The 576,716-nt window shown below is 35.5% G+C and overlaps 23 protein-coding genes and 1 long non-coding RNA gene across 111 annotated transcripts; 12 read left to right on the forward strand and 12 right to left on the reverse strand.

Annotated features, from left to right (window-relative positions):
• The first annotated feature begins 22,981 nt into the window (after positions 1 to 22,981).
• On the forward strand, positions 22,982 to 26,640 carry LOC105227560 (pickpocket protein 19). The gene is made up of 6 exons (XM_049447188.1): positions 22,982 to 23,575; positions 23,655 to 24,180; positions 24,237 to 24,359; positions 24,565 to 24,714; positions 24,821 to 24,962; positions 26,233 to 26,640. The coding sequence occupies exons 1-6, from the start codon at positions 23,352 to 23,354 to the stop codon at positions 26,361 to 26,363; spliced, it is 1,296 nt and encodes a 431-aa protein (XP_049303145.1). The 5' UTR covers positions 22,982 to 23,351; the 3' UTR covers positions 26,364 to 26,640.
• Positions 26,641 to 33,667: 7,027 nt separating this feature from the next.
• LOC105227561 (uncharacterized) lies at positions 33,668 to 36,478 on the reverse strand. The gene is made up of 6 exons (XM_049449133.1): positions 36,123 to 36,478; positions 35,503 to 36,055; positions 35,351 to 35,443; positions 34,145 to 34,461; positions 33,983 to 34,086; positions 33,668 to 33,912 (listed from the first exon to the last, which is right to left on the reverse strand). The coding sequence occupies exons 1-6, from the start codon at positions 36,284 to 36,286 to the stop codon at positions 33,764 to 33,766; spliced, it is 1,380 nt and encodes a 459-aa protein (XP_049305090.1). The 5' UTR covers positions 36,287 to 36,478; the 3' UTR covers positions 33,668 to 33,763.
• Positions 36,479 to 43,472: 6,994 nt separating this feature from the next.
• LOC105227532 (general odorant-binding protein 99a) lies at positions 43,473 to 44,106 on the forward strand. The gene is made up of 2 exons (XM_011206902.3): positions 43,473 to 43,613; positions 43,679 to 44,106. The coding sequence occupies exons 1-2, from the start codon at positions 43,575 to 43,577 to the stop codon at positions 44,084 to 44,086; spliced, it is 447 nt and encodes a 148-aa protein (XP_011205204.2). The 5' UTR covers positions 43,473 to 43,574; the 3' UTR covers positions 44,087 to 44,106.
• Positions 44,107 to 52,691: 8,585 nt separating this feature from the next.
• Positions 52,692 to 108,884, reverse strand: LOC105227533 (signal transducer and activator of transcription B). 4 transcript variants are annotated; one of them, XM_011206903.4, is made up of 10 exons: positions 108,191 to 108,884; positions 90,723 to 91,718; positions 64,367 to 64,905; positions 62,949 to 63,175; positions 62,687 to 62,883; positions 58,348 to 58,494; positions 58,023 to 58,107; positions 57,829 to 57,910; positions 56,941 to 57,761; positions 52,692 to 54,100 (listed from the first exon to the last, which is right to left on the reverse strand). In XM_011206903.4, the coding sequence occupies exons 2-10, from the start codon at positions 91,015 to 91,017 to the stop codon at positions 53,716 to 53,718; spliced, it is 2,778 nt and encodes a 925-aa protein (XP_011205205.2). In that variant the 5' UTR covers positions 91,018 to 91,718; positions 108,191 to 108,884; the 3' UTR covers positions 52,692 to 53,715. The 4 variants fall into 4 exon arrangements, with proteins under 4 accessions (XP_011205205.2, XP_011205207.2, XP_049303126.1 ...); XM_049447170.1 differs by having other exon boundaries at positions 53,887 to 54,100; positions 56,969 to 57,761; XM_011206905.4 differs by lacking the exon at positions 58,348 to 58,494.
• A 2,194-nt stretch (positions 108,885 to 111,078) lies between these two features.
• Positions 111,079 to 135,264, reverse strand: LOC105227535 (UNC93-like protein MFSD11). The gene is made up of 5 exons (XM_011206909.4): positions 134,104 to 135,264; positions 113,422 to 113,591; positions 112,892 to 113,361; positions 112,391 to 112,824; positions 111,079 to 112,320 (listed from the first exon to the last, which is right to left on the reverse strand). The coding sequence occupies exons 1-5, from the start codon at positions 134,188 to 134,190 to the stop codon at positions 112,120 to 112,122; spliced, it is 1,362 nt and encodes a 453-aa protein (XP_011205211.1). The 5' UTR covers positions 134,191 to 135,264; the 3' UTR covers positions 111,079 to 112,119.
• Positions 135,265 to 135,720: 456 nt separating this feature from the next.
• LOC105227534 (inositol polyphosphate 1-phosphatase) lies at positions 135,721 to 137,763 on the forward strand. Of its 2 annotated transcripts, none has more exons than XM_049450385.1 (4): positions 135,721 to 136,282; positions 136,359 to 136,491; positions 136,549 to 136,680; positions 136,751 to 137,763. In XM_049450385.1, exons 1-4 carry the CDS (start codon positions 136,274 to 136,276, stop codon positions 137,377 to 137,379), a joined length of 903 nt encoding a protein of 300 aa, XP_049306342.1. In that variant the 5' UTR covers positions 135,721 to 136,273; the 3' UTR covers positions 137,380 to 137,763. The 2 variants fall into 2 exon arrangements, with proteins under 2 accessions (XP_049306342.1, XP_019846329.2); XM_019990770.3 differs by having other exon boundaries at positions 135,723 to 136,290.
• Positions 137,764 to 138,196: 433 nt separating this feature from the next.
• LOC105227536 (LIM and senescent cell antigen-like-containing domain protein 1) lies at positions 138,197 to 144,051 on the reverse strand. Of its 5 annotated transcripts, none has more exons than XM_011206912.4 (7): positions 143,908 to 144,051; positions 140,516 to 140,635; positions 140,141 to 140,446; positions 139,857 to 139,998; positions 139,673 to 139,789; positions 139,462 to 139,603; positions 138,197 to 139,393 (listed from the first exon to the last, which is right to left on the reverse strand). In XM_011206912.4, exons 2-7 carry the CDS (start codon positions 140,617 to 140,619, stop codon positions 139,197 to 139,199), a joined length of 1,008 nt encoding a protein of 335 aa, XP_011205214.1. In that variant the 5' UTR covers positions 140,620 to 140,635; positions 143,908 to 144,051; the 3' UTR covers positions 138,197 to 139,196. The 5 variants fall into 5 exon arrangements, with proteins under 5 accessions (XP_011205214.1, XP_011205215.1, XP_011205213.1 ...); XM_011206913.3 differs by having other exon boundaries at positions 143,895 to 144,025; XM_011206911.4 differs by having other exon boundaries at positions 143,543 to 143,911.
• A 169-nt stretch (positions 144,052 to 144,220) lies between these two features.
• LOC105227539 (bolA-like protein DDB_G0274169) lies at positions 144,221 to 144,947 on the forward strand. Its single transcript, XM_011206916.4, has 3 exons — positions 144,221 to 144,365; positions 144,427 to 144,641; positions 144,700 to 144,947. The coding sequence occupies exons 1-3, from the start codon at positions 144,341 to 144,343 to the stop codon at positions 144,847 to 144,849; spliced, it is 390 nt and encodes a 129-aa protein (XP_011205218.1). The 5' UTR covers positions 144,221 to 144,340; the 3' UTR covers positions 144,850 to 144,947.
• Positions 144,865 to 146,570, reverse strand: LOC105227538 (protoporphyrinogen oxidase). The gene has a single exon (XM_011206915.4). It carries the CDS (start codon positions 146,444 to 146,446, stop codon positions 145,013 to 145,015), a length of 1,434 nt encoding a protein of 477 aa, XP_011205217.2. The 5' UTR covers positions 146,447 to 146,570; the 3' UTR covers positions 144,865 to 145,012.
• Positions 146,571 to 148,377: 1,807 nt separating this feature from the next.
• LOC105227540 (calcium-activated potassium channel slowpoke) lies at positions 148,378 to 309,270 on the forward strand. 48 transcript variants are annotated; one of them, XM_049449577.1, is made up of 28 exons: positions 148,378 to 148,777; positions 156,688 to 157,568; positions 161,025 to 161,167; positions 180,276 to 180,614; positions 211,491 to 211,649; positions 214,133 to 214,244; positions 214,664 to 214,815; positions 216,817 to 216,984; positions 220,049 to 220,140; positions 245,372 to 245,482; positions 248,072 to 248,177; positions 257,986 to 258,138; positions 259,854 to 260,009; positions 260,441 to 260,553; positions 269,507 to 269,665; positions 270,670 to 270,746; positions 283,912 to 283,962; positions 287,074 to 287,100; positions 292,858 to 292,932; positions 296,792 to 296,824; positions 299,071 to 299,227; positions 300,151 to 300,216; positions 304,387 to 304,564; positions 304,667 to 305,174; positions 305,553 to 305,689; positions 305,857 to 305,999; positions 306,065 to 306,284; positions 307,785 to 309,270. In XM_049449577.1, the coding sequence occupies exons 3-28, from the start codon at positions 161,108 to 161,110 to the stop codon at positions 307,920 to 307,922; spliced, it is 3,690 nt and encodes a 1,229-aa protein (XP_049305534.1). In that variant the 5' UTR covers positions 148,378 to 148,777; positions 156,688 to 157,568; positions 161,025 to 161,107; the 3' UTR covers positions 307,923 to 309,270. The 48 variants fall into 48 exon arrangements, with proteins under 48 accessions (XP_049305534.1, XP_049305525.1, XP_049305523.1 ...); XM_049449568.1 differs by lacking the exon at positions 248,072 to 248,177 and adding an exon at positions 253,736 to 253,841; XM_049449566.1 differs by lacking the exons at positions 248,072 to 248,177; positions 260,441 to 260,553 and adding exons at positions 253,736 to 253,841; positions 264,924 to 265,036.
• Positions 309,271 to 324,807: 15,537 nt separating this feature from the next.
• On the forward strand, positions 324,808 to 334,558 carry LOC105227541 (putative uncharacterized protein DDB_G0271606). Of its 3 annotated transcripts, none has more exons than XM_011206919.3 (4): positions 324,808 to 325,243; positions 331,986 to 332,462; positions 332,833 to 334,170; positions 334,274 to 334,558. In XM_011206919.3, exons 1-4 carry the CDS (start codon positions 325,238 to 325,240, stop codon positions 334,433 to 334,435), a joined length of 1,983 nt encoding a protein of 660 aa, XP_011205221.2. In that variant the 5' UTR covers positions 324,808 to 325,237; the 3' UTR covers positions 334,436 to 334,558. The 3 variants fall into 3 exon arrangements, with proteins under 3 accessions (XP_011205221.2, XP_011205222.2, XP_011205223.2); XM_011206920.3 differs by having other exon boundaries at positions 324,810 to 325,243; positions 332,944 to 334,170; XM_011206921.3 differs by having other exon boundaries at positions 324,813 to 325,243; positions 333,085 to 334,170.
• Positions 334,559 to 334,723: 165 nt separating this feature from the next.
• On the reverse strand, positions 334,724 to 336,461 carry LOC105227542 (spindle and kinetochore-associated protein 1). Its single transcript, XM_011206922.4, has 4 exons — positions 335,965 to 336,461; positions 335,770 to 335,909; positions 335,022 to 335,194; positions 334,724 to 334,963 (listed from the first exon to the last, which is right to left on the reverse strand). The coding sequence occupies exons 1-4, from the start codon at positions 336,358 to 336,360 to the stop codon at positions 334,803 to 334,805; spliced, it is 870 nt and encodes a 289-aa protein (XP_011205224.2). The 5' UTR covers positions 336,361 to 336,461; the 3' UTR covers positions 334,724 to 334,802.
• Positions 336,462 to 336,749: 288 nt separating this feature from the next.
• Positions 336,750 to 339,329, forward strand: LOC105227543 (augmin complex subunit dgt6). Its single transcript, XM_011206923.4, has 4 exons — positions 336,750 to 337,768; positions 337,838 to 338,263; positions 338,325 to 338,965; positions 339,099 to 339,329. The coding sequence occupies exons 1-4, from the start codon at positions 336,898 to 336,900 to the stop codon at positions 339,327 to 339,329; spliced, it is 2,169 nt and encodes a 722-aa protein (XP_011205225.2). The 5' UTR covers positions 336,750 to 336,897.
• A 48-nt stretch (positions 339,330 to 339,377) lies between these two features.
• LOC109579628 (hypothetical protein) lies at positions 339,378 to 341,017 on the reverse strand. Its single transcript, XM_019990772.3, has one exon. The coding sequence runs from the start codon at positions 340,515 to 340,517 to the stop codon at positions 339,576 to 339,578; it is 942 nt and encodes a 313-aa protein (XP_019846331.2). The 5' UTR covers positions 340,518 to 341,017; the 3' UTR covers positions 339,378 to 339,575.
• A 145-nt stretch (positions 341,018 to 341,162) lies between these two features.
• On the reverse strand, positions 341,163 to 346,195 carry LOC105227544 (CLK4-associating serine/arginine rich protein). Its single transcript, XM_011206924.4, has 7 exons — positions 345,826 to 346,195; positions 345,639 to 345,736; positions 343,549 to 345,516; positions 343,132 to 343,255; positions 342,510 to 342,609; positions 342,251 to 342,356; positions 341,163 to 342,144 (listed from the first exon to the last, which is right to left on the reverse strand). The coding sequence occupies exons 1-7, from the start codon at positions 345,922 to 345,924 to the stop codon at positions 341,331 to 341,333; spliced, it is 3,309 nt and encodes a 1,102-aa protein (XP_011205226.2). The 5' UTR covers positions 345,925 to 346,195; the 3' UTR covers positions 341,163 to 341,330.
• Positions 342,492 to 343,236, forward strand: LOC125776539 (uncharacterized). The gene is made up of 3 exons (XR_007421795.1): positions 342,492 to 342,631; positions 342,693 to 343,017; positions 343,099 to 343,236. It is a non-coding gene; the product is annotated as an uncharacterized LOC125776539 (long non-coding RNA).
• Positions 346,196 to 346,330: 135 nt separating the features above from the next.
• LOC105227545 (uncharacterized) lies at positions 346,331 to 348,450 on the forward strand. The gene has a single exon (XM_011206925.4). The coding sequence runs from the start codon at positions 346,615 to 346,617 to the stop codon at positions 348,019 to 348,021; it is 1,407 nt and encodes a 468-aa protein (XP_011205227.2). The 5' UTR covers positions 346,331 to 346,614; the 3' UTR covers positions 348,022 to 348,450.
• Positions 348,366 to 352,250, reverse strand: LOC105227549 (set1/Ash2 histone methyltransferase complex subunit ASH2). Of its 5 annotated transcripts, none has more exons than XM_011206942.4 (9): positions 351,984 to 352,250; positions 351,736 to 351,914; positions 351,518 to 351,680; positions 351,319 to 351,455; positions 349,614 to 350,000; positions 349,198 to 349,478; positions 348,877 to 349,134; positions 348,718 to 348,818; positions 348,366 to 348,648 (listed from the first exon to the last, which is right to left on the reverse strand). In XM_011206942.4, the coding sequence occupies exons 1-9, from the start codon at positions 352,115 to 352,117 to the stop codon at positions 348,633 to 348,635; spliced, it is 1,656 nt and encodes a 551-aa protein (XP_011205244.2). In that variant the 5' UTR covers positions 352,118 to 352,250; the 3' UTR covers positions 348,366 to 348,632. The 5 variants fall into 5 exon arrangements, with proteins under 5 accessions (XP_011205244.2, XP_029406652.2, XP_011205243.2 ...); XM_029550792.2 differs by having other exon boundaries at positions 348,366 to 348,645; positions 351,984 to 352,242; XM_011206941.4 differs by having other exon boundaries at positions 348,366 to 348,645; positions 351,274 to 351,455; positions 351,984 to 352,242.
• On the forward strand, positions 351,261 to 367,226 carry LOC105227547 (V-type proton ATPase 116 kDa subunit a 1). 13 transcript variants are annotated; one of them, XM_019990760.3, is made up of 12 exons: positions 352,464 to 352,591; positions 353,763 to 353,994; positions 354,063 to 354,239; positions 354,302 to 354,430; positions 358,698 to 358,795; positions 361,583 to 361,624; positions 362,313 to 362,439; positions 362,513 to 363,671; positions 363,772 to 363,989; positions 365,609 to 365,831; positions 365,958 to 366,129; positions 366,199 to 367,226. In XM_019990760.3, exons 2-12 carry the CDS (start codon positions 353,878 to 353,880, stop codon positions 366,308 to 366,310), a joined length of 2,574 nt encoding a protein of 857 aa, XP_019846319.2. In that variant the 5' UTR covers positions 352,464 to 352,591; positions 353,763 to 353,877; the 3' UTR covers positions 366,311 to 367,226. The 13 variants fall into 13 exon arrangements, with proteins under 13 accessions (XP_049305082.1, XP_049305083.1, XP_019846319.2 ...); XM_049449125.1 differs by lacking the exons at positions 352,464 to 352,591; positions 358,698 to 358,795; positions 361,583 to 361,624 and adding exons at positions 351,261 to 351,400; positions 356,601 to 356,773; XM_049449126.1 differs by lacking the exons at positions 352,464 to 352,591; positions 358,698 to 358,795; positions 361,583 to 361,624 and adding exons at positions 352,269 to 352,289; positions 356,601 to 356,773.
• An 822-nt stretch (positions 367,227 to 368,048) lies between these two features.
• LOC105227550 (histone RNA hairpin-binding protein) lies at positions 368,049 to 369,349 on the forward strand. Of its 2 annotated transcripts, XM_011206946.4 has the most exons (3): positions 368,049 to 368,204; positions 368,268 to 368,388; positions 368,446 to 369,349. In XM_011206946.4, exons 2-3 carry the CDS (start codon positions 368,272 to 368,274, stop codon positions 369,088 to 369,090), a joined length of 762 nt encoding a protein of 253 aa, XP_011205248.2. In that variant the 5' UTR covers positions 368,049 to 368,204; positions 368,268 to 368,271; the 3' UTR covers positions 369,091 to 369,349. The 2 variants fall into 2 exon arrangements, with proteins under 2 accessions (XP_011205248.2, XP_011205246.2); XM_011206944.4 differs by having other exon boundaries at positions 368,099 to 368,388.
• Positions 369,350 to 370,405: 1,056 nt separating this feature from the next.
• On the reverse strand, positions 370,406 to 374,455 carry LOC105227551 (uncharacterized). 7 transcript variants are annotated; one of them, XM_049447777.1, is made up of 3 exons: positions 374,319 to 374,455; positions 373,159 to 373,586; positions 370,406 to 371,128 (listed from the first exon to the last, which is right to left on the reverse strand). In XM_049447777.1, the coding sequence occupies exons 2-3, from the start codon at positions 373,482 to 373,484 to the stop codon at positions 370,699 to 370,701; spliced, it is 756 nt and encodes a 251-aa protein (XP_049303734.1). In that variant the 5' UTR covers positions 373,485 to 373,586; positions 374,319 to 374,455; the 3' UTR covers positions 370,406 to 370,698. The 7 variants fall into 7 exon arrangements, with proteins under 7 accessions (XP_049303734.1, XP_049303736.1, XP_049303738.1 ...); XM_049447779.1 differs by having other exon boundaries at positions 373,159 to 373,500; positions 374,281 to 374,437; XM_049447781.1 differs by having other exon boundaries at positions 373,159 to 373,505; positions 374,281 to 374,437.
• Positions 374,456 to 378,912: 4,457 nt separating this feature from the next.
• LOC105227552 (F-box/LRR-repeat protein 7) lies at positions 378,913 to 387,187 on the forward strand. Of its 3 annotated transcripts, none has more exons than XM_049446926.1 (8): positions 378,913 to 379,071; positions 383,148 to 383,259; positions 384,251 to 384,575; positions 384,634 to 385,252; positions 386,174 to 386,341; positions 386,416 to 386,523; positions 386,589 to 386,684; positions 386,778 to 387,187. In XM_049446926.1, the coding sequence occupies exons 2-8, from the start codon at positions 383,173 to 383,175 to the stop codon at positions 386,911 to 386,913; spliced, it is 1,539 nt and encodes a 512-aa protein (XP_049302883.1). In that variant the 5' UTR covers positions 378,913 to 379,071; positions 383,148 to 383,172; the 3' UTR covers positions 386,914 to 387,187. The 3 variants fall into 3 exon arrangements, with proteins under 3 accessions (XP_049302883.1, XP_049302884.1, XP_011205250.2); XM_049446927.1 differs by having other exon boundaries at positions 378,925 to 379,082; XM_011206948.4 differs by lacking the exons at positions 378,913 to 379,071; positions 383,148 to 383,259 and adding an exon at positions 383,624 to 383,922.
• Positions 387,188 to 388,764: 1,577 nt separating this feature from the next.
• Positions 388,765 to 394,613, reverse strand: LOC105227554 (protein TRC8 homolog). 6 transcript variants are annotated; one of them, XM_019990768.3, is made up of 8 exons: positions 394,124 to 394,613; positions 393,539 to 394,006; positions 391,727 to 392,297; positions 391,124 to 391,667; positions 390,882 to 391,056; positions 390,238 to 390,434; positions 389,983 to 390,171; positions 388,765 to 389,922 (listed from the first exon to the last, which is right to left on the reverse strand). In XM_019990768.3, exons 2-8 carry the CDS (start codon positions 393,966 to 393,968, stop codon positions 389,740 to 389,742), a joined length of 2,289 nt encoding a protein of 762 aa, XP_019846327.2. In that variant the 5' UTR covers positions 393,969 to 394,006; positions 394,124 to 394,613; the 3' UTR covers positions 388,765 to 389,739. The 6 variants fall into 6 exon arrangements, with proteins under 6 accessions (XP_019846327.2, XP_019846324.2, XP_019846326.2 ...); XM_019990765.3 differs by having other exon boundaries at positions 393,539 to 394,011; XM_019990767.3 differs by having other exon boundaries at positions 394,092 to 394,613.
• Positions 394,614 to 395,832: 1,219 nt separating this feature from the next.
• On the reverse strand, positions 395,833 to 435,106 carry LOC105227562 (serine-rich adhesin for platelets). The gene is made up of 3 exons (XM_049448340.1): positions 434,790 to 435,106; positions 396,693 to 403,663; positions 395,833 to 396,620 (listed from the first exon to the last, which is right to left on the reverse strand). The coding sequence occupies exons 1-3, from the start codon at positions 435,073 to 435,075 to the stop codon at positions 396,330 to 396,332; spliced, it is 7,548 nt and encodes a 2,515-aa protein (XP_049304297.1). The 5' UTR covers positions 435,076 to 435,106; the 3' UTR covers positions 395,833 to 396,329.
• Between the last annotated feature and the right edge of the window lie 141,610 nt (positions 435,107 to 576,716).

Below are 576,716 nucleotides of genomic sequence, written 5' to 3' on the forward strand. Positions count from 1 at the left end.
GCGGAAAACTTAATCGAACTAAAGTCCGAATTTTCGAAACATACTTATCCTCCAGATGCCTTTACGAAGGGTAGGGATTCAGTGACACTGCAATCGTTAAGAGTCGAAAAACCGATTAAGTCCTAGGAGTAGGACCCAGAATATATTGCTCGGTACTTGATCTCAGGCGACCCTTCAAGTGTTCGGAATACTGCAGTATCTTCCATGCGGAATTCTTTACAATCAAGAAAGCGGCTTAGATAGTTTACAACACAGGAAGAACAATGTATGTGTCGATAGCCAGGTAGCAATTAAGGCAATAATATCAAAAGATATTTAAAAGCAGTGGGGCAGAAAGCCGGAAAGCGGCAAACAAAATAACGATGACTTTGACATTCGTCTGTCTATCGAACCAGCGCAGGAAATGCGGAAGTCACTTAAAACAATACAGAAAGAAATTTCCAAAATGACCCGTGACTTGTATATGACGAATACGTCAGCTCAAAATAAACTAAATTTCCATCTGGCATTCTAAGAACCAATAGGTTTATGTATGACGTGACAGCCGGCCAGTATAACCCAACCTCCTTCGGATTATTATTGTTACCAAATAACTAATATTTTCCTCGAGTTATGCTTAGGTACCAATATAGTTATATACATAGTTCAGATACGTTGATTCCAATATTATAAAATCCAAGTCTTCAAATTACCAAGGAATGCATACACCAAGTTTCCCTAATAAATAAAAACGTAATCTTCCATTACCATTAACAGAGCTATTCCTAACTCATAGTGCGTCTAACCACTGACAACCAACCTCACTGTCTTCCACTTCATTTTATTTCTACAAGTTCTCTTCAACACAGCAGAGCACCTTTAATCTCATTTGCATATCTCTCGCTTCTCATTTTATCCCTTTTAATGTTCGCTCACTAAATGGTCTGCAGTGTGTTGATGCGTATATCAGCGGTCCATTGTTTATTGTTAAATTTAGCTCTTTGACTCTTTCTTTTCAAATAAGTGCCACTCATAGTCGCAAATTTGTTTGTTAGACAACGATGAAGTTAACAAGTTCATTACGTCGACACGGAGTAATGGCTTAAATCTCATTCAAAGCAGTCAATCTGCTATCAGAAGTCAGGCCTATCAACAAGACAGTTAAACAATGTAGACGTATTCCTATACATACAAACGTACTTCTTCAAATAATTATAAATATGGTCGCCAATTTTGGTCTCGTTTGTCAGCCGTCATCAACATTTTATGCCCACTTGATCAAATCAATTAATCAATACAATAACGACAATTTCCCTTATTGTGCTTGTTATTGGTTTTCGTGATTGTCTCCATTCGCTCATAAACATATCTGAATTCGCGAAAATATTGGTGTCGACAGAGCGTGAAAATTAAGTGCTTTTTGTTGAATATATACTACATACATACCTACATATGAAATGCAATATTTATTAACAAACATAAATTCACATTTGGGAATGCTATTAATTAAGAGTAACTGTGTAAAATTTAAACAGCTACAAGTTGAAAGGTGAACCGTTAGTCGAAGATAAAGCGAGTGAATAATCTACTGGAAAGCATTCTAATATTTTATGAAATAATTGTATCAGCAGTAAATGTGGATTAATTGCCTACGCAAATTTCAAAATTAATATCGCGCTAATGTTACACTACAAAGTATGGTTAATGTATCATTTTAGTCTGGTATTTTGCATTAAAAGTTTACTTTTCTAACAATTTTGATAGATAGTTATTTTAAGTACCATCGTAGGCACATATTATGTATGACAGAAATTGCTTTGAAACACTGAGTTTATCAAAATTCAAAATCTTCAACGTGTGTTTAATTTATATAATGCTCTTGTAAGCTTTATTTTTTCGAAAAAGTTTTCTGCTCTGAAAATGTTTTTAGGTGTGGATTTACACAAAACTTTTTCAAAATAAAACATGATTTTACTTGTACGTCATTAATTGAACTGTGCTATTTCGACTGTTTATTTATAAAGAAAAAAAGCAGTAGCTAGAGATGACACTGGATTTGTATATCTGAAGGGGAAACTCACCAAACTCAGCGAGGAAAAAATTAAAAATGAAGTATGTGTAAATCCACAAACTCGGTAACTGATAAAGAAAATGAGCTTAAAGAAGCAAAACGATAACTTCGGCTGCAGCGAAGCTAATATATCCTTCACAGGTGCATTTCTTTTGGTAACCATGTGTACAGTTTATATGTAAGCTATATGCTATAGTAATCCTATCTGAACAATTTTTTCGGAGATTATATATATATACTTTAAGCAATAATCCATGTCAAATTTCGTGGAGATAACACGTCAAATGTGAAAGTTTTCCATACAAGCCCTTGATTCCGATCGGTCGGTTTGTATGGCAGCTATATGTTATAGTGGTCCGATATCGCCAGTTCAGACAAATGAGTAGCTTCTTGAAGAGAAAATGACGTTTGCGAAATTTCAAAACTATATCTTAAAAACTGAGGGACTACTTTGTATATATACAGACAGAGACGGACATGGCTTAATCGACTCAGCTCAACATACTGATCATTTATATATATTTATACGCTTCCTTCTGTGTGTTACAAACCTCGTAGCAAACTTAATATACCCTGTTCAGGGTATAAAAAAGAACTGAATGATCACACACTTCTGGAAATTTTTTTGAGAAAGTTGTTTAAAATTTTCCGGGAAACCATAAATCGGAAAAGTATAGACATAATAAATGAACTTGTAATGTCATATAAAGCTGTGGGATGTAATATGTCCTTAAAAGTGCATAATGGACTGTCATTTGGATTTGTTTCCGGCGAATTTGAATGCAATGAGTGATGAAAAAAGCGGGATGTTCCATCAAGACATATCTGTATTGAAGAAGCGTTATCAAGGATAATCGAGCGTAGGCGCCTTAGCAGATTATTGTCGGAGAATTAAAAAAAGACTCTCCAGAAGTCAAATATTCAAATCATACAAATCAAGAAATTCAATTGTGTTTTTTTCTATGAAGCAAATGTTATTTTAAAAGTAGTTGGTGTTAGTACTTTTGAAGAAAATATATTTTTTGATATCACAAAACTACCTAACGTGTCAATTTTTTTAATCAAGTATTTTTGTTTAGTGGCTCTAGAATATTCAAAATTAAGTTTTGATGCCGATGAATCTGGCGGTGAAGAAGCTTTTTGTGCTCAAAATTATATCAAATCCAAAAACCATCACTATAGGTAAAGATCGAAAGACTAGCAAAATTTAAAATCTTGACAAAATAGCGGTTGTAAAAATTGTAAAAAAAGTTCATGGGGGCTTAAAAAATCAGAGCCATTCTCAAAATGTCTTCTCCAGATCTTTGTCCCGCAGTTTCGGCTAAATTTTCATCTCTGACTCTGAAAACAGCGTTTCGAGATAGGCTCGCTAAATCTCCTGCGAGCTGGTTACACTAAGTTAAAAGCTCATATAAATATGCTCATATTTTCAAAACTTAATGCCGGATCAAGTTCAATATTTATACATTTTTTTCTAATCTTATGAAATTCATAGGTGGACTTAACTCCTTAACTGTTTTCATAAATGTAATAATTTAAAAAGCTTTTACCTCTTCTTTAGTAGTATGATTAAAGTATAGTAATCCACAATATTTTTTAAAAGTAAGCTTTATTAAACCTGCTCGACTTTGCACCCACACAGATACATATTGGTTATGAATGTGTACTTACACACAAGTCCTTCGCCCTATATATTCGTCTACATATATTTTTACTTTCTATAATTTTGTGCAGTCAAGGCTTCAATGCGTTGACGCTAATTTACTATTCGCATTTCATTTCCCTTGACCTACACATTTACACAATTTCCAATGTCATCAAAATAAGCAATCGATTATGTCCTTCCACAGACGAACCCTACCTCTTAATTTGCAAACAAAAACCTTGCAGAAGCTGGTAACTTCTACATTTCACACACACATACATATGTACATATATATACAGAAACACTCTCATGCACGTGCAGACAAATAAACGGGTTTGGTGTGGTTGAGGCACATTGATCATACGCAGTCTTCGGGTCTGCAATACAAAGGCCAAACAAAAATTTTGTGCTCGACTGATGACAAATCTGCCTAATGGGCTGTGAATGCTTTTGCCGCACTGCCACTAATTTTCGGAATGCTCCTCAATCTTCTACAATATCCGCAACGGCATGCAATCGAACCTTCATTATGTGACTCATTTGGCGGCAGTCACATTGTCATTCACTATTTTCCAGTCGCAATTCTCATGTCGCATTCGCACACTCACACACACATACACACATGCAAACGGTAAATTAAATGCACCCCATTTTACACTCATTGTCTTCATTAAGGAAAGTGCACGAGCTTCTTTATGCATAATTGAATGTTACTCATACGCAATGGTGTACATAAAAACTTCTAATTTTAGTTATATCTCTATTAGTTGCACAAAATGGAATTGTAGCAGTAAATAAACATTTCTCATCTTATTGTTTAGACTTAAATTTCAGTTTGGATGAACTTGTGAAGAGACACTTTCAAATATCTAATTGAAAATGTTCGATGCCATAAGCAATACACAAGTTTCTTGGCATCATGAGAAATTAGATATTATAGTAATTCCAAGAGAATCCTCCTGATAGTATGTAAAAAAAATGGTTTGATTTGGGCTGGTACACAATAAAACTACATGCATATGTTTGAAACCAGCATTTATCCTCCTTTATTAAAGCATGGATATAAACATCAAACGTTAAGGATCACATATCGCATGATATAAATGTAAAAGTGCCGCTTCTAACGACTCGATTAAGATACTAACTTTACTCTTTGTCATTCTCCCGCAACACACCACTATAGTCTTGACTTTCGCCAACCACGCAGTGCGAAAAGAATCGCTTCAATGCTCGTCAACGTAACGACAGAAGCGTTTGAATGAAAATAGCTCCGCAAACAGTCAATTAAATGGATGGACGGACAAGTAGTTGATTGAGCTGTCAATTTAGTATAACACATGTAGTCGTACGAATCGTACGAGCAGCCATGAATATCGTCTGTTATATGCACTTAAGCACTTACATATGTATATAATATATGTGTGCGTGTGTGAATTTTTAAGCACTTGCTCATTCGTGCGCGTTCGAGTGCTTAGATAGACATAAAAACCAACTCATTGCACTCACTAATACGACATGAGCTGTAAAAATGGTGTGATCTCGTTTTAAAGTTCGCATTCAATTTCGCTTTTATGCTGTGGCAGAAATGCATGTGAATGCACGAGGTCGCCGTTTCGTGTTTCAGTGGTTTTACTGTTAGTTATTAGCTTTGCCATTGGTGAACAATTTACAGACAAATTTTATTAGTTTAAAAGCGCTTTTTGATTTTTTTTTGTAAAAGTCAATAGCTGTTATCCACGAGAGAGCCTTAGTTGATCATTATTTATTATTATATTTATTTATTATTAATTTTTTATTATTATTATCATTATTTAAATCAACTGTCTGGAGCAGAGAAATTATGACTAATCGCTGTACTAAGCTATGTACTGACGAGGAAAAATAAGGTCTTTAAAAGATTTAAAAATTCTAGTTTTTTCAGGCAGCCACTTCGGCATGTTTCTATTATTTCTTCGAAAAACTGGGTAAAGTAAGAAAGTTGTAACAAAAAAATAAACTGGAAAATTTTAAATAAAACATAACTTTGACGCCTCCAAAGTATTCCCCATCAGATGTAATACATTTATGCCAACGATTTTTCTAGTTCTCGAAACCCTTTTCATAAGCACTTTTAGGAATGGCCTTCAGCTCCTTCAGCGAATTTCGTTTTATTCCTTCGATCGACTGAAAACGGGCTCTATGGAGCGGCAATTTCTGTTTGAGGAAAAAGAAAAAACACAAGAGACCAAATCTGGTGAATACGGTGGTTAATCGATGGAATTTATTTCGTTTTGGCTTTAAATTCGGTCACAATCGTGGCTTCGTATTGCGCTTAAAGGAAATAAGAGTATCAGGGTTGGGCTGGTTACCCACCTATGTTTAAATTCATATATGGCCCACCCTATATATGACACACGCGTATTTTTAAATTGTCAACCGTCCTAGCTAACACGTTTCTTTATTTTCTTTACCTCCATTCTGTAAATACCAGATCGGGAAAACTGGCACTTATCAAAGTAGGGGTGTCACCGTATACACTTACAGCATTCAGACGCTCTTTCTTTAAAAAAAAATAAAAAAAATTATGGAACTACGGCTATATCCTTTGAATACCAAGGTGATTTCCTGCCTAAAGCTAATGCATTTTGCAGGTTTTTGTTACAGATAATAAACTAAAAGATTTCACATTTGTCAAGGAGAGAACTTTGCTTATAGCAATATTAGGAGTTACAAGCTCACGACCCTCCGAATGTTTATGACACTCAACAAGACAACACTTAGTACAGTTCATGTTCAATTATCCCTCACATATCAACTTTGTTATCTATTTTTTCTTTCACTGACAGGATTTCCCAAGAAAACTTGGGGTGAAATAGTTTCCAAGTAAATAATAACAAAGAAACGCTGTCAAGAGCATAAGTCCCAAATAGATTCACGCAAATGCTGTGAATAAAATTAAAATTTAAACATTAAAAAAAGGCTTATTATAAATTTCCCGGAAATTAAACTGATTTCATTCTCTGTAATTTGCAATTTTAACTGGAATCTCTTTTTAAATGCCATAGCACTCATCATAGTGAATACACCCAAATATCTAAATTAAAAATTGTAAATAATACGAAAGCTGCTGGTGCGTGATGGGACGTAAAAAAAGTACACACTCGCAAAACGAAAAAATATCTGTGAAATGAAGAAAGTTTTTCACACTTTCATTAAATCACAAGCGAAATGAAAGCTATATTTATGTACAACGGTATGCATTGGGGAAAATGCGAGCTCAAACTTTGCGCACAGTTCGTCTCCGGGGTGTTGATGTGGAAATCAATCACGACCAAGTTGGCGCAGATTAAAACGCTGCCAACGAAAGCGATGATGAAAGCGCATAGAAATTACAGTTAAATGGCATTCCAATGCCACCACACATTTACCATATATACGTACAATATGTGTGTATATATAATCACAACCGCATAAATTAATAGCACATTTGTCAGCGCCGAGCATATCGATGACGAGATTCGCAAGCAAACCACACAAAGCGTGTTACAAACCGCAAACGCAAATCTGCGGCAAGTGATAATGTGTAATGTATGGGAGAAGAAGAAGAAGAAGAAGCAAAAATAATAAAAAGGTGTTCGAAATAAATGGGGAAAACAAGCACAAAAGCACGCATGCCAGCTGCTCAAATCACATACGATTCGCGGCAGGTTACGTATACGCCGTGGAGTCGCCTAAGTCGCTTGACTATATTCCGGGTATGAATGCATGAGTGTGTGGATATTAATGAGATAAAGTTCCTTCCGTTTGTCACAGCAATAACAACAACTTTGACAGAAGCATGCGTTTGACAACGAGAACAAACACAACAACAACAAGAAGCGAATATAAGCTAACAGCAATATCAACCATTAAAGCGTTATTGATCGGCTTAGCGCCAAACGCTGCCACACAGCCGTCAATTTGGCCTTTTAATAGCCTATTGGCTTTCATATTGAATACTGATGGAATAGCAAACAGCTTTGTCGCCACGCACGAATGCCAACGCTACAAAAAATAAAAAAAAATATTAAACAATAACAACAAGAAAATCAAGTCTTGCTAGCAAAAAAAAAACACAAACCAACACTCTGAGTATCAACCAGAGCAAAATTGGCTTGACAAGCGTCAGCGCCAGGTGGGCGATCCAATCTGATGGATGCGTAGAACGCGTGCACCGCTGCCAGCGTAATCGCAAGATGATGAGTTTTGCACGAGAAAAATTGCTTTATAAATGCGCTTAAAAGTATGTGCGCTTGCTTGTTATGCTCCTGGTATTTTGGTTGTTTCTTCTTCATTGCTTTGAAGTTGTCAAAAAGTCAATGACAAGATGGAACAGCGTGCGAAGCAGAAAGCTCAAGCCGTTGAAGAATGATTAAGTATAAGTATGAGTGAAGTAGCAAACAGCGTAAGTCTGCGTATACACACACACACATGCATATATCCTGCGGCATGCACTACCTTCCTCATTTACTCACATGAAGCACTTATTTTTGTTGTTGTAAAACTTTGTCCTTTAGCTTGTAAGTTCGCTGTGGAAGTGAGTTAGCGGCGCAATGCGAAATTTAAGAAGTATTTACAATAACAAAAACCCAGTATCGGCAAAAAAGATGAGCTGTGTAAGAAGAAAGTGTTTTTTTTTTAATTTTAAAACAAAATAAAAAAAGGATTTTTGTTGCACAAAGCTACAAAAGTGCGAACAGCAGCTTCAATCACTGACATTTTTACTTGATTTTTATTTTGTTGTTGTTTCAATGGAAAAGATTTACAGGCCGTGGAATGTCACTTGTGGAACTCATAGTGACTTTGGATAGCCAAATATATGTTTTGTTATTTTAAATCAATTTTGCTTTTTTCTTTACTCAATTAATGACTAAATCATGCATAAAAGTTGAAACATACAAATCAAACATTCACCTATGAGAAACAACGGTTTTCGTTTAATACATATAAGCTTTTGTATGCTTTTTATAACCCTCCAATACTTTTCAGATGCTTAAGTTTGGAAATTTCAAGCTTATTTTTTCTTAACTGTAAAAAAGGATAGCAAGTACTGAAATCATATATTGTGAATGTCTTTTTTGGTATTTTGGTTGAGTAGTGTGTTGAGGAGTTATAAAGTTAGGCTAGATCAGTCTCTACTTATAGTCTATAGATAGTTTTTATTAAAAAAATCTTTTACACGACGAATTTGAGAATTCGGAACGGCTTTGCGCTTTGGCGGTATTGAAATCAAGCTTCTGAATTTAGGCTTAGAAATATTCACGTTCCAGAAACCAAATAAAATTGATATGATTTCGCTCGAAAAAACCAAATGATTTAGTGTATTTTGAAGTCTTTATATTTCACATTGAAAAAGCTGTTTGAAGCAAATTATATTTTGTAAAAAAAGCAAATATATTATCTTCCAAAACTCTTAGCTTTGTTGAACTTACATGATTGCTACCGTGAGAGTGCTGCCATCACGTTAGAAATGATTAAAAGTAGCCTTCTTATGAAATCAGCGACACCGGTCTGAAGGAGATGGTTCTGTAAGTGGATTGTATTGGAAATGTATGGTAAGGATATAATAAATTCTAAGAGGTATTTCTTGAAATAATTTGGTATACCGGAAGGGCTTTCTTGTATTGGTTGTAGGCACATCAGGTTAATACTACAGTATTTCAGTAGCTATTGAGTGTAATTGCGAGTTCTTTCACATTATATATTTTCAAAATTCTTTAGTGAAATCTTTAAAAGAATTGTCATCTATTCAATATTTTTATGTTTGTCTCTAAGCAATAGCTAATTATACACAAATATGCGAGCAAATTTACAAAGTCTCCATTATCAATTAAATTTCACACATTAGCTTGGGTTAGGCTATCAGACTGATGCTCGCCTTGAGACTGATAAAATTTTGTTGGGGCAGCTAATATCAACTCCAGCCACTGTACCTGGTTCGTAGGAGGCATAACTACTGCCGTACTTTAGCTATAAACTTACAAAAGTTGGACAGGGGAAAATGCACCTGGCGAGACCCAATAAGATGGTGTTCAGTTAGGACCTTACCTAGTTGAACGCAATAATTCGATAGGCCTATTACGTTCCGCTTTGATTGAGAAAAATATCACTGTTTATCAGGTGTGGATTATTAACCAATACTTACGAAGCTTACACACTCGGGACTACTTAACCGGAAAAAACAAGAACAAGCTCACACAATGTTCTCAGAGCCAGTGCTAAAATGCAACAAGCCAGCGGAGCCTTTCCTTCCAAGCTCAACAGTTTACGGTGATTCCACTGTGTTGGATTTAATGCACACCTATCTGAATGAACCTGCAATGCGAGGCAGTACTTCTACTGCTCCCTTACAGCAGCCACCTCTGCTTGAAAGATACTACAGTGGTCTGGTATCCTGAGGCTAAAGTTAATGGACAGCTCTTGAAAACAACTGTCCCTTCAACCTTCATCCGCCCATATATCCCGAACCAAACGTCATAAGTACATAAAAATAATTCGGTTTCTGGAACAGGCAAATTAGATTTTCAAACTTTATTTGTATGTGAAAGTGAAATCCAGAACACAGCTGAATATATAAAATTATGCTGGAACGCATTCTAATGGAATAAATGTTCTTGAAAAACTTCTCATACAAAAAATGCAAAAAAATTCTCATACAAAATTGCACAAAAATCGCATCTTCTCTGCCTTGCAAGTGGATATAACCTCTTAAGTTTGCTTTACCGAAGAGCACGACAAATAAACAAAAGCTGTGGCTTCGAAGTGGCAGTATTTCTGAATTGAGGCATCAAACCGCTAGGTATACACCATAAAATCCTTATAAGGCATTAATATCCGCAACATGGCATTAATAAAGCATGCGGTTTTGAAGATAACATTCTTTTTAAGTGAGAAAGGAATACTACTTATCCATTTTAAATAGAGTTAGTGCTGTTTTCCTCTAGAATTTAAGAGGTAACTGTGATTTTTTGATGATGTTGAGTCATTCAGTAGCTCATTGCGAATTATAAGGTTCAACCTAAAAAGCGCATCAGTTTGCCATTCTGAAATCCGTAACATGTCTTTACTAGTATATCTCATAAAATACCAAAGCAAATATCTACCAGCGAAAATATTCTAACATTACAACTAATTTAAGTGTTTTCTGTACCACATTTTCCAATAGGTTAGGTTAGGTTAATTTGAATTTTGGTCCTTTGCGGTCCTTTAGGATACCTGCGCTTGATGCGAGTTTTAACAGACTCTGCGGACTCGCTATCGATACCTCCTCCAGTGTATAACACCGTGGGGACCCCAGATACTTACAGCGCAGTCTTGCCAATGTGGGACAAGTACACAGGACATGCTTCATTGTTTCGCTGGCGATATGTTTTAGACATTTTCTGCAGTCTTCTCGATCTGTCAGCCCCATACTGCGGCCGTATGTTGCCGCCAGACAGTGACGAATTAATATTCCCATCATGTTCCTACAACCTCTTCCATCGCGTGCCAATAGGAATTTGTGTACTTCCGATCTATCGTCTGGCACATGACTTTTGCAGTTTTGCACCTTTCCCAACAACAGTCAATCAACCTGCTCCGCCTAGTTTCAATACTGTTGCTCATATATTTGGTATGTAGAATATTAAACCGCAAATACTTCGGTGAAACCAAAGTGCAGACAATTCAAATTGCCACAAACTAGCTATCAAACGGCTGCTTCAATCAACCGCGAATGCGAGTGTCATACTTACACACAAACGCATATTTCAGCGCTTGTCTGCACTTACACCGAGTGCAATGTTCAGCATGACGTATGAGCAACATTTGCGCGCTCGATAAACTTTTTGCCTGCAACGCCGCTGAATTTATATTGACGAATTCTAAACGATTAAATTGCATGTAAACGTGAATGTGAATACAGGCATACAAACACAAACATACCTACATGACGGATGGCACTCATCCAACCGAGTTATATAACTCTTCATCTAACTCTAAGTCAAGCGCCATTAAAACCAAATAACATTTATGCTCAACTTTTTTATGACGCGAATTTCGGTTATTAAAGCGACAAAAAGGGTAGCATTTCCAACTTAAACGACGCTGTCACACGGTTTTTCATTAACTTGCACTCCGTTCGCCGCTGAAAAGCGTTTACTGTTAACGGGTGATTTTTTTGAGGTTAGGATTTTCATGCATTAGTATTTGAGAAAGATGCTCAGTATGCTTTGACATTTCATCATGAATAGACTTACTAACGAGCAACGCTTGCAAATCATTGAATTTTATTACCAAAATCAGTGTTCGGTTCGAAATGTGTTTCGCGCGCGTGTTTTGTTCAGCGATGAGGCTCATTTCTGGTTGAATGGCTACGTAAATAAGCAAAATTGCCGCATTTGGGGTGAAGAGCAACCAGAAGCCGTTCAAGAACTGCCCATGCATCCCGAAAAATGCACTGTTTGGTGTGGTTTGTACGCTGGTGGAATCATTGGACCGTATTTTTTCAAAGATGCTGTTGGACGCAACGTTACGGTGAATGGCGATCGCTATCGTTCGATGCTAACAAACTTTTTGTTGCCAAAAATGGAAGAACTGAACTTGGTTGACATGTGGTTTCAACAAGATGGCGCTACATGCCACACAGCTCGCGATTCTATGGCCATTTTGAGGGAAAACTTCGGACAACAATTCATCTCAAGAAATGGACCCGTAAGTTGGCCACCAAGATCATGCGATTTAACGCCTTTAGACTATTTTTTGTGGGGCTACGTCAAGTCTAAAGTCTACAGAAATAAGCCAGCAACTATTCCAGCTTTGGAAGACAACATTTCCGAAGAAATTCGGGCTATTCCGGCCGAAATGCTCGAAAAAGTTGCCCAAAATTGGACTTTCCGAATGGACCACCTAAGACGCAGCCGCGGTCAACATTTAAATGAAATTATCTTCAAAAAGTAAATGTCATGAACCAATCTAACGTTTCAAATAAAGAACCGATGAGATTTTGCAAATTTTATGCGTTTTTTTTTAAAAAAGTTATCAAGCTCTTAAAAAATCACCCTTTAGAAATGTTGGCGCTTGGTTGGTGGGAGTGTGGCGCGGCATCACCTGTCAGCTGTCGGCTGTGAGTTGGCAGTTAGCGCTGGCAGTTAGTAAAGCAGCAGCGGCGGCAACGAAATGGAAAAAATTAAAGTTCACAAGCATAGTTTTAACTGTCGCATAAAAAAGTGTTTTGAAATGTGTAGCATAAAAATGAAGAAAGTTTTAATAAATTTCTGTTTTTTGCTTATTTTTGTCTTTTGGCAAACTTTTACTAGTGGCAACTGCGTACTTTGGCATAGAAGTGCGTGCTTTTAAAATCTTTTGTTGACAGGCTAAAAAGTTGGCTTCTACTTACATATATATACATATGTGTAGGTGTGGCTCTGGGTGCTTTTATATGTTATCTTGGTTAGCTTGTTTTATAGGTCATTATTTTGATTACAGAAAATGCGTTAGAAGTGTTCTGATGTTGCTCAAGGTTCCTATAAATTTTGTTGAGAGTTGAAAATCGTTAAAAGTGAAGGCACCTGAAATCTGCAAGAGTTATTGAATATACTGAGAAATGGCTTAAGCTTTTAATAATTTTGAATGTATAAAAATTAACATTTATTTATTTTAAAAAAGTTATCAAACTAAAATAGCTTTGTTTTGACTCAATATTCATCTGATTCATGTTCATATTTCTTCGATCCATAGCACACAAATACATGTGTTTTTAAAAAATAGCGGTATTTTTAAAATTAAAATTTCATGGGTTTGGAGAACCTAATTGTAAAAAAAATTGATTTTGCTATTTCGAATGGCAAATTGGAAATTGACAAATATTTTAAATTATCGCAAATGGTTAGATGACAATGTTGACCCCAACATCGTCATTTCGGAAAGTCAAGTCTTGAGCAGAAGTCTTCACGATGCTGTTCATATAAGTACACCAGAAGTCAGCACCACCACCGTTGTGGACGCTCTACAAGCGGGACAGACATCACCAATCACGTGTTCACGGAGTTCAGAGAGAAGAAACGTTTTCGGCAAATACGGCAAGTCAGTAAAAATTCTAGTGACAAAACACATTTCAATTCTGCCACAAAAGAGCAAAAGCAGATGCCATTGGTGCAGCACGAAGGCCGAGAAAACCGATATGTTTACTACACACCTCCAAAACACGTTTACCCCCAACGAGTGACGAATCTAGCAATGGCGCAGTCTGTAATTTTTTGGATGTTACTTCGCAAATGGAATTTCCGATTTTTGAAATAGATGCTGTAGAAGAAGGAGGAGATTTAAGCATTGTCAAACAAAAAGTCACCATGTTATTACAGAATTAGTGCATTTGTTAAAACATACTCAGCATTATTGCCATGAATGCTCAGACTTTGTCATATCCCTTTGCAATGAATTGCCTCAGCATTTTTTTTTAATTCTTAAACCCGGAAACCCTGAATATTTTATTAATCCTTATCGACCAATTAGCCTACTAGTAATTATCTCGAAACAGTTTAAAATAATATTTTTATTATGCCGGTTTTGGAAGACAAACAGCGTATTTCGAAACATCAGAGTGGCTTGAGAAAATTTAATGGTACAACTGTGAAGTGTGCTTAACGTAGGTTCCTACTGTTGACAGCTTAAATCTACGGTGCTCAGAAGCACAACGGATCAATACAATGCGTTGATCAGTGCCCTGAAAACTGGGTAAATATTTTCAGTACCAATTGGGAGTGTGGCATGGACACACTAACCACCTTGGTAGGGTTCGAGGCCCATCTAAAACCTCTTCCGTACTATGTGCACGGCGCCAGGTTGCAATGCAACTCCACATTTGAACTGACAAAGTCAGTTCTTCCCGCGATTTGGATTTTAACCACAGCCACCACGAATCTCTACAAAGGGTCAAACCCAATGAGCAGATTGGAGTTTTACCTCCAAGGGCTTACTGCTCCCCGTGGTACCAGGTTAAAGTCTCTGGTAAGACCTTGTAACCGAAGTTACTACCAGTTGAGTTTCCACACAACTCTGGACTGGCGGCCAGGATCTTAGTCGCCTCTTACGACAGGCATGCCTTACCGCGGGTATATTCGATTCACCCCCCCCTCCACCAAGGGGGCCACCCTACCCGCAGGGGGAAATTTAATGGTACAATTGAACATTGTAATAGGGTAAAACAATACAATAAATACTGCTACGCTGCATTCTTTGATGTCCGCCAAGCAATTGGCAAAGTCTGCCATCCAGTTCTATTATTCAAATTAAAGCAAAACCTACCAATGTCTTATTATTTGTTCCTAAAGTCCTTGCACAATCGGATGCTTCCAGAGAACATATGCAATTGAATGCTCTAAAACCGTAGCTCACCAAGTGGAACATTGGCATTAACCCCGAAAAGACCGTACAAGTAGTATATACCCTCAAGCACAAAAATTGCCTTCATACGAAAAATATTTAAGGCTTAGAATTGATAAGAAGCACACTTGGCGCAGTTATACTGGCTCCTTAGGCCAAGATTCCACCTCAGTCTGAAGAATAAGTTGCTTATTTATAAGGTAATACTTAAGCATATGGCATTCAAGTGTGGAGCAGTGTAGCGAATACATATTAAAAAGTAATTCAAACTTTTCAACATAAAGTTCTGCGAACCATAGTGGGGGCCTCCTATCTATGTGAGAAACGATGTCCTTCATCGGGATCAAAAGTAGTTCACTCTAAAGGAAATAATATACGAATTCAGCAAACGTTACCTCTCATTGTGTTTTTTATGATATTTAGTTTTTGTATGTTATAATTAAACAGATTGTAAATTTATTGAAGTTTTCGAAAAAAAAAAAAAATTGATTCACAACATTTTACTTCACTCTTTTTTGAATGCCGCTATCTTCTTCCATTTTCAGAAGGAAATTCTATAATCTCTAGTATGAACTTAAGCAATAACAAATATTTTTTACGTTGAATGTGGCAATCGTGTATGTATGTATATAATTAAATAAGTAAGATACATTAATCAACTTAAGTGCACATACATTAAAACAAAATTAATAATTGTTAGATTAAAATCAAGAAGCTTTTTATTTAGAATTTTCTTAGTGGAGAAATAGACTCCAATCAACTGACAAGCCTTTAAATGACTTCAAAATTCTACGAAAGGAAACACTTTTCAGCAAAAGAAATAATAACTAATTTCAGATGAATATGAAAGCCATAAAATAAACCATATTCGAAGCTACTCAGCTACAATTTTAATAGAAAATATTATTTTTTGGTCTTTTGAAATATTTTTGTCGATAACAAACAGCTGCAAATAACATATGAAAAGAGAAGAGGAAATACATCTCTCTCCACATTATTATTTGTATCACCAGCTATGACATATTTAAGCAAAATGCCTGAAATAACTACAGATTTTTTACGCCGAACAACACTGCGACAAACATGCATACACTCGCACATTGAACGGCATTTTTTCACGCTTGACAATGATGAATGTTTATGCGGAAAATGCAAATCAAATGGCAACGAGCTGCGAATATTTCTTCGCACTCAAATGATAATGCGCAGACAACGAATTTATATCATTTTTTAACACGAATATACATACATATACCCACACACATATATACAAATACACATACATGCAACTTATATGTATATATAACTGATAAGCCCCATGCCAATATAAATATTTGTACATTTAAATATTCGTATAAATGCATGCGAGTAAATAAATTATGTCGATTGCTATTAAATTGGCTCAGGTGTCTGGGTAGTCAAACATATTTAAGTATGTATGTGTGTAGCATATGCATATGTGTTTGCGTGTATGCTAATTTATGCATTTATCTGTATGAGTTCATGCTCTTGGGCGCATCACTTCGGTGTGAAGTGCAAAGGTGTCAGTTGGGCGACCCACGAAGGCGTCGAGATAATTTGCAAATGTCAGCGAATAGCGTGTTAACATGATTTACTACTCCGCCGGTGTCGGCTAATACATATCTACATACATATACTTATATATAAATGTATATACTTGCATATTTAAGTAAGGCAGTGTGAGAAACGCCCATTAAACTGCCTATCATCATATCGTTTGCATGCGCAAATGAGCGCTTTGTGCCTACTTGTGCACTCGGAGCTGACAAGTAAATTGAATAAATCGTGCTTTTTATGAACTGAATGATTTATTTTCGGCAACAATGTGATTTTCGCTCAGATATTCTACAAGTATTTTAAGATATTCCAAGAAAAGAATGATGTATTTAGAAGATGTTCTGCTAGACAGATAGAAAATAATGCATGGACAACTTTTAATGATTATAGAAAATATGTGAGGACGTATTATTTTTGAAGTTATGACTGTCAAAAGTGACGTGGGAACCCAGTCGCTAGTGCGACGACTGTTTATTTGATGACAGAAGATATTTCGTCTTGCCCTCGTTCACTACTAGACCAATTAACCTCCTTATCTAGTTAGGAGAATGATACTGACAACAGTAGATTGTAGATTGCCTTGCTTCAAACCTCGTTTCGTATCGAGCTGCTCGAAGAGGACCTTCCCGATCCTGACGGAGCTTCTAGTGTTACTCAACGTCAGTTTATACAGCCGTATTAGTTTTGCGAGGATACCAAACTTCAGACATCGCGGCCCAATCAGTTTGTTGACGGTGGGCGTTAATCTTTCACACGATACGCTGGATAGAACCTTGTATGCGATGTTGAGGAGGTTTATCCCACGGTATTTAGCGCATTAGCGCAGATTGAAGGGTCTCTCTTTTTGGTAGATTGGGCAGAGCACAGTAAAATTACGATCGGGGCATACTTTCGACCGACCATATTCTACAATGAAGCTAATACAGGTTCTTTATCAGTTCTTCGCCGCCGTATTTGCGGCAATCCATCGGTAACCACCGCTTTGTATCTCTTCGAACTTCTTCATGGTCGGGGAATGGAACATCCATCCATGGAACATCCATCGCAATCGATTGGGAAAGATAGTTTCAGAGTCAATCAAATTCCCAAATTTTTTTAGACCATAATCTGGAATATGATTACCTAGGAATAACCCTTAATGTTTTCACTAATGTTAAATTTGATTGATACAACGTTCCCCAGTTTTCAGACAAAACAACGTTTCAATTAGCCTTAAGCATTCTTAAAATTTAATTGCCCGCACTCTTGTCGCACATCAACCTACTGGCCTCAATACCTCTATTAACTTGCCCATCTATTGCAGTCAATTACTTTGAACGCCACTAATGCCTTTAAAAGGTAATGACATATAAGAGCTGCTTTTGAAATCTTAAAGGCTTAAAATCCAAAGTCTTGCGCAGAGCCAGTTTGCAGCGCTGCGACTGTAAAAATACAGCACACCGACTTATTAAACAAAACTCGGCACCTAGTTTGGGTCTGGCTGTAAAGTCGAGTGAAGTAGAATGGAGTAGGAGTCGCTTAATGAAAGGTGTGTGCTAAAATCATAGAGATAGGAAATAATTTAAAATTTGTATTCAAATTATGTATGGATTTCACCTATCATAGAAGGAGCTTATTATCTCGGAGTATGACTCAGTGGTGAGACATCGAGCTGGTACTCTGGATAGATATGGTATTCTGGATAGATAAAAGTTCAGTCTGCTACAATTTCCCTAAACCGGTTCATGTTAGTGATTCTGGTATTTAACGTCATCCTCACAAATCGTGGTCTCGAGGATTTGAATTACCTGTCATGGTTGAAGGAGGTCTGAAGGATTTCTTTAGATCAGATATAATTGGATGTCAATTTCAAAAAAATTCCGACACAGTTTTAAACAAACATGGAACAATTACTGAAAATGTGGAAAGTTTTAATTGAATGGCCCAACCACTCAGCTTAGACTTTCAAAAAAACTAGGGCCTTTAAAAGACTAGAGGTGTAACCTAACTATTAAATCATAAAATCAGCATTGCATATAGTATTTAGCCTTAGCACGGCTTGCGTGCCTAAATACCAAACCACTAGAATTAAGGACAACCCTTATGCGGGCATATACCAAATTGTTACCAAACTCGCAGTCCTTTTAGTGCTCTTAATGAATGTGTAAGCAAGAAATTGTTTATACTGACTTCTCACACTACTCTCCTTGGCACGCGCTCATCAACGCTCACAGAGCAATCAGACTTTAGTGGCTACAAAGTCAAAGTTCGTGTACGTACAATTGGCAGTTGGCATTTGATGAACCCGTCGAGTCGGACGAAAGGTTCAATAGGCTTTGTGTTAAATTAACCTGTTCGTGCTTCAGAATTTGGCCGAAGGCAAAGGCAGCTAGCAAGTAAATGGCGGTCAACTACTGTATGCTAAGGAATGCTCAAATTTTTAAATACCCTTCATGCTGTTAGGAGACAACTGAGATCATGCTTAGAAGTATTCGAATATTTTTTTTAAATGCAATATTAATTAATACTAAAATTAATAAAAAATGTCTCTGCAGTCTACCTATAATCTACGAAAGTAGCACTAAGAGCTCAATGGCAATCTCAGTCACTACTATAATGTTCTTACCTTTATTACTTGACGAGGGTATAATAAATTTATAAAAAAAGATTAAATACTTCTAGATTCCCTTACCAAGTTCGAACACTTAAATAAGCTTTAGAGACAAAAGAAATAAATATGTATGAAAAATGTACCCAAACCATTTGTTGGCATAAGCGGTTGCAAATAATGACAAAGATTCATTAAAGAGTAACCCAAACAAAAGGAATATTCGAAAACAGGAGACGATGAAGCCTATTCCGCGGCGTAGACCAAATTTAATTGCTTTTTGAGTACAAAGCGCTAACGCTTGTCGCGTGGCATAAAAGCTCGTGGAGCGGGGAGATTGTCTCTTTCGAGCTTCTGTGTTTACACTGTTATACCGAAAAACGGTTCACTTAACGGAACTTTCTCTATTGTTCTCAATGCTACGAGAGTGATGGATAAGTACAAACAAATGAAACAACTTATATATTACCTTGCATAGTATATTTATCTTGACTTAAATGGTGCTCACCTCGTCTTTGCATTCTAAAGGTCTACTTTTCTTTTTTATATTACTCCCGTGTTTCGTAATATATTTCTAACCTTAAAGCTATAAAAATATTCATTAAAGTTTTCATAAATCCAAGCTCATTATTGAGGAACAAAAAAATTGAAATGAAGTTTTTCCAATTATTCTTAATTAAATTCGAAAACCTGAACAAAAATGACTTTCTATCCTTCCCTCAGAAAAAGACTAACATGTATCCTGGAAAGTTTAGGGGTTCATGGGTTTACGCGTTTTAATTTTTTTATTAATTTATAAAATTCTACAACACCTCTAGAATATTGTCCCATATTTTCAAATTGATCAGGGCAATAGTTTCGGAGATACAGTTTTGAGAACTTGTGCGCTCGATGCTGGCTGGGCTAAGTGCGCCGTCTTTAAATGCGTTTTTTGTTTTGAACTACTCAACCGATCTTCATGAAATTTTACGCAGGTCTTTGATACACAATTCTTAGAGACTTGGACGAAATTTTCATTTTTTTTAAATAAATATCTGCCAAAAATCCAATTTTCAGCTCTAAGTTAAGATTTTAACTAAGGCACGTATTTTTTCACTTTAGATTATTCGGTAGGGAGTTATCCTGCCAACGCAACTTTTTTCCGAGGGGTTACCGGAAATGGAGTCGCAATGAGCGAGTTTAAAATATTTTTTTTTTAAATTCCTAAATTTTTATACTCTCGCAACAAAGTTGCTAAAGAGAGTATTATAGTTTTGTTCACATAACGGTTGTTTGTAAGTCCTAAAACTAAAAAGAGTCAGATATAGGGTTATATATACCAAAGTGATCAGGGTGACGAGTAGAGTTGAAATCCGGATGTCTGTCTGTCCGTCCGTCCGCTGTAACTTGAGTAAAAATAGAGATATCGTAATGAAACTTGGTACACGTATTTCGTGGCTCAATAAGAAGGTTAAGTTCGAAGATGGGCAATATCGGCCCACTGTCACGCCCACAAAATGGCGGAAACCGGAACCTATAAAGTGTCATAACTAAGCCATAAATAAAGATATTAAAGTGAAATTTGGCAAAAAAAAATCGCATTAGGGAGAGCCATATTTGGACATAATTATTTTTGGAAAAGTGGGCGTGGCCCCGCCCCCTACTAAGTTTTTTGTACATATCTCGGAAACTACTATAGCTATGTCAACCAAACTCTATAGAGCCGTTTCCTTCAGGCATTTCCATATACAGTTCAAAAATGGAAGAAATCGGATAATAACCACGCCCACCTCCCATACAAAGGTTATGATGAAAATCACTAAAAGTGCGTTAACCGACTAACAAAAACCCTTAGAAACACTAAATTTTACGGAAGAAATGGCAAAAGAAAGCTGCACTCAGGCTTCTTTTAAAAATTAAAAATGGGCGTGGCGTCGCCCACTTATGGACAAAAAACCATATCTCAGGAACTACTCTACCGATTTCAATAAAATTCAGTATATAATATTTTCTTAACACCCTGATGACATGTGCGAAATATGAGTGAAATCGGTTCGCAACCACGCCTTCTTCCAATATAACGCTATTTTGAATTCCATCTGATGCCTTCTCTTTATAATATACACATTAGGAACAAATGATGATAGCCGAATAAAACTTTACACGAACACGGTATTTGAGCTGAAGTATCCCTTGTGGAAAAATTGTCGTGATGGGACTATAACTTTTCAAGGTCCCTGATATCGAACACGAAGAACTCAGTGCCTAACCTAACCTAACCTAATTTTTCACCGAAAATATCGGTAAATCTCTCAGAATTTAATTCTAATTAAATTTACAGCAAAATAAAAAAATATGTAAATGACGGATAATGAAATCTCGATTATCACTTTATCATGCGAGAGTATAAAATGTTGACACCCGAATTTAGCTCTTCCTTACTTGTTTTTAATAGCGCTTGTTTGTAGCAAAAAAAGACTATTTTTTATCTGAAGAAACCCATGAAACCCCTTAAACAAGGGAGTCACAAGTCTTACTATAAATCTGTTGAATTTTTGAACTTACTTATATGTATATGTAGTGTAAACATTCTGTCAGCAATTACTGAAAACTGTATAAGAAATAGTGTATTCCTACCAGAGGTAAAATGTATGGTTTTTTTTAAACTATGAATGACAGGTTTCCTGAAACTCGTCCTGATCATCATTATCTTTTGGTGCTATAGCTCCTTATGATCTGCACAGTACCCTCCAGACATCTCGGTCATTTGTGGTTTCTTTCCAATGTTGTATGCCAAGCTTGTTTGTCTCTCCTCCAGTTCGTCAATCCATCGGTCTTCCTCTTGCTTGAGTGCTAAATGCTGCCTTCTCTATAATTGTCTTCTGTGCTCTCTTGTTGTCCATTCTCGTTACATGGCCGAGCCATCTTAGTCGCTGTATTTTGAGGTCATACATTTGGCCCTTTAAAAGTTGGTCTAGCTCATGTTTCTACATTATTCGCCACTCGCAATTCTCTGTTTTTTTTCTTAGTATCCTCCTTTCGAAGATTTGCAAAACCAAATTTGTTTTTTTCGAGAAAAGTCCATGATTATGTTCCGTAGCACAATATAGAGCCATTTTTTATTACCTATTAAGTATTTTTGAATTGAATAGTTTGATTATGGACGCCTATTGCCGGCTTGAATACTTTCTTCGATACTCAGGCAAGTTGAAATATCGCCACTGAGTTCAAGGCGCAAGTAGAAAAAGCTTTCAAATTTTTTCAAATGCGTAGTGCTCAATTTTATCTCTCGGTGCTGGTTGTTTTTCGCGTAAATTACAAATGAGAGCATCACTCTCTGGCTGAGAAGTACATTATATCTACTTTAAATAATAGATATTAATCTCTAGTCGATAAATATTAAACCTCTTGAGAGCTTTACAACTTAGAACAATACATTTTCATGAGGTTTTCATCGAATAAAGCTTCCATAGTTATCAAAATATGCGAACGGACAAATAATTTATTATTTTTACTAAACTACAAAGTTCATTTTGCTTTGCAGGATAAATAAGAATTTGAAAATCGGTGAGACCTTTAAAGCTTTTTAGGTAAATATAATAAATTAAAATAAATTTTATAGAAATCTGTTGAATAATTTTTTTATATTTTGAATAAATGATATATTTAATACTCACATATATTTTTGTTTAGGCGAATAATCTTAGGCTCACAACTCGTATTTATCAAACAGCCCTCATACCAATTGTTAACCGATTTTCATTATCATTTTCTTTATCGGTCAGCTTAGTGGCGTTCTCACCTGAGTTAAAAATCAATTGTCTAACTTTGGGGGTAAAGGAAGTTAAAAACAGAACTATTAAGATGCCCTCGCGAAGCAATGAAGTGATTGATGTACGCAATGACACATAAAGTTGAACAAACAAGAACGATATCTTCAGTCAGATTTTGAATAAATATTCCTCTAAAGCTTATTTGCACTCGGTAAACACTGCCCGCTACCTACTTCGTTCAGCTCATTTAGCTGTGGTTTTCCTTGAGCTTTGTGCTATTTAAACCGCAAGCTTCATTAAAGCGCTCAACAGATTTCCGAAAATCTTCTGCGTGCTTAGTTCGCTTATTCGTTTGTGGTCATGACTTACGCATACCTGCATGAGCTCACATATCCAATGTCGAGGCCACGCAATGACTTGCTCCTCTTCAATAAAGTGAGTCCAAAGACAATGCCGACAAAGAAGCCGACAAGGAAGCCGACATTATGTCAAGTGGTGTTGCCGTATTGCAAAGGCTACTGCGACATCTCCTCCTTGCATGGCGTACGCTATCTGACCGACCCAAAACTTTACTATTTCGAACGGTGAGTTGTGCAAAGCAAAGCGTTTGCATTGCAAAGCCGTGTGTTTTTATGTGTATGTGTGTACTCTACATTATCACAGCGTCATCTGGTTGCTGCTGATGATCGCCACCACCTGCGGCTGCCTGTACGTTTACGAAGATTTGGCCGATTTGTACTATTCGCAACGCATTCATACGATTGTCGAGGACTCCGTTTCGGCCATCTTCACTAAGCCATTCCCGGCGATTGGCATATGTCCACGCAACCGCATCAATTGGCCAAAGCTAATGGAGGCACATGAAGTTTTTCTCGCACGAAATGCCAGCGACGAAGCGGTGCAGACATTTCGTCGCTTCTTCGCCATAATGGGCGATTTTAGCTTTGGTGATTTTAACCACTTGCGGCGGCTGTATCGACTTGATTTGAATCTGACACTGCTGGACAATGTGGACATAATGGACGTAATGCGTTATGTTGGTTTCACATGCGATGAGCTGTTCGTGCAGCCCTGTCATTGGCGGCGCAACGCATACAATTGCTGCGAACTCTTTTCGATGGAACGTACGGAGTATGGATTTTGCCTTGTCTTCAATTCGGTAGTCACAAAACGGGGTCGTGAGCGAATGGTGAATATTCCTATTGTTTTAAAGGAAATTTTAAACATTCTTTTTGTGTTTTCTAGCTTAAGGACCGTTATTATCCGTATCACAACGCAAAGACCACCGAGTTATCTGGTTTGGATGTTGTCATAAATCTTGACGAGACCAAGCAACCGCCTAATTTTACTCGCACAAATGGAATCTATGTGAGTTAGAGATTTTAAGTTTCATTCTTCTTTAATTACTATTACCTTATTAACTTTTTCAAGTCTTCAAAATTTTCAACACAAATATTCTCTTATTTCTTTAACCACCTGCTTTGATAATTTTCTTATATCAATTAGTAAAATTATGACCCCTTCATAACCTCTACGACTCACTTTTTTCAAAAATGTTGTCTTATGTACATAGGTTATGGTCAAACAGCCGGAACAATGGCACAGTGACACACGCTTTATCAACCCTAATACATACACAAAAATACCGGTAATACCACAATTCACCTCAACAGACGAAAGAACACGTGCGGTGAGACCAGAAGAGCGGCGCTGCTTCTTTCACGTAAGTGCAGAAAATTTATAAAACCTTTACTACAAAAAGTATGTATATACATATGTATCTATGCCATCATGTATTCAAAAATGCGTATATGCGCAACTTCCTTTAGAACGAAAATGATCATCCTCTTTACAAGAAAATCCCAGGTTTGGAATATCGACGTGGCAACTGTTTCACACGCTGTCATCAGGAATATGTTTTCAAGCTATGCAAATGCAATTTGCGAGTGTTCTTTCCACAAGATGAAAGTGGTGAGTTCTAACACATGCGAAACACCTACATATGTGCTTATATACCCTGTAGGAAAATCTAGTATTACAAGATATTTCTCTTACGAGATTTATTTCATCATCTATTATCGCTAATCTTCGAATAATATGTCGGTTGACGATTCAGATTCGTGTTATGAGTTCGCTTTCATATAACATGACTACTTGCTATTTCGGTGATAACATAACCTTAAACTAAATAAAAACTTCAAAATTTAGCTTATATCGAGGAATACTAACTGAAAGTAATAAAAAAATAATCAGATATAACTTTACAAAATTCCATCCGATCATTTCATTAGACCTCGATAAAAGATATTTAAGCATCCAAGGATATTTGTATCTTAGTACTCATAAGTTGAGCAAAAATAGTCTAACAGATCAAATTTTTACGTAATTCGGCCAGTGGAAGTTCGTACCGATAAAGTTGTCGTTTTATATCATGCGCTCTATGGCTTATTACGTGATCCTAATGGAACCATTTAGCCGCTAGACAATTCATAGTGTCTCTAACTACCCAAAAATTCACGGAAAGTTTGCCTGAAGCGCTTACAATTGACTGATGAGGTCAATTATATTCAGTTGAAGAACTTATGGACCTATAAATAATTTACACCCAAGTATACATTTTTTTAGTTACATGGAAGCCTGGAGATTACCTCTAACAATTTTCACACTCCCCATTTAAATATATTTTAACGTCTCTTAAGCCTGAAATACGCCTAATAAATGTAGACAATTTTAAATTTCCAAACAAAAGTAAAGTTTTTGAAATTAGTCTCCTAAGTTTTTGACGGTGATTCGATGTAAGCCAATGTATAACCAATATATAACCAATGTATAACCAATATATAACTAATGTATAACCAGTATATAACCAATATATAACCATTTTATAACTGAAACCAAAATTTTGTTTCAGTGAGTGGTTTCTATTATATCGCATATTCCTTCGCCTGTGAACTTATGAAAACTGATGTTATGTTATTTTGAATTTTAGTTGACGATTTATACATATTTTAAGCCCTTTAGTCGCGACACAACCGAGAATTTTGAAGCGAGTTAATGATGTTAAAAAAATTTTACCATATGAACTTTATCCTTAGCAATTTTCCTACAGGGTATGTGAGCTATGCTTTGCAAAATGCACAACTGTTCAATTGCAGATACATGATATTCTTCGAGGAATTTGCTAACTTTTCTATTTTTCTACACATTTTCCCGTTTTTCTTCCATTCCAATCATCGTATAGATAATATAACGGCATGTACTGCAAAGGATTTCAAGTGTCTCTATGAATATAGAGGTAGCTTTAGTGCGTTAATGTGTAGCACCACTCAATACAAATGCATACTTGTGCGCACCAACACAACAGCACTTTAATGCGCTCATATGTGAGCAAGCACCATAGTGATTTGTACTTGTTTGACTTCACTCAATTCGCATTTTTCCTAAGAACTTACTCGGTATTGACTTTTACTTTTGCAGAAGTTTTCAAAACCGACAATCTCTTGGCGGAAAGCCGGTATGTTGAGGCCGTGTCCAATCACACTATGATTTGTAACTGTTTGAATAGCTGCAATCAGATGATATACGTCACCAGTTACATAAGTATGCCGCTGGAAGAGTGAGTTTAACTTATTTATTAGTTATTTAAAGGTGTTATCAGGTTTATGTTTCGTATTGTTATTTCTATTACTGAATCTAAAAATATATCATCAAGTGCATTCCAAATTGACAAATAGCGGTAAGAAAGAGATACACCATTCCAGTCTAAGCATATGTATATCTGTGGCTTTAGTGAATGGAAATTTGACACAGAACACATTTTCTTTATGTAAGAGTTTAAATATTGGGGCTAGGAGAAGGTGTGAACTGATTTCAATCACTTTTGAAGAAAATATGCTTGAGAATTATGCTTTGAATATTTTTACAAAACTTTATTAATTTTTAACTGTGAGCTAAAAGTTAGTTAAGGAGTATCTGTCCTCGCTAGAAATAGAATCATGCTCCTTCATCATCAGACTCGTTTGGGTGCATGGTCATCATTGGAATCGTTGGAAATTGTAAACCCTATTAGCTCGCAAACCTGAATACCCGTACCGCGCCCACAATGGAATGGGTACGAGTCCTCATCTGCGACTGCGTGGTCTTTTTGGCCTAGAATATAACGTAAGAGATCTATTGAACTACTTGCCTTTAACAAAATTAATCTTGCAGCAAGTGAAGGAGTTCCTACTCTGTGACACTGTTCGATATGCATCATGGTGTAAGGATTAAAATCGAGACGGATGCGACTTGTCAAAATTTCACTTTCTCTCAACACTCTCAACACTTTCTCTCAGGTTGTTCAGTCTTTGCAAGATTAATATTGGAACATTAAGGCAGCCATACTTTCGGTTAGATGCTTCAAACAGTTTGTTTCAAAGCACTTTCGCGATTTACAATAAAATGTTATAGGAGTTCTAGGTACTATAATGATCTAGCATTATAAGCAGCCCAAGTGAGATCTCCTATTTTAGCATCGACCATTTTACCAAACCTAACCTAACTCTGGAGGATGGAGCCATGTGTAGAAGTTCACGCAAGTAAGGAAAGTTCTCTGAGCACAGTTCACTTGGGGATGGCCAAAAACGCTTCTTTAACATGTGGCCCACGCGGCTCATGACTTTCGGTCTTAGACCTAGTATCCTCTCGGTAGCCAAAAAACATCCGTTTTCAACCAAGCAAAAGTGAAAAGGCGAAACATTCGTCCCCAGGATTCTGAGCTCAGTTTGGGTTTAGGACCCGCCAAGTAAAAAACACCCCCAAAGAAAAGATTTGAGTAATTGCTAAAGAGAGGGATTTCGCCTAAAAGTGTTTGGTGCCACCCCCATTTGTCAATTTATCAACCGATTGTCGCGAAAATTTGTTCTGTTATCCTTACCGCTAATTGCGTGTAACTTTTTCCGTTTTCTCAGTGTAATATATTATTTTTAAAGAGACCTAACTTTTAACATTTTTTCCACCATTTTTAAATCAAAAATTATATCTATCTATATTAAAATCATTTAACAATTTCGTTTTATCTACACTTTATTAACTCCGAACACTGCTTCTACTCCATTTCACTCTAATCTCAGCGTCAATGTCACGGATGAGGTGAAAAAAGTACACCTGGATGTGCACTACGCCTCCAACTACATGATGAGCTACAGCACACGAATCCGTTACACTTTCGTCGAGCTGCTAGGTGAGTGCGAGCAGCGAAGTAACAAAAAACTTCATAACAAAAAGTGCAATAACTTTTTCACTTTGCGCGTTAACCGCTTGGACTTAGACATGGTTTTGCGTTGTCACTTTTTTGTTTGATTTTCTGATTTCTCTTTTCTACTTTTCTCCCCAGTTTTAAGCACTTTTTTGTTTCGCTGCGAATTTTGTTTGTTCTCTGACACTTCCAATTTGCCACTTTTATTGGTTTTTCCAACTTTTTTTGCGCAATTTATTCACACTTTCAATTTGGTTTCCATATTGTTGCCATTCAATTCGGAATTAAACGTGCAGTTTTAGCTTTTTCTCTGCTAAGCTTTAGCAAAGTCCTAGTCACTGTGTGTGTTTGCTGTTTTTCTTTCGCCAGCTAACTTCGGCGGCATCATTGGCCTCTTTTTGGGCGCCTCGCTGATGAGTGGCGTTGAGCTCTTCTACTATTTCACCATTGGCCTCTATACATATCTGCGTCAGCGCGGCTACATATCCAGCGGATTCAATTTCTCTTTGAACAGCAGCACAAAAGTGGCGAGTTTAAAGCATAAAAAGATGTTGAAGAAACGCAAGCGATTTTTGGAGAATAGCAATCACACATCAAAAGTTCATTTGAGACATTGAACTTTGTGGTTAAAATGAATATGAAATTTTATCAAAAAAAGCTAAATATTTAAGTTGAAATTGTAAGAGGATTAATTTGCATTCTCTGCAATGCTTATATGTATAATAAAGATTTAACATTTCCATTGGAATTAAATTTTAGCATTTCTATCAAAAACTTTTTCACTCGCTCTATGAAAATTTAGATCCTTAATGTTTATTGAATCAGACAGAATGCACTAAGTGTCATGTTAAGTAAATGCTCATTTTGTGCCAGGGTCAGTTTTATATGCATAGAGGGATATGTTTACGAGTATATATTTATATACACTAGGGTGGGTCATGAAACCAATATTCGTCAAACGAAAAAGTCTTCAATACAACCACACGGTGATAATTGTTTGTCGCGATCAAGTGTTTGGTTTGGTACGACGCGACGACGGCAAACCACGTCCAGGACGACCATCAACAATAACTGATGATCCATTCGTCAATAAAATAAAGGAATTGGTGCTCGAGAATAGACGATTAGAAGTCAGTGATCTTACTAGCATCGTTGGAATATCGGAGGGATCACTGAAAACCATTTTGAACGATCACTTAGGCCTAGGAAAAGTGAAAACACGATTGATTCCAAAAACACTTCATTTTTTCGAGAAACGCGTTAATGTTTGTGAAACAATGCTTTCCGACTACCAGGATGTCGTGAAACGTATTATTACTGGCTATGAGTCTTGGATCTTTGCTTACGTTCCGGAAACAATCGATCAATCGACCGAATATCGTGGCAAAAGTGACCCGAAGCCGAAAAAACACGTCAAAGTAGGTCAAAAATCAAAGTTATCTTGACAGTTTTCTTCGAAAATTGAGGTGTGGTGCGCTCCGAGGTCCTTCCGACCGGTCAAGCTATGCTTACGATCCGGAAATAGTCGATCAATCGCCCGAATATCGTGGCAAAGTTGAGCTTAAACCGAAAAAACATGTCAAAGCAGGGCAAAAATCAAAGTTATCTTGACAGTTTTCTTCGATTATGGATATGTGGTATATTCCGAAATCCCTCCGACTGGCCAAACTGTAAACAAGGAATACTATTCGAGTGTCTCGCGATGTTTGCACAAAACCATTCCTGAAAAGTCAGAATTATGGGCTGATAACGCTTGGTTTTTGCACCACGATAATGCACCGTCTTATACTGCGTTGATTTTTCGTGAGTTTTTCGCCTACCGCCGTATCCACCTGACTTTAACAACTGTTTCGAGGATCAGATAAAACGATGGCATAAAGAAATAGTGGCTTATTGGGTTACGTTAAGGGTTACGACATAGATTTCGAGTAATAAAAATAATTTTTAAAATTAGGCATGAAGTCTTCCTTTTTTCACCTATACTTTATAGGGTCTCCGACGTTCCCTTCTATTACAAACTTCGACACAAAATTAATATACCCTGGTCGGGGCATAAACATATTCCAGTGTTATTGATATAAGAAATCAAGAATCCCAAACCTCCACATGTTGATATTAATTTGAAGTGTTCAAACTTTGCCAGACTTTTTTCGTCAATTCGGACAATATTTCATTCGATATCTAAGAAAAAAATAAAAAAAAATAAACTTTTTTAAGAAAAAAATAAAAATATTTTTCCTGTATCCACCTTAATATAAACATATGTGTATACAAACATACATATGAAGCTGCATATATGGTATTTAGTGCAAGTATTTATTCGCTTGAATTGCAGACAAACTTCCAAATCAAATCTGAATATTTTAATGCAACCTTGTGAATTGTAAAATCGTAGAAAATGCAATATTTATGCAGAAGTAAATGTAATCCACAAACAACATTTATTATTCAAGCTACTGAATCACTGACTGCGAGAGCAAGTCAAGTGCCAGTGGTAAAGCAAATATTGTATAAACAGATAAATATGATGAAATAAATGCACTGATATCTACTTACACACATATATACATACATATATACAAACATACATACTCACATTTATACACACACACTCATACACAGTTTGCCAGTTTGTAGTATATATGTACATACTTCATGATTCTGTGTAAGAACCGATGCTTGACCATCGCTCATAGCGGCCGCACTGCAGCAACTTTTATGCAGCTCATGCAAATCACTTATGCCTCTATACCACCACTACTAAGGGTATACAGATTGCACAAATATATTTGAATATATGTAAGTATGTGCGTATGCATCCTTATTTCTTTGGGAATTGTTCGCAATCAAAATATTTTGCAACGGTTGACCACAAGCCACTACTATTCAAGCATAAGGGTCATTATTGTGAGTAAGTTGCAGCAAAAATAAAACACCAACAACAACAAAAACAAAAACCAATAATAAGTACTGCAACGGACAGATAGCAAAACTAAATTGTTTGGCTTTATAATAAAAATGCTATGCTTTTGAATGACTTGAATGTAGTCAGAAAGCGCATCTGTTTAAAATGGTAGACGAAATTAGAAGCTTTTGAAATTGAAAGTAAATTAAGCTCTAACAATTAATAGAATAAAAAAGTAAAATAATGTTATTGAAAGCTAAAAACCATACCATTTTTTTTTTCTTAATAATTTATTGTATATCTATTGTTAATAATAAGTGCGAGTATTGGATTTGGCATTGAGTTGGTGTAATGAAAAAGCATTTCTGAAATTAATAAAGCTCATGTATCCAAAATAGCTGTTTTCAGCTCAGAAATCGTATTAAATTAACGATAATCCTAGTAAACCTTTCTTACCAGCCAACCTCAGATGTTCTCAATAAGATTTACAATAAAAGAACAAGCTGGTCGTTCCAAAAGATCAATATTTTTACGTTGTAGCCACGTTTTCATTGACCTACCATCAAGGTTGAACTTTCTCTCACCGGAAAAAATCACTTAGGACCATTGGTAAAGCTTTTAAGCGCACTGTCTATTTTGCCACAACCATGTTACTTAAAATTTTTTTCGACCCAAACAATTAACTTTTAATTTCAGGAATATGGCCTCACTGGTTTAGAGGCTTCAAAAAATCGATTTTTTGAGGACTTTTTTGGGAAGGAAAGAAATAAGTGATTAAAGCAAAACTTCTATGGTTTTTAGTTATATATTTAAACATCATTCACAAATTTTTTTGGATACGAAATCTTTGATATTCCGCTTTTGGGAAGCAATTGGCCGATGCATTTCGCTTGTGCATTTGTCGGACGGCGGGCAGGATGTAGGTCGCAATTTCTATCGGAAACAAAAAATTCAAAGAGATTCATATTTTTTAATAATTTATCTTCTAGTTAAATGAAAAAAATTCCAAAAAAAAGTGTAAAAATATAGAAACTTTTTAAGAATTGAAAAAAAAAAAGTGGTTTTTGCTCAAAAAAAAATTTATTTATGTTGTTTAAAAATATGTTCAAACTTGACTTTTCTTAGTTTTTTTAGTTATATACAAGTATATTGCCCGCAATTAAGAAAAATCGTAAAAATTAAAAACCGAGAAATCGCGCGTCAAAGTTTTCGCTTTCTGCCTAAACGCTCATATATCTGCTAGACGCTCGGTCACTATTTTCCTTCTAGCTTCGAAAATATTTCAAATTCTCATCTAAAACTTTGAGGACATATTCTTAGATTATTTTTAAAGAGATTTAAGCAAAAAAAAAAAATCGATTTTTTGAAGCTTCTAAATCAGGCTCCCCCCTTAATCAAGTTATTTTCGTGATGCACTGTGTATTTGGTTGCAGTTCTATTCTATCATTCCCAATATATAGAAATTATTAATAGCTATGTTTTGTTATTATTATTATTTTTTTGGGAAAAAAATATTTAAATGATTTTACAAACATGAATTTTCAACAAATGCTCATGATTTGAAATATAATATTTGTATTTATGAATTGTACTGACTTTTAACTTAAAATGATAAAAACTTTCCTAAGCCCGTCTAAGCTACCTACCCTCCAATTTTCAGCCAAGCCGGCTTAGCCGTTTTCGAGTTATAAGTAATTGACACGACTTTCTTTTGTATACAAGTACATACATAGATAATATTATATATGTATGCTCTTAATATTAACCCCGAGTTTCACGCTTTAATCTTTTCTGAAACAAGGTAAATGATTGTAGTAGCAGAAACATATTATCTATTAGATATTTGTATAAATGTAGAATGATTATATATCTACCTATATACGACTAATTAACGTGATTAAGATTGGGTTCCATGGACACTAATTATATTACAGTTATCTCTATTTGGCTTGCACTGAATAAGTGCTATTTGTTATCTAGAGTGTTCAATAGTAATGCAATATTAGCGAATGAAACGGAAAATTGTTAAATACAAACACTGAAACAAATTGCAAAGCTCTATTAACATAACCGCATTTTCAACGATAACGTCATTTTAGCCGTTATTTGTCATTATTAACATCACGATTTCTACGCAGCAATGGTCACATAAAACATTTTCGTCTGAAGTTATATGGAAAATTTACAAAAATGCACAAAATTGTCTTCGGAAAGTTTATAAAAAAATGATATTTTTAAAAATTTTAATTTTTTTTTAAATAATTTTTTAAAAAAATATTTTTTTATTTTTAGAAATTGATTTTTTAATTTTAACAATTTCTAAAAATTAATTTTCCTTTTATTTATTTTTTAAAATGTTTATTATTTTTTATTTTCTTTCTTTAAATAATTTTTTATATTTAAAAAATATCGAGAAATTATTTTCGAAAGTTAAATTTTAGTACATAAATAATCAAGCCGTTATTTGATTACCAAAATACAAGTGTCATTACTTTTCTCATTTATTTGTTTTCAAGTCCTGAAACCTTCCTTAAAAGTACAATTTCTTTGATTACCAAATGAACACAACATTCTAACGGCGTACACAAAGCTTTTACATTTCAGATAAAATTTCGCCGATATTCAAATATTTTAGTGCAATAATGAATAAACGTGGCGCTTGAAATAATTATATAAGCCGATAATTCTCTGCTTCCAACGGCCGCAAGAACGCTTCAAGTACTCGATTAAGCTCATAGCCGAAATACCCAAAAATAGACCAGCGATGCCGCCATAGGAAACTGTAATTATATTGATACAAAAGTAAAATTTAAACTTTTTTACAAATCACTTTTGATTGCTAGTACTCACCAAGCAAATCCACCCAAGTGGCGACCAATACGGAGCGGTAGGAAAAGAAAGTCGCTTGCTGATAAAATATTTGAAATTCACTCAAGTTAGCGTTAAGCTCGTCACTGCAAATTAAGGCAATTAGCTACAATATTTTAAGCGAAATTTTTAACGATATTTTACCCCCAAGGATCTAAGTAAAGCGCTGCGTTATATTTTATATAGTCACAGTTGTGATAGCAGGAACAATTCAAGCCGCTTTTATACAAAGCCTCTTCGTAGTGATTTCTGCTCGAATAATATTCAATGAAATCGTCTAAATTGTTTAAACAGCCGACATTTGCAAGGTTGCAAAATTGGGTTGTATTCTTGAGTGCCTCGTTAGCGTTTTGACTACTGGGTTGTGTTGCTATGGTACAATTGCACTTATTGTGGACATATCTCATGCGGCATTTGCGCATGCAAGTTCCTTCTGTAATGTCCTTCTTTTTCATTTCACTCTGCAATAAGCAGACATTTTGAGGCACGGCGTTGTATTTTTATAATCTAACATTTTGCTTTGCAATAAGAAGTAAACTTACGGTAAAATAGCAGCGTCGGAAGATTGGGTAGAGAGAGGCTATTTCCGGGTCAGATGTAAAGCGTACTGGGTTGACCACGATTATTGTACGTTTGGCCTCAAGAAATATAGCTTCTATATCTGGCTCCGTACTGGGCTCGTGAACAACGAGCTGTCAACCAATTATTTTTTTATAAATTCCGTGTGTTATTAATTATATTATTTAATGTATGGTTCTAAACTGATGTGATCCTTAACCTTGATATTTCACAGATTTCTCAAAATTGTTTCAAATATTTTCAATAAGTATTGAACTTTGATATAATTTCATGAAGTTTTTTTTTTTTTAATAAAAATTTTATGTAAGTGGCAACCTCTCTCAAAGTATCCAAACTATATGTAAATTTATTTTAAGCCTGCTTAAATTGATATATAAATTTCAAAAACTCATTTTGAAAACAAATATTGATTTCTGAAATTTTTAAATATATGGCAACCCTTCGCATAAAATCATTTTTACTTCAAATTTGCTGTACATCATCAATTTTATTGCTATCCTCATCTTAAAAATTTTGCTACTTAAATTTTTTTAAACAGGTGGCAACATTCTTCAGTTTTTTTTATGCTAAGTTAGTAAAATTCATATATATCGCTCTGTATTTTGATTACTAAAACAAAATTATTTTTTTTTTATAAGCAAACTACCCAAAAAACTATTTCATAAAATCCATCAGGTCCCTAGAGTCCCCTAATTTCATTTGTAAGAAAGAGATAATATGTTTTTGAAAATTCTAACTTTGAAATTTGTTAAAAATGTAACTGTTACTCACCGCAAATTTATCCTTTTCCATATTCCGAATATAAACCTTCAAACCATTGCCAGGTCCAACGCCAAAAGAAGTTCTGAGTGAGCTCTCATTCTTCTTGAAGCCAGAAATCAGTTGTAAAGCAATCACAAATACTTAGATAACAAATTATTTACCTTTTTGTCTAGCATATTGAAAGAAAAGCAGTAACCTCCATAAATCGGTGTGTATCGAAAAATATCACAACACGGCAACTCTACGCTTTGCCAAACACATTTCTCGAACAGCTTTTCACAATTATAGGAAAGTATTTTTTGTAAATCACTCCAAGTGTCGTTAGAACCTTCAGGCTTCCAAGCATATTCATCATCTTCAAATAATACTACGTTATCTTGAGGCTCACGCCCATTTACTAGGTCTCTACTATGATTTTGAAAATCCGCCAGTTGTTGAGCATAAATTAGCTTACGAATTTGCCGATCAAATTTCTCTTCAAATACCGCAGAATAATTATTACCCAATAACTGTATTTTCATTTCGGGTATTTTGGTCCAATTGATGCCGATTAGTGGACAAATAGAAATAGCGGGAAACGGTATTTCACCAATGTGCATATCGGTGTGTTCAATAACAGTTTGCACCCAATTGTTGATGAAACGTTTCGAGGCCTTCAAACACACATAAGTTGTGAACAGAACAACAACGAAGATGGTTAAGAAGCGGATTAATCTGCGGGAGTTTAGAAATATATTCATACCATACCTTCCACTGAATATAAAAAACACTTTATTTTTACCTCGTAAAATATGCGCACTTCATTTTCGATCTTGCCCTTTCAGTATCGATCGCTACTCGTTCTGTTTTAATTTTACCTTCCTGGTCACTTGTTTTATAATAGGAATTTCTATGTTCCGTGTTACTTGCTTTATCCACGGTTTTAACGCCGTTGTGCGCCATCATTAAACGCTCGTTAAATTATGATTGCCCCAATTGTAGATTTGGAGAGACTACCGTGTGATCAGCTAACAAATTAGTTTTATCTTAAAAGCTCCTACTACAACAAATTACAATTGCTAATCTAATTATTGGGAAACAAAATCACAATCAGTAATATTGTTAATTAACTGAATACAAACTGATAAAATATCAAAGTAATGCATTATATTATGTAATTGATAAGTATGAAAGTTGCCACGTATATATAGGGTAGTCGAAAAAGTCTTTTCGTATTTCTAATCAAACTTCACCTTATTTTTTTATATTTATACAACAAATAAACAAATATGTATGTACCATTTGGTCGACCACTTTTTACCATATTTCCGCTATAGACATTATTCAATCAGTGTAAATCGAAATTTCGAAATTTCCAGAACGGCAGCGAGCATCGTCTCCGTAAACTTCACAAATTCCATTATTGGCTTGCGTGGCATTCTTCCCTTTTTTATACAAAAATATATTTCATCTTTCTATATTTAAAATATAAGAATTTCTTCATTATTTTCACTAATTTTTGAACAGCTGTAACTTGTTTTCAACTTCCCCGAATTTAAGCTTAAAATCTTATCTTTCCAACACTATATGGTATGACACAATGTGATTGGTAGAACTGGAGATATACGACTGCAACGACATCTATTGAGAAAATACGAAAAGGCTTTACCGACTACCCAATATATTTTACTCCATTAACAATAATTTTTACTTGTTTAGGTCAAGGACACTTTGATTTATCATAAGTAGGTTGCGTTCCAGGTAGATTGGACTGTATGGACCAAGTTGGACTGTCTACTTAAAAGTTTCGAAAATAGTTCTATTGTACATATTTATCTTAAAATCTATTGTGTTTGTAAGAATTATGGGGGAGGGCAACAATTTATATTAAATTTGGAAATTCTGAGTTTACTCGGGTTTATCTGTTTCAAAATATTAGCATATCTGCATTTATTTAAAAGTAGTTTATCTAGTCCAATGGAAGGAACTCAGATTTTTCTTCTTTTTTTCTGACGCCAAAAACCGTCAGCTCTATTTCTTCATTATGTACATACTTAGATTACATCCTAGTGTTGCATTTTGGAACCCCAAAACTTTATTGACATTTTTCATGGTATGCATACTCAAAAAGTTTTGATATACAAGTGCTCTTTGTGTTAATGACAGTAACTTAAAATATTCATCTCGGCCAAAAATGTTATTAAAAGATGTGTCATCCGCTGTATAGTCCCGACTTGGCACCGAATGACTTCTTTTGCCATAAGTAAGAAAAAACTAAGAGGTCAACGATTTTCGATACCTGAAAAGGCGGTTGATGCGTTCAAAATACCCATCATATCCATGGTCATGGATGCCACAATATCAGTGTATTTATTAGACGGTCTTGCTTAATCATTCAGATGATTTTATCGAAATTTTTTATATAATTTATCGTTTATATAGACTTTCATAAACGAATAAAACAAGAGAAAGGAAATGAAGAATTATGTTATTTGAAGCAGGACCAAGTTTGACTATTATTATTTTTCTGTGTCTAAAAGTTTGAAGGTTCGCTCGAGCCAACTTTGTTATATTTTTGCTTTATGATTTATAATAATTATCCCTGCCAAATTTATGAAGAATTACCTTGTGCGCGACCATCAGCTCCGTAAAAATCGGGAAGGTTCCCTTCCACCGTTTTATACCCAGATGGCATTAACATCGTAGACCTTAACAACAGAGTCATCAATGCAGCCCTTTCTAGTATAGAAAAATTAGCGAAAGAGATTGGTGTTATGGTGAACGAATACAAGAGCACTGTCTGAGCGCCACATACCGGTACAACAATTCCTCATATTTTCACAACTTCTTCACTATTGACAAATATAAATTTGGTAAAGTGAAGGATTTTGTCTAACTTGAAATCAGCAAAAATACCACCAACTATCTAAGTCTAGAGATCAAGCACAAAATAACTCTTGCAAACAGGAGCTAATTTGGAAACGGTAGAAAATGAGAAGCAGATTTCTTTCTCAACGAATAAAAATTATTTTCTGTACGCCTCTTTTCATACCTATCCTTTAATACGGCGCAGAAACATGGATAATGATGAACAGTGATGAGAACACACTTTAAACTGTTCTACGCAAGCGCCTACCATTCGAGACACATGAATGGACGGCGGAGACAAGGGTGCTCACCGTTTCAATGGAAGGACTAAGTGCATATGGCTGTCTACACATAGCAAGCAATCGCTTTGGGCAACTGACGACGTTTTCTGTTCTCGGGCCAGAGCGATTCACGGCTGTAGTGAAGAAGAATATGAAGAAGAGGAAGTGAAAGAAGATCATATACATACATATGTTTCAATTTAATTTTTCTGCATATATCTTTCCATTCAATAATTAAATAAAAATATCTCTCAGAATATACTACATAAATTTCAACATTTTCTAATTCTAAATAAATTCTGTTTTTATTCAGAATTTTCTGCGATCAAAAACAAAATTACACAACTAAATATTTCTGACAAAACTTTCAAGCATTTCAAGCTTTGCAGTAACATCCCTTCTCTTCATACTTGATTCCAAAGAAAATTGTTTACTCATCTTTCAAAATCTTAAGTTCCTCATTCACATAGCTTATATTTGTAACACGTCTTTTACTCTTGAGATTTCCGCTTCAGAGATGCCACGAACTGACACTTTACCTGCACGTCAAGAAGTAAGTGGCAAGCTTGCCGGAGTGAAAGTGCAAGCGTGCATGCTTTGCGAAAAGCTGTCAGTGAAAGTTCAACAAGATTTCGCTTGATGTAAATTTTCACATTTCGATTTCCTCCTTCACTTGGTTGCTGCATTAGTTGCGCTTGCCGCTGGTGTAGAAGAATGTGGAAGAATGTAGAGAAACTGTGGCAACTGCATATACTCCCACATTTCGTGGCGGCAACATGTGTTGCATACTGCAAGTTGGGACCACACATTAAAATGCAGATGAAGCGCAAAACTTTTTCGAAAATGTGAAATTTCAAATGAAGTACTGTTGCATAATGCAACAGTTCACATGTGCGTGAAGAAGCGTATGAGTGTAAGTGTGCGCGCTTGGAGAATATGCAGGAGATACGAAAACTCATACAGAACTTGAAGGAAACATTGAAAATATATACATACATATATGTATGTATGTTGTTTGAGGTTCTTTTTAAGCATATTAGGGGTGCCCAATATATTAAGTTAGTTTTACAATTTTTTTTCAATACGAATTTGAAGTCTTTAGGTCTCAATATTTTGAAATTTGCATCTGAAAAAATATATAGTGATATGCTTACTTTTCTTCACAAAATTGAATGTGGGATCGGAATTTGTATACTCAAGCATGCCGAAAAGACCTGTTTACGGTAATCTTTTTAAAAAGAATTCAGCATTAAGATTCGGGACGAATCGAGCAAGAACGCTCATATTCAAAATATCCACCAAAATAATTCGAACGGACTCGCGAGAGATGTCGAGCCATCTCTCTGGCACTTGCCTGGCGATTTTCAAGCACCATATACTTCACTTTTTTAATATTTAAACAAAAGGTTGTCCAGAACGGGGCTGGACCATTTCTGAAGGCTTTGTTCCTCTCTTTGCTGGCCCCAAATAGTTTACCTCAGCTTATCCGCAAGTAAGTCAATATTTAATGGTAATGTTGGTTAAGTTCTGTCAAAAATAAATTCTGTAAAATAGATTTGAGCTTACGGTCATGCTTTTTGTTCTCTCTTATTGCCTCTCTTTGTTACTCTCTGTCTCTCTCGTCTTCTTATATTTGCGGAAAATACTTTTTATAGCCGATATGTCAATGAACCGTAATCAACCAATCAAATCTGAAACTTTTCAAATGCATAGCAAACAAAGTTGTTCTGGGACGAGTAAGGAAGAGCTATATTCGGGCAGATTAGCGGCCAATATTTAAATTATAATATCTAATAAATTGTAGGAATGTAGAAAGTTTAAAATACATATGTTGAGATGTCTGAAAAAATATATTTATTTTATTTATTTTGACGTAAAATTTCACTAAAATTATTTATTTAGGATAAAAATGTCACCAAAGACCACCAATGCCACGCCCATAATACAATAAATTTTTTATTCGTTCCTTATGTAATACCTACTTCCAGACATTTATTTTCATTGTATACTAGTATGTCAAATAATAACCTTAAATACCAATTTTTTTGTACTTGTTAGAATCTACTTATGTTACGGAGCAAATCTGCTTATCGAATAACCTGTATTCTAGGCGTACAATAAATTGAATCAAAGAAATCCTATCAGTTCTACATATTACTTCCACATCTGTCGTATGACATAGCTCACAACTCTTCAAACTCAATTAACCAAAAATAAATGAAAAATTTGTTGTCTCTGTCTACACTCATCACTGAAGATTTCGACGCATTTGAAGCGGAAACCCAAGCAAACAAGACAATAGTCAATATCCACATGTCTGCACAATACATAACATGGTGTATACGACAAATGCGTGCAACTGACACAAAGACTGGCTGTAGAGAATGCGTTTCAAAGATCTAAACGATACAAAAGCAGATTGAAAAGAGAAATGAAAAAATCACAGCAGATAAATAAACGCATAAAATCTGATGTTATAGAACTCGTTGCAGGTGTGATGATGTTCCATCACCTGTTCGATGTTTATTTTCAATGGCAACGACATGGAGAGCGCACACACCGACACATAAGCAGACAGTCGTGTATGGGTATATGTATGTATGAACTTGCCAAGACGTGGCATGTAGAGAGCCTGTCGCCACAGGTAAATAAATTGGTGGTTAGAATACATATAATTTAGCCCAAAAAAGTGAAATACTCAAAAGGTGAAGCAAAAAACAAAAGCACAGCATAAAAATAAAAAGTATTGGGTTTCCTTTTTTATAACAATGGGTACGAAAATATCATACGAGGCGGGATAAAAATAATTTCGGTTGCATTCTGAAGTGAGTCTTTTCTATTTTAGAGTTGAAAGAGCTGATGAAAATACTAGTTTGAAGAGATATATTTAAAAAAAATATCAAAGCGGATTACTAGATATTTGAAACACAAATATCAATTCATCGACAAATCTGTTGGATTTTCCGATACCAAATACTTAAATCACTCTCTAATACTCTCAAATTTCAAATTTTTAAAGAATATTAATTTACGAAATTTAGTATAAAATTTTGCGAATTTATTTCTTTAAAGAAAATATCTATTTTTATTCTAATCATATTTAAAAATTAAAATATTGAAAAATACTATAAAATTTAAAAATATTTTCTTAGTCCAAATAAATTCAAAATTAATAATAATAATAAATTTACAAAATATAATGCTTCATAATTATCAGTTAAAATTTTGTAAAAAATAATTTCTAAAAATTCTATATAAATTTATTAAATTTTTAAATTCCATTTTACAACTACTAAATTCTCCCAAAATTGATTTTCCTTCACCAACTTCAAAACATATTTACTATTGATTCTATTTTAACGACCGCCACTGTATATTTTTACGGTGCATTGACTTGGAAAGAAAGGACGCGTAAACCAGGTGGGACTATGGAATATGGCTGATGTGATAAGGAAGTATTATAACAGAAATAATCGATTCTCAACGCATTTCAAGTGAATTGAACCGAAAGAATGGATAAAAAAAAACTATTATTAGCAAAAAAAGTTATGTTGCGTAAAAGGTTATATAAATATATGCGTAAGAGTGCGTAGGAGTTTGCGCTACGACAGACATTCACAAGTATATTACATTTAAAGCAGAGATCTTAAACGATTCGCAAAGTTCCCGGTAAAGGTGTGTTTGTTTCCAAAGTGTTTATATGTAAGGAAATATCTTATGACGATATGTCAACATGGTACTTGATATTTTGTATTACCACAAAGATGAAGAGGCTGGCTAATCACTTTCGGTTTATAGTAGGCTTTATTACGTTTGCCGCGCAGTTTGTAACACCGAGAATGAAACGTCAGATCGGCATGATGAGTTGAGTCGATATCACCAGGTCCGTTTTTATAAACGCGAACTAGTCTCTCAGTTTTTATGATGAAGAGAAACCTAAAGAGATTCAAGAGCTGCCATTTTATCTAGAATAAAAACGGCTTACTGTGGTTTGTAGGCTGGTGGAATCGATAATTTCCTCTCAGTGATGCCGATGAGGACGTAACCGCCAATGGCGAACATTATCGAGCCATGCTAACCGACTATTTGATGCCTGAAATTGAAGCTCGTGATCTCGGCGACATTTAGCTTCAACAAGGCGACGCCACTTCCTACACATCGCATAAATTAAATAAATTTTTGAGAGAAGACTTCGATGAGCAGATAATTTCACGTTTTGGGCCACGGATTGGCCACCAAGATCGTATGACATCACACCATTAGACATTTTCCCGTGGAGATATGTAAAGCGTGAAGTATATGCGGGCAATTGCGCTTTGATTCAGGCATTGAAGCAAAACATCAGGCGTTTCATTCGCCAGTTAACATTCGAAATGTTCGAACGAGTCATCGAAAATTAGACTCAACGGATGGTCCGTCTGAGACGTAGCCTTCGCCAAAATTTACAAGAGATAATTTTCAAAAAATAAATACCAAAAATGTTCTTTCGAATGATATTAAACATTGCCCTTTCAATTTGAAGTTTCTATGTTTTTTTTATTAGGAAAAATGCATCACCCTTTATTATACGCATACTTATAATAATACCTCGTACTCAACATACGACAATATGAGGGCAAAAACGTCGATGAACTTCAACCGACTGGCTGAGTTATCCAAAAACTTTGCTTTCAATGCATTATGTTAGTGCTTTACTTTACTTAGTTGTCTGCCTAAACCATGCATGCTGCTGACTGAAGTCCAAAACTATGCATTAAATTAAAAAATTGAAAGGTCCATGAACCTTTATACATATTTTCAAATACACATTCAATACATAAACGAAGAACAGAACAAAGATTGCCGATAAGCAGGGCTGCATGATTTTAGCTTGAAAACGAATCTTTTATGTATTAGAGATGCTGCAAAAGCAGGTAAATCCAAAAACATGCAGAGACTGCAATACAATCAATTTATATCCATCATTTGTTCTTTCAATTCAACCAACCCCATCGGGTATAAAAGAACGTCGCAAAGGAGAAAATATTCAGTCTGCTACCACAAGTGAAGAGTGTTAGACAGTTTGAAAATTTCTTCAAACAACCTTTAAAATTTATTAAATTCAAATGAAGACCGTCATCGCACTCTGTTTATTACTTGCTGTGGTAAGTGCCTGCTGAATTTTATATTTTTATTGCGTAAAGATTAAATTTAATAAATTTTTCTTCAGACTTCAGCCGAATATGTGGTCAAAAACGAGGAGAACCTGCAGCAATACCGCCGAGAATGCGCCACCGAACTAAAAGTACCCGCAGAACATATAGAACAATTTCGCAAATGGCAATTCCCCAATGACGCCGTCACACAGTGCTATTTGAAGTGTGTTTTTGAAAAGTTCGGCCTCTTCGATGCTGTAACTGGTTTCAACGTTGAGCACATTCATCAGCAGCTGCAGGGTGCCGAAGTGGCACCACCTGGCGATGCCGATCATGATGACGTCGTTCACGACAAGATCGCCGTCTGTGTCGACACTAATGAACAGGGTTCGAACGCCTGCGAGTGGGCTTATCGTGGTGGCGTTTGCTTCATTAAGGAGAACTTGCAATTGGTGAAGCACAGCGTTAAGCCTCAAGCTTAAATTATTATTATCTGGAGACTGATTTATTTTACATTTAATAAATAAATTTAAACTTTTTATAAATATTGTAATTATAATTTTTGAGAAATCAGCTGTGAGACGATAATTATTTCCAGCTTCCATACTTTAGTTTATATTATTTCGGGTTTGATAAAGCTTCCAAGATTTCTGCGATGCAGCGCTGTCAGCGCGATTTCCAAGCATTTAAGGCGTCACAGAAGGCATTCTGCGGAATAGCCATGAGTGTCGAGGTCCATGCTGCTTGGATCCTCCCAGTCGTCTCAAAATGCTTGCCTTTCATCGGCCTTTTCTGGCCAGAGTCTAGGGGGCCACATCTGGGCTATGGGACGGTAGCTGTTCACAAAAAAGGCGATGTGAGCCGGGGCGTTGTCGTGGAGTAACTTCCAATCGGCTGCGATGTCTTGTCGGACCCGATTGGCCCTTCGTTTGAGTCTGTAAAGTACTTCCGCGTAAAACATGGCGTTGACGGTTTTTCCAGGAGGAACAAATTCATTGTGGACGATGTCTTTGACGTCAAAAAAGGCAATGAGCATCGTTTTCACTTTGGATTTGCTCATTCTCCCCTTTTTTAGGCGAGGAGACGCTGGCGTGTCCCGGTCCCCCAAAAAGGCCTGTTGTCACAACCACTTCTTACTAAAGCAACATCTGAGTAATCCTGCTTGATCATATCAAACGTCTCTGTCGCAGATTTACCGAGTTTCATACAGAATTTAATCGCGTGCCTCTGCTCTTTCCGGACAAACCCTGTATATTAAGTTTGTCACGAAGTACACATACGAGAAATAGTCTCTCAGTTTTTGAGATATCGATCTGAAATTTAGCACCCTTCCTTTTCTCTCGAAGAAGCAGTTTAGTTGAAGCAACCGTGGATATCGGACCACTTAAACATCATTTTAGTTCTTATACAGAATTTATAGTTATTGTCAAAGACAACGCTACATTATTCAAATATATTGTTCAGATTGGACCGCAATGGCATATAGCTGTCACAGAAACCGACCGCTCAATATCCAGTTCTTACTCTGAGCAAATTTGTATTTTGAAAGTTTGACCTTAAACAATGAATATCAAGCATTTTTAAGGGAATTCTTTACGAGAACATGTTCAACCAACATTTTTCTATACTTTGTATATGCTTTGGTATTTTCTAGCGCCAGACGAAATCAACTTAAAACATTGACGTCAACTCAAGTCCCGCCAATCATTGCGACTGCATTCATAGTTAACCAAGAGCGAAGCAATTAGTCGTAATAAGTACTTCATTCTGCACATTTCAAAATTCATTGTCAAATGTACACAAGCTTCACTTTCAATAACACAAATTGTGCCAGAGGTTCTTGGCTCTTCTGTCTTGTACTAAATGTGTTGTTGCCAACATAACATTCCATGTTGCTGTCCGTCAGCTACGTATTATGATTACAATGCTCGAACTCAAGCTACGTGAAAACTATTGTTTAGCGCGCATTTGCTCCAGAGTTCGGCGACTTGTTGTCGCGCCATTGTTTCTCCCCGCCCTCTGCACTCATTTGCTTACCTTCATCATTTCGCGCGCAATTCCTTTCATTATTTTTTTGCGTTGCATTGCTACGGATTAATCTTTCGTTGCAAATGTTTTTGGCGTGAATTCAGCGAAGTTCAAATATTCATTTCAGCTGCCACATTTCTGATGATTTTCTGTATTTCTCTCTCTCTCGCTATTTAATCTCGCTGCTTTGTAGTGGATCGGTGGAGGTCAGTGCTGGTGCTGCTGCAACATTTAGTCATTTGTGTTGGTTGCAGAGTGTGTGTGTTTGTATGTCATTCAAGTATTCTTCCCTAAGTTCACTAACCACCGTTAGAAGTGGAAATATCATTATAATAAAGTGCTACGGAGAAAGCTCTTCAAAATATACAAGAAATTTGTGAAAACTGAAAACATATCAGAGGGGGAGAGTAAATCGTTTAGATTCTTAAAATATTGCTTTGTCAGCATTTTAACATTCATTTGTCACTGTTGCACTGAATTGTAATCTAAATGATTGCGGAAGGAGGATTATAACATTACTAGGAATTGTAGAAAGCAAGAGGGGTTGGACCTCAGTTGCATACGAGTATATTGGAAATAAGCCATGTTATACCACTGTTTATACCTACTACCCTGAACAAAAAATTTCAAAAACGTACTGATAAAATATAAAATTGAAGTTTATTGACTGAAACAAATGTTTCCGTTTCCAAGTAACCCCCACTCACAACTTGGAACCAATCTTCGAAACATTTCTTATAACCCATCAGGATATTTAAAGCCAATATTGACGCAATGAAATTGCTTGTTCAAAGTCCTGAGAAAATATGAAAATTTTGAAATTTTATTTGTTTTCCTTTCGTTCAAACACGAGATTTATTTAGATTGTCAAATATGTCCCTTCAGCCTTTTTGCTCTTTATTCAAAAGGCGTTTATAAAAAACTGTAATAGTGATCGGAACTTAGTTCCAAATACTCGTTATGGCGCCGTTTCGTTCGTAATCTGTTTTCCCATCTAGACGGCAACTTCAGAATAACCCCCCTCGTAGAAGCCCCGCCTCCTTATTTGCGAAAAGAACTGGCGATAGCCACTTTTTCACAAGGGCCTCTTTTGAGCTAACTTTACACACAACAAGGGGGCGCCATAGACAGGAACAGGTGGTAATCATTGGCGCTATGTCCGGGGCTATATTGATGGATGCGATTTTAATAAACCATCCACCATTCCGGAGCTCCCGTACTTTATGACGGAAGCCATCAAACGAAGGTTGTGTGGTCTCGTGTTATTCTTGGTGGACACACTACCCCTCCTGTTGGCCAATTTCTGCACGCTTCGGTCGTTCGCCTGCTTCAAGCGCTCCAGTATTAATTCGCAGTAGATGGTGGAATTAAGCCTCTGGCAATACTGGGAGCAAGCGTCATATTGGATGATTCCACCATTCCAATCCCAGCAAAGACACAGCAAAAACGCTTACCCTGGGCCGTCAAACTCCGCAGCTGTGTCCACTGTTTGGAAAACGTTTCACTGGTCCTTCGACCACGGCCGTTTTCACTTGATATTTGTCGTATGTCGATCCATTTTTCGGTAGCCAACTGCACCATTACGCTTCCCTCCCCCCAAAAATGGGTGTCGAGTTCGTGACGTTTCAGCCAGAATATCGCAGGGCTTTGATTTGGTTGCATAAAAGTTTTTTATTCTTGGGTAAAAAGCATGCGGCACCCAAACATCAAGCTTTTTTGTGTAATCCAGCCTTACTGCAGTTGGTTTTTTAAAATGCTTGTTGTGCATAGCTTCCATTCTTCAGGGCGATGGCACGGAGATGCCACATGGCCGATCTGACAACGATGTTTTCCATGATCTGATTGGTAATTGCGTCGTCACAGGGTTTCGCCGGGGTGGCCTATGCTTATGTTGTGTCATTTTCACTCAGTCTGAATCGTCGAAAACAATTCGTCCGCAGTTCGGAAGTTATATGAGGCACCCATTCCCCAAAATCAACGTTAATCCCACGGCCGTTTCTCTAGCGGAATTTAGACCTTTAACAAAGGAAAAACTTTAAAAATAGCGCGGGAATTTCGGCGTTGGTGAACTCCATTTTTTACACGTCAATAATTGTTGGACGCAATATCCCAACTAAATCCATGCATCGCGTCGTTTTTGTAGGTTATGTCAAGAACCCTTTACAAAGATGTATAGTATTGCCAGATAACGAGCTCTGTGGCGCTTATAAATATTCGCGAAATATTCAAAAAAAAAAGGTGGACGGGAGGAAATTTGAAACATTACCTTATAGATGTATATGTACTAACGGAACATTTTTGGTGTTTTAATATTAAATGAACCAATAATAAGTTAAGCTGTTCACGGTGAGAGCTCTTTTTTGTAAGACACCCAGGGAGCTGAGGTCTCAACGCCTGAATTTTCAACATTTTTATATCTAAATTTCAAGAAACATTGTTCAAATATGTACCTTTGATAGCCCATATTATATTTTTGAAATGTACAACTGTAAACTATATATCAAAAAAAATCCTAAAAATATCTTTTTTTGTACGGTGGATGATTCATCAATTCGATGTTTTGAAGGTTCAAAATTCAGTCCTATCGTTAGATTGAGACAACTTTGGGCAGCACTGAAACCAGCAAAATTATTCACATTGATTGGTAGAGAGAAATTAATAAACAAATACTTACTTAATACGATGCTTCGAAAAACATGATGACAGGTGATGAATCATGTGTTTATGCGTATCTGCCCGAAAATAAACAGCGGTCGACTGAAATAAGCAAATGGTTTGCCTTACCACTAGAACAACGCATAACAGTAAACTCTCAGTGGTACACAACTATTTGTTGCCAATTGTCTTTCCAGAAATCAGTTTAAAATAGAAGCCAAGGAGATGCGATTACTCTTCAGCAGGATCTAATGCATTCGATCGAACGAGAAGGTCACACGACGATCTTGCAATAGCAGTTTGCGCACAGCACCAATAGTTTCCAGAAAAATAACTGACCTTTACGAAATTCATCTTGGAGTGTTCTACGATTTCGATTGAATGCACCATGTCACCGAAAAATGCTGGTCCTTGATAAAGCCTTGTTGCCAAAAATTTAATAAAGTTCCACCAATTAAGGTCACTGTTGCTGATTTAATCTATAATAGGTTCACAAATCGAAACTGTGAATCTTCTAGCGAGGGCTGATTATATACATTTCTGGCCTTAATAATGTAAATAGGCATATTATCAAACCCGAAAAATGTTTTTTTTTTCGTTGGGAACTTGCTCATCTTAGGAAGACCCAATACGGTCGATTGCTGTTTTGTTCGGGCCCCTCCATACGCATAGATCCATGATTCGTCGCCTGTGGACGATTCTTATAAACAGTCTTTTGAAAGCACCGCTGATCGTATTTTTTCAGCATTTCTTTCTACACCAATCCACACGAGCCTTTTTTTGAGCGATCGTCAAATTGTGCCGGGCATCCAACGAAGAAACAAAACCTTTTTTACGGGCCAGGTGTTCATGCAATATCGAATGTATGCTTGTGAGGAAAAGTGCAATAGGCATGCCTCTATCTTGAAGCGTATGGTTACATTGACGGGTCTTGGCATTTATCAGTTTCACGTACGGCATCGATTGTTTTACTGGCCACCAAACGGCTGTTTTTGGACGGAATCTTCACGGAATTCGTCTTTTGAGCGAGCGTGCGTCGGCTACGATTGGAATTCGTTTCGTACCAGTTTTTCACAGTGCTATAGGATGTGCCTTCATAGCCTACAAAGATTTTAGTCACCTATGCACCTTGTCGTGATAAATCCACGTCGAAAGTTGTGGAAAACAAATGATCGCACGAAAATGTTCACGGAAGTTAACTCCATTTTTTGGCCGATGATGAAGTTTTTAATTCCCTTGTAAATAAAACCAATTCACGATTAAAATGACAAACGTTTTCTGAGTGATGTTATGCTAAAAAAATGTCAAACTTTTCCCCAATGGAAAGGAAATGTCAGATTGTACTGGCAACACTTTAGTGTTGGCCTACGCCAGAGATATATATAGCAGCCCACGTATCTATCATTAAATGTATATTACTTTTTAGTAAATTTCACCATAATACTCGGATCACAAATACTTTAATATGATCTTGATAGCTAATATAAAATAACAGTATTAGCCCCATTCATGAATTAGTTTACTACAAATGCTGATTATTGAATGTAAAATGCAATCAGCGAGAGTTCTGAAAGGTTGACAGTGAACACGGTGCTATTTACAATTGTGGGCCTTGCCTATGTGCGTCTAAAATTTAGCGACAGCACCGGCTCACACACACACACCCGCGTAGGCAATTTGCTGCCCAACAACAAAATTCACTCACACTCACAATGTTTAAACAAATATTCGAAGCTCCGTGCATTGCTCTTTTACACAGGAAAAACCGCGCCTGCAAATAAAATTATGTGGGCGTGGGCGTGGCAGTGGGCCATGCTGCACTGTCAAGCGTATCACCGCCACCATGAAAGCTGTGCCATTGTTGCACGCGATGTTGCACAAGTTTTACAAGTTTTAATCTTATTTAACTTGTTGTACATAAATTTAATATGTGTGACTTCATTTTTATGGCGGACTTTTCGCGCCAAAACCCATTCATGTGCGGCCAATGGAGCTGGAGCGGGAAGCGCACAATGGCAACGGACAAAAGGCTGCAATGTCCATGTAATATAAATATACATATGTACGTATATAGTTCAGTATTTGTGTGAAATGCAACTATTTGAGGTAATATAAGCAATAAAGCAAACGCTGAGTAAGAAAGGGGCTGTGTAGCCCTCACACCATGTAGTTTCTTGAATAAAGTATTGTTGCAGAGATTTCCTTTATTGCTTATTTGGGTGCTCTCAGTTGCTCCGAATGTCTGTCTGGCCGTGCAAGCTCGTTGATGAAACTTTTTTGTTTTTTTTTTGTTTGGAATTTAAAATTTTGGAATAATCAATATATGAGCTATTTTAAAAACCAAAATATTGTATAGCAAATCTTTCCCGAGCATTCCCTTGTATATGAAACCCATTCAGACTTTCCCTTAGACCGAATATGTTGAAATATATATTGTATATGAAATCAGTTGAGGTGTTTCTCAAACTCCCATAACCCAAATATAATATAACAATTTCCATCATTCTGGTTGGTTGTCATCGTGTCATAACACATTAAGGACAAGACTTTCAAAGCCCTTCGAATCTGGAACTCGAGCAGAAGAGCCATTTCCAAAAAGTTAAGTTTACGATCTCAGATGGTCTTCACAAGTATCAACCGTCCCGTAAATAAAGATTTCGAATATTTTTTGAGTTACTCGTACAAGTTTGTAAAATACAGTAGTTGTAGTAGCGACAGAAAATAGTCGAGCTGGCAGTCCTTTTCAGATAAAATTCGGGTCCGTTCCGGTTACTTGAATCAACTGTCGTGAAAACCCCACATGGTCTACATAAGTGTCATTCGTCTGGTACCAGCATATGGTGAGGTGATATGGTGGATGGCGTTATCGAAAAAGTGTACAGGAGTAACAGGCCTGATTGCCGGAGATTACGGGCGCAATAAAAACTACATCAATTAAGACACTGAAAGTTATCCGCGATATCCTGCCAATACATATACAAATGAAGTATGACGCAATGCCTACGGCCAACCAACTTATGATTTTAGGTTATTGGAGTCAAACTCGGCTTCTTCTGTTGTAATCCATACGCAGAAGTTAGTTTCAAACTATATGACTACAATTCAGTCTTTCAGGGCAAAAACAAAACGGAAGGTGGCAAGTGGTCTCCAGTATTCCATAAACTTTCTAGTAGATAGCCAAGCGGCAAATAAGGCTATCCTTAGCGCCAATACTAAGTACATTTTCATTAAGTAACTCGATAATATACTCGTAAACTGATCGCCCTGTTATAAAGGAATAGAAGAAATTGTAAAGACAGACAAACCTGCTCTCTGCCCTAGAGCATTCAGCTTCTTGAAGGCTTGTTTTAACCAATGGACCCCAGAGGCAGATAGGATCGGGGTTTTCATCAAATCCATATAGCTGGATAAGGCTTAATTTGGTTACCACCAGGGAGCAAAATGGACCTAATGATGGCCCACGTGCAGCCACCTTTGGTCTGACGCTTAACTGCCTCCTTTTCAAATAACCAACGATTGTTGAATAAAAACATCATAGTTAATTATTATTAGAAAAATACTGAAATCTAATTAAGATTTATCATTGATTTAATGGATCCATCCAAAAAATATGTTAAGTTAAGTATTCTTACTATTTTATTTATTTAAAATCCTCAACTCAAATTCTGTAACTTTGTAACAACAATAAATAACGCAATATATATTTATAATATTTAATTAAATAATTTAATTTAAAAAATGTATTATTAAAATTAACCCTCAAACATACCATACGTGCAAACCACACACATTTTCTCACCCACTACAGGCACCATCGAACCAGGTTCGTTGTGCCGCACGAAATCGCAAAAATCGAAATCACAATTCTCTCGTATTCGCCGTCGCGAGCTACGAGGCAAACAGAATCGCATAGCAAGTAGCGCAAGAAACTTTTATTTCCCGCATGTGCGTAACTACTGACAAATTCACAGTGTGTTACATAGCAAAAGGCGCAAGAGGTGCGTGTCTCTACTAAATGCGAACACAATGTGCCTGCAGCAACTATCAACTATTTATTTACATTTTACTGTATTATTGAAATATTTTATAAGAAAAAATGAGTTTAAGCAAAATATTTATGGTGTCAAAGTAATTTTAGGCAATAAGAGTTTATAAGTCAACCATCCAACTATTGATCGAATATTATCTTCGGTGTATAGTTCAGCTCTAAATGTTAACAGCGCCCTCTGTGTGGCGGTAGTAAATACAATTTAATGTTGCTGTTGTATCAAGCGCGTATACCCTGTAGGAAATCGAAAGGCATTACAGCAAACCAGTTCTATTGCTTTTTGGCACAGTTAGTTGACAACTTAGAGACTTTTAAGCAAGAAGTGTGCAAAATTACATATAAAGACAATTCAGAAATTGTTTTTTAACTCAAAAATAAAATATTTATTATATTGTTTATACAGTAATGGCACTTAAAATATCTTATTTTGCATATTGTAGTTTCTATTATACGCGCTAGCTTATACAAATATATATGCATGTGTATACTATATAATATTGTTATATATAATATGTTAAAAATACGCATATTTAATATTTTCAAACTGTTTTTGAATCTTGTGTGTACTTTGTTACGTAATGGTTTTAGTTTCCAATTTTATTAATTAATAATTTTTTGATTTTTTTTTTCATAAATTGAAAATCATTTTTGGGAAAAATGTTTAATATTTTTGTATAATTTGTATATAAATAAGCATATTTATAATTTTTTTCCAATACAAACATACAATTTAACAGTAACACAAAAGGATCAGCAAAAATTATATAATTTGCGGCAAATTTAAATTTTTCTTTGTATGTTTTCAAATAATTTTTTTTGGGATTTTTAAAAATGCATACATATACTACTCGACCTTACAGTCTATTATAAAATATTATTTTTTATTATTTTTAGTAACAAACTACTTGGGTAAATACAAACTGGAGTTATGTTATAATAATTATGGACGATTTTCCAAATGCAAAACGCAAGTAAATAATATAAAGCACAAACTACACATATACATATGGACGAATTGCACACTAACACATACACAAAAAATGCAAATGCGAATGCGTTAACGAGTGTTAATAACAATTACGAGTATACTTATGCGCAAAAATTATGCAAAAAAACTATGCCGTTATGGACGTTCGTGAGTGAAGTCGTCGCAACACTTCGTTTGTATTCGAGTATGTTTCGTATATCAATATTCGAGTTTCGTTTGCCATCACCTTCGTGTAAAATAGGCTTTCATCTTCTGCGCCGCCTCCCCGTCCGCCGCGCGCAGTGGCAATGGTGTGTGTGCAGGCGTGCGCATTGGTATGTGGCATGTGGCCGCCGCTGCTGCAGTCAGAAGTGCGTGACGCGCACACGTCGCTTGGTGGCCGTCAGCTAGAACTATAAATCCGTTATGGGTCCAGCAACGCTCAATTTGGTTGGCGATTGCCCGACACAATCGATGCTGCTGCTCGCCGTGGCGATCGTATGTGCTTTGTGTTGCATGTGATGTGGCATGATCACCGCCGCCACCGCCGATGTTGCTGATGAGTGTGTTGTTGGTGGTGGCAATGCGTTGCTTGAGTTGTTGGTAGTGCAAGGGTTAATGTTATAAGTGTAACCAGCAACGTAGGGATTTACAACCATACCGTTACCAGCACCACCTGTACCGTTAGTTAGTTTATATGCAACACTTGCGTTGGGATAATGGGATGCATTGTTGTTGTTGGTCGCATTGTTGGCTGTATTGGAATTTAGACGTAGTGTTTTTACCATATGCTCAAGCCTAAAATGAGAGAGTCAGTAAGAGCATACGGAAAAAATACAAGTGAGGTTAGAAACGTACACGCACAAATTCAGTTAAATTACTTTTTAAATGTAAATGTTATTACTACTTGGTACTATATATGTATTGAAGGAGGAAAGTGCATAACAAGCTGATGAAATGTGAGTATATTTATGTATGTTTGTTTGTATGTGCATGTGCAACGAGTATGTGTGCGGTTTTTTGGGTTATTTTGTGGCCTTGTGGCATGCAACAAATGCAGTGGAATGCTTTTGTGTTTCTGTTAGTTTTGCTAACCATTTCATTGTAAGTGTATATGTGTGTCTTTTAGTTTTTTAGTGTTAGTTTATTTGCCATTTTAATTATAAATCAAGAAATATTACAAAAAAAAAATTAATTATAATAAATTGTAGCTTAAATCTAATTTGTTCATATAAAGCATGCAGCTTATTGTTTAATAAAATTTAATTAATTTATAAAAATAATTAGAAAAGATAAAATAAACTTGAAATTAATTTAAATTTGGATTTAACTACATAAGGAATAATATTTTTTACATGCAAAATAAATATTTATACTAAGAACATATGTATTGTGTGTCTGTACATAATTTTTATAATTCTTATACAAATTACTAATTAAAATATTAATTATTTTTGAAATTATAGTCTATTACATTTTTTTCCACTACAAAAATTTAAATTTCAAGTGGGTTTCAGCGTGAGTTCCAGAAAAGCCAGTAATTTACATACATACATATTTGGGAAACTTTAAAAAAAAAAATTAAAAAATTAAAACATAGTGGAGTTTAATAAAAAAAAAATGAATTAAAACAAAAATTGCAAGAAAGATATAATAGTTTTAATGAATTTAAAAAATAATTTTTAAAGAGAACAAAAAATCCGAATCCGAATAAGTATTTGTGTTTCTTGTGCAACCAAACCGGCACTGAACTTTGATGGGTTGTGTTGTATTTTTGATCATATATGTAAGTATATATGTATCATCATCATCATTCTTGGTTTTAAAAGTTTTGAGGTTTAAAATGGTCCCTTTTCCTTACTTTTACTAGAATACACAAAATATGATTACTCTCCGCACTTTTTGCCTTTAAAATTTGTTTAGTTGAAATTAAACAAATAATAACGATTATTATTCACACCTAGTGTGGAATTAAAAAAAAATTAATTATTTTTATTTTTTGCATATTTCGAAAGTAGATGAAAAAGTCCAACTACAATTTTGAGGAATATTTCGAATATTTTTTGAGTTACTGGCTTGTAAAATGTGCTTGTAGCGGCAGATAACAACCTACACGGCACAGTACTTTGCCAGATAAACATTCGGGTACGTTCCGGTTACTTAAACCCGACTGTCGAAAGAACGATGTGAACGACCACATATGGGTGTCACTCGTCCCGTACTAGGATATGGTGGATGGCCTGCTTGCTGGAGATTACGAGCGCAATGAAAACTCGACTGTCATGAGAACGATGTTTATCCTTAAACCCGTTTTCTCGAAACAGCTTGTTTTTAGCACAAAATCGTATGAAAGAGCAGAAAGAAATAGAATACCAGAGAGGGTTAAAAAAAATAATAATAATTTAATATAAATCGTCACTTAAAATGCAAAATAACGTAACATCACTTCTGATAAGTTCACAAACGATATAATAGTTGTAATAGAAACCACTAAAATTGAAAACAAAAATATTGGTTTTCGGTAATAAAGTGGTTATTCAGTGGTTATATATTGGTTATATTTGTCAGCGGCAGTTCATAAGTTTAAAGGCGAGGGAAAAACTAATAATAAAACATTGATTTTTGGTTATAAAATGGTTATTCAGTGGTTATAAAATGGTTATATATTGGTTAAAATTTGGGTTTTGGTTAAGAAATGGTTATATCTGACAGCGGCAGCTTAAAATTTTATGCTACGTACATACATATGTATATGTAATATGATTTGGTTAATCGTAAGCAATTAAAACTTAATTTAGATTTTTTTTCATGATACGTTGTTTTGCATTTTAGGTGACGAAATGTTGATATAGAATTAAAAAAAAAATAGAAACGCTTTTTTACCTTTTTAGAGCTAGAATAGCGTACTCAACACTTTGTTTATTGATAAATCATAACTGCCTTCTCTAAAGCAAAAACCAACCTGATTGCAACTAATATAATAACTAGCTGACTGTGTAAACTAGGTATTGAGTAATCGTCGCGGACAAAGAACAAAGAACAAAAAAAATAATATTTGCTTTAAATATCAATTTGGTTTGGCTCAATGGTGATAATAATAATATGGAATAAGAATAACTGTAATCACTACGAAATTATTGAAAATAATACATAAAAGTGCCCGTTTTATATACAAAGTTATAATCAGCATTAGCGAAATATATCTTAGATATTGTCTTAAAAATATTACTAATTATTGTGAAAACTTTTTGGATTGACAAGAAAAAAAATAAGTTAACCTATTTAGCTGGACTTTCTTTGCGTACAAGTATACATTACAATAATTACAATTATGCAATAACTCTCTAGTTTTGGAAATTTCAATTTTTTTTTGCCTAATATTAATTAAATTTTTTCTTGTCAACCAAAGGCGTATAATGAAAATAGTGTAGGCAAATACTGGCTTAATTACAGCATGTTGCATGCAACAAGCGCGCAACAATATATATGTATATACATTTCATATTAATGTAAACTAAGCGTCAAAATATAAAATTCAAATTAACATTAAGCCATAAATCAAAAAATAACTAGAAGAAAACAACTATCTTTGTGCCACACAACATTTCACTAAAGTGTATGCAAGCAATTAAACCCACGCAATGACACGATTATCGGCCTCCTTACGCGCTGCCACCGCATCCTGCAACTCCTGCCGCAGCTCTTGTGACGAAAGTTTGCTATCGTCATCGGCCTCATTGCCGGCATCCTCATCAGCGTGTGCCGCAGCCACTGCAGCGCCACTTACTTCGTCATGACATTCACCGTTACGCTTCACGCCATCTATTTGTGGCACTTTTCGGCCTTTCTTTTTGCGCAATTTGACCGCCTCCTCCTCGGCCGGTGTTGATATCAACGCAAAGTTGGGCGGCGACATCAGCTGTTGACCGCTGGCCATTGCAGCGTTACCGTTAGGCATGGCTGTTACTGTACAAATGCCTACGCCACTGGCACCGCTGCTGCCACTGTTGCGTGCAGCAGCACCGGTGCCAACAACACCACCACTACAACTACCCGCTCCCACGCTACCGCCACCATCCGAGCTGGAAAACGAACTGCGCAACTCAGTGGTGCGTCTATCACTTACGGTCACCATGTCCGCGGCGGTGGCACGCTGCTGCGTGGCCGACTCAACGATATGCAAGCGCTCGTCCTGCTCATCCACGGTGAGCGCAACGGTTGGCGGTTGATGGTGTATGGTGCCGTAATGCAGATTCATCGATTGTGAGCGTCGTGCCGGCGCTGTTGGAAAGGATTTGCGTTGTGTGCGCAACGTTTCATTCTCGTAGATGATATCGGGTGCGTTGCGCTGGTTGAAGAGGTTGGTCAGCATTTGACGCATGTACTTGTTCTCCGCCTCGAGGTGTGTAATGCGTTTGTTGGACTCTTTGCGGTCGGCGCGCAGATGATGCACTTGGGACTGAAGGAAAAGGACATATAGTTAAAATTAGAGTAAATATGCCAGTTAGTATGCAATTGTAACTAACCTTTAGCTCTTCAATGTCGCGCATCATGCGCAAGTTGCTCTCATTAAACGACCATTGACGCTCTTCGACCATCGCTTTTACCCTGAAATATTAATAATGGGAATATTTATAAATATCTTTTCTAAGCCGGCTGAGCTATATTCTTCAGAGAATCTTTAAGAGTACTATACCTCTTGAACTCGTTTTTCACTTACCGATTTAACAGCGCATCTTCACGCACTCGAGCCGCCTCTTTCACCTCACGAACCACGTCGGTCATCATACCTGGGGTGTATGCGCCTAGAAATATGCAGCATTATGTGAATTGAAAAAAATACGCTACAAATTGTGTTATCAAAATACTAGTGTGTTGTTGGCGTTGTAGTACGAAAACCAAACCAAAAGTTTTACAAGAAAAACGAAACGTTATTTCAAAATACTCATACTCAAATAGAAAAGCCAAAACAAAAAATTATTTTTGAAAATCAAAAAAAAAAATTGGAATACAAATAATAATAAACATTACATTGGGCAACATACCTGAATGATAAGTTGGCGCTGGACTTTGCATACCACCAAATCCACCGCCAAATACCATGGGCTGACTGTGCGTACTTAATCCACTCAAGCTATCTCTACGGTGTCTCAAACCCCAATTGGGTGCGTGCTTTAAAGCTTCAATATCAACTAAAGAGTTTGTTTTTGGATTTTTTCGGATTTTTTTTATATTTGATGTTTTATTGTCAAGATCGATACGATAAGAGAGAGGAAGAGAGTAAGAAAAGAACAAAAAGGGAAGACATAGAAACAAATAAAAATTTAAATACAAAACAGAAAATAAATTAAAAATACACTTACAACAATAAATACATAAAAGACTAGAGACTATTAAATTACAATGCTAAATGACACTTATTTACAACTACAAATACAAATAAAGTCACGCTGACGCTGGAAGGGGCGTAAATAGAGATAGTGTACATAAAATAAAATTTTATTTTTGCAATTTAAAGCAGCGAGTAAACGCTGTGCAGCTTTGTATTTAATTGATAACTAAGCTCAAAGCAAATATTTACTTGCAGTTGCACGCTTATGAATAGTTAAATACTGCTTAGCAAAGCTAATGAGCTGTGAAAGTGCGGATGCCTCAGATGTACATATGTATTAGGATGGTCCTTAAAAAAAATTTCTCCGTTTGGTTCTTAGACAGCTCTACGAAAATCTTTTCAAATATGATTGAGATACTTTCAAGCAGTTGGAAGCGAGATCTGAATTTTTCTGATCTGATAATAAGAAAATTATATTTAAATTTATAAAGCTCTTTCCATTACCATTAAAAGTTTATGCTTGAGAAGATTTTTTTAGAGTTATCTAAAAATATATTTTTCAAAGTATTAAGCGAAAACAATTTTTTTTTGACACACCCTAATATGTTGTATGAGTAGATACATATGTACATACCATATATGCAACATAATATAAAAATACAATAACTACTATGTCGTAACTAGTATTTTTCAGAATATAAAACGAAAAAAAAAATTTTTTTTCGACCACCCTAATATGTTGTATGAGTATATAATATTTACAACGTAGTATAAAAAGTAAACAAAAACCTATGCCGTAAGTACTATTATCAGAATATCAAGCGAATTTTTTTTTCACCCACCCTAATATATTGTATGAGTATATACCATACCATATGTACAAGGTAATATAAAAATTGACTAAATAACTATGCCGTAATTACTATTGCATTCGTAAATTATCTTTGCTAATGTGAGATAAAGAATTTTTAATGTAAGTCTAAGATCAGAAAAGACAATTGCAAAACGAGATAAGAGCCAAGAGTTCCATTGTAGCAAACCTCTTTCAGTTTATTAAAAATAATTAAATTTTTATTGTTGTAGATTAACTGTAAATTTCTTTACAATTTTACTAAATTTTTTCGATATTATTCCTTATAAATATTGTTTTATTTTTACATGCCAGAGATAAAAAATCAAGGCGTTTCATAGTGTTTTAAAATCTCTTTCATCAAACATTATGGTGAGATTTTATCCGAATAGCACATAACACAGCTTTAACTCACCGACCTCTATACAACAAGTACTTTGAAAATTTTGAACTATATCGTTATAAAGGAGCTGCTTATTCCATTAGCTAAGGTGGTAACTATGTATGTAATATTCTGATAAATACGCTTACTAATTCATTAAATATTGCTTCTACTCTAAATCTAATTCGTTTTTCAGTTTTTGTAAGGCGCACCCAAGATCGTTCTCCTGACCTAACCCTGCGACAATTTCATCTTCCCATGAACTTCCTTTTATGCCCTGAAAAAAGCGTATTAAGTTTCCACGAAGTCCCAGGTGGACTACCTATATACACACAAACTAGTCCCTCAGTTTTTTAGATATCGATCTAAAATTGCCGATATCGGACCACTATAGCATATAGTTCTCATATAAACTGATCATTCAGATTCAAATCTTGGCATATTTAGCAAAGTATTTTTACCGGAAAGAAAACCTTAGTTATTGGGTCGTTTACTAAGTAATTTCATTTGATGACAACAGCTGATCTTATTGAAATTTTTCGCAGCCAACATCACACTTAACTTCTTTACCGTTATATAAATTATAGAAATTATAGAATTGGTTTACAAAATTTCGTTCCAACAATTTCAATTGCACCGTGTCCTGGAAGGACTCTTGAAGCCGATGTGGAGAAAATAAAGTTATTACCCGATGAAAATCATTGAATAACAACTTGAGAGAATGCCCAAAGCTTAAGTTTGTCTAGCGCAACCGACCACAAGCACATGAAACGTCCAGGATTAATTTTGAAGTTTATCGTATCAGTTCCTCATGTTTTTCAGAAAAACTTGGTCGCATTAATGACTGGAAATTGTTTATCAAACGTCAAAACAGTGATCTAATTATGAAGAGATCATGGTCTAAAAAGCATGAAACAGCTCAAACCATTTCGAAGACCGATAGTCACAAAATATATTACTTTGTAAGTTTGGTGGAATTTCAAAGAAATGGTTTATTTTGAGCTTTTGTAGAAAAGGTATAGCGTTCCACGAGGATAATGCGAGACCTCATAAAAGTTTGATGGTTCGCGTAAAGCTTAAGCTAACAAATCCTTCACATTGTCCAGACTTGGCACCTTCGATCTATTACTTGTTCCAGTATCTGCACAATTTTTTGGATAAAAGAAAATTCACGTTCTCTAAATAATGTATTTCAGGCGTACTATTCGCAACACTATCAACGATCTCTAAACCCAGCATTCACTATTGGATAATATCTGATCGAGTAGATCACGCACAACAAGCAGTGAAGAAAACCTGATCCACGAAGACCATGGAGAGTCGATTCGGCGCCGTTCGCAGCAACTCGGATTGACATATGGAACGAGTTGGCGCATTTTACGTCGAGACCTTAAATTGAAAGCATAAAAAATACAGCTTATGCAATATCTAAAGCCTCTCGAACTTCCCAAGCGATATCGCTCCGCGGTATGGCCTCTTGAAAAGTTCCAAGAAGATCCGACGTTTTGAGCCAAATTTTGATCAGCGCTGAGGCCCATTTCTCGCTCAATGGGAATGTAAACAAGCAAAATTTCCGCATTTGAGACGAAGAACAATTTGAGGAGATTCAAGGGCTTCACTTTCATCCAAAAAAAAAAAAACAACGGTGGTTTGTGCGCCGGTGGAATCATCGCTCCATATTTCTTCAAAAGTGATGCCGGTGAGAACGTAACCGTCAATGAAGACAATTCATGCGCCATGATAACCGATTATTTGATGCCTAAAATTGATAATCGTGATCTCGGCGTCATCTGGTCAATGGTTTTATTGAGAGAACACTTCGGGAAGCAGATAACTTCATTATTGGGGCGGTCGATTGTCCACAAAGATCGTATTATATCACACCGTTAGACTTTACTGTGGGGATATGTTAAGTTTATAGCCTATGCAGACAATCCCGCTTCGACTCAGGTCTTAAAGCTAAACATCATCCATGTCATTCGCCAGTTACCAGTCGAAATGCTATAACGAGTCATCGAAAATTGGACTCAACGGATGAACCATCTAAGACGTAGCTACGGCCAACATTTGAATGAGATAATCTTCAAAAAAATAAATGCGAAAGAATGTTCTTTCGAATGATAATAAACATTCTCTATTAAATTTGAAATTTCTGTGTTTTTTTCTTTAAAAAATCACGGAAGCTCAAAATGGATCACCAGTTTTTCAATTCGATCGGCCAGAATATGGCTTCACTATACAAAAAATTATGAAAATAATCAATACAACATACAATACATATAATCGATAATATGTTACAAGTACGTGCGAGTAAAAACACTTTTGTCGAAGTACAACTTGACTTACTTAGTATTTCAAGAAAATGTGCTTGAATTCTAATTAATTTTACTCAACTCGTTGAACTACTGTACAATCGGAATTCAATAAACATTTGTGCTTAAAGTATACTTATTATATAGGAATATTTATACATTGATTCAGAAGTGCTGAGCAAATAAAAGTTGAAAGCCTACAATGACATTAATGAAAGCATTCATTAAATTGAAGTAGAAAACCTACTAAATTAGTTCTGAGCAATTAACTAAGTATAATTAGCGGCTTACAAGGTAATACTGTGCCACAAATAAAAAAGTAGAAACAAATTATTTAACTCTACATATACATATAAATAAATATAAAATTAAGAAACTAACAAAGAGTAAAGCTAAAATTAAACATCTGTGTGTTGTTGCTAATATTAAATAAAAATCTATGTATTATACAAATATATAGTACACCCGTGTATGCTTGTAATCAAACATAAAACATTTAATTGCTCACCTTTTGTTTCGTGTAGATTTCGGCAAATTTTCGTATTAGTTTCGTGCAATAGATTAATCTGTTCCATTAGAGCAGCGAAGAATTTATTATTCTCCAAATCGCTCGGCAATTGATTACGACGATCGGGTGTATTTTGGCCGCTCACTTTCGAGTCATTATCGGACGGATTCAGCAGGCAAGGATCGCTGAAACGGAAACTGGAGGAGACGCAAATATGGAAGAAAATGTGCATAAACGACAAAATTCAATATATTTTACACACCCTCTGCTAATATTCGGATTGCTGCCACTGCCGTCGAGCACATCTGTCGAGTTATTTTCCATTTCCGATGAACCGCCCATCATATTTACTATTGGCGGCAGACTGGCGAAGTCTTGGGCATCGGTTTGTTGATAATAACCACCAGGACCCGGTCCCATGCCGCTATGTGGGAACATCATGGAGTAGCGGTTGTTGTAGTGAGATTGTTTCATGTAATTTGGCACATTCTGAAAGAGCAGCGGAAATGAGAGTTTTAAATATAAAATTCTCTACGAAAGACCCGAGACATGGAATGAAGTTAGAATATTTAACTATGTCATTACAAAAAAAGCAAAATATTTTCTTTTTTTCAAAGCGAATATGCTAAAATGTTTCAGAACCAACAAACAAGAGTTGCTTTCATGTTTCTTTCGAGGTCTCAGCTCGACTATCTCTTTCAAGTTCAGATGGTCTATCCGTTGAGTCAAATTTTCGATGACTCATTTCAGCATTTTGACTGGAAACTGGCGAATGTCGTGTTTTGCTCCAAGGCCTGAATCGGAGCGGGTTCGTCCGCATAGGCTTTCGACTTTATATATCCACGCAGGAAAAGATTTAACGGTCTGATATCACATGGTCTTGGAGGCCAATCGACGGGCCCAAAATTAAATTTCATTAATAAAATAGTGGGTTAGCAAGAGGCCCTGACCTGTATTTGTATGCTTTCGATTTGGGATCTCGACGTAAAATGCGCCAAGTCGTTCCATACGTCAGTGCGAGTTGCTGCCAACGGCGCCGAATTGACTCGACTTGTATATTTGTTGAGAGAGACGTGATCAAGATAACTTTAGCAGTGAAAGAAAGAGAGGTAAAATTGGGGACTATTTCCCCGGGTCCGGAGTTTTGAAGGAGGTCCGGTGGTCGGCAATAATTTATAATGCATAATATCAATAAATTGATGGATGGATTAAAAGGATGAGTCCACGCCAGTCCTCCGGCTTTCTCTCTATAACCTGGACGCTTAGAATGTTAAGTGTTCTCTTTGTCATGGTCCTCACAGATTTTAGCAAACAAAGAGAGAGAGAGCAATGAATCACTCAGAACCTTTTGGCCCATCGTTTTAGTAACCTGGAGCATTTTAGAGTGAACGCTTACATAAATAAAAATTGCAAGTAAGAAGAGTATAGCTCATTATAATTATGAGTTTACGTTGAGCCATCATTTCTATTAATTTTAAATGTCTGACAGGAATTTCTCGTAACAATATCAATATCTTGTCGCTAGAAGAAGGAGTTCTGAATCATTTTGGGATTGAAGAATTCTTCTAAGATCGTTTCAGAGACTTTTTCTAGCTCCGTTCGACCTTTGTTCAATCCCTGCTTCCTGCTTACTGACAATGAAAGCTTTATGATACAGTAAGAAGCTCTAGTACCACTCACCCGTTGAAAACCTTGGCTGAAGGGTCCACTGCCACCGCCCGTATAACCGCCGGAAAATGACATTGGACCCGAGCGCAAACCAAATTGCTGTTGTTGCATTTGTGGCGAATGCTGTTGTTGGTGTTGTTGTTGTTGTATATAAGAAAATGGCGGCTGTTGATTGGCGTTATTCAAACTGTTATTGGACAAATACGCTTGATTCTGTTGTTGTTGCTGCTGCTGCTCACGCTGTTGTTGCTGGCTTTGTTGATGACGTTGCTGCATTTGTTGTTGTAGGAATTTTTGCGGATTTGTTGTATTAATACCACCACTGCCGCCGCCGCCGCCACTGCCAGTACCCGCGGGCATTGGATTATAATCTAAGAACTCTGATGAGGAGGATAACTGTGCATTGGAGGCATCCTTGAGACAAGTCTCCAGCCAGGCGTCTAAGTGATCCTTCATATAGCCATCGGCATGGGCATGACCTTGACCGCCGCCACTAGGTACAGTTGCTGTGCGTGATTTCAGTTTCTTGCGTTTATTCGACTCGTTCATAACTGTAATTAGAGGAAATGGAAATTGCTTGAAAGTTTGCAAAGTGATGTACTATTTGTATGGGCGTGGTATGTATTATAGAGCATTTGGTATTCAGCGAGTGCAATCGCGCGTTGCAAAAATTAGGTAATCGCAATCGAAATTACGACTCGGCATTGAATCGCGGACAACAAAGCGGCGTTCGTTCAATGCCAATGCTTGTGCCATACATATCTACAGAGACACAAATGTATATATTCGTAGAAATGAAGTGAATGATGTGATTGCCGCGCAGTGATGTCACGAATGAGCCATCATTAATTTCGCTTTGCATTTTTTATTTTCACTTAAAAGTCTCTGCATTTTTTTATCGAGTTTTAAGCTCCCTTTTCGGTATTAAAGTAATGAAAGTGGGCGCATCTATTGCAACTGCATTACTATAATTCATCTAAATTCCATATTAGGTGCCCTGCATTTATAAACTGCCTAAGCCTATGGAGTGCAAGAAGAAGCATAACGCCTGCGCTATTTTTGGCTCAGCTTTCCACATTCGGAACTCATTTCTGATGCTATTAAAAAGTGACGGCACTTTGAACTTTTCACGGTAATAAAAACATATGCCTCATGTCTAGATTATTTTTAAAGCCTTCCTGTCTTACTATAAATACTTAAGCAAATAGAGGAAGGGTTGAGTGAAATTGATATGCATTGAGGAAAGATATTCCAAAAATACAGTAGTTCCGGCCTATTTGAACTAGTGGCTTCGTCAAAAAAATATTGAATAAGAAGTGTGCTGCTATTTCCCTTCATATTCTGGTTCCGTGGTTGAAAACTTTTTAAAAAAGTTGGAGGGCCTCGTCATCTAATAACGGGTGATTTTTTTGAGGTTAGGATTTTCATGCATTAGTATTTGACAGATCACGTGGGATTTCAGACATGGTGTCAAAGAGAAAGATGCTCAGTATGCTTTGACATTCCATCATGAATAGACTTACTAACGAGCAACGCTTGCAAATCATTGAATTTTATTACCAAAATCAGTGTTCGGTTCGAAATGTGTTTATCGACAAATTTTGTTCAGCGATGAGGCTCATTTCTGGTTGAATGGCTACGTAAATAAGCAAAATTGCCGCATTTGGGGTGAAGAGCAACCAGAAGCCGTTCAAGAACTGCCCATGCATCCCGAAAAATGCACTGTTTGGTGTGGTTTGTACGCTGGTGGAATCATTGGACCGTATTTTTTCAAAGATGCTGTTGGACGCAACGTTACGGTGAATGGCGATCGCTATCGTTCGATGCTAACAAACTTTTTGTTGCCAAAAATGGAAGAACTGACCTTGGTTGACATGTGGTTTCAACAAGATGGCGCTACATGCCACACAGCTCGCGATTCTATGGCCATTTTGAGGGAAAACTTCGGACAACAATTCATCTCAAGAAATGGACCCGTAAGTTGGCCACCAAGATCATGCGATTTAACGCCTTTAGACTATTTTTTGTGGGGCTACGTCAAGTCTAAAGTCTACAGAAATAAGCCAGCAACTATTCCAGCTTTGGAAGACAACATTTCCGAAGAAATTCGGGCTATTCCGGCCGAAATGCTCGAAAAAGTTGCCCAAAATTGGACTTTCCGAATGGACCACCTAAGACGCAGCCGCGGTCAACATTTAAATGAAATTATCTTCAAAAAGTAAATGTCATGAACCAATCTAACGTTTCAAATAAAGAACCGATGAGATTTTGCAAATTTTATGCGTTTTTTTTTTTTTAAAAAGTTATCAAGCTCTTAAAAAATCACCCTTTAGATAGAAGATGCTTATCTCACAAACCCCAAAAGCCATTTCAACCAAACTTGCTATGAGGAAGTCCTGACAGCACGTCTTTAAATATTATGAAAATATAACTTTGGGTGAAATTCTATACCGCAAAAACTACTTGACAAATTTCAGCCAAATTTATGTTATGTGATGAAAATAAAGGCCAACATCCCTAATATCAAAATTTTAAATTCCACAAATAAAGCTGAAAGCAAAAAAATACTGCCTTTAAGTCAAGTCTTAGTCATCTCATGTTCAAAAATAGTAGAAATTGGAGCATAACTTTTCAAGTTTCCAGATACCAAATATGTGGACGTCAGAGCTTATGGCTGATTTTTTAGCACAAATAACGTTAAACTTTGAGATAGTATATTATTAAAATTAAGAATGAATGTGTTTCTAATAAAAGTGTACATTTGTGTGAAAAAAAGGTAAAATCAGGCCAATACATTCCCTGTACCCCTACCCCCTTCTCCTATAGGGTTTGTCCGGAAAGTAATATAACTGATTTTCTTCCGTCGCGACTGTACTACGGAGCGAGCGCACACCGACTGGATTCGGTAGAGAGCATTCCTAGCAAATGAACGAGCTGGCCAGTCGTCTCGGAGCACCTGAAGAGTCAGGACAAACATTTTCGCGCGACGTGTTTCTGTGAATGGCGCAATCCGAAAATGCAGTGTTCGTTAGAGCAGAGGTATGCGATTAAATTCTATGTGAAACTCCGTAAATCTGCAATAGAGACGTTTGATATTATCAAACAGGCTTATCCAGATTTTGTTTTAGCAAGAAGTGGTGTGTTTCGGTGGCACCAGGCCTTTTTGGATGGGTGGGAAGGGGTCGCTGATGAAAACCGTGCTGGGAGACCTGCGACGACTAACGATTTTAGTGTATATTCTATGGACAATTTTTACAGGCCTTGGTCCAGTTCTTAATGTTAATATTAAAGGCTAAAATCTTTAGGGATTTTTTTTTAAGATATTTCCAAGGAAATTTCGTGACGGGACTGAAAAAATAAAATTAATAGTTCAAAAAAAAAGTGCTGATGAAACCCTCAGGTTTTGCGATAACGATCTGAGATTTTGCACACATTCTTTCCTCTCCAAAAAGCTGCGCATTAATTGAATATTGAATACCATATAGCTATCATACAAACTGAACGATCGGAATCAATTGAAAACCTTTTCATTTAACTAGATATCTTCACAACATTTGGCACGGATTATTACCATGGTGCCATGGTGCAATCTCAAAAGAAATTATTCAGATCGGATTATTGTAGCATGTAGTAGTATCAAAATAAAGTTCTTATGAGGAATCTTTTGTATTTATTAAAGGTAATATAACAACCGAAGTTAACTTTTTCTTATTTTTTGTTCACCTATTCCTGTCATAATCGTTTCCTGGTGGATTAAGAAATCGGATTCCGTTCAGTCAATTACCGATCAAATCGCAACAATTACCAACGTGTTTAGCGGAAAGTGTAAACACACTAACACACACACAAAAGCAATGTGCTAATTAGCGGATATTTTTGCACTCAGCCCCTAAGCAAATAAATATAGTATATACTAATGGCTAAACATACTCATGAAGGTATGTGTGTGTAAAGGTAACAGCTACTGTTTATAAATCAGCGAATTTGCCTATGAGTGCAACGAAAATGTGAATTGGAAATTGGATTGACGTGAGAAATGCGATACTTAGTAGCGCTATCAAATGCCAATAGCGGTAAATTTGCTATTAACCCATTGCTAAGCGGCAATAAGTCATGCAATAATGCTCACAAATCAAGCGTACATGTGTATCTACAAGCAAAAACAACACTATTATGTATTATTGGATATATGTACATATGTAAGCTTGTGTTTAAGAGTCTTATTTCACACACATTTTGATTGCTGAATTTCGCTTTCTGGAAATGGGCGTGTTAACACTCGCTTATATCGTTAGTAAACACTGCTAATGGCGTTAATTGTGTGTTGTTATTCTTCGCAAAGTTTGTCAGCATTGAAGCGACGGCCGTTCTGGTGGGGAAGGGTATGCATTTTGGAGGTTTAAAGCTTTAGTAGTTATGTTGTGATAATCAGCTCTAATTTCAAAATATTTTTACCTTATATCGTTTTTGTTGTGAACAAACGATACTGAATCTATTTAGACAAATCGTATTTCTAAAGCTTGTTTCGCGATGATTCACACGTGCTTGCTGCGTTTGCGCGCTGGAACTGGCTCGACCAGCTTTTTGCCTTACGTTGGGTGCAAGAAATCGTAGGAATGTGTGAGTCATTGCGGCAAGGCATTCAATTTATTTTGATATATAGGTATAAGCATGCTTATGACCAGGTCTGACTGTGTATAAATATGCATTTAAATATAGGCACCGGTTTTCATATATACCTATGTATGTAAGTACAAAGGGCTTATGACATTAACAATCATATTTTTTTGGGAATCGAGCAAGATGATAAAAGCTTAAATTAAATATAATTTTTTTTTTCATTTGTACTCTTGTAAATTATTAGAAATGTTTAACACATCTACTTACATACATATATGTATATCCAATGCATGAAGTTCAGCATTGTGCCACACTCATAGAGAGAGGCTAAGGTAGTTTTCATACCGAAGGCAGGCAAAAAACAACCCAACTTCCTCATGCAGTAGTATGGTGGACAGGCGTACGGAAATTCAACTACCCCTGCTGAAAACGCGAGAGACAACCTTGGACACAGACAAAACCTTTAAGAACTCTCCAATGTGAACTGCTATCTCCGCAGCATAGAAAATCGGTGCGATGACTACTGGCTACAGGAGAATTTACATATAGAACCTTCGGACATAGCTCGGTTGGTAATGGCGTTTGGGCTAACACACCTCGGATGATGCCGACCACTGCGAAAGCTTTAAGGATTACAATTTAAGGGCATGTCTGGTCTCTTGATTGGGAAGGTGCCGCTGCCCAGCTGGTCGATGTTCTCGTAAAAGCAAAGGCTGACACCACCACCATCCAAGAAATATGATAGACCGGACAAGAACAGTAGTTTCCTGTGACATTTACTATAGTGGCCACATAAAGGAGCGCAAATTCGATATGGGATACGCGGTAGGAGAGAGACTCCGTCAACGAGTGCTGACATTCACGCCGGTGAATGAACGTCTAGCCACAATCCGCGAAGTTCTTTGCGCCCATCCGCCGACGGAAGAGAAATATGATTTGGTCAAAGATGTCTCCTATAAGCACTTCGTACTTGTCGACTTTGACGCGAGGGTGGGCATATTTGGTGGTATCTTCGACAAAACGGTCGGTAAATTCATCCAACTACTTAGCTGTCTCCGGATCAAAAAGCCACCAACTAAATCGATCATGTCGCGATAGACGGTAGACATGTCTCCAGTGTTTTAGACGTGAGTACGCTCTGAGGTCCTAACATCGACTTGAACGTTTATCTTGTTGCAGCTAAGATACGCACCCGCCTCTGTGCAGTAAAAAGCGCACGTCAACAAAAACAAGCTTCGACGTCGATTAGCTGCAATCACAACAGACAGCCGAACGAATTTCTACTCGACTTCTACTTCTGATATCTGAGAGACTCATCAGCAACTCGGTGTAAGGAAACTGTGGGACGGCATTTCCAGCTCCTTACGTACAGCAGCAACAGAAATTACTGGTTTTCGGAAAATAAAAAAGACTAGCTGGTTTGATCTAATAGCATCATTATTATTTCCGAAATACTCGGATATATGTATGTATGTATTCGGGTAGTTGTGAATATACAAGAATACGAAATACAAACACTTACATTTACCTTATGCGTGTATCAATTTTGTACGTATGTTATGAGAATTTTTCTCTTTATAAACGTTTATATTGATCCCATAAGAAAAAACCTATCATTATAGATGTCGATGAGATTTCCCTATATTTTTTGCAAATAAACTGTTGTATTAAGACTCGAAATACTTATACATAGCAGTTCAATATGAGAATTATACCACAAAACCAATCGGTAAATCAAATTAAAATATTATCAAAAGCCAACGGTATTTGCAATTCGCATGCATGTTAAGTCTTTACGTAAAAACTTCGAGCAGTCATGTGAAAACAATAGCAATGACTTACATAACTGCACTTCACATGACAGCTGACAGCGACGCAAAAAGAAAATTGCAAAAAACAATGATAAAACCACTTAAATACAGATATAAGTCCGTTATTGTCATTTATCGATTAAATTAGCAATTAATTAAAATTACTGTTTTTCCGCACACACACAGCTTTGCACACACGCAAACCGAACAGAGCCGAACGAACGTCGAGCTGCCGTATTTCACTAATCTAAATTGCATTTGACCGTCAACAAATTACGATTTCATTTCCAGTTACCAAACGACAGCGATAATAAACCATTGGAAACTAACTATTTAATTACAATTTGAAAATAAAAGCCACTCCACTTGACGTCAAGCGACAGAGAGAGAGAGGGAGAGAGATAGAGGGGAATGTGTGGCAAAAAGAAGCAATGAAAATAAAATAATGAATGGAAATAGTTAAAAAGCACAGTTATAGCCATTTATCTTCATTTCAATGAGTGCTCAATGCAGTGGGCTTTAAACTGGCCGACAGGTGAGGACTCGTACATAGATGTATATATGAAGTAGGGTGAGCCAAAATAAAATAATATCGAAGTATATACAAAGAAATGCTACTGAACCACGTCCAAGGCGGTCATCAACATTAACTGAATATTGAAGTTGATGCTTGAGAATCGACGCTTAACAGTCAGAGACAGCTGACATCGTTGGAATATCGGACGGATCGGAAAAAACCATTTAGAAAGAACATTTGGGTAAAGGAAAAGTGAAAGCATGAAATGGTTCCAAAATTACTAAACTTTTTCGATAAACAGAGTGACGTTAAAGTCTGTGAAACAATGCTTTCCGATTATCAGAATATCATGACACAAATATTACTGGCGATGAGCTTTGGATCTGCGATTGCAACCCGGAAACAAACGATCAATCGGCCGAATATCGTGACAAAGGTGAGCCGAAGCTGAAAAACCACAAAGCAAGCTCAAAAATCAAGGTTATGTTGATAGCTTTCTTCGATTATCGAGGTGGGTTGTTCTTCGAATTCCTAAAAAAGCCCGGAACTATAACCCGACAACTCTTGGTTTTTGCCAAATTTTCAACCAATATTCTGCCGCAAGCACCATATTCGCCAGACTTAGCTCTGCGTGCTTTATAGTCTTACTGACATACCCATTGAGTCAGAAATGGAGCTCATCGCTGAACAAAATTTGGTTCGTAAGCTTCGGATCTTCTCGAAACTTTTAAAGAGCCCACAGAGCGAAGTGATGTAACTTGAGTAGATCGAGCGGTTTCAGTCCTTTCACAAGCTGTATTTTGCACGCTTTCAATTTAAGATGTCGACGTAAGAGATAGAAATTCGATTTTTGAAGTGAAACCTTCTTATGGGACGGTTTTGAAATCTCGATCGGCAACCTTTTTGGTGACGCTCGCTCTAACGTAGTAAGTAAGAGTGAGAGGCCTCCGGGAATCGAGCGAGAGTGAGACGGACTACCTTACGTCTCGTCTAGCGGGCGAGAGTGAGAAGCCTTCGTGTATCGAGCGAGAATGAGACGGAAGACTTTCTGTCTTTCATGTCATTCACTGCGTTCAGGCGGCGTCGCGATCGCGAAAAACAGCTGTTGGTTTCTAACACAGTGATTATAAGCAACGTATTTGGTTTTCGTGCGTGTCTTCATTACTTAAATCGAGAGTTTTGTGCAAATATGCCGAAGTCGGGTGCAGAAAGGACAAAAACGTGGCGGGAGAAAAAACGGGCGAGTGAAGGAATTGATCGGAATAGAAAACGGAAAAAAAGTAGAACTGAAATTGAACAAGATAGCAGGGAACGGAGGCAAACACGTGCTAACCTCTTACGTGACAGTGTGGACGATAGTGCTGCGTTCATACAAGCAAACAACATCAGCCACACGGCAGTTCCCATTGCACGAAGAACTTCTACGATATATTTGAACAATAATAAAACGATTTTCGTCAAAAGAAATCATCTGCCATTGGTATCAGCGTGTGCTATTACTATCCACAAGTCTCAAGGTGGTACGTTTAATCAAATCGTCTATGAATACGAAAAGACACATTCACAACAACTCCTTTACGTAGCCTTGTCCCGCGTCACAAGTATACAAGGATTGTACATCGTTGCAAAGGATAGAAAGAACAAATTTTATCATGGACGGAAAAAAGCTCAATCAATGGACAAGCTACAATCAGAATTTAGAAGATTATCAACAAATCCATTGATAACTTTGACTGACAATCTCCGAGAGTTCATCAGCAGACCAGGCTTATCAATAACAACCCTCAATTGCCAAAGCTTAGGAGCTCATAGCGGAGATTTGAATGATCCGGTGATTCTACGGTCTAATATATTGATACTTTCAGAGACGTGGAAAGTATTACCTATTTTAGTTACCACAAACCTATCATTTCGTTCATGAAGAGTCTACCAGAGAATGAAGGTGAAGCTGATTGAGATTTAATTCATCATATTCATACTAATATTATTGTATCTTGAAAAAAGTATAATTATTATGATGAATAAATTAATATTTACTATCAAGACACGTGATTAAAATGATTCCTCTCCCTCCAAACATAGAAAATTACATAATCCTTGCCGATCCAATCATTCAGTTTCACTTCTATCGCGTGTCTTCATGACACGCCTATTTTTTATAGGCTCACCCTAATATATGCATACCTCCACGTGTGAGTGCGCCAACGTCGGATTTTGAATTCATGTGTCGATATGTGCCTATGTGCTTGCATGTAAACAAATTTCAATCACTAACTGTTAACGACAGTCATACACACACACACATGCATACTTACAATGTGGTAGCCAAGTGGTTAAGCGAATATCTGAAGCGGTGGTGGGTGATTGAGTGGTGAGTGGCTTCACCTGCACGCTCGAAAGTTCAAACGTCGCGCATATTCGTGAGGCCATTCAATTGGCAGATAACAAATTTAATTGCCCATTTTGCATTATTATGAACCGTAATGGACGCGAGTACTCGAACGATTGGACAGATATTTGATGCGTTCCTCATGAATTCAGCTAAATTTATAGCGCAACACGAGGCACTTAATTCAGCGACGAGTTAGTAGCGGTAAAACCATAGGATGCATGTACAATGTACATGTATATGTACTGTTATCTGCTGTAGGAAGCCGCACTGGCACGCACACAATGTGGGAGCTCTCGGCGCTGGCATGCGATGCGCCAATAATGTCCGATACTATTTTCTCGTGATTAACTCTGAAATTGTCCTCAAATGCATGCAACGCTGCTAATGTTTGCCTATGACATGCAAAAGCAAATTTAATAATTATGCTATTTTATTGGCAATTCACTTATGACTGGCGCATTTGGCTTTGCATTTTATGCACAATCGTTTTGACTTTCTCGCAGAGCTCGCTTTGGTTTCATCATTGTCATACCATTGTTTTGAATACCGCTAATGAGCCGAAGAAAGTTGTATGACAACATAAATGGATGAGATATTATGCATGAATGTCCGTAAATAGCTTTATGACAAACAAAACTTTTATAGGCATGCATACGTATAAGTATGACTTGACTTGACTTGACTATGCGAAATATTCACATAAAAGTGCATAATGAAATCTCTTTTTATCCAACATTGCTCAGTTTTGTGCTCCAAGAGGTGTGGCTGAAAGCTAACACATCGGGATAGAGGTAAAGTTTGGTGGCAAAAAAGACTCGAAAAAAGATAGAGTTGATGTACAATATACTTCACTTTTACTATTTATTTTTATGAATGGAAAACACCTGATTCTTCCAAAATAACTAATGTTCCGGAAAGCTCGTTGGACTGGGAACCTAACCTAACTTTCAGAGCATCTAATCTTATTCAATGAATAATGCTAAAATTGAAAGAAGTGTAAGCATATATCTTTCCAAGCAGCTACGGATGGCAAAAATAAAGAGAGAGAAATGATGGTTTCAGTTGTAGTCCTTCACAAAATCGTCTCACTACAAAATATTCCCATGAATATATGTGCACCCATGAACTAACGGCGCGGTTGTTGAAGCCAATGATAAAAATATAATCGACGAACGTCAGCAGGTGTATACTATTATAGCAGATTGTTACTTCTCTACTCAGTTCCTACAGCTCGAATTATTTTCTCCAGAAGTAGATTGAAGTAGTGGCACAATAGGGAGTCGCCTTGTCTGAAACCTCGTTTGGAATCGAACGGTTCTGAGAGAACTTCTTCATTGCCGGCAATGGAACGTCTGCTGTATCGTCATCGAATGGGAAATCGAGTTCAGCATCTTCTGGTGTTCTGCTTTCACTGCCTTTCAGCAGGCTGGAGAAGTGATCTCTCCATAATTTTGGTATGAAATCATCTCTGGGGGTTCTACAAGAGTATGCTTCGGTCTTGAAACCTTCTGTTAGCCGTTTGTTAGAATTTTCAAGTATTCGGCCAGCTTGTCAAATATTTGCAACAACCGTTGGAATTTTTGTATTCAAATATGTCGAACTTGGTGATTGAAAGCATGCGAGGGGTTCTTCTTCATCACTTTAAGTCGTGGAATGTTGGTGGAAGTTTATGTCAAACATGCTCTAGCTGAACGAACTTGCGAAGAGTGGAGACCGGTGAGAAAGTTTTATCTTATAGCCCAAACCTTGAACCCCTTGACTATCATTTCTATCTGTAGATACAGAACGTCCTCACTGGAATACGCTTCACATTGATTTTAATCATTCTTGGATGCCAAGATGGCGTAGTTCGGTTGGATTGGAACCCACAAGTTGCCAAAAAGGTGAGGAAATGTTATATCTTCGATTGACGGGATTTTCAATAAGAGCCTACGAAAGTCCAGAAGCTGAACCCAATTTTCGACGCTGCCTACTTTTATAGCGTCCCTATGGAAAACCACCTTATTTGGCATATTAATTAAGGACAGTTCTACCACTTTAGCAAAATACATTTTTTGAAATATCGTTTACTCGGGAAATTTAATTACAATTTTGGGGTGCTTTTTTGTCACAATGTATACATTTAATAGGGTCTGCGACATTTCTTTCTGTTGTATTGAATTCGGTGATTTCTCAAGCGATATACATTTTTGTCGTTCGAAATATCACTTTAATCACATTATTTCTCAACTCAGACATCTTGCAGTTTCGCATTTACAGACACATACATATGTATGTGCATGTACATATGTACACACACATATTTATTAAGCAGGCCAACTACAATTGTACTTAAACTGAACTGTCGTCGAGTAACGTACAAAATTCAAATTCAACTCAATCTAATTGGCGCTAATGTATCTCATACACAAACGAGTAACTGCAAATATCATATGAATAAGTATATATGTACATACATATGTACTCCCAGTTAATAAATATGTCTATCTCAAACATTAGTTTTGTATGCTAATTAATTGGTTGGCGCACAATTCGACTTTGTCACACTGCCGCCTCCCGGCACTTAAACGTTTATACGGTATATACAGATTCAGAGTTCATAAGTACATACTCGAACAAATATTTAATTTGCGTTTGCATGTCTAAACACACACTCACATACTAATTCACCGAAGTCAATACGTTTGTGCTTTTAACGAATTCGCGTGTCACGCGGCATCAAAGTCGTTCATTCGTAAAAATTCATGTGAACAAGACGCTTATCCTCTCAAATTGGCATGAGACAACGGAAGGCAGACAAAAATACAATAATCATAGCAACAACGATAATTTAGGGGAGTAACAAGCCGGCATACATCTATCTATACACATAAATAGATATCTGTTTCGTGGCATTTGAACATGGATCTGCTCTTAAATTTATTATTTCGGTTTTTTTTGCTTAGTTTCATGGGAAATTTATCTGAATTCATGAAAAATTAACTGAAATCGAAAAACGACAATGAAAGCTATAATTTAAACGATATCTGATTTACACAAATGAATCATCAGTCATGAAAAAATAATGAAAAAAAACTCTCTAAATTCTGAAATATGATTTTTGAGACCTTATCATAACATCCGTCAAGGTGAAATGGATTTCAAATTGCTTCTGAATATACTTTTGAGCAGATTTTCTTTGTTAAACGGCGGTCTTATAAATTTTCCTCAATGTGTCAACAATGTGAATTTGATATCCCCTCAAACCCTGTGTAAACTAACTTTGAACAATACCAAAAGCTCTGCTAGGATCGAAAGGGACCTCTTCGAGCCGTTCGATACCAAACGAGTTTTCAGGTAAAGGACTCCCTATCGTGCAAATTCGTCAATCTGCTTCTGGAGAGAATAATTCGAGCTGCGGATTTGAATAGAGCAACAGTCGTCTACTCGGGACTCGGCTCACACGTCACTGTTGATATTCGTAACTTCGAAGTCGTAGATAATTTCGTCTATCTTAGAACCAGCGATAACACCAACAACAACGTCAGCCTCGAAATCCAACGCAGAACAACTCTTGCTAACAGGTGCTATTTCGGACAGATAAGGCATATGAGAAGTAAAGTCCTCTCTCGACGAACAAAGACCAAGTTCTACAAGTCCCTCATCATCCCCGTCCTGCTTTATGGTACAGAGGCAAGGACGATGACAACATCTGATGAGTCGGCGTTACCCTCCAGTTCTGAGAGTATTCAACGCAGTACCCACCGGGGGAAGCACAGGAAAACCTTCACTCCGTTGGAAAGGCCAGGAGCAGGAGGACTTTTAGAAACTCAAATTGGCAAACAGCGAAAAGGAAGAATGACTGGTGGTTTTATTTTCTCTCTTGCCTTCTATCTCACCTCTCTCATTTTCCTTGTTCATACTTCTTACTTGAAATGTTTCTTTTATATTTACATATGTATGTACAAATGTATATGTCTTTTGGACCACGCTTTCTCAAGAAAATTAGACTCAGCCTATTTAACACGTTCTAGGTCACTAGAAAGTAAGCTCTATGTATACTGCCAGACTGAAGGCTGACTTTTAACCGGTCATGGACTGTGAACTGGACAACATTCAATGTAATTGGAAAATGTTTTCGGTCGCTACAACAACAACTTCCTGATTTCAATCCTTGTTTGGGCGGTCTTTCGTTTATTGAAATCAGCATTTAAAGGGTTTCAACAAAACTCTCCAACCAACCATTTCCTAACATATTGCTTCTTAATTTTTTGGGATTTCTCAAAGATTCTTAACTAAAGACCTAAAGATTCTGATATATTTTAGAACTCTTTATCTATAACTAGATCTGTGAAGATTACTTTAGAAGACGAGAATAACCAAGAAACGTGGCCTCAGAATTAAGTCTATTAATAAAAGGTTGTATTGTACAAAAACTCTCTTTTTCGTATAGACCTAATCAAACCTATAATAACATGCATCAATATACACATACATATGTATGTATGTATGTACATCCCGAATGGCTCTTGTAATCTGTACCAACAGCTTGATAACAATAAAATACTTATTGCTGTTGCCAGCGGGCGTAGCACTACACGATCACATAAACTGGCTGTGCCATGCTCCCACAGCATCACAGATGAACGTGCATACACATACATATATAAATACGTACATATGGTATGTAAATATGCAAATGCAATACACAGTATTCGCACAGACTTCCCTTTCCTGCTACGCGCTGTGATGGCGGTTGGTTCAAATTGAGGCGAAATATCTCGCACATTTTCATATATTTCTCTTTTTCTTTTGCAAAAAATGAAGTCTAATAAACAACCAGCCACATACACACAGGCACTGACTGACAACCGTCCACACACACCTCCTCGGCTCGACACGACCATACGCAATAAGCGCTGTTATGTAGCTGATATTCGTTGGTGTTCGCTTGCCGATTATTTATTAATAGCAATATCAACAACAATAAGAGAAACATCAATGGAGTAGCGTTGTATTTCATTCCATTTTCCATTTCATTAATGGCATTTGAAGATTTATGCCGCAATGAAATTATGGTGTCAGTGCTGTAACTTAACGTAACGCAACACGTACTGTTCTTCTTGCCTTTCCATGAGCCGTTGCTTTATTTTACATCTGTATGTACATATGTGCTATGCATATTATTATGGAAATGTGTAGCCATCAAAGTTTTCAGATAGTTATTATTGTTTTCTTTCCATTATTCTGTTATTAGTTGACTTGCTTTGCCGTTGTGCGCCGCAAATAGCCGACAAGCTGACCGTTTCAAGTGCTGTTAGACGCGCAGAAGAACCGCCATAATCTATGGCATTTATCTTCAGCACTCCACTCCATTCGACTTATTGGCATTACTTCACATGCGCTCTTTCTTTGCATATCTGAAAGCACCACTTAACATTATGAGTGTGCAAAATAAGCAAAAGAAAAAGAAAAGAAAGATGTGGGATTCGTTTCCTAGTGGAAACTTTTCTAAGCGGCTTGAGATAATTGAAATGTATTTGCATACTTTATAGATATGTGTATGAGAAATTCTGGACTTTTGACTTACATAGTATGCATGTCCGTAGATCAAGAATCGTTTATGTTTTTAGGAGTTCTTTCTTTATTTGGATGATTTGTTCATTTCAAGTGCTTACTATAAGTACACCTTTTGTAATTAGATCATCACCAATGGTGCATTATCAATATGTTCATTTTTGAACATTGATATTTGGATACTTCATAAAATTATTTTAAATATTGCATACAAACATATAAATATTGAGGAGTATTATTTCGAATATTAATCCGACAAATAGTTTTGGAGTTGTGAACTTAGTGTAATCGGCTCCTAAAACTTAAAATGAGTTATTCTCGAAACGCTGTTTTCAGAGCCAGTGAGGAAAATTTCTACGAAATGGCTTAAAATTTTCTAACGACCTCTTGGATAAATTTGTCAAATACTGATCGAAATAATAAGACGTTGATAATAATTCAACCATTTAGTCCCTAAAAACGTGAACATAACTGGAGGAAGAAAAAACTTAATCTCTGAATAATTTATCGGCATCATTAAACCAGAGAAGGTCAGGTTAAATGTATAGTCCCTCAGCATAGACGAGAGCACACCTAGACTGTTACAATCCTTTCAGAATCTAGAAAGTCCTGTAATTGGTTATCAGCTATCGGCATAAAATCCCTGAATCTATAAAAAATATGCTTGGGTGTTTCAGTTATATTCCTTCTACGTATATTTCATCTGGATGTCTAATAGTATGAGATCCGAGGTGTTTTTGTCTTATGTTGAAGTGTTGAGATTATTATACATATCTCATCTTCTTCCAATACCAGCTACGTATCCACTAAGACGTTGAACCTTACCGCATTAATGCCCACTGAATAGTGTCAAGTTAGAACAACCATTGAAAGGAGGAAGATATGCTATATTTACTTACTTTATTTAGCACTGTTATAATTATACAGAGGAGAGTAATATTTCAACACACGCTTTTTGTGTCCAAAATTTTTCAAACAAAGCTACAAGACTGTTGTTCAAAACTGAGCTAAATAGTTTTTAAATACTTACATATGTTTAATAAAATTTCAACGAAACCTCGAGGAATTTATTTATCTTTATAGTAAAGTTAGGATGTAAGCGAACATTTTATACTCTTGTAACTTGCAAAAATCAAAGTTCGAGAAATTCGATTAAGAAGATGAGAGTTTGGGGTAGTATTGACCCAATTTTATGTACTTTAGCCAATAACACATAAAATGCCACATACTAAAATATTGTTCGCTGGGTTTTTTTCCATCAAAGTCAACTATAGATACAGGAGTCCACATTTCCTATATTTGGGGGTTTGAGCAGTTTTGGATGGGTCTAGACAATTTTTGGTAACAAGATGGCATTATTTGTGCAAATTTGTTTCTCTTATATTCATTGAAAGAATCAGGTGGAATTTAAAATTGTGTTATATGGAAAGTAGGGGAGGCTGTAGTCCAATTTCGCCCATTTTCGCACTGTTACATAAGAATGTGAGAAGAATATCACCTACCAAATGTGGTTTAAGGGCAGGTCCCGAGATATGTAAATCACCTAAAAGTGAGCTGTGCCACGCCCATAGTTCAGTTTTTACCCCGGCTCCTATTAAGCCCTTTCATATCATCTTCAGAGTAAAATTTCATGGCTCTGGTTCATTTAGTTACTGATTTATCGCACTTTAAGTAGTTTTTAACCGTACCGTCATTCAATTCATTCAATTTTACACAATCAGTAGGGGTTCTTATAGAATTTATCTTGAACGAATTACCGCTACATATTAAACTAGCCTTCGTCCCAATCTTTACCAAGAGTTATTCATTAACAACCTACAGGGTTGGCGAAAACTGCATACGCATAACATATGAATGCAGAAATGCACTAGCAAATGTATTACGTAAACACGAGCATACGCGGAATTAGCGACGTTATGCTTTACTTATACTTATGTATGTTATTCATACATTCACATATAAATACATAAATATATGTATGTAATGTAATATCTTTAAGTAAAACCCATATGATGCATTATTAAAGTTTGATGTGTATATTTCCTGTGAAATATAAACCACACATACTCATATACAGAAAAAAACGAAGAAAGTCACTCCAAAAAAGCAACAACAAAACAGGAAAACTTCACTGGATATCTATTACAATAACGCCAAGACAGTAAAGTGCGCACCCTAACACGAAAGACACCAGACAGACACATCAAAGGGATATAAAACTGTAAAAGGTTGTATGTTTTACCGACTAACCACTGGTTATACTTGTACGTCTGAAAAGTGGACAGATGTTCTACTAAACAAACACGATGGCCAAAAGACAGCAAATAAGCAAATAAATCACATTTCAACGCATTTCGGTCGGGAATGCTTTTGGGGAGAATATAAAATAGGTGTTATACAAGGAGCGGCAGTAAAGACCAAATATAATAAATGAAAACATATTTTACTAAAGTAAAATAGTATTTCCATTTTTCCAACACATTGCTCTAATTACAGTTAAAAAGTCAAAATGGTATTTATAGTCGCGTAAATTAAGCTTTCTTTTTATATGACAGATATGGCATATGCCTCTCGTACTTAAAGCAACAAACAGCAGTACTCGTATAACTGATATTCCCGTAGACTTTTTGTGGTTACAGATTTCTCTTGCACCCTTCGGTATAATTTCAAATATTTGAGCTCTACAAGGCAAATAAGGAAGTATAGTTGTAAATTGGATAATAACGATGTTGAACACTATTGTTAGATTAGTAGGCCACAAATACCATAAAGACAGCTGGGATTATTTCACATTCCACTTACCACCCTCATCCTTATCCTAAGCTTAGCAGCGGCGCTCAATGTCTTTAGTTCCTCATTTGGTCGAAATATTTACATAGGTATTGCTGCCAAGTCATTGTCACTTTTTGAACGCAAAAACTCTTAAAGATTGTCTTGAAAAGTCTTTGATAAAATTCAAAACATGGCGCTTAAGAACACACACCAATTCAGCACTGATATTCTTTCATAGTGCGTTCGGTATTAAATTGAGCTTGAGTCTGCGATGTAATTAAGACAACATATAAAAACCCTAATATTTTTATTCATGAACCCAACCCCCACAGTTGTTTATACAATGAAAATATTTCTTTATATCGGTAACTCGTTTTATAGTCCAATTTTGACATGAAAGCTCGTTTTTGATAACGATAAAATGCTAATTTCAGATTTTCCTCTAAGAGAAAAGGTTTCTTTATTTACTTTTAAACAATTTTTCTCTCAAAACAAAAGAAATTTTCTTGGCACACTTCCACTCGCCGCAATTTTTGGTCGTCAGTGAGCATTTTTGGGACCATCTTCGCGCACACCTTGCACATGTTAAAGTGCTCCGCCGCAATGCCACGAACCACAGATTCTGATAAATTTAACATCTGGGCAATTAAACGAATACTTAGTCCACGGTCTGAGTTGTCGGTGTTTGTCGAAGAGTCCCTCAGCACGGTGTTCATCAACGACCTCTTCCCGGCCCTCCAAAAAGGACTGGTGCCACCGAAACACACCACTTCTTGCTAAAGTAACATCTGGGTAAGCCTGCTTGATCATATCAAACGTCTCTGTCGCAGATTTACCGAGTTTCACACAGAATTTAATCGCGTACCTCTGCTCTAACGAACGCTGCATTTTCGGCTTGCACCACTCACAGAAACACGTCGCGTGAAAATGTTTGTCCTGACTCTCCAGGTGCTCGGAGTTAGCTAGGGACGCCCTCTACCGAATCCAGTCAGTGCGTGCATGCTCCGAAGTACAGTCGCAACGAAAGAATATCAGTCTTATTACTATCCGAACAAACCCTGTAAGAAGGTTAGAGCAGAATAGGCGTCAGTCGATCGTGCTATAGAGGAATTTCATGTCTCCTTTATCACTCCCACGAAGTAATACCTTATCTGGTGTTTCCTGGGAGAGTCTTGAGTTGGGAGTAGGTTAAGGTTAAGTTTAGCGGATTAAAGTTCAGCACTCCGGCTTTCGACGATTCCCCCTACTATTGAAAAAATTAAATAAAATACATTTTGTAGGATCTCCACGTATTCTTCTGGGTGTTACAAACTTCATATACTCTCTCCAGGGTGTAATTAGTCAAAGCGCTTGCTGAAATTTGCTAATTTGAAGCAATGTCTTCAGCATAATTATATACCTCAATCTTAAAAACTAGTAGGGTATTCAGCTAAGGGGTTTCATGAAAGGCAGGAGGTGTAAATTTTGCTTACAGTTTAAGAAAAATTCTTTAATATTGTAAATTATGCTAATTAAACGAAGTCTAACAGTTATTCCAGGGTACCATCACATATGTAAGTCTGATTAATTTTGTTTTCTTCACTCTCCTCTTTTTAAATAGCTGCTATACGTACATACATGTGCATATATGTATGTATGTATATAGACGTACATATTTTAAATACTAGATCGCAAGGCACTAATGTGAGCATAACTAAACTCCTCATAGCTAATCCTCCAAAGACCACAACTTTCAACGAGTCGAATACGTTGGATCTTCGTCAACAACAAAAATCAGTCGACCACTTTTAGCTTGGCCGTACTCTCTCTTTTTCGAATGTCAGCATGGAATCGTGTAAATTGTGCAATAAAACAAGATTTTAACGATTCAAAGAAATTTGATTAATTCCCCATAAATGGCAATTGCAATAATTCGCAATTTGCAGATTGCCACGAGTAAATATGTATGTACATACGTGTGTGCATACCAGTTATGTGTCAGCAGTGGCAACAGAAAAAAGGCCAAATTGCCACATGTTGTAAATAAGTTTCATTGCTGTCGCATAACACGCACAACGTGTTGGCATGCAATCGACTATTATGAGTGGCGACTGTCGAGCCACTACACTAAATATTTATGTATGTCTGTAGTGACCTAAAATTAGTAAACGTGTGGCACGAGTAGCGGTTATTATTAATTGATTCTGGATTTTCGGGTTTTCGACAGTTTTCGTGTTTAATTTCCAATTAATAGCTAACGGAAGATGAATTTGTATGTTTTTGATGCCACGAAAAGCTGGCATAACTGTACATATACATATACATACATATATTTCCATGATGTATATTTATTTCTATGTTTGTAGAGATATTCCATTTTTTTAACTACGACGACAGCTTTTTAAATTAATGTTTTTCGGTGAAGGTGAAATGAAGTCTTTTCTCGCGACTTCCTGACTTTTCATAAGAAAGTTGTGGCGTTTATTTTATTTTTTATGTCATATTAAAAGTCCAATACATATTACGAAATCGGAAAAATTGAGCAACCGCATACAAAAATAGATCGATAGAAATGGTCATAAAGGAATTTCAAAGGACAGAACAACGATTTAACTGCAAAAAATAGATTCCATAAGAGCGGTTACATATGTATATTTTTGAGTGAGAATGTCAATTTAAATTTAAATTTAATGAGTAAATCAAACATTTTTGCAAATACCATCTGATCAGCCTAGACTGACAAAACAAAATTACATTTTCTCGTTCTTAAATGGGGAACTTTTTTCGGTTTCGTCTAATTTCTGGTGTACCTTTCGCTAGATTCTTGGATAGTTTGGCTTTCAGATTTAAAACGCCACGTCTCGTCACCAGTAACGATCCAACACACACACATCCACAAATGTTGAGTCCCCAGTTACGTTATCAACCATATCTTTTGCGACCTCTACTCGATGTCGGTTTCAGATCTTTTGGTATGAGTCTAACATTGATCCGCTTCGAACTCTAAATCTGCAGCCTTCACTCAGATCGCGGAGCGGCGATACTAGCCTTGAACTCATTAACAGTGCGTTCAGGTTTGGCCAAGAAGTTCTTAATCTCGCTATCAATAGCATCGAGTATCTTTGTGATATGAAAACTGGAAATAGTAAAGCTGATGAGCTAGTAAGGAAAGGAACCCCAGAACCTCTATCAGTAGAATGGGAGTGGGTCGGTACTCCCATATCTTCTTATGTTCTACTACCAGGTAGCTGGGCTTCGCGGGAGCTTGGCCAGCGCTGAACCACCATCCGTAAATGCGCTGTCGCAAAATCTTCTTGGCCCAAGATTGATCGCAAGAGATCTAGTGATCTCTTTCTGACCTCAGTAAGGCTAGCGTCTCCCTAGTTGTGGGGCTTGTAACAGGCCATTGCTCTATTGGCGTCCATGCTGTAAGGGAATCCTACCAGAAGCCATTTGCAGAAGCTGTGTGGAAAAGACAAAATGAAAACTACTCAACACTTCCTTCTTGACTGTCTCGCATTTAGGAGGTCAAGACTTAAACACTTGGAAGCGCATACCTTCAGACATTCCACCGAACCGGCTGGAAAGGAAATTAACTCAAGACGAGTTACGAGTAAACTTGTCTCCCGATTTGAAAAATTCAGTTTCGGGAAAATGCGTTTATACTTCTCTTTCAGTTAGCCGATCTTTTGCCTCAAACCGCTAAAAATTTAAAAACTCTCGGTGCATAAATGTGCAATCAAGCAACACAACTAAATTGAACTATCATTTTAAACTAAGAGATCAAAGTAAAATAAATTCTTCTCGCTGCTGAAATTTCTTTTGTTGATAAGTAAAAGAAATATTAATCAGATTCTCGCATGACTAGAAGAATTCTGGATATGCACTCTAGGCGAATTCTAAACATTAAAAAGCAGTTAACGAGATGCATTATCTTTATTACGAATGATACAAAGCCAAACTAACGGAATAATTCTCAATTGAAAGCCTTTTACAGTAATTTCCGCAACTCACGCATTTCCGCTCATTCAAATAATTACAAAGCACACAGAAGAATAGAATAGAAAGAAAGAAGATTATTACCCAAAAGTCAATACGAATTTGTAACGCTTATACTTTGCCGCAGCGCTTCAAATTGTATTTATCTTTCATTGAGGGCTGGCGGACTGCGAGCGCTGCCTGAAATTGGCAGCTACTCAACTATTTCGCACAACAAGCATTTGATTAATGATTGAAGCCAACATTTTTTCGCTTAATATACTTATATGTATATATTTATATTTGTAACACCAGCGAAGAAAGAAAAACGAAAATCAGAATTGATAAATGGGGGAAAAAGCAAGTTAATTGTTGTTAACTTGACGCTATTTAAGCGTGCACAAGCACGCGAAGATGCCCGCGCGCCGACTGCGGGACGCTGCGGCAAGCAACAGGAAAAGAAATGAATTAAAAAGCCATAATACACACACATATAAAAAGTGAGTTGTAATAAAAAATCGTTAAAAAACAACAAAAAAAAACAGCAATGAAAAAATATCTGAAGCACTTTCCGACGCAGTGAAGTGAGTGGCGACGGCACTCAACACGGTTGCAGCAAACAGCAAAAGTGATAGCTATAACAGTGCCAACAACACCATCTTCATCAACCACCGCCAACAATAACAACAGCACCAACGCGACGCGCGTTCTTCTCCGTTCCACCGCCACGCCACCATCACACCGGCAACATCAGCCATCAACGTCAACTTTATGGCAAATAATATCGCCGTCATCAATGCTGGCGGTTGAGGATATCCTCAGCACTCAACGACGCATTTTAATATTCACATTCACCCAGCCGCGCACTGCACGGGTTAAATTTGTATATGTATGGACAATGACGGACATAAAAATAAGTATATTCCCTGTTACAAACAATAATCTAAAGAAAAATAGTTCTATCCCAAACAAGGTTGCGAATTTTATGATCCTAAAATTCTACATTAAAAATTAATTCCAAAATCTAAATCAAAAAATAAATGTTTTAATTCACGATGGATTTGGCTTACGAAAGTTCTGTAAATTCCTCCACAATTCTGTCTTGGTTTTCAACTTGACGTTTCCAGTTTTTTCTTTGATGATTCTCCATTTGTCAAATTTAGGTCGGCCCATATACCGGCGAGGCAGTTGTGGATGGGAAGACGACGTTGGAGAAGAGGAACAGAGAGCTTCTTTATGGATGGGTCAAAGCTTGGGGGAAGGTCGGTGGAAGGTCTTACTGTCAGGAGCTCTCTATTAAATCCAGCTGTTGCTGTGTTTTCCAATCCGATATTACAGCCATTAAGGTAGCAATAGATTTACTGCTCTGGAGTGCAGGCTCCCTCAGAGAAGTGATCATCAACTTAGATAGCAGGGCGGCGATACTAACCTTGAGGTCATTAACAGTGCGTTCAGGGTTGACCAAGAAATGCCTAACCTCGTTATCAATACCATAGTGATACTTTGTGATAAAACTGGTATTGGTTTCAGGCCACAGAAGAATCGTAGGCAAATGTAAAGCTAATGAGCTAATAAGCACAGGCATTCTAGAACCGCTATCAGTAAAATGGGAGCGGGTCAGTGCTCCAGTATCCTCTTTTGTGCTACTACTAGATAGCAGGGCTTCGGGAGCTTGGTCAGTGCTGGATCACCATCGGTACATACGCTGTCGCAAAATCCTTTTGGCCCAAGTTCGAGCACACGAGATCTAGTGATCTCTTTATCCTCAGTGAGGCTAGCTTCTCCCTAGTTGTGGGAGGGAGGTTTAACAGACCAATGCTCTATTGGCGTACATGCTATAAGACTGGGTATCTTACCAGAGGTCATCTGCAGAAAGTATGTAGAAGAAAACGAGATGGAAGCAATTCCATACTTCTTTCTTGGCTGTCCCGGATTATTCTTTCTTGACTTTCCCCTTTTTGACCGCTGGAAGGTCAAGGCTTAAATACTTGGGAGCGCGTACCTTCCTTCCACCGAACTGGCGGGAATGGTAATTAACCGCCTGTGTAAATTTGTATTGGCTCTTTCCTTTGACTTCACAGAGGACTGCGTATAGCAGTCGACGTGCGATCTTTCTAGATCAGCCTAAGCCTAACCTAAGTCTGGATATTGGGAAGGGCAGATTCTTTTATTTAACTTTTTTTTATTACTGAAAGGTATTTTAGCTTCGGTAAATCTGAAGTTACCATTTTTATTGTTAAAAATAATTTGCCGTCGAATATTATAGGGTTAAGTGTTCTTATTTTTTTGACTGTGAATATATACATATCTGCGATAGTCATCCATTCACTTGTGCAGCAGCAGAGAACACCAGTGATATGCATCGCTGCACTGTACTGGCGACAAGGCAAGTGTGCAGCATTTTGTTGCAAGTACTCACGTGTGCATCATCTAGCCAGGGCAGGGCGTGTGTGAAGTGCGCCTGGATATATGTGGTAACAAGTATTCTAGCTTATTCTTTGCATTAATAGAACGTGAACAAGTGTTGAATATGAAGTTGAAAGTATGTTGATAATGTAGAATTATGCGCTAATTGTTGTTTTTGTTGCGGTTGGCTGACTACTCACAGCTTTACGTAGCGTTGCATGTTCATAGGTACTTTGTTGTAGCGGTGTTGCACAAAGTGGCTCCACTCCACGCACACCTGACGTCCCAATCGTTCAACTGCCGCACTTGCCGCCACCGAACCACCGCCACTTGCACCATTAAAAAGTGTTAGTGGCCACGGCGGCCTTTATGTGTGCGCTGACCATGGCCGTGTGCAGTGGACCCATGCGCACACATACACATGTACTGCGGCAAACTTAAGCGGCAGTGTTTAAGTGCATGCCACCCGTAAACCACTAATTCACATGCACATAACTGCGTTGCTGGCGAGTGGCACATTTGCATAGTTATTGCCATTGCAAGTGCCATTTGACTGTGAGCTGTGAATGCCAGCCCATAAGATCACTTATAAGTGCATGTATGTATATATGTATGTATGTGTGTTTGTCTGTCTCTATGACAGTAGTTATTAGCATGTGTGTGCGTGCACTAAGATTTATGTGCTTTCAAAAAGGAGTGGCGATTATGCTTGCATACAAGACACTCAAGGCGACCGCCTCGGCCGTTTCTAATGCATCCGAATTTTTAGTACCAATTTAATTCGCTCGTTTATTGCACATACAAACGAGACATATTTTTATCAAATATTTCCATGAACAGCGCGCCGAAAATTTATTTGCTCGTCGCACGAACACTCGACGGCAGTTCAGCTGGCGTTTGGGAATTAGTTAACGATGTAGAGATAAAAGCAAAGAGGGCGGGTGGGGACATTAAATTTGAGTGCAATAGTGGGGTATATAATTAGTAGAAGTTAGATATATAATAAAGAATATTCGATTATCATTGAGCGTAAGCGATTTCCATTCACAGTAACGTACCGGTCTTCATCATCACAGAAGAAGTAAGGCCCAATGACGCCGCCGGCCCATAAACCGCACCAAACCATAATTTTTTCGGGATGTAATGGTGACACATGGACTACGTGTGGACTGCTACTTGACCAAAAATGCATATTTTGCTTATTGACGAAGTCATTCAGCCAGAAATTAGCCTCATCACTGAAGATGATTTTTCGATGAAAATCCGGCTCATTCTCAAGTTATTGCTCAGCCCAATTAACGCACATACGACGATTCTAGTGGCCAAGCGACTTCAGTTTTTACTTCAATATGATCTTGTGAAGATGTAGGCCAAGATCTTTTCCCAACTGCCCAACACTTCTACTTCTACGGGCACTTGTTTATCTAACTGGCACAGGAACATTTTGTACTGTGCCTTGGACTCAAATTTTTCCACTAGACGTTCAATTGTTGATCTGACAGCACGATTGTGACGAACAATAATTGGATCTGGCGTTCTTAAAGTTGAGGCCACTTACTCCATTTAAGGCAGTCAATTTTAATAATTTAGACTCGTTGTTGGATCGTATATCTTTCCATGATGAAATGCAAATCTGACTGAAGAGAAATGTCAAAAGAGGAAAAAATATGGCGTCGTTTGCTGTTTCCATCGGTCTACCTTTGTAGCATCCCTATGAAAAAACCTTTTACAACAGAGGATTTGTTTAAGCGCCGCATTTTCTCTTCATAAATTGTATTTTTCCATTTGCTAGTATTATATACATATATATAAAGAAAATGCTTAAAACTCGAAAACAATTGATACAATTGTTCTCTTTTCGTCTTTTTTTAGGCTGACACACTAGACGTGCTCTTTAAAAAACAAAGGCATACAGAAGCGTTTCCATTAACATAGAAATAAGTGTAAGACCTCGCTATAATAACAAGTTTTTGTAGGTTATAGTTAAAAGAAAAATTGTAGTTACAGCAAAAACTAAAAATAATTGCCATTTTTTTCCTAAATATTAAGATCAATTTAGGTTTAAAATATTTCTGCCTCATAACGGCCAAACGTTCAATGCTTCGATGGCAATTGGAAGTTGAAAATGTGCCGCTACCAGAAACGTAGCAAATTGTGTGTGCTAAGGCAAAAGTTAAACTACAATTACCCAATACCCGCCTAGCCTTTCTCACCGAAAGGTCTTTATAGAAATTGCTGCCATTAACTTAATGCGCCCGCGAGTAAATACGAGGATAATAGAAAATTTCTTTGCTGGCAAACAAACTACGTGAAAACATTCTCACACTGCTTACTTACCACGCTGGTTGTTATTTGCTGCAGTTGTTGTTGTAGTTGTTGTGCTGCCATTATTGCCAATATTTGAATTTGAATTCGATGAATTACTGTAGAAATTATTTGTGTGGTTCGTGTGACCATTCGAGTTTCTATTTAACGGCGTCAACGGCGATCCCATGCCGTTGTCAACATCGGTGCCCACAACAATGGCGTTGCCGTTGCCGCTGCCGGTGGCACCAACGGCTGCAACGTGACCGGCCACTTCGTTGGCGGTTGTGGTGTTTGTATTGATGTCAGCCTGTTTGGTTGTTGTCATTATTGCTGCTGTTTGTTGTTGCAGTTGTTGTGCAGTTGCAACGCTTGCAGGCAACGCGGCAGACAGGCGTGTAGTTATTTGCTGTCCGCAGTTTGCAGTTGGCCGTTATTTGTTGTTCGTTGCCGTTGTGTTGACCGGCAACGTTCAACACCCTTATTTGTTGCAGCTAAATGTGGCCCTCACCGGCAATTGGTGGTGGCACGCCAGCAAAAAATTGTAATAACACAAGTTGGCAAAATTGGCGAAAGGAAAAAAGTCGTCCAAGCAATATCTTTTATCTATAACACTAACGGTTTTTTGGTTGCAACTTTTTTATTGTTCTTTTTGTTGGTAAAACGGGTCATAATATTTTTCGCTTTGTTTGTTGTGTGTTGTTTTTGTCAAGGTGTTGCAACAATCATGCAAATTGCGCGCGCAAACAGCAATTGTTTGTTGTTGTAATTTTTGTTGGCTTTTTCGGTTTCTGGCGGTGTTCGGCGTTGCCAATTGCTCTGACAGCTGTTACACTTTTTACTAGTGTTTATTTTACACTCGTTGTTGTTGCTGTGTCATTACCGCAAGTACACCGGTACTCAAAATATTTGTTGGTGTTTATTGTTTTTGCTTTTGTGTTTGCTTTGGGCTGGCGCATAAATTGTCGGTTTATTATTTTTGGCTTTCAATAAACGAATTTCACTTTCCACTTCAATCTAATGTTTACCCTGAAATTAAAGCGTGAAATATTTGTTAGTGATCTTGTGCGAAACAAGCATAATTATATACAATTCGAAGCAAAGTATTTCAAAGTACTAATACCCGTGTGTTTGTAGACATTTTAGTACTACATTTGTTTATACAAAAATCGCTAATTGGTTTCGCTAATTGTTAGCACGAGTACTTACTAAGTATATGTTTTACAGTGATAACTAGCAGATTACCCACTCGTGTCTAAAAATAGCTACAAACAAGTTAGGAAGAGCTAAGGTCGGATATAACCGAACATTTCATATTCATCCTTAAGTGTGAAAATCTCTATATTGGATATATGGAGGCTAAAGGAAGTATTGCCCCTATTCAATTCATTTGTAGCACACAGACATACTGTCATCAGGAAAAGATCCTCTCTGAATTTCAATTATAAATCTGGCACATGGACCAAAATTTTCGGTCAAATGTTAACTATAGGTACTAAGATTCTCAAATCGATGCTCCGATAGGGACAGCGAACGATGCCATATTTTTTTCGCTCTTTTGACATTTCTCTTTACTAAGGTTTGCTATCATCATGGAAAGATATATGGTTCAACAACGAGTCGAAATTATTAAAATTTACTACCAAAAGTCGGAATGCGTACTTTATGGTCGTCATAATCGTCCTGTCAGATCAACAATTGAGCGTCTAGTGGAAAAAATTTAAGTCACAGGCACAGTACGAAATGATCGCGTGCCAGTGAGACAAGGAGTGCCCGTAGTGTGGAGAATATTGCTCCCGCTAGCGCCTCAATTGAGAAAGATCCAAGACTCTCACGTGTCGTTCTCAAGCGTTGGGCATCTCTGTGGCGTCGTTCAGACAAATTTGGCGAAAAGATCTTGCAACGACTTGAAAATGATCCGGATTTTCATTACAAAATCATCTTCAGCGATGAGGCTCATTTCTGCCTGAATAGCTTCGTCAATAAGCAAGATTTGTGTGAGGCAGCAATCCACACGCACTCCAAGACTGGTGCAGTTTATGAGCCGTACTTCTTCCGTGATGATCAAAACCAGCACGTTACTGTGAATGGAAATCGCCATCACTCAGTGATAACCGAATATTTGTGGCCTGAATTAGATGATACGGACTTTGACAATATATGGTTCCAATAGGACGACGCTACAAGCCACACAGCGAATGTCACAATCGATTTATTGAAAACCAAGTTTGGTGAAATGGCCGTTAGACTATTTCCTGTGGAGTTACGTCAAGTCTTTGGGGAAGCCAGCAAGTCAGCGACGTTTGAACGTCGTATGAATATCGAACGTGAAATTACAGTATTATCGACTGATTTCTGCTTGAAAACCGTCGAAAATTGTGTTCAGCGTCATGCAAAAGAAATCGAGTTTTATACATAATAAACATCTAATGTACTTTCACAATAATAAAGAATTTTATTGATATTCCAAAACATTTTGTTTTATTTGAGAAAACTTTTGTAGCGCTCTTATGCAAAAACCCGTTATAACCCGATATATATTACGCTTAATTTTAGGTTATATACATATGTACGTACTTTATATGTACATTTAAAATATTTTACTTGAAGAATTACTTTTTAATTTTTTGTAAGACAGTTCGATTTCTGACCTATAACTTTATAAAGAAAGTAGAAATAAATTTATAAGTAGAAAAAAACCAAAGAGCTTAATAACATAGATCACCTGATCATATTTGACCTGGATTATTCCTTTTAAACTGCCCACGCAAGACGAATTGATAAAAAAATTTAAAATTGGTACAACCCTTTTTATGTTCGTATACAATTGGTTTGGCGATTTTTACCATAGGAAAAAATTTAACACCGATTTTGCGGAGCTTAAGTAACACAAAGCATTCAAAAAAGCTCGTGAATTAATCGAAAACTTTTTTCATGCGAGTCACCTATCCAGCTACTTCAATGAATAGTTATCGGATAAGATAAAGAAAGAGAAACTTGAAAATTGTCGCGTTGGCGTGGGAAAGACAGCAGGGGAGCTCACAATTTCTTACAGATCGACTAAATACATTTTGGTTACTATTTTGAAAAAAAGTGTGTCAATACTAGACTCGTACCGAAAGACTTAAGAGGAGAGGTCGCAAAAGAGATGCTTCACAACGTAGATGAGGACCACACATTCAACATTATTATTGGAAACGAGAAGTGGATTTATGAACTGACATCGAAACTGTCCAAGAATCTCTCGAATGGTGCTCCAAAAATGAACCGAAAACGAACAAAATTCGCTAAATGCACTGCCCACCTCTGCACTGGTAAAGGCACTGAAACCCATCCCAGTCGACACTTATAACAATTATTTTGCTCAGCAATCGATCTTATGCAATATTTATCGTTATGTATGTTTTCAACAAATCATTCGCAAAGTCTTGCTTACAAACTCTGCATGAACCAATTTAGCGGATATTGTCATGGTTCCAGTGCCATTTGTTAGAATCATAGATAAGGGAGATGAAGAAATTGTTACTTTTGTTCATCCAAAGAGGACTTTATCTCTCAACTCCCTCCTTAGTTCTTAAGTCCACAACAGCTCCTGATAGGAAGTTGGATTTAAAGATATATGGGTCAAATCACGTCAAGTGGTCCATAAAAATTTCGAAAAATCTCCGATTTTGAAAATTAGCAGTTCATTAGGAAGGGGATCAGACGCATACCCCGTGATATAAATATTTTGTCAAAATTCTTTTTTTTTTTTGTTAAAGTTATTGAAGGTTGAAATTTAGAGCACGCATCATAAAATTCTTTAACATTAAGAACCATTCATACAAAGTATGTGAGGTTGATGTAGTAGTTATATTATCTGCATACTAAGACATTCTTTGCAAAATTAAAGCTTCGTTTTGTGCCTGAATTCAAAATATATTATGTAATCCTTTTAGAACTGAAAGTGGTTGCTACCCTTGCGGTCTGAAAATATCGATTATTTAGCAAATTTCTAATGTAGACCAGGAGTAACCAAAAAATTTAACTCCGGACCCTTACGATAGCAACACCAATAAAAACTACAACAATACAAAATACGTCGACTCAGTGCTATTCGTAAGTTCGTATATTAAGAGATATCAGAGCCCAAAACCCTACCCGGCGCTGACCATTATCGTCAGGCTATCTCAAATTTAAATGCATGCTCACCAAAGTATAGTGTTTTTTATTTTGGCACGATTCTGACAAAACTATGGAAGATATATTGAAAATCTTAAAATTTTTACTGATTCACAAAATATCTAGCTTGGTTCGAAAAGACTGCTAGAAATGTCTAGAGCAAGGCACCAAGGAAACAATGGAGCATCTCTCATACACTTGTTCTACCTTGGCAAGACTTTGCTGTAAGCATCTGGGGTCCCCTCGATATGATACACTGGAGGAGGTATCGATGCGAGGGCACAGAGTCTTAAAATTCGCATCAAGCGCAGGCATTCTAATGGATCACTACTCATAGGACCTAGTAACTGAACTCCATCTGGTATCGCAAAGGACCAAAACTGGTCTAAGCTTGGCTCATTGACCTACGAGATTAACCCACCCTTGAGATTAATCTTAGACATGAGCTATTTTGGAAATATTGTGCAAATGAATATGTGATGTTTTTGAAATCCATCCTCAAAAATAGGCGCTAAATCTGAGTGCGATGTTAGACGACCACCTTAAATTCGAAAATTCGACACACTGTTGGGTAGTCACGAACTCAAAAAGAATATAGTATATTCAATAACTTCTAAAAAAGAAGCCAATATCTTATGAAATTTTCTGAAAATACACCCGAGGAAAGCTACAACACATTTCTAAGAACTAAACTGTGAAACGTGACACCGGAGCTCCTCACACACTCAGCTCTGCTGTTCGTTGTGTTGTGTGACATAAATGCGAACATTTTCATTACAAATTATTAGTACCTGTTATTAATATGCATACATACACACACACTTCGTTATGTGTGTTGCATAATCTGTAAAGTATCGGTGTTCGATTATGAACAAGTGTCGGCTTAAGGTATCCACCTCGTATTGTTTACTCGGGCAGCTCTAGAAACGCACAACAACACCTGCGACTGCCGGCTGCGGTGTGGCGTGTAAATGTAAACAAATTGTAATGCTAGAAGCTTATTGACGCCCTATAAACAAATTAACAAAAACAAAAATGCAACAACAAGCAAAGCAAGCTATGTAAAAGAGTGAACTGGAGAAGCGCATGAAAGAGTGCTGACTACAAAGCGGGGTTCATTAAACCTCGTCGAATGCAAGTGAATCGGCGACAAACAAATTGCCATGCAAGACACGTCCAACACCATGGCAATAGACAGGTAGACATTAGACAAGAGACGAGAGACAGCTCCTAAAATACACAGATTTACTACTAAGTATAAATAAAGCAAAAATGTGAGTGTGAGTGTGCGATTTTGTAGTCAAGTACACACATATGCATGTACATATATGTAGGGGTCCAAACGCATGTCAGTCCAAATGTCCATCAACGAGTTGCTGAGCCGATTACTTAAAAGCAAAAGTAGCCGAAGGTGAGCGTTGGCAGGAATTGTTGTTTTTATTCTCATTTTTTATTCGTTTCTATTTTCTCCTTGTCACTGTTGTTATTGTTGTAACTAATTTGAAATGAAAGTAGCACCGTCACTGCAAATTAAGTATTTAAACGATTACCCGGTTTAATGCGAGTTCAAGGCGCTCAAATTAATTTTATACGACAACAACAATGTATCATACAAATATGTGCATATGTATGTAAATGCATAGGCAAACGAATGAAAAAATATTGAAATAAAAATGCGGAAACAAAAGGAAAATCTTTTAAATGGCATTTCCGGGGCCATTGCTTAAATGCTTGCCATTTTGAGTTAATAATTTTAATTGATCGTCTTTTTAATAGCGCCAAGCAAAAGTTGGAGCGCAAAGTGCAAAATTTGACGAAAAAAGGTCACACTTAAGACGGAGTTTGCAGCGGAACGGATTTATGCTACCGATTAACGTAATCAATGTAGTTGCTCATCGACGCTTTTATACCCTAAACAGGGTAACATTGACTGATGCGATGTTTGGGAAGTGGAGCCGTCTTGTTGGAACCAAATGTCGCCGAGATCATGAACTTCAATTTCAGGCGTCAAATAGTCCGTTATCATGGCGCGATAACGATCGCCATTGACGGTAACGTTCTCACCGGCTTCAAATTTGAAGAAATCAAATCACATCAAACCATTGTTTATTCTGGATGAAATGGCCTTGAACCTCTTCAGGTTGCTCTTCGTCTCAAATGCGGCAATTTTCGCTTGCTTTCATGCCCATTCAGCCAGAAATGGACCTCATTGCTGAACCAAATCTGGTTCGAAAACATCGTATCTTTTTGGAACTATTCAAGAGCCCACAGAGTGAAGTCATTTCGATTGGAAAGATCGTGTGGCTTCAGTTCTTTCACAATCTGTATTTTGTACACTTTCAATTTAAGATCTCGACGTAAAGTGCGCCAAGCCGTTCCATACGTCTGTCCGAGCTGCTGCCAATGGCGCCGAATCGACTCTTCACGGTCTTCGGTATACTCTCAGCTGCGGCTGCTATATTTTCTCCATTGTAATCATCATTATGGTGCAGAGATCGCAAAAGAGATACGTAGTGGAGATAAAGTAGCTGAAAATCTTACATTCATCAAACATGTGATAATAAGTTTTAATATACTACTTTATTTTTAGTAAAAAAAATATAAAAGGGAAGCTTAAGCTAAGACGTAAACTTGATTTCCATATCCGTTAGAGTTCTCTCAAGTGCCATGAAACCTCTAATTTGTCGGAATTCTACTTCCGCAAAGTGAATATATCCCTTCTTCAGACGGTAATTGAGGGTTTTGCTGATTCATCAGCCTCGTTAAGAATAATATATAGTATGTGGATTTTACACAATTTTACAAAGTATTGTGGAGTTTTTTTTGCTTATAATTTTAGCTTTTCATATTTCATTTCCCCTTCGTCATGCTTAAAATCTTTATTTCTTTATTATTTTCTTTCCGGTCATAATTACAGATTCACTTTACGCGCTCGCCACTTGCAACTAATTCGTATAATGAGCCGAACAATGTGGCATTTAGCAAGCTGAAGTGGACTCTTCACAAACTCTTCAAGCAAAACCCTTCACGGTATGATCGTGCCATTTGTGGTAAGTACAAACGTACACACATATAGTATGTATATATATGTACATATGTGTAGATTTATTACTGTATGTATGTGTATATATAACACAAGAGCAGTTACAGATTCCTAGGCACAGACTGCCAGGCAATGAATGGGCAAAATTTGTTGGAATGGGAGTTCTAAAAACGGAGATTCGAAACCAAAATGAGCAGGAGCCAATATATGTATGTAAGTACAAGAAAACGAAGAGACGGCCAAATCGTTATACTTTTGTATGGTTTAAGTGTTCACGTTTTGAGTTTTTTTAATATTTTTTTCTACTTTTTTTTCATTTTTTAACTTTTTTTTAATTTTTTTTCCTTTTTTTGCATGCACGCGACGCTACACCGCAGCTAAGCGTATTCATGTCAACTTGGTGGCACAAGCCAAGCGCCCAGTCAATACCGGTGCGACCGCATTCTTTAGCGGATTTCCGAGATTTGCACTTGAGGCAAATGCGGTGATTTCGCCGCCAAGCGAGAATCGCACACCAACACACACACACAGACATAGGTTTAATGCTTAAAATAAAAGCGCTAAAAAACCGAAAAAACCGCCAATGCAAGAAACAGAAATTTTTCACAGTAAAAAATCGCAAAAAAAAAACAAAGAAATTAAAATTGCATAGGCAATTTCAAGTCGGCTTAGATGGCATGGTTGGCATTGCAGGAAAAGTGAAAATCTGTGCGAATTCCTGTGGTGGGAAAAATTTCGAAAATTCAACTCTACCAAAAGCCTCACAGCTATTCATACAAGCACAGACTAGCATATTAATAAGTCAGCATAGCTCAGCTGTCACTTTTCGTACGCTTATTCCCATAAATTTTGCAATGGCACTCAGGTCGGTACGCATATGCATGCATACATATGTGTGTGTGTGTGCGCGCTTGCATGCTCACATGTGCCTTGGTGCCTTGGCTTGCGTTCGCCTATAGAGTTAACCGCTTTGGAAAAAAATTAAATGAAAAATGCACCGCATATATCGTGGAGTAGGCGCTAGGGCACCCTCTCACCGTTCTGCAAAGCGCAATTACGCGGAAACACACACACAAATGCACAGAAGCGCGCACACACACACATGCATTGCTGGGGTAAAAATGCATTCAGCGAAAACTAGTTTTGTAATGGAAATTCCATGCACCGCACTGCACTCAAAAGTAGCGCCCACAAGCGGGTTTTTTATATATAGGCAATATGAGTACTCATATATAGTAACCGATCCAATGCCAAATTCGCGCAGTCATTTTATTCGCAACACAACAATTGGCAACAAAACAACAAAAGGCGCAACAGCTACACTTGGCTTTGCCAACAATCAAGCTGGATAGCTTGTCGCTGATGTATGAATGGGACACAGACCGTGTAGGAAAATATTGTCTAAGTGTAACATTAAAATGTTAGAATTTTTAACTGACTTGAGTACTTCATATTTAAGTGGTTAGGTCAGAATATGATTCTAAATGTTTTTGGTAGTTTTCTAGACTGGACAAAGAAGCAAAACAAATGGATCTGGCAGTGAACGAAGGCAAGACGAAATATATATATCTCTTCTGTCATCAAACAAACAGTCCTCGCACTCGCGACTAGGCTCCCACGTCAATGATGACAATCATAACTTCGAAGTTGTAGATAATTTCGTTTATCTTGGATCCAGCAACAACGTCAACCTCGAAATTCAATGCCGAATTGCTCTTGCTAACTGGTGCTACTACCGACTGAGTAGGCAATTAAGAAATAAAGTTCTCTCTTGACGACCAAAGACCAAATTCTACAAGTTACTCACCATCCCCGTCCTTTTAAACGGTGCAGAGGCATGGACGATGACAACATCTGATGGCCTTACGAGTTTTCGAGAGAAAGATTTTCCGGAAGATTTTTGGTCCTTTGCGCATCGTCATCGGCGAATGTCGCAGTCAATGGAACTACATTGACATAGTTCAGTGAATTAAGAGATAGCGGCTACTATGGCTGGGTCATATCAACCGAATGAATGAAAACACTCCAGCTCTGAGAGCATTCGAAGTGGTACGCGCCGGGGGAAGCTGAAGAAGACCTCTACTCCATTTAAACTTAAAGCTCATAAAAGTTTTTTTATCTAAAACGTCGGTACTCGGGGACCATCGCATATATTACCACTTCAACATGAAAAAGTTTATTAACCTTATGTAGATTAAGGTCCCTTTTATATTTTGTTACAGATAACACAAGTTACTGCGAAGTTTCACGAATAATCATACGGACAATCCCACGGACGGCTAGCGACGCTTGTCCGTTGTGATCACCAGAACTCCTAGGTATGGATCAAACAGATTGTCGGATATCGACAAAACGCCTATAGTATACTATATTAATTGAGTAGGCTAATATCACATCCAGCCAATACGGCGGGTTCGGAAAAAGTATGACAACCGAGCTGTTTCAACCTTAATTTGGCGAAAACTGGACAGAGGAGGAGGAAGTGTCCACATGTTTACACTAGTGTCCAGTTTAGAACACTTATCATTGCGACGATGTGGGCTAACAGTCCACTCAAGGAACCCTACCAGTGCTGGTTGCTGACGAACACTTGCTTGCACGAAGCCCGGTGATCCAAAGATCCAGCGACCGAGTACACGAAGACTGAGAAACCTGCTCTTTACCATTCTGTTCGAACCTCCCTAAAAGACGCCACACTTCGGAAAAGTACATTTGTTGCTACCTTAATTACTGCCACTTCAGTTTGAAAGACACTACAGTGATCTGACAGTTTGGCCTTACTCTTTAAATAAGATAAAATTACAAATGAAATTTGTTTGCAAAACCAGTTCTTAATTTTTTTCTTAAAATTAAAATTAATTCGGGGAAAACTCTTCCATACACATAAGTATAATAAATCAAACATATAAAATGTAGGCGTATACATATTGCCCTCATTTTTGGCTTTATCAGAAAATATGCCTGATAGCTTTTGGTTACTAAAATCTTACTTTACATTAAACAACCCACCAGGATGTAATAAATTTTTATTTTCCAGATCTTGTGCAGCAACTATACCAACATCTAACTGGAAATCATTACTTTTAAAATATTTAAGTCACAGCGAAAAGAATTCAAGATTTTCCCGCAGGGATTGTATGAGTACGCATGCGACACATATGTAAAATATATTTATAATCTTTTTTGCACATATTCTCGTACATACACCTATAAATATGTACAAATACATATGTATCAAAGAATGTGGTTGAAAGTGAATTTCGCTTCACACAATTTGCCACAAGCTGTAAGGGGTACGAAAAGCTGAATATGGCAGCAGAATACAATGGTTTATAAAAAGACAACGCGTTTTGTGTCTTGAAATAGAATATTGGAAGCGTTTAAAAATAATTCGGTTTTATGCTTAGAGACTATGCTCCAATAGCTGCTCTCGGAATGCTAGCGACATTATTGGCAGTTCGAAATGCCGGTTCGATAAATTTTAAATTTGGGTAGATTTAAATTTAAAATTTATATATTCTAAGACTTTAAATTGAAAATGTTAGTTCCTATTAAAGAAACAAAAATAAAAGAAAAAGACGGTAACCTTTCAGAATATATTTTACAAGCTCTTGCTTCTGATCGTTTAGTTTGTATGGTAACTATAAGCTATACTAATTCGATCTATATAATTTCTTCGAAGATTTCATTATTATTACGCATTAATCAGGTTAAATTTCTTGAAGATATCTCGTGAAATGAAAAAGCTTTCCGTGCAAACACTTTATTTCAAACGTAAAGTTTGTATGGAAGCTACATATATGTATGCTATAAAGGTCCGATATCAACGGCTCCCACAAATGAACAGCTTTTTGGAGAGAGAATGACGTGTGTGATATTTCAGATCGATATCTCAAACACTGAGGGACTAGTTCACGTATATAGAGGCAGACATGTCTAAATCGGCTCAGCTCACCATGCTGATCATTTGCTTCTAAGTGTTTCAAACTTCGTAGCAAACTTTACACATCCTGTTGAGGGTATAATTTTGCTTTATGCGCATTATCAAAATTTTGTACAACCCTTTAAAAGCTCTCTTGTTGAACTATCAATTATTATTTATTATGTTTCTCCTTTTTCCAAACACGTATTTCTCTTTTATTACTACAATATATTATTGCATATTTATATTTATGACATATGCTTCATTTAAAAGTATAGTAGTTCATAAATTTTATCTGAAGTAACTAAATTACCTCGCATTATTATATATTATATTTATTTTTACTTTTGTATGTTTATTTATATTTACGTAAGCACTTGTGAGGTAATTGAGCTAAACTTTGACTGAGATAATTTTTATTAATTCTTAACCACATAAGTGTGATAAGATTAGTTGCAGTGAAAGTATTTTATCAATTCGAAATGGAAAATGTGAGTTCATGGTATCTATTTCTGGAATGAAATAGCCTCTTTAGGAATTTTTTAGTAGTTTTAAAGAGGGCTTGGAGGTTTTAAGGCCCTCGATAAAAATTTCCACTCACTTCATAATCACAAACCATATTTTTTTAGAGCAAAAACGCGAAGAACTCGACACACATAAAATGGGATAGATAAACTTGATAATTGTATAAAAAGACTCTTCTAAAAAGTTGACATATTCAGGAAAAAGGTTGACTTACTTTCACTGAAACTATTTAAACATCAATTATTGGTTTACCAACTATACTAGCATGAGAAGGATGATAAATGAGGTATACAACGCGACCTTAGGTCTATTAGGATACACGGAATATCAAAAACACCTGACGCTCTATGAGCTCTTAAAAAATTCCAAGAAGATCCCACATTTTCAAACTAAATTTTGTTCAACGATGAGACCCATTTCAAGCAAAATTGCCGCATTTGGGTTTTTCTGTGAGACATTCCATATTAGTTTATCTTCCCAAAGTTCATTACCGCTAGCCCGAAATTTCAAATGTTTCGTCGCATTCAGACCGTTATTTGTTTACTTTTTATTATCGGCGATAAATATCAAGCTAGTTTTGCTTATCATCATACATACATACATATGTACATACATATTGTTATGAACCAATTTCGAAGTCCAATATGATGTGTAAAAAGAGATGACCTTGGCGTAAATAACCATAAAAATTAATAATCATTCACAGCAAAAAATACATATATGGACGATTTTCATTGTGTTTATATGGCGATCCATCACCTTCCAAACGAATTATTACTCCAGCATATTTATAAATGTACATACATACATAGATAATAATGAATACATTAGGGTGGCCGCAATGTCTTCAATGGTTGCTGATGGTTGGAAAAAGTGGTAAGAGAGCGCAACAAATTTTACATATATTAAAATTTTCGTATTTCAACTACATAAGTGTTTCAATCTTTTCCAACCGACTTATTAAGGGTGGGAGGATAAGCGGGAAAGAACAATGAAAGTAACTAAAAAAAATATACCCTGTTCAATATATAAACATTTTGCAATAAAAAAATCGTTTCAAATATAAATTTCCCCTAACGACTTAAAATATCCCCTTTTTAGTAATAATATAACATGTTCAGTATATAAACATTCTGCAATAGGAAAATCGTTTCAATTATAAATTTCCCCTAACGACTTAAAATATCCTTTTGACTAATAATATAACGTGTTCATTATATAAACCTTTTGCAATAAGAAAATCGTTTCAATTATAAATTTCCCCTAACGACTTAAAATATCCCTTTTTAACTAATTATATAACATGTTCAGTTTATAAACATTTGGCAATAAGAAAATCGTTTCAATTATAAATTTTCCCTAACGACTTAAAATATCCCTTTTTAACTAATTATATAACATGTTCAGTTTATAAACATTTGGCAATAAGAAAATCGTTTCAAATATAAATTTCCTCTAACGACTTAAAATATCCCTTTTTAACTAATAAACCTATTTTTCTTAACGTCTCACAACATAAAAATCCTCTCTCTCAAGAAAAACTGTTTCAACTTAATGCACGAACTTTATGTACATATATAAACAAGTAAATATGTATATATGATTGTATGTACATATGTATGTACAATGATATAGATAGTTATTCACGATGTGCACATAACTGCCGCACAAAAGCCATTGAAATGTTATCGCATGAAGTAATGAAAATCAACAGCATTGAATAGAAAAATTCAAACTCAGCTAAAAACCGTTACCGAATGACACAATTTTCGAGTCGTGCGACTTAACGGTCAGCAAGAAACGAAAAAATGGCCGTAAAAATCAACGACGAGGAATCAGCGAATTCCGCAATCGTAAGCCAGTGATTTCAGTGATACATACACACACACGCATACACACAAATGTCTTATTGAACGGGTGAGCGATTGTGGGATTTTGCAACGTCAGCTGATTTCGAATATACCCACATATCAGTGTAAATAGAGTAAAGCAAATGAAATGAGCAAAAAACTAATTAACAATGAGCGTATAATAAACGCTACAAAAAAGTGACAAATAATCTAAAAGCAGCAACAGCAAAAACCAAAACACTGCTGCTGTTGTCACAAAAAGTGTACCAAAGGCCAAATAAAAAGTGAAGAAGCGGCAATGGCAACAACAACAACTACAACACTAGCAATTAACTAATATCATAAAGACACGCGCGACTTGTGAATTAAAAGCCAAAACAAAAGCAGTAAAAAGCGAACAACAACAACAACAACAGCAAAAAAGGTAAGAATTAACATTTTCACGTTGTGTGTAGGAAGTTTGTGTGAAACTTTCTAACAAAATAGCATAAATAAAATTTATATAAGAGAAACCGTGCGCTGAAAACCAGTGGCAAGCAACAACAAAGGCGTTTTACAATTCGTGACAATGGTCAATGGCGGAGACTGTGCTAGAGAAGGGCATTGAAATTTCATGTAATGTTGTTTCTTTGAGTTCACCTTTTTCACAGTTGTTTTTTTTTTTGTTGTGGTTGTAGTTGTTGCACAGCGGCGCACCTTGATTGACTTACTGATACTTCTAAATTAGTGGCAACCAACGCGATGAAGAAAGTGGTTCACATGGTGTAGACATTAGCAGTGAAATAAATTACCCAAGGAGCATCCCGAGCGTGCTTAGGGAGCAACTACTCACACACACACACACACACATGTATTTATGTATGTTTGTGCTCACAAAATATTTGTAGGGGAATACTAAATGGCATTAGTGTTGTTATTATTTACTTAAACGAATTTGTTGAGCTGCCGAAAGGCGCTACACTTTACAAGCCATCCACATAAATAATGTATATGTATATGTATGTGTGCACTCATTTGACATCACACAAATCCAATGCGGCGCGAAGGCGAATAGCGATTAACGCGCAGCGTTTATTGACCCGACAAATGAAGTCGCCGCTGGCTGTCAAATGTAAATTTGTGAACACACACATGTGTTTGTTGTTATGCAGCGGCAAATGAATGAATTTTTGAATGCACATCGACTTTTATATAAATATGTATTTGAGTATGTTTGTAAGCACCGCTAGTCTGTGTCTATTTTCCCCCTCCAACTATTTCTGGCAATCGCTGTGCGACGAACTGTGCACTTTTCCGCTTTTGATGCTCACAGTCGGCGTAGATAGTGTCGATAAAAGAACAATAATTAAAGACAATTGGAAAGCAAAAACATACAAAAACAACACAAGCAATAGACAAGCGTGAAAAATACAACTTTTCAAAATTAAGAACCTTGATAATATATGTATGTATAAACCCCCTATATGCAAATAAATATGTGTGTTTACGCATTTTAACATGGGCGTAACACAAATAAAATGTAGGAGGGGTCAGACAAAAACATCAATTTACCAAAAGACGGCGTAAAATAAGGTAATTTCTATTCCATTGTTCCAAAAATTTGAACATGCGTTGGAAAGATACGGTCCTTGTGGGTCTTTTTCTGTTTTCGTCCTCATAATTTTCCAACATGATAACATCCAGGACTCTATACCGGTTAAACATTACTTGGAATATATATTTATAGTCCCGAATATCCGACTATCTTTTCTTCCGGTCAAAGAAAACCACCCTCACTGGAAAACGGTTCACTTAGAAACAGGGTATCAAAAATTTACTGGACTAATTCTTGAGCTCAGAGCTCGCACAGTTATTTTGGGATGGAATCCACAAATTTCCCGAAAGATAGGAGCATTATATTATATATCTTTAGATGGACAATAAGTCAAATAATAACGGGTGATCCAAGTAGAGGTACTTTTTTCAATAGCATTTTTCGACAGATCACGCGTGAGTCGTCACGTTCTGTAAATAATGTGTTTCGTGCTCATGTTGTATTGTGCAAGAACTGAAGACGCTCGATGAGAGACATCGCTTTCGAGAAGATCCGACGTTTTAGAGCGAAATTTTGTTCAGCGATGAGGCCTATTTCTGGCTCAATTGGTATATAAACAAGAAAATTTTCTACATTTGGGACGAGGAGCAACCTGAAGAGTTTGTACAGCTGCCATTTCATCCAGAAAAAAACAACTTTTTGGTGTGTATTGTGGCTCGGTGGAATCTTCGGCAAATATTTCTTCAAAAATGATGCCGGTGAGAACGTAACCGTCAATGGCGGCCTTTATCGCACCATGATAACCGACTATTTGATGGCTGAAATTGAAGCTTGTGATTTCGGCAAAATTTGGTTTCAACAAGACGTCACCTCTTCCCACATATCACATCAATCCATGAATTTATTGAGAAAACACTTCGGTGAACAGCTATTTTCATGTTTTGGCGCAATTGATTGACCACCAAGATCGTGTGATATCCCACCGTTAGACTTTTTCATGCGGGGATATGTAAAGTCTAAAGTCTATGCAGACATTCAGGCTTTGAATCAAAACATCACGCGTGTCATTTTCCAGTTATCTGTCCAAATGCTCGAACGCGTCATCGAAAATTGGATTCAATGAATGCGCCATCTGAGACGTAGCCGCGGCCAATATTTGAAAGAGGTAATCTGCAAAATGAATGCCAAAGATTGTTCTTTCGAATGATAGTAAAAATTCTCCATTCAATTTGAAATGTCTGTATATTTTCTTTAAGAAATTGAGGAACCTCGAAATGGATCGCCCTTTATTATTGTACACGATTTTCTTAAATAAACATTCAAGACCCAATACTAACTTCATTCATAATTTTTTTTTTAAGTTTAAGAAAATATTTTTTCAATTATTGCAACCAATTTTCTGTTTTTAAAGTGTCCCATAATTGGCCCGACAAACAGCATTTCTGAACACAAATCTATACCGGAGATAACAACAAGGTTTCGAATATTTTGTTTATACATACATATAACCACCATAACACAAAATATTCTCTATCAAACCGATATATCGAAATATTTCATTGTTTCTATCGCACCTGTAATCTGTCCCATATTTCAAAAATAGTTTTAGAACATTATGGAGAACTACTACCTATTCACTAGGTCAACCCACCGAATCAAAGAATAATAAATACTAACATTAAATTTAACTGCAGTCATCTAGGCACAATGATAGACTATACAAGAGAGCTTGCGTACTTATAACTGTTATGAATGACGATAGTATTATTGGCCACAAAATTAATCAGCAAAAATTAAGAATTTCCCGACATGGAGGCAATATATCATCCTATTTGTACCGCCTCTGTATTAAAGAGCGAAAACGACCTTACACATAGATATGTATGTACATATGTATGTATTTATGTAAATAATTGAGCATGAGCACACAAACAACGCCGCGTATTTTGGTCGCTGAGGGCAACAGTTGCGGGTGGATGAGCAGATACTCGTAGATACATATAGTTAGATTTAGATGTCTGAGATTCGAAAACGAAATAACATAAAATGCCAACAAACGCTCGAGACAGACGAATATTTGCACACTTGCATTAGTATTGACATATGGAGCTACATATGTATATAAGTATTGAAATACATAAGGATGTATTTACAGACGCAGACGTCAGATGGCTGCGGCAAAATTGAGAGCTTTACCGCTGGTCTAAACAAAAATAAATTAGTATGAATGTATAAATCGATGTTGGATTTTGTTTTGTCTGACATTCGCTGCAGTTATTTCCCAGTCATACAGGAAAGGTAAAAATTGGAGAAATAATAAAAAATGCTAATAAACAAATGCGATTATGACAAACGAACGCATTTCAATCAATGGTCATCGATTTATTAAGCACACGAGATAATTTTCATTAGCCACGACCTAGAGCGCAAACCACAGCCCAAATTAGTATGACCAAGGCCTCTTACCTGATGGACGTTTAGCTGCTCGACAGTGGCGCGGCAGCAGCAGCAGCAACCAATTGGAACGCCATGCAGCAACAGTCCAACAGTCGACACTTTGGACACCTTGGGCACTTTTTGAAGTACCGCACAGAAATTCACGCTTCACAGCTGCAACGGCTTTCGAGCGTAGAATCAGAAAGCAACAGCAAAACACATCTTTGTACAAGATTTATGTTTGAAAATTTGCCTACGCTTTGGCACAGTTATTCGCACGAATTCACACTTTGTTTTTCACTTTTTATACCGCACACACACACACATACACAAATATTATAACGCACACGCGCAAGTACATAAATATGTTTGTATGTAGATATTTTTACATATTTTGCTCTGCACTGGATGTGCTAATTGATTTGTTTGCATTTGCACACACTTCCAGCCACTGCCGTTAATACTTCCATAAACAATCCACAAAAACACAAAAATAAAACCACAAATACATATAAAAAATCGGACGAGTTTAAATTAAGCGAATTATTTCAGTTTTGCAATCCGCCGAAAGTTTTAAGAACTAAACACAATTGGAAAAACATTTTGTTCGATTTGGTGGGTGCAAAGAAATGCCAATGCAGCGCCGTTCAGAAACGAAAAATCACCCGCAGCGTTTTATTATGAACATCACCAACAGCGAATTAGCACTCAACTAACGTTTTACTAAAGCACAAAGTCACACAGCGTTACACTTGCGCTGCATTTGAAAATCACTCAAAGCGAACGCACTCACACAAGCACAGCGACTACTTTCGACCAGTCAATGCGACTCTGTGTTGCAGCTGTTTAGTCGCTGGCGTTGCCACTGGTCTGGTTATGCGTAAATATCGTGTTGTTGTAGCAAACACTTTATACCAATTTAGGCGGAAATAGTAGTTGTTGTAACAGTTGTATGTGTTAAATAATAAATTGAGCAAAGGTTGAGAGATCTATATTTTGGAATTTTTACTTGTAATTGCGTTTAAGGAACGTACTTATTTTATACAGACAGAGAGATTAGTGCCTTAAATAGTATCGATCAAAACAGAGGAGAGGAACAAGAACATCAAAATGTGGCAGCAGCGGTGGCAATCCTCATCCAAAGGGCGTTGTACCCGCAGAGTTATTCCGGACATGCATTCGCGCATAGCTATACGACAAGAGACTTGGATTTCTATCTGATTCAAACACTTAGTGGACATCAGTGCTTTAGAAGCTACTTTTACAGATTCCACAAAGACATTAGTCCGGACTGTCCGTGGCGTATAGAGTGTCTAGAAGACTTTGAACATGTATGATATTATTTTATTGTCCTCGCTTTTCAAATACAAGGGAAAGACTAAAAATCACACTCGTTGGTAGTTTTACGGTCGATAATTTAACACGCCTGTGTCAGGCAACTGAAAAATGTAAAGCTATAATGACAATACTGAGACTTTTCAACGGATTAGGCGTCCGTGAGTCCGCACAATAGAGGAGACTTCAATGTCTTGTCCCTCCCACGAAGTAATATTTAACTGGTGGTTCTGTGGGAGAGTCTTGAGTTGAGAGTAGGTGGCATTTAGCGGATTAAAGTTCCACACTCCGGCTTGCGATCCCTTCCTGTACTATAAAAATCAAAAAAAAATCTTATTTAATTTCCAGAGATGATTAAGAATTCCACTCTATTGAGAATTGTGCGATTGAATAGCTTTCCGGATGCCAATTGCATTAGCGGTTTGGAAAAATATGAGATAAAATCATCTCAACACTTCCTTGAGTGTTCCGCTTTTGCCTGATCATGACAAAAACACCTCGGATCTCATAACTTCAGACACGCAGGTGAAATAGCGGAAATAGAAATAAAACACCTAAGCAGATTTGTTTTAGGTTAAGGTCGCCAGCCGTCAACTCATGACAAAAAGAAAAAGGTTGTTGGCAACATACTAAACAATCGGTTGGCCAGTCATAAACTGCGCCGCGTCGACATGGTTGCCTGGTTATAGTGAAGCGCAGACGAGGAAGTTTCAGATATGTCAGAATACGGTACTACGGACTATCACAAGGTGATTCTTGATGCTTATAGTGGAACACTTACACAGCGAAGCCCGATTTCCTCTCCAAGCAGTTTCCCTACAATCCCTGCCACCGCATGCTTGAGGCGCAATTGCCACCTACAAACATCAAGAGGTCTTTCCTTAGCTATGTCGACGACATAAGACTATACGAGAGACTTTGGACGCAACTAACTTCAGACATGCACTAACCATCATCCACAGTGGAGCCATAAAGACCTTCACTGCCATCCTCTCAGCGAAAAGCGTACTTGCAGTCAATCCACCACCCATTGCAGGCAACGAGCTGGAATCGAGAGTGACCCTTACGAAGATTCGTTCTAGATACTGTAGCAGATTAAACTCCTACTTATTCCCGCATGACTCTAACGATTTCTTTGCCAGCCCAGCTAACTCTGCATATTTGACACCCCTCTCCCTGTGCTCCGACCCCGTCGAAACTGCACAGCTGGGTCTACCGTTGGATGACCTCGATGACAATTTATCTGAACCTTACTACCACCTTAACGGAGTCTGGATAACCGGTAGAACAACAACGGCAACAGTCTTATATAGGTAAGGCACACAGAAATTACAGCGTTCCGGTGAATCTTTTCGAAGTTTCACGCAAATTTTAGAAGGTTTTTAAAGTTCTGAGGATTCTGTTCAGAGATTTATAATACATAGTTGTCACCGTAAGCCGTCTTTTTTGAGAAGCTTCCGGAAACCAGCTATATTTCCTTTCCTAATAGATATTTTTACTAATGCAAAATCTTTTTTCAGAAAAAAATCTGGAAATCGCTTTTTTCAGTCTTCTAACTGTATACAACCCCTAAAAACAAGAACTTTTATTTTTAAAATATTTTTTAGATCCAGTAAATTGGGGCATCTCTCGCTGTAGAATAATTTTTATTTCATGGAAAATTCACAGTTTTAGTTAAATACAATAGGGTTATTTACAAAATAATTTTGAGAATTTATTTATTTTAGGGGTTTCAAAGCACTTATAATATATTTAATTGCATAATAGCCTTATTGTCCAAACTAAAATGAAAAAAATAATTAATTAATTAAAAATTAATTCAATTAGGCAACGCATATCGCCTAAAAAATCTGAAATAAAATGTTCTCTTATTTTTGAAAAAATTTTCGTTACTTCTAATTAAACAAAACAACATTTACTTGTATTTGTAAAACGATTATATCGAACGAAAACGTCTTTTCATCATTTAATATTTACGGTCTAACATTTTTTATTACATATATTTATAATAATATGTATATACAACAATTACAAACATACACTTACATTTAGCTAAATTCAAACAGGATTTTTTAATACATATAGTCAACTTGTGTTGTTTCGTTTATATATATAAAATATTGTATATATAAAAAACTCATATCTAAAACAAACATTATGCAGTTTGGCGTTATAACAAATGGAAAATATTGCAATATCATTATTAAACGCATAAAAAATGCGTCGAAAATTTACCATACACTAGTGAATTACAATATATAACAATATCTTTACTTTTGTATTTTAGCTTGACATTAATTATTGTCCCGGAAGACCAAACACTACCTACATAAGCCAAACGCACATTTGCATATATCTACAAATGTATATATAAACACTATACTTGCGCACACAATGTACACATTACGGTATCGCAACAATGTCTTACTTTCGAAGTTCTTAATTACATAAAACCAAATATCGATTTCAACTTACTTATAAATATATGTGTGTATATGTATATGAATATATTTAACTTCTCTGCTTATGTTTCAGCTTCATAATTGTTGTTGTTGTCAGATCAGGTCGCATATGCCACATTCAGTTGAGCTTTACGGGGCGCTATAGGAGAAGAAGAACTTATTTTATTGATCATATGAAACAGAACGCGAGTCTTGCGAGACAGTTCTGGAGTCTTCGGGAGATTCTCGTTGTCGTCGCTTCACCGCCCATTCCACGATGCAGAAGCAGGCTGTGCCTATTGTGCCGAAAACAACCAAAATACCCAATTGAGCGCGCAAACCGAGATGTGAGGAGTAGTAGAAGCTTATGGCCGCAGCAATAGACTGCAAGTAAATAGTGAAAAAATATTTCTTATAATCAAATTAAAAATTATATAATATTTGTAAAGCAAACCTGCGTGAATTTGAAGAGCGCGAAGGCGCCCACGGAATTCTTCACATACACACCGCCCAACATCGAGTAGATCTGTGTATTCATGCAGGCATCGCCCAGGCCCAACATGAAGGCGCATAACAGAGCAATCCAAGCACGTGGCGGATCCATATACGAGATGTCTTCGGTATCCTTGAATGGCGCATTGTCCGGCAAATTGAGGAATATCAGAAAGAATGCAATCATATGTATGACATAGCCGGCAATAACGATGGGATCGCGTCCAAAGCGTGTTGTCTTCTTGCCGAGAATGCCGAAGAGACCACCACCGAATACCTCACCAGCGCCTATACAAATGCCAGCCAAGCCGACTATTTCCTTTGGTGTGTTGTGTATCTTCTTCGTGAAACCAATGGAGGGCCCATAAACGCCGCTAAAGAAAGACAATTCCATGCCTGTAAGAAATAGTTTTGAAATTTTACTTAAAATGAACTCCGAAGGCTTGACTTTAGTAATACTTACCGGTGTAGAGAAAAGCCACGCTAAGTAACAGCATATCTCGGGTGATGAAGAGTTGTCCAGCCGACTTGAGCGCATACACTGCGCTACCCCAACCAGTGCGATGTTGCTGCTGCTGGCGCTGAATTTCAGACGTGCCCACCGAATTGTCCTCCATGGGACGCAAAGCCGCCAAGAATACTATACCTAGTACAGCTAAAGCCGTCAGCACACCAATGACCATGCTGCGTGTGGCCGCATCAATATGTTCCTTATCTTGGAATTGGAAGTAGACGAAGATGTTGCCGAAAAACATGCTGCACTGTAGTAGCGCCCAGAAGACGCCCGAATTGCGTGATATCGTAGAGAGATCGCTGCAACGTGCCAAGAAATTACCCTGACCGGTCCAAGTGATGGCGGCACCAGCGCCCAAAATGCCACTCGACAGGTAGAGCAGCCAATTGGAGGGAAACAGAAAGACGAGCATGAAAAGCCTGCGAAAATAACGGTTAATGATAAACAGTTATTTGAGTATTTCAATGGTTTGTGCTTACGTATAGGTGAGCGAGCCCACCAACATGGCCACTCGTGGCCCTGTGAATGAGATGAAGGACGGCGCTAGCCAATTGCATAGCGAAAATGTCGTATAAATTATCGCCAAACTGGTGTAGCCATCACCGGTGAAATTGCTGTCCTCCTTCGCAATGCTGTCCAGAATAGTTTTCTGAAAAAAAAGAGCATAAATTAAAATTCGATTCACTTTTTGAGGTTGAAAAATGTATTAATATTAATATAATGTTCATAAGATAATCCCCCATCAAGAATCGAAGAGCACGATTTGCCGTGGAGAACCCACAATGCTGTCAAGAATATTACCTACGGAGGATACCTAATTCTCCTAGAGATGTCTCTTCAAAAATGCTAATTATACACCTCTTATTTTCATGTAACCTTTCAAACCAACACGTTTCGTAGGTCTAACATCACATCACATCTATATCCACTTGATTTCTATAAGTAAAAGGGGGTTAGGTTTGATTATACGGCAATCCCGATGGGGATTACGGCGGCTGCTAAAGCATGTCTTTTGTGGTGACAGAAAAACTACAGTAGCCGCTTCGTTAGTTTACCTTTAGAAGTTGTGAGATCCAAGGTGTATTAGTTTAGCACTCTGAATAATCCCAGGAACTTACTGGGCGCGATGGAGGTGACAATACCCCTGTCTACGTTGATGGATCCTAGGGACTTGAGTCTGCTTCTACGAATTTCTGCATTGCCCAAGTATCTACTCTATAAGTAACAATAGTCCTTACGATCAATTGTATTAGCCACCTGATGATAGCTGGCTTGTAGCCACAGGATCTACCGGCTAGGCATCTGCATATCATTAGTATATTGGTGGCTCTGGACAGCGTTAATTCCACATGTCTATTCCACCGTATAGTTGAGTCTAATGTGAGGCCTAGGAATGTGACATCTTTAGACACCTTCAATTCCCTGCCACCAAGCGTCAGGGGCCTCAAGCCCGCTGCCGTACAAACTGAGAGAACTAGTTTTGATCGTTGTATGGAAAACGGTTTTACTTGGCAAGACATCTTCTCAACATTCAGCATGGATTATTGCCTAAAGCAACACTATAATCTCCGAATAAATTGCTAAGATCAGACTGCACTAACACACGAGTATATAGCTGCCATGCAAACTAAACAATCAAAATCAAGTTCTTGTATTGACTTTTCTTGTCTTTTTATTATAAAATCTTAAATAATTAAATTTGTTCAAAAAAATAAAAATAAAATAAAATTTGCCAATCATCAATCGATCAATGGCGGATACACCTTGAACTATTTTAGAGCATAATTTTCGGCGCACTTATTGGCGAGCGCCCACATGTACGTTTTGTAAACATATGGACATGCTGTATACATATGTATGTTTATGTGTGTGTGAAACTAAATGCGCATCAACTGAAATTACGCTATAAAATGTTAAAACAGTCGGAAGTGAGTTAAATGGCACAATTAGCATATAAATATCAGCAACGCGCAAGTTTTGCTTTTGCTATTGTTGTTGTTGTTGTTGCCGTCAATGATAAAAAGTGACTGACCGCTGGCATGCAGGTCCATAATAAGAAAACAATATCTACTTATTTATCTACGCTGCGGACGTGTCAATGAACGGAAGAAAACTAGAATATGCAAAAACAATAGCAATAACAAAAGAAACAATAAATGTACATAAATACATACATATGCTTGTATGTATTTTATATACATACATGTTTTTAATATGTGCTTATTATTGGTTGATTTTAGTAGAATAATAGTAATTTGAGTTTGAACATACACAAAGAAGAATACAAATTATTCGAGCGAAAATTTTTAAAATATTCAAAACAAAAAATAATATTGCACATATTATTTTTATTATGTATGTATTGTATGTATATAGGCACTAGAAATGTACTGCCTTTGTATTCATTTATTTATTTATAAAAATATTTCTCAGAAAAAAACTGTACAAATATTCATTCAGCTGGCGTTGTTCATTGTTTAAGCTTATTCTTTTGTAGCTACCCGGCAAACTCACAGGTACTTCACCTCTTCCCTTCGCAAGTCAGTACTAAATGCGCTTATAAATGCCAAGCTTGCACCGCAGTAAAGTTGTAGAATTTATTATAACACTTTTTGTAGCAAAGTGTGTTTTTAAAATCACACGATTTTTGATATTAACGATTTCGGATCGAAGACGCAAAGCCATATAAATGAGATGATGCTTTTAATGAGATGCAGAACAAGTATCTCGCTGGAGCATTGAACTGCGTTCATTTTAGAAGTAGTATTTTTGTTGTTTTTGCAACAATTGGAAGCGAGTTAAAGCACGAAAGCCTGCTTGAATAAATATAAACGTGCAAACAAGCCAGAAATACTGAACTCAATTTTTAGAAATTTTGAAAAAAAAAGTTCAAGTGTCAATTTCATTTTTCGGAATTAAATTTGGTGATAATTAATATTAATGCCCGGTATATTTGGCTTTTTTTATTGTGGTTGTTGCTAGCTACTTGAACCATAGGCAGGCATTGTTTATTTTCAAAATAACTGAAATTTTAATTTCGTATTTTAATTGAATCGAGAAGGGAGGTCTTTCGACCGGTATCTTCTCAATATTCTACTGTGTAAACTATTATCCAGCAGATGAATCGCAAATATATTTTCATGATTCTTCAAATCGCAGAGATAACATCTACTAAATCCATGGTCTTAGAGCATTCAGTTGTAAGTGCAGTTTTCTGGAAGCAGTAGCAGGATTGCCACTTGATGTCAGCGCAGTATCATCTACCTACGTTGCCATCATTGTGGAGTCTGAGTTGATGCCTGGAAGGTATGCTGTATAAAAAATGTAGAGCACAGGAGCGAGTACACTGCCTTGGGGCATGAACAGGTCTCTAATTCTACTCAGCATCATAGCACCTAATGTAGAACGTCCGATTGTACAAGTAAGATTTTAACAGCAAATAATAATAAATATAAGAAATTGGAGGTTTTTCCTTTAATTCGAATAATAGGCCTAGATGCCAGTCTTTGTCAAATGCTTGGCGCACATCACAGAACACAACAGAGTAGTGATTATTATTTTCCTTAGTATCAGTTATAAAGTAGATTCTGTAGGGTAGAACTACGCTATTACATTGTTCAACTACGTCATGAAATTTTTTGAATCCAAACTGATGATTCGGAATAAGCTGTTTGTCTTCCAACACCGGAAAAAGCCTACATAAAAATATTCTTTCGAATACTTTAGAGATAATTACCAGTAGACTAATTGGTCGATAAGAATTAACCAGATGTTCAGGCTCCCCGGGTTTAGAATGAAATCAACCTCCGCACATTTCCATTGCGTGGGGAAACGACAAAGCCTGAGTATTCCGTTTAAGTACAAACTCATTAAATCTATCATAACCTGGTGATTTTTTGTTTGCCAATACTTTGATCTCCTCCTGCACTTCTACAGCATTTATTTCAGCAATCGGACATTTCCTTGACAATCAACATTCAAAATTACTGGCTGCCGCGTTGCCGTCACTAAAACTAAATCTGAAAACAAAACCGGAGAACGATTTGCATCCAACAGAAAATGTTTTGTTGGTTCCTCTTAGCAAGGTTGTTTGATAGAAAACCCGAAAGTCTATTTAACGTTACTTAATAAGGAAACAAATTTTGTATGAAGATCTTTATCATGATTTAGATAAGGCAGTTTGTATGACAGCTATGTACATATTTGCTATTGTAGTCAGATCTGAATATGCTCAAAGATTGCCTTAGAAAATTATCTATTCTAAATTTCGATATCTTGAAAAATTTCCGCACAAGGATTTATTTTGCATTGGTCAGATTGTATGGAGAAAAGTACAAAATTTCAGATCGGTATCCCAAAACTAAGAGACTAGTTCGCTTAAATAGGCAGACAGACGGACATGGCTAAAGTGACTCATCTCGCCACGCCAGCGTCCGTCAGGATATATGAGTACAATCAAGATATGAGTTCCAGCAATCAGCTTCAACAAATATATGCCAGTTAAAAAGAAAAACTTAGCAGTTACATATTTAAATATTTATGTATGTATATACCTTATATGTACCTAAAAATAACGCCATCAATTCATTCAAGCAAACGAGATTATTAAATTAACATTAATTAAGCTATATTAAGCATGACAAATGTGGAAGTACAAAAATAGTACATACATACCTAGCCACAAGTACAAATTTATTTTAATGGCGTTACATAAATTTATATAAGAACTAAAAGTAACTAAAGCCAAGAGAACACGAGAAATTGAGGGAGCGGAGATGCCCAAGTACAGTGTGGTGCAAAAAGTAAGCAATGAATCACGAATACTTCGTACACTTGTTGTGTGGATAAGGTTATATATAGATTTTAATGAAACGCAAAATATTTATATATTCATTAAAATTTATCTTGTCGTTTTCAAAGTAATCCCCACCAGATGTAATACACTTATGCCAACGATTTTTCCAGTCCTCGAAACACTTTTCATAAGCACTTTTTGGGATGGCCCTCAGCTCCTTCAGCGAATTTTGTTTTATCTCTTCGATCGACTGAAAACGGGTTCCACCGAGTGGCAATTTCAATTTGGGGAACAAGAAAAAATCACTCGGAGCCAAACCTGTTAAATACGGTGATTGATAAATGGATCGATGGTCATTTTTAGCTTTAAATTCGGTCGCAATCGTAGCTCGTTGCGGTGGTGCATTATCATCGTGTAAAATTCATGAAGTTTTCTTCCACAATTCCGGCCGTTTTCGACGGATGTTCTCACGCAAACTCCCTAAAACGCCCAAATAGAACTCTTTTTGACCGTGTGTCCCTCCGGAACAAAATCATGATGCACCAAACAGGAATATCGAAAAAAGAATAAGCATCATCTTGATTTTTGTGCACGCGTTTCATAACCAAAATATCCACCACACAATCTTTCGAACGGGCTCGCGAGAGATGTCGAGCTCTCTTGCCATCTCTCTAACATTTCCTAACAATTTTCAAGCACCATCTCCTTCACTTTTTAATCTTGTCATCAGTTGAGAGTACAACATTAAATGAAAAGGATGGAAGTGTGGACCTTCACTTTGCACCACACTGTATATACTTTCTCAAATATACTATATACTCGCATATTATGTATACTCAGCTTGTTATTGTAGCTATACGTATCGCAATGTAGAGAAATGCGATATCAAATTGAGAATGTAACGCAAAAATTAAATTAATGACGCATCCATTCCACACGCCAGAAGAGCCAATGGGATTGCTATAAATGCTAACAAGTGGAGACTGTCACCGATGCGACTGAGATTGTCAACAGAACGGGAAATGAAGATAATACAACTGAAAGCCATCAGAAAAACTACTCATAAACCAGAGATGTCATAAAACTATGCAATTAATAGGTAAGAGGACGCAGCGCGTGCACATAATTAAATTCCTTCTACTTATAGTATATAGTATTAGTATACTCTATTCGAGTTAACTTGGAGTTATGATGGTAAAAACTGAATATAGCAATAATAGAATAGCAAGTTATGGAATGGGGCATGTCATAAAATTGATAATTAAGAAATTTCACCAAAAGTGGTTTATGGTTGCAAAAAAGATGGAGATCCGGGCATTTATAAAATTTGAGAAGTAATTTTGAAAAAAATTTTTGTTTTTGTTTTTTTAATTTTTTCAAAAATTATATTCTCATTTTCTTACCATAGTTACTCGTTTTGATTTTCGTCAAACCTGAAATAGCTTGAAGATATGTCGTAATCTATATTTTTTTATGAACTGCAATTCATCAGTTTATAATTTTCAAGCAGAACCGGCTATTAACCTTGTGCTAACATAATTCCTAATAAATTAAACACGATTAAGTGTGCAATCAAATATATAATGTAAAACCTGCCAATACTTTTTGCAATGTGTTCCGGTGTGTATTTTTTGAAATTTGAAATTCTTGTGTTTATCATCCTCGTTTCACCTTTGGCTTACGAAATCCGCGAGTGACGCAAAACTAACCAGTTTAAGATCAAATTTTGCAAACGTAAAAGGCATCTGAATGCCAAATTTAAAACGACGCAAAAAGAAGTTGAATCAAGAGATTTAAGAAATTAAGAATTTTTAAGATGAATGAAATCATTAATTGTATTTTTGGTTATAGTACAAGAATAAGTAATGATGGTATTCACATCAATCAACTCTACTTTATTTACAAAAATCAGAAAGTATTTTGGATTAAAAGAAATGTTTAAATCAGACCCAAACCTGTATATAGTACGTATGCGTTTATGAGGTTATGGAGCATGGTTGGTATTTCAAAATTTTCCTAAAAAAATGGTTCAGAGTACACGTAATTTCAAGCAACTCTTTTTTAGTATGGCCCTACGTCAATCTTAGTTTCACGAATTGGAAAGGGTGAATTTAACGAATAAGAGTATTCATTGGTGTAAACAGAAACTTCCTTCAACGATCAGTTAATTGCAAGCTACTTGAAGCTTGAGTCGTCTACCGACATAGAAACACGGCCATGTTCCAGCCTCAATGGACTCATACTTAAACCCCATTATTAACTATATTATATTATCTATTTTAATATCATTATAACAGGTGATCCAAGAAGAGGTACTTTTTCAATAGCCTTTCTTTGACAGATCTCGCGTGAGTCGTATCAAGCTGTCATGCCATGACGTCGAGATCTTAAATTAAAAGCATACAAAATACAGTCTGTGCAAGAACTAAGGCCGCTCGACCTTTCCAAGCGACATCGCTTCGTTCTATGGGCTCTTGAAAAGTGTGAAGAAGATCCGACGTTTTCAAATCATATTTTTTTTAGCAACGAAGCCCATTTCTGGCTTAATGGGTATGTAAACAAGCAAATTTCCGTATTTGGGACGAAGAGCAACCTGAAGAGATTCATAAACTGCCATCTCATCCAGAAAAAACAACGGTTTGGTATGGTTTGTGAGCCGATGGAATCATCGGTGCATATTTCTTCAAAAACGATGCCAGTGAAACATAATCGCCAATAGAGACCAACCAACTATTTGATGCCTGAAATTGAAGCTCTTGATCTGGACGACATTTGGTTTCAACAAGACGACGCCACTTCCAACACATCACATCAATCAATGGATTTATTAAGAAAAACTTCGGTGAGCATATAATTTTACGTTTTGGGTCGGTCAGTTGCCCACCAAGATCGTGTGATATCACATCGTTAAACTTTTTTCCTGTAGGGCTATGTAAAGTCTAAAGTCTTAGCGGACAATCTTGCGATTCGATTCGATTCAGACCTGGAGCAAAGCATCACCCGTGTCATTCGCCAATTACCAGTCGAAATGCTCGAACGAGTCATCGAAAATTTTACTCAACGGATAGACTAAGTATCTGAGACGTAGCTGCGGATAATGTTTGAAAGAGATAATCTTCAAAACAATAAATGCCAAAGAATGTTTTTCGAATTATAATAAACATTCCTCATTAAATTTCTGTATTTTTTCTTTAAAAATTTTTTATTTAGAAATGGATCACCATATAAAATATATTGGCATTCCGAGACGACAATGTTTAGATCGCAAATTCAAAATAATTGCAACTTTTAAATATAAACCCATGCAACATTTTCCCAACTTGATTTATGACAAAGTTAACCTTTTTAGCTTGATAAGGTTAATATAATCTGAGAATAGGCTTTAATTTTTATATATAATATAATATAATATTAACATTGATAACAAATATGCAATTCCACAGATGTAGATACATACATAGTATATTCATATATATACATACATACATGTATATATGTTCATATATAACTAAGTACATGCAATTTTATACTGCGAATCGACAAGTCAGTCTAGTTTACTTCGCTAATAAATAAAGGAGAAAAAGTGTTTTTTCAAAGCAATTGACGTAGGCGCATAAATCGTAAGAAAAATCAATGGAAAGGCGGGAGACCTCAACACATAAAGCATATCAATAAAGGCCAATAACTGATAAGTGCCACTTCAATGCACATTCCAGCACTCAATGACCTCATTTATTGCAAAAAAAAAACAGTAAAAACAAACAGCAATATTTAGCTATAATTACAGATAAATTACATTAAGAACACAAACAAATATTTCGTAAAATTCTCAAGAGTGAAATATTCAGCGAGTGTGGATTGTAAAGATAGCAATTTATTGAACTGGAAATAAGCTCTTACTTTCGTTTGAAGAATCTAACTGTAATACTTAACAATTCATTAGGCATAAGTATAATAAAATGAAAACGCTTTGATGAGTTATGTAATTGGCTGCAACGAATAGACGAACTTTCATTTACGTATTTTAATGGATAATCAGCGGGAGTCGCTTAATTGCTTTATAGATATATACTATATGTATGTTTATATATTTTTTATGACTACGTTGAACCGTTGAAAAATTTCATTAGTGTAATTGTCTGGGCTTCACTATTAAACTGTTAATTTCATAACTTAATTGATCTCTTGACTTCAACAAAACTTTTTCCAGTTTTAATTAAATTTTTAGGTTAGGTTCAAAAGTTCAAACTTTTCTTTGGAATAAGCTAGAAGCTCAAGATTTTTTAATATTGAATTTATTGATGATTATGCTCATAAAAATTTCTCCCCAAAGTGATTGCTTTGGAAGTAGCTCAAAATGCTCTAAAATTCGTGTTTACCTTGCTGAATGTGGTATAGAACAGGCTGTAGAATACTAATGGAGTACTAAAAGATTCTCAGAGACAAGCAAAAACATTTCCACGTATTTAAATAAAAACCGTTATTATCATCTTCCAAATTGGATCTTGAGATAACAATATCATTCCAACGCTTAACCCCACTTTCAATAGATTTGTTATAAGAATAGAATAGCCTTCAGTGGCTTCAGCGAATTTTGGTTTTTTCGGGTTTTAGCTAGATTGCTGTACCGCTTCGACATCTTATTCGTAAACTCTCATCATTCTGTTTTTTGGAACGAGATCAACATTGATACCTTTCATACTCAAAACATTAACCAAATGTGTTAGGTCATGATTTCAAGGTTCTATGCTGTATCTCTGATGCCAAACTACGATTTTCAAGCTCTGCTTCTTTTTTCGATAATATCGTCATCATTAAAGTTAGATGAACGACTCGCATGAGGCAAGTTTTCGAAAACTTCACGACCTTTAGGGGATACGGGTTTCAAAAAATTTATTTATTTTATTGTCTTATTAATTTTCACTCTAGAATATTGTTCCAAATTTTCAAGTTAATCTGAGTAATAGTTTCGGAGATACAGCCTTGAGAACTTGTGCGCTCGATGCTCGAGACCTTTTTCTCGAAACTGTGTTTTCGAAGTCGGTTGGCAAAATTTCTCGAGAACTACTCAAGCGATCTTCATGCAATTTCGCACAGATTTTTGATATACAATTCTTAAAGACTTGCACGAAGTATTTGCTTTTCGTTGTTAATTTTTTTCACGGAAAAATTCGGTAGACAAACTTTTCGCGTTGTAAACTAAAAACTGTCAACACTAATTCCAAGAAAATGATTATCTAATATTTATCGAGAAAATTATGTGGTTAATCGAGAAAGCAAGAATTTCTAAGACTATAAATTCAACGTAAAACTTTAGAATGATCTAATGAATCACTTCCCGAAATAGTCGGTTTTACGTAAAGGGAACAAAACCATATTTATATTCGGCCTAGACCTTCTTTACTTACAAATTACATGTTATAATGAAAGAGAGAGAGTACAGAGAGTAAAAAATAATTTTTTCATTGTACTCTCTGTGATTTAACACACTTTTTTTGCTGTTTATTGGAGAAAAAACCTTAATTGAAGTGCAATTTTTCAGACTCGGCATTCTTGACGTATTTATTCTTATTCTTGTGATATCAATAGGACCCTTGCAAATAAAACACAAAACACCTATCAATATGTATTTACATAAAAATTCTGTTTAAAACGATAAAAAGCGCTTCAAAACGATAAAACAGCAACAATTTAGCAAGAATGGTGTCAAATTGCTTACTAAATGGCGAGGCATATAATTGTTGCAAAGAGTATTCAACACTTCACTTGAAAAGCAAAAATATGAAAACAATGAAGTGTAAAACATGCGGCATACACAAATATTCATATAAAATGAAAAACAAACAAAAAAAAAAAATATAAATAAAATATTTGTGAAAAATGATGAGTAGACTTGCGCACTTTGGTTATTGGTAAGTGGTTATGGCAAATACCACACAAATATTAATGACAAATTCGGTTGATGCAGCAAAACCGAATTCCAAAAATGCTTATGCAAATTCGTTATTACTCATTGGATTGTTGAGCCAAAGCAACTCGATTTCCTGACTTGCAAACCAAAACCCACGATTGTTATTGTACATACTATATACATATACGAGTGCATTTGCACCCGTTTGTTTTTTCATCTATTAACCAACATTTTATAACCACACACACATACATATATGTAGATATGTATGTAGTTAGTTACTCGTTTCTATTTCATTTATATCGACATTATTGCGTTGTTCATTTTACCGCAAGCCGATATTTTTGTTCCAAATATTGCACGCTTGCGCTCGAAAAGACTAAAGCAGGCAACGAATCACGTATTAAAACAAAGTATTATGTTATAGCAACGAAAAAAATTAATCAAGTAAAAAAAGAAAATTATTGGTATTATAATAGTAAGCTCGGCCAACTATCGATTGGACAGAAAGCCGAACATAAATTTTAATAATAGGAGTTTTAATATTTTTAATATACATATGTATATACATACATATGTATGTATATGTATTTTTTGAGATCATCAAGCATTCCTGGTAATATTCTTTCATTAATTAAAAATATTTTTCCCTAAAAATAAATAGAAATTTCTTCATAGAAGAAGTTAGTGTGATTCAACATTCTGAGTATACTAATTCTCGTTACGCTGGATGACTCTAAATTTATTTTCAAATATTAGTCAATATTGAGTATATTTTAATATAATGATATGAGCAAAGCATATTTTAGTATAATAAATGGAAGTATTCGGTCTGAAGTTTTTCGTAGTCACCTCATACCTAATAATATTGGTTCCAAATCTTGTTAGCTTTAAGGGGTTTTATGGGTTTAGTCTATTTTTTATTGTCTTTTTTTATACGTTATACGTCTCTATAGGAATAGTAGTGCATATGGACTTCACAAGGAGATTTATACTAGTACATATATCAATGAATAAATAACAATCGCAATTCAAGCAAAACACTGTGCACGAAAAGTGAATGGCAGTATTACGGCTGAGTGGCTGACTGATCTTTAACTTCGTTATTATTTCCAAATGCAGAAAACAAATATTTTTGGTGGGCTCGTCTCTGCTGCTGCTACTTGTTGTGGCGGGTTTGAGTTTACGTTTATGCTTGTGCGAGCAAGTGTAAAAATGCACATTAGGGCGGGTTGTTTCTTCTAAAAAAAAAAACGTTGGACAATTTTTGCAAGTATTGTTTTAATTAGTAATGCAATTCTTTAGTAATTAATGTGGGAGTAAATATATAAATATAATAATAATAATAATAATAATAATAATAATAATAATAATAATAATACTAAATAATCAGATATTTAAGATTAAGGAACTAAACCGAATAATCACAGTGAAGTAAAGCCCCAGGAAAGTTTCATGTAAATATTTAAATTATTTATATTTTGGAATAGAACTGTCACGTATCGAAGGCTGACTAAATTTAAAGTAATTGAATAAACGGCGATCCATTCTGAAACCCATTGAATTCTCTTGATTCTATTTCTGATCTGCAGGAGGAACTTTGAAAAAGGTGTCTGGCGGTGAGGAAGATTTTTCTGCTGAAAAATATTTCATGTCCTAAAAGCAGAAAAAGGCGATCGGTCCAGGAAAAGATTTCTCCGAAAACAGCATTTTGAAGAAAAAAAGCTTTAAAAGTTTTATATATATTATATATACTTTCCAGACCAACTTCAAATTTTTGGAAAATAATCTCAAATATAATATATGCAAAAAAAACGACCTTTTCCAATTTAGAAGTGGATATGACCTTTTTGATAAATAATAACCTTTTTATATAATAAAATTAATTTCTCGTTACAAATGGACCGACCTAATATCCAACACATTCGGTTACATAGTTATACTCGTATACACAGGCGCATACATAAATGTGAATGGCTAGAGGCAAATAGAGCTACACACCCACTTTGACGAAACAAAAACCAGTTCTACAGCAAAATTACAAAAAAAAACGACAAAAAAACATTCAAGCTTTTTTATATGTGTGTAAGGGTGTAGTAAAAGTAGTTATGTGCACAGGTTAATAAGACTAAAATATACGAAAAAATCTGTTAAACCAGCCACGCGAATTCCAACGTGCTGCAAAAATTAAAACTGAATTTTAAGCAGTCACTTATACATAACTACATATGCCTGTATATTTTTGACTAACTGATAAACATTTACAGTGTGCACATGTGAGAGTCCAACGTTAGACACATGCATGTTATTGCTTTCTCTTTTTTGGTGACCGTGAAACTTTTGCGCGCTGAGCTCGTGTTCATATGTATGTTACATACAGGAATACATATATGTAAATACAAATAACGGGTGATTTTTTTGAGGTTAGGATTTTCATGCATTAGTATTTGACAGATCACGTGGGATTTCAGACATGGGGTCAAAGAGAAAGATGCTCAGTATGCTTTGACATTTCATCATGAATAGACTTACTAACGAGCAACGCTTGCAAATCATTGAATTTTATTACCAAAATCAGTGTTCGGTTCGAAATGTGTTTATCGACAAATTTTGTTCAGCGATGAGGCTCATTTCTGGTTGAATGGCTACGTAAATAAGCAAAATTGCCGCATTTGGGTTGAAGAGCAACCAGAAGCCGTTCAAGAACTGCCCATGCATCCCGAAAAATGCACTGTTTGGTGTGGTTTGTACGCTGGTGGAATCATTGGACCGTATTTTTTCAAAGATGCTGTTGGACGCAACGTTACGGTGAATGGCGATCGCTATCGTTCGATGCTAACAAACTTTTTGTTGCCAAAAATGGAAGAACTGAACTTGGTTGACATGTGGTTTCAACAAGATGGCGCTACATGCCACACAGCTCGCGATTCTATGGCCATTTTGAGGGAAAACTTCGGACAACAATTCATCTCAAGAAATTGGACCCGTAAGTTGGCCACCAAGATCATGCGATTTAACGCCTTTAGACTATTTTTTTGTGGGGCTACGTCAAGTCTAAAGTCTACAGAAATAAGCCAGCAACTATTCCAGCTTTGGAAGACAACATTTCCGAAGAAATTCGGGCTATTCCGGCCGAAATGCTCGAAAAAGTTGCCCAAAATTGGACTTTCCGAATGGACCACCTAAGACGCAGCCGCGGTCAACATTTAAATGAAATTATCTTCAAAAAGTAAATGTCATGAACCAATCTAACGTTTCAAATAAAGAACCGATGAGATTTTGCAAATTTTATGCGTTTTTTTTTTTAAAAAAAGTTATCAAGCTCTTAAAAAATCACCCTATATATGTATTTATTTATGAAGCAATTTTCGGCAAAACAGTAAACGAAGAATTTGCGAATCTTTTATGGCTTGTTTGCCATTGAAAATTTTGTTTGTTGACATTTCAAAAGCTTAGCACTTAAGTTCATAAACTTACAAAGGAAAGTGTGCGGAAAGGAGAATGAAATTAAAGTCATTGACATGTTTTAGTCGACTAATGAAGGAAGTCAAAAACTAACGGCTTTAGGGAGCACATTTAATGAGACAACCTTGGTTAGGTAAAGTTAAGGGGTCGATCCAATCAGGGATCTCTCTTGAATAGCTTAGAGCGCTGGTTCGTTACATTATTAAAACTGCTATATAATGGACTACAAAACCAGCCGGTCGACCTTCCCAAGCGAAATTGCCTCGCTCTATAGGCTCTTGAAATGTTCCAAGAAGATCCGACGTTTTCGAGCTAAATTTTGTTCAGCGATGAATCTAATTTCTGGCTCAATGGGTATGGGTACAGCAATTGCCGACTTCGGTACGAAGAGCAACCTGAAGAGATTCAAGAGCTGCCATTTTCATCCAGATAAAACAACGGTTTCGTGTGGTTTGCGATAGAATCATTGGTTCATATTTCTTCAAAAACAATGCCGATGGGAACGTAACCGTTAATGGCTACCGTTATCGCGCCTTGATAACCGACTATTTGATGTCTGAAATTGAAGCTCGTGATCTCGGCGACATTTGGTTTCAACTAGACGACGCCTCAATCAATGGATTTATTTCTTTATTTATTGAGAGAAAACTTCGGTGAGCAGAAAATTTCACGTTTTGGGTCGATCGATTGGACACCAAGATCGTGTGATATGACATCGTTATACTTTTTCTTATAAGGAAGTCGAAATGCTCGAACGAGTCATCGAACATTGGATTCAAAGTATGGACCATCTGAGACGTAGCCGAGGCCAACATTCTTCACAGATAATCTTCTTTCGATTGATAATGCATTCTGAATTAAATTTGAAGTCTCTGTACTTTTTCTTTAAAAAAAGTAGGGTAACATTTTAGAAAACTGTAACCCAAAAACTCTTCGAGGTATTGAATTATAATTTGAGTATGTTATTTTTAGAAGTTATGCCTAGCGAAAAATGAAAAAATTTAAGTGCCAATTTTTTTTGTAAATTTCACACAAGGTGAGCTCCATGTGGAAATATGTATACTATGTACGTAGCTTTAGACTAAAGAATCCGGTTGGCGATAAAAATTGACCGTAATTTCTGCTTGTAATTGCACTACGCTTGGCTTAGCACAGTCAAAAATACATACACATGTACATACATATGTTTGTATGTTTTGGAGCAAATGGCAGCTTGAAAAGCTTTTAAGCGAACGAAGCTGCAGCTAAAGGCTACTAAAGGAAAAATATTTATGCATATTAATTGCGGAAAATTCCTCTGTGCATGCGGTACAAAGTGCAGTTATTGCAGCAAAATCAAAAGCCAAAAATGTGATTTCAAAGCAAAGCCAAGCTGTAATAATATCGAGAGTATATGTGTGTGTATGTATGCATGGCTAGTTACAAGCCTGAAGGTTGTTTTAAATCATTATAATTACAGCATAGCCAAGCAGATAAATGTGTAAGTGTGTGTGTGTGTGTATGGAATTTGGTTTCGTTCATTGACTTGTTAAGCCAGTTGGTTGAATGGGCGCTTGGAGCCGTTCATTTTTACATTCACTCGCCAACGATCGTCAAAGCAAATGCCACGATCTTAGGCAAGCACACGCCCCACAGCCCAGATAATGCAGAAAATGGCACAAGTGTATTAAAAAGAAAAGTGTTTTTTATTAAAAAATTATATAATCTACTAAGTTTAAGACTTAGACTAGCCATAATTGGCGGCGACTGGGAGCGGGCTAGAGCGCTTTGTTTTCAACGGCTGTTTTGTGGCAGCTTGAAAGTTTCTAAATCGCTATCGTTGCTACACAAAGCATTTTACATGCATATACAGTTATATTTTACATATTGATTTTATTCTACAGTCAATTTTCTTATCATATTTTATATCGAAACCGGGTTTTAGTTATTTTAGTAATTTTATACTTGAGAACTCGACCCTACAGTCACACAATAATTGTGGGTTAAAACAAAGACTAACAAACAAATATACTTATGTACATATGTACATTTTTATACTCTCTCAACAAAGTTGCTAAAAAGAGTATTATAGTTTTGTTCACATAACGGTTGTTTGGAAGAAGAGTCAGATATAGGGTTATATATACCAAAGTGATCACTATAAAGTGTCATAAATAAAGATATTGAAGTGAAATTTGACACAAAGGATCGCATTAGGGAGGGGCATATTTGGACGTAATTTTTTTGCACCTCCCATACAAAGGTTATGTTGAAAATCACTAAAAGTGCGTTAAGCGACTAACAGAAATGGCAGAAGGAAGCTGCACCCAGGCTTTTTCTAAAAATTAAAATGGGCGTGGCGTCGCCCACTTATGGACCAAAAACATATCTCAGGAACTACTCCATCAATGAAATTCGGACACTCTGATAACATGTACGAAATATGGGTGAAATCGGTTAAACAACCACGCCTTCTTCCCATATAACGCTATTTTGAATTCCATCTGATGCCTTCTCTGTATAATATATACATTAGGAACCAATGATGATAGCGGAATAAAACTTTACTCAAATACGGTTTTTGAGCTGAGGTATCCCTTGTGGAAAAATTGTCGTGTTCGGACTATAACTTTTCAAGGTCTCTGATATCGAACACGAAGAACTCAGTGGCTAACCTAACCTAACCTAATTTTTCACCGAAAATATCGGTAAATCTCTCAGAATTTAATTCTAATTAATTTTACAGTAGAATAAAAAAATATGTAAATGACGGATAATGAAATCTCGATTATCACTTTATCATTCGAGAGTATAAAATGTTCGGTGACACCTGATCTTAGCCCTTCCTTACTTGTAGTTTATAATTTAATAACAGGTTCTGCATTGAATTAGGTTATCGACTCATATAGTCAATAATTGTTTTAAAATATGTCGAACTTTTCTTTGAAGTTCTTTGTTATGCTTTTGTCTTTATTTCCATGTTATTTTTTACCTTGTAATTTACATTTTTTATATTGCATACTTTTTGTAAATATTTTTAGTTGATTTTTTTATCATTTTTTATTATTTTTTTTTTAAGAAAACACACAGAAACTTTATATCAATTCATATAATAATAAAAACCCGTCAAGTTTTAAAACTTTTGAGAAGTCCTGTTTACTTTCAACGTAAATCATAAAAAGTTAATAGCCTTGGAAAAGTTCAACATTTACATACACCTCTCCATGTCGATATTATTAATGTTTAAAAGGCAAAACTATGAATGATTAAGCTTGTACTTGTATCGTAAAAATACCGGATTGCTTATTGACCTTGATTGCGTTCATTGGTAACATTATTTATGTACATACAAATACACATATGCAAATACATTCGAATGACTTCAGTATTTTTGCAATTGTATCGAAGTTAATATAAATTGTAATAAGCAAGTTAAAGTAGAAAAATATTTAAAATATATTCTTGAAAGGATATACTATATGAAATGGTAGTCATTTGTGGATACAATATAAAATTTACATACACAAAATACAATGGTCCGGGTACTAGAAGTCTATATATTCGAAGAAAATTGTGTTTATGTCTAGTAAAATTAGAACTTTTACTATAAAATCACAAAAACGCCGATAAATCCGATTATTATAGTAACAATACAACAAGAGCTACTTAATTAAATAAATATACTTAATAATTTACTTAAAAAAAGCTTATACTATAAATTAATTGATAAAATATACTGTTCACAAACATGTATGTACATACATCCATATAAATATGTACATATGTACATACTCATAACATTCATTTAGTCCTATGCTCTGATAAAGCAATATCAGCAGAAATATAACGGTTATTAATTGATTGTAAGTAATATATTTTTGGCATATCGAAATTAGCTAATATCCATGCAAAGCAGCGTGAAGCGGCGATAATTATAATAACAGATGATGTACGTATGTATGTATTTGATAAGCAAAGCACACGATTGCAAACAGCTTTTGGGATTTCTTATTAAATTTCCCTACCATATATTTCCAACCAAAAAGCATTTGAAATTATTGCAGAGTAGCACACTCATTCAAACATGCAATTAGAAAACATAAACATGGAATCTCAAAAATGTATTGATACTACAACAACAAAAACAAGAGTCATTAAATATTTCTAGTTTTGCGCTAATATAAGTACACATGAACTTAGGTAGTACATATATGGACCACTTGCATACAAACAAGAGAAAAATTCAATTACCGTTAGCATACTAGACCAACGAAGCAACACTTTATACACTATATTCAGCATACATAAACAAGAAAAACGTTAACTTGTGTTTTACCGCAGCTATAATACCCTTCACAAGTAGGAACTAGAGTCTCTGACGTTTCCCTCTAGTTGTTACAAACTTCGTGGTAAACTTATTATACTCTGTTAAGGGTATAATTATCTATGCCATACATATTTCTGTATGTTTATTTGAAAGAATCTTAATAATTTTGAATTGAGTTTTTGTATTACCCCACGTACTAGATGAGAATCTTAATATTTTGAAACCAGAAATAGTTCTACAAACTTTTTTTCAATAACAGCATAACTCGCGTGACTGGGAAACTTAAAAAAAATATTAGAAGCTTTAGTAATGAAGCACTAAATTCTATTCGATGGCATAATTAGTTGCTATTTAGGTCAACATTGTTTTAGGTGAAGGAAAAATCAATATTGATGATAAGGTAGTTATGAGTGTACTAGGAAATAACGGAAATGTAAGTGTAGATTGTGTAACATCTTCATCAATTATGAATTGAATATTACAGATATGTATATGTACATACTACTTTGATCAAAAAGTAAAGTGAAGTTATGGTGGGATGGCACACTATGCATTTCTTGCGTCGAACCAAACTGAAAACAAAGAATAGTATTTACTATTTACTATTACGTCAAGCTATTCGACTAAAACTGTTAACGGCCGAACAACTCTTGGTTCCTTCATCACTATAATGCAACATGTCATACCGCCTTCGTTCTTCGAAACTTTTATTTTAACTAATTAATAAACACCATTTTTCCAATTCCCTTGACCATTTTTTTATTTGCCTGTCAGCAAAGCCGACCAAAATTTTGGATTAAATTCACTTGCCAATTTTTTTATTTTTTCGGCCATGGGTCGTTGCAAGGACAATAGCTTCTATTAAATATTTTTTCGGTTCATCCGATGAATAGATTACGGCAGTAGAGGACCCTTGTTTAGTTGGATATCGCTCGAAACTCGAAAAATATTTTTTGAGCTGTCACACTAGGTATGCCCTCTAACTGGTATAGAACGAATTTAAATCCATCCAAAATTTACCAAAGAATTTACAAATAATCAAGATTAAATTTTAAGAAGAATTGTGTTAATGTTTATGAAATCGTAGTAATGCCTAAAAGTAACTTTTGCAAAATTGCTATTCTTTTGGCGCCGCGATTCGATGGTACGGATGGATAGAGGAACACCTGAGGATAAAAAAATTTAAACCCGCCTCAAACTCATAGTTTTCGCGGAATTTATATTTAAAGTTCAATAATTGCAAATAAGAAATTCACTCTCAGTTCGTGTGTTTGTATTAATGTCAAATACCAATGTTGCCACATAGGTACTGTGTTGTAAAAAACTAAACCTTTTTCTGTTTATTATATAAAGGGGCCTTGTTTAATCCTGAGGACCTCCCCTATACGCCAGCATACTCAGATCGGGGCGCTAAAATAATCGCAATTGATCCAACTTTTTATATAAATTGCAATGAATATAACAATTTTACGAAATTGTATATATGTATATGTAGTTCATAACCACATACATACATGCATACATTTCAAGCAATTCAATTAAACTATGTAAATTAAAAAAATATTCAAATTTACCATATGGATAATACCCATAACGCAACCCATTCCTATTTCAAAGTACTTTCAAGTTTTTATTTGCTAATTTTGTATGAAATTTATTTGTTGTCTACAACCACCCAATCAAGGATATTAAATTAAAGGTCGTAGAATTCAATTACTGTATTAAAATTACCACTATTTATATACAAGTATACATATACTCACTTGCAATCATAAAATACATATATACATACATACATATGTATGTGCAACTTTCACTTGGTCACAGAATCAAGAAGGAACAACATAAATAAATAAAATAAATAAATAATGGTACACTTGTACTTCTAAGTATTTGCTGTAGCAGACAAAAAGTGGGCGATACCGTTGCTATTCAATCTTAGGCAGACAAGGCTGGCATTGCTTACTAACCGCCCACTCAAATGCACATACACACATACTTATTTCGATTTACGCAAGTAAATACCCTATTATAAAAATACGGATTCATGGCGCTCCTTTTGCCATGAGTAACTACATTTATGAACAGGAATTGTAGCTATGTACTGCTAAATAAAAAGGTTATACATATATAGACACATTATATACATAGATACATGTGGGCGCAAATGTTTGCTCGTGCGTGCATAATCACGTCTGTTTCGGTTGTTTATTTTTTGTACTAACTGTATGTAGCATAATTTTATGCTGCCCACTAATGACTAATGGACTTTACGAGGCGGAAAACGTTAAGACGGTTTTGGCATTGTAAAAAAAAAATGGCAGAAAGGTAAGTAATTTATAGATCGACCCCTTGACCTTTGTGTTATGACATACCAACTTCAGTAGACTATGTTTATAGGTACAATACCTAGATATGTATGTATATAAAAACATATATGTTTAAACAAGTGTTTTACATTTTTTGTTGATTTTACAATATTTTTTCTTCGACAGTAACAACACCCACACATCATGCAACACATACATATGCACTAATGGCCAACAACAGACAACATTCATCGTCCTTCGTGTATGCCAAGGATGCGCGCAATTAAAGTCAAGGATATGGTTACATACATATAACTATACGAGTGCACATCTGTGCATGAAAACTTATTTGAAGCAACTGCAACACATGCTTACCTCAATGTTACCCATAGTTTGGAAGGCCGTGAATACGAACATAAAGCCGAAGCCCAATATAATGACATTGACGAACTTCAAATCCATGTTTTAGCTTTTTTCCAGTCCGTGTAGTAAAATTCAATTTGATTTAAATGCAAATATTTATGGGGGATCGAGATTGGCGCTTATTGCACTCCTACGCCAGTATTGTAGGTCGTTTGTTTAATATTGGTGGTTATGGTGGTGGGTCGGTTGCAAGTGTGTGGCCACTAAACAAAATGTGTGTGGAGCAAACACTCGAGACGCTTAGGCGCACGGACACACGTATGCCCACTTGAAAGAGCCTGCACTTCCGCTGTCGCACATACGTCCTCGGCCAGCTCGCAAACAGCAAATCCGTTTCAATGTGAAGGCAATGTTGACACAACCGATTTTTTAGTGTTAATTTACAAGTAAATAAAGCAGAAACAACTTTACTTTTAAACGCGTACACATCAAAATTATTCAATATTATTTAAAAATCACGCTTCAGATACAAATGTTATACAAACGTGACGTTCCAAAGTTTCAGATTGAATCACGGCAAAACTTGTAACTTCACACAACGAAAAATAGCAAAATTGTAGCAAGCACTTTTTAAAACTGCACAATAAAATTGATTAGCCTTTGCATGGTGGGTGTACTATTGAAAATAATTTGTGTGGGCGGTGACTTCCCATAGCACATATCAACTAATATCACTGCTTAGCGGATGTTATGTATTTACTTGCATTTACGTAGCCGAACTTTTGATTAAGCAATTGTGTATATAAATGTATATTCAACCAATATATAAATTTTACATAAAAACAGATTTTAAATTAAGATGCAAAGCGAATGTGATGTGCGTCTGACAACCGACTGGACAAAAGAAAATCAACTGCACCGACGTTACCGACAAATAACGACGCAATAGGAACACGATTTACGCGACGTTGTCAGTAGACGAAAGCAAAATGAGAACTGGAGTCAGAAGCTCCAATTCTAATATACTATATAATAGCCCCAACCGCTGTGGTTTCCACGAGAGCGCCAACACACAGTTTCACCTAGACTTGTACAAATACGAGCGATAAGAGGCGTTTGCGCGTTGATACATTGTTTTTTCTCTGTTATGTTTATACAATGGGGGCTGATTATACAAATTCCATGGTTTTTGGAGGTATGTATAAAAACAGAAACACCGAGGAAAATATATTGATAACGCAACAGCAAAAAGTAAATAGAAAATTGACAAAAAGTAGGGTAAAAAACCACCGGACACTTCCCAATGTGGTATTACCAGATTGAAGTAAAGCTATTTATTTGTATACAAAATTTGGTATAATGTTAATTACAAAAAGTATTATGCTTTTTACATATGGAGAAAAGAATATTAAATATTAGAGAAAAATAAAACAAATAAGCGCATACGGCAATGTGAAATAAATTTCTTGTAAATTTATTAGTAGTAACTTAAAGTTGGAATACTTTTTGTTGGTGGGTGCATATTATACAACACACAAACGTAATTAAATTTGTAACAAATTAGAAAATTCAATAACACATTGGCAACTATGTTTTTTAACGTTGAGTGATATTTTGAGCATTTTATAACACTAGTTAGCTCGCCTAAAAATAGGCAATAGTTTATTAGGCACGTCTTGTACAATAATTGAACGCAATCAGGGCTATATTAAAGGAAACACTGTGCCGTATATATTTATACACTTCCATGCTAATGTGAATACATATATTTTATAAACAAAAAATAAGAAAAAGAAGAGGCCATACCAAAATTCGCTTACGAATTCTCGCATTATTAAAAAGTGTTTGACTGAGACAGTAGCAACATCTATACAATATCGTCTGCATATTATAACACTAATTAAATTAAGAAAACTATAAAATTTTAGAAAAAATCAAACTTTTCATCCGACAAACACTGCCATACATATTCCACAACCAATATTATAAAAAATGGAGCCAAATCTTGTGCAGCAACTCATCAATGCGTCGGAAAAGGCCGCTAATATAGCGCGTGTATGTCGCTCCAATGAAACGTTGCTAAAGTTGTTAGTGCAGGAAAAGACCGGACCGGAAGCGAACGCGCGCTTCGAGCATGATTTCAAAACACTCGCAGATGTGCTGATACAAGAGACTATCAAACATGATATTGGTGAGTTGGTAAGTCCATAATATTAGTCGCATGCTTAAGATGTTATACTGTTGTACGTACTTATTTATTACGCAAGTTTCCTGCAATGCGCGAAGCTATTAACGGCGAAGAGTCACCAAATTTTACCAATGCAGATGGCGAGTCAGTGACTATTGCAGTTGGTGCTACTACTGAGGAAACAGCGCAATGTCTGGGAGCGATACTAAACGGTATATTGTTTTTTTGTTAACATTAGTTTACGGAAATATTTATTATTTTGCTTATAGTTGAAGCGGCGGAAGTGCTTGCCAATGAAGTCCATCGCGAGGTTATATATGAAGAAGCACTTTTAGGCGAAATACCAACATTACCTGAGGACTTAGATTATGGCAATTTGGGCATATGGATTGACCCAATCGGCAAGTTTTTCTTATGCTTACTATAAAAAATTAATTTTGCATAACAAAATACATTTAATATACCATACAGATGGCACCGCTGAGTATATATCTGGCGATAGCATTTTTACCGACTTTCCAGGCATTACTTCAACTGGCTTAGACTGTGTTACCGTGCTGGTGGGCGTGTACGATCGCACGAATGGCAGACCGGTGATTGGTGTTGTGTCACAGCCCTTCCACAACAAGTTGGATGAAAACCTATATCGTTCGTTGGTATTTTGGGGCGTATGCCTGCCGGATTTACAAGCCAATAATTGTCAATTTGAGCGCCCATCGCGTGATAATCGACTGGGCATATTCTCCAGTTCGGAAAATGGTGATATTCTCCAACGCATTATGGAGTTAGGTTATGAATTTGCATTTGCTGCTGGTGCAGGTCATAAAGCGCTGAAAGTTATCACCTGGGAGGTTGATTTGTATTTGTTGAGCAAAGGTTCCACATTTAAATGGGATACTTGTGCGCCACAAGCTATATTACGTTCATTGGGTGGTGACATATACAGTTATCGAGGAAGTATCAGTGAGTGCAAGCCAGTACCACTTTGCTACCAGGAAGTTAGTGAAGAAGTGGACAATCCTAAATGTAACAAAGATGGTTTAATTGCGGTACGTGATGTAGAATTATTGGAGGATTTACTGCAGAAATTGACGGCATAAGCATGCATGGAATGAAAATATTGAGCAAAATATTAAAATTAAACTTTGTATGTCAAAACAGTTTATCGACAGTTGCAAGTTAGAATTCTTGGTTAAGTTTAGCTAGATATGTACACACTATGTACATAACATATGTATATACTATGTATTTGTGTACTTTTTCTACTATTTTATGTTTATATTCGTGTAAAAGTTTGCCGCTGTTGTACTTTATATGAAATGTGTTATATTTAAGCATAATTTGTTTAACAAGTGCAATAACAACAATTCAGTCTGCCTACTTAAGTTTGTGATGTTTGTTATTAATAAGCTTTTAATGAGCGAAAATTGTTTTTACACTTGCTTATATGTATTACTTCCATTAAATTAAATGTTAAAAAGCAAATATTTAGCGGGTTGTTCGGCAAGTAGTTATGTGTGATGATCAGGGTTGCAAATAATACATTAAAAAAATAATTATATTAATGTTTGAATTGACTTTTTTACTTTTTAATCATGGAAATGCTATTTAAAAATAGTTTTTAGTCCCAAACTTCCTAATTTTTTTTTAAACATAAAAATTAAAAATTTAATTTTTAATTCCAAGATCAGAATTACAAACTTAAATTAAAATTAATTCAAATGTTGAGATTAAAAATTTAAAATCTAATGTCTTATCCACACATTTTTAACTAAAAAATTTGCAACCTTGCTGACACAGCTAATGTAAAGCAGGGAAATATTTTTAAAACTTACTTTTACGACTCTTTTATTTACCAGTAATTTTAATAGAAATCTATTAAATATAAAATAACTCAATAAATAAAACATTGTTCAGTCATTGTTATAATCAGCTGTATTCTTGTTTCTATTACATTATTTCCAACATATAAATCGGTTTGCTTTAGCAAATAAATTTAAATAAACAATTACATATTACACACATTATTTTACGATATTACAAATAAAAAATAATTACATAAAAACAAAATACTAATTACTTGTAATTATTGTTAAATAAATGTACGAAATGCTTTACAAATATTGTAGCAAATACCGCGTACACTACTTTTAATATTATTTTAGCTGCAGTAAAGAGTTTAAATTTATTACATAAATTACAACAGACACACTTGGGGTCGAAAATATTACCATGTTAAAAAAAAAAAAACAATAAAACTAAACTTCATAAAAATTACTTATTCAAGTTGGAGGCTGAGTAAAAGGCACAACAGCGTTGACACATATAAACAACACAGAATATTATACTTGTATGTAGACTAAAAGTGATGTAGAGAGGTTGGCAGTAGTAAATTTTCGCCTTATAATTAGACATGAAATTTTATTCGGATATGTTGGCATTTACAAAACACTTATATAATAAAATTGTTATGGAAGCTGTTTGTAAACTGTATACTTTAAACACGCGCTGCAAATTATATACCGGCACGCGCAAACTACTGCCTTCTGAATAAAAAAGTTACTGTACATTACATGTTAATAATATTGACTATTAGTTGTTGCTTTTACTAGGCACACATAAATATGTATGTATATATGTATATTGTGCTTGTGTTTTGAATTCAGACAGTGGCTATAATGGCAATATAACAGTGTTCCGTATTATAAATACAAAAAAATATCGTTTACAGGCACTTAGTTAATGCATTTTCCAAGGCTGGCCAACGGATTAGTTAGTCTTCAAAATTTTAATTATCATTTATGCTTTGCTTTATGACTTTTTTGGCCTCACTTTGCATATAGTAATCATTGCGTATTAGAACGTTGCATTCACAACGCATTATTCTAATTGTTATAAGCAGTTTTCACGCAAATATTTAGAAGTTCTTCTTCATTGACATTTCATGTGCTTTACGCAAACGTTGCCTCAATTCGTTGGGGAAACGTTCGTAGCATTTCTTGCAAACTGGCTTCTCATCATATTCGTAGAATTTCGATTTCTGCGTCATTTTCATATCGCATATAGAGCAAGCGAAATGGTGCACACACCAGGCCTTATTCAGCGCTGTGAACACTGTGAAAAAAAAAACACGTTGTGATTAAAAGTTTTTGTGTTGGAACAAAAGAGATTATAAAACTTACCATCGCCAGCTATGACTTGATTGCAAACGAAGCACAAATTGCCAAACAACTGGTGATAATGTGTTTCGCAATATGCCAAACCACGCTTCTCGTAGTGACGATGGCCCAAGAAAGGCTTCTCGCATTTGGCGCATACAAAGTGCTGAAAACAAAAATTATAAAGAAAAAGTCAGGTTTCATATAAAAAACAAAGAGTTCATGGCAAACCCACCTCGACGTGCCAATGTTTGCCCAAAGCGGTGACCACGCGCTCCTCGATCGGGCGACGACAAGCGCCGCAAATCGGTATGCCCATTTTGTCGTGGCAGCGCAAGCAGTATAATTCGTTCTAAAAGTATATGTGGCAATTGGACACAAAATTAGCGCATTATATTTATAATTTATGGAAATTTTACCATATCGTTGGCCGTTAAGCCGGGTCGACTCTTGACTTCACGCGCAGTTGAGTCCAATTCCACGCCACACGACGTACAATTAAAGTGATAACCATGGTAGACTTCGCCACGGAAACGCAACGGTGCATCGTCAATGACGCCACTAAAAGGAAAAAAATATATATACATAAGTTGCATATAAAAACCAGTTTTATAAAGAAAGCGAAAAAATATAACGGCACAACAGAAATTTATGCGTCAAAAATGCATGCAATTGCTTGCGGCTGCGTTTGCATTCAACTTACTGGCACTTATGACACATATAACGACCCGTTATCTCGGCCTTCACTTTGGCATTGCACTCATGGCATAAGGCACGATTTTGATTGCGTATGAAACCGGTATCGGCCAGCTCTTTGGCACACATTTGACAACGGAAGCACTGTGGATGCCAGCTAGCGCCCATCGCCTTGATAACACGCCCGATCACGAATTCACCGCACTTATTGCAACACGGTGCGAAGAGTACATGAAAATCACGCTCGCAGTACTTGCGTCCTTCGAATTCATAGAAGATGCCATCCTCGAAAGGGCGAAAGCATTGCGCACACCTGGAAAGTTAATAAGGAATTTTTATATATTGTATTTTCATAAATTTACTTGCAAATCTTGCAACTTACACGAAACATTGTGTATGCCAGAGTTCACCGTTGGAGTTGACGATCTTCTCGTTGGGTTCGAAGCCGTCCGCACAGCGGGCACAATGCATAGCAGCTAGCGACATGTCAGCTGCTTGTACTCTGAAAGATAGGAGAGAGAAAAAAGTATATTATTATGGAAATATTTAAGCGTTATAAATTTGCATTCAAAATACATTTCCATTTTTGAGGACATCTTGAGTTATTTCAATTTTTAATTTGTACACTTTCAATGTTCAATTTACACTGAGCTAGTGTATGGCTCAGTGAGCGATTTCAAGTCATGGAAACTCTTTTTTTTTATCAAAAACGTGATTCGTCGTTCTTTCGCGTTCAATGATTCATGATTCTTTACGACGTGCACAAAATTCTTATATTATATTAATACCCTGAACAGGGCATATTTTAGGTTGCCACGAAGTTTATAACACCCCATATATGAATTATATATATGGATACATCATCAGCGTGACGAACTGAGTCGATTTAGCACTATCAGTCTGAAATTTTATGGATGATCGTTTCTCCCCAAGAAATGCCCGTGTAAAGGGTATTAAAGCTCCGCCGCAGACGAAATTAACGTTTCCTTTCTTTTTCGTTTTTGACCTTAAACTTGAGTGTAGATTTATTTTTGCTTTGAAGGCATACATTATTTTTGCTTGCACTCTCATATATTGTACATATATTCACATGTATGTAAATAAAGTTGTAAAAAACTGATAAGCTGGATATGCCTCCATGGCTTGAAACAAATAGCAGAGTGCGCACAAGTAAATATTATTTTGAACAAAATGAAAAAAAAAAACAATTAAATCGTAAATTAATGTCTGAACCAAAATGTTTGTTTGTTAATCAATTATTCTAAACACTTTCACTTAATCGCGGCGGCTATCAGTTTTTTCACTAATTGTTTCGCGTATGTTGTTGTTGATGTCAGCATAAAACATTCTCTAAATAGTTTAGGCTCGGTTTGCGGTTATGTGCACATATATTAAGGAACGTTTTATTTTGAATGCTTGAGAACGATTATAATTAAACACTTACATTTACTTACAATATAATTATTGCTATATTTAGATATTTTTGTTATCACAAATTAATTATCTGGATACCTTTTCCAGTACACTCAAATATATTGTACTATGAACTTTTCCACGTACACCGTAATTTATCGAATACTACAGTGTTTGATAAAAAAATCGAGTTTAATTCACAGACATCTAAAATGATTGCATCACCACCATCAACACCAATCAACTACATAGATGATTTTAATAATTTTTATTAATTGATGAAAATGTTCTGATTTCACTTTTGAGACTGAAAGTTGTTCGCCCACTAAATGTGTGGTAAGTAAATCAGGGCAACCTGAAGGTGTGCTAGAATAATGGAAATGAACGTGTGCTGCACGTAATGGCGTGACCGTAAAGCATATTGCAAATAGCAAATATAACGCACACGATATCGGTGTGTTGCGGCAGCGATTGGGGCAAGCGTGAAAGATACATAAATGAAGTATTTAATCGTAGCATAAGCTACAACATAATTTATTGCCATACGTAAGCACTGAAAGGGCATAGAATGTGTATAAACCTACATATGTATGTAGAGATATGTTTTATGCATGCATAGAAGTCAGAAAGACGCTTTCTGTGTTCTGTGTGTATATGAATGTTCATAGTGAGGCTTCTGCTTGTGGGGAGATTACTCATAAATTGGCAGATGTTCAATGAATACCTACTGAAACATATTTTTTCTGTAACAGACCACAAATTCATTTTAGATCGTCCACAAGTATAAATGTATGTTTGTATTGCATATATGTATGTTGGATCAAGCTATTCGTACAGAATTAGATCGTGTCATGTTTGGCTTTATTAAAATAATAATAAAATTCACAAAAGCAGATATTCAGAGATTAATTTATACAATTTTTCGAATGCTTGAAAAAAACAACAAAAACTGTTATATATTCTAATAAAATTTCAGGGCATAGTATATTATTTAATGAAAATTTTCTTGTTCTGTTTTATGCGTGATTATAATACTCGTAAAAATTTAATTATCGTAAAAACAAGAAAAAACTTTAATTTCGGTTGCTCCGAAGCTATTATACCCTTCACCATTTCATACAAAGGCTTGAATATTATCGATCAGTTTGTATTTTCTATATGCTATAGAGGACCAATATTAACATTATTTTGGGAGATTATCCTGCTAACTTGAGCAGTAATCCAATTGCGAAGATATCTTGTCAAGTAAAAAATATTCACATACAAGAACTTGAATTTGATCTTACATTTACATTAAACTGACTATGTAAGCTTTCTTGTTATGTTCTAGTGTTACACGTTATTTTGTAATACAAATAAAAAGATTATAAGAAAGATAAAGAAATTGTAGTGTCTAATGCGCTACAATATTAAAAATTTAATTTACATACTACAAACGTACATATGTATGTACATATTTAAGTGTTTAAAAAATTTTATGCTTATATTTTATAATTTTTTCAGCAACGATCTACAAAACAGCGTCTGTAGCTACATAAAGCTCTGGCGCTGCGTTCGTAAAACAAAAACATTAAATTATCTCACTATAAATAGAATTGTGTTGGTGGATGACGTCATTGATGAACAAATCACCCGTAAGCAGAGGATTTAAATAAACTTTATACATACTTTTCGAGATATACAATACAAGATCGCTCCAACATAAATTGATTTTACTACTATGAATTTATAACATTGCATATGTATAGTTATATGCCCTCAATATTATATATCAGTCAAGAGCATAGTTCATATCTTAACGACTTAAGTACCGTGGGTGTCATTCATAAGAAGCAAATGAATGAAACCTATTGGAATGCAGACAATCAACGATATAAAGCGCTTGACATATGTTTGTGCTCCAATTGAGAACGTTAAACTTGTTATTTCTGATATTAAGGTTGTCGTTATATATAGTTATGCATGTCTTATATGCGATTATATATAAATTTCTTACTGCACAGGCGGCATTATGGGCGTTCACTTAATTGCAATGAAGGCAGCTAGTACAAAAAAAAATTGCAATTGTTTGATCTAGACGCTTGGCACAATTCAACTAACACACAGCACGTTTATTAGCCAACTGCTTTTCATTCGCCTTCGTATTGACCGACTTGTGGTTTAGCAAAGCTGGTAAGAGCTGATTTGTGATCTTCGTGATTAACAACCTAATTTGGCAAAAATCAACATTTTTTGTACTTCCGTTGTCTCTAAAGAAAACGTTTATCGTTGAATTTTTTGAGACTTTCTCTTAACACATTTTTCACTTAAATCAACAGATTATTGACTATTTAACTAACTCCTTTTACCTGTTGCACTTACTATTAAATCTATAATTTTGCTAGTACAAAATGCGGAAAACAGAGAAATATTTCCAAAAATTAGCACAATACGAACGAGTTTAAAGAGAATATTAAAGAAAAATTGTCAAATTGACAAGAAGATCTCAGGTGAAAATGATGCTGCCACCTGAGAGAAGTTAGTAATGATGGCGCCATCTGCTGGAGATTAGCGATACTTGCTTTCTTGATTATTTCATTATGTCGACACTCATTTATAAACGTACTATTATTAATTCAATTTTATTTGAAATAAAAAGATTATTGTGCATAACGTTATGCTTAGAGATGTGGCAAAGAGTATTCTTTTTATAAAAAAATCTTAGGTGGCTACATGATTTGGGCATTAATGAAGAAAACAAAAACAGCTGTTCTCTGTTATTTTTATTAGATTACAAGTTAATACAAACACAGTTATGAACTTTTTTCGAAGCGCTACATGTAAGTTAAATAATAAATATCAAACTTCTATATAAATATTTGCTATTGTATTCTTTTTTAGTAACGTTGCGCTCCGCTCAATTGCACAGAATGTCAGCTTCACCTCAAACTGCACCCGTTGAGTCAGCCATAAGAGCCGCACTTACGGAGCAGTTATCACCATTGCACTTGGAAGTGATCAACGAGTCCTATATGCACAACGTACCGAAAGGATCGGAAACACATTTCAAAGTGTTGGTAGTATCTGATAAGTTTGAGGAGCTCTCTTTAATAAAGGTATCGATCTGATCAACTTTTCTTGTATAACTCGCTTATACTTTGTAATCAATTACAGCGCCACCGTTTGGTGAATTCAATTGTTAAAGAGAAATTGGCTGGTGATTTTGTACACGCGCTATCTATAGAGGCTAAAACTCCCAAACAGTGGGATCCTAATTACACAGTCGAACCTAGTCCAAATTGTCTTGGTGGTTTTGGAAAATAAGATGAAACGCAGCTGTTTTACACTGTTAAAATCTTTTATGTTTTTGAATAATTAGAAATTCAATATATAAATTAATAGAAAATCGCATAACAATATAATATTACAGCCTATAACTGCATTGTCGAAATCGACCCCACTACACCACCAATTAAATATAAACAATTTAATCATCAAGAGAACGCAAGGATTCTACCTGATTTCGTGCTGATAGTATAACATCATTTATACCAACTCCATCATAAGCTGCACCACATAACGTCAAGGGCAGTTTATAGTGTTTGATATATCGTCGTATATCGGAGACCCGCTGCGTATGCCCCACCGTATATTGCGGTATACATTTCCTCAATACGTGCACACGTGTCAAACGTGGCTCCTCTGCTATACCCATTACCAAATCCAAATATTGTAATGCTGTGTCCAGTAACTTTTTCGGTGTAGGATCCTTGCCGAAATTCTCCTCAAACCAACGTCCGCCCATCATAACCGTAAGTATTGTATTGCCTTCCATATCGAAACAACAACTGTCAAAGATCACGCCAAGTATGGGAATACGCTCAATGGGTGGCACCAAAAAACCAAAAGCTTTCATCTTAAGTAAATCCTTAATATTATATTGCAAGTTGACGACGGCTACATCAACGTATTGTATGGCCATAAGTAAGGCTGACAAAGAAGGATGTTGATTTTTTACGCAGGTTGCCAACTTGTGTGTTGGAATTGACGAAATAATATGCTTTGGTTCAACCTCTTGACCTTTGATGTTCATTCGAACACCGTTACGTGTGAATATGATTTCTCGACATTCTGATGTTAGTTGAATATCAACTTCCTTTTCTTGTAAGTAGTTACGTAATGTTTGCGGCAGAGTATCCAAGCCATCCGGTACTCTATACATACTCCATTTCTCTTTCAGCGATTTTTCATATAGTTTTGGCATGGAATCCCCAAATAGGCCCGCGGGAGCCGTCTTGTTTTTATTTCCAAATAATTTTTCGTATACCACACCTTTTATGATGCCGCCCCATTTTTGTTCTTTTTCGAATAAATCATTCATTAGAAAACGTACACTAATTTCCTTTGCGTCACCAGCACAAATTCCACATATTAATGGACTAATCGCATAATTAGCCAATTCAGCGCCGAAACGTCTTTCAACAAAATCATAAATAGATTCATCAGCGAGCTTCAATTTCTTTTGACCGGCTACTAAATCTTGTTTAATTTGACTTATTAGTGGTTTAGAGAATGGCGGTAATGTTTTGAATATGCCACTTAAGCTATTCGGCAGCATGCATAATTGACCTTTAGCATATATCAAACGATTTTTAGCGGCCGGTTGCCACGATTTAATCGGATCGACCGGCAACTTTAATTCTTCTATTAATTGCAATGTATTTGCGCCTTGAATACCCTTCGGACGAATGGTACGTGGACCCATTTCGAATATGAAGCCCTTGTCTTTATGCCTTTCGGTGCGTATCCAGCCACCGACGCGATGTGACGCCTCATATACCGTTGCAGGATATCCAAATCTCTGTAGCAAATAATAAGCAGCCGATAGGCCACTCATGCCAGCGCCTAGCACAGCGGTCATTTTATTCTTAAAATGACTTGCAATTAGTATTTCTTTTAATCCGATATAATAGTTACTAGATGATTGTAAAAAATTGCTATCAGTTCTAAGTTCGCAGAAAAAAAAAAACAAAAAAATTTGACAGCAAAGACAATCAACAGTCTTTGTTTTGTTTATAAATTATTTTTCACTGTTTTGGTGTCATCAGCTGTTTTTTAGGCATTGTTGAATTTACAGCCGGTAAAAAGAAAACAGTGGCGTAGATGACTATTATATTAATTTTTTCTTATAAAAAATGGAAATTTTTAAAATGCAATGAATTATATAAAAATTAATTTTATTTTTTTTCTTTGACTTTTGGTTAACTAACATGTGTGCAACATTGAAGAACATCTGCTGAAATAATGAGTACCATTGTGAGTCTACTACAAAGGCGCCAGGACAATATTGTAGCTTTTTTACCAATGCGAATACGTGGATTATACTAGACTCTGACGTTATCATTGCCAATTAGATAAAAAAGGGATGTATGCTAAGGGATCAGTGACCTTCTCTGACAGCATTATAAAACCTATTTCCTTCCAATCAAAAATTATTAAAATATGTGTAGATAACGACAATTTTGTTATCAATAGAGTCCTTCTTCTTGGATTGTGAGTACCCACTCTGACTTCCAGTGAACTATATGTATACATATGTATATGCAATTGTTATAATACTTGTAGATCCCATAATCGTTGGTAGTACTGATGACTATTATCGGGACCCTCTTGGTCTCCATTTGTATTTTTCATAGTAATATATCATCCAAGTCTAGTTTTGCAAGCTGAAAACACTCCTTTGGACGTGAAACAGACATCTTGTTGATGAATTAAAAGAGTAAAGGAATCATTGGTCAACAATTTTACTAGAATGTACGATTGCGACTGTGAATTTATGTATTTTTAAAGCTCCCAAAACTCTAAATACGTTTAGCTCGAAACGCTGTTTGCAGATTCCGTAAGGAAAATTTACCCGAAATCGATCGAGTTGAAATTTTCATATTACTTTTGGACTAGTCCTTCGATCATTATTAGTTTTTATAGTGATACAACTTTTTCGGATCGAGATAATTTTATGCAGAAAAATTTTTCTCACTACCGAATACCTTTGTTTGAAAGTCTTCCCAGAGATAGGCTAATGAATCAAGGAAGACGTGTTTTTACTCATTCATTAAATACAATTTCTCTTCAAAAAAACCGCCGGAGGCAACCTCCTAATGTAGACAGTTAAACCATTAATAAGTCCTTCCTTACTTTCTCACATAATCTTTATATGAATTCACTCAGCCGTACGTATGTAAATACGTTAAGTGTGTGAAGTTTAATATGAGGAGGAAATGAAAACTGCATGCCGGATATGTGTCTGATTAGCCGCCCATGCAAAATGCGGTATAAACAAAGGCGCTGCCATAAACGACAGCGAAAAGGACGCGTTTAGCATTAAGCGGAAGCAAAAACGGAAAGTGGAGATTTGGGAGAGAGCGACAACGGAAGTATGCAAGAACGTACGAGTTGGAGAGTGAAGTAGTATGTGCGGAATGTGGGTGTATGTATGTGAATAACGGTACGAGCGACACGAGTGCGCTTTTGTGCGCCGAAAGAAAAGGATTAAAACAAAGCGCAGGATAATGTTGGAAGCAGAAGCAGGCGAACACCAGAGCAAACAAATCGGCGCAAAACAAACTCAACAACAACAACAGCAACAATGAAATAACCGTGCAAAGCAACGAAACATGAAACAGTCAACAAAACATTGAGCGAAAGCGAATTAGAGACAAAAGCATCGCGTCGCGTTCCATTGCGCTGTTGTCGTATCGATTCGGAAAGGTCGGCTAACAGGCGCATACCGAAAAAGCTCACAGCGACGACAGCGACGACGACAACGTTAACTACGATGGCCTGGAGAAAGTCTGCACCTTTCAGACTTGTATCCGCTGCCGTTGAGAAAGGTTCGTTCGTGTTTGCGCTGCGTGGCCGTGTGTGTGACTAAAGCAGAGCAGTGAACAAAAAAAGCAAAAAATCAGAAAAAATAGTGTCAGCATAGCAAAGCAGATTTTTCCTCAACAAATACGCACACACACACAAGCAATAAAAAGCAATAGAAATTGAAATTTATGCTCAGTAATGGCAAATCGCATGCAAAAGTGTTGAAAATCAGTGCTGGAAAATATCTATTAAGTGAAAAGCTGCAAACGCAGCAGCAAAAATTATTTGCGCTGCAGCGCAATGTTGCCCTAATTCGAGCAGAAGTCGCAGCTGAAAAAATTTTCATGCAGCAGCAAAAGCGTGTGAAAAGCCAGCGCTCAGCAGTGTAAGCCAAACACATACATATACCGTTGTAAGATATTTAAAAAATATATTCGAAATTGCAAAAGCAACTAAAATTTATTAATTCACAAACTGCGAAGGACTAGGCCAGCGAAAAAATCTTCGACTGAAAATAGCAAGCAAAATTTATGGTGAAAATACAGTGAAAATTCGCAAGAAAATTTTCGGTATGTGTGTATTTGCCAGCGTGTGTAGGTATGCGTGCCTACATGCTGTCACATACATACTCGTGTATGCATATATGTTGGTTTGTCGCGTTGTTGGCCAGCTTGCAGGGGTGTACTAGGGCTTCGTGACTAGGACACATATTTTTTTCCAACGTCGTGCTTCGCGTATGGGCAACATCGTGTGCCCTGCTGCGCGTTGAAAACGAAACGAATTGTGTTAGTGAGTGAATGTGGCGAGTGTGCGAGCAAACGAGCGAGCGGACGAACGAACGGAAGCTCGTCAAATGTGTGGCAGACACCGCCAATACATTTAATTGCACGAACTGGCAATGTGCTGGCATTTCTATATATATTTTGCTGGTTATGGATAAAGGAATTTAAGCAATAGTTGTGTTGAAATGAAAGCGAAAAACATAAAAGAGATAAAAAATATAAAATATCAAAAATACGAAATACAAAATATAAATAAGAAATTTTTGAATATAATTGAAAAATGTTAATAATAAAATTTTTTTTTTCTGAAAATAATAATTATATCTGTGCGCAAATTTTTAAAACAAAAAATTTAAAACATAAAAAAAGAATAAAATTTAAAACAAAAAAAATTAAAAACAAAAAATTTTAAAAATGAAAAACATAAATACTAAAAAACTAAAAAACATATAAAAAACACGCCAAATATGGAAAAACTTCTAGCTTTTACAAAAAAAAATATTTTTTTTACAATTATTTTACTTTTAAAAAATTTATTTATTTTATTTCATTTCTACTTAAGTATAACTATTAAAACAATTTTATTCATTTCATGGAATAAATTTTTTTTTTTAATTTTTATTGCTTATTAGTTAATTAAAAATATGGAAAAAGATCGAGTTTTTACGAAAAAAAATATTTTTTTTATGAAAATATATGTATGTTTCTTTTTAAAAATGTATTTATTAAAAAAAAAAACAAAATAATTTTAAAAATTACAAACATAAAAAAATTAAAAACATAAAAATAAAAAATAAAATTAAAACAAAACAATTTAAAACAAAAAGTTTAAAAACAAAAAATTAAAAAACGTGCAAAATATGGAAAACGTCGGGTTTTTTACGAAAAAAAATTTTTTTTTAATGCAAAAATATTTTTTATTATTATTTTTTTATTATAAAAATATTTTGTTTTTTATGTATAAATATTATTCTTTAAAAAATGTATTTTGTTTTTTTCTTTCATTTCTATTTATGTAAATATAACTATTAATACAATTTCATTTATTTCATAAAATAAAGTTTTTTTTTTATAATCTTTTGTTGCTTATTAGTTATTCAAAAATATGAAAAAATATCTAGTTTTTACAAATTTTTTTTTTCTAATGTAAAAATATTTTTCGTTTTTAAAATGCATTTAGACAAAAAAAAATAAAAATAAAAAAAAAATTAAAAATTAAAAAATTTAAAGATGAAAAATTTAAAAACTAAAAAACGCGGAACCCTAAAAAAATAAAAAAAAATATAATAAACATAAAAAAATTAATAAGAAATTAAAAACAAAAAAATTAATAAACATAAAAAATTAAATATATTTTAAAATTCAAGTTAAGAAATTAAATAATTTTTTTTTAATATTTTTTTTTTTACGCATAATGAATGTGAGAAACCCAAAGAAAAAATATTAAATTTTTGAATAATACCAACAACCGCGCAGCTGCTCATCAACTACTGTTTCTAAGCAACATTTTTTATTTATACTCCTTCTACGTGCCACATTTTTTCGCTTGGAAACTATACACGCTCATGCCCACGTCCGCTATTTTGCCTGCTTTCCACACTTATTCAATTTTTATTTTCTGCTGCTTCTTGCTTGTTACCACTTCGCCGTATACTTCCACTTCTAATAACAACTATTGTTTCGTGCTTTCATATTTTATGCATATTTGTACATATGTGTGTGTGTTTGTGTACGTGCCAGCGCCTGCTGGTATACATCCCATTCCTTTTCTAATCGTTCCTTGTCTTTTGTCTATGCACATCCTACAATAATACCGTTCAACGCGGTTACTCCCGCTGCTGCTTATTTGCGTGTCTATTCATTGTTTCACATATACATATGTATAAGTGTAGGTGTGTATATCTATCCATATATTGCTGTGTATTTGTATAAATTGATAGGTTCAGAAAGCTCGTTACTTTATTGCGCACACAAACACAGCGATTGCATTCATATATATATCAAGCGTAATATGTGTATGTGCTGCTGCTTACGCCCCGACGTCCCCTTGCATACATACAATCGTGCATATTTATACAGTTACTCGTTGACTGAATGCCTGAGAGTTGCTTTCAAATTATTATTATTTTTTTTATTATTTTATTTCACAGACTTGTTCATTCGCCCCTCGTTGGGTTCTTCTTCAACCTTCAATGTAATTTATTTTGTTGCTTTGTATGTTTGTTGTATTTGTTGGCGCTGCTTCCTTGACTCAGTTTGCTTGTTTCGTTCGAGTTGTGTTCGACAACTGTGCGCTCATTTGGCTCTAAGTTGGGGTGAGCAGATTTGCCAACTGCGCGGGATAGTGAACCCAGCGAGGAAATCGAAGGTTTATGTGGAAATAAATTTCTACATACAAGTTACTGATAAATTTTTATTTAAATAGAAAAATAATATTCTAAAATTTTATGAAACTCATCAGTAGGGAATATTTTTTAGTGCCATCGGTGATTGATTGTAACTCAAAATTTTTTTTTAATTTTTTAATTCTCTTTTTTAAAAATCTACCTTGTATACTTAAAATGTATATAAACATTCCCTTAAAGTTTTAAAAAGTTTGATTGATTTTTTTTTTAATTCCCAAACATCGCTTTTTTATTGCTGTCACACCAGATGTAGGGATACATCGATGTACATATGTATGTATGTATGTAGATATACTTATAACAGAGCACTTGCCATAACAGCTTAAGTCGAGTTTGAAAAATGCGGAGGGATTTATTTAATATTTTACTGCAAAACATATTTTTCTTTTAGTTTTTATTATTTATTAGTTCATGAAAAATATAAAAAAAATTAAGAATTTTTTTTATGTAAAAATAATTTCTTTTTAAAAACGTATTTATTTTCTTTTTCCTTTTTATTTATTTACTGCTATTAATACAATTTTTTTTTTTTATTTTTTTCATAAAATAAAGTTTTTTTTATTATTAAATATTTATTGAAAAAATTTGAGCTTTTAGAAAAAAATTAATTTTTTTTCATGTAAACATATTTTTTTTTTAGTTTTTTAAGTAAAAATATTTTTTTTTTATTTTTATCTTTTATGTAAAAATGTTTTTTACTTTTTCAATTGTTTTTCTTATGAAAATTTTTTTCTTCATTAAATGTAAAAATATTTTTCGTTTTAAAAACGCATTAATTTTTTTTTTCGTTTACACTATTTTATTATTATTAATACACTTTTCACTCCTGCGCTGAATTTTTCCTACTGGGTATTATTCGTATACTTGTTATTATGAATAGGCGCGCTGGTGTGCTGTGACACGCGAAGCACAGCACGGAAATCCAATTTCGACGTGTTCCTTCCACATTTTCTATTTCCTTCATTACAGATTTGTTGCTGTTTTTTGTTCATGTAAACACACTTTCATAATCATGTGTGTTTAATAAAAGTTGGTAAAATTACTGTTATTTTATTTCTACGCTAACATAGCTAATTTCGAAATGGATTAAATACCATAGGTATGGCTAGAGCCTTGTAATTCCTATGTGCTTTATTATGAGCCATTTTTTAGGGAACATCATTTGATAAATATAAAACAAGGATGATAAGGATTTTTTTCAATTTTTAATTTTGAAGTTTTTGCTTTTGATTTTTAGTTTTATTTTTTTTTTAACTTATAAAGCTAGTAACTATTACATAAGCTTTACTTGAATTTATTAATTTTTTATATCCTGAGCAGGGTGTATTAAGCTACCAACGCTGTTTATAACTTCCAGAATAAAATATCGGATAGCTAAGTCCATTTAGCCATGCCCAACGGTATATATCCAAATTAGTTCTTCAGTTTTCGATATATCGATCTGAAATGTGTACATATTCTTTTCTAATTAAAAAGCCACTCATTTGTTGGAATTGATTGATATCGGATCATTATAACATATAGCTGTCATATAAAAACTGACGGATCAAAATAAAATCCTTGTATGAAATTTTTTTATATGACAAGATATCATCCTGAAATTTGGCACAGACTATTAGCTAAGTCCAAGCTACAATCTCCGATATGTATTGATCAGATTGGATCAATATAGCATATAGCTACCATACAAACTGGTGGATCAAAATTAAGATAAAAAACGTTTTTATACCTTTTTGTGCTATAAGAAATGCACCTGTAAAGGGTACTATAGATGTGATGGAGACGAAGCTAACTTTTTTCAGGCTTTAATTTCATTTTTTAGTCACATGAGCTTTTAAAATTAACTTTTCTTGTATTTATATACATTTTTAACTAATTATTAAACTTAAAAAAATTTAAATAATTTAAATTTTTAAAATTGATTTAAATTATTTATTGAATTAAAAAATAATATTTTTTTAATTTTGCTTTTGTTCATTTAATTTTTTTTCATTAAAATTTTTTTTTTTTCATTTTAAATGTTTATTTTATATTTTTTCATTTTAAATGTTTTTTTTTCATATTTTTTCATTTTGAATATTTTTTTTCGTTATTTTCTAGTTTTTATTAATTATTTTTCCATTACAATTTTTTTTTAGTATTTTTTTCATTTAAGATATTTTATTTTAATTTTTATATATTTAAATTTTTAAACTCGAATTAAATTATTTTTGTTATTTCAATAAAAAAAATTTGTTTCTTTTATTTAAAAAAAAAAATTTTTACGACTTTTACTGCTTAATTACAAAGTTCTATAAATCATATTACTATAATTATAATTTCTATATTTGTTTTCAAATTTCACACTTTCATTCTTACTTACTTTATTTATATTAAATATGTAACTTGTGTTATTTTTTATTTTTTTATTTTTTTATTTTTTACTACTAATAATAATTAATTATATTTAATTTATTGTTTTTATATCTTAAACTTTAATTGCAATTTTTTCATAACAACAAATTAATTATCACCAACTTCGCGCAATTGTTTACAACTCCCCAACAAGGAAGCCGTACAATCCTCCACAAGCCACCAGCCTTCTGTCTCACTCCCTTACGACACGCATTGTGCTGAGAGAGCAACCAGCAAAACACATGGCTGAGCTTTTCTAATGTCTCTCCTATATATATACATATGTATATATAATTTTCCTTACATATTAACACACGCTGTGACATTGTGACATGTTGTTTTATATCGGTCACATAGCAGCTCTGTAAACAAGCGCTCGCACGCTTAAGTGTGCCTGTGTGTGTGTGGGTGTGTGTGCTGCGCGTAGAAACTGGGGCAATGTGCGTGCTTATGCTTGTGTTGGTGTGCATTCCTTGGGAATAATAACAAGCGTACGAACTTGGAAACGGATGAGCGATCAGCGGACCGAAAGATTGGAGGGTGAACAAAGCAACGACCGACTCGCCGTCGCCGCAGTGTCTCTGTTTCGGCGTGTGAACAGCCTCGACACATCAAATGCGCGACACAAACATGCATGCAAATACAGTTATATACACATATCTACATTTGTATGTACATATATATTGTATTTATATATTTCATATATTTGTATGCGTGCATATGCAAAACAGTTTTGCTTGTTTAGGGTAGATTTTATGGGGAAAACTTTGTGATTTTTAAATATTTGCAAGTAACAAATTATTTGTAGGAAATATTTAATTAAAGTAAGTGTTAGTTTTTATAATGTAGTGACTTAACAGTATTTCAGTCAAATATTTTTAAAGGTGCGACAGCGCGTATGATGAACATTCTTTTAATGTTTGATGAACTTTTGTATAAATGAAAAAAATTTAAAATTTTAAAAATCTAAACAAATTCCGTTATAATATAATCATAAATGCGATAAACATATTTAACGAAAACAAAGAGTTATTAAAATATATTTTTTAAACATAATTTATTTTCAAAACTTTCAATAAAAGTTTCATTTTGACTTTATATATTGCATAATAAACGCTTTAAACATATTTAATGGGATTGAATAGTTATTAAAATATCTTTTTTTTAATATAGTATATTTTTAATAATTTTAATAAAAATTCCGTATTCATGTAATGTATTACATAATATTTTTTTGCTTTGTTTTTGTACATTTTCATTAAAAAAATATTTAAATATTTATTTTTTATATAATTGCTTAGATTCAAATTTTTTTTATTTTAATAAAAAAATAAAAATATTTTTATGTAGTCCATGGCAGTTGCATTTTTGGAAATATTAACACACTAAATACTTATTATGTTATTTCATATAAATTTTCTTTTTTAATAAAAAATATAAAATGATTTGCTCATGTCAGGGCGTATGAAGAACATTTTTTTCTATTAAATCTTTTTTCAGTAGCGAAATGTTCAATTAATAATTGCTAATACATATATTTATATACTTATATAGTATATATTTATAGATATGTAATTTGTCATTTTTCACCATTACAGTTATTTTAGATTTTTTGATAATCAAAAGCATTTTTCAAAATACATTTATCATACGCCATGGCATACCATATGTACATGCAGTGTATGAGTGCCATGGCGTATGATGAACTTCTTAAAGTCACATTTTGTTTGTGTAATAATATTATTTTTTCTATTTTTACTACTTTTTCTAATTTTTTATTATTTGTTTAGTGAAATATTGCGCGCGGAGACCATAAATTTGAATTCTGAATTTAATAATATTACTACGCCGTCTTCGTAGAACACTGCGTAGGAGTCAAGCAAGGAAGAAAATTAAAAAAAAATTTAATATTTTATTTTTTTTTACTTGTTTTTCAACTTATAAGTCTTTTATCAAAAAATTTAGTTTTGAAAATTTGTATATTTTTTTATGCTAAAGGCTACATGGACTTCTTGCTCGTATTTAAAAGTAAGAATGAAATAATTTTTATGTGGAAAATATTTATTTAATTTTTTGTGCTTTCACAATTTCATTAAACTTTAAATTTCTTTGCCATACTTTGTTTTTTATTCCTCAATTATTTTTCTCAAAATATGAAAACCTGCTGATGCGTGTGTTTGTGTGTGCACTGTGCCCGCTTTCCATGTATTCGAGCGAAACTTTATTGTTGTTAGCGCATCGAAGCTTTTTCGGAATGTGAGCGCACAACGCGTCGCATGTGCCTGAGAGCGCGAGCAAAGAGTAAATATACAAAATCTCAACTAAGCGACGAACAAAAACGAAGCGCACGTGCAAACAGCAGCGAAGCGCCAACGAGAAAGGATAACAATGTGAGGATAAACAGCGAAACAGTAGCAGTTTTCGCGTGCGACAGACACAACGAACGAGCGGGAAAATACTAACGAACGAAATGAAATATTTACCGTTAGAAAAGTAAAAGTGAAATGTCAAAGGGGATTAGTGAGCTGCAATGAAGTAAAAAGTGAAAACACAACGAAATTAGGGTGCATTAAACTAGAAAACAATAAGTGCAAGAACAATAAACAGAAGTTGGAAGAAACGAAAAAAACGGTTAATGAAAGGGAGGGGAAGTTGCATAAAATGTTGATTTCCCGTTTAATAATTAGTTTGTTTGCTTCTATTGTTATTTTCAGTGCTGGAGAAAATCAACGAAATTTTTTTAAGTCAAGCTGCCTGCGGTGCTACAGGAAAATGAGCGTATAGTACACTAACAACAATAAAGAAACGTTAATAAAACAGTGTGTGCGTCGCAATAACAGTGAAATAGTTTCAAAAATAAAAAAAGAAATAATTGTGACTATTGCAAGCGTTTACAAGCAAAGCTGAGAAACTTCGTTTGAATTCTGCAGCAAAATTTGTAACAACAACAAAGCGTTCTGTGTAAAGTTACGCACAATTAAAACGCAGTGTGTATAAGAATCGCAACAAAATTAAAAAAAAAATAAAAATAAAAAAAATAATACCAATTTATAGCAATACAAATAGCAAAGCAAAATGTTTACAAAAATATTCTCAAATATTTATCCACGCGTATAAAGTACTACAACTCGCGCTTGTCGTTTAAATAAATTCTAAACAACATAAAACATATATATACTACTTCTACTACTACTCATACCTACTACGAATATATATATATATATATAGTATATGTATGTATGTATTTACAATATAACCAAATTAACTTAATGTGCTAAGAAATCGTTGCGTGTTCATTAGCTAACCGTAAAATATCAACAAATATCAGCGTATATCAGCAAATTTCGGCTATTAACGCGCAACTAAGCGTTTATTTGTGTTTGCAAGTGACTTTGGGATTCGCATTCTTCAGCTGCCGCGATCGCAATTAGTTAAAGTTTGCTTTGCGATGATATAAGTGCATGTTTTGAATACTTTTGCGCAGTCGCGCAAGCTGCAAAACAAAGAACCGCTACTGCTGAAACATGCAAAATTTCATAGTGTGAATGTTGGCAACGCTGGCGTGCCTCGGTGGTTTTGCCTGTATTAGGACTAGGTGAGTGAAAATTCAATTTTATCGATTCTAACTGTAAGATAAGTGTTAAGGTAGTTGAAAATAGAGCTTAAGATGTCAAAACTAACGGAATTTGAATCACTCTTGGCGCTGCCATTAAACGAATTTATTACGAAATTGTGAAGCAGTAATTAATTTTTGAATGGAAAACAGGTTTTTATTGCAACTATAATCATTTTAAATCAAATAGGACTTAAAGTGAGAGATTTTTCAATTCAAGTTGCAACTGTAAATCTCCTCTATCTTTCACTAATCGAAAGCATTTGCAGAATCTTTAAACTTCTATCAAGACAGTTCCTAACTGAAAGCTTTCACTAAATCGTCGAATTTCTAGCAATGTATTTCAAATGCGCCTTCGAACTGCCGATGAAAATTATACGCGAACTTTATTGAAATTAGAAGTAGACCCAAACGTGTTTATACTGTTTATAAAGTACCACATTATAATTTCAGAAAATATTCCTTTTTAAAAATTACAATTTTTTGAGTTCCGAGTTCAATCCTCACTTATTCTATCGTGTATATTCAGTTTGCACGAAGTTTGTAACACCAAGAGAAACGTGGCGAAGATCCTACATATGCAAATAGATAAGTGATTAACTGCCGAGCTGAGTCGATTTAGCCATTTCGTCTATACCTATGCGAACTACTCAGTTTTTGTCATTTCGATCAGGAATTTTGTTCAAGTCCTTTTTTCACTAAGAAGCAGATCATTGGTCGCATCACTTTGTTACCATATATAGCTGCCTTTTATTAGGCAAGAAATCCTGATGAAATGTAGCACGGATTATTGTTCAAGGCAGCGCTGCAATCTCCAAACAAATTAATCAGATCGCTAATTATAATATTTTAGAAGAATTTTTGTATTGAACTGAAGACATGATAAAGTCTACAGAGAGGCAAACAATTAAAAAAATAAAACTTTAGAATTTTACTTAGTATATCAATTCATCTCTCATTTTTCCAAATGAAAATTTATCATTAAAACAAGAGGTGGTCGACATAGTCTTCTGTATTAGCGTAGACTCCGCGTAGGCGGTTATAGATTAGTTTCGATATAGTGAATTCGGTAATATTTGCCCACTTCAACTTCTGCAAACTCATCTTTGATGAGTTTTTACTTACTAAAGAACTACCTAAAGAACCTTGCGGAATCTTCAATTATATCTGAAATATCGAAACATTTAAATTGGACGGCTTTTTAGGGTCTTTTTGAAAAGAGAGACCAGAAAAAATTTGAGTTCGGACTGTATTACCATTCTAACTAGTGTATCGTACAATTGAAGCCAATTATCGTACACGACTTTATGTAGAGTTCATCATACTGAAGCACTGACTTCTGATCATGACGAGCGGTGTTCACTTTCTTGTTTATAGTTTATTAATAAATTCACAATGATGAAAATTTAATCTGCAAAAATACAACTAAATTCAAGCTGATTAGCGTTTGATTGTGTACCCTCGTTAAGAAAAGTAAGAGTGTAGTCCCCGTTCATATCAGGCACTGCATGAAATGTTCAGTTGTTTAGCGATTCCATTTTACAATCCAAAACTTTGTCGTTATTCTTCGGTATATATAGTAAGTTTAATTTAAAACAAGAAAACGACCTTCTGTAGCAGGAATATCTTTCACAAATAACGAAGCTGCCATACACGAACTTGTTACCGATAGTTTAGTTTGTATGGCAACTATATGCTATAGTAGTACGATATCGGCGATTTCGACAAATCAGCAGATTTTTGAGGAGAAAAGGACGTGTGCAAAATTTCAGGTGGATATCTCAAACACTGAGGGACTAGTTCGCGTATATATTATTACAAACTTCGTGACAAACTTAGTATACCCTGTTTAAGGTATAAGGAAGGGCATAATATTTTCGAAGATTTTTTTTATTTGAACTGGTACCCACAAATCCAGCCAATCTCCTTGGCCGATTTGTTAAATAAGGTTGTTTTTACCATACTATCCCCAAATATTAAATTAGCAATTAGTTTAATAAAATCGAAAATATTTTTCATCGAGCAGTAATGACATGCCTACTACTATAGACAATATTTGTTAGTCTACTTCCAAATCAGCAACAACTCTGTCAATAAAATAACAAAAGCGTGGTCTTTGGAAGAGGTAAAACACTTCGGATTAAGTTTGCACTAAAGGTTGATCCATTTCGAGGTTCCCTACTTTTTTTTAAGAAAAAATACAAAAAGTTCAAATTTAATGAGAAAGAACATTCTTTCGCATTTTTGTTAGGAAAATTACCCCTTTCAAATGATGGCCATGGCTACGTCTCAAATTGTCTATACTTTGAGTCCATTTTTTGATGACTAGTTCGAGCATTTCGACCGGTAACTGACGAATGACAAGCGTGATGTTTTGCTCCAAGGCCTGAATCGAAGCGGGATTTTAAACTTTACGTAACCTCACAGGAAGAAGTCTAACGGTGTGATATCACATGATCTTGGTGGCCAATCAACCAGCCCAAAACGTTAAATTATCTGCTAACCGAAGTGTTCTTTCAATAAATCCATCGATTGAAGTGGTGTGAGGAAAATGGTCCTGTCTTGTTGAAACCAAATGTCGCCTAGATCACGAGTTTCAATTTCAGTCATCAAATAGACGGTTATCATGACGCGATAACGATGGTCATTGACAGTTACGTTCCCACAGACATTAATTTTGAAGAAGTGTGAACCGATGATTCTACCGGCCCACAATGCGTTGTTTTTTCTGGATGAAATGATAGCTCTTGAGTCTCTTTAGGTTACTCTTTGTCCCAAATGTCGGCCTCATCGCTGAACAAAATTTAACTAGAAAACACCGGATCTTCTTGAAAGATATTTCAAAACCTAATCTGACTTTATTTGTGAATTTGATTATATAAATACGTTTTTGCTCTAATACAATCAAGCAAAGCTACTTCCAAACCTCAAACGAAACAACAAGAAGAGTTTGGAACTCGTGACCTGTTTTTATACGCCTTTTTTGTTTGTTAATGTTATGTTTTTTCAACTCACTGAATTCCCTTGTGCGCTCAAAATTCTCTGAAATTGCTATTAACTACGATATAGTACTTAATTGGGCTGAAATTTGTTAGAGAAGAAACGTCATTTTGAAATATAATTTTCAGATGTCAAATTGTTGAGCATATGAATTATTTTCAGAGTACTTAGGCAACTAAATTTTTCAACAGCTAAGAGTTATTCGAATTTTGTCTGCTTAATTTAACATATTTTTTATATTATTGTAGAATTTGTGTAACAATAGGTGTATAATAAATTATCTTTAATATATGTCTATATTATAATTACCATTATTTTATTATATAATACAAAAAATATTCCTAGCATACTATTCATATCTTATTGTTGACAAATTTTAATTAATTATTTTACTGTATTTGGCATAAATACATAACAACATGCACGGAAGCACTACAGATAATGTCGAAAAAAATGTTAACCTGACTAATTATCAGTAATCACAAGCCCTAGAGTGATTAATCAATCCATAAATAATACAAATGGTTTATTGGTGTCCGAACTGTCATGATGCATCGGTGCTGCCGCCACCCTCCACGCAGGTAAAACTAATAAAGAGCACCAAGGCGTTGGGTGCTCTCACTATTCATTAACTAAAATCAAAATCTCGATCGCAATTCATTTACTAAACACATATGAAGAGCTGCTAGAGAGTCAATTATCAGATTTGTACACGCTCATATACATACATTTGTATATGCTTGGATAATATTATATATTGTATATCAAATCTCGAAAATTAATCATAAATAGTCGTAAATAGGCCTCTTCACTAAGCATAGAAGTGATAGAATTCTTCGTGTTGGCTATTAGTAAACCGCTACTTTCACACAACAAAAACAAACAGTTGACCGCTCCTTGAAGGTCAAGCCAATTTATTGTTTATCGAGCGCTGTGACAAGTGACACTTGCAGAAATTATTGTCAAGCGCTACTAAAAACCTGAATATGCGTGGGTGTTAGCAAATGCAAATCTGCCGTGAGCGAACACGTACTACTTATAAATATTAGATTACTTGAAGGTGGCTGAAATGTACGATTTTGGTGTGTTCGCTTCGGCTTCGGCTGACTTATGGCACAATGAAGGGTTACTGTTACTCCAGTTAGTGGATCGGTCATTTGTGGAATTTCCATTGACGCCAATGAAAATGAAACGAGTCGCATTTCACAGAAAATCAATTCAATTGGTTCGACACGCCGCATACTAATAATCATAGGCGAATACTTGCGTGCTTAAAAGCTGGCGTGCACTTGGTTGCGTGTGTGTTCGAGGGTAGGTTGGGTTGTGGTCACACACACACACACGCGGAATGACAAAATGACACTACATTAAGCGGAATGCCAGCGAAATGACAGGTTGAAGGCTTAAATCGATTTTTGCTCATTATAATGCGCCCTCGCACTTTCGCACACAAACACACACGCGAGTATAACTATAATCCAACGCAAGCTTTGCATTTGCAGGCACTAACAACTATCTATTATGGCAAAGAAACTCATGCGCCATTTCACTTTCTTTCCTTGCATGCAGAGGGCTTGTTGTATATGTATGCGTGTTTTTGTATTTGTGTGCGTGCTTTTGTTAATTTATATACTTTCTTAGAGCAATGACGACAATTCGTCTGGAAAATGTCAATCGCCAGATAACGACGAACGTCTGGGCGAATGGGTGAATGGGCGAATAGGTAATGCTAGGAATTAGGTCACCATTACTGCGTAGAATGGCCGTTAAGGCAAATAGACATACATATATTTGTATTTATATATATATAGATATATTGTTCTTATACAAGAATACTGAACAAATGGTATGGGTTTGCTTGAACAACTATTTCGTGGAGGTTTGTGATTTTGTGATCAACTTCAACATTTTGAAAAATATTCGTACAACCTCTCAATATAATGGAATCGAAAGTAATTGTGTTTAACTTGTATTTTGTTTGATAAAATATTTTATTATAAGGTGTATTTTGGTATTACCTTGTGATACGCCTAAATGTAGGCCACATGAAGGCGAAAAATATTTAAACAAGTTACTGCCACCCTCTTCTGCTATGTACAATCTAACTTGTATAGACAAATGCTGACTCTGGGATGCATCTTGAAAACGGGAATTGAAAGATATTATATATGTCTTTCGGTAATGAAAATATAGTACACAGTTTCTGGCTCTGACAAAAGTTGAAAATTCGGTAATATATTTGTATTCTACTCTACTCTAATATATTTGTATTCTACTCAAAACTTACTGTATTAAAAATGAAAAGCTCTTTGCTGCACTCAATATTTACGAAGAAAGTTAATAAGTAAACATCTTTGTTATAATTTTTTTGTATCTTCAAAAAATTCGAAACATCTTATCTTTTCTTGTTTAAAAAAACGCATTGGTCTTATATAAACACACACTTGTGTCCGCAAATATTTACAAAAATCTGGAATTATTGAAAATCACTTAAATGAAAGAACAATGGATTCGCTGCATGTACGTCAATGGCTTCAATCTCCATTGACTCGCGATCCACTTAAATTTTCGATATCTGTTCCTTATCTCATTATCCCTTTCAATTTTATTTGCCAAAATCAAAGAAAGCAATAAATTTCTGCATGAGTAAAGTCAAAAATATGAAAAAAAACTGAAATAACAAGGTCAATGAAAAGACGTGGCTGTAACCGACACGGACTCCACTGTTGACTCTTCGAATGGATAAACAAATAAAATGGGACAGACTGCGTCATTTGCAAGAATACACTTCAATTCTCCAGCTTTCAGCTTGCTTATTCGCATTCAATCGCCACTCACATGTATTGTACTTGATTTCATCTCGTGCCTTTATGCACCATACACAAAGCGAGCATGTGCGTGTGTGTGCGTGTCTATGGCTCTTCAGCTGCTCAGCAGCCGCGAATTTGTGTGTGTACTTTGCTGCTTGTCGTTTGTCGGCCATTTGCCTTTCTTTTCGGCTGCTTGTTTCCATAACTTTACATTTATTAATATTTTCTGACAATAAAAGACGCGATCGGCAGCTGCTGAGCGCACATGTGTGTATGTGTTGTGTGCATAAATGCCAGTTCATTGAATGAACTCTTAGAGCATAAATTCAAACTAAAAATAAAAAAGAAATAAAAGTGGGAAGAATATAAAAGCTGCTACAACGCACGGTGGGTAGGATGAGTGAGTGAATTGCTCTGAGACTTCTGAAATTTGTAATAGATATTTTCTAATACACCAGTTTAACTATTTGGACTGAAAAATAGTATTAATTTATTTAATTTAGTCCTTTCAATCATATTTCAATGATCATTGAGTATCATCCTAAATGTAGGCAACGTTTTGAATTTGGAATGCAAATAAAGTGTAGAAAACTATAGTCTACAATTGGGAGCATCACTTATGGCAACACACAAAAATATACATATAAGGAGCAAACCTAGTGCGGAAATCAGACTTATTTTTGTATTGGAATATAATTTTTTTAAATTTAATTTTATAATGTTTATGATATTTAATATGAAAAGTTCTTAAATTTATTTTTAAAGCTTATAAAATAGAGGCAAGTGTTGTTTTGAAAAAAATAAAAATAATTATTTTATTTAAAAAAAAAATTAATTTAAAAATTAAAAAAATTTAAAAAATAATTTTATTTAAAAAAATTATTTTATTATTTTTATTTGTTTTTAAGGACTTGAATCTTTTTAAATTTAATATTATAAATTTTTTGATTTACTTTTAAAACTTATAAACTAGACGAAATATTGTTTTGAAATAATTTTTTTATTTTAATTTTTTTTTTTATTATTGCTTATTTTTTAATTATTTAATTTTTTTTATTCTAATATTATAATGTTTGTAAAATAGAAGCAAATATCATTTTGGAAAATTTATACATTTTTATTTCTTTATCAACCCACTATCCCACTGTGCACCAGCTGAGAGTGCAAATAGACATGTTGTTGGTTGACAGACTGACGAATTGGCGCCATGACTGTTTGCCCGCCGGTCACAAGCAACCGCAGTCGCCGCCGCTACTTTGCTATGCTTTCGGATGGATTGTGGTGGCAATAGCGGCTGCTGCGTCTATTTTTACTTACCGCGTGCTCGGCTGCAAGTAAACACAGACACATACACACAAGTGGCCGCATAAATATCAAACACATGTGAAGCTGTTACAGTCGCAAATGCAGCTGCAGTGCACAGCCTGTGCCAATGTTGTTGTAAACATTTTTCGGCCATCGTGTTGCGGCAGTTGTTGTTGCTACTTGCTGCTCTTTTCGTTATTTTTTTTTGTTATTTTAGGGAATAACAATTCGATGACTAAATTAGCTTGTTTGGTGTGCGTGCGCGATTTATGATTCACATTAATTAATATTAATGCCAAGGGTGTGACTTTAATGAGAGGCAAGTGTTGTCAGCAGCAAATGTTGGATGAAAAGTAATAAATATTTGTAGCCCAATTTAAAGTGAAAGCATTGCTTGTTTTAATAGCTTGAAGTGAAAGAAATTCCTAAGTGAAACTCAACATGCCTGGAAGCGGTGTTTCAACAGTGCAACAGCAAAATATTCAAAACTTTTTGTTTTCGGCAGCTCAAGTGTTTTACGCTTAATGTCATCTCATGTAATTATGAAAACATTATAAATAAATTGTGACAACTTTACCGGAAAAAATATGTCAAAATAGTTAATTAGTTGCTGGCCATGAGCGCGCCTCCGTTGTACACACATACCTGCAGTGTCAGGCGCTTAAGGAATGCCTCCCTTAAGTGCTCGAAATTTATGACTCCCAGTTGTCACGCATCTCAGCAAAAACGGTAATTATTTATGCATTTTCGCTGCGCCCTCTACTAGCCTCTTTAGCGGCAGCGCAATGCACTTTTCCTAATTGAATTAGGCAACGGCGCCCCAAATGTGCAAATGACTTCATGCAAGTGCAATATTTCCCATAATTTAACTTGCACTAATGTGGTCATGCGTTGCAAAGTGGTACATTTTTATTACTCTCGTTATGGTCATATTTCTGCTGCAATATAGCTTTGCATTAGTGAATTCTCAGTACTGAACACTGAAGTTGGAATGCAAAGGAAATGTAAAGTATTATGAATTCATGTAAAAAAATATAAATATAATAAATTTTAATCAAAATGAGCAAGCATTTGCTATAAATTAGGTAATATTCGATAAGAAATAATTTTTATGAAATATAAAATTTTATAAACATTGAATCTTAACTAACCAAAAATCTTAAAATTTTCTCTGCTTTCATAAATAATTTTTAGCTTTTTGAGCTTAAAATATGGTTGTAGGCCTAGCAAATATAAGTTTTTCAGTACAATTTTTGATTAGTAATTTGTTTTTATTGTAGTGGCAGAAAATAAACTTTGTGTCTTTATATGTGTTCCTATTCCAAAAACGAATGATTTTATTTTAAAGCTCTTCAGCAATTTTAACATTTTATTAAAACAACTTTTTTTACTGACCGTACTTTTCCTACTATTATCGGAAGTAAACGGAATGCTCTGAAAACGGCGTTTCATTGCTATAAAGACACTCATACCGATTAGTTCCAATTAGAGTTAAAAATCGGAGAATGCCGTGCATGGTGAGGGTTTAACCAATCGCGCCATTGCTCGGACTTTAGGAAGGTCGGTAACAGTGGTGTATAATTACCGGAATAACAAAAAAAATTATGGCCAAAGAAATATATTCTGGTCGAAAAAAATTATTAATACGCCACAGGAAAGAGAAATTTGTCGAGAGTTATCAAATAAAACGACGTCAATACGGAAAGTGAAAAAAGAGAACCAAATTTCAGCATCTGTTTCAACAATTTGGCGGGCGCTGAAACGAAATCCTAACATTGTACGTGAGAAAATGCAGAAAGCACCCCTCTTGAAACTACACCGTAAAATCTCTCGTCTAAGTTTTGTCCAAAATCACATGAATAAAGACTGGCATCAGATAAAATTAAGAAATATAAAATTTTGAATAATACAGTTGGGGCAAATATAGGTATAGGTGATTTTTTTCCGATGAGAAAAAGTTCAACCCTGCTGCTCTGGACGGCTTTTTGGGATACTGGAGAGATTTACGAAATGAGCCACTATATTTTTCTTAGCGCAATTTCGGCGGAGACTCACTTATAGTATGGGATGTAGTTTCAAATTTTGGGACAGTAGCGTTGGCATTCCTCTCTTTCCGAACCGGAAGTATTAGAAGCAAATCTGCTACCCTACATACACAGTCATTCGCAAAAATCATACTATTTTCAACAAGACAAGGCAAGAACTCATACGAGCATGTCCACGAAAACGTGGCCTCAACGTAAAAATATCGAACTTTTGTGGTGGCCACCTTTTTCTCCTCTGGTACGTCCTTTTGAGAACATCTGAGGATGGCTGGTAAGAAAAGGTTAATACGATTTCTGAGCTGAAAACAGCTTTTTTAGATACATGGGCCTTTTTAGCCCCAAAAATGCTTTCTCATTGCACCAACTCAATGCCAAATCGAATATTCGCACTTATTAATAATTCCATTATACATCCTATAAATTATTAGGAAACAAGATAAATTTATTTCTTACCTTTTTTCGTGGTGCAAAGGCTGCCTTATTCCGAGTCAATTAAAACCAGTTCCACCCTCGACTGGTTAAATTTTGAGCGAATGTGTTAGTTATCTGCAGGTTAGTAAACTTCGTGATAGTCAACGAGGTTTATGAGATTTCTACCATAGAATATTTAAATTTAATTTTTTCAAAACTTTTTCTGCTTTTTAAGAATTAAATACTATATACATATCTGAAATATAGTACAAAAATTATTCTTTAAATATTTATTATGCTGCTTTACGTTTAACAGGGGGTCGAAATTACTCGGAATTTGAATAAAGATTTTTAGGTTACATAAAGGGCTTTACTTTAATTACGGCACAGCTTTTTTTAAACGTTCTAAATATTATTCTCCAAGAATTCAATGTTTCAGCACAAGTACTGCCAGAGTATTTCTAAAAGTCTCTTAACTATACAATAGTAAAAACTTCTCGGCAGCAAAGGTGCTTGATATTTTTTTTTCAGATTATTCGCGTCTAATCAATAATTATGAGCGCTAAGCGGTTTCAGCATTTCAATAATAAACAATAAGTAATTTGCATCATCTAATGTATACAGAGAACATTTCACTAATTGACTCAATCAAGCTAAATGGACGCTAACAAAAGTGACTTCAAAAGTGCTAAAATAATAAGCAAAATGCTTGCAATTCAAAGCGATTTCCTATTAATACTATGAACCAATCTTCACTTTCACTCTTCTGGCCTTGGCTTTGTACTTATTCCCGCGCATTCTTCGTTAACTCCACAAAACATCAATTACCATAATTCTTGTTGGCTAATATTTATCTCTGCCACTTATCATTCATAGCATTCTTATGCATTTTTCCATGTTCATTAGCCATTTGTTTATTCAAATAATACGCGTGAGCACGAACAGCCACATCTACAAGCATATATATAGAAACATACACACACATAGTTGAAGGAAATAGTACATGGCTGTTTACAGGGTAAATAGTTGTGCCATAAAGACAGTTGTAGGAAGTTGACATTGCGTGTCACTTGAACATTTCCATTAAATAAACAAAATGTCTAAATGTTGTACGGCATGAAGAATAAGAAAGTAAGTACAGCTGGTCCCAGGATAATAATAGAGTTGGAAAAGTTGGAGTTGGAAAATAATGTTTGAAGTTACTTGAGTAGTGGTGCACTATGGGCGATGACGTCGCAAAGGCATTTATGGAGTTTGATAGCTTGAGAAGTTAGTGTATATGAAAACACGTGGACCTATGGTGACGCGTGTTGGCTGTAGAAAAGTTATCCATTAATTGTTATACCCCTTGGCAGGATCATGTAAAGTGAAAAAATACGTTTTTGAGTTAAAACCTTGACTTATAATTTGGACGACGGAAAAAAACTGTAAATTGGATTTTTGGCAGACATTTTTACTAAAAAATTAAAAATCAGTGAAAATTTCGCGATTTTTTTTCAAATAGCTGTAAATGAAAATAAATCCTTCGTCCAAGTCTTCAAGAATCGTATCTCAAGGACCTGTTTTATATTTTATAAAGATCGGTTGCGTAGTTTCTGAGAAATCTTGCAAACGACTTCAAAAACACAGTTTCGAAAAAAACGGATCTACTTAAAAACTTAGAACAATATTTTGGCGGTGTCGTAGAATTTAATAAGACAATAAAAAAATCGATTTTTGGAAACAATTTTCACTAAAAAATAGTAATTTTGAATTCACAGAAAAATTAATTTAAAAATGCCCACAAAATTTACCGTAAATTCTCATTTATGTCTCATTGGCATGTAAGATTCCCATTTGCGCAAAAGCTCTGCGTTACCCTGCGTGCATTGCTTCTTCGAACAACCACTCAAATAGCTCGCTACCTGTTTACCATTCAGCCAACAAGGAGTGACGTGTTGAAAAATATAATGACGCTAGAGTCTTACGACAAGCGCTAGCATACTTGTGAGGCCCGCGACGGCGTACACCGCTGCCACCAACAACGGAGCAGAGGCGCGACAGTTTTTCGCGAAAGTCGACGCCTCGACACTCTTACGGTGACAATTTTTCACTTCAGTTGCGAAGAGTGAGTGATGGCGAGCGTTCCGTGCGACGGGATAAACGATTTTCAACTCGTTACACAAGTGCAGTAAATCTCATAAGAGTGAAATTCAAGTTCACAGTGGAAGAATTGTGTACCTCCAACGAAGCAAGTGTTTTAGTTTCACAAAAAATATTGAGAAAAAAATTAAAAAATTGTGCAATATAATAAAAAAAATAATTTTCTTAAAAATATTTAATCGAAATTTCGTTTCGTAAATTTTTTCGCAGCTGTTGCCAGCGACAACAACACGAAGCACATCGTGCACATTTATCTATATATTGAGTAATCAAAGTGAAAATTCAAAAAAATAAAAGCGAAAAAAATTGTTGTTTGTGTCCAAGTGGGCGCGCGCACAACAACTCACGGCGGCAAAGTGTATTCAAGTATCGTCGCCTATGTTGTTAGTGTGCTGTTATTTTGGTCGCGCTGCATGACGTATTGAGGCACGCTACGGTTGGGCGCTCGCCCGAACACAACATCTTCGTTGCTTCCTAGTTGCGCGCGCGTTTCTAGCGGGTCTTCAGAATTTCGGCCAAAAATCTTTGTATTGCTCTTCTGGTCACTGTTCTCGGGTTGTTGCTGTTGTTGTCACCAGCGAAACGCGCAGTGACAGTCGAAAATGTGTTTAATTTGCGCGCCTCATAGCAAACTCAGCGCAATAATAAATTCATTTTGTTGTAATTGTTGTAATACTTAGCCAAGAGAAGACAACTTAGAAGACAACTAAAATTTTGCAAACGAAAAAACAACACGAAGATATTTTTTTCGGTTTTTTCTCGTTTAAAATATTCGTTATGCGTTCATTGGCACAAAAATACGATGAAGGAAGCTGAGCGTGGCAAAAAAGTACGAGCACAACGCGTGAGAATGTGATAAAGTGAAGCGCAAACAAGAAGAAATAATCGAAAATTAGAAAATTCACCAAAGTGCGCTGTTTGTTGTGTGACATAATGTGACTGCGAAGCGTTGTGCAAGTGTTGTCAACCTCAGCGGCACCACAGCTGACGAGCGCGTGCAAGTGTGTGTGCGTGTAGATATGTGTGTGTGAGTTAGTGCATCACTTCATAATGTGCAAACATCATAAAATAAAATGCTAAACAGCGCAGCATTCAAAATGGTGGATAAAAATTAAAATAATAATTGAAAAAATAATTTAGATTGCAAACAAATTAAAAGAGAAGCGCGAGCTGCCAATAAATACGCGCTGAAAATCACTTGTATTTGGTGAGAGTGCAAATTTTGGCGTAGCGTTCGTATCAAAAAATGTAAAACAGTGTTTTTATTGTGTACAAAAAAAATATTTCAGTTATGGAAGATTTCGCTTTTGCGCTCAACCAAAGTGTCAGCGCGAACGTCATGAGCAATGTAAGCGTAATGCACCAATAAAATTTTTATTTGTTTTTATCGCTTTCATGTTGTAGTTAATCTAAAAAACAGTTATTAAGTGCTATTGGGAGTTGAAACTAACAAATCTGCTAACAAAGACACTCTTCAAATTTTTTCTCATCTGCCTGAAATATTGATATTGTTAACGGCTTTTATGAACAATTAATTCTTTTAAAATACTGTTAAAGGATGGTAGAGGCGGTATTTTATTCCCTATCACTTTTTCTAACAAACATCCATATTTCTTAATTGGCGGAGACTGTTTTTCGATACCAAAGCTCGGCGAATGACACACACGGAATAAAATAGGAGTCATTAAAAACGGAAAAAATTAAAAAAAAATTATAGCTTGAAACCCATTGGAAAAGGAAGATACATAAAATAACAAGCACTAAAGCAAACATTATTTACGGGAAAACAAAGGGGAGCAGTGAAGTTGAATTTCTAAGTGTCATAAACGGTTTAACTCCATTTCCGGCAAAACTACCAGTTCTAAAGAAGAAATTTTTATGGCAATGTTGTAGACAATGGAAAAATCAACTAATTTTGCATTGACGTCTCTATCATACGAGGGCTGCTATATATATTTCTGGCCTAATAATGAAAATAGGAATATTTATCAACGAAAATGGTTTTATTGTTTTTCAAAATATTCTCCATCAATATTTATACACTTTTGCATGCGCTCAAACCAATTTTCGAAGCACTTGTTCCACTCCGATTGAGACACCTCCAAAACAAGGTTTTTGAATGCTTCAACAGCATCTTCTGGCGACGAAAATCGTTGACCACGCATTATTTTCTTTATGTGTGGGAATAAAAAGAAGTAATTGGGTGCCAAATCAGGGCTGTACGGCGGATGACCCATCAATTCGACGTTTTGGCCGGTCAAAAAGGCGCTGGTTTGAGCCGATGTGTGAGAGCTCGCGTTGTCATGGTGCAGCACAATGATTCGTCTTCTCTTGTTCGTTTTTCGAATTTCTCCGAAGACTTCAGGCAAACAAATGGTGGCGTACCACTCAGAATTGACCGTCCTACGTTGCTCAAGCGGAACAGCCGCCACATGACCAGTTTTGCCGAAGAAACAGGCGACCATTTGCTTCGAAGTGCTTCTTCCACGAACAACTTTCGTTGTATTTGGCTCGTCTTGGAAGACCCACACGGTCGATTGCTGTTTTGTTTCGGGCTCATACGCATAGATCCATGATTCGTCACCTGTGCCGATCTTATAAACGTCTTTTGAAGCACCGCGATCGTATTTTTTCAGCATTTCTTTACCCCAATCCACACGAGCCTTTTTTTGAGCGATTGTCAAATTATGCGGGATCCAACGAGAACAAACCTTTTTTACGGCCAGGTGTTCATGCAATATCGAATGTATGCTGGTGGGAGAAATGCATAGGCATGCCTCTATCTGAAGGTATGTTACATGACGGTCTTGCATTATCAGTTCACGTACGGCATCGATGTTTTCTGGCACAACGGCTGTTTTTGGACGACCTTCACGGAATTCGTCTTTGAGCGAGCGTCGGTCACGATCAAATTCGTTGTACCAGTTTTTCACAGTGCTATAGGATGGTGCTTCATAACCTAAAAATGTATGAGTTTTTTATTTTTGTCTTGTTCAAAATTTTTTCTTTCACGAAATTTTGGTGTAAACTTTTTCTTATTCTTTTTCTCCATTGGCGTAGGCACTGTTTACGCGGTTGTGGCCGAGTTTACAACAGTGCGCCAGTCGTTCTTCCTTTTCGCGATTTTCTTGCCAATTACAGATTACAAGTGTAACCAGGTTCTTCTCTACCTGGTCTTTCCAATGTAGTGGAGATCTTCCCCTTCTTCTGCTTCTCCCCATCGGGTAATGCTTAAATAATCTCAGAGTTGGAGTATTTTCGTTCATTCGGACAAGATGTCCTAGACATCGTAGGCGCTGCCTCTTAATTCGCTGAACTATGTGAGTATTGTTGCTCATCGTTCCATCGAAAGCGGTATTCGCCGTGGTTAATGTGCAAAGGAGCATAAATTTTCCGCAGAACCTTTCTCTTGAAAACTCGTAACGTCGATTAATCAGATGTTGTCATCGTTCAAGCCTATGCACTAGTGTTGGGAACTATCGAGTGATTTCAACTATCGATTGTTAATGACTGAATGATTTTGACTATCGAATGAATTTTTTCGTTCATTCATTCATTCATTTATTTAATCAAATTCAATAACTAAGCAAAGGCGTGCTCTTCAAACAACAAAAAAGTACTGGAATTTTATTCATTTTTAATTAAACCAATACAAAGGTTTAATTTAATTCAATATTTTAATAAAACATAAAAATAGTAAAGCACAGAAAAGATATTCAATATCATATAAAATAAATATAAATATAAATATAAATATCAGAAGAACGCAAAAAAATATTAATTATATATTAAAATTGCTATTTAAAAACATTATTTGATCTAGCTTTTCACCTTTAAGTCTATTTCTTCTATCATTTATTATTTGCCCAGCTTTAGAAAAAACCCTTTCGGAAGGAACTGAAGTAGCAGGTATACATAAATATTTGTTGGAAAGCTCGTAGAGTTCTGGAAAAGTTGCCTTTTTGCTGTCCCAATAGTTTAACGGGTTTTAATGTCTCTCAACGAAATCTTGTCTAAGATATTGTTCCAACGAAATATGTGCATTAACACTAGGGGCGTTGTGACAAATATAGGGTGATTTTTTAAGAGCTTGATAACTTTTTTAAAAAAAAAAACGCATAAAATTTGCAAAATCTCATCGGTTCTTTATTTGAAACGTTAGATTGGTTCATGACATTTACTTTTTGAAGATAATTTCATTTAAATGTTGACCGCGGCTGCGTCTTAGGTGGTCCATTCGGAAAGTCCAATTTTGGGCAACTTTTTCGAGCATTTCGGCCGGAATAGCCCGAATTTCTTCGGAAATGTTGTCTTCCAAAGCTGGAATAGTTGCTGGCTTATTTCTGTAGACTTTAGACTTGACGTAGCCCCACAAAAAATAGTCTAAAGGCGTTAAATCGCATGATCTTGGTGGCCAACTTACGGGTCCATTTCTTGAGATGAATTGTTGTCCGAAGTTTTCCCTCAAAATGGCCATAGAATCGCGAGCTGTGTGGCATGTAGCGCCATCTTGTTGAAACCACATGTCAACCAAGTTCAGTTCTTCCATTTTTGGCAACAAAAAGTTTGTTAGCATCGAACGATAGCGATCGCCATTCACCGTAACGTTGCGTCCAACAGCATCTTTGAAAAAATACGGTCCAATGATTCCACCAGCGTACAAACCACACCAAACAGTGCATTTTTCGGGATGCATGGGCAGTTCTTGAACGGCTTCTGGTTGCTCTTCACCTCAAATGCGGCAATTTTGCTTATTTACGTAGCCATTCAACCAGAAATGAGCCTCATCGCTGAACAAAATTTGTCGATAAACACATTTCGAACCGAACACTGATTTTGGTAATAAAATTCAATGATTTGCAAGCGTTGCTCGTTAGTAAGTCTATTCATGATGAAATGTCAAAGCATACTGAGCATCTTTCTCTTTGACACCATGTCTGAAATCCCACGTGATCTGTCAAATACTAATGCATGAAAATCCTAACCTCAAAAAAATCACCCGTTAGTTTTTGCTTCCGCTACTTTTTGGTCAAGTAGAGTCCAAAGAGAAAATTTACTTTTATCCGCGGGTAATTCTATGACTGGGGCTGTAGCAGTCCTTTGGTTCCGCTCTATGAATGCTGATACCTCTTCTCCCAACCATTTTTGAGCATTACTAGAGTTACTTTCATTTCCAAAGGCAATCTTTTTAAACCGTGGGTCTAAGAAGGTCGATTTGGCACACATCTTGTCAGACTCTAGTTGGCCAAGTCATCTCGAAATTACTTCCAACAAACTACTTTTCAAGCATTCTCCCTCCGTAGTTTTCATTTGCTGGGATCTTATTGCATATTGCAGTCCTCTGACTATAGGCACCACTAGTGACATCGTTGGGGAGTTTTGTGCTGAAAGTTCTATTGTCATATGCTCTATCGGCTTCAATACAGTGATGGCATCACGTAACCTTTCCCATTTTGATGCATTCAGAAAGTTCGGTGCACTAGGTAAGGAAGTTAGTACAGCAGAGAGCGGTTCTTTTATCAAGCATATACGTTCCATCATTATAAGGCCAGAGTTTCATCTAGTAGCAACGTCTTGCTTCATCTTAAGTTCAGCTACTCCCATTTGCTTTTGCATATTTTTTAGTTTTTCTGCTGCTTGAGAGCTATGATGGAAATATGTTACTATAGCTCTGCATTTCGTTATAAGCTCTAAAATCTGAGGAACAGTCTTTATCGCATCCACAACGCATAAATTTAGGGTGTGAGCGACACATGGGTGGTGGTGTTTTTGCAGTATATCCCTTATCGCTTTTTTAATATTTGCACCGTTATCACTCACTATCGTCACTATTTTGTTAAAAATTGACCACTCGTCAAGAATGCTTTTTAATTCTGTGGCTATATTTTGAGCAGTATGTGAGCCGAACACTTCTTTAGTTGCCAGGACTGCTGAGTTCATTTTGCTTTCCCAAATGAAATGACTAGTTACAGTTAAAAAAGACTTCTGGCTGTCAGTAGTCCACATATCTGTCGTTATAGAAAGGTGTGAAATATTTTGCAAAATGGCATGAAGCTTTTTCCGTGTCTCGTTATATTTTGAAGGCAACATTGTGTTGGAAAGAAGTTTTCTGTTTGGGATTGAATACAAAGGCTGAAGCTTTTTTGTATATTCTCGAAATCCTTCATTTTGCATATGGTTGCATATCTCTTGTAACCATTTTAATAAGAGACTCATCTATACTTCTCTTTTCAGTTTCCGAAAGCTCAGATCGCGTGCTTGTAACAAATAATTTTGTTTGCATTACCCTTCTTTTTAATGGTCCACCACCTGAAATATTTCTACTGGGTATTGTTGAAGAACTTGTAGTTTCTACGTTCACAGGAGGTACCAAAGAAGCACTACTTATCTCACTTTCAATAGTTTCCACTGTTAAGTTCACATCTCTTTGCGTTGAAGAACAGCTTGGCATATCTAAGTCACTTACAGCAGGTGCTCGTTCGACTATCGCCGAAGAAGTCTCCCCCACACTATGTGATGATGGATGCCTTCGTCGTAGGTGATCATTCATATTTGATGTGTTACCAGCAAACTTTAAATTTTTTTTACAAAAATTGCAGTTGACGTTATTACCATTCTTAGTAAAAAACTCCCACACGGCTGATCTCTTTAATCCAGGGCGCATTTTTGTTTTATCTAATTATGTATAAAAACATTTTCAGCATTTTCTTTACAAAATACATAAATACATTTTATATTACCACAGAAAACACTGCAATTAAAAATCTAAAACCAATATTTATATAAGTTGCGACCCAATTCAAATGTTTTACTATTGATGCTGCAAATAATACCGACAGTTAAAACGGTTAAGTGAATGTATACATAGCTACAATTTCGAATCGCAATACATAACCAAGTTGCCAACCTGCTTAATTCAAAGCCATTGGATTTTTTCAAACCGACTAGAAACTGTCATTTAATCTTGCCAAATACCGATGACCATATGAATCTACTTTAGTCATCTTATTAATTTGGCGATGCCTCCTACATTATCGCTTTGTAAGTCTATATTTATTATTATTAATACTTTTCACTTAAATCTATTTTAAGCATCTATTAACTTCTACCACTCATACATGCATTCAATTTAATTTCCATTATCACACATAAATCATTCAACATAATTTTGAAATACACACAATTTCAGCATTATTCGTACATTTGCTGAATATAATACCATTTACTTGAAATGGAATAAATGAATTCGTACAAAAAATCTTTGCTAGATATCTACTTGCATAAAATCATTCATTCGAAAAATCATTCAATAGCGCAAAAATACTAATGAATGAAAAAATAGTAATAAACGAAAAATTACTATCGAACAAAATATTCGTTTTGAACGAAAAATTGGTATGAACGAAAAAATTCGAATGAACGAAAAAATAGTAATGAGTGATTTCTTGAAAACTATCGAATGAATGAAAATTGCTGAACTATCGAATAACTTGATTGTTTTTATTCGATAGTCCCCAACACTACTATGCACCATATAGCAAGAGTTAGATTTCGAGGCTGACATTTTTGTTGGTGTTCAAGATATACCAAATTATCTACGTTTTCGAAGTTATGACTGTCAACAATGACAGAACAGTGGGAGCCAAGTCGGGAATGCTTTCGTCCTGCCATATTTTGCAAAGAAGTTGGTGAATGCTCCATAGCAGTTCTTCGCCGCTGCATTTGAATAGCTCGACCGGCAATCCATCGGCCGCCGCCGCTTTGTGTTTCTTCAGACGGGTAATTGCTATTTGAACTTATTTATGGTCGGTTAATGGAACGTCTGCTCCATCGATTAGGGAATCTGGTTCACCAACTCCTGATGTTTTGCTTTCACCACCATTCAGCAGGTAGAAGAAGTGTTTCCTCCACAATTTCAGTATTATCTGATCACTAGATCACCCAGAGGGATTCTACAAAAGTATGCTCCCGTCTTGAAATCTTCTGTTAGTCGCCATATCTTTTCCTAGAATTTTTGATCATTAGCCCTGTCAGCTAGCTGTGATAAGAGTTTAGCAATTCTTTAAATAAAATATAAAGCTTCCGCATATGTAAATTAGAAAATGTATTCACTTCGCTTTGAAATACTTACATTTTACTAGTTCACTAAAACCACTTCGCCCATTTTTCACATCTAAGAATTCATGTGTCTCTGAATTGAGCAATCGAAGCATCAATATCACTATGATATGCCTTCATCAGCTTGTTATGCATTTATGTGCTTGTCTCTTTATTCCCACTTGTGCATATGCAAGAATTAATGGCATTGAAAACAGTCATTAAATACTAAAAATGTTGGCTGTAAATTGGCAGTGAACCAGTGCGTATGAGTAACACTAACCCACAATGTATAAATAAGTACGTGTGTGCGTATATGCATGTAGTTGGGTGTGTGCAGCGTAGTTGCTGAAATTGATTTTTGATTGAGAGTAAAATTTTGCCAACACACCGTTTCCTAAATAAATTCATTCTCAACTGTGTAAATAGTTTCATTAATATGCATACTTTTCATTGCTTTCCTCTTCCGATTTTATTTATTTTCCGTTTAGTTTATATCTTTATTTTGTTTATGGCTAATTTATAGCATATTAAGTCACGAAACTTTTGCATTATTTTTGTTTGCAATGTTGTTATACTGTATACAATTTTAAGTACTTCTTGGAAGTAATTTTATTGAAACATCTGAAGTACAATACATACGTGGCATCAAAAAAAATCAAAGAAGAGTAATTTGTTATTTATATTTTTTTGGAAATTTTGTTACCTTATAAGCATATGTCTGCAAGAGAAAATGTGATTAAAGCAAATATATATGTATGTCTACGTACTTATATGAGATAATAAGGAACGTTTATGATCGAGCTGGAATATAGAGAATTTCTTCACATGTTAAAAAAAATTTATGGAAAAACTAATATATAAAATATTATTTCAATAAATTTGTTGAATTGATTGCCAATCATTCTAATCAAGCGGATTCCTCAATTTGAGAATTCATCAGCAATAAGAACAGTGATCTCCCTATATTTAATCCCAAGACTAACTACACTGTGACAAGAAATTTCCCACTAGACATAATACATACATTTATGCTAACGATTTTTCCAGTCCTCGAAACACTTTTCGGGATTATCTTCAGCGAATTTTGGTTTCTCTCTTCGATTAACTGAAAACGGGTTCCACTGAGCGGCAATTTCAGTTTAGAGAACAAGAAAAAACACACGGAGCCAAACCTGGTGAATACGGTGGTTGATATACGGATTGATGCTCGCTTTTTTTTTTAACGCATTATCAGCGTTCAAAATCCATCACTTGTTTTTCCAGAGTTATTACTGTTTTCAACGGATTTTCCTGCTAATGCCAAAATACGCTCAAATAGAACTCCTTATTGACTTTTTGTTCCCCGGAACAAATTAATTATGCACCCAACCAGGAATAACAATAAAAAAAAAGCATCACCTTGATTTTTGAGCGGCTTTGACGTGCCATCTCTCTAATATTTGCCGGACGACTTTGAAATACCATATCTTTCACCTTTTAATATTTTAGTCAGTTGAAGAGGTTAGAGGTCGTCCAGAACGAGGCATGTCTTCAACGATCATTCGATCGCCTTTGAAGGCTTTGTATCATAGCATTCCGGGTGCTTTCTTGTCAAAATATATACTACGGTGAAATTGAAAGCTGAATTATTAATTTATACTTCGCGTGTTTTTCGAATCGGTACATTTTTTTCTGTAAGTTAGTTAGTGTTAGTGACATCGAGCAGCTTTATGCTAAAGGGTTCTGATCCGAAAATTTTTTCAGAGATTACGGCTTTTCTTTGGACAGTAATCGATATATATATCATAGTACGAGGTGTGTTCAAAAAGTATCGCGAATCGTAACTGACAGTTTTCTTCGATTGCAGGGGCTTGGTGCATCATGAGTTCTTGCAACAGGGAAGAACGGTCAATAAGGAATATTACCTACAAGTTATGCGCAATTTGCACGAAGCAATCCGCCAGAAACGCCCGGATTTGTGGAAGAACAAAAATTGGCTTTTGCACCACGATAACGCCCCTGCTCACACATCGTTGCTTGTGCGCGACTTTTTGGCCAAAAACAACACACAAATGATGCCGCAGCCACCGTATTCCCCAGATCTGGCCCCCTGTGACTTTTTCTTGTTCCCTAAACTGAAGAGGCCCATGAGAGGACGACGTTACGCTTCTCTTGACGAGATAAAGACGGCATCGAAGGAGGAGCTGAAGAAGATAAAAAAAAAAATGATTTTTTGAAGTGCTTCGAAGATTGGAAAAACCGTTGGCACAAGTGTATAATATCTCATGAGGATTACTTTGAAGGGGACAAAATAGACATTCATGAATAAATAAATGATTTTTGGAAAAAAAAAACAAAAATTCGCGATACTTTTTGAACACACCTCATATATAGTTAAGCAACTTAAGGAAGCATAACTTAAAATCGTTTGAAATTTCATGTAATAAGCTTCCTAGTTATACCAGTTTGCTATTATTTAATATAGCATCAAAAAATTTCCAGTTCTAGCTTCCGCTTGCCTAAACAACTACATTTTGATTTATATTTATGTATTTTACAGAAAATGCAGATATTTCCCTACTGAAATCACACACATTCAAACATTTACTATGCAAGAACTAGTTGGATATAAAATAATCATTTAATTGAACCACACTATTTCATTTTCATTGCTGCGATAAATTTGTGGTCAAGTCTTTATTAATACACATTTAAACATAAATGAATAGATATACATACATATGTATTATAAAAACCCACATTCATAATCTCTATGCATTTTAGTGGCTAGTAATATTGTATAATGCTTTAATAATATCGCACGTAATTTAGCTTAAAATTTTATGTGCTAATATTAATATCGAAATTAAAATTTGTTAACACTTCACACATTGCAGGGGATGTCGGGGTGTGACCAAAGCACTGTCGAATCATTGGCCGAAGATCCAACAGATTCACCATTCGCTGCCGATGAGTGTCTCAAAGTACGCAAGTACTGGTGTTTTTTGCTCTCCAGCATATTTACCTTCCTTGCTGGGCTATTTATTGTGCTACTATGGCGCGCGTTTGCGTTCATTTGCTGCCGCAAGGAGCCCGATTTGGGACCCAACGATCCCAAACAGAAGGAGCAGAAGGCGTCACGCAACAAACAAGAGTTCGAGGGTACCTTTATGACCGAAGCCAAAGACTGGGCTGGCGAGCTTATATCGGGACAAACGACAACTGGTAGAATTTTGGTGAGTAACAAGATAATTTTTGTGTTTTTGGTGTTATAAATTTATATATATTTTTAGTGTAAAAAGTAGGCGGATAGTTGAAAATTGGTTTTAAGTTCCTAATTTGAGTCAAACTTTCATATATTGACACACACTTTTGCTTATGAATAGCCACACTTACATTCAATCTCTCTGAATTACAGTGATCTTCCAACGTGCTAAGCGCGCATTCCATTGTCGTTATTAAAAGTATAATTGCAGTGTTGGCTAACAATGTTGCCTGCACTTAATTGGTCATTCTACGTTTCATTTTAAGACATTTTTCTTTTATATTGCTGCTTTTGCTTGGTGCAACGTGGCGTATGCGTGACTTTTTAATGCTCAATTTTATTTTATAACCGACCGCAAGCTGGCAAACCAAGTGAATGACCACATAATATAACGCCCACTTGGCGTACGACTCGATCTCGACATGAATCTACATAGTATGAAAACTAAATAAGTGCCCGTTGCCAGTCGCTATTGGCCACACTCGTGACGGCTGCTTTTATGAGCTGTGAATTGAAAACACCTAACTAAAGGAAAAGTGTTTGTGTGTGTGTTTGCGCCTTAAGTCGGAAATTGTGGCACTTAAACTTCCGAGTTTTGACATGCTAAACGTTGCTTTCGGGCGCACAATCAGTTTGCTTCATTGAAATTCGCCATATCAGTCTTTATACTTTCTTCACTTCGCTGTGATTTATGCAAAGCAAATGCATTAACGCCATTTTTATGATAAGCGCGCTTTTATAACTATGGAAATGGTCGTTTTTTTAAAACGGAAATAATGAATTAGCAGCACTTTTGCGCCATTAAATAGTAAAAGAAACTCTTTACTTATATTTTCAGTGCGAACATACTGCACATTCTCATGCAAACAGGGATTTCATCTAATTAATTGCCGGTTAAGATGATTGCGCATTTTATAAATTTAGAATTTAACAAAATTATTTTTTACTACGCCAACACACAACTCTTGGCGAGACGACGAGTGTTGAGCACTTGCTATATAAATGCACAAGTCGCAAATGTGCAGTGTTGTTTTTTGTAGTATAAACAATTTTCGTCTGCATGCCTGCACAACTACATGCACACCTAGGCGAGCAGCCAGTTATTAGCGCAGAGAAAAGGTCGCGTCAATGGCATTACATACTCGTGTAGGCAACAACAGCACGTACACACATACATACATATGTGTGAAGCCAAGTATATCTAATTGTACACACATACATACATATGTATGAAGCCAAGTATATCTAACTATACACACATACACACATATATATGTATGTAGCAAATAATGTATGTATATCTAAATGTGCACGACACCCCGAAGAATCAGTGCGGCTGATTGCAACGTTCCGCTGCTGTCGAAGTGCCAACATGAATTTCACATTTCTGCTTTAATTTGCATACTTGCACTCGCGCATTTTCCCCCATTGTGTTTTTTGGCTTCGCGATTTTTGTTTTTCAAACGGCTAACCCTTGAAAACTGAAATTGGACACGGTCAAGTGCACTTGTTTGTGCGGCATGCTGCATACTTGGCGCTCTTTATTACATTCATATTCGTTGTATGCATATGCGTTATATACATATGTACATAATTGTATACACATGACAAAATGTTGTGATTTAAAACTGATTCCTCAACCGCCAGTTTGTGGACAAGTGTTTGCTCTGCATTTGGGTTTCATTTCAATGTTTGTGGTTTGGAAACCTGATCGTGGTTATTGGGTTTAAAGTAACCATTCCTGCTTATATATTTCACGATAAAGTTACTAGAAATACTGGATCTCGTTTTTAAATTAAACAAGATCAACAACTACATAAATGACTAAATATTCGAATAGTCGGAAAGAATATAATACTGTTTCTGTAATACATCTTTCGATTTCTTTGTTAAAGCAAATTAATAATAAAGAAATATCAGAGGGCCACGTACGTACATACCACATATAAGCTATTGTTTAGGCTAACTGTTTAAAATTCTAATTTTTCCTTCAAAATCTATGTCGACCCCCTCAAAGCAATTCACCTTATCCTCAATAAACTTGTGTTAACATTTTTCTTTTCCAATCCTTCAAACAAATGATAAGGCCAATTTCCAGGGTACCCTTCCATGCGCGTAGCGATTCACGTTTAATGTTTTCAATTGACTCAAAGCAATTTCTCCGAAGCGGTCCTTTGAATTTGATGAATAGTCAGAAGTCTCACGGAGCTAAATCAGGCAAATACGGTGATTGCGGGACGATATTGGTTGAAAATTTGGCGAAAAACTCATGAAGTATGTGACGGTACATTACCATCCGAGGGTTAATGGCCCATTGTTCCGGCCTTTTTTTACGAATAGCTTCGCTCAAACAACGCATAATACTCAAATAGTCTTCCGAATTGACAGTTTGGCCTATCGGAAGGAATTCGGAGTGCACCACTCCTCTATAATCGAAGAGAACTATCCACATAACCTTGATTTTTGACTTGCTTTGACATAATCCTTTTTGGCTTCGCTCACCTTTTCCACGATATTCGGTCGACTGATCGTCTGCTTCCGGGTCGCGAGCATAGATCCAAGACTCATCGTCAGTAATAATGCATTTTATAACATCCTGGCAGTCTGAACGCATTGTTTTACAGACGTTAACACAATACTTTTTTTTTTAAATTGAGGGATTTTGGAACCAATCGTACTTTCACATTTATTAGGCCCAAATGATCTTTCAAAATGGTTTCACTACAACGATACCAGTAATATATCTAACTGTTCATTGTCGATTCTAAAACATTAATTTTTGTTTTATTTTATTGATGTGTTGATCATAAGTGGATGTTGATGGCCATCCTGGCCGTGATTCATCATCAAAGCGTTCTCGACTCTCTTTGAATAATTTGTACCAATCAAAAGCACTTGCTAACGACAAAGAATTATCACCAAAAACCTTTTCCAACATTCTGAAAGTTTTGGCTCCAGAAATTTGATTCCGCACACAAAATTTAATCGAACTTCTTTGTTGAATAATTGTACTAATTTCAGGAAAACAAGCGTATATTAAATACTAATGATTATTTTGATGTGAAATTTGACACGGATGTCACTGACAGTCATACCAACCTAGAATAAAAAATCTTACTATTTTTTCATCTTCGTTTCTATGGTTAGTAGTAGTGTCAATGCTTATTTTAAAAATATGTCTATTAACCAAAAATACTTACATCTCTGTGGCTCTGTTAATAATTGAGTAATTTTTGCATAATGATAGTCACTTCATTTCCAACCACGATTTACTGAATCTAATAATTTCCTATATCGGTCAATATGCAAAAATTTTAAGTAACACGAAGCACGCTAGTTCAATTAAGAATGGTGTAATTTGGTACTGAAAACCGCATGGAATTGGAGTAGGAAGAAGGTTCTGTCTCCAACTAATGAACGAATGTTGGAGCTTGAATGATCGAAATTTTTCCCTTCCATATTACCTTGAATTCTCTTAATTCTTCCAAAAATAAATATTCTCTAAATGTGTTTTCAATTTCATAATTACCTCGCAACTTGGCATTACGATTGATCATCATTATTAGTGCTTGTAATATAATTAGGATTAATTTGGTGGTATGATCTGCTGATTCACGAAATATTGCATTTGTCATCACAGTCTTATTACTTGATACTTAATATTTAAATTTTTTTTTAATATCTTGAACTTTATTTTTATACCATTAATCGGTAGTAGATTGGAAGAAATATTCTGAATTTCGTACACATTAAATTTTATTATTCGAAAGAGGTTTCTCTCACATAAAAACTTCTGAAATTGAACATACAATCTTAGATCGTAAAAAAAAACGATACTCCTATCAGATACACAAAATTCTTGATGGTTGTTTAAGTAATTTGTTTAATTGTCTTTAACTGTGCTTAGATCTGTGCTCTCATTCCAAAAAAACCTGTGAAGCCTACATATGCATATGTATTTAATCCAGTAAGTTTCAAAAGTACAGTAGCTTTCTCTGCAGGGCTATGCTTGCTCTCTCATATACATATACACGCAAATGCGTGACTGTGCGACACTTGCTCGCGCATATGGCATGACACTTTTTCGGTTTACCCGGCAAATAATAAATTTTTCATTGGTCACAACATTGACATAGTTTTTCTGACTGCCATTTGCTCATATCTAGTTTCGTTTTCTTTTTTTTTTTCGTCGTTTGGTAGTTTTTTGTGAATTTTACATTTTATTGTACATTCGCTTGCATTGCTTCGCTTTAGAAACGATTCATGTTTTCTAGTCCCTTTTACTAGTATAAGCGTAAGCATTCCACTCGCCAACTGACTGCCATTCGACGCTTGAATGTCAATATCGCGTGGTAATTCCGTTGGTCCTACATGTAAAGGGCGTTGTGTTTGGAAAAATAAACGATTTTTATGACTAAATAATTTCCTACTCTATATTTTCCTCATACATACTTGTATATGTGATCATATGTGGTCAAAATGTAGCCATAAATATTTATGATTTTGACATAGAAAGCGATGTATATAGACATATGCATCTTGAATCTATTAAAATGCGAAGGGAAAAATAAATATTTTTTTGGTGAGGGTAGTAAATATAAATTTCAAGTGGAAGGTTTGCCCAATTCCTTTAATATCTTTTTTGAAATAGCGGGAACCACATATTTGAAATCTCCTTACAACAACTGTGTGAACATTTTACGAATCTCTGACATGAAGCGGAAGGATAGTTGTTCATTCCAATCCGCAATCGTCGAGGTCGCTAAAATCGCTAAAACTGAGTATCACTCAGTGTACGGGCTCCAAAGATATGAAAAATAAATTAGCTGTCGACAATAATGCCAAACCACTTAATATAGTTATAAGTAGCATGCCTTGGAAAGGATTCTCATAAAATTTCAGATATCATTTTTGGATGAATTAAAAATACTAAATTTTGAGGTGGCTCGTGGGTACTAAAATATCAGATAAAGATTTAAACGTTAGTTGTTGTATTCTGTTTAATAAGTGAAAATATTAAAAGTTTTTTTATAAAGTAAAGAGAGTAATCCATTTCGAGGTTTACTTAAAATTTAATGTGGAATGTTTATTATCATTCGAAACAATATTATTTTGCATTTATATTTTGAAGATTATCTCTTTAAAATGTTGGCCGTGCCGGCGTCTGAGATGGTCTATCCATTGAGCCCAATTTTCGCTGATCCGTTCGTACGGTCTTGGTGGGCAATCGACCAAAACATGAAATTATCTGCCCACCGAAGTGTTCTCTCAATAAATCTATTGATTGATGCGTTGTGTGGGAAGTGGCACCGTATTGTTGAAACCAATTGTCTCCGAGACCACGAGCTTCAATTTGAATCATCAAATAGTCGGCTATCACGATGCCATAATGGTCACTATTGGAGGTTACGTTCTCACTGGCTTCATTTTTAAAGAAATATCGATGATTCCACCGGCCCACAAATCACATCAAACCGTTGATTTTTCTGGATGAAATGGCAGCTCTTGAATCACTTCAGGTTAGTCTTCGTCCCAAAAGAGGCAATTTTGCTTGATTACATACCCATTGAACCAGAAATGGGCCGCACCGCTGAACAAAATTTAGCTGAAAAACGTCAGATCTTCTTGGAACTTTTCAAGAGCCCATAGAGCAAAGCGATGTCGCTTGGGAAAATCGAGAGGCTTCAGTTCTTGCACAAGCTATATTATTTATGCTTAGGATCTTGACGTAAAATGCGCCAAATCGTTCCATACGTCAGTCCGAGTTGCTGCGAACGGCGCCGAATCGACTCTTCACGGTCTTCGTGTACGCCCTCAGCTACGGCTGTTATGTTTTCTTCACTGCGTGCTGGACGTGGTCTATTCGGTCGAATATTATCCAATAATGAAGGCTGGGTTTCAAGATGGGTGATGGTGTTGCGAGTGTTGCGAATAGTACGCTCAGTAAGTCGATTATGTTGACTATAAGTTGAGCAAGCGCGCGGAACACATGCCAAACAAGACTGAACAAAAATAACATGACAGCTTGTCACGTTTCACGCGTGGTCTGTCAAAAGAAGGCTCTTGAAAAAAGTGCCTCTATTTTAATCACCCGTTATAATAAAAGTGGCCGAAAAAACTTCAAGTTTTTATAGTTAGAATATTAAAAATTCCCACAATATAAACCCCTTTAAATCAGTTCATCTGTTATTATTTGTTTTGTCAGCTTTGGCGTTACACTTGCACTGTCATTATATCATTTGTTACAATCTTTTTTGATTTTGCTGAAGTCAACTTACAGCACGACTACCGTACATGCAGACAATGTTGTTGTTCCAAGGCAGGGCGTACATTACTTGCTGGCTCGTGCTTCCCTAAGGGTAAACAAAATAACGGCTTTGACGTTAAATGATCTCCCAGCGGCAGGATTGTGTAAACAACTGGGCACCCCATGGCACCTATTTGCCGATTCTATTTGCATACACACATATACATGCACATAAAATCATGTACTTAAGTGATGTAATGCAATACACAAGTCAGACACACACTCGCCTAAACATGTCAACTAGTCGTCCGACACCATGCCAATAATAAATTAATTTGTCCTGTGTCATTGGCATTGCCTGTGTGTTGCAAGTTGTAAAGTTTTAATTAAGGCGTTCAAGGTAACTGTATACCAAAAAAGCAAAAAAAAAATACAGTAGCTAAACAGCGGGCGGTTTGAATTTCACACAAACATATGTATATATATGAATACATACATACCTACACGCATAATTTCCAGTTAGTAAACATCTGGTGAACATATAATTAGTCAACTACATATTTGCAACATATATATGTATGTACGTTAGTTGCAACTAATTGTGTCGACTACTTGCTGGACAATTAGTTGGAGAAAATCTATGTTGACGGCGGTGTGTGCGTCCAAGGGAGAAAGCACGCTTTTAATTGCAGGTTTGCGCATGGAAAGCACTGTGATTCGTCATCTGTTGTTGACGCCAGGTGTTGGATGTCCGAGTCGAGCTTATTAATGATAGCACATGTGCCAAAGAGACATTTGCGCTCAAGCTGATAATCAAAGGATATTACTGAATGCAGCTTTAAATACTATAATTATTTTGCTGTATACTGGCGATGATGGTAAAATACAAGAGTTTTACATTGCTAGTTTACCAGTGACTTATGCAGTAAAATAGTTATCAATAAAGTAGACTGAATCATAAATGGAAAGTTAACCGATGTGTAATATAGCAGCTTTAAAATTTTGCTTTTACTCGCAGTAGCTTTCTCGAAATTCTTATGATCGTTTGGAAATTTTCTTACTATCATCTTTCTAAAAACATCTCAAACAAGTACTCGCTGTTGACCAGAAGTTCTTAGATGAGATTCGTTTTGGTTTAATAGCTGATCGTCAATACTCACATATCACTTGTACTACTAAATACAGTTTTTTACGAAGATGTTCCATAATCAGATTTAATAAGTCGGCAAACAGCATTGAGGTTGATATAAATCTGCTTAAGCGTTTTCTTTATTCCCGCAAGCTCATCAGGATATCTGAAACTGTGAGTTTCCAAGTGTTTCAGCCTTAATGTCGCAACGGCAGGACAAACATAAAGAAAACGCTGAGATTTTTCAACCTCTTATTCTTCCAAATATCTTCTAAGAGCATTATCCGGTAAAAGTTTCAATCTTTTCTCACAGAAACCAGTTAGAATTCTTACAAGTACGGAAAGGCTCGAATGGAAAGAGCTCACTAGACCCAGCGCGGCGAAGCCCCCACGAAGGTATCCATTAGTAGAACTCATGAAGTTATGGAAGCTCCAAACTATCCCATTATATATATAATGGGTCTATTGAAGATTATCTTGCCAGCTCTGCAATTAGCGGAGATTCCGCTTTACTGGCACCCATTGATGGTGACGTTAGCAATTCCTTACCTACCTGTGAACACATGAGTGAGCTCAAAGCTAGTATCGTCGTGCTACAATCAGAGTGGAGAGGTATCACAGGAGACTCCACTGCGGAGCAGTAAGTCTACTGCGACCTTCATGGCACCAATCTTTGCTAAATAAGGGATGCGAAAGTCACAAAGTCCTCGAGCATCTTTCTCCTGAATGATGTTCAGTGCCTCTCTTCTCTAGCGGCTTCTACTTAACCACCACACTTTCGCAGGTATGTGGGCTGAGAAAACACTGCCGAAGTTTGGTTTGGCTAATCCAGGATAAAAAAAAAAAACCAAAAAGGAAGTAACTTCTTAGTAAGGTTTCATTGATACCTTCAAGTTTATTATCGTTTGGCCTTTCTCAACAGAGTGGAACTTAAATTCGATGCTTTTGACCCAACGATGCTCCAACTACTTCCATTCGTCTGAAAAATACGTTTTCTGAAGGTTTGCAAAGACAAACCGAAAAATTTGTTTGTCAAGTAATTTTTTCAGGTTTGGAAACCAAACAACCGTGGATGATTCAATTCATACCGTTATTCATGCCATATGAACCGTTCTCTTAGTGGAAGCGCATTTTTTCCTTCGTAAAATTTACCTACATTTTTGCAGTTTGGCGTCCAATCGGCCAATAATTCCGCATTGTAGAGCCGTGTGACCACTTTGTCTCTCTCTAGTAGTTCATCTCTTTTGAACCCTTGAAAATGGTGACTTCCGTCACATTAAATAGTATTGACTTTTTTATGTGATCATTGGTGCATAGTGTGTTACATCAATTCCGCTTACTGTTTAGTCATCTCCCGCTCCTTTAATCGGCGGCATGCCAATATGAGACAAACACTACTTACCATCATTTGGAATCGTTTTAAGCCAATTTTTGAAGGTAGCCATCGCGAGAAAAGAGTCGTATACAGAGTCTGACAAGAATTTGCCATATTTTATGCTTTGAAGAATTGGTGAATCTTTGATGTAAATTTCTATAATATTCAGTATAGCATAAATAGAAGTGCTGATGTATATGATTTCTAAATATTTGACACTTTTATTTGCCGTTACATTATTCTGAGTATTAAACACAGCTCAGTATAAGCGAACAACGATTGCGGTTCTGTATTCATCTGTTTACTAAGAACTAAGTAGATATTTCCATAACAACCACTTACCCATAAATATACATGTTTCGTTGAATAAACCTGCTGCTGTTGCCGCAATAAGGTGTTTTCGTCCATCGACCTGAAAACAATAAAATAGGTGTACCATACAAAATCGATAAAGCGATTAGAAGCTTCACCAAAAAGACACCACACCACCATCGATACACCTAAGTGAAAAACAGCAACAGCTGCAAGTAGTTGTTTGAGTATAAAAGCGGATTTACTACTCTTTCGGGTTAAGTCCGAGTGAAGATGGGCGTGAACCCTTTGTATATACATATGTATGTATACTAATGCCCGCTTGTGCTATATTAACCGTTTAGAAACACTTACATACATACATATATTTAAGCAGATGTGTGAGCTCGCTACTTTGTATTTGTTTTTGTTTTTATGTATATTTTCTGGGTGTGGGAATCGCGCACACCTGCCACGCGCAATTCAATCGATGACGTCGTCATCGTCATGCCACAATGTTTACAGCTACAGCTACTTTAACTAGTGGCAGGTGTGTTGAACCCCAACAGCGCCGGTTATATTTAGTTCAGTTGCATAAGCTTAGCCTGGTTGCTTGTAAATTATAAAGTTCCTTTTATTATGCCGCTTGCCCTTATTACTTTTTCCATATTTATTATTATATTTATTTTTATCTGATTCTTTATTAGTGTAGGTGTAGATGACGGCATAAGTCATATTTCCGTTGGCGCCATATTCACAGGGGATTTTAGTTAAAATTTTGCTAGCGAATGGGTAGACGGGGTCAACAATCGAGGAGTTAGTATCGCTTGTAATGCACTTTTCACATAAGATTTTTTGTTTTTGAGTACCTGAAGATAGTTGCTCTTCGCAATGTTCATTTTAGCAATATGCTACTAATTATATTCGTACCTTTGAATTTGTTTTCTCCTATCTACTGCTTTAGTCCTTTGCAACCCAAACTAAATTTTGAAAAAGTTTTCTATGAGTTTTTTTCTTAGTGAATACCAAACAATATGAAAATAGTATAGTTAACTATACTGCTCTTGATGTAAAATTTTATTGACCGCAAAATTCGCAGCGCCAGTATCAGAGATTTATAATACTTGCCAGGAATAAAAATATCAGTATTTATCTACATACTTGTATTAGTAGATTTTTTGGTGTAAATTTCTAGAATTTATACTGCAATGGTCCAGCTTTGTGTGATTTATTATATTAAGAATGGAAAGCAAATATTTCGTAATTCTCTTTGAATCTTAAAACTTTCCGTTTGGGCTGATTGGAAGGTAATTGCCATCTTATTAAGGAGTTTACAAACTTTTAAATATCCCATTGATATTCTGCATCTTCAGCAAAAACAAATGCTATGTCCATAATATGTGTCATGTAAAAAATGTTCGCTATCAACTGCGTTTATTACAGAAACGTGGTACACGTTTTCACTCTTCTTGCTGATTGCTATCTGAACTTGCAAATAAAAAAATTTTCTAAGACGCTTAACATAAAATATACAGAGACTAGCATATTTTTGGCTTAACGAACACGTATATTTGAAAAAATTCCGCATTTATAGTTCCTTGTCATGCCTTTTATGTTTGAAACAATAATGCTTTGTAATTTCTTAAAATTAAAGGCACCGCTATCTTCAAGTGTGACATCTACAGCCAAAAGTTTACGTCGATGATCTACTTGTATGTTGATAAATCCGAACGTCCGCCAGGGTGTTCGTGAGATATTTCGATTATGCTTTGATGGAAAGGTGCTGTAAGCTGCAGTCGCAGTGATAATATGTTCAAAATTATATTCAAACATACAGACCATTTAATTTTTCAACTAATTTAAATAATTTTGATGAGCGCTTCTTAGCTGTCACTGTCTTCTTAAACTGTCCTCGTTTAGGCTTTAACATGACTACGTAACGGCTAATAGTTAGCAGCTTGTTGTGACATAATATGTATTTTTCATGTCACCAATTTACTTTTAAGTACCCAACTCGCATACATTACATACATATGCATGTAGAACAAACACGCATTGAACATATGTCATTTTCCCTTACCGACTACTTAAAGTTGAACGGTTTGCTAAAGTTTGCCTACTGCCCGGTAGTCATAGGTATGCAGTTTGTAAGTGTACTTAGCGTTATAAATAATGCATCTGCAGAATTCATGACAGTTGTCGTTTATTGTACGCTCTTTGTGGCTGTCAGTGGTAGGCTAGTTTGTTGTTTGGCGGTCACTATGCGACAGCAAAGGTTGTTAAGGCGATTAGTTATTAAATGGTTTCTAATAACTTAAATGCAATGAATGGATAGTATGTAGGATGTAACTGCATAGCAAGTAGTTAAGTTCCAGAAGGTTGCTTATTTATTTATAAAACTTATTTACCGTTATTATATGTACGTATTCCTAGGTACTCGTACATGCAATGCGCTTATTTCCAGCTGGCACAGTTGTGACTCTGATTTGCCGTTTTTTCTTGCATAAAGTTGAAATATGGTGTTTGAAGAGTGGAAGGTTTCGTGGTTCTTCGGCTTCCTTGACACACATCTTAAAACTGGATTTAATTTAATGCAATTACGCATTTTATATTTTATGTAGTTTTAATCTCTTTTGTGGCTGACTTATTGAACTCTTTACTTATTTAAGGCGGATTTCATTTATTTGGTTAATGGTGGAATTCATTTAGTTCTTTTGATGGACAGAGTGTGGTCAATAATTCTTACTTGACAGTATTAAGAAGTTGTACATTAAAGTGATAAATCTATTTTCATTTCATCCCATAGGTGGTGGTTATATCAATGGAAAGTATCTCGTCTGGAATACAGATCTAAGCTTTAACCAGAAGATTCTTGCCATTCTTAATTCCTTATCATCATACATAAATCTGTTTGCAGGCCTCTAGTGGGAAGTGCAGTCCTTCAGCGTTAGACTAGGACTTATAATTCGCTAGTAGCAATATAATTGGTATTATAACGGTAATATAAGTGGTATATTATTACGGTAATGTAACTGGTATTATAACAAAAATAAACTGATCTTTTTTATTATAACGTTAATGTAACTGGTATTATACTGATAATATAACTGATATTTTTTAGATTAGCTTTTCAATGAGGTACTTTTTTGGTTTGAGCTGCTCTTTCTGTTATTTTGTGACTTGATTTATACTCAGTTTACCTTGCCATTCTACAACGAACAGATTTATGCATTTTCTTTCTTCTTGAAACGGCATACCAAATACCTTTAGATGGAAAAGTATTCGAAAAATATGCAAAAAAATGACTGAAGCCTAAGAAAAGCAAGGAAAGTAGCTTTTTTAACTATGTATAAGTAAATAAATTTTCGTTCCCAATTGTTTCAAATATCCTTTTCGGAAGTTGTATTTATCAAAAACCGAGTTCTTTCGCATAAATCCCATACATCATCTTCTTTTTCAACACTATATTGAACTAAAAATTCCTCTTCCTTTTAAACATTCCATTATAAGCTACAAGAAACTGAATTCCTTCACAGTGCTCACAGTTATGTTGTGCTTTTGCGCTATGTATAATTGTGCCACTCGAATTCCTTGGCTTCACTATAACTCATACGACTTGCGACTGCACTCAAGAACTTCCATTTCGAAACGGTTGCCAATTGGAACACACGTCAACTTGTAAGGGCTGGCACTTTGTAAGCACTGCCATATATAGCATGTGTCAGCAAAAGTGCCAAAGAGTTGCTGCATCAGCAATAAAAGTTTCTAAAGAATAATAAAGAATCTTCTTAGCGTGCTATACATTTGCTACACTTCCGAGTTCTTCAAATGGCGTATTTGGCGTATGGCAAAAGAGAAAATCCACTTATAATTGTTTGGCAGCAATCCAAAGCAATTGATGCTGCCAAAGCTGAGGGCTATGGACTGTGTATGCTGTGGGCGTGCGATACAATAGGGTATTAGCTATAATGCTATATAAAATTATAAAACATATACACGCATATATCTAAGTATATGTTTGTAGGGATATTCATAAAAATAGTAACACTATCGTACGTGCAAAAGTGTCACATGCAGTGTGTAAATATATAAATCTAAAGTGTTCACATAAATTATTTTCAGATCTGTTGTTCTGTTAATTTTATTATATTTGAACAAATTAAATCAACAAGAGGCACTCATGTTTAATTCTCAAAGACATCTTTTCAGCGTTTTTATGAGTTTTTTGTGCGATTTTCGATGAATATCAGCAAAAATTAAATGCAATGTTGTTCTGTGAATTTAACTTAAAAAACCTTGGTTCAATTACTCAAATTCATTAAGACTATAGTAGTTGCATTAAACTAATCGAAATTACATATTTAATGTTTCTGTAATATGTAAATAAGATTATTTGAATAGGTTATAGCTTTAAAATATGCTATACTAGACTGTTCTGAGCAATTTCTTCGGAGCCTGAGATAATAATATTCTCCCTCTCTCTCTGCCAAATTTTATGAAAATATCTTGTTAAAGGAAAAAACTTTCAATACAAGCAATTGATTCCGAATGTTCAGTTTGTCGGCCGATCCCACAAATGAGCGGCTTCTTTGTGGGAAAAGTGCAAATTTCACATCGCTAAATCGATTCATTTCTTCATAAAGTTATATGGGGTTTCCAACGATTCCTTTTGGGTGGTACCCATTTCAGGATGCAAAAAGAATCTTCTTCTTTTTTACTGGCTTAGTTCGAGATACCAAGTGCAGGTCTTTCTGACGGAGTGGAGGTCTTCCTCTTCCTCTACTACCCCCGGGGATACTGCGTCGAATACACTCAGAGGTGGTGTGTTTTCATTCATTCGGATGACATGACCTTGCCAGCGCAGACTCTGCCTCTTGATTCGCTGAACTATGCTCGTACAGCTCATAGTTCTATCGACTGCGGTACTCGCCGTTGCCATTGCGCGAAGAACCATATATCCTTTGCAGAGCCCTTCTCTCGAAAATTCTTAACTGGGCTCATCATATGTTGTCACCGTCTTCACCTCTCCACCATATAGCAGGCCTTGGATGATGAGTGACTTGTAGAATTTGGTCTTTGTTCTTCAAAAGAGGACTTAACTTTTCAATTGCCCACTCAGCCTGAAGTAGCACCTGTTGGTAAAAGTTATTCTGCGTTCTATAGGTAGACGAATTTATCTATAGTACGTTTTCGAAATTATGACTGTCAATAGTAACGTGGGAGCCAAGTCTCGGGTGCGACGTCTGTTTGTTTGGAACCCACCATGTGTCCTTATTCAATCCGGAGAAAACAGAACTAACAGCGCGAATTATTTTCTCCAGGAGTAAATTGAAGAAGTTGCACGAATGGGTCGGGAAGGTTCTTCCTGATGCTAACGGTTAGTTTACACAGCCGCATTAGTATTTCGAGGATACGAGTACCACATTCCGACATAGCCACTTAAAAGCAGCAGTTCCTGTTGTGCTGTCAAAAACAGCTTTGAAATCGACGAAGAGGTTGATTTTGTTTTCTTTTCACGGATCTTTTCCAAGTTTTGACGTGACCTGGCAGATATGACTCAAACAGCTCACGATTTCCGGTTTTAGACCAGATACCCTCTGAGTAGCTAAATATATCCGTTTGAAGGCGAGCTAATGTGAGAAAGCAAAAAATTCCTTTCTACGTTTGTGCTCTGGGTTTGGGACCTGCTGCGATGAAGAAGTTGAATTTATGTGAGTATACTACTCGAGGAGACAAACTATTATCTAAAAATTTTTAACTTGAGTTTTTGCAAGTTAGCCGGAGTACTAAACTTGGGTGACTTAATTCCACGATTATAATCTTACATTTGCATAGTATAAAAATATCTAAGAATAATTATTGATAAATTTCTGTGCGACACTCTAAATCTACATACTTCAGTGTCTATGTATATTTGCCAGGCGACTTGTTACTCACTTGCAGCCTTGCAGCGTTTGAATATACGCCAAGCGCCTATAAATCTTGTTTTTCTCCATTGTGTGCGTATATGGAATATCTAAGTCTATATATAAATATATTAGCATAGTAATGCTGGTATTTGAAATTACTTGCACATTCATTTGCATTGTTTACAAGACATTTTCGCATTTTGTCCTACTTACCGCAATTCCAGGAAGGTATTATTACCACTTCAATTGTTGCACGCTTCCGCTTTATTTCAATTATGGCAATATAGAGCGTTGCAATTCGCATAAATAACACACTTTCACTTTCATAAACACATGCATATCTCACGCTTGTTTTTGTGTTTTTTTTTTATTGTCATGCCAGCAGTCTTCGCTTGGCACGCGCCGTTGCAATTTTATGGCATTTACTTTTGCACCTTCAGTTGCTGCATTTCACTGGCTCTACTTCCTCTACTTGCCATTCCCTGGCACTTCATTCTATTATATTTACTACTTGCACTTCACTGCAGTGAGTACGCTCCGCTACAGCCTACTGACAGACGCTAAAGGAGACAGAAATGCACTTGCGACAATTAAACTTACAACTTGTAAACGTGTGTGCGTGTGTGTCGCATGTGTGTGTGTGCAATGCGCTTGGCTTTGTGTTAGTGTGATTATTGAAATGCTGTGTACGTGCGCGGGTTAATAAAGCGTACAAATAAATGTTTTATTGCCATTCTGCCTGTCGTCTACATCGACTACCTCCTCCTGCCCAGGCCCCACTCACTTTATGGCCCACTATAAAGACTTGCCTTTCGCTTAGTGCCAACAATGGCTCAAATGACTGAAATGTAAGTAAGTAAGATCTTAATTACAGAAAAGCATTAATGCACGGAAGGAAATAACTACTTGCTCTCTCTCTCTCTCCCCCGCTCACTCATGTTTGCCATTTTTATTTCAATTTGTTAATTGCTATAGAAATTTATCTTCGTATAATAAAAATGTAATAAATACATGTTATTCGCATTGAAGGACTCATATTGTAGACTTGTTGTAGTGTGCAACGGAATTTATCACCATCTTAATTAAGACGAAGATTTGGGCAGGCAGATAGACGAATTCGTGACATTAAATTATCATAGAAATCAAATAAAGTATACAAGAATAGTTTCTTCATTTCGTAAAATTTCCTCAATTCCAGTGTTTGGGTGCGGAAAAGTCTAATACTTATTTATTTTTCCAAAAAGTGGTCTTGTTCTTCTTTTCATTGGTAATGTTTTTTTACGTGGCGGGTCTTAACCCAGCGTACAACCCTGCGGAATCTCTTTTGTTCTTACATGTAAGACATTGACGACGAAAAAAGTGAATTTGGTTCACTTACGGAATATGTCAATTAAAACTTGCTTTTCTAAAAACATAATACTTTTCCTTTCTTTAGAGAATGCTGATGTTATTGACCCAATAAGAGTGTATCGTTTTTTTTAAGTTGATTCGACTTTCAAGGAAAATCATATCATTCAGCATTTATATTAATATTTAATTCAGGTCAGTTTCTTAGGAGGGAAATAAAAGAAAAAATGATCAGAATCTTCAAAGCACTCTACATGTCTTCTGTCTATCCACGAATGGTTGTTCTATAGCACGCGGCCTTTACTTGCCACCATTCTTGATAAGGGTGCATTCCAGGTGATCCTTAAATGTGAGCCTTGAGCCTATTATTACTCCTTTATGGTGAAAGATATTCTTTACCCCATATTTTTAGTACTTATAAGCAAGACTTCCTTCTTTTGCTCAACCAGTGCTAAACTCATTGATAATATTTAATATTATTTTTCATTAAGAAGAACCATTGACGCATACCGTTTGTGCCTTTTATGTCATTGCATTTGCGCCGGAGGTCGTCTAGATGCTAGATGCAATAAGGTCGTCTGCGTATGCATTTAATTTAACGCCCTTTGGTTGGTATTTCCTTAGCACCGCATCACACATTAGGTTCCTTAGAAGGAGGCCTAGATCCGAGCCTTGCTGTACTCTACTCGAAATAGAGTTATTGTTGCCTTCCTCGGAATCAAATAATAGTCGCCTGTTTTCAAAATAATTAATAATAATTTTCATAAGATATTGAGGAACGCGTATGTTATACAGAGCCTTGATTATGTTTGCCGACCTTGCTGAGTTGAAGGCGTACTTCACATCCAGTGGGATCAGCGCGCAATATTTTTCTGTTCCGTTTTTCCATCGTTTGCCACTTACTGCGTATTTCGCAGTGTCAACAATATATTTAATGCACCAACGATGGACTTCGTTTTTATGAAGCCATATTGTCTTTCTGATGATCCGCCGGCTTTTTGGATTACTAACTCCAAGGGGTTTCTTACTATGCTTTCATTCACTTTGCCAATTGTGTTAAGCATGCACAAAGGTTTATATGATGAAGGTTCCTCCAAAAGCTTTTTTGATTTAGGAAGTAAAACCAATCGCTGGACTTTCCACGAGTCAGGGTGTATCCCTTCCTGTAAATACGCATTCTACATTTTTGCGCATAGTTTTTGTTTCAAAGTAATGGCTTCTTTGAAGGTTCTGTTTGGTATGACATCTAATCCAGGCGCTTTGCTGCTTCTAATTCTTCCGGCTATGGCCAATATTTCAACTTTAATAACTAGCAGTGGTGGTTCTACGACTTCGTTTCGTGACTTAGCCAAACAAATAAAGTGGTGTTTTGGACACAAAGTTTCGGCGACATAAAAGATGAGCTTTTGGATTCTTGTGCCTTATTTTTGAATTTTGACATACATCATTTGTAAGCTGTTCCAAGAGGATTTTAATTTGCTTTCTCACAGAGTTTTTTAAAACAATTCTTTTTACTGTGTCCAATGGCTGACTTCAGAAGCTTCCTTTGACTTTTAAAAATTTTTGTGAGACTGTTTGCATTTTCTCCACATTGATTACATTGTAGGCAGAGTCTAACTGAGTTGCAGAGGTTTCTTCATTCCACCAATAAACTATCTTTCGATTGTTGCGGTGTACAGTCCTACGCATAGTTGCATTGCAAGCTGTGGACAGTCAAATGTAATGAGCATTCATACGAATGCCTTATAAATTGTATGTTGTTCATACGACATGGTGTACTGTCTACGAGCATATTATTGCTTGGTACATATTACAACGATTTTTATTGAAAAATCAATCAGAAACTAAAACCTGAAATTAAGTTTTCGTTGAAATATTTCTATTTATATTTCTCACAACTTGGTTTTATAACATTTCGTACAAAATGCTACCCAACGAATTTCGTTTTAGTACTCACACTTATGTATGAATATACAAAAAGACATATGATTATATAATTCCTTGTGAGAGTATACAACGGAAATGGTTATTAACATTAATAATATGTTTGCTACGATTGCTATAATAACGAATGAACACACTCTCATACCTACTCATTCATACACACATACATATATCCACAATCGCTCATTTAGGAGTTGATTTTCGTGCTTCATTGTTATATATTTAGGTATGGTAGTATAAGCCATACTGTATTTGAGGCATATCTACATGTATATGTGATATATTTACTATACTATATTTAATACATATCTAAATATATATGTAGGTATGCATATGCAGAGCTTTAAGAGCAGAAATCATCAACAGTGCTAAAGGTGGAATGAATGGGATATTACTTCCGCGTGGGAATTAGTTCAAACGTTTTGTTAACATTCTGCTTGTTGGCCATTTGGTCGGCTTTATGTCCGCTACTTATTGCTACAAAAACAAATGCATTTCGTCATGATTATGTGCGCATAAAAGTAGTGAGCTCATAAATTTATAAATGTGTTGAGTGATCAAATGAATGCAGGCGTATGTGTGTTGATTTTGCAATGTTTATTTTCGTCTTTGAAATATTAAAAATTTATTAAGCCACAAATTGATTGCCTTTAAAGTATTTGTAATGGAAAAGAATGTGTGAAATGCACTTTGTGGAACTGTGGCAACGAAAGTATTTTTGCATGTGATAATTGATTTAATTTTTGGCGTTTAATTTAATAGAAATAGCAGCTTAAGCTTATAATCAAAAAAACTTGTTAACTAATTTCTAATATTACTGCAAAGAATATTTTTAAGAAGGTCCTCAATAGAAATTTATATCAGAGGCTGATCCAGAAATAGTTTTTTGGGGCGCTATAAATATTTACTTGAAACATGGAAATAATTGTATTAAATATAGTAGCTTTTATACAGTTTAATATTATGGTGGAAAATTTTCAAATCGAATTTGATAATGAATGATAATTTGTAGACGTGCGGGTGACATACTTGTTGCACTGTAAAATATTGTAGTCAGTTCGTGTATTGAATAGGAAAAATTCACAAAATAAAACGATGTGTGCCAAGTTTTGAGAACCTTTCGAGAACTTATTCTGCAGTGATTTCAATGTCATGATGCGTGTGCAGCAACGCCAGGCCGAACAAACTGTCTTGAAGCATGTTCATCCTCAGCCACGTTTTCATGCGGCGAAGTGTCGAAAAAGAGCGTCAGTGCTCGCATTCATCACAGGAAATGGGCAGAATATGCGAAGAAAACTATGAGTTTTGGAGTAAAGGTCTGAATCGCAGTTCTTCAACATTTCCAATGCAGTGGTTAGTAACCTGCTTTGACTTTTGCTTCTTCCCTTAATGGCACTGCCAGTAATCAAGTTCTTCTTTGAGGTTCAAACGTCGCATGACGTTGTCATTACCTTTGAATCTATTTACCAAGCAGTCAATAAGATTTTCCATTTATTTGGTTTTCAAAGCACATATTTTTTTTGAAAGCAACAAACTCAGAGGAACTCAGAGAAGGTCCCAGTGTAGACCCTGTAATAATAGTCTCACGAATAAATTTTCGCGTTTTGTTTGTCGGCCGCAGATTCTTGGTTTTTCTTCGTCAACTTTTAGTTCTGCCGCCAGTTTTTCATGTCTGAATAAATGGATCGAAAATGCTCCTTAGCTTTTTGTCTTCGATTTCGGAACGTTACAAGCAGTTTATCTATACTATTTGATGCTTCTGCCAAAACGATCGATTTTTTCTGAAAAATCACGCTGAGTGAAGGAGTTAGAGATAGAATATCGCATAGACAAGAAATCGCAATTATTAATTGAAATTTGCACACGCCTGCGATGAGTATCGTTTCGTATCGAAATTCCCTCCATTCTCCCCTCTTAATCCTCCACTGCTCTAACTGCCTATGTGACATGGGTTTATGGGTTTGACATGCAAACAAATGAACAATTTACGGAATGAAGGGACAAAAACTAGCCGGAACCATAAAAACACGCCAAAGCCGCTAAAAAAATCAAGGATATGCTCATTTCTTATTTTCGATATTCGTGGTTTGGCGCACCATGAGTTTGTTCCGGAGGGACAGGCGGTCAATAAGCCGGAATTGTCGAAGAACAATTAAAGCATTTTACACGATGATAATGCACCGTCGCATCAACCCACAATTGTGACCGAATTTAAAGCCAAAAACACAGTGAATACCATCGATCAACCACCGTATTCGCCAGATTTAGGTAGTTATAATTTTTTCCTGAAACTGCCGCTGCATGGAACCCGTTTTGAGTCGATCGAATAGACAAAACAAGGTTTGCTGCAAGAGCTGAAGGCCATCCCAAAATGTTTTTATGAAAAGTGCTTCGATGTCTGGAAAATTCGTTACTATGGTTTGCAATATACCAAGATAGCTAATTATATATTTCTTAGGACCTGATACTGTAATTATTGGGAAAAAAATTTCAAATCCAAAAATTTGTTCGTGAAATATCAGATATATTTTAAATTTTACAGTTTAAATTTTATTTTCTGCTAATTGACAATTAGTGCTGTTTATAGTTATATATTTTCAATATTTTAAAAATTTATGAAATCGTATATATAAAATTTATACATTTAAAACAAACAAATTCAACATATTACATTTTCCGTTTTCTTTTTAATACATAAAAATAATTATTTCGCACTCCTAAAATAATCAAGCCTAAACTTTAAGCACATCTACATGGAAAAATTAGTAATTATGATACTTTTGAACTATTTTATTTCTAAACAATATTTCACTTCCTCTAAAATTGAAGTATTGAAAGATTTTCAAAGCTTTCAAAATTCAAAAACAATTTTGACGCAATTTAATAATTGTGACGTGCTCCACAATTAATATATTAATTTTCAGCGCTGCGCTCAGTGAAACGTACGTGCCAATAACCGATGAAATAATATGCCAATTCCAATAAAGTATACAAATAATGTGCCAAAGAAGAATAAAATGAACTTTTATTTACATTGCTTTAATATGTTCGACAATAAAGCATTGCGCTGCCAATATACTGGGGGTATTAAACAAAAAAGAAACAGAAGGCATGCCAATCAAATTCAGTAATAATATATGCTTGTATATTTATATATATTTACGCTGGTGCCTGCTTTATTTTTCTAATTATACACCGTTATAAATTAGAGTATTTTCGAAGGAAAATAGCAACAAAAGCGTCTAACAAATTAATAGCCAATAATAATAATGACAACAAAAAGAAGAAGTAAACGCAATTTTAAAACGTCACTCGCCCACCCACCGTCCCAACTAAACACAGCCAGAGCACTCCTAGCCACTGTGTATATATATACTATACATATACACATATCAATATAATAAGAATATACTGTTTGGCACTTTGTTCACTAGCAATTGCCAATCGCTGCGCTCTCCCCAACTGCGTGGCGCACTTGCCCGCTCTTATTAGCTGGGGAGCCATTCGACGCCGCGACTCGGCCAAAGTGTGTGCAGAAATATCCAATGGATTTGTATATTTTGATCTCAGCGATTATTTATTTGCTATTTGCTGTGATGATTTGTTGACTGTGCGGGTTGATATTTACTCTCTATGCATTGTGTATTGTATATTGTTGTTGTTGGCAGTTCATTGTTATTTTCCGGCATCGCTCACGCAAGTGCCGCTTGATTAGCGGCAATTAATCACTTATATATTTGCTCTTTATTTAGTCTAATGACTGGGCAATTTGAGTTCATTTTTTAGTTTTTGTTTTTTTAGATCTAGAATGAACGTTAATTCACAATTTTAATTGAGCTGAAAGTGACTGTTAATAGTGCAGATTAGTTATTTGTTAGCAATGGGCAACAGAGACGTACTTGTCCTACACAAGGACTGAAAATAATGGTATAAACCTATTCACATTAATTACCATATTTTTATAAAAGATAATTTTATGTGAAAAATACTATCAATAGTTGAGGAACGCTATCAACGAAGAATTCTAGGTCGTAGATCTGTCAACTTCGTCGTCGTAGTAATAGAACAGACTTGGAATTCCACAACGTGAAGTCTGTTGCGTTAGCAGAAATGCTTGAAAATCGATGCCTTAGGTATTCCTTATATTCGAGAACATCATTTTGCACTGAATTTATACGGAAAAGGCAAATTTGATGAGTGGGGAAGTGCTACATTTGCCTGTATTTTATTAGACAATGATTGTGTTCCAGCCAACTGATTTCATAATAAGAGAAACTTGGGACATAAATTCGAGTTTGCTGTTTATCACTAAATTTTGTACAAATTTCCATACAATTTACTTGTTTAAATCGCCTTTATCACCACTTGTTTGTACATAATTTTTATACTCTCGCAACAAAGTTGCTAAAGAGAGTATTATAGTTTTGTTCACATAACGGTTGTTTGTAAGTCCTAAAACTAAAAGAGTCAGATATAGGGTTATATATACCAAAGTGATCAGGGTGACGAGTAGAGTTGAAATCCGGATGTCTGTCTGTCCGTCCGTCCGTGCAAGCTGTAACTTGAGTAAAAATTGAGATATCATAATGAAACTTGGTACACGCATTTCTTGGCTCCATAAGAAGGTTAAGTTCGAAGATGGGCAAAATCGGTCCACTGCCACGCCCACAAAATGGCGGAAACCGAAAACCTATAAAGTGTCATAACTAAGCTAAATTTGGCACAAAGGATCACATTAGGGAGGAGCATATTTGGAAGTAATTTTTTTTGGAAAAGTGAGCATGGCCCCGCCCCCTATTAAGTTTTTTGTACATATCTCGGAAACTACTATAGCTATGTCAACCAAAACTCTACATAATCGTTTCCTTTAGACATTTCCATATACAGTTCAAAAATGGAAAAAAAATCCGGTAATAAAACACGCCACCTCCCATACAAAGGTTATGTTGAAAATCCACTAAAAGTGCGTTAACCGATAACAAAAAACGTCAGAAACACTAAATTTTACGGAAGAAAATGGCAGAAGGAAGCTGCACCCAGACTTTTTTTACAAATTGAAAATGGGCGTGGCGTCGCCCACTTATGAACCAAAACCATATGTCTCAGGAAATGCCGACCGATTTCAATGAAATCGGTATATAATATTTTCTTAGCACCCTGATGACATGTACGAAATATGGGTGAAATTGGTTCACAACCACGCCTTCTTCCAATATAACGCTATTTGAATCCATCTGATGCCTTCTCTGTATAATATATACATTAGGAACCAATGATGATAGCGGAATAAAAACTTTACACAAATACGGTATTTGAGCTGAGGTATCCCTTGTGGAAAAATTGTCGTGATCGAACTATAACTTTTCAAGGTTCCTGATATCGAACACGAAGAACTCAGTGCCTAACCTAACCTAACCTAACCTAATTTTTCACCGAAAATGTCGGTAAGTCTCTCAGAATTTAATTCTAATTAATTTTACAACAAAATAAAAAAATGAGTAAATAACGGATAATGAAATCTCGATTATCACTTTATCATGCGAGAGTATAAAATGTTCGGTGACACCCGAACTTAGCCCTTCCTTACTTGTTAAATAATAAAATTATACCTTACAATCGCTTACAAGTACTTTTATTATAGCCACTCATAGACCAGTTTGGACCTTTTCGATAGCAGGTGGAGTTCAATTACTAGTTCCATGAGGAATACTCATCTTTTAATATGCCTTTAAGATGAACTTTAACAGACTCTGCGGCCTCACTATCGATACCTCCTCCAGTGTATCATACTGTGGGGATCCCAGATGACTAGACCGTAGTCTTGCCAATGCGGGACAAGTGTACAAGAGATGATCTATGGTTTTCCTGTACGTTGCTCTAGACATTTTCTACAGTGTTCTTAATCTGTCAGCCCAATTGTGCGGGCGTGTATCGGCACCAGACAGTGACCAGTTAGTATTCCGATCATGTTTCTACAGTCTCTTCTATCGAGTGCCAATAGAAATTTTGTGTACTTCCAATCTACCGTTTTCCACATGACTTTTGAAGTTTTGCATTTTCTTTAATACGCCTCGGAACAAATCGTCGTATAGACAATGAATGGGCTTCCCAATGTTGATCACGTTTCCGGGTGTTAGCCGTTCACCATTCTTGGCAATCTCGTCCACTATTTCTGATGCCTTTTTAGCCTGGCACCCAATAGAAGTGAAGTGGCTTGCTTCTGACAACACTTCCTACTGCTGCCCTGCTACCCAAGACATTTCTTTTTTATTATTTAAGCATTTCCTTCCGCAAAAGTATTTATTGGACAGGACATCTAACTATTAATATAATAACATATAAATATAGTACTTACATTATAACACCCAGAAGAAATACGTTCCTCCAACTCCTCTTGTAACACAACTCTCAACAAACGCAAGTTACAAATATTCACTTTATAAATGTAAGTACCTATCTATCGCTCTATTTCTATGACCGTGATGTCTAGCTATTTTCCGTTTCATTTCTGTTTTCTCTTTTGTTTTTTATTGCTCATGGTTCAACTCCAGCCAGCACAAAAGTAATTAGCTATCACAGCGGCCATTTGCGAATATTGCATGAAAATCGATTTGCATGCTTTTTTTTCTGGGTTTTCGCTTACTTTTATTTTATTGGCTGACCTTAACCCAAGAACAAAAGGGACGAACAAGTATTTATGTGTATGATTACGTCGTGGTGGTGGTGGAACACCAAATTTGCATGTCAAAAGTCAGATCAGCGATGACCTTGCAAGTTTAAGCGCAACGTGCGCCAAAATACCACTCAGATTACCAACAAAAAGTAGTATTCTTACCAAAAATTACATGCCAAACACACGAATATATGCATGTGTATGTACGTATGTATTTATTGGAGGAACATCTGTTTATGCGTTCAGCCAATTATTTGCGACCGCACACCAAACTTGATGTTGTTGGCAGTTATGTTGTTTAAGTTTTAATTATAATACTTCAGTATAAAATACTATTAGGAGTTTGGTGGTAGATACTAATGGTAGATGGTAGTGGCGTAAGAAACTTAATTACAGAGACCATTTTCCATACTGTCAGCGATAATTCAAGACTGGTGTCTATCTGAGCTTTACCCTTCTTATAGGTTATAGTTTTCACATACTGTCCATGAATTATACGTATACGTTCTTAAAATATCTTAGTGAGACCACAAGTATTCGATAAAAACCAAGTGAACCCAAAGTGAAGTCCAATTGTCCACTGGGATGTATTTGTCTGCGGGCAACAACATATATGCCGCAGACAAATTACTGTAAAACCATCATGCTCATGCATTTGCTTAACTATTTTTCGCTGCGAGCCGTGCTTTTTTGGCAGCATTACTGCCAATATAAAAATGTATTGTATTATATCACATACTCGCATATATATTTACACATACGATTGCATAGCGGTGAAATGCATACATTACATGTGTTGCAAGTTGAGCCAAGTGCTGCTGGCGGCCGAGAGTAACCGCAAGTTCAGAATAAATATTGGTCTAAAGCACACACACACACTCATGCAAAGAACGCAGGAAAAATATTGTTGCAAAGAGTCGCGTAAGGCACAGTGGCACAGCTGCATTTGCTTACACACACACACATATTTATATGCAGGCATAGACAGACAAGGTCAACAGCGCGATTGTCGAATTTTGCTCGGTCATATACAGTTACACCTACATATATATTATTACGTAATTTACATATATGACAACTGTTATAATATTGTGGGTAGATGTGTGGGTTTTAAAAGGAAGATATGGGTATGTGCATCTGAGCCTGTATAGCTAATCGGCTCCGATCAACTTCGTTGCCTGAAAATCGGTAGGACAAGAAGGTGTCTTTGTCACGTGTCTGAATTTGGTATAAAACTTGTTTGGCTATGAATTATTGTTAAGATTATTTACAGAACTTAAAGTACACTCGAAATTATTTTAATATTCGAAAACAGAACAACTTCAAAATATCAAAAATAATCAATTAAAAAATTTTTCTAGAAATATTTGCAAGTAAAAAACCGAGTTATAAAAGAAACTAAAAATTAACAATTAATGCATTGATTTCTCTGATTTCTTTGAGATACGTTATACAATTCGTCTGGATAGCTAATGCAGCAAGAAAGACATTTACGACAGATTGATTTGTTATCCTGTACTCGTAGTATAACTTGAAGAAAATAGTTCAAATAACATAATGCTATGGAACACAAATAAAGAATGGGAAATAAATAGTCTCACGGCAAGCGAAGAAAAGGCGAATAATCGTTCATTTCATCGATGATACTTATTATATCAAAGTTTTATAAGTACAATTTCACCAAGTTTTTAATAAAAAAAAATGTTAACATCAATTGCTCATAAGCTACAAATATACCTTCACAAATACAAAATATTCGTTACAAAAACTTTGATAAGTTAGTTTATATGACAGCTATATAATATAGTGACTCGATCTGAAGATTGCATCGTTGCCTTGGTTAATAATCCATACCTTATCTGTTGAAGAAATATCGTCAAATGAAAAAGTTTGCCATACAAGCGCTTAATACCGAGCGTTGTTTGTTTGGCGGCTAAAGGGTTTTTCAACAAAAGTGCTACGAAAATGAAATTCTTTATTTTTGTGAAAGTACTTGATGCCATTATGTATGGAACTCGATTTCTTTTGCATTACCATCACGGGCACGTTTGCAGAGATGCAGACGCTGAACCCAATTTTCGACGTTTTCACGCATAATCGGTCGATACTACTTATGTAATTTCACGTTCGATATTCTCACGAAGTTCGTCAATCGTCGCTGGCTTGCTGACACAGATCATAGCCTTGACGTGGCCCCGCAGGAAATAGTATAACGGCGTCAAATCGCCGGGCCATTTCTTGAGATAACATGTTCACCGAACTTAGTTTTCAATAAATCGATTGTGACATTCGCTGTGTTGCTTGTGGCGCCGTCCTGCAGGAACCACATGTTGTCTAAATCCATATCATCCAATTCGGGCCACAAGTAATCGGTTATCATTGTGTAATAGCGATTTCCATTCACAGAAACGTGCTGGTCTTGATCATCGGGAAGAAGTATGGCCCAACGTCACCGACGGACCATAAACCGCACTAAACCATAATCTTTTCGGGATGCAATGGTGACTCATTTAGTACGTGTAGTTTGCTCTCTGACCATTAACGTATGTTTTGCTTATTGAAGAAGCCATTCAGCCAGAAATGAGTCTCATCGCTGAAGATGATTTTTCGATGAATATCTGGATCATTTTCGAGTTGTGCTTAGCCCAGTTTACGAACATACGACGATTCTGGTGGTCAAGCCAAGCCAAGACCTTTTCACCAAATTCGCCACAACGAAGTGACAGAGATGCCCAACGCTTGAGAACGACATGTGAGAGATTGATTTGGGTCTTCCTCAATTGATGCAATAGCGGCAGTAATATTCTTGACACTGAGGACACCGCATTATCTCTCTGTGGATTCAAATTTTTCCACTAGACACTCAATTGTTGATCTGACGGGACGATTACGATAACCATAAATAGGACATAGCGCTCTTAAAGTTGAGGCCAATCTTCGGATTCAGTCGATAGTAAATTTTAATGATTTCGACTCATTGTTGGGTCGTATAAGTATCTTTCATGTAGCTTACAGGTTTGAATGTCACTGAAATTTAGAGTATGAGAACGTCCAAATCTGTATTTATACTCTTTCTTAATGGTATTCACCGCCATTAAAAACACGTAAAATATAAGAGCCATCTTCAATTTTTTCCTAAAGGGCAGAGAACCAAAACAACAATTTATTTCATTAAAAATATTATTGTTTAATTATTATGCCAATTATTCTTATATTTTCAAAAAATTTTATAAAACCAATTTTCTTTTGATTATTGACTTGGAAAAAAGCAGTAATTTCAAAATATCTCACAAGAAGTAAAAGCGTTAAGTAACTTTTCCACTTCAGCTAAAAGCAGAAGAATAGAATAGAAGAGTGCACAAATATTTCACAGTCAGTCAGCGTACTGACAGCACTGACGCCGAAATGTATGCTATTGTAGAAAATTGGATATCCCACCACACACTCATGCAAACGACATTCACGTCCAAAATAGTCGTGTCTGATGCCAAAGACCACCCACCACTTTAATACAAAAACAAAAACTGACAAGTGTGCGTAAAAAAGCAAAAACAAAAAATAAAACGAAAAGTGAATAGCAAAGTTAATGGAATATAAAGTAACCAATTGAACTGCAGCACGAGGTGATTGCCACATTTCATGGCAGACCCAGCCCAGAGGCGTGCAGAGGCGGAAATGAGGGCTCATCCGCGGCAGCAGAGACGAATGGGTCACACGGTGCGCCTCGTAAATCAATTGTGCCACATACTCATTATACACATACATCCGTACAAAGATATATTTTTATTGGCCACATTTGGAGCGGCCAGTATGTGTGTGTGCGCCTGTGTGTATGCTATGTGAGTGCGCAATTAAAAGTGAATTTCTCACGCTCATTGCCTCTGTGACATCCGATAAACAAGGCAAATTGGCACAGATTTCATCATCAGTGCGACTCATCGGCCGTCCACCTGCCTCGCGGTCGACTGCACACTCTTGCACTTGCACCTCTTGCCCTTGCGAAAATTCCTCAGAGCGGCCAACGAGCCCGTGTACTTTGTTGACTTGGTCCACCTTTGCCATCCGTTTAAACGTGGCGGACGACGGAAAAGTGGCAATTTTGTAATCTAGCATCAGCTGCAATGAAGCGCTACCGCCAGTTCCTCTCGCTTTTGGACGTTCATTTATTATCATGTCTGTGTGTGTTTGTGTTTGTGCATGATTTAGCACAATAGCAGTTGCATGGAGGTGTTCCAAATCTGTGCACTTCTGCCACGATACCTTCGAGTGTGGCATAAATGAAAATATTGACACATTTTTAAATTTATGATATCACTTGCGTAAGCCTAACCCAGTGCATATGTGTGTGTGTGCATGTGTGCTTTGTACATATTTAGTAAGCACTTCATTCAGGTGGGACTGAAGTGCACTTGTTGGATGACTTAAGCGTTATACTCGTAGTTATTATGTAAATGGGTTGGATTATCGATTGATTTCAAGTTAAAAATTTCGCTGGAATTTTCGTTTTGAATATTCATAGGTAAAAGGAATTTAATTATTTTCTATATTAATATAACATATATTTTAAGCGATTTTTTTGATTAAAATTCAAGTTCAAATCGATAAAATCCGAAATGTGATAAATGAATGTGTATGATCAACCAGTTTTGCGAATTGAGCAAAGCTTCAATTTTCACAGGTCAAAAACGGCAATAAAGGACGAAAATCTTTTGTCAATACGAAGTATGACAATTAAGTAATGAGACTGATTCCATAAAAACCGTATATATGAAAATTATTCTACAACTCTGCCATCCCCTTCAAAATAGTCCTCTTGGGCAGCTATACAGCGATTCCAGTGCGTCTTCCATGCTTCGTAACATTTCTGGAACGCTTCAACTGGGATGTCCGCGAGTACCCTCGTCACGGCCGCCTGGATGTCCGTAATCGACTCAAAATGGGTTCCTTTGACCACCGATTTTGTTTTAGGAAACAAAAAAAGTCACAGGGTGACATGTCGGGCGAATAAGGCGGCTGTTGCAACACGGCGATCCCCTTAGAGGCCAAATACTGGGACACGCTGAGGGCGGTGTAGCACGGCGCATTGTCGTGATGAAGGATCCAGTTAGGAGCGATGTCTGGGCGCACCCTGTTGACTCGTTTTCGCAATCTTTCGAGTACTTGGCAATAGTAGACTTGATTCACAGTTTTCCTCGGTGGAACGAATTCTGTTAAACGCCGATCTTCACGGATTAATGCGCAAACACGCTGCGCATTCGCGTCAGTCCGCACCTCGACTGGTCTCCCACTCCGCGCCTCGTCTTCCACACTTTCACGCCCCTCCTTAAATTTTTTGTGCCATCGAAACACCTGGGCACGACTAAGAACACTTATCACCATATACTCTTACAATTTTAGCGTACGTTTCCGAAGCTGTTTCGCATAATCTGGCGCAAAATTTTATCGCGACGCGTTGCTCTTGATTTCGTTTTTCCATTTTCGTGACGAGCACTACAAACACACGTCTACTCAACTTGACGTAGCAGGCGAACTAAATAAGCTAGATGGATGGTACATATATCAATGGAGAGGGGAGGGATGCCAGAAAAAGAGAGAGGGAATTTCAATGGAAGGGACAGGTTTACCACAAGCGCGGCAATAAAATTAGTCTCATTACTTAATTGTCAAACCTCGTATATACATTATTAAACACCTCTTCCTCACTCAGATAGTGATTTTTATATTCCGCTGTCGATATGTCATCAGATTAAGCAAAATTTTGTTCTGGTCTTGCTCTAGATCTCATACATCAAATATTATGACTTCCCCTCTCTGATTGGTCTAATGCCGTATATTGTAAATGTTAAAAATATATAACCGATTTTAATTACATTACTAAATACTATATTCAACACTTATTAATTCTCTTCATTCCCTCTTACTTTATTTTCAGGTCGTGCTTGTATTTATACTCAGCATTGCATCACTCATTATTTACTTCGTGGATGCATCTAGCGAAGAAGTCGAAAGATGTCAAAAATGGAGTAATAACATTACTCAACAAATCGATCTCGCATTCAATATATTTTTTATGGTTTACTTTTTTATACGAGTAAGTTTCTTCTGTTCTTATGTAATTTCATTCAACTTATGTTCTCTTATTCCCCACCTCCCATCTTATAAGTTTTGCCTTAACTCTTCGGCGTACTTGACGATTCAGGAAAACTTTTGCTCTGACCGAAATTTAACTTGTTATACTTAAAACAATTATTTTATTATATATCACTATTCAACTTCTTGTAATATTAATACACAAAAAGGTTAATTAGTGAAATTGAAGGCAAAAAGGAGTATTTACTCCTTATGAAGATTAATAATAATTAATTTCTGTTTCACGTAAATTCTTAAAGAAATATTTCTCTAAGAAAATACTTAAAATTTCAATTGCAATTTTTTAAGACTCAATAAATTTGTAATTTTCAAACGGTAATGAAATAATTTATAGCGAAAGTGAGTTATATTCCTGTTTGTATACTTATAGTTGCTTTCGATCCATTTGCCCAACAAAGTCATTCTTCCCTAAATACTTTGGACTATTTACAGATTGATACAATATATGTATTGAGTGCCGAGAGTTAGTAAGTTTGGTTGTATTTGGCACACTAAATAGAGCTTTTCAGTATTTTTGGGACAGTAAGTCTCTTACAATACTTTTTTTTAATATATTCGATTATTTAGTCTTTAAAAATGAACTTACTAGTTATTTGCCCAATCCCGTGGGCCGCTCTACCGTTACACTACCGTCGAGTGTAGATTTTAGCTTTTCCCTTATAAAAAACTACGTGTTCAATCTTCTATGCACTCTGTCGGGCAATACGGACTAAAGCATCTATGGCCACTCAGTATTTGGGTTAGGTAGAAATTCAGATTCCTATGTCATCTGACTATTCACGATTGGATGTCTGCATCAGTCTGTGGGCTCATTGTCCTTTGGATGAGGTTTATCACCGTTACTGACACATTGTAAGGTTCTCTGTTTTTTTCGTTTTGTAGACGGCTCTGATAGCTGGTATAGTCGCACGGATTGTACCCCCAAGTACTTGAGCAGTATCGCTTGATATAGTTAGGAAAGCACTTATTACTCGGATTTCCGAAAGCCTATGTACTGCTTTTATTAATCTTGCATATGATTTTCTGTCCTGCGTCTGTATCCTTATTGATGCTGCATACAATATCACGGAACTCATAGGTTTAGCTATTAAAAATCTTTTGCTTCGTCGGAAGTGTATACCAAGTGTTCCTTAAATTTTAACTTGGAGTCCAATATTTCTCCCAAATACTTCAGTTGTGGCTATGGCGAGTGATACTATTTTTCCACCTTCCTTGTGCTTATGAGCAAGACTTCCGTTTTCTGCTCAGCCAGCTCTAAAATCATTGTTAAATCAGTTGTTAAATAACTGCTACCACAATAAGGTCATATGCATATGCGATTGTTTCACCATTTTTTGAAAGTTGAAGTTCCATAGTAGGGGAACTTAGACCGAGCCTTGTGATACTTCACTCGAGATTGTGTAGCTCTAAATGCCTTCGTATATGTCAAATAACAATCTCCCATTTTTTAAATATCTGATTATAATATTTCTTAGTGAGCTTTGATTTCGTCATCAATAATGTTGCGCTTTATAAATGTAGAATCCTTAGCCACGTTTCCAAGCATCTCGTTTGCGACCTATACTTGTCAATCTTTGTCGTTTTTGCAAAAGATGCAAGTACTTTGGCATGAGTATAGCATTCACACGCTTCATGTTGGAACATTAACCATACTATGAAAACGTCAATCCATGAGATACTCTGAGATACTCGTTTATATTCTTATACCAAGCGGCCATTTTCAATGATTACACAACGTTCACAGAATACTTTTCTCCACTCAAATACTTGTGTTAGTGGTAGAATAAACTCTTCCAAATACCTCTAAATTGTGTTCAACGATTCCGGAGCCGTGACTTCATTGGAAACAGAAAATTCTAAGCAAACAATTCAATTACTTTTCCATGGTAAAAATCGCGTCATAAAAAAACAGCAGCCGAACACTAATTGACATTTTGAGATTGAACATAAAAAAATGTTTGTACCAATGTAAAAATATATTTATATCGCTTCGGTTTGCACGTGCAGTTTAAAATAATCAGTCCGGGTCAAATTTGTTCAGATCGTATGTTAGTATAATTTGGTCATTTGACTTAGTAGAACAACGTTGCAATAGTTTTATATTTTTTAGCAAAACTGCAACTTTTTTAAAAGAATAATCGTAAGGGTTTTATATTCTTTCAATACCACTGTCAAACAAGCAAATAAACTTCGTATCATTGTTATAAAGACATTATATTTCTAAGAAATACTGAAAAAAAGTCTACCCAAAGCAACATCTGCAACCAACTGACTCGGTACTGTGTCCCAACTTTTGCCCAAAAACTCTTAAAATAGCTTATAATTTGCTCACATCATGCCCCTCCCCTCTGTTTATTTCACTTATTTTAATTATTTTTCATCGATTTTCTATTTACACTTTCTGTATTTTCTTTGCATTTACAGTTCATAGCGGCGTCCGATAAACTTTGGTTTATGTTAGAAATGTACAGTTTTGTAGATTATTTTACAATACCCCCGTCCTTTGTATCAATATATTTAGATCGGACATGGATCGGTAAGCAGTATTAGCACAAATGCATTGGCAACAAATAAAATAATTAATAAATTCTAAATTTCAAGCAAAAAACAACAAAACGAAATGTATATATGTATGTAAATATTTAATTACTTTTCCTTTTCTACTTCATGCATATGCCACACACAACGCACACCAATAAAAAATGGGCGAAATAACCAAATAAAAACAACAAAAACAACATCAACAACATCTGTAAACTACCACACCAACACACATACGCTCACCAACACTCGCACACACACACACATGAAAATTCGCCGCACTTGTATGTGTTGGCTGTGATCGAAATGGCTGTATGCAATGGATTTTACTCTAAAACCAATCAAAAACAACAACAACGTATTACGAATTGGCCACGCGAAATGGGTTGTTGCAATGCTACTACGCGCACGCAGGTCTCCGATTTCTTCGAGCGTTACGCCTCATGACTGTACCGGATATTTTACAATATTTAAACGTTCTAAAAACATCGAGCTCGATACGCTTGGCTCAACTAGTATCAATTTTTATATCTGTATGGTTAACAGCAGCGGGCATAATACATCTGGTATGTATGGACACACCCACACATATCTATATATTTATGTATATGTATCTCTATAGCTATTGTAGCATCTGTGTACTCGTCACTATGCTAATTATTATTTGCCTGGTACTTCATCCATGGTTTTCCTTCACCCATTTGTATTATCGACATTTTTGTAAATATTCTCATCTATATTATTGTTTGCATTTCCACACCCACTTATATATTTTTTAATAACCAAATGGTCGTCAAACGCTTTGAGCAGCAGCCCATTAGAGCCAGAGATATTTTCGTATGTGTGGCAGTGCGTCAGTGGCTGCGCCTAGCGTGCAGCTGCCGACCGCACTGTCAAAGGCGCTGTTCATTGTGTTGACGGTCATCGAAAAGAAGATGAAGAAGAAGAAACAAAATATATACGTATATGCATAAAAACTACAGTTAATAGTCCAATAGTATAAATCGTCGAAGCTGTAGTGGTGTACCGCACGCTGGACGCTTGGCTGCAAAGCCGCCGGTGTCTTGGAGTTGGTTCTGTAAGCGGAACACAGCGCGGTTAACACCACTACAGCTGCATTTTTGCACTTTGCCGCATTCATACATACGTACATACATATGTATGTTATGCGTGTGTCTATGTTACTAAATCACTTAGCTACAGGTAATACATAGTAATGACACGCAAATACATGCATTACGTAATTAAAAGTAAAAAAAATAGTAAAATTTTAATTTTAATTAGCGCATAATTGAATTTGCAGCATCACTAATTAGCATTGGTAGTTGAATATAGCAAAATGATAATTATCAAAATTTAGTTGAATCAGTAAAAAATTATATGGTTTGATATTACGGATAGCAACTTGGCTTATAGTTTGAATGTTTCATATAAAAACACAATCTGGTGCATACGATGGATGCTCCAACAATTCGAACTTTAATTCACGGATTTTAGCCATTGTCAAAATGCTCTCGTGACACGGCGCATTGTCCTGATGAAAAAAGATTTTTTTTTTCTGCAAACTGGGTCTTTTTCAGGAATTTTTTACTTCAACTGGTTCAAAAGGTTGCAATAATATTTAGATTTAATTGTTTTACCAGTTTGCAAGTAATCCACAAACAAAATTCCTCTCACATCCCAAAAAGCTGATGCCATAACCTTCTTGGCCGATTTCCGTACATGAACTTATTTCGAAACCGAATAACCAGGTTCAGAACACTCTTTAGCCTTTTGTTTTGATTCAGGATCATGGTGGTAGACTCAAGTCCCATTCATAGTGATGAGTCGAAGCACAAAATCTACTTTATCCTTCTTAAAATGCTCCAAATGTTGCTGAGAAAGTCGTCTTCGAATGTGTTTTTGTGCCATTGTTAGCGAATATGGCAACCATTGTGCACATAGCTTTCTAAAACGCAAAATTTCTTTTAAAGTATGGCTCACACTATCTGTTGAGATGTGTAGAGCATCTACTAAATCTCTCTCAGTCAATTGACGATCTACCAAAACCATATCCTGTATTTTGGCTATGATTTCTGGTGTTGATGCGCTTTTTGGACGTCCTTCACGTGGATCGTCTTCAAGGCTTGTACGACCACCGTTAAATTCAGCAACCCATCTTTCTACTGTTCTAATTGTCTGGATCCAGTTTAGATTCGATTTGTAAACTGGGTGAGAATATTGTATAACTGTATTCGATTTTTAAAGAAATCAAATATACTATACGGCACTACTCCTAAAAGTTCAAGATTGAACGGATTCAATACAACGCTCAACAGACCGTAGATTGTACAATAAATACTCGTAGCATACCATAAGCTGCCCAGTACAGTCAGGAACTTGGAATAACTGGTTTTTTTTTTTTTTTGTAATTGTAGTGCATTTGAGTGTAGCTCGGTTGCCATCCGTAATGCATTGGCCAATAAGTGTATTTGCGTTTACAATGTATCTACAATGTTATGATTTTACGTTTCTATTTTTTTTTGTTTTCGTGTTTTCTTCAATTGCTGCATTTATTTAAAATTTAGCTGGAGAACTCTGGCGATCCGCTGGATTTTAATAATGCTCATCGATTATCCTATTGGACCTGTGTCTATTTCCTAATTGTGACCATGTCAACGGTAGGATATGGTGACGTTTACTGTGAGACTGTATTGGGAAGAACCTTCCTTGTGTTCTTTCTACTCGTCGGCTTGGTAAGTTGTCATTTACATAAACACACATATACATATACACTGTGCGAATTTATTGGAACGAAATGAAAACAAAAAAAAAAACATTATAAAAAAATATAAAAAAAACTAAAAAAAAATTGTTTAGAAAGTGTTTACGAAAAAAAAAAATAATATTTTCATGGGAGAAATATAACAAAAGCAAAAACTTAAAAAGTTAGGTTATAAGTCAAAAATTAAACAGCGACAAAGTTGCGCCCACATTATTTGGAAGGCACAAAATATGTATTTAACAGCGTGAGTTGAAGTACAATATTTAAAAATATGAAAAGTGTGAAGTAATATTTTAGCGCAACAACAATTTCACAGTCCACCATATTTAAAAACAATTATAACCTAAGAGTATTACCACAAAACAAGCGCCAAAGAGCGCAAAACTTAGTGGCCCATGAGAACATGTTATATAAAGCTTTTTTGAAGCTTTTTCTAGGTAAATCCACCATACAAGCGCTTTGGTAGCAGTGAGCTTTCTCCTCATTGCCGTTTGTTTGTTTTGTTCGTTGGTTAGCATGGCAGCAGCAGATTATTGAATGATTTACCAATTACTCAATTTAAAATCCCGAAAAGTTCCTTTTCCTCTGAAAGCAAAATTGGTTCAAACTACTTGAAGTTATAAGTTAATAAGAAATAGTCAATATATAAAAATGCAAAAGTAGTGGTGTGAATGGAAGTATTTACAAAAACCAAAAAATTAATAATTTATAGTTTCCCTTATATCGACATTTCTAAAGCTTTAAATTCGCTTTCCCCAAAAAAATACTTAAAAAATTATATAGAACGAATTTAGTTTAAAAATTAGTGTAACGGTAATAATTTGTTTTAAATTTTTAAGTATGGATTTTTTTCAGCAATAGCGAACCCAAACCCCCGCACTTTAGCTTACATTTATTACTTCCAAAGCGTCTCCACAATAATTATAATAAAAAGTAAACGAAGGCAGTAAAAATATTAAATTTTTTTAAAATATTTTTCTAAAAATATTTTAGTGTTTATTTACTTTTAACACAGTTTTTGACTTTTTTGCGAAGTATTGTTAATTCATATAGTTAAACAGTCAATGCAACTACTATTAGGTTGTATAAAACCAGAATTAGAGAGTTAATTATAGCATCTATTTTATTGTCACTAATTTAGCAAAAGCTTCATGAATTTCCAAATCCGTCACTAACGCGTTTTTAGTGCCATTATTCACATAATTTTTTCAGCTTAATGAAATTTACATTTTCAAAATTGTATATGAGACAAGCATACACATATTTGTGCACAGGTTTTTTATTTACATTTTTAATCCATGCTTCACCACTTCCCCGCCCCTTCTTTTCTATTTCATGCTTCAACATTTGACTTGAAATAAAAAAATTCAAAATTTTTTTAAACCGAAATTATACAAAAATATGTTGTTTGTATTTAACCTTAATTAAATTTTGCTTTCGTAGTTCTTAGGTTAATAAATGAATATATTTTTATAAACGCTTTTAAGGCATGCAATTCGTTTTTATTTTTAAGTTTTTTTGTTGTTTGAAAACGAATACACAGTATATACTAAATATATAGTAAGCAACAATTCAGTAAGATTGTTTTCAGATCCTTGTCTTGTCACCTTGGAAAGGTGTCTTTTGCTCATAAGGTAACAAAACTAAGATTTTTTTTCGGAAGTGAGGATAAACCTTTGGATTCTTAATTGCTTTATTATTAAGACTTTAAGCAATATAAATTCTTTATCAAACGATATTCAGCAGCAACTTTTTCTTTTTCTTATGCTTCTGTTCAGCTTTATCTTAGACTCCTCTCAGATTTCGATTAGTTTCTCAGGTCTCAAGGGATAGTCCCACTTCAAACCATAAAATTAGATATCAAGTCGCTCTTAAAGTTCACAAAAAGTGTAGACGTCCTGAATGACGAATACTTTGCCACAAATTAAACTTAACGTCCAACTGACATTAGTACGAACCAGTAGGTCTACAAGTATTCATGGCGTGACAGCCGGACAGTACATCCTAACCTAACCTAACTTTATCAGGATTCAAGGTATCATTAGAATTGTTCGCGCTCCAAACAGAAAATGCCTTCTTACTTAAGAGCCTTTTAAGCTAGAAATTTCGCTGAATTTCCCAAAGTGTGCTGAACATAAATCTGTTTACTTTGACAGCTATCGCTCTAAGAAGTTCTATAACCCTAAAAACATCCTGACTATAATCAAAAATAAAGGTTCCTAAAGCATGCAATTAATAAAACTCTGACATATGTAGCAATATATAAAGGACTGAAGTTACAATCTTTAACATTGAAACTCGATAGAGTGTCTATTGAGACTGTAGGAACATGATCGGAATAACTTGTCATTATCTGGTAACGACACAAGCCCACAGAATTGGGCTGACAGATCAAAAAGACTACTGGAAATGTATAGAGTAAAGCAACAGGGAAGCAATGGAGCATCTTTTGTGCACTTGTCCCTCTCTTGACAAGACTATGCTGTAAGCATCGGTAGTCTCCACAGTATGATACACTGGAAGAGGTACCAATCTACATGATGACTACTTTTCATGGACCTAGTATTTGCACTCCATCTGGTATCGTAAAGGAACAAACCTGGTAAATGGGTGGTTCAATGGCCTAGCAGATTAACCTAATCTAGAAGTTGACTGAAGCCTACTTTCAGAGACATCTTTAGCTATATTCTTTGCATTTTACTCCACAAATGTTACCGAGTCTTGAAAAACAATTAAAAATTTACCAGTTTTGTTACTTTCTGAGCAAAAGTGTGCCATGAGCATAAAACTATACTTTCTGAATAAAATAAATTATACACAACAAGCAAAAAAGATAAACAACATACAAAATAAATAAGGAATCTCATACAAAATAAATAATATAGAGTTTACAGTTTCTAACTAACTGAACTAACCACCAATTAAGCAAAAAAATCTAAAAAAGGTCAAAAATAAGAAATCACTTATATTTTTATCTAAGCACATACTCATTTACTTAACGTGTACACATATAAATATATCATATGAAATTCTAGGCAATGTTTGCCAGCAGTATACCGGAAATAATAGAGCTCGTTGGTAGTGGCAATAAATATGGCGGTGAACTGAAAAGAGAACACGGAAAGAGGTAGTCTAAAGCAAATCAAACTGTCTACAAATAATATCAATAAATAATTAATTGCAATAAAAGTACAAATAAATATGTATACTAAATATTATGATACCTTCGTACATACAACATAAATATATATAGTTACATACTCGTATATAGTAAATTTACATTTTCAACAAAATATTAATACTAGACAAAAATATTTTATGAATACCTAACTGTTATATATATTATGGCTACCGATCTTTCACATTAACAAATATCTTTTTTCGCTAAAATTTACTTAAATAATTGTAGGTGTATAGTTAAAGAGGTTTTATTTTTGTATGCGCAGTTTTAGTTATATTTTTAGTAACAAAGCTGTAAAAGACTGCTATTACCATGACTAATTCTTTTTATACATTTTTATAGAGCGGTTTAGTTGTTCTGAACGTAAATAGAATTTATCTCAGAAATTTTTAAAATTATTTATTTTTAATATATTTAATAGAAAATGTTCAGTTTAATCTAAATTGTTTGTTCTAATTTTTTAATTTTATGTTATTTAGATTATTTAGCTGTAAAAAAATGCAAATAATTTTCAGTTTAAAATTATTTCAGTTTAACATGTTTATTGATTAAAACTGATACTATACTATACTTACTTAACATTACCCGAAATGAAAGCAAGAGTTTATTACATATTGGCAAACATTATAATGGTTCTGCAAAGTGGCTTTTCTTTTGAAATAGGTTTTAATACATAAAATATATGTAGGAATATCTAAAATGCAGCTTAATCCATTTCGAATTTAAAGAAAAAGCACAGAAACTTCAAAATAACAGAGAATGTTTATCATCATTCGAAAGAACATTCTTGAAAATTTATTTTTTGAAGATTATATCTTTTAAATGTTGGCCGCGACTACGTCTCAGATGGTCCACCCACTGTCCGTATAGATTTTACACACGGTCTTGGTGGGCAGCCGCCCAATTTAGGAATTACTTATTTACCAAAGTTTTTTTCTCAATAAATCCGTTGATTGATGCGATGTGTGGAGCGGAATCTTGTTGAAACCTAATGTAGCTGAGATCACGATCTTCAATTTCAGGCATCAAATAATCGGTTATCAAGCGCCATAACGGTTACAGTGACGCTTACGTTCTTACTGTCAACATTTTTGAAGAAATATGGACCGATGTTTCCACCAACTGGCATTAATAATATTTTCGGCAAACTATATTCAACAATTAGAACAATATCGTTCATATGATTCTTAAGGTATATGGTAATATACAAGGTGCATTCTAAAGTAAACAGGACTTAAAAAAAAACAGAACAAATAGTTTTTTCCGGCAAAATCAATTAATTTTATTCAAAATAGTCACTTTCGGCTTCAATACAGCTTTTTGCATGGTCCAAAAGCATGTCGAACGAGTGTTTTAGTTGCCGGTGCAAGCCTTTTGAATGGCCTCTACGTCCGCATAACGCTTTCCTTTCATGCACAAATGCATTTTTCCGAAAAGAAAAAAGTCGCACAGTGGTTAATGGTTAAAATGTGATTTTTGGTCAAATAATCGGTCACAAGATGTCCTTTTATTCTTTTTTCTTTTAAAACTCGTTAAATGTGCCACTTTTAATTATAAAATAAATTAAGCAGTCTTTTGCAGTTTTTTAGTTACTCACAATTAAAGTTGAATTTAACAGCCAAGTGTGTCTATCGAATAATTTATTTGAATTAATTAATTAAATTTTTTAAAATATTCATTTTTAAAAATAGCTGCATGTAAGTGCATTTTCTTAATTCTACATTGAATACAATATAAAAAATTTAGTTCTTTAAACATACACAACACACAATCGCTAAATAAATTCCACTTTAATTTTATTGATTAGGTATAGTTTCTTAACCATTTATTATATTTATTTTAAGAAATTTTATTTTGAAATAATTTGCTATCAAAAATGTTTTCCTTAAATATAATAATATATCAAAAATGTTTTCCTTTAATATAATAATTGAGTAAAACGCGATATATCTTTTCGCTTGTGTCTCCCTTTGCTAATTAACACTAAGTATATAACGGTGTCTATACCTCAATGATACAAAATATATGTGAATTCATTAACTAAAGTTCAAGCGTCTCTTCCTAAAATATTTTTACGCTTAGCAAGCAAGCAGCCCTAATGTATAAAGCCAACGCTTTAATTGTCGAAGTTTTTCTCGAATCTCGCGTACTTTTTATTAGCCCAATTTTTGTGTAACGATTAGTCTGTTACCCTTTTGTTTCAGTTACCTCCACTATACTTTACATATATGTATGTTTTATTAACATTTTTGCTTTGAACACATCACCAACAATTTAGTTCACAAACAATATAACTAGTTACTAATAAAAAAATATAAAATAATTGTCCAAGAAGTGAGTCCAATAAAAAGATGTAAGCGCCACCATTAAAAAATATACACAGTTATATTACCATTAATTAAATGTTAAATATTAAAGTTTATGACAATTTTTAGTATTCTAATTTTCTAGTTCACAACTGTTCTAAGTATTTAATGATGTTATTCATAGTTTACAGTATTTTTTATACGTTAGTAGCGCATATACCCAAGTTACAGTTTTTTTATTGTTGTATTGTACCCTTCATACTTCAGTTTCTGCGCCATTGCCTCTTCCTCTCATTCATCTCATTGGCTCCACACAGCCTTCTAGCCGCAAAATCACATTTTAAGTTTGAAAGGATAAACAATAGAATCATTGTATTTCATTACATAGTCGTTTTATGTTAACAGTTATTTAGTATACAGTTATTTTCGTGTATCCTTTAATAAGTACTACCAAGTCGTTTGTTTGCTAAACAACTCCTAATAAATAAGTAAGTTTAGCATAATGTAATGAAGAACGTTTTTATCCTGTTTCATGGCATCATCATATATAATTTTCAGAACCGTTATTTTGTCATTTTTTGGGTCTTTTACTTGGAATTTGTTATTGATTACAGTCTGTGACTTATTCATTCACACTGCGAGTATCGTGATGTACATTTTCTCACTCTTATACATATGTAAGTGTAATATAGAAGATACACATTTTCTTTTTTTTTTTTGTAAATTTCAATATATTTAGCATCTCTTTAATAATTCACATTAACTGAAATATAATTTTCTTTATGACTTACACTTAAATTTAGTGAATTTTCATGCCCCTAATTGTGACAGGAACGTCGCCGAGTGCTTATATATTTCTAAAGGGAATGCAACAGTGTTAAATTTTTAAGCTAGATTCATATGGTTCAATATTTTACAATTTCTGCATTTCACGAATATAAAAAAATGCTTGATATTCTTTAGGAGACAGATGGTTATCAGTGAAATCGCAATACATTCTTATAATAAAATTTACTTATATATAGTATATAATGTATATTTGAAGGTCATAAGATTTCAAGCATACCCGGTTCAAATCAATCCCCCAATTCGCTGAATGATAAAAAACGTCGTTACTATTATACTTATTAGTTCCAGCTGACTTTTCGAAGTTTTTCATATTTTAAATATCCTACGTATGTATGTATGTAATGCTAAATTGCGATGGCATATTACAGATTCAAAATTCATGCCTTTGAGGCAGTTTTTATTACTCATTACTCCTTTTTAAGAGTATCTGTATCATAGAAAACAATATACAGAAATACATAATGCTGAACTGCGTTAGATTCTTCTTCCACCTATATTTTATATAAATTGAGATGTGCTCCTTAAATTGTGCCGTAAAATAATTCACTCGGAGGGTTGGGGAGGGAGAAAAGACTCCTTCGACGGCAAATATGATTTGTTATACAAATTATTTATAATTCCCAAAGCATAGTAAGCCACAAAAAGTCTAGCTATGGCCGGACTCATGAAATATTCGAACATGAGAGATTCGAACAAAAATATGAGCCTAGTACTATTTTCAAAAATTTCTTTATCAGAAACCCTTTGTCTAAAAGAAAAGTTTAATATATAGTAGCTAGAACATTCTATAATTGCAATCGGCGCAGCGCATATATCTATATATGTAGATAAGAAATACATACTTCTAACAACCATTTGCTAGAGTACATATACTAGTTATAATATATCCAGTCACTTAAAACTTCCTTATTGAAAACTTCATTTATAATAAAAATTGTTAAATATAAAAATATTAATTCTAAAAATATATCTATCACACACTATCTACTATCATTTTCATTTATCAAATTTTACACATTAGTGTTCTTGATAACCGATTTTATCGACGTACATATAAACTGTGAAAAAAAAATTACTAAAGAATTGTGAAGAAAACGCAAAATATTTAATTATTCGTCAATATTTATTTTTTCGGTTTCAAAGTAATCCGCACCAGTTGTACTACACTTATGCTAACAATTTTTTCAGTCCTCGAAAGACTTTTCATGAACAACTTTTGAAATGACCTTCAGCTCCTTCAGCGAATTTTGCTTTATCTCTTCGATCAACTGAAAACGGGTTTAATTCCGATGATTGCTGACTTGTTTGCATGCCAAACTCTTAAACCCATGTCTCATCGGCAGTTATAATGCTCTTCATGAATGTGGGATCGTGATCAAGCATGTCCAAAGAAAACTGTTTACGGTATACTTTTTGAAAAAAAATTAGCTTTATTGGGACGAGTCGTTTAAGAACGGGTTTCACATCCAAAATATTTACCAAAATAATTCGAACGAACTCGAATGTCGCGCTCTCTTGCCATCTCTTTGACACTTGCCTGACGATTTTCAAGCACCGTGTCCATCATTTTTGTAATATTTTCATCAGTGGAAGATGTCGAAGGTTGTTCAGAACGAGACGAATTGAAAAAAATCGGTTATCAGGAGCACACTTCTTTCTCTCCCTTTTAATTAATTATCATGGGAATATATTGTAGTAAACTGCTTAAAAGTCCTTAAAATTCCTGAATAACATATCTAAATTATTACAGTTTCTCGGCCATTTAGAAATTAGTTTAGGCTTTTTTAGTTCATTGTGCCCTATCTCCATCATTTAGTTTTAAGTAGAACATTTATTTATGTAATTTCAACATTATTGCCACCAACGACTAACTACACTGTAACTAATAAAAAATTCTGTTTTTGACTTTTTTCAACATTTTTTTTACATTTGGCACTTTTCGACTCATTACATTAATATGCAATATTTTCGATTGATTTTGGTACGCACTTACTCACATTCACTTCACACTTTCGTTAAACTGCGCTCTCGCTCATCTACTACTCTACGTTCTATTGTCTCTCTCCACCCCAAATGTGCCTCTCAGCTGCATACATGTACTTTGTAAATAACTCAAATATTTTTTTTTTATTAACATTATTAAGTAAAAGCACTTTTGAGAAAATAATATAATAGTTTATTGAAGATTTCAAACCTAATCGTACAGTATAAGTATTTGCAATAGCTGAGTATTATGAAAGCAACCAAAACAGTAAAACGAGTTTGTTTCTTTAGTCTTTTGTACAGTACGTACTGCTGCACACCTATGTACTATGAAACTGCTTAGGGTTTTCATTAATAAGTTTAGCATTAAATATATAGGCGCATTCACAGTAACTACAACACACGTAAAACAAATAAATGTATATATTAAATAATAAAAAAAATGAACTTGTAAAATGCAATCACCAATACAACCACGTTTTAGCGGCGCCTCTTTAGCGTAAACAAAAGTAAAAATTTCATATTAATTACAGCGTAAAAGTATTTGAAGTGAATTCAATTTTTTCCACTTATCTTTTTTCACTTTTTTGCCTTCTCTACTCAGTAAATAGTAAAGAAATGATTTTTTTCATTAAATTAAATTTCCTCAGGATTTCTACTAGTAATGAGTATTCTATTTAAATATGTAGCAGTAAAAAACGAATAATAAATAATAAACGTGTTGGTGTGTGTGGGCGTGCAATGTGCGCAATTTGTGTGTGTATGTGCGTTAGTGTACGTAAGCAGGTTTATTGTGTCACAGCTGTCTGCGAAGTCTACGTAAAAAGGCACCCATTAACATGTTTAAGTGTAAATATAAATACAACAAATACATATGTGCCACTACAACAACAAAGGTCACTATTAGTAGCATAAGTGGCGAAAACTGCGAGTGTCATTAAAAAATCCAATTAATCAACAAAAAAAAAATATTAAAAAAATTAAAAAATAATATTTTTTTTTAACGGAAACCCTTACCGTCTTTTGTATTAAAAATATATTTAAAAAAAATTTTTTTTATCTCTGTACTACCTATCCCGCTCCCGTGTATATTTGTACATAATTATATAAATTTATATAAATGTATATGTGTGTTAACTTTAGGCTGTGTTCGCTAGTTGGATACCAGAAATCACTGAACTGGCAGCGCAAAGAAGCAAATATGGTGGAACATATAGCAAGGATCCTAGAAAAAGGTACACCAACCACTGCGTTGTACCGCTCTAGCGTTAAACTATACCTACATACTACATACATATATACTATGAACCAATTACTACCCACATACAAAAACAAAAAATATAAACCAAACCAAACCAAATATACTACATCATTACTTAATTAGTATGATAAGTGATTAAGTAAGCATTTAAACTAAAAACTAAAAATAATTGAAAAATAATTCATTTGATTCACTCAATTTGAATTTTATCGCATAAACTGAACAATCCCAAATACAATAAATATATATACAATTCAATTAGCTTACTAAATTTAGTGAACTTTTAGTATAAATATTTTTACAAAAAAATTTTAATTATTTAATTTTTAATTTTTTTTCGTTCTTTATTTGCTTTATCGTTTGTATACTTTTGATTTCTTTCTCTTTCGCTGAAACACTTGAGATTTGTATTTTCTACTCTGAAATCAATATAAATTTCCACAAATGCAAACTCAAGTTGCAAACACAAGCGCAAATGCAATGAAATTTTTAACAAAAAATATAAATTTTTTTTTGTAAAGTAAAAAAGCATTTACAAAACCTTTTGACAGCCTTGTGCGCATTATTGTGAACCAACAACATTTTCTCTATAGAATGCTTACCCAAATCCAACGCAAAAAATTATACAACTGTTAGTTTTTTTTTATTAAACCGTTTATGTATTTCCAATTTCATTTAACTGAAATGAAGAAAATAACAGCAAAAACGAAAATAAATGAAAATTAGTTAGAAAAACCAGCGTTGATCAGAAAAGCATTGGTTTCTTGGCGGCATGTGTTTCTAATACTTTCTTTATGTGTTCAGCTTTACATATATAGATATACATATTTTGTCCACTCCACTCTCCACATAACGACTAAGTAGCAGCGAGGCGGTAACCAATTTGCTAGTCTAAGAGCTATTTTTGTAAGGCATATCAGCGTTAGTGTGAACACCTGCAACCCAGAAAAAATAACTAAAATTCAATAAATTAATTTTTATAAATGTGTATAATTTTGGAAAAAGATAATTAGTTACAGAAATTAGCATACAAATGTATAACACGCAGTATGAAAGGCTTTTCAAAGCAAAAGCTTTTTTTATTTTACACTTTTGCTTCAACTCAATTAATAATATATATAAGCATTTACATTTTTTACGTGGCAAAATAAGAAAAAAAAGAGTAAATAATATTTTTGTATCTTTTTTCTAAAAAAACAATTTTTTTATTTTAATTTAAAATTATTATTTCATTTATATCTTTTGTAAACATGCATTTGCTTTCTAAATGTTTTCATCCACCAGAAACTATTTGTTAATAACTATTCGTGCCCAACTTGCGTTATCCTAAACACGCTTTATATATGCAAAGTGCAATTTTATTGCTATTTTCAATTCCACACAACATACTACATACAAATGCTTATTATTCCAAATATAACTATGCATACATACACCAACACTTCGCTATTATTTAAAAAGTTAGAATATATGTATATCCATCAACATTTTTTTAATTAATTTTAATTTATTTTTGCTTAGGAATTAATTTGTAGTTCAGTAAAAGCACGCAAAAATAAAGATAAACAAATAAAAATACAAATTCGTTATCCGGTGAGACAACCATTATTAGGGAAAGCATTCAAATATGGCAACACTGCAGTTACACCATTTATTTCATCTCTTATTTATATATATGCATCTCTTTTTAAATTTAATTTGTTGTGTTTTTTACTAAAAATTATCATAATAATTTTGCGCACTAAAATATTACAAAAACGCGAAAAATATACTTTCAAACACCCAGCTACAAATGCTTATTTTACATGCGAAAACTTCTAGCGCTTGAGTTCTAGCAAACAGTTGGCATTAAAAGAAAAATCGGAGAATATAAGAAGTTGTCAATAATAAAGTTTAAAACAATGTAAAAACAATGTGAAATCGTCCATAAGCGGACATTGGCTTTCCTGGGTAGTGGATTTGTCCACTTTTTCTTAATAAACAAAAACAAAAATCAAAAAAATTTGGGACCGGCCAATGAACACTGTTAATGGAATTGTCCCCTTAAGAGATGACATGGCCTTGCTTGGGTAAAAACAGTCTTTTTTCAACAATTCAGATGTTGAATGAAATGAAATATTTTATTAAAAACAAAAAATCTGAAATGTTTGGTAAAAATATTTCAAACCAGCTATTGCGACGGCATTTCCGGTGGCTCCTCAGAAAAAAGATGCACCCGCCTTTGCAGGATAACTTCTTACAGTATCAACTAAAGTGAAAATAATACGTGTTTTAGTTAAAACCTTAACTAAAAACTTGGACGGAGGAAAAAACTGAAAATTTGATTTTTGGCAGATATTTTCACAAAAAATGAAAATTTCAGTGAAAACTTCTCGGAATTTGTTTGTTGAAATAGTTGGAATTGAAGTTATTTTTTTTTTTTTTTAGAAATAAAAAAAATTCTTTGTCCATAAACTGTGAAAGACCTGTTAAAAATTGCATGAAGATGGGCGGAATAGTTCTGAAGAAAAACGCGTTTAAAAACGGCGCAGTTGGCCTAGCTAGCCTCGAGGGTACAAGTTCTCAATGCCGTGTTCTAGAGCTATTGTCGAATTTAATACGACAATGAAAAAAATGCTATTTTTTAAAACCCGTAAACACATGTTACTCCTTTTAATAAAGCTTTCACTTTATTTCATTTTATTTTATTTTCATACTGCCTGAGCTTGATAAACATAATGGTTTTTCGTTAGCTTTGCCATAACCTACGATTTGTAGTGTCTGACCACTCACTCAGCATAATTCGTATATCCAAGCACCCTTCGAAAACTGAATTGGTGTGAAATGAGAGAGAAAATCTCTGAAATCTCTGCTTAGTGAAAAATCGATTTTTTTTTTAAATTTGTGCCCATATCTTTAAAGAATTATTCCACTTGCAGTAAAAAAAACTTTGTTTGTGAATTTTTAAGCGACATTTTAATTAATAAATTAAAATCAATGTTCATTTACATTTACTCTAATAATCAGCGATTCAGTTTGAAAAAAATTAATTGCGTTGACCCCTACTTCAAATTATCTTTCCAAAACTATAAACTAAGAATCTTCTTATTATTAGATGAATCGCAGGATTTAAAATTTTGATTCTGGACAAAATGGCGACTTTCAAAAATAAAGTAGTTTTGTAGAGGATTAATTAAACTTCTGAGATACCTAAAAAATCTTAATTCTTTGATTTTTACTTGAAACATTTTGAAAATAATATTTGTGAAAATTTTAACTAAATCGGTTAAACCGTTTCCAAGAAATTTTTCCCACCGGCTCCGAAAAAAGCGGCTCCTAACCTAAATCGGTTAAACCGTTTCCAAGAAATTTTTCCCACCGGCTCCGAAAAAAGCGTTTCGAGAAAAATGCGTTTAAAGTCAAAGTTTACTTCGCCAAAACTATTTGATGGATCTTTAAACTTTAAGCCTTAAACTTTCACAGCATATTCCCAAATATGTATATGGACATTTGATAGACATATGTATATACAAATAAAAATAGATTTTTGAAATTTTATTTTCCAAAAAAAAAATAACAAAATTACCTTAATAAGTCTTCCATAGGAGAATGTCATTGAGATAAATATACATATGTACTAATATTCTTAATAAACATACTTCTCTTCATTCAGCTATAGTTAAAAGGAAAAACATGTATAGAATTTTTCAGAGTTCAAACAAAATAATTTATAGCTAGCCATTTGATGAAGTCATACACTTATTTATTACATAAAATAGCAACTTAGTTTCTGTATTATCCACAAAAAATCAGTACAACATTAACGCTTCTCGTCCGTACTAACAACACTCGTACTCGTACACGCTCTGAAACAAACAACTTCTAGCAAAGATGATAAGAAAATCGACAATTTTTGCCATGAGAACGCAGCGAGAAAGAAAGAAATCAAAACTATATTAAAGCTAAAATTGAAATTTTATAAATACATTAATGAGATAATATTTTTAAGAATCATAAAAACACAATTTACATTTTTTTTACTTTCATTTATTTTTTTTCTTAAAAACTAATTTTTGCATTTGATTTTGTACTTAACGATTTTATACGAATTTTAACGCTGTGCTTTTGCCCGATTTTAGTGCGATTTGTTAAAGTACCCGATTTTATATAAACTGCCTTTATTTTGCTTATTTTTTTTAATGAAAAAAATATATATACGATTCTTTTTTTTGTTAAATAATTTTCCCTCTCACAATTCCTTGAGTATAAGTACAACAATTTCACAAGTTTTTTTAGAGTTTGATGATGCTGTAGCTTTGCATACTATTACTTAACGCAGTCGTATTACACCGTTCAAATATATACTTACATATTTAGCAATAATTTATAGCGTATATATTTTTCTTGTAAATTAATAATAAAAAAAGCAAAACAAAAAATAGTGTACAAATTATTATTGATAAAATATTTTTAATGAGTTCAATTTTATTGCTTGCACCGTTCGTTCATTCGTTCGTTCTCGTTCGTTCGTTCGTTCGCTCGTACTGTATGCCGCAGCCACGCATAGAAAAAGTCAGGTGAAAAGTTAACAAAAATTATTTTATTTAGCTTACGATATAATATATTATAAAAGACAACAACAACATGTTGATGAAAGCTACAGATTTTTTTACAACTGTCTCTAGCAAAAATTTCAAGCAACTATGCCCAATCATACAATGTCATCATTAAGAATACCCTCTTATATCCCCAAACTCCTATACGATCCCTGCTCAATTAACTCCACCAAAATGTTAATTTTTTCTAGAATTATTCACAATGTTATATTTGACTAGGTCATTTAAAGCAATCATTATAGCCAAGCGCACATTCACCCATAAGTAAAGTGCACCCTGTTTTAGTTGTTTATGCCACACTCCACTGTTTACCGTCATTGTCGTTAGGGTAGTGTTGTTTTAGAAAACGAGCTTAGTTTTTTATCAAACTTGAGGTTTAAGAAACATAATATAGTATATAAATTAATATTATTTTATATATACATATATGTATTGGTAGGTGAATATACCTTTTAGCTTTCGGCAATCTTAAGCAGAATTTATAGAGCAGTAATTAGAAGATTTGTAGTAGGTTGTTGGTATACAAGTTAAAATTTCTACCATATATTTTAGCAGCCACAAATTTGTTGTTTTTTAAACGCCGTTGTAAATATGTCTAAATGAAAATATACTCGCAATTATACAACTATATTCAAAACCTGTTATAGTTCGAATGTTTTGTTAGCTCTAAAACACATTCCCCCAAGAAATCAAAGCCTCTATGCAAAAATTAGCCATTAGCTTAACAAAAAAATCTTAAACGAAAACTACACTGTTACGAATCGAAATTTGTTATTGACTTGTACTCTGAAAACTGTTGGATTTACATACTTACTCTTTTGAACTACTCGTTTATGTAGGTATAACTAATCACAGTAATTCCGTTGTTGAGTTCGATTTTACTTGAAAATTTCATTTTCATTCGAATTTTATAATTAAACAGTTTTATGATTATTATTATTATTTTGTTAGCGTTACACTACAATAACTCATTATAAAGTATATACCAATTTATGTAAATAATACACATTTGTTCAATTTTGGTATAAATTCGTAAGCTGTCTGAAGAAGAAAACAAATAAAGTTTCACTCACTGCGTTGCTTTGAACAGAGCGAAGGCCTTTAATACCAGGTGATATTAGTTGTAAATGGTCAATATTTTCTTAAAAAGTGATATGAAAAAATTCAAGCAATGTGTTCAGTGTTAAAAGTTCTTAATATTTGTTATGATAATTATTATTAACGGTTAAGTTACCGGTTAGTTACAAAAAAGCGCTACCAGAAACTTCGGTTACTATGAGTTTCGTTTCGATTGAATCGGCAAATCGAACCGCAAAAGTGATATGGGTTGGACGGCATGTATGTTTTAGCTTTCACGCTAATTCTTACAATGTATTGATAATTATTATTATCGGTTAAGTTACCGGTTACCGGATAATTGTGTTTCTATGAGCTTCGTAAGAGCGAATCTGCAAACCTAAATGCCAAAGTCTTATGAGTTTTCACTGGTTGTATGTCTGTTTAAGTCTCCACGCTAATTTTTACAATATATTGCAGTCTCGGTACTTCTGACTTGATGATATGTTTATTACTTCTTCCCAAAGACCAAAAAGTGCAAAATATAAACCATATTTCATATATCAAAATTTCACAACAGAAGTGCAAATCGTTTCATTCTGGTTCCCTTTAGAGCACTTTCCTTCGTATTATAAAATACTCCGACAATTGACGAAGTAATATGCTTATAATCACTATCTCTTTGGTAAAATATATTTGTTTGCCAAATTTGCTTTCCTCAAAACTATTTATTTGAACTAAATAAATGATCTTTATATCATCTGATTGCTGATTTATTCGAAGTGACATTTTAAATAGTTCACGTGAAGACTCTTGTTGCTCATTATGGAGCAATGTAATTCTCGTCTGGTGTTGCCCATTATGTTTACAGGCGCAGCACAAGTCCAGGATCACGAGTTATGAAATTTCCAAATTCCTCTAATTGTTGAAAACAGTGAACAAGCACAAAAAGCGAGCCACCTGAGCACATTCGCTATGGTCCCTTCCTCTTTTTTAGTCAACAGCTGGCGTACAGAAAACCCGTTCGTGTGACAAAATAGTTCTCGTGTGAACACGGTCTAAGCCAACTGTATGTATCCAAACGGCTAAAAGTCAACTTCACAGACTGTGTTCCGCAAAATAATTTTTTTTATACGTTTTTTTTTTTTATGCGAAACTAAAAAGGAAAAATGGTTTTATTGTTGAAAATAATTATTAAAATACAACTAAATTATATTTTATTTACATTTATGTAGAAAAAAAAAATAGAATTAAAAATATAAAACTGAACATTTGTACACATTGCTTTCACATCCAGAACGAAAAATATAATAAAATTAATTTATCAAATATTAAAAATCTGCAAATTAGCTAGGGACGTCAAGCGCTGCCAGTAGTACTGGGTTCCATATGTAGCACGTTTACAAAACCAGCAAGCTAAATATTCCAAAAAATAATAAAAAAAACGAATAAACAAATAAAATTTCGTTTTCAGCGTCCAGCGTTAAAACAAAACTAACAAAAAATATCCAAAAATAAAAACTAATGAAAGAAATAATTTATTCAAACTCTTCACTATCAATTCATTTCTCACACTGAACACAGGCGATTTTTGCAAGTTGTATACCTGAGATAATAGACTTGATTGGAACAAGAGCCAAATATGGGGGCACGTTAAAAAATGAAAAGGGTCGAAGGTGAGACAATTTTAACAAACAAACAACTTTTACGTTTATAAATCGTTCATAGCGAAAACGATCAACTAAAATACGAAATAGCTACAACTAGCGTCAAAATTAAATTAAATTTATTTTTAATTATAGAAATTATCAATTAGCTTTAAACTATGAAAAAAATATTAATTTTTTCTTTTAATTATATAAGTAAATCTTAGCAAATAAACACCAAATCAAAATGAAATTTCTGCAAGAAAAAAATAAAAAAAACTACTAAAAAAATATCCCATTTAAATAGCGTAAACGCGTGTGTAACGAAAAACAAACAGCGTTTAAGGCTGAAAAAATACTTTTTACAAAAAATAAAATTTAACACTTTATGATAAGTGTTTTAAACTAACTACTAAAATTCCATTACTTTATTTTAAGTGTGTTTTCGTTTTCCTTTGCCGCTCATCCATACAAACAAATCAAATTTTGCTATTTCGAATAATTTATTTCACCTAAAAATTATGCAAATCAAATCACTCTAAGCAAAGTATTTAAAAAAAAATCAAAAAAAAAAAAATATTGTACTACAATAAATGAACCAATGCAATTTTTTTGTTTGCTTCAAAGAAAAAAATGTATGAAATTTTATTTTGATTTTTAATGCAATGCAAATTAGCAATCACACACCAAACATTTGGAAAACATTAGAAAATCACAGCAAAAATGCAATACCTAAATAAACATTATCAAATTAGCCCAACTCCAACAATCAGACAAAAAAATATTGAAAATTTACAAAAACTAAAATCCAGCTACCAACACCATCACTCTACCAACGCACCGAAAGTCCTTTAACCGCCCACCCACACTCCATACATGCATGCGCACACAATGAAAAATTGCATAAATGCCGAAAAAAGTGTAGGAAACTCATTGGCGATGTTAAGAAAAACCGCACAGAACCATCACATCACAAGCCCCTGCACGCAGCCCAACTAGCCACGCACCTGTCCAACACCCAACAGCGACTTCCGCCACACAATACACAGCATATATGACAGCGACATGCAACGAACACACTGGTGGCAAACAAATTAGCCCACGCACATTTCACCACAACACTTACAAACCAAAAACAAAAAATAAACAAAAAAAGAAAGAAAAACAATAACAACTCACAGTCCAATTATGAATATATGAAAATTGAAACAAAAATAATAAAAAAAGAATTATTAAAAAAATTCGAAAATTATTTAAAAAAAAAAATTCCAAAATTATTAAAACAGCATCAAAAATTATTAAAAAAAATCGAAAATTATTTAAAATAAATTTCATAAACATAAATTAAAAAAAAAATACTAAAAATATTGGTTATACATAAATTATTTTTATTTAAACAAAATTATAAAATACTTAATTAATTCGAACAGACTTTAAAATTAAAAATTCTTAAACGCTACCCTATCCTGCCTGATCCTGCTTAAAAGGCCTTACTTACCTTAATGGGTATTAAATGAAATTACACCATGTTGATACATTCATTATTAAACGTCTTAGTTAATTACAATTTTTACTAATATTCTTGTTTTTTTTATTATTTTATTTCAAAATTCCATATTTGCACTCAAAAAAAAGATTATTTTATTTCAAAATTCCGTATTTGCACTCGAAGAAAGGGTGTAATTTTAATTAGTACCTGCACACAACCTCCAATAAATTTAAATTTTTTTTTCAAATTAAAAGACTGAAGTCAATTTCTTTTCGATTTTTTTTTCAATTTTCTCAAGTACTGAAAATCGAAGTGAATCTCTGTTTGTTTTTTTTATTTTCTTAAATACCGAAAATTGCATAAGTACCCTTAAAATGTACTTAAATACTTCAATTATGTCCTATAACTTCTTGGTTAGTCAAGAATTTATTTTCATTAATTTTATTATTTTTTTTGTTAATTTTTTTTTATTTATTTATTATATTTTTTTAATTACTTTTTTTTTTAAATCATTCCAGCAGTTTCGGATTAAAGCGCTCATTTCTCATGTTGCACGCTTTGTGTTTGTTGTGTTGTTATTATTATTGTAATTATCTATTGTAAAACAGAAAAAATTTCTCTAAAATTTCGAACAATTTTTATGTTGCATAGTAAAAACTCGATCAAAAAAAAAAAAAACAAAATCAGTCGTCTATAGTTTGCATAAATAGTGATGCCATATTGGCTCAAACGTTTTTATAAAGCATTTACGATTTGGTTCTGATTTTTCTTTTTCCTTTTTCCGTAACTATACGTCGTAACTTCATTATCAAATACCGATTTCTCTGTCTATTCTCTTCCTATCTTTTAAAACATTTGGATTGTAATTAAACTAAACAAATGTAATTAAACAAAAAAACAAAAAAAAGCAGAAACAAAAACAAACAAATATATATATATATATAAACCTAAATTGAAATTTAATTGGCGTTTGGTGTTTATTGTGTGTATATTTTTTTCAATTAATCGTAATAAGTACTGTCGTCAAGTTGTATGTAATTGTTAGCGTGTATTAATTGTAATAATCTGATGAATTGAACTTTTTCTCCAATATCAATCAATTTCTTATTCGACTTACAAATTCGATTGTGAATTTCCATTTCACTACCCATACTTTCTTATCGATTTAGATTTCGACTTTTGAATTTTCATTATTTTGATGTAAACATAACAAATTGTATCTTTCGAAATTGTTTTACTTTCATTTGCAGTGAACTCATTTTACCTCTCTGTAATTCTTTCTACTAACAACTAACATAATTCTCTACTCTGACCACTTTTTAAACTCGCTCGCTCTCAATTCATCGCATTATTCGAAGACTAACAAAAAATAGTATTACCAGACCAAAAAAAATAAAAAATAAAATGTCGTATACAGTAATTTATTTGATTTTTAGCAGATTTTTTTTTTCGTTAGGAGTGTACCATACATACGTTAACAAATTGAAACCCGTTTTAGGAACGAGTGTGTTTTGAAAAGCTACATTTTTAAGAAATATACTTGATTAAGAAAAAAGTAAAAGAGTATGTATTAATATCTATTTATAAATATTGAACGTAAATTAACATAAATGAAATCAATTAAGAAATTTTGTGCGTACAATGATGAAAAGTTTAACCTAAGATCGGTTGTGATGTCCGGTTTTCCAACGTCAAATTTGTTATAAAAAATTTGAAATTTTTCTGTTTTTAAATATATTAGCAGGCAGAAGTTGGCTGATGAAAACATAAAAACAAATCTATAAAATTCTTAACATATCTTTATTAAACAAAACACCTTTCAAACATTTTTTAGCACTAACTAGTTGGGAATCCCAAAATAAAATAGTAGCTTTTTCCTCATAGTAAAAAAGCCCCAAAATTTGTATTTATTCCATCTACGCGAGTAGTTTGAATAGATGTAATGGAAGTAAATCTATAACAAATTGTAAATATGTAAGTTAACAAATTCGGGTTACTTAAAATGGCATTACCTATATTTTAGATCCAAAATTTTCCAGAAATGGAAGAAAAACCTTGAAAGAACACAAGTAGATAGGCTGAATGCCTTTAAAATTTCTCACACTACCCTGTTCTTTCTGAACCACCCTGTACTCCAACAATTCAAGAAATTTTATATGGGGATTTTCCATGACACTGCCAAGTAAATAAAGTTGGGTTTCTTAAAAATGGCTTTACCTGTCCTTTAGTCTCAACATTTTTTGGAAATAAAAAAAAAAAATAATTAAAGAATGCAAGGAGATACGGTTAATAACAGTAGACGACCCGAAGTCTTTAAAATCTCTGTACTCCATCAATTCAAGAAATTTTATATGGTGAAAAGTTGCGTTGGTTGAAGATATTCTAAGCAACTTCTTTTTCTACCTCTTAGCAGCTTCCTGAGTTGCTGTATAGTATTCACCGTCTGCTGGCGTGTCTGCCAATACGACAGTTACCTGTTAACACTCCTACTAAAATTCGAATGCCATGTGCAATGTGCGTCCCATATTCCATTGTCTGTTTGTAAAACAATTCAGGGATTATTACCACCAAGACTTTGATTCATATGGTTTAGCATATACCATGTTTGTCGACTAAATAACCGATTAAATAACCGATTAAATAACCGATAAAATAATCTTAGACCTTAAGCTTATAAACAGTAAAGGATAGTTGATAATGTAAACAAATCGGTTCAGATGATATATCAATCTCGAGATCGAACGAGTGTTTAATTAAGTCATTTCATAATCTCAACGCTCGACTATATTCAAAATGGCGAATTGTTTTTTTTCCTGTTTATCGTTAAAAATTCATTATTTGGAGGAAGTATATTGTATTATTCGAATATAATATACCCTTTTTTTACTAAATTCACAACCTTGTCAAAGTGATATAAGGATATAAGGAACTCCTTAGCTAATTTCTTCTCGAAAAATTCGGCCACAAATGAGCGCACAGCTCGTCGCCATGTACTATGTGTATGAGGGTTCAAAGTATTTCTTTTATGTAGACATCTAAGAAAGTATAAAAATTACAAAATTCCAGCTTTTCAACGGGTGGTTTGCTTTGCATATTCTTTTTTTTCCAAAAAGTGAATAACATCGGTTAGTGAAGTCAGATTTCTTCGAACAAATTTTTTGTTAGTCTCCACCAAATGACAACAAAATCATCAGCTTTTTTGACGCATACATTTGCGTAGTGTGAAAATTGGCCAGCTGTTTATTGCATTTACATGTTTTGCTTTTAACTAAATGTTTTCGCAAGCAACAACAACAAATCATAGTAAATTAAAATAAAGCAATTATTGTCGTATATAATTGTCTAATGTGATTAATATTAGCGAGTCACATATACATAAATTTAATTTAAAAAAGTAAACTTCATGTGCTTCTTGGTGTGTAGCAACAACATACATACTAATATTATTAACAATGCGAAAATAATCCTAAAAAATCATGAAAATTCCACATTGAAGTTTTCAGAATAAGTTTGCTTTTTGCTTAAATAAACTTTTTTCATACATAAAATATTATAATATATTATATTTCTGCGCGAACTGGAAGATTTTTTTAATTACGAACTACTAAACAAAAATCACCAATAACTGCATATTTACGCAGAAATGCATAAACTACTGATGTGATGAAGCGGCTTGGCAGCAAAAACAGTCCACTCGAACTGCGCCCTCGTATACTATTTAGATGACGAAAGAGATTGCTGCAGTGCCATCAATAAACTTTTGGCTTTCTATGTGGTCAACGTTACCAAAATGGTTTTGAATATACAAAAATATGTTGATTTTTTTAAATATAAAGAGTACTAACTTTTGTGTGTGTCTGTACGGAAATCTCGTTTTTTGGAGTTACGCCGTTTTCTATAAGCTACATAATATAATATATAGTTTTTTTTTATTAAACAAGTTTTTATAGGCAGAGGCAACAATATTTAAGCTAGTTTACTTTAGTACAAAGGCATAATAGGACTTGCTGAGGTAAATGCAGGACGAAACGCAGTAAGCGTAGAGCACACATTATTTTTATTGTAATATTTTATTTTTTTTTTAACTACAACAACATATGCATACATGTACACAGTAATATTTGATAAGCATTTTGTTTATAGTGAAAAAGTAGTTATTTTGTTATAGTGGCAAAATAAATGTCAAATGTGTTGGTGAGTGATTAAGAAGTATGAAATAAATATTAATTAATAATGAGTTATAAATACTACGAGAAAATTGCTACAATTGCAAAAATTTTTGAGTGATAAAGAAAGCTGAAAGGTGCTTTCGTATACTTCCTAACCAAAGCTGCCACTATCAATAGTAATGCGGAACTTATAACCAGGAAGCTGGTATCTCACTGAAAATCAGCAACTTCACTATTTTTGTTATGAGCAAGGTTAATGTTTTCAAGTACCTTTGACTCATTGGCCAATGTTTTCGTTTTTTCTAAAGAAGACAGCTCAATAAAACCCATTTTGGTCTCATACAAATTTCGTACCTTCAATAGGAGTTATAAGAACTCAAGCTTAGCTATGTTGAATTTTCTAAATTTTTTCACCTTAACTTCTAATGTTCCTCCAAGCATAGTTATACTGAATTTTCTACATTTTTTTCTCTTTAACTTTAAATGACCTCTCCAAGCATAACTGTGTTGAATTTTAAAGCGTAGCTCTATTCAATTTTCGACATTTTTTTCTTTTTAACTTTTAATCTCCTTTCCCATAAGTGTGCCTTAAATATACCTTAAGTTTAGTAATCAGAAAAAGGCAAGATCTCAATTTTTCGAGATTTTTTTGCTCTACCCTTCATTTTGATCAGAACGGCTTACCATACAGTTATTATAACTTTTTTCGCTCATTTTACTTTTCTTAGTTCTATAGCTTTAGTTTCGAACACGACTTGGTACGAGTACAGCTCGTAATTAATTTTACATGCGAATCATGCCAAATTGTAAAATTCTTACTCAGAAATAAAACAAAAATATCTCAAAAATCCAGCACATTTGACATTAATTTTAAACTTGAAAACTCAGCGTTAGTATATCTACCTAACCTATAAAATCTTCACTTTAAATTCATGAAAAACCCGCATTGATAAACTAGCCATTAGTTAGCAGTCATACAAACGCAACGAATATCCATGAGTACGAGTAACTCACCCATTAAAGTACTGTATGTATGTATGTAGAATGATCAGACAAGCTCATCACTATTCTTGAATTTCCCGCACAACTTCATGAATCCTTCATACGAATTTTAGTTTTAATTTCACCACCAAATCGCACACGCTATCATCCATCTAGCAATGCAACTACAAACCTATAGCATTAATTACCGAAATAAATATATTTTTTCATATTTTATAGGAATCAAAAGTATGTAAGAAAATATAAAATCAAGCCTAGTCTGTCATATTCAAAGAGTGTAAATATATTTCGAATATGACTAGTATCAATAAAGTAATTACAAAGTCATGACTGAAATGCGTGGCCAGGCATCAATTTTCCAAAACAAAAAAAAAAAACACAGAAAAGAGTATAAAACTAAGTATGCAAAAAATTAAGTTTGTTCGTTCGTTGTTTGGACTCGAGCAACATTTGTGTTTTGCAATTTTGACAACCACATTTAATTGCTATGAAAATTCCTTCTATCACCATATATCAATTCAATTTCGTTACAAGCGCACACACAAGAATTTATATTTTTCAAGTATGGTTTTTCTTTTTCCTTCTCAATAAAGAACGCAAGTAGTATTTGCTAAAGCAATCACTGCCTGAGCATTAGTGCGTCCATTTTTAACACACACACCAACACACATAAATATATAACAAAAAGTAGTTGAAAACGCTAACCGAAAACATTGCATTGCCCATAGAAATTGTTGACATCTTCATAAATTCCATAAAACAAAAATCAAATAAATCATTCATAGCGACCGCTTGAGTTCACTGGTGAATCAATCACTAACATCCATTGCTTAAATGTGTCATCAAATAAGTATGCATCCACACTCATAACCTCACATTATCGCTCATCGCATCGTTGAGATTGCAAATCAGTAAACGGAAACTGTAATTAATTGTTGTGTAGCAGCGTAAAACAAAAAACAAAAAGAATAAAAAAAATTCCCCTCACTCATCGCCGAATTATATTAATCATTAGTTGGCCCGCTCAAGCCATCACATCATCCATCTTTTAACTACGTCATCAATAATATTCGCAAAGGAAAGTGAAACGTTTACAAAAAAAAAAACATCTCATGACATATGCAATTCGTTAACCATTATTTTGTGCATAACATTTTACGTACATAATACATAAATGCAAAAAAAGTAGTTATGCATACATAATTCATAATCATATTATATTTGCATGTGGCTTGCTGGTGTGTAGCGCGAAATTTAAAGTGTTATAAATTTTCGAAGAAAAAAGCATAAATTGCATCTATTCATGTCATTTTATCCACAATACTTAACATATCTTAACACCATGTTACATAGTATAGCATAACATAACATATCATAACTTAACATAACATAACATAACATAATATAACATAACATACCATAGCATAACATAACAAAACATAACATAGCACAGCATAACATAACACACAGCATAACTTAACATAACAAAACATAACATAACTTTACATCGCACAGCATAACATAACACATAGCATAACTTAACATAACATAACACAGCATTGCATAACATATTATATCATAGCATTACATAACATAGCACATCGTGCGGCATCAACGCGGCATGTGTAGTGGTCATGTTGTTGTGAGCACTGCAATTGTGTAGCCTCTATGAATGTGTGAGAGTATTTTAATTTATTTAGCATTTTGCAATGATTTCAATGTTTAACTCTTCCTATAGTTGGTATGTGTAAATGGTTTTAATTTCTGTTTTGCATGTCCACATAGTTAATGAAATTGTAGAATATGATATTTAAAGAACTTTAAGCAAATGGTGAATAATTTGAAATATAATTGAACTTATTTAATGCAATAAATTCATTAATTTGTTTAAAAAAAAGCGAACGATATAAATTAGCCGAAAGGACAAATATCATATTAGACATAGAGGTTATAGAAGGCGAGCTTTTAAAGCATTTAATTTCCTTTATATAAGGTAATTTCATTCGGTGTAAAGATACTAGGGAGCATATAAATCGATTTAAAAAGCCGTTAATACCAAATTGCACTATTATGATAAACAAATAAATATTTCATACCCTTAGGGACAGACATTTTTGAGTTAAGTCGCTACAACGAGTATTCAAAATAGTATTACAGTTATAAGTACTGGACTATATTTCAAGATGTATCAAAAAATTGTCCTGAAAATCTTAATGCAAAATTTTGCCAAACACGCTGCAATAGTTTGAGATAAAAAAATTTCTAAAATACACTGTGACAGCTGTAGGCCTATTTTTGAAGTTATGGACCTGCTATTATATAGCGGATCAACTTGAACTTTTCAAATAAAAATATAAAATCAAATATGCCCTTAACTCGGTGATCTCCTTGAAATGAACCACTAATTGATTTTTCTTAAAACCTCCTCACAATTTTTCACATATTTTTTTAGGTAAGGAGGCTGAGAGTAGGGATATCATGCGCGAAAAACGTGCGAAGAACACTAATCATGACTGAGCATTTTTTTGGACATAATCATAAAAACAAGAGCACATTTAATATTTTCATGAATAATTTCGTAATCTGAAAGTTTGCAAAAAATTAAATTTGCTAAAATATTCACGGCAATAAAAAAAATATTTATTGAGTTATTTTTTAAGAATTATTATTAAAATATTATAGCTTTTTATAGAGCTTTGTAGTGAGAGGGCAAACTTATTGTTAGAACTCATTTTGCACAAGCCAGCACCGAAATAAGGATCTTTTTATGTACTACTGGAAATACATGGAAAATCATTTTAGTGCAAAATAAATATATCGGGACCTAAAATGCAAAACAACCTAGCATCACTTTTCATAAGCTTACAGGAGAAGGAAAAACTACATAATAAACACTACTCATATTGAAACGAAAATTTGAGTTTTAGTTATAAAATGGTTAACAGTGGTTATAAAATAATTATAAAGCGGTTATAAAATAATTATTTCTCACAGCGGAAGCTGAAAATTTTATGCTACTATGTAATATGAAGTAGTGGATCGTAAGCAGTAAAACCTCAATTTCCATTTTTTGGATGATACGATGTTTTGTATTTTAGGTAACTTGTTGGTATTTTGGAATTTTGGAATTTCGATTGTATTAATAACATATTATACTTTCTTGGTAAAAATTTCTTAACCCAAATAACGAAGAAAATTGTAGTATTTGTGAGTTTTTAGCCTTCAGTATATGATGGCAATCGACTAACTAACTCTTAGCGCATTTCTAAACCAGTTAAAATAAAACAAATATATTTCTAAATTGTCCACCATTTGCACATTACTTAATTTTATTTTTCTTTATATGTATATTCTCCTACAAAATGTTGTACCTGTAGTTTAGTGTTAATTTAAAGTATCCTCCTAAAGTAAACTCTGGGGTAGCAGACTAAATAACTAAATTTTTGTTTTGAAAACAAGTAAATAAACATTTTCTTTCTATTCATCATATGATTTGAGAGCCCCTAAAATATATTTATTTAATTAATATTTTAACTTATGACGAATTTAATGCTCGTTTATTTCTTGATTTTTATTATATTTTTTCAAATGACTTTTTATTTAGCAATTTATACATTAAATATATACTTATGTAATTTCTATAACAAAAACAGCAAAGCTGAGACTGAATTATATAAACGAAGAACACACAAACACAATTTTATAATTTATACAAATAAACAAACAACACACACACATACACAAGTGTAGAAACATCAAATACATGCAAACATATGTACATATATGCCTTTATACAAACACATGCAACTACTAGAATATTGTAAAAACTGCTACAACTACTAATTGCTGTGCAGTGCGCTTGTAGACATGTGATTTTTCTTTAAACCAATTGATTGTTGGATGATGGAAAATCATATTTCTGCACGCCACTGTACTCCTTCACACGCTACACAGACTTTTGGAGCTGCCTTCAACATATAACACGCATTTGTACATATTTAATAGCATTGTATAACAACAAAAATACACAAAATAAATTTAAGCAACTAATATTAACTACAGTTAACTACACAATAAACACACATACATACACACCTATGTACAATATATAACCTACAAAAAAAATATATTTCCCCTCTGACGCCTTACACAGTTATCTACAAATTAACTTGTTCATTTATATTCTATATATCAGTGTAAATTTATACATACATACCATATATATACAAGATAATGCATTATATACACTACAATTTTATAAGTATTTAATATATATCACAGTATACACTTATTTACTCGTACCTATGGTTTACAACTCAACTATGCACACATATAAAAAATATATTAACATTAATGTATTTACAAGTATATATATGTATGAAATATATTTATGTACTTCTTTCTGTTCTACATATAATATGCTATATTTACTCTTGAGCCATTGTCAATACCAAATTTTCTAATCGAATTCTCTTTTTTATTCTGTTCGCGCAAATATTGAACAAAATTGCATTTCGTATGCAAAATCGTTTGTTCCACACGCACACACACAAAAATGCCTACAAACACATATATATACACCTACGTGACTGCATAACTGCGCTTGTGTGACTGTCTGGCTGACGACTGGTCCCAACTGCAATGCGGCGTCATCCACATGACTCGGCACGCCTGCACTTTCGACTGTTGTTCGACTGCTTCCCGCCGCGGCCGTTTGCGCTCTTCGCAATTTGCTTGTTGTGTCATTGCGATTTATTATGACATGCTGCACCATGTGCTTGTGTATTTGCTGCCGCTGACACGCCCATTAATAATTCATAGACATATTGTCGTTTGCGGACATATAACGTACGAGTCGGTGTCGCATTTCTTAAAGGATTTCCTGCACGAAGATCGAGAAGATGTGGACGTGGAGGTGGTATTTTTACATCGGTAAGTCTCCTCTTTGAATTCTTTTTCGCCTCTGTCGTTGTGCACTTAAGTATTTATTTGCTTATATTTATGTAAGCTTATATACGTGTGTCTTATGTATAAAACTAATTTATATATAGTGAATGAAATATGACGGGTAGTAACTCATTCGAAAATTATTTATTTATATTGAGTATAAATGATAAGGGCAGTTACATATTAGATACTTATTCACATAGATTCTGATATTTTATTTTATTTTTTATATTTATATACCAAAATTAAATAAATAATAAATAAACATAAATATTTATATTAAACCGTTGCAAACATCTTAAACTTTTTAGCCAAAGACAGCCAACGTCCATACCCAGCCAGCGAGTTGAGCTTAAACATACACACATATGTACTATGCAATAGGTTAGTTTGAGTTAGGTTAATCTGGTAGGCCAATAAGCCACGCATGAACCAGTTTTGGTCCTTTGCGATACCAGATGGAGTTCAGCTACTAAGTCTATGAGGAGTACCAATCCTTCAGGATGCCTGCGCTTGACGCGAATTTTAACAGACTCTACTCTATCCCCACTACCGATACCTCCTCCAGTGTATGATACCGCGGGAATCCCAGATGCTTACAGTGTAGTCTTGCTAATGTGGGACAAGTGCTCATAAGATTTTCCATTGTTTCCCTGATGTCTTCTCGATCTATCAGCCCCATTCTGCGGATGTGTATTACACCATCAGACAGTGAAAAGTTAGTATTTCGACCATTTTACTACAGTCTCTTCTATCGAGTGCCAATAGAAATTTTGGTTACTTCCGATCTACCGTTTTTCACATGACTTTTGCAGTTTTTTGCATTTCCAATGTTGATCACGTTTTCGGGTGTTAGCCGTACACCATTCTTGGCAATCTCATCCGATATTTCTTTGCCCTCGATGCCTTTGTAGCCTAGCACCCAGTAGAAGCGAAGTTGCTTGCTTCTGGCAACACTATCCACTGCTACCCTGCTTTCCAAAACACTTCTGGCTGATATTCGATACGAGGTTACTGACTTGGTTGCTGCTTGGCTATCTACGTAGATGTTGACTCTGGAATGACCTGCAAGTGCATTAAAAGCCAGATCCGCGGCTTTAGCAATAGCAAAGACATCAGCTTGCAAGTGAACAAGCTTGAAATATACTGCAGTGGTCCGGCAACTTAAAGGCTGTATTATGCCTAACTCCATCTTCCATTTTCGAGCCATCCGTATAAATGTTAAGAGGGTTGCGGGTAGCTGATATACCTTTACGCAAGCTGTGTTTACTTCTAACCTTCTTTCCCAGTAGAAAAGTGTGATCGTAATCGGTGTTTGCCCAACGAGCCATTACCTACCGAGCTTTGCCCGAAGGTTGTATAAGTAAATTCTTCTGCAGTCAGTAGTCGTCCCGCCCATTTTGCTGTGCAGTTTTCAGCGAAAAGGTGGAGGTGGCTAATTTTTTTAACAATTATTGAGGATATTCAGTTTCAGAAAGTTTTTCTTACCTGAAAAATATTTTTAAAACATCATCATGATTTCCATGTTGGTTTGCATTTCACTAAATTCAGTAAGAAAGAGCCTCAAAGAACCCTTCTCACATGAAATATATTTCTGAAAAAAACCATGAGCGAGAAAGAGAACCTCAAAGAGCTTTGCTGACCAGAAAAATATTTGTTTGATTGGTTACCAACTCAGCACAGCTGATAAAAATCAGCTGTTTGGTACTTTAGTTTAGTATTTGTATTGATAACAGTATGTAAACGAGGAGATCAAAGCAGTTAAGCACTAGTTTGGTCTGTTAACATATGAACGGAGATCATGGTTGCATATTTCATAAGTAAGAAATGAGATCAAGTCATGGATTTGCTATTCGCCTTGGTTAAGTAAGATAATTTCTACAATACCTTTTGATCAAATTTATCCTTGTTATAAGCCTCGGTTGGAATAACCTCAAGTGCAACAAAGTGAAACAAAAAATGGGAGCAAACTCGCTGCATACTAATTTAATGGACTCCGAGTCAAATTTAATCAATCGAATGTCTAGTGTTTACTATTTTACTTCTAGTTTCGTTCCTCCTTGAAGAGCTTAATCAAAGATAATTTGGTATTTTGCTGTCACGACTAACATCAAATCATATGCAGAAAACGGTGGTGGCAGTGTAAATGAGAAGAGTTTCTTAGCTCATGACGGTATAAACTGAGCCATAAGGCCGAAAAACATACATTTAAATGAAATTTAAACTGGTCTTTCTGTAAGCCATGTACCCACAAAGTGTTTGCAACTGTTTTCTCCACAGTATTGTATTTGTATTATTGAAAACTAAATTTTTATTTACACAATATAGGATTAGTTATCCTCTAACTACAAATAACGTTACAATAAAAGTTTACAACTATAGTTCATAAGTATTTTTATTTTATTACAATTAATTCTTTAAATTTTACTGAAAGTTTGCCCTATAATAATAACAAAATCAGCAAATAAATATATAATAATTAACACACTGACCAATAGCAAGAAGTGTAACTACAGTCTAACCTAACAATTAATCAAAAATACTGTAAACATTCACAATCAACTCCGTGTATAGCAAGGAGCCTGATCTGGAGCTAGAAGGTCTGCTGAAGCGTCACTATACGACGGTGGCGTTTTTTCAGGGCACCATGATGAATGCCGTCGATTTGGAGCGAGTCAAGGTACACATATACACAACTACAACAACAAATATAAAGAAAGTCAAAACCAAACCAAGAGAGCATACTAAAAAGCCGCAATTTCGTATTGTGAATTGAAATATCCCCAAAACAAATTACTGTACACCTGCTGCCGCAACCCGTTTCTACCACTTTATTAGAAAACCAAATTTAAAATGCAACGAGCAACAACTACAACAGGCAGTTATTGGTTAAATGCTTGCTCTCGATTCCCTTCGTGTTTGTGAGTGTATGTACGGGTGTATGGATTTAATGTATGGTTGTGTGTGTGTGTTCACTAGACAGACTGCGCCCTATAAATGCATATTTCATGGTCATATTGCAGTCAATTGGTATAGAGTAGTCAAGTTCTGGTGAATTATTGTGAAAGTTAAATAGTGGTAAATTTTTAACGAAGACGACTATATCTAAGTGGTTTATGAAATTGATCTAAAACCTAACCTAAAAAAATTAAAAAAAAAATATAGATGTTTGGAAAAAATTCGCCCAGCTACGTTCTCGCTGTTTTTTTTTTAATGAAAATGCAATTTTATTGTAAAGAAATGCTTACAAATTAACCATTCGAAGTATTGCCCATCTCTAAACATACCTTTTTCCCATCTTTCTGGCAATGCTTGAGTACCATTAAGGTACAACTGTTCATCTTGTGATGCTATCCAAGCATCAAGCCATTTTTCGATGTCATTTCGATTTGGCAACGTGAGGCCGAGCGTTGTTATGCAGCAGAATCACTTATTCACTTCACGCTTCTCCTGGTATTAAGACCATAAGTGCCTTGTTTCTGGATCACTTCCGCCTCATGTAATCGCTTCGAAATGGCATGGCGGGTGACTACAAATGCTGATGCAAGCTCTTCTTGCATTTGAAACGGATCCTTATCGAGCATAATCGTCTAGATATTCCTATTTGGCGCGTATAAAGATGTGACTTGAAGAACACGGTCTATAGGGTTTGTCTGGAAACTCCAAAAAGTTTATGGAAGTGCTGCCCCAAGTAAATCAACATGTGGGGTTGGTTTAGTCGCTTTAAAGGCGGCAATTTAGACATTAATGACCGTTCGTAAGACGTGAAGAAAAGCCTTCGAAAACAGTGAATAGGCACTAATGCCCGCCAAAAGGTGACATGTTTGTACAGAAAATGGATTTTTTGGGCAATTGCCGTGCCCTTTGTAAAACTATCTATTCGATTTATGCCTCCAATTAGCAAGCCTTGTGCGACTACATGAATTATATACATGGTTTGTCCAGAAAGTAATAGGACTGAGTCGATTTAAAAAAATGGATTGAACCAACCGTTACAAAGATTTAAAAACTTTCAAAATAGGCTTCTTGTGTATCGGTGCAGCGCTGCCAGCGCGATTTCCAAGCATTGAGAGCCCAGGTGCATGCTGCTGTCGTCTCAAAATGCTTGCTTTTCATTGGCTTTTTGAGAAAACCGAAAAAGTCCGGCGGGCCACATCTGGACTGTAAGGCGGCTGCGGAAGCGTTGGGAAAAGCGGTGCGAGCGGGCATTGTTGTGGTGCAACTTCCAATCGGCTGCAATAAAACAGACACGAGAAATTTGTTTTTCTTATTCTATATTACCACTGGCCACTATATACCTTGACTGCATAGGACCATTTATTATAAATTTGTAAACATGCATATTTTGGGGTGTCCTTTCGTCGCCTTCACCCCAGCGCCTAACTATCACTTAGCATTAGTAATTAACACCTTAGAACAATTTACACCCACACCATCAGTATGCCACGACCATAGTGAGCTGTCAATATCTTTGCCCATATCACATCATCGTCAGACGCTATCATAACCACCTCAAATTAGAACCACCAAAAGTGTTGAGAATTGCATATGTATGTATTTGTGGTTAATATTGAAATTCAATATACCCAAACCCAAAAATTGGTCTATTCATTAAACATTTATGCATACATGTGCAATGGTATGTTTCTACTATTTCTGCCCTTCAACTCAACTCACTTAACTTTGCCCCGATCAACAACTTTTCTCAAGGCGATAGTACGTTTCCTCTGCTCTGCTCTGTTCTTTTAGTGTGTACCACCCACCACCATCGCCATTCCACTCATCTGATATTTAATTTAATATTTCTGTTTTGATGATTATCTTATTTTTTATACATCCAAGGTTTAGCCACTGGCTGTGTTCCACAACAATTTTTTCTTTCTTTTTCTCGCTTTTTTTTTGCTCCCTTTCGATGTTTTGTTCTTTCGTGTACTTTCTGTTTGTTAGTTTGTTTTGAACTGGCCACTGATTTTGATTGATTATCTACGGCTGACGTCCGTTTTTTCCTTTGTAATTGCAATTTAGCTTTGACTTTGCTCGTAGCTGAGCCTTGCATTTCATTTCCAGCCTGTTTTGGTTTTCACACATTAAGTATATATGAAATTCCATTGTTTTCCTTTTCACTCCTATTTTGTACTTTTATTACCCATTATTATGTACTTTTGTACTTTGAAAGGCTGCATCACACACTAGAATATTTTTCCTCATCACCGCTTCAATTTGGAATGACGTTTTTTCCTTAATCAATATTGTCTTTTTTGAGAGTTTCAAGTAGTAAGTCTTTGCCAACGATTTCTTATTCCGTTACTAGTGCGTTTAGTCAATATATATACCTACATATGTATGTAGTACAACTTATAGTAGCATTTAAGATGAATTTTTTTCGAATGTTCAAGTTTTTTAATACCAAAGAAAAACAGCTTCTATAGATGCCCATTTTGCAACTAACTCATACTTAAAACCAATACTTTTATGTTTCTTTAGCAAATAATTTTTCGTATATTTCATAACAAAATTTCATTGTATTTTATTTAGGCTGAAATTATTAAATCGTGATTTAAGTAAGTTCCAGCGAATGTGTTTTTCAATAGCTTTAGAATTTTTACACAAAAAGTTAAACTTATTTTATATTATACCGTTCGAAACTTATTTGTATTTTTGAAATTGTTTATTATGTTATACAATAATAATAATAATAATAATTTATGTTTATTATATTAAAAGAAGTATAAATACTATATACTTATATATTATTATATATAAATCATAATAATTCCATTAATAAGTATTTACTACCTTGAAAGCAAAGCGATTCGATGATATTGTATTATATTATGCCTAACATTTGCATTTTGTAAGAAAATTTTGTTAGTAAATTATTTTTGGTCGAAATCTAGAAAGGAAATTCTATGCTGAATTTACAAAAAAATTAAAATTTAAATAATTTATTGATTATGCAAGCCCTCAATTGGTTCAAAGCAGAAAAATCTTGATGAGCGATGATTTGTGATAGAAGTTCCTTGGCAAACATAACTCTAGCGACTTGTACCCAAGATTAAGAGAGAGTAAAAAACTTTGTCTATATACCGAGTTTTACAAATCTCTTTAAATACAACAAAAACGTTTGAGATAGCAATGAAATTCTTCATTTGTGTGAAGGTGCATTCGATGCCATTATGTATGGAACTTGATTGCTGCTGCAATTTCACATTCGATATTCGTACAAAGTTCATCAATCGATGCTGGCTTGTTAGCATAGATCATAGACTTGACGTAGCCCCACATTAATAGTCTAACGGCGTCAAATCGCACGACCGAGGCAGCCAATTGACTGAGCCATTTCGCGAGATCACACGTTCACCAAACTTGGTTTTCAATAAATCGATTGTGACATTCGCAGTGTGGCTTGTAGCATCGTCCTGTTGGAACCACATATTTCCCAGGTCCATATCATCCAATTCGGGTCAAAAATACGCGGATATCATTGAGCGGTAGCGTCCCGGTCTTGATCATCACGGAAGAAGTACAGCTCGTTATTTTTTCGGGGTGTAATGGTGACTCATGGACTACGTGTGGATTGCTGCCTAACCAATAATGCATATTTTGCTTATTGACGAAGACATTCAGCCAGAAATGAGCCTAATCGCTGAAGAGGATTTTTCTATTAAAATCTGAATAATTTTCAAACTGTTGCTCAACCCAATTCACGAACATACGACGATTTTGGTGGTCAAGCGACTTCAGTTCTTACGTCAAATTGATCTTGCAAGGATGTAAGCCAAAATCTTTTCGCAAAAGTCCCCACAACGACATCACAGAGATGCCTTGAGAACGACGTGTGAGAGACTGCTTTGGGTCTTGCTTAATTGATGCACTACGCCAGTAATATTCTCGACTTTACGGACACTTCTTTGTCTCACTGGCACGGGTACATTTTGTACTATGTCTTTTCCACTAGACTCCACAGCCACAATTGTTGCTCTGACAAGAGAATATGACGACCATAAATTGAACGTAGCACTGTTTAAGTTGAGGCCACTGACTCCGAATTTGGCTAGTAAATTTTAATAATTTTGACTAGTTGTTGGATCGTATATTTGATGAAATGGCAAACCTTACTGAAGAAAAATGTCTAAAGAGCGGAGAAAAATATGGCGTCATTTGCTGTCCCTATCGCTGTACTTTGGTAGAGTCCCTATTGAAAAACCCGTTAGAAACTGACCTTACTGAACACGAAACAGAGGAACGAGTTTTTGTCGTTGCCCTCCAACCATTTTGTGATTTGAGGGAGTGTTATCGTTTCGTACGCTTCAAGCAATAGTCGATTCGCAACAAACGCTGAAAGCTTCTACTATTCTCTACGGTTAGTTTCGTACTTTATTTCACTTTTTTGATTATATCGTCATTAACAAAAGAGAATAATCGACCCACACAAGAAAAGTTTTAGCAAATAATTCTAATAAACTTAAACAATATTAACAATGATATGAACTGAGATTGTACCGAAATGGGCATAATATTTTTACTGCTTCCAATTATTTGAAAATTTTAGAGAATCAACAACGGTTACAATTTTTTCCAAAATGTTTTGGAACTTGCAAAATGTGTATCCATTTCTACCGTGATTCAGTTCTAGTCGCTTGATTGTCAATGTATCATAAACAAATAAGCGATTTTAATAAAATATATACATACATATATTATAAGAATATTACATTATAACCTTTGTATTTTATAATAATGAAAACTTGAGTTATATATGCAATAATTCATAAGAATCTTTAAAACTCGTGAGGTGTTCACATTCCACTTTTTATTTCACCGATTTTACTATTTTGTTAAGCAAACGCCATTTAATAAGAAATTAATGATTTTGCATATTTTATTTTTCTTCCATTCCATATTTTAATTGAAATATGAAAATTCAAAACTGACAACCATGTCTACAACAATATCAACAAACCAAAAAACAACCCACACCTGCTATTTAAAAAATGTTAAAAATTATAAATAAATAAACTTCACCACATAAAACAACAAATCTCAAACCAAAAACTAAAAACATCGCTTCCACTTCAATGATTTTGTCCTTGTTTGTAAATCAAAACCAAAAAACTATATGTTTTTTATTTTATATAATGCTTAATATTGTAACGAAAATTGAAAAACAAAAAAACGAAAAACCCAAAAATTTCAATTTTAAAAATTTCGAACGTAACTAAACAACAAATTCTAAAGTAAACCACCTGACTTGGAACTAGAGGGTTTATTCAAACGTCACTTTACCACAGTGGAGTTCTTTCAAGGGACCATTATGAATCCAATTGATCTACAACGGGTTAAGGTAAACATTCGATTGCTCATCATAACTGTTCATCTGTTATTGCGTCATCGTTGAGTTGGTTCAAATTACCTCTACATTTGTTTCATCACTAATTTTTGTTCAACTAATTTGCATATAACATTTTTCTTTGTCAACCAACTAACTCGTTTATTTTCAACTGTTATTTGCTTAGTGGTTTTTCATTTCTTATTTCATTAACAAATAAATATGAAAATGCTCACAATTTGTGTTGTGTATAATTGGTTAATTGAAATAACTGTCCATAACTGTTCACACAGCTGTCACACACGTTCACACAGACTCACACGTACTCGTAATGTCATGAATTACAATAAACCGTTACATACTTACTATGTATAAGTGTCTAAACAACTTAATATTGGTGTGAATATTTGACAATCATTGGTAAAATAATCAAAATGCTAGCGCATACAATATCTAATATTCGTATCAGTAAAGTGTAATCGTCGATTATGTTTTTGATTTTCAATTATTTCTCTGTATGTTTTTAATTGATGTACCGTATTAATTTGTTTGTGTGTGATAAGTACATCGAAACGATTAATACGAAATTTCATTTAATCACACATTTGGTAGTCAGTGATAATTTGAGATTTTTTTAATATTTTTGGTGAAGCAGTTTTTACTTAGCTATCTTCATTGAAAGCAAAATATGTTTTCCAACCTTCGAAGGGGAATTTCCAAAGTAATTTATTCGTTATACACTGTTAAGTATATATAGTTTAGAATTTAAAATAATATTTTTCTCGTCAAGTTTAATGAAAGTAAATGACTTGTATGTAAAAATTATGATGTTAGAAACCTTCTGCCTGATGATAGTCAAAGTGACTACTTTGTCTCATATCATTGTGACACGGAATATCACTGATCTAAATATTTAAAAAATGTATTTCATTTTCTATAAATATTCAGAAAACTTTTACATATCCATGAAAAAAATAAAAGTTCGCGATAATGATATTTTTCTCTTTTTCCGTCGTATTTTAACTGGTACCAATATACACAATAAAAATTTTTAATAAAAAATATGATGAAAAAATGTTCATAAAATATGTTATTATTTTTTCCCATACTGACTATGTGAATATCACTTTTAAAGATAATTTTTACATAATCTTATAAACTATTTTTAATCACTGTAAGTATACATTCATAACTGTACCAGTACATATGTAAGAGTAATTATAACCGTTATTTACTATATACATATCTGATATTCATCATAAGTCCAGTCTTCACTTTAGGCGAAAAATCAATTATTGAACATCTCAACATTTTCACTTGGTTGATGAAACAACTAATTAAAAATTAAATAAAAGATTTTTTTTATTTTAATAAAATTCATATAAGGAAACATCGAGAATATTTTGTTAAATACTGTGTCAACAAAGTACCCGGAAATTTTAAATAAAACACAACACATTTAACTTTTCATCAATGTTTATATTGTCGCCTTCAAAGTAGTACCCACCAGATGTAATTCACTCATGCCAACGATTTTTCCAGTTCTCTGAGCACTTTTCATAAGCATTTTTCGGCATGGCCTTCAGTTTCTTCAGCGAATTTTGTTTTATTTCTTCGATCGACCGAAAACGGGTTCTACGGAGGGGCAATTTTAATATGAGGAATAAGAAAAAATCACTCGGAGCCAAATCTGGTGAATACGACGGTTGATCGATGGTATTCATTGCCTTTTGACCTTAAAGTCGGTCACAAAGTCGTGGTTCGATGCCATGACACATTCGACGGATATTCTCACGCAAATGTCTCAATACGGCTAAATAAAACTCCTTATTGGCCGTACGTCCCTCCGGAATAAATTCATTATGCACCAAACCACGAATATAAAAAAACACAATAAACATCGCCTTGAGATTTTTGATTTCGGCTTTGAAGGCTTTGTACCACTCTTAGATTTATGTTTTCGAGAAAACTAAATCACCGTAAGTTTTTTTCTAATATTCGCAGATATTCCGTACACAAAGTTTTGTTAGAAATAAAAAATTTGGACATTTTTTTGAAAAATCAATTACCTGGGAAATTTAAGTACAATTTCCTGATGCTTTTTTGTCACAATTACATAGGTGTATAAGTCATTCCATTAAATTTCATATAGTTTTCCATTTCGTAGAGCTAATAAACAAAAAAGCAACGAATTGCTCCCAAAAAATATAGACCCGTAGATTATTTGAAATGCCTTAGAGTTAGCCCCAATCAAAGTTTTTATAATAATAAAGTTTGTTCTTTTAACATTCATTTGCAAGTGGACTAAAATGAGAACTAAAATGTCATTAAAAGTAAGCAGGAAAATTTTTAAGTATTAATTGTCTGCATCAGCTCTGGTGTGAAATCTTATATGTTCCTCAACTCATCTACTCAAAACAAGCGTTATAATATTTGAATAGAAATACAACAAAACAAGTAGCAGGGCTAACACAATTCGCCTTATCTATTAATTAATTTATATATATATACATATATATATATTGGTAGCTCTACGGTGTTTTTTAATTATACATATGTATGTAACTATTTGTAAATACGATTTACGTGGCTCAATATATGAATAAATAATTGTATTTTCTAGTAGTTTATTGTTTAATGTTAGCATATGTGTTAGTTGTAAAAACAATTCACATTTTTATATTTTGGTGTAGAAATTCTAAATTATTTATTAGTAAATTTGCTATAATTTAAGTCTTAAATATATGTACACCTTACATGTATGTAAATATGTATATACATAGCTGTAAAAATATTTATGAATTCTAAAGAAATTTTCGATCAATGTGAAATTCATGTACTACATGGCGTATGAGTAACATTAAAGTTCAAGTAATTCATGTACTACATAGCGTATGAGTAACATGCAATTGCAAGTAACTGAAGCAGATGAGTTCAACACTAGTCAATTTAAATAGTTTTGCGTTTATTCTAAGTTGCCGACGTTTATATATGATTTAAAGCATTTATGTTTATATAATTTTTTAAGTTTTATAAAAATTATTTAGATTTTTAAAAATTGTAGATAGTTACAAAAATTAAACATATATTTCATTTTGTTATTTTGCAATATATTTTGTCATTAATTTATTATAATTGAGTAGACTAAAATTCGCCATTAAGGGATGTTAGTTTATAACATACGTACATATATGAACTCTCTACCAAAAAAGCTTTAAAAAATGCCTCAAAGATAAATAAATTAGCGCTCAAATTTAAACAAATAGATTTTATTTATTAAGTAGTCACCAGACCACTTTTATTGCATTCAAAATAATACATTTTTGATAAACTTTAAATAACGAAAAAGTGTATATTTACGCTTACAAAATAATGAATTATAATAATTTATTTTTATTTTTCAGTATCTAAAATAATTATTGCAATATAGGCGCAATGCTTTTAAATACTTATTTCAATGTCTTAACTGACATGTTTTAAGCTATAAATACAAACATATATGTACATAAATACAAAATTATAAGTTTTCATATTAATTGTTAAACATTAGTGACTCCGCTTACAGCATGTATAACTGTAAATAGTGTGCCATAAATTTTATTGAAAGCATGTTAAATATTCACTAAAGTAAATAGAAATATTTTATTGCATGAAAGTTACACAAAATATTCAAGCACGCCTGTTCAATGCAATATTTGAGTTTTTAATTCCAATTTATTTTTTTCTTTTCGCGTAACGAAATTTTTTACTTGAAGTTAATTTTGGAATCACCTAAAATGATTTTTAATATTATATGTTATTCAACAAAAATCATAATTTCGCTATTTCATTGCATATCAAAAGCATTCCTCATCCCGCGCTCCTTTCGGCAACTTTCCAGGAAACCGTTTATAAATATATTTGAAATTATTATGCTCCAAGAAACTGTTTAAAATATTCCAACTGCGCGCATAAATTCCGCTTTCTGTGTTCACCTCATCCGCCACACACTTCACCAGAGTTCATTGTCACCAAAACCACCACCACCACCACCACTACTAATATCCATACATTCTTATTATGAAGACGAACATTTATTTATTTAATTTTACTAACTGCTCTTTATTTCTCTTCGTATCGCCTCGTTTGCACATCGTGTCTGTGATTTGTTTTGGCGTAGGTACACGAAGCTGATGCCTGCTTGGTACTGGCCAATAAATATTGCCAAGATCCCGATGCTGAAGATGCTGCCAATATTATGCGAGTCATCTCGATTAAAAACTACAGCGAAGACATACGAGTGATTATACAACTTATGCAATATCATAATAAGGTAAGATATCTGAATTTATTATTGAATATATAAATGGGATATCACATATAAGGTATGTGCTAATTGCAGGTCTCCAAAAACCCTCCTCTAAGAAACTGTCACCCACGCTGTAACCACATTTGCATTACTTCCGGGGACGTTCCATTTTTCTCATTGAGAGAGTTACATCTGCGCTCCCGCTTCCAGGTCTCACTTATTTGTTGCGTAGCAAAATTACTGTGAATGCTGAATAATCCTCCAGTTTGCTTCAATCTCCAGCATGACTCTGGTTAAACTTATTACACGTTTATTGGGCCAACCAGGTCTTCTACGGGGTTAAAGAATGTATTTTCCCCGTCGTCTTTTGTCGCGTCGTTGCTTAGGCCTGACGTCTGTTTGACTTTTCTTATTCTGTGGAAGCACTTTTTGAAGTATCCGCGACTGGATAACAGCTGAGTTTTGTAAAAGTCGATTTTTCCGATTTTACGGCTTGTCCATAAATTTTGATATTTTATTATTCTACCCCTCCATCTGCCGCAGCTTTTACAGCCACAAGGACGATTGGGACATTACCGCTTATAACTAATATTGTATCAGCAGACACTGTTTATCATTCTGATGCAATTCTGAGGGCTATGGTGCGGTGCACTCTCTCCACTGCCTTACGTCGATTTTACTTTTTAGGCCCAGATCTCAGCTCTATCTAATAAGACGCTGCTTATCGTCAACAATTAAGAGCTTTCTCTTTCCTTGTCGAAGGTTTCCCGCTTCTTCTGTATCCCTTACTGTAACTAATTTTGTCCGCGTCGCCAATTAAGTACAATTCGTCTGGCATTTCGAGTTTTAGTATGGCGTTTTAGCTGATCTTCTATAAGTATGGACCTGCTCCTGACGTGACGGCTATCGTCGTGATCCCTGTCTAGTTTGGTATAGCAGTTTCCTGTTACTATGGTAGCTCCGCACCACAGCTCTTAGGTAGTCGGGGATTTCAAAGCTTTTTTCCAGAGCGTCGATCATAGCTACCCATCTAGTGCTATTAAAGGCGTTTCCGACATCTAAAGTCGCCAATAACACTATTCTTTAATATTTATGCCATCTATGCCATGCGGCTTCTATACCATCAATGACGCATTTTAGATATCCTAGAGTAAATATGCCCGGGTCTAAAGCTGTATTATCTAGGCGAGTGTCCTCCAACCTTGTTGTTAGCCGCTTCGAGTCTAGGTTTAAGTATTTCATAAAGCTTTACGGATGTCTCAAGCATCCTTGTCACTTACTGATTAGCACCCGTCATTGTTTTCTCAAGGGTTCAGCGGCAGGCGTCGTACATATTCAATAGTACTTTCGTTCGCTCTGCAGCCATTGTTTTTAAGATTTCTGCTGTGATCCCGTCCCGGATATTTGTTTATGTTGAGCTTGCCGGTTTCCTAGTTGCAGCTCTTCAATGGTGCACGGGGAGTTTTCGGAAGTCTTAGAGTCTGTTCTGGATCCATAGCCCTTTTTTCGTGGGTAGGGAAGATTGCGTTTATGATGTGATCCATTTTGGCAGCGGTTAAGTCAGTTGGCTTTGCACGAACATCGAATTTCTTCTTTACTATTTTTACCCCAGTTTCTAGTAGTTTTTGTTAACATCCTCGCGTAGTTCCTCCCATTTTTAGTTAGTCACACACAACATTATTGAATATTTAAAGCAAATTAAAAATCAATTACTTACTAACTCAAAATTTATGCTTCAGGCTTATTTACTCAACATACCCTCATGGGATTGGAAACAGGGTGATGATGTCATCTGTCTGGCCGAACTTAAACTTGGCTTCATTGCACAGAGTTGCCTGGCGCCGGGCTTCTCAACAATGATGGCGAATTTATTCGCGATGCGATCGTTTAAAACTGTAAGTACTGAGAACAAAAACTAAAATAAGAGCATTACTTCAAATTAAATAATAAAATTATTATAAAAAAAAAAATATTGTTTAAAATATAACGACAAGCCCGCGATATAGCAACAATGATGTCTGCGACGCATTAGACACTGCGTTATCGTAATATTTTCTTCCATTGAGTAATAGAATTATAGAATTAGGCGTAAAAATCTTATCATACAGCTGCATCTAAAAATGCGTATCTAAATTGGCTAAGCGCTGCTACATTTATTGCATAGCTTGGATGTAAAAAGTAAATCAGTGCCCAGCGGCACTAAGACGTTACACATTTTTTTTAAGATAAACTCTTGATTTCTATATATAACCACAATAATCAAAACTATATTTTTAATTCATACCCCACAATATATACAACAACAACAATATGTATGTACCTGCAGTCACCAGACATGCAGTCCTGGACCAATGACTATCTGCGCGGCACGGGCATGGAAATGTACACTGAAACATTGAGTCCCACATTTATTGGAATACCATTTGCTCAGGCCACTGAGTAAGTTTTTGAACGCGAGCATTGGCGCGTCTATCGAATAACTTACCTTCATACAAATTTCACATATTCGTATGCGTACCTCTATCGTATGATATACAGTATCTACTACAAATAATCGTAAATGTACATTTGAGCTTTATTTCTTATTAATTATTTGTTATTTTCTTTTTTTTTTTTTGTTGGTTGACACACCTACATTTAGCATTTCTGATTGGCTCTCTTCATGATAATTTTTCTTCATTTTTTTTTAAATACAATATTGCCACATCAAACGAATTTATTCATATTACATAATACACAAAACTACAAACGCATTTTGATTTGAAATATGAAAATGACAGCACAATTCACTCACACACATACTCAAATTCGCATACAGTAATAAACGCACATACGCATACACGTACATTACACCATAAACCACAACAGAAAATATCCAGTTTGTCGAAATTTTCGTTCTAAATGTTTTTTCAAACGTCATTCTAATTGTTGTTTGACGGTATTTTTATGTATTTTTTCTACCATGTGTCAATTAATTAGTTGTGAGTAATTAATACAAGTAAATTGAACGAAATTTCACTGACAAAACGTAAACACACAGCCTCTTCCGAATTTTACTTTCTCAACATTCTCTTTACTTGGCGAATCTTCACACTTCTCTCAATAAAGTATACTGGTATTTGCGTTTAGTTTTCGTTTTCATATTTTCGTGGTGTTTTCCAATGAATTTTTAAATGTCTTTTACAAATGCCTTCGATGTTGTGCAGTTTCCTTTTCATGTTTTTTCAATTAACCAAATATTAAATAAAGAATTATAAAATTAAATTACTAAAATTGTTATTTTTTTGTTTATACGAATTCGTCTCTTATTAATTGGAAGTATGGTATATGAATTAATTTAAGTGAAAGTTAGCAAAAATGCACCAATACTTGTAAACTTTTTGAAAGATTCTGGAAAAAATAGAATCTCGTTCCTTTCGATTATATATTTGCTACATACATATATTCAGGTTTATGTAATCGCGTACCAAATGTTTCGATCAATCATGATTCTGTCCAAATGGTTTAGGTTTATGCAACAGTGCCACAGATTTTCTATCTCTTATTTCCTTAAAAGTTATATAGTCATTTATTTTCCTATTGTGTATCCTATATTGTAAATCTTTTGATTGATGCGATGTGTGGGAAGTGACCCCGTTGTTGAAACCAAATGCTGCCGAGCTCACGACCTTCAATTTTAGGCATTAAATAGTCAGTTATCATGATGCGATAAAGGTCGCAATTGATGGTTACGTTCTCACCGCCATAATTTATGAAGAAATATGGACCGATGATTCTATCGAATCGGAAGAAATGATAGCTCTTGAATCTCTTCAGGTTGCTTTTCGTCCCAAATGCGGCAGTTTAGCTTGTTCACATACTCATTAAGCCAGAAATGGATCTCATCGCTGAACAAAGTTTCGATCGAAAACGTTGAATCTTCTTGGAACTTTTCAATAGCGCATAGAGAGAAGCGATGTCGCTTGAGAAGGTGGAGTGGATTAAGTTCTTGTACAAGCTGTAAAGTGTACGCTTTCAATTTAAGATCTCGACCTAAAATGTGCAAAGTCATTCCATTCGTCAGTTCGAGTTGCTGCGAACGGCACTGAATCGTCTCTCCACGGTCTTCGTATACACTCTCAGCCACGGCTGCTATATTTTCTTCACTGCGTGCTGGAAATGATCTATTGGATCGAATGTTATTCAATAATGAATGATGGATTTCAAGATGGGTGATGATGTTGCGAATAGTACGCTCGGCTCAGTAAGCCGATTATGTTGACCATAAGTTGAACGAAGCGCGCAAAACACATTCTTTACAGAGCGTAAATTTTCGCAATATAGTTGAACGTTTGTCTTTCCATGATAAAACGCCAAATAATACTGATCAAAAATAACATGATATTAAACGACTCATGCGTGTCTGTAAAACGCTATTGAAAAATTGCTTCTACTTAGATTACCCGTTATTAGGAGTGAGCTTAGGGAAGAAGGTTATATCTTTATGAAATCTAAGTAGAGTTAAGAAAAATTATTTTACAATAAACTTTATTTTTCTGGGTAGTGTTTATGGACGACCAAAAGTCAAAGCTTAAGTCGTTTGTTTTACATATTTTGAGTGCATACATATATGATACTCTAACTCTCTCTGAACTCTAAAAACTATCAAAAATTCAGCCAAAGTTTTCAACATTGGGTCTCTAACTTTGCAGTTAAGGTTTTGGCGGAGCAAAGATTCACCCACAAGAAAGTGAGTAGTGTATAATGTTAAACACCAAAATGGTATAAATACGGCAAAGTGGATAAAGTCTTCGGTTAATTGAGATTGATGATTCGTAAAAGTTCTTAAAATACACCCTTGATCCAATAATTGCCAGTATATAAAGATAAGGTGGAATCTATTCGATACTTGCTAGAATACAATATACTTAAAAATACTTAAGAACTCTTCTGCAACTTTCGAACAGCGTCTTCAGGGCAATGGAAAGTAGCTGCTTCCTGCATATAACGACAAAAAAATCCTTTGATGTTTATGACTCTAGAACTGAGAATGAAGACCAAAGCGGTCTTAAGATGGAAGCTCGCTTTTAAATAAAATTTGAAAAATATTAATATAATATTATTTATTCCAAAAAATAAAGATAGAAATGGGTTAAGTTAAGCACATTTGTTTACAAGTATTATTCACAAAAAAAAAAACCAAAAAACAACACACACACCTATGTACTAGTTACAAAAGGAGCACATACTACGTTTCTTATATTGAAAAATTCACAAAATGTTCAAAATTTGGCAACCAGTAAGAGCACCACTGTTATTCTGAATTTATTTTGTAATTGAATGACTACTCCTTCATTGAGTACAAATAATGAATAATCTGGATGATAATATTTGTATGTACAGCAAAGATTAAGCAAATAGCTTCCATATAAATATTATAGTAATAAATTGAGAAAATTTAAACAGGTGTTAGCACTTCGCAAAATTGCTTTTGTTTATTTTGAGGGATTAAGTGCGCTTGCAAGCCAGGAAAATCGATTTTTTTGTGAATTTTTTTCGAAGCGATATTTTATTTAAAACATAAATAAAAATAATTTTCATTTAAAGAGAAATTTTCAAAGGTTAGCAACGTTTACATAGAACTATTTTTATCTCGGTCGATTTGTTAAGTACATTTACCCTATATACATAGTACCCACAAGTGGCTACTTTTTGTCCCTTAACAGGGTATATTAAATTCAATACGAAGTTTGTAACACCCAGAAGAAAACGTCGGGGTGACCCTATAAAATATATATATAACAATTTTCTTTATTAAAATACTCGCATATTACACTGACCAATAAGAAATATTAATTCAAATCGGTCTCTCAGTTTTCTCTTTAGCGACTATGCATAGATTGGGCGACTTGAAAGTTCATCCATAAAAATAAATATTAAGCTGGTGGTGCTATTACTTGGGCGCATAGTGTAATATACAAAATAATCATTTGCAATGAACATTGAAACAAAATTTTCCTATACATATATACATAAATACTCAATATACGAGCATACTCATACATAGTTACGAGCCATTTTCTATTATTTTCATTGCAAATATGCCAAACTTTTACAATAATTGCGCTTTTAGGTTATTTTTCGTTGCTTTCGGTTGTTTTTACGTTCTCTTTTTCTTTTGTACTGCATAAAGCAGGGATATTTCTGTTTGTACATAAAGCAAAGTGCGCCATGTATGCCTACCATTATACAAGTATAAATAATAAATAGTCTGCTCGCGTGCAAATTCTTCAGTCAATGCTGCTTAGAAGGAGTGAGCAAAGAGAGACACCTGAATGAGAGTAATAAACCTGGCATTCTACTACTATTCACCTTTAATACGACAACTACTAAAGTGGCCCTTTGAATTTCGCCCTCAAAATTAGAAGCATGAAAATAGACCCGTGTTGTTAAAGCTGCACTTTTCTGGCTCCAACGATAATGCATAGTAGACTTAAGGAGTAAATTTGTTGCGTTAGAAAAATCAAGTCTTGCATCCTTTCTTGTAGCAAAAGAGAAATGCTCAAGCAACTCCCTTTCCGGAACGAGCGTATGACGTACAATGCCTGGCCTATGCTGTAAAGTACAAGAACAATGCGCAGTGTCTGCTACATTCCTCGTTGCGTTGCACTGCAGCAATACACAACTGCATCTATCTTATCTAGTCGCCCCGCCCCTCCATAGCGTATTTGGTAGTTTCGATTGTATATAAGAATTTGCTATAATGTTATTTCTTGTTGGTTTTTGGTTACTAAAATCCGTACCACATCCGAATCATTTTTAACTTTCAGTCACCAGATACACAGGCCTGGCAAAACGATTATCTTCAAGGTACCGGGTGTGAGATGTACACCGAAACCCTCTCACCTTCATTTACCGGCATGACATTCCCACAAGCCAGCGAGTAAGACCCGAAACAAGCGAATTATCTACTCTTGTTCTATAATTTTTTTTTTTGTTCTTACTTTACATTAAACTAAACAAAACAGAAATTTCGTACTTATAAATAATGACATTTTTTTAAAAAAGTAACTGCATTTTACTTAGCATTTATTAGAAGTAATGCAAATAAAAACATAAACTAAAAACAATATAATTACTACTAAAAACACAAATGAGACGCACCAGTGCAGGGAAGAGAGTGAGGTGTATTGGAGTGAAGTAGCTTATACTTCAAAATTTTGTCAGAATTGTACTAAAGTAGAAAACTTAAAACAAATTGTTTAATAGACTTTAGACTTCTGTGAATTTTTCAATATTTATTTTAATCCAAAATAATTTTTTTTTTTAATTTTTTTTTTTATTATTTTTTCTTTTCATTTAATGTATTTATACAACAAAATAATAAGAAAAATAGAAAAAATAAAAAAAAAATAAATAAATAATAAAATAAATATTTTTTTTTTTAATTTTTTATTTAGCCCAAAATAATTTTTTTTTATTTTTTCTCTATGTTTAATGTATCTATACAACAAAATAACACGAAAAATATAAAAATAACAAACAAATATTTTTTTTTAATATTTAATTTAATCCATGATAATTTTTTTAATAATTAAAAATAATAAGAATATGGTAAGAATTAAGAAAAAGAAATGTAAATACTTATACACTTACATTAATACATGATAGTTCTTTTAATTTGTCATTATTTTTTTCTCTACATTTAAAATATTAGAAAAGAAAAAAATATATAAGTATATATGTATTGTTTAATATTTAATTTAATCCATGCTAATTTTTTTTAATTTTTTTAAATTTGTTTTTATTTTGTTTCTCTCCATATTTAATATATTTATACAACAAAATAATAAAAATAATAGAAGAATTAAAAAATGAAATTAAATGCAAAAAAATTTAAATTCAAATTAAAAAATTACTAACTCTTAGTTTTGGTTTTAATTAATTTTGGACATTATTTAAATTTCATTTTTTTCATTTTTTATTAAAAATTTTTTCTTTCGCTAAAACTTAATTTATTTTAGCAAATAAAAATTAAAATAATAATAAAATCTTTTTTTTAAACCACACAATATTTTTCGAATTCCAATTTACTGCAATATTTCAAAATATTTTATCAGTACATATTTATAAATTTTTTTAAATATTTTTAATTAAGTTTTTATATTTTTTTATTTTGTTTTTTATTATTATTATACATATTATTAGTATTAAATTATTATAAAATAAGTTATTATTGTTTTGTAATTATTTTATAATTATTTATTTTAATAATAAATTAAAAAAAATTAATTTGAAATTCTTTGCCTTCTCTACTACATTCTTTCCCCACTAGTGCGTCTCAGCATAACTTCCAAAATTTTTTGAATTTATTTGGAATGTTTACGGTCTTGCATATTTTTTTTTGCCCTGTAATGACATTAATATAACATTCTAACAAAATCCAAAACTTAACGTAACAAAAAACGTTTAAAATCTGTACGCACATAGTTTCAACCACTTGCCTGTGTCCCCGCCTCCTGCATATTTAGCAAATACTAACATAACAATAAAGCAACAGAAACAAATTATTAAACAAAATTCTGGAAATTTTCGAGATTTAGATTTAATTTTTTTAAGAACAGTGTAATATAATAATATAAAGACCCTCTAAGTTTCGATTCATTCGAATATGTCATAGACATTATTATCATATGAAACTTTTTTTAGTGGAAAGGTTTAATTTTCATACACGTACACATACATAGGTATTGCATTTTATCACTTTCTAAATCAAATTAGAATATAGAACAGACATATGTAAAAATTAACTCTTTACTTCAATCGCGAAGCAATTTGTTCGAACCGAAAAATATAAGACATCGTGGCCTACAGCAAGACTTTTACAAGACTTTAAACTCTTGAATTCCAATAGATGTACTTAAGGCATTTTGTTCAATTTCTATATGTAGTACTCGTATTCTCCTGGAATCTTGAAACATAATAAAAATAAAAATCGCTGGTGGAAAGAACGGCGAATGTAGAAGTAATTCGAAGAGCAATTCGTGCAATATGGCGTTCGTTTCAATCGACTTGTAACTCAGTTGTCTGCTAAATTTTTTTGCCTAGACATATTTTATATGCGTTATGTCCAGCAAATTCTCTTGATACATTTAGAGTGACAGGTATCCAAATCACTCTCATTTTGTGCTCATCCAAACTAATTTGTTTAATGTTTTCAGCCAAAAGCGGTTTTTTTGGAATTTCTCTAAAGTGTTTCATTCTAGAGGACACTCTTTGGTGTCTAAATCTCGAAAATTTTCTACCCACTTACTACCACTGAATATAAACTTCATTCAAACAAACATATGTAATACATAAATTGTAATAAAAAACAACATTTAACATAATGACATTAACAGAAAAACCTACCATTAATGTATTTACCTTTGTACTATAAAACCCCAGGCAGCTAATGAGACACATAACATTAACACAAGCTGTACAGTCACAAACCCGTTTATCCAACCTCAATATTTTTGAACAATTTTTTCAAATTACTTCAAATGCTTGTTTGCCTACCACCTGAAAGTATACCACCCTAATTTTGGCTTTAGATATCAATGTAGCTAATCAAATGTCGCGTCAACACCCCAAAGCCCCCTAATACATATAATATACAAATATTAATACTACACATCTACAAGACGCTCACAGTCGACTAACCACTTCATACCAACAAGTAATTGCCGCATGTTTTGGACACTATTTTTAATGCTGATCTATATGCCTATATACAAGCATATATACATTGAAACTTACTAGGTAAAAAACAGCTCTTCCTCAAAGCACGACTCATGCTGTAATTTAACATTTTCTCAACAATTGCAGTTGTACGCCACATTAACATTGAGCTCAAACTAATATATAATACCATACTTAAGTTAATGAAATATGCTATTAACACTTACATACATACTGGCATATGTACCTTTACTTTCCCACCCAGTCCATAGAACGCTTACAAACTAATTACCACATCCTTTTGAGTAGTGCAATTAACTCAATTGCAATGAAAATGTTCCGCACACACATACAAACGCATTCTAGAAAAGTCGTTGGCATGCGTCCTGTTAGCAACACCGCTGTCCTCGTCGCTCGTGAAAGATGTGAATGTGAATGTGTTTTGTATATACAGCTTCGGTAGTTGGCTGCTTGTTTTGCTTAGCGCAGAAATAATAGTTTAATTTATTTTTAAAAAAATATTTTTTATACGTTTTAAGCGCGTAGTAAGTACTTTTTTTGGTATTTTTTAAATATAATATAATACAAAAATATATATCGCATGCGATTTTTTGGCTTTGCATGCAACATATGTTGTAAATATCTGTGCACTTTTTTCCAACACAAATTTTTATACTCTCACAATATTTTGCAACAAAATATAATAGCTTTTTCATCCAAAAATTATGGAAATAGATATTGAATTTAGTATATATAAAAATGATCAGGATAACGATATAAGTGGAAATTCGACCTTCTGTCTGTCCGTGAAACGATAACAGTAACCAGCGACACCTGTTTACTAAACATTTTATAAAGTGGGCGTTGTCTCGCTCTTTAATTGAATTAATATACATCTCCTTTAAATCAGAGAGGCTAGATCAGCCAAACTTGCTGAGAAGAAGTCCTTCTAGAACCTCTTCATACACTGTGGGTATGGATAAAAGCAGATAATAACCACGCCCACTCTATATATAACGGTAAAGACGACCAAACTGCGTGAACTGTGAATGAAGGCGCCACAAGCATTAAATTTACCAAGTAAGATGGTACGGAAGCATTGTATAAGAGTAGGGCGTGACGCCGCCCATCTTTATGTATAATACTCTATCTCAGTGACTTCTTCACCAATACAAATCAAGTTTGGTTTGTAAGGTTAACCAGGGATCACTACTATGCACTCTGAAAATTAGCGAAATCGGTTGGGGTTTTCAACTACTACCTACTTCTAATATGTAATTCAATTTATCAAAATAAAACGTCCAAAACTCGTCGTTGGTTTCGCCAAAATTTTTTAATATAAGGTGTTGCAACACCTGAGAGTACTACTTATATATATCTACACTTTTGATGTTTACAAATTGCGAGAGTATAAAATGTTCGGTTACACTCGAACTTAGCCCTTCCTTAAATGTTTCAATACAATTTTTTTTCACAGCACATTTGTTGTCTGCATGAATTTTTGTAATTTTGTAGTTTTTGTGTGTCCTTATAAATCATGGCACATTTTTTAAATACTGGATATTACAATTTTTTTCTTATTAATATTTACGACTTATCACTTATGTACATATACTGCTTTTTCAAAACTACTGCTACTACATAGTGTTTATATACTAATAATTTCGTATTTATCAACTCCTGTTCGCAGACTGTGCTTCTCGAAGCTGAAACTATTGCTAGTCGCTATCGAAATCAAAGGTGCCGAAGAGGGCGCGGATAGCAAAATATCGATAAATCCGCGTAATGCCAAAATACAGGCGAATACACAAGGCTTCTTTATAGCACAGAGTGCCGATGAAGTGAAACGGTAAGTAGAAGTTTATTTTTTTCATAAACAGAATTGTAATGTCTTATATATTGAAGCTATTTTTTATTATTAATTGGAATATCTTAAAGGGTGTAAAAACGGTAAAAAATTCATAAATTGTAAAATATAAAAAAATTACTAATATTTTGTAGGGGTACACCTAGTGTGCCATTCTAAAAACAGTCGATTTTTGCGAATTAAAAATGTCTCTTTTAATTCTTTTGATATGATATGATAAAAAAAAAAACAAGAAATGCAACTTGCAAAGGCAAAGCAAAAAGCTTACTCTTCAACCCTTATTGCGAAAGAGTTAAAAAACTCACCGCATAATAATTTTTCTATGAGCAATAAATTAATTTTAATAACTTCGACTAGTTGGCAATTCTTACTGAAGAACATTGTCAATAGAGCGGGAAAAATATGGCGTCCCTATTGAAAACCCCATTATATCCGATCCTTTCTTCATAATGACATTTTTAGTCAAAAATTATGCAATAATTGTTATTTTCTGTCCCTGGTTATTATACAATATCTTTTCGCTGCTTCTTTTCAATCATGCTAATTGAAAAGTTTATGAATTTATCGCTTAAAATCAACAAAAAGCATAAAATAAATAATTTATGATTTTGAGGCATTATAAATAGTGTAATCAATTGTAAAAATAATATTTCACTATTTTTGCTGGGACTTTGAACTCGAATAACTTTTGAACACGTCGACTTTGAAAAAAAAATCATATGAGTATATTTCATAGATCGTTACAAGAGTAAGTTTCTATGTTCACTAAACAATAATTTGTTCAAAGGCATTAAACAGCCAAACAAAATAAGAAAATATTCCTGAAATAAAAAACCACAACGAGCAAACTTTACCAATTTTTTTTTCATTTCGGACGATATTTGTACGGCACTTATGACCTGTTCATCCTAGTCACCCATCTTTATAATATGCTTGCCATTTTCTATAATATATTTTTAACATTATTAAAACATTTTATATTTCAGCGCCTGGTTCTACTGCAAGGCCTGCCATGAGGACATCAAAGACGAAACATTGATCAAGAAGTGTAAATGCAAAAACTGTAAGTAAACTTTCCATAAATATACGAATATAATATTTTAAATCATTTGTATAAAATATTTATTTAGTTTTACTTTTATATGCAAAATAAATATTAATTTCGAATAATTTTGATTCTCTAGTAAGAATTTTTGAATTTGGTTTTTCAATTTAATTTCAACTACTATCTCTAAAATATATTAAGCAACATGAAATATTGAGACCAATATATATTGATAAACAACATAAAAATTATAAAAATTGTAATTCTGCGTGTCATTGTGCTGTGAAGTTGTGAAGCAGTGCTAAAATTATATATAATATGGGTACGATTTTTTAAATTGAAGATTATACTCATTACGTTAAAACTATCTTAAAGTCTAAATAATTTATGGTAACAAAAAATTTTAGGTATTGAAAATACTAATACTGTTAATATGAAGCTATCTCTATTTACTAGTTAGTAGTACTTATATAATATATACACATATACAATAATTTTAATTTTAACTTTAAATGTCTATATAAATAATTATTATATACCTACCATAAAAAAAAAACAAAACAGATATTTAAGTTTATGGTATGATATTTAGACTCAAACTGACATGAAAATATATTTAAACACTTTTTTTTTTGTTTTTGAGAGATATACTTGTATATATTTTTTTATTTCTTATATTATATGTGCTCATAATATCATAATATCTTTCAAAACATCGGTGTATTCGCCCAAAAACAAAAAAACCAACAACTCTGTGGGTTCTGCCCATCGAAAAATACGCTGTGTTTTCTTTAAAAACTACATAATACAAATTTAATAATTTGATATTACGCTACCTTTATGTTATAGAAAACTATTGACTTATAAATATATATGAATATATTTACATTTATATAATGGTATTTCCAAAAATTTTACAACTCATAAACCAAAACAATACGCATCTCCCGAACAGTGACAGTACAGCCGAGGACCAAATTTGATGATTTAGGTAAATTATTTTTAAACCAGTTAAATTAAAGTGTGTTATAACGAATATGAATTTAAAAAATGTATATTTAAAAAATAAAATTTAATTAGAGAAAAAAGAATGCAAAATTATACACCCAAGAGCCCACACGAATTTTAATAAAACACAGAAAAATATTTTTTAAGCAAAATACACAAAATATTTTTTAAACAAATTTTAAAAAATCTTTAACACGTAATTTGCCTTCAATAAAGGCTTTACATCGGAATTTAAATTCAAACTTGAAATTTTTGTTTTTTTTTGGTTTCAAACACTTAAAACTTTTATTAGACAAACCGAGAGCCACCCAATCCAGTATCCATGAGCGTTACTTTTTGGTTTTGTTATTTTTTGTTTATTAATCCTAAATAATATTCGAAATTCAAACTTTTATTTACTGTTTTCAATGTTTAATTTCATTTTGTTTAAGTACTAATTACTAGCACTTCAAAAGTGCATTTTATTTCAATTTCTTTTTTCACATTAATTCAAACTAAGATGCCAAAATAGTTGCTCTAAAGCATAAATTGTAAATATTTTTATAGAAAAAACTCACACAATTTCTTTTTGAATATATTTTTTAAATATATAATCACAAGCTAATATATTTTATATGAAAAACAAATATATATATATATAAATAGGCGTATAATATGAACTGATTTTGAACCGTTAATCTTCTAAAACTCTTTGAATCTCATTAAATTGCCATAAAATGAAAAAAATATTATCTCTCACTTACCTTTCTCAATTACGAAAAAATAAAAAAAAAATAAAAATTAAATTATTTTATTTTTAAGAGCTGTCATTTTCGATTGAATCTTACGAAATTGGCGTTAAATAAAAAAAATATCTTTCACTTTTCTCAATTACAAAAAAATAAAAAAGAAATATTAAAAATCATTAACTTTGGAAAACATTTTTTTTTTTTTGAAGCTGTAATTTTAGAAAAATTTAAAAGTAACAGAATCAATTGAAGAATATATTGTTTATTTGTATATTAACTTTTTCAAAACTTGTAACTTGTTTTATTATTTTAATATTTTTTTTCTACCAATTTTTCATTTCATTTCTTTTCCACTCTCCCACCGTACATTTCCTTCAGAACTCTCTTAGATGTACCTGTAATTATTTATTTGTTCTTGTTTTCGGTACAAATTGCCTCTTTACACTACCGTTACCGTATGGCTGCTTCCTTAAAATCCTTATTATTAAATAAGTTTCAATATCAATTCTCAATTTCTTTGTCTGATTCCTCACTTTTTCTGTAAATATGTTTGCCTGCGTTGCATTCTCTCCCTAGACTTCCGAAGACCAAAGAGACAAACTTGATTTTTATTTGTAAAACCAAAACACCGAGGAAATTTACAATTATTATTATATAGAAAATTCTATTAAACACAAAAAATGTAATAGTTTTTTTTTTCGATATGGCAACACACCGTTCAAAATCACTTTTTTTAAACTCTATTAGCACACTATTTAAAAAAAACATTTGTAGAAAACAATTTGAAAATTTTAATGCACATAATTAGTAGTAAATAATGGAAATAAATTTTTTTATATATAAATAATTAGAAAAGCAGTATATTGAGGAAAGATTAAAAATCATTAACTTTTGAAAATCTTGAAATAGGAAAAAAATTGGAGAGTAGTTATTTTTTTCAATTTTTAGGGGATTAAAAATTTAATTATGTTTAAATTTTGATCGATTTTTTTTTAATTATTCAAATTAAACTTCAAATTCAAATAAACTCTTTGGCGAATATAAATAAATATTAGCCATTTTTCATAAGGCCTTCAGCTCCACTTCTAATCTAAAAAGTTTTGAGTAAAATATTGGAATCAGAGTTATAATAATTCTTTAAATTTACGAATAAAAAATGAATTGTTTATTACTGATGAAATATCAAACATATTCAATATTGTGTATACCCTTTCGTCCTACTGGTTTTAAAGCACATCCATTCAAACTTGTTGCCCGTGACCTTTCTGATTTCTGAAGCATTTTTAAGTTAGTTAGTGTTAGTTAAGGAGTTACATGGGCTTCCACGGTTAAAAAACAGACTTTGTCAACAATTTTTTCCTCATATAAATAATGAAATATTTTATTAGAATTTTTTTATTGTTCCAAAAATTCAATATTAACAAAGACATTATTAAATTAAAAAAAAAAAAATATTCTAAACTCGGCCATTGTGACGCCATTTCCGGTGACTCCTCCGAAAAAAATTCACCCACGTTGGCAGTATAACTCCTTACAAAATCATGTAAAGTTAAAAAATACCTGTTTTAGATAAAACTTTAACTTAGAACTTGGACGAGGGAAAAACACTTAAAACTTGGATTTTTTGGCAGAATTTTTTACAAAAAAAAATTAAATTTTCAATGAAAATTTCGCGCCCTTATTTTTTTCAAATAAAGGGTGATTTTTTAAGAGCTTGATAACTTTTTTAAAAAAAAAAAACGCATAAAATTTGCAAAATCTCATCGGTTCTTTATTTGAAACGTTAGATTGGTTCATGACATTTACTTTTTGAAGATAATTTCATTTAAATGTTGACCGCGGCTGCGTCTTAGGTGGTCCATTCGGAAAGTCCAATTTTGGGCAACTTTTTCGAGCATTTCGGCCGGAATAGCCCGAATTTCTTCGGAAATGTTGTCTTCCAAAGCTGAAATAGTTGCTGGCTTATTTCTGTAGACTTTAGACTTGACGTAGCCCCACAAAAAATAGTCTAAAGGCGTTAAATCGCATGATCTTGGTGGCCAACTTACGGGTCCATTTCTTGAGATGAATTGTTGTCCGAAGTTTTCCCTCAAAATGGCCATAGAATCGCGACCTGTGTGGCATGTAGCGCCATCTTGTTGAAACCACATGTCAACCAAGTTCAGTTCTTCCATTTTTGGCAACAAAAAGTTTGTTAGCATCGAACGATAGCGATCGCCATTCACCGTAACGTTGCGTCCAACAGCATCTTTGAAAAAATACGGTCCAATGATTCCACCAGCGTACAAACCACACCAAACAGTGCATTTTTCGGGATGCATGGGCAGTTCTTGAACGGCTTCTGGTTGCTCTTCACCCCAAATGCGGCAATTTTGCTTATTTACGTAGCCATTCAACCAGAAATGAGCCTCATCGCTGAACAAAATTTGTCGTTAAAAAAAGAAAAGAACCGAACACTGATTTTGGTAATAAAATTCAATGATTTGCAAGCGTTGCTCGTTAGTAAGTCTATTCATGATGAAATGTCAAAGCATACTGAGCATCTTTCTCTTTGACACCATGTCTGAAATCCCACGTGATCTGTCAAATACTAATGCATGAAAATCCTAACCTCAAAAAAATCACCCGTTAGTTGTAATCGAAAAAAATCTTTCTTTCTTGTATCTCAAAAACCTGTGTAAAATTTCACGAAGAGCGGTTGAGTAGTTCTCGAGAAATTTTGGCAACCGACTTCGAAAACACCGTTTCGAGAAAAACGCATTTAAAGACAGCGCACTTAACCTAGCTAGCCTCGAGCCCACAAATTTACAAAGCTGTATCTCCGAAACCATTATTTGAATCAAGTTGGAAATTTAGGTCAATATTCTAAAGGTGTTTTAGAATTTAATAGGACAATAAAAAATCGTTTTTTTTTAACCCGTAATCCCATGTAACCCATGAATCAATTTCCAACTCCGAGGTGAATTATCTCCGTGGCAGTTTATAAACAGGTGCAGGTAACCTGGTGGCAATGAATCATGTTTTTAAGGTTCATGTGACTTGGCGCCGCATTTGTTGAAACAAGAAACCCTCTAAGTTCATCTATTATATTTTTTACTATACCTGTCTAAAACTTTTCGAAATTACATTTCCAGCCACATTTTGATCTAATCGTTCTATCGTGCTGAAGACTGGTATAAACTTCTCTTCAATCACGTACGGATTTTTCAGTCCAAGAAAAAAAGTGATAGACGAATACTATATTATCGAATAGAGAGAAATAGATTGTGCTGATAGGAAAACCCTAGTTTTATGACTTATGTAAAAATTTTACAAATTCATTGCTGGAGTATTTATTATAATTATAAGCAATGTTTTTCAAGATATTTATCTTTAGAGGTTAATATTTTCAATTGTTGTATCGTCAGAAATGAAATTGCAAATTAGATCAGACAATTAGATAGACATATTACTTCTAAAAAATACAATTTTAGGTAATTTATAAGAGGGTTTTCGATTTCAAAAAATTTCACATTTTTTTTAATTCTCAATAAATTCCGCATTATCTTATCAAGAATAAATAAATCTCACACTCACTTGGAATAAACAAACAAATTAAATGATCTACTTTTATCTTGCAATTGGCTTGAAACACTTTTAATAATTATTTGTACAGACACCTATATTCATAAACTTACCAAAGATGTTTATGATGAACGCCGACCCACACACATATACCACTCCAATTTTCTTTCGAATAAGTTACTTAAACCAAGAATTTTTTTGAACTTTCCCTTTTATATCAAATCTAAATACTCTGCACATAAACGTAAATTGCTTTTTCCTTTTGTTAGCTCGTCAATGTTCTAATTGCTGATGAGCAGTGCATGGACTGGCACAAACTCGAAACCAAAAAATAAAGAATATACATAAACATAGACGTACATAATTATGTAATAAGCAATAATATTATGCATATATGGTAATAATATAATTACACATACATATGTATACCGTTATGTAATTACAAATGCAAGTATGAGTCCCTTATAGTGTATGTTATACTGCCACTTATGTAATTGCCCCATATTTATGGTTAATTGATTGATTGATAATACCAAATGTAGTTCTATATTTGAATATTTGGACTTGAAATGTTACTGCTTAGGTATTTGTCTTACATACATATATAAATAATTATTGGTATTTGTTATGAGAATTATATGGTAAACAATTGCAAACAAACTTTTTGAAGGAAATAGGTATCTAGCATAGAGAGTATTAAGCAGCATTTCCGGTAGAGATTCGATAAAGTTTACGAACGTGCAATTTTATGTCTAATTACATGCATTACAAGTACTCGAAAGCGTTAGAAAATGTATTGCAGGCGATAAATATATGTTGAAAGTAAACTATATACTCATAGCAGCACAGAAGCGCACATATGTTTCCCTACTTAAAACAATTCAAATTGCACGTTGCTCGATTTTTTATCAAATCTCGCACAAAATATTCAAAACGTATATATTACTATTATAAAAAGTATATATTAAACTATCAAACAATTTCATAAAACACTCACACACACTTGCAGGTCTAAATAATATGATAAATAAAAAAAATATATAGATAAACAGTAACTTAAAAAACATACATACATATTTACATGAGTATGTAGAAAGTAAGTTATGCGTTTTTATGTATTTTCGGTAAAGTAAATTAGGTATCATTCACCAAAAGGCATTGTATGTAAACATAAACACCACCGCAATACGTTGAAAAGAGTATATAAAACTATAAATATATATGTATATACGAATGTTTCTACAGAGTTACACTTGTTACAAAGCAAATGTAAATACGTTCTTGTAGTGTTTCACAACATAGTACACACCTTTCTAAATATATATAAATATATAAATAAAGTACATATTGTATAATCAGTTGCGTTTAGAGCATAGACAAAGAGTTCGTAGGTGCGTATACGTAACATTCTTACCACTAACTTATACATACAGTATTGTACGGCTGTTCAACCTGATTTGATCAAATGATAGTAGGCACAACCAACACAACTGTAAATATGTATTAGTTAGACAAGTAGCTGTGATAATAATAAGAAATGCGTTGCGTTCTTTTGCCGATTCTTAAGTATGCAATAGTGTTGTTGATGAAAAGAGTATGGGAAAATTAATGAAAATATATGAAAAAAGTAAAAAAAAATTAATAAAATTAATAAAAGATATAAAAGATATAAAAAAAATTATAAAAAACTTTTTTAAAAAATTAAAAAAAAAAAATATTTAAAAAAGAAAATTTTTTTTTAATTTTAAATTTTTGAAAAATTATAAAAACAGCAAAAAAGTTATAAAAACGTGGCAACCGAATAAAATCCCCGAAGTTACGTGCCTTTTGTGACTAATCGCTACCGTAAACGGCAACAACAATTGCATTTGAAATTTAGTTAAATTACAGCGTTTTGGTTAACAGTTTGGTTGCATTGGATGAGGCTTCGCTAGAGCCAGGATACACACACGCCGCTGCAGCTTAAACACTAACCGCGCATTTGACGAACCGTTTGTTTATTTCAACCGTAGCAGCAGTAGCGCAAGCTTTTGATTCTTATTCACGCGTTCCAGTTCGTAAAAGTATGCGCTGCATTGAACCCTCTTGGCGATGGAATGGCTTTTGACAACTCAACTACGAATGTGGATAGTGCAACAAATAATGCGAAGTTGTGTGAATGGGGTCTAAGACAACAACAATTAAATAATTATCAGGCCATTTACGACGGATGTTCTCACAAAAACCTCTCAATATGATCAAATTTCTTTAATGACCGTCTCCCGCTCCGGAACAAATTCATGATGAACCCAACCCCGAATATCGAAAAAACAATGAGCATCACCTTGATTTTTGAGCGGTTTTGGCGTGTTTTTTTCGGTTTCGACTTGTCTTTTCCCTTCTTTCCGGCGATTTTTGCCTTGTTGGCATGTCAAACTTATAAGCCCATGTCTCAGTAGCAGTTATAATGCTCTGCATAAATAAGGATTCGGAATTTGTACGACCACGCTTGTCCAAATAAATCTTTTTACGATACTCTTTTTGAAAAAGCTTTATCGGGACGAGTTGAGCAAGAACGCGTTTCATACCCAAAATTTCGATCAAAATCATTCGAACGGATTCGCTAGAGATGTCGAGCTCTCTTGCCATCTCTCTTAACACTTACCTGATGATCTTCAAGCACCATATCCTTCACTTTTTTAATATTCTCATCAGTTGAAGAGGTCGAATTTACTGTCGAGTTTATATCAAAAAATCTACTGAGCACTTCTCGCGTTGTTTGTTGGACTATTTACAGAATAAATAATATAACCTAACATATACTAACATAATATTTATTAAGAATAAAGATATCAGCAACGTTTCTTTTATAAATACAATTTCCCCACTGTGCGCCACAATATGGCCAAGGTCGTAAGTCTTCTAATATACCAGTACAAGTATAATAGAGCGCATTTCATCAATCACACGTATCGTTTACTTATGCGAAATATACCTAACTAATACTAAAACATAAGTATTTATGTAGTAGCTATACATTTACATTTACAATTACATATGCATATATAATTATTTTGGAAAGTCAAATCGAAATTAAAACATTCATTGATTTCTTATATGTATTATATAAACATTTGAAGCAAAACCAAACAACAACAACAAATTGTAAACCATCTTACAGATGTGGGCATGATTATGATGCAGACCGGAATGGTGAATCAAGGCATTACCTCAGTCCTTAACCAAATGGAGGGTATGCAAATTAGCCAAACAAACCAAAATCCTAAGCAAATTAATCGTAATAATAAAAATAACCATAATTTTAGTAACAATCCAAACAAAATTTTTGCTTAATCCAAAAATAATCACACAAGAACAACAAAAATCCAATTCATTGCATTACCTTGCCAAATGCATAGTTATAACAGTAAACAAGTAAATAAAAAAATAAAAAATTGCAAATCATTAACTCAAAGCAATTGCCTGAAGTACCTAACAAAAGCGTAAACTATAACTTAACTAAACCAGCAGTTAATAAACCGCCATTTTACATAAGCAAAGTTGCGCTATTTCTTGTAATTTTCGCAATTTCTTTTAAATGTGCCTTAACATGCTTACATACATGCGTACATAAGTGTTTTAACGCCAAAAATGGCAGCTAGCTCTTTACATGCATACCACACTTATATACTTTCTATCTATGTGTACATATGCAATTACGTGTTATTCCTGGCTGCTACATGGAGTTAATGATTATTTACGCTCTCTTCTACCAACTTTATTTGCAAAAAAATAAAAAATAAATAAATATATGGTATAACATAATACTACATGCATACTGTATATTTTGCTAGCAACTTTTTAGAGCAAAAGTTGTCCCTAAGAAATAATAATACAAACCAATTTGCAAACATAAGCCGCTTTTAAAATAGTATAGATAGTCACGCTCAATATACATAAATAAGTAGACGCAAAATCTAACCTTGAAAGGGACTGCTGATAAAGCGCTAAATAGAACGAGCTTATATTAGGATAATATATGCTACATACAACACATGTTTAATGTACACATAATTAGAATCCCAGCTTGGCTTTAAGCATTCAAATTTTACGCTTAAAGCCGAGTATTGCTTTGGTTTCGAAAACTTCAAACAGTAGTTTTGAAATTCTGTTCTCAGTATACATAATGCAATTATGAAGTATTGTTAATCATTTTCCAAAAGTTTTATACCAACATTCTAAAATTCCAAATTGGTTGCTCTGTAAATGCTCCAAGGCATAAGAAATATGTTACTGAGTTTAGATGTATTATATATTTACTCTTCAAAAAGTTTAACCATGCTTTAGAAGGAACACCAAAAGCGTTTAGATACATATTGCATTCCACAAAGGGTCTTATAATTTTAGACCCATATGAATCCTTTATACCGAAGCTTAAAAAACATCACTCGTAATCCCTCAGCGACTTAGAATAACACTGATGCTTTATAGAAGAAGTAGATAGTATATTAAAAACTTAAGACTAAGGAGCTAATATATTATAGAAGTAAAAAATAGCAATAAGATAAATTTCGCAAAGGCTTTACATAATTATAGTATATCCATGTTAAATAATCACTTTTTTGTCAAATTAAAGTACTGTATGTTAATATAAGAATGGTGAAGCCTCATATGAACTCGGCTAGTGCAAAAAACAGATACATATATCATCTTGCTCTACTTCTACCATCGCTCAATTAGCTGCAAGACGTTTACACGGGCCACACGAGCTAAATTATCTTATGGTAATTTAGTAATAATTTAGATTTTATAAATGATCTCTAAGCTTTTTAAGGGTTAGCCATCAAATTAGACCCGGACTAAAACAAATTACATTTTCACGTATTTTAATGAAAATCTTTATTATCACCACTGTTTGAGCCAGTAAAATCATGCCAACGCTTAATCCCGTTTTCCATAAACCTTTTAAACCGGCTTGGATGAACTTCAGTGCTTTCAATGAATTTTGTTTTTTTTTAGGTTTGAGGTCATTTTATTATTAGCTAAATTGGCGAACAGCTTGATGACATATGTATTCATAACACCGAACTCTCATACCAATTGTCTTAAGCAATTTTTGTCGACATTGTTTTTGCAAAAGATTCAAGTACTTTGATATGAGTCCAACATTGGCATGCTTCATATCCAAAACATTAACCAAATTTTTTTCGGTCGATCCGTGGGAGATGTTGGGAATCTCTGCAATCTCTCTCATGCTAACACAACTATTTTCCAGCACTGTTTCTTTAACTTGTTTGATGTTATCATCAAAATGCATTCACTCGCATCAAGCAAACTTCCGTGCCTCATATATGCATATAGTACGTGCTATCCAAATTTCAATCCTCAGATTACTACACATATATAGTATATGTTACATATAAACCTTGTACGGATACACATTTCATCTTCATACTATATAAGAAGAGTGGCTGAAATTTCACCATACACTCTTTCCTATCATCATAATAATCTATTTGCACTTTTACTACCTGTAACATATGTATATATCGAATTCATACTTTTGCAATGAATTTTTCGACTTTAATTTCCAATTTTCGATAACACTTTATCGTAATAAGAAGAAGATATTATGACCCTAAGATAGTAGAAGCTCACTATTCAGCATGTTGTAAATCTGGAACCAAATCATAATAAAAATAATTTATCAGGTGGTAAGCAAATTAAACCAGCAATTCAATTGATTTGGTAAAAAAACTTGATTTCTCTCTTAATTTTGAGCTTTGAGAGCCCTGGAATATATCTCGTCTCATCCGCCTGAAAGTTTGTTATTCGCAAAGATTATGTTCCATATTGAGCCAATTACACTAAGATAACATATTCCTAAAAACACGCTCATATCTCCGAAGCTATTCGCCGAATCAACTTTACATTTCCGAATGTTGTAATAAAGATAGCTGGAATTGTCCGCAATACTGTTAAAAGATTAGGAAAAATTTGGATTCTGAGGTTACTATCGAAGCTCATACAATATGTGATAGCATTAACAGGATTTTTTAATATTGGCAAATACTTTTTTGCTGCATGAGCACATAAACTATGAAACATGAAGCCAAAGCAAAAAAAAATTTCGGTGAAATGCAAACAAGAATAAATAGTACACTTAAATGTTTAAAAAAGTTTACGAATGTTTTGAATCAATTAAATTTTGGTTCGAAAATTAAATTTTTAACCAAAAATATTATAATTTAGATATATTTAAAAAAATACAGAAATTTTTTTTGGAAAAGGTATATCGTAGCGAAAACAAAAAATATACCGGGGTTTCCAATAAGGATGATATGATAAGTGCCAATTTTCTATTTTTAATTTGTCATGATCTGTAGTATTTATACTCTTGCAACATGTTGTTACAGATGATCACGATGACGATTTCCGAAATCCGAGTGACTGTCTGTGCGTTTATCTGTCTGTTCAAGCTGTAACTTGAGTAAAAATATATTCTTGAAGAAACTTGGTATGCGCGTTCCTTGGAAAAAAAACAAAATTGCGAGTCTTTGGAGGGGCGTAATCGAACCCCTGCCACGCCCACCAAACGCCATTAACTTAAAACCTATAAAGTGTCATAACTAAGCACTAAATTAAGACATAGAACTGTTATTTGGCACAAGATCGCAATTGCAGGGGGCACCTGGGAAAGGGATTTTAAAACTCCTTATAGCGCTATGAATGAATATCTAAATACGCCAGAGAAATTACATTTTATCCCCGAGATGGTTTGAAGCCCCGGCCAAAATCACTTTAAGGGGAAATCACATATCTCGAGATGCGCCCGACCTTTATCAACCAAATTTGGTATGGACAACAAAGACGGTTCAAGCCCCTAGGTTCCGAATATTTCGAACCTACTACCTATGTTGACTGTTTACCGAAAATGTTAGCCAATTCCTCTGATTTATAATTGAAACTCAAAGAAAATCTTCTCACGTGCAACAACCAAATTATTGCGATAAAAGTATGGATATTCGATTATTTCAAGAAAATGTGACATTGAATGGTCTTCAAGTAATTGTAATTTAAGACCATTAGACTACTTCTTGTGGGGTTATTTGAAGTCATTGGTATTCAGCAACAAACCAAATGCTTTTCAATCTTTAGAAGCCAATTTTTAATGAGCTGTTCGTGACATACGACTTGATTTTGCGCAAAAAGTACTCGAAAATTGGGTTCTTCGAATTCGTTCCTGCAAAAGAAGTCGTTGAGGCCATTCGAATGATATTAATTGTATCGATTGTTCTTCACACTAAATAAAAAACCATTTGTGTTTCCTTAACAATTAGTGTGTGTTAGTGTATTTTTTTTAAGAAATCATATCACTCTTATTGGGTAACACCATATAACAATTTATTTATATCTAAATACGAAACTCCATTAGAAGCAGCTCAGTGATATAGTGATAGATATATAACTGGTACGAGTTCTATATATATTACGTACTTACATACAAATTAAATTATAAAACTACTTTTTACATATACAAACACTGTCGAGTGTTTTTGCAATTAAGGCTACGAATAAGATGTCACTGCTGTTGTACAAAAACATGATTTTCTACTTTATGTAGTAACGTAAATCATTCCTTTTGTCGCTTAATTTATTTCATTAATTTCGACATGATTTCTTTATGTGGACTTTTGTGCTAAATTTTGGTTTTTGGTAATTTTGTGTTTTTATTTTCTGTGATTTTTTTTTTTTTTGTAATTTCATTTTGATTAGAATGATAAAAACAAAAAAAAATTATCAACATAAATCTCTCATTATTCTGTCATTACCTTTTCACACGTTCCTCTCTAAACAAAAAACGCCAAACAAAAAAACTGTGTGTATTTCTATGAACGAAACAGTGGCCACATTCAGGAAAGGCGTTCGCGCCGTCCAAATGGTGGGACGTGCAAGTACGTATAAAAATTCAAATATGCATTTAATACATGTTCTTATGTTGTTTTCGTTTTTTCTTTGTTACAATTTCAATTTTCATTTACTGACATATTTTTTTTGTTTCGATTTATGTGTTTTCGGTATTAGTCTCATGCGAAGCTTAAATAATTTACACCAACAAGCTAACATTTTCCAAACACACGACGCAACAGACATTTGTGTTGTAATCCACACTGCATATATACACACATACATACATATTTACACTGTTATCTACATTAAATAATGTCAGCAAATTCCAAAATGTGTTAGTAAATGCTTTTTTTCAGTGTTCTTAGCATAAATGCATAAGAAAAATCGGTCACGTGACCAGCAAACGCAAGTAGCGCCTAAGGCAGCACAGTTCTTGGCATATAAAAGCATAATTAGGAAAAACAAAAACGTGGTTGTGGCTAAATTTCCATGTTGCAAAGTGTCGCCACGCCCTCCACTGTGCTCACGACCTGCCACTTTTCCCTCAAAATGCTTACGAACTGTTTTTATGTGTCGCCCTACACTATCACCCAGCTTAACAGTTAATCATCCGTCAATTATTCATAACAACATTTAATTTCAAGCATAAAATTCTAAATCTCGTTGCAATATTTTTCATCTCTCATATCTTATTCTTCAAAAAAAAAAAGTAATCTATATATGTGTTTAAGTGTTGTAACATTCATAAAATAGCAGTGTGTGTGTGCGTGTGGCCGTACAAAAGCAACAAGTAACTACCAAAAATGTTTAGGCTTGGCGAGTTTTCTGAAAACGTTATTGAAATCCTAGAACAACAAAAAAGGAAAATTATAAAAATTTGATTAAGCACTACCCACACACACACTAACACATCTCCATTTACTACTATCACCTATGTATGATATATTGCATAAGACTTCATGCGCGTTATCTGTAGTACCACAATCGAATATCAATGTCCATTTACTTTAGTACTTGTCTATTTACAAACTCGTAAACACCTACATACATACTCCACATACTATTTATTGCATAAACTATTTACCGTGTGTTTCCTAATCGTTCTCATACTTTTAAGCGTTGCAATTTCATTGTTTTACATGTTTTTTTCATACAATATTTTAACCGTTATTCAACAACCTTTCTAGTCGTAAATTTCTGCAAACTTTTTCGCTGTGTAACGAAAAACTTCATGAATCACCACAAAGTCTACACATTTTAATGTTTTAGTTTATAAAACTCGTTATCAACATACACAAACAAAATGTCACAAAATCGACTCTGTAAATTTTATATCTTCATCTTTGTAATCATTGTTGTGTCAGACTTTTATTATCGTATACTTTTCATGCAGCAGTAGTAGTGCGTTTTCTTCCTTGGTTTATTATATGTACAATGAGTTCTTAAATATATGTACTTTTTTTTACATTTATTGTGACCACAAATATTTCGAAAGATAACTTTGAAGTTACAAAAAATAAAAACAGAACAAAACAAAAAACCAACACGGAATTTTTTTAGTCTTTTTCAAGATCCATATATGTATATTGATATATCTAAGCAATTTAAATATAAATACATTATATAATACCAAATTCTTGAACTTATTATAGAGCAATCAATGCAATCAAAAATACAAAAAAGTTGTCTCCTTAAACTGAAGCCTCCGTGTTAACCAAAGTTAATGCGGAATGATTAAAATATTGGGAAGTATGGTTTAGACCTCTGAGAAGTCTTAATTCATGCATATTTGTCAAAATTGAAAGGCAAAATTGTGAGTGGGTTTTTTGTGGAATCTTAAATCTGAAGTCGTTTTTGTTCCCAATCAAGGAGGCCATGTCACAATCACAGTCAATGTCCGTTTTTTCGTGGGTAAATGCGGTGTTACAGCCTCAGCCCACGGTGTTCAAAGCACAGACTCAAAATTAGTTTGGTACGAATACTACGCTGAGCAAAAAATAGTAAAATTTTGTTCATACATATTTTACTAATCTCAATTCCTAAAAATCTAGCGTGTAGCACTTCACGTTTAATTGACTTAAAACGGTTTCCTCAGAGTGCGACGGTGCATTATAGCTTCGCGCAAACAACGCATAACACTCAAATAGTATCCATTGTTGACAGCTTGGCCGGTCACTTTTGCCACGATATTCGAGCGATTTACTATGTGTTTCCGAGTCATAAGCATAGATCCAATACTCATCGTCAGTAATAATATGTTTCATAACATTCTGGCAGTCGGAGAGCATTGTTTCACAGAGATTAACACGACGCTGTTTTTCGAAAAATATGAGTAATTTTGGAACCAATCGTGCTTTCACTTTTCTTAGACCTAAATCATCTTTCAAAATGGTTTTCACTGATACTTTCGATATTCCAACGATGTACGTAAGACCTCTGACTGTAAATCGTCAATTCTCATGCACCAATGCCGTTATTTTATTGATGTGCTGATCAGCAGTTGGTGTTGATGGTCGTATTGGACGTGGTTCGTAATCAACGCGTTCTCGACCCTCTTTGAATAATTTGGACCAATCAAAAGCACTTACTCGCGACAAACAATTATCACAGAAGGCCTTTTCTAACGTTTTGATATTTAGAAATATCATTAAAAGTGTTAAAATTTCTATTCAAGCTAATATATTTATTGATCGAAAAGAAATAGACTTCAAAAAATATGCGGGCAAAACCTTTGATCTTTCAGCAACGAGTTTTTCAGTTTCTTCCTAAAAGGATAACACTCAGTATTTTTAGAGCTTCCAACCCTTCAAAAAACAAATACTCATACGTTATGCATTTCTCGAGCTGTTCTAGTTTTTTTTTCATATAACAGCATTTTTGTGGTCACAATAGATATTATGTTTTTAAAAACATTAGTTGTAAAACTCTTTAAGTTCATTCTCTTGCTTTTGATTATAAATTTTTTTTATATTTCTTTAAATTTTTAACAATATTATTTACGTATTCGACGTTGTGTCTTAATTAATATGTATTTTCACTGACCTAATCAAATTGTATGTGTATTAAACTACAATAATATTATATCTAACCAAAAAAAAATAATAATAATACAACAACAAACAAAAAATACAACAAATTTTGTACGAAATGGCTAGAAGACGATGAGTACTCGCTCTACTCAAGTAAGTGCAAATAAACATAACTATATACTATATACATGGTACATAGTACAGAGTACATAATGTACTTGCAATACAATTCGAAACTTTAATTACCAACTACTCGTACTCGTACAAACAATAATGAATTCATGAATTGGTTCTGCATTTTTCCAGTTTTTTTTTTGAATGTATGTGTTAAAATACACTGAACCACCGAACGCTCGAAAATGCTTTGCTGTCGAACTCGGTTAGCGAGTGCGACTTGAATAGGCGCTGCATATACTCGTGCATACATAGACAACTGTTTGTGGAACAATTTTGGAACGCAAATATATATTATATATGTACTGATAATAAACTTTTTGTATTCAGCTCTTGAAATTGTTCTTAGATTTTAGTCGATAATATATTCGATATGCGGCTTTATTTAATTTTGAAATGAGATTTTCTTTAAACTTTAATTCAATATAATTAGTAATAGGTATTTTTCGTATGTGTGTGTTCGCATCGAGTTTCTATATATCTAATTGTTGTAATTTGTGTCTGGGTTCTGAGCAACTGCGGCGTTCACCTAGCATTTGAAGGTTATAAATAAAAACATTCTAATGAATATAAATACTATATATTTACATATATGTTTAAATATATATTTACATAAATATAATATTATTTTTTTTTTGCATAATCTGCTTAGGTATTATAATATTCGCTTCTGTTTACAAATTTTGTATACAATAAATATAAATGCATCTATGTTATATGTGTGTATGTATTTATTGACTATGTACTAAGTAGTTATCTATTTAATTTATGCTCTTAAAAATGAATATCGCAATTACTGTTTTTTTGTACAGGGTTATATTATTTTTATTGTAATTATACGCATAGAAATTTTGAAGTTATAAGAAAACAAGAAAAACGTTAACTTCGTCTATAACGAAGCTAACTGTAATACCCTACTTTTTTACAGAAGCTCCAAATTTAATTGCGAATGTGTATTATCATTCAAAAGAACATTCTTTGGCATTTATTTTTTGAAGATTATCGCTTTAAAATTTTGGCCGCGGCTACGTTCCAGATGGTCTATGCGCTCACCGCATTTTCGATGAGTCGTTCGAAGAGTTCGACTAGTAACGATTGACACCCAACTGGTAACGATTGACTCCAACGCATAGTCTTTAGATTTTACATATGCCCACAGAAAAAAGTTTAACGGTGTGAAATCACACGATCTTGGTGGTCAGTCGACCAAAACCTGAAATTATCTCCTCACCGACGTGTACTCTCAATAAATCCATTGATTGATGCGATATGTGGAAATTGGCGCCATCTTGCTGAAACCGAATGTTGCCGAGATCACGAGCTGAATTCCATGCATCAAATAGTCGGTTATCGGCGCAATAATGAATGAAACGTCGGATCTTCTTAGAACTTTTAAAGAGCCCATAGAGCGAAGCGATGTTGCTTGGTAAGGTCGAGCGGCTTCAGTTATTGCACAAGCTGTATTTAATAATATTCAATTTAAAATCTCGACGTAAAATGCGCAAAGTCGTTATATATGTTAGTCCGAGTTGCTGCTTACGGCGCCGAATCGACTCTCCAAGGTCTTCGTGCACACTCTCAGCTATGGCTATTATATGTTCTTCATGCTGGACGTGGTCTCTTAGGTCGAATATTATCAAGTCCTCAAGAGTCCTCTGTCAAAAAAGGACTATTGAAAAAAGTACCTCTCAAAATTAAGAAATATTGGGTAGTCGAAAAAGTCTCTTCACATTTCTAATCAAACTTCAACATTATATTTATACTATTCTTCCCTTTCTTATGCAGCAATTTCAAAATATTGTAAATTTCTTCATTATTTTCACTCATTTTTGAACAGCTTTAACTTTTTCCCCGAATTTAATTTTTTTTTGGTTTTATACATGAAGCTGAAAATACCACATTTCCAACGCTTTATGGTGTTACACAATGTGATTGGTAGCACTGGAGATATACGACTGCAACGACAACTATTGACACAATACGAAAAGACTTTTTCGACTATCCAATATTTATAATGAAATAGGTTTGTCCAAAAAACATTATTACCATCACACATAAAATAAGATCTCTCTAAATTTTTTTATAATAACTTCAAAATAGCTATGCATTATAATTTTATAGTTAGATATACATAAGCCTGGGTCACGTCGATTCGGTGTTTTTAATGGAACTTTTCAAACACACCTGAGAAAAATCAATAGCAAAACAGCGAGTAGCAATGAATAACAAACTCTCACTAAATACAAGATAACGCAAGTAACGCAACTAAAAACTGAATGCTCAATAGCCTTAGTGCCGCCTTAGTAATATTCATAGTTTTAGTTAACTTTCGTTAATTACATAGCATCTTAGCTAGTATTTACATTTAGAGGTTTTTAGAGTATGAACTAATTAAATTATATTGTAGAAATAGAAATTATATTTTTAAAGTGTCTTATAGGGGGATAAGTGTAAGAATGTATAGTTGTATGTAAAATTATGAGTCCATTGTATAATTTCAAATTAACTATGTATATAAATATGTACATTAAAGCATATGCTTTATAGTACTTAGTACATTTGCACGTGTAGAATATTGCATATATATGTATTTATAAATTCTAGAATTATATGGCAATTTGCTAATACACAAGCGAGTCAAGATTTCAGCCAAAATCTAAACTTAGATTTACACTGATGTCGCTTAAAGAATAAAATTTTTGAAAACTCCATAACTACAGTTCGCTAAGTTTCGAAATTATACAAAAAGCAATAGTTTATTCTACCGTTTATTATATTTAACCAAAATGCGAGATTTTCATTGAAATATAGTAGTTTTCTTTAAATTTTCTCACGATGTGAAGATATCAGTTCACTCAACATCAGATAGAATGGAAGAAAAGAAAGAAGGAAAATTATAGAACTGAATCTAGAAAATCATTGAATGCAAAGCCATCTATATATCTGAAATCTCGTATTTTATTGATGGTCAATAACAGTACTAAATTCAATAAAAATAATCAAATGTAGTAGTTAGACTATCTTGAATTTTTAAGCTGGTCTGGTCTTCCACGTCAAAAATCGAGTTATCATCAAAATTATTTACACGGTTATACACTCAATAACTATTGTATATGTAAATATTTAGGTAGATATGCAGTGTTTGTTTAAAAAATATGTACTTAATTAACAAACACAAAATAACACGTTGGAAGTTAACTTCTTTATAAGCAATATTTTCAAGGAACTTGCCTGCTTTAGCTATGCTCGCATTTACTCAGAGAATTTTACAAATGCTTGTGCATCACTATATTTACTTTCAAATATATATGCGTGCTTATATAAGTATAGTTTTTCTATTTAATACACATTAGATTATAACTCTAGCGGCTATAACTGCAACAAATTAGTCACATATTAACAGATATGCTAGTACTTAGCTTAGCTATTTTCTTCACTTAAGTAGTCATAAGATGTGCATATGTACCGTTAAGTCGCCGTTTAGTTGTTGTTGCCATGTGTGCATGTAGTTAATGCTAAGCTGATGCATGTTTAGCAAATCCATCGACAAAGTATTGTATATATGCGTATGCTGCTTTGCATGTTGCCAATTTTCACTCTCAACTCTTTTAATTAATAGTCTTCCTGGTCGAATATTTGTGTACTTCTAATTTTATTATTGCTTAAATTCTTTAAATCACCAAACAAACAATTATATACAGACACTTCTTATACACGATCGTACCTAATTATTGAACTGAGCATGTGAAATAGTTGCTTTAAATTGATTTCCTCTTTCCAAAAGCTGAAAATTTGCATTCGAACTCGTTTAAAAACATGTTTGCCTTCCCTTTTTGTACATTTTTGTTACTCTTCTTCAAAATAATTCTTTTACACTTTGGTTTTTATAAGTTCTCTAAATTGATTGCACTAATTATAAATATTTTAGGTTATGAGTTAAATTAAATTCCAATTAAGTTTAATTAATTTAATATATTAACTTATGACATTAATTTTTTTTTGAAGAATATTCGCTTGTCTTTACTGACTAGCTCAAAAGTTGTACACAAAAATAAGTAGATATGTGCGGAGAACTAACACCTTTGATAATAGCCATTATTTATATACCATTATATATACATAGTTCATGTCGTATTCCTGCCCATACAATATTATAAGTTTTGACAATTTTTTCGTCATAAAAATAAATTTTTAATTCGAAATATTGGCTTTTGAAAAATATATTCTTTTATAAACTATCCAGGACAAATATATATTCTAAAATTCAGCAATTTCCTACCTGATACAATTCGAGCTGCCATACATTTAAAAAAAAAAAAAACGCAGAAACTTCAAATTTATTTTATTATCATTCGAAGGAACATTCTCTGGCATTTAGTTTTTATCTCTTTAAAATATCTCTTTCAAATGTTGGCCGCGGCTATGTCTCAGATAGTCCAACCTTTAAGTATAATTTTCTATGATTACTTCGATCATTTTGACTGGTAACTAGCAACTGACATGCGTGATGGTTTGCTCCAAGATCTAAATCGAAGCGGGATTGTCCGCATAGGGTGTGATGTCACATAATCTTGTTGGCCAATCGAATGGCCCAAAACGTGACAATATCTGCCCACAAAAGTGTTCTCTCAATAAATCCATTAATTGATACGATGAGTGGGAATTGGCGCCATCTTGTAGAAACCAAATACCACTAAGATCCCGAGCTTCAATTTCAGGCTTCATTTTTGAAGAAATATGGGCCGATCAAACCACACCAAACCCTCAAAGCGTGGTTTTTTCTACATGAAATGGCAGCTCTTAAATCTCTTCAGGTTGTTCTTCATCCAAAATGCAGCAATTTGGTTCGTTTACATACCCATTAAGCTAGAAATGGGCCTCATGGCTAAACAAAATTTAGCTCGAAATCGTCGGATCTTCTTAGAACTTTTCAAGAGCCCATAGAGGGAAGCTATATCGCTTGGGAAGGTCGAGCAACTTCATTTCTTGCACAAGCTGTAATATGTACACTTTCAATTTAAGATCTGAACGCAAAATGCGCCTAGTCGTTTCACACGTCAGTCAGAATCGACTCTCCACGATCTTCGTGTAAACTCTCAGCTACTTCTGCTATATTTTTTTCACTGCTTCCTGGACGTGATCTCATTGCTTTGATAGCCTATTTGAGAGCTATTAACATAGCAACTTATAAACCTCTAAAAACATTCTACAACTATATACTTTATATGGATTATAAAATTAATAAAATATGAAAATTTCCTACAAGCGAATATTTTTTATTTATTTTTTACAATAATTTAATTAGTAATTCTTTAAAAATATATATAATTTTATATTTTACACCGTTTTTTCTGTTATCTCAATTTAACTTCCACAACAATGTTACCGCCAGTAACAATTTAAATTTAATGCAAACTGTTTATTTTAATTTTTACTAGTTATCTTAAACAAAAATTTAAAAACAGATAATTTAATTTAAACATTAAAATTAAATAAATTTAAAACCAAGTAATTAGCAAGGAACACGTAGTAACGTAAACAAAACGCTCATACTATAATTTATAGCTCACGCATTGAAATTATAACCCAAAAATACCAAAATAAAAAGAAAGAGAAAACACGAAACAAACAATATTAAAACTAAAATTGCAAAACATATTGATGAATTAAAAAAAAAAGAAAAACAAAATAAAACATAATTTTTTGCGAGAATGCTGATTAGTGAATATCTTACAGATGATTTCCATCCAGCACCCACATTTACGCCGCCCGAGTTGCCCAAGCGGGTGCATGTGCGCGGATCAGTAACGGGTAATGAAAAGAATTCTCAAATACCTATACTATTACACACAGTTCGCGCATACATACACACACACAGAGAATAATTTCCCATTCATGCGTTTACTGTAAAATCAGCTTTATCGGTTTATTCATTTTTATAAATCTCATACCGATTCATTCACAAACTCATTTCAAACAAATACTTTGCAATGGAAAAAAAGGAATTTTTTCAACATGCGCTAAATTGTAATTGCTCAACTTAAAAAGCAAGAAATAAATGAAACAAAGAAATTTTGTAGACACTTACATGCACACGCACTCGTATGTACAAAATGTAATATCCACACACCCCTCTAAGATGTGCTTCTGTTTTTTTCCAAATTTTCAGTTAGCAATTCATCATTTTTTCATATGTAAAAAAAGTTTTTTGTTCATGACATTCTTACTTTGTTGCATATTTAACATTTTCTAGAATTTTTAGCTTTTTTTTCAAGTCAGGAACGGGTTCTACAAGTGTGGTAGTTAGCTATATAATTAAATTTTGTGTAAACTTTCAAGTGAGCCAAAAATATGATTATAATAGATTTGAATAAAATAAAATAAAAAGCTATTTCTTATAGGAAGGTGTTTTACTCTGCGTAGTTTTATCATTTTTTTGACTTTTTATCTTTTGTTTCGCTTAAAAAATCATAATCTGATTATTTTCTGTTATCTGTTTTTGTTCCAAATGATTCATAGATCTAACGTAGAATAGTTCTAAAGAAATAATCTCCCAGTTTTAATTGTGTTCACGATTACTTCGATTCTTTCTTCAGAATAATAAAAATTTATTAAAAATTATTAACAAAAAAACACGTAAACATATTAAGAATAGGCCAAAGATCTCTTCAATTTCCAAACAACCGTCTCTCATTAAAATACTTATTTTTGTATTGGATCTATAACCAGCTTTTGCTATTTTTTTATTTAAGAAAAATATATGGTATTATTCAAAGTATTGCTCATCTGGGGGAAAAATACGTTCCATCTCACTAGCAATTTGTGGATTCCATCTCATAAGAACTACGACAGCTTGGGAAGCAACAATGAATCAAGCCAATTTATGAAACCTTGTTCTGATGTAAACGTATTCCAGTGAAACCTTCTGCATCGACGATTGTTAGAAGGGGCAAGTTCTAGGCTATAAAGCCAACAAGGCAAAACTTTCTAGCCGGTGTTTTGCAAATAATTTTTATTCGGTCGTTCAGTATGAGGACGAGCTTTGTTAAGTGGAAAATTATTGCCTGCAAATTCCGGGCGTTTCAAGCAATCGCTCACCTTTTTCTTCTTTATTGGTGTAGACACCGCTTAGGTAGTTAAAGCCGAGTTACAACACCGCGCCAGTTATTTTTCCTTTCCGCTGTTTGACGCCAGCTGGAGATTTCAACTGTTGCCAGGTCCTTCTCCCCTGGTATTTTCACCGAAGTGGAGGTCTTCCTCTTCCTCTACTTCCCCAGGCGGGTAGTGGGTCGAATTCTCTCTAAGTTGGAGTATTTTCATCCATTCTCTCAACATCATCTAGCCGTCTATTAATTCGTTGAATTATGTCAATGTCGTCATATATCTCGTACAACTCATCGTAAAGGACCAGAAATCTTCGCAGAATCTTTTATTCGAAAACTCGTAATGCCGACTTATCAGATGTTGCCATTGTCCATGCCTCTGTACCACATAGCAAGACGGGGATAATGTACGTCGAGAGAGGATTTTACTTCTCATTTGCCTTCTCAGCCCGAAGTAGCAACTGCTGGCAAGGGTTATTAGAGCCTAACATTGTTGTTGGTGTTAATGCTGGTTCCAACATAGACGAAATTATCTACGACTTCGATATTATGACTGTCAGCACGCGACTTGGAAGCCAATGATATCAATGTCATCCGCGTACGCAAACAGTTAACAATCTTGTAGAAGATTCTCTATTCAGATCTGCAGCTCTAATTATTTTTTCATAACAACCAACACCACAGAACAAAACTCTCCCCAAAAACGCTTCTTCAAGTAGATATTTTGGCTTACTCTTCAAAAAAGACGCTGAAAGACAGTAATTTCTCTGGATTAGTAATAAAGTTACCCCATCTCTTGGCAAACCACACGAATTTGCTTATCTTGAAACCAAATAGAAATACTTCGAAGATAGCCAATGCCTGCAACTGTATTCAAAAACGGCTTTAAGTTGGTTGTGCATACCCAAACTAGATATTTCCATGTATGACTGAAAACATAGAAAATATTTACTACCCAATTTAAGTTTTTCTAATTCCTATGACTTTTTTGTAATTTTTAAGATCTTAAATCATAATGTTAAATCTACTTTAGCTTTTCGTTTTTTTAAATTTGGTTTTCTCTTTAAACATCATTTTGTTTTTCTAAAAATAATTTACGCTTAATTATATATGTTTTTATATATATTTTGGAAATGAAGAGGAAGTAGTTTATCACTAGAAATTTTTAATTCAAAATCGTTTTAATTTTTTTTTGTAAGTGAGGGTTGGAGAAGTGTACAAAAAATCATAAGGTTTTCTAATCTAGGTTAGTTTAATGATTATATTAACGTGCATTTTATTTTTTTTATTTAAAGAAACTTTTAATTACTTTTTGATTCATACAATGTCCATTAAATAGTGGTAAAAAACGAATTAAAAACCGTTAACAGGTTAAATCAGTGTCGTGTTGTAGGTAGCATAACCCTTACCTACCAGGTACTTTTCAGTTACTTGTATGTTTGTATTAATCTCTCTTGTTTTCCAATAACTCTAGAACCGGTTACTTACATAAAAAAAGTAAATAAAATTACCGTTTAACGTGTGTGTCTACTATAAACTGTAAAAAAAATAATAATAACAACAAATTAGTGATGATAATTTCTCTTTATACGTTAATACATGACATTTACTCGTTCCACTACTCGTATAAGTAAATCAATTACTACTATTCGTACTTGGTGCTCATTATTGTATTTGAAATAAATATTTTTTAACGTTTTTCACTGATTTGCTTTCTACTATAAATATATTATGAATTATGCTTGTTAATTACTATTTCAACTACAAAAATTGTAAAACTTGTAATTTCATCTACATAACTATATATGTGTGTGTATATACAAGTACTTGTAGTCACTAAAGATCAACTATTTCATAACTTTTATATAATTTCCTTTGTGTTTATGAAAAAAACATTTTCTCTACATATACTTGTATTACTTTGTACTCACACACTCTCTAGTACTCTTTTTCTCTCTCTCTCTTCTACATAGAATTGTCCTAATTCGTGATTGAAAGTACAGTATTTAATATTAATAGTTTAATTCAATTTTCAATAGTTCCAAATCTAATTCTTGTATCGTTGAACGAAATAGTCACGAAAAAGTGAAAAGTTTTAAACACTTGAAATAGACAAAGTGTAGTCAAGAGTATTTCCAAAACTAATAAAATATATGCTAAATGTATATGTACAATAACAATTGCAATACGCCAGTGTTCACGCTCAAACGCTAACTTGCAACAAGAAAAACGAAAATAAAAACCAAATTAGTAGTTTTTGCCACACGAAAAACTGCAGCAAACTGCTAAAACATAATAATCATCTGATACCGTTTTATTTCACTTGCTTTTTAATTACTTATATTGCATACTATTTACTCACTTACTTATATACATATATGTTTGTAGTGTCGCTACAAAAGATAACAACACAACCAAATAATATTACACACGCGTACAAAAATGTTTGAAAAATTTACCTTTCTTTTCAACCTAATCGCCGCAAACATAACAAATGCCCATTTTCTAAAGTTTGTTTTCTCTTTTGTATATACTTTTTTTGTTTTAAACGCTTTGGTGGTGATTAGGTGACATGACACGCGATAGAGAGGATGTGAACCGTAAGTATTTACAAAGTGTTGTGTTTTGTTTAAATGTTCGTCGGCAGCAAGGGCTCCATTCAAGACAGCGACATCTTAGGAAAGTGAGATTTACCAGTTTAGATATGGTGTTTCTAGCTTTTGCTATTATTTATTGGTGTACTACTGTCACCCTTTTTGTAGCAAACTTAAATTCCAATCGTCGGGCATGCTTTCGTCCGACCATATTCTACGAAGAAGGTGTTGTATGCTCGTTATTAGTTCTTCGCCGCCTTCTTTGAATAGCTCCGTCGGCAATTCATTGGCCCTCCGCTGGTTTGTTGTTCTTCAGACGGTTAATTGCTATTTCAACTTCTTTATGATCTGACAATGAAATGTCTACTCCATCGTCATCGATTGGGGAATCGCGTTCACCATCTCCTGGTGTTACGCTTTCACTGTCATTCAGCAGGCTGCAGAAGTGTTCCCTACATAATTTCAGTATGCTCTGGGCATCAGTCACTAGATCACCTCTGGGGGCTCTACAAGACTTAAAAAATCAGAATGAGAATCGCAGATATAAATTTGTGTCCATGTCGAAGTACGACTATTGAGGTATTGCCGCGGGAGCATCCACAATTTATTTAAAAACTAAATGAGTTTTAATTCTCACTACATTTTTTTCCTGATTAGAAGCAGGTTCCCAATAAAGTTAATAACTATCATCTGTTTATACCATAAAAAAACCACTTGAACTCACAAAAAGTTTATATGCTCATATTTTAACAATCAGTTCAACGAGACTATCGCGTTAGGCGAATTCCGTAAAACGTGGTGTGAGCAGATATTTTTAGATATTTTTAAAATAACTATCAAATTATATTTCTGTAAGCCACTAATCCATCTAAAATAATGGAGAATTTAAAAACGAGTATTGAGACAACTTTCAGCAGTCTTATGAAACCTATAAGGGAGAAGCACGATCTTCACCGAACCCCACATATAAAGCCGTATAAACGATATGATAAATACAGTCGATGTTCAACTATTTTCAAACTGAAAAATTGCTTGGTTTTCTTAGATGTCGCTCACTTTAAAAGCACAAATATCCCCGAAATATATAAAATAATCTCTAAAGAATACGAAAACTCACAAAATTAAACTAGAAACCGGCAACTGAGTGCAGTATTGTATTAATTTTAGTAGTACTATGTACAAACCGTAAATAATAATTCCAAGTGTTGCTACTTCCCAAACCAAAAACATATATTAATCAAACTAAAAAATAATAAATACAATTAAAAACAAATTGGCAACATAGCCTTAAATATTAATGTGTATATGTCAAACTAGTTAAAGTCCTACATAAGAGGGTGTCGCAGAAAGACCGATGAAGCTATTTTTCGACCACTAATGAACATTCACAAATGTGCTATGAATTCTGCTGCTTTATATTTAAATACTTGTTCTGAATTTAAAATTATAAATAATTGGTTGGACTACCCAAAAGTATAAAGTCATTAATTGGTATAACTACCCGAAAGTACCAAAACTTGATTAAGCTTTGTAATATTAATATTTTATAAGCTCATTAATGCATTCGTGAATTTATAAAATTGAGTCTAAACCAAGCAACTACTGTTGGATCTTAATGACCCGAAAATCGATTATGACAAGTCCAAATTATGCTACATATGTTTTTTGTTGTTTTAAAGTAATGGAACCGAAAAAAATATGCATTTAACATGGAATTCATTTGAAAAGTTAATCTTCTGAAGCTTATCAATAGTAATTCTCGAGTGTTATTGAACTTCTAAATTCTGTACGTGAATAATTTTGTCTAAACATTTTGCGGCACCTTCCTATCGTCAGCTAAAATGCAAAGTAACGTAACATCACTTTTCATAAGTTGACAGGCGAAGATAAAACGAAATAAGAGAAATCACTCATATTGAAACGAAATTTGTGTTTTGGTTATAAAATGGTTAAATATTGGTTACATATAGGTTATATAGTGGTTATATCTGTCAGCGGAAGCTGAAAAATGTATGATACATACATACATATACATATGTATGTAATATAATGCAATGATTCGTAAGCAATAAAAAATTCTATTTCGATTTTTTTGATGCTACCTTGTTTTGCATTTTAGTTGACGCTACATAAATACAGCTAATCTAAGACTAAGTGCAAAAACATTTAAAAACATATATTTGTGTATGGATGTTTTATATTTATTTGAAATATGTATGTAGACTAAGAAACCGCTAAATTTCTATTTACAGTCATAAATCGCAATGGTCGCCGCACGAACGGCACCGGCAACGGTAGTACAGGGCTGCATATGAATTCAATAGCTGCGAAACAAGTTAACAAGGTGAAACCGACAATTAACCGACAGCAGGTTGAGGGTCAGGTGATATCACCATCACAATACAACAGGTGAGTATGAGCAGATGACATTATAAACAATATATTAAAAACTTAAAAGTTATTATACTATATAAAAATACAAAGTATTACTTGTCAATTTATGCTGAAATGCTTAGAATAATATTTTATGAAAAAGCTTTGACGCAGAACGGCTTTGAAAATATGAAAGTGAAAAAATTAATAATTCATTATTATTAATATTATATAAATAATTATTATTAAATTAATGGCAACATTTATTTAAAATTTTATTTATATTTTATTTTTAATATTTAGGTAAAATATCAATTATATATTTTTATAAATTAGCAAAAGTCAGCGCCTAGGCATATACTATAAAAATATAATTTAATTTCAAATTTTAGTTTAGCTGCTTTTAAGCGCGCCTACTTTTCCGAATTGCAGTCCACAAAGTGTTAGTTAGCAGTGCCCAAGCAATAAATAATATTCATATTGAAAGAGACAGCAATTTAGCAAATATTTAATGTTTAAGTTATATTATTTTTGCGCTGTGTACTTTCGCTCATCTATAATTTTATTTATACTTTGCGCAAACTTCTGCAAAAATCATCAAAAATTTCATTTTGACATAACATTTTTTTCCAGTGTAAAAAATTTCATTTTAAATTTTTATCATACAAGTTGTTTTCCGTTTTTTTATAAGTCTCTAACAGCAAGCGTTTGTAAAATATGCAGCTTATTGATTGTATTTAAATAAAAATAAACAAAACTTCCAACAAAAAATAAATTGTTATATATTTACTTTTACCTCCCACAACTCTGAAAATATGTTTCTCTACTAAAAATATATACTTATACATACATATATGTATTATCTTTGTAAGCAATGTCAAATGCAAACATGTATTAACATAATAACATTAATAATAACAGCAACAAAAGCCAAGACTTAATGAAAAATTTTGTTTCAGGCCGCCAGAAAACGATGCTAACCCATATGCGGGCTATCAACTCGCTTACGAAGTTAAAAAGCTCATGTATGCGTCCACTCTAAACTTATAAAAATTTGAATGCTTTCACTTAAAATGTCACACAAAACATAGTTGTTGTTGTTGTCTTTTTTCACTACTATTCTACAACGTTTGTTTCACACTCTTATTCACCCACTTGTTCTGTCGATTCTATCTATCTATCGTCTTTGTATATTGTCGCATTTACTTGTATCACATGCAATATGATATTGCATGTTTTTGTTGTTTTCAATTTTTTTTGTAAATGTGTGTGTCTACATCAGTAGGTGTGTAAATAAATTTACAACTACAATTATTTGTATGCACTCTCCAGTCATGTTTTGCAATTTGTTCGTACATTTATTAACTGGTAATTTACGTCGCTATATTTGCATCCAATTTTCAAATATCAATGCAAAAACAAAAAACACGTAGTTTTGTTTCGAAGAAGTATCAGAATATTTTTGCCATACTTCATACACGGTTTTTGTTCATAAAATTCATGTCTCAAACAATGTACTGCGTGTTTGTAAATACATATGTACATTTACATACTAAATCTTAATCACATAAACAAGCACACATACGCATATAATCACACGGTTGACTCAATATTTACTCGCTTTTACGCGCTTTTCTTTCCAATCACTCACAGTAATACTCATCTCGCTGTGGCTTAAAAATCATGCCACTCAAATTATGTAAAAGGAGTTTTCAAAGTGTCATTATATACATAAATACTATATACATAAATACATAATTCGATTTTATAATCATTTAGCAATTTCTTCGATTTATTGCTGTTAAATAAGTTTATAATAATGCTTGTTATTGTACATTGCCTGTCTTCCATCACTTTTTGTATTTTTGTATATTATATATGGTAGTTATATAATTATAATTATAAATTAAATGTGTTTATTTATTATAAAATAATTTGAAATAAATGTTGAGGTAATTTTATCATTAAATGTTTGAAAATTATTATACACTTGTATACTTGTTTCAACGACATTGAAAGATCAAACACCTTGAGGCACATTCAAACACAATCTCAGCGGCATAATACTCAACATTATTTCACTCATTATATCATGCAACTACTTAAGTGATATTTTTCATTGATATCGGCAGAGTTCCGTCATTTACTTGCTGACAGATTTGGCTTATTATCAGGTAGCAATGACCATAGGAAGTCAATGAAGTTCGATTAAGCAGCAGATCTGTATATTTAAAGCAAATTCATGTACATACATATATGTAAGATAATATACTGTACTCAAATAAGCAGTTCCAGAATTAAAAACGGGACTTTCATCTTATTATTCATAGTCATAACCTCAAAGTAGCAAAATATCTTCTTATAAAAAACATCAACGTAACATGAACATTGTTACTAAAAGTATATAATACTAAACAGTGATTCATTTCAAGGTTCCCTACTTTTTAAAGAAAAAAAGAAGAAATTTCAAATTTAATGGGAATGTTTATTATCATTCGAAAAAACATTTTTTGGCATTTATTGTTTAAAGAGTATCTCTTTCAAATGTTGGCCGCAGTTACGCCTTAGATGGTCCATGCATTGAGTCCAATTTTCGATGACTCGTTCGAAAATTTCGACTGGTAACTGGCGAATGACAAACATGATATTTTGCTCCAAGTCGAAATCGAAGCAGAGATGTCCGCGCAGACTCTAAACTTTAGATTTCCTTACAGGAAAGATTCTAACGGTATGATATACCACGTTCTTAGCCACCAGCTCCTAAACCACACCAATCCTTAGTTTTTTCTGCATGAAATGGCAGCTCTTGAATCTCTTCAGGTTCCTTTTCGTCCCATTAAACGCCAACATTCATTTCTCAAGCGATCATATCATAAATGTATCATGTATTATATATACATAACATCATTCGAATATCAACAATATGGTTCTAATTAAACAGATCGTCCAAATTTCATTTATGTATGTATCAAAATTAATTTTGATTTCGTTTTGTACTTAAAAGTTTACTGAACTTTTCATTGGCTTTATTTTCATCCGCTTCATATGTTATTTTCTTTCATCAGGTTATTATTATAGATTCTAGAAGGGGTGATAGTTCTCCGGCATATTAACAAAATTAGTATGTAAACCTTATTACATTAAGATCAAATTATATCCGATATTTGTATGAAATACAATTGAGTTGTTAATCAGTTCCTTAGTTTATTATATGTTGTCCCAAGCAAAGTCGGGTAACCTTAATTATTATGCTATTTTACATTGTGACAAAAAAATTCATCAATATCGCCTTCAAAGTAGTCCCCACTAGATGACATATACTGCCAACGAATTTTTTAGGCCTCGAAACACTTTTCATAAGCACTTTTTGGGTTGTCCTTCAGCTTCTTCATCGAACTTCGATCGACTGAAAACGAGTTCGACAGAGCGGCATTTTCTGGTTGGGGAACAAATAAAATTCTTCTGGTGAATACTTCGGTTGATCGATGGTATTCGTTGCGTTTTTGGCTTTAAATTCGATCACAGTCGTGACTCGATGCGATGGTGCATTATCGTTGTGTAAAATCCATAAATTGCTCTTCTACAATTCCGGCCTTTTCGACAGATGTTCTCACACAACCGCCTCATGACATCACCTTGATTTTTAAGCGGCTTTACTGTGTTTTTTTTTTTTGGTTTCGGCTCGTTTTTTCCGATGATTGTTGAACAACAAGTTGCATGTCAAGCTCATAAACCCATGTTTCACCAGCAGTTATAATGTTCTTCACTAATGTGGGATCGGAAATTGCAAGATAAAACATGCCCAAAGAGACATGTTTACAATATTTTTTTTGAAAAAAAACTCAGTTTTATTGGGATGAGTCGAGCAAGAACGCGTTTTATATCTCTCTAACACTTGTCTGACGATTTTCAAACACCATATCCTTCAAAATTTTAGACAAATTCTTTATTCGACTTTTTACCCATTGTAAAAATCGCAACGCACTACTGAGGTGTACCAACTTAAACAGCTCCTGAAAACAAACTGTTGGCAGATCGCGCTCATATTTCGGATAGTAATTAAGGACGTCCTACCAACTTAGCAAAATACGGCTTTTTGCAATATAATTTTTCCAAGAAATTTAATTACAATTTCTGGGTGCTGTGTAGGATAAAAGTAAAATTTAGAGAGAAATTTAATTTGAAAAAAGTTCCTTCACTATCGAAAAACAGTCGAAGCCGCACGATAGATTCTCTTATAATAATGTATTATATATAAAATATTTTAAACCTTCTACAACATCTGGAACAATTGGTTATTCTATAAGTAAAAAATCGAAGCTGTGCGATATTTTCCATATTTTCCATATTTAACCGATTTATCATTTGATAATTTCCTTCTGTTCCCATTTTTTAAGAATTAACGCGAAGTAAAAATTTCCAAAACTCAGAAGAGACTGCCATATATCATTTTTCTATGATTTTGTTGTATACAGAAGTGAAAAATTATGAAAATTATTATAAAATACGAAACAGAAATTTTTAGGAATATATTTTTTTATTTGAGATTTTCAGGCTAACGCATGGAACTATCTTAAATGAACTTGGAAATTTTGCAACCACTAACTACCTTAGACTTAATGTATTTAAACTTATATTATGAGTATATTAATCTCAATATCCAATACTATAAATTTTAATTTTTGAGAATGACAATTTTTAAATCATTTTTTATAAACTTCCACACTGCCAAAAACGAAATAAAAAACATTTTTAAAAACCATAACTGCATAACTCACATATATGAACATTTTTGAAAGCATAATTTTGAAACATATTTATAATTTATCTCAGATACTTAGATGACGTAGTAGATATATTAGAAATAACTATTGAGACATGCGAATGAATATGCTCATGTTAACTAAGCACAAATATTTTTTGCAGCACTGATACTTATATTATATTACATACAAACATAAAGAATGCAATGTAAATGCATACGTTTGCTCAATCATTTCGTTCGTTTTTTGCATAAGTACTAATTAATTACTTACTGCCATTTGTTCATGTATAAGCATTCGTTAATACTACTTACATACATACATACATAAGTGTAGTAGTAAAGCACAGTGGGCCGATATATAATAAATTAACGCTTTTTGACTACAACCAATTTTCTCTCTTACTTTGCTTCTCTCATTGACGGGGCTTAGGCCAACAAGTCGCAGCTCCGGCACAGGCACACAAAATCAAAATGGCGGCGTCTCACTACCGGCCGGTATTGCGGACGATCAATCGAAGGATTTCGATTTTGAAAAGACCGAAATGAAATACGATTCGACGGGCATGTTCCACTGGAGTCCGGCTAAGAATTTAGAAGACTGCATATTGGTGGGCATCATACATGGCATTTACATAGACTAGAAAAATTATGATCACAAATATTTCCCAATTTCATTTCATTTATTTCTAAAAAAAAAAAAATATCAATAGGATCGCAATCAAGCGGCAATGACTGTTCTAAATGGTCACGTTGTCGTATGCCTTTTTGCCGATCCAGATTCGCCGCTAATCGGACTGCGCAACTTGGTGATGCCATTGCGCGCCTCAAACTTTCACTATCACGAACTGAAGCATGTGGTGATAGTCGGTTCGGTGGACTATATACGACGCGAATGGAAGATGTTGCAGAATTTGCCAAAGATATCGGTGTTGAACGGTTCGCCGCTGAGTCGTGCCGATTTGCGTGCCGTGAACGTGAATCTGTGCGATATGTGTTGTATTCTGTCGGCGAAAGTTCCTAGCAACGACGATCCGACGCTGGCCGATAAGGAGGCCATTCTAGCGTCGCTCAACATCAAGGCAATGACCTTTGACGATACGATCGGTGTACTGAGTCAACGTGGGCCCGAATTCGATAATCTGAGCGCGACCGCTGGCAGCCCAATTGTGCTGCAACGGCGCGGCTCCGTTTACGGCGCGAATGTGCCCATGATAACAGGTAAACTGCATCGCACTAAGTTGGCTGTGTTTGCGATTAAACGACCAAATCACATGCGACACATTCATCCAACCGCTGGCGTTGGCACAAAGTTGGCTCTCATAAACCGTTATTGGTTTTATATAAAACTTGTTTTGGCACATTTTTTTCTTTATATTTATGTGTATTTGTAGCGTGTTGTTGTTATGAATTTAAACATTTTCTTATGAAAAAAAATTTAAGCACATTGCTGTTGGAATTATGTAAGCCAATTTTGTACCAATTCTACGCCCGAGTCATGAATGTATTAGTCGTTGTACACTCTCGTCTTACTCTTAAATGCGCTCGCCGCTAGTTAAAGGTCAAAGCGTTAAACTTTGTTTTGGTTGTTGTTTCAAGAACTGGTCAACGATAGTAACGTGCAGTTTCTCGATCAAGACGATGACGATGATCCGGATACGGAGCTATATCTGACGCAGCCGTTCGCCTGCGGTACCGCCTTCGCCGTTAGTGTTCTCGACTCGCTGATGTCGACGGTAATTGAACGTAACCTTTACAGTAGCCCCCACCTACCTAAAAAAATATTTCTAATTAACTTACTCTCTCTTCGTGCCTATTTCGTGCACGCGGCTACTACTAACACTACTTAAATTCTCGAACTCTTTCATCATACTTATACACTATCTTTGTTTATCGCCTTTAGACGTACTTTAATCAAAACGCTTTAACGTTAATCCGCTCACTTATCACCGGCGGCGCTACACCAGAGCTGGAACTCATACTCGCCGAAGGTGCTGGTCTACGTGGCGGTTACAGCACTGTGGATAGTCTTAGCAATCGTGACAGGTGCGTTTTATTCTTTATTTTGTCAATAGCCATTGAGACTTAACATTTACAATTCACTCGCGCAGATGTCGTGTTGGCCAAATATCGCTGTATGATGGTCCCTTGGCCCAATTCGGCGAATGTGGTAAATATGGTGATCTATTTGTGGCGGCGCTCAAATCGTACGGCATGCTTTGCATTGGCCTCTACCGATTTCGGGATACGAGTTCGAGTTGTGATGCGAGTAGCAAACGTTATGTTATAACGAACCCACCCGATGATTTTTCACTACTGCCAACAGATCAGGTAAGTCCAAAAAGAACACATCAGAAAAATTTGAGTCCACTTAGAACCGTACAGCGGTTAAGCGTTCTTCGAAAACTTGACACTTGAAAATAAGGGCAAGTGAGCTTTTTCGTACCATAGGAACATTTTAAAAGAAGAAGCCTAGCTAATTTCTTACCCCGCTACTAAATACCTTTAGATCTACATACTTATGTGAAGATTGCCATTTATAAAGTCAAATCTGCGCATACTTTATAGGCTCTGTTGGAACTTGTTACGCAATAAGTGTTGTCTTTTATAAATGTTATCATCGAGACTCGCTTTGTGAAACTTTAAATCTCTGGTACTTTCAATAGAAGACACCGTGAAATGAAGAATAGAGAGATTTAAACGCTAAAAAAATGATGTTCCACTGCTGAAATGACTCGGACCTTCTACGATGATTACGTTAGTTTAGGTTATACTGGTCGACTATCACGCCATAAATAGACCTACTGGCCCTTAGTAATGTCAGACGGAGGTTCAGTTTCGCTTGTGGTAAAAAAATTCGTCACGTAGAATGAGAACGCTTTTTGCGAACTTTAAGAGCAACTTGATGTCTATGTTTAACGCCTTGTCTTTCTTGAATTCCGAAGCTCTTAGGTAGTTAACGCTAGCTCTAAATACTGGTGGACACAGCCATAGGAAGTGTTCCAGCATCTCTCTCATGACAACCTCTCTGCACTTCCCGCCTCCCATGTGATATCAGTAGGTTGTGACTGTCAAGAGGCCAACAGCCATCCAGTAGTCCTTTCTCCGTGAATTAAAATTAAAATAGAAATATCTCCTAGAAGATTTTTTTCTTTTCTTCCTTTTTTATTGGCTCCAGACCTTCTTCCTTTAGGTTGTTTGGCGCCAATTTGAAGTTCCAAATGCCTTTTTCCTCCTGGTCCTTCCAACGGAGTGGAAGTCTTTGAATACTTTCAGAGCTGGAGTGTTTTCGTCCATTCGGACGACATGACCTAGGCAGCGTAGCCCCTGTCTCTTAATTCCCTGAACTATGTCAATGTCATCGTATATCTCGTACAGCTCATCGTTCCATCGACTACCGTATTTGACGAAAACACTCCAGCTCTGAAAGTATTCGACGCAGTACCCGCCGGGGGAAGCAGAGGAAGAGGAAGACTTCCACTCCGTTGGAAGGACCTGGCTTCGCTTGGTTTGGCGCCACGTAGCGAAAGACGACAGTGGACTTTACTTCTCAATACTTACTTTACTCCTCAAATTTGCCTGGGCAAAATTTATTCTGCTGTTTGATTGCGATGCTGACATTGTTGTTAGTGTTAATACTGGTTCCAAGATAGACGAAATTATCTACGACTTCGAAAAGAAGGCTGAATTTTAAAAAGCTATAACTCAAGAACTTTGTGAGAGATCGGTTTAAAATTGTAGTATATTTTTTATAAAGGTACAACCTGTTGAAATAAGAAAATAAATATTTAGTTTCACACACCACCTAAATACTTTCATTATTTTTTTCAGGTTTTCGTATTAATGCAATTCGATCCGGGCTTAGAGTATAAACCGGCCGCAGTACGTGCGCCACCTGGTGGTCGGGCTGCCAACACACAAGGCTCCGGGGTCGGTGGGGGTGGTTCAAACAAGGATGATAACTCTTGATTGTTACTGTGTAGCGCCTTAACTGATGGTCCTTACTCGTACATTTGAACGATGGAGCAAACGATCGGGTACAAAATAGCGCATTTCTGGCAATACATAATCGGCAAAATATGGCAAAAAATACAAGCGGCAATGCGAAATGTATCAAACAAAAAGAATTAGCACAAAAAAAGCAATAAACAACAAAAACAATTGGTGTAATGAACAAAAAATTAAAAAAATTAATATTATTAATGCCGCAGGTAAAACAAAATCTATAGGAATTTGTCAAAATTATATATGTAAAGAAATGCTTATGCAATACATGGGTGACCTAGTAAATGCGCCATTTTGTACTTTTATATTTGCACAGACATTCGCCAATGCAAGCCTCATTGAATTAGAACACATGCATATGTATGCGTGTATATGAGGTGCGTTACAAAAACAAAAAAATCAATTTTCAATTGGAAGCAAATGTCTTTGCAAATATAAAAATCAAACTCCAACTAATAAAATATACAAAAACAAACTGATATTTGAATCAGTATGAGTAAAATCCATCGTTCAAATGGTAAAAAGATTGCTTCCCACACCATTCCGCAAAGCCCTGAACTACTTAATTAATTTTCAAAAATTTATTAACCTTACTTTACTGTTTTCATTTAGGATAAATGTATGATTGTAAGCAACTAAGTAATCATGTATGAAGAATTTTCTTGTATTTTTTGTGTTTGGTAATTTTTTTATGTTATTTAATAAATGTTTATAATTTAGCTTTAATACGACTTCGGTTAATTATTTATTGCACTTGCACCCTCTCTGAAATTGAAAGACCTAGTCTTATGCTTAGCTTAGCTTGGTACTTATGTAAATCAAATGACTTGTATAACGTATATTCATAAAAATCTTAAATATATTTTTATTAGTTTTCATTTTCGTAAAATTAAATCTATCGCTGTTTTAAAGTTTTTTATGTAATTAACTTTGTCATAATTTGCACTAGTTTTATTAGATTATAGTATGCGTGCATATGAACTCATATCTATTAGTTTTAAACGCACACGGAGGATAATTTTCTAAACGTTTCTATGAAAAGCAGTAAACCAAGTTTTTAACTGCTCAATAGCTTAAAGGTTTATTGCGATACAACCACACAATTAAGAAAAATATTAAATATAATTTCTTTAATCAAATCATGTGCTTATAATTTTGTTCAAAAATCTCGCTAAATGTAATAATAATCAAAAAGACATTGCCTTAGCATCTCTTTAATATTTTAGTGAAGTCTCAAACCTCATATGGCAATTAAAATAAAAGCAGAGAAAAGCAATGAAATTTATTTAATAATAATAAAAAAACATTGCCTTGGCATCTGTCCATTATTATTTTAGTGAAGTCGCACACCTCATATGACCATTAAACTGGAAGCTGAGTATAGTAATGAGTTCTCTGCTAAAAGCGCTACATTCAGTGCTAAAATATATATTTTTTTTATTTTTTTTTTAAATTAATAATACTTAATTTTGTAGGAAAATTATCTTCTGTGTGCATTAAACACCTTAATTCTAGAAGTTTATAATATATTTTTCAACAAATTTCATAGTAGCATATTTGTTGTTTATAAAATATTGTTTTATTTTAATTGAAATGTACATATATATTTTTAATATTCAATTTAAAATATGAATTTAGAAATTTGTAAAAAATGTTTTTTATTTATTTTTTACTGGCAAGTTTTGATCTTTTTTAATTTTTGATAAGATTAAGATTAATTTTGACAGATTAACTTTCCAAAATTATAAAAAAATATGAGAGGTTCATATTTTTGGATAGAACACATACTTGTTATATAACTAATTATTTTTTTATCATTTAAAGTTTCTAAGTTATAAAAAAAATTAGTAAAAAAGGAAGGCCTTAGTTTATTGGCAGAACTATTTCTATTTTAACAATAAAAAACAGATTATTTTTCCAAAAATATCAAAATCTATGAAAGCTTAATATTTTTGGATAAAATACATATTTGCTATCTAAAACATTATAAATTTCGTCATTTAAAGTTTCGGAGTTATAAAAAGTGTTTTTTTATGTTCCGTCATTATTCTTCATTTATAAATGAAAAATTATAATAGTAAAAAAGGGTTTTAATTTATTGTTTGAACTATTTTTTTTAGTTATCAAAAATATGAAAATATAAAATTTTTAGATAAAATTCATATTTGTTATATAAAAAATTATTTTTTTCGTCATTTAAAGTTTCTGAGTTAAAAAAAATTATGTTCTATTATTACTCGTCATTTGTAAATGCAAAATTACGAACCATTTTTTTTTTAAATAGACATTGTTTTTCCAAAATTATAAAAAATTTATTTTCATTAAATATTTTTTGTTAAATAAATAAAAGTTTATTCATTTTTTTTGTATTTTTTTTTTTGGAAATAAAATTGTATAACAAATTTTTTGTTAAATAAATTATTTTTACAAATTAGTTTTCGAAAATTATAAAAAATTTATTTAGATTATATATTTTTGCTAAATAATTGTTTTAATAAATTTTATTACATTTCGTCGCCTAAAGTTCCTCAGTTTGAAATTATTATTAATTTTTTTAGTATTCCATATTATTAACTTCTCTTTCAAACTTTTTGATTTTTTATATATGTATACTCATTAGTTAGTATTCATAATTGGAAAGAATACTTTACTTAAAAGTTCAGAAAATGAATTTTTTATTCTCACAACTTTATTCTCAAATTAATCGGCACTCATTGTTCACTGCTAAGAAGTTATATTCAAACAAAATACGAGCACTAAATGGCATAACGCACATATTTCCCGCTCCTCACCCCCATACAGTTCAAACAATAAGCACATTTGCACTCATTTCACTTATCACTTTGAAAAACTAAACAACAAAGAAACAACAATGCAAATTAGCAAATTATAAGCAGCTTTGAACACCGCCTCACGGCCTCACGACCTTACGATTTCGTTGTAGTACAAGCACCGCCGTAGCTCGTAACAAACATTTCAATAATTCATTAGCTTCACGTACAAAATGCATCACTTACTGTAAACTCATTGTGTTGGGCAATCGGGGGAGGTATGTATGTAACGAAAAATGCCGTTCTTCAATAAAATTTCGTCTAAACAAATATCCACTGTACATTTGTCTCTAGCATTTAATATATACATAGCATATATCATTCATATTCATATTTATATTTTCACTGATGTTTATACGTTTTTTCATGCCGACATATTTACTACTTCATCGTTGCGCACTGCTATGGTGACGAAAAAGTTCGCTCATAACTCAGCACATGGCAAATGAGAAAGAGAATGTATCAAAAAAGAATTCTGCACATTTCAATTATCGATAATTTTACGCCTTTACGTTTGTACATTATATTTGTTTATCACAACAACACTTACGTTCATTTCTGTTCACTTCAATAATCGTTTAACGTTAACCGTTTATCGTCATCCTTGAGTTTCATAAGTTCATCCAAACGACGAAATATCGTACAACAAGCAATTTTTATGTAAAATCAAATGGTGTGACGTAAGCAACTGGGAACCATTAGTGAGGTTAGCTACACATTAAACAAAGGAATTAAGCGAAAGAGAAGAAAAAATAAGAAACAAAGAAAAGCAAAGAATTAACGAAGCAACAACAAAACTACAACTATACAACCTACTGAAAACTACAAGTCAAACAACAATCAACACCAAATTTAGTAGAGTAACGCAGTAAAACCTAAAATTACAAGTAAATTGCATAATAGTTAAAGTTCAAAAAGCAAACTATATCGAGATTCAAGTTCATCTCAAAATTCGAGCAAACATAATGACTAAAGATGTAGTGGTGAAGAGTGTGTAGTATGAGTATAAGCCATGATGGCAGCAGGCGGTGGTGGGTCTATGCTTTTGCGCAGAAAATGTAACTGATAAAAAGCGTAAGCTTGCAACACTGCTTTGCAATAAAGATTCTAAACAATTGTAATATACAATATAGATATGTTTATATGTACTAAAACACAAAAAATAAAAACAAAAACACTTGTACTAGACAAAACAAAAAAACTATGTATAACTAAACGTACTTCAAACTATACCAACAAAACAAAAAATAACTAAAAAGGTAAAACTTACATATATACCTTATATATATATATTATTATTTGAGAAATTTGCGCAAGTGTTAACAATCTCAACCTTATCATGAAACTGAAAAGAGTAAGAACTGGTAGCTACAAATGATATTTGCTGTTGTTATTGGAGGTTAGGCATCGGACTCCTAACGTATCGGCTACGCATACGAGTTTGTATATATTTCTTTTGAGAATTATATTCCTTAACATCTACATATTTATTTGAGACAAAAAACATTAGAAAGTCCAGTTTCTTTCTGTTTGAGGGCATTTTTTATTGAAAAAAAAAAATATATTAAAAATTTTTTTTGAAAGATAATCCAAAATTCAAGCAAATTATTATACATATATATATGTTGGACGAAATACGTATAAAAACATATATATAAAAATGTATAAGGCTTATTAGAAGCATCTCAAATATCAAACCTAACTTCACAATTTATATAAAAACTAACAGTCTAACCACTAACCTTATATTGAAGCATCAGGGAACTAACGATGTGAAATTTTAGGCGTTTCAAGAACATTCAGAAATACGGACAACCGAAAAACCTTCTTCACTTCACTTTTACTCACATACACTCAACTTCAAGCAGTACGTGCTGCCAATAGTGTCTCAAAATTTTTCCAAGAAACAAATTTTTACTATACTTAAACTTCGCCGGATCTCGCTGATGTGTTACAACAAAGACGATTGAATTACATTTTTTGATAAAGTTTCCCTTGTAAAGGGTTTTTTAATAAGAGCGCTACAAAATTTTTTTTTAATAAAACAAAATCAATGAAAATCTTTATTCCTGTGTAAGTACATTCGATGCCATTATGTATAGAACTCGATTTCTTTTGCATGGCTACCACGGGCCCGCCTCGAAGTCCAATTTTCAACGGTTTTCGTGCATAAATCGGCCTATACCGCTGCAATATCACATTCGATATTCGTACTCGATCAGACGTCGCTGACTTGTTGGCATAAACAATAGATTTTACCTAGCCCTACAGGAAATAGTCTAACGGCGTCAAATCAGACGACCAAGGCGGCCAATTAGCTGGGCCATTTCGTGAGATAACACATTCACCAAACTTGGTTTTCAACTAGCCAATTGCGACATTCGCTGCGTGGCTTGTGGCGCCGGCCTGTTGGAACCACATATTCTCCAACTCCATATCATCCAATTCGGGCCAAAAATATTCGGTTCTCATTGAGCGGTAGCGACTCCCATCCACAGTAACGTACTGGTCTTAATCATCGCGGAAGAAGTACGGCCCAATGACGGCGTCGGCCAATACCGTAATTTTTTCGGGATGCAATGGCGACTCATGGGGTCCAATAACGCATGCCTATTGACGAAGCCATTCAGCCAGAAATGAGCCCCATTGCTGAAGATGATTTTTCAATAAAAATCTGGATCATTTTCAAGTTGTTGCTCAGCCCAATTCACGAACATACGACGATTTTGGTGGTCAAGCGGCTTCAGTTCTTGCGTCAATTTGATCTTGTAAAGCCGTAGGCCAAGATCTTTTTGCAAAATTCACCACAATAACGTCACGGAGATGTCCAAAGCATGAGAACGACGTGTGAGAGACTGATTTGGGTCTTCCTCAATTGATGCGCTACCGGCAGCAATATTCTCGACACTACGGGTACTTCTTTGTCTCACTGACACGGGAACATTTTGCGGTGTGCCTGTGGATTCAAATTTTTACACTAGACACTCAATTGCTGATCTGACAGGACGATTATGACGACCATAAATTTGACGTAGCGCTAATAAGTTGAGGCCACTGACTACAAATTTTGACTCGCTGTTGTATCGTATATCTTTCCCTGATGAAATGGCAAACTTTAATAAAGATAAAGGTCAAAAGCGCGGGAAAAAATATGGCGTCGTTTGCTGTCCCTATCGATCTACTCTTGTAGTGGCCTATTGAAGAACCCTATATACACGAAGTGTGCGTTGAATACAATAAGCGTGTTAGGGCTTAAAAAACTTCTTTGTCGTAAGAAATATGAACTTGCGTTAAAGTGGAGGTTTTCGCTCATACGAAGAAATATTTATTTCACTATAAATATTATTTATACATATATATATGTACATATGTATATATGGAAATATGTACAAGACTCGTATGGAAGCTGGAGCAGCAGGACTTGGTTACAACGAGCTGCCTAGCTAGCTAACAGTAGTTATTTTAAGATCAACTACTGTCTTGCTCATCTTACTATAAACACATTGACATACACACACACATACAGGCGCTAACATTTGTAAATAAAGCTTTTGGCATTCAATGTATAGATTATTCGATCAATAACACAACACGACTAAATATACATATTTTTCAATACAAAGCCACACACAAGTCACTGAATTTTTTTCTGCACGCAAATTTTATAAACTTCAGCACATTTACACATACATATGTAACGGTAAGTTTATACGCTAATTTAAGCTGCATAATGTCTGTTGGCAAATGATTTGTAAATAGTTTGTAAATAAGCGTACTATAATTTAATAATACATTTAAATAAAACATTTCTCGTTTTTATACAAAACAATAGCAACAATTACACGTAACGAGTAAACAAACAAAAGCAAAAGCAAAACAATTAATAAAAAATAAATAAAGTAATAATAACATGTATGTATGTATGTGCTTTAGATAAACACACAAAAAGCAAATAGAATTCATTCCGAAATATAGTTCAGCCTCAGCAGATCGCATTAAACGCAATAAATGGAATCAAAGAAAATAGAATGAAAATAGTTGGCATCACCAAATAGTCTATGGAAAATACAAGTAATGTATGTGTGTAGTTGGACATTTAGAAGAATAAGTAACACTGCCAAATTAATTAAAACAAAAATTTAATTAAAATGAATCAACTCACAAATGAAGTGGCGCCGAGCACACCCATATGTAGTATGTATGTATGTAGGAAAGTTAGGTATGTAAAAAGCAACGTAGAGTTCTGAAGTAATAGGAGACTAAACAGCTATTCCCTAACCTAAAAATATGTTTATATTTTGTTTCACGCGACTGTCAAGCACGCAAGTAAATAAGGAACCTCGTCGTCAAACCAACAGACACCAAAACTATAATAATAATTTAGTAGCGAACTCTGAATTGCTAGCTTGCATATTTTTACGCTTTCCGAAATGTCTTGAGATACAGAAAAGCTGGCTAATCAGGATGTATAAACTGAAACAATTCATTGCGAAGTTCGTCGCATGTAAGTTGCTTGTCATAATTGACGAGCCCTGCATGAGTTCGCATGCTACCAAAGTTAAGGCGCTATAAAGTTAGTCTAACGAATTTCGCCAAGAAATATTCAACAATATTCTTAAAAATATATAATTAAAGACGTTGCTTCAGTGAATCTTGCCGCAATCTACACTTCGTAACATGAAAACCCGAAGGTTTGGGCATTTAAGATACTCGTTGTTTAACGCTAGATGGCTTATCTAAGGACTCTATTTCGAGATCCATCGTTACAATTAAAAAAAAATAAGAAGTTCAATGCTGTTATAAAAATTTTTAAGTATTAATCTTCATTCAAAGAAACCTGAAATTTAGTTTGAAGAGACTTTGAAAAAAGACATTCGATTATGGCATTCGCTGTGTGGCTTGTGACGCCGTCCTGTTCCAACCACATATTGTTCAAGTCCATTACATCCAATTCGGGCCAAAAATATAGGGTTATCATAGAGGGGTAGCTATTCCCATTCACAGTAACGTGCCGGTCTTGATCATCACGGAATCAATGACGCCGTCGACGCATAAACTGCACCAAACCGTGATGTTTTCGGGATAAAATGGTGACTCATGGATTGGTGAATGACCAATAACGCATATTTTGCTTACTGGCGAAGCCATTCCGCCAGAAATGAGCCTCATCGCTGAAGATGATTTTTCAATGAAAGTCCGGATAATTTTCAAGTTGTCACTCAGCCCAATTCACGAATATACGACGATTCCGGTGGCTTCAGTTCTTACGTCAATTTTATTTTGTAAGAATGTAGGCCTATATTTTTTCGCGAAATTTGCCACAACGACGTCTCAGAGATGCCCATGCTTTACTAATTATCAGTTACCGATTTATGTCGATTTGATGTAGCCGAAAATGTTGTAGGCTCTCAAAAAAGTCTTACAATCTGCAATGCAACGTACTCTGCATGGTGTCCATGACACAGAGGTAACCCACAACTTTCGAGTTGAGAATCAGTTGTACAAGCACAACACGAATGCACATTACTTCTTTGGCAAGCTGCATTTTGTGTTTTAGCGCAAGAATTTGTTAGAAAGTTGTGTTTCTTTAATATTTTATACACTTGGGAGTAAAATAAACGGTTGTCAACGATTGACAGAAACTTATAAATTATTTATACAAAACCTATGAAACAGATTCACGAAAATTTGAAATTTTGCGAGTAAAAATAATTTAATATACTTATACATGTATTTTTTTTTAAGTTAGAGAAGCTAACAAAATGCAAATTCGAACGATTTTTGCTTTTGAAAACAATTCCTACTTAGACACGATGCAAACCAATTAAAAATATACTTGAAGCGTAGAACCCACCATGAGCATAATAAAAAATCTTACAAACTAAACGTATGCGCCTTTCAAAACTTCAAAATCTTGAAAACCAAACGATGAATGTAAACATACATACATACAAAAATGATTTACCACCAAAAAAGAAATTATTTCGAATCACAATCATAACAATCAAATGGAGAATATAAATCATTATAGTAAATAAATAAATCACTAGAAAAAATTGGCAAAGTTCAAAGCAAAAACTATGAGAAACTAGACGTTTAGTTTAGCTTTTTGTAAATTATAAAGATTTATAAAAATGATGGCAAATTGTTAGGAAATATAAATTAAAATGAAAAATAGCTACCAAGAAGTAAAATAAATAAAACAAAAAAAGTTATTCAAGCAAAACGAATTCGAGCTTTTACATATTAATCAACTAAACATTAACACACAAATTAAGAGTATGAAAAATGCTAAAAAAATGAGAAAAAAATAAAATTCGCATAAAATATTGACAAGGGTAAGCTAGGCAAAATACGAATTATTTTCATGTGTAGAGTAGAATTTAAAATGAAATTCAGCGCGTTAAATAAATAAATAAATATTAAGTAAAAGCAGCAAATGATAGCAAATTGTTAGTAAAAAAGAACATTTAAAAAATACTGAACAGTAAAGCCGTCATTAAACGTAATTAATTAAATAAACAACTAATTAACAAAAATTAAATTGAAAAACATAAAATTTGGCATTAAAAAAATGAAAAAAATAGGAAAAAATAAATTGTGAATATTATGCGCCTTCAAAGTTATTTATTGTATATGTAGATGTGAAAAGTAGTAATAAGTATTAATTTAAATAAATTAAATAAAAAGTAATAAAAAAAAAACTAACACAAACGAGTTCAAAGCATTAATCATTTAAAAAAACAACAGTTAAGTACGGTTAATTAGTGACAGTTTATTTTCAACACATTTGAGTTGAATTTAGCAATATTTAGACCACCATAATAATTTCAAATTTCAACACAAAGTGCAGAAAAGTTGACTACACAAAAGCATAAACCTATTAAAACATATAAAATATTTGAAATAAAGCTTTTGAGCTTTCATGTATAAAGAAATATCTGCAGAAGATACAAAAGTTTTCATGAAAGCTCTTTAAGCAATGCTATTCTTTAAAATTTTCAGTATGAAACGGGGAATTTCAAAGTTAGAAAAGTTGACTACACAAAAGCATTAGCCTATTAAAGCTTGTAAAATTTTCAAATAAAGCTTTTGAGCTTTCATGTATAAAAAAATATCTGCAGAAAATCTCAATACAAAGATTTTCATAAAAGCTTTTTAAGCCATGCTGTGCTTTAAAACTTTCGATACAAAACGGTGAAAAAAGATTTTGAGCTTTCGTGTATAAAAAATTTTCAGCAGAAAATCGAATGTTCATGAATTTCATAAAAGCTCCTTAAGGAATGCTGTGCTTTAAAATTTTCGGTATGAAAGCGTAAGGGATTATAAACTTATCCAATATAGCGACTGCATTATTAAAATATTTTTTTGTGAAAGTTTCGTTTTTGCGTCGAAATTCCGAAACAGTAATTTATGATTCAAAACAAGCCTAGCAGTGTGTTCCGCAATTCAAATAGTTTAAATTAAGCACCCAGATTTTTATGGATTGTCTTTCTAAGTACGAAACTCTTCGACTTTCCTTATTCAAAGTACCGATTTAACACTTTAAGTACCAAAATTAGTACTTTAAACATTTAACAACAATCTTAGGTGAAAGCTTTCGCACTTAAGCTTTCATGCAAACAAAAGCAAAAGCTTTATTTTTACATATTTAACACTTTAGGTAACAAAGTTCGTATTTTTATTAAGTGAAAGCTTTCTTACTTAAGCTTTCATGCAAATAAAAGCAAAAGCTTTCTTTTTACATAAATTTTGTTTTTGTTTTAATATATTGGCATAGGTAATTTTATTTTCATACAATATAATATTCTATAGTTTTAGTTCAAACTTGTTAGTTATTTTCAACTGATTTCAAACGAATTGCAGAATATTGAATTTCATAACAACAACAATCAAACATTGCGACACATGAACAGCGTAAACATTCTTGTAAATCAGCCAGCCAAAGCCAAGCAGCTTAGTGAATAGTTTAGTCGTTAGACAAAGTAAATTGTAATGCATAAAGGTCAGAAATTAAGTGAAATAATATTAGCGAATATAATTAAACGATAAATATAAAAAAAATAAACGATATATATAAAAACAAATTAAGTACATATGTATAAACACAAAAAGTTAAACATAGTTTTAAAATTAACAACTTAAGGTGAGATCGATATGATATTCAAAGCAAAATATAAAAACAGAAACTCTCGATGTTGTGAAACTTGATGAAATCTCTTTGAAAAAATTCATAAATATTTATAATAGCAAATCACAATATACATTCATATAATAAATAAAATTAAATTTTGTATTTTTTTTTTTACTCAACACAAACACTCATCACACTTTTAACACTGACTCACATTTATAAAAAAAAATTCTCATAGACTCGTATGAACCACCAAAGATTGCTTAAGAATAGTTGATGTAAAAAATTTAGAAAAAAATTGGTTTTTAAAAAAAAATAAAAACAAAAACAAATTAGAAAAGCAAATGTACGAGAAATTGCAGCTGCGTCCGCATTTTCCGGTAGTTAGCGAACTTTTTTTTATAAAATGCATTATAATATATGTATAACAAATAGAAAAATATATTTAGCAAATATTAATGTATAGATATGTACATACATACCTACATATGTGCATATAAATAAAATTTCATGGCAAGATAAACAAAAAATTTATCAAAAAATGTTGTTGCATATTTTTTTAACAATAAAAAACATTTTTATTGCAAAAATATACAACTACATGATTTGTATACAAATATTATTATTTGATATTCCAAATGCATTATTATTAGCAAAAAATTGCTAAACATATTTACATATGGCAACCCAAATATGCATGACTCTAAGCTATTAGAAAATCGGAATCAGTAATTGGAGCAATATTCTTTTACAAACCAACTGTACACGCTATTTATACATACATCAATATGTATGACATTTATAACAAACAAATTTCACGTAAAGAATATAAATTAGCATGCAAGCTGCAGCTTAGACTACCGCAACAATCACAAACCATAAAAATTTATTGTAAAAACATAAAAAAGCTACATAAATGCATTACTTAACGTAAATCGTAAACAGCGTTGCCATGACAGACCCAAAAAGCAATTAGTCTTAGAACGAATATGAGAGAAAATTTTTTATAAAAACACATATATAAACACAAAAAGAAGTAAATGCATTAATACCAAAGTGAAATTTTAAAATTTGTCTAATGCCACCAAACTCAAAAACAAAATGCGTAAAATAACATAAAATAAAAGGCATACACGAACTTAATTGTAACGCGCGAATTAAATTTAAAAAATACCAAAAAAATAATGTAAACAAAGAATCAGAATGAAATTATGTTGTTAATGTTTAATTGTTAAAAAATTAAAAAAAACTAAAAACAAAGAAAAGCTATTTAAAATAAAATATTTAAATGAAAATTAAGAAAATAAATTAAAAACGTAAAGCGAAAAATAAAAAAACAGTTTGATTAATTTCATTGATGCAGTATATCGTCACTTAAAATGCAAAATAACACAGTGACTTGAGAAAACGTGTAAGTCTTCAACAAAATCATAGCAGAATTACGATGAAGAACTTTTCCTCCAGCACGAAAATCCGTCTATTGAAGAATTTTAATATCTTCGATTAATGACATTTTGTAGGTGTAGGTTAGGTTAGGTTAGATGACAGATCTAGAGAGATCGCTCGTGGACTGCTATATCTAGTCTTTTGTGAAGCCATAGTAATGCAGAACTTCTGTATTCGAACTTATTCCCATTCTACTGATAGCGGTTCTAGGATGCCTTTCCTTGCTAGCTCATCAGCTTTAGAATTTCCTGCAATTTCGCTGTGGCCCAGCACCCATACCCGTCTTATGACAAAGACACTCGATACTATTGAGAGGTTAGGCTTGACTGGCCCTGAACGCACTGTTAATGAGTTCAACCTTTACCTCCAACGGGTACTTCCTACCCATAACTCCCTCGCCGGTGGCCTAAAAAGGAGTCGCCAGAGTTCGGTTTGACGACTTCAAGTCCAAGTGATCCGGTATGAAGTCAAAGTGTGCGAGGATTTCCGAGTGTTCACACATGTGCTCTTTTAGGAACCCAGATTCTCTGAGTCTGATAGCAACGTTCGCAGCCATAAACCGTCCGACAATGTCTACGGGTAATATTTGCAAGATGGCGTTAAGTGCACTGGTTGGAGTTGACCTTAGTGCAGAGGACTACTTTCGGTGAGAGACCCCACCTTTTGCCAATGGCTCCTCTACAGAAGTTTTAGACAATGGATGCCTTTTTTGCTCTCTCTATATTCGGTCCTGAAGATATCTCGTCAAAGCAAAAAGTTGTATGAAAATACAAGAACTAAATTGTAATCGATCATTTAGTATGGCAACTCTATGCTAGGGTGGTTCGATATTGACGCACTCTTTATATTTAGCTGTTTCGATATACTTTAACGGTCAATTTTGCGATCTTATGCCATCATTTATTCATCGACATTTTTAGTTCTACTTCAGGTAACTGAATACAGCAACACTCGCCGTTTAGTCACTCACTCAAGAAATAAAATATATAAATTTTCGTCTGTAATATTTACTTTATCATTACTTTGCACTAACCATAAATAACTGAAATTCCACAAATAGCAACAAAGCATACGCCTGAAGAAACTACTAAAAACTTTGAATTTTGGGGCTTAATGAAATACGAGTATAATTAAAATGCCATCTGCATAACCATAAGCCATAAACCGAACCGACAGATGCCAATTTCGATTGACACCAGTTATGCATAATTCGCACACACATAGTCTAGTGCATTTGTATGGGTGAGTGCATATTGCAATTGCGTGGAATTTCATAATTTGATTTCGAACAACGCCTTCGATGGCTTGCCTGCCACCGAAATCAATCGATTGCTGTTCAGTGGTCACACTTTGGTTGTTGTGTAATGGAACTTCTAATACGGTGACACTTTCAGGCAAACAACGGTTGAAATAGTGAGAGTGAAATTAAATAGTAAACAAGGTATGTGGTTAGCCGCTAAGGCAGTCGTATCGACAGCAAAGTAGCACTATACATTTGAGCACGTACCATAATTATAAAAACGTAAATGCCTACTTTTAATATTTCGAAATAAATTATTTTCGAAAATTTCTTTTCATTTTTTTTAATGTTTTTCACTTTGCAGTAGACACCACTTCCTACGTGTAAAAGCATTTCGGCGTAACACTTTCGCATGGCCATATGGATAACCAGCTAAGTGACAAGCGTACTGAAATAAAATCACACAATTTAAAGCAACAACAATGCTGGTATGTATTTACAAAGCATGCGCCAGACACGAAATAGCGGTGCGCCTGAACGAGGAAGCTAGCGATAACACCTCTGCAAGACATTCCGCGGCGCGTGTGCTTTAGTTTGCCTCCACTTTTACTTTGCTAGCGAAAAGCGCACAAGTGTCTACGAGGAAATAGATTGCGAAAGAATATTTTATTGGCGCTGAGATGCTGTGATATTGGCTATGTGGCGCTAACTTGTGGCATATCTCGAGCGCCACAAAGCATTAGTTGTGTGTCTGTTCACGGCGAGGCGCCGCAAAATGTGCCTTGCGGCACGGTGATTGTTGTCGCCGATCCAAATCAGGTGAAAGAAACACGTTCGCCCAGTTATGTTCGCCTGGTTTTCATGCCTTTTTATGGTCAATGCAGAGCAGGCAACTAGTTTTGTAAATATGCATCATCATTATATACTATGTACCTATGTATATATGTATATATTTGGCTTAAAGTTAGGAGACAACAGGTGCTTCTGCTTGAGTAGAAAATGTTGCACAAGCTGAGATAGTCATGCGAACAGGGTTTTCCAACTAATTTTGTGGCAGTTTTGGTGCAGAAATTTGTTAATATGAAAACAGTGAATTTGCGCATAAAGTTTTCAGGTCTCTCAAAAATTTGACATTCGAGACGCATTTATAGCGTTAGAAAAAATATACGATTTTTTTTCGACCGATGTCATTGTACAGACGATATCTTGAAGTCGAGATTTTTTTTAGATTTCATCCAAAGAGAAACCTGAAATCATATCTGAAAGTGTACATGAAGACCGAGGAAAGTCGATTCGGGGCCGTTCGCAGCAACACGGACTGACGTATGGATCGACTTAGCGCATTTTACGTCGAGATTCCAAAATTTTGTTCAGCAATGAGGCCCATTTCTGGTTCAATATGTATGCAAACAAGCAAAATTTTCACATTTGGGACGAAGAGCAACCACAACAGATTCAAGAGCTGCCATTTTATCCAGAAAAAACAACGTTTTGATGTGGTTTGTTTGAGAGTAGAATCATCGCTCCATATTTGTTCAAAAACAATGCTGATGAGAACGGAACCGTTAATGGCTACCGTTATCGCGCAATGATTACCTGCTATTTGATGCCTGAAATTGAAGCTTGTGATCTCGGCGACATTTGGTTTCAACAAAACGGCGTCACTTCCGATCCATCGCATCAGTCAATGGATTTATTGAGTAAACCCTTCGGTGAGCAGATAATTTAACTTTTTGGGCCGGTCGATTTACCCCCAAGATCGTGTGTTACCACATCGTTAGACTTTTTCTTGTGGAGATATGTAAAGTTTAAAGTCTAGTGATAGTCTGTGATAGTGTTCTTTTTTAGAAATTCGCAAAAATAACCATTTCTTTGGCCGTTATACTAACCTTAAAAGATCCCAAAAGTTATAGGGTGGCTTTTCTTTTGTGGCTATTTAATGGAAACAAAGAGTTTATATTCGAAATTTTTTTCTTCTCTTCTAACAAAATATGACGTTGGCACGAGTTTTCTTTTAGTTGGATAATGACTCGAAGATAGAAAAGGTATAGACTCTGTTTTTTGTAAATAACCGAACAAGAAGAAGTCAACTTCAGATCAACATGGGTGGTCTATTAGCAAAATTCCTTAATAAAAAATTTTGGATTATTAGCATGAAGCTAGGTTAACGCTTAGAAGAGTTGGGCGGTGGAAGAAAAGTTGTTGCTAATGACAACGAACAACAAAAAAAGTCCATAATTATTTCCAAATGACCTATAAATTTTACATTTGAAACCCCCACAAAAATCAAATAAAAACTCGAAAATATGTTTTCTTCATTTAAACCACACGAACTAAGCGCGCTTTTTTCAACTCACTATTTCTGGTTCTCTGTGAAAACGACAAGCTACCACGCTCCGTTGGATTTTCTGTGGCGCGTGCCTAACGAAAGTGGACCCACTAGCACAGTGGAATCACGTCGCTTTGTTGACGCATTCATGCGCGTATTCAACGAGTTTACGACGCCGCCGCATGCCTATTATTGCTAATCTATGTATTTGTTATTGCTATTGTTGTTGCATTTAATATAACCACTGCGCGAGTTTTCTTTATGGCCATGCAGTTATCAGCAGCGCATGCGTAAAATCGCGTGCTACCGTTACGGCGATGTGATGACGACGAGAGGGTAGGGTGTGGGAAGCGCGCTAGTTATGTGCAAGTATGTTTGTATGCATGTGTGCAAGCGTGCAGTATATCACAAATTACCGTTACTGCTGTTGCTGATCGAATATTAGCCAATGCCATGGCCAGTAAGAGCCACAGCGAAAACAACAACAGCAAAAACGTGTTGACCACGCCACAAAAAGCAGCGGCGGACACACATACGCACATACATCTTGTTACTACCACATGCAACACGAACGTCAACACTTTCATCGGCAATGCCAAAATTGGTTGGAAAGCAATAAAAGTGGAAAAAGCTGCAAAAAGCAACAACAATTTGTTGACAAACTATTTGACTTGCCAATGTGCGCGCCGGTTCGGTACGGTTCGCTGCGGCTTTTTTGCATGCGGCTCGGTTTTGCGCTTAGGGAAAAAGAAGAAACAACAACAACAACTGGTGCCATGTGAGAGCACATAGCGCCGCATAGGCAGGAATGACAAGTGCAGCGACGCTAACAGTAACAGAAACAACAACAACAGTCGCCAACACGCCATCGGCAACGCGTTCGACGGCGGCACTGAAGCTTTTGTTTGATTTGCGCATCGAAATTTCTTTCAGTCAACTCTGAAACTTGCAACGCGCCTGACTGATTCGCTCGACGCGCGAAAGTCTCGTGTGTCCACGCCTGTTAAGCTTCTAACCGAAAAGTGTCGCGTGTGTTTAGTAGTGAATATTCGCTTTTTTTTCTCTTTCTAAAAAATATTAAATAATATTTTTGACAAAAAGCAAAAGGATTTCGTGTAGCCCGCAGACCAGCTAACGGTCATGAAGTTATTGGACGTTATTGTTTACCTCATTTCGATTTTGATCTTTCTATACATTCTTTTGGAATAAAGTTTGTGGGAAGAAGCAGAAAATAGATTTTTTTATACAATATAGAATTTGGATACATCAGCACAATTATATAAAAATTAAAAAGCCAAAATGAAGGTGAGTGTTAAAAAAGTTATTACCAAACGGGAAAGAGGTCAAAAAATACGGAAAACTTTCACTCTAATTAAAAGGATTACTTGTTTGATTACTCGACGATTGATCACAATTAAATGCAATTAAAAAAAAAATGTTTTTTTTTCATTGATTATATGACGAATTAATGTGATATGACATAAAGGACATGCTTAGAGATTCCAATAAAGAAAATATTTCATTGCAAAACCTTTGCATTTTTAAAAAGAAAAAAAAAACGTTAACCTTAACTGCACTGAAGCTATAAAACCCCACACAGTAGCCCGGCTTAAACGATTTGTTCCAAGATTTTCGCGAAGATATACCGTTAAATAAAAAAGTTTTCCATACGATGACTTGTTTTGGGTCGGTTGTTGTTTTAACGGCTATATAGTGCCCGTTAGGATATTAAGGTTCCGATAAGTTGACATCGAAGTCATCCAACGGTAGGCCCAGGAAAGGTGCTGTTTTGACGTGGTCGGACTATAGAGAGAGGGGTGTCAGATGTGTAGGATTAGATGGTTAGACGCGTGATGGACACATATTCGGTTGTCGGGGTCAATTCTGGATAAGTAGGAGTTTAACCTGCTACAGTATCCAGAACAAAACTGCGCAAGGATCACTCTCGATTCTCGCCGCTCGAGCCCGTCATCTACAATAGATGATGGTTTGACTCCAAGTTAGCCATTTACTGAGAGGGAATCGGTGAAGGTTTTTATGGCTGCACTGTTAATGGCGGTTAGTATATGTCTGAAGTTGGTTGCGTCCGAAGTCTGGTCAGCGTATGGGCTTATGTCGTCGGCGTAATTAAAGAAAGACCTTTCGATGTTCTTAGGAAATGGTTCTGCTTTAAGGAGGTGACTGCGGGGATAGTTTCTACATAAACACCCCAGCAGAAACTGCTTGGAGAGAACTTGATTATGTTCCTTAACTGGAAGCATACGGACTTCACTGTGTAGAAGTTCGATCAGAGACATCAAGCGGCATCCCGTTATAGACCGGAGTACAGTGTTCTGGCATGTCTGTAGCTTTCTTGTTTTTATTTCACTGCCCAGACCGGCCGGCCGATTGTTTTGTGTTTTGCCAACAACCTTTCTTTGTCTTTTCCACATGTGCTACCGGCTAGCGACTTGAGGATTTTGTTGCGCCACTATACTCTGGCTATAATCACAGTCGTTTGACGAGTAAAGGCGCACAGGTTATTTATTGTCGAACCTAAAATCTTAGGATTATTGACAGTCGGATTTTACTGTACTCTTTCGAGGTAAGGACACCATCCTGCGGAACCCCCTGTTCATCGTATCTCGTTTGGGAATTTTTATCAAGAAACAGTACGGATAATTACCCACCGCTCAGGTAGTTCATAGTCCAACTCTTCAACCCTGGAGGGAGCGGAGAGTTTTCGATGTCGTTTCGAGTCGTTGTGTGGTTGACTGTGTCAAAGGCATTTGACAAGTTCAACGCTACGAGGTTCGTCCTCTCGCAGGATAGATTTTGGGTGAAGTGACAGTAGTCTAAAGCTTACTTACGCAGGCAAAGACGTTGCAAGAGTTCAGGTGCTTAATCCATTTTGTTCGCTTATTTTGATTCATCATTTGCCGTATCTCCAAATTGAGATCACTTATTCGGGGATCGCAAGGATAGGCATGGAGTAAGGTGTCACGCTCAATAGCTGAAAAAATCAGGTTCAGTTTAGAAATCGGTGCGGAGTTCCGCGATTCTTCCAGCCAGGATGAAGCAGTTGGTCGGTCTTTTTGCATATGCAGATATATGCTACAGTGACCCGATATCGCTGGTTCCGACATACATATAAGCAGCTTCAGGAGAACAGGACGTATGAAAATTTTCAGATTGATATTTCAAAAAATGAGGGACTAGTTTATGTATAAACATGTGGACGGATGAGCAGAGCGATGGACATGGTTAACTCGACTAAGCTCGCCACGCTGATCATTTATATATGTATATACTTCATACGGTCTTCGTCGTTTCCTTCAGGATAAACTAAATAAAACCGGGGTTAACTTTTTCCGTTTATAAACTATATGAGTCTAACCTCGATCATCAAGATCGACTGGAAAGATATGTGCATATTCTAAAGAAATCTTCTAAACAACTTTCAAAACAAAAATTCCATGCTCTCTTCCACTCATCATTGAGAACGATATAGTGAAGTTCCACACAGCAGTGAATTGAAGTACATTCCACCTGTAGCTCAATGAGTAAAATTAACACACTCCCAAATCCAAGCAAAATCCAAGCAGAAAATTAAACCGCACATAAGTTACAGTTGAATGACTCAGTGATAATTTATTACTGAATAATGTTTTCGAAAACGAATTGCTAGGTAAACACGCTGCAATTGCCCACATAATTTTCCCCTCGCCCACACGTGAGCACTCGGCTGCGAAAACGTTAAAGATGGCAACGTCATTAACAACAAATTTCGCGCCAAATAAAACTTTCTTTTTGCACTAAGTTAGTGCAACAAAACTAAAGCGCAAGTTACTAAGGTAGACTTGGTCTTCGGTTACGAAGATAATTAAGGACTTTTAATACTTTATACTATTGCGTTTCGGCCTTTTCCGCACGCTTGTATCAAGTATTAGTCTTATTTGTGGTGCTTATTCTCTTGCTAACGGACAAATATAGGGTCATAGGTCCTTAAATCAACACCTAGATATGGTATAAAAGCTGCCTCTTAGTAAAAATTCATTCTAGCCCTGACGGGTATTATAACTAAGACTTAAACCAGATACAGTACTCCACACTTGTAATATACTTGAACACTAGCGCTATTTCATCTATATACAAACCAGCTAGCAATAAATTGCTGCCTGCTGTTATGGCCGACCGCTGCGAGGCGGCAACACGTCACTCGTCAACTTGTAAATTGCCGTTATTTGGTTGCAGCAAACCAGTAAAACGTTTAAACAAATAAATACAAGACTTAAGTAGATGTGCATGCGAACATGGTAGACATTAAACTGCATTCGTACATATCTAGATACATGTATAACTCGTATGAAATACTGATCCTTTGCTGTCACTGGCAAGTTTCACTTTTCAAGCTAAGAATGAAAGTGTAAGCCAGCAAATTTTTCTAGGCAAAAGTGCAATCGCACTCGGTAGGTAGGTAGGTAAGGTGGATGTTTGCAACTGGGCCTTTAGGAGGTTCATTGTGAAACCATCACGACTAAAGTCCCCTCACCGTTTTATGTCCTCTTTGAACCATCCTGTGCTGCTGTTGAAGTTCATCAATTCAAAAAGTTTTATATATGTAACACCATCAAGCAATCCGCGATTGATAGTTGCGATTCTTTTCCAATACAAACGGACTAAAGTAATTTAACTCTGTTAACAAGAAAAATCGTTAACTTCTATAAGCATAAAAGATAATCTGTCGCGGTAGCTTAAAACTTTAAGAATCCTCAATGGTATTGATTTGCACAGTCTACATTATTTTAATAATTATTTTCTCTTCTCTTTGGTTGACAAACACTTCGGATTGCAGTACCCCAAAGTAGAGATAATAGCAGACTGTAAAAGAAATAAATTCCGTAAAAGTGAGTACCCCCATTGCAAAACAAGACAATATATAGACTTACAGTATTCATGATTTAGTTGTATTGCTTGAAAAGTGCTGAAAATCTAACAAAAATCAACAAAAACAATACTTCTTTCAAATAACTGACCACTTTGCTAAAGCGCTTACAATTTGTTGCATAACTATTACAAAATTTCTACTCTTAAATCATAATGTAATTTGCTACACTAATAAAAAAGAATGCTGAGAATATCAACAATAATATTTTCTTTTTCATATTCAACAAATTTCTATGTAACAATATTAAAAAACAGTAATAATAAGGCGTTCAAAGCGCTACACTACACCATACCATCGCACTCTCTGTCTTTCCAACAAAAGACTTCAGCCACAAACTTTTCACGATTTCTGCAGTGAATAGAAGAAACAGCCGCGTAATTCACTGAACAGGTTAATTAATAAGTAGTTGCTTTTAACTTAATTAAATAGAAAATTGAGCCAGTCGTCGTACAATATTTAATGCGCAATGCCATAAGTTTATATGCGTTATGTACAATAAATAACGGTAATTGCGCACCACTAAGGCCAGCATATTGGAAGAGTGACCATTTATAAGGAATGTTTGTGGCTGAAGTTGTAGTGGCGCAGCTGCTTTATTGTTGCTTTTTTTGTTGTTGACAAGCGCTACTTAAAATGTGCCACACGTTCCATCAGCGCGCATCAAAGTTTCACCTTTGTTATTGCTATTTGATGTTTTGTACTTTTACTTCTGCCTATTTTCGACATAAATACATAAATATATGTATATGTGAGTAATTGTTAAACAGCTGTGATGATGAGCAGGCGTTACAGTGTGCAGTAATTGCCTAATGAGCCGCTGACAGGCGCTCAGGCAGCTGCTACAAGTCACCACAGTAGCCACATACATACATTCATACTTAAAGATATGTGTTTGAGTGTGAGTGTCAGTATGGGAAAAGGAATTTGAACAAATGCTGCACTTAGCGTTTTCCTTTAAATAATTATATGAATGCCTTGAAGAAATCGTCGTCAGTTGCCGTCAATATCACTGCTCACTTAGAGAATTATGCAAAAAGTGAAGTCGATTAAAAGTGAAATAAACAGTGAAAATGACAGTTGTTAGTCAGGTGCAACTTCGCAAGCCAAAAATTCACAAGGGCTAGGTCAAAACCGTCAATTCAATTTTCAATTTCTTGAAAAATATACAGTTTTAATATTTAAAAATCGCAAATCTACTAAAATCGATAAAAAAGGTATCAAATTCGGTAGATGGCGCTGTTATCAAAACAGTTCTACACGTCAAAGATGGACATCAGCAAAGAGAAAATATTTCCTACTACAGTTCTTCTTCGATAAAGGCGAAAATACAAGGCTGTAGCAAACATTCACGGGCAATTTTAATTTCTCGATTTCGTTCTTAAAGCTGTAACACCCTCTGGAAGGACAATTTAAAAAATAAATATATACAAATCATTAAAATAATGGAAATCATCGAGTCCGAGTATCGTCAAGCTCAGTTGGAATTGCTCAGTAGATAAACGTTGAAGACAAAACTGTTTGGGACCATTTAAATCAGGCTGGATACAAAAGGAAACTCCAGGTATGGATGTTACATTAGCTAACTCAAGAAGCCTCTTAAACTATTGCTAAAACTAGTATAAGAGCCCACTTCCAAAAATGGTTACTGGTGATGAAAAGTAGGCCACTTACGACAACGTCAAGCGAAAACGGCCGGGGTCGCATGCCGGTGAGCCGGCGCGAGCGACTGTCAAGCCAGGATTAGCGACCAAGAAGCTTTTGCTACGTGTCTGCTGGTATTGGCAGGAAATCATTTACCATTGCTTCCCTATGGCCCAAATCTCAATTCGGACTTCTACTATTTGAATACTTCATCAGAAGTGACCAGCTTTGATAAATGGAAGAAGAGGCCTAGCCATACACATCGATAGTAATTCGGTAGAAGCTTCGGGAGATTGGTTGGAAAGTTCCTATTCATCCACCTTTTAGTCCGAACCTCGAACCAATTAATTACTACCGGTTCCTGTCTGTAGCAAATCATTCTTCTCGATAAATGTCATAAAAATAATTAAATTCCTAACAAATAATTAAACAATACGTATAGATGTATGTCCAACAAAAAAAGAAAACATAATAAAATTTATATCTACTTATGAAAACATAAAACGCAAAAATCAAAACGTGCCTGCGTACATACATACATACATACTTACATGCATGCACAGGTATTTCCATTTAATTGCCCAAACACAAAGGCAATCGAACGATTTGCACGCTTGTACGCCGGCGCATTTCACTTTCATTCTGCGCATGCGCAAAGGTCTCGATATTGGTCAATGGACAATAATTGTAAATGGCCGCGCTATCAGAATGGCATTCATAAAGTGCGATGACTAACGGAAATTCGTGCATAAAATACTCACATTTCACACATAATTACACTAAAAGCGCCGCTACACGTACATATACATGTGTATATATAATATTAATTGCAACAAACACGTCTGGACAATAGAAATTTTTAATAGCTTCGCTTTAGAGTTTTGTAATAAAAGTAAATTTTAATGAAAAAGTCAACGGAAGAAAAGGAAAAATACAAAATTATTTAAAAAAATATCAATAAAAACTACACGTACACTTATATACATTAGAGCGGGTCGAATTTTTTTTTTCTACAAAAAAAACTAAAATCTTCTTCGGCACATTCCGAACAACTTTGCCTGAGAGACTATTGTTTAAAACCGGTTTTGCGCCAGCAATTTTTATGCCGAAGTTTAGAAAATCTATATAATCGGTTCCGTGAGAAATATGTGATATAGTTGTCCAATCTGAACGACTGTGATCAAAATGATCAATAGAATATCAAAGAGGACCTTCATATGAAATTTTATTCGGATGTCTCAAAAACTGGAGAAAAAATTTGTATGATCCCTAACAAACTTACGCTGACTCTAAACCGATTTTAAACCCATAGTCTCTTAGACAAACTTGTTCAGAAGGATCCATAGAACAATCCCTGCATACGTATGTAAATTTACCGTTTTTTGGCTCCCTGAAAACCGACCCGCTCTAATGTACATATAAATATATATATGTCTGTATATATACAATTTTATATAATAAATATTGTTTTCCTTCTAGATCTTCGCATCAGTTTGCATCCTCGTCACCGTTCTGGTGCTCGCTAACGGCGAGCCACCCATCGGCAAACGTCCGTTAGGCTACCCATTGTGGGGCGGTAAGAGCGCCAAGCAAATAGCCCTCAACCGCAACAAAGCCGCACTTGCTGCCGCCAAACAACGTACATTGGTCGTGCAAATCCGCAGCGATCAGCCCGTGCCGCTCGTGCTAAAGGGCGGACGCAATGCCCAGCAGTTGCGACATGGACCAAATCATTTGCGTGGCGTACGTCCCGTCAAGCTAACCGGCCCGGTTTACTTGAAATCCGCACCGCTCGGACACAAACATCTGCAGCGTAAGCCGTTGAAGATCAAGTTGGCGAACGGTAAGCCGAAGCATAAGCCGGCGACTAGCTACGAAGTGCCATTCCGCTTTGAAGTGCCTGCGACAAATACAATCCAATATCCGCCGTTGGGCAATGATGTGCAGCAACTGCCGGTAAGTTTGAAATATGAAGAAGGGCGTAAATTATAGGCGTATAATGTTTGCTTTGGTTGAAAAAATGTCCGAAAGATGCGTGTTGAAATTCTCTAGTAAACACGTTTAAACCGGAACGTTCTAATTACGCAGAATCTGAGCTCGCATAGATCCTCATTCACATTGTCCGCGTTTCAATCCTATTACATTCCGAAATTGGCTTACGAAACCAAAGCAAGCATTATTATTTACAAACTTCCTTCATATTCTGTCCTCGACTTTGAGGCATACTTCTTTTTTTGTCACAATACTAATACTCGTGGAGGGAAACAAAACCACTTACATACAAAAACCAAACTCAACCACAAAACCGCAATCACTTCACTTACAGACGGAGACACACAGCGATTTCATCACCGAGCATGAACATGAATACGATCACTTTGCACCCATACACACAATACCAGCACCTAATCTCTCCTTGCCTGAAAATCATCCCCAGGAATCATATCTACCACCAAAAATACAATCACAAACCTACCATCATACCCTCACCAATCACAACAACATCGAGAATCAGTATCAGGTGACTGAAGAACACACCAATGATCAAACAATACGTGACCCACTCTCTGGCTCGCAGAAACTCTTCGCACCCGATCCAGATCCTTCGCTGCCAGTCGCCCAATTGCGTCCCGCCACCGAGCCCTTCAATCAGCCGAGCAACGGCAAACCACTGCCGGTCGATGTGCAATCCAATTTCCTTGTACCCGCCCAGCCATTGGTGCAGATAATCGGCGCCCAAGAGGTGGCCACACCCGAAATCTATCCCATTCAATTTACACAACAAGCCCAACTTCAACCGGTTGTGGGCGCCAATGTCGCTGCCGTGCATACAGCATACGATCCAACCTATCTGGTCACGCAGTCCAATCAATTGTACACGCAACACCAGCAACAGCTGTTCCAGCCCAGCGCCAGCGTCCTACACGGCGCTTATGTCAATGCCGATCTCACACAAGAAATCGCCAGTGATGGTCAAATCTTGCAGGCGGCCAAAGATCCACATCACAACATCCACCCGGTGTTGGATAGCGCACCACAATTTGCTGCACTCATCGCTGCACCGGTCTTGGGTGAGCAACACTCGGCCGGTCATTACAATTTGCAGCCACAGGCGGCCGCTTTAACTGCCACATCGGCGTCGCCTGAGGGCGGTTTTGTTGTGTCCAATTATTATGACAATGTTGGACCGGCGGATAACTCTCAGCTGCTGCAAGCGTACGCTGAGGAGGAAGCGCAGCGTTTAGAAATCGAAGCGGAACAAGAGAAGCAGCAATATGCTTTACAACAACAGCAGCAGCATTTGTTGGCGTTACAGCAACAGCAACAACATCATCTACAGCAACAACAAGATTTGCACCAGCAACAACAAGATTTGCACCAGCAACAACAGTTGCATCAACAATTACAAGACCAGCAGTTGCAGCAACAATTACACGAACAACAATTGCAACAACAACTACAAGAACACCAGTTGCATCAACAGCAATTGCAGCAGCAACAGCAACGTCATCAACAACAACAGCAACAGAGTCACCATCAACAACAGTCGCTAGATCCCGCAGCTGCCGCTTTCCACGAACACCAACGCTTAGTCCAACAGCAACTTGGCGATGACACTCCACTGCGGATATTCGTGCCCGATGATGAAGCTGCCGGTGAAGCGGTAAGTTATGCATATATTGAAGACTATAGATACCTTTTAAGGTCAAACAATATATATGTATGTTGTATATAATATTTGGTACTGTGTTCTCTTTCATTTTTAGCGTCTGCAAAAGCGTTCTGATATGGTCAAAAAAGGAACTGTCGAGGATGCGAGCACATCAAACGACAACGCGACAGCCGACGACGATCTGTTCGAAGTATCTTCGTCCGTTGAAGTGTCTAATGAGAACCAAAAAGATGAACACACGACTGACAATGAGTGATTGAAGCTGCGGTGAGGCAGTGCAAACTTGTTGGAGAATTAACAAAAATAACGAATATATGTAAAAATCATATGTACATTATAGTCTAGCATAATAAAGTATTTATTTATTTTATATTTATAATTTTGAATGTTGATAACCGATTAAAGGAAAATCTAGAAGTCTCAACCGGTTCAACTTTACGTAAGCTAACATTCAACGCGATTCATCAATTCTCACATGTTATTTCCATAGAGAACCTCAATTTTGTTGCACCTCTGAAAAAGCACAGTATAAAAACTAACCACATTTAATACTTAATTGCAAACACGCACAATTTATTAGAATACAACCGTAGAATAATTACAAAATATGTACATGCTCACATTCAGTGGGTATCAGCATTCCATATATAACATACAGTCTGCACCACGCGCTGTTCCTGTAGAATACCCAAATGCCGCAGCATTACAATACGGTTTTGCTGTTTTTTATCTAGCATCTTATGAATTTGTTGTGAAATATCGCCCGCCGTTATGAAATTGCGGCCTGAAATAGTTTAAAAATGAAATATCAACGATTTAGGACAGGCACTATTATCAATTACCTGGAACATAAGAGGACTGTTGATTGTAGACTTTCCATAATTCTAAATCATGCCGATTACGCAACGTACTTCGTTGGCGATGTATTAGTTGATACTTTTTATTAAAACACGGAACTATGACGGAGTCTAAAAAGTTCCGAAGTTCGTCAACAGATTCACGGCCGCGCATATATCTGGAAATTTGATGTGGAGATATAAAAATTAAGATTTAAAATGTAATATTCACGTAAAATAATAACTAGCAACCTCAGCTTTACTTTATTGGGGTTAGAAGAGAAGTCAACCGCTATAAATAGCACATCTGAAGACTTCCTAACTCTTTATAGATAGCAAAGAGAACCTAAGTTTTTACTTAAGAACCAAGAAAATACGTTAACTTTGGGTGCACTTAAGCTAGAATAACCTTCACAAATACAAAAGATTCCATACGAGAACTTGATTGTTTTCGGTCAGTTTGTATGGCAGCCATAGCGGTCCGTTATGAACAATTTCTTTTAAGATCAAAACCTTTTTGACAATAAAAAAAATTCCATAGAGGGACTGGATTTTGATCGTTCTGATTGTATGACAGATATGTATATGCTATATTGGATATTTTAGGAGAAAAGGATGTATGTAAAATTTCAGTTCGATATTTCTAATTTTATAGGGTCTCCGGCGTTTTGTGTATAGTATAAAAATACTTTAAAACTTGGTACACGAGACTAGAATTTGAAAAAATTATCAGTATCAAAAACTTGATACATACTTTGGTATTGCCTCAAACTGTTCCGGTGTTATACGGTATTCGAAGTCCAGAAACGTGAAAGGTATTGGATTAATATTTCTTTGCTTTACCAATGGTGATTCCTTGTAACTGCTTAGTGTAAGTTTGGGTGTTATAGCATTCTGCAAAAGGCAAGTAATTGAATCCATTCCTTTAACACAATTTCAATAAACTTACTGTATATAAATTTAGATTATCTAATCCCTTTTCCAATGCGCTTATAGGCTTTTTTTCTGCAGTTCGAGGCGCATTTGAAGCATTGAAAGCAGCTAGCACTTCATGTTCTCTCCTTTGTGCTTCTTCAAACTTCCTTCGACGCTCCGCCAACACATATTCTAAAATAGCGCCTTGTTGCCTTTGCATTCGAATTATTAAACGACCATGTTGTTCATCCACTTTATTTATATCTTCTTTAATCGCTTTTCTCACTTGATCCATAAGTTTCTGAAGCTCCTTGGTTTCTTTTATCAATTTCGACGAAACATTGTGTACTTTCTCACGACGTAAACTTAGCGCTATGAAGTTTTCAATCAACAATATTTTTTCATTGATAGCAGACTTAAATTCTTCCATAATTGTATTAATTAAATTAAATTAGTAATGAGAAAATATTTAATAAAGCGGTGAGCAGGTCAGAAATTAAATTTATCTTTCAAAAATAATAACTTAAATACATAGGGTGTATAGGATGATCAAAATATTTATAATGCTGCCACTTGACGGATATAAAACTAAAACTAAATCTGAAAATTCTTATTATCTTGAAAAGTGTATTTTATAATAAGAATACAATATATTAAAGAATTTAAAGTTTACTTTTGCCCTCAGCGATTAAATAAACTAACACTTTTATTTAAAAATAATAAACGCATGTTTTTACGATTCTCCGGTCTTTTTTTACGATTTCTCTTAACCCCTTATGTTCACAATAGTGATAACTGCATTGTGAACTAATTGTAGGCCAATTCCAATTTGAAAATGCCATCAGTTTTCATATGTGTCACAGCGAAAAATAAAATCTTCCAATGTACTAAATGAAATATTGTCATAATTTTCACAAAATTTTGTTTTAAGCTGCAATTTTAATGTGTAGATCAACTGTTTAATACCATGGATCGCACAATAATTGCTGTGCAGCGTGCCGAGGAACGAGAACTCAGTGAAAAGTTGTATAAAAAACTGCGCGGGCTGGGTCTATTGCATCCGCAAACAGATGAACTGCGAAAATGTCTTAACGAAGAAATGTTCATTAAACCTAATGCTCAGGCATTTTTTCATGTAATGCATTATTTGTTTTGTTTATTGGATCCGACTGAGTTCAAAAAGCGCTTCTATTGGCCTATCACAGATAAACGTTCAGAGGCAAATTTCCGCACAAGCACTGTTGAATACTTGAAACACCTAAATGAGAAACACAAACTGCAATGGGGGGATATTAAATCATACTTAGTTGTAATGCCTGGAGGTAAGAAATTCATCATATTTCTTTTGGATTTGGTAGCATTCGTTGTGCAAGAGCAGATACGCTTTCGAGAAAAACTACTAGGCGCCGATGTGGAAGCTGGCCATGTAGCTGATCTAAATCTAAAGCGTATGCGAAAACAAAATTCATTTTTCAAGGATTATGCCTCAGCCTATATAAGCAATGTAGATGAACAAATAGTGCAATTACGTGGGAAAACTCAGCAACTGGAAAAAATATTTAATACGCTTGCACAAGAAACGGGTAGCAGTAAAAATGAACTATGCAACGGACAATTTATTGAACTATTTGAAAAATCAAATCGAGAAGTGTTTCAAGAGAAATTTGTTAAGGGAACTGCCATGGTTCGTAAATTGGAAGAACCACTTGCCGAACTAAAAGAACGGATAGATAAATTTCAATTGAAAGAGGCGGAAATGAAATATGATAAAGGTCGAGTGCGGCATGCTCTTCAAAAGATTACTGACGCATTGCCGGCCGAAAATACAGAACATTCAGGTATGTTTTTCTGTTTGTTGAGTGTTTTCTGCTTAAAATTTCATATATTTCATTAATTAATATTTTCAGAAGTATTTTTACATCCCAGTGTGAATGCCTTAGATGATATCAAGTTAAATGAGCTTATAATTGCATTTAACTTAATCCATCCCATATTAGAAAATGCTTTTGGTGAAGTGGAACAGACCAGAACTTCTGGGGAACTTGTCCAAGCAGAGTTAACCGCACTCGAAACTGAATTTCAACAAATAGAAAAGCAAGTCACAGGTTTCCAATTATCGCTGAACTCACAAATGAAAAAACGTTCCAACCATCGCAAGCAAACACCTGGACATATTAGCGATGACTGCAACTCTCTAATGATGAAATATGTTTGCACGCCACCAATTAAACTGGAAGCGCTTAGCTCTGGCCGTTTGGATAGTATGCGTTTACCACTTTTTTCTGATGTACAAGCTAAAATTGCCACCGATTCATTATGTGGTAATGTTTCAGGTATTTGCAGATTTTAAATGAAATAAGAATTGTTTTTGATAAATTTATCACAAATTCGTAGTATTGCCCCGTTCTGCAAGAAAACAAACTATTAAAGACACTTCGATCGATTTGAATAACACAATGAACAAGTCGCGCATTATTGACTCCACACAGCTTCTCCGCACTATTCATAAGGGCAGCCTGCGTGCACAACGTCAAAAAACGCAAGGTAATACGGCTACGTCCACAGCTCTACTGAGCACTAGTTGGCGGGAACGTCAAAATATCTTTCATAAGGATTTGCAGTCTGAACCAGTTATTTTGGCAGAAAAAACAGTCCAATCTAATAACCTAAATATAAGTGTCGACCGCTCAGCAGACCTTGTGAATAATATTCAACATCTTAGTGGACAACATTCCAGTGCTTCACCCTACACACCTTTTAATTCTAATGAGCGGACACGTATCGCACGCACACAACTACTCGAAGCTATAAGCAGTAGTAGTGGGAGTGGTGGAGGGACAAAAGCTAAAGTTTTGTACACTAGACGGCTTTCAGCTGTGCAGAAAGTCCAAGGAGATTCTATGAATATCGCCAATATGAGCACAAGTCCTTCTGGACGGCTAGATGCGCTCGTGCCGACGCCAGCTGAATTCACTGATACGCCAAGGATCAAATTGAACGACATCACAGTGCAGGAAAATACAATTTTCGTTGACGTAAGCCATCTACAAACACATATTTATTTATTTTATTAAAAATTTCGGAACATATTTAACCGAAAGTTTTAAGTTAAATAGATAAGCAACTATAACATATTCTAACATCCTCTTTAATCGTATATACTTATAGAAAACTGAGGAGCGTGTGGCCGCTGTGCAAGTGTTGGAGTTGTCTTCCAGATGCGTGCTTGTGACAGAGAATACAAGAAACGCTAAATTAAATGGTGAAAACGATCAAAATATGATTAATACCCCGAAATGTGCTCAACCCAAGGCTCGGCAAATGCCGACACAAATAATTGCCGATGATGATAATTTATTCGATATAAGCGATACCGTACTAAATGATGTTACAATGTAGTCAAATACTCATAAACTACTTTTTACATATAGACACATTCATACATATACATATACAAAACATGCATGGACACATTTCATTTAAATATTTTGCGGTTTGCATTTTTTATATTTCGCTTTCCACATAACTGTTTGGTAATAAACTAATATTTGTTTTTAATATAATAGAAATTCGACTTGATTTGATTTATGAAATGCATCACCGAAACTTCACTCATCTACATACACATGTATGTATATAGCGATTTTACTCTGTGATAAATGCTGCCTTTTGTTTGGGTTTAAATTTGATATTCTCCAATTCTCGGACGATCGGTTTTATATGTGGACTTAAATATGGCCTGCGATTAAGTTCCATAGTGGCTTTGGATTTTTTGTAATTCAATATATTCATAACATTTTGACGCTCAGCGTAGTACATGTCATCGTAGGGATTCACTTTGTTTTCCGAAATCGTTTCGGTGGTTTTGTCATCACTTATCGTTTCTAAAGTGCTCTTTTCATTGACTTCACTCTCCGACGTGGTCTTTGCATCGTTGGTCGTTACTGGCTTTGCAGCATCATCGATGACCATTCTTTGCATAACATTGCGCAACTCCTCACGTATGACTTCTGTATTGATTTTGAATTTCTTCGCCTGCAAGTGGCGTAATTTTGGCACCGTCTGCAATACGGTAGAAATACGTTCTTCCAAATTGGTAATACGTTGTTCGAGTATTTGGAAATTCTCAACGATCAACTTATTCTTGTCCGTCTCATTTAGCATTTCAACAGTGACTTCAATTTCTTGATTTTCTTCCGGCAAAGATTCTGCACTAACCGTTTGGCTTTTGCTCTCGATATGCACTTTCTCACGCAGGCAACGTTCTATAAGTGCGTCGATCTCTTCTTTGCGTATAAACTGATCGGTAACGCATAGTTCTTGCAAAATGTTTTGCACTTCTTCGCGCACCAAACAAGTTATCGAGAATGTGTTGTAGAAGTTTTTATCCGAGACGCTAGTGCTTGATTGGGAGCCATTAAATTCCATCATAGCGTTAACTACTTGTGGGGTCAGCGGAATCAAACGTTGCGAACTATTATGTGACGTTTGTTGATCGATAGCGTTGCTGCTAAAATATTCCCCTTCACCTGACTCAATATGCTGATCCTCTAGCTTTAGCTGTGTAGAATGGAAAGCGCTTTCCATAAACTAAAAAAAAGGCGCGATGCTCGCTGATTATTCTCTCCGCTAAAGGTTTGCTATTTACTTTTCAATGTTTTTTTGAATGTTTTTAAACTTTTGGCACACTTAAAATTTTGCTTATGATATATTAGAATAACTTAAAATTTGTAAACACACTTTCAAGAGTTAAAATTTATTTCATTTTCTAATGTAAAAAGCAAAGCTACTTGTATACTCAGCGGGGTCTTGACGGCAAAACGCAGAGGCATATATGTATGCATATTGTACTTGGCAAGTTGGAACATATGTACATACTTTCACATCTTTGACGGAAATGAGATGTAAACAAGAAAGAACGTCGTCCGTTCGGAGATGGTACCGTTTACTTGGAAATAATCCATGACAAATTTCATGAAGATATCGTTTAGAGTTTTCAATACAAGATATCAGTGGTTTCGACAAATGTGTAGCTTCTTGGGGAGAAAACAAAAAGTTTAAAATCGATATCTCAAAACCAAGGCAATAAAACGCGTATATACAGGCAGGCGGACGTTACTTAAACTTGCTACATAATATATACATATGTAAACTTTATATCTTCTTTAGTTTTCGAAGACTTAATATAATATATACCCCCTTCAGGATATAAAGAAAAACAAACGGATAAACTACTGTACCAACAATTGAAAGATCTTTATTATGAATCAACTCTTCAAATAATTAATGAAGTTATGTTATTTAAATAGTTCAACCCTTATTTGTATAAAAAAAAGTCAACAAAAGAAACCGAAACAATTTCCACAAATGGAAGCTGCTGCTGTCTTTTCAGTGCTTAGTCTAGTAATCAACTAGCTTTTTTAGTTTCGGGGGCGCCGATATGACAATACGGTTCCTATTACTACTATTAGTATTGTTGCCACTGCTGGTGACAGCTTCTTGTCTGCTACTCGGCACATCGCGCTGATGTCGATCTCTGTCCCTATCCTTTTCCCTTTCCCGATCTCTGTCGCCTCTATCACGATTACGTTCCCGATCTCTATTCCGATCCCGATCCCTTTCCCTATCTCTATCACGATCACGATAGCTTTCACGTGAGCGCGGCTCATTTCTTGAACGTGAACGTCTGCCCCTGTCCCTATCCTTATCTCGCTCACGTTCACGGTCGCGTTCATCATAACGTTGTGTACGTTGATGACGCGACGCACGCTCACGACTGGTATCACGTTGCCAGCGTGAACGTGAAGCGCTGCGGCGTCTGCGTCTCGAAGCGCTACGACGATTACGCGAACGTGAACGTGAGCGCCGTTCAGCTGCAGCCGACCGTTGCAGCTGATAATAGGACTGACTGCGACTGCGCGACCGATGCAATCGCTCTTCTCGACTTTTACTACGTTGCATAGTTCTAGCCTGTACATGTAACGTTGACGAATGGTATTGGTCATGCGGTTGTGCATCTTTCCCACGATCGGCAGCGTGCAGATGACTTTGTGTCGATAGTTTTTCCGTTACAGGAAGTATTGTAGGCCCGCTGCTTACCGATTTGCTGCGTCGTTGTGATGCCTGATGTGAGGATTTTGCAGCACCCGAAGCATCACTATCTGAGTCCTTACCGCTTGATGGCGTACCATAGCGATGGCGAAGCTCACGTTGTCTGTAATGCATTATGAACAAAAAAAAAGTATATATTGTGAATACATAGATGGGGCAGGAATGTGGTAAAACACGTTTAGAATAGACGTTTGCATAAAATAATTTACCTTCGTCTTAGTTTCAGTGCCATTTCTCTCATCTCATCCTCACGTTCTTGTTGCAATTGTCGTTCACGTTGCCATTTCTCGATTTCAGCTCGTTTATCCGCTTTGTCTATATATATACACACACAAACACATAAACACGCGCACAGATAGCAATGAGTGGTGAGAAAGAAAAGTTGTATGGCATTTAATGATATCTTTGCTGGATCAGTATTATGAACAAAAAAAAAAAATCAATTGTTTGTACAAGTTTAGTACTTACATTGCTTGTTGAGCAAATTTTGCATTTTGCGTTTCAGTCGTTCGCGCAAATTCAAACGACTGCTGCTGCCCTGCGGCGCTGATGAAGATGTTGACGGTGTCTGTAAGGAATCACTTCAAATGGTTAACAAAAGCACAACCAGTTTTCAAATTATTAAAACTACATATAAATTATAAATTCTAGATGAGGTCAATGTCCTTTCTTCAACAAAGACTTTTCACAAGCTAAGAATGTTGAGGATTGTCAAAAAAAAGTTTATGTATATAACTATAAGCAAACGGTAAAGTGGTGCATTAACAAAAAAAAAATATGTACATACATATATACATACATACATATGTATGTAAACTAAAAATATATTACTCAGGAATATTTTATAGTTTCAAATTTACTCGTTAACACCACATGATACCACAGTGCTTGCTATCGTCTAGAAATAAAATGTCATCAAAGTCAATTAAAGGTCAACTATTTAATAGCCTATCACTGTCCATTTTTATAAAATTTGGTAAGTTAACATCCTATCCCTTGTCCATTGAGTTTTTATAATTTTGATATTATTCCGGCATTTCTCGATTTTGTGTTGCAGAAATTCATATATTTTTTGGTGGTTCTTACTGACTTTGGTTTCGGTAGCATTAGAAAAACTTGGATTGGTTTTCGCCGGAGCAGTAGTGCAATATTTGCCTATTTGTTTACCAGTGGTTGACGTTGATGATGATGGCAAAGGGTTGGAACGTTCAGAGCTAAAATAACAAATAAAATAGAAAGAAACATGTGAAAGTGAATTTCAATCAAAATATTTATATGTATTATTATAATGACCGAATATGAATTTAATAATGTTTTTTAATGGCATTTTGCTATTAAAGGAACTTACAAAATGCATACAGAAATATGTGAAAAAACCGGCAATTTTCTTTCAACTTATACATAAATCGTTCCGCATACAGACGCATAATTATATATGTATGAAAAAAAAATGAATAAAATGTGGTTCAACTTTACCATAGATGCATTCCTTGTGCGCATAACTTACGTAGTATCCACATCCATGCGTTCGTCACTGTCATTTCCATCGCCGCTGATTGGTGCATGAAGTTTTACATTGTCTTTATCATCTGCGTTCGTGTCTGAGGCGGATTCGCTGTCCGAGTCCGATGAGTCATCTCCACGTTTGCGTCCATAATAACGCTTAAGCGGCGGTGGTGGCGGTTCCACCACTTGCGGCAATAAATTTATTGCCACTGCACTATCGGAAGCTGTTGTTGATTGCGTGCTTGACCCCTTAGCGACCTCGACTGGTGGTGGTGGTGGCGGCGGTTCTTTAGCTGCCGCGGCTACTGCGGTGGACATGGCGCTTATACGCGTTGATAACGGATAACTAACCATAGGCATAACCGACGTGGCAACGGGAGCGCTTGATGCCGCGACTTCCGATGTACTAATTACGGGTTGGACAACCAATTTTCCTTTAGGTAAATTTTGTGATGAGCTAGCACTGCTGGCATTGGGAGGCAACGTTTTCGTGTGAGATCTGGAACGCGTGCGTGTACGCGGACGACGACGGTCCATTATTGGTGACTTTCTATATTTTGAGTTTTGTTTGCGTTTGCGCTCTGAATGTCGGCTGCCGCTTGAAGCGGAGCGACTACTGCGTCGCTTAGAGCGATGTGAACAGCTGCTTGTTGATCTATAACGTCGTTTATGTGTTCCAACATGACCACCACGTGATTGTGAACGTGATCTGGAACACGAATCGGATCTAGTACTTGAACGTCTGGAGCGTCGTTTGCGTCTTGAACGTTCATAGGAAATGGACCGTGACCTTCTATGTCGATGACGTCTGCTACGACTTTGACTTCGCAAGCGCGAACGGGACCGTGAACGCGAATAAGGTCGTCGTCGGCGTTCCCTGCTACGTCTTTTACTTCGACGACGACTTCGACTTCTACTGCGTGAGCGCTTCCTCGAACGGCTACGCGATCGGCTTGTTTTACTGGTTTTACCCATAGCGGATGAACGTTTTGTACTTTCATTTAACTGTTTGAGCTTTTCCAAATTCTCCTTCACCTTTTGTGCATATGTAATTTGTGGTGTTAACGCACCAGTTGCTGCTGACACACCAGCGCAGGATTCCCCAAGAGTTTGTGGAGTACGTCCAATACTAATTGAAATTTTCGAATGTGGCTGTAACTCGTCTTCTCCACCGAAAGATGTTATGTATGTAATTTTTCCAGCATTGGGATCAGGTGATGGTGAACGCGATTCACTTTCCTCGTCTTTATCTTTTTTCGCACCAGTGTCTTCTTTCGCCGCATAGCTTGGTGGACTAAATGGACGACATGCAATACGACGTTCTTTTTGTGCTCTGCGCTCCCTACGAGACTTCCGTCCACTTAATAGCATCTTTTCTTGTTCTTCTTCACGTGCAATACGCAGAGCCTCGGCCTCATCTGCATCTTTTGTCAGATAGGAATAAAAGTCATTGCTTACCATGCCATAATTACGACCACAAGCATTTAACTCATGTGCTTGTGAAGTGTCTAGTTTTGAGATGTCAATGGAAACATCCATATCCATATCTGAGTCGGACTCTGAATCAGACCCTTTTTCAGATTTCCCACTTGATTTTTCTTGAGTTGAAGGATGAAAAGGATGGCTACCAGATGTTGTCGATGCGACTCCCTCTTCGTAAATATAACCGATGCTCACACCACTCTTTGATGGTTTCTTCTTATTGGAACTACGTTCCATAGCTTCCAATTGAGCATTTGCACCAAATTGCTCTTCTAAGTACAGTTGATGTAGGAATTTATCTTCCGTTACGTTTAGAAAATCATTCTGGGCCAAAATACGATATCTTTCGTAATTGCATTGACGTTCCTCTACGGAGGTTTCAGAATTCTCAGCATCATTTACTTTTGGTATCGCCGGAATGTAATCTAAATGTGCACGCACATCGAAGCGATCGATTAGATTATCCTGTTGGCCTTGCCAAGGCACACTATAAAATACAAATGTCGAGTATATAATTATAATCTTATTTTTCTATTTTAATAAACAATAAATATTTATTATAAAAATTTAGGACAAATAAAAAACGGATATTTCCGAAATATGACTTGCATGATGGCGGCTCCATCTCCCGCGGCAGCTGTTGCTGGGTCGAGATGAATTTTACACCGACGCCCATGTACTTGAATGAACTGAGTAGGATCCGCTTGCTGCGTATATAATAATTTGAAATAAATTATATTAATTTAATTGTATTATAAATTCTCACACAGTTTTCTCATACACTTTCGTCACTCACAATTTTTTCGTAAAAATCCTGCCGACGCTCCGCGCGTTTGCGATAGTCTACAATCATACCGCGTATGCGGCGTTCTTGCTTGCGAGCCTCGTGCCACATTATCCACAAGTATATTCTTTTGGCACTACGTGATATATGTGTTTTGTGAACTTATCATTCGTAAAACATACTAGACACTATGTTACTATAATTCCGCCATCCAGCAGAACCTCTTAAAGATTAAAGTCCTTTTTCGCTGGATATTTTATTTTACCTCACGATGTGAAGAACAAAATGGTTTGACGTTTATTTGACATTCTGAAATTACCGCCAGCCGGCACAGACGGTGCTGCCGTGCAAAGTTAAGAACTTGAAAAAAACGAAATTGGTAATAATTTATATATACCCTAAACAATTGGACGTTGTATATTTCTTTACATAGATTAATACATGCACTTATATTTTCATTAACTTTCTTTGCTATGTTTCCATAGGTTGCTAAATTAAAGATTTGAATTATGACAAATACCATAATTTCTACATGATTCAATGTGAAGCATTTTATCGTAACGTTATAAAAACGTTCCAACAAATTGGTTTAGTAGCGACTACTCTGAAAGGATATTAATGCTTGTTCTTCCAGTTCGTTTGTTTACATTTGTGTCAACGTCCTTTCCATTCACTTTTTGCTCATCATTTTTTTTTTAGGGTTTGTTTGTGACATCGATTTTCATAAATTTACTTCCGCAGATTTGTAATTACGTTTGTTATCCTTTGAAGTTTTTTTTTTTACATTTATTTTTTGAAAAAATGTCTAATAAACGTTTTTATAATTTTCCCGAAATGGTATCCAACGATCTTCACGAAGAAAATATACCAATATCAGTGTCTAACAATAACAATATTGACGAAATTAACGAAGACCACGAAGACGATTCCGAGTTCCTACAAGATGTTCCTTATTCATCCAGCAGCCTTGATCGCAGTTCAATAGGATCAATACCATGGGCTGACGATGCCATAAAACAAAATCAATTAGATTGGGAACAAGTTGAGCGTATGCTATCTAGTGAGGAGGCACTGCCCGTCGAACCAGATTTGCGTAACGAGATTATAGAATGGCAGACGAAATTTCCACAGTTATTAGAACGAAAACAAACAAAGGAAATTGTAGAAAAAATCGTAGATGACTCAAAAGCCAATAACAGTTTAACACAAAATATTGATGATGACTTAATTTCACATTTGAGTTTGAACAGTTCTGATGATGAAGACAGGTATGATGAGCTCGCTACGCCCACTACTACAGAAGCACGACGGATCGAAACATTAGAAGGTCAGTTTTTAGGAAGGAAAAGTGCCATAAGCAAATCGTACGCAGACAGGCTCTCAGCCAAAATGGCTTTATTGCGTGTAACAGCAATACCACTACGTCCAAAACATCGAAATGATTCTATTAAAGTAATACGACAACAGACTTCAACAGATCGTGAGCACAGTAGTACATCTAGTTCATTGCGATTACGTAAAATATCAACGAGTAAACCTCAATCTATTATGCAGTCGCCTGCACTGCTTCATGAAAACACGCCTTTTGACACGCAACACCATTTTCGTATGCCTCCAATTTTAAATGTACTGGAAAGCAAACGGCGTTTTCGAGATTTGGCCTCGAACAAAAGCTTTGTGCAATTGACTCAAGTGAAGGCACCTCACGCTAAATCCGCAGCTATAATAAGACAGCCAGAAAATAATTTATCAATTGGTCATACACCAAGAGCTACAATTTTTACGGGCCATCATCAAACTGTGTGGCAAAAACCGCTAATTGCTAACCGTGTGAGCAGTAATTTTTTCAACAATCGAAATGCCATTATATTGCCTTCCCTGCATGCAAAAGGCATCAGCGCTCAACATCAGCGTCGAAATAGTACAACATCCAGTACAGGCGCGGGTACAAGAACACAAAGTTTATCGAATTCCAATGTAGGTTCTTCAGCTAACAGCAGCGGTGATTTTAATCTGCGACCGCGGAATGCCGTGGATCGTTTTGTGTCACGCTGGCAGCAAATCAATGCCAATACTTCAACTTCGACGGGAACTGTTTCAACCGGTCGCTCAATCTCAGCAGCAGTTCATCATCATGCGCGTGGAGAGGTCGGATTGCGAGAGTTGTATGTGCCATATAATGCCTTCAAACATGATGGTTTTAAATAGCGATCACAGGCGTGGCGGTTTGTATAATGCGCCACAATTTTCACAACACATGAAAAACAGTGTTTCGAATACAAGAAAATGTGAAATTAAAACCAAAAATGGAAAATTATTCTTCTAATTCACTTTCAATATCTTGAGGATTGTATGATTAAAATTATTTCAAAGAACTGCCAATATTTCTAGTTTTCGAAACATTGTACAACAAAAACTATACTTACATAATTTGTACAAATAAAATTTGCAAAATTGCAGTGCAATTATATAAGAAGTGCCTTTAAGCGTTAAAGTTGTGTTAACGTTTTAAAAAGAACTGTGTGAAAATAAATTTTGAAAACAGTCTTCACTATATGTTGATAAAACTATAAAATATTTTTTATTTAGCTTAATTTTTTCATAATGAAGAAGTGTGTTATCAAATTTCGAATCAAAGTATATATATTTTTTTTTTTCATCCGAATCTTGTTGAATTGTAGATGTCTCATATCTCTAATGGGCTGTATGTAGAATCTCCAATGATTTTGTGTACGCTTTCTTCGGGTAGGATAATCTTCTTAAGTTAGCCTTTACCTATTTTGCATCATTAACTGCATCACAGTGAACATCAAAAAGGATCACTTTAATTTACTGCTATTCAAAGATTAGTTACAATTACAATTTGTATTGTAAAATTCAGAAACTCAAATAAAAATTTCTTACAAATTAAAATTATCCAGACGCAGCTTTCCATCATTCTCTGTCAAGTACATTATATCTGATAGGCACTGTTCACTTATTAACTCCTCGACACGTTCGCACATCTAAATACATATAAGAAATATATAGCAATTACGTAAAGCATTTTAAATCACGACTTACTCCTTTAGCTTTTAATTCGTTCAATACTTCGGGATGCTTGAAATTCGGTCCGAAATTCACAGCTACTGTGGCGCTTTTGTGAATGGATATGGTAGGGTAATAAGAACCACCGTATATATCTGTGAAAGCCACACCTTGTGATTTACCGTTTTTAAAATACTCTATTTTACTGCCTGGCAGTACTTTAAGGCCCTTCAGTGTTTCTTGCACCTTATCCTTATCTTCATAATATAAATGTGACTTAAACTTTACAAGAGGCTGAAAACAAAAATAATGTCATAAATATGTTTTACATATTTATTGTATATATTAACAACATACTCTGTCCTTAAAGGTATTGGGTAAGTAGTTGGTGTCCGTTTCATCGGGTAAATCGATTAAGAAACCCAAAATGTCACCTTCCGCATAAGCGTCACTATAGTGTTTACCATGGCTTTCATGGAATCTGGTACCTTTTCGTGACCGCCATGAATAACCGAATTTGTCATAGCCGAGAGGGGCTTGCAGATTGCCGTACTCCTGACCCCAGCCCAATCGCGTTGCAGCGCCCTCTGGCATTTCTTCAACAACTGCCTCAAAATACCAACGCCCACGATTCACAGCTAAATGTTTTTCAAAATATGTAGTATTTTATAGTGTTTATGTACATTACACAATTATTATGAATAAGCGAAAATGTCGTGATTGATTGCGTAAAATCAAAATCAAGTGAAAAAATATTAATTTTGTTAACTTACAATGTGTGGCGCGTACCATACAGTATCCCTTCTCACCAGTAACAGCTAAACGATCTTCGGAAATTTTCAGTTGCGGTGCTCGATCATGCAAAGCCAATAGGACACAATTTGGCACTAGAGTTCTATATAACCAGCCTGGTATTGGTTTACCAGCCCAATCAGAGCTTTCGTCGAACTCTTGTCGGAATGGAGCATGCGGATCAGGTTCAGCTAAAATGTAACGATAGCCATCCTTGTTGAAAGGATGCTCCAAAGGGTAACCATGTGCTGGTAACTTCACATTCGCCGTAATATCAGAACTAGGACGACCCTTTTTTCCTGTAGGCCCAGAATCGTTACCGGGAAGCTTTCGTTTGTTTTGACGATTATTCTTCGTCAAAGAGGAAGCTAGGAATAGGTGAGAGATGCATACAATAAATAATAATTAAAAATATTTTCGACCTGAAATTTCTATACGTATTTTGACGTTCGCCAATGGAATAAGGTCATGTAGAAGCGCAATATCAGCAATGGAATGTGTGCAAATCTCGAATTTTTGTTGGAATATGACCAATGAGCTTCAGAGTGGACGATATTTCTATGTCCTTACTTACATATACATACATAAGTATGTCCATAATTAATAACTCAAAAACTAAACGAAAACTATGACTCATTGTTCTACGTTTTGCAACAATAAATGAAGTGAAACTAAACAACCTAATAACACAAATCCTTGAGAAATTATTTTCACAAATGCCACATTCAACTTCATAATCGGCCAATCAATATACCAATCAATCAATGCTTTTACGTACTTTCTTCCTCGCGATGCGACACCGTGTTGTTGTCCATATACTCGGAAAGTTGCAACTACGTGCGCAGCAACGACAGCAGCGATAAAAACGAAGCGTCCAACCGAATCGATATATGTATGTACATATGTAAAACAAAACAGCACTAACTACTGTGAAAAAATTTACATACATACATACACATGCACACATATACAAACATGCCTCATAGCAAAACAATTGTTACAGTGGATATCCGCAGATTCGCGAACAATGCAGCAGACTTCTGGCACGTAACAAACGTTCCGCTGCCGCCTCTCCACCCACTTTGATTTTCCTACGAAAGTCGACGGTGAGCCTCGCCCCAATGTGACAAAATGCATTTGGAAACAAACTACCATCACAGTAATCAATCACAATCACAAGAGGGCGAATACATAAATAGAAAACTATTTTAAACTTTAATTGATTTAGACATTCATCAGTAAATAAGCTAAAAATTGAGGGGAAAGTTAGAGTTGACCCGGTTGTCGGTTTGAAGTAAATACGAAAAGTTGAACAAATCGACACTCATGGACACGACGTGATATTGATAAACATTGAAATATTGACTAAAGTAAATTAAATTTTAATATGCAGAAATTAAAATCTCAATTAAACAGCAATAAAACAATACAACAATCTAATCAGTAATGGCATGCAAAATGAGCTCATTTGGACACAAAAGAGAAATTTACTTAAGAGCGAGCGAGAGCAAAGCACGCGAATTATGGCACAAAGCGACTGGTGGATAAGTTTCCGCAAATTACATTTCGTCTCTTTTTTCTGTTTACAAATGCTTAAAATTATTTCGCACTGCTCCAATCCATTCACGCACTTCTACTTACCTGTCCCGTGACCATCTTCGGATGTTCGTAGCAATCCGCCCTTACCCATGGTATCGTAGTTCGGTTTAATTAGTGATAGATCCTGCGTGACCAAACCAAACATGGCGCCAGTCTCCGCATTCTCCTCGTAAGTAAACAAAATATTAACCTCTTTAACCAGTGAACGTTGCACCGTGGAGTACCTAGCAATAGAAAAAACTTCTTATTTTTATTATTTCTTACATGTTGTCATTTATATACTCACCAAGATTGAGTGACACGCCGTGGCAGCGTAGTCATGGCCTCCCAATATTGTTCTATATATGGTATGATTTCTTTGTCTTTACTAAATAGAAACTTGCTTTTACCGTCCTTTACCGCATTTTGTTGCATATTAGCTATGGCAGTGACACACATTTGTGGTATTGCTGCAAGGATTCAATATTGTATAAAGTGATATTTCTAAAATTTTACTACACTTACTGGCTTGGCTTTTGCGAAATATTTCCAGTCCACTTTGTGAGCAATTTTTACATACGAACATATAGTTGGAAATAAAAGGCACCAATTTGCCCAGCTGGTAGCCGATGCAAGACTCATGAAACCAACGACTGCAATTGGCGCATAATAGTTCCACTATGTTAAGATTACGCTCTTTGCCACTGTCAAATTGAAGAAAAAATAATAATAAGAGTGTGTTTATTGTTTGCAAACTTTGTCCTTGTGTTTACCAGTAGCAAATGCCGGCGCTGTTGGCGCCTGAAGCAGGTTTCTCCTCTCGTGTAGTTTCAGCTGCTCGCTCACTGGATGCATATTCCGAGGCTGTTTCGGACTGTGAATTGGTATCAGTTTGTACTTCATCCATTTTTCTATCTTAATATTTTAAATGGCTTAAAGACAGAGCCTTACACCAATCAAAAAAATGAAAAAAAAGTTATAAAAGCGTCTGCAAATATTTGCAAAAGGTGGTATGCAATTAGAGACGAACAGTAATTGGATAAGTATGTTCAGTGAGTAGTGTACATCATGAATTTTATGTAAGTAAATACAAAGTTACTATATTTTAATATTTTATGAAAAAATATCTAATTCTGTGCGTTTGTAAGCTGGAATATAAGTAAATAAAAATTGAGGGAAAGCCATACTTATGTTTTGTTCTTTATTTATAATTTGCTACCACTTGTATACATTTTTTAAATACAATTGCTGCTAATTGTACCACGGTGCATATTGTACCATTCTTAAAAAAGAGACAACACTGTTTCTACTATTCACAATGAAGATATTTTTCACTCCAGTGGCGATTTACTTTCTTTCTGTGGTGGATGCAAATTTTGTGGTAATTAAATTATAGCTTGCATATTTTACAATTCTAGAAAGAAAAAATAGTGGAAATTTGTTAAAATAAAAAGCGTACGTTCAAAGGTTATTTATTATTTACTTTATATCTAACGTGTTGTACAATAACGATTTATAATTAACACTTTGTCGCAGTGAAAATCAATATATTCCAGAGTAGCAAAAGAGACTCCCGGTGGGTGTTGGGGAGCAATAAGTCCACGTTACTTTTTTCTTTGTGCATTCGACGGCATATACCATATGGGAGGCGTATGTGTCTATATCAGCATAGTATTTGCTGATGTTGGATGCTATGAATAAGCGCTATTGATTTTTTCGCTTTACGTCAAAGGCGTCAGCAAATAATATCAGTTTTATATAAATACTTGTGTTTAAAAATTGCCCTAATTTACATAAACTGTTTGCATCTGCATGGAAATTGAGTGATACTAAAATTTCTTAATTGTACCAATACTTATAAATAATTAATAGAAGGGAACATTAGCAGCTGTATAACAAACGCACTAACGATAAAGCATAAAGTGATTCATAATCATTAAAGAAAATTCACAATACTTTTAAATGCATTATACAAAGGGAAAACTATTAGTTGGTTATTAAAAAAAAAACCAGAACTAAAGAAGTCATTCACCCACGAACCAACACGATTATTTTATCAAAGAGATATGTGTTATTAAAATTTGAATGGTAGTTTTGGAATATTTCGATCTTACAAACAATTTCGCAATCATTTAATTTTTAATTTCAAATTAAACTTTTTTTAAACACATTACCACTTGTGTATACAAATGTCCAGACAGTGCATATATGTACTTTAGTAATATATACTATGTATATTCACAAAGAGGTATTATATATACTATGTATATTCACAAAGAGGTATTATATACATACATATGTAAATGAAGATATGTGTGTATATAGACGTGAGCTCCCTGATGCTGTAGAAATTAAAGAGAATGTTTTATTAGAGTATACAAATCTAAATATACAAAATGTCTTTCCAAGGCTTATCACAGTAAGCGATAAGAACAACTGTGAATAACGTACACTTCACTTTTGTATAGCACAATATCATTAGCTGCATCAAAGCTATTTTTTATTAATACTGAATCTTACTAATGCGACAATAAAAACATTTTTGTTTTTAGACATTTGAATCCCAGGGAATATCAACTTAGTTATTAACGCTTCGAAAAGTCCGCCACTGAATCAGAAAAATTACTTTTAGAATATTGTTGTTGGTTTGACCAAAGCAACAACAAGATGGGGTCGTTATTCCGTAGTGAGGAGATGACTTTGTGTCAACTCTTTTTGCAAAGTGAAGCGGCCTATGCATGCGTGTCAGAATTAGGCGAGTTGGGTCTGGTACAATTCCGAGACGTGAGTAGTTATATAATTATTTCATACAATATACATATGCAACTTATACAAAATTATACATATACCAGCTAAATCCCGATGTGAATGTTTTTCAACGCAAATTCGTCAATGAAGTGCGTCGTTGTGATGAGATGGAGCGTAAATTGCGTTATTTGGAGAAAGAAATCAAAAAGGATGGTATACCGATGTTGGATACGGGCGAAAGCCCCGAAGCACCTCAACCCAGAGAAATGATTGATTTGGAAGTAAATATAATTTCAACTTGTCAACATTTACAAGTTAACCTGATTTATTTTTAATGTTTCAGGCCACTTTTGAAAAACTGGAAAACGAGTTGCGCGAAGTTAACCAAAATGCAGAGGCATTGAAACGTAACTTCCTTGAATTAACAGAATTGAAACATATTTTGCGCAAAACACAAGTTTTCTTCGATGAGGTGAGTTGGCTAAACAAGCAGTATGTTAATATTTTAGTTTTATTAATTCAATAATATTGCATAAATTGTCAATCAATTTACACAGTTTACTAATCAGTAGTTTTTCGCTAACCTTATTTGGTTCATTGTAATGAAACACAAATTGAACAAATACATACATGTGCAAATTTTTGTATTTTTTAAAGAAAAAAATTAGACATTTTTTAATAATACACTATCTAAACACATTCTCTAAATGGTTATTGATATACTAATATACTTATCTATTCAAAGTATTAAATTTCTATAAAATGAAATGCTTCCTTTCCCACCCTTTTACATTATATGTTATAATGGTTATATACAATAGTGAAACAAAAGCAATCCAACTTAAAATGCTTATATCCAATTTTATACAGTCGTAGTTTTTCGAAAACCACTTAATATCTATCACAAACCTACATTGTTTCCACACACAAAATATAAATAAATGAACGTTATAGTTGCCACCAGCCATTTTATCAGTGAAGTTACACCTACACACACATGTATGTACCTACAATGAGAAAAAAACCTCCTAGTCTATTTATGTATACCTATCTACATATTTACATATGTAATTGACTAAATTTGTTACATACAAATAGTTGAAACCCCACCGTATTCACACGCCCTTACCACAATGAAACCACAAACCAGCAGAAACACATTTCCTTTGTATAAGTAACACTTTTTTTATACAAATAATATGTGCATTTTATTTCTTTTATTGTGCGGTTTATAATCCTTTCTGACTCCTTCAAAACTTCCGAATTTTTCTGTTTTATTTTTAGTTTTTCGCTCTTTTTTTTGGTACTTTTTAATAGTTAATTTAGCTATGATTATTAAATAGATATTCTTACTTTGACGTTTCATTTAGTTTTTCATTTTTTTGATAAACTGTAAATAAGCACTATTTAATTATATTAGAAAAAATTAATTTACATATTTATATACATGTATATATATGTAGCTTCTACAGCAAGTTCTGCGTGTTTATCTAAAAACTTTTTGGGTTTCTCAAAATATTTCTTTATACAGTTGTTATCTCTTATTATTTAATGTTCGTAATAAAAAAAAATTGTGTATTTGTTGTATGTTTTAAATGTACAGAGTATGATTTTTATTTTGTAAGCTTTGATTTTATAATTTGTTGATCAATTTTGGCCTTAAATTCGTATTCCTAGTGTAACAAAACAAATGATTAAATCATTTTTGATGAAAGAATTAGTAATTGTAAAAAGTTGTAACCTTTAATAATGATAATTTTCGCTTAAAATTTTATTGGAGGCCAATGGCACAATGGATTATTTAAAACGAAACTTATGTAAAAATACAGAATTAAATAATTTTATTATTATAGCTTAGATATTTCAAGTAAATTTTGTTTCATAAACAAATTTCTTCACTTATCTACCACATATACATAGTAAATAACCTACAAATACTAGCCACTTGCTTTTTTCCCAAAAACTTAAAAAAAAAAAAAATTAAATTCAATATTTTCTAATAAGTGCACATACAAGTATATTTTAACAAAATGCATTGAAAACCATGATTTCGATATATGCAAACACAGCACCTTGAGGAACTACCCTTTGAAAGTGCACTGAACACGATTTTTTAGTTTGTCTGCAACTTGCACTTCTACACAATATTTGTCATTATAAATTTATCACGTCCAGTGCCTGCTTAAATTTATTTTGATAATCCCATTAGCTGTGCCACATTCCACGCATATTTCTGTTGTTTGTCTCACGCTAACAGCTGTTTATTACATATTACTTTAAGTAATTTAAAAGAACAAATTTTTGATTTCAATTTCTGTTAAAACATTTTTTTCCCTTTTTCGTTTGTTATTTTCCGTTAATTAATACGAAACACCTGCGTTACGTTCATACGTTTTATCTGCAAATTAAATCAACCAAATACCAAACCACACGCACACATGCATACGAAACTACTCCGCAAACGTGCTACAAACAACAACATAAACAAAATTTACTCAACCGATACGCTACTCGCTTTGTATCCATATCATCCCAAAACAACTATTAACCATTTCCCCAACAACAATCAATCAACCAATTCCCTTGCAACGTTTCGTGCGCACACAATTTTCGGTTATTTTGCGTTTGTGTATTGTGTAAAGACGGTGCCTACAGTTTCTTACAATACCTCCTCCTCCACTACTACTTTTAAATCACGCTGGCGCTATGGACGGAGACAGATGGCGGACAATCAGAACGAGGATGAGCAGGCGCAGCTGCTGGGGGAAGAGGCCGGTATGCGCGCTAGTCAGCCCGGACAAAATTTAAAGCTTGGGTAAATATATGCAAAAAAAGCACAGAAAGTAAACAAAAAACTCTATGCAACAACAACAACGTGTTGTACAAAGTTGTTTTTACAAGTTTTTGTTGAATATTATGATTTTCAATTTGCAAAAACTAAACTCAGAAGCGTTGTGTTAAAAGAGTTGCATATGAAAAGTGGAAACTTTATGCTGCCAATTGTTTAGTGCACATTATTCACTTCACGATAGCACGTTTGGACCTTTGCACCGCAAAATAATCTATAACTAATTTTATATTGATTTCATTTTTTTCTTTTTGTTTTTCGAATTTTATTATTTGTGTTTGTTTTGTACACTTATTTATTGCGCTTGGTTCATTTGTCCATATGTGTTGTTTAATCCAAATTGTATTATATATGTTTGTATACGTCGCTGTAAATACGCCCCCTTTGCCTGATAAATATCCGAAGATATTTAAGCATAGTTGGAAAATGCAGTCTCCACCAAAGCTATTTCCAATTAACACAATATGTTTACAAGGCGGATCTGTGACTTCTCAAGTGTTTTTTTTTGCAAATGCCACCTGCAGTTTTGTTTTTGCCACAAAAAGGATACATTTTTTTATTTTCAATTTCAACCGTGCCTAAATCCTAAATAATTAGGTTTTCTAGATCTTTTGCAATATTTTTTTTTATCTCCAAAGCAAATAAAGTTACAACTTTGAAAAAGTGATATTTTATTACAGAATTTTCCGCTCTGCAAAAAGGGTCTGAATAAATTTTTTTGTTAAAAACATTCATTTAAAAGTTATACAAATTGTATGTACTGTGTTCATAAAGTACACCGTGTTGTATGAGCAACACAGAGTGTATGATATGATATGATTTTTAATTGTCATTTCGGCCATTTTTAAGATGTCAACAATTAGTTTTTTTTAAGAAATCATAACTCTTATTGAAAACCCATGTATAACTTTTAAAGGAATATTTTTATGGAGGAAATTAAGATATTTTCTGCAGAGCGGACAATTTCTATCAGAATATCACTTGTTCAAAGTTGAGGATTTACTTGCTTAATGTTAAATAACAAACGTCCCATGTTAAATGTATGGGAAAAGTAAAATGTGCACGATTAAAATTGAAAATAAATCACTAGTTTCCGTTCGATCTTTGTTTTTAGCGCAAAACTGAACTTCAGGGAACCTTTGCAGAAAAACAAGCAACTTGGGGGAAATAACGGACACCCTTATATGTGTACATACATATGTACATATATTTTACATATAAGTATTTAATTATGTAAATACTCGTATATGTAAGTATGAATGTATGCGCGTGTGCGTATCCGATTTCCTTAATCCATTTCACTTCCTCATGTTCCATGGTCACGTCACCTAAGCATACCTCGTCCTCGTCGTTATAAATTGTTACTTGTCGCAAATTCTTAAATTCTCGTGTGAGCATTCACCTTCCACACTTTCTTCCAAAATAAGTTATATAAGATGCGCTGGTTCATTCCAATATTACTGATAAAAATGCACATATGATTTGTTGGCATTCGCTAGAGTCGTCACAAATACATAGCCACTTCATGCGCCCAAATACATGCATATTGCAAGCACCAAAGTTTACACCGGAGTTGATAGGTGTATACATTGGTTACCGGGCCTCACAGCTGGTAAAGGTTCATCGAACTGTTTGAATTCATAATCCATAGTAAAGTGTATTAAGAATAACTTAACTAACAATTAGTGTATTATTGCTAACAATACTACCAATTTATAACAAAAGCATTTTTTCATATTGAACTACTATCTGGTGTTGGTGATTAGGCAGTTAAGGATCATTTGCATATGCATAACAGTAACTTTTTGTCACACATACAATTGCAACTACTTTTCCTGTCTTGGCAATGAAAAATATAGCATACAATTTGTATATTTCTTGAAATTTGTAGCAAGAGGGTGGTATCAATACCACAACTGAGTCGATGACACGCGCTTTAATCACCGACGAAGTGCGAACTGGTCACTCGATGGGTCCAGTTCAGCTTGGGTACGTATTGCTAATATAAAAGAGAAGAAAAAAACAATGCTGCCGCTGGCTTATACAAATATAAAATACTAGACTCTGTACATACTTTAATAACATTACTTAATACTTACATATATACAAAACATGCAGTGGCTCGAAATGCAACGAGCTCTAATATTTGTGAAGTAATGAAAGCTTTTACTAGTAATATCAAAAATACTTGCTATTAAATTATATTTTATTTTTAATATTCGACTTTTTGTGAAAGCAAACCATTTTTGATGAAATTTTTATAGCAAGCTTTCGAATATAATTTGTTAAAGCTTTAGACATTTTTCGGATAACGATTCCATAAATAATAAGTGGGTCCTAAATTTTAATTATTTTTATATTTGTGTCGGAGACCCTATTAAATTTATATACGTATATATACATATATAATGTGAATGATCAGCGTGACGAGCGGAGTCCAGTTAGGCATGTGTTTCTGCCTGTATATACTTGTCCCACAGTTTTTGTGATATCGATCTGAAAATTTGCATACGTCCTTTTCTCGCCAAGAAGCTGCTCATTTGTCGCAAGCACCGATATAGGACCCCTGTAGTGTTCTCACGATAGTCGGGTCGACGTAAACGGAACGGACCTGGCTTTTTATCCGGTTAATGACTGTTACCTTGGCAGAATTCTGCAGCTACAACAACCACTGTAGCATATAGCTGCCATACAAACTACACTATTAAAATTGATTGTGTTTGTGAAGGGTATTCTAGTCGGTGCAACCGAAGTTAACGTTTTTCTTGTTTTTTCTTTGTCTCTAAATTACTTAACTTTATGTAAAACGGAATGAAAATTAAAATTTTTTATATTTTCAAACTTAATTGGTCTACAGAATTGGCACCGAACCGATAATTCCTAAATAACAATAATTTCAATCAAAATAGAGCAAAATATTGATTGACAAGTAGAAGTGTCAAAATACTTCAAATATTAATTGCTCTAATAAAATTCGGGCCACTGCATATAAACAACAATATTTACCTCACAACAGGTTAACAATAATTACTAAAGTAAATAAAATCAAATAATGAAGAGAATTCAAAGTGCTTAAGCTGAAAAGTTAATTTTTTTCTATTAGTCGCTTTGTAACAAAACTTAATCTAGCAACTAACCGCTTTGGCTGCCGTTCTGCTGCTTGAACCTAACGTAAATGACATGGAGTACAAAAAAGTGTTGTCCAAATTGGTTTTTCTTTTAACAATTGTTATTTATAGCCTACAAATTGAACTATAAACACCTAGATTTTTCGGGTCATCGTCATTATCGTCGGGTGAAGCGCGCAATCAACGCATGCGGCTTTTTATTAATGCTGCATTGCTGCTAAAAGCGTTGGAAATACTCGAGGCCATAATAAAACAATAAATAGTTCTAACTATAATAGTAAATGCTGAATATTTTGCATGATATCGAAAATTGTTATCGCCTGCCTCAAAGTTTAACTTTTCGGCAATTCAGCTTTGATTACCTTTATGTTAAAAGCGAGATTTTTGTGGAGAACCAATATAGAAATATCTTTTTTTTTAGAAGAATGCAAGAACGATGCTACTTGGAAGAACCTTAAAAATTTATTAATTTATTGAAGTGTTGACTGTTAATTTTTTCAATCAATTGCCTTAATATTAAACAATTACAATTTTTATAGCAGTTAAGGTGAGCTCTTAGTAGAAAAAAACCAAAAAATGAACCTCTAAAATTGAGTTTTACCTAAATTTTGAAAAGGTTTTTGAAACCAAATGTGAAAATTAAAAATTGTTTCCAGACGCAAAGTAATATTTAAATTTCAGTTTTTTGCGCAAAAAAGTAAACAGACCGCTTGATTTCAAACATATTTCTGAAAAGAAAAATGCTTGCATTTTTTTTTCATTCAGAAAGTTTGGCTTAAAAATTAAATATAAAGTTTTTTATTCCAGTTTTGGAATCAGAATTAAAAATTTAAATCCTAAATTTCGAGTAAGAATTGAAAAAAAAAATGTTTTAAGCCAAGATGTTTGGGTTTATAAATTGAAAATTTTATTTAACAATAAAAATTAAAAATTTGCAAGCTTTGGAATTAAATATTGAGAAAATATTTTTTAATTTAAAAACTTTATTAAAAAATTAAAAAAAAAAATAATAAAAAAAACGAAAACTAGCTCAACTATATTGATATTTTATTAAAACTTAGCTTTCCTTTTCAAAAGTTAACCAAAATGATAGAACCTCACTCAAGCTCAAAAAAAGTTAATTCTAAAACAATTTCTTTTCTTAATTTGAAATTATAAGTTTGATATTAAATTTGTTTTTCAATCCGTTGTTTGCCGCTTTTTATCCCATTTTTGGGATGTTCAATTCGGTATTTGGAATTAAAATTTTTAGAATAGTTTTTAGTTACAAATTTCGGGACAATAAGTTTAAAAAAAGATTTAATTGAAAGATGAATTCAATTATTTGTAATGCTTTATGCATAAGTCAAAATTTCTTTTAAAATCTGCTTTAAAATTTCAGTACCCTTCCCTTTAACTAGATCTAGAAAACTCTTGAAAATATAAAAAATAATAAAGAATACTGCAGAACCAAACAAAAATTAACAAGAAATTAAAACCATCACTTCTTAGGCTCAAATAAGAACTAAAACACTATACAACAAAAACATAATTCAATATCTTCCAAAAACAAAATGTGTAACAAATGAATAAACTCTGCAAAACTCTTCTTCCATTCCATATACACTAACATACAATTGCGCTTAAAATGCGTTTGCTTGTCTTGTAGTTACTTGGATAAGACCTATGAGCGTGAAGAATACCTGCCATGGTTTGTACAAACAATTTGCAAAACAAATTAAAACGTTTATCAATCAGTCAATCAGTTGAACGAATATGATTTATCAATTTTTATATCCCAAAACTCATTGTTTGGTAGTAAATTGTAGAGGCACGCTATACCCGAAACGCATCAAATCTGCTCATGCTCCTCGTCTTTTTCGCCTAAATGTACACATAAATACATATATATTTACATACATATATTACATATATATATTTTAATACAGCACGCAAGGATCCAACGAATATTGCCAAACGACGGACCATTTATAATTAAGTTTAGCTGCTACATTTAACTCTTGCGCATGCACAATTTATTATTTCTTTTGTTTCCATGCATACTTTTTGTTTTTGTTTATTTTCATACATATAAATGTATTTCCCCAACGCACCACTTACTTTTGTTAATCACATGATCGCCGGTCACGTTGCTGTTTGCGGAAACGAAAAAACAATAATAATAAATAAAGATTAAAAAACTAGTTTCTACGGTTCAAAACCCCAATGCTTGAGCGAAGAAGCATTTGTATTTGTCCATGACTAATGTTTTGAGTTTAGTTTTTGCATTTGTAAATAATCGCCATTCCCATTTTTTTCTTTTTCTTTACTTATAAATACTTTCACATAACAATCACTTTAATGGTATTTGTTGTTGTTTTCTTCTGCCGACCATAAAGCTTTGTTGCTGGCGTAATTTTGCGCGAACGTCTGGCTGCCTTTGAGCGCATGCTGTGGCGCGCCTGTCGCGGCAATGTTTTTCTGCGTCAAGCCATGATTGAGTCACCGCTCGAAGATCCATCGAATGTGAGTAAACCAACAACAACATTTTTTTATAAACACACAATAATAACTCTTTTTTGTTTTTGTTAATTAACAGGGTGATCAGGTGTACAAGTCGGTGTTTATTATCTTCTTCCAAGGTGATCAGTTGAAGACACGCGTCAAGAAGATATGCGAAGGCTTTCGCGCCACATTATATCCATGCCCAGAGGCACCGGCCGATCGCCGTGAAATGGCCATGGGTGTGATGACGCGCATCGAGGACTTGAATACGGTGCTGGGGCAAACGCAAGATCATCGTCATCGTGTTTTGGTCGCTGCCGCCAAGAATCTGAAGAATTGGTTTGTGAAAGTGCGCAAAATCAAAGCCATTTATCACACGTTGAATCTCTTTAATTTGGATGTGACACAAAAGTGTCTGATCGCTGAATGCTGGGTGCCGGTGCTGGACATCGAGACCATTCAATTGGCATTGCGTCGCGGCACCGAACGTTCTGGTTCGTCGGTGCCACCGATTTTGAATCGTATGCAAACTTTTGAGAATCCACCAACCTACAATCGCACCAATAAGTTCACCAAAGCTTTTCAAGCACTAATCGATGCATATGGCGTGGCTGCGTATCGCGAAATGAATCCCGCTCCCTATACGATTATAACGTTTCCCTTCCTCTTTGCTGTGATGTTTGGTGATCTCGGACATGGTACACTTATGGCACTATTCGGCTTATGGATGATACGCAAGGAGAAGGGTTTGGCTGCACAGAAGACTACAAATGAAATTTGGAATATATTTTTCGGTGGTCGTTACATAATATTCTTAATGGGCGTGTTCTCTATGTATACGGGCTTAATATATAACGATATATTCTCAAAGTCGCTAAATGTTTTCGGTTCACATTGGCATGTCAACTATAATAGGACAACAGTGCTGAATAATAAACATTTGCAATTGAATCCCAGCACTGCTGATTATGAAGGCGAACCCTATCCATTTGGTATGGATCCCATTTGGCAAGTGGCCACAGCCAATAAGATTATATTTCAAAATTCATACAAAATGAAGATATCAATTATACTCGGTGTGATTCACATGATTTTCGGCGTGTCTTTGAGTCTCCATAATCACACTTACTTCAAAAACCGAAATGCTCTGCTCTATGAATTCATACCGCAGTTGGTCTTCTTAGTAATGATGTTCTTCTATTTGGCACTTTTGATGTTTATAAAATGGAATAGATATGCTGCGACTAATGCCCGTAAGTACTCTAACATTTCAATAGTTCTTTGCCTTAAATTGCATACTTTATTTTATATATGTACAAATATATTAATATGTAATTCTCTAATCTTTAATAGCCCCCTACTCTGCCGGTTGCGCTCCCTCGATTTTGATTACTTTCATTGATATGGTTTTGGGTAATACGCCAAAGACACCACTCCCAGGCTGCGAGTCATATATGTACGCTGGCCAATCATTTTTCCAGAATTTGTTCCGTTTCGTCGCTCTCTGTTGTATACCTGTAATGTTGCTGGGCAAGCCACTTAAGATTATTCAACAGCGTCGACAAGCAAACGTAAGTTGAAGGGGCTTAACAATCAGCAAAAAAACATATTTAGAAATACTTGTATGTTTCTATATCTTTTGTGTTGGCAAGCGAATCGTTCATTATCACCATTCATCGCTAATCACGATATGCACAGTTTTTTAATCCCTCAAGAGGGTTTATTATATTTGCCACAATGTTTGTAACACCCGGGAGGAAACGTCGGGGATTCTTTAAAATTTTTATTTAAATGATTAGCGTGACGAGCAGTGAATTTAGCCATACCCGTCTGACTTTCTGTTGCTGTTGTTGTATCAACAGAATTCTGCCAAGTTGACAGCGCTTGGGCGAATAAAAATCCGGTTACGTAGAGCCGGCTCTCGTGGGAGCGGCCTCTGACTGACCGTCCGTCCATCTGTCTGTGTAAACGTGAACTGATGCCTCAGTTTTTGATACATCAATTTAAAATTTTTCACCCATCATTTTCTACCCAAACAGATGCTCATTTGTCGGAATCCCCGATATCAGACCTTTATTTCATATATGTACATAGATAGCTGTTACACAACCTGATCGCCTTTACAAGCTACCTTTACGAAAATTGGCGTGGATTAGTTTTCAAGACAACGATACAATCTCCGAAGAAATTGTTCAGAGAGGATCACTACTACTATACAAAGTGATCAATAAAAATCTTTTATATGGGCTTGATATCTTCGGTATAACCGAAGTAAACGTTTTTTCTTGTTTTATTGTTCCTTGGTTAATAGCAATTTGACTGCGAAAATTCGCAGAGCACACAAATATTCAAATCAAAATTTTAGTATCTAGCAGCACATTACTAGTTGGAAACGAACTTATATTGTTGCTGACGTAATACTATAGTTAAAAATACAAAAAATACCTGCAAAAGAAATTTCGAAAGAATTCATAATTTCCTACATCAAACTCACCTTAAGGGACACACCTAGCGTGACCGCCTAAAAGTAAAAAAATTCTGTACTGCAGCAGTACTCACAGTGGTTGAAAGAAAAAAATAAAAAAGAATTATAGAAGTTACAGACTTTAAAAAAATTTGAAATATTTCTCAAAAATTCGAAAAAGTAGTCGTTTGAAAATAAATTTTAAACTGAGCGGTTACGCTTTAGATGCCTGTAACTCAAAAAATATTTGCAATATTCGTTCACAATTTTAGTATGCTATTTTTAAAAGTATAGACTTTCGAAGTACTGAAAACCAAAAAAATTTATTTTTCTCTAAATTTCACGCTAAGTGTGCCCCCGAACCAACATCACGTTCACTTACTCCTTTTGCCTTAACCAACTACATAAGTACATTTTAATTTCACTAATATTTACGAAATAAATTATAACAGTGTTGTAATGTTTTAATGTCTTTATTATTTTGTACTTTTCCTCAAATTTCGGCATTTACCACAAAATATGTACGTCTCAAAACCAAAATTAATAACAAAAAACACTAAAAAAAATACCCAACAAATTCAATTACATACACAGGAGGAGGTTAGTTGTACGCGTAGAAAATATGTCTAAAACTGTAAAAACCTATATACATATAAATATGTACTTTGCACTATTTTTTTTTGTATATTTTTTTAACATTAACATTTGTGTTTCGCTTACCATCAGCGTCAAAATCTGACTGGCGCCACAAGCGATGCAGAAGTGGGCATGACTAACGGCACTGCTGGCGGTGTTGCCGGGCACGGTGGCGGCGGCGATCCTCACGAGGAGGAGGAACTTTCCGAAATCGCCATACATCAGGGCATACACACTATCGAATTCGTTTTGGGCTCCGTATCGCATACAGCATCGTATTTACGTTTATGGGCACTGTCTTTGGCACACGCACGTAAGTGTAGGGCGCATGCGCACATGACTTAATACACATACACATGTTCATATACATATACATATGTTGAATAAAATATTTAATTTATGTTATTTAATTGCAATATCTGTCGCACATTTTTTCCAGAATTGGCTGAGGTTTTGTGGAATATGGTTCTGTCGATTGGCTTGAAGCAGGAAGGCTGGACCGGCGGTATTATGCTGACCATTGTTTTCGCCTTCTGGGCCATACTTACTGTGGGCATTTTGGTGTTGATGGAGGGTTTGTCAGCATTCTTGCACACTCTACGTCTCCATTGGTACGTTGCTGCTTAATATCAATATTGGCTATTATATATTAAAATTAATTACTCATATTTTTCTTCTAGGGTTGAATTTCAAAGCAAGTTTTACAAAGGTACCGGTTACGCTTTTCAACCGTTCTCTTTCGATCAAATTATTGAGAATGGCGGCGCCGCTGCAGTCGAAGGTGCCGAGTAAATCAATTAATGTCGTCCCTTTGATTGAAATATATTGCAATTTGGAACGACAGTGGTTGCTCTTCAAGCACAGCACATTAACATTGAAGAATTTATGCACACATACATTTATAATAAAGTAATTAATTAAATATGCATTAAGCAGTTATGGAATTTAATAATGTAACATTCACATAAAGCTAATCTAATTGAACTTAGTGGAATTATATACATATACACATACATACATACATACATACTATAATCACATACATATATATATTACATGTTTATTACATTCAACAAGGCTTCTGGCATGCTTTGTAAGGCGATGTGAGGAAACGTTTGGGAATGCTTGTGAAGACTTACATATGCTCGCCGTTCGACTTGCAAATGAGATTATCCAATATAGTACTACATATGCATATATATACATATATATACAGTTTTATGTTTCATGTAATAATTTTAATGTTACGAGAATTCTTTGCATAAAATAACGCTTTTAGCTTTCATCGACAAACATAAAAAATGTATGTATTTAAAAAATATATGAATTCAATTATGTATGTATTTATCGGCAACTAATAATACGCATTTCTATGTATTTTTTTTATAATAAAATATGTTTATTTCCCTCAACACATTTTATTTATCAACTTTTTAGAAAACTACTTAATATTGCATTAAAAACTTTACGTTCCTAATAATTAATAATATACAGCTTTGTAAGTTGAGTTATAAAAGCATTCACATATATAAATATTTTGTGGCGCTCCATATCTCAGTTAATAGACAAAGCCGCATAATGCAATTAATACTGAATCTTTGCAATTTACAACAAGTATAAAATGTTCGGTTATTCTATTAATATCGAATTGAATAACCTACAGTTATCTGAATATAACCAAGTAAAATGTAGAAAATGTTGTTGTTCAGAAAATATACAAATAAAAAACAGCTCACAAGGCGAAAAACAGTATGACATCTAAATTACATTTCTATACATACAAGGTGCGTTCCAAAGTAAACAGGACTTTAAAAAAAATACAGAACAAATGATTTTTTTGGCAAAATCAATTTTTTTATTCAAAATAGCTTCCTTCTGCTTCAATACTCTTTTTGCACGGTCCAAAAGCATGTCGAACGAGTGTTTGAGCTCGTTGGCCGGTATGGCCGTCAGTCCTGTTTACTTTGGAACAGTTTTCATATTTTATGCGTTGAGCTAAATTATAAAGTGACTGCTTTTGCGAATTTCTTATTTTGTTGAGGTCGCAGTTGTAAGTTGTATTCGATTGACCGGAAACGGGAATCCATTTCCAGTGGCAAAACCAATCGATATGCTTTTACCTCATTTCTATGGAGCGGTATGGATGCAAATAGTTTTTTTCAAACTAGTTTTAAGTTTTTAATTATTTAGTTTCTTCTGTTGAAAATAGCGCGCAATTTTTTCTCAAATTAATTATTTTCAAATATCCGCTTTCGAATGCGTTGTTGTAGCTTATTGCAAATGAATTCGGAATTGTTATCGATTTACGATTGTTTTCTCAATGTCTAGTTAGCATTCATTTCTCAGTTAATTCATAAACTGAATTCACATATATTTAGAAAGAGGTGCCTTGTTAACTAATTATATGTTGGTAATGATAGGCAGCTTCTATTCTTCTTTCTTATGCCGCTACAGAAACAACGAAAATATTATTTATAGTCCACTGTTTAGAAAAAGGTATTATGGATATGGATGGCTTCAAATACGGGAGCATAACACGATTTATTGTGACTACATTTGATTTTCCTCAATTATTATTGTGACCTCTTTTGTGAAAATGAAGAAGACATTGAAAACAAAACAAGAAAAACGCGCGGAAAGTAATACAAATTGAGCATCTTCCACGAATATTTGTGCACATTTCTTGGTGTGGCCCGAAGTACAATAAATTATATTTATTTTTAATAAAATCAGTTTTAATGCTTTGCAGCAAAATGTCAGTGGATAAATCACCTTTAAGGAAAAGTGTAGGAGAAAGCAGTCTTAATTCGTCTTCTTCCTCTTTTCGGGGTTGTTGGGCAGAAGAGATGCAGGAGCAGGACAATCATGCGGTAAGGTTTGAAAACAGGAAATTTGCTTATAAATATAATATATTTACACAAAAACAGCAACAACAGTCGTTCAACAGCAGCGGAGAGATGTCTAGCAAAAATGACAACGAAGATGTTAATAAATCCAAACATTCGGTATCGCAAGAACGCGAAATATCTTTGGAATTCATTGATGGTGTAAATGAAGAAAAATTTGAACGATTAGTGAAGGAGGATAAAATAAAAACGCCTTTTAAAAGGCGCTACTCACAAACACCGAGCAACGGCAGTCGCTCGGACAGTCCGAACGACTCTAATAGTGATAATAGTGCCGGAGGCGATGCAGACAATTTTAAACGCACAACTAATCAAGTCCAGGATCAACATGACATTCAAAAACGTTTACGTTATAATAGTTATGGCTCTAACACCTCATCCAATAAGGGAAAACAAGTAGAGGATGATCCTGTAATATTAGCGCGTCGTCAGAAGCAAATTGAATATGGCAAAAACACTGTAGCTTACGAACGTTACATTGAGATGGTGCCAATACGCCAGCGTACACGCAGTCATCCCCGTACGCCGAATAAATATGGAAAATACAGTCGCCGCACTTTTGATGGACTGATAAAAGTATGGCGCAAACAATTGCATTACTATGATCCCGAACCTGCAGCTGGCACTGCTGGTGGTGCTGACGACGACGATGATGATTCGGATTAGTTGCTTGCTCTCATTGCGCATAATTGCCTTTACTATAAAACAAATAGTCTTCTACGTGTTTTCATGTTTATTTTTAATCAACTTTGCTTGTTGTAAATGCTCAATTTCTGTTTGTATTAGTATACTATATAGCGAGTACTATATTGTTAAGTTCTAAGTAATATGCCGAAAGTAATGAATGTGTACAAAAATGAAAGTTATGTGAAAAAGTTTAGAATAATATTTAAAAAGAGGAAATCAATTAAATTTATGCACAATATACTTACTTTTTCGCACAGATCGTTAACTATTATAGCGTATAAGGCAAGACCCTTTCAGGTGGGCCAGTGGCTTAGCTGAAACTTTATACCTTAATAAAATAAAAGCTACCTATAATTAATTCATATAATACATATGCTTAAATATATACCGAATAAAACATTACTAAAGCAAATTCGTATTTTACGGCTTAATATTTTAAAGTAGTCATAAATTATAATCAAATTTGACCCGGATTTTCGTGTTTCGTTGAAGTTTGATCTCTTAATCACAATTAGCCGCTTGGCAGCTGTTTTTTTTATGAATTTTATTATGAAAAAAAAGAGTTTGCTTAACATTTTGTTTACCAATGTAATCACGGCTACGGAATCGTTAAAAAGGAGTAAGTGTTTTGGGAAGTATACTTTCTTACGAACATAAGTAGAGTGGTATAAGGTGAAGATCGTGTGGTCATTGCCTCTCTTTTATGGATCGACTCTTTTTGCAAATACGACATCGAGAAAGAGATGCTTGGCAATGTAGTTGAGGACCCTATATTCATCAAAAGCAACATTACTGGTGACGAGAAGTGCCAGTATGAATATAAAGTCGAAAATGTTTAACAATTTGACAAATGGCGTTCCAAAAATGAGCCGAAATCGTAAAAACTGAAGACACTGAAGGCGATCACAGCCATTTCAAGAGCCCATTTTGAAGGAGTTTGTATTAAAATACGTTTTATTTTGTGAGTCGGAGTCAAATTTGATCAGACATATTAAATAGGACTTGTCCTGATTGTCGTAGATTGTTGTTATTGCTACCGTTAATAGAGAAAGTTGGCAGTTCCCACGACAGCCGGCCCTACTTAACCGGTACGGACCCGGATTTTTTATCCGGTCAAAGACTGTCAACTCGGCAAAGTTCTGCCCATACAACAACAAAACAATAAAGTTGGCAATTTAAGAGGCTGGAGAAAGAGTATTGAGTATAAATAGAGACGTTTCTTCTTCAATGAACTCATATCTGTTTATTTTTGTCAAATTTACATAATACATAAATATGTACATACATACATATGTACATATATTGTGCTCATATTATTTATTATAAATAAATATGATAAAATGTGGAATGTTTTCAAAATTTGTGCTTAATACTATTTGTCGTTGTCGCTTTAGGTGCATAACTTATTTATTAAAAATATGTATTATTTTATTTTAGTTGTATTAGAATCTCTAATAATGTTCGCTTATGTTTATGAAGATAATGCAATTGTCATATTAATTTATTTTATGGACGTTTTCGTTTTTATGTTTAAATGGCAAACTTTGTCTTAACTCAGCAGAATATAAACTGCTTTTATTCCGATACTTAAACTCGTGCCGATTGTGTGCGTCGTGCCTGTACCACATTCACCACCGTTATAATAATCCAAAAGATTACCGTTAACCAACTGCATATGAGTGTCATGTAGAGGCAAGCTCCAGTGTTGATGCGTCCATATTTGCGGCGCTCATATGAAATGCTCTCCACCAAATAGTCCATGAAATCGAAAATGGCGTCACATGAAAGGCGTCCTTTTATGACCGGCACAATATTGCCAGCGCCCTGTAGTTCTTTGAGCAACGATTCGCTGTACTGCTTGCAAGTGACGCGGAAGCCATCGCTGTAGATCGCAGCATAAATTAAAGTGTAAACGGCCATAACGGAAGATATACCGGCAGCGGGTGTCCAGTAATAGGGGGAAATACCGTTGTGTGTCAATTCTGACTCCGCTGTGACGACAATCATATCACCGGTTCTGTGTAGATGGAGAAAGTTTTTAAATATAGTATGAAATATGTGGAAGAGGTTATAATAATTTAATTAACACATGTAGAATTTGGAAAATATTAATTAAGACAATTTGTGTTGTGGTTTTTATATAAAGTAGTTAAAATAAATCCACTAATTTATAATAGATGCATTTAGTGATCGTGTTGTATATGGTAAGTGCGATCGGAAAAAATGATATTCCGTTATAAAAAAAAACGCAGACTGTGTTTTTGCTTGATGGATGGTTGATGGCGATGAAAAGTGTGCCATTTACGATAACGGTTGTGGTTCAACATCGGTATGAGCTGCTTCAAAACTGGCAAACTCTTATTTCCCCACTCCAGTAGGATATTGTTTCCATTGGAAACTCTGTTAAATAGTTTTATACACTCCAGTATCATTTTTGATTTGTTTTCAACGGAATAGATTGCCTGACGTCCCACTTGACTATCACTGAGTATGACAACGTGGTCCCACTATACCAGCCCCAATTCTATCTACCGCTTTCGAGCAGTCTGCATACCATTGCATTGTGCTTCTACGAAGTCACACCTCAAGAATGGAGTCCACCCATTTATTTTGTAGTCCAATGAGCCTTTGACTACATATTTAATAGTAAATTAAGTTTAAAATTAAAACATAAAATATTTCCTATAATAAACCATAACGTCCTTCCCCACCATAATTTCGTCTCAATAATTAAAATTATCTTTATTTACATAATGTCTTCAACTAACTCGACTTGAACTTGCCACATACATACATACATATGTACATTGTATGTATATAAAATGTGTGTTTGTTTGCTATGGTTCGCAACACTTGAGGCGTCAGTGAAATTTTTAACTGTATGACAGTTTTAAATTGAACTTAATGCAGACCTCCACCTACACTTGCAATCCGCTATACATTTGTACATACAAATATGCACGAGTCATGGTTATTAACCTTTGACAGAGTTTAAATTAATAACCAGCGACCACAAATTATTAGCTTAGCTGGTTAATTGACAAGGGAAGTTATCTATTTTGGCACGTCAAATTATAGGGTTACTCATAAGCTATGTATGACCCACTGAACCTCGAATATTATAATGCTTTTTTTGCTTTGAGTTACCGATTAAATTGAAGTAAGGAAACATAATACATTGTAGTTTTCAAAACAGTGTTGTGAGCTTGCCTTTTTGAGGTTAAGTCGAATTAGATCATAGTTGAATACATTATAATTTACAGTTATAATGATTTATCTACTGCTAACATTTAGCTAATATTCTAATCTATAAATAAATGTCTATATTAATATCGTTCCATTATGACCATATCTTTTTTATTCGGACTTACATATGTATGGGCTTATAGAAATAATAAGGGTGATTCATCGAGTTAAAATGATTTAAAGATAACGAGGAGTATCACTTTTAATATGGTTACTTAAATTTGTGCTGAAAACTTTAGATTTGGTATATGGAACTGCTATAGTTTTTCTTATTTACCGTAATGTTAAGCTCCAGAGATCTTCCGGCTAAGAATAAATATTAAAATTCTTAATTTGTTTGAGATAAGTATATAACTTGAAGCTTAAAAGCTATAGACCTCAGTCAGAGATGTCATGGCCTCCAAAGAAAAAAGTTAAAGGATCGAGTTAAAATAATAAAATATGGATACCTAAAAAAACATTTATCGCCGATGTTTTTAGTAGTCGATCCTTATTACAGAAGTCTTATTGACTTTACTCAATCTTTTGACTGGTCGCAAGATGTTCTGAAGCGACTTTTTGTCCAATAGACCCTATTCTTTTTAGCCCCTACCAACCCTGATTTTTAAGCACTCATCAGTCGGGCACACATTTGACAAGAATCGCAAGAACATAAGAGATGTGCATCTTATAATATTTTCAAACACTTTGAAATAAATGAACTCTTTCAAGCTATGAAACACCGTAAAAATCTGGCTAGGATTGGAATCTTTTTAAATAATGAAGTTAGTAAATACAATTTCTATAACAAACTCAACTCACCTATGCCGTATGGTGGTGGTGCCCGTTTTCCGCTTAGTTGTGCCCATACAAATCCTATACGCATGATAGATGCCCAACACAATGGCGAATAACAGTGGAAAGATCAGTCCGTATGTGGCGTAATGGCAATATGCTATGTGGCCACCCTCGAAGCTGGTGTACGTGGAGCGTCCATGCAGGATGCAGCCACAATTCGATTCCGGACAAGCATTCAACACATAGCGCCAATGTGCCCATGCAACGCCCGAGGTGATGCAGCAAATGACTGAGGTGGCTATAATGAGCGGGTACAAATAGGCAAGCGCCCTTTCAGCGCCGTACGACATGTTCACTTCTACGGATCTGCGCTTTTCCAAATATTAGACGAAAGTTTTCTTTTATAAAATCACTTTTTTTTATTTAATTTGTTTAATAACAACTGTATTTCGCTAAAATACAAAGAAACTAAAAAAATGTATAATGTTTTTGGCAGCTAAATTGGGAGAGAGGAAGCCTAGTGACGCTGCTCATACACTCTAACTTATTTTTATTTTATTGGTTATGGGTTGATAAGACCAATTGGTGCGCCTTAAGCTTGCGCACCTGTGTAGGTGAGCGCGAGAGCGCAGTAGGCTAACTCACAGTTGTATCTATGTGTGTGTGTTCATGTACATATGTGTAGGTGAGTAGCTCGGCAGGTGAGATAGGAGAGGTGCCATTTTTCCTCCAGATAAAGTTAAATGCATAGCAAAAGTTATGAGAGCGAATTGAAAATGCAAGTGGATCAGGAAAGATCAATAAAAATGTTTAAAATAAATTAACACAACTTAATTTTTCGAAATCAAATAATTTTTAACACTATTTCCCGCAAGTTTTTGAAAAAATAAAATATTTTAATTGTATTTTTAAATTAAATAATGCAAGATTTAGTCGGAATCATTTCTCAGGTGGCAACAATTGAAGGTGCCACACTCATTGAGTCACTGTCTAGCGTGCGTTTGACTGTAGTGGTGTATCTGTGTGAATGGTTCTACCAAAACACCTGAGTCTCACTAAATGTGAGGTGAATGCATTATTGCTAGCCACTGCGCTCTTAAATTATGAAAAAAATTCAAAAAAACTGCATTAAAGCAGTGCGTTCACCTTCGATTTTTCCCTTAAAAACAAGTAGACTATTTTACACTAGGCTATTTTCCAATTCGCACAAATAATTCGAAATAAACTAATTCGTTCGTTAGTACACCGCGTCAGCGTAATAAACCTTCAACAACTCTGGCGCACTCAGACTGACTGGGTTCCTCACTGTTGTGGCTTGTTTGTCAACATGTTAGCTAAAGAGCAGCCGCTCTCAGCGCACTTGAGGCGGTGGTTTCAAAAAAGAGCGCGCAAGAGTACCCTAGGGGCGCATTAGATCTTGTGTCTGCTACTCAATTTCGAACGTCACTACTTTGGCTATGTTGCAATTGTCATGGTAGTTGGCGGCTTATTAGTAAACAAATGGCAAACAGCAGCGTCTTTGGTCTTTTTAATTGATGTAACATACATCTTAGAAGCGTCCCAGACAACGCCGGCCACTCATCAATGAGTGTGATTCATTCATTCATCGAAATAGCGGACGATTCCGTTGCTTACTTGTACTCGCAGTCGGATCTGCACTGGGCGTAGGGTTAATTGAATTTATGATAATTTAATGATTAAGATGCTTTGTACGCTTGACTTAACGGAGTGACCAGTTAATGGTGTTGCAGTAGCGAGTTAGTAAAATATAATTTGGTGTATGGTCTTTCGTTTATCTGCGCTATCTTCAAGTTTGATCTTAAATTCTTTTCCGGTTAGCTAAGTTTACCAGGGCTTCTGCGTAATTAAACACTGTATCTACTATATACGACTAAATCAAACTTCTGATATATGTACATATATTTGTATGTACTTCTTTAAGAAAACATGGTCTGCATGTTCACTTAGGTGTGAAGCGAACTGGTATTGGATTCGCTAAATAAAAAATCTTTAAAATATAAATTCGTATTGATTGCTGTTTTTATTATAAAATTCTAGAACCTACTCACTCAGCTATCTCTACGAGCCGTTCGATACCCTACGAGTTAGGCGACTGCCTATCGTGCGACTTCTTCAATCTATTCAATCTTCTATAAGAGTGTACAGCTGCTGGTGTACGCCGATGATATTGATATCATTGGTCTCAACATCCACGCCATTAGTTCTGCTTTCTCCAGACTGGATAACGAACCGATGCAGAGGGTGTGGTAGTGAACGAGGGCAAGATGAGATACCTCCTGTCATCAAACAAATAGTCGTTGCACACGCGACTAAGCTCCCACGTCACTGTTGACGTTCATAACTTAAAAGTCGTAGATATATTTGTCTATCTTGGTACCAGTATTAACACCAACAACAATGTCAGCTTCGAAATCCAACGCGGAATAACTCTTGCGAACTAAGTAGGAGATTAAGAAGTAAAGTGCTCTCACGACGAACAAAACTACATACACTACACTACATGCCACTCATCATCCCCGTCCATATCAGGAGCATGGACAATGACAACATCTGATGAGTCGATGTAACGAGTTTTCAAGATGAAAATTCTGTGGAGGATGTATGGTCCTTTAAGCACTGCTAACGGCGAATACCGCAGTTGATGGAACGATAAGCTGTACGACATATACGACGATATTGACATAGCTCAGCGAATTAAGAGACACAGCGGCTGCGTTGGCTAGGGCATGTCGTCCGCATGGATGAAAACACTTCAGCTCTGAAACTATGGAGAAGGACCTGGCTTCGCTTGAAATCTCCAATTGGCGCAAAGCCGCGAAAAGGAAGAACGACTGACGCGCTACAACCACGTAAGCCGGGTTTACGCCAATAAAGAAGAAGAAGAACTTTGTATCAGCTATGTTTAGGTACAAAATATCAAAGTAAATCTTCACAATTACAAAGTTGTTTTTAGTAGAATAACTAAAATTTATATCAGTGAATCTGTAAGTATGTACGCCATTTGCAATTTATTGAAGACATTAACGTCGAAATTCAATCAATTTTATAGCCAACAGTTCTTCAATTTGTTTCTTTGTTCTTCTGCCAAAAGCGATATTTTAATTCCAAAAATTTTGCAGTCAATAATACACATTCCAACGTACATACGTAAACATATACTAATACATTTAAAGCAATAAACAAGTTGAATTAGAATGCAACGCCAATAACCAGATGCCAAGGCAATCACTTTTTTGTATATTTATCCCAATTTGCTCCATTTATTTATTTATTGCAGCGTTCAGAAATATTTCAGTACAAATGTTTACACTTAGAACGTATTCCGCGCTCCTTAGACATACACCTACACTACAGAGGCACAGTATGGCTATACTCTAATAATCACTTCATCATAAAATATGTGAGTCCTTGCGGAATCCTGAAATAGTTAACTGAATATCAATGAAGAAGATCTAAATTATTTTAAAATATTTCAGTATAAATTTTACCAAAAATTAAGTTCATGCAAAGGAGATATTGTATGTAATCATATTGGTTACTCTGATCCCATGAAAAGGAGCTCTATGTGATGATGATCCTTAAATATACACGAAAGAAGGGTCCATCATAAAAGACTAGAGAACAAATTTTAGTCAAAACTTTGATAGACTTGAACGAATTCCATAAACTTTTCTGTTTCCTATAATTTGAAGTAAAACGTATTGGATTCTTCTTATTTTTCGCCTTGTATGCAAATGGTTCCGGAATTTTATCCGGCCAAAGACTGTAAAATGCTTATTTTGCTGCACAAAGGCGGGTGCGTATACAACAAGATAGTGGCCCCAGTCAATGTTAGGACATCAGAGCGTACGCACGTCAAGGACTATGGATACATTCCTACATCTATCATAACATGATCGAACTGGTTTCGAATTTTTCGAGCCGGAGACAGCCAAGTAGCTTGATGAATTTTCCTATGTTAGAATCTATTACTTCAGATAACCATATTTTGGGTTACGACAAAATCAATCAGTCTCAATCTATTTGGGGATGTTTCATTATGGAAGCTAAATTTACCGTCCGTTGTTCCAAATATATCTTTTTAGCCAACCATGGCGTTAAAGTCACCAAGAACGACTTTGACATCGTGGCAGCTCTCATAGATGCCCTCCAAGCGCTCATAAAAGATATCTTTGGTCACATCGTCCTACTCTTCCGTCAGGGCGTGGGCAAATCAGCGATATGCTGAAGGACTTCGCTTTGATATCATGTCGTCCGAATGGATGAAAACATCAGGGGAGGCAAAGCAAGAGGAAGACCTCCATTTCGTTGGAAAGACCAGGTGGAGAAGGACCTGGCTACTCTTGGAATCTCCAATTAGCACCAAACAGAGAAAAGGAAGAGCGGCTGAAGCGTTGTTGTAAATTCGGCTATATAAAACAAAGAGCGAAGAAGAAAGACTGTCAAATCAGCAGCACTCCGCAAAATACATAAATACTCAATGATATTTTTTCTTGGGTACTACATTGTTCAACTAAAATCTAAGGACGCATTTCGCCTAAAACTTGAAAATTCTTTATTGCCATGATGAAATACTTATTAAGTGAAAAACCATGACATCGCATGACACCTTCTTGGTAAAGAGGCTGCTTCGGTATTTTTGCAGGTTTTAAAGCTAGAAGGCATTATCATTAATGTCAAAGTTAAGACCGTCAATCTTGAGCGAAGGCATGAATGTGTTTGAGGATATTTCATCTTGTTCTGGTACACCAACAGATCCATTCGCTTTGCCGTGGTATCGTTCTATAATATTTTGGTTTGGTAAAGGAAAAATTGTCTTCTTTGATAGTGGATCCTATGTTTAATCGTCTTTTAGTCAAAGATAAGGTGGCGATTTTGCTATTTTGGGTTCATAATGCAACTGATCACTTTATGCTGAAATGTCCTTTTAATGGCACAGCCTTGCTCAAGATTCTTAAGGAGGATATCTTTCAAGGACGACTTTGTATTTCAGGTATTTTGGTATTAATAAAGCCTTAAGTGTCTTCGGTCGCAGCAGCATATTTTCAGGACTGCTAATTTTGGCTACAAAAATCTTGGGGTTTTGTTATAGTATGAGTACACTTTGTACACTGTAGTAAAGTCTTTTAGTATAGGTATCCTCGTACTCCTTTGTATACCAGGTCATTACTAAGTAATTAGCTTATTCTTAAGGCAGTGCCATTTCTCTATGATGACTAGGACTTCTAACAGCTGTTCTTACTGCCTTTATATAATTTCTGCATATCAAAATCAGCTGCCGTTGCGATTCCTGAGGTTATGACTTATCTTACATAAAAGTGATCAATTTGCGCACTCACTGTAAATTTGCATAGAAAAAGAACAAACAGAAGTGATTGTTAGACACAGCGGCGTCCAAGCGGCGTTGATGTATGGTACATGGCTATCTATGTTTGACATGATCGGGGTGATCGTTGCTATTTGGGCAAATGACGAAAATATTCATACAATATACATATATATACATATATATGTATACATATCTGTATGTATGTACGACATGCTTAAGTGTTGACGAGTTGTTTGGCGGATGTTAGTTGCCAATTCCTTTTTGTTAGGGCACAAAACGGTGCAAATCGGGCTAAACTGAATATGAGGAATATGGCTAAAAACAAAGATGTACATACATACGCTTGTATGAACGTATATTTAACTAAATCTATGTAGATATGTATGCACTTGTAAAAAAATATACTTTTGTGAATTTGCACCGACAAATTCAGCATTCAGTTGTTCGGGATTTTTAGTGCAGCCAACATCATAATGCTTGGAGCATTGAAGTTGGAAAGTGAATGAATTATATTTTTAAATAATTTATTTTAATTAAAGCTATATTTAATTATACTTCGTGTTAACGCTCGTGTGTGACATTAAACGGTAATAAAATTGTAAGCAAGATTTGTGTTTGAAAAAGTTAAAAAAAAAAATGTTTAAGTGAAAAATTGAGAAAAAATATTTAAATAAATAAAAAATAAAATATTCAAATAATTAAAATAATAATATTCATGCGTGTATCCGCTATTTAGGCGCCACCAAATTTTTAGTGGCATGACCATAGCAAATTTCTGTGGTTTTTCTTGTGGCGCCTTTCAAATTGTTTAAAAAAAAATAAATGAAAATTCTTTTCACGAAAAAAAAATTGAAAATAAATCGATGCGTACCATTCATATTTTTAACACACCCATTTACCTTTTTATTGCCCCGGAATATTCGTGCATGAAAATAGACCACTTTAGTGGCTCGAAACATACATACATATGTATGTGAATGACAGCAAATGGCTCGTGCGCAATACAACATACATGAACATACATGTACACACATGTATGTATGTCAATATTTGCATATAAAGGAACAAATCATTAAAGGGCGAAAATAAATGCTATTAAAATATAAAATTTTTGGTTGAAATTCTGCCCTACAAGGGCAAGTAAAAATATAATTTAAATATATTAAAAAAAAAACAATAAGTGATATAATTAAAAAGTAAAATAAAATACTAAAAAAAAATCGACATGTGACATAATGAAAAAATAACAGTAAAATAAACCATTTTAAAGTAATAAAAGTTAAATATCATAATTTCCTTTGAAGAAGCAATAAATTTCTGAAATTTCTAAATTTTCTAATTTATTGCTTTTAGCGCTGCTTTTGAACGCGAATTTCTTTGTGTTTGTGCCAATAAGAATGCTGTCTCATTTCCGGCATTTCTTAACAGATTTTCTCTAGTCACAATATTCCACACGTTTTGCATATTAAGAGCAGACATTTTAGTCAAAATAGGCCAATCTGCAGAAATCTGTTCACTTAATGGTTTAAACAATAATTTTTCAGTATGAGTGTGTGAGTAGAAATATAATTATTTCAGCTGTTTAATAGAATGTTTGTTGCTCAAAGCTGTTGAAGGATGGATGAATGAAGTAATGAAAATTTCAAATGATCAAAATGGTTATGAAAGTTTTGTGGAATTTATTCAATGGCCTGAAAATCACTGTGTTAAAAATCCGTCTCCATAATTGAAGGACTTTTTTCGCGGTCGAGCTTCGTATCCATGATCTATGGAGCAATAATTATCAACTCAACCTACTAGATTAAAGTGAACCGCAGGGTCAATGTCTCTTGAAGGTTTTTTTACAGCGACAGGAATACCAACTGCTCAAAACTGACCCGGACTAGGTTACAATTTTTTTATGCTCGTGTGAAGTTTGATCTCCGTATGTTAATTAGTGTGCATTTATGGTTGAAAATGTTTTCTGAAGTGTTTTCGGGAATCCACTTTATCATGAAAAATCATGTTTTAGTGGCATAAAACATACAGTTAAGGTTTCGAGGTCTTCGAAAACTTTCCCCATGCTTGTCATCCAATCACCGCAGTGAATAACATCGAAAAAGTTAAAGAAACAGTATTTGGAAATCATTACCTTAGCCTCATAGAGATAATAGAGGACCGCAATATCACTTGGGGATTGGCTCAACACATTTTGATTAATGTTATGGGTATAAAGTGTGCCAATGCTAGGGTGAAATATCTGAGACTTTTGTAAAAACGCCGCCGAGTAAGGATTACTTAAGAGTTGTTTGACGACGTAGCTGAGGGTCCTAAATTCCTGAAAGGCTTTACTACTGATAACGAAACATAATTTTATGAATACTTCGTCTTCTTCCTGGCGTAGACAACGAGTCTACAACAGCGCGCCAGTCGTTAATCCTTTTCGCTGTTTGGCGCTAGTTCGATATTCCAAGAAGAGCCAGGTCCTTCTCCATTTGGCCTTTCCAACGTAGTTGAGGTCTTTCCTCTTCGCATCGAATACTTTCAGAGCTGGGGTTTTTTCATCCATTCGGGCGACATGACCTAGCCAGCGTTGCCGACTTTAATGATTTGCATACAAAAATTTAGCGACATAAGGGCAGCTCCTTTTAGTGCTGTCAAAGCAGCTTTGAAATCGATTAAGATGTGGTGTGTGTCGATTCTCTTTACACGAATATTTTACAAGATTTGCCGCATGGTGAATATAGGTCAGTTGTTGATTTTCCAGGCCTAAAGCCACACTGATAAGGTCCAATCAGTTTGTTGACGGTGAGCTTTAATATTTCACAGTCCACTCGATAGAAACTTATATGGTATGTCGAGGAGGCTGGTCCCATGGTAGTTGGCGGAGATTGTGGGGTTTCCCTTTTTGTGTATTGGAGAGAGCACACCTAAATTCCAATCGCCGTTCATGCTTTCGTCCGACCATATTCTACAAAGAAGCTGACGCATGCTCCTTATGAGTTCTTCGCCGCCGTATTTAAATAGCTCGGCCGGCAATCCTTCTGTCTCCGTCGCTTTATTGTTCTTCAGACGGGTAATTGCTACTCGAACTTCTTCATGGTCGGGCAATGGAATGTCTGTTCCATCGTCATCGATTAGGTATATGGCTTCACCATCTTCTTGTGTTATGTTTTCACTACCATCCATAATTTCAGTATGCTCTTGGCATTAGTCACTAGATCACGCTTAAGGGTTCTATAAGAGTATACTCCAGTCTTAAGACCTTCTGTTATCCTCTCTCTTTTGTGTCTGCAAACGCGTCTCGCTTTCCTCTTCAATTCTCGGTTTCTATACCATTTCGCACGAGTTGTGGTCGACTTTAGCGTTGCTAAGTACGCAGTCTATTTTCTCGCCACTGCGACAGGGCACTCCTTATCGTACCAGCTGTTCTTTTCAGTCTGTTCTGTCTAAAACAGTGGATACGTGGCCACCGTCTATCAGAACATGATCGATCTGGTTAGTGGCTTTTCGACTGGGAGACAGTTTGGTAGCTTGATGAATTTTCCAATGTTGGAGGACCATATTTCGGGCTCCGGCGAAGTCGATTCGCTTCATCCCATTTGGGAATGTTGGAGGCTGAATTTACCAAACGTTGTGTCAAACATATAATACATACCTTTTTTGTCACCCTGGCGTTAAAGTCGACAAACACGGTTTTGAAATCGTGGCGGGGGCAGCATTCATATGTGCGCTACAAGCGCCCATAAAAGACATCTATGGTTACATCGTCCTTATCTTCCGTCGGGGCGTGGGCGCAAATCAGCGATATGTTGAAGAACTTCGTTTTGATGCGGATTGTGGCTAGACGTTCATCCACCGTGGTGAATACCAGTACTCGTCGACGGAGCCTCTCTCCGACCACGAATCCCAAACTGAATTTGCGTTCCTTTATATGGCCACTGTAGTAAATGCCACAAGGACCTACTCATCTCAGTTCTTGTCCCTTTCATCCCACTTTTGAAGAAATTGTTTAATTTGTTGGAATTTTTCCTCTTTACTTGATGATAATCTACTGAATGGAGCTTTTTAAAACAACTAACTCTTTTCCATGGGGGTTACAAAGGTCTTATAAACGAAATTGATACATGTATATTCTTTTTAATTCGTATTAAAGCTTTTCCTATATAATTGCTATTTTAGTGCAGTGCAGTGGGACTAAAACCTCATGTTCAGAAATCCTAAATAATATCCTAACCTAACTGCAACCACTGTCAATTCTCCTTATTAATTTTTTTCCTTTTTAATTTGATTTAGTATACCTCATATGTATCTTTATAAGAAATGTTTCACTCTGCTATAGAGGTTGCGTAACGCACAACATTGCCGAAATGTTGTAAAACCGCTGCTGTGTTCATATTTTTTTCTACGGAAATAAGTCTATTACCAAATATCGGAATACTACCGAATCTCAAGTAAAAAATACGATTTCATTTTAAGTTTCACATAACTAAACTTCACATCTTATTTCTCAAGGACCAGTTGTATTCGAGTGGCAACTAAAATTTGAAATAATGTTGGAAGAGCACTATTCTATTCGTTACTTTCTACCTTTTGGCGTTAACATTACGCATACGCAGTGTGTTCCCTTTACCACACACTCTTAATGTCAAACTGATTAATAAATAATTACCTTATGTTCTAGCTAAAAGGCGCGTCATCTTCTAGTTATGGACAATTGGAATGTTTTGGCCGTGCAGACCTCTTCATCGGCGATTGGACGTGATGATATTAATGTCGCGTCAAAGGAGCGTTTGGTGAGTATAAACATACCAAGACTTGTTGAGCACACTTGAACGCACAGGTGGGATTCCACGTGAGGGAGAAATGAGAGTTTTGAACGTATAGAGAAAAACTCTTTAATAGTTTGCGAACATTCAGTGGGGGTGTATGACCGACTTGCTAGTGAAAACAACACAAAGCTGTTGTTGTTGAACGCTAGAAGATCACAAAAACCACATATACACCTATGTACTTAGCTGTGTAAATAGCTTAGAGTAAAAGCGGCACAAGTTTGTTGTTGTGAAAATTCAAAACAATCTCTCAATTTGTCTAAAAATAAAACCGTCTCGACGCTCTTCGCTATTACTGTGAGCATCATGGAGCGAACGCTAGTGTCAGTAGTTCGTAGGAAACATTGCGTTCGATGTGATTTGTGTTGAGATTGGGCATTAGCAGAGACAATTTTTTACATAAGCCAATCGAAGGCAATCAAAAATATTTTCGTGCTGAATTTTTCATAAAATAGAAATTGTAATTAATAAAAGTAATTAATTGTTCGGAATAAATTCGAAAGTTAAAGAACAAGTGTGTGAAAATTCATAATGGATTTGTCAACTGATATTTGGGGTCAACTGGCTGTGGAGGCGTCACAGGTGTACCTTTCCGATGGCACTGTGCGCTCACCCTTCGCTGATACGGTACGATAACTCCAAAGATTGCCAGAAAATATTTGCCAAAAATCTATTAAACAAAAAATAATAAATATTGTCTAGCAAAAGCATATATTAGTCCAATATATGGTATATATGTATATATATACATGTATGTGTGTATATACGCAGCCATCTATGCTATTTTTGTGCTTTGACGGGGGTGCATTCGCCATAATATTGTATTAATTTGCGTTGTCTGCAGCACATAAATACATATTAGTTCTATCATAAAGTACCCCTCATAAGAATGTGGCAACCTTGAAATTACACGACATCCCTATATTGATTATTTGTACCAACTCTTGTTTTCTAGACGATCGAAAAATTGCCCGACAAAGTGATCTTACACATCTTCTCTTATCTGTCGCATCGTGAGATTTGTCGTCTGGCGCGCATCTGCCGACGTTGGCGTCAAATTGCCTACGATACACGTCTGTGGAAGAATGTCTCTCTGCGTCCAGAGGTCTCTGGTTTGCACGTGGGTTCACTGGAGTCATTGCTGGCATTGATTTCGGTGCGTTTTGGTCCCACGTTGCGTTACATTGAGCTACCGATCGAGCTGATCACACACACGGTGCTGCATGAGCTCTCAGCCAAGTGTCCCAATCTCACACATATGTTGTTGGATTTCTCCACAGGTGAGTGTTGAAATATTTACTGTGCATAGCAAATGTCTTAACATGGTCTCTTTAACAGCCATGCAGTTGCACGATTTCAGCGAGATGCAAGCTTTCCCCACCAAGTTGCGTTACATGTGCATTTGCCTGTCGGAGGTGATCTTTATGGAGGGTTTCATGCGTAAGATCTACAATTTCATTAACGGTCTGGAGGTATTGCACCTTATTGGCACCTATGAGAAGTGCGAGGAGGAAGAAGAAGAGATTTACGAGGTCATCAATGTGCATAAATTAAAGTCGGCGACACCGAATTTACGTGTGATCAACTTGTATGGCATCAATTTTATTGATGACTCGCATATCGATGCCTTCAGCTCGAATTGTATTCAGTTGGAGTGTTTGGCTGTGAATTTTTGTAACAAGGTGACTGGCAGCACTTTAAAGACATTGATACAGCGTTCGAAGCGCTTGAATTGCTTGCTCATGAACGGCACCAGTCTGAAGTCGGAATATGTGATGCAGGTCGAGTGGGACAAATGCGCTTTGCAGGAGTTGGATATTACCGCTACCGATTTAACCACCGAATGCTTGATTGATCTTTTGACTAGAATACCGAACTTGAAGTTTTTGTCGGCGGGCCAAATTAATGGTTTCAACGATAGCGTGCTAAAGCAGTGGATGGAGTCGGGTTTGACGCGGTGAGTAAGAATTTGAATGATCATTATTTAAAAAACAACTTTTCGGTTTAAAAAGCATTCGCGTGTTGTCGACATTAAGAGTACTTTTCTATCGGACTCAATAGTGAATAGAACAATCGCTATCTCTGGTGTTACCCAAGCTTTCTCATGACATTCTTCTTTCCTTTCTCTTCGCTGTAGCTTCAATGCAGTCTTTGTTTAGAAGTTCGATGAATTATTTTGGAATCGCCACAATTTTCCGACCGTACATTACTTTAAGCTCTTTGCACAAGTAGTAAAATGACACTCTTCATAGTACCAGTTTTCATAGGACCCGTTGAAATAAAATGGACTTTTCCAGGATTTTTAGGAAACAAGATATATCTTCTTCTTTATTGGCGTAGACACCCCTTTCGCGGTTAGAGCTGGGCTTATAACAGCGAGATACCAAGTGTAGCCCGGTCCTTCTCCACCTGATCTCTCTAACGGAGTGGAGGTCTTTCTCGTCCTCTGTTTCCCTGTTTCAGAGTTAGAGCGTTTTTATCCATTCGGACGAAATGACTTAGCCAGCCTAGCAGCTGTCTCTGAATTCGCTGAATTATGTCAATGTCGTCGTATAACTCATACAGCTCATCGTTCCATGCATCGGCTGCAGTATTCGCCATTGTCAATGCACATAGGACTATACATTTTTCGCATAACTTTTCTCTCGAAAACTCGTAATGCCGACTCATTAGCTGTTGGCATCGTCAATGCCTCTGCACCGTATAGCAGGACGGGGAACAGTCAATTTGTAGAGTTTAGTCTTTGTTGGTCGAAAGAGCACTTTACTCAATTGCCTACTCAGTCCGAAGTAACACATGTTGGCAAGAGTTATTCCGTGTTGGCATTGGAAGCAGCCGTTGTTAAATACCGAGTATATATTTAACCTTTTCTTTGCAGATCGCTCATTTCTTTGGACTTGGATTCTTCGGATAATATTTCCGACGAGGCGTTGCAGAAGTTCCTAACACGCCACGGCCAACAATTGGCTGCCTGCAGCCTCTCTGGCATGCCACATATTACCGACCAACTGTGGATGGCCATACTACCAGTACTAAGCAATGCAAAGTAAGTGACAATTTAAAGAATCTAATAATAATATTACCAACTAATTAAACATGTCTCACACTCTCGTTGATAAGAATTATTGTGATGGGCACAGCGGAGAAGCTTGGTGTCAACATACACGTCGATCAGCTGATGGACACCATCGCATCGAGCTGCGGTAATTTGGAGCGCTTGGAACTGAGGTAAATTGCATTATTAATCAAAAACAAAAATATGAAAAATTTTTAACTTCGTGCAATTCGCGCAGATGGGACCCCGATAATTTGCGTTTCTCGGACAAGAGTCAAAAGGCCATCGATTTATTGCGCGTCAAGTGCCTTAAGCTGCGCTGCATGGTGTTGAGGTGAGCTGTTGACGACTGCCTTTCATGAAACACACAAATTAATTTATGTTAAAATCTGTTTTGTTAATTACCGTTTCTTTGTTTTGTGTTCAGTGACGGACGCTACTACGAAACGGTGAAGGCGAATTTCGAGCGCGCCGATCGTGTGACCGTTGTACGCACGACAACTTGCTGCCGCGTCTCACCTTACCATTTGCTACGCAATTACAACGAATTGATTTTCAATTGAGGAAGTAATATTGTTGCTGTTTTCTTTTTTAGCTCTCTCTAGTCATGTTTTGTGTACGTTATTCGCTTAAGTTGTCCGTAGCAAATTAGATATTTGGTTTTGTGGCTTGATATTTGTATGTAAGCAGCTCAAGACCTGTTTTCTGTTTTGAAAATTTTGTAAATACAACACTAACAAAGCGTGGTAAAAATTATAAATGAGATGGTCATAACGCCTGTGTGTAATAATAAACGCGCTTATAATAAAAAAAAACTGAATATAATGCAAAATTTAACTTTTTATAAATAAATATGTTTATCACTTCCGGTGTTTGAAATATTATTCTTTACATTGTACAACTTTGAGGGTGATTATATCCGCTTGCAAGTCAGGAAAAAGCCGTGATTTCTTCAGATTTTTGTTTTGTAGAGACATATTGTTTAATTATTCTATTGATTTAATTTGAAAAAATTGGTTCCTTTGATTTCGTTATCGACCTCCCCACGACAGTCGGGTCTAAGTAATCGGAACGGGCCCGGATTTTTATCAGGCAAAGAACTGTCAACTGGCACCATGTCTCGAAATCACTTCAAGAATGTTTTTTGCCACTACAACAACATCTCAGAAAAGTGGTATCTGGCGATGAGGAAGATTTTCCTGCTTAAAGTTGTCTCAAATTTAAAAATCAAAAACAAATGATTACTATAGATGAATACAGCTACTGATGGAAGTACTAGTTCTTTGATTTTTGACAAATTGCGACTTTCGAAAAAAAAAAAAAATTGGAAAATTTACACTCCGAAGGGCCTTAAAAAATCGATATTATTAAAAAAAAATCTTATTCTTACGAACATTATCCGAAAAATATATCTAAGCTTAAAAAAAAATATTGTCTTAAATTTTCAAGTTGATCCGAGTAATAGTTTCGAAGATACAGCCTTGAGAACTTGTGCGCACGTCGCTAGCTGGGCTAAATGCGCCGCCTTTAAACGCGTTTTTCTCGAAAATGTGTTTTTGAAGCCGGTTGGCAAGATTTCTTGAGAACTACTCAACCGATCTGCATGCAATTTTACACAGGTCTTTGAGATACAATGACTGGAACGAAGGTTTTTTTCGATTACAACTATTTGAAAAAAATGTTCACTAAAATTTAAATTTTTTTGTAAAAATGTCTCCAAAAATCCAATTTTCAGTTTTTTTCCTTCGTCCAAATTATAAGGCAAGGTTTTAACTCAAAAACGTATTTTTTTCACTTTAGAAGATCCTGTAAGGAGTTATGCTGCCAATGCGGGCGCATCTTTCTTCCGAGGGGCTACCGGAAATGGCGTCGCAATGGCCGAGTTTAAAATATTTTTTTCCAAAAATTTCAAAATTTCTTTGTTAATAGTGCATCTTTGTAACAATAAAAAATTCTAATAAAATATTTAATTTTTTTATTTTAATAAAATATTTAATTTTTAATATGAGAATTTTTTTTTAGAAAAATGCTGTTTTTTACCCGAGGACACCCGTGTAATCCCTTAATTTAGTTTAAAAGCTTCATAAAAACTTATTGCAAGTCACACATTCTACTCAGACTCTACTCTCTCTCTGTCTCTTTCACACATTACTTGTTTCGCTGCAGCCAATCGTGAGAAATAAGAAAAAATTGTATTAAAATAATTTAAATTTTTAATTAAACGTCTAAAAATCGCTTGTCGTAAAAATAGATTTATAATTTCTTTAAAATTTTTAAACTCACAAAATGTTAGGCATTTTACATGTATGAATATTTAACAAGCGCATACATACACTAATTGCAAAAGAATTACCCACAGCCATCTTCAGCCTGAAATGTCATATGAAAATTTCATTTTAATTAAATGAATATAATTACTTTTTAAACAATATACAAAATTATAGTGTTTATTTAATTTAATCTCGACTAAATTCTTAAGTGTTTATTTATTTTTTTTTTCTATTTTATTTAATGTTTTTCGTTAACGCTTTGTGGATTTTATGCACAATTTGAATTGGCGTGTGTGTGTGTGTGTGTATGAAAGTATTCACAATTTTCTTTACGGCTCGGTGTTGCGTGTGGCATTATCTCATTTCAACGCCAAATTATTTTTTAACTTAGAATATACATACAATAATAATATAAGCAGTTATATTTACAAATATTACAATTTACCAAAGAGCACGGCATTTAATGCGTTGCTTCCGTGTTTTACCGTTTTTTTTGTGTTTTTGTGTTTGTTTTTCGACGGCTGTAAGCCTTGCAGAGCTGTGTACGGTAATTACAACAAAGCAGTGTGTTATCAACGGCGGCAAGTATCCGCTTTCGTCTAGTCTAAACGACAATAGTGTGCGTTATTCCGTGGTTATTGCTGCAACACGAACGCTTTTGGTGGTGCTGAGTGAGTGAGTGAGTGTGTGTATGCGTGTGTGCCAAATGTTTCACTGCTTACTTGCCAAGGATTTGTCTTTTCTTTTTATACAATTTTTATTTTTCTCTAATAGCTTGCCTTATTCGGTTTGTTGCTTGGACCGCAAGGACTAAAATTAGCTTTTATACAGCTAACAGTATACATATATGTATATAATGTTGGAATCATAACATATTAAAATTATTAGCTTTACATATGAATTGAATGTATTGCATATGCGTTTTTCATAAGTACACACTAGTTATCTACATTTCCAACGTTTTTATGTCTTTTGTTCTGGTTCTTAATGTTTTTTGTGCCTGACACACGCGCACCCAAGACCCCATTTACATGCAACCCCATTCAACAGTTCGTTTGTATTTTTACTAAATTTCGTTTAATTGAATGTTTTTTTTGTTTTTAACTATACCCCAAATGTTTATTCCTGTATACCAATGTCAGGTGACCATCGAAATGTCTGTGTACTGTTGCTGGCAGCGGCGGCGGCTACAGCGGCAGCTGAGGATGTTGTGGCCGCAGCGTTTGTGTTGGTTGCATTATTGCTTGTCAATCTGGGTGATGAGCTCGACGAACCGGACGTGTGACTCTCGTCGGTTTCATCCTGCAAGCAGATTTTTGCGTTCAATATTTTTATTTTTTGTTTTAAAAATCAAAAACTTACATTGTATTGATGAATAGGCGCGGGCGTGGGGCCTTCAATGGGCGCCGGTTCATCACTTTCGTCGTTTTTATCTGTGTACATCATAATTTCGTGACATAGTGGGCAGCGATCTTGCACATACAACCATTTTCGTAGACATACACCGTGGAAATAATGGCGGCAACGTGTAATTTTGGCAGAATACATTTCCTGAAAATGTTTGAAAATACCGAATATTATTTTAAATCGAGAGCAAGCATGAAAATTCGTCCTTACCTGATAACAGATGGCGCAAACATCATCGAAGGCACGCAATTGCGCTGATGTCGCCTCGGGCAGTGCTGAGATCTTGTGTACCGCGGAGCGTCGCTTCATGAACACAGACCAACCGGCCCGAGCCTCACACCAAATGTTGAAATAGGCATGTATGCACATCATGACTGCACGTATGGTACCGCCTATAACATTTTCGGCTATCAAGTTACATGTTTTATTATAATAAATAAATTAGAAACCCAAAAAAATGAAAACAAAAAACATAAAACAGGTTCACACAATAACTTTTAGACAGGCGCACGTCGCACAATAAATGAACTCAACGATTGAACTATAAAAATCAAAATTATGAATGACCATTTGATGCAGCTGTAACACAAATAGTTCTTGATGTGAGGTTAACATAGATTTATATGTAATGTAAAAGTTAAAATGATTGCATGAAATGAGCATGGCAGCGGTTTTAGCAACATACATACATACATCATAAACTCTTAAAACCCTTTCCTATTTTGCCAACTATGTGAGTTGGCTGCGGAGTACGCATAAGCTGCAGCCTCGAACTTCACCACCATAATATTTGATTTTAAGTGACAAATAATAATAACAACATAAATTGACATAGCTCAGCGAAAAAAACTCACCCGACTCGAAGACCAATATCCAGGCACCGTTAAAGAAAAGCAATATACCAAAGCAAAACTCTACAGAATTACCAAAAGCGCGCACATAATATAAATAATCATCAAGCTTCTCCCAGAATGTTTGTCGTCGTGCATCGAGCAGGAACAGCGTGTATGTGGCCAACGAAACAAGCACCTGCAAAGTGACAATTTCTCATAGAGAATTTGTAATGAAACAATAAAAAGCAATAAGGCACACATACCTTTACAACAACTTCGACCGAAAACGCCGTTACCGCTAGCAACCAAGTGGAAGGTGAGTGACGTGACCAGAGCACGGCAAGCAAACAAATCGGCGTGACAACCAAAAAAGCGCAAACGGTAAGTGCGCGTACATGACGTTTGCGTGAAGGATTGCGTGCCGCACTCAATGACATCAGTATGGGCGACACAATATTATGTAGGAAATGTAATAAAGCTGTAATCAATAAGCACAAATTTCGACACAAACGGACAAAACGCTTATCGGGCGACAAGGAGGTTAGTCCCGTTTGTAGGGCGAGTATATAAAAGAGTACCGCTGAAACGGTGCCCAATGATTTTTCCTCGTCATTGTCGAATGTTAAAAGATACCATTGAAATCCGCGACCAATATAGTGACATATCACCGATATTATTGAAGTCATGCCCAGCACGGCAGTGAGCGTTTCACAGCCATCGACCAATAGTTTTTGCATGGTGGGAAGGAAGCCTACTGGCGCAGTGCCATCGGAGAGCATCACAATGGAAATAAATTCCTGGCCAATTCTGTAGGGAGATAAATAAAACTTGTATATACTATATTTTATGGTACTTGCTTACTTTACCTTATACTCCAAAAGACGCGCAGCACACACGGCACATTCAAACGTTGCCACTCATTCTCGATCAATGCGGATAAACCGAAGTTCGACACAAAATTCATTGCATATTGATAGCCATTATAAACAGTCTTGGCAGCATCTACAGCACTGTTAAGCATTGTCATTTTCGTTAATATTAACGGTACCGCACCGGCTATCACTGGTAAGTCTTTGATAATGCGCGGTGGTAATGGTAGCATGGCTAAAAATATTGGCCCGGCAAATACAACTGGCATAATTTTTTGTATCGTTGGATAACGCGGTCCTAAATGCACATAAGCGAAGAGCATACCCATAAACCATTGCGCCACTAGGTGTGGCAACACCGATAAAGCTATACCGCCTGTATCAAGCAGTCGTGCCATATTTAATGAAAGCAGATCTTCTAACAAGCACGGCGATTTCTCCATTAATGCCAGCGCAGAAACATTTGACCAATATGATATAAATGTCAAACCCAATGATATCACAAACATGTAGACCATCACCAAATGCCGTGTCCATAGCATAAATATGCAAGCAGCACTTAGAAAAACTGTGGAACATCGCAAAAATTAATAATACTGTATTGAGTTATATCTAAACTAAAAAAAGTATTGTAAAATTATACGTCACAGGAGCGTAAGAAAAGGTCTTCCTAATGTAAATAAGTAAATTTCTATCTTTTCATATCATTTAATATAGAAATGGGTAAGTATATTTTAGAAAAAATGACGCTTATATTAAAACAAAAAAAAAATGTTAACTTTGTTTGTATCAAAGCTAGAGTCTCCTTCACAAATAAAGAGGTCTCCGTTTAAGAACTTGATTTTGATTGTTTAGTAGTGGGTCCGATATGTGTGGTTTCAACAAATGAACCGTTTCTTAGAGAAAAAAGCCGTGTGCAAAACTTTTGATCGATATTTTAAAAACTTTAGACTAACTCTATATATACTGAAAGACGGACATCGCATAATCAACTCAGCTCGTCACATTGATCATTTGTCTCCGACGTTTCCTTCCGGGTCTACCCTCTTCAGGGCATAAAAAATGAAAACAAATAATTCACTATTTTCAGTGGAGTTTATTGTATGTAGAGCAGGTTGGATTTATTACTGGCAATACCAAGCCTATATTTTCAAAAAACTAAAAGAAAAAAATTTGTTGCATTTCAACGCATTTAAAGAATATTTAAGACGAGTCTGCGTTCAAGTGCCAATTAGAAAAAACAAGAAACAGCATCACATTTGTTTGTATATTGTCGTTACATGTACGCATGTATTTATGCAATAAAATTCAAACATTAAAAGTTCGTGCTTAACTGTGCTATTTAGAGGTCGTTCATTAAACTTAGTGCTTAACTACTTAAAAATATTTGTATGTTGCTACGGTATTACCGGATTTTTTGCTGGCAATTGCTCTACTTTTACCCTTTCAAGGTTTTTAACGAATTTTCATCACCAATTTTTGCGTTTTTCTTGATTGCCTAAAGCCAGACACTAACTAGCATTAATTAAAAAAAAGGTAAAAAAAAACAATAAAGCAAACAGAAATTTGTTGACTCATTATGATTGTATGCGATTTGAGCGCGGCGAGCGCAAACACGAAACTAAATATCAACTTGACGAGAACTTTTGTTATGATTTTCGGGTAACACACTTGATAGCTTACGGACAGAACTGCGTCAGTTCTTATTTTTCTAAATATAATTTTAATTGATTTATGACGCTTCTCTAATGATAACATTTTGATTTATATAAGATGATGCAAAAACATAATAAGAAACGGTTTACATACCAAATAAACAGACAATAAATTTCACCGATGTTATCGACAACACATCCGATAGAAATGTGTCCTGCGACAATTCATTCATCATGTTGCCAAACGAACTGCTAAGTACACCACTTGTGGCGGCTGTTGCGGATGCATTAATTATGGCACGCTCTAGCGGGCTGTCGCCACCTGCATTATCGCCACTAGTGCTATTTATAAGGCTGGCATTGTTGAGCTCCGTAAAAACCGTTGATGCTTCAACCGTCATTTTGGCGTTACTCGGTGTTTGATTTGCTGTAAAGTCGGCGGCCAGTAAACTTGGATCAGCTGGGGAGGGGTAAAAACGCGTTGGTAGTCCCATACTAATTTTGAGCACCTCATCTATGACTAATATTGGTGGTACACGCATCATTACGTCCACTAATCCGAGTACTTTGGTGCGCACAGACATTTTTAGAGTGTATTATGCTGTTCTTAGTTTGTAATCACCTTGTCTTGTAATAAATAATAAATGAACAAGGCAAATAATAGAACAGTTAGTGGGTCAGTGACCAATGACGTGCAGTTTCTTCACCTGAAATTGTCGTATATTACTTGATAACCAACCTTGAGTCGTGTACACTGAGTTGGGCTTAGGCACCACTGATATTTGATATATATTGCACATTCAATCCGACTTGTATGAGCTTTGCGATAATCTATAAATTTTTTTTGCAATTTATAATTTTACATACGATAGTCGTGGCCTTATCGCCACCTTGGATGTGTTTGTGTCCCCACCTTAGCCTGTGTTATTAATTTATTCAAGCACAGATTGCAAACAAATATTTTTACACTTTTTCCGTACTGCCTGTTTCCTCTGACCACCTTCAAGTCCTGCACCACTTCAGGTGCTGGCAAGTACGTCTTTTGTTTACAAATTTTTCTTTACACTTTGATGGAAAAAGCATAAAAATCTTACAAATGTTTTTATTCCGAACTTTGCTTTCCTTTTTCGATGTCGTGAATTATTAACGCTTCTTCTTTCTGTTCGTGTCGTGAATTGACTTTGGAAGCAATAATGTTTTCGTTTTCTTGTTGTTGCTACACAAATCAAAGCAGCTATCTCACTTCGGCATATATGTGTAAATTGAATTGACAGTTATGTGTTTGTTTTGCTACAAAATTAAATGTCAATTTTGAAGAGATGCCTTATTAAGCAACAAAACTTTATAAAAATAACTGCAAACTTTTCAAAAACTAGTTGTTTAGCCATTATGATATAATGTGAACAGAATACATATGTAAAAAATGAGTTTTCTAATTTGTTTATTGCAGTAATTATATCTATTTGTTCCATAAATAACGGAAATGACAGCTGACCATGCAAACTTCACCACTAGATGGCGCAAAACCCAACTATTGTAACTACAATTCGCGCTGAAAGCCAAGATAATAAAAAACAAATGAGCGTGCGTTCTTGATTTTTGTGTTAAAATTTAAATTTGTTTGTTAAAGTGATATTCGCGTGCAAATAATTGTGCAAGTGCTATCAGTGTACTGTAAATTGTTTTTTGTTTTAATAGCTTTTGAAAAATTTATCAAGAAGCTTGCTATTGGTCCGCAAGCGCAAAATTTGTGTGTAAGTGCTTCCATTTCAATTTGAACCTTTTGTAAAAGTTGTAATTATCATATATTTCATTGAATTCCTTCAGTCTTAACTGCACATGTGTGATTATGTCTAGGAAACACTGCTGTAGTTTGCTTTTGAAGCAGAATGTTGAACTTGAAGTTTCCGGTCGGAGGGGACCGGAAGACACTTCTACTGTTTGAATAGATGCTTGAGTGCTTGTAGCAAGTTGGGTAGTGTGAATAGACTAACTGTCTGTCTGTCCATCCGTGCAAGCGATAACTTGAAAGAAGTGAGAACGCCATTAAATGAAAACATTATAATAACTAAGCACTAAATTAAGATGTAACACTGTAATTTGACACAGGGGATCGCAGTAGCAACGGTCATCCATGGAATAAAAATTTTGAAAAAAGGACATACACGTCTCCTAAAATACTCAAGAATAAAATTTGTTCGGGGAAAATCCTTTAAGAATCTCTAACGACAATGTGAATATGAATGAAATCGGATTATAACCCCGTGCTCTCCCCATAAGGGTCTGTTAGAAACTACTAAAACCGTTATAAATCTATAACTAAACTATAGTAGATGGTTCATGAAAGCAGACAAATTTTCAAAAGAATTAAATTAAATCAAAACACATACATACATATGTATGTATTTAAAATTATTCATTTATTTCAAAACTGTTTATGGCATTTTGGCAGCGCCTTCTATACGCTTACCGAAGTACATCGAAATAATAATAATAACTTATTAAATAATTTATTAATATTTGAATAGAATTTTCACTTATGAGTCTATAACTGGGAATATATTTATCCAATACAAATACGGTAAATCATATATCTTTCGTTCAATAAATACCAACACCGCTTACAAAATGATTTTGACCCAATGCTAAGCACATATATACACATATCTCTAGGTAAATATGTGTATAATAAAGCAGTGACTAATCTAAGGAGTAACTATTACATAAGTACCCGCCTAAGCACTAATTACAAATATTCTTGCATCATTTGCCGCGCATGCCACGCGTGCAAAATGTACCCTGCGCACGCGCAGCAAACAATTCGAATATTGATTATGCATTCTAAGCATAACATTAATGATTAACTTAAATAAATATGGATTATTGCTTAATATTAGTTACGGAGTGAATTTCCCTCGCAAGTTTTTTCATATTCAGTATCAAGCTTAAACTTTCAAATTTCTGCGTCGATTGCCTATGTTCGCCCATTCTACGGGCAAATCGCCGCCGGTCTCATATTTAGCCGGCGTGCAATTGAGCAGTTTCTGTGCACGTTCGCAGCGTCGACTAACGGCCCAATAGGCGAAACCTTGCGGGCAGCGGTAGACTTGGCCTTCCAGCCGACCCGTCGTCGTCGAGTGCGCACATTTAATGAAGAGTTGACTGCATTCGTCCTTGTTTAGTGCAAAGTGTCCTTTGTTGGGGCACAGTGACTGGCCGACAGAGCGAATTTTTATCTGTTCGAAATTGAAATAAAATTAATTAAAGAAAAATTATTAAGCAACATTATTATATAATTCAATACAGACCATATTCATGAGTCTTATTTGGTCGTCGTAAAGACCGGAACGCGTCATCGATTTTTTCAAACAGTTGTCGTTTTTAGTAGGCTTATCGCAAAGATTTCTCTCTTCATGATACACTGTGCCTTTGGGACACTCGAAAACGGTTATTGCCAAATCGTAGCTCTCGGCTTTCTCGGTACATTGATAAAATAAGTCACAACTTTTCGGATGCCGCCGGAAGCCGGTTGGACAGACAAAAGTATTTTGACCTTCGCCAGTTTGGGGGCAGGGAGAACTGTCATTTGTAGCAGGGCCTGGCTTTATAGTTGTTATTGACTCAGTTGTTGTTGTTGGTGGGATGGTGGACTGTTCCGTGGTGGAATATATTTCAGTAGTTGTGGTTGGTTCATCAGTGGTTGTGATCACCGTTGTAGAAGCAGGTTCTGTTGACGGCTCTTGTGTTGTTGTGGTTGACTGTTCGGTGGTTGGAGTTGTAGGTACAGTTGTTGGTTCATCGGTAGTTGTTTGCTCCGTGGTTGGTTTTTCTGGTTTCTCAGTGGGTTTTTCTGGCTTCTCAGTGGGTTTTTCGGTAGGACCAGTGGTCGTCCACTCCGTTGTAGCTCCCTCTGTTGTTGTGCCTGGAGCTTTTGAGCAATTACCCGACACACTGTCGGGGAAGTTGCATGTCTCTAGCGATGTGTCCCAAACTGTACCGTCCGGACAGCGGAAGCTATAAATTTGATATTTACCGTTCTTACTTGCGTCAACACAACGATAGTAACGATTGCAATCCTGTGGATCGGGGTAGAATCCTTCATTGGTGCAGACATGATTAACTGGTTCGGCTGTTGTAGTCGGATATTCTTCGGTAGTCGTCGGAGTTGTGGTAGAATCGGTACCCGGCTTATCTGTGGTGGGTTTATAGCCCGGCTTTGAAGTGACTGGGTACTGTGTTGTATCCGTTGGAATGGTCGTAGTCGTTTGTGGTTGCACTGTTGTGGTCGTTTCCGGTAAATTGGTGCTCGAACTCTCAGTGGCACTTGAACTTTCTGGAAGTGTTGATGTTTCTATTGCTGTTGTTTGCTGTGTAGTAGAGTCGGGTATTGTTGTTGTTTGTGTCGATTGTGTAGTTGTTGTCCATTCAGTGGGTTTAGTGGTTGTTGATGTATCCAATGTGGTTTCTGTAGGAAGGGTAGACGTTTCAGGCTCTTCAGTTTGTCCTTCACATCGTTCTATATTTCCAGCGTAGTCGCAAGTTTGCTTATCCTCGCTCCAGCCTGTACCTTTGGCACATGTGAATTCATATCTTGTGTATGAATCCCCTTCGCGAACACAACGATAGAACTTCTTACAATTCATTGGATCCGCCATATAGCCTTCACCTTGGCAAGTTTGTCCTGGTGGTAAATTCGGTATTGGTGTGGTCGATGTTGGTTGCGGTGTTGTTGTAGAGTCATACCCAGCTTCTGTGCTCCATGTCGATGTAGCGGTCGTAGTCGAAGGTATTTCCGTTGTGGTCCATACTGTTGACGTTTGGACTGTGGAGGTATCCGTTGGAATTGTGGTTGGTTTATCCGTTATGGTCGTAGTTGTTGAGCTCTCTTCTGTGGTTGGTTTTTCCGTTACGGTTGTAGTTGTTGAGCTCTCTTCTGTAGTTGGTTTTTCCGTTACGGTCGTAGTTGTCGAACTCTCTTCTGTGATTGGTTTTTCTGTAGTTACTGTAGTGGTAGAACTTTCGACTGAGGCTTCTGTAGTAACGGTTGAGGTCTCTGGCTCCTCGGTTTGTCCTTCACATCGCTCAATATTAGCCGCGTAGTCACAAGTTTGCTTGTCTTCACTCCAACCTGTGCCCTTGGCACAAGTGAATTCATATTTTGTGTATGAATCCCCTTCACGAACACAACGATAGAACTTCCTGCAATTCATTGGATCCGCCATATAACCTTCACCTTGACATGTTTGTCCCGGCGGTAAATTCGGTATAGGTGTGGTCGATATCGGTTGTGTTGTTGTCGTAGAGTCATCTCCAGCTTCTGTGCTCCATGTCGATGTGGAAGTCGTTGTCGAAGGTATCTCTGTTGTCGTCCATGCTGTTGACGTTTGGACCGTGGTGGTTTGCGTTGGAGCTGTGGTCGGTTTTTCTGTTACGGACGTAGTTGTTGAGCTTTCTTCTGTGGTCGGTTTTTCTGTTACGATCGTAGTTGTCGTGCTCTCTTCTGTGGTTGGTTTTTCGGCTGTTACCGTAGTGGTAGAACTTTCGATGGTGGTTTCCGTAGTGACGGTTGAGGTCTCTGGTTCCTCGGTTTGTCCTTCACACCGTTCAATATTTGTCGCGTAGTCACAAGTTTGCTTATCCTCGCTCCAACCTGTACCCTTGGCACAGGTGAACTCATATTTCGTGTATGAATCCCCTTCGCGAACACAACGATAGAACTTCCTGCAGTTTAATGGATCAGCCATATAACCTTCGCCTTGGCAAGTTTGTCCTGGTGGCAAATTCGGTATAGGTGTGGTCGATATCGGTTGTGATGTTGTTGTAGAGTCATCTCCAGCCTCTGTGCTCCATGTCGATGTGGCAGTTGTTGTCGAAGGTATACCAGTTGTTGTCCAGGCCGTTGACGACGGGACTGTAGTGGTTTCCGTTGGAATTGTGGTTGGTTTTGCCGTTACGGTCGTAGTTGTCGAGCTCGGTTCTGTGGTTGGTTTTTCGGCTGTTACCGTAGTGGTAGAACTTTCGATGCTGGTTTCCGTAGTGACGGTTGAGGTCTCCGGTTCCTCAGTTTGTCCTTCACATCGTTCAATATTTCCAGCGTAGTCACAAGTTTGCTTATCCTCGCTCCAACCTGTACCCTTGGCACAGGTGAATTCATATTTCGTGTATGAATCCCCTTCACGAACACAACGATAGAACTTCCTGCAATTCATTGGATCAGCCATATAACCTTCACCTTGACATGTTTGTCCCGGAGGTAAATTCGGTATGGGCGTGGTTGAGGTCGGCTGCAATGTTGTCGAGTCGCTTTCAGTTGTTGAAGGTTGCGTTGAAACACCAGTCGTAGGGTTTGTAGGTGACGATGTAGTCGAAATTGTCTCTGTTGTAGTCCAAGTCGGCGTTTGAGTAGTTATTGTGGTTGGTTTCTCAGCTATGACCGTAGTTGTTTGTTGTCCATCGTTTGTGGTTGTCGACGATATAGACTGAGTGGTTGATTCAATAGCTGGAGTTTGTGTCGAAGTCTGCACTTGAGTGGTGGTGGGTCGCGATGTGATTGGCGTAGTCGAAGGTGATAGAGTTGTCGTAGTTTGACCTTGAGTAGTTGTAGGTTTACCTGTGCTAGGATTTGGATTACACATATTCAAATCGTGATTGCATGTCTGTAACTCGTTGTCCCATACTGTGCCATCTCCGCACTTGAACGGATATTGTGTAAAGCCACCTTGACCGTTGCTTACACAACGATAGAAAATGGTGCAGTCTTTAGGATCTCCAATAAAGCCTTCCGTTCGGCATATACCAGGCGTCACTATTGGTCTCTGAGTGCTTACAGTGGGTGGTGCACTTATCGGAGACTGTGTAGTATCACCGGGACGATTGGTTGTTTGAGTAGGCCGTGAAGTTGTCGGCTTTTGCACTTGTGTGGGTGTTGTAGATTGCTGAGGAACCGTAGTACTTGAAACTTGGGGTCCTTCAGTAGTTTGTGTGGTTGGTGACTGCTGGCTGGGGCTTCCTGTGCCGCAGCTTTTATCCTTCACCGCCCACGGATGATTACAGGCGACGATTGCGCTGTCCCAAACAGTTCCTGGTCCACAGGTAAACGGTACTTTATCATAACCGCCCTTACCATTATCAACACACCGATAAAATTTGGCGCAATCCTTTTCATCACCCACAAATTTTGTTTTACTGTCGCAATTACCTGATGGCTTTGATTGAGTTGTAGTGGTGGATGTTGTACCTTGTGTTGTTGTCGAACCTTGCGTTGTGGTGCCTTCTTGACTGGTTGAAGAACCTTGTGTTGTTGAAGAGCTTTGAGTTGTAGAGGAGCCTTGACTGCTGCTCGAGCTTTGTGAGGTTGTAGTACTTTGGTTTGTTGAATTCTCCTGACTGCTGCTTGAACTGCTTGACTGTGTGCTGCTTGATGATGATTGCTGATTTGAACTTGTACTACTGGATGTGCTCGATTGCTCATTGCTCGAAGTTCCTTGAGTCGAGTTTGAGGAGCCGGATTGATTACTACCAGATGATTGTTGACTTGAAACTGTGCTACTTGAGGTGGTTGATTGCTCATTGCTTGAAGATCCTTGTGTCGAGCTTGAAGAGCCGGTTTGATTACTACCAGATGATTGTTGACTTGAACCTGTGCTACTTGAAGTGCTTGATTGCTCATTGCTTGAAGATCCCTGTGTTGAGCTTGAGGAACCGGACTGATTACTACCAGACGATTGTTGGCTTGAACCTGTTGAGCTTGAGGAGCCGGACTGATTACTACCAGATGATTGTTGACTTGAACCTGTGCTACTTGAAGTGCTTGATTGTTCATTGCTTGAAGATCCCTGTGCCGAGCTTGAGGAGCTGGACTGATTACTACCAGATGCCTGCTGGTTTGAACTCGAAGATTGATTGTTACTCGAAGGTTGTTGACTTGATGTCGCATTTGAACTGCTACCACCAGTAGCCATAACACGACATTGCTCCTTTTGCACATCCGTCGGATGATTGCAACCCAAGACATCTGGATCCCACACCGTACCGGGCGCACAATCGAAAGCAACCTTATCAAACCCTCCATTGCCGTTATCGACACAACGATAGAAGCGACGACAGTCCGATTTATCAGCTAAGTACGTCTCAGTGTCTTTGCAATCCCCTTCTGGATTGGAGGGCTTTTGAGTTGTTGTCGTTTGATTTGTTTGTTGATTATTGGACTGCTGCTGACTCGACTGATTGTTATTGGATTGATTGGAGGAACTCGACTGATTGCTACTGGAGGCGGATTGGCTTGAGCTACTTGTTTGACTGCCGGTTGAAGAGGATTGATTGCTTGAAGAGGTTGATTGATTGCTCGCTGTGGTTTGGTTGTTGGAGCTCTGTTGACCACTACCTGATTGTTGATTTCCCGACTGCTGATTACTGCTGCTGGTGGTGTTTGTAGGGCCACCTAAGTTAAGCATCGCTTTACATTTTTCTTTCTGCTCGCTGGTAGGTATATCACAAACTTTCTCATCTTGATTCCAAACAGTACCGGGTCCACATGTAAACGGCACTTGTTCCAAACCACCATTACCATTATCCCGACAGCGGTAGAATTTTGTACAATCCTCTTTATCGGGAATGTAAGTTTCATCATTCTTACATTCAGTGGCTGTATTGGGTTTATTGCCACTAGATTGATTGTTGGAACTAGATTGATTGCTCGAGTTTGATTGATTGTTTGAATTAGATTGGTTATTCGAGTTTGATTGATTGTTGCTACCAGATTGATTGCTTGAACTAGATTGATTACTTGAGCTTGATTGATTGTTGCTACCAGATTGATTATTAGACCCAGATTGGCTAGTTGAACTTGATTGATTACCAGAACTAGATTGATTACTAGAACTACTACCAGAAGACTGATTGTTCGTGGCTGTTTGATTGCTGGTATTTGATTGATTATTTGCGGCTGACTGGTTGCCAGAACTAGATTGATTATTTGTATTAGACTGGTTGCTTGAACTTGATTGCCCCGTGTTACTAGATTGATTGTTTGATCCTGATTGGCTACTGGAACCCGATTGATTGCTTGAACTAGATTGATTGTTTGAGCTAGATTGATTATTAGAGCTATTACTGCCAGACTGATTGCTTGAATTCGATTGATTGTTGGCACTTGATTGATTGCTACTGGCGCCCTGATTTGAACTTGATGTCGATGTTGAACTTGTGCTCGAAGTTGATGATTGTTGACTACTTGAACTTGAGCTCTGTGTGCTTGATTGCGATTGCTGGTTGGATGAATTACTCTCAGTGCTGCTTGATTGAGTGCTTGTTTGCTGCTGATTGCCACCTGCACCGCTGGTATTCGACGCACTTGAGCTCGCAGTATTCGACGAGGACGAAGATGATGACGATGAGGATGTATTTGAGGATGAGCTAGTCGAACTCTGCTGGCTACTGCTGCTCGAAGTTGTTGTATTCTGATAGTTGGTTTGCGTTGATTGAGTTGTAGCCGCGTTATAGTCGGCCAAAACTAAATTATCAGCCTTTCCTTTACATCCACCACTGGCACGCACGTTGTGTATGTGGTTACATGATTCCAATGCGGCATCCCACGCAGTGCCGTCCGAGCAACGAAAACCGATTTTATTGAAAGTCCGACCATTCGAAATGCACCGATAGAAGATTGTGCAGTCGTCTGGATCGCTCATAAATCCATCATCCTCGCAAGGTGGTCCCTGTTCGTCGATGGCATTGCCACCCGCCGAACGCGCCGCCGATGTGGAAAAGGAAATTACGGAAACGCCACCCAAACCTGACAGCCCATAATTTTGCAATTGACCACGCGTTGCAGTTTCAGCGGCAGACGCAGCGGCAGCGTATGAAGCAGCATCGGTGTCGATATTCGCACCCGTATCGCTTGCGGTCGCGTATGTGCCATTACCGTTATTGGCACTGCCATATGTCAGTAGCGGCAGTTGTTGGCCATCAACACCATTATCGCCATTGTCCGTATCAATTTCGTTCATGTAATCGCTGCATTCCTCGCGGCCGGACAGCTGGGGCGGCATGCAGAGGCGCAGGTTGCGCGAGAATACGGTACCAGATTTGCAGGCGAATGCATAAGCTTTGATATAGTCATTTGTTTTCGCTTCGCAGCGGTAGTAGATACGACAGTCGTAATCGTCGGCGTATAAACCTTCGGCCGGGCAATGGAATGCACTCGGCAGGGCGTCAGCGTAGGAGTATTGCGCGTGGTGGCCTGGTGCGGTCACGGCGCTAGTGGCGCTAAGCGGTTCATCTGCAATTGAAAGAGGGGTTCACAATGTGTTAGTGTGAAACTATTAAAGGTTACGTGATTTTATGTATGTGTGTAATAAGAGTTGTACGTGTTAGGGGAAATGGAAATTCGTTGCAATTTTTACTCCAGTCGAATGAAGAGATTTTAGCGGTACAGCAAGCGGCACGTTGCGGTATTTAAGTAATATGACTGTTAAAATGGCTATTCGAAAATATACAAATTTTAAAGGACGACTGACCTCTTGCGCAAATTTAACCTTTCTAAACTGATTTGCAGTGTTCATCGCAGTATTTATTGGGCGTTAAACTCTAACGTGGAAACCCTTACATTCCACAAGCTTCTAATATTTTCATATCGACTGGACTAAGACTTTTAATGTCAAGTCCTTAGAGAGTGTTTTTTAATCTGTAGATGAAGGACCGATGGCGGGGGTCGATTCCGGCCGAGCTATTCAAATGCGGCGAAGAACTGATAAGGAGCAGTAATAGCCGTCAACTGACGTTTGGCAATACCAAAAGCTCCGTCAGGATCGGGAAGAACCTCTCCGAGACGTTCGATACCAAACGTGGTTTCAGACAAGGCGACTCCCTATCGTGCGACTTCTCCAATCTATTCCTGGAAAAATTAATTCGAGCTGCAGAAAAGGTACAATCTTCTATGAGCAGAGGAAGAGAAAGACTTCTATTTCGTTGGTAACACCAAGTGAAAGAGGATCTGGTAAGACTTGGAATCTCCAACTGGCGCCAAACAGTGAAAAAGAGGAACAACTGACGCGATGTTGTAAACTCGACTGTAACCGCGTAAGTGGTGTCTCCGTCAATATTAACATTTTAAGATTGGCACGGAGTTTATAACATCCATACTATGTAAATGAACAGCGGGTCCACTTACTCATATCCGTCTTTTCGCCTGTTCCTCAGTTTTCGAAATGTCGATCTGAAATTTGACACACATTCCTTTCTCTCCAAGAAGTTGCTCTCTTAGCATAGATTTATCCTACAACTTGATCGATCAAAATAAAATAATTGTACGAAGAAGCCTAAGGCAATGCTATAATCTCCGAATATAGAGTTAAGGTCTAAAAACATAATTTTTTTGTATGAAATAAAAGATCCGCAAACTTTGATAAAACCACAAAAAATATGTTCTTTCCCGGCAAATTCGCATTATAATCCTTATAAACCTTCTGTATTAATAGCGCTGACTCAACTCCCTACAACTATTTCTATTCACAATTATTTTATTCAAAATCTGACCTTACTAATAAAATGGCAAACCATAAATATCATTTTATGCCTAATCGTAAGTTTTTCACATAGCTAGAGCGAAAAAAATCGTATAGTAAAACATTTCAATCTCATTCATTTACATTCGCCCGCGGCTATCAATCGTTTGCCTCTGAAAAACAGCAATAAATTTATATCAGATTTTACCTTCCGTGACGGAAAATTTAATAAATCTCTGACGCAATTGACCTACATGCGTTCGTAGAAACCGTTACTTGTATGACAAGCAGTATGTGAGACTGTCTCGACAGTAGTTGGCGACTAAATCAATTTGAGGCGAGAGTGGATTTTAAGAAATAGAAAATATACTGTTATTGTGAGAGAGGGAGAAAGTGAGAGGTTTTTGTTACTAACCATTTCGGTTGTACAAACCGAATTGATTAGTGATCCAAGAAAAGGCACTTTTTTCAATAGCCTTTTTTGACAGATAAGGAGTGAGTCGTGTCAAGCTGTCATGTTATTTTTATTACGGAAATTCCCGTTCTGTAAATAATGTGATTCTCGCGTTTCGCTAAACTGATAGTCAACATAAACCATCACTCATCTTGAGACCCAGCATTCATTATAGGATAATAACACCGGTCAACAAAAAAAAATATTTTTTGGGGTTTCTGTTCTCATGCTTGAATTCTAATTCTAGACACTGAAAAACACTTAAATATTTATCTTTGGTTCTTAAAGTTTGCTTTGGGCTGATCTAAATCGATAAATATATTTTAATTTATTTCATAAATCAAAGATGGCAGCACTTTGATTAACCCGAAAGTAAACAGTATTATTATTTGTAAGAGGCACAGTAGTGAATGTTAACCTGTTTGTTATAGCTGTAACAACAATATTAGAGTATTTCTCAGTTAAAAAATGGCATCAAGTCAGCGTAAAAATGATGTTGATTTATTCTGTTTTATTTGCGGTGAATTTATTAAAGTTAAAAGTAAAAAATTTGCTTAATCAACCAATTTGAAACTTTGCGAAGCCTATGAAGCCTATTTTAACTTAAAAGTCAGTAATCAAAATGAAAATTGGGTACCTCACTTCGCCTGCGTTAATTGTAAAAATACTTTAGAAGGTATGAAAAAAATCGAAAAATTGCTCTTATTTCTACGAAAGCAAACTTTAACCGGAAAAAATTTTTTTTTCTTATTTTTGTCATAGGAGAAACTAAAATTTAACATGTAGATGTCAGACCCAAAAATCGTGTTGACCGGTGTAATCGACCGAATAAACCACGTCCAGCATGCAGTAAACAAAATATAGTAGCCATAGCTGAGAATATACCCGAAGACCGTGGAGAGTCAATTCGGAGCCGTTCGCAGCAACTCGGACTGACGTATGGAACGACTTGGCGCAACTTACGTCGAGATTTTAAATTGAAAGCAAACAAAATGCAGCTTATTTAAGAATTGAAGCCGCTCGACCTTCCCTAGCGACATCGTTTCGCTCTTTGGGCTCTTGCAAAGTTCCAAGAAGATCTGAAATTTTCGAGGCAAATTTTGTTCAGCCCATTTCTGACTGAATGGGCATGTAAACAAGCAAAATTGTAACATTTGGGAGGAAAATCAACCTCAAGCGATTCCAGAGCTGCCATTTCATCCAGAAAAAATAACGGTTTGTGGCTTGTGAGCCGGTGGCATCATCTGTCCATATTCCTTCAAAAATGCTGTCGGTGAGAATGTGACCATCAATGGCGACCGTTATCGCGCCATGATAGCCGACTATTTGATGCCTGATATTGAAGCTCGTGATCTCGGCGAGATTTGGTTTCAATAAGACAGCGCCATTTTCCATACATCGCACATATCAATGGATTTTTTGAGAGAACACTTCGGTAAACAGATAATTTCACGTTTTGGCCCGATCGATTGGCCACCAAGATCGTGTGATATCACACCGTTAGACTCTTTCCTGTGAGGATATGTCAAGTCTAAAGTTTAGTCTTAGTCTTTCGTGGGTTTTGTAGTTTTTTTTTTGATTTTTTTTTACAAATTTCACATTATTTTGAAACTAGTTATTGAACTGACTCTTTAAAACTAGTTACCGAACAAACCTTTTGTAACTAGTATTTTTGGGAGCAACAAAATCTACTACCGGGTATATTCGCACACTTGAATTGATTGTATTGCAATCGGCAATGCAGTTGTTACAGATTCACAACGTCGAGTATTCGTTAAAAAAACACACATTTTTTGTTAATTTATTTTCAACCTCCAGCTAGATGGTGTGCAGGGCTTTTTTGGGTGGAAGGAAGCTGTAAAAATGTCAGCTATTGCAAATCAACTACTCAATTATGATTTCCGCATATTTTTTTTCTACCAAAAAATACCGATACTCGGCGACTAGGCTAGACGGCGGCGGCAACATTTGGTGGAATTTTTTATATTTTTTTTTATATTTTTGTAAAAGATTATTTTTTTTTAATTTCTGATTTATTTTCGAGGTTTTTTAAGGGTTTATACATACGTTTTTCGTTCGCTTCCACTTTCGTGCATTGAATATTTATAGCGAAGTACTTTTTGATTTGTCTGTAAATATATAGAGATTTGTGAATTTTTTGTTGTTGCATGCACTTATGCATTTATTTCGCTTAGAAATATATTAAATTTGCAACATATTTTAATCACATTGCATTAAAAGTCACTCAATTGCGCGGCGAGTGCATAAGTGTGCTCACTCAACGTTGTGTGTGTGCATGTACAGTCGATATGTATATGAGCCCGGCATGTTTTTCCGCGAAGCACCAATTTATTTCCATTTTCATTTTCATTTTGCCATTTGCTGCTCGTGAATTGCTAAATTTATTTTGACTTGCTTTACATAAATGCTGAATAATGGCATGCGGCCACGTATACCGTTGCTGCCGCAGCGCGTTGGTGTGTGTATGCGCGCAGCAAATAAATTCATATACAATTGTATTGGTATTCGCGTTTATACTGCACGGTTGAATAGGCTCACGGGTCCATGGCTAACCTCATCGCGGCTAATGCCGTTATGAGTAATTTTACTAGCATTTTGTTGTTGTTATTTTTCATAACTGTTTTTTTTTGATATTTTTCTTCTCCAACGACACGCGCGCAATTTATCAGCAAAATTAGAAACTTTATGGAAATAAAATGTGATTATATTCATTGAAGTGCATAGTGTGCGGAAATTGTAAATAATTTACTTGTCGCCGTTGTGGTTGCGGCTGCTTTCAGTGTTATAGTTGTAATATTTTCGTGTATGCCGATTTAATTCATATTTGCATAACTGCTGTTTTTATATACTGTGTGTGTGTGAACTATATTTTTATGTCATAAATTTGAGTGTTTTTACTGCTCATTTCCGAAAAATATTTGAGCCTAATAGCCAAATGCTAATACTCAATGAGCTGTGCGAAATTGCTCAAATGTCAATTATATGCCAACTTCTAGTACTAAGCTCATAAATATGGCCAAATATATTCCGGAGTATGCTGGAGATATAATAATGTTACGAAAATCATTACGCCGTCTGCGGTTAACGGTTTTTAGGCGGTAAAATTAAGTAAAATTTTTTTCCAGAATTTCTTTCATTGTATTTATGGAATGACTTGGTACATTTTACGTCGAGATGTCAAATTGAAAAGGTATAAAATAGAGCTTGTGCAATAACTGAAGCCGTTCGACCTTCATAAGCTACATCACCTCGCTCTATGGGCTGTTGAAAATTTCCAAGAAGACCCGATGTTTCCAAGCCAATTTCTTGCACAATGTGTATGTAAACATGTAAACACACAAAATTTCCGCATATGGGACGAGAAGCTACCTGAAGAGATTCAAGAGCTGGCATTTCATCCAGGAAAAAACACGGTTTGGTGCGGTTTGTGAACCGGAGGAGTCATCGTTCCATATTTTTTCAAAAACGATACCGGTGAAAACCTAACCGTCAATGGCGACTTTTATTGTGTCATGGTAACCTACTGTTAGAGGCTCAACAAGACAGTGACACTTTCCACAGATCGCATCAATAGATGGATTTATTGAGAGAAAAACGATTAATCTCACGATTTGGACCGGTCGATTGGCCACTAAGATTGTGTGATATCACACCGTTAGACTTTATTCTGGGGTATATGTGAATTCTAAAGTTTATGCGGACAATTCCGCTTCGATTCTGGCTTTGGAGCAAAACATCACACCTCATTTACTAGTCGGAGTGCTCGAGTTATCGAAAATTGGACTCAACGGATGGACCATCTGAGACGTGGCCGCGGTCAACATTTAATTTGAAGTTTCTGTGTTTTTTCTTTCAAGACGTAGGAAATCCTGAAATGGATTATCCATTATTAGCCCGAAGTACCGACTCCGCCTGTTTGTATATAAGCGAAGTAGTCACTCAGTTTTTCATATATCGACCTGAAACTCTGCACATGTTGTTTTCTTTACAAGAAACTGCTCATATGTCGGAACCGCCGTTATCGGACCACCATAGCATATAGCTGTCATACAAACTGAATGATTAAAATATAGTTCTTGTATGGAAAACTTTTTCGTTTGATGAGATATCTCGTCGGAGCTCGGCATGGATTATTTTTTAAAACAGTAGTCCCATCTCTGAAGAAATCATTTAGATCGGACCACTATAGCTTATAGCTGCCATACAAATCGAACGTTCGAAATCAGGTGATTGTACGCAAAACTTTTCCATCTGACGAGATATCTTTGAGAAATTCAGCATGAGTTATTGGCCAAAGCCATGTAGCAACCTCTGAAAAAATTTTTCAGATCGGATCACTAAAGCATATATGTAGCTGCCATACAAACTGACCCATTAAAATCAAATTTTTGTATGGAAAACTTTTTTTTTGTAAACGAAATTGGCACTATTTTTTTGTAAGACAACGCTAAACTCTGTGAACATATTATTCTGATTGGAGCACTATAGCTTATAGCTGCTATATAAACTGACCAATCAATATCCAGATAATATGTTATAGGATATGCACCTATGAAGGGTATAATAGCTTTGGTGCAGATGAAGTTAACGTTTCTTTTTGGTTTTTGATGATTTTCGATCCAAAATATTTTTATGAGTAATTCCAAATTTTAGTAATTCCTAAATTATTTTTATACTCGTATTGCCATCAGCCTGCAGTAGTTTTCATATTCATTTGCCCATATACAATTTATAATTTAATGAACTTCTATTTACCATCCATTAAAATGTCTTCCTAATTGCTTTTGCCACTCTAGTTGGAACACATTTTCGCACACAATCAATGTTAGAATTTTAAAAATTTTAATTTAGGAAATGTAACTCATCAACTTTCACACAAGATTTCACATGCCGCAGAGTTTCTATGAAAATGAATTTATGCACTCTACACATGCTACATGTGCGTAAGTAAGTGTGTGTGTGTGTGTTTGTGTGAATTTTAATTAAACTTAAAAACATTGAGTGCGTACTTAAAATATTTATGCGCATATCAAAAATGGCACTGAGGTCACTTCATGAGTGTTGTTGTGCGGTAATAAAAACTTATAAAATAAGTAAATTTCCACTCGCTCATAAAATTGTAGTTGTGTTTGTTGCAATAGTTTACAATGTTTTGATATGCCACTTGATATTCGGTAGCAAGAAATCTGCATTGCTGTTGTTGTTGTGGACTACTTTGCATAGCCAGAACCGGGGAAACAGAGTTCATCGTCGAGTAATTTGTGCGAATGGATTTTCTTGTGGTTTCTTGCCTTCAGTTATGCATATATTTACGATCTTTCGAATGGCTAATTGAGGCACTCGAAGGGTGATGCAAATTTTTGTTTGTGCGTATGCGGTAGTGATGTGTGGCGATAAAGTGGAGCAATTCTGTGTGTGTAATAAAAAGGGTTGCTAAGTGTTGCTTTCATGGGTCATGGATTTAAGGAGTCATTTGTAAGTAATTTCGATGTAATTCTTACATGGATTTGGCACAAATTGCTATTGTGTTAGAATGAGGAAGTTATTGCACCCTCAAGGATTAAATGAGTAACAATTTAAAACTATTTTTGTAGGTATAAATATTTTGCTAGTTCGGTTAAATTGGTTCAGTTGCAATTGAAACTTTAAAAGCCTTTTTCTCGTGTGTGTGGTTTTCAACTAGACCTCTTTCCCTGAAATTTTTAGAAAGTCTGCTTTATGGACTTCTTCTATATCTGAAACTAGCGGTATCCCAAAACTAACTATTTTTAAAAACTTCGAAAAATAATAAAAAAATTGTTCTCAAACTCTATTTCTATTTTTATTAAAACTTAATCTTTGTTTCTCTCTTTCTATCTCTACCTCTACCTCTACCTCTACCCACTACCTCTACCTCTACCCACTACCTCTATCTCTATCTCTATCTCTATCTCTATCTCTATCTCTATCTCTATCTCTATCTCTATCTCTATCTCTATCTCTATCTCTATCTCTATCTCTATCTCTATCTCTATCTCTATCTCTATCTCTATATCTATCTCTATCTCTATCTCTATCTCTATCTCTATCTCTATCTCTATCTCTATCTCTATCTCTATCTCTATCTCTATCTCTATCTCTATCTCTATCTCTATCTCTATCTCTATCTCTATCTCTATCTCTATCTCTATCTCTATCTCTATCTCTATCTCTATCTCTATCTCTATCTCTATCTCTATCTCTATCTCTATCTTTATCTTTATCTTTATCTTTATCTTTATCTTTATCTTTATCTTTATCTTTATCTTTATCTTTATCTTTATCTTTATCTTTATCTTTATCTTTATCTTTATCTTTATCTTTATCTTTATCTTTATCTTTATCTTTATCTTTATCTTTATCTTTATCTTTATCTTTATCTTTATCTTTATCTTTATCTTTATCTTTATCTCTATCTTTATCTTTATCTTTATCTTTATCTTTATCTTTATCTTTATCTTTATCTTTATCTTTATCTTTGTATTATCTCTATCTTTATATTTTATATTATCTCTATCTCCAGAAAACATATTTCAGGCTCTCTACTAAATGAATTAAAATTAGAGAAGAACCTGTAACATGTTGCATATAAACTTTCATAAAAATACAGTTAGTGAGCACCTGTAATCGCAACTCCCCAACATGATGCATGACAGCACTTGCATCTTGTTGCAACAACGAGCAAGGACTCTCATGCTTTAGTAGCAGTAAATAGGTATGTATATCGGTTCACAATGCCACTGCCGATTCCGATCGACGCGCGGACAGCACACGAAAGCCACGCCGAATGAATGTCGGCGCGAAATGTCTGCTGTGCTTTGAAGTGTGGTGTTTGTTGCCATACGTTGCGGTGGCTTGCCTCGATACTTCGCTATCCCATGCAACCGAGCGTTCGGCCAACTATACGCCCGTTCGATTGCGCGTTGGTGGCGCTGGCTGGTGGGCGGGACCTTGTAATGGACAATTGTGCGCTCAAGTGCAATAAAGTGTAAAATTTAAAATCGTATAAAATTGTGAATCGTGTTGAAATTTCGAGATGAGTTTTCCTTTCGGCACGCACACACATACACACATCCACGCAATCACCTGCGCTTGTGTTTGTATAGACGCGTGAGCGTCACTCGGCGGTTTGCTGCAGGTTCACGCGTGAATCTGTGTATGTGTGTGTGTTCTGGACTCCTTCAATCTGAGTTTGGCAACTGCATTGCCACAATGGCGATTGCAACTTTATTATTGAACTCGTATATTTCGCATTTTCATGCAACTTTTCTCGCATTTTTGTTCGTTAGCATAAATCGAAGAGGGCTGCTTGAAGGGTGAGGCATCGTGAAAGTCGAGCACCAATGTATATTTTTGAATAAAATACGGGAGTGAGCTTTTATTTTTGAGGCTTAGATTAAATAATTTAGTGGTTTACTCGGTCAACAATTTTTTCTATTAATTGCAAAAACGCGAAAGAGTGATGTCAGTATTTGCTACATGGAAGAAACTACTAAACCTAAATGAGGTTGTAGATGCCCAAATATCATTTGAGCAGGGAAGAGAGACGGAGAGAAAGAGAGAGAGGGTGGAAGGAAGAGGGGGAGAAAGAGATAGAGAAAAAAACAGATATGGTAGAAGTTTACATTGTCTCTATCGTGTGATATGGTGTTTTTTTTCTCTCTATCTCCCCTATTTCTTTCTCCTTCTCTCGGCCTTGAAACAAATGGACATGCTCCTTCTTTTTCTCTCTTTCTCTCTCCATATTTCCTTCTTATTAAATTTTTCAGAATATTGATAAATTGCTCTCTTTGCTCTGGAAAAAAGACTTTTCAATGCTCTAACCGAAAGAGATCGCAAAATATCTTTCTGTTTGCTTCTTTCTTCTGTTTACGCTTTCATTCAACCAGTACCGACTTATCAAGCTGTCCTCGTAAGTGGTTTTTTCAACTGCACGATAATAAAACCCACAGAAAATGTGCACTCAAAAATGTTTCTTACGCTGTAATGCGTCGCGTCATTGCTGAATTTTTTAGTGCGTGAAGTAAATTAACTTGCTGCTTTGCAAGGTGCGGCGGGCGGAGGGGAATATAAGAGTATCAAGGAGTTTGAAATTATTTATGTGCGCGCGCAAAAGTGTTCAATAATTTGCTTGCATTATGATGGTATATTGATTGGAGTTTTATCCGTGGTGTGGAAAATACCGTTGAGCAGGAAGATTAAAAATTTGCTCCCAATTACATAGAGTTTTTAGTTTGCGGAGGGGAAGTAAAAGCGCAAAAGATTGTGATTGCAAAAATAAATTTTAATAATAATTGATGGGGTGCGAATTCAAGAGATTGCCTTGACATAAGTATAGCCAGTCAATTTAAAAATTTTGCATTAGATAGTGGCAAGGAAAGACAAGAATGAATGGCTGAGAACTGGTGCGTGGTGAGGTTTTCAATCAGTTTCAACAAGTGTCGAAGATAGTGAAGTTCCTTTACATAGAGTTTTAGAAAAAGTAATCCATTAATTTTGCAGTAAATTGAATGTTTTATTTGTACCAGGTTAGGATGATTCGATTTTTATAAACTTGCAGCGTAGTTTTCAACAGAAAAATCATTTGTCATAGACCAAAATAGATAGTACCTTTGACATAAGACAATATGCCGACCAAATTTCGGAAGCAACTAACTTCAGACATGCACTGACCGCCATTCACAGTGAAGTCATCAAAATCTTCACTAACTCCTTCTCAGTGCATAGCGTTCTTGGAGTCAAACCACCACCCATTGCAGACGACGAGCTCGAGTTGCCGCGAGAATCGAGAGTGACTCTTACGCAGCTTCGTACTGGATACTGTAACTGGTTAAATTCTTACTTATCCAGAATCGGCCTCGCCATACCAAACATATGTTCAGCATGTTCCTTCACACGTAACGCATGACTCTAACTCCCTCTTCGCATACCCAGCTAATCGTACACATCTAACACTCCTCTGCCCATGGTCCAAACTCGTCGAAACCGCATGCCTCCTGGCCCTACCTGACCTCGATGACAACTTAACTCAACCTCATTACCCTAACGTGGACCAGATAAACGTTACAATAACAACATATTAATCAGTTGGTGTCATGTCTGAACTCTAAGCTAGATAAGAAGCTAACAACTAAGCTTCCGGAACTTCTGACGAGTCCCTACCCATAATATATGGTCTGGCGTGGTCCTAACGGAACACAATTCCTCATGTACATATTGTCCAAAGCTTGCCGCTTGTAGACGATTGCTATCTTTAGACGCTCCAGTTGTTGGTTGTACAAGTTCGAGTTAAGAGTTTGGTCGTAAAGAGCAGCTCTTAGTTGAGGATTCCCTGGTAATCCTAACAATTATCATAATTTTTGAACTTAATGTTCTTTAGTTAATACATTCACTCACTTCAATTTAAAAGAGAAAATTTTCTTTCGGAACTCGATCCGTATTCTTAATCTTGTCAGAGTATTCTAAAACAGAAACAGGTCTGTTACTAGGGTCTTTTCTGGGGTCATGTACTTCTTTAGATCCCAGTAAACTTAGTTCAACAGGATTTTTATACACTTGTCTTTATTTTATATTTTATATTTTCTATAAAATAAAGTACTACTTAACTACTTTTTTAAGATCCTATAACTTCGAATACAAGTCTGAGTGGTAAGAAGACTATGCTCATTCCTCTCTAAAAAGCGGAGTATGATTTTACTTAAAGCTGAAATGTTGAAGAAGGGTACACAATTGGTACCATTTAAGAATTTCACGCAAAAACTAAAAACGAATATAGTTTAGAAAACATTGCCTACATTTTGGCGTGAATAATTTTTTTTTAATATTTCTTTAAGGTTGATATTAAGGAGCTTCTAACAAAATTTAATGGGGAAAATGCAATAAATGTTCGAGTTATTACAAAAGTCAAACGAAAAATACAAAAATAACAACAAAATACAAAAATAACAATAACAAACAAATATTCAAATAGCAAAGCAATAACCGACGAACTCATACTCAAAAAAATATTTCAAACCAGAATAGGAGAGCCAAATAAAAAGTAAGTGTGTAAGAACACAACCAGAAGCAAAACCAAATTATAGATGATCTACATAGTCCGGACAAGTAGTTGAGTATTTGCGGACAAATGCAAGTCAAAATAGCATCAAAAATCATTGTGTGCCACAAAAATACGCTTCAAGTGACAAATAGACAAAAAAAGAAAATCAAAAAACCCCATCTCGCCAACAAGAATCTGTAATGTCAAGCAGATAACCAAAATTGCGATGACAATTGTCAACAAGGAGCACCGCAAAAAGTAGCCAGTTAGTGAGCATGCAAGAAATGCGAAGCATTCAAGTGCAGAAAGCCTGTAAAGCAACAACAACAGCAATCACGTAGCATTTCGAAACCGCGCCGCATTTCTCGAATTCTCTCTGTAGAGAGTTGCATGTGTATTGCGTCTAACCAGCTAGTGGCGGCGCTACAACTCCAGCTCTGGAGCAAACGCAAAGCCAGTAACAATAGAAATAAAATGTAAAATCGCATTTTCATGCGAATTTTTGCCAATTCATGTAGATATTTGATATTTCGTCGCTGTAGCCATGCGGTCGTAGTTGGTGGTGTGCTAGTTCTGAATTTTTGTACCCAGTATAGAGTGCATTGAGTGTGTCATTAAATAACTGTTTTTGTTAATAATTTTATAATTTTTTTTTTCGTTTGAAGTATTGATTTTTGCAGTTAATTTTTAACATAATTTTTCTGCAAATTATATAATATAATACTTTTAACTTCTCAAAAAACATTATATTTAAGTGCGCCTAAAGGTAGGCAACAATTTATTTTCTTGGTAAAAGAGTATACTTTTCAAAAATTCTCTAAGTTCAAGTTTTTATTACTATATACTGCCAGTTAGTTAAACTACTCTTCGCTCGCACCAACGTTGTGCATAAAAAAGTGTCAACACACTCGGACTAAGTCTTCGCCGCTTGCATTACTGTCATATCTGCAGCAAGCCGCATAGCATTCTCCGCATAAACTCGCTCCACAGCTACTTATTCACCAGACACTGCATTGCTCACCACATAAAAATTGAAGGCAGCCACTTAGACTTTATGCGAACTGTCATGACAAGCCAATTTCGAATTTTCCACTCCATTCTCAATGCGCCATGTAAACAACATAAAAATGCGCACAATGTCCGCACCGGGACAAAAGGCGACAATGCAAAATCATTTATCGAATGAGTGCGAATTCAAAAATCCAACAACAAACACTTTGTAACTTTGGCACTTTCGTTAATGAAACTTGTAAGTTTACTTAAGTTTATGTGAGGCTATGAAGAAGTTCGCTACGCCATTAATTTGGAATTTCCAAGTGGCACCATCACGATGTCTCAATTAAAATTCATTAAGTTTACCTTAACGTAACGTAGCTTAGAGTTGGCGCAGTGATGACTTGCCACACACGCATATATGTACAGCTAACAGCGCTTATAAACAATGGCTTGCATGCTTTGCCAAATTCACACGTGTGTGTGTGTGTGTGGATGTTTGTGTTGAGTTCGGTGAATGCGCCAAAAATCATGCTACACTTTATTGTTTAAGTGCAAAACTTTGCACTCTGCTGCAAGTGATTGTGCGAAAGTGAATGTGCGCGTGTTTGAGCGTGAATGCACATTTGATTGTGTGTATGTGTGGGTGGTTTGTGTACGTTAGGTGTTTGTGTGTGTGCCTTAGAGCGCATGAGCGAAAGCATAGTTACATTTTATGACAATCACGCTATGAATATTTGCGCACTTAAAGTTGCAAAGCATGAATATGAGCGTAGCAGCGTTTGTGTGCGCTTATTTGAATAATTTTCACGCACACACACAAACACAAATGCACAGCTATACAAACTGCTCAGCAAGTATGCGAAGTATTCGAGCGTTGGCTGAATGAAATCTTTGCTTACAATGTAATTATGTTGAATAATTAATTTAATTGTGCCTTACTATTATATTCGCACACACACTCGCACATTTACGCATACATATGCAAGCGTAGAAGTACTTGCCAATATAGTTTTACGCGAAAGCGCCTTGAAGTAGACAAAGTCTTCACAATGAACAGCATTTACTTGCTACATATCTGCATTAAATAACTGTATATGATAGTATATAACGGTATTTTGTGTTTCTTGTAGCTCCACGGCTCTTGCCTGTGCCAGTGTCAGAGCAATAATTTAAAAGTAATACAATACATTCCTCTTATGCCTACACACTCATTACTTTGCATATACATAACGGTATATGTATGTATATATTATTTGCCTGCACAAAAGCGCATGTGTTTGCACTGTACGCTGCGCTACATAAGTTTAAATTGAGCAATTGCCGTCGTTCGTGTCGTGCAGCGAAATTTCATTTCATTTCCTGTCATGCTAATAACAATGAAGCAGCCACTTACTGGCATTTACTCAAATATTTGAGTCGACTCATTTATAGACACACTCACACACATATACATGTTTGCGTGTATGCATTTGTAGGTCAAACACGAAATGTCGCAGTTAAACGAAAACCATGTTAAGGTGTTGTTTGAAAGTGCCGGCTTTATTGGAGAACACTCGAAAGTTGTTGTTATCGATAATTAAATTGGAAATAGTGTTGAAAGCGTAAAGTTGTAAAATTAACTCTTAAATGGCGGTATATGTATATGAGCTGCTGAAAGTTTTGTAATAAAATTGGTACCTGGTTTTTTGGAAGGTGTTTTCTCTGCATTTGAGGGTTATATACTGTAATTCTTTTGCTTATTCCTTTCATTAATTTCTAGATTTAACATTACTTTAACGAAATCTCTTAGGTTTTTTTTAATTTCAGAGGATCCAGTTCAGTGATATAGCGGTCACCGTAAAACGACTTTTTTGAGAGGAGCTGCCAGAGATCAGCTGTAGTTCATTTCCAAATAAATATTTTTACTAACTCTAAGTCTTAAACTACAGTTAAAAGATGCCGTAATATGTGCAAAATTTTTTGGATCAATAAATTCAAAAGTTTTTTCAGAAAAAATCCTGGAAAATATGATTTTTTTCGGCCTTCTAACTTTATAACTCCTTCAGAGACTTCATTATAGATTTAGAGTAAACAAGAGAATGGAAGGGAGTATATCAGAACCGATTGAGTAACTTTAGACTAAAAATAAGTATAAAATCCGATTAACATCATTATCCACAACATAACCGATTGCTTCTCGCTCGTATAACTCGGATTATTTAAGGTACACGCACAAAATAGGCTCTAGGCTTATAATTATTATCTTTGTGTATCCACTTTTCTTTCTGAAGTGCTCTTAACTATTCTAGAACCCTTGGTGTTTCCATTTGCTAATGTTGGAATAACAATGTGGAGCATCCATATTTCACAGTTTTTCTTCGAGGAAAGCAATAACCCAAGACTGATGGCTAAATATGGCGCACTGTTCATAGCCAATTGTCGAAAATATCGATGAACCGTCGAATACGAGCAACATGTACACACTCTTTCCACTCTAGGAGCTTAGCATTGCAAAAAAAAAATCCTTTGAAATCATTACCGATGTTGTTTTTCCGGATGAAATGATAGCTCTTGAATCTCTTCAGGTTGCTCTCCTTCCAAATGCGGCCCATTACATACCCATTGAGCCTTAGATCACCCTGGCTAAGCAGGGATTGACGGTCAGAAAAGTTTTGTTATGTATTTGGTGGGATTAGCTGAAAACAATTTACTATGAGCTATTTCTTTCCGGCCAAACTCGTAATAGGCAACTATATCGTCAACAATTGGACTGCTTTATGGAAGCAATCACTCAGAAGTGGTCATTGGATAATAGGAGAATTGTCCCCTCAGTTCGGCCACATACATCGTTATTTGCCAGAAGCTTGGTTATGAGATTCTTAAGCATTCATCTTATAGTCCGGACTTGGCAATTGGATTGCTACTTGCTCTTGCTCAAGTCGAATGATGAAAAATTGGCTTCAAAAGAAGTTTTGCAATGCAAGTAAATCATTTAAATTAAATAAGATATGCCCTTTGGTTCTGTAAGATCTAATGGATTTGGCTATAAACATTTTGCAACTTCAGCCTAAACTAGGCAACGTTTTGTCTTTGGTTAATTCGAGTTTAATGGACATATTCTCGCTGAGCTTACCCGATTAATGAATATTATAAGGATTATACTAAATCTTGGTTTCCTATTCAGCGCGGAACGTAAATTTATTTCAAATGGAGAGAGACTTTTTAGGATCAAACCGCAATGATAAAGTAAAAGTGATCCGCTGAAACGCTGCCGCCCAATTAGCGCCCCAGTCATGTGCAGTTAAATCGAAAAAAAAACACGCTAAATAGTTACAAATAAGCCAATGCACTTCTACATGCATAGAGTGATAAAACACGCGAGCGGCCATATATCAGCGCCAGCAACAGCAGCAACGTTAAACCATCAAATAAATGAAAATTGAAATAAAATGCGATTAAATAGTACCCCTGTGGCTTGCAACGTGCTGTGTGGCATGACGTGACGTTGTGTGGCAAGCAGCAGCAAGCGAGGCAAATCAAAGGCGCCCATTTAACAGCTCGCATGCATAATGCAACAACTCAGCACAGCACAGCAGAGCGCAGCGTCTGTCAAGCCAACCAAAGCCAGTCAGTTAGCAAGCTAACCAGCGAGCAAAGCAAAGCAGACAGCCGAGAGCGACAGCAGCAGCAAGCATCAGCACGAATGTGCAACAGTTGCAAGATTTTCATGTGGCAGTGGCACTTTCTGCACTGGCATACCGTAAAGCAGAACGCGTGTTATGCCACTCATGAAATTAATCAATATGCATATACATAAACAGGCACACACACACATACATTAACATATGTAAATAATTTGTTCTTGTTTAGTAACATGACATAGCGTCAAAGGTGTTGCTGTTGTTGGAATACAGTAGCAAACACGTTAGCAGTTGGGGCTTCATCGAAGGTGTTGTAGTATACAGACGCTGATTTATTGCGCAACTTTTCATTTCACCAGCGTAAGAGGGCGCAGCGTCGGTGTGAAATATCGAAAACTCAAATTTCAATTTATCTTTGAATACGTTTTACTCAAACTATATTTTTCAATATGGCTGCTGTTGTAATTCGAAGATAAAGAAAAGATAATATAATTTATGATGTTAGTGAGTAATTATATGGAATTTTTTAAACCTCTGCAATTCTAAAGCTTATTATGGTTATATTATTATTTACGATTTCTCTCTGGATAAAAATATTATTATACAGAAAGGTTAAAATTTTCAATCGAGTTGCTTTCAATAATACATATTGTGTATTTTATCGAAAAAAATCGTATATTATAATCGATGATTAAACTTATTACGTTTCGATAAAAATAATATTTTACAAAAAGGTTAACATTTTCAATCGACTTGCTTTCAATAAAACAATATTGTGTATTTTATCGAAAATAATCGATATATTATAATCGATAATTGAATTTATTGAGAATAATCGATATGTTATAATCGTTAATTAAACTTATTACGATTTCCCTCTCGATGAAAATATTATTTTACAAAAATGTTCAAATTTTTAATCGAGTTTCTTTCAATAAATCGCTGTAATGTATTTTATCGAAAATATTCGATATATTATAATCGATAATTGAACTTCATTAAACAAAAAACTTCTTATTAAATATTTAAATTAAACATTTTTGATAATAATCGATTTATTATAATCGAAAACTTAAGCTTTTCAAACTAAAAGTCTCTTTCGCAAAAGGAAACTATTTTCAATAGACAGAAATAAATAGAAGCATAGCTGCTCACAAACGCTTGTTTATATCGATAAAATTTTCTTAAAAATTAATAGATTTTGAAAAGTTCTTTTTATATATGATATCGATAGTTATCGACAATAAAACAAATGTTTTCGATTAGTTTATTATCGATAATAAAAAATATCGATTTAAATTTTGAGTTTAGGAATGTAATCGAATAAATTTGTTTTTTCTCACCAGTAAAAGTACTGTTATCGATAAAGTTATTACAAAAAAAATATTATCGGTTAAATTTTAATGTTAGCAAACTGAAACAAAAAGTTATTTCTAAAATTAATACTAATTTATTCAATAATATTGATTGATTGACGGATGTATTAAAATATTTCAATTACAAATTTTACAATATTTTTTTTTTCAATTTTTTCTTTTTAGCTCAATCTTTGAATTAGAATTTTTTATTAAGAAGAAGAGAGAATAAAATTATAACGAATTTATTTACCCTAGCAGCCATTTTCTTTATTGATTTATTGATAACAACAAACATAATTCCTAAAGTTTCCATCTTAAGTCTTTAGTTATTTCAGTACACAAAGAACAACAAAAACAATCACGAGCTTCAGCCCGTTTGCTACACAATTAAAGAAAACCGAAAGTCCAATCAGCGCTTTGCTGCAAATCGAATTTACTGATTGCAAATAACACTACTGTGCAATTGTTTCTGTTGTTGTTGTTGCATGCTTGCTGTCGGTACAAATTAGTGATGTAAGCACGTATACTAAGCCACCACTGAATGCTGAATTGACCAGCAGCTAAGCTTACTGCATGCAATTACATGCAACATGCAACATGTGGCAAGCAATATGCGTTGATTTAATGAAACACCGAACCGCAGACAGCAAGTCTTTGCTGCCTGAGCCGATCATTAACTTAAGTGGCAGTTGGATGCTGCTGGCTTTGTTGTTGCTATTGTTGTTGTTATTACAATTACTAGGTATTTACACGCTTGTCTGGCAGTGGAGTAGCATTTAAGCAGCTCCTTTGACGGCACTACCACTTTGCGATGCTCAGAAAGCGTGTTTATGCTGGGTCTGCATGTGTTTGTTTGTGTGCTAAAGTGCCTCAGACTTGCCTCATTATTAATATTGTATGCTGCTGCTTAGGGCGCAGACACGCGGCGATTAAATTAAGACTTTGCATCGGTTTCACTTAAGCTACCTTTCAGCCGTTCAGCTTGCCGGCTCCCTGATCGTCCAGCTTAGCCAGGCTGTGGTGACCAACTGTAGTAGTTGTCGGCCTGCGTGTGAGCAGCTGCCTAATCGAGACTTGCCACTTGGCGGCTCTCGGCGATGTGAATGCGCATGCGTTGTTAAAATGATTTTGTGGCTATAAATAGCAGTGCGGTGTAGCGGAGGAAGGGATAATAGTGCGTAGCAAATGTGTTGCAAAGGCATGCCAGTAGAAGTGTGTAAATTGATATGTACATATGTATATGTGTAGTTTAGCTCGGTGGCAAATAATGTGGAAAATGTTTACAAATAGCTTTGACCATGATCCTCACCATGATCTTGACCAATTGATCGCGGTTTGGCGGCTGTGTCGAGTTCTTTTAATTTTTTAATTTTCGTTTTCTTTGCATGCCGCTTTCGCTTTCATTAAGCATGTTTGTCTCGCATTTGTTGCGAACAACGCGCTTCGGTTAATGGGCGACACTAAGGAATTTCGCAAACCCATAAATCTTTCTAGATATAACAATGTGGGTACTAACCTTGGTTATTTGTAGGCTTGAATATTTTTTGGTTTCATTTCAGTAAAAATATTTTCTTGCAAATAATTTTCAAGTGCCTCTTAAACTGTGCCCTAGAACTAGGTTCAGTGAGATAGAGTCCTTTTCGTTTTTTTTTGTATTTTTTGGTGTTCTAATTATTATCGCAATAGGTAGAGGCCGGTTAATATTTTAACAAGGTATGATGCCATCAGTGAGGTGATTTCGTTGAACCTTTTTTCTGTAAATATTGTCACAGATACAAAGATAAAGAAATATGGACTGTTATAACCGCATTTAAAATAAATACATCCATGACGAGACGATCTCTTTTCAAGACGAAATTTTCCATTACTATTCAGTGTGCAAATATCAGTCTTACTATCGTAAAGACCATTATTATCTGGTTCCAATTGATTAGGTGAAGGGAACACCTGTTGTTGCTGTTGCTGTAGCGGTACCATTCTGACGAGTCCGGATCCGTCCCCGTTACGTAGACCCGGCTGTCGTGGGGGGGACGAAGGAACACCTTTTCCACCTTGATCGATTTCGGGACCGACCTAAAACCTCTGCCGTGCTGTGGGTCCGGCACTGAAATGAATTTTCATTTCTACCTGCCTTTAGGTTTAAACCACAGCTACATCGAGTCTCCCTAAAGGGACAAACCCAATGAGCAGATTGGATTCCAAGAGCTAACTGTTCCCCGTGGTACCAGATTTAAGTCACCCTTCAAACTCAATGTTTATTAGAAGGAATTTCATTCAAAGTCTATAACATCAGTTTCAGCTGAGTATTATAGCACTATTTCTGACAATACTGATATTTCGAGGCAAGCCAAACCTACGGCAGGCTGTCCGCTGGGTGATAGAATGACCTACTGTTGAAAAAAAAAAATCAAAAAATGACATAAAAGGATTCACAATTTTGGACAGTCTTGTCTGCGAAAATGTGATCCTTCATCAGATCAAAAATTACTAGGTCATTGTTAGGAGAACTGTACACAGCACATGTGGTCAAAGTTGATACTGTTTGATTGTTTGCGAACGATGCTGAAATTACTGGCATTGGTCTGGTAGACACTAATCGAAATTTATTGCGAAAGTACAAAATGAGCCAGAAATATAACTCTTAGTCGTATTGTATATACTTAGGTCAATAGATGGGAATAAAAATGTTTTTTTTTTTTCCACCTTACGGCAGAGGCAGTCGCGTACTTTCTTCTCGAGCGCACTTGCTTGAGGGTTGGATGAGATACTTTGAAGAGAGATACTGTAGAAGAGAGAAGAAGGCATGGGAACTCATTGATTTGATTCCAATAAGTATACGATTTAAATTTCACAAAACTTATAGTCAATTGAAATCGCGTTCATTACTTATGGACAATCACTATTTTTAAAATATATTCCTTAAACATAAGCGAATGGATGTACTGGAATTTGCTTACTGAACTTTTGAAACACCTTTATGCTCGAATGAGATGGTCCATTGTTAAGATAGCTAAGAAGTAAGTACGCTTAAAAGAGAATAAGTATAAAGTTTATTTCTAGCATTGAAGAGGCAAACTGCATCAATATTCCAAATACATTCAGCTTAATGGCTGATCATATATTTCGAAATTCGAAATTATTGCATTCGAAAAATTCCTTCCTATTTAGCAAATTTTCAATTAATCAACATTCAATTATTGCTGACTCCTCTGTTGGAAAACATCACCGAATGCCCGACAAACCATATTTCAAAACTCTCTCATCCACTGTTTGACTTCCACTGAACCCTTACATTACGCGCGAGCAATACAAATTCACTTCGCTTTTATTGACTGAATTTTTTAATGAACTTTGAATGTTTACCATTGTTACAGTTTGTAATTTCTAATTTGCCACCGGACAAGTGACTTGCCAAGCACAGCTGAGGCAATATATAGCCTGTGATGGCGCACACAAGCGAGGAGCGGGGTAGAGAAGGCGCATTAGAACTGCAACTAATTGATAACAACGACCCGCCATTAGACAGAAAAGCGCTGACGGCCAAAAGCTGTGGCATGTACTGCGCCACAAGGCACATTAGCGTTGCCACAATACGCGCACCATACTTTCGTGGAATGGCATCATACATATATATTCGCCTACTGAGCGCAACACTCATTCGCCCACATACTACTGCTTCATTCACTCAATCATTTCGCGAGCTTTCTCTGCCCATGGCGCTGCTGTATGCCCTTTGATTCCCAAGACAAGCGACTGGTTGATGAAAATGGAAAGGCATCGAGTAAGTGGTTACATCGAACGGCATATGCTATGCATGTATGTGTGTGTGACGTTTAAGTGTTGCTGCGCCGCCTGTTAGAGACAGTTATTTTTTCAGCAGCGTAACGCAGCGCTGATGCTCGCGGCGGTAGTGTAGACGATCGCTTGATTCCTTGTCTAAATGGTGGTACTGCTTGGTGGGTGTGTGGTTGGATGTGCGGTTGGGGTTGGCGGCATCAAAAGGATTACAGCCGAAATTGCTAATTCAATTTTAATTTGTTTAAAAGTACATGACAATGACCAGCAGCGCCGTCAGCAACGTGAGTTGAGTGCCACCGTTTGCTATCGACAGCCACTGTGTTCCGTTAGTTGTCAGTAGTGGAATGCTTGTGGACGGTGGAACAGCTGTGGCCAGCGCTAATGAAATTACCGGAAGATAAAATTTCAATTGTTCGTGGAAAAGTTATACATACATATATTCTCTTGCCGCAATTTGAAGTGATTTCTTTCATGCCATAAAACCTTCATTAATTGTCACTCAAGGCAATGCAAAATATGTTTTGGTGCACTGTATATACCATGGAGAAGAAATTAGCCGAAGCTACACATTTTTGGAATTATTAAATTGATTTTTGATTGTTTGTTATTGTCCGCATGCCGTAGTAAAGTGAGATCTATTTCGAGGGTTCTTACTTCAAACTTAATGGAGAATTTATATTATCATTCCAAAGAACATTATTTGGCATTTATTTTTTGAAGATTACCTTCTTCAAATGTTGGCCGGGGCTATGTCTCAGATAGTCCATCCGTTGAGTCCAGTTTTCGACGACTCGTTCGAACATTTCGACAGGTAACTGCCGAATGACAAACGTGATGTTTTACTCCAAGACCTTAATGAAAGCGGGATTGTCCGCTTAAGATTTTACATACCCCACAGAAAAAAGTCTAACGATGTCATATCACACGATCTTGATGGCTAACCGACCGGACTAAAATGTGAAATTATCTGCTCACAAAATTGTTATCTCAATTAATCCATTGATCGATGCGATGAGTGGGAAGTGGCGTCGTCTTGTTGAAACCAAATGTCGCCGAGATCACGAGCTTCAATTTCAGGCATCAAATAGTCGGTTATCATGGCGCGATAACGGTCGCCATTGACGGTTACGTTCTCACCGGCATCATTTTTGAAGAAATATGAACCGATGACTCTACCGGGCCACAAGCCACACCAAACTGTTGTTTTTCTGGATGCAGTGGCACCTCTTGAATCTCTTCAGGTTGATCCTCGTCTCAAAGGAGGCAATTTTTCTTGTTTACACAACCATTGAGCTTGAAATGGGGCACATCGCTGAACTAAATTTGGCTCGAGAACCTCGGACCTTCTTGTAACTTTTCAATAGAGAGAAGCGATGTCGCTTGGGAAGATAGAGCGACTTCAGTTCTTGCACAAGATGTAGTTTGTGCGTTTTCAATATAACATCTCGACGTAAAATGCATCAAGTCGTTCCATAAGCCAGTCCGAGTTGGTGGGAACTGCGTCGAATCGACTCTCGTATACACTCTCACCTACGGCTGCTATGTTGATGGATTCAATAATGAGTGCTGGGTTTCAAGATGGGTAATAGTATCACAGCTTCGCAGCAACCGAAGTTGATATTTTCCCCGTTTTGTAAATTACTTAGAACAGTTTTAATCATATTTCTAAATTATTTTCGCTTTTGTCAAAGGTGTTGTTGCAATAACTTAACCTACTGCTTTACATATTTTCCAACTGAATTTTGGGAAATGTTCGCGCATATTTTTTAAATTTTCTATAAATATGACAAAATGAAAGCTGGTGCAATGCAGCTTCTACACTTACACACACATACCCAGAAGCAAGCAGAACGTGCGCTTCCATGAAATATGATTATTAAAATAGATGCATCGCTTTTAGTAACAATGCCGAATGCAATCATCTAAATAAAATCGCTATGTTTATTAAAATGAAATATTGTAAACATTTAAAATCACTTGACAAAAGGAAAAACTTTCGCAATAAAATTAAAATTAAAACCGAAACGTTTTACATGGCGCCAACGCAAAAAAGAACAACAATTGGCGCCGTCAATGCGCGACTCGTTGGCGCCACTCAAAATGCATTAGTAAATAAAATAAATTTCCGCATAAAATCCCTAAATAAAAATAAGGAAATAAGTGATATGTATATGTATACAGATGAATATATCTGATGGCACGAAATACGCGCAACACTTAAACGATTATGATGGAGAATTCACCATAACACAGAAAGCAAATGGAAGGGTTTGTGTAAGCGTTTGGTGGCATAACATTCATGTAGTCAAATATACTAGTTACAATGTGAACTACCTTGTAACTAGTATTAACGGCAGCATACATTAGTCAAGCGGTTGTCTATTTTGCATACAAAAAGCTAATATTTTTTATGTTAATGCCCTAGGATATGCTGATAGTCACATTTCAGTCACAGATGCTTCTGTTGTGAGGTAGTTCAATTTCTGTATATTAATAATTAAAGGTTTATCGAGTTCTTTTTATGACATAATTAGATTTTTTTAATTTAAATTTGTTCAGTCTCTTCAGTCTTCTTATTGAAAAAATGCATATTAGTTCCGTTACTCCTTTTTTTGATTGTGAAAAACGTTTAATTCTTGAGTTTTTCACACTGGCTCCAATTTAGTCAGGAATTTCTATAAAAAAAACTGGCATTTTTGTACACTAACTTGCTGTTTCACTGATGGGTTACCTTTTCTAAATATGTTTATACACATGTATGTACATACGTATGTATATTTACTTCTAGGTTGTGAGCGATTATCAAAAATTTATTTGCACACGCAAAAATTTTATATTGTATAATACTATTTAGATATTTTTCCATATTTCCGATATTCAAATATCAATGCATTTATTAAGTTAAGTACCATTGCAAGATAATTCGAATGATGTTGTAATTTATTTTTTTATATCGACAACACATTTTAGCATGCAATTAGTTTTCGAAAAATTTTGGAAAATTAATTGATCCAATTGTAGAATATTTTAATTGTTTTATTAGTTTTTAAATTTGTAGTTAAAAAATGGTGGCAATTCTTTGGCAGGCTATTTGTATATTACTAAACCTTACCAATACTATAATATAAAGATATTTAGTAAACTAAATTAAATTTTAAATTTGTTTGCGGAATAAAATTTCTGATGCCGAAGAGCTCAGAATGTCGGAAAAATCCTTCACTGGTAACTGTTTGTCGCGAGCAAGTGTTTTTGATTATTCAAAGAGGTTGACTCAACATCAGCTGATGATCAACACGTCAATAAAATATAGGAATTGGTGCTTGAGAATTGACGATTAACAGTCAGAGGTCTTACTGGCATCGTTGGAATATCAGAAGTATCAGTAAAAACCATTTTGACATATCATCTGGGCCTAAGAAAAATGAAAACACGACTGATTCCAAAATCATTCAATTTTTTGGCAACACGACTCCGCGTTATGGTCTGTGAAACAACGCTTTTCGACTACCATTAAATCATGAAAAGTGTTATTTCTGGCTTTTAGTCTATGTATGCTTATGACCCGGAAACAGACGATCAATAGTGAAGATGAGCCAAAGCGGAAAAAACCTACGTCAAAGCATTTCGAGTTCCTTCCGACCAGCCAACTGTCAACCAAGAATACTACTTGAGTGTTACGCGTCGTTTGTACGCAGCTTTTCGTAAAAAGAGGCCGGAATAGTATACTTATAATAATTTATTTAATTGCCTATTACTTTAAAAAATTTAAATTTTACCTTAAAACAAAATTTTTTAAACTTACTAGGTCAATACCTTTTTATCTACTGCCATTTTTCGTCATTCGCCAATTTCACAGAAAAAGCTAAATTTAATTCTATTTCGACATTTTAATTTATCTATTCGATTTAAGTTTCTTTCTGCTCCTCTTTCCATTTGTATTTTATCTCATTTGTCGTTTTCCAAATTGCGCTGTGATTACTTTTTTGATTTTTTGTTTCAACTGTCACTTCTTTGGACATTTTCGTTGGCGCGTAAAATTATGCCAACTTTGCAAAAGAATTTCAAATTAAAAGAGAAATAAAGCGGCGAGTGTGTCAATGAGAAATAAAGTGAATCGAATTGCACGAATAAAAAAGGAATATTATTTGATATATATGAATTGCAGCAAAAAAAAAATACACTGTATTCCAGTGACGCATTTGCCTGCGCGTTTGGTTTTGTTGGTGGCGGTTGGGCTAAACGGCAGCGTAGCGTGAAATTTGAATATGCTGTCGATTGGGATTTCTTCTTAACGCGAGAAAATAAAGTTAATTTGGCTTTTACACAGCCAGCTACAAATATGGCTTTGATTGACTGAGAGATAAGGTAGCTACCGCTTTTTTGGAGGTAAAATTTAAATGTGCGCTTCTATAAATATTGAAATAAATTAAAGCATGGCAAAAAAATATTAAAAAAAAAATTACTTGAAAAAATTGAAAAAATATTTGCAAAAAAAGTGAAAAAATATTTGAAAAAAATGGTAATAAAAATTGCTTAAAATACTAAAAAGTTTTTTCATAGAAATATTTTTTTTTGGTACCTAAAATGCATTTAAAGTATTAAAAAGACACAACTTGAGTTATTAAGTTTTTTCTCTCCAATGCCACATGTGTCAAAATGAACGGCTATATTTTTTATTGCCAAATTTCATATTTACCGACGCATTATGATCAATCCAATAATACTATGGACTTAAAAAAATGCACTTTTTGTTGTTGCAGAATTGCGAAAAACCTAAAATCATTTTATGTTGCGTTTATTTACACTTTGCGCATAATAGTTTAATCCCGCATATTATGGCATACATGAATTTTAAATCAATCCACACACACACACACGCACACATAAATATTTATAAAAGCACATGGCAATACAGCATAATCTAATGTCATTTGTTTTTGTTTAATAAATGTGATAAGCAAATATTTTGTGAGATAATGCCTCTGTGCATATATTTGCATGCGCCACAAGATAATACCGTTAAATGTGCAAGCTTATTGCATTAAATATTTACGCGGATAAAATTTTAAATATTCATATTGTATTTACTTGAGCGTGTTAACGAAATATTAATGCAAATAAATAAAGCGATATGGCAACACTGTTACGTGTTTTCTCTTTTAGGTTACTAAACTGTTATTTGGTAATTAAAAGGTATTGAAAAGTTTTCAAATTAAATGAAAATAATATTTTAGCAAAGTTACTTTGTTTGTGCAAAGAATATTAAAGAATGTATAAATACCAAATAAATTTTGGATTTTGATGGTTACATTTATTGCTAAATTATTGCCTTGCACCTTCCTTGCTTGTCTCCTTCTCTCAATCGTTCAACTTTCAACCGTTTTTCATATACATACGTATGATATCGAGTATATTTTATATCTGCAAGTATGGGTATATACAGGGTTTTCCAATAAGAGTGATATGATTTAAAAAAAAATGTTAATTTATGCTAATTAATGTGAAACACAGTCGATTCAATTAAGTTCTGAACATAATATCATTCAAATGACCGTCTTTGTTGGAACGAATTCGGTGAACCCAATTTTCGTGTACTTTTTCCACTAAATCTAGTCGTATAACATGAATAAGACTTTCAATATGGTCTTATAAGACTTGAAGAGACTCTGGTTTATTGCTACAGATCACTGACTTCAAATAACCCCACAATAAGTAATCTAATAGTGTTAAGCCACAACTTCTTGGAGACCATTACGTGTCACATTTTCTTGAAATAATCGGGTGTCCACTGTGTAGCACGTAGCACCGTACTGTTGAAACCAGATCTTGCCTTCTTCTTTCAATTCCGACCATAAAAGTTGGTTTTCATCGATCTATACCGCACTCCATTGACAGTAACGGTGGAACCTTCATTTCGAAAGAAGTACGGATCGATGATTCTACCAAACCAGGAACGATTTCAAGCTCTCAATTTAGGTGAATGTAATGGTTGTTCATAAATCATTTGGGGACTGTTATCGTTTTAAAGTTGTTTCAAGGCAAACCCAGCAAACCCGTAACGTTTACGGTGATCCAATGGCTTCAATTCTTGAGAGAGAACAATTTTATACGGATGCAAGCCCAAATCCTTTCTAAAAAAATTGAAGAACGATTATTTTGATCATAAAATTGAATAATTTGTAAACGTTATTCTTTCGTATATATTTCCATGATGAAATTGTAAATTATAGACCATGATATATTAAAAACGGCCGAAATGACAGTTAGAAACCATATCATTACTATTGGAAAACCTGGTACGGGCATACGTACATACTTACAGAGATATCCATCTAGCAAAATTATTTATTCATTAAAGCGTATTTATTTAATTTTTCTATATTTATATTACAAAAATGGAGAAATTCAGACCATAAATGGGTGAGTTTTAAATATCTCTACGACAGCGCCATCTAGTGAAGCTTTACGTTTTCAGTTTAGCTGCTTGAGTCGTATGTAAAAGAATCGTTTCTGGCCACTCCTAATTGAACGGCGCTTAGAGAACTTTTCTCTCCTGTGTGAACTAGTATACATGGCTCCATCTTCCTGGCCCATAACAACCGCGCCGTTAGTTCTGCTTTCTCCAGGTTGGATAAAGAAGCGAAGCAAATGGGTCTGGTAGTGAACGAGAGCAAGGCGAAATATCTCCTCAAACAAACAGCGAAGTCGTAGATAATTTCGTCTATCTTGGAACCAGAATTAACACCAACAACAACGTCAGCCTGAAATTCAACGCAGAATAACTCTTGCCAACTGGTGCTAACTCGGACTGACTAAGCTTTGTTCTCGAGAAACAAGAACCAAATTCTACAAGTCACTCATCATTCTCGTCTTGCTATATGGTGAAGAGGCTTGGACGACGACAACATCTGAACCAAATTATTGCAATCCTCAAGCCAATCTCCTTATACAGTTTGAGATCTTGACTGTTAATGTACACTTTTTACAGTTGCATACATGCAAAAATGGAGACCGGCAAAAAAATACACCAACAATTTATCAGCTCTTCTTTGATAACGCCGATCTCGTTCCGGTTATTTTGATGTCAGTACTTTCTAGAAGACCAATGGTTGAAAATATCAATAAAATAATGAAAATCGTTCGGTCCGACCAACAGGTAAGCACTGCTTTGACTGTTTAGAAGCTAAACATTGCACGAAAAAACCGCTCAGAACCATTTAAATAAGTCCGCATATATAAAGAAGCTCAAAAATGGGTACCACATGAGTTAACACAAAAACACCTCATGAACCGATAGTCCATTTCCATTCGCAATCACTGAAAATTGAACCATTTCGAAAGTGGATGGTTACGGGTGGTGGGTCACTTATAACCAAAAATAGATTTGGTTGAATCTCGGTGAGCTGGCAAAAGAGGCTCTAAACCAGGATTGACGATCAGGAGTATTTGGTGTGACTGGTAGGAAATCATGCTCCTTAACGATCAAACTCTTAATTCGCACCCGTACTATGAATAATTGGACCCCCAGAAGAAAACATTCGCTCGAAGCGGCCAGATTTGACTAATAGAAGAGGAATTGTGTTCCACACATATCGATATTGACTCGTCAGAGCTTGGCTGGGAGGTTCTAATGGGTTCACTTTACAGTTCGGACCTGGTACCCAGTGATTATTACTTGATTCTATCTACGAAGAATGATTTTGCTAGTGAAAAGTGGCCGAAAATCAATTGTTTCTGCCTCTTTCGGCACTTTAGTCGTAACGATAATACTGTCTTACTCTTTTCAATGACTGATCTCTTAATCTCTTGGTACAGCAACTTAAAAAGTAACCACATCCTAACCGGTTAATTCGACTGAATTATTTAAGTTTTTAAGTTAATTAGTGTATTTTTGCCCGAATTAGGAAAATATACAGATACTTTCCAAGACACACCATATATCTTCAATCTGCGTCTGGTATACAAATATCTGTTTCCGCCCGAATTTATATCTTTCCTACTTGTTTTCATTTGGTACATTTTAAGATATAATATGATTCACATATTTCTTGGAACGGGTATTGTAGCTCTTAATGACCCAAAATAATTTAAAACTCACAATTCATTTTTGTTTTTTAATTTTTTGGCAAAATCCTTGTGTTTCTTCTTAACGGATGCTGAAATGCAATTCGCTGCAATGCAGCTCATTTACACACTACTCGCTCTCCTTTTTATGCTGCCATTTCCTTTGCTGCACTGCATTAATATAACAAACAGTATAATTAAAATGTGAGACAAAAAGCGCCTTCGCACTGCACACAAAAACATATCTGGATACAAAGATACATACTAGGGTGGGCAAAAGAAAATCAAAATTTTTTCTTAGATACTGTGAAAATATCGTCCAAAATAATAAAAAACTTGTTAAAGTTAATATGTACTATTAAGACTGTGATATTATAGTATTATTAGTGTGTTATTTTAGTTGGATGTTTAATGCACTTGAATTGAAAATTTAACTATTAAAAATTTTATTATATTTTTTCTTTGTCATTTCCGACGTTACGTAGGTTGCTATATATATTTGTGGACTAGGCAACACTAAGTGTTGCCAGGTGCAATCTGACATTTCCATTGGAAAGTTTGACATTTTTTAGCATAACATCACTCAGAACGTTTTGTCATTTAATCGTGAATTGTTTTATTTACAGGGAATTAAAAAATTCATCTCGGCCAAAAAATGGAATTAACTCGTGAACATTTTCGTGCGATCATTTTTCACAACTTTCGCCGTGGATTATCACGACAAGAGTGCATCGATGAACTAAAATCTTTGTATGGCTATGAAGCACCATCCTATAGCACTGTGAAAAACTGTTACAACGAATTCAATCGTGGCCGACGCTCGCTCAAAGACGAATTCCGTGAAGGTCGTCCAAAAACAGCCGTTGTGCCAGAAAACATCGATGCCGTACGTGAACTGATAATGAACTGATAACCGTCATGTAACATACCTTCATATAGAGGCATGCCTATGCATTTCTCCCACCAGCATACATTCGATATTGCATGAACACCTGGCCGTAAAAAAGGTTTGTTCTCGTTGGATCCCGCACAATTTGACAATCGCTCAAAAAAAGGCTCGTGTGGATTGGTGTAAAGAAATGCTGAAAAAATACGATCGCGGTGCTTCAAAAGACGTTTATAAGATCGCCACAGGTGACGAATCATGGATCTATGCGTATGAGCCCGAAACAAAACAGCAATCGATCGAGTGGGTCTTCCAAGACGAGCCAAATCCAACGAAAAAAAAACCATTTTCGTTGATAAATATGCCTATTTTCATTATTAGACCAGAAATATATATAGCAGAAAGAATAAAAAAAATAAGAGAATAAGAAAAAAATAAATAATAATTTTTGGCCCACCCTAATCTCTACATATGCGCTTTGTGCTGTATAGAAGTGTATGCATATGCATAAGTGTGTGTGTTTGTGTGTTAGCGTTTTGCCCGTGGCAAAGCAAGGATTTCCTGCGCTCGTTGGCATTGCAGATTCGCTTTGCAGTGATTTCATACTGCAACCCTGTCATACCGTTATCGTTTGTGCACGAACTTACCTTGTGCTTGTGCCATTCGCACGCTTCCGCTTGCCGTTAGAAGTATGCAGTATACCGTGAGAAACTGACAAAACAATGACAGTGTGGCTCTAATGGTGTTGCTGGTGGCTTTGTTGTACTCGTTGTTGTTACTGCAGTGGAGACGACGCCTCAGGTGCGCTTGTGGTGAGATTTTTGTGTGTCGCTGCCGCTTGTCGGCGTTGTTGCAGTTTTTGTTGTTGTTGCTGCTGCTGCTGACGCTGTGCAGCGGATGCGGAAATGGCGCCATTTGTGTTGTTGACGCCATAATGGTGCGCAAAATGCAATACAAATGTTAGCTGCCTGCAAAAAGTAAAAACAAAAAAAAGTAATTAAAAAAGAGCCGTTATGATATGAAGCAAGTGCTTGTTGTTGTTGTTGTTGTTGTAAGTAAGTGAATTTTGCCAAAAATTTCAATAAGCGCATATTTTTGCGAAAATTTCATATTCGCCGCGCGACGCGTGTGTTGCAACAACAGCAACAACAACAAAAGGAGTACGCAAAGACTGTATTGCGTAACAATTTTGCGCACAATAAATTTTCCATCAATTTTACTAATTAAAAAGTTGCCACTTTGCACAATGGCAGGCAATGCGACAGCAGATGGGCAAACACAAAGTGTACGCAGCGGAGCAGCGAAAAAACTGGCACGAGACAAAATTGAAGTGCGCAAAATTGAATGTCGGACACACACACGCACACACTCATACACACACACAGCAATTTAGCGTCACTTCATTGTCGGCATTTGTTTTCGCAGCATTCTCAATCAGCGCGCTGACAGCGTCGCACTTTGTCCTCCGCCTCGTCGACTAATGCATGCCGCTTTTCTCACACTTTCTTTTTCGCCCTCTCTCCCGCTGACCCGCATAAATGAATTATGAAATAATTGGTTTAGCAAGCGCTTTGCAAAGCCACTCAGCAGTACTAAATTCCAGCTATCCAACTACCCGGCTTCCTCATTGACATCCGCGCCGCCTGCTTTGTACGGCTTTGTTTCACTATCCCATTCCGTTGGTGCCGTTGTATTGTGCGAAATTTTAACAACGCTTTCAATAACTTAAATGCTAATGCTAAACTTAAACTGCTTAACACGCTGTGTGACGCGGCGCGGCATAGCGTGGCGTTCGGTGGTCGGTTTTCCGCAAGCAGCTTTAGCGCTGAGTCCACTGCCGTTGATCCGGCATTGAATTGCGCTAAGCACCATTTAACCGCTGCTCCGCCAACCACCGTTACCATTTTATAGTTGTAACAATGTTGCCAGTTATGACACTGCCGTTACTCGCCCGCTCGCTCACTCTCACTGTCTTACTACCTCTCTAACTGTCTACCGCCCTTCCTCACGCTCTGCGCCTCGGGCTCATTTCTTATCGCTGCCGTTTCTTCATGTCCTTTGGATTTCTTGAGTTGCAAATGGGAAAAGTTGCCGCATTTCAACTGCAATGGCAAGCGGCGCAGTGACAGCATTTTACGCCAGTTGCCCGCTGTGCTTTATGGACTGTCGCCATTCACTCAACTCAACTCGCCGACACTGTGCCACGACTGCCAGTGCCAATGTCTCTGATTTCACTTTACTTTCCATGCGTCAACATTTTAATTACAGCGTTCTTGCGAATGTTTCGCTATGCGTTGCAATTCTAGACGCCGGTCGCACTGTGGTGTCACTTAGGTGAATGAGTGGTTCGTTTAAGTGACTTCGTCAATGGTGAGGAAGCTAGTTCTGGGACAAGAAAGTCAGCATCTCTTAAGAGTTATGGCTTTCGATAGTTGTTCTCTCTTTGAGAGCACGGAATGTGCCACGTCCAGCACCCAGTGAAGAAAATATAGTAGCCGTAGCTGAGAGCGTACTCGAAGATCGGGGAGAGTTATTTTGGCGCCGTTCGCACCAATTCGGAGTGACAAATGGAGCGAATTGACGCACTTTACATCGATATCTTAATTTAAGAGCATACGAAGTGAATTGAGTTCAACAACTGAAGCCGCTCGAACTTCCCGAGGGACATCGCTTCGATCTGTGTGCTCTTGAAAGGTTCCAAGAAGATTCGACGTTTTCAAGCCAAGTATTGTTCAGTGATGAGGTGCATTTCTGCCTCAATGGGTATGTAAATAAGCAAATTTGCCACATTTGGGACGAAGACCAACCTGACAATATTCAAGAGCTACCATTTAATCCAGAAAAAATAACGGTTTAGTGTAGTTTGTGGGTCGAAGGAATCATTGGTCCATATTTCTTCGAAAATAATATCGGTAGGAACGTAATCGTCAATGTCGACCGTGTGTCATGATAACCGACTATTAGATTCCTGAAATTGAAGCTCGTGATCTCGGTGACATTTGGTTTCAACAAGACGGTGCCACATCTCTCACATCAATCAATGGATTTATTAGGAGAACAATTCGGTGAGCATATAATTTTTCGTTTTGGCCCGGTCGATTTGCAACCAATATTGTGTGATATCACATCGTTAGACTTTTCCTGTGGGGATATGTAAAGTAACGGGTGATTTTTTTGAGGTTAGGATTTTCATGCATTAGTATTTGACAGATCACGTGGGATTTCAGACATGGTGTCAAAGAGAAAGATACTCAGTATGCTTTGACATTTCATCATGAATAGACTTACTAACGAGCAACGCTTGCAAATCATTGAATTTTATTACCAAAATCAGTGTTCGGTTCGAAATGTGTTTCGCGCTTTACGTATCGACAAATTTTGTTCAGCGATGAGGCTCATTTCTGGTTGAATGGCTACGTAAATAAGCAAAATTGCCGCATTTGGGGTGAAGAGCAACCAGAAGCCGTTCAAGAACTGCCCATGCATCCCGAAAAAATGCACTGTTTGGTGTGGTTTGTACGCTGGTGGAATCATTGGACCGTATTTTTTCAAAGATGCTGTTGGACGCAACGTTACGGTGAATGGCGATCGCTATCGTTCGATGCTAACAACTTTTTGTTGCCAAAAATGGAAGAACTGAACTTGGTTGACATGTGGTTTCAACAAGATGGCGCTACATGCCACACAGCTCGCGATTCTATGGCCATTTTGAGGGAAAACTTCGGACAACAATTCATCTCAAGAAATGGACCCGTAAGTTGGCCACCAAGATCATGCGATTTAACGCCTTTAGACTATTTTTTGTGGGGCTACGTCAAGTCTAAAGTCTGCAGAAATAAGCCAGCAACTATTCCAGCTTTGGAAGACAACATTTCCGAAGAAATTCGGGCTATTCCGGCCGAAATGCTTGAAAAAGTTGCCCAAAATTGGACTTTCCGAATGGACCACCTAAGACGCAGCCGCGGTCAACATTTAAATGAAATTATCTTCAAAAAGTAAATGTCATGAACCAATCTAACGTTTCAAATAAAGAACCGATGAGATTTTGCAAATTTTATGCGTTTTTTTTTTTAAAAAAAGTTATCAAGCTCTTAAAAAATCACCCTTTATAAAGTCTATGCGGACTACAAGGTCTACAGGGTCGTACTGCAAAAGAGAAAGTTTCTTCAATCTTCCATGATCCCATAATACGTTCGGCAGTGAAATAATTTTTTCGAATATATTCTTTTTCGAAATAACAAAGGTAGGGGATCATCCTTGAAAATCTCTAAATTATATTTAATTATTTTTTGTTATTAACACTATAAACGCTTCCAAACCCACTGTGCAAGACGTTTAAACACATCAAAAGCACTAAAATGCGATCCGCACAGAGCGTAACGCAGTAGCAGGAACGGAGAAATTCTATTAACTTATGAAATTACAAGAGAAATGAAAACTTATAACAAGAAGTCATTAAGTCACACGGAATTAAAAACTAAAAAGTCAAATTGCACTAGGAGTAAGACAACACAAATATAGTTGCCGCTGAGAGAATCTGCAGAAAAGAATTTCTATCACTTAAGAAGAGAGAAAAATAAAATAAAATAGCAAACAGAAAGGAGACGGAAAAGTGCGCAATGGATGTGGAAGGAAGGCAAAGAAATAAACAAATCAATGTGTGCGTAATTGTGTAGAAAGGATGTGAGACATAATTGTTAGAAGTGTAGAAAAGTTTAGAGTAGTTGAACTGCAAGGCGAAACATCTATATACGCTTACAGAGCTTTTCGCGAGGTTTGAGAATAAAGTTTTCAAATATAGAAATTAACCAGCTGCGGAGAATCCCGTTAGATTTTCGCCCTTTAAAAATAGTACCCAGGATTGCCGATCACTTAGGTAGTTCATGTTCCATTTGGATTGTTCGTTATATTGTTGACTGTGTCAAAGGCTTTTGACGAGACCAACACTACGATGGTCATCCTCTCGCATGGTGTTTTTTGATGGAGGCCACGAACCATTTGGGTGTTTATGACGTTAAAGGTTGTGGTGGTTCTAAGCAATTTTCGGAAGCCATGTTATTGGTCTGCATGTATCATTGTCGAAGGAAATGGTCGAATCTTCCAATAAATTGTTTAGATCAAGATCCACTATCCATATCAAGTTCTTGTTTAGAAACGCTTTTTAACCGAAGTTAACGTTTTTGCTTGTTTTTAAGAAAAATTTCAACTTTTTCTTCCGATTTAACCGACAAAAGTTGATCGAATATGGGCTCAAGTGTCCTTTTATTAAAATGTGGTAAACACCAACTTAGTGCCACTTAAATCATATTTTATACCATTGCTTTTCATTCATCATTCGCATACATAAACACACATATTACACAAATATTACACCTGACACGCTTTTGGACTTGCTTGGACATCAGCTAATAAGCGGCACGTGACTTGGGTAGTAATAAAGCACAGAAAACCAGAAATAAGCCGGTCTTCTGCTTTCAAAAAATAAAAAAACAAAAAAGCTAAAACAACCACCTTCACTCACACACACATATATATGCACGAACACACAAACAAACTCAAGTGTTGGCGCTTCGTGGCGCCGTTCACACGCTCATTCACTATTCATACGTTCCATTTCATTCCAGCTGTTTAAACGCTAAGCGGCACACGTCTCGCTTATTTTTTGGTAGTTGGTTAGCAGCATTAAACCGGTATTATAGTTTTTGCTTATTTATGAGCTCTTTATGACGGCGCTTAAGCATATAATTCACACCTGATTAACATACTTACATATTAATACGGTTTGTGTGGCGACTCATTTGCACCTGTGTCTATTTGGTGATAATTAATGTTGATTATGAAAAAAGTGTTAATATGTTTTTGTTTTTGTATTCTCTTTTTTTTGCATATATATACGTATGATAGTTTTATACTTCGTTTATTTGTATATAACTTTGCATTATTCATTTAAATAATCGTATTAAACTTTTTGTTCGTTCAAGAAGCATGTATCTATGTATCCCAAATGTGTTATTTTTTATTGTGGACCATGAATCATAGAAATATAGGGTGATTTTTTAAGAGCTTGATAACTTTTTTTTAATAAGAAAACGTTTTTTTTTTCAATAAATTTTTCCAAAACCTCATCGGTTCTTTATTTTGAAACACTCGATTGGTACTCTATGACATTTACTTTTGAAGATAATTTCATCTTCAAATTGTCTAACCGCGGCTGCGTCTTAGTGTCCATTCGGAAAGTCCAAATTTTGGGCAACTTTTTCGAGAAGCAATTTCGGCCGGAATAGCCCGAATTTCTCGGAAATGTTGTCTTCCAAGCTGGAATGGTTGCTGGCTTATTTTCTGTAGACTTTAGATCCATTGACGTAGCCCCACAAAAATTAGTCTAGAAGGCCGTTAATATCGCAAAATCTTGGTGGAATTACTAGTCCATTTCTTTGAGATGAATTGTTTGTCCGGAATTTTTTTTTCCCTCAAAATGGCCTTTAAGAATCGCGAGCTGTGTGGCTGTAGCGCCATTTGTTGAAATTCCTATTATGTCAACCAAGTTCAGTTCTTCCCTTTTTGACGCAACAAAAAGTTTGTTAGCATCGAACCGATAGCGATCGCCGCCACGCTGCACCGTAATCGTTGCGTCACAACAGCATCTTTGAAAAAATACGGTATTTTTTTGATTTCCACCAGCGTACAAACACACCAAATTACAATATTTTTCGGGATTGGATAGTGAAAAGTTCTTGAGTTTCTTTGCTCTTCACCCCAAATGCGGCAATTTTGCTTATTTACGTAGCCTATTCAACCAGAAATGAGCTTCATCGCTGAACAAATTTGTCGACACAACTATAAGCGCGAAACACATTTCGAACCGAACACTGATTTTTGGTAATAAAATTCAATGAGTATTGCAAGCGTTGCTCGTTAGTAAGTCTATTCATGATGAATGTCAAAGCGATACTGAGTATCTGTTCTCTTTGACACCATGTCTGAATCTCCACGTGATTCTGTTGGAAATACTAATGCATGAAATCCTAGCCCTCAAAAACATCAGTTTTACATATTTCGCCAGTTTCATGATTTCTTTAGACCTGTGTCTTTTGAGAGGGCGCTTTTAACACATTATTTCATATAGTTCGTCAAGAAGAGAAAGGCTCAGGAAACTGACAGTTCATTTCAATACTCCCCAATTTTTCCTCTATCTGTTTTGGAGTTCTTATAATTAATTATTATGGTCTTATAATTAATTAAGCATATCGTATGTTTTCTCTGAAAGCTAGTAAAAAAAAAATTATCTTTCTTCCTACTAGATTTTCTCTAAAGAAGTATCTTCGAACCTTATAATCTATTCATGTTGGCATCAGATTTTTATGTTTCATAACACTTGGGTAGTTATCTTATGATTTCTAATTATTTAGCTTTGATATTTCTACAAAGTTTATCGGGTTTTTACTTTGTTCATAAATAATATATAACTCCGGAGTGCTAAATTTCATTCCTGACGGCGCTTAGCACCCATTGACACTGTACTTAAATAAATATATGCGACGAGTATTTTGAAGTCTTGAAGAATTGTGACTAGACAGTTAAAAGTAGCATAGCATGACTGACCTTCTTTGGCTCACATTGTCGTGACTGTGATGACATTTGACCAAGCTATAAGAAAACCAATATATTTGGAAGAACAACATTAAATGTAGTAGGAGAAAGTATTGGATCGATTTAGTTCAGTACTATACCTTCTCGTTCTAATTTTTGTCCAAAGATAGTTAATTGTTATTATTTATATTGCCGTTATTATTATCCTTCTCCGTTAATTGAGTTTGTTGGGAACTCCTGCTTTGGTGTAGGTCGTTTAAACCTTTCCAAAATATTCGATAACCGTAGACTTTTTCGATGTCACAATTTATTTAGCGTTTGTTGTGAGAGTTTTTTATATTATAATCTTTTTCATATAGCCTTGCCTTGACAAATCAAGCGTGAGTCGTGTCAAGTTGTCATGTGATCGATAACCCTAGACTTTTGTTCAGTATTATTTGGCATTTCATCATGGAAAGACTTACGCCTGAACAACGTTTACAAATCGATCAACTTTATTACGAAAATTGACGTTCTGTAAAGAATGTGTTTCGTGTGCTTCGCTCAACTTATGGTCAACATAATCTGGATACGCTATTGAGCGTACTATTCGCAAACCCATCACGTTTCGTTAGAAACTCAGCATTCATTACACCGGCCGACATCATTTTCCTTAGTTATGTGCGGTTCTGATTATTATTTTTCCACTAATTTGAACGTAGTGCTGATCACGATATATACGATTCTCATTTTATTCGTATACATACTATAGTTTTTTTTTTGTTCGAGATTTAAGTTCTTTAGAATGCAGTCCTGCATAAAAATCTGATGTGATAAGAAAGCGTACAAAATACAGCTTATGCAAGAACTGAAGCCGCCCGACTTTCCCGATCGACATCGCTTCGCTCTATGAGCCATTTAAAAGATCCAAAAAAAACCGACGCTTTCGAGCCAAATTTTGTTCAGAGTTGAATCCCATTTCGAACTCAACCTGGTATGTACACCAAGAAAATTGCTCTATTTTAAAACGAAGAGAAACTTTAAGAGCTACAAGATTTTTTACTCAATTTCAGCTTGCACGGAAAAAATGGTTTTGGTGTGATTTGTGGGCCGGTGAAATCCGCGGTTCATATTTCTTCAAAAAATTATGACGGTGAGAACGTAATCGTCTCTGGCGACCGTTATCGCGCCATGAGAACCGACTATTTGATGTCGGAAATTGAAGCTGGTGATATCGGTGACATTTGTTTTCAATAAAAATAGATGAAAGCTCGACCTTCCCACACATCGCATCACTCAATCGGCTATGTACAAGTATTCAAGAGAATCCGAGTTGTTCGAGATAAGCAGACAATTGGTTTCATTTCTGGGCTCAATGTATATGTAAACAAGCAAAATGGCCGCATGATTGGCACCAAGATCGTGAATGATTTCATACCATTGCTACTTTTTCCTGTAAAGTCAAAGGGTATGCAGATAATCCTGCTTCGCTGGAATCAGGCCTTGTACCAAAACATCACGTGTGTCTTCGCCAGTTAAAAGTTGGAATGCTCCAACCAGTCAGTTGAAAATTGAACTCAAGGGATGGACCATCTGTGGCGTGACCGCGATAACCAAACTATTTTTAAGTGATAAGTAGGCGGTACTTCCCAAAAAATCGCACTTCGGTGACCAAGGAATTTTTACGCTTTCGAACGATAATAACACTTTCTCCTCTGGGGATAAAAAGTCCCTTAAATTTTTGTGTCTTTCACCAGTTTTTTTAAATTAGGGAACGACTGTGAAACGTGGATCACCCAATACTTTATTGGTTCTCCGAAGTTTTCCATCAAACTTCGTCACAAACTTAACCCGAGTTTGGGGTATAATTATATATCACGATCAATTATTTTTACCATAATTAATATCAGCATGGTTTGAACAAACTTAGTGTTAATAAATTAGATACGACTTTGAGAGCGTTCTGAAGACATTTGGACGCATAGAGATAGAACGGAATTATATGTGTCTAGCCTCATATGTAATTATTGTATGTACATATATTTATTGTTTCTAGAATGACTACAATAACAATCAAAAAGTTTGAAGAATCAGAAGCTTCAATTGTGCTAAGACGTTTATGCTTTTAGTGATGAAAATTTCTCGGGAGTTACTGTCACTTAAGTCCCAGTTTTACAAATTATATAAATGCAATATTTATAAATTATATATATATATACTGTTAAAGTAATTAATATTTTCGCGGATTAACATGAAATTTCAATTCCATTGCCCTTTCCAATCTTTGCTCTTGCTTAATCCGTTGTTAAGCGTAAAAACGATTACCGTTATAATGTTGAATCTACAGGTTAACGCGCTTTTGCCAAAAACCATTTTCAATTTTACGCGACAAATTCTCCTCATTCAAACTTGTACATATACATACATATGTATATTTACAGACATGCATGTATGTAAGGCCGCGTAATTCGATGTGTAATGCCCACTCTGGCTGGCTGTCAGAGCATTTTGTGGCCTTAAGCTTTATGCGCGCGCACACATACACATGCAGCCATAAATGCATTATAGTTAATAAAGTGCATGGCGACCAACGACGGCCATACATGCCTTTTATGTCACGGTACATAAGTATACATATAGTATATGTGTGTAAGCTATAGTATGCATGTATGTGTGTGTGTAAGTCCATGTAAACCACTACAAATTGAATTTCATTACATGACGTCAATTAAGTACGTGTAACTTTCAATCAGTGTTGAAATTTTTAAAACTGCAGAGATGCAGCGCCGCCATGCAGCAGGCTGTAATACCTTGCGCAGACACAAACACATACTCCTGCATACACACACACACACACTTACGTGTATATATGGCCAAACAATTTTTGCAATTTTCCAGTTAGGCTTGTTGGCGATAAAACGTTGAAAGACACAAGTTGTTGGCGGCTACTAAAATGTCACTTATCCACAGCCAATAACAACAACAATTAATGATAATGTCAGGAAGAAAATTTTAAAATATACAGTGAAATATTAATAATGCTAACAGATGGCAACGTTAATTTGCATAAAAGACTTTAATTAAAGTTTGAGCTTATGAAAAATTCGGTTGATGACTGGTAATGCTGGAGCTTTGGTTTGACAATACTCTTCGGAGCACTGTGGCCAAAGAATTGCGGGGCATAATCTTTATATATATAAATCTTCTGACCGTGTGTTTGCCTTGAGATTGCTCCTAAACGGATGGGCCGATTTTGATGAAATTTTGTCTGTACGTTCAAGGAGATTCGGGAAAGGTTTATGTTTACAATTTGGTCCACTGGAAAATGTTTTTTAAATTATTTTTTCATTTTTAATCAATTTTTAATTTTGTAATGTTTGATCGATAGATGGCGCTACCATCGCAGTATCCAATATTCAAACCTTAAATTGGCGTAAACGTGTATGAAACAAAACGATGCCAAAGTAAAAGGCGATATCGTTGGATATATATCATTATGAGGAAAAGTCGGAAAATTGGACATTTCTAAAAAGTAAATTTTTTCCATACACATTTTTTTTCAATTTTTGTTTATTTTGTTTTTCAATATTTTGATTTGTAAATTATTTGATTCGTTCAATTTCGGTCGCTTGCTTTTTTTTCGTCTATTCAAAAGAAAAATTATTGAAAATTATTCAGTGAAAACTTTACGTGTGTTTCACACAAAGAGGTCAATTGCAGATTGAAATTTGTTACGAAGCCACCAAGAGGTCGACCTAATATCGGTCGGTGTTCTTTTTGCCAACAAAGTATGGCAGGCCAAGGCAAGGCAAGGCAAGAAGTACTCCCAGGATGCGGAGACATACGTTCGGAATTATAATTCGCGGTCAATCAGCAAGTGATCGTCACGATGTTACAGCACGACTTTTCCTACAACAGTTACGATGTTTGATTGTCTTTATCTTGAAGCAACGTATATGTGGTGCTGTTGGATGAGATGTACTTTGTTGAGTGGCAAAAACCTCTATTTTGCATGCACACATTCTTCTTTGGATGATGGTTACACCATAATATGATTCATGGACCTTGCGGACATTACAATCCCACTTTGGTTTGTATGTCTGACAATAAATGCACGAAACACTATTCACTCTGCTTTTCTTTCGGAAGCACAAACTAGAAATGGTAGATATCAACTCTATCGGCGTCGCTCACCAGATAACAGAACGTTCAGCATTCAACTTAGAAGAGTGAATATCGAAGTTGACAACATATGGATCTTACTATATTCAACACTATTGTCTAATTCACATTCAAAACTCATATCAGTGTTTAGTATTGCAGTTTGGTGAAATCGATAAAATACGTTTGGAAATACGTGACCAAAGGAAGCACAACTTTCGTCAGTGATCCATTTGCAAGGACATTCGGAAATACTTTGATATTATAATTGGGATGCATCGTCGAAGAAATAGTTACGCAGAAAGCAAGGCCAACCAGTAGATTGACATCCAGGTGTCTTATTAACTAATGCATTAGGACGAATTTACACAATCCACCCGAAAAACAACGATTGTTTCTACCTTCGGTTGCTATTGATTAAGGTACGCGGTTCAACTTTATTTGAGTCATTGTTTACTGTGAATGGTATATGGGAATATGTGAAAGTTTTGGAGAAGTAAGCCAGCAATTACAAATGCTGGAACACGTTAATCACTGGAATGAAAATGAAGTTCGCATACTTTTCGATATAAAGATTGTCAAAGACATTTTACATCGTCTTCGCTAAAAATTGGAAATGGTACAATAACGGTTGATACTTCCGGTGGTTCGATATCAATTCCATCTTCCCTTTATCAATTCACGAAAGATGAACTCATCACGAATGTTCGGACATTGGCCAAATTATCGTAACTACGATTCCTTAAGTGCACGCGCTATGTTAGCTGCCAAAAATACCGATGCTGTTGACTTCAACTGGAAGATTCAAAGTCAAATTCCGGGAGACTTGCGTTCATACAAATCAATCGATCATCTTGACAATGACGACGACGCCGTCAATTATCCAGTGAAATTTCTAAATTCTTTGGAGAGGCTTGGTATGCCACCGCATCCTGTGCGTCTCAAAGTTGGACCTGTCATTATTATGTTTCGCAATCTTCATGCACCGAAACTGTGTAATGAAACCCGACTGATTGTGAAGCACCCATCGAAAACAAGGGCGCAGAATGCTTGATTGTACGAATTCCTTTGAGTTCTAACGATTTGCCATTTCAGCTCAAATGTATTCCGTTTCCAGTGAAAATTGAATTTGAGATGACGATCAACAGGATAGTCGCATAGTGGGTGACATAAATTTGAAAATGCTATGTTTTTCACACGGCCAGATATAAGTGGCGTGCACACGAGTTGGAAAACCATCTTCTCTGTACATTAACGCACCGGGACAGAAACCAAAAAATGTTGTTTATCAAGCTGCGTTACATTGAAAAAAATGTAGAAAAATCTCAATTAAATGATATCAACACAATATGAATTTTCATTTCAAATTTCTTTTCATTTCAAAGCATATAATTTCACGCAGGACAACGGCTGCGGGGTCAGCTAGTAATAATATAATAGTCAATCAATGTTTCACTTAAGTTTGCCGAATTTTATGTTTATTACGACTTTAAGGTTCTGTCCAAAACTGGAGGAGCTTCTCTTGGATATCTTTTAGGCCTTTGCTACTGACTAAAACTGGTTGGACCTCTTCAACTAATGAAAATATTAAAAAAGTGTAGGATTATAGAAAATCATCAACCAAGTGTTAGAGAGGCAGCATGAAAGCTCGACATCTCTCGTAAGTCCTTTGGAATGATTTTGTCGTTGTTGTTGTTGCAGCGTCAGAAAAATTTCCTGCAGTAATTTTAGGAGGAGGAGGTTGGCAGACCTGGCTGGATAAAAACGCGGGTCTATTCCGGTTACTTAAACCCGAATGACGTGGGAACGGATCAGACGATTTTCGTATGCATCGGTCAAGCAGAAATGCCAGGCATCCGGGTAGTAGCAGATTTTTCTCCGAACTGCTGCTTTTTTAGGGCAGCTTTACCGGCCTTGAGATCGCTGACAGTGACCTCAAAGTTAAGCAAAGAGTGCATGGTTCCACTAGCAGTAACATCAAGCTGCTAAAATATTAAACTTGTCTGGGTGTCTGGCCACAGCGGTGTCTTCGGAAATTGCAAAGCCAATGAGCTTGCAGAAAAGGTGCACACACCCAAATTTCATCAGAATTGGAACGAGCAGGGGTTTCTCTGTCTTCGTGCATTCGAGTGCCTAATCTATAGCCTTCGCACGAGCTTAGCAAGCAATGGTCATCAATAAGCACTTGTGTGATTTCGAAAGTCTTATGGCACACAGTGGAACATTAAATAATAATTAATATATTTGCAATTGCTATCTCTTAGTAAGGCTTACTTGTGGCCAGCAATTAAAAGGCACCCTAACTGGATACCATCATATTAGCATTTATGTGGTGAGGCTGGTGGACGCATTTTGTTAAAGTTGAAATGAAGAAGATGAGATGGAAACATCTAGACACCTTCTCCTCCACTATGCAGCTTCTGCTAGACTATGGTTCAAGCATATCCATTGCTATACGTTTTACGAAATCGGAAAATTGATCTGAATAAATTTGTTCGATGTGCTACGATCTTTTTGATCCATACCTTAGAGTTCTGGGCATCCCAACAGACAAGAGTCTATAACCATCCATAGGGAATTATGAGTGTTCTCACGAGTAATTAGCCTATTGATCTACCTACTTGCCTACTTAGCTGAAATAGGACAATTGCAAAAAATAGAGTTAAGCAACGAGGCTTATATTTATAGAAAAGCTCAGATAAAGCTTTAAGCTTTTTGGATTTAGCTTTAAGCTCTTAGGCATTTCCATGCCAAGGTATTTTGTGGAGCTCATGTAACAAAGGTTCTCATAGAATAACCCAAAAGAATAAGCTGTTTAACAGAGCAAAGCTGTTACCTAAAAATAAAATCTATATAATCTTATTTGCCTGTACTCCATGCTTTGCTATATAAGAAATAATTAGAGTACTTTTCGCCGTGAATTGCATAATCAGATGCAAATACATATATCAATGGCGATTTGCATGATAATCGTTACTTATATTTTACCCATATATTAATTTTCCCACGCTTAGCAAGAATATTGGGTTTGTGCAACAACTACAACCATACCGGGGAAAATGCACATCACACGTTCGAAATTTTACGCAAAATGCACAATGAAATTAAGTGAACAGGTGCGCGCTGCAATAAGCAGTTAGTCATATACATACGCACATACATACACACATACATTTCCTTCTATATATTAATATGGTATATAAGGATGTACATATATGTATGTGTGTGTAGACGTGGTTGTTTCATTGCTACCAACGAAGCCACGAAGCTTTAGCTTGGCTCTGACCGGGCGTTGCAGAACTGCGAGCGCATTACTCGGCGATACCGTTAAGTGCACACAATCCGCTGCGCCAATGGCAGCACCACCCAACACTATCAAAAGCTGCTCATACAACGGCTATGGCAACGGATTTTTTATATAGCCATTTAACACATTTACTTAACGGTTTTACACCGCGCGAGATAACAACACTTTAATGTGAATTTTAACGCCATGAATATTTCTCGTGGAACGCCATAAAAAGTGCAAAAAATGTGAGAATGTGGTAATCGCAAGGGTTATTAATATAAATATTTAATGCTTAAGTTGGTGGTACTTTCAGAATTGGCGGTTGCGTGTATTTTTTGTGTTTTATTATTTCTCTTGTAGCACATGACTTACTTTCGGTTTACGTTGCAGCTAATAGAAATAGTTATTTTAGTTAAGTTACGTTGGTTGATTGGGAAAAGAAAAGTTGATAAAGCAATATTTGGAGGTGATGTAAAAGTCCTTAGCAGAAATCGAATGCTACAGATTCGGCAGAATTTCGAAATCTCAATTCTGGCTCTGCTGCGGTTAGTGCTCATCTCTTGAAATTGATACATGTATTTTTTACATCCTTAAAGGACTCTGAAAGCAGCGTATTGTCAGATTTGATTTTTACATTCAATCTATAACGGAAGCCATACCGATTTCCTTGTGGCTAGCGTAAAATTCCTGGACTCCTGGGTTTAAAAAATCTTCTTCGCGCTTTTCGGAACAAAAATTTCTATATGGTTAAAGTAAACGCCTAAGAGAAACACCAAGTGTTGCCAACAATTCCTCTCTTGGTATTTTTAACTTAGAGTCGGTATGTTTTTCTAAATTAAAGATCATATCATATAGAGGAGAATATATCCCAGCTTAAAAATTTTTTCATTCATTGAACTATAGTTAGTATTGGTCATGGTGGAGTCAAAACGATTTCCGGAAATAGAAAAAAAGTAATATGCAGCACACTGCCATTTCTCCTTGCTTGATTTTCAAGGAGTTGTTTGTGCTGATGTTACTGAACAATTCTAATATCTTTTACTATACCGATATACCCTAATTTAAATAAAAAAACGCAGATATTTACGCAGATACAGCTTGTGCAAGAACTGAAGTCGCTCGACCATCCCAAGCGACATCGCTCTATGGGCTATTGAAAAGTTCCAAGAAGATCTGATGTTTTCGAGTCGAATTTCCTTCAGAGAAGAGGCTTATTCAACGATATGTAAACAATAAGAATTGTTACATTAGGGACGAAGAACCATTCAATAGTTGCCATTTCATGCAGAAAAAACAACAGTTTGGTGTAGTTTGTGGATCGTTAGAATCAGCGTTCCATATTTTTTCAAAAATTATGCCAGTGGAAGCGTAAATGTCAGTGCCGACCATAATAACCAACTATTTGATGCCCTGAAATTGAAGCTCGTGATCTCGGCGACATTTGGTTTCAACAAGAGGTCGCCGCTTAGCACACATTGCATCAATCAATAAATTTATTGAGAGAACACTTCGATGAGTAGATAATTTCACACTTCGGGCCGGTCAATTGGTCACCAAGATCATGTGATATCACACCGTTAGAGTTTTTCCTTGGAGAATATGTAAAGTTTAAAGTCTATGCGGACAATCTCGCATTGATTCAGCTCTTGGAGCAAACATCAAGCCGGTTCTGCGACCTGGAACAGGAGACACCAGCACACCTGATCATGGATTGCACAGCAATCTGTGGGAAAAGGCTTAAAGCCCTGGATTCCGTTTATATCAGCAGGGATCACATCACCTCGCTTGAGCCCGGCAAACTGCTGGAACTGTTCAGGCTGCTGGGGCTCTGTGAGGTCATGTGATATAGGAGAGGGCACAATAGACCCTAGCTCGCGGTGCATTACCTCAATTAACTATTCTATTCTATTCTATTCTATTCTATTCTATTCTATTCTATTCTATTCTATTCTATTCTATTCTATTCTATTCTATTCTATTCTATTCTATTCTATTCTATTCTATTCTATTCTATTCTATTCTATTCTATTCTATTCTATTCTATTCTATTCTATTCTATTCTATTCTATTCTATTCTATTCTATTCTAAACATCAAGCGTGTGCTCGAACAAGTCATCGAAAATCGAACTCAATGGATGAACCTACTGAGACGTAGCCTCGGCCTACATTTGAAAAAGATAATCTTAAAAAAAATAAAATTCAAAGAATCATTTGAAAGAAGATAATAAACATTCCCCATCAAAATTGAAATTTCTGTGTATTTTCTTACAAAAAGTAGTCAACCTTGAAATGAATGATGTGTTGAGTTCGTCTGTCTGTATGCAAGCGACTAGCCCCTCAGTGTTTGAGATATTGAACAGAAACTTTGGTCACGTCATTTTTATCCTCAAGAATTCCTCAATTGTCGGAACCGCTGATATCGGACCACTATTGGATATAGCTGCCGTACAAACTGAACTATCAAAATCGAATTCTTTTATGAAAAAATCGTGCATTAATTATTGTTCTAGACAGCATTACAATTTTCGAACATATTATTCAAATCGTATTATTCAACTGCCGTGCAAACTGAGTAATCAAAATCTATATCTTGGTATCTTTTTATACCCCTTTATGCTTCAGTGCTGTCGAAGTTAAGCTTTTTCTTATTTTTCATTGTTTCGACACTCTACTCAAATTCTCTGTAACTGTACTCCTTGTAACTACAACCGTTTTTAATATCTCCTTTTTCCTACCATTTTTAAACAAGTTTAAATTTTAACTGCTTTTGCCTACTTATAAGCCAACTGGTTTCCTAGACCTACACGTTTTCTTGATTTATTGAGGAGTAAATTTTTTTCTTTATTCTATTTTTTCTTTTTCTCTTTTCTTACTAAGCACATAATCTCTCAAAGAGTAAAGCTAAACAAAATTTTGTAGGCGTGTTAGGCATTTAAAAAGCATTTAAAATCTTACGAATCATTTTCTCGGTACACATGGGAGAAAAAAGTAGAATTGTGCAAAGAGAAAATAAAAATACAAAAGCGAAGAAAACGAAAAAAGGCAAAAAAAATTAAAAGTACATTCGAAAACATGGTGGGTTTGGGGTTTGTTTTTACCGGCTGGTCTCTTAGCTATTCAAGCGCGTGTAACTGTTGTTGTGTTTTGAATTTTTTTGCCACACTCAAACTTTTTCATGCCTTTAGCGCAAAGCAAGAGTTCGTCGAGGACGGGAGAATGATAAATTCCGCTTTAAAAACCTTTCTCAGCACAAAAGACCAGTTAAAAACTGCAGTACGTGGAAGGGATGTGTAAGCAAGAAACGAGGCATAAGAAAGGCAAAAATTACAAAAAATTGCAAGTCATGAGCGCCCACACACAACAGCACATTATCTTCCTGCAGGGGCCCATACACTCAATCACTCCACAAGTCAATGACTTTCAGTAAAATAACAGCAACATTAACAACAACAAACGCAACAATTAAAAACAACAAATAAAAATACGAAGAAGCAAACAGTTATAATGAAAAGGTAACGACAAGCTGGGCAGCACGGACAGTGCGTTAAAAAAGCTCTCAAAAAAGCACAAGAAAATAGACTTGCGCTCATAAAAGAGAAGTGGGAGTGAAAATAAATTCTTTGAAAACCCCTCAGCCGCTACGTGTCGGCATTTTAAAGTTCTTACATTATGCCGACGATATATTGCCTTTGCCGAACCCCGATGACCGGCGCGGTCATTAAACGAGTCCCGAGTTTTTTTGTGAAATGCTTTGCAAGCGATTAAAGTGCAATTTTCAGCACACAAATTCGTCGACACGCCTTCAAATGCCCGTTATTTCACTCATACTGCCTTTATTCGCTCACTCACTCCGGCGGATTTTCTTTAACCCCAAGGCCCCAGACCAGCATTCGTTTTACACTTGTTTTGTGTTAACCACACACCAAAATTGTGTTACATTGTTATTGTTGCTCAAAGCGCGCATTTTAACGGTCACTTCGGGTGAGTCCTTCAAAGCAAAGGCATATAAAAGCCGCTTAGTCGTTGTGTTTATTTGTGCGCGGTAGCAGTGCGGGGGAACGCGGTTCGCGTTGGGCCAAAAGTGTAAAATTAAAATGTTCGCAAGGGTCAAGCAGTGTCATCAGGCGCCCAAGTTTGTAGTGGCTTAGGCTCTGTAATGCCCTTACAGCCTTCAATAATATCATCATCATTGTGCCATTCTACTCTTCGCCCTCCTCTCCACGTTTATCTTCATTTATGAGCTACTCGCGTTTTTCTGCTCTTAAATCTCAACAACAAAATAATGAAGTTAATTTTTAGGCGCAGTCGGCATGAGCATTTCGACCACGTCATTGCTTTAGTGTCGGCATTTTCAAGTGTTGTCGTTGTGCTAATTATACCCAGTGAACGATACTTGCTCTCTTTAAGCTTCATTGGTTACATATTCTTCTTCTTTATTAAAACCGAGTTAACAACAGGACGCCAGTCGTATTTCCTGGTCTTTCCAACGTAGTGGATGCCTTTCAGAGCTGGAGCCTTTTCATCCCTTCGGACGACATGACCTAGCTAGCATAGCCGCTGTCTCTAAATTCGCTGAATTATGTCAATGTCGTCATATAACTCGTATAGCACGTCGGTCTATCGACTGAGGTATTCGCCGTTGCCAATGCGTAAAAGACAATAGATCTTCTGCAGAACTTTTCTCTCGAAAACTCATAATGCCGACTCATCAGATGTTGTCAGCGGCCATGCCTCTGCGCCATATAGCAAGATGGGGATGATCACTGACTTTTAGAATTCGGTCTTTGTTCGTCGAGAGAGGACTTTACTTCTCAATTGCCTGCTCAGTCTCTAGTCGGCAAATGGAGCCATGTGTAGAAGTTCGTTTGGGTGGGATCAGAGACGATTCTTTTACATATGGCTCAAGTAGCTCACGACTCCCGGTCTTAGACCATGTATTGTCTGAGTAGACAAATAACATTCGATTGAAGGCGAACTAAAATGAGAAGGCGTAACTTCCCTCTCCCGGTTGTGCGCTGGGTTTGGAACCCGCCACGTAAAAAAACCTTCCCTATGAAAATGGCTTTAAAAGAAAATATTCGACATTTGACCACTTCAAAAATGCCCAATAATAACCCCTTATATTTGTTTGCTGGTCTCACTTTAATTTTAAGCAACGAAACCTCACTACCCGCCTTTGACACTACCTTACTGACTTTCCGCCTACGCTCACAGAGGCCTGTTATAGCTGTGGTGTGAGTGGATCCCAAAATCGCGCTCCAAATGACCAAAGGACTAAAAAGAGGTTTCAAAAGGAAACATAAAAAGGAAAACAAACCGAACGACCAACTGTGAAGCTGAATTAGTAAATAAATGAATAAATGACTGTTGGATGGAGAAGTTTCACTTTGAAAGTGACTGAGTTGGTCCGCTAAGTGGTGGCTGGAGACGGCGCGTCGCGACGTAGTGTGTCGGTGGTGGTGGCTTAGTGACGGAGGCTTATTCATGAGCTACGGCAATGCTAACATGCAAGGCAATGCAAGAAAACTGATAGCCAGCCAACTTGACGGATTCGGAGACAGCAGGGCGTGCGCGCTCGCGGCAAATAGTCGGCGGTGTGTGGAGCGTGTCGAAGCGTGTGGTGGCGCTTGGCTAAATGAATCGTAAATTCACATCAATTACGCGGGTAAACATCAACAGAATTTGCATGCCGATTATGATGACTGACATTTCGGCGATTAGCTGGTTGGTGGTTGGGTTAGAACACTAGTATGTATATTTGTTTATACAAAACACATACACACACAGACAAATAATTGTGTATGTACACAACTTGCTTCGGTGCTTGTGTTAACTGTAATGACAGCGAAAATGACTGCAATCCAGCAAATATTGCCGCCAAAGTGGTTAGTGTCAAGTCATTCAGCGCGTTTGACATTAAAACAACAAAAACAGTGGATCATAAAATTTCTAAATGTTTCGGGCGTTTGCCGGCTTTAGCGTGTTTTCGTTTTGTTGTTGTGTTGGACTTACATTAACGCTAAACGAAATTAAATTAACTTTTGCGTTTTAAATAGCCACAACGATGGCGTTTTAATGCTTGAAGTGCCTTTTAAGTGCGCGCTTGAAAGCCTTAAAGTATGCAATAGAAGACAAAGCGAGTGTTTGATTAATTTAAAACTGAAAGGCAGTACTTTCGGTTTGTATGAAATGCGTTTGGTGGTTTTTTGAAGTGACAGGGACTTGAAGACAGGGATGCCAGTTAATAAAATTAAGAAAACATTTAATTTTATATGCAATTTAGTTTATTTTTATATTGTTTCAAAAATAAAAAAATAATAAATTTTCTTAAAATTATTATTTTACCGTTTTAAGCAACAAGTATTTCTATATAAGGTTGCCACCTTTACGCAAATGTTATGAATCTTGTTTAGATCAATTTCATAACTCACCTTAATATCTGCCAATGAGCTTAATCGTTGGGTTGGCTACAATTCAGTGTCTAAAATGGGTTCTATATTGAATGTGATGGGGTTTTCTGAAACGAAACAAAAAGAAAATTATATTTTAATTAATTAATTAAATTATTGGTTTTTGTAATATATATCTCTCTGTCAAGGTCCGTTCAAATAAGGGTGAATAAAAATGAGCTAATTAGGAGGAAAATTCAAAGCTTTTGAGTTAGTTAGCTAGCTTCTACCAACTTCTGCAGGCGAAATATTCTGAAATAGGCCACTGCCATTCTTGGATAAAAGAACTAAAAGCAAGCGTTGCTGAAGTTCCGTACATGGCCCATAAATATCATCGGCGCTGAACTCAGCTCTAGTACTTATATTCGGAATTGGAGGACCTGGCACCTTTACAAGCCTTTGTTTTGACTTTATGTCGTGAATTTCGAATAATTTATGAAAAAGTTTAATGATATTTGGGAAATTTATATATATACCATATACTTTAAGAAAATCTACTGGATATGCTATTTATGTTAAAAGTAATCTGATATTGAAATGAGAGACGTCGATTAACTATTTCTTCTTATAATCAGTTATTCCAAATCCTCTAATTTAATGTAAATTTTAATTTTAAATAAATTAATTTTATTTTAGTTTTAATTAAAAGTTATCGAACTTTTATCTTTCTTAATTTTTAATTTTGATCTTAATTATAATTAAATATAAATTTTAATTTTAATTTTTAATTTTAATTTTAATTCAAATCTTAATTTTACTTCTAATCTTAAATTTAATTTTAGTTTTAGTTTTAATTTTAAAATTAATTTTAATTTTAGTTTTAATTTTAATTATAATTCTATTTTCAATTTTTTTTAATTTTAATTATAATTCCATTTTCAATTTTATTTCTAGTTTTAAGTTTAACCTTAATTTTACTTTTAATTTGAATCTTATTTTAATTAATAATTTTAATTTTATTTTTAATTTTTAGTTTAATCTTAGTTTTACTTCTAATTTAAATCTTAATTTTATTTTTACTTTTAATTTTTTGTTATCTGAATTAATAATTTTAATTTTATTTTTAATTTTTAGTTTTACTTTAATTTTAATTTTAATCTTAATTTTACTTCTAATCTTAATTTTATTTTTAATTATAGTTTTAATTTTAATTTAAACTTAATATTTAATTTTAAATATGATTTTGATGTTAATTTTAATTTAAATTCAATATTTAATTTTACTTTTAATTTGCCACATTTAATATCAAATAAACTTAATTTAATTCTAGGTTTAATATTAAATTTAAATTAAATTATTGAATTAATTATTGAGATTAAATTATAATTAATTTTTTAATTTAAATTTAAATTAGTTTTAATGTTTTTTTAATTTAAGTTTTAATTTCAATTTACTTTTAATTTTTACTTGCCATATTTAATTTTAACTTAATTTAATTTTAATTTTTATTTTTTTAATTTTATTTTTTTAATTTTTATTTTTCTTGTTTTTTAATTTAATGTGAAAAATAAGCAATACAGCAACAAAAAAAATAAATTTTTATCTACATAACATTATATGACACCATTCTTGTTGTTTTTGCAATTTTCTAAATAAACCAAATTGAACTTGGCGTGAACTTGACTGAACAACCAAGAAAAGAAAAGCAGAGTATGTATGTGTACATTAAGATTTCCATATTTGCAAGCACGAAGGTGTAATACTTCGCATAGGCCCTTATAACGGCATTTCCATGCCACCATTTTAGATGGAAAATTCATAACAAATAAATAAATTTATGAAATGATAAACGATGCTGAGCGATATGAATGAAATAAATTTTGTTGTTGCGAAAGTTTTGCATAATGGCTTGTGTCACTTGATGCCGTAGGCGCACAACCACACATACATGCGTGCGTGTGTGTGTGCAATAAGTGAGTAAATACGGCGAAAATGTCTATGGGCGCGGTGACAAATAAATACTAACAACTTTGTGTTTACAAATGAGCTGCGCGCCAAGCGAAAAAACTCACCCAAAAGCAGGTGCACACACGCAAGCAAATAAATACCCACAAACACACACACGCATACATGCATACATTTATATGCAAATTCGAGCGGGAAAGTGTGCAAATTGTATATGAATGCAAATTACTATCGGTTTTTTCGGTGGAATAGGCATGCAAATGTATGGGTTTGTGCATGTCAGCACAAGTAAAGTAGAAGCAGAACAACAACAACAACAGCTCATAAATAATGTGACAACTTCCAGTTGGGCGATACCGTTTGAAAAGGTGCAGAGCACAAATGATAAGAAAATGTAAATGCGCAAACACGCTGAAGCGCAAGAAGAATATGTGACTGTGTGTGTGTGTATGTGTATTGCTTGTTTCAGTGCGTGCGTGTGTGTGTGTCGCTGCCGCGCGCACAATTGTTAGCTGCTTGTTTCAAGCCATATTATCACTGTTACCGTTATTACGGTTATTATTATTAATGTTGTACATAAGTCGTAGTTGTTGTTGTTGTTCGCATTGTTATTGTTGTAAGCGCAATATTACGTTATTATTGCTTCGCCGTGTTTATTGTTGCTGTTTTATATGGCTCCTGCCACTGCTGCACGCTTCCGCTGCTACATGTTGTTATAGTTTTGTTGTTGGTGTTATTGCTCTGATGCCAAACAGCTGCTGATGCGTTGATGCTAATGAGCCCGATGATGCCACTGATCATTTCAACGCTTTTCGCCAATTTCACTGTTGTTTATGCGCAGCAACAAAAACGCTGCCACTGGCATTGTTGTTGTCATCATTATACCGCCTTCTCAGCGCTACTGTCGTTGCTTTTGTTGGTTTAGTTTTCGCTGCTGATGACGATAATAATATAAATATTATTATCAGCCACAACACATTGTTATCGTGCTTCAACGGCGCTCAGTGCCTTATCGAAGGGGCGTGCGCCTTATAAATATACACACATTCATTCATACATAGTATGTAAGTGTATTTGTAAATGTATCTTGCTTGTGCGTAGTGGCTAAACTTGATGTGTTTGTGTAGTAAATTGCTGTTTGCCATTCTTCATAAGCGCCTTGGCTGTTGCGTCCTCAGGTTTGTATTAAGTAGTTTATAACAACAACAACAACAACAACAAGCATATTCTTTCATATTCATTTGATGAATGTGTTGCATGACGGCGCACTTATTTCGGTTATCACATAAATTTATGTGCTCCAGTTATGAGGGAAGGAAGTGGAGAATAAACACATACTTATATGCATATACCGTTATGCTCGGCTGTGTGTATTATAGTGAGTGGATTTACAGGGTGTCCAAAAAAATCGCCTATGCGGGAAATGTTCTGCATATCATTCTTAACTATGGGTTTAACGCCGGTTTCGAACCATCGATTTTCAAGGCGTGTGTTTCAGGGATCCTAAAAATTTGTTCATCAGTTTTTGTGATATTTGAATCAAACTTAATGCGTAGGAGCATTTTGATATTCTATTGATTAGTTGTTAGAATCGTTCAAATCGGATAACTATATCACATATTTCTCATACAACCGATTATTTAGATTTTTTAAAGTTATTCTTAAGAATCGATGGCTCGAAACCGGACTCATACTTGTATTCTTTTAGCAAAGTTGTTCAAAATGATCTGTAGACCATTCATCGTATGCACAATTTTATAGCGACCCGTTCTAATGTGTAAAAAATGGTCCGCTCTGGTGTGTATAAGCATTAGTATGGGCCAAAAAAAGCTTTGAGATTTAAAGGTTCTACTGAGCATACTGTGTGAAAGATTAGGACCCACCGTCAACAAACTGATTGGACCTTATCAGTGTGGCTTTAGGCCTGGAAAATCAACAACTGACCAGTTACTTGTATTTACCTTGCGCCAAATTTTGGAAAAGACCCGTGAAGAGGGGATCGCCACACACCCACTCTTTGTCGATTTCAAAGCTGCTTTTGACTGGACGAAAACAAGCTGTTTTTATGTCGCTATGTTTTGAATTTGGTATCCATATACTGCTGTGTAAACTGCCGTTCAACAATATCAAAGCTCCGTCAGGATCGGGAAGAACCTCTCCGAGCCGTTCGGAACCAAACGTGGTTTCAGTCAAGGCGACTCTCCATCGTGCGCCTTTTCAATCTATTCCTGGTGAAAATAATTTGAGCTCCAGAGCTGATTAGAGAAGGTACAATCTTCTACAAGAATATACAACTGGCAGCATACGACGAAGACATCGATATCATAGGCCAATTTATAATTTATAAATATGTTAGGTTGACAAAAAATTCTTGTGGTATTTTTATTGAATTTTCAATTGTTCATAAAATTGGTTACAATAATGCGATTCAAGTCAAATATGCGCCGTTTTATTCGATGACGCGTTCCCAACGAGATGGCAACTTCATAATGCCCCCTCTCATAGAAGCTCGATTCCCTATTGGCAAAAAACTTGGAGAGCCAATTTTCACAGGACTCTCTTGTGGCCAACTTCAGACTACCAAGCGCGTTCGCCATATACAGAAACAGGTGGTAATCACTTGGTGTGAGATTCGGACTATACGGTGGATGCAAAAGAACTTCCCATCCGAGCTCCTGGAGCTTCTGGCGCGTCACTAAAGATGTGTGTGGCCTGGCGTTTGCGTCAATTCGTGTGGCACCCATACATCGAGCTTCTTAGTGACTCCAAGCTTCTTCAAATGGTTTATAATGATTTGATGACTCATGCCCAGCTCTTGACCGATGCTACGGCTGCTACTATACCAGTCTCTTTCGACCAATTCAGCTATTTTATCACAATTTTCGACGACAGGCCTTTCCGAGCTACACCAGAACGAAAACGTTGAAACCATTGTTGTGCGGTGGAAATGCAAACTGTATCGGGTCCATAAACTGCACAAATTTTATTGGCGGCTTGACATACCTTTTTGCCTTTATCGTAGTAGTACTGTTAAATATGCCGTATTTGCTCTTTATTTTGCTCCATGTTTGCGACGCTATAACTCGGGAACGACTTAAAAGAAAGGACAATCAATTAAAACACGTGTTAGCGCATGAAATAAGCTTTCCGAAAAGGTATAGCATGACCCGATGCGACGAATAAAACTAGAACTACGCGCTTTCAGCGCCAACTAGCGAAAATACCGCAAGACGTTTTTGACAACCTAATATAATGGAGTCCCTTGACCGGAGTTCATGAGTAGGAGCTAAAAAAACAGTTTGATTTCGGAGAACAGTTATCTTGAATGCTCCAAATATTTTACCACATCGGTTTGTTATAGTCTATGTTTCTTCGTCGTATAATAGAACGAGAATGAGAAGCTATTTATGGAGCAAAATTTTTGTTCATCGAGAGAGGGATCTACTATTCAATTTCCTACCGCTCCCTAAGTAGCGCCTGTTGGCAAGAGTTATTCTGGGCTTGACTTCTAGGCTGGTTTCGGGATAGAGAAAGTCTTTCACCTTTTCAAATTGATAGCCGCCGATAGTGACGTAGTTCCAAGATGCTGGGATTTTTGTGTGTGGACTTCAGTTTTTTGTATTGTCCTTCTGCATCACAAGAGAAACCTCTTTTGCTACTTTTTCTAGACTGTCTTGATAGGTCTGTCGTTAAGGCCTTTAAATTGAAACAAATCTTTGAAGATGAACGTACTCTATACATTCACTAACATGTGCCATCATATAATTGATTCAACCTCTGCGTAAGAGGTTACTAAATCTACTTGGGAATTTCAAAAGTTGATGTTTTTTGAATATACGGTTATTGAAAATATATTTGAAATTAATTTAAAGAAAATTTTTAAAATTGTAACTCAATATAATCCCAAAATTTTAAACGCTTTGTTCACGACGCTGTTTTTAGCGTAGATGAGGAAATTTTCTTCGATTGACTTTAAATCCTGACATGCCCTTCCTAGATGTATTTTTTCACATATAGATTGAAGGAAATATAACTAATACTCTGAAGTATAAATTTTAAACTTATACTTATTTGTGGGTTTTTGAATTTGTGTCAATTTTAATCAGAAAAGCCTTCTTCATCGCTTTCTTCGGAGGTTCTCCTGAAGATCGGCTCCGTGATTAAAGGAATGAAATGTAAATTAAATACAGTAAATGCGTATTTTTGCGTTAATTTATAAATAAGATAGCTGTTAAAAAAAAAACAACAAATAAAATCCATAAAAAAACGAGTTTTTTCTACTTGAAAGTGTTTATATCCGCTTAAACAACTTTATTGAAATCGATCTCTTTCTGTTTCATATAAATTCACATTTTTGGGAGTTAAGCACACTTCGAATTTTATATAAATTCTTGCTTTCTGCTAAACAATATTCACTAGATACATATGCTTTTTGTTGCGCTCAAAACATTTAAATTAACCGTCTCAATAAAATTCCACGAATTAGCCGAACTAATCAAGCCATTTGAATAATTAACCGCAACATATGATATTTTAATTAAATGCAGAAAGTGCACTTGTAATTAAATGAAAATGAAACTATCGCCTGCGAAATTCATAGAAAAGCTTTAATGGCCGCGTACACACTCACACACACACACACATATGACCAGGAATGTAATTATTCGAGGAATGCCAGCGAATAGCAGCGCCTTTGGGCTTTTGCGCTGCCCTCAGACAATAATCAGCGCTCGATATGCAACAAGGCTAATTAATATTGGTGTGTGCGTAGTTTAAAGCAACAAAAACAATAAAGTAAAGTAACTGATTTTGTGTGCAGACAGTGTGTAGGTAGAGAATATTTTAATTAATATTCGGTTTCAGCTTAAAATGGAAAGATGATGTTTTTGTTATTGTTGTTGTTATGAAACATATTTTTCTTAAAACTTTAAACCTCGGTTTGAGCAATAATTTCGTAATTTTCATTTAATTTTTTATTTATTTTTTTAAATTCATTAGTATTAGTGCAGTGCAAATTTCTGAAAGCTTCGAGTTATGTCCACAACATTAATTTAAGAGCAAATTACCGTCATAACCTTACATCTTTTGTAATTATTTTCAGTCTACTGCACACACACACCCATACAAATAGTTTTAATAATTTCGAAGCTTGGCAAATTCATGTATATATCGTATATATGTATATGTAATTGCTCCATATATTTGTAAAGGTGTATGTGTGCGTCTGCTGTTGCTTCTTCACATTGCTCATTAATGCTCTTCTCTTGGCCAATTGTTTGTCTGGCATTTTTTGGTTGGCATTGACAACCAACAAATTAATTTCGCACTACAACAACATGCACCTGGTACATTTTTTACTGCTGTTGTTGTTTACAAAAATTTAAAATTAAATTTCAATTTACAGCCAACATTTTTATGAGTTCATAATTAAGTTAATGAGCAACTGATGTGCAAGCGCACGCCAATTAATTAGCTGAATTGCATACAATTACATATAATTACAATTGTTTGTATGTATTTGTAAATGTGTATATAAATGAGTACGTGTCACATATTTCCTTAAATTGTAAAAAATGTCACGTTGAAGATAACGGTTCCATGAAATGTGTATATAAGTAAAATATTAAAGAGAGCATTCCAGTTCGCTATGGCGTATGAGTAACATTTTTGAATTTTGGTTTTGGAAGTATTTTATAAGTAGTAGACAAGTGCAGAAGCCGCATCAAATCAAAGCGAAGTTCTTCAACATATCGCTGAATTGCGTCCACGCCCCGATGGAACAGAAGGACGATGTGACCAAAGATGCCTTCTATGACGACTTTGACGCTAGGGTGGGCCAGCAAGGTATCTTTGGCACAACAGTCGGTAAATTCAGCCTCTGCGAGGAAGCATGCGCAAATGGGTTGAGGCTGATTGATTTCGTCGGGGCACGATATGGTTATCTGTAGTACTATATTCCAGCAAAGGATATGGTCTCCCGGACTTTTTTGTTTTCTTGCCTGAAGAGGACGATGAAAGGCAACCATTTTGAGACGACATAGTGGATCCAACATGCACCTTGGCTCTCAAGGCTATTTCGGAGAATGCCTTCCATGACGCCTTCAATGCTTGGAAATCGCACTGCATCGAGGCAGAAGGAGCCTATTTTGAAAGTTTTTAAAGAGTTATAACGATTGGCTCAATAAGTGTTTTTTTTAATCGACTCGGTCCTATTATTTTCCGGACCTTGTATTGCCGACCGAGCTATTCAAACACGGCGGCGAAAAACTAATAAGGAGCATGCATCAGCTTCTTTTTAGAGTACGGTCAGACAAAAGCATGCCCAAAGATAGAAATTTAAGGGTGCTCTGCCAAATCCAGAAGCATTGGAAGATTAAAACCCACCGTCAACAAACTAATTGGACCTTATCAGTACGGGTTTAGGTCTGGAAAATCAACAACTGAATAGATATTCATCATGCGTCAAACTTTGGAAAAGTCCCGTGAAAAGAGGATCGGCAATTATCACCTTGAGCAATACCAAAAGCTCCGCAAGGATCAGGAAGAACCGCTCCGAACTGATACAAAACAAGTTTTTAAAAACGGCGGCTCTCTGTCATGCGAATTCTTCAATCTACTCCTGGAGAAAGTAATTCAGATATAACAGTTATAACAGAGGAGATACAATCATCTACAAGAGTGTACAACTGTTGGCTTACGTTGATGACATCGACGTCATTGGCCATAAGAACAGCGCCGATAGTTCTGCTTTCTTGAGGTTGGACAAAGAAGCGAAGCAAATGGGTATGGTAGGGAACGAAAGCTAAACGAAATATCTCCTGTTATCGAACAAAAAGTCGTCGCCTTGATATCCAACGCAGAATAACTCTTGTCAACAGGTGAGTAGGTAAATGAGAGGTAAAGTTCTCGCTCGACGAGCAAATACCTAATTCTACAATTCATTCGTCATTATCCGTCCTGCTATATGGTACAGAGCCATGGACGACGACAAGATATGATGAGTCGGCGTTACGAGCTTTTGTGAGAAAGGTTCTGCGGTCGATTTAAGATCCTTTGTGCATTGGCAACGGCGAGTTTGTTCTTCTCGCTTCACGAAACTTCGTTATTGATTCAGAAATATATAAAAGTCTGTCAGATAATAACAAATAAGTTCAAAACTATATATTTGCAAAGCATCTAACTATTTTTCAGTTAAAATTTATTTATTTTGTTTTACTTTAAACTTCCAACTTCTTTTAATTGCTATCTTCGAACGCTTGTTACGCTAAATTTTTGAAAATGAAGTTTTATTATTTGACAAACGCACGGAAGTGTTCAACAATTTCGGAATTTATTTCCTTGCAATGACATTTGTACCACACCAAGATATATACTTCGCATTTGGCACAAAAACACCAACAAACAATTCTAACTAAGCACAATTTTTGTATACATGTTATAATGAATGTATGTGTGTATGTTTGTGCCGTCATTTGAAGCGCGCTCGGCAGGAGATAAGCTAAACAAAGATTAACTACTTTTAGTTAAGACTAAACTGCCTTGGCAGCATCCGCTGGCCGTCGTAATAAAGTGAAGAGCCGAAAAACAAAAACAAAAAAAAAACAGCAGCAACAATAAATGCTAAACCGGCCTAAGATACGCAGCGGCAGCAGATTTGCAATAAAACAAGAAAGTAAAAGGAACAAAGCAACCGTTATATCCGCCACACGAAATTAATGCAAAGACAAGTGGCAGTTAAATCCCAACCTTACGCAACGCTGGCGCCGCTGCTGCGCCAACAAGCGCACGCATTCGCTATTTCGCTACTTAAACGCTCTAACAGCGAGCTTAACTTCGGTTTGCCCCATCCTTGCCTCAAAGCAGTCGTCTTCCGTTGGCTATAAGCTCTTCCGGTCTGTCACCGCTGTGTGTGCGTGTGTGTGTGTGCGGCACAATAAATTTGCAGCGTAAATATAAGCAACTTTAGCGTAAATTCATTTGCTTTGTGTCACGATAGATCTGCGTAGAGCCTAGGTACCGGAGACAGTCGCCTGTTCGTAGCCGGCGCTTGAAGTGCACTGCGCTACTGTTGCTATGTTTTTGCTTCTGTTTTGGTTTTTGTTGCTTCCTGCTTTGCAGTAATTCTGGCGCTGGAGACACTCTTGGAATCGCATTGTCTTAGTTTTTGACAACTCAAACGTGGCAAGTTTTGCGTAGGCTTTAATTCTTCTCGAATCGCTGGCGCTGCTTCTTCTGCTTTTATTTATACTTTGTATCCGCTGTGTTGTGCGCTGACATACGATGGTTGTCGGTTGAGTGACGGCAGTATCAGTGCTGCCTTAAAGAAGCATATTATAGAAATACATTGATATGTCCCCGCTATATAGTTATAAGTTGTGGCGCGTGCGTTTTAAAGCATTGAAGCCAAAGTTATGTGAAACGTTTTCTTCTTCTTCTTTATTGGCGTAGACACCGCTTACGTGGTTATAGCTGAGTTTACAATGCTAACTAGATATTACAAGTTTAGCCACCTGGTCCTTCCAACGGAGGGGGGATCTTCCTCTTCCTCTGATTCCCCGGCGGGTACTGCGTCGAATATTCTCAGAGCTGGGTTGATCGTCGATAGAGGATTTTACTTCTTAATTGCCTACTCAGTCCGAAGTTATTCTGCGTTGAATTTCGAGGCGAACTTTATGTTATGACTGTCAACAGTGACATGGGAGCCAAGTCGCGAGAGCAACGACTGTTGACTGATGACAGGAGATATTTCGCCTTGCCCTTGTTAACTATCAAGCCCTTTTGCTTCGCGTGTGTGAAATATTTTGCAACAAATTCGCTATCAAATAAAAAGGACATCAAAATTCGGTCAAAAGGAGTTTTTCTTCTTCCTTTTTGTAGATCATCAAAATATCGGCTTTATTTCAATGACTCGGTGCAGCATTTCGGCTGGAACTTTGGATCTAGAATCACAAGATCGTGGTGGCCATTTGACTGGACCATTTCTTGAAATTAACAAGTCTTCAAACTTTACACGCCATGTGTTCATATTTAGACGTGAAAGATGATGCGGCGCACCGCATTTCGTCTGCATTGATGTTTTCTAAATCCGGCAAAAAATCGTCGGTAAACATCCTATCATACCGCTGGATATTGATGGTGTCGGCATACAACAAAGTCTCATTTCGAAAGAAATAAGGCTTGATACGAGGTTTGACAATTAAGTAATGAGACTGATTTTATTGCCGCGCTTGTGGTAAACCTGTCACCTTGAAATTCCCTTTCTCTTTTTCCGGCAACCGTCTCCTCTCCATTGATATATGTACCATCGCTCTATCTTGTTTAGTTCGGCTGCTTCGTCAAGTTAAGTAGATGTGTGTTTGTAGTGCTCGTCACGAAAATGGAAAAACGAAATCAAGAGCAACGCGTCCCGATAAAATTTTGCGCCAGATTGGGCGAAACACCTTCGTAAACGTACAGTAAAATTGTAAGAGTGTATGGTGATAGTGCTCTTAGTCATGCCCAAGCTTACAATGGTTGTCTCCGCGCGCCCCCCGCCCAAAAAAAGCTCGTATGAGCAAGTCAAAGGTGAAAACGATGATTATTGCCTTTTTTGATAGCCGTGGAATCGTCCACAAAGCATTCGTTCCACCGGGGCAAACTGTGAATCAAGTCTACTATTGCCAAGTACTGGAAAGATTGCGAAAACGAGTCTACAGGGTGCGCCCAGACATCGCTCGTAACTGGATCCTTCATCACGACCCTGTATTTGGCCTCTAAATGGATCGCCGTGTTGCAACAGTTCCCTTATTCGCCCGACATGTCACCCTGTGACTTTTTTTGTTTCCTAAAACAAAATCAGTGGTCAAAGGAACCCATTTCGAGTCGATTACGGACATCCAGGCGGTCGTGACGGGGGTACTCACGGTCATCCCAGTCGAAGCGTTCCAGAAATGTTACAAAGCATGGAAAACGCGCTGGAATCGCTGTATAGCTGCCCAAGGGGACTACTTTGAAGGGGATGGCAGAGTTGTAGAATAATTTTGAAATATACGGTTTTTACGGAATCAGTCTCATCACTTAATTGTCATTCCTCGTATTTTGATAAATCTCGCAGAGTTCAGCCTGTGTAATGTAAAAAAAATTAATTATTTACGACATCACATTAGAAACTAAAAAGTAATGTATTTTAGGTGACGATATATGATATTTACTTAATTTCCTATCTATTGATACTTTCGCATGTTGTATTAATACCATCGCTGCATTGCTACAAAATCCAATACTTAAGTAGCATGTATTAAGAAAATTATGACAACACTCATAAGTGACTTTCAGAGCTGCGTAGTTTTAATCGTTTAAGTATTTATATCTCGCCAAAAAACACTGCAGTCTGTGTCATGACAATTTTTATTACTTTGTTTTGGAGCTTCTTAACAAAGCACTGTTTTATTTTAGTCCGCATGCTATAAAATAATTTATGACCAGTATGTGTAAGTGAAATAGGGAAGACACATAGAAATAGAGTCTTATGCGTCAAATCCAAAACAAACTTTTGAGTTGAAAACTTTTGTGCTTTTAGACTAAGCCTTTAATTTTTCCCTGCTGCAGCATTTGCTGCCACCAAAAAGTGTCTTACATGGCGAAATTTCGTCGCTGTTGCCAATTATGAGGCCTCAGCGAGTGCTTAAACAAAGCAGTGGAAGAGTAGGAAAGGCAAAAGCAAAAACAAATCAGCAAAAAGGCCAAAAAATGCCAACAAATGTCGCTTGCTACTTCAATGGTTGCTGTCGCTTTCGTGCGTACTGGTTTTTGATTTTGTTTCTTTTTTGTATTCTTGCTGCTGCCAGTTGCTTAGACGGACTATTTGCTGGCAAAAGTTGCCGTAGAAACCTTTTAAGACGCAATTTGCAGAAAACGGCCGTAATAGAATGTTGTTTAGCTGTTGTTTCGCTTTGCTTTTATGAGTTTTGTTGCGTCTTGTGTTGTGTGGTACGCGATGGCAAGCATGCGTTGTATGTGCGTATGGTATGTTGCATACCACCGAATTGCCAGCAAAGTTGGTTTGGTTTGGACGCTTGTGTAGCAAAACTGTTGCCCAATGCGCCTTTGGTGCCTTTTAAGTAAAAACTTTATTAATTGACTGAAATTAGTCTTGTAAATGTCGGTGGCGTTGCTAACGTTGGGACGTGCGGTGGAAGCAGGAGTTCTTAAACGTTGTAGTTTGAGATACAAAAAAAAAGCTCGGTGAGTAATAGAGAGCAGCTAATGCCAAAGTTTTCGCTAATGAAATAAAACTTAAGTTGGGTGCAGAAAAATTTCGAAATTAGCTTGTATGCATTTTTGCTAAAGAAATTGGTTCAGTTTAGTCATATAACTAGAAAATTACCACTAATTTCTCATAGGAATAAGAATTTTTTAACAAACGTATATTTATAGATATATGTATGTATATTTAATACATTCAAAGTACCTTTTAAGCTTAATTAAGTGTTAATTAAGCCAATTAATTTTTTTTTTTATTTTATTTTTAAGTATAATTATAACTTTAATTTTAATTATAATATAAATTTGAACTTTAGTTTTAATTTTAATTTTAATTTTAATTTTAATTTTAATTTTAATTTTAATTTTAATTTTAATTTTAATTTAATTTTAATTTAATTTTAATTTTAATTTTAATTTTAATTTTAATTTTAATTTTAATTTTAATTTTAATTTTAATTTTAATTTTAATTTTAATTTTAATTTATTTTTAATTTCAAATTTGTTTCTATTTTACTTTTTATTTTAATGTTAATTTAAACGTTGCTTTAATTTTAATTCAATTAAAATTTTTATGCTATCATATATTACTTTAAAAATATTTTTTCTCTCTTCCTAAAACACAAATCAAATGACCCGTCATGATTTCTATTATTGAGCAATAAATAATTTGCTCGATAAAGTCAACCACCACAGGTCGGTTGCTCCACTGCGCACTTCGCCAACCATTTGACTACTCAATCAATGTCCGTTAAATGTCATACAAATTCGATTTAATTACAGTCAATTAACGTAAATATTTTGCATTTATTTTTGCTTGCATTTGCGAAATCATTAAATGCCTCTTTCATATATAGGTTGTTATTGTAACTGGAAACCTATCAATGCAGTTATTTTCACTTGTTTTATTGAAATGCTCTAAAGTGATTTCAATATTTTTTTCGCTGGCTCATTTGCCTCGTCAATAAATTTCATTGTTTAAATCAATTTTATGCGCAATTGGTTAAAGTGAAAATGTCACTCATACGTCATGTGGTACACTTCGCTGGAATGCGCTTTTCATAAGAGTGGGTGAATAATGAAATGAATGAAACACTATGAATTTTTTTATTAAATGAATTTAAAATACGTAATATTATGTAGATAAAGTGTTAATATAAATGATTTTAAGGTTTCTAATAATTTTGTGAAATATGGTAACTACCTCTGAACTATTTTTACTCATTATGGGCATCTAACTTTTTATATTTACTTTTAAAATGCTGACTATCCAATTCTATTTTAGGTTTTATTTATATGATTTATCGATAATTTTTTGAATAATAATCGATATTATGAATATGATTCAGATGTAAATGAAAATTAAATTTTTAAATTTGTTTTGGCATCTTCCAGTATTAAAACAAATCGATTATTATCGATAATATATAATAATCGATAAAACATCGATAACATATCGTTTATTTCTGTTAGAAGTGATGCTATTAAACTTATCAATATTTTTTTAATTTTGGTAGAGGGCTTCTTTATATTTATATATAGTATGTGTCAAAGGCAGATGCTTACTAATACCCTCACATTCTACCATAAGCTAAGGTAACTATCAGTTACGGTATCAGCAATCAATGCTGACAACTACAACAATCAATCCACTTATTTTACTACAAAGCCTGCCTTTCATTTCAACTGACCACTTTTCCGGCTTCACTAATAGATAAAACGCTTCTGGTTTTGTCACCTAAGTGATAATTTGATTGACAGCAAAAGCAAAAACCAACACACATAAGGCGAAGGTGTATATAATATGTATTTATGTATAGAATATAGCGCTACATGTGTTCACACTTTCTCAAAGCCTTTTTCAATGGAATATCCTTTAACGGTCATAATGGCGCCACAAATCCAGCCAATGTTGTGCATGCAATAAATGAGCAAACACAAACGACAATTCAAGACAGCGCGTACAGGTTGCGCAGTCAGCAACGTCCATAACAAGGCAGTAGTGAAATATTAAGTGAAGTCATCAATAACTTTCACACTTCGCTCTTGTCAATATTATTGATGCCATTGTAATCTCATTTCATCTAATCACAATACATTTGTATGGTTTGCCACTTGTCTGTCGTGCTCATGTGTGTAAATCACTTTGCCATCCCTTCATAGTCAGTGTAGAAAATAATTTGTCTTGCCTTTTAGGAAGTGTTTGTTACATAACTGTGCTAATAGTTATGCAATTGCTAAGGTTTCTCAGTTTCGATTGATTGCTTGTGTGCCCAAAATAAATAATTTGCGGTGTCCTTAATTTATTCCTTCTCTCGGTCTCTTCTACTCGCTTTGTCACTTTCTTTATATAAACAACAATATGGTTTGCTTTATTGTTGTCATTCTTGCATCATTACAGTTATTTGATTTGTTGACTTACGGTATATGACACCTGCTTTCTTCCCTCTCCACTGGAATACCAAGAAGCGTGTTTGTATAATTTCCATACATAATTCATGGACATTTAAATGAGTTGGGTGATATAATATTGATAAAAAAGCAGCTTTGGAGAAAATTTTGTAAAGACAGCAAACTTTCACAAGCACAGCTCAAGTATCATTCGTACTCTAAACATGGCAATTTTTCAAATTAATTGGTTAAATATACATATACTCGAAACTATGATGAAATAAAATAGTTTTGTAAGTAAAGACTAAAAATTTTAACTAACTGATTCGGTTTCAACATCCGATTTTTTAGAATATGTTTCCGTTTTTATTTAAGTTTTAAACGGCAATGAAAGGAGAAGGCTGTATTTTTGAGGCGATATAAGACCACCAAAAAGTCACTCTTACCAGGAGTTAGAAAAGTTATGGATAAATATATTTCGATCAGACCTTATTATTAAGTAGGATTGAGTAAAATGGTCCACTAAGACCCTTTGCGCTACCCAACACACCTAATTATAAATCGAAAGACTCTTATAGTTCGACAAAGCGTCTTGATCTGTTTCTCTTGGTTCGTCGACGAGTTGTCTGCCAAAATGTCTTTTAGTTTGAAAAAAGCTGGGCAATAGAGGATGAAGCGCTTAGATGAATCTGACAAGATATAGATCCTGGCCGTATACAAGTCTATTGGACAGTGTCCTTTTAGGTTAGGCTTTGGCTGATAAAAAATGGCAGGTGAACTGCTTTATGTAATTCTTTGTGAAGCGTTGCCGCTAGTTTGGTGGAATGCCTGAAGGTATGCGCTCCTAAGTACTTAAGTATTGACTTCCCAAACGTGAGACGGTCAAAAAGGAAGTGTTGAGTTGTCTCCACCTCAGCTTCTCCATACAGCTTCTGCAGATGACGTCTGTCCCGCCTTACTACACACCAATAAGGCGATGTCTTGTTAAAAGCCCCACAACTAAGGAGATGCTAGCCTCACAGAGAGAAAATAGATCACTAGATCTCTTGCGATTGATCTTGGGCCAAAAAACTTTTGAGAGAGCATATGAACGATGGTGGAACAGCGCTGATCCAGCTTCCACGAAGCCCAGCTATCTAGTAGAACAGAAGAGGATTCGGGAGCACCGACCCGCTCCCATTCTACCTTTTTCTTGCTCCTGCTTTTTCTTGCTAGTATAACAGCTTTACAATTTTCTGCGATTCCGCTGTAGCCTGGCATCCATCCCAGTATTATCATAAATGACTGCAACCATCGGCAATAGTCAGGAAATCTGAAGCTGGAGTTGATAGAGAGCTCCTGACGGTAGACCTCTCCACCAACATTCCCGCAAGGTTTGAACTATCCGTAAAGAAGCCCACATCCCCTCTTCTCCAACGGCTTCTTTTATGTCCTATTAGAGGATCTTAAAATTGTGTCGAAATGAGCTTTGATCAGAGTAAGAAGTCCAGAAGACCTCTTTCCTTTCAACTTGGAACCGGTAGAAAGCCACCCAAGTTCTGTTTAGCGACAGGCGTTGGCCAATCTCACAGGAGATCCATATATCAAGCATTAGAGCAAAATAAGAGAACGAAGTAATGATGATATCAGCATTGTAGTTTCTGGCGACTTTGCTGTGATCAGGCACTCAAACAAGTTGGATATTTGTCACGGTTGTAATCAGAAAACTTTGCATATTATATTTGTAATGTGAACTCGAAAACTGTTGAACTTGGTCAATCGAAATCTAACCTAAAAGATGTTGAACCAAATATCCATTACTAAGCTTCTTAATTGATTTTATGAAAATATCTTATTTTTAATTCAAAAATTCATTTTAATTTCAGCTTACCAAAATAGCAATCATTCGAAATCGAACTTCAGAACTATTTAAAGTACATGGAGTAGAAGCTTGCATGGATTTATGTTCTCAACAAAGATACAAGTAGAATGATAGAAAGTTGTGACGTCATAAAGAAGAATCACTGAATAAGTAAGCGCTCAGCTTACAGTTTTCTCATGAACTAAATTAATAAAAAAACCCAGAAGAATATCACTCTTTTCTAATCTCTTACATCATACCGTCTTAGACTCCACCTAAGATATTTACATGAGAAAAGTTAGCGAAAAGTAGCAATGAGATAGTTAATTGAAAAGTCTTTAAAAAAAGGAGACAAATGCTATCAGAAACAAAACCGGGTTTCCCTCATTTTAAATCAAAGACTATACTCAAGCAGCTACTTAAAAAAATAAAAAAACAAAGAGAGAATATAACAAGATTTCCATTTTAAATAAATTGTACTCCTTCAGTATTTAATTTATGCAGGAATTTTATAACTGTGTATGAACAGGTGTCTGCATCATTTAATGTAAACATAGTACAAATATTTGTTTGTAAGGGAGAGAGAGAAAGCAAAAATTAAAACCGACAAATTGCCAGCTAAGAAAGGAAATAAGGAAAAATACTTGAAGAAATCTAATATATGCGAGGATGCTTTATTTCCACTCGCTTGTTGCGCTGCCTTCTCAGCAAACCCCACGAACATACTCACACTGTCGGCGACCCACCTCAGCTTGAATTTCCCGGGCACTTTGCATTGTCAGTTTTATTAAATGTCGAGTCTTCTTATGTCAACCGAACAAGCCACCGACGCAGCGACTGACAATTCAATTTCTTAAGTTGCATGCTCTTCTTAATGTCAGCCCGCTTGCTGCTGCTTAAGCACATGTTCCCGTTATTGTTGTTATTTGCAACATTTTTCTGCCGACAGCGGTGCAATGATCATATTATGTGCGTAAAACTATGCGTGTATGTGTATGGCAGTGTGTGCGGAAGCCATAAACATAGCGTTTTTTTCCATGCACACCACTACATAAGCAAACTTATATAGTAACTATGCGCTCCCTTTGCTATTTGTGTTGGCTTACTTCCCCGATCCTTTTCGTCTTCATTAGAGTTCGCTCATTTCACCCGAGGTACATCGTTATGCGTACACAGTTACATGGCTTGTTGCTGCTCGTAACCACAATTGCTGCCTTGTCGACATCTTAATAAGTTGCATGCACCGCACTCGAGCTCATTTAACAAAGTTGCCACAAATGTTGCACATCAGCAGCAGAACAGCGCTGACGTACATATGCTACTGGGGCAGAAGAAAGACGTAGCAGCAGTTGGGCTAGAAGCACCAGCAACTAATAGTAAAAACAACCACAAGAGTAGCTGAAGCGATGACAATAAGCTATGAGCAACACAGCTTTGAGTTGGTTGCACAAACTTATGTAAGGTTCTCTAATATATTTCGTGTCGCCTGCATGGAAATCCGCGCATTTGAAATGGTGTGAGTTTTGTAATAATTTTTTTTCACATTCATAATGATTTTTAAAGAATTTTTTTTATTTCGGGGAGGTATATTTTTCTGACGCTTTTCCTTCGCGCACAAATGTAGGCAACAAAAACTGCGTTTTTTTGAAGTGTACATGCTTTAAAGGCCTCTTTATAATGTGGTCGATTTGTATGACCTCTAAGATAACTTTCTCAGTATACTATAAATATTATTAAAAGGTTTGAGGTTGAACCGATGAAATCTTCATGTTGAGATTTAAGCTCCAAATTTTCACCCAATCTATAGCGCTTGGTACTAGAAAGCAACACTAAATAAAATGTATAAAAGTTTTGAGTCCGGGAAAAGCTTCAGTTAAATTCTCAGCCATTCCAAGCTGCTTGGAGAAATTGTTTTTAACGTGAGAACAAAATAGTTTTCTTTCGTTTGCGTAACTTTAATTTTTTCCTACTAGGCGCCTTCTCTCTGCCAACTTTTTCTAGCATTTCCTGTTTAACTTTGCTTGCTTCTGTTGGTCTTTCATTGGCAATTTGCATGACATGTTGATATTTCTATTTATTAGATTGACTAAGCTTCGCTCCACTTATCTTGCTTTTAATTCATATATGTCTTATTTCTTTCTATTTTCTAAGGCACGAAGTAAGTACGAGCGGGTTGAGAGCTGTAGTAAAGTTTGTTAAGAAAGTGGTTTTCTTACTGATTATTCTATAAAAGGGGTTCTCTTTAATTTTGAAATGACTAAAAATAAGATACGTTTCAAAATAGTTGAAGAGAGGAAGTCTAATAAAGTGCGAATGAGAGTTGGAGGCAAGTAGATGCTAACCGAAGTAGTAGAGATCCAAAATATTACTTAAAAATACTCAGAACCTCAATTCCTACGAAAACATGATCTCGAAGTTTATATCTCTTTCCATTGAAGTCGATTCGATTTTTTAGTATCTTATAGATTTATTTGTAAAATGTTTAAACTTCATCCTAAAAATACTCAAAAGCTCAATTTTTCAGGAAACATGAGCTCCAAGCCGATATGTTTCCTTCCATTGAAGCCACATAGATGTTGTTGGTACCTTACCGACTTACTTGTAAAATTTTTAAGTTCATCCTAAATGTAGGCAATGATCAGTTTGCTTTGATACCATAGCATACTTTTGAGATGCATTAAATTAATATATCGAAACCTTACGAAAAATTGTAGTTTTGGTGTACAAAAAGAAGCACTTTAAAATAAGTAATGGTACTCTCAAATAAATAAAAAAATATTCCCACTTTCTCTCATACCTCGAGCTGCTTTCAGTTGAACTCTCCACCCCCTCTCAGTAACAACCACAAACATCAAGCATACACAAGTTCGCTAACAGTAAAATGTCAGCATTGCCAAATCAAAAATGCGTTTGAAAATAAGTGTTGGTCACCGAACACCTTCACAGGCACAAAGGGCTCAACAAATTTTGTAACAACTCGAAAACAATACTTTCTCGTGTCTTTGGTGCCACCATTGCCAGCACCACCACCAATAAGTGAAGTACAGGAATTGCGGTCGAAGTGTTTTTAACCAGCCAGTTAGCAAATGTTTTGAGTCCCTTATCCCTGGCGCCAGCGGGAAGGTGTGGGTTCGATCATTCATGACTGTGGTTGCAACAGACACAATTTATGCCAATTTTATGCAATACCGTTAGTGGTTCGAGTGCAATTGCTATTCGTATTTCATTACTCCTTGCATGCTCGTTTTTTACTCATTGGCAGTTGCAACATTAAAATGCACTGCCACTTTCGGCAATGTGGTTTTTTCGGTTTGCAAAATTTCACCGCAAATTCAAAACTTTTTTTGGTTTGGCAAAGAGAGCAATGAGTGAGTAAGGAAGTGCTGGATTTGGGTAGGAACGATATTAATGCTGTGGGTCACAAAAAATTTGAAAAAATAGTATTATGTTGCACATATTTGTTTGAAAACATTTTTTTTCGTTGGTAAAACTGTTATTTTATTTATTTTAAAAAAATGTTGGAAATGCGGTGGTTCATTGAAAGTATTAGCCGAAATGTAGGCAATACTTAATTTATTTCTTCAAGTTCCCAAAAAGAAACATGCTATCTCATATAAAAGAATGGACTATGAGGGAGATAAAGCAATTATTATATTGCCCATAAAGAGTCTGGTTATACCCACCTTGAGTAATGCTTTAGGGTATAAAAACTGGAAAAGTATCTGAATTTAGAGCACTCTCCCTGAGCATATAATATCCCATTGTAGCTTTGACTGTATTCGAATAAGTATTAGCATGGAGGTAAGCACATCCATTCTACATACATACATATATATATTCTCAACATCCACAGATTATCCATTCAAATGGTGTGGCACTTGCGTAAATGTTGCAATTTGAACACAAAATACTTTGAGAAAGTTGCCACAGTGGCAACTTCCATCTCCGGAAGTACAGCTACCTGTTTAAATTTATGCAACCGCCCCACACTCACTATTGTGGTTCGGAGGGAATTATTTTTGTCTTGTTTTCGTCAGTTTTTTTATGCTATATTTTTTTGCTCTGCAACTCCTTTGCCGCCAGCTAACGGCTGTCTTCAACGTTTTGTCTACTCATTTGTCTCACCTTGTGAACGCTGTCACCTTTTGTCTATAGGTTTTTTGTAAACTCCTTTGTCTAACTTCAAACTATGCGCTTATTTGTCTTCTGCAACAACACATCCCGCACCCAACACCCCCAACCAGCCAGGCTAACTGTCTATCTCGTTCAACTGTTCATTTATCTGCTTGTCTGACAGACTCGACAGATCTTTGCGCCACAACCGCTTCCCAGTCTCAGTTCTCCCGCTTAGGGGCCTTAAGCAGCCTTGTTGAATTTCTTAGCTTTGCAACAATGAGTTCTTCTAATTTGTTGCTGGATTTGTGTATTCGAAGTGAGACCGACAGACTAAGAGAGTGTAAGAGTGAGTTGGTGTCCGAGAGAGAGAGAAAAAAGTGACGCGCGCCCGCCAGGCAACTGAAGAGGCCAATAAAATATGCATTCAACTGTTTTGCTGTAGCTTTTGTAGTTTGTGCTCCCCTCTCGCACCAACAATTGCTATCGTTTGGTATCACAAATGTTTTGTTGCAAGTTGTTAAGCGTTGGTGGAAGTGAATTTTCTATTGTACTACTTGGGAGTTGCAACAATTGTTTTTATTGTCCCTACCGCGACAGTTTGTATTTGAGTTGTTTTATTGCGGTGATTATTATTTTGAAATTGTGTTGTTTTTGTTGTTGCTGTTGTTTGCTACCTCATCAACGGTAGTCTTTAGCGATTTTCTTTATCCCCTTCTCGCGATGTTCGGAAAACAATATTTTGTTTTAGCTGACAGCAGAACTTGGAAAAATAATACAACAATAAAATTATTTATGTTGCAAGTGGTTAAGCCATTGTTTCGCCGGAATCCCAGGTGCAATATTATCTTATAATAACTTTACGGAAATAGTATGGAAATCCGCTTTAAAAACATGCAGTGCTCAGGTTCAAGTGGTGTTTTACGGTTCAAGTTGTAGTTTTTATTTCTACAGAGGCTACTGGTATGGATATTAGTTGCTGAAAGAATAACACATATAACAGTAAGACCAAGAAATGCTTGATCACGCTGGTATTTAAATGTGTGTGCCGTATGCCGCAAAAATTGAAGTAAGCTCATAAAGACAATGATTCTTCACAGCGACATTTCATGAAGATCAGAAAGCTGGTTAATAGTTAATTATTTTTAAATAGGATCGTCCAGATTGCTTATTGATTATTTGTGGATCACAAATTTCTAAGTATTTTTCAATAATCCCAGAATAATCCCGAAGTAAAGAATGGGTGCAAAGTCTTAGAACGATACTTCTAAAACTGAGGAACTAGTTTGCGGCGTACGTCTACAAAGGGGAGAGAACTCTATAAAACACTGCAGTCAACTGGATGTTATCCTAACCATCATATTGGCCATCAGATAGCCAAAAGATTCCAGATCTGATAGATAGATAGAAAATATACCGGAATTATCTGTCGAATAATCAGGATTATGACCTCAACTCGGATCATTCTCCAATCTATTCAACCTATAGTGAAACCGTCATCTTTAAAGACAAAATCACCACCCTTGTGCAATAAACGTACAGATTGGGAATACTTTAGGAAGACCATGGAATGTTATGAAAGCTAATGTGACTTTATATTAACTACAGACCAAATGGAACCTGAAATTTACATTCTCATATACTTCCATATGAAATACCCGTAGACAATGCTACTGTTTCCAGTCAAGAAAGCTAAGAAATCTCAAATTGCGCAAGCAGTGAGCTGAGTGAAGAATTCAAAAATCTGAAAAACAAAAAATCTCCGTTTACGACCTGATTGCTGCCGAAGTTCTAAAACAGCCAATGAGGATTAGCAATCTTTTCATTTCATGGAAAATTGCTGAAGTATAATAATTCAAAAGCCAGGATAATCAGATTATGATGTATCTTCGTTTCTACCGATACGCTTCGATGCTTTTTGAGAAAATTCTCACAAAACGTCAATATAAAGTCATAAAACGAAAAACCATAATTCCAACGCATCAGTTTGGGTTTCGAGCTAACCATTTTAGGATTGACCAAATCCACAGAATTATACATATATAGAAAAAGCCTTTGAGGGAAAATATATCTGTTTAACCCTGTTTTTGTATGTTGCAAAAGCGTTCGATAAAGTTTCTCATAAAGGACAAAAGGACTCTAAGGTATGATGGAAAGTTCATGGAGAAAACAAACGGAAAGAGCTAGACATGCGATTCAAGATAATTTATTGGTTTATTGGTCAGTGTTATCCATCGAAAATAAGTTATTTATCTATAAACAAATACTTAGACCGATATGGAGCAACTCTACGGATGTACTACCGCAAATAATAAGAAAGTCATCCAACAATTCAGACCGACATACGGACATGGCTGCTCATTTATAATTTTCTTTTTTGGGTGTTACAAGCACCGTGTCAAGCTGAATATACCTCGTTCAGGTCATAAAAAAAAGTTTTTAGTTCGCAAAAATTAAAGTGCTGTAATAATAATTATCACTAAAATTTTAACATTTCAATATAAAAGTAAGGAATTTGGCGTAAATTACTTTTATTCGCTTTTAGAACTAAATTTATTCACAAATACTAAGCTGCATGTATCGAGCAAGTTAAATAAGGCTGTATCACAAATCTATCTATCCAATTTCGCATACCGTAGCTCTTTGCATTGATACCGTTGGGTCATGCACACAAAAGCATATACATATGTGTGTATGTAAGTGTGTGTATGTCAAAGTAATTTCCAAATTGTAATCGCCATTAATTGCATTCACTTAAATTTCCATAAACCGAAGTAAATGCACAAAATTTATTAGCCATTGCCAGTATTGCCACATTGTCGGCATTGTGTTGCATCAATGAAAATTACTTTCGACAATTTGCAATTTGCCAACACAAGCACAAATGTGGCATGCACGATGAATGTAATGCTTCCATAAACCAGCAAAATATGCGTTTGTAATGAGTTGCTGTAGTTGTACTTGTTGTAGATGTAAGGACCGCCGGCGATTGGTGTTTGCTGCGAGTATTTTGATGATTGCCAGTTGACTGTCAAACAACAATCAAATTTAATTTGTCAACGCACCGACACACATACACACACTGGCAGCCAGCTGAGTGGACTAATGAGCACGAAACACTATCACATGCACACACGCACACACACATATGCACTTTAAAATGTGCTGTTTATAAACCCAATAAGCTTCAGGTGCCACCTGCGTGCTCAGTGCGTGTATATGTGTACGTATGTGTGTGTGTTGGGCTTTGTATGTGCTCGCATGCTTTCTCACAAAGCTTGTTGTTGTTGTTGCTGCTGTGCACGCCAGCCAAATTGCCAATAATTCTGAACTGGGTTAGACCTGCAGCCATGCGTTCGACGTCCAACGGTTGTTTATGCCCATTGCAGGCACACACTCACACATACGCATATACATTTAGCTGTAGACGACCAAGTTAGCATTATTGTTGACTTGCTTTTGGGCTTTGTTGGATTACCGCTGACGGTCGACTGTTGCACCTTGCGTTTGTCAATAGTAATTGACAATTTCGAAATTAGCGCGCAGGCGTGATGGCGTTGTGGGGGGGTTATACCTTCGTAGCGCCGCTGGGAGATTGTCGAATGCACACATCCAAACGCCTGGCTATCAATAACTTTTCGATTACACACACACATATAAATACATACATATGTACATAATAAATCTCGACTGATTCCTTCGGTGTATTTGTGCGAATCTAATTTGCTGTATTTTCTCTGTGTTAGTTACTAGCTCACGGCACATTATCTCACATTGTGCATGCAGGCAATAACGAAAAGGATTAGGCTTTGCATAAAGTAGGTCAAAAATACCCATAGAAGATTAAGAAATTTAAAGCTATTTGAATATATGGCACATTCTGAAACAGTTAAAAATAGTCTCATACAGTATTTGTGATGAAGCTGGGTGCCTTTTTCTGTGCTAATTGGCTTTATTTTAAGGGGTTATATACCTCTTTAAATTTCAAACAAGACTAACGTGAATTTCGGTTGCACCCTGACAAATACAAATATTCCCTAAAGGAATTCATTTTGATCGGTCGGTGTGCAAGGCTGCAATATGCCATAAATGTCCGGTGTGATTTTTTTTTCGGAGATTGTACTGTTCTCTCGGGCAATAATCTATGCAAAACTTCGTGAAGTTATAGAAAAAGTTTGTCATACAAGCATTTGAACACGATTGTTCATTTTGTATAGCAGTTATGGCGCGATATTCGCGGTACCGACAATTGAGCGACTCCTTGGAGCGAAAATAAGGTCTTTAGGGGGTAACATGGGTTTACGAGTTTTAAAATTTGTCAGTTGATCCGAGTAATAGTTTCGGAATACAGAGTTCATGTGCGCTCGAGGTTGGCTAGGCTAAGTGCGCCATCTTGAAAGATTTCTCGAGAGCTCCTCAACCGATCTTCATGAAATTTTTAAGGTTAAGGATTTTTTCTCGATTACAACTAATTGGAAAAAAATGTCGCAAAATTTTCAGTTTTTTGTAAAAATGTCTGGCAAAAGTTCAATTTTAAATTTTTTTCCTTTGTCCAAGTTCTAAGTTAAGATTTTAACTAAAACGTATTTTTCGCTTAAGAGTTATCCTGCCAGGTGCATCTTTTTACGAAGCGTCACTGGAAATGACGACGCGTCGCAATGGCCGAGCTTAAAATAATTTTTTTCAAAAATTTCAGAATTTCTTTGTTAATAGTGTATGTTTGTAAAAATAAAAAAGTTTAATAAATCTCATAAATCTCTCTCAAAACGTTAACCGTTCTTCTGGAAGCTCTGTTTACAGGGACGGTCTGGAAAATTTCTACGGAATGACTAAACCGATAAACAAGAAATTTCATAAGACCTTCATAGATGTATTTTTCAAGTACAGATGGAAGAAATAAAATTTTTCATAATACTTTCGAACGTTTAAGAATCCATGAGGTGTGATCTTTTTTAACAAAAACGTATTTTTTGAGAAAGGCATCATTTTATAAAAATTAAAATGTTGACTAGCACTTCGATCTTTATCTGTATTTGTCTATAGTAATAACAATTTTTTTTAGTTTTTAGAATTTTGATAATTTTAAGTAGAAAAGTCTTTCTCATCGCCAGATAGCTTTTTCAGTGGTCTTCCTCGAGATCGGCTACGGTATCGAGGAAATTATAAATTAATCAAAAATATCATCGATTATTAAAGTACGAAATTCCAATAAGTACATTATAGTTACTTATTTTTTATAAAAATGCCGATTCAAGAAAATAAAAAATCACGAAAAATAATTTTATTATTATATTATAAATATTACCGCCATAATTGGTAATAAAGTCAGGCTCCCAATAGAATAATATGGCACATTTCTCTTAAAAAGCTTGAATTAGTTGGATATGGCATAACTAGCTTAAACACAGGGTATAAAGTGGGTTATTATATATTCCAAAGTATTAAAATAGGCGAGTGTGTCGCCTACATTTAGGTGCGTTATGCCACCAGAATATAAATTGAGAATAATATAATAATGATTTTTCTTTTATAAAATACAAATTAATTATTATTACAAATTATAAATTTTTTATTATTATTTAAACTACTTACCGTTTTAAAAATAAGATTTTGTTCGAACTAGATCCACTGTCCCCAATTATCTGAAAAACGACAAAAATTTCTGGTTAAATTAGAAATAAATTTTATATATTATTAAATTCAAATTATTATTGAAAAATGGTTTGATTTTATGATAATGTTAAAGAACAACAGTTTTTTTTATGTTTTAAAACAGTTTTGTATTTATCAAAGTTGGCAACAACGGCTATGTTTTATACATTATAGCAAGCAGGGCATAATTTTCGTATGAAAAAAATTTTTAGCATCAGACGATAATTAGAGTCTTGTTAAAAGCTTAAGCAAGGATAAAAATATGCACTTTTTTCAAAAAAATGTGTAGAAGAATCGCCTTGTCCTTTCCTTCTCGAATGTTTCGCTATTACCAAATCGAAGCTAAGATATCTCAGATAATATACTTTCAGTCATCAAACGCAAGTGAAATAGCGAAAATATATATAAAACATTTAAGCAGCTTTGTGATAGATTCAAAATGAAAGATAATTTTCAACTACTGTAGCTATTAGAAGGATCCAGATAGGCCGAGATACGAGTATATAGCAGTCCCCCCGTGGGATCAGTGTACATATTGTAGGGAATCCGGCAGTCATATTGCGACAACAGCCAGGTAGCCAAATCTAACCTGGAACTTTCTCAAAGCATACTTGAACTCAGATGATCTTATAGCTTCAGGGATTTGTTCTGGTATAGATTATCAATGTCGCAATATTTTACGTTACGGTTAGAAAATGGAAGACTTAAACCTTAGTACGTAGCCAACCAAAGTTCAGTTGTTCCGATATTGTTATTAAACCTTTTAAATGCAGAACTGACTACTTAGGTAACACCATGGCACATGACATGATATATACTCCATGAAGATTATTACTACCTGATATTTTTTTAGAAACTGGTTCCACAGTTTTCCATAATGTCTAATGAATTATATTTTTTTTAAGTTTTCAGCAACGAAGCCCTCAAGACCTCATTATTCATAAGAACTGTAAACATTCTTTCTTATTTGTTAATAAACTAAGAAACCTCATCACTGAAGATGCGCCAGATGTATATTAGTTGCAAAAGTTAGGCAGAGATCAAATAGTTTTATTTTCATCTTATACGTAGGCTGCTATATTTTTGATGCAAAATTCATCAATATAGATTCTGTGGTGTTAAAATTGAATGAAATATCAAGCAACAGACTTAAAGTTGGATTTGGCCTGTCTGTCAACACGTCTTAGTTATTTGACAACACTAACTGTATTATAAATTACAAGCTAAATCTAAGCCCCTTTACAAAATGAGTGCCACAAGCTGTCAAAATAAAACCATATTATTTGTGGCACCCTGTATTTTGAAAAACCATCTAACAACTCAATAATTTTAAACTGGATTTACAGCTTACTGCTCACTACAAAACTATGGTGTTGTTATGCACGTTGCTAAATAATATTTCGCTTTTTCGATAAAAATTAATAAACCGTTAGGCTTGCGCATATTCATAGGCATTTGAACACAAAAATATCTGACAATTTGAGCCATTCGTAAAATAAGCAAACAAGCAACAAACAACAACGTGTAAATAACCAACTACATATATGTGTTTGTATATGTATGTGTGTGCGCCTGAGCAATATTTTCGCTTACGAACAGCAATAATTGAGATAACAATATGCGTTAGCAATCCAGCTCGCTGCTAATACCTCTGTGGCATGCGTTGGCAACAAAAACAACAATGACATTAACAAATAGTGCAAGGAAACAAGCGCGCAACATGACATTTTGCTTGCCACACAACGCGGCATTCGCGTGTGTTTGCATTTGCTTGCGCCTTTTTTGCGGCAATTCGTCGCTGCTGCAGCTCTTCCACTTAAAATTTAAATGCAATTGTTGTTGTTGTTTTCCTGCATATGTAATTGAGAGGCAGGAGCGGAAAAAATATTACCAAAAAACTTGTTTTTAACTTTTTTCGCATCAAATTTCCGCTTTAAAATGCCACTCAAAGTAAATTGCAGTCTATGGGGCATGCAACTCTTGCCATAAAATGCATAGGCAATATTTTTTGAAATAATAATTTTTTTCGCATTTTTTTATCAAATCATTTTTTATTTAGTTTTTTTTTATTTGCTTGTTTTCATTCGCATCTGATAAACTTGTTTGGCGCAGTTTTTCTGCTGTTCCGAATAGTTGTTGGTTGGCTGGCATTTATTGGTGACATTGATGTGCGCTGATTTGCACAAAATAATGTCAAATGTTCACTCTTTATCGCGCTGCAGTTTTATATTTGAAATTAATATTTTTTTTATTACTAACTTTTACATTCTGCTTTTCTTTGCCGTGTATAAAATTAATGAAATGTGGCAGCTCTATTTGTCTTTGACTGTCTAGGGATATCAGCATTTTACATGTACTCGAGAGAGAAATGCTCTTTGATAACGGTAAAAATGTAATTTCATCTTGATGCTGGTAAAAGCATTTTATCCTCAAAGGATTGGTCGAATTAAAGGCATATATTTGAAAAAAATTTGGGAGCCAATATCTTGTTAGGCTCGGTTTTTTTGTTTCTAGAATTCTAAAATAGACATAATTACATAGGTTTGGTTCAGTTAAATCAGATCCGGTTAGGTTAGGTTAAACTGGTTGAGTCACGCTATCCATAGAGGTCCTTTGCAATACTAGATGGGTGTTCATTAGATTTACGAGCCGAAGTCTACATCGTGCAGAATGGCAACGCGTTTGTGAACTTTTTTTAAGCCCTGAAACTACGAAGCTTTTAGATATCCAAGCCGAGTTATAGATTAGGTCAAATAACGGAGGTGTTCCAGCATCTCTCTTTCTATCTTCTTCTAACTCGGACGCGTTAGAAGCAAGTTGTGACCTGTAGCCTAGGCCAACAACAGTCCTGCAGTATTTTCTAAACCATGTGTGTAGAATGCATGTGTGCTTTCCTTCCGGTCTTTTGCACATAATCTTGGTGATACTGCATCTTCTTAAGGCATTCCATCTCACCTTTTTCCGTCTACCAGCCCATTCGGAAATTTCATTGTATATCATTTTTAGTGACTTTCGTATTTTCTGTACTGTTTCGGTAAGCAGACGGGTTGTACTTTGGCAATCTCATAAGCTTGTGGTTATGGAAACCAGTAATATGCAGCCTCTTTCCGCCAGCCACTATATTAACTACCTCTCCGCTTCTAAGGACATCCTTTGATGCAATGCGATGTGATATTATTGCTTTAATTGCCCCTCGGCTATAGACGTATATTTATTGATATTGCTTATGTAATTTCCTGCGTTGTTAGTTATCGCAGCAGCGTTTCTGAATGCAAAGACTTCTGTCTGCAAGTTACTGCACTATTCGGATAGCTGGAAGTGTCGCCTGATACGCTGGTGCATCGCGAGCCATCCACCTTATTTAACGTGACTTCAGTCCTTCTCTCTCAGATAAAGCGTGAGGTTACATGGCCTATTTTATCCACCGAACCACTGTCTATCGAGCTATGTTCGAAAGTTCTTGTGGAAAATTCACCTAGCACCTCAATTCTTGCAGTGGATTAAGCTGCTTGAGCTCGTCAGTGCAATGTTTTTTTTTTATAGTAGCTCGAACCATCGAAAGTCACAATGCGGAACTTTAATCCGCTAAACCTAATCTAATCCCAACTCAAGACTCTCCCACAAAACCACCAGATAAGGAATTACATCGTGGGAGTGATAAGCCATTTTATCTCTCCTCTACTGACGCCTATTCTGCTGTAACTGGCTTAATTTAGTCATGATAGAAGTTGCCACTTCGCGAAAAACTTTCCCCTTATGAAATCAAATTTTTCACCATTAAACTACCACCTAGTGCAGTTTCTAACTTTTCTTTTATGTTTACAAACCGAGGACAATGGAAAAACACGTCATCAAGGTCTTCTATGAACTCCGTACACATCAAACAATACAGACTGACGTCATTTTTAAATTTCTATAGATAGCTTGTGAAGCACCCATGCCCGCTTAATATTTGGGTCAATTGAAAAACTAGGTCCCATGTTGTCTAGTTATCCACGTACGTCACGATGATCATTTATATAAATATGTTTTATGGAGTCGCCGACGTTTAGTTCTCTGTGCTAACCAACTCTGTGGCAAACTTAATATCCCGTGTTCTGCGTATAGAAATAAATTGTTTGAACTTAAATAAAAAACTGTTGGCAGTTTGCAAACCTAAGTTCATCCAAAGGTTTGCCGTCTTTGTAGTACGAGTTGTTATTTACTTCAAAATAGGCCTCAGTTTCGTTGATCACTTCTTCATTAGCTGAAAATTTCATCCCAGCGAGAATTCTTTTGAGATATGAGAACAGCATATAATCACTGGTGGGCCGATCTGAAAAAAAAAATAAATGTGGAAGCAATTCGAAGCCCAATTAATGGTTTTCGGCATCGTTTTCACTGATTTTTGACACGGTGTCAGCCGACTATTGCGTTTTTCTACGGTTTGGAGTAGGTTCATTGTATGCAGACCACTCGCATGTATGTCGATTTGACTGCGAAGAGAAATGATGTAGCCATGTCTCATCTATTGTCATATATCGAGGCAAAAACTCGGGTTTATTACGCTTTAACATTTCCAAGCAGTGCTTCGAATCATCAACTCGTCATTACTTTTGGTCAATAGTAAGCTCGCGCGACATCTACTACAATGCACAGAGCTTTCTTACTCCAAATATTCGTGAATGACGCTACGTGGTCTTCTTTTGTTTTTCAAAATTTTATGAACTTTATTTATCAAATTACCCCACCTTTGTTTTATTAAAACCAAGCGAAACCATAATGACAGTTATTTTATTAATTTAGTTGCAATTACATTTGCTCTTATTTTTTGTGGTAATTTGAAATATTTCAAAATGAAATACTGTCTAATTGCGCATAACAAAAAATCTAACAAAAAAAACAAAACACAACAAAAGTAGCTACAAATGCACACAATTTCCTAATGAAATAATTTCATGTTACAATATTTCAATTTCAATTCCATGCAACAAAAACAAAAACAGCATGTTGTAATAAATTTTGATGATGTGCAGCTGTTGTTGTGCAAAAAAGCACAACTAGCCAAAACAGCAACAACAGCAACAACAACAAATATAATTTATATACACATTTACATAGCAAGAACAATAATAATGACACTTAACTGTGAATATAAATGTTAATGTGAATTTGATTTTGCTCTCGAATTGTAATTTCAATTTGAATTAGAATTTAGCCGCGCTACGCGAACTAATTGCATACATTTTTAACGGTATATGTTGAAATGCCAGGACATCTACAGTAGTGTAACGAATTTAAGCAATATAACTGTTGGATCGTTAGGGAGACAAGCTCCCTCCATTGCTATTTTTTCATAATAATCCTCTCAGTTTAAGGTCACTTCCGGCTTACTGAACCAAACCAACTTTTTTGAGAGACTGAGTCAAAAAAACACACTAATTTCTCAGGTTTTCAGGGTTTGCGTCCAAAATCGAAATCTTGTTTGAAGTCAGTTTGTTGTTTTTGTAACGGCTTCAAACTACTCGCTCAGAAAATGGTTAATATACGTCGGTTCCGATTACTTAAACGCAACAATCTTGGGCACAGGGTTTTAAAGAACCTTGTATCTAATGAAAATTACCAGATAGTGAGGAATGATTGATTGAAAAGGGTGGCGCAATAACGCCGGACCACAAGTGACCGCACTGAGGTCCTCATTAGGCCAATTGTGCTCCGGGCCTGTAACTAATTTCAGCCTTATCCAGCATCACAGTGGATTTAGTCAAACCCCTGATTACTTTTCACCTCAATAGTCCAATGTCTCTTAGATTGGAGTATTTGAGCTGTATAATATGTCCCTTCACATCAGCTGAAGGCTGAGCATTCGCATAGATGAAGTTCCAGCGTCTCAGCATGTTCCGTATAAGCTCTGCATTCCGTCGAATTTACTTTTTCCATTTTCCAAAGAATGTATCTCAAGGCTATGTGCGCAATGATGACCTCGAAAATGTTACTAAGCTCACTTTTGCCTAACAGTAGGAGCTTTTCAGACTGTCTTCCACTAACACCACCCCAAAGTAATTTCCTTGTATTCCAAGATCTGAGGTAAACTTCTTACTTAGGAAAATGGTACCTCCAGCTGCCCACGAGCCAGCTCGTCTGCTTTTTCACTCCTTCTATCCCTATATGACTGGGTAGGTAGGTAGGAAGGAGTGTTGCCCTGTTATATTTCGGGCTCAATTAGCACTACCTGTGCCATTTTGATGCACTAGTCGTTGACCTTTTTGTTATTGCTATCACGTTTCACCTTTTCTTTCAAACCATTTTGTAGTTTCAATGAGGCTACTATGCTTTTTGCAGACAACCATTCAAGGTTTGGTGCTTGATGGATTTCAAGTGTTCTGTGTCGGATCTGTGATAGGGCTGAGCATTCACAGAGAAACTGTAAAATTGTTATCTTATTTCCTACTATTTTGCAGCCTCGGCAGATGTTGTTGTAAGGCATACCCATTTTGGACGCATGTTCTCCAAATCGGCAGTGTCCTGTTATGGTAGCGGTTAGTCTGTAGATACTTTTCCTGGACCTATTTAATAAGTCGTTTGTTCTTTTCTCGGCATATACTGGCCATAATTTTTAAGTTATATTTTCCCATCTGTTATTTGCAACTTGTTGAAATTGTATATTGAGCTCTCTCCAGGTCGGTTCTAGCGGGCTTGGTATTATTTCGGCTTCGCTTAGGAAAGCTCCTGCCTTTGGCAACTCGTCTGCTTTTTCGTTGCCGAAAATGTTCCTGTGGCTGGGAACACAGATCAAGTAGAGGGTGAGCTTGTCTTCTAGTGAGCTCAGTGCTTTCTTGCATCTGTGCTAATTAAGGACTATGCTAGAATTAGTAATGGGCCCAATCCAATCTCGTTTAGAGGGTATCCTCTGGTAGTATATCCAGCGTTGGGAGAATGCAGTCTGATTTATTAATGTTTACGCTGAGTTGGTTTATGCTTTGACTATGATCATAGACTGGGTAGTCAGATGATATTAATCGAGTCTAATAGTCTAGTTATTGCTTGGCTCCATAACCTAACGTAAAGAGACTCAGTATGGGTCTTAAATTCCACTTAGCAACCCACTAGCATTTTTATGGACATTCTGATTTGAGCTGAAGGCCACTTGACATCTTCCTTTGTATCCACAATTTGTATTGAAGTCATTTAGTTTGAGTCTGCCATCTATGTAAGGATTACTACTTCCCTCTTTTCCCTTTGATCTGTCAGTGCCAGCTTAACCCGAGTTCCTTAACAAGGTCCAGTATGATACCGTGGCTGTAATGAGCCTTAGTCTAGTTTCAGAGGCCTAAAATCATGAGCCGGCTGGCCGTATGCATTGCCTTATACCACAATCGTATGTGTATGGATGTCGAGGATAAACTCATAACGTAAATAACATCTCTACAAAATAATCTTTGTTCTGGCGTTTTTGACGTCCAATATGTTTAAAGTGCAATTATTTTGGTGTTTTGGGGAATTTTTTATGTTTATCTGCCGTTGGCGGTTTATAAGCTGAATAACTCCAAAACCTAGTCTAACCAGCGTTGAGTTTCTGTAAGCTTCTCTACACAATTATTGGAAATATTCTATATAAATTTACTTTTAGTTCACTCGCCAATAACTATGCAAACCTTTTTCACAACACTGTATCTACCTTTGTATGTGTACAAGTACTTAAATATTTTCATATTTATGCCGCGCAACGGAAATTCGTCATTCGAAATGCCACTCAAGCGCTGTGCATGTTGCACATTCAACTGTCGTGCAACGGTTCAATGTATTTGATCTTGCATAACACAAACTTGCAACTCTACCTCTCCTTCCCCCCACATTTGAATTAGCACCCACAATGTGGCATATTTGCATATTTGTTGTAATTGCATTCATATTGCCGCACGGCCAAAATTTCCACTCAACATCCATAAATATTTCAATGTGGCATTCGAGCGTTAAATTATAATATATTTATGTATGTATGTGCGTATGTGTGCGCGTATTTAATTGCATAGCTGCACATACAAACACAGGCATGTATATGAACAGGTATATGTATGCATGTGTGTGTGTGTTGCTAACCTACATATTTCATTTGTGGGCCACTGAGCAATTAATGGCCCTAAAAGCCACGGTGCAGTGCAAATGTGACGCTCTGGTTCGCGTGTGCGTTCACCCAATTTTTGGCTTCTAAATTTCATTATGTAACTAAAATGTTGCCACAGCGAATTATGTTGCAACATATCTAGTTGGAGTTTTTAATTAACATTTATATACAAATTATGCATTATGCATAAAACAACAACAACATAAGCAAAAATTACAACAACACAAGCAACAATTACAACAACAACAAAATAATTACAACGACCATAAAAATTTCAATAAAATCAGCAAAACCAATAACAACAAAATTTTCAATTACACCAACAACAACAAAATCAGCAATAACAACAACACCAACGGCACCAGCTGCAACAACAATAAGTGCAACAACAACACCACCTTCAGCAATAATCTGCAGTAAACATAGCGTCAGTGGCGGCAGGTGTTGGCGAAGCAGGAGCGGCTGGCGTGGCCCCGGGACACTCGACACCCAAAATTGATGACTGTACTAAAAGCAAATATTAATAAAAGCGCAGAGCTTTTAACATATTAATTATGAGATCAAATAATTTGTAAATAAATAGTTTGTCGAATATATTGCGCACAGCGACAACAACAGCAGCAGCAGCACCAACTCCACCCTTCACCAACTTATGACACAAATTACAGGCATTGCTATTAAGTGCGAGCACGTGCCAGAAAAAAGGCAAAATATTCGCTTAATTTAACAAATGTGCGCGATAAAATGCAATTTTAATGGAAAAAATTTATATTTAATGCACAAAATGCACCCAAATGAGTTATGAACTTATAAAAGCGCACCAACACATACTCCAATGCGTGTGGGTGTGCGTGTGCCTGTAAATCCGCGCATTTCTGTGTATTAACATTAATTAAGCTCGACGCATAAATTGCTGGCATTGTTTCTTGAATTTGGCGGAATTATCGTTTTGCATTTAGAAATGTCCCGAAAATTTATAGAATTTTAAAAATTATGAATTTTTGTGGAATAAATTGATAACACTTAATGAAAGAATACGTGGAAAAAATATTATTAGAACATTTTATGCATTTATTTTTATATGAAAGAAAATTTATTTCGGATTTAAGATCAATATGCAGCACTGTAATAATATGTGTAGTAATAATAATAGTTATGTAGGGGAGATAACTGCGCACCAGGTCAATGAAAAATCTTTGGCCTAACGGATGGCGTTACTAGGATTAAATTCTAATGATTGACAGTTGTTGGATAATTAGTTTGTGAACTATAACATTTTGAGTGAAGCAACTTTTGTTATTATGAATTTCAAGTGTTGATAAAATATTGAAGGGAAAAAAAATCGAAGCAAAATCTGGGGTTGATGACGAGTTCCGCACACTATCCCAGGAAAACGTACGTTTAGACGTGGTGAAATGAGCACCGAAAACCGTGAACGAAGTGGGCGCCCGAAAGAGATTGAAAACATCAAAAGAGTCCACAAAATAATTTTGGGTAACCAACTGAACGTGTACATCTTTCACAAATATTTTGGTATGAGAAAGATCTGTGCACAGTGGGTACCATGCAGGCTTACTTTTGACAACGACAAGTTGATGACTCAGAGCATTATTTGGAGATGTTCTAGCGTAATGAACCCGAGTTTTTGCGACGATAGGTGGCAATGGATGAACATGGCTTCATCATTTCACTCCGAAGTCCAAGCGGCAGTCGGTCGATAGGCTCCAAAGCCTGCAAAAACGTAGCAGTCGGCTGGTAAGGTTATGGGGTCTGTATTTTGCTATGTGCTTGGAATATATTTTATTGACTACCTTGCATAAGGAAAAATTATCAACAGCGATTATTACATAGCGTTATTGGACCGTTTGAAAGATGAAATCGCCGAAAAATGACCACAATTGAAGAAAAAGAAAGCGCTGTTTTACCAAGGCAATGCACCGTGTCACAAGTCAGTGAAAGTGGTGGCGAAAATCCATGAATTGGGTTTCAAATTGCTTTCGCATCCACCATATTCTCCAGATCTAACCACCAGTGACTACATGCTGTCTCAGATCTCAAAACAATGCCCGCTGGGAATAAATTTTTATCGAATCAAGAGTTGGTCGTCGAAACTGAAGCCTATTTTAAAGCAAATTGTGTAGAAAAATTGGACGGTTGTTATAATCAGTGTATCACCCTCGAATGGTTGTTTAATAAAAAAAAAAAAAAAAAAGTCTCTGAAAGATACTATATTGTCATAAGATGCGATAAAGTGAAATTTGGCTCAAAGTTTTCCTTTTTTTCGGTCGGTCATTGTATAGAGTACTATATTTAGTGCGTTTGAAAAATAACGTATTCGTTTTCTAAAATGTTAATAGCGTTTTCTATTGTAGATTGACACCTACAGCAAGCGACCTCCAGGTATGTAGAGTAGTCGAACGAAATCTGTTGTTGATATTAAAAGTTTTCTTGATTTTCTTTCATTCTCTTTTGTATTAGCATGGCTGTGATATCCAATCTAAAGTAACAATATGGTTTTTTTGTTTCTATTAAGTACAGTGTCTGATTTTATATTTGAATAAACAAAGAAACATGCATAGCCACTTTTTGGGAGTGCCTAACACATCTTGGAATAAATATTTGTCCTTTTCTTAGTCAAAAAAGTCTCTAGAGGTTGAAGAATACAAAAGTTGACTCATTTATAAGTATTAAATCGCTACAATCACTTCTGATTTTTCTTGTGCTAAAGGCAGACTTTTTGAATGTGAATTTTTGACAGCAGGGGTTTTATTATAAAAGCATTATATTATAGCAAAGTCTTTAATTTTAGTTGTCACGTGTTTCCTCCCTCTACCTGGCTTATCATCTACTAGTATCATTTCAGTTTCGCCGTAACGTCAGACGATCTCTTCACAAGTGTTCAACTCGTATTTAAATACTTTGCAGCTTTTTTTAATTTTCCATTTCGGACCTTTGATTGCTTCGTGAAAAGGCTGCTTTAAAACGTTTTTTATACTGAGCACTAATTTTTCTTATTTCTTTAGAACGATGTAACTAAAAAACTATTTGTGAAATATATGAAAATAAACAAGATTTTTCTTTTTTAATTTTGCTCTAGATGTGATTTTTTAAAAATTAAATTTAAAATTAAAAACATTAAAATTATTTTGTGGATATTTCGCTGAGTTTGAATTCATAACCAAACAATGAAATTTGTTGCCTACATTCAGGCATATTTTAGCGAAGTTACACACCTAATTAAGTGAAGAAATAAATTTTTTGAAATCATCGAGATACCTACTGAACTTCTTAATAACGTAGATAATAAAAGATTTCATAGTACTTTACGTGAAGAAAAATAAAGCTTCTAAAGACACATCACATGACCAAAAATAAAATAAACAATTTTTTTGATTCTCAGTAAACTTTCAATGTTGCATGCGTTGTTATACTCTTCCACCAGCGCTTTTCACGAAGACTTTACACACTCCGTAATACTCTACTCTATTCGCTAGAAAGTCAACAACTCAACAACTCGAATACTGCAACTGTTGAGGGTCGGCGTCGGTGTTCTGTGAAACCGCAAATATGCGTTGCGTTCACAACGGTGTTAAGCTATTTGGCAGAGCAAAAACTAAAGCCAAGAATGTGGCGTGAACAATGCACTGACCACTGGCGTACACGAGCGCCGCTATAACTGCGCACTACTCGTCGTCCAGCTGTTGGCGTGTAACTCCTAAATCGTATGCGCCACAATCACAGCGCTAAAGCAACAACACTAGCAAAACATGCGCCAAAGCGTGTATGTAGATGGCAAAAAAACAAATGCGCCAATGTACAGAATGAATGGAATGAATTGTTGCACGACTGACCGTTGCAAGCAAGGTTCTTTAGCGTACCACTGCCTTTTCTTCTTTCTTCTTGTGATACTACGCATATTGTGCTTTTGCTGCTGCATGTGTGCTTTGCGCCAAGTTGCCAGTGTTGCACACATGCCTTTCAGCGGCGATAAATGGCGGAAATTCCTCTGCCTTCGCATTTGACTGCAATAACATTTCTATTCAACGGTTTGCATAGCTCCAAGGCGGCTATGTGCAAATATGCGTGCCATGCGATTTATTGCTGTGTAATGACGTGTGTATGTGTTTTAAGAAGAGCAGTGTGGGGATTTAAACTGTGTTGAGGAAGCGATGCTCAGTCTGGTGTGTATATAAGAGCAGATGTGAAAGATTTCCTTTTCCATTGTCATCGCCGATTTTATTTTCTTAATTTCTGAGAATTTCTAAATCTTTAGTATTTTCGAAATATGACACGCTAATAGCGGTACATAATTGTCTCAGTCAATAATCGGTTCTGAGACCCTTTCTAGATTACAAAATCTTTGAATGTTCGATACAAATGGCACATATTGCCCATGGACATCGGCGCAATGTGTATGACTGCGAAGGTTGCCAATTTTGAGGGAAGGTGTGTGAAAGCTTTTACTGTCAGAAGCTCTCTACCAACTCCAGTTTCAGACTTCCTGCCTACTGCAGTGTTTCCCAGACCGAGGATGCAGCCATTAAGGTAGCAGTAGATTTACTGCTCTGGAGTGCAGCCTCCTTCAGAGAAGTGACCACCTACTCAGATATCAGTGCGGTGATACTTGCCTTAAATTATTAGCACCCTAGAACCAATTGATAGAATCGGTCGGTGCTTCCGTATCCTCTTATATTCTACTACTAGATAGCTGGATTTCTCGGAAGCTTGCCCAGGGCTGGGTCACAATCGGTACATGCGCTGTCGCAAACGCTTTTTGGCCCGAGATCGATCGGAAGAGATCTAGTGAGCTCTATTTAAGCGTTTTGCTAATTTATAAGTTCGAGCACTGGAGATTTTCTCTTCTATGGTTTCACAAAGGATTACTCATATTGGTCCACGTGCGATCTTTGATCAGCCATCTAACCAAACCATGGGAACAATTTAAATTCGTGCTCGACAAATCCATGTATTTTACTCTAAATATGACAACTTTTTCAGGCCTCATGCACACAATAAAAAAAAATAATATTATCAACATTTAGGTATATTTTAGTAAAGACACGCACCTGTATGGAAAGTACTAATAACGTTGCCTATATTTAAGCGCATTTTCGAAAAGAAAAACACTTTATGTGGTTTCGAAAAAAAATTACTTAATTTCTGTTTTCATAACTGTTTGTTCAAATATTATGGCAAAAATGCCATAAACAAATTTCAGTTGTATTCCTGAGTTATCTCAATTATTTTTGATAACCAAATTAACATTATCAATAAAACTTAGATCGTCGCTCAATACTAACTTGAGATCAAACTTTCTTTTATTTAGTGCCCAGAGAAGTAATAAACGCTATATTATCTACATTAACGTATATTTTAGCGAAGACGTGAATCTGCTGTTGCCTACATTTTGGCATATTTTAGCGTAGACACATACCTAATTTGATTTTTCGATAATGTGATTTGGTTACTAATTTAATACTTTTGGTTCGCAATTTTGTTGGATAAGTCTTCGTCAATACCTTTCCAATATTATTAAACTTCAGCGATAAAACTGCTCACTAAAGTTCGTATACTATGAAAAGGCAAGCAGAATACTTAAAAAAAATATTTTTCTGCATAGTTTTACTTATTCCAGCTTCATTTATTTACTGTTATATGCTAGTAAACAGCGCTGCTCTGCTTTTCGCAAGCAATAAATATCTGCGAAATAATAAATGTAAAATAATATTGCAAATATTGGCGAAATTTGTTGTTGTGTGTGCAGAGCAGCGCATGTTCCTCAGCACGCCTGGGGTGTCAATAACAATCACGATGCATGTACTACACAATCCCAAAACAGCGCCGACACACACACGCACAGAGTCACTTATATGCGTGTGTGAACAAAAGTAAGCGCCAACATATGTTTATCACACTATTAAAATTGCTGTGTGTGATGTAAAATTTTTCAATAAAGAGCGATTCCCACGCACACATACACTCGCACTCATATGTGTACACTTCAAAACTTCGCAGTGTAAATATTCGCATGTTATTGCAAAAACGAGTGAGAGAGTGCGAGAAAACTTGTTTATGACCAAAAGCAAAGTGTGCAAATATTGCGTGCGGAGTGGCGTGTTGTTGGTGCAAATGTGCGAAAAATATGTTGCAGCTTTTATGCAAACACACATACACATATGAATGATAAACACTCCACCTGCTCGTCTGTGTGTGCATGCCTTGCAGTCAATGTGGCTACTGCGCCTGTAAGTATGCCACAGCGTGTGGCAAAGGCAGCGTTTTGCGGACAACGGTAAACAATATTTGATGAATGAACGAAGGCATACCTCATAATAATAATATCCGAATATATTTATGCACATATTTCTGACAGAAAACCCATAAAAATTTGCATTAACGGGATTTGTTTTATTGCACGCCGCTTGCCAACACCCGTTTCTGCCACAAGTTGCAAGGTACTTGAACGAAATATTATATGCAGCTGACATACATTTTTATATCTTTCCACATGTATACATATGTATGTGTTTAATAGGCCATAAAGTGTTGGCAACAAGCCGGGATTGATATTCGGTTTATTCTATATCTATTTACATGTTTATATTTTTATGTGTGTAGGTCGGCGTTTAACTGACATTTAATGGCTTTTCGCGCATTTACACTTCATATGTGCTTTGATCGCAGTAGCTGCTCCTTGAACTTGGTGGTTTGCCGAAATTTGGTATGAGTGTCTTGAGAGCTTTTAAGATTTTTGAACTGCGAAACAATGTTTTCTGAGTATAAATTAGTTTGTAAGAGGAAAAGTGTCTTAAATAAACAAAAATTAAAAAAAAGATTAAATAATATGAATAAAAATATGTAGAAACTAGCAGATTAGACGATCAAGAAGAGCTAAATTCTGATTTCATAATTTCATACGGAGAGTGATTGCCTTAAATATTTATCTGACTATCAAACAAAACAAGTTTTGTTGCCTTAACGGAAAATCATGTGCATGTCGAACGAGTGTTTTAGCTTGTTGGCCGGTATGGCCGCCAGTATGCCGGTGCAAGCCTTTTGAATGGCCACTACGTCTGCATAACGCTTTTTTCATGAGCAAATATTGAGCCGAAAAGGAAGAAGTCGCAGGGTGCCATATCAGATAAATACGAGGAGTGGCTAATGGTTAAAATTTGATTTTTGGTCAAATAATCGTCCTTCGAATGTTGGATTCTGAGCAATTTTTGGTCGTCAGTCAATTTGTGCGGAGCAAACCGTGCACACATGAAATTCTCACTGGACAATCGTTAAAGATAGCAAATTCTAACGAACCAGTCGACATATAGGTGGCGCCACCAGGGGGTCCTGTTTACTTTGAAAAGCATCTTGTAGATGTAGCGGTAACTTTACTTATGGAAAGTATTTTGTGAGAGATAAAGTGGCTCAAGCGCCAATCATTTTTCTTACATTATATACTCAAAATATCTATACTAACTTTATGGTTATATAGTTTTTGTAAATCTATTTTACTTTGGTCAAAAATATTGTCAATAAATTGGCTTTACTTGATACCCAAACTTATTTTGTATTGTGAAAATGGATTTTTGAATATTTATTAGACTTATGTAAACTTATTTGCTTCCGGATTATTTACCACGAAACAGTGCCTACTACTATTTTATGCAATAACATTGGCTATATTTAAGCGAAAATTTAGAAAAGACACCATTTTATACGATTTCGAAAAAAATACTTAATTACTGATACCGTATTCTAATTCATTTGCAAAAATTTTAGTTAATGTTTGGATAATACAACCTCGTTCAATACTAACTAAAGATTAATCTAAATATATATAGTTTTTTTTTATTTAGAGCCCTGAATAGTAATAAAAGTAAATGTAGATAAACATTAACGTATAATTTAGTGGAGACATCAACCTGGTGTTGTCTACGTTTAGGCACAGTACAGACACAAACCTTACTTAATTTTGAAGGTCAGTTATTTGCAAAATCTCAAAAGTTCTTCGAAGTTTTACATATTTAATTATGAATTTTTCGTTTGGGTATCAAGCAAAGTAATGAATTCAAAATTTAAACATTTTACTTCTTTGGTTAAACAAGAAGACGGCATTCTTACTTAAATTAAATATTCCTTCAAGCATCTTTAAAAATTAATGTCTTTTTATTTACCACCTTTGGGGTGCTTTCAACGAAAAACGTTGCTCATTATTATTACTTTTCTTTGCTCTTACTTTATTATTAACATTTTTCTTGTATCTTACCCACTCCACTACGCCTGTGAGCCGCACTGTAGTGGCCCCAGTAGCGGCATTGCCTTTTGTTAGCTCACTTCCGCTGTGTATTGGCAGGCTGTTGCCATTTTGTTGTGGCTTTTCAGTTGCCATTGCATTGGTTTTTATTGTTCTCAAGCTTATTGGCCACATTTACATGCAGCTGTTGACCTATTTACGAACACATTCACGAGGCGCATACACATATACATACATACAAACATATATGAAAATATGCAAAAAAGCAAACACTTATCTCTTAATGGTTCGTTTACTCTTACATACATATATATACATATTGAAGTGTGGCACCAGTGCACATGTGTATGTGTGCGTGCGCATGCGTTGACTCATATAATTTTACGCGTCCATATGCAATCTTGTATTCAGTTTTTGAAACTTTTATCGTAAAAATGAAAAGTTTGCTGCGCATTTATCGCAACGCAATGAAACTGACTGCTGAACGCGCACATACGCACACACTTAGCTGTGCTATAAATAAATGCATATGTGTTCAGTGTATGTGTGTTTGTATACCGAAATAAACGCTTTGGTTTATTACCCACAATCTGATAACGGCAGATACGAGTGTGTGTGTGTGGGCTCGCTGCCATTTTTATGCCCATCAAAAGATGGCACAAGTGTCGGTTATTTCCACCTCAGAAAATCTTTGTTTCATTTTGCCAGTTTGCCATGTTGCCGTCGATGCTTTTTTCATTATCCACCACTTGACTTCATGGCCGAATGAAAGAACTTTTGTTAGTATTGTTTTTTTTATACTTGAATGTGTTGCATGCGCCTGCGTGCTGGCACCTTTCGTTAATAATATGCGCATATGATGGCTGAAATATTCTTGTAGCATACTCTAAAGAAACCTTCGCATATAAGAACTTAAATACGAGATAATTTTGCGTTCATTATATACATATTTATTAATGTGCGGTCTTAGTTTTGCTTTAAAATGTTCGTTGACTTTGTAAATGAGCAATTTCCGAGTTATGCTCCTATTTCCATATGAAAATTCTCGTACTTGAAAATGGAGCATTTAAGATAGCTGTTGGTGACTGACTCTTTCTCTAACAAACAAAGACCCTTGACCTCTTTGTCAGACAAATCAATCCATAAAAAGTTTTAGGATAATTTTTCATAGAAAGTTCCATAACACATGATATGTCTGTTGAATTCGCTTAGTGGTGACCTTATTTTTTAATTTTTTAATCGATAATTTATCGATTTATTTCATCGATTTCGTTATCGGTTTTTAAACCGTGAATGGATTATTTAACGATTTTCCATTGTTTTCTTTAACTTCTTTTATAAAATTTATCGATTAATTAAACGATTACATATTTATTTACGATAAATTTTATCGATTACCTTTTATATATTTTGTTGTGTAAATTGATTAAAGTTATTTGCTTATTTAATCGTTTCTTTTTCGATTAATGTTTTCGACTGTGTTATCGATTATTAAATAGTGAATCGACTGCCGATTGTTGATTATTTTTGTGTAATTTAAATTTTTAGCGATTGCTTTACTTAATAAAAAATATTTCCAATTAATTTTAATTATTATAATTTATTTATTTAATGAATAATCTATCGATTTATGTTATCGATTTCAAAACCTTGAATCGACTGTTAAACAATTTTCGTTTGTTTTTATAATTTATTCTTATATCTTATTTATCGATTACTTATTGAACGTAAAATAAAGTAATAATGATTGATTTCATCGATTACATTTTGTTTAAATTATTTGTTTATATAATCGATTATTTTTCGACTAATGTTTTTGTATGTGTTATCGGTTATTAAATAGTGAATAAAATGCCGATTGTCTTTTATTTGTGTAGTATAAATTTTTTTCGATACTTAACGATTAATCGATTACTAAATGACATACATTAATTTTATCGATTATTATTTTATTGATTTTATTTTATTTTACTTAAAAATGTTTTATTATATTTCTAACAGTTAATATATGATTAATCGATTACTAAACGATAAGAAAATTTCCGATTAGTTTTATCGATTATTTTTTAAAATTGATTTAATTTCCTCATAAACTTGTTACCTTTCCCTCCCAATCGTCATCTATTTTTTTACGCACAGTCAGTATCTCAGGCGTCAAATTGAGTCAGCACACAAAGTCTAGCTGTCTTAGGCTAAAAAGTAATTTGCTGGAATTTGTTTCTAACCTAAAAATTAACAGTTTTTTTACCACCGCAACAAAATGTCACAGTTCCCAGTTCCCAGTTATTCAACGGAAATCGGCGAATTGAGCGGAAATTGTTGCAGCAGCGAATGCAAATCCCATTTTCCCCCCTTTTAGTTGTTATTTATTCTCTTTATTAAAAGCGACACAGCGTGAGATTCGCGAATTGTATGGACAAAAACAAAAAATTTAAAACAAATAAATTCGCGCTGCACACCAAATTGCATTGACGAGCCGCAATATCGGTTGCGACACAAACATTGCACGCTCGTGAACTCAACAATGATTGTCAGACAACAGTTATAATGCAATGAAGCTGTGCGCTGAGAAAAAAAATTGTACAAAAACAACACAAAAGTGTATGAATAAAAGCAGGAAAACCGCTAAAAAACAGATTTGTCGCATTGAGCAAAAAAAGCGGGAGAAAAAATACAAGCAGTGTTGCTTTTGTTTTTGTATTTTAAGTTTTTTTTTTTTTGAGTTGAAAAGAGAGTAAGCGTTGTTGTTTTTATCATCTCCCCCCACAGCCAGTGCGAAAATATTTCATTACGGATGCATAGAGTTGCCACATGCATGTATGATGCATGTGCAGCGCCGTGTGTGGGTGGGTGTTGCATGCAAAACAGCAAAGGCAACAAAAAAAAAAACACGTTCTGCATGCGCGGTCATGTTTGCAATTGAATCGCGTACAGCCGCCGCAATACGTTGACCGGAGTGAATGTGGTTATGTAGATTATTGTTGTTGATTTTTGACTTGCTGCATTCATTGACACTGTTATGCAGTTATTGTTGTTGTTTTTTAGTTCTGTTATTTATTTTTTGTTCAAAAAGATACACAGGCATTTGTTGCATTTTGTGTGGCATGCCACTTTTGTTGTCATATTTTCATGAAATTTTTTTTGAGCTGTTGTTTTTGTTATTTTGTGTTGTTGTAGGGTTGCTACTCATATTATGTGCTTGCTATGGTCACTTTTGTAAAACAAGCTGCACATTTTGTTACGTTATGCCTTTTGCTACTAATTGTACAAATATACTATAATACATATATATGTATGTGTGTGCTTGTATATTGCTGGTTACATGCACATATATACATTTGTTTAACCATTTCAATTATGATAAATTAACTGTTTGTCAGTTCGTTAATCAAAGTCCGTTTTCTGTGCTTACTCATATCGGAGTGAAGACCACATGCTGAGCCTGCAACATTGCAATATGCCATAGTTTACACTGCAAAATAGCTCAAAACATAGCGTATGTATATGACAAACACATGCCTGTAAAAATATTGTTACCAAACTTTATGCGAAGGTTTTATTTAAAATCATTTTGCATAATAGTTTCACGTCACTCATACGCCATGGGGGCCCTTTAGTATTGACAGCTGTATTAAAACGTCGATATAATATTATTTTGTGTCTGGCATTTAATTTGATATTAAATACATTTGCTGGTTTGTGTGTAAAGTTAAAGAATGTTGGCTTAATAAATGGTGGAAATATTCTGAGAGCACATCTGATCAAAATTGACCCGGACTCACCGCATTAAAAATAACATTTTCACATATTTTGGTACACATTTTTATTGTCGTCTTTAAATCGGGTCAACACGCAACGGGTCTGTTGCGATCTATACTTCACGCGAAATTCAGATTTTTTGGGCTGAGTTTAGCATTGACAAGCTTCAGACTCAAAACTTTAACCGAACGTATGAAGTCGATTCATAAGACATGTTAAGATCCTGTGCTACATTTCTGATGCTAACGCGATGATTTTCAAGCACTGCTTTTTTCATTTATTTGTTGCTATTATAAAGCTCTGTATATGAAAATAATGCCAACTATGGGTCTAGGGATAGATAAATAGACATTAATTGGGGTTTTGCACTGAGACGTATGTTCTATTGTGCCCTCTCTTATATCTCATATGGTATCAAATGTCCAGCACTCTGAACAATTTCAGGAGCTTGCTGGGCGCCAAAGAGGTAATGTAATCCCTTTCCACGTAGATGGATCCAATGGCCTTGTGCCTGCTCTTACAAATTGCTGGGCAATCTAGAATCAGGTGTTTTGGAGTTTTCGGTTCCTTGTCGAAAATCGCCAGTTTGCATAAGAGACTATGCCCATCCTGGACACGTGTTTCTTAAGCTTGCAGTGCCCAGTAAAGAGCGCGACATGAAGTCGGAATTCGCTAGGTTTTAACCTCCCAATAGCATCTTGGCGTGCCGCATTCTTTCCTCCATGCGGAGCAACTCCTTTATGTTGTGAAATCCCACCGCAATGCATGGTTCTGGCTCCATCATCCTGGAAGGCTCCGCAGAGTGGGATAGCTCGTTGCCGGCTATTCCTTTATGCTACGGCAAGTTTCAGCATTTGAGATTAATTTCTACTCAATTACTGATAGCAAAGATTTCTGCTTGAAAAATGCTTGGGGAAAAGTCATTGGTACGGATAGCTTGGTATGTGGTCCCGCAATACCTGCTAAAATGCCTTCCGGTGTTTTCGAGCCGGGAGTATACTACTGGATAGTTCTGCTTCTTAGTAGTAGTTCGAGTGTGGAATCACTCTACTGCGCCTTTTTGCCTAGAGTAACTTTAAACTTCTGAAGTTTATTCTCTTCTAGGTCTTGGACGACGTCTCTGAGGTTACGCAGATACAATTTTTCTTTCTGATGAACTTCATCAGAAGCATGGGGTAGTTTAGGGAGAAACCAATAGAGTGACGGGACTCTAGTCACAGTGGTATCACAATCGGTTTCCTAAATTTCTAGGTGCGTCATTAGACAGACACTTTATTCAACTACCATATTTTTGAAAAGACTATAATTTTGTATTACTTTAATTAAGGTTTCCTTCGCCTTTTTGTTGGCTATTCACTATATTGAAGCAAGTTTTGGACTCTAAGTAGGAAAAACATACCTGGTCCATTTGTATTTACCATGCCTTTGTAGTGTTTCTATTAATTAATGAAAGTTTACTATGAAAGCTCTCAATGTAGCTTTTTTGTTCAAATGAAAGGTTTATATTTTTAAGAGAAAGCTTAAAATGGTAAATATTTGTTGTGAAAATGCCATTATTTGCAAAGATAAATTAATATTATACATGAAAGCTTAAAGCTTTTTATGCCAGTGTAAGCTCTGCACTTTCGTGTGAAAGTTGCATGCAGTAAGTTATTGTGACAATGTCATGAAATGAAAATATAACTGAACTTGTTATTTTAACAGCTTTAAACTTTTTATGCAAGTGAAAGCTCTGTATTTTCATTAGAAAGCTGCAAACGGCAAATAACATTGTTCATTGCTAGTCACTGTCTTTGGAATTGAAAGCATGTCGTAGTAAACTTTTTGTCTGAAAATATTATTAAAGCTCAAGGAGGTAAGTAGAACCGCAGCAAACTTACAGTGTAAAAGCTTTCGATTGCTAGTGAAAGCTCTCTGTTATTTTTACTTCAAAGCAGCAATAAGCAAAGCTTTTCTGTAATTTTGTTTATTTTTGCCAGATAAAATATTCAAATAACTTTAAGTCCGTAGAAACTTTATAGCTCTAACTAATTTAGTTTCTCAAGAGAAATGTGTTTAAGCTAAATATTCTATTTAATTTAATTTTTGTTTAAAAATAGCCCTAATAGTGGTAAAATTGCATGTTGAGTGCCATAAAAATAAAAATATAATAATTTCAATAAATACCAGCTTTATGTGTCTGGAAGGGCACATATACATATGCGGAAAAATCCTCAGTATGGAGCGCCGCTTTGCTTTTTATATAGCTTCAGTCACTTTATGCACACAGAGGATCATAAGCATGTGTGTGTTTGTGTGCCCAGTGCCAGTAAAAATATCTTGATTGAAATGCAGCAGGAAATTGAATTTGAATAGAAACTGAAAGCAAAGGGTTTCATTCATTTCACCTACTAGCGGGCATACACACAACCACATGCATATATAATATAGTTCCAGCATGCCTGTGAGCTATATTTTTTTATAGAAATTGCTCATTGAGAGCGAATGTTTTTTATTGAAACTCAATTTCTAATTTTCTTTATGTTTATGCACTCCAAATATACACATATGTGTAGTTGAATGTATGTCTGTGTGTTTGCGCATATTTACCTTCACTCTTTTGACATGATTCATCTCATTTCAACATTTCCAACGGCCATGCTATTTAACTGCCAATATTCACACAAATTTTACATTCAAGCACATGTAGACATGAGCAGGTATTGGTGTGCTTGTATGGGTATATGTGTGCTTGCATATATTTACATATGTGTGTGTGGTTTTGTGTAAAGCTCTTCTGAAGAATTACTCATTTGTGCCTTCACCTATTTACCGTGTAACTAACAAACACAATTGAGGAAAATAGACAGCTATGTGCCTGTGTGAGTACATTTTACACACACATACACAAACATGTGCATCGTCACAAGTGCTGTTTGTAACGGCATAATGTAATTTCTTGTTGATTTCATCTCATTTCATCACACACACACACACCTACTGAACTGTACTCATTTCGTTCAATTTCACTTTCCAACGAAATCATTTCAGCCACAAATGCTTACATTCGAATTGGAAGCATTGAATTTGTAGCATTTACATATATATGTATGCACGTGTTTGTCGGTGCGTATTTGTATTTGTATGAGGTATTTGGTTTATTTGTTATTGATTCAAATGGCATCATTGTTACACGCACACATATACACCTTCACAAATATAAATGTTAGTAAGACTTGCCATGTCGTTATCTTTACTTGTACTATATGTGTGTGTTTGTGTGTGATATCTCTTGTTTGTATTTGTGTTTGTATGCTTTTGAGAATTTCAGTTTCGGCGTGCATGCTTGTTTGTTGTAGCTGTAGCTGCGGTTTTAGCTATAATTAATATTTACCCAAATGCATCGAATTCACACGCACATATGTACAAACACCACCAACAACAACGAAAAAATCTAACCGAAAACATATTTTATTTAGACGTGCAAATAATGCTCGCAAATAAATTTCAAGCACACGAAGTAAGTTCACCCATAGGAAAGCGAATGGAGACTGTTTGAAATTTAAACAAGAAAAATTTTGAAATTTTTTTTAATTTTAGAAATTTTTTAAACTGAAATATTGGTTAGTCGAAAAAGACTTTTCGCATTTCTAAACAAACTTTAACTTATTTTTTATATTTATAACGAATTTTAATTAACCAATTATACACCATTTTGGTCGACCTCTTTTTGTTATTTTTCTGAGAGACATTCATCCCTAAAGTGTAAAACTTTTTTGGTTTATGGGCGAATAACTGTGACAAGTAATGTTCCCAGCTTCTCTTGAAGCCAACTTTACTTCATTAAGGGAGTTCCCCATTGACCGAAACAAATAACAGTCCGATAGTGCAGAGCTATATGGAGGATGCATCAAAACTTCCCAGCCAAGCTCTCTCAGTTTTTGCCGAGTCATCAAAGATTTTGGTGGTCCAGCTTTGTTCTGATGGAAGACGAAGCCTTTCTGTTAGTCAGTTCTGGCCGTTTTTTTACGATAGGTTGCTTTAATCTCATCAGATGTTCACAGTAAAATGTAGAATAAACCGTTTGACTAGGCTGGAGCAGCTCATAGTGGATGATCCCTTTCCAATTTCACCAAACACTCATCATAATCTTTCGAGTCATCAATCTCGGCTTTGCCACCATTTGTTTAGCTTTACTTGGCTTGGCCCATTGTCTTTTTCGCACATTATTGTCGTATTTGATCCACTTTTCGTCTTCTGTTACCATTCGCTTCAGAAATGGTTAGATTTCATTTCGTTTCAGCAAAGCATCCCAGATGTTAATTCGGTTCATGAATTTTTTCACAGACAATTCATGTGGCACCCAAACATCGAGCTTCTTTTTATAGCCAACCTTTTTTAAATGGTTCAAAACAGTTTGATGATTGATGTTAGATTCCTTAGCGATGTCATGGTTGCTTGGTCAATCTATGCCATAATTTCATCGACTTTTTCAACGATAGGTTGACCAGAGCGAGGTGCATTTTCAAATCGAAATTTCCAGAACGGTAATGAGCGAACCATTGTTGTGCTACACTGATACAATATCGTCCCTGTAAACTTCAAAAAATTCGCTGGTGACTTGCGTGGCATTCTTCTCTTTTTTACAAAAATTTAAAAAAAAAATACAGCGAATTTCTTCACTATTTTGACTAGTTTGAACAGCTGTAACTTTTTTCAAACTTCCCCGATTTGACTTTTGGTTGAATGAAGCTTAAAATTCCACCTTTCCAAAACTATATGGTAAGAACAATGTGATTGGTAGCATTGGAGATATACGACAAAACGCGAAAAGACTTTTTCGACTACTTAATATTATTCCAATAATTTGAAATTTTTTCCTTTTTTAACGAATCTAAAAATATGCTATATATCTACAATATTGACTAGCAATTTTTCCTACTGGGTTCATGCTAAAGTGCTGTAATATTCGTTTATCACAGACACCTGGTAAAGTAGATGCGCTGCAAAATCTATCGGAAAAGTAGTTAAATTGTGCATTAATTTTATTTTGGTTATAAACACACAGACATACGTTATACATATATACGTACATACATATATTCATATGATAAACATGTGTACACCTAGTTACATAAGCATATTGTTGCAATGCCACACCGAGCTATTTGTATGCAAGTTAAGTTGCTATTTGCTGTTGGCTAAGAAGCAGCAAAGAAAATTTAGTTGGAAATGAAATGTGTTTACAATGAAGCACATTTACCAACACACACATAGACAGCAACGAATATTTGCATAATTGTTTGCAAAAATGTGAAGCTCTTGATGAATAAGTATTTACAGCTAAGCAGGTTTTTATATTTTCATACTCATTTAACGTAAAAGTCAGAAAATTGTTGAAATTATTTTTAAATGCGTTTCACTAACTTAAGATATAAAGAGGCAACGAATGGTTTGTACTATAATAGTTAAAGGCAAAATTATTAACTAAGCATTTGTAATACTAAAGAAAAAAAATTCTATGGTTGCACAAAAAATATACTGTCTTTCGCAAATGCAAACTATTTCTTACATAAACTCGATTCCAATTGTTCAGTTTGTATGACAGCTATGTGCTTTTTTTCAATCTGAACTATTTCTTTAGATATTGCAGCATTGTTTTAGGCAATAACCCATATAAAAAGATTTCCATACAAGCATTTTATTTCGATCGTTCTTTTTGTAGGGCAACTATATGTTATAGTGGTTTGATATCGACGACTCTGACAAATGTGTTCACTTTGACTAAAGAATGTGAACAAAATTTCAGATCGATATCTCAAAAAACTAAGGTACTAGTTTGCATATATATGGATGGACAGACAAACATGGCCAAATCGATAATAGCATAGTATTTTTTTTCTAGGTTGATATAACTCTCAATGATATCTGTACCAAATGTCACATCAAAATTACCATTATTGTTTAGTATGTATACGCTTGTCTTTCTGAATTCGGCGACTTTTGCGCTGAGTGAAATTATTCAAGGGAAGTTCTATTAAATTTCGTATGCGGAATTGAATTTCTGATGCTGAAAAAAGTTCAGAATGCTGGAAAAGGCGTTCAGTGATAATTGTGTGTTGTAAGAAAATGGGTTTTTATTGAGAACGTTTTGACGATGAACTCCGTCCAGGATGGCAATCAAAATTAACCATTTTGAAGCTGAGAATGAAAAAACCACGTCAAAACAAGTCAAAAATCAAGATTACGTTACAATATTCCTCCATCATTGCGCTGTGGTGCACTCCGAATTCCTTCCGACCGGCCAACAGTAACAAGCAATACTATGTATGTAAGTGTCATGCGACGTTTGTGCGGAGCTCTTTGTAAAACAAGGTCGGAGTTATGGGCAGACAAATCTTGGTGGTTGTAGCACGATAATGCGCCGTCGTATACCGCGTAGTTTCTTCGTTAGTTTTTCGTAACATCTTTAATCAATATCGTGGCGTAACCACCGTCTTCGCCTTACTTTGAGTGCGACGATATAGTCGTAGTAAAAGTAACTGGAGCCGCGGAAGTCTATTAGTGTATGGGGCTTATACCGATTTCGTTCATATTCCGCTGTGTAAAGTAAACTTTTTCATCTTTTTTATTGGTATAGCCGAGTCAACCAGAAAGTCAAAAATTACATTCTTAGTTATTAGTGGGAGAAGTATTGACTTTATTATCACCATTTACGAGGCTAGAACAACGTCGCTCCCTGAACTTTATTGAGACATCTGACCGATATATAGTACATAGTATAAAAACGGAAAAGTTTTCTATTGGGTGTATTGGGGCGAGGGGAGCAATTGACCTAATTAAACTGTTTTTGACACAGGTGCATTTACTATTAATGTATCCCAAAGGTTGACTAATAATTTCAGTAAAAAGTCAGACATGGGTTCTATTTCGATGCTCTTATTAGAGTTTGATTTATATACCGTAATCTTTTCTGTTGCTATGTCTGAATTTGGTATCCCCGCAAAACTAATATGACTGTGTTAGCTGACGTTGGGCAATACCAAAAACTCCGTCAGGAACAGGAAGGACCTCTCTCTTGTGCGACTTCTTCAATTTACTGCTGAAACAAAAAATAATTCGAGGTGAAGAGCTGAATAGAGAAGGTACAATCTTTTGCCATGGTCTACACCCGCTACCGTATGTATCATCGATATCATTGTCCATAACAATCGTGCCGTTAGTTCTGCTTTTTCCAAGTTGGGCAAAGAAGCCTAGCAAATGGGGCAAATGTGAGCAAGACGAAATATCTCCTGTCAACAAACAAGCAGTCGTCGCAGCTCCGACAGTATTCGACGCAGTACCAGCCGGGGAAGCAGAGGAAAAGGAAGACCTCCACGCCGTTGGAAAGATCAGATGGAGAAAGACCTGGCTACACTATGAATTTTCAATTAGCGGCAAGCGGGCATTTACTTATTTGGTACGAGTATTTTCCACAGTGAGGGTACTAGAGAGACTTGTTCCCAGCAAGTTTGGCTTTTTTTTAATTTTTTACAGATTATCATGAAACCTGTTGGAAGGTAGGACTACGTTTAGTTTTTAAAAATTATAAACCGCAAATTCCCCTTCCTACTTTGTTTGCGTTTTGCCAGGTTTGATTTTAATTTGAATCTTAGTTACATAAACTTAAAAATTTCCGATTTACTGAGTTTCGTGGGCGTAAAATTTCAAATCTAAATTTTACAAATATGAATATGTATTTAATATAGTATGTAAACCGTTTTTCATTTTCGTTGACTTCAGAGAAGGACTGCTGGTTTATTTTGAAATTGCTCACAGCTCAAACTTATTTAAACATTCAAATTGTGGAAAATGTTATCAGCGAACCTCACATATGCAAGCGCATATGTGTGCGTACAAAATCGTATTGCAACAGTAAGAGCCACAACCAACATCGTTTTGCTGCTTGATGCCGCCTTAGCGCACTTGAAGCGGAAATTCGCAAAATGCTCTCTTGCCGCAATTTCAATTCTTGAAAAGTTGTTTTCGAAACTTGTTTTTATAGGCAAATCAACACGCGCATAACCACATTATCACACACACACACACATACACATACACGCATATAGTTATGCTAAGGAATGTGTGTACATGCAACTATGTATATATGGATGTGCGGCATTGTGAGTGCTTAGTTTCAGCACCGCCAGCGGCACAAATGACACTTAAGTGTAAAGCGGCAAGCAGCCAACCGCGCCGCACACACACAAACATGCATCTTAACATTCCGTGGTATACACCAGCAAGTAAACTAGCGCACTAGAGCTAGTTAGCAGATTAGTATTAGCAAAGCAGGCCAAGTGTTGGCGTACGCTGACACAGTGCGACCTTATTTTGCTCGCCACCGAAAATGTCAAATGCCACTTGCTGCATGGCAATGGGCCTGGCGTCTTCGAGTCGCCAAAATGTACTAGCAAATATCGTTAAGATGTTTTCTCGCAACACTTGAACGCTGCGTCCTTAAGTGTGGGACTACGTATCTCCCTGTGTCGCGTCTTGCAACTCAATGCCATTCACCACATACCCTCACACACAAGTAGGAGTAACAGTGTGTTATGGTGGCGGCGTCAGTCCCACTAGTCAACACACCCCCGCCTCTCTCACGCTCTCAACGCAATGCACTTGTTTCCGCGTTCTTTATTGTTTGCCCTGCCATTTGCAAACAGCCACGCTTGAATGTGTATGTGTGTGTGTGCTGCGCCTTCAAGTATGCAGCGTTTCATGCTTACTCTTGAATCTTGACTCTCCGCTTTCTTGGTTGCCTGTTTTTTATGTTGTTGGTGTTGGCATTGCTCAAGTGGAAATAAATTTTCAGCGAAAATGATGCTTTGCCGTTTGGTTGGCCGGAAAAAATAGCAAGCAATAGTTTGAAAATAAATACGATATATTGTGACGAACGCAAAAGCAAATAAAATATAACAACAGTTGCAATGAAAACACGAAAAATTCAATATTTTATCTAATTTTTCTATTTGGAATGAGAAAAAATTTTAGAAAAAACAGCGAATTATTATTTCGAATCGCTTGAGATCATACTTTGAAAATACCCAGCTGTCATACTTGTGTCTACTGTCATGCGTAAGCTGTCAATTTGACATTTGAATGACGTAAGTGCTAACAAGTCTAGCAGGATCTCGTTCTTAATTGATTTAAAACTGTGTACATCACTTCTGCAAGCGTGCCCGCGCAGCCATGCAAAAAAAAACCGAGTTCCATATATAATGGCATCGAATTTACTTTCACAGTAATAAATAATTTCATTGATATTCCTTGAGCATTTCTAACGGTGTGAGAATGGACGAAATCGGACTGCAACCACGCCTAACTCTCATATACCTAATAAAACGATTTTCCAACTTCCAGGTGACTTTATACCGCAATTATCGGCCGACATGTGTCTAAAGTTGATAAAATCGGGCAAAAATGTAGGTTAGGTATTTCCTTGTCTTTGATTCTTTAAGTTTCACGAGTATAAAATGTTCGGTTGCACTCAAACGTAGCCCTTCTTCACTTGTTAATAAATATTGTACTTAATCTGTGTTGAAATCATTTTTATAAGCAGGGATTCTGATGCAAGTTTACTCTTTTCTAAATTAAATTTATGAATTTTCAGCACCAGACTTCCATCATTAAGTTACAATGGCCGTTAGGTAATGGCAATCGGTTAAACTCTCAATTCTGTTTGAAACTCAATTCTTCTTAGTAGTTGATAATATAGCCTTAGTCATACATATATTGCATAAAACCGCCGAAAAGTGTTCTAGTTGCGCTTAAAACATATAATTTCATTCGTTCAAAAACCCACACATGCAATTCTCAAACGATTAGTATATTAATGTGAATATATGAAACCCCTACACTACAACCGCGTAGCGGTGTTTCCGCCAGTAAAGAAGAAGAAATATACAAAAACGTTCAAAATTTAAAATTTCTTTTAATCAATCAAACCAAACTCACCTCTCTACTGCTGGCAGATGTTCAAAATTTTTATTTCACCAACTTTCACCTTGAAAACGCCTCGAAACACTATTATCACTGTGAAGAAAAGAAAGAAAAAATAAAATAAATTTATTAGCCTTCGGTTGAATCTCTGTGAAATTTATGCGACTTAAATGCTACGAGAAGCAAGTCATCTACTAAGTGAGCACTTGGGAAGTACTCCAAAATACGTACCGTCAAGTGCATAGTTTCAGGCGCGGCAGCCGCTGGCGCAGCCAACGGAAGTGCCGCTACTTGAGGAAATTGAATTGAATTTATGGCCAAGCGTTCTACGCTGGAAACACTCAAAAATATACGCTTGCAGCAAACAACAACAACAACAAAATTACGACCATAAAATTAAAGCAGCGTAAAACAACAAGCGAAACAACAATCAAAGTAACTGCACTTATGAGCGGCGGCAAAATTTTGCGCAAAGCACTAAAACACCAACTTTATACGAGCGCACGCGCGTGCATGTGTATGTGTGTGCATTTCGGAAAGTTTCTAATATGCTCGCAGAGCGCAACGCAATTGAAAGTGTGTGTGTGTGCGGTTGTGTGAAAGTAGGCGGAAAGCTGCTGCGCTTGTTGGCCACCGGCGGCCGTTGGTTGCACGCCGCTCTAGTGCCTGCGAGCGCGGTGCTGGCTCTGTCGGCGACACTGTAGTTGCATAATTCAAAATCGAGTGCCGCAGCGACAAATGTAACGGTGCACTGGCTTGCTGCAGAGTGCCTGTGGACGCATGTTTGTTGTTAAGCGCGTCGACGGCTTGCTTTACCTGCAGTTTATGGAACTGTATTTGAGTGCAGCCGGTGCGCGCTCGAAGTTTCGAGGCGGTTTTAGGACATAATTTTCAAAGAGTTATTGGCATCACACAAAGTTTGTGGGTGTGAGCCGGCAAGGCGCAAATCTATAACGGATTTATTGCATGTTCTGCACGCGCTTGAACATTATTTTGGCAAGCAATGAAATTAAACCATTTTACAGGTGCTCACCGAGCGACATTGTGCCGAATAGTGATTTTAGTTCGTAAAAAAAATGTTGGTAAAAAAAGGCCTCTTCATGACAGAATTATTTGTATCGAAGGGCTGCTATTAACCCCGAAATCCAGAAACAACTTTTCGATGTAAATTTCCAAGTTTTCAGATAAAAAATATTTTTTTTATAAAATTGATTTCCAATACTTTCACCGAAATATGTTGGTTTCTGAAAGCTCGAAAGGCGCTAAGGCAAACAGTTTTGAAGCTTTTATTACAGTTTAATCAGAAAGTGATGTACATATATTCAACAGAAATAACACAAATAAGCTCTTTTCTGAAAGCTCGAAAGCACTAAGGCAAACTGTTCAAGCTATTATGAAGCTTTTATTACAGTTTAAGCAGAAAGTGGTCCATATTCAACAGAAAGAACACAAATATGCTCATTTCTGAAAGCTCGAAAGGTACTAAGGCAAACAGATCAAGCCTTTATGAAGCTTTTATTACAGCTTAATCAGAAAGTGATGCATGGTCAACAGAAGTAACACAAATATGTTAATTTGCGAAAGCTTAAAAGAACTAAGTCAAACAGATCAAGCTTTCATGAAGCTTTTATTACAGTTTAATTAGAAAGAGATCCACAGTCCACTGAGGAAATACAAATATGCTACTTTCTGAAAGCTTTTATTATAGTTTAATCTGAAACGATCTATAGTCAACAGAAATAACACATATATGAAGTTTTCGCTTAAAAAGCTAACAGACATAAAGAAAACTTTAGAGAAACTTACAAAAGCTTTCACAAATTTGAAAAAAGTGGCTCCAACATCCAATATAAAGATAAAAAATATACTAATGGACCTTTGAAAATGATAAAAATAATAGATTTGGTCTTTGGACAGCATTTAGTTGACTTACGGCGGTTTTCTCTCAAGAAAGCTTTTGAAAAACGTAGGAATTCTTTATACGCTGTGCAATTTCTCACCACTCTGCTTTTGCTTTTCTGTAAGACGGCATTTAATACCGCTTCATTAAATCAACACCTGCGGTGCTTTAAACAGCATTAATTTGCTCAGTTTGCTTACAATTCAATCACTTTTTCTATTTGGCATTTCCTTTTTAACAAATTGTTTTCCAATTCCGCTGCGTCCGCCCAAAGGAAGCTGAAATTTCGCTCGAAACATTTTCAATTGTTTTCACCGCTTTGCTTTCCACTCATTTTCCATTTGCACCTTAACAATTCACATTCCTCATTTGTTACTATTTACTTCTAACATCCATTCTTTCTTCATTCTATTTTTTTTGGTTTCAAAAGCGTCGGTCACCACTCGCCGTTTGCCGCCAGTTATTCCATTTCAATTAAGTTATTGCGTTTTGCCAAAGGATTTGTGCCAATTGATTTTGCCAGCAAAGCACTCGATGAAACGTGAAAACTAAAACATCTGAAAAGAGAGAAAACGCTAAGCAATTTAGTTGTGCAGCGGCGTTTTCCTGCTCCCAGCTGCTTCATTCGTACATCCGTCGGCCATTTTCTAACGGGCGCATGAGCTCTAAGCCTTGAAAATTAATTGAGTTTTCCTGCGTGAAAAGCACTGGCACGTAATTCAACTATTGTCTGGTGGAATTGTAACGGTCTTGATTGCGGCATTGCATTTTCTTACACACGCATTTACAGTTGTTGATTTGATTATAACTTAATAGTGTTGTTGGGAAGAATTCTTAGATTGCAGGCATTTTACGTCTTCGATTTTGTATGCTGTCGATTTTAAGTTATTGCTTTTGACCTAAATTTGACCTTAGTGCGATCACTATATGTTGTTAGAAGTTAGTTTTCGTACTAAAAAAAGAGTATTGTTTGAGTACAGGTGAAAAAGTTAAAGCTTGGGACCAAGAAATAGAAAATAAGCCTTTGCACTCGGACATCCCCGAAGCAAAATTCAATAAAACTTTAGTATCTTCATTGTTAACACAAGAAAAACGATCTTTATAACGAATTATATCTTTACCAGCATGTTTTAACTACAATATTTCTCATGTTTAAACCACCAAGTCTTTTAGTATCAAATTCGTCTCGGAAAGCTCAAAATATTTAATTGAATTTCAGCTTCAAATAAATATTTTACCTTTGCCTCTTCTAATTCACATTACCTAACCAGTCACGGGTGCTTAAGGGGTCAGTAGGGTAATATTTTTTCAATTTTTTTTTGTTTTTGCATTTTCTGTTTCCTTATACCCTTAGAATTAATGTAGAAACCCACCCTACCATTGGAATGTTTCGAAAAAGCTCAAAGTTCGGAGCGCTCGGAGTGCACACCTGGCATGTGCCTCAAACTTTAAACGCGTTTTTCTCAAACACACATTTTTTTTTAACTGGCGGACATAATTCCGGTCGAATTACTCCACCGATTTGCTTATTTTTATACTCTCGCAACAAAGTTGCTAAAGAGAGTATTATAGTTTTGTTCACATAACGGTTGTTTGTAAGTCCTAAAACTAAAAGAGTCAGATATAGGGTTATATATACCAAAGTGATCAGGGTGACGAGTAGAGTTGAAATCCGGATGTCTGTCTGTCCGTCCGTCTGTCCGTCCGTCCGTGCAAGCTGTAACTTGAGTAAAAATTGAGATATCATGATGAAACTTGATACACGTATTTCTTGGCTCCATAAGAAGGTTAAGTTCGAAGATGGGCAAAATCGGCCCACTGCCACGCCCACAAAATGGCGGAAACCGAAAACCTATAAAGTGTCATAACTAAGCCACAAATAAAGATATTAAAGTGAAATTTGGCACAAAGGATCGCATTAGGGAGAAGCATATTTGGACGTAATTTTTTTGGGAAAGTGGGCGTGGCCCCGCCCCCCACTAAGTTTTTTGTACATATATCGGAAACTACTATAGGTATGTCAACCAAACTCTACAGGGTCGTTTCCTTCAGGCATTTTCATATACAGTTCAAAAATGGAAGAAATCGGATAATAACCACGCCCACCTCCCATACAAAGGTTATGTTGAAAATCACTAAAAGTGCGTTAACCGACTAACAAAACACGTCAGAAACACTAAATTTTACGTAAGAAATGGCAGAAGGAAGCTAAACCCAGACCCAGGGCGTGGCGTCGCCCACTTATGGACCAAAAACCATATCTCAGGAACTACTCTAACGATTTCAATGAAATTCGGTATATAATATTTTCTTAACACCCTGATGACATGTACGAAATATGGGTGCAATCGGTTCAAAACCACGCCTTCTTCCAATATAACGCTATCTTGAATTCTATCTGATGCCTTCTCTGTATAATAAAGGGTGATTTTTTAAGAGCTTGATAACTTTTTTTTAAAAAAAAACGCATAAAATTTGCAAAATCTCATCGGTTCTTTATTTGAAACGTTAGATTGGTTCATGACATTTACTTTTTGAAGATAATTTCATTTAAATGTTGACCGCGGCTGCGTCTCCGAATTTCTTCGGAAATGTTGTCTTCCAAAGCTGGAATAGTTGCTGGCTTATTTCTGTAGACTTTAGACTTGACGTAGCCCCACAAAAAATAGTCTAAAGGCGTTAAATCGCATGATCTTGGTGGCCAACTTACGGGTCCATTTCTTGAGATGAATTGTTGTCCGAAGTTTTCCCTCAAAATGGCCATAGAATCGCGAGCTGTGTGGCATGTAGCGCCATCTTGTTGAAACCACATGTCAACCAAGTTCAGTTCTTCCATTTTTGGCAACAAAAAGTCTTGTTAGCATCGAAACGATAGCGATCGCCATTCACCCGTAACGTTGCCGTCCAACAAGCATCTTTGAAAAAAAATACGGTCCAATGATTCCACCAGCGTACAGACCCACCCACCAAACAGTGCATTTTTCGGGATGCATGGGCAGTTCCTTGAACGGCTTCTGGTTGCTCTTCACCCCAAATGCGGCAATTTTGCTTATTTCACGTAGCCATTCAACCAGAAATGAGCCTCATCGTTCACAAAAACATGAACAAAATTTGTCGATAAACAAAACCATTCGAACCGAACACTGATTTTGGTAATAAAATTCAATGATTTGCAAGCGTTGCTCGTTAGTAAGTCTATTCTCATGATGAAATGTCAAAGCATACTGAGCATCTTCTCTTTGACACCATGTCTGAACAAATTCCCACGTGATCTGTCAAATACTAATGCATGAAAATCCTAACCTCAAAAAAATCACCCGTTACTATGAGCTGGTTCGAACTCTAAACGGCATCAGGAACGAAGTACTGCCAATGAATGAACCTCTGGCCAGATTTGTTATATATAATGTTGTGCACAAACTCATACGTAAATCAATTCTTTCCCTAAATCTAATTATTATATATATAGCATATCAACATATATCGTAATTGGTGTAAGTAGTCATGCACAAGGATTAGTATAAAAAAGTATTGAATTTTCTACAACAGGGTGCTACAGCAAAATCGAGGTGTCACTTATGGAAAATGTGCAACCACTTTCAAGCCAAGTAAAACCCCAAGATCCAGCTGATGCTCACCAACAGCTCCTTGTATAAAAATGTGCCAAAAGAGCAGCAGCAACAACAACAACAACAATTGCGACACACTTTCATTAGTAAAATGACAATAAAACCACTCAGACCGTTTAACAAATTGGAAATGTGCCACACGGCACATGTGTGATACCGTTACGTACCGACAACACCAGAAACCGGCTGGAGCATAAGTTAAGGCATGCAAAGCACTGCTGCTGGCGCACACAGGGCACACACACACATTCTCAAAAACAAAAAACTTTTCAAAGCGCCACACGTATATATATGTTTGTGTTTGTTGTTATTGCTTGCTGCAATCTCCGGCTGCCATGCAGTTGCATAATCTTTTGCGAGTTGGCACAAATGCGGTAACAGTTACAACAGCTCGGACGTAATACATACCGAAAGCAGCAGTCAAATAAACGAATGGCCGAGGCGAAGGCGACGCACAGGTAGTTTAGGCACACACTAACAAACACACATACATACATGCCTTTGTAACTGCATACGAAGGCATCGAAATTCTGATAGGTCTGTGTGTGTGTGTGTTGGCCTTACGCAAGCATAAAGAGGAAAATATTTTCGCCAGCATCTTAATATGCCCACAGGAACAATTTCGAATATCGTGTGCCTGTCTCCATTTGTGTATGTGTGCGTGTGTGTGTGAGGCTGTGTGTTTTTCGTTAGTCCGGCAGAAGACAGACAACCAGACTGTTGCATGCAAGGACACGCACACGATAAATATTTGCATACAGCTACATACTTGTATATGTGTGTATGTGTGCGTATGAATATGTGTGCAACTCATTGACATTGAGATAAAAAATGCTGTAGATACCGCAGTGGCTTGCAACTGCTGTGTACATATGCCAGTGATATTTGCACGTGTAGTTGCGTGAAATTAATACGGAATGCTTGAATGCCTCGTTGGAGGTGGAGATGGAAGGCTAGAAGGACACATACGTAGGTGTCGTGAAAGTTTTGTGAACTTCGAAGATTTCGGGACTGTACGAAATCAGCATTTAGATCATAATTAGTTCTACAACTTTTTATTCAGATTTTATTGTAAACTTATTTAGTATGCGGTAAGATTTACAAAACTGGATTCTTTTTTGAAAGTTTTGATATCGGGATTGGAAAAATTGATGACATGTCAAAAAAAATATCAGAATTTTTGGTGAATTGCTGTACAGCGCATTGACCAAAGTACTGAAAAAAACAAATATTGAGTATTATTCAATACCGCACTTTCAATATTTTTGAAAATTTCGGGACTCAAAAAAAATCGATACACAAATTAATTCGGGACCTAAGTATTATTTTTAACAATGATAAAAGTTTTATAAAGATAAATATAATAATTTATAAAAATTAAATTTTGAAAATTTCGGGATTCGAAAAATTTCGGCTTTACAAATTATTTCGGGATCTATTATTTTCAACAATGATTCAAGTTTTTATAGACACCTAAACATATAATTATAAAAACAATATCAACCTTTATTAATAGAAAGCATATTTCGGGATTGTAAAAGATTAGAAGTTTTGAGTGTTTTGCTACTAAAAATAAAATATGAAAAAAGTCAAAAGGATGTTTAAAAGTTTGTTTATGTGCTGTAATGGAAAGCTGAACCATTTGCAATATTTAAAAATATAGAAAAAAAATCGGGATCCCGAATATTGTCGGCACACTTTAAGAACTGTATATGTTATTTGCTTACATAAGTTATTTTAATACCAAATTGAATCCATAATTCAAAAAAAAAAAACGAATGCCGAAATGTTTGGACATTTGGCCCCGAAAGTTAAACTCGGAAATATAAGGTACATAATTAACAAGTTTTCTTTTAATTTTGAAAAATCTGCATAACCCCTGCAAAAATTCACGAAAAATAATAATAAAATCTGCAATATCAAATTTATATCAAGATCCCGAAATTTCGGAATTTTTAAATTTTACCTTAAAATTAATAAGTTATGAAAAAATTCATGAATACTGATAATAAAAACTGCACTATCAAATTAATATCGGGATCCCGAAAGTTGAGTACCGAAATTTCGGGATTTTTAAATTTTGCATAAAAATTCTAGTAGTAAAAAAAATTTATCAAAAGATTACTATAGTTAAATTCTGAAATTTCATAAATATTTAGAAGCTTTTAAGTAGAAATAAAAAACACAGTATCAAATTTATAACGGGATTCCACTTTTTAATACCGAAATTTCACAACTGAAACTACAAAAAAAAGGAAGCATTAATTTGCAGCAAAAAAAATTAAAATTTCAATTTAAAGGGAAGTTTCAAAAGTTCAGTTCCGAAAGTTGAGTTCTGAAATTTTGTAGCAAAAAAAAATAAAATTTAAATTTAAAGGAAAATTTGAAAAGTTCAGTTCCGAAAGTTGAATCCCGATATTTGCAGCAAAAAATTTAAATTTCATTCAAAATCAAAATTTCAAAAGTTTTAGTCCCGAAAGTTTAATCCCGAAATTTCGGGACTAAATCTGCATTTCTTCAAAATTATAAAAAAATTCCTAGATGCCACACATAGTGTAAAATATATGTATGTACATATATTATATACTCAATACGAGTATATATGGTATGTACACAGCTGCATTTCCAGTAATTTTATATGCGGTGTGTTTAATCCTTAAAGCTCTTTGTTTGTCTTCTCAGAAGTACGCATTCATTGCGTAACGCAGTGCACGTACATCGCTACCTCCAGTGGTGCAACTCTTCATCTATCTCTCCTCCCACACGACCGCTCGTTAGCTCGTCGTTTATTTGCCGGCTGCCGGTGGCCTGGGCAATGATGCCTTTACTACATTTCTGTGTGGCATATTCGTTTGCGTATTGGCATGTCATCGAAATAAATTGCTACATGACGCCCACGCTCACACATACACACATTAACACAAATACACACGCAAGTTTATGCAAGTGCTCTGGAGCCTTGCATGCATACCGTTGTACGCTCCGTCGCCCAGGTAACTCCGATTATGCTTTTATCTGTGTTTCTTTTGGCTCATTGAAGCATTTATATTTTCAAGGCATATGCGTTTGTGTGTGTGTATTTGTATTGGTTTTGTGTGGTGCCACAGATCGACCTGACAAAATATTATTTTGTAATTACCATAATTCGTGCAACTCCCCAGGTTATCAATTTGTACGAACGCATATTGTAAAAGACACATGTGGTCACACGCATGCATATGTATACACTACATATAAGTGTATATGCTGTTATGCAAGGAGTAAAAAATTTACAGCTGTAGTTGCTTAAATTATTTGCCGAAAGTCCTATATTGCTTTCATATACATACATATATAATTGTATGTATATAGTATGCATATGTTATATGTATATCAGGATATATGCTTTATTACAGTTAGTTTTCTTGTGGATGTTGTTGTATCGATATTAATGTATATATGTGTAGAATAAAATCATAGGGCTAAAAATTATTTAAAACTTCCAAAAAAGGAGAAATAAATAAAAAGAAATGCCATAGTAAAGGAAGCCAAATATTGAATATTCAAATAAGAATACATTTTTTGAAGTTGAAAAGTATGCTTTCGAAAGTTTTTTCAGAGAAAGGAAAGTGATTTAGGTATCAAATGTTTAATTTTTTATATTAATTACTGTTAGTTGGTATTAGAACTCAGCAACGTTGGATTTTGCGATACTTAAAATATTTTATTAACCGTTTCGAACATATTTAACTGAGGAACCATGATTAGAAGTATTAACCAATTTTTCTGTCTGTATCATAAAATCGAAATGTTGTTAATTAGATGTTTTGATGGATGTGAGAAGTATTGAAGTGAGTTTTTGGAGTATACTCGTACTACTGTGATCAAATTGAAAGGTGAATTTTGTCTAAGTCATCTCAAAGTAATACAAAGTAATCCCCTCCCGCTGCAATACACGTATGCCAACGAATTTTCCATTCATCATAGCGCTTGGAAAAATCCTTCGTCGTGATGGCCATCAGAGACTTCTTCGATTCAGCTTTTATATCCTCAATTGTGTCAAAAAGAGTGTCCTATTTTGCGATTAAGAAGGTTCTTTGGCACAACGGTCGTTCGGCAGGGCCCGAAATATGGTTATCTATAATACTACATTCAAGCATTGGAAAATTGGCTGTCTACGGATCGAAAAGCCACCAACCAGATCAATCATGTTGGGAAGACATGTCTACTCTGTTTTAAGCGTGCGTACATTCCGAGGTCCTAGAATTGACACGGACTACTATCTTTTACTCCTCCAAGATCTCGCCTCTGTGCAGAAAAAAAAGTATCTCAACACAAGGAAGGTTCGACGTTGAGAAGCTGCAATCACAGCAGACAGCCGAGCGATTTTCTACTGGACTTGCATTCCTGCTCTCTGAGAGCACTCATCAGCAATTCGGTATAGGGGAGCTGTGAGCATTTCAAGGTCTTTACGTACAGCTGCAACTGAAACCATTGGTTTTCGGAAAATGCAAAAGAACAGCTGCTACGAGGAGGAGTGCTGTGTCGCAGTGGAGAGGAAAAAGACTGCCTATCTTGCAATGTTACAATCGACCACAACACGCGTGGGATAGGTTAGATACCGCGAGTTGAAAAGAGACAGAAAAAAAGAGAGGCCGAAATGAGTGAGTATGAAGAGCTTGAAAAGCTGGCCGACAGGGGGAATGCTTGAAAATTCTACGAAAATATGTGGCGACTAACAGATGGTTTCAAGACCGGAGCATACTCTTGTAGAACTCCCAAAGGTGATCTAGCGACTGATGCCCAGAGCATACTAAAATTATGGAGAGAATACTTCTCCAGCTAGCTGAATAACAATGAGAGCATAACACCAAGAGATGGCAAAGCAAAGCTGCCTTTTTTTCTCCTCAAGAAACAACTCATTTGTCGGAACCTTTGCTATCGGACCACTGCTAAAGCATAAAGCTTTCATACAAACTTAAGGCTCGAAATCAATTTTAATATGGAAAACTTTTTATTTGACTAGATATCCCCACCAAAATCGAGACATGTGATTGTCCAAAGCAAAATTCCGAAAAAATCGGTCGACTATTATATAGTTGCCATACAAGCCGAGCGATCAAAATTAAGGTAAGGACTTCCTAATATCCTTTTTGCTATAAGAAAAGCACCTACGATGATATTCTAGCTTCGTTGCAGCTGAAGCTAACGTTTTCTCCTTTTTAAATAGCTTCGTAATGATTGCTTGCTACTTTTCAACTCTATTTGTTTAAAAACAGTTAGAATCCAGCATAATAATACACAAGCAATTAAAAGTTTATTGCATAATGTGAAATTGCTTACAACTATTTCCCTCTGGTGCATTGCGAGTACAATGTTAATTATCTAATATTAACCGTTCTCAAATTGATTGCCACAGTTGCACTTTGGTTTGTGTTTCCAATCACCCTCGTGAATTAAACTGAGGAATATTCATTTCAATAAACTGTACACCTGCATTCGATCAAAGTGATCCGCTGTTGTTGTTTGTTTTATATGCTCTGCTATTTTCAACAAAACGCCATGGGAGTTATGCATTTGCATACACACACACAAATAAAGAAATTTTCACCTCTTCAACACTCTCTTGTTCATGCTAACCAATGTTTTACGAAATTCTGTTCGTCCGTCCGTCTCCGTGCAGCCATTCACTCTGCATTCCTTTGTTGGTGGTCACTTGTTGCATGGAAAAGTTAAAACTTTCAAATACACTTTCAAACCGGCGTGGAGTCGAGCTCAAGTACGTACTGTGCAAAAATAATGTTTTCTCATCTCCTGCTGCTGTTGTTGTTATTGTTTGCTACACTCTCGATATTTACGAGTTGTACTAATTGGACTATTGGGTAGTGTATTTTTCGATTTTATTGTTTTCTAAGTGCTGGCAAATACAGCAAAATCACCTTTAAGCACAGACACATGCCAGTGTATTCACACACACATACACTCGTACGCTTACTCTCTTATGACCACTCGTAGACAAAACCATCATAGTAAATATTTTACAAATAACCATTTATTTCGAATTGGTATTTCCAAGCTCTCAACTATTCAGGTCGTGTATGTGTGTGTGTGTGCTTGTCTCTGTGTTCGTGTACTCCCCCGCTGCTGCTATTGATTGTTGTGTAGCATTGGACAAGTAACTTATTTGTTTAATTTCCAGTTTGTTTTAATAGTTTCATGTCACTTAAAGTAATATTTTAATAAAACTAACGGAAATGCTTTCGTTGTTCTGCTTGTTGCTCTATTGTGTTCGGGAGAGGATTTATTTGCTGGCAAGTTCACTCCTTCGACTATCTGATGCTAAGTGTGTCGATGTTTTGTAGAGAAATGCGGTTGTTTTTATTTGTGTTGAATTAAGAGTTTGCGGAAATTGTATAAACATAAATTTACACTCTTATATATATATTATATGTACAGTTAGAATACACATTTATTCGTTTGTTTTCATATTTCGCCTACGAGAATTACATAGTTGGCCGTGTTATGGGTAAGCTTAAATGCAATTTCATTTTGTTGCAACATGAAGCACAGAGTTTTGTACAATATCATGGGGCTAACGGTAACATTTAACAAACTAATCAAAATAGATATCGAGACGTATTTATCAAATTGGTCAGCTTGATGATGATTTCATTTCCAGAAGTCGGTCTGTGTGACCTTGAATGTATTGATAACTTAAGGTGAGGCCACTCTCAGTAAATTTCTCTTCAAAATTTAATGATACTTTGTAAGAACTGGTGGCATCAGTTAATAACCTCGCCTAGTTATTATATTATTGTTATTTTTGAAGCTCCCTGAAAGGCGACAATTGTCAAAACTGCCAAATAATTGAAGGATAATGATTATTCAACGGTCGTGTGCATAAATTAGAAAAACCTGGGTTCTAACCACTTTTATAAGAAACTTAATATCTAACAGACCGTTGAAGGCGAGCTAAAGTGAGAAGGCGAAACATCCCCTGCATAGGGTTGTGCGCTGGGTTTGGGACCCGCCACGTAAAAAAACACCCCCAATGTAAAATCTACAACAGCCTCGGATGAGTCCACTGTTGAAATAAAAAATACTTCACCTTTGTCAAATTTCCCGTCAAAGAATCAACTGAGGATCAAAAAGGTGATCGCACGATTGATTTCAAAATCTCTCAACAGTTTCGAAAAACAGCTTAACGAAAACGTCTGTGAACATATTATTACTAGCGATGAGTCTTGAATGTGTGCTTACGATCAGGAAACAGACAATGAATTGGTCGAATATCGTGGCAAAGGTGGGGCGAAGCCAAAAGAAGCATATCGAAACAGCTGAAAAATTAAAGCTATCTTGATAGTTTTCTTCGATCATCTAGGTGTCGTGCACTCTGAATTCCTTAGAATTGTCCTTGAAGACATTAAACGTGAATAGCTAAGCGCATTGAAGCCTTTTCTGGAAACTGACTTTAACAACTGTTTTTGCATTGGAACAAACTATGGCATAACTGCATTGCGGCCAAGGGGGATTACTTATAAAGAATAAATTAAGAATTTTAAAATTATAAATTAAACTTTACTATTTTTAAAGGACTAGTAAGCTCCTTCCCAGACTATCGGCTCTATAACTGATATAAGTAAATTTTAATTTAAACTGCGCGCGTCGAAGGATTTGGAGAATTCTTTTTTTTTTAAGTTGGTAGTACTGTCAGTCACATTTATGTCAAATTTCATGTCAAAATATTCATTAGTGTTTGAGACACGTGTCATTTTGTGAGCTGCTAAAAGTGAGCTTTTCGTTTTTTGCGATGTCGAAATTTGTTGAGCACAGAATTTGCATTAAATTTTGTTTAGGGAATCAATTTTCTGCTGCGGATACGTTGAGGATGGTGCAGAAAGCCTTTGGTGATGAGGCTATGTCTAAAAAAAATGTTTACAAGTGGTATAGTGAGTTCCAAGCCGGCCGTGAACGTGTCGAAGACGAAGAGCGTCCAAGGCGACCATTTTCCTCAACCGACGAAGCTCACGTTCAACAAATCAAAGATTTGGTGTTCAAAAACCGTCAATTAACAATTAGAGACCTTGCTGATGAAGTTGGCATATCGAAAGGTTCAGCCAATACCATTTTGGAAGATGTTTTGGGCCTCAAGTGCATCAAATCTCGACTGGTACCGAAAACATTGAATTTTTTGGAAAAAAAGGCGTCACGTTGAAGTGTGTGAAACGATGCTTTCCGACTACCAGGGTGTAATGAAATGCATTATAACTGGCGATGAGACTTGGATCTATGCGTACGACCCCGAAGCAACCGATCAATCGAGCGAATATCGTGTCAAAAGAGAGCCGAGACCAAAAAATATCGTTCCGCAACCACCGTATTCACCTGATCTGGCGCCGTGCGACTTCTGGCTGTTCACCAAGCTCAAAAGACTGCTCCGGGGACACCGTTTTTATACGATAGAGGAGATTCAAGCCGCAGCGAAGACGGAACTGAAGGCCATCCCGGAAAGTGACTACAATCAGTGTTTCGAAGATTGGAAAATCCGTTGGCATAAGTGCATTGCATCGGGAGGGGATTACTTTGAAGGGAATGAAATTGATTTGGAAGAATAAATAAAGAATTTTCAAAATAAATACAATGTCACCTTATTTTTTGGGCACATGAGAAAGTCGTCGAACATTCAAAGAAAATTGGCTTAGTGCAGGGGTTAGGTATATCAAAAAAAAAAAATCGTTTGTGCTTGCGAATCTTTCATTTTGTTAAAAGCAACTAAGTTTTGAATCACAGTCGATCTTCTACTAAACGATCAAGAGAATAATTTTTTTTTCGACAGAAGCTGCCGAAGGAATTTTCATTTATTTACGCTTTTGTAAAAAGAAAATAGACGAAAAGACGTTATTTTTCTGACCTACAAGTGACTACAGCCTTTTAGGAAATATCTGCCAGTATGAAGTAAACATGTCACAAAGTGGCGCTGCGCTGTTGCCTTTCAATAAAACATTGACATCTATTCGGCTGAAATCGGAAATTTTTGTAATACTATTTTGACGAGACAGAAGGCGCTGACGTTTAGCATACTCGTATTAGCAGAATAAAGATAAAATTTACTTTTCAGATTTCTCAATGAGATTTTGGTTTTGAATCGCAATGAAGTAGATGTATCAATCAGAAATAGACCACCAAACGTTTTTGGAAAAAAAAATCTGGGCAGGACTACTGCGTATTGTACCCGTTCAGCTGGTAAAAAATTCTACGAGACATTTAATTACTTCAAAAACTTAAATTTTTTTTAGTATTCCTGTATGAGCAACACACTGCGGTTTTAAGAAAATTTATTTCTTAGAGTATACAATATTTGATATGTGCAATGTTTTTTTTTTATTTTTCTAACATAAACTTGTTTGCTCTTCAGCCGGCTTAGTGTTTTCAAATGTGTTGCTACTTTCTTCGTATTTGCATTTGTTGCAAGAAAAAGGCTTTATTTAAAATTTGCTGCCTACTGAGAGATTTCCTGCTGCAAATGCTGCAGGTAAAATTTAATAATCCATAAATCCATTTACAAAATATTTACATTTGAAGTTTTGCTGTAATAACTGTAACGTAAAAAGAAACATTTCGCAAAATTATTGCAAAATATTGTTGCACAAACAGACGCCAGTCTTGTTGGCTTAACAACAACTTGTGTTTTTAATGAAAATAAAACTGAGAAAATTTATAATTCAATTTCCTCGGCTTACAAGTGGCAAACAAGTAGAATTCGGTGCATAAATAAGGCTACGCAAAGAACGGTAAATATTTATAAAGTAAATAAATATTACTTTTTATTAAATAAGAAATCATTGCTGCGCATTGTGCACACATTTGAATGCGCTTTTCTTTGGCAGAAAGAAACAATAGTGGCAAATCGGATTTTAGATTTCTTATTAAAATTTTCAACAATTTACTTATTTAGTTATTTCACTGCGCTTGAGGCACTTACGCTCCCTACACACACACAAAAACACACACTTCGATTTTAATGCATTTATTTACTCTTTCTTCTCGCTTTGCCGCTGCTGCACTGACTGTAGAAAGCTTAGAAGACAAATCAACGAATAGTTGACGGCATTGTTGTAAGCAAGAGTTAGAGCTTAAGCTTATAAAATAACAACAAAACGCTTGCTGATAAAGTGCAGCGCAACGTCAGCTACAAAGTCGGCACCAACACACACGTGCGCACATATACTTACAAGCAGAGGTGAAGAGGCGAGCATAACTAGCGAATGCATATGCATAAGCACTTAAGGGCGCATAGTGGCACTCGAGCGTTAACTAACACCAAACAGCAGTCGAAACGTCACTAACACACCAGCACATACATATTTTAAATGCGAAACACATACATGCACACACAACTATGCAGACAAAGGTTGCTTGTAACAAGCATAGTTCTGGGCGCAAAGCCGAAAAGAGTTAGCACTTCACAAAAATGAAGCAGCTGAAGATGAAGGCGACATTTAACAACAACAAAAAGGAAAAAAAAAGGAATTAAGGAAAACGGTTGCACTGCAGCTATAATACCCTTCACGTAAAAAAGTTTGCATGAAAAAATTTTATTTTAATCGTGCAGTTTGTATGACAGCTATATGTTTTATTACACCAATCTGAAAAATTTATACACATTATTGTACCGTTATCTTTGTTAAAAATTCGTGTCAAAATTTCGTGAAGTTATTTTGACAAATAGAAAAGTTTTCCATACTAGTGCTTGATTTTGCTCGTTCAGTTTGTATGACAGCTATATGTTATATTAGCCCGATCTGAAAATGTATGCACAGATTATACCGCTATCTTAGATAACAAGTCTTGAAAAAATTTCGTCACATTATTTGGTCAAACAGAAAAGTTTTTCATACCAGTATTCGATTTGGATCGTGTAGTTGGTATGGCAGCTATATGGTATAGTGATCCGATCTAAGCTATTTTTTCGAAAATTGTATCTCTGTTTCAGATGTAAACTCATGCAAAATTTCTTTAAGATATCTCGTCAAATTAAAAACATTTCCGTACATTCACTTTATACCGATCGTTCAGTTTGTATGACAGCTATATGTTATAGCGATTCAATATCAACGATTCCAACAAATAAGCAGCTGTTTGTAGAAAACTAAATATACCCTGTGAAGGGTATAAACAATATAACGAAAACAATAAAGCGTTGAAGCTTAAGCGAACTTGAGCTGTTATGCTGCTGCAGGCGACTACGCTGCTACTGGCATATGAATTGTGTGAGAATAGGTGCAAGACACATGCAACGCACACACACACATACATACATGCAACACGCTGCATATATGCATACAGTCAGTAATGACAACAACAAATAACCGCCACTACTTGGCTGTCAAGCAATTTTACATTTGAACTCTGAGTGAGCACCAGCGTCTCGCTCTATCTGTGTGTGTGTGTGTGTGCATGTCACTATAACTTAATATTTATGCGCATGTGTGCGACAACGTCAAGCCAGCCCGTGTGCTTCGTGGTACTTAGGCGAGTTAATGGTGCGCATAAGTAATTTTTATGCAATTTCTACAACAAAGGCGACAGCTTGCATATAAATACCACTCACACACACTCACACATATACACTTATGTACTTTAGTTTCGCTTCGAATTTCACATATTTTGTCTGCTGTTGAGCTGCTCGGCTTCTCACTTGTCTGTGCTGCTTAAGCGCTTCGCCTTTCTCAACCATTTTATTTCTCAACAAATATTAATATATTTCTAGGCGCTCTATGCCAAACTGCATAGTCATTTATATGTATGTGTGTGCGTGTGTGTAACGCTGTAAGCTTTTGTTTTAGTGGCAGCTTAATTAGAAGCGAACTTACAATTGCAATTGCTTCACTACAATTAAATGAAATGTTTTCTGTTTGTTGTTATTGTTGTTTATTTGCTTGCAGCGCAATAACTGTTGAAGCATGGAGCTCTAGCTCTTGCATTATTCATATTTAGGGCTTTGTTTGAAGATGAGTGCTGAAATGTTGATTGAAGGCGCTATTAAAGCTGTGGAAAGAATAAATTTGAGTTCAAAGAGAAAAATATTAGAAACTCAATTAGTGCGGCCCAAGTTAATTGAATCTAAAGTTGATCTAAAGTGTGCTAGGGCTTTAATAGTCGATTTTGCGTTGGCTCTACTGCTTCTTTCTAAAAATAAGCCAGACTAAGCTGAAGGGTATCGAAATTAGATGAGGCGATGTGATCTCTATTTAGAAACATGGATCCAAGGACCTTAATCTTGCACATACAGACCGATGTGCAGTCCATTAGTAGGTGTTCTGGTATTTCAAACTCTAAGCCGCAGAACTGACAATTCGCACAAGAAGCTAGGCCCATGTTAAATAAGTATTTCTTGAGCTTACAATGGTCAGTGTAAAAGGCGACAGGTAGCCTTAGTTATTTCCTTGGTAGGTTGATTACACATTTAAACCTTTTGAGGTTGTAACCACCCATTAGCAACTTGCCATCTTTGGGAGGTGTTGCTAATGCCTCTCCTTACCCATTGCTTCATCATTGCAGATCAACTCCTTTATGGTGTGGGGACCAACCGCAATGAAAGGTTCCGGTCCTGCCGTGTTGGTGGATGCTGCGGAGTGGGCAAGCTCATCAGTGAGTTTATTTCCGGCCTAATCTTTGTGACCTGGCACCCAAATAAGGTGCACTTGATTATGTTCTGATAGACTATTTAGTTGTTCTGTACACTCCTGTACCAATAGCTATTTGATGTCGTATGTAAAAATCGTTTTGAGTGCCGCTTGGCTACCGCTTAGTATACGTTCATTGCGATAGTTGCGTTGGACTCTACACACCGACTTATAGCAAAGGCCTCTGCTTGGAATATGTTCAGAAAACTACTACCCATAGGTATGGAGATTTTTGTGCATGGTCCTGCGACCTCTGGCCCACCGACGTTTTCGAGCCGTCGGTGTACCACTTGATTGTACTGTTTCTAAGTAGTACCTCGAGAGCGGAATCGCTCCATTCGACTTTATTGCTGAGTTTAGCTTTTTGGTAATGCCAAACCTAGTTGGAGAAGCCAGTGGTATGACGCCACTTATATCATTCATACGTTGGGAAGAGATTGACTTACCTCTGCCACTCTGCCAAACCCTTCTGCTGCCATTTCGATCAGAGTGTGTTTGGCGACTTGACCTTTTACTAGGTGTAGCGGGGTGAGTTCCAGCAAGTGCCGCCGTGGGACATGTGCGCTTGGTACCCGACATGTAAACGCAAGCGAGTCGTTGTAGTTTCGATAGTTGAAGTTCTACCGTCATCTGCCATGCTTTCGGACCTCAAGCCACCGCTCCATAAGTGATAATTGGTCGCACTATAACGGTGTACAACCATCTTATTCTTGGCTTGCACCCCCAGGATTTACCAGTAAGCCGATTGCATACCATCAGTGCCTTCGTAGCTTTGACAAGAAAATACCTACATCGATAAGGTTTTACGTTGTTAACTAGCCCCGCAGTTGTGTTGACACAATACGCCCGGGGATATAAATTTATGAGTGTTCTAAGGAGAAAAATTACATTTTAAAGGGTTATGTCTACTTTCAATTCATCATTTGAAAATAATTTTTGTAAAAATTTTACATTTCAGCGAGTCTTAATGTCTTCGACCATTAAGTGACAAGAAGATAGCGCAAAAATTTCAAGTCGACCGGTCAAGTCGGTTCGGAGAAGTTTTCCTCACCGTGTGAGCCGTTTACATGGATTTAATCCTACGTCTACGTTCATGCCTACGAAACTATTTGCCGGAAGACCTTACAATTTTCGAAGAATATTCCTAAATATATGTACGTACATTAGTTATACTTCATAAAATATATGTATATGCAAAATAAAAAATCGGTTTCCCGAAATTCACAAATGGATTTCACTTCTTAAGGAACCAGGTTGTATTCTGTGGAAGATCGATATCTTCTATAGAACAAGCGCATCTTATTTTATCGGAAGCGGGGGCGTCTTATTTTATGATCTCTGTGCTGCTTGAATATTACTGGCTTCCTTCCATATTGTACTAATCTGGAGAAATCTTAAGTAACTGCAACTAATGGTCGATAAAGTTGCTATTTCGACCTTGTTGCTCATTTTTCAATATCACTCTGTATACTTTTTAAAAAGCTTCTTGGGCATATTTTAATTGTTCAACTTTCTTGGGAAAATACTTCCACTGTACAACTTTGCCCATGACATTCTTAAATAACGGTTTTAGTTTAGCAAAACAAATTGCTTCAATAGCATTAAGCGAAGCTTTCCTTGAAGCTTTCGCCGTGAGATAAAAAGCTTTAAACACGTCAAAATTTAGAAATAAGTCCTTCATTTTGCCAGGCAAATAGCTTAGAGAACTTTAAGCCAAGCTATCGTTTAAAGCTTTCGGAAAACCTGTGGAAAAAGCTCTAAATAAATCAAAAGTGAGAAATTAGCCTTTCTTTTATACCTACCCTTATAGTTATATTGAAATCTTGAAAGATACTATCTTTCTGCAGCGACCCTGAAGTACAGTTAAAAGTAACTGTACATGCCTGTAAATTACTTTTTAATGCCAAGTGATTGCTTGAGACTAATTTCATGCACATATGATTTCTTCACTTCAAAGGCACGTCGGGAAGAAATGCATAAATGTAGCTTGTGTTGCATGCAACATACAGACAGTTAGAGCTGCAAGCAATTTAATTGGTTGGGCGCTTTGCAAGAAATGTAAATAAGAACAAATATAAAGTTATGTGCAACTTATGTTGTTGTTGCAACATTTTGTTGCAAGCAATTACTACATTTGTGAGAGAAAGCTATATGCGCAGAGGAAATATTTCAAGAAAAAGTTTTTCAAAGAAAGTAAAAAAATTGAGTGATAATGAAATGTTGCAAGATTGCAGAATAATTTAGAAAATTTAATAAAAGCTTGCAACAAATTAAAGAACGCGCGCACTTTGAAGCAGAAATTTATGCAAAATTTAGTAAAATATTGTTTTTTTTGTTTTTGTAATGTGTAATTGTATGTGTGTGGCATGTCTTTGTGGCACGGTGGCACAAAATTGGTGGCATCGGCTGCTAAAAATTTGCCTGCCGTGCAGACTTTGAGCCTTGCTTGCCTTTCTAAAGCTGACAGCTTTTTGGTTTTCGTTGATTTGCCTTTTTCGCTATTTTTGGGGTGAGAGCATGCAATAATATTTGCAACAATAACAAAAACAATGCAAGTCGTGTTATTGCAATGAAAGATAAAAAAGTTCAAACGCAAATCCCGACACTATTTCATAAATGCACGCCTGTGTATGTGTGGCAAGTTATGCATTTGTTGCACTTACATAATTTTTGTGCCGTTATGTGATTGCGCACGATGCAAGTGTGTGTGTGTGTGCGTGTAAATTTGTGTGGCATGCGGCAAGTGACGTGCTGCGGTTATGCTTCCGACTGCCTAGCTTAGGCGAGCGTTTGCGGCTGACGCACACGACATTCAAACACAAATCCATACATATGTTGTTGCTATTGTTGTTGGCGTTGGTTTATTTGTTATTGTTGCATTTGCAATGATGCTCGTTTGGGCGCACGTGATTTGTGTTGGCAAAATAAATAAGCGTTGCATGCATTGAGGCTTATACAAACACAAACGCACACACATGTAATAGAAATGGTGTTGGTGCGGCGGGGCGGTGTGGTGTGGCATGTTGGAGGTTAGGTGGCATAGACAATGCTGCAAGCATTAGACTATATATTTATATATTTTATGCATGTTGTTGTTTTTATAGTGGTGTTAAGCTTGTTGTTGTTGTTGCAACAGTGGCTGCAGCCAAATACCGCACACACACACATATATGCGCCTTAGTCACATTACCGATTTACACGCTGTGGCAGTTGCTTTTTGCAGCTTTTGGCAGCGCAATTGCAACGTGTTGTTGTTGTTGTTGTTGCTGCTGCCGCCACAGCCGCACTTAAGCATTTTTGTCACAGATATGAAAATTGTTTTCGCTTTTCAAACAACACAGCTCAACAACTTCAACGACCAATTTGCTGTTGCAACAATTTGTGGCAGTGTCCACTTTTCGGCTGTACGCTGGCTCGTTGGTCGACACAGTCGTGCGTGCCGGCATCACTCTAATGCATACATATGTATACCGTTATGCCTAATTTGTGCCGCATATGCATGTGTGGCTTTGTTGCCTTGTGTTTGTGCCACAGCTCAGCAGCCAAGTGTCCATCTCGGCTATGTTGCATGATGAAGTGGCGATTATGCTTGCATGTGTGTACTTACAGCATATATACTTATGCATATTTGTATGTGTTTATGTATATGCAAGCTTATTTATTGCCACTAGAGTCGCCTCAGCGCGCTCAACTACATTCTTCTTGTGTTGCAACACACGCATACACGCACTTATGTACTTCTGTTAGCTCAGTCCACTTTGGTCTTCAGCTGCAGCAAGTTGTAGTCCCCCTACGTAAGCCGGAAAAGTCTCAACTTTCGGTCTTTTGGCATTCTGTGGCCAGCTTTGCAAGTTCCAACAATTAGTATGCCTCATTCTATGGCACACATACATACAAATTTGTCTTCGCATGTAACGGCATAAGCACAATTATAGCTTATAGCGTGCTTATGTGCATAGGGCAGGCTCGAAAAGCTGCTCATCACTTTCAAGGCAACACATTTTGGAGCATTTTGCGGTTAGATGTGTCCTGTTTCAAAAGATGCTACATGTGGCACGGATTCCAAGGTGGTATTGCATTTTTGTGCCTCGTTGAAAATTAGACTTTAGAAAAATTTTGAACTCGGGGAACACAGTTCAGTTTTCACACCACATATAAGATGTTTGGTTTTTGTCTCGACTAAGGCTAAATTCGAAACAATAGATTTAACTTTAAGATAAGTTGAGCGAAGAGTGGGAAGACTGGTTGATAATTTTGGTAAGTCCTGATTAAATTTTAGCTTGCTGTTGTACTAAAACAGCTTTCAGTGTGGCAAGAATGTTGGTGTAGATCATAGAATCTCACCTGATAGCATCATATCTCTTACCATCAAGTTCGAAATTTAGTAGTCTAGGTGAAATCGAAGTAAACAAAAGAATCCGACCCTATTTGGTGTTGCTTCTTCTGGAATTAAAAGTCATAAGGTGGACTCATGGTTATGAAATCGTTTAGAATGTATCGAAAATGTTCTGGGGAGTCCTCTTTATCACGAATACATAAATTGATCAGATTTATGTGGGACAAATGTGGTGAAGGTCGTGAAGTCATCGAAAACTTGATAAAAAACGTTTTGGTTGGTGTTTAGTGTATGAAGCGTGTCAATGCTTGACCTAAATACCTGATTGCTTTGAACAAAAAAACATCGTCGAGTAGGGAATGCTGAACAATTTCGTTGCGGAGCCACTTTCGTCGTACGCAATATAACTGATGACCAGACGTCTATTTATGAATACGACATCGAAGCTTTCCAAGAGTCTAGCGAATGGCGCTGCTTAAAATAAATAAAGCTGAAAATGACCTCTTGTTTACTGGATCAGAGTTTCTGTGTGGTGGAAGACCGCTTTGTAAGATCTTTTAGATTTGAAGGCAGAGTCCGAGTATCTATCGAAACCTGATTGAACCCATCGAGCACCCATTCACTGCAATTTAAGATATTTCGTATTTAACTGGAAGAAGCGTGATTGTCCGCATAGATTTCGGACTTTGCATATTCCCACAGAAGAAAGTCTATATTAGACGGTCTTGGTGACCAATCAACCGGCCCAAAATTCGAAATTATCTGCTCACCAATCCATTGATTGATGCGATATGGTTAGAAGAGGCGCCATCTTGTTGTGCTTCAATTTTAGGCATTGACAGTAATGTTCTCCCCGGTATAATTTTTGAAGAAATATGGACCGATGATTCTACCGGCCAATAAACCACAACAAAGCGTTGTTTTTTTTCTATATGAAATGGCAGCTCTTGAATATTTTAAGGTTGCTCTTCGTCCCAAATGAGCCAGAAGTGGTTCGTCGCTGAACAAAATTTGTCTCGTTGAAACTTTTCAAGAGTCCATAGAGCGTAGCGATGTGGCTTTTAATGTAGGGGTTCAACATTATCAGATTGTGGGCACTTGTATTTAAAAATGTAATAGTTTTTTAGTATTAAGAGATGCTTTCTTTTATGAAGTCGCCTGAGTTAAACAACGAAACTATCTTCGGAACGCGAACCTCGGTTATTATAGATATATAAGCTCCATTCGAATTTAACAAAAAACTTAAAGCTTTGCTGCGTATCTCTTATAGGACAAAATATGACATTCCTGAATTAAAATATCTCCTACCTGCTGACCAACACAAGACTCTAAAATTTGAAACGAAATAATCTTAATATCAATAAAAAACATTCTTCAATTCCTTACGAGTTGCTTTAAAACGAGCACCGCGATAGCAAAACATAAATTATGGATTACCATAAAGAAATAAAATAATAAAATCGAGAAAATACAATCGAAGCAGTAATCACAGAATGTGGACCGGTGGTGGCGCGCAATACATTAACTAATTTATTGGTTTGCGGCAAACGACGCACGTCGCCACGCCGCGGTCGCCAACACCAATCGCCACTGCCTGCAGCGCGAGACCGTTGCAGCCTGAGCCGGAGCTGGAGCAACAAGTGACAACAGCAAAGCAAGCCCCGACATTGCCAATCAAGCGACTGTCGATGCAGAAAAATGCACAAGTGACCACGAAAAAAGGAACGAAAAGAAGGTGAGACTAACAAAAGTGAAAACAAGAAGGCTGAAGCACGAACGGACGAAGACGGACGGACGGAGCCGCGGAAGACAAACAGGCAAATTGGCTGAAAGCGCTGAAGAAGTTGCTTGACAAGAGCACAGCGAGCGCTGCGGTGCCGCGGCGGGCAACAAACGAAGCGGATACACTTGCACATTGTTGGCTCAAGGTCGTCGCTGCAATTTGTGTGAATTGATTAAGGCCTCGTTGGTGCAAAAAGAGTGCAGTAAAGAAGCCACAACTGGAGCGAGTGGACACAACAGACGCTGCGGCAAGGCAAACGCCTTTGAGGCAGGTTAGTACAAGATTGGCTGCGTACGGCGCGGCAGTGAACCGCAGCACAGCAATAAATTCATACAACATACAACAACAAAAACGAGAAAATACACCAAAGGCATTGCTGTTGCTTCGATCTATTTTTACGGTTGTGGGAATTTTTATGGCTGCGTTGCGCGTTGGAGTAGTGCAGCGGTTCAGGGGTGGAGTAGCGCGGCAGTTCAAGGAGGTAGGGCTTGTGTGGCACACATACATAAAGACTGTGGTCTTTGCAGCGCCTCGAGTGGCTTTCGTTTGGTTTCAAAGGCGTTGAAGGCGCAAAAGAAGACATAAAAGCTGTTGCTTTCGTTGTTGTTTGCATTGGCGATTTGTCATGCGCTTCGCGACAAAACTGAAAACATGCACTTAGAAGTACCGCAGTGGGCGTTGAGGCGTGTTGCGCGCTGCTCACTTGCCGCAGGTTAATTGTGGATAATTGCATATTGGCGTGGTTTCTTGGAAACGCCACGACATTCTAGTGGACATAATTGTTTGTTGCACAAGTGCTCAAGTGAGTTGGGTTAGAGGTATTTTTACATGGAGAAATTTAAATAATATTTTTCATCTACTGTTGGCATAAAAATCTTAATTTTCTATTTATTAATCGAAAATAACCTAGTTCACTTTCGACTTCTTTAGCGCTTGTAGTAGGATCAGATAATAGAATATGTATTGTATGTTGTGACAACTTAGTAAGTTGACAGTACAGTAGATGAGTTTGTTATAGTTGACTTGATAAAAGGGACGCCATTACAGTTGGATGGTTCAGTTTAAAATATTCGACTCATCAAGTCGTTTCGGCCTTTGTTTTATCTGAAATAGTTCGATGTTAAAATACCTAAAATTAATCAAACGTTCTTTAGCTCCCACAATCCGTTATCCATACGAACAAAGTTCTCGGTCTCCAGTGAGTGAAAATTTCTATTGCATGGCCACCACGGGCACGCTTGCAGAAGTCTACACGTTGAACTCAATTTTCGACGCTTTCAATCATAAATCGGACGATAGTGCTAATATTTCACATTCGATTTTCATATGAACTTGTTGGCATAGACCCTAGACTTGACGTAGCCTCACAGGAAATAGTCTAACGGCGTCAAATCGCAGGAACGACTGAGCTATTCGTGAGATAACATGTTCACCAAACTTGTTTTTCAATAAATCAATTGGGACATTTGCTATGTAGTAGGCGCCATTCTGTTGGAACCACGTATTGTTCATGTTCGTAGCATCCAATTCGGGCCAAAAATATTCGGTTATCATTGAGCGGAAGCGATTCCCATTCACAGTATCGTGCCAGTCTTGAGGAAGAAGTACGGCTAAATGATGGTGACGGCCTATAAACCGCATGTAGGCCGTGATCTTTAATGCAAAATTCCCCACAACGACGTCACAGAGATACCCAAAGATTAAGAACGACGTGTGAGAGACTGATTTGTGCCCTCCTCAATTGATGCGCTAGCGGCAGAAACATTCTCGACACTAAGAGCCTTTCTTTGTCTCACTGGCACGGGAACACTTTATACTGTGCCTGTGGATTAAAAATTTTCCACTAGACGCTCATATACATATGTAAGTGAATGCTCTCGGTCTCATGCGAGGTAGGGAAGTTGAGATGGACAATGTGATTACAATTGTTTGGAAGGTGCGAGTCTGTATTAGGCTTAGCTCCAATGCCACATTCGCAAACATCAGTCAATGTAAACTAGCATTATGGCTATTTATGAGCTTTTCAAACTTAATAACGAGAGAACTAAGCGATATTTCCAAAACTGAGAATCTCTCGAGTGCGCCCATAATATTTACAGTGGTTTTAGCGAGAGTTATGTTGCGTGATTTAAGAAATAGAGATATCTTTGGTTTCAGCAGAATTGTGCAGCAAAGTAGGGAGTCCATGCTTTGACTGATGCTCTGTATTTAATTTGGGAAATATTATGAAAATAATGAACAGTTTCAAAATGAACAGTTCCATTTGTTTGTCGAAACTAATCTCGAAACTAAAATACTGAATCTAAGTAATTCTAAACTCCAATTTTTTTAATCTTTAGCATAAAATCAGTTTCTACGACCTTCACTTGCATCAAAGGCTTTAGCCTTCACCTTACACCCCACCTCACCTTTGAAGAGGGTTTAATCTGATATTCATTGAATGGATTTTTAATACATTTTATAATATATCTTTTGAAAAGCAATATAAACTATTAGGTTATCAAAATCCCTTATTGGTGCCTAGGTCAATTGCCAGTATACTGATGTGTCATGATTGGTGAATCATATTAAGATCTTCGAGTATATATTTTCTGCAGTATTTCTGCAATCTAGTTGACTTGTGATGTGGTGGCTGCCATTTGACATAATTCTGAAAACATGCTTGGACAAGTAAGGGTTCTGTTCGAAGGTAGGAAAAGTAAAAACGGGTCTAACCTTAAATTTTTACTAAGGTCATCCTTTAAACTTCAGTGACAAACATTCCGGCCTTTCAACTTTTAAACTCACTCTTTCGCACTTCTTCTTCTTTCCCTATGAGCACTTTTTCTCTGCTTACACACTGTTGCAATCGCTTGTTTCGTTTTTTTCGCGCAACCATCTTTTTTTCGGCTCATGCGAAATCTCTTCAAGAATTTACACATCGTTAGCTTCAAATTACAACAATAAAATCATGCTAAAACGCATAATTTAATGGTTGCAGCATTATACGTACAAAAAACAAAAGTGAATAATTCTTTCTATTTGCTTTGCTTTCTTGCGAAATTCCACGGCTCAGGATCCAACGAACGCAGCAAATTAAAAGCAAGGCGAATATTGCAACAATAAAATGTGCTGCTATAAAATCGATAAGAACAGCAGCCGCAGCATTCTTAAATGCCTGCGGCAATAAAAAAGCTGAGCAACAACAATGTTGTCGTTGAAGCGTTGCGCTGGAGATTTGAGCGGCTGCTGCAAATCGGCTTCTAAAATAGCCACTTTTGTGTAAATAACAGCTTCGCTTACTTAAATTCTTAACATTTCTCATTTTACTTTTATTTTGGCAAATATTATTGTTGCAACTGCGCAACAGGCTACCTTTTGTGGCATTCCTTTTACGATTTTCCAGAGCGCATAAATTCACTAGTTAATGTTGTTGTTATAAAATTGTTGTTGAAAGCCGCTTTGGGCTTAGGTTTATGCTACGCTGTTATGTGTGTCTTTGTGTCTTTGACTTTTGGAATTTGAAAAGCTGAAAGGGTTGCCACATTTGTTTATTTAATAAATTGCAGAAATATTTTAATTCCGTAAACTATTACAAAATGTTAAGCAAAGAAAATATTTTTCGTAATTTTAGTAATGGAGTTGCCACCTGATTTAAAATATTTTTTTTTCAAGGCATAGATAGTAATTGCTTTAATTTTTAATAAAGTATGCGAAAAAAATGTAATCGGTTTCGAATGCTTGACGTGGTTGCCACCTTTCATTAATTTATAAAACAAAAACAGCACAAATGTAAGGCAACGTAAATGCATATTAAGTGAACTAGAATCTTATGAAGTTTATTTACGAAACATATTTTTTGGGTTGCCACCAGATTTTATGTAACAACAATTAAAATTTAATTGGAAAAGGTTTGGTACTAACAAAACGATTTAACTAAGACTCGACTTAGAGATAAAATATTAAATAAATTTCTCCACAGGAACACACAATGATTTGAAAAAATCAAACTGAGCAACTTTGGTAGGGTACATAGTATATACTCGTATTACAGATGATAACTTGGAAATAAAATTACAAATTATCAAAAAAATTAAAAACTTACCGTTAGATATAAGCCTTTTAAACCTATTAGGTCATAAGGCACCAAAATCTGAAAAGAAAATTAACAAAAAAAATTAGAAAAAAAGTAGAGAAAATTTTTAACCGAAATATGCTATAAATTAATTATATATGTTTACTGGAGTCAAGCGGTTTATAGTTGAAATTCATCTTAAACTTGATGCACATAGTTATCAAATGCTCCCACTAGTGTCGATAACTTTAATTGATTTTAGAAGCTTCCAATACAATATACCTATTACCAAAGAGTTAGAGAGTAAGAAATATTCAAAAAAATGCGACTGACAATAAATTAGTGCACCTAAATCTTAGTGGAAGGTGTCTCGGGTTGAGGGAACTCAAAATTGTAAAAATCATATCCAAATTTACCATTCACACGTTAAAAAAATGAATCATTCCTGCGATAAAGTTTGGTTCTTGACTGTAATAAAATGTAATTGAACAAACTCTTTCTTAACCACCAAAATAACGATAAGCCGCCGCAAAGAGTGGTTAAGCCGACGGTTATGACGGTTATGAAGGTTTTGCAAGATGTTTGGAGGGATGAGCGGGCTATCTATGAGCTGCACCTGTGAGAACTCTTAATTCGGAACTGCGTTATCAACAAATGGACCGTCTGAAATAAGCAATCGTCAAGAAGCAGCCAGCTGTGACCAATAGGAGGGGAATTCCGTTCCATTAGGACAACGCCAGGGTACACAAATCGATAATGACTTGCAGTGGAGCTTAGTCGAGAGCTTTAAGTATCCGTCTTATAGTCCAAATTTGTCAATAAATGATTAATACCCGTTCCTGTATATGGCGAAGGATGTTAGCGAACCGAAATAAAAGCGTTCTTTTGAGGCTTTTCTTGTATAAATCGACCATACTAGTTTTTTGCCAATATGGGTGAAGTCGTCTGTGAAAAATACATTAGTATATTATGTTAGAAATTGGGACAAGTTATCACAAAAATCGTGTATATGTCACCTAAGTCAGTATTATTTAACTATGCTGTAGCTTAACGTAGTTGAGTCTAGACTGGCATTAGATAGATAGCAGAGAATCTCCACATTTCATCTGATTCGTCTTAATACATTTTGGTTAATGTTTTGGATATCAAGTGTAGAGTTTCTCTGTTAAACTTGTAGTAATGTAGATCTGAGTCTTTTTAAAAAACGACAAGAACTAGAGGTCGCAACAGAGCTTCTTGACAACGTACTTCAGGACCATACAATCATAAAACGCTTAATTACTGGTGATCAGTACAATTTATGGAATGGTATGCTTGTTTTTTAAATTTTGTTTTAAAACATAAACTGTTTGTTCAGTCTGGTTCAAATTTGATCAGATGGCTATTAAAAGCAATGAAATTGGTTTAGACATATTTTCTTTAAAGAGATTTGATATTATCCATTATCCGTGGTTTTAAACAGTTTAGATACTGATGATCTAGCATGTGTTAAAAAAATGAGCCGAAACCGTAAAAATTAAAACTGACTGAATGCACGGAAGACCATCCCAGTCGAATCTTATAGCAAGCCAAATGTATGAAAAATCAAAAGAATATTTTGAAAGCGATGATAAATATTTCTATTATAATACTTGTACATGACAATTTATATTTTGCAGTCCGGGTCAATTTTGATCAAACGTTAAAGTTCATAATAAACTCATAAACATATTTTGAAAGCGGATAAGTATTTCTATTATATATAAATTGTGAAAACTTACTTTGCAGTCCGGATCAATTTTGATCAGATGTTAAAGCTCATAATAAATGTAACAAGAAATGAGTGAAATATCTGAAGACCATTTCAGGGCCAGTGAGACTTGTCCGGCAACCCTTACAGAAGAATAATTTTAACTTGATTTCAATTAAAACTACAACGGACTTTCTATTAAGTCAAGTGAGATATATGTATGTATAACAAGCGTTAAAATCAATTAGAAAATTATATGATATTATTAATTATATTGAATATGGCCACTGGTTTACTCACTGCCTATGCTTTTACTCCTTTCTCTTTCTCTTCAATGACATGTGAAATCTCTATTCAATAAATTAAATTATTTGCACTTAACTGTGAATGCTTAAGAGACATTCCACAATGCTCATTAAAGGAACTCTATGGCGTCCATCGCCGAAAATGTGAGGAATTTCGGTATATACTTGTATATATTTGATTGGCACTGTCATTTAAACACTTGACTGAATTGTTACTTTAGTTAGCTAACAGCGTTTGTACAGTTATGCACTCATTTTGACACAGATTCGAAAGCTGCTTTGCGGATTTGTTGCTAATCAAATCAAATGTTTGCTAATTTCGCATACAAATGTCAACAAGTGCCGAAGACGTTGTGGCACACATGTTGCTGGCCGATAACGGTGTTCTAACACGTGTGAGATAGAGTGTGTGTGTGTGTGCGAGCTATCTTTCTATGAGTGCAAATTAACATATCTACTTCTGGATTGAAGTCTTGATTTGCATAAAACTTGGAAATTTGTTCCAACAACGACAACTGAGAAACAATTTGCCACAAAATCACTTGCAACAACAAGCCGGTGACATAACAGAACATAAGAGCGCATAACAGCACATAATTGTTATAAATGTGTTGAATTGCCAGCTGAGCTGCGCCTATTAGATATTCTTAATACTGTCGTTTTTGCTGCTGTTGTTGTTGTTAGTTGGCCATGTTATGCGTATCCTCTGCCGCCTTTGCTCCATACACCGGTGCTTGCAACATATTCAATTGATTAATTTAATCGATTCGATTAACATTTTCCGCCCATTTGGCAATATGTTGCTGTGGTGCCTTAGCTGGAGCTGGAGCCGCAGTCGGAGCCATGAATTGTCATAAAATTTACATAAAAGGTAGGCTGGTTAAGCGCTGGCGCATTTGTAGCATCCACGGGTTTGTCTTGTTCTACCACTGAAGGCTGGGCGTGAGTGTGTCAGCTGTTTAGTAGTTGTATTTTGAGGGCGTGTGGGCAGCTGTTGTGTTAGCGATTATCCTTAAGCAGTGTGTGAGCTGTTTTCCAAAGTCATGCTTAGCAGGGTTATGTTGTCTATTAAGTTTGCAGTTGTAGATACAATAACTACAGTATGGAGGGCATTTGATTTGGTAGACACATGTGTAAGCTTATTTGGGAGTGTGAGGAAAGGGCACAGTGTTGGAAAAGTTGTAGAGACACAAAGTGAATAACATAAAGTTTAAGTAATGAAAAATATTTAAAAGAAGCAGTGAAAAAGCCTGTGATAGCCATTCTGACAAATGTTGTTTCAAGAGATATAAAAATTGTATAATGTTTCATTTACACATTTATAAGGTATTTGAATCAATTTTACACTTTTTCAGTGTTAAAGTAAATCTAAAGTGCAAATTTATCAATAACCCTGATTTGGGAACGCGATAATAAAGCATACCAAGATTGGCGGCAAGTACCAATTCTCTTAGAAAAAGTATATTCTTTGACAAATAGAAAATTTTCAATCCAACTTCGTCGCCCTCATTTACAAAACAGGCAATTTCTTTCTAGAAAGAGAGAAATGGTAAATACAAAATATTTCTTACAATCACTTGATTGTCGCCTGGCTATCCGTATATATTGCTTCTTTTTATGTATCCTCTCGTAGTTATACAATAGAGCCTTGCAGGCCTTCTATAGGACCAGTACTTCCGCTTGGAAGATGCTAGCGGTAAACGAATAGAGAGAGAAATTTCTAGATCATCGGAATATACTCCCGTACCTACTCCGCAGTTCATTTTGGACACGTCGGTATAGACTGAGATGGTATCTTCCTCCTCTATTATGCCTCTTCTACATTCTCGTCTAGAGTGTATCTTCACCTGGAAGTATCTATTAAAATCCAGCATTGAGAGAAAGTAGTCTGGTTTATTGATTCCAACCACCCAATTATTTTATTCTTATTGCAGAACATGCAGCTATTTTGTGAATATAGAAGTCTATGGGTAGTTGATGCAGGATCACATTAAGCGCGTTAGTCGGACAGGACTTAAATGCACCAGTAGCATCTACACCAGCTACTCTTTGTCTTTTATTCAATTTTATGATGTTGTATTGTTTCTTTGTCGCTGGTCAACATGCCAGTGCTCCATACGTAAGTATAGGTCTAATTACAGCTATATACTTACATCCACATGATTATACTAGGTTTAAGGCCCCAAATCCTGCTGACAATTCTCTTGCAGGTAAAATAGGCCATATAGGCGTTTCTTTTTTATTTTTTCTATATTTGTTATTCAGGTAGGTTTGGTGTTAATCTCCACCTCCAAGTAATTTTGGCTTTGCTTGTGAATACCATCAGTTCTGTTTTATTATCGTTAACTCCTAGTACATTGTTCGTAGCCCATAGGTTTAACCAGCGATGGTGCTCTTTAGATAATTTCACTAACTGTTCAAGGAAACATGTCTGATACCAACAACACTATATCGTCTGCATATGCTACTACTTTCACTCCTCCACCGTTTAGTTGGAGTAGTATTTCGTTCAGCGTTACAACTCATAGAAACGGCGAGAGTACTCTCACAATTCACATAACTTGTTTGTGTTGCAGCGCCGTTTGATGCTGTAATCTTCATATTCTGAAGCATGGATTGTATCCACCTGCACACCGTGTCATCTAAGCCGCCATGTATCAGAGAACTAATGATCGTGCTTACTTCTATATTATTAAAGGCTTCCTCTATATCAAAGATTGCAGACATGGTGTATTGTTGTTAATGTAGTGATTTTTCAAGTTTCAGTTTCGGTTGATCGGCCCTTTATGTCCCTTAAGACTTCGATAACGCATCCGCCTTGGTTGTTCTGATATTGGACTTAGCCTTTCTAGTACCTTCAGCATAAAGAAGGTGAGACGTATATATATATTTATAGCATTATCGTGTGTTCATCTGCCTGCTTTTGGTAAGAACACCACTTTAATTCTTTTCAAAAATCTTAGGATGTAAGACAGTTGAATACTTGCTTGGTATATATTTTCAAGCATTTGGTTTTTCCAGATTTAGCAGCATTATGGGCATAATCGCGTCTGGACCTGCCGCTTTAAATTGTGAGTAACTATTTATGGCGTATTTAATTTTCCATTTGTCTACTATTAGACCTAGGTAGTCAGCTGTTTTTGCCAGTCGTTCTAGTTTAACCTCCGTTGTCGCCGTTTGCTGACTTCCAGGGAAATGCGTTTTAATAAGTACCTCCAGAGAATTTTCTGCAGAGGAGGTCCAGGCATTTCCTTCCGCCTTTATATACTTCGTATTGGTGTGCTCCTTGGGTAGCATTTTACTAGCCTAGAGGATTCACTGGAATTTTCTATCGATGTGCAGGAAGATCGCCATGAGTCAGTTTTGGCAGAATAAGTTTCAAGAAGAATTATATATATTTTCTTGAAGCTTATTAGAGTTAGAAAAAAATGTATACATCCAAGAATATGAAGCTTTCATAAAGCTATATATTTTGGGCGTGCGTTTCTATCAAGCTAAACTATTGTTTATGTTTTTTCCATACAAACGGAATTATTCACAATATATTAAGATGCGTCCAAAGGAAACTCTTTCATATGAAAAGAGAAACATTAAGCCATCCAAATCTTTCGTAGTAATATTCCGGAATTCTCTTAGCTCGGTTCTTGCGTTCACAGTGTGTTCCATTAAACATGAAGGTCCTATTTGGGGCACATGTGTAATTTCGTTGAAACTATTCCCACAAGAAATTTAACAGGTAAGCCAGGTGGAGTTAGTGTAGTTTGACAAGAAGTTAAAAGGGATGGACGTTGGTTTAGGTTGGTAGCAGGCGCTTGTAAGTGGTAGTAGTGTAATCAATAGCTTCAAAGAGGCTCAACGCCTTAACCTGTTATTTATGTGCATAAGTAGCGGTTGTTGTATCAGTTTGGAAACTTACTTTAGTGCCACTTGAGGTACTGCCTCTGCAATAACAGGAAGCACTGCCACAAAAAGCAAACACACAAACACACATATATACGCATATGTAAATTCGGCAGTGCCACACGGACGACGACGGCTCATGCAAGAAACATCCGTTCAATTGTGTCGTGTTGCACACGCCTACTGACTCTGCCACACACAAACACAGTTAGTTGCAAGGAATTTTTATTGCGTGCTTTGCGTACTAACGGCTTGTTTCTAGGTTGTTGGCTGGCGGATGGGCGGGATTTGGAGATAAGGTCGTGTGGCAAAAATGTCAATAACAATAAATTTTGCAAGCAAATAAATTCAACAAAACAAAATTGTGTTCAAGCTGTGGCGAAATACATGAGGTACAGCAAAGCAACAACAACAGCGGAGTATGCCATTACAACAACAAACGGCAATATAATGCAAAAACATGGCAGCAATCATGCATGACAAGACATGGCACAAAAGGCTGTAATGGGTTAAACGCGGTAGACAGACGCCTAATCGCCTATAAGTAGGCAACAGTGTAGAGGAAGCTGCAAGCGCAAGAGACAAGACAGCACACGGACGGACGGATTGATATGGAGAAGCAGTCATTTACACTCGCACAACGTTGGCACTTCGTGAGTGACATCACACACACACACATGTGCAGCAGCAATGTTGTGTGGCCTAGGCGTTGTGGCGCCAAAGCGTTACTTACTTGTGCACTCAGCCAGAGTAGTTGTTGCAGGTGGAGATGGGGCGGTGTGTGAGTGCGATTTGCATTTTAAGTTGCTGCCGCCGCTGCTTGTGCTGCTGCAGAAGAGAACACGGAAGTCACAGCAATAAGCGACAACTCACATAACAAAATAACAACAACAATAACAACAACCAGTAATTGTGAAACAAAAACATTATATGATTGCATAGGTGACATCCACTCACAACCATACAACGAAAACAAAAAACTACCTCTGCCAGCAGAACCCACAATTGACGCTGAGCCGTCTATGACAAGCCGCATCACTGTGCCGCTAACGGATTGACTGCTCGACGTTCTGTCGCTCCAACTGTCGAACTGCCACAGTGCCACACTGCCGCCGATGTCGCCAGCTAACTGCTCGCGCGCTTTGTTGTTGTTGCTGCTAACTTAGATTTCTGCAGTGTCTTCCGCATTTTTGGAAAAGCTCACGATTTGCATGCACACCAACACCAGTCTATGCATCTGTATGGGTGTGTGTGTGTTGACGTCTCTGCTTATGTGTGGCAGCCAGTGCGCCGCTTGTCTTTACGTCTTTATGTCAGCATTGTCGTTGTTGTCATAAATACACCGAGTTCAAGCAACTGCTAACAAACTCTGAGCGCTTGCTTTACATGTACCCAATAAAAAAACAACAAAAAGCACAGCATGAGCTGCTGCTCACCGTGGCCAAGGATGACAAGATCAAAAATGTACTACAACAACACATGCCACATCAGTCGTATGTTATGTATAACAACAACAATAACATGGATTATAATTTACATGCCATCGATGCACAGTTTTTGGGGTCATTGATGCCATCATCTTCAACGTCATCGACGCTGCACTGTCATCGATGAGATGTGGCAAGTGATGCGCTGTACATTGTTGAGATTTCAGGTATTTAGTGGCAACTGTTATGTTGCATTACCATTAGAGCATAATATGGTAATTGTAAGCAAGATTGTCAAATGCTTTGGTTTCTTTACTGTGTGAGGGATTATTTTAAAATAATACTAATCGAATCAATCGACGGCACTTTCTACTTTTTATCGACAACATATTGACTATCGAATCGTATTTCGTATTAAATTTAAATAAATTTAAATAATAATATCTGCTTGTCATCATATTTCATATCTCATAAATACTCTCAATCGAATAATCGATATTTTCAGTATAGCTACCCATAGTTCTTAATTTATGGAGTATATTGCTGTCCAAAACTATATATAATTGCCAATTAATAATAATCGATAAAAGTATCGATACTGATTTTCACTTGTAAATCGATATTTTTTCAATTTATTTATCGCATAATGTCTAGTATAAACATTCCCTTATCGAATATTGTTTAATTACGTTTATTCGAAAAAATAATAAATTTAAATAATAATAAATAATCGATAACTCTAAATTTTCAAACATTTCTTTATCTGTTAAATAATAAATAATAAAAAAAAATTATGCAAATATCAGTTTATCGATACAAATCAGTGTTTTAGAAAATGAGTTACAGTAGTTTTTGGTAGCGGTCATTGTAAATCGATAAATTTTAAATTTATTTATCTTAATTAAAGTAATTACGATTATTCCAAAATAATGATAAATGGAAATCGATAAATTTCACAAAACAACTAATAAGAATTTATAAAAGGAAAAATAAAGAAAGAAAAAAAAGAAGAAATCAAGGAATAATTTAAAAATTTGTGATAATCGATAATTTTATCGGATAAATAATACGTATTGAATATATTATCCTTAGCATAGACATATGTAAAATCGTATATAGTTATGAGAGATATATAGTATATTGAATTTATAAAAAATGTGTTAAAATACATACATGAAACTCAACGAGATTTTATTTACATATTATCTTTTTTAATTATCGATAATCTTATTTGTACGATTAAGTTTTTTAAATGTTGATAATTTTCTAAGTATGATTAATAATTTAAAATATCGACTAATTAATAAATATCGATTTTTTATTTGTTTGATTAAATTTTTTAATAATCGATAATTTTGTTTTATGATTCATGTTTTAAATATCGATAAATTTAGTTTTGTGATTATTTTTTTTTAATATTGATAACTTTTTTGTGGATTACCATTTTAAAATATCGATTTTTTATAATAATCGATCATTTTGTGAATATCGAAAATTTTTTTTGAACGATTAACTTTTTATATGATTTTATTTGTACGATTAAGTTTTTTAAATGTTGATAATTTATTAAGTATGATTAATAATTTAAAATATCAACTAATTAATAAATATCGATTTTTTATTTGTTTGATTAAATTTTTTAATAATCGATAATTTTGTTTTTATGATTAATGTGTTTAAATATCGATACATTTGCTTTTGTGATTATTTTTTTTTAAATATTGATAACTTTTTTGTGGGATTACCATTTTAAAATATCGATTTTTTGTAATAATCGAAACTTTTGAATATTAAAATTTGAATATCGAATTTTTTTTTTAACGATTAACTTTTTTATTTGATTATTTTCTTCGTATCGATTATTTTATTTATTTGATTAATACTGTATATCGATATATTTATCTGTATTATTTATTATTTTAAGTATCGATAATTTGAGTGTGCGATTATATTTTTACATATCGATAATTTCATTTGTGTGTATGATAATTATTTTTAAATATCGATCCTTTTAGTTACATATGCAAAATAACCACAATTTATTTTTCTTCGATTAATTTTTTTAAACGTCGATAATTTTATACGTAACGATTATTTATTCGTCTGAATAATTTTTGATTGATTATTTTTTTATATATCGATAACTTTATTTGTGTGATTAATATTTTCAAATATCGACTTTTTCATAAAAAACAATCCTTTTATTTACATATGAAAAATATTAAAATAATTTCGATAATTTTTTTATGTGATTAATTTTTTTTAATATTGATTATACTATATAATTGATACGATTTTTTTGATAAATTTACTTGTATGATTAATTTTTAAAGTATGGATTTGATAAATATCGATATTAATTTGTATCTATTAATATCGACAGTTTTATAAGTATCATAAACTTTGTAAACCAACGGTAATTTCATATACATATATTAATGATTTTTAAGTTTTTATGGATTTCGCCTTTTTCGCTTTGCAATTCAAGTTGAACCCAATGTGTGTTCCACTTAAAGTCTCGCCGCACATTCATACAAAGTCCCCCAAAAAATCCCTCAACTAAACATTGACTACCGGCAGCTGTGGCAGACTTTTATTACACGCCGCCATTATCATTCATCACCAGCAATGACACTGCGGTTTCAAAAGACTTGGCTTTACCGTTTTTCTTCCGCACGAACGCGGTTAGTTCCACTATTGTCATTTCCGATACGAAGCAACAATTTTTCAGTTCAATTTCGCATGTTGCCAACCGCTACACTCCACGAGCGACCACACAGCAAGACATCCAACTATCAAATTACACACACACATACGTACACACGTGGATCCACATGTCCAACATGTACGCCTGCTCAAAGTGCTCCGCTCGGCTGATATCAACAATGCGATTTGTTTGCTTAGTTCGAATGGACTCGACATTGACGGCTGCATTGTCGTTAGAATCTAAAATAGCTCTGAGCTTCAAATCCGTTTCGCGTACTCGTATTCCTCAAATTCGTTTCGAAAGTTGCATTCGCGCGCGCGTGTGAGCGCTGAACTTATTCTTGTGCTTCACAATGTTGCCACTCATTTTACTTCTGTCAACCATGCCCCTCAACCGCCAGTGGACACATCCATCCATACATTCACACATGTACTAAATATATCAAGCCGTCGCTGCACCCACATGGTGACGCGCTGCACCTGCTTTGCGGCTCAAGGTCCGCAGTTCCTGTTTGTATTATTGTCAATTTAGATTTGGTTTAAGCGGCGTGGGAGTACACCAATCGCTACGGTAGCGGCAGCAACTACCAGCAGCGCACACATGCCGCTGGTGTTTATGTACGTTTACAACAATGCAATGCAAGCATGTCGCATGCCACCACGAACAATCGTAAGTGCAACATGACTTGAATTGTGAATTGAGGCGCCGCACGGTTGTGAACGTGCCAGCAATGTACTATTTGATTGTCTTCACATGGACTACACAACGTACGAGTACGAGTACGAGCTGTTTGTGGCCGCAGCGAGCGTGTAGTCCACGATTGCGCAGCCGTGCTTGTGTGCCGGCTGGCCGGGGCGCTGTGACACGCGCGGATTTGGATAAATGAGCGCAGATAGTATTTATATGCTTGTAAAGTAACTGATAAGTACACTGTTGAAAACTTAAAGCGGAAAAGGCATAAAAAGTGCAGAAACACTCGGCAATAGATTTCATTTATGTAGCTGGGTCGGTATTGCTTGCCGTCGTAGGTCAACACCGCTGTCGATTGCCTTTCATTGGTAGCTTTATTGCTTGTTAAATGAGTTCTGCTATTGTAGCGTGCAAGTTTTAAAAATATTTGCTGAATTGATCAATCCCGAAATATCGGGATTGAAAAATAGGGAGTTCGGGATTTCGGGATTTCTCGACTAACTAGTGAAATTGTGTAGCTAGAAAGAGGATTTTTATCTTAATATGTAAAGACAAATTTAGTCCATAATTAATTAATAGGAAATTGATCAGCATGAGTTTATTTATGAAACTAGTGATACTGCTGTCATTTGCTTGGCACTTCGGCAAAACTACACCGACTCGACACTATTCCATTTAACAATAGATATTACGGCATTATTTTTATTAATACGTCATTAGTTCGCTAACTCTTTGCAACCTTTGTTGTGGCCGGGAATCAGAAACGTGCTAAGTTTATCGGTCTCTGGTCTTACCTAGTCGTGCCGACAACCCTTCGATGATCTTCTAGATGCTATTCACTTTTACTTTTCTTTCCTTTGACAGAGCAAGTTAGTTCATAGAGATTTATTAACTTATATTTTCGCCTCCCGAACAGATCAAAGCTTACAAGAAATTAACACTCGACTAACATGGTGTATAAAAAAACCCCAGCAAAGTCTAGTCCTTAGGCACTAAACTTGTTTAGTAAAGAGTATACACAGAAAAGGTGCGAGTCGTATAAAAACTCTACGAAAATTGGTGGATGATGAGACGCTGAAACATGATCTATGCTAATGCTCAACATTCAGCCAGATAAGAAGGGACATATTCCACAGTTCTCAATAATCCAACTCAAGAGCCATCGGTCGGCTGGAGTGGAAGAGAATTTTCACTGAGTTGCAGGATAAGACTTAAAGGGTTACCATCCGGAAGCACAATGTGCCTAATAATGGCTTACGAACGGTCGCCTATTGTTCGGCATTCATGCATCTCCCCTTTTCAAAGAACTAAATAACCCACTAAGTTCCGGGATATTTTAAATCAACTTTCGTCACATTATTTTTCTGTTTTGTGATTTTCTACTTCTTTCCGGTTTCGTTCACCTACCATAATCGACCTACTGAGCGCCCTATTCGCAACACCATCACCCATTTTGAGATCCAGCATTCATTATTAGATAATATTCGATCGAACAGACCACGTTCAGCATGCAGTGAAATATATAAATATATCTTCTTCGTTACTTGTATATGCCTGATTTTTACCAAATTCTTGCATCATTTGCATAAATCTATGCACCTCAGCATCCGCTCTCACAATTTTGAGCTTGTCATAGCTTTCAAATGACAATTTCATACATATTATATACACACATATATTAAGCAATTTTCTAAAAAGCCTGTCAAATTTAAAATAAAATATCGGACACCAAAATTTCTCCTTCCAGAACACAGCCTCCTTTGCATATGTATTCTGCTTTTATACATCTAAGTTATGTGTGTTTTATTATTATGTAACTACAATAGAGCAAAACTGTAACTGTACTTCCGTGTACCTACGCCTCTTCTCTCATATGCCTCTTTTACCTGTTCCGTTTTGTCTTATCCCTTCCCAACCATAGGTAAGTCCTCACTGTGCCTGGTACATCTCCTCCACTTGTTTCTCTCTCTACCCTCTCTCACTCTCTTATTTCATTCCAACTGTTGGTAAGCCCTCCCGTTTGCTTACCTACATATATTCTTTCATTGGCTACTGGCTCTTCTACCCGTTTTACTCTTTACCTCTCTTTTTCTCATTCTCTCTCACCTGTAAGTGAGCCCTCAGTTGCATCCAAGTATGAGTTACTAAAACTTCTGCACTGTCAAGTGAAATGAAATTGAAGCAAATTGCATTTACACACAAGACATTTTCGGAACAATTGAAGCAATTTGACAAGCTACAACAGGGAGGCGACGCATGGCGGGCATTGTACTTGCTACAGCAACATGGACCAACACTGACTGGAACCCAGTTTTTCCTGCTACGTTACAATTTTTCAAGCTTCTGCTATGCCTTCTCATATCTCGCTGTGCGCCCTGCCACCGCTTTCCGCCGCTGCCAGCTGCCGCATGCAGACTTGTTATTGCTGCTGCTATAAAATGTTGCAGGTAATTCGATATATTGCAAGAATCCCCCGCCATCGGCCCACCCCTCAACCCGACAAAACAATTTTTATGATGTGTGGCACATCCTTGCTTGGTCAGCTGTGCTGCAGCGACTGGCAGCCAACTTTGCGTTTATCGGCAGATGGCAGGCGTGTGCGGGCTGTGCACCGACAACCGGTAGCTGTGGACCGGCAACGGTAAAGACAAAACGACAGGCGACAGCCAACAGTCATGCCGGCAAAATATGCTGTGACATTTTTTGACAATTCGGCATCTTCCGCCGACTCCGGCTGGCAGTTGTGCGGCATAGGTTTGCCTTAACGTCATATCTCGCATATAGACAGCGCTATATATGTACTGTTATATATGTCTGTATAGCGCTGTATGTATATAAATGTAGCAGTTCGTCGAGCCTAGCAGCTCACGCAGTTCGGTTGTGTATGCTTTGAACTTTTGTCGTGGCAGACAGTTTGAATACCAAGTAGTTGGCGGGCATTGCCACAAGATACCAATTGTTGACTACTCTAACACACACACACGGAGGCACACAGAGATTGCAGCGTGCGACAGCCTAAAATGCTTGACAAGCCATCGCTTGTCACATTCAATTCGTTGCTATATTTGCTACTCGAAGCCATGCGCCATGATAGCTTGACTCGGCAATTCACTTTAAATTTGAGTCAAATCACTTGACTCTCGATGGACTGACTCCAAGGCGTAGTACTTAAAATGTACAAGTGATTGCCAAAATTGGTCGTTTTATTAGCAGTTGTCAAAGCACATATGTACATAGTTACCGTTAAATGTCTAATACATATGTATTTCTGCTTTGTTTGCGGCTCTGCGTTGGTGAATATGAGTAGACTGTGGGATTAGTAAGTGATTCTGTGGTGCTTGATTGAAGAGCTTCACAGTTGTGATTGACTACACTTGTGTTTGATATTTTTGTGGCATGTTGCAATATTGAAATTCCTCTGTTGCATTAATAAACAAACTGAAATATTTTTGATTGTTGTGTGGATGAGCTGAAATTTGATTACTTTTAAATGGTAAATTTTTGCAGGAAATGCGTAAGACGCTTGGCAATATTTGTAGTTATGTCGGATGTACATACATATATACAATTTTTAAGCCTTAAAAAGTTGGTCATAGTTTGAGACCATTTAATTACTTTAAAAGCTCAAGAAACTTCCAAAAGCGAAAAAGAAATTCTGTTTGACTTATGCATTAATTTAATCAGAATGGATAACTTAGGGTGATACTAAGTTTTGCTGAATCCCTGTGAGTCTCTAAATATGGATAGATGTACAATACTTATGTTTCCATTCAGTGGTCGAAGGCTTAAATTAATTTTACTGGTTCTCTTTATCTTTCCACAAACACAAAGAGTAACTGATCTAACCAATATGTGGCGCTTTCATGAAACTTCTGATGATCTAATATAATCGTAACCGGCAAAGGGCGCTGTGTTCATGTGTGATTAAGAAATTGGATTAAAAAGCAAATACCTTGTGTTTAACGCTTGTAGGTAAGGGAGGATTTAGTAAAGAGAGAGGTGCTCTTAGTACACTTCGAGGCTGATGGAGTACAATAATATTACAAAGGTTTTCACGCAATAAATTGGTCAGTGGTCCAATGGCGGTGTTTCCGATATACTACACATATGTTCAACTCAACTCGTCACACTGATTATTTATATGCAGCTTCGTGACAGACCTTAAAAACTCTTTTCAGGGTGTCAAAATTAGGGTTAAAAGTATATGGACTTTTATCAAATATAGAGAGTTATTGATTTCTCCTTCGCTGGGACCCACTTGGAAGAGCAACGTGCCTAACGATGGTTTCAATGACTCGGTTTGTGATCAACCATTCTATGAACTTCTCCTTTTAGCCAACCGATGTCTTTCTAGTGAGACTCTTAATCATTAATGGTCTAACTTTTGAGATTCACTTAACCGAATCTTATAAATTCATACAAGTAGAGAGAGTGGAAAACATAAGAAATTCGTAATCATTCGGCTTACTTGTAGACTAAGCGCTACGGATTAGATGCTTTAGTCGCACCCAAAACAGATTATATTCACATACAGACTAAATCTAGAAAGGTTTAGGTTCAACACCCAACGATAATTATATGCTCGAAGGAAGCTAAATTCATTAACCAAGGTAAGATGGATTCACGAATTGGGTTGACGAAACATGAGTGCAAATAACGTAGGATATACTTATATATCATTTAGAAGCCCCAAAAATTTATTGTTAATGATTCTACGTGCACATAAAAGTGTGCTTAAGGTGTTTAATATTATAAATGTCTACATTAAAAAAGAGACAAAAAATCGAGCGTAGTGTGTGAAAGACTAAAGCCCACCGTCAACAAACTGATTCGATCTTGTCGGTTTGTCACCTTATCAGACCTTGAAAATCTACCATCGACCAGATTCTCCCCATGCGCCAAATGTTGGAAAAAATACGTGGAAAGAGGGTCGACTCCCCACCTTTTCGACGATTTCAAAATTGCTTTTGATAGCACGAAAAGGTATTATATGCCGCTATTTCTGAATTTGGTTTACGTCTGTGTAAACTATTGTTTAGTAATACCGAAAGCTCCGTCAGGATCGAGAATAACTTCTCCAAGACGTTCGATCCCATTACTGGAAAAAATTTTACGATCTGCAGAGCTAAATAGAGAAGGTACAGACTTCTATAAGAATGTGCAGCTGCTGGCGTATGCCGATCATCTGATGAGTCGGCTTTAGTAGTTTTGGATAGAACAGTTTTTTGGAAGATTTATGGTCAAACGACGATGAGCGACATTGACAGTGTTCAATGAATCAAGACAGCGGCAGCTAGGTAATGTTTTTCGGATGGAAAAGACACTCCAGTTTTGAAGGTTTTGGTTTAAGTACTCGCTGGTGGAAGTAGAGGAAGACCTCCACTCGGTTCGAAAGAATAAGATGAAGATATTAAACAAATTATTCCAAGATTGTTGGAGTTAAGTCGTAATAGCAAAGTGGAACAGATCTACGTTTGATTTAGAATAATAATAAAGCCACGTCTTTCAAATGAAAATACATACACAATTAGTTTTACAGATAAAGTTAAAAGTATATTTCAAGAAAACGATGAAAAATAAAACGCTAGGTGTCTTAGTGAGTCCTCAGACCGAACATCATTACATAGTCATAATAAGCTCAATAACATATTAATCAATTATTATACATACATTAAAATCATCAATCATTTTAAGCCAACAAACGCAATACCCTTAACACTTTCAAGTTCCATTTCATAGCTCAAATCACTTGAGCTCCATTGAACTCAATGCAACTTAAGAATTCAATTGAAACGAATTCACTTCCAATTGTGTACGCAATAAGTTATCTCATTGCCTGTTTTACGCTTCGACAAGCAACGCTTACTGCCTGGCCGTCCGTCCGTACGTCTGTCCGTCCATCCATCCGCCGTTGATACGTCCGCACATTCAGCCACTTCATCTTCGCATGTCTTTTCCGTCTGTCCACTGAGCTGTTGCCTGACTGTCTGCTGTGGCGGTGCACCGCGCCAGTTCCTCACCTCGTCAATGGTTACCAGCGTCAGCACCGCCATTGAAGTGTTACTTAGTCGATCGCATTGTACTAAGAGGATTTGCATTTCATTGCTATTGAAATGATTTTGCATCGCTGCCAAAGCAACTGGGCGAAAACAAACGCAAAAAAACACAGAGTTGCATGCGAACAAACTGCAATGGGAAAATATGACAACAAAAAGTGGACAAAAAAGTAGCGAACGGCTTCAACGCGAGGGTGTGCAAAGTCTTTAGTCGCGCTCAGGTGCCTTTCGCGTTGCGCCGACGCGCATTCCCCGGAGCAACGCAGCTCCTAAGCTCTGAACACAAACCGTGTTTGCATTCACTTATTTATCTTTAGCTCTTCTTCCATCATTTGCCTATGTGCAGTTTGTTGTTGTAACGCCTCCACTGTCTTCGTGCATGCGAACTTTGTTGTTGTTGTTCGATTTTTTGTTTATTATTGTTGTTATTGTTGCTTTTGGTAATAAGTTTATTTGCTGTAATAAGTTTCTATTGAACATTGTCTTGATTTTTGTTCGCCGTTTTGGCATTTGCTTGTCTTCACGCTTGTTGTTGCTCGTGTTTCGCTTGTCTTCTGTTTGTGTTGTTCGTTTTTCCGCCTCACGCTTCTAACTTGTTGGTGTTCTTGTTTTCGGTAGCTGTCTTTCTAAGTATTGTTACAAGTGTTATCTCATTTTATGGCCAACGACAAGTCGTAAAGTTTCCCACCACTGCATTTACACTTCCGTCTTCCATCTTCTGCTTGAATTCCACAGCTGTGCGCTTCTCTTCGTGCTTTGCAACTTTGCATTTTCAAGTTTGCTGTGGTGGAGGCTATTAAAAATTTAGTATTACAAAGTGATTAATTTTTGTCTATTTGACTGATATTCCGCTCAAATTTGGATTTAAGACTATTTATTTGAGGAATTTTGGATTACAGAGTTTTTGGTTGTATTAAAAGCGGTTCAAGGTTGAGAAATGAGCCGAAAAATATAACTGACGCTTTAGGTTCTCTTGATTTTCATATCAAGTTTTACATTAACTTTTATTAATATCTTTTCTTATCTCGACAAGACTGGAACCAACCCGGTTCCAAAGTGGTCAAACGGCCTGAAAATGACTTTGAGATCGATACTTGAGCTGTGATATTGACGGGACTTTAATATTTATAGATTTTACCTTGAACAATTATCGTAAGCTCGTCGTGAACTTATCTAAGGTGATGAAGACTTTCAGATTTATTGTAAAAAAAATGTATCACAGATTCGATAGGTCAAATGTATGTCTCAGGGCATCTTGAGTCGGTCCATTGATGACTGTATAGCTTGAATAGATAAAACTCAGACTATATTTCTTTACTGCCAAACAAAAGTTGAATGATCATATAGTAGAGATGTCGTGTTGGGTCTTTATTTCTATTTTTCAAAACAGCAGCGGAGTATGTGCCAAAGTACATATGTATTTACCGTCTCTTCGGGTCTTCATAAAATAACCTTTGTAAAAAGAGTTGCATTCATGACTGTTGAACTTTTTCGAAGAGTTTCGTTAAAAACGATGATGAGTTATAAAGAACCGCCTTTAAATTCATTCGGACTGAAACCAATCGGCACTTCGTTTTACTATTGAGCTCTAGCACCAAATCTGCGGACCTCTATTGAGAGAAAGCGCCGATCAATATTCAGAACTTGTACGACTGCAACATCTTTCTGGCGAAGAGTGAATCATAAGACGTTCTCTGAACTACTTGCTCTTGGTAAACTCCACCTCGCCACAATTGTAGGTATTCTGGCTGGGAATATGTATATGGTAAAGCCAAAGTTTTATGGAGGAAGGTGAGTTGAAATTATATAAACGTTTTCTGTTCTACTGCTCGTCTTTTGCCAGACTTAAATTGAATTATCGTGTTTAACATAGCTTCGGCAAATTTAGAAGACCGGCTGTGATTGATATTAACGACCTTAACAAATCTGTGAGGATCTGTTGACCCAAATTTAAGAGTCTTTGGATAGCATAGAGTACTAACGTTTACGGCTATTCAGGCGGGATCTAACGCTACCTATGGCTCAAGGATCTTATGGCCTGACCCAACCTAACCTAAACTTCTACAAAAGTGGTTACTTTTGCAACAACTCTACTGAAACCAGTTCCTGAAAGCCTAAGTTATATATTTGGAGACAATTTTTGCCACTTGTAGGCCTACTAGTTAAGAGACTACACCGGTTAGTACTCACTTTTATGAATCTTATTGGGCTCATAGTCATTTCGAAGTTTTTTGCTATGAAGTATATAGAACTGCGATGGCATTTCGTGCTTGCTAGATCAGCTAGAGGACTGATTCACACCAGTTTATGCATTTTAACTAGTGTTTTCTCTTGTTTTCTCTCTCATTTTTCTTCATTCCCCTTTTCTCTCTTCTAGCTCATTCTGAACCGGTCGCTTGTGGCTATTTAGTGATGTTTTTCAAGTGGTTTAGATAGATGCTCTCGTAGATTTATTTTAAATTACATTTAATTGTGAAGCAATTAGCTTGCTCTTGGTCATTGGAGAGACAGTTTATATGATTCCCACCTCTTCTTCTAAAGTAAAACACTGTTATATAATTCTAAAATGAAAACTTCACCCTAATGATTAAAAAATCTGCTCACATGACAGTCAAGTGATGACAAATTATGTAAGAAATATCATTGTTATTGTTGTTTTAATAATTCTTTTATCAAAAACCGCTTCTCGCCACACTGATCGATTCTGCATGGTCACCGGCTCAAGTGCCACTGCCAATGTTATTCCCAGTACTGATCCCAGAATCAGAAGTAATTATGAAATTTCGCAAAAAATTTGAACTGAAAGCTGCTGCGTCATCGCTGAAAGAATGTTTTTTTACTTTTAACTTTTTTTACTTTTTCTGCCAAAAGAACTGTAACAAAAATGAGAGTCATGAAATGTGGACTCGCATTTAATGAAGCCCTGCGAATGAGCTGCGAACACTTTTGCCTATTTTATGTACATACATAATTGTAGGAGTAAATAAATAGGCGTATGCTTAATTTCACAAGCGCTCTTTATTTACATATGCACAGGCACACACACACACATGCATAGGCTTGCCATTTGCCAACGGGCATTCGCCACTTGTGCATATTGTATTTGACCGCTTTTTTATGAGCTCACAAATCGAGTTGAAAATCACTTACCGGCTGGCAGTTAATGCGCAAACGCGTGAGCAACAGCAGCCGCTACTTACACGCGCACACGCACACAGGCACCTACATTTGGCATAACATAAAAAATGGCATGAAAATTAACCGCATGAGTGGTATTATACGTTTAATGCCATTGTAAGTAGTTTTAATGTGTTCGTAAGCTTTAATGTCGCTGCGGCTCTGCTGCCATTGCTGCCATTGCTGCTGCTGCTGGCACTTTATTGTTGTTTTTACACGCTATTTTTTCAGCTGCTGCGCGCAGCTGCGGCTGTGAAGTGGCGGCCGCCAAAGGCCACCGGCCTTGCCATTGACCGGCTAAGCGACCTGCAGGCACATGCCTTCATACCTATACACCTTAAATGCTGTATTATATGTATACACACAACCACATAGTCACACACCGCTTGGCTGGCTTTAATGCCCGCTCGTAGCTTTGTACAAATTACCGTTCTGCGTGTACCTTATGCAGTTATGCTGGGCAAGGTATTAAGTGCAGCCGCGGCCAGATGCTCGTAAGCTTGCGTGTGGCCAATTGTGTCGGCTTGTTGCCGCCGCATGAGTTGACATTTTTCACTCTCGGCATAAATGTTTGATGTGTAGCTTTTTATTTATATTTCATTAATGAAACTGTTGTGCGAATTTTTCCACAGCTTTAATGAAATTACCAAAATTGCGTAATACTTTGCGGGCGTTTAAGTGAAAACATGTTTTTTTTTTTTAATTTTTTTTCTTAACCTTTTTGTGGAAATGTATGTTTAGCTGGTTGTTGATGAAAGTTCTTACAACCATTTTTTATATGCACGTATTTGCTTTCTGACTAATTGAAGAGAGAGGAGTTGTTATATAGCTTGAAACAGAAAGGTCCATAATAACGGAACAATTTTTATCGATTTACATTTACATATAGCATTATATTAACGGACTTTTAGTCCATCCTACATAATATTTGAACATTTGCGACAGCAAGTACGTACTGGGAATTTTCAAGAAAAGGAAATTATTTTTGATCTAACAACTGAACTCATAACCGATTACCTATGATAACGAGAAAGAGCTGAATAACTCGTTTTTAGATGGGACGTCTCAATATTCCTCTATATCAAAACCGCTGATTTTAGAGGTATACTTCATTGTGCAAAATAAACAACGGAACATGTTTCTCAGCTAAATATCAACAGCAAGAAAAAGAAGAAAACACATTGCGAACTTCGACCTCTTCAACTGATGAAAATATTAAGAAATGAAAGATATGATGATTGAAAATCGTCAGTCAAGTGTTGGAGAGATGGTAAGAGACATCTCTCGCGAGTCCGTTCGAATGATTTTATTGGAAATTTTGGGCAAGAAACGCGGTATTCGGTGGCATGTAAGTCGTTAACAGCTCATAAGGACTCAGTTAACTAAAAAATTCCAGAAGGTAAAACCCACAGTCAGAATAAAATTTAATGCTTTCGACTTATCACATCATACCCAAGTACGGATGATGAAAATTGTTCTAAAGTCCAAGGTTAGAGAGCCGTAAGTAAAACCAAACCTTCAGTGGACCCCAAAAAGTTTTAGAAAGCGTCTATACAGCGTTGGGTATTGGAAATAACTTTAACCTCTACTTTGAACCAACTCGCTGTGTTGGAAATAAATTTCCATAGCTTGAAAGTCTGCCTTCGATTTTTACATTGTCGCGATAAAGTAGGGCAATCTAAATCAAATGGGTTAAATGGCTTACGACTAAGCTCCAGTGAAGCCCAGATATGCAGTAGTACAGCAGATGAGGAGAGGGAAGCACAGAGCCATTATCATTCTGCTGATAGCGGGGCTAGAGTATCATTAGTTGTCAGCTCAACAGCTATACAGATTATGTATTCCTTAACCAGTCTTGAACGTAGGGTTAGTGATTTCAAGGCTAGTACTACCACCCTGCTTTTAGAGTTAATAGTCACTTTTATGAAGGAGGCTGCAAGAGCAGTGCAGTATTGCAATAGTCAGGAAGTCCGAAACTGAAGTAGACGGAGAGTTCCTGACAATATACCACGCCACCGAACTTTCCCACCAGCTTTGACCGATTAGTGAAGAAAATCATTGCCCTTCTCCTCGAACGTCTTTTAACCAGCCACGCCTCTCTCGCAGGTCTGTGGGTAGAAAAAAAGCCGCCAGAGTTTACGACTCCACGATCTACAAGAGCCGGTGTAAAGTCAAAGCGCGTGCGAATTTTTTGAATGTTTAGACATTTGATCATTAGAAAACCTAGAATCTCAGAGTGTGATAAAAATATCTGCAGATATACACCTTTTGGCGATATTTAATTTATGAATTCATAAGCAAAATGACATGAAGCACAATGGTTTTCCTCTTCAACTTTAGCGCACCACCCATACTGACGAGCGCTCTCGAGTTTCTTTGTAAGTGTGGATTTTCCTCTAACACATCTAGACACCACAGAACATAATGGGTTTGACTGTAGTGACGTTGAGTCAGAGGACCACTTGGCAGGTTGCAGGCGGTTTCTTTTCATTAGGGGTAGTGAGCGGTGCCTCCGAGATCTTGTATCTCCTGGTAAATAAAACTACCTACGCCTACCTTCCGTCGAGCATGTGCACTGTCCATAACGATCACATTTTCGCACAGAAGACTAAAGATTTTTATGTTTGAGGTTCGATTAAACACAAACCCGTCTAGAACAATTGCAACAGCTTCCGTCAAGACGTTATTGAAAGCTTCTCGAATATTTAGGAAGGTTTCAGCAGCAAATTCTTTAAACCATATGGCTTCCTCAAGCCTTGGTGCGATAATATGTAGGGCAGTATACACTGACCTTCTTTGAAGCCTCTCAAAAGTATTCAGGAAAAAAAAAAGGAATGCTGATGATCCTGAATCAGCGGGTTGAAACAATTACCAAGAGTTAATGACTTTTTTCGAAAATCAGAAAAGAAAGTTGTGAATACTAATGAACTTAACAAGCAAAAAACTATATAAGCCATAAGTATCTCTATATATCAGTAAATATGTCTTTTTTTGGAGGTATATAATATCTTGTTATATTTTCTGATAAATAGGAATATATTGAATAAATCAATTTCTTTCACATTTTCGTAACTTTATTAAAAAAGAAATAAAAAAAAGAATATTGCAGTATATTTGAATGCCAAAGTTCCGAAAAGCAGCAAGCTAACGGTTCATTGCGTCTACATCTTCTAAGGTGTGTACATTTATATATTCATAAGTAAGTAAACAAGTAAATATTGCTCATTCCAAGCAGCAGTTATGTAGGTCAACAAAATCCGGCAAGTGAAAGTAGGCGTGGGCCTGTATACAAATACACAAACACACATATGTATGTATAGATGTGTATATTCGCAATTTGATTGCCAAGCATATGAGCAATTTAATTTGCATAACATTAAATTTGGTCAAATATGACTGGGCGAGTGGCTAATAAACAACAACAGCAACAACAACAGTAGTAAACAAGAACAGGAGCAGCATCAGAATCTCGGCCACATGGGCAGGCAAAGACTTAAGCAAACGAAACGAAATCCGTGAAAATTATGCATACTTGTCACACAGCCAAGCTACCGGCTTTCCAGGGCAGTTACACAGTTCCCCCAATGTCCCGCAATCAGTCAGTCAGTCAGGCAGCCACTGTCAATCGGCCATCAAAAGCTGGCAACAACAAAATACCAACCGTAGACCAAGCGCGTATAAATCCCACACAAGCGCCGGTGAATGCCAACAAAAATCCATTTTTTATTCCCCTCCGGATTTTTTTATTAGCACAATCTCTTGGCGCTTTGCTTTATTTACGCAAAAAGACGCCTAAACGGCGATATGGCACGACACTCGCTTATTGGCACATAATTGACATATAAAATTAGCATAATTTTTCAAGCGGAGCGTCATGCCTTGCTCCTCTCTACAGCGCTGAACCGAATTGACTTCTCATATTCGTTTCAGTTGCTGTTGTTATTGTAGTGTCAAAAATGCCCGAAATGCCTATTTAGCTTTCTTTGGCCAGTCCGCCATGCTCTTTGGTTACAAATGACTTCGATGATAATAAAATAATTTGCGTGCCATTGTCCACTATCTGCGCCCATCCTTCGCTGCGTGAATAGCTCTCCATGGCGTTTGTGGACGACTGGCAGTCAGCAGGAAGCAAGAATAATTCAAAATAAATTAGAAAAGAAATATTGAAATAGACTGTAATGGTCGGGAATGGTCAAGAATGAATAATAAAGTGGCTATTTGTCTGCCCTCGCTCACTTAGCTAAATTTATGCGTAGATTTTTTTGTTTGTGCTTAGATTGTTATAGAAATTTACTCGCACTTTCACAGTTACATAAATGTGTGTGTATGTGTCGTAAGTGGGGTGCGGTCATGAAGCGTTCCTAATTTGAAAATGTCAGAGTTGAAGGGATACTTAACTGTAGGACAGCGGTGAAAAAAATGCTTTAATATTCTCTATAAAAAGTTTACTGACAGCACGGAGTCTAACATTAAGTCGAATCCTAAGTTTTTTGGGAACTTTGTAAAATCTAGAAAGATCTTCCGCTTTACGCTGGGGTGATAAGTCGGCATTCACTTCTTATGTTCTTATGTTTAAATTATGATGATCTTGAGACTACTTCAACTTTTTCTGCTAATAATTTTCCATCTATAAATTTTGTCACAAGCCTTCCTTTAAATTGGACTCCGATGGGCTGCTGCCTAAACTTATGAAAAATGATCTTTTCTTGTATATCCTTTCATGTTTCTCTTCAGTAAGTCTCTGTCTTCTGGTAATTTTATTTCAGACAGACAATTGTCATTCATTACCCCTATCCTTAAAGGTGGTCTCCAATTGCAGGCCTATTTCTAAACTCTATACCATCTCCAAAGTTCTTGAATGCTCTGTTAAAAATAAGATATAAGTTAAGTCAATCAGCACGGGTTTGTATTTGGTCGCTCAAATTAGTGATTTTTGGTGATGTTTGCATGTCAGCCTTTTGCGCTGGATTCCAGTAGATTGTGTTTACACATGTCCTCATCTCTTTGTGCTGTTTATCTACGACATTTCCTGTTCCATTTCTTGTGTTTGTTCGTGAAGTTTTGACCACAATCATTACTGTATAGATGTCCCAGTCTCCATATTGGCATACATTGCTCCTGTTCCCTATTTCTAACTCACAGAGAACCTTAAAGAACCGTAATTATACAAGTTAGACGAGAATCGCAAAAGACTATCCCAAAAATAGTGTTCGGAAAGTGTTTCACGATAGAACGAAACTTTTTGGTTTTGATCAGAGCAGGTAATTATTTCTCTATATAAATATGTATTAAGCTTAACATCTACTTCAATTATTACACTATTTTTATTCGAATAAATAGTGCTTGTGATGAACTCAGAAAAATATGTGTAGGGTTTATGTATTTTATTAGTAATTTTGAAAGGGTTTCCTGTCTTTAGGTAAGATGTTTGTTTTATGAATAATATAAGTTAGTGATCCTGCAAAGAGGAAAGCATAAGAGATATTCGTTAAAAAATCGAGTTCTAGATATCTATTTTGATTCCTTTTGAACCTTTGTCTTATGCTAAGTTTTGATTTGTATTGATCCACAAGCTTTCGCCGTTATCATACCCTGAACAGAGTACATTAAGTTTGAAGATTGAATACTCATAAGGGGACTCTATAAAATAGTAAAGTTGGGTCGATTTAATCAATCCGTCCGCCTTTCCGTCTGTCCATATATAAGAAAACTTAGTTTTTGGGATATCGATTCGTTCTTTTTACTCCAAGAAGCTGCCAATTTGATGAACCGCCGATATCGGAACAAAGCTGACATATAAACTGAACGATCGGAATCAAGTCCTTGTATGGAAAACTTTTGCACCTCACTAAATTTTGGCATGTATTATCCAAGAAATCGTTATGATCGGCCCACTATGGCATAAAGCTGACATATAAACTGAACGATCGGAATCAAGTCCTTGTATAGAGGACCTTCTTATTTAACGAGACATATTCACGGAAATTGCCATGTATTATAACCCAAAACCACGGTGAAATCTGTAAAGGAATAATTCAGATCGGACCACTATATCAAGCAGAAGCCATACAAACCAACCAAACAAAATCAAGTTCTTGTTTGAAATATTTTTTATTTGTTAAATGTATGTCTTGTGCTTCGGTATAACAGAAGTAAACTTTTTTTTTTTTTGTTTTTATGTGCTAATAACATTTCTGGGGGCGTATAAATATTATTTGTTGTTGTTTACGCGATCAATGTGTCAAAATTAGGTCAATCTAACTACATACATATGAACATATCTCTCGCGTATACAAATCACTTGTTTGCTCACCTAATTTCAGCTTGAATGAATGGCTTTGAACTGTGTTTGTACATACACATACATAAAAATGTACATATGTACAAGCAAGCGAGCTTGAGCAGCCCCAACTCGTGCGTGTGGCTAATTTAATTTAAGCACATTTGCATATTTACTCACTCGGTGGGGAGACAAATGATTGTGTACACATGTTTAGGCACCGAATTTATTATTCTTCTAAAGTTTACTTTCTTTGCTTTCGTCTATTCGGCTGTTCGCAAGTTGTTGTCTAATGCTAGGTGTTGAAAAATGGAAATATTTTAATTTTCGCTTTTTTTTCTTCAAGTAAACCTATTTTGTGATTATCTTTGCGCTTTTTATTTGGACTTTTTCTTCCAGTGTGTTTGTTCGCGGCTTTTGTTTACCTTGTGTCTTACTCTTTATTAGCTTATTAGCTTGTTAATATTATTTTATTTTTTTGTTTTGTTTTTTTCTTTGTTAGCTCTTATCTGTTGAATTTCAATTAAGTCCATCAATCGCTGGCAAAACGCCAGTATGAGGCGGCGTAAAATTAATAAAAGTCGAAATTTGCATAAATAAGAAGCGCATAAGCTAAACACAACAACAATTGAAGTATGGAGGAACCCTCAAACACGGTTTGGTTTTTTCTTAGCTTGACCCTTATAAATTAATCGCCATAAATTTTACAACAAACAGTGATTATAATAACGTATGTATATATGTATGTATATATGAAATAAGAAAAGTGATGAATGATGGTCTGATAGGAAATATTCTGACCAAGAGGAGGGATGTTAGCTTTAGTTTTATATATTGACATTTTTGTATTGTATTTTTGTTATTATCGTAGTATATCGTCACCTGAAATGCAAAATAAAGTATCAAAAATTCGTTATTTTGCATTTCAGGTGACGATATGTAGCTTTGATAATCATAAGATAATTAAAAGAAGAACTTGTGGGTGTATCTCTTCTACTTTTACACTCTTCAATTTTACAATTCTTCAAATAATTTACCAAAATGATCTGAAAGTTTAACTAATCACCTTATTCACCAAATTTGGGGTTCTGTAATTATTTTCAATATCGTAAATGAAAAATTCTTTTCATTACAGGGCACATCTGGGCTGTAAGGTAGCTGCTGAAGCGTTGGGATGACGACCTTGGTTAGGTAGCTGTTCACAAGAAAGGCGGTGTGAGCCTAGACGTTGTCGTGGTGCAACTTACAATCGGCTGCGATATCTTGTCGGACCCGATTCACCATTCCTTTGAGTTTCTTGGGGACTTTCACTGAAACTTGGCACTGACGGTTTGTCCAGGTGGACCAATTTATGGTGGACGATGACTATGATGTCAAAAAAGACAATATAATAAACATCGTTTTCACTTTGGATTTGCTAATTTTTTGGGTCTTCATCAGCGACCTCTCCCTGGCCCTTCAGTAAGGCCAGGTGCAATCGAATCACACCACCTCTTACTAAAGCAACATCTAAGTAAGCCTGCTTGATCATATCAAACGTCTCTGTCGCATATTTTCCAAGTTTCACACAGAATTTAATCACATGCCTCTGCTCTAATGAACGCTGCATTTTCGGCTTGCACCAGAAACACGCCGCACTCAAAATGTTTGTAATGACTCCAGGTGGTCGGAGACAACTGACCAGTTCGTTCATTAGCTAGGAAAGCCCTCGACCGAATCCCGTCGGTGCGCGCACGCTCCAAAGTACAGTCGCGGCGGAAGAAAATCAGTCCCATTACTGTCCGTACAAACCCTGCATTATGCGCCTTGATTTCACTGAAGCTATTAAAATCCCTTCACTGAAGACTCTGAAGGCCCTACAGGCGAGGTTTATTTTGCTAAGAACTATTTATTTATTAAGGTTACTCTCTCCAAAAATAATTTAACGCATATAGCTGAAAACTTGGTTCATTGCATCGGAGATACCAGCCGTGCCGGCTTTTTTTCTGCCCACATATCGAAGAAGGAAATTTTCATGGAGAGGAATCGCTGTAGTAGAGACGCAGTTAGCTTTTTCACGGATGCCTCGAAGCTACGAGAGCAGATTTGAGGGTCTGTTTTCTGTAGGAAACCCTCCGACAATCTTTGTTGTAATGTACCGGACCACTGTGGAGTTTTTCAGACAGAAGTGCCTGTCAACAAGGTGAGTAAACGTACTACTACGAAGTGCATCTTCATTCAGAGCTGTGAGTAAACACTCCAGTGGCTGATAGTACTAGTAGAACGCAAGAGATCTACTGAAATACCTGCCCTGAGCAAAGTTAATCTTGCCGCCGCTAGTTGCCAAAGTTGTATAGGAGAGGATGAGGTGGAAACATTTATGCACTTTCTCTTCCATTGTTCAGGCTTTGCAAAATTCAGGCTGGAAAAACTCGGCGAACCAGAAGACCGAAACTGAAACTAGCCATCTCAAAGTCGACCTGAAAGGTCTTATGATCCAGTATATACGAGTTTTTGAGGTACTGCAAAGGACCGGCGTTCTCCGCTGTCCAAGTGAGATACTTCTAAGGATCGGCCTCTTATACTATTCTAGATATGTTAGATTAAAGTCAAAGTTATTAGCGTTATTGATAAATGGATTTCGAATTTTTGGAAGCTTAAGGTTTCAAAATTATTCCGAAATAATTAATGTGAACCGTTTTTTGAATATTAAATACACTAGTTGAATTGATCGCGCTTATTCGAAAACGTCTAGTTTTTAATGTAGACTAAATTTAGTCGGGTTTCTTTTAATTTTATTCTTAATATATGCACTTTAGCAACCCCTTCATTATCAAACACTTAACTTTTGCTTTCAACGGCAGCATAAATGCCTACTTTTAAGTGAATTTATATTTTTATTTGTCATGTACTTCGGTCAACTTCAGCTCCAACAACATTCCTGTACACCTAAGTTGGTCTTTTACACTTGTTATGCCGGCCATCAGTGTCCGTGGCCGTGGTTGAAGGCCACAACAACTGATTTATATGAGCCTGTCAAGATCGTCGCAAATAATGTGCCAATCGAAGCAGTTCGCGGCAACAAGAACACCATAAACAACAACAACAATGACGGTAGGAAATTAAAAAATCATCAACATGATTGCACAACAACAACAATTGCTTGCGAACTATAGACCAAAGACACACACGCACGACGCATATTTGGCAGCGAAGAACAAACGACTTTATGCTTAATGTCGCTGGCGCTGTCAATAGCCAAGAGCCAACAGGCAACAGTCGTCAACCAGCAACCAACCAACAGCCATTGGCCATCGGCCATCAACGCCTTATCTGTCGGTGTCAGTGCGCCAGTATTTATTTGACCAGGCTGTCAGGCAGCTCAGCAGCGCTCAGTTCGGCTCAGCAAAGCTCCCGCATTGGGCAGCGGCTCGTCGCCAACTCTGTCCACTTTACGTCGCGTCGTCGTAAATGTCCGTTGTGTCGAGTGTCTTTATATTATGGTGTGTTTGTGACGACCTTATAGAGGTGCATTCAAGTCAGCCACACACCTCTATTTGGCTGCCGCTCTCATCACTCGCCTGTCCACATGCGCTATCATTTATAGCTCAACGCCTTATCCAGTCGATGGATGCTCTATATTCGCATGATGTCCCCTTTTATTTATGTGCTTATCCTGTTGGCGCGCGTTGCATGCGCATTTATCTGCACAATCATCGCTTCAGCCGAGCATCTCATCAGCTTTCAACGCGTCGTTCATCAATACGTCAATGTGTCAGTGAGGCGGCCTGCCGGCCTGTGTGCCTTGCTTGGTCATTCGCTTGATCAGTCAATGGCAGCTGCTGATGCATTTATTTAACTACTTGCCGGCTATCTGCCGATTGTCACTTGAACATTGGCCGCAAACGCGGTTTTGTCGCGTCTATTATCACCTCGGCTTACGGCCACGGGCTTTACGCATTCGCCTCGATGGACATTGATGCTTTGCATGTGCCAGTCACAAGCCCTTGCAAACCCTTCACCCACACTAACGCTTAGTATCCACTCTTTATCCTTTAACCACTCGCAGTTCACCCTCTCTCCATGTCACTATGGGAAAGTGAGTAAGCGCGACGCAACAATTTAATTTATGAAAATCACCGCTGTGGAGTCGAGTCACCTTATGGCTTGCTCGCAGGAAAAACAATAAAAATTTTATTCCTATCACCTTCACTGCATCACAGCCAATCGGTAAGTCCATGTTTGTTTAACGCAACAAAATTTATATTGAAATTTTTTCGTTTGTTCTCGACTCAGCCCCACTCCGCTCAGCTCGACCGTGCTGTTTGCTTTGTTGCCAGCTGTTGGTCTCCATTGTTTGACTTTTTGGCCAGTGAAATTTCCCAAAGTCATCGTAATCGCGTGCGTTGAATGACACAGACAAGACGTGCATATATTTCCGTTCAAAAAAAAAGAAATAATAATAATAAAACTTTTAGTCATTTCAATACCGCCCGGTGCTTCGTTTCTCACCTCATTATTCGACAATTTTTGGCTCAACGCATTTTTCGATAGCGTCTGCTAATTTGTGGATTCGAGCGCGTAGCAGGTGACTTTCGGATGAAATGCATACGGAGGTGGTTCGACAAGTCACCGGCTACAATTGTCTATAAAGTGGGAGTCTTTAAGTTAAGTCTTTTTGAATCGAAATTTTCTTCTTTGCTGGCTTTTGGGTACCCGAAATGAAGGCTAGAATTGGACTTCTGCAAATTTGGTTGCATAGATTTTTTCTACCATAATGGAAAATGGAGGTTCTCCTATTAGAAAAGAAACTATATCTGGGAGTAGAAATAGAGCACTCTTTTCACTATTTCATCCGATCGCATCGCTCTGCGATGTTTTCTGGCAATGATCGCTTGGGCCCTCAGTGAGCTCAGTATGCGCTAATCAATAACCAGCACTGTTGCGACTCAAAGATTTTTCGACCCAGAATTAATTCCTTAGCCCACGTCGTCGTAAATGTCCGTCGTGTCGAGTGTCTTTATATTATGGTGGTCCTCCGAACTACTGGCTCTTAGATGAAGGAAGGCGAGGCGGAATTATCTTGTCACTTCTTTCTCTAATGCCCGGTTTTGCCAGACTGAGGTTGACGTACCTGTATCTCGGTAGACACACCTTTGGCGAACTTTACAAAGCTGTGTTGGGGTTGATACTAACCGCCTTTCAATAATCTGTAGTAAGCTCAAAACGTTTCGTCAATATATGAGCAGTTGGTGGTAAAACAAAGGATGAAGATCTGACCAAGTTAAATCCGTCGATTTTGGATTAACACTATCAACTAACCTAACTCAAACAAACAGAGAGACTTTTACCAAAAAAAAAACAATAAATTCCTAGATGCACTGTCTTATTGAACCAACTCCGTACCACTGCACAGACCTTAAAATGGCCAAGTAAAAATTTGCATGTCTGTATGTCTTGACCAAAGATACCAGGTCTATCACCCCAGTGAGATATTCGCATAATAATAGGGACAGTGAACGTGGCGTACAATGACAGTAGCGCGTTCAACGCTGAGAGCCACAAATTGGAATGCATTGCGTGTGTATTATGTTAAAGCCGAAGTGGAGATAATATTGAAATCAGACATTGAGGTGCTCACGTAATGATAATAGCAATGCAATTGATGATGTGTTGTAATGGATGTTGTAGATATTGAATTGCTAAAGCTTCTTTTTATTCACACACGACAAGACTTTTTGGGAGAAACCTTCATAAAATCAACATGAGTTCAAAACTCTGCATCTGGACTAGAGCTCTCCTTATTTTGAATGCAATAAAGTTAAATACAGATGAGTGGACGTCAACAGTTTCGTTGTATCGCTGTTCAATTGATCTAGTATTCACCAACCAAGCTAACTTCTCTCCACTAGCAGAGACCTTTGCTAAAGTGACATTTAATGCATAGCGTCGTTGCATTTACGTCGCCTTTGCTGTTGTTGTCGCCCGTGTTGGACACTGCGTGCTCATGCACTTTGCGCTTCTTTATGCGAGTTTAATGGCACGGAAATGCAAAATGCGTAAGTACACATACACAATGCTATCAATTATTATGCTTCGGTCTCAATGAAGAGTCATGGTTAGATCGCCATTCGGATGCACTTGAAAGTGTTGAGTGATTTTTGAAGTGAAAAATTATATGTAAATATTTCTAATAACAGTAAATACTGAACTCCATGAAAGCAGTGTGATTGTGGATTTCCAGATTTGTAGGCAGAGTGCGCCACTCACACTCGTTAACAAATTATTTAAATGTTTAAATGTCAATAAGCTACCTGCTTATAGCTGGTAGGTAAAATGCTTTTAATATTTTTAAATTGACATTAGGGTGCGTAAAAAAAAATCGAAAACTTATTTTCGTTTGGTACTCTGGAAAATAGCGTCTAAGAACACCTCTAAGAAAGTCTCTCCAGGAATGAGCTCTTATTGTAATGGAAAGGAGCACCGCCTTACAATTTTCTAAATTTTTTTTATTAACAGATAGAAAAATCTAATTCTCGCTTCTTTTTGCTTAAAAAAATACCTGAGTTCATAGATTTCATAAAAATTGAATGCCCTACAAATATACGAATATTTCATAAATCGAACCGTTCAATTTAATTATTTTAAGACAAAGATTAAGAAAACAAAGATCTTATAAATTTTATACTCAATGAAAGAAAATATTATTAAAATAAATCGACAACTTTTTCAATATTTCTATCGAATGAGTAATATTTTGGAAATAAAATAAACCTTCTGTAGACTAATTTTATTTTGAAAAAGAGTTGCCACCGGCAAACAATGATAAAAACCGAGTGTAGGGCGTTTAAGAAAATCTATTTAAAAAATATTCTTGTCCATGGTCGAAAAGTATTTTGTAACAGAATTGCCAAATTTCAAAAAAAAATTAACAATATAAATAAATATTTAAAAATTATTAACCATTTGTTTAGTAATGGATACTTTTGTATTAAAAAAAATTATTAGAAACAAATTTTATTAATAATTTTTTATAAAACAAATAAAGTGTTTGATTTAATATTTAATTTGCAATTTAAATTATAGAATTACATATATAATAATTTAATTATAATTATTTGTATTTATTATATGAATTCAATTTTATTAAATATCGAATTTTTTATTTAATATATATCTATTTCTTAATAAAAGAATGTTATACCGTTAGTTTAGCCACAAAAACTTTGAAGGGAATTTTACTTGCACTATTATTAATATTATACAAGGTCTGTAGCAAAAGAAAGAGGACTGTTAAAAAAAACAACAAATAATTAATATTTTTCAAAAGTTATATTTTTTTTATTCAAAGTAGTTTCTTTATGCTTCGATACAGCGTTTAGCCCGGTCAATTAGCATTCCAAATGAGTGTTTAATGTCATTTTTCGGAATGCTCTTGAGAATATCGGTCGTCGCCTTTGGATAGCTGAAATGTCCTGAAACCAGTGGCCTTTCATAGGCAAATGAAGTTTTCCACATAGTTAAAAATCACAGGGTGCCAGGTCAGGTGAGTAGGGTGAGTGATTAATGGTTAATATGGAGTTTTTGTCAAAAAATCAGTGACAAGCGTCGACCGATGACACGGTGCATTATCGTGCAACAGGCGCCAGGACCCTGCCTCACGGTATTGTGGTCGAGCACGACGAATGCATGACAAAAGACGCTTCATAACACCAAGGTAATACACAGCATTAATCGTTTGGTCAGGTGGGACGAACACTCGGTGTACAATACCCTCGGAATTGTGACAACAAATCAGCATTGTCTTTATTTTTGACTTCTGAGACGACTTATCTCGACTCGTCACAGAGGTCCTCACGACCTTCTTGGAATCGCTTAAACCACTCATGCACATTACTACGAGATAGGCACTGATCACCATAAACTTTTTTCATCATTTGAAATGTTTCAGTAAACGTTTTCCCAAGTTTAAAACAAAATTTAGTATTTGCTCTTTGTTCAATATGCATTTTACGACCGATGACCAAAAGCTGCTGTCACTTTTTGATAGATAACATCGATTGTAGTTATCCAATTGTCTTAAAATTTTTACAAGATGTCAACAAGAGATCAAACTTTTTATTTCATATACCCACCAATATGTGGCGCCACCAGAAACAGTTATATTTAAAAAGTTCTGCTTCTTTTGCGACAGACCTTGTATTATAATTCCTTTCCTAACATTTTTTTAAACTAATTTTTTATTGTTTATAAAAGCAGTTCGAAAAAAAAATACAATATGATAAATATAGATTTTTATTTTTATTTTTAAATAATATTCATAGATTTATTATTACTTTTATTAATGTAAAAAACTATACATATTAAATGACACATTTAATTTTATGTTAAAAATTAACTAAAAAATCTTAATTTTTTATTAGTAAATTAATGTAAATTAGAAAAACAAGATTTATTATATTTAAAAAAATAATTTTATTACTTATTTCTTTAATATTTATAAATTTATAATGTTCTTTATGATTGCAAAATATTTAAAAACAACAAGATTTTTTAAAAAATTAGTTGAAAATTTAATTTAAAATTTAATTTAAATTTTAAAGCATATCAAAAAAATATTTTTTTTTTATTTGGAATTTAATGTAGAAAAAATATAACCTTCAAAATTTCTATATAATATTTATACCTTTTTTCTTATATAAAATATTCGAAGAAACAAAGAAAATTACAGAAAATTAAAAATAAAAAATTTTTAATTAACAGTATATTAATACCTCATTTTTGTGTATACAATTTTTTTAAAAAAAGAATATTGAAATAATTTTTTAAATAATATTTGGTTTAAAATTTAATTTAACGTTAAACGAATATACAAAAATATTGCTTTAATTAAAATTTCTATAGAATATTTATAAATATATTATTAAAAAAATAAAATGGTATATTAAAAGAATTTTAAAAAAATATTTTTTTATATCAAAATTTTGAATATAAAAATTTTTGGAAATCAAAAACTCATAAAAAAATAAAAATGTTAACTTTTTAAAAATATTTGTGCTCGATATTAAAGTCAGTAGAATTTATAGTATTTCTTATTTCCAGCCCAACTCTATCCCATTCAGTAAATCTTAAGCTTAAGTTCGAAAATAAATATTTTTGCGGTTTCTTTTGCGTTATTTCGCTATTTTTTATTATTTCTTTAAAAAAAAATTGTTATGCACAGCACTCTTTATTTAAATTATAATTTTTGTTAAATAAATATTTGATTTAAC

The sequence above is a fragment of the Bactrocera dorsalis genome, chromosome 2 (assembly GCF_023373825.1).
Source record: "Bactrocera dorsalis isolate Fly_Bdor chromosome 2, ASM2337382v1, whole genome shotgun sequence".
In the NCBI taxonomy this organism is placed as follows: domain Eukaryota; kingdom Metazoa; phylum Arthropoda; class Insecta; order Diptera; family Tephritidae; genus Bactrocera; species Bactrocera dorsalis.

Bases quoted from the DNA above. Each gene is read 5' to 3' on its own strand.
- LOC105227560 (XM_049447188.1), top strand. From the start codon at position 23,352: ATGACTTACGCATACCTGCATGAGCTCACATATCCAATGTCGAGGCCA. The intron at 23,576-23,654 runs GTGAGTTGTGCA...ACATTATCACAG, and splicing joins AAACTTTACTATTTCGAACG to CGTCATCTGGTTGCTGCTGA. The intron at 24,181-24,236 runs GTGAATATTCCT...TGTGTTTTCTAG, and splicing joins AACGGGGTCGTGAGCGAATG to CTTAAGGACCGTTATTATCC.
- LOC105227561 (XM_049449133.1), bottom strand. From the start codon at position 36,286: ATGATGGCGCACAACGGCGTTAAAACCGTGGATAAAGCAAGTAACACG. The intron at 34,462-35,350 runs GTGAGTAACAGT...TGCTTATTGCAG, and splicing joins TGGAAAAGGATAAATTTGCG to AGTGAAATGAAAAAGAAGGA. The intron at 33,913-33,982 runs GTGAGTACTAGC...ATATAATTACAG, and splicing joins CACTTGGGTGGATTTGCTTG to TTTCCTATGGCGGCATCGCT.
- LOC105227532 (XM_011206902.3), top strand. From the start codon at position 43,575: ATGAAGACCGTCATCGCACTCTGTTTATTACTTGCTGTG. The intron at 43,614-43,678 runs GTAAGTGCCTGC...ATTTTTCTTCAG, and splicing joins TCTGTTTATTACTTGCTGTG to ACTTCAGCCGAATATGTGGT.
- LOC105227533 (XM_011206903.4), bottom strand. From the start codon at position 91,017: ATGACAACAACCAAACAGGCTGACATCAATACAAACACCACAACCGCC. The intron at 57,911-58,022 runs GTAAGTGAAAAA...TTAATATTTCAG, and splicing joins GAAGATGCGCTGTTAAATCG to GGTAAAAGCGATGGTCGAAG. The intron at 54,101-56,940 runs GTGGGTTTAATT...CTCTCATTTTAG, and splicing joins GCCGATAATCGTGTCATTGC to GCTTGAGCATATGGTAAAAA.
- LOC105227535 (XM_011206909.4), bottom strand. From the start codon at position 134,190: ATGGATTTGAAGTTCGTCAATGTCATTATATTGGGCTTCGGCTTTATG. The intron at 113,362-113,421 runs GTAAGCACAAAC...TTATTTTCGCAG, and splicing joins GTGGGCTCGCTCACCTATAC to GCTTTTCATGCTCGTCTTTC. The intron at 112,321-112,390 runs GTTTGCTTTACA...ATTTACTTGCAG, and splicing joins CGCTCTTCAAATTCACGCAG to TCTATTGCTGCGGCCATAAG.
- LOC105227534 (XM_019990770.3), top strand. From the start codon at position 136,084: ATGGAGCCAAATCTTGTGCAGCAACTCATCAATGCGTCGGAAAAGGCC. The intron at 136,291-136,358 runs GTAAGTCCATAA...TTATTACGCAAG, and splicing joins AACATGATATTGGTGAGTTG to TTTCCTGCAATGCGCGAAGC. The intron at 136,681-136,750 runs GCAAGTTTTTCT...TATACCATACAG, and splicing joins CATATGGATTGACCCAATCG to ATGGCACCGCTGAGTATATA.
- LOC105227536 (XM_011206910.4), bottom strand. From the start codon at position 140,729: ATGTCCTCAAAAATGGAAAT. The intron at 140,636-140,709 runs GTATTTTGAATG...CCTATCTTTCAG, and splicing joins ATGTCCTCAAAAATGGAAAT to AGTACAAGCAGCTGACATGT. The intron at 139,790-139,856 runs GTAAAATTTCCA...ATATACTTTTAG, and splicing joins GCTTAACGGCCAACGATATG to AACGAATTATACTGCTTGCG.
- LOC105227539 (XM_011206916.4), top strand. From the start codon at position 144,341: ATGAACTTTTTTCGAAGCGCTACAT. The intron at 144,366-144,426 runs GTAAGTTAAATA...ATTCTTTTTTAG, and splicing joins CTTTTTTCGAAGCGCTACAT to TAACGTTGCGCTCCGCTCAA. The intron at 144,642-144,699 runs GTATCGATCTGA...AATCAATTACAG, and splicing joins AGGAGCTCTCTTTAATAAAG to CGCCACCGTTTGGTGAATTC.
- LOC105227538 (XM_011206915.4), bottom strand. From the start codon at position 146,446: ATGACCGCTGTGCTAGGCGCTGGCATGAGTGGCCTATCGGCTGCTTAT.
- LOC105227540 (XM_049449577.1), top strand. From the start codon at position 161,108: ATGGTTTATTGGTGTCCGAACTGTCATGATGCATCGGTGCTGCCGCCA. The intron at 283,963-287,073 runs GTACGTATAAAA...CGAAATGGCTAG, and splicing joins CCAAATGGTGGGACGTGCAA to AAGACGATGAGTACTCGCTC. The intron at 305,175-305,552 runs GTAAACTGCATC...TGTTGTTTCAAG, and splicing joins GAATGTGCCCATGATAACAG to AACTGGTCAACGATAGTAAC.
- LOC105227541 (XM_011206919.3), top strand. The intron at 332,463-332,832 runs GTAAGTTTGAAA...CTTCACTTACAG, and splicing joins ATGATGTGCAGCAACTGCCG to ACGGAGACACACAGCGATTT. The intron at 334,171-334,273 runs GTAAGTTATGCA...TTTCATTTTTAG, and splicing joins ATGAAGCTGCCGGTGAAGCG to CGTCTGCAAAAGCGTTCTGA.
- LOC105227542 (XM_011206922.4), bottom strand. From the start codon at position 336,360: ATGGAAGAATTTAAGTCTGCTATCAATGAAAAAATATTGTTGATTGAA. The intron at 335,195-335,769 runs GTATGTATCAAG...TCAAATTTCCAG, and splicing joins CAGTTTGAGGCAATACCAAA to ATATATGCGCGGCCGTGAAT. The intron at 334,964-335,021 runs GTAATTGATAAT...AAACTATTTCAG, and splicing joins ACAGTCCTCTTATGTTCCAG to GCCGCAATTTCATAACGGCG.
- LOC105227543 (XM_011206923.4), top strand. From the start codon at position 336,898: ATGGATCGCACAATAATTGCTGTGCAGCGTGCCGAGGAACGAGAACTC. The intron at 337,769-337,837 runs GTATGTTTTTCT...TAATATTTTCAG, and splicing joins CGAAAATACAGAACATTCAG to AAGTATTTTTACATCCCAGT. The intron at 338,264-338,324 runs GTATTTGCAGAT...ACAAATTCGTAG, and splicing joins ATTATGTGGTAATGTTTCAG to TATTGCCCCGTTCTGCAAGA.
- LOC109579628 (XM_019990772.3), bottom strand. From the start codon at position 340,517: ATGGAAAGCGCTTTCCATTCTACACAGCTAAAGCTAGAGGATCAGCAT.
- LOC105227544 (XM_011206924.4), bottom strand. From the start codon at position 345,924: ATGTGGCACGAGGCTCGCAAGCAAGAACGCCGCATACGCGGTATGATT. The intron at 345,737-345,825 runs GTGAGTGACGAA...TTATATACGCAG, and splicing joins AGGATTTTTACGAAAAAATT to CAAGCGGATCCTACTCAGTT. The intron at 345,517-345,638 runs GCAAGTCATATT...TGTATTTTATAG, and splicing joins GGAGATGGAGCCGCCATCAT to TGTGCCTTGGCAAGGCCAAC.
- LOC105227545 (XM_011206925.4), top strand. From the start codon at position 346,615: ATGTCTAATAAACGTTTTTATAATTTTCCCGAAATGGTATCCAACGAT.
- LOC105227549 (XM_011206939.4), bottom strand. From the start codon at position 352,117: ATGGATGAAGTACAAACTGATACCAATTCACAGTCCGAAACAGCCTCG. The intron at 351,915-351,983 runs GTAAACACAAGG...TCAATTTGACAG, and splicing joins AGCGCCGGCATTTGCTACTG to TGGCAAAGAGCGTAATCTTA. The intron at 349,135-349,197 runs GTATGTTGTTAA...TTTTGTTTTCAG, and splicing joins CCAATACCTTTAAGGACAGA to CCTCTTGTAAAGTTTAAGTC.
- LOC105227547 (XM_049449125.1), top strand. From the start codon at position 353,878: ATGGGGTCGTTATTCCGTAGTGAGGAGATGACTTTGTGTCAACTCTTT. The intron at 354,240-354,301 runs GTAAATATAATT...TTAATGTTTCAG, and splicing joins GAGAAATGATTGATTTGGAA to GCCACTTTTGAAAAACTGGA. The intron at 363,990-365,608 runs GTAAGTTGAAGG...GCTTACCATCAG, and splicing joins AACAGCGTCGACAAGCAAAC to CGTCAAAATCTGACTGGCGC.
- LOC105227550 (XM_011206944.4), top strand. From the start codon at position 368,257: ATGCTTTGCAGCAAAATGTCAGTGGATAAATCACCTTTAAGGAAAAGT. The intron at 368,389-368,445 runs GTAAGGTTTGAA...ACACAAAAACAG, and splicing joins AGGAGCAGGACAATCATGCG to CAACAACAGTCGTTCAACAG.
- LOC105227551 (XM_049447777.1), bottom strand. From the start codon at position 373,484: ATGTCGTACGGCGCTGAAAGGGCGCTTGCCTATTTGTACCCGCTCATT. The intron at 371,129-373,158 runs GTGAGTTGAGTT...CCATCTACACAG, and splicing joins ACCACCACCATACGGCATAG to AACCGGTGATATGATTGTCG.
- LOC105227552 (XM_011206948.4), top strand. From the start codon at position 383,827: ATGGATTTGTCAACTGATATTTGGGGTCAACTGGCTGTGGAGGCGTCA. The intron at 383,923-384,250 runs GTACGATAACTC...CTTGTTTTCTAG, and splicing joins GCTCACCCTTCGCTGATACG to ACGATCGAAAAATTGCCCGA. The intron at 385,253-386,173 runs GTGAGTAAGAAT...TTTTCTTTGCAG, and splicing joins ATGGAGTCGGGTTTGACGCG to ATCGCTCATTTCTTTGGACT.
- LOC105227554 (XM_019990768.3), bottom strand. From the start codon at position 393,968: ATGTCTGTGCGCACCAAAGTACTCGGATTAGTGGACGTAATGATGCGT. The intron at 391,057-391,123 runs GTATGTGTGCCT...GTCACTTTGCAG, and splicing joins CGGTCGAAGTTGTTGTAAAG to GTGCTTGTTTCGTTGGCCAC. The intron at 389,923-389,982 runs GTAAGTTTTTGA...ATCTGCTTGCAG, and splicing joins CGCCTATTCATCAATACAAT to GATGAAACCGACGAGAGTCA.
- LOC105227562 (XM_049448340.1), bottom strand. From the start codon at position 435,075: ATGGCGTCAACAACACAAATGGCGCCATTTCCGCATCCGCTGCACAGC. The intron at 403,664-434,789 runs GTAAGTTCGTGC...TTTCAATTGCAG, and splicing joins GCGAATGGCACAAGCACAAG to ATGAACCGCTTAGCGCCACT. The intron at 396,621-396,692 runs GTCTGTATTGAA...AATTTCGAACAG, and splicing joins AAATAAGACTCATGAATATG to ATAAAAATTCGCTCTGTCGG.